Raw genomic sequence first — 429,299 nt, forward strand, 5'->3', positions numbered from 1 at the left:
CCCCCCCCCCGTGGAACATGAACAGTTTGCGCGTCGATGCAACAGAAGCAGTAATACCGTGAACACAGCGAGATGCCCCCATGGGCCTTCTGAGTGGCGCTCTCATTTTGCGTGTCGTCTTTAATCCCACGCTGCCATTCGCATAGTGGGGGGGGCGGGGGGGGGGGGTTATGAGGAAGGTGTGTGTAAACCCTCTCGTCAGCTACGTGAGGCTTGAAAGCAAAACGGCAGAGCCTTGTGCAAATATTGCATATGTTATTTTGGCAGGAGAGACATTTTGGTATACGATCAGATTTTCCTCGAATGACGGTTGAGTAATGAGATGAGTCGTGACTACCTGGAAAGATAACGTCTGCCCTTGTTGATTGGAATCCTCCAATTGGAAATGATTGTTTAGAGTGAGAGTCGGACTTTGCGGGGTGAAAACATTCATGTTTGATATCGTATAATTGGTTTTAGGTATTAAACTGTGCATGTAACTCTGTCCCAAATTTCTGTCTCCGGTTTCCTATATCTGAACCAGTATTTTTTTTTCTACAACAGTCGGTTGAGGGTGAGTGTAAAGTTCATGTAAGATTAGCCATAACAGAAATTGTAACGGTACGTGTGAGCCTCTATCTTGATCATTTGAATCGGGTGTGTTGGAGGAGGGAGACTTTTTTTGTGTCTGACGGAGACTTGGGCAGGTACCGGTGAGTACAAAGCTTTGATTGAATTGTTACCACCTGACTGTGATTTCCTCGATACCCCGAGGACATCAGGACGTGGTGGAGGTACGGTAAGCATTTTTAAGAACAATTTCAAATGTAAACGGTGCACATTCACCACATCTGCCAACAGCTTTGAAGCAACCTTCTTTGAAGTTGGTCGTGTTTTCCCGGTGCTTTGTGCTGTCATTTACCGTCCTCCTAAATACAACAAAGACTTTTTAAGCGACTTTTCAAGCTTTCTTGCGGAAATCAGGCTGAGATATGATCGTATTCTCCTAATGGGGGATTTTAATATCCATATATGTTGTCCGGAAAAAACGCTAGCAAAAGACTTCTTAAGACTTATCGACTCTTTTAATTTTGTGCAGTATGTGACCAGCCCGACACACGAACAAGGACATATTTTAGACCTTGTCCTTGCTCATGGTATAACGGTGTCAAATCTGGAAGTCCTTGAAAATTGAATTTCTGATCACATGGCAGTTTTATTTGACGTAGTCTTATCGCATGCTGCTGTGAAATCTGGCGCTCCTAGTTGTAAACGCCGAATTTTTAACCCTCGCACTGCTAGTCGTTTCTCTGATGCCTTTAATAACCTTTGCGTACCCTCGTCTAACACAGAGGAACTCACCTCTTGGTTCGACTCGTCATGCCGGGCCATCCTGGATTTGGTGGCTCCTTCAAAAATTGTGCTGCCAAAGCCTAAACCCGAGCCATGGTTTAACGACATTACCCGCGCAGCTAGGCAGGAGTGTCGCAAAGCTGAACGCAAGTGGAAAAGAGACAAATTGCATGTCTCTTCTCAAATTTGGAAAGACAGCTGGCGTATCTACCAGCTCACAGTAAAAGAGGCCAAAAGAAAATATCTGTCGGACCTTATTCTAGCCAACCGTCACAACCCTCGTGCACTATTTAAAACGATAGATTCTGTACTCAAACCCCCTCTGCCTACTTGCTCGGATTCTTCAGCCGAGATGTGCAACAGATTCCTTCAGTTCTTTATTGATAAGGTCTCTACAGCTAGGATTCCGGTCCCAAATACCGCATCTGACCCCTCTGTCCATGTTCCATGTTCAGCTGTCCTAAATTCTTTTGATACTGTGTCCTTGGCGCTTTTGGAGGATGTAGTTCGCCAGACGAAGCCATCTGGCTCCCCTTGCGACTCTCTTCCCCCACGCTTCTTTCAGGAGGTTCTCCCGAGTGTTGGTGCATCGGTCTTGGATATCATCAACAGCAGCCTTTCTTCTGGTGTAGTTCCCCAACAGTTTAAACATGCTGTGGTCCAACCCTTGATCAAGAAACCTGGTCTTGATCCAGATGAGCTGTCAAGTTACAGACCCATTTCCAAACTGCCTTTCATTTCCAAAATTCTGGAAAAAGTGGTGCACATGCAACTGAAACTTTTCTTGGATGAACATAACATCTTGGAGGTCTTCCAGTCAGGTTTCAAGACGATGCATAGCATGGAGTCAGCCCTGTTACGCGTTTCTAATGACATCCTCCTGGCAAATGACTCTGGAGACCACGTGTGTCTGGTTTTATTGGACTTAACTGCAGCATTTGATACAGTGGATCACAGTATTCTGCTGACTCGTTTGCAGCACTTGGTGGGCATTGGCGGGAGTGCTCTTGATTGGTTTAGGTCCTATCTAGCTGACAGGACCTTTTGTGTCAGCCTTGGCTGCTCTGAATCACGCACTGCTCCCCTGTCATGTGGTGTTCCACAGGGCTCAATTCTGGGGCCTCTGCTGTTCTCGCTGTATCTGCTCCCATTGGGTTCCATCTTAAGGAAACATGGTATTCCTTTCCACTGCTATGCAGATGACTGCCAGATCTATGTCCCACTGAGCAAGAAAGACACCTTCTCATTAAGGCCACTCCTATCCTGTCTGGAAGAAATCAAAACCTGGTGGAAGAAATCAAAACCTGGATGGCACAAAATTTCTTGAAGTTCGACGAAAAGAAGACAGAGGTGATATTGTTTGGCCCCAGTGGACCTTGTACATTCCATCCTGTAGACTTGGGCCCCCTATCTCCTTATCTGAAATCAACGGTCTCAAACTTGGGACTTAAACTGGACAGTGATTTCAAACTCGATCGGCAAATTGGTGCCGTTGTTAAATCCAGCTTCTTTCACCTTAGACAGCTGGCCAAAATAAAACCTTTCCTCTCACATGAACACTTTGAGACAGTAATTCATGCCTTTGTCACATCCCGGCTCGATTACTGCAACGCCCTGTACTTTGGAGTCAGCCAGTCCTCCATCAAGCGCCTTCAGCTGGTACAGAATGCCGCTGCTCGCCTCTTGACTGGTACTCGTAAGAGGGAGCATATACAGTAACTCCTACTTTGGCATCCCTTCACTGGCTCCCCATTCATTTTAGAATTATTTTTAAGATCCTCCTCTTTGTTTTCAAATCTCTGAATAATCTCGCGCCACCTTACCTCTCTGAGCTCATACGCCCCTACACCCCTGCCCGGCGCCTCAGGTCTGTGGACCAGTCTTTGCTAGACGTACCAAGAACTAAACTGAGGCTCAGAGGGGATCGAGCCTTTTCTGTTGCTGGTCCATCTCTCTGGAATGACCTCCCACTGAACATTCGGCAAGCCTCCTCGCTGCCCATCTTTAAATCCCTCCTCAAAACTCACTTGTATTCTTTGGCGTTTGACTCAGCATGACTTAGATTTGCTATTGGTTTTACTGCTTGGTGCTTTCTACCGCCTTATTACTTATTACTTATTACTGATTCGTCTTACTGTTTATTGTATATGTTAAATCGCTCCATGTACAGCACTTTGTATGCAGCGATGGCTGTTTGAAAGTGCTCTATAAATACTGTTGACTTGACTTGACTTGACTTGACATCTAAATCAGGCTGGACAGGGGCTCTCGATGATCGGACTTGGGCATCTCTGCTTTACAGTCATGTTAATCCATCCTTCCATTTTCTAATCTGTTTATCCTCACGGGGGTTGCCGGTGCGTTCGATCCTATCCCGGGTGTCTTTGGGACAGTAGGCAGGGGACACCCTGAACCAGTTGCCTGCCAGTTGGAGGGCACACATAGACAAACAACCATCCATGCTGACAATAACACCGAGAGACAATTTAGAGTGTGCCATTAACCTGCCATTGCATGTTTTTGGAATGTGGGAGGAAACCAGAGTACCCGGAGAAAACCCATGTAGACCCAGGGAGAACATGCAAACTCCAAACAGGAAGGCTGGAGCCGGGATTGAACCCTGCACCTCTGCGCTGTGAGGCAGACATGCTAACCGGTTATTCACCGTGCTGCCAGTATCAGATATATTTCGATACTACAGCTTTTATAGCACTCTAGGACACCCACGCACACACCCACACAAAAACACATATATGATCAAGTTAATAACACTTGGCTCTGAGGTCTGCAGACTTTTTTTGGGGGTGGGGGGGCTCACAACAACATCCTGAGCTCCAAACAAACTGGTACCCAAAACATTAGCCACGTCTGCCCAACAGTCAAGACATTCAAGTTCAGTCATAAATGAAGCAGAGACACTTTTCTATGACCTCCTGCAGGTCCAGCCTGTCATGCGCGGGACAAATTGTCATAATTACAGCAATCGTCTCAGCAGATGCTCAGATTACAAACGCCGGGTGGTAGACTTTGTCATTAGAGGTGGCCCGCTATGAGAGATGTATTTTTTTGACCTCCTGCAGGATGCAGCAACGCGAATCGCCGGATGCCGTAGATGACACCGTCGCTCATCAAATAGCATGCGAGCAAATAACAATAGTTTGTGGAGATAAAACTACCGTTTCGGATAGTCTGCTGGCATGGTCTCTTTAGAGCGCCTCATTGTTTGCTGTCAGTGCTCACAAGTAATGCATGGACATTAGGAAAAGGCAAGTGAGGCACATTAAAAAGATAAAGTCCAACTTGAATCGCAATTGTTGTGGGCCTTGACATCATGCTGGTGTGGCCAATTTGGAGTGCCTCATTGTTGCTCGGCAATAATCCAGTGGGATAGATTTCAGATACTGCATGTAAATACATTTTTTGTGCCTCACACATGTAGAAATGAAGAAAGGTGCTACACAAAGTAGCCAGATCTGGCCCGTCACATCAAAAGCAAGTCAAACATGTCAACTTGCATGATGCCGAGTTCAACCCTCATTTTGAAAGCCAAACACTAGTTTAAAAATCTACTTTGAAGCCCACTTTTAGTCATGATTTTAATTTGTAGTATTTTGTTTCTACTTTATTTATATACCGGTACTTTATAAGTGTTACTTTTAATGAATAGGTTTACATTTAGTTTTAACGATTTTTAAAACTTTCATTTTTATTGATTATTTTAAAGTGACTATCTTAATGCACAGGTGTAGACCTGTGCATTAAGTGCATGGCTCCGTACAGGTCAAACTCAAAACATGAACGCTTTTTCTTTAGTTGCTCGCTCACGTTTTAGTGGGAACTTTTCCAGTGTCCAGAAGCTTTGATGACGAGCGAGCTATTATTACACAACATGTCTCAGCAAGCTGCTTTGCCGCAATGCATTAAGCATCGGGTAAAAATAAAATAAAAAATACATTACCAGGCCAGCATGAATAATACATTTGCAAATGGATGTATTTAAAGGCAGGTGTGGGTGTGTGTGTGTGTGTATGTGTAGGTGTGCGTGTACGCTCAGGTAGTGCTGACAGTCACACTCTCACTCAAAAGAGGATTTTGGGAAGCGCTGTCTCACACTGGGCGGGTGGTGGTACCTTTTTCAAAAGCATCCCTAAAAAAATAAGTTCTTAATAGCGTCCTCTCAAAAGTGCCAACAGGAGGATTCAAATCTGCGCTGCCAAGGAAGCTGCCAGTAAGACTGGGGAGCAAAAAAAGACCAGTTGTACAATTTAAATCAAATCTTAATCCTCCTATAGGTGAGGTGGCGTGGCATCAGGGAGTTGCTGTGGTTGGCAAGCAACCAGGAATAGAGAAGGCGGGAACCGGAAATATTTTTTTTGGTACAGACAAGGGTCTTAGAGATTTTGTTTTAATTCTTCTACTTTACTTTTATTTCTTATTTTTAAGTGCAAATATTTTCTATTCTCTGGTTTGTTTTTCTCAATCTTTATTTTGCACATTTTCATATCATTGCACATTTTTAAAATTGATAAATGATTTATTTTTAAATGTTTTGTGTGTGTGGGTTTAAAAAAAACGACATTTTAACAACTGTTTCATTTGATTTCGTGATTTTGCAGCAACATAAACACACTCAGTTGTACTCGCACACGTAAAATATATTCACATGGACGCAAGTGCACGCGCCTTGTTGAATTTTGCTGTCAAGTGCTCTTCGGCTCCTGATCTCAACTTGGTTTTTGTCCAAACTCAAGTCTTCTCTTTGTGTGACTGGCATAATCATTACCCTAACGTGCTTTTGTACTTTTGAAAAAGAAAATGCATGCCTTTTCAGTGGCACTGGATGGAGTGTGGGGGAGGGGGGGGGCATCAGGTGCACAACGCCGCGTGAATATTCATCACAGCCTTTTAAGCAAAGCACTCACGTGCCCTTTTGTTTTGCTACTGCTGCCGCTGCCTCGCATTTACACTCAGAACACCTAAAAGCTGCACTTAGTCACTTTTCATTCTTTTCATTACTTTGTTTCCAATTATTTGTGTCTGCGGCACCGCGCACTCGACAGTATTTTTTTCTTTTTTTTTTAAATATTTGAATAGGTGTCAAGTGAGTGCTCGATCACAGTGCGACATTTGCTTGTCTTATTGCGCCATCTAGTGGGCACTTGTTTGTCACCTTTTTTGTTTTGTTTTTTAAACCTCCTTGATTCGACTTAAACTTGACGCTTTGCATGACGAAACATTGGCTAGTTGTACAGTAGCATCTCTGAGGATTTCCAGGGGTTGTGTGGTGATCAGTGGCGGGCTGTGCATTTCAATCTTACGCCAAGTATGATTTCACAATTAAGAGCAGGAAACTAAATTTACAGATATTGTCAAAAATAAAAAGATGATTTAAAATACTAAATAAAATGCCACCCAAATTACGCCCTGTGATCTTAAACAAGTCTGTCCATTAAATTGCGCATTGTCGCAGTTTCATATAAGACACCAACCAAACAATAACAAAACAAACTATTATTTGAAAATAAAGTAAACAGATCATTTGCAATTTGAGAATCGGCTGTACAACAGCAAATAACTGACGATGTTGAGCAGCTGAGATTGAACGAACTTTAGTGCACGAAGGTGACTACAATGCGCCATTATAAATTGCAGGTGAGCAGATTTATTTCATACATTTTTGTATCTTTGTCATTTTATTTCGTTACCATTAATTGAATACTGACGAAATAAAATTACAAGAAGAAATGTAAAATAAATTTCATTTACTCACCAATGTAGCGCTTGTTCACTGAGCTGCACACCTACGTGAGTGTCCCCAAACATTTTTAAACGCACAGTAGTGTTCTGATGTTTCCTTGCTGCCTTGGTAAAACAACTTAAATAGGTAAATCCAGTGTGAATCCAAACACCAAAATCGGTCAGTTGCAAGCAAAAGGCATTCCCAGCAGTACAATTTGCAGCGTTTCTCAGAGGCTGTGAGCCACGGGTACCGTTCATAATTGCTCGTCTGAAAATGACGGACAAAGCCTTTTCCTTGCTGGGACAGGCTAGCTAGCGCAGGAGTTGGGCGACCTCTTCGCACAATATCCAGCTTTTCGTGGAAGGTCCGTCTTGAAAATTGTGTCGAAAGTAGTTCTGCAACCAGATCAACGTCTTCTTCTTCGGCCATTTTGGGATAAATGCAGTGATAGCTCTCTATAGCATGTGCTAATCCAAACTCGCAAATCCAGTCTCGATGTAAGGCATTCGAGCTGGCCCCGTGCGCAGACTCTGATTGGCTATTGCAACCTGACCGTGCCCGTTCATTTACAGCGCACAGGGGCCTGCTCTGTTTAGTCTGAAGTTTAATTTACCTGGCAACACAAGCTAGCTGAAATATGAAATAAAAACTCTACCATAATAAATAAATTATTTATTGAGTGGCTTTCAACATTATTTAAAATAACATTGAAAGCCACTCGACTAAGTGGAAACAATAGGACGTAAAGAATACAGAGAATAATTTTGTTTACATATTTATGAAAATAAAATAACATGAATTAAATTTATTTTATTGTATGAACGTTCAGGCCAGCAGAGAAGGGCTTGCTGGCCCTGAGGGTTCGCCGCTGGTGGTGATGCATCTTCAAAAGTTGAGAAAGGCTCTGATGTATGACATTCACCATCTACAGTTTACTTCAGTCACTTAATTTTCAACATATACCTTTTATTGGCTGTAAACGTACCTTTGGTTTGCCTTTTTGGGGAGCACAGCAGATCTGTCACATTGAAGGGGATGTACAGCAATCAAAAGTCCAGGTGCGCCAACTTTGTGGGAATTTTGAAGCGGGGGAAATATATTTCGACAAATGCTTGTGCCCTACTTGGAAGGAGTTTGGATCTTTTTTTTATGGCAGTGTATGAGGGGACAAGGAGGTGCACCAAGTTTTTTAAGGGGGTGCATGTCAGATTTCAAAAACATCAAGGTTGACCCAACCAGAAGTCAGGGATGCAGTCACATGTTTATTGTGAAGGGACAAACATTACAAAAAAGGACAAACGTGATGCAACACGATGGCACGACCATAACAGAGCAAATAAGGAAAAAAAGGGGTGGAGCTTCATTTCATGCGTTTTCAGTCAGTAGCTTCATAATGACGATGTGTAACACTTTCATTCGGTTCATTTTTTTAACACTAAGATAATACAATGAATATTTTTAGTTTTTATTTTGTTTTTTTTTTCTGTAAAACAAACCCAGAAAAGTCCCATAACCAAGCAGTGGGCTTAGTTTCTTGGATTTGTTGTTTTTCATACTAAAATATATTATTGTTATGAATCCATCCTAAAGTCATGTACACTACCAATAATAATGCGTAATAAATAATCAACATAAGGAAAATAAAAATAAAAACAACCCCATAAATAATACAAAAAAAAAAAAAGATTGTGTACAGACTTTGTAATACTGGCTTGGTTAAAAACACACGTTCAAGCCCAACAACAACAAAAAAAATACTGTTTCGGTAAAGTCACAAATGGAGGACACGCGCGAGTGCCATGTAGGTCAATGTTTGCCGCCCAAAGTGCAGGACATTACGCCACCGTTTTCAACCTGAACAAGTGCGCAAGTGGGCAGAATTCAATCAAGTGTGACCGTTTTAGGTGTTAAATTAAACTGAAATAATAAAATGTGTGTGGATGTTGTAGAAGTTGTAAACTTGACTTTTTTATGGCTTCAAAATGGAAATAAAATCAGAAAAAATCTTTGACTTGTTTCCATTTATTTAAACAGCTTGAGTTTTTACCGCCTTACAAATCACAATTTTTTTTAATTGCTAAAATTATTGAAGTATGCGAATGGGACATTGATTGTCCCTAAGTCAAGTGATTTTAGATGAAAGTTTAAATAACATTGAGTTAAATTGAAATTTTCACAAAATCTTTTTCAGAAATTTAAGAAAAACTATTTTTGAAGCAATTTATCAATGAGCTTTTAATGCTTCATAAGGAAAAAATATATGTAGATTTTTTTATATCAACTACCTGTTTATGCATACATTAAAACGAATTCAGAAAATCCATAAAATTGTGATCCTAATTATTTAAAACATTTTCAAAATGGACCTAATATAATGAAAATAAAATGAAAAAAAACTGTCTGCGATTTCTTTTTGGCGGGGGCTAATCTCGTAAATTTTAGCATAATGCACACACAAAAACCCTTAAAATGTATGGCTATTTAAATTAAAATGGCCCAAATTGTGTAGCAATTTTATAGAAGGAAACTTTACAAATCACAATGAAAAATGGTTAAAATCATTAACAATGTGCTGCTATTTTTTTAACCTTAACTTGAATCTTTACTGGTTTACAAATCCCAATGTATTAATTTTGATGCAACATTTCAGAATCTAACAGAAATGTGAAAACCGTTGATATTGTGTACTAATTTAAAAAGCAAACTTGTAAACATTCCTTTATGAATGATGTATTGAATGAACATAGAAATGTGGAGATAAAAAAAATTTGAAAAAAAATTTTAGGTGTTGAAAACAGCCATTTTTAAAATGTGAACAAAAGAAAAATATGATTTTGTAACTCAATTTAAACTTACTACTTTACGAATTGTATCAAATTTTGCAATAAAAAATCTATTTTTAAATGTAAAGGGGGAAAAATCAATTAATACAATCATTAAAATTGTACAAATTATGATTTACAACTTGTTTACATTTTTAACATTTATAATTTTAGATTTTCTTTAAAATTATGAAAATCATTATTATTATTATTACTAGAGGGCTGACAATGTATGATAAAAAGTCATTTAAAAAAAAAGAATTAGCGGAAAATCGTTAAAACGACGTAAATGATTTGATGACATGGCTTGCGGTGGCTGTGGTTAGCAGGCGGTCAAACAGACGCAAACATGGCGCCGGGCGCTTGTAACAGACATTAAAGCAACCTTCATATGAAACGATTAAAAAGAACATGTAATGTAAAGTAACAAAGGTGTGTTAACACCTTCCACCCGAGTGAGGAGACAATTGACAACACTGTTCAATGGCACTTTAACAGCACGCAGGTCTTGCATAAGGCAGGGGGGCGCCGCCCGTTTTGCTCGTGGGTGGGTACGAGCGGAATACGTCTTTTGTTTTCCTTAAGGCTAACAGTCAAAAATTAAAACAAATGCCAGCTGGCATCAGCTAACGCTGTTTAACACTGAAAGGGCGACAGATGGGAAAACCGTAGTGCAGCGCTTTTTTTTTTGTTTGTTTGATTTTTTTGTTCGTAGAACTCGAGGAAAATACTGATGATGTCGGAAACGTTGGCAACCCAAAATAAAATAAAAAAATTGAGTTAGTAACACGATGCAAAGTGTCTATGAACATTTGTAACACTGATATTTGCACGAGATAGAAAGAACAAAAGAAGTTCAGGCACACCTGGGTGTTTGGACACAGTTGTGGACCGTGAAAAGCAGCCAACCGGAGTCAAAGTCGAAGCCGGAATTGGAGCCAGGACCGGAGCTGGAGTCAGAGTCGGAGCCGGTATTCTTTGTAAGATTGCAAATGGACCCCGTAGAATATGACCACCCGTGGCTAAAATATACTGAGGCATACATTTTAAGTGCAGTGATCCCCCACATATTTGCGGTCCAGTATCTGCAAAATTACCTAATCACAGATTTGGAGGGGTTGTTGGGGGTTTAACCTACCCTTAATTATGTTTCTGTGCTCAGACAAAAGCAATAAAAGCAATAAAAAAAACACAGCGGCAAATAACTATTTTTGAAGTGAATTGAGGAGCTTCGTATTGACAAAAGTAGTGCTTTGCCAGAATCTCGTGGCATCTTGGCGCCAAGGAACTATATTGGAGTTGATAAGTTTGCTCTTGACAAAGTTAGTGCTTTGCCACCAACTTGGCATCTATAGGCAATTCTGAACCTTTTTGGGGGCGTTGGGGGCTGCCAAACATTGTAAAGCCATTACTTCTGTGACGAAAAGAAGAGTAACGGCCAATTTCAAGGTTGTCACAGTTTCAAAGTCATTTTGGGGAGGGGGTTCGTCGGTATTCTAAAGAGGGGTCCATTTTCAAAAGGGTCTATATTCCCTACTGAACTGGAGACCTAGACCCAGAACCAGTGCAGGAGCAGAAGCCGGAGTCGAAGCTGTGTGGCTCTCAAAAGTGTCCCAAAGGTGGAGCAGGGGGGTGGTTGGCTTATTTGGTATCCGTCACAGCTTGGTCATCGGAGGACTCTTCACTGTCCGACCAGTCCCTGATGCTTTTGTACGCGCAGTCCGCCATCTGTTCCAGGTGGACGCCGGCAGCCTCGGCCTTGTCCACCTTCTGCTCGATGGCAGACTCCTGTGTCTGATCATGCTTTAGCTCCACCTCGACCACCTGGCACGCAAATTCATCCACGTCCAGGTTTTTCTCCTTCTTTTCGTCATGTTCTTCATCTTCCACATCATCGTCATCATCTTCTTCGTCGTCGTCGTCAAAGTTGCCCTCGTAAATTTCGCACTCGCCGTCGTCCACCTGGACGACTCGGATGTCGTCCACGCACATGGCTTCATCGTCCTCTTCGCTCTCACCGACCTCCGAGTCCAGCGTGGCGTCCAGGTCGGCCACAACAATGGCGTTGGCATCGCCGTCTGGGCTGGAGCCGGAATCGGAGCCGTCTCGCTTGCAGTATGAGTAGCGGTGATTCATGTGCTGCGAGTAGGAGCCAGAGTGCGAGAAGCGCTTCCCACACTTGTTGCACTGGTAGGGTTTTTCACCCGAGTGGAGGCGCGAGTGCTCAATTAGATGGTGCTTGTGCTTGAAGGCCTTCTTGCACACCGGGCACTCATGAGGGCGCTTTCCTGCAAACACAAACACACCAAAACATCACAAAAGAGCATTTACATTTTTGTGGGGGAGGCGTTCAGAGCAGAAGTTGATGTTAGGTCATATATGTGGAAGCGAAAGGTAAGTCTCAAGTCTTATCTTTCATGTTTCAAGCACAACAAATGGCACCCTCCCTTGAAAAAGCACATTTTGAGTCTTCCTTTACCAAGTAAAACCCAAGACCTACAATTGGGAACTTAAGTCTGACTCGAATCCCCCAACTCTGGGTGACACCATCCAGTACGGCGTACCTGTATGTTCGTATTTGTGCCTGAGCAAGGAACTCCCCTTCTGAAAGACCTTGTTGCACAGGTCGCAAGCATAGACACCGTTTTCCAGACGGGGCTTCTTCATGACCAACGTCTCCTTTTGCTCATTCGGCACAGTGTCGGTACTCGGGGCCGGCGTCTGCATGGGAAAACCAAGAAAGAAAAGTTCAAGTCCGATTAGCTTCAAATACCCATTATATGTGGAGCTTTGTAGCTTTGGTTTCTCGACTTGGTTCTTCAATTAGTTGTTTACTTTGTTCGTAAATGGTTCTTGATATAGTTCATATTTTCTGTACGGGTTTATGAATTGACAACATATTTAAGTTGGTTCTTAAGTATTTTCTGACTTGGTCCTTGCTCTAATTCTTGATGTGGTTATTGACTGGCTCTTGGTTCTTCAGTTGTTTCTCAATGTGACTCTTAAATTGGTTCTGGCCACGGTTTTGCCTTTGTTCTTCAATTGGCTCTGGACTCAGTACTGGAATTTTTTTGGTAGTGTTTTTGGGAGAGTCTTTTGGCAGGCTGGAACGGATGAATGACATTTCTCTTCATTTCAAGTGGAAATTTAAATTTGATCTTGTATGAGTAGATTGATTTCATGAGCTTCAAAGTACGACGGTATCAGCAATCAGCATGCGGAGTGCCACAAGGTTCTGTACTAGCACCACTATTGTTCTTAACTCACAGCCATTCATACCTTGTGTCCGTTGAGCACCACAGTCTTGGCTGCGCCTCCAGCCGTGTTGGCGTACGTATAGGTGAGCTGTGGGATGAGGATGGTGCGCTTGGCCGAGCCCCCCAGGGTACCAAGGCAGCCCACTGTGCCCTGACCTGTGATGGCCACCAGTGTGGGCAGCTGAGAGCTGGGTACAATGCTGACAGCGGTTCTACGTGTCTGGGGCGTGGCCACATAGACAGTACGACCCCCCACCTGTTCCTTCCTCAGGCAGGTCAGATTCAGAGCCTGTGATGTTTTTTTGGCAGGTGGTGCATCCTCTGAGGGTGCAGCAGTAATGGGAGTGGTGAGGTGCTTTGGGAGGGACAGGTCCAAGGGTTCCGCCTGGGACTCTTGAGCCTCGGGGTCCTCTGGCTCGCTTTTGACGATGACCAGGTCACTGGCGTTTAACGACGGGGAATCAGACTGTGATCTAGAAGCAGCTTGCTTGGTGTCCTCCGACTTACAGTTTAGGGATTCAGTCTGTTTGGCTGCTGTTCTGTCTTGGCAGCTCTTTGTCCCAGAGTTCATCTTGGCAAACCACTTACGCACCACGCCCACAGGAATACTAACCGAGTCTGAGATCTTCTCCAGTTCTGCCTGGTTGGGGTTGGCATTGGAGGCGAAGTAGGTCTTGAGGAGAGTCAGGAGGTCATCCACGGCTGGCTCCTGCTGCAGTGTCACCCCAGCATCACTAAGCAAGGCGGCAAAGGATGGGTCCAAGGCGGCCGAGTCCACCGCCTCCCCATTGGCTGCCTTCTGGTGCTGGAGCAAGTGCAGTGCCTCCAGATGCTCGGGGCACTCATCGCAGAGAGAACAAGTGCTGGACTCAGAGTTGGGTGGAGGTACCTCACCTTCTTCCTTCTTGACGGTCATCACTTGGTCTGTTTTTGTTTCCGTGATAGGCACCGACTCTTCGGGTTCATCCTTGACCAAGCTGAGGTCCACCTTAGAAGTCGGTGGCTTGTCCGTTTTGGTCGGGATGGGTGCAGCTGGGACAATGTTGTTTTTGACAAAAAGAGGCATGGGTTGGGCAGAGGTGACAGTAGTGGCAGCGGTGGCAGGCGCGGGTCCGATGCTGTAGTTGATGATGATCTTGGTGGTCCCGTCGTGGTCCACAAAGGCAGGCAGGCTGATGATCTGCTGCTGAGGTTGTTGTACCACGATTCCCGACTTGCCCTGCACCGCTGCCCCATTGGCAGTTCCCAGAACCTGCCTCAAAACATTCCCGTCCAGGGCCACCTTCAGGACGTTCTGAAGCTCACTTAGGTTGATGTTGATGGGCGGCACCAGACCCATAGTTGGGAGCACCATAGCTACACCCTGAGACAGGGGTTGTTGGAGCTGGGGCGCCGCCCCATTGGCGGCCGGTGCCGCCAGAATGGCCGGCTTGCTTGGGGGCTCGGTCACCTCTGATTTGATTTGCGTGAGGGGCAGCTGCTCTTGGAGTGGTTTGCTTTCCACGCGGGCCGAGGTGATGGCAACCCGCGGGTTGGCGCTGATGGGCTGTGGTGACTTAACAGGCTTGCGCGCCAGGCCGTTGGGGGCGCAAGCCGCACTCACGCACTTCTTGCTGCTAATGTGCGAGCTGTACGAGCCTGAATGGGAGAATCGCTTCTTGCAGTTGGAGCATTCATATGGTTTTTCGCCTAGAAAACCAAACAAAAAATAATTACAGTTAAACAGAACTCCCTGAAAAGTGGCAGAATGACACATCAGATGACATGAAAGTTTCATGTCATCTGATGGTCTAGTTTTTTGGAATCAGTCTGTCAGAGCAACCGCTACGTCAAGGTTAGTATATGAAAGTCCTTTCTTCCCCAGTGTCATTTTCAACCAATCATCAAAGATTTGCAGATAATGTCTGAGCAGGGACATTGTTGATTTTGAGAGATCTTCAGACTAAAGGACAGAGCTGGGATCAACAGTAAAATCTCTCTGAACGTGAAAAGACTGCTCAATGTCATACCAGTAAAATTTCTGAAGCAATCGCCAAGCCTTCACAGTCATTTCCCATCATACCGCCAGATTTTTTAATTTCAAAAGCCAAAACCTACAGCCAGTAGATTTTCAAGTATTCAGCCTTATATATTGGTGTCTCAAGATAAATTTTATCCATTCAGTGACCTTGCTGGTATCTCTTGCAATTAAAATCGTCGTTCCCCATTGAAATGAATGAAAATGCCATTAATGTGTTTTGCCTTCCCCAAAATAACAAAATATCACTGTGTAAAATCTGCTTTATAAAAACATACATTCATCAATAGAATGTATAAAAAAGTTAAACCGTTTTTGCCATAATTTTGCATAATTTTCACTTGACATTGTGCTCCTCCTTCTGGTGTACTTGCACTGGCCACCTGCATATGATAATAAACTAACATACAGACACACATGACAAAAGACAATACACCTACAAAAACATTTCAATGGGTAGTAAAATGTCTTTCACCAAGACAAACCCCAAGTCCATTCGTAGGCAGAACATGTTTCCATCTCAAATCCGCATAGTATACCTGATCACATTTGTTCCTTGTCATGTTTCTTCCTATTGATTTGGCTACTCACCGCTGTGTATGCGCAAGTGCTCCTTCAGGTGGTGTTTGTACTTAAAGGCCTTGAAGCACTCCGTGCACTTGAACTTGCGAGCGCCTCCTCCACTTCCACCACCACCGGACGGCTGCACGTGACGCTGAGGCAAGAAATGAAAGAGACGCCGTCAAACACCGACGCAACCTAAATAAAAAGGATTTAACTAGAGGAACCAGTACTACCAGGCCTATTAACGCTAGAGAGAAGGGCGCCAGGTGAGAACCGTGTCACCAAGAAGGAAGTGGCCAACCTGTGCCGGACTGGCCCACTGGGATAAATAAATAGGGGTGGTTTCCAGAAGTGAACTGGTGTAACAGGACGACTGGGGGTTAAAGGAACCAGTTGAAAAAAAAGTGTTAATTATTAAAAAAAGAATGCAAATGATTCTACTTGGACCTAAAGGTTATGTAAAAAAATGTATCAGGAGGTGTAGCAGAAGTGGTTTGGTTGCAACCTACTTCAGTTAATCATTCTTAATCTTCAATCCGTGAGTTTCCTCTGGTCTGTTTGACTTTTCAACTGTCAACAGCCCATATAGGCATCTTTATCATGAGAAGACCCACAAAAAAAGTATATGGTTCAAAACAAATGGCAAACCTGCATTTTTAAAAAATTTGAAAACTGTCATTTTGGGAGTGATTTTGACCATTTCCAAGTGTCAAAGTTAATTAAAAAAAATTCCAATTCAGCCCAGGGTTAATTTTTTTGGGGGGGGTCACACTTTGTACCAATTGAATAGCCGTTGTGCTGCTGGCCATCATCAAACTTGATGTAGAAACAGAGAGGTGGGAGTTTGACCCACAAAAAAAGTCTTAATAATCTACATTGTAAAAGAAACAGGAAGTCTGATATTTTGGTTTCAAAATTACCATTTTTGAGGTACCGGTAGTTTGTCCATTTCCAAAGGTCCTCCAAAAACATTTTGTCCAATTGTCCTCTACTAGACAGACAAGTGATGATAAATTGTGAAAGATTTTCTTTTTTAATCGCTGCATATGAGCAGAGAGTGGCAAAGGTTAAAAGCTTACCAAGAAAGGAAAGTAAAATCTAGATCTTTTAAATTCAACCTCTCAAGCCAGTTTCTTTAGCAGCATGAAATTGATTGTCAAGTGTACAAAAAAAAGTCAAAAAGAGCCACTCCTGATTTTTACTTGAAGCGACCCTCTTTCGGCAACTTTAGCCATTTCCAGGGGAGATTAAAAGACAAATATACCCTCGAAACAAATCAGGACCTCATACGTGAGATGGATGGGTCATCCATATGCAGCGATGGCTATTTGAAAGTGCTCTATAAATACTGTTGACTTGACTTGACTTGACTAAATTGTGGAAAATGTGCATTTTTGTCCCCACCTGCTCCTTGTTGCCCCGGTGGTGGCTCATGTGCCTCTCGAGTTGCGAGCGGTACGTGAAGGTATAGCTGCAGTGCGAGCAGCGGTAGTTGTCTTCACTGGTTTCGTGCCGATACTTGATGTGTTCCTTCAGTGAAGCATTGCGCTTGTAGCCCCGCGAGCAGTATGGACACGTGTGCAGTTGAAGCGTGTCCGGCGTGCCTGGTGGCAAAGCGGACCGGGGAAAATAAAAACTTATGGTCTGTTCAGGAAAGAGAGATAATTACAACAACAACAAAAAAGCTTTTATGTATTTAAACATAAATGCACATGTTAGGTTTGTTGAAAACTCATTTGTACACAAAGCTTACAACGTACATTTGGTATACTGGAGAAGAAATCGCCTTTAATGTTTATGACAAAAAAAAAAGTATTGGTGAAGTGTCAGTCTGAGACTAAGATGTGACTAAAATCTCTTTCACTTTGTCTTGAAATGTGTGCAGATGTGAGATGATTTCCGAGCGTCCAGCCAGATGCAGGAGAGTGCCCGCTTTGTCCAAAATTATTCCCGTTCTTATGCTGTTTTAGCCACACCCACGCAGGAGCGCAGCATAACCTAAACAATGCATTGGAATGTTCCAATTGGTTTCAACTGGTCTAACTAAGTGTGCACAGGGGGGCAGAAAATTAGGAAGATGCAGAGCCAGCGAATACAAGGTCACACCGATAAATCAGTCCGGCCCAAGTCATGATGTGATTGTGTGCCCAAGCGAGCTAAATTCTCACAGCAAGCTGAATACTGTAAAATCGGCTTGGTGTTTATGAAAACAAGTATGCTGACTCGAAATCACCTTTGATACTCAGAAAATGTACTTGTACGTTAGGTTTATTACAGACCAAATTGCCTTTGAGCTTTACAAGAAAGGTACAGTACATGAACTTCATTGAAGAATAATAATCTAAAAAAAAAACAAAAACACACATTTATCGTTACCTAAGTTGCGTTTGATGGCTACGAAAACCCGCTACTTATGGTCATTGAAGATGAATGTGTCTTTGCAGTTTGCATGTTTGCAAAAACAACGTATTTGAGAGTACATTTCACAATATTTGCTTGTTACCGTTTTCGTCGGCGCCCCCCGTCTCCATGGGACTCTGCTCATCGTCGGGGGCTTGCGGGCTGAGGACGGCCGTCCCTTCTTTCTCAAGGATCTCCTCCTCCTCCACTTCTTTCTTCACGACAACCTGCGCCTCCACCTTTCCATCTTCATCTTCATCTCCGGACACACAGTCCTCCTCCTCCTCCTCCTCCTGTTTCACTGGAAACACAAACATGCTTTGAATGATGTTTGTTGTTCTGTTGTTCTACAGAGTCATCGCTAGAGGGCGACACAAGCGAGGGTCAGGGTTTAAAACGGGTTGAGGTTTGATATGCGGCTTTATGGGCCAGTTTTGGGGTTTCAAGTCCTTCTTTTCATTCAGTCTTCCTTCCTTTCTCTTGACATTTCCTTGCTCTGTTCCTGACTTTCCTCAGTTCATTCTATACACCCTTGTTATTTTACATCCTAGTTTCCTTCCCTCATTTATCTATCCTACGGAGCTTTTCCTCCCTCACAGCCTTCATCCCTCCTTTAATGTCTACCGTCGTATCTTTCTTCCGTTCATAGACCCATGTTTCTTCTCCTTTCTTTAACCCGCCTTTCTCCATTCCTTCCTTCTTTCATCCATCTTTCCTTTCCTGGTAAGCTTCTATCATTTGATAGTTTTCCTTGTTTCCTTCTTTTCATACCACCCAACCTCCCTTCTACCCTTCTTCACTTTCATTCCTTCTTTACACCTTGACTTTCATCATTTGTCCCTTCTCACTTTCCTCTTTTCCTTCTGTCTCTCTTTTCATACCTTCCTTTTTATCCTTCGTTCCTCGTTTCCTTCCTGCTATAATCCCTCCTTCATTCTTACTTTCCTTTCATTTTATAATCCTTCCATCCATTCAACCTTGTCTTTTCCCTTCCTCCCATCCATTCAACCAGCCATCATTTCTCCATCACCCATCCTTCCTTATTTCTTTCCATCGTTCTTTCATCCTTTCCTTGAATACATCCTTATCCGTATTCTCTTGCTTTGGTCGCACATTATCTGCTCAGTGTTTTAGTCTCGTTTGCATGGATGCCATGTTTTAGCCAGTTTAGCAGGCTAGGCTAGGCTACGAGAAGCTAAATTCAGCTCAACTAAACTAAGCGTCTCCTGGCCTTGTTTACAAGCATCACGGCATCCTGAGTCAAAGCATTGTTATTTTAATCTGGATTTTCCCACGCGCGTATGATGGTTGACATAATCCCGCCACCTGTTGGTCCAGACATGCGTCGAGTCACCGTTGGCATGTGTTTTACAAAAGGGAAGAATGTGTGTTGTTGAACTTTTCTTTCCCTGTCAGGAGGTTTCCCGCATCGCCATGGAGACAGAGGATTAAGAAGGAGGCTAGACGAGCACCAAATGCCTCTTCCTGCAAAGCTCGGTCAGCGACAGGTGAAGCGCGCGTGTCGGCATTTAGCCAGATGATCTGGGCTTCCCATGACCTCATCATCCCAATTTTTTCCACATCTGCTCCCCTCCCTTCGTCTTCACCTCTACCTGCTGACGCTTCATTTGTTCTTTTCCTTTCTTTCAAGTCTTCTCTTTTTTTCGTTTTTATTCTGACGGTTTGGTCCAAACTCCACATTTTCGTCACTTTTTACTTCCAGTAGGTGCCCCAACACGTTTGGCTGGCGTTTCTCTTTCCATCTACTCTTCCTTACATCCTTTCATACATTCTTGATTATTTTCCTTCCTTCTTATCTTTTATCCCTTCTTCCCATCATTCATTTTCCTGACTTCCTTCGTTTCTTTCTTCCACCCCGGCTTCATTCTTCCTCCCTACTTTCTTATCTTTCTTCTTTTATTTTTATTTCATTTTCTTCTTTTCCCTTTTTTCCTACCATCTGTCCATCCGTCAACTTGTTTCCTCATTTAGTTCCTCCCCCTTACTTTCTCCTTCACCCGCTACTTTCTTCCCTCTTTCCTTCCTGCCATTCCATTCTTCATGTCTTCTGCTCTCCTTCCTTTCCTATATAACCGTCTTTCAAGTTATCTTCCTTCCTTCATCCCACCCTTAACTTCCTACCTTCCCAATCATTTTGTTGTGAGTGTCCCAATATTTCAGTCCAACGTGTTCGTACCTCCATTCCAGGCTCCGTTGTGTGCTAATACTGCATTGTTGGTATCTGTTGCATCTTTGGGATGGCGGCGGCCCCTCCTCGCAACAGCGAAGGCATCGGCGTCCGGCGGGCTTTCGTCTTCCACGATGTGTAGCTTGTCATCATCATCCGAGTCGGAGCTGCTGGCCTCCAAGCCACCATTCAAGTTTGTCACTGCAAGGGAATGGGAGACCACAGGAAACAAAAATGGCAACTTTAGCGCACATAACGAAATGCAAAGTCACGTGTGCACATCATTCCAATTATGTGCTGTGTCTGCAATTGTTTGTATGCACGTGTTGATGTATGTAATTAACTTTAAAGGCGTGTGTACAGACAATTATGTAAATTGTTCTCTGTAGGTCTGAAATACTTTATGTAAAAATGTGCCAAAGTAATGACAGTAATAAAGTATATGCATCAATGTAATTATGTAATTGAGTATGTAATCAGGTAAGCATTTTTCTATGTATTTAATTATTTACATAATATATGTATGTATGTGTTTAGTTTTAAAACATCTGTGTGTACATATACTGTATTATATTATTTGTACTGGCTCATGAATTATTGCAGCAGCAACTTATTATGAAGGGGCTGCTAGCACTTCCTGTTCACGAACGGGTGAGTGAGTGGCCCAAACACCGATGACCTCAAATGAGAAATCATGAGCAAAAAAAAAAAAAACCCTCCACTGCGGGGTGAGTGCGATAAAGTCATGCACAAACACAACGAAAAAGAAGGAAGTCCGTGAGCGGTTGCCACAGGTGAGCAAAATTGACAAGAAGCGCATCACCAGACCACAACTAATGTGCTCGTGTGCATGTTGACCCAGTGCAGCTGTGCAGCATGGGAAGACTGCCAAACCCCCGAAAGACAACTACCCCACTGTGTGTGTGTGCGTGTGTGTGTGTGTTCATGTATATATGTACGTGTGTTTGTGTGTCTTTCTGTCTGCAACTAGATGTGACCAGACTTCAACACAGAGCAGCTGCAGGCCCTCTTAAAGGAACAGTCGCATAATTTGTTTTCCCCTTTAAGTAGCTATCGAGATGAACACATGAATACAGACCACTCATATCACGTGAAATGAAATTATAATATTATTTAAAACAAATTGACATTGATGAGAATTCAGACTGTCAAAGCCAACTGATTTCTTTGTCCCTTTAGGGCGGGGGTCGGCAACACGCGGCTCTCGAGCCGCATGCGGCTCTTTAGCGCCCCCCAGTGGCTCCCTAGAGCTTTTTCATAAATGTTTGAAAATGGAAAAAGATGGGAGGGAAATATATTTTTTGTTTTAAAGTGGTTTCTGGCATTATTAACGTGTTCTGTAGTATGGTAACATCCAGAGTATGTAAAAAATAAAAATAAATAATAAAAAACTGCTCTCTGTCTATTGTTGTGCTGGGTCCAATGTACTACTCTACCAAATCCTAAGCAGTACTGTATCTTATGTAGTCCTGTGTAAGTGGTAGTTTATCCTGTTTAGTCCTTTGTCCTACATAGGTTTGCATCCAATGCAGTGTGGTATCCTATGTAGTACTGTACATGCAAGGTAACCTGTACTATAGCCGATGCAGAAGTGCAATCTAAGTAGTACTGTATCCAATGTAATCTAAGTAGTTTGTTAAATTGTGTAGTATGCCATCCTATGTAGTCCTAAATCAAACCTAATGTAGATCTGTAACCCATGCAGTAATCTAAATACTGCTGTATCCTTCGTAGTACTACAGCCTTTGTCGTAGCATACTATAAAAAGCAGTGAAACCTATGTACTTCTCCATCATATGCAGCACATGTGTACTAGTTGGGATAAACACTAATGCATAGAAAATGCATCCTTTGTAGTAGTGTACTCTAAGAAATACTGTCTGCCTTATGTGGTACTGTATCCTCAGTATTCCTGGATCCTATGTAGAACTAAAATCCTCATAGGTAGGAGTATAACATTACAGTCCCTGATCTTTGATAGGACTTCATTTGTACAGATGTCGTCCTACTAAGGATACACACTACTCAGGATCCACTACTACATCGGAACTACAGGCCTACATGAACACATGTAGAATCATAAGAGGCGACAGGAAGTGACATACGAGGAAGCCAGGTGCCCACGCAGGAAGTGACTCGTAAGGAAGCAAAGGTTAAAATCGGTCACTTCCTGTTTGTGTCCCTCTGTCACTTCCTGCTTCCCATTCAGGTGACGCCCTCACGTTGAGATGTCTCAAACACGATGTCACGATTACGGCGGCCCAATGTAAAACACAGCACGCAACCACACATTAAGTGTTTTGTGGCACAACATCCATGTCTGGGGACGTCAACACAAACTTTAGCATTTGCGCTGACACTTTGTGAAGTCTACAACTTTCAATGCTCTGGAGATCAAATGTGTTATAACCAAGGTTTCTAGTCACCTGCTCATTTTAGAGACAAACACTTGAACAGGGCAAAAGTGTGCGTGTGCATCTCTGTGTGTGTGTGAGAGGGGGGGGGGGTAAGTGCACTTGCGTTTCTTCAGCAGCGCGTTACGGCTTCTCTAAGGCCCAGCAGGATGTGTTCGTATTCTAAAAATATCCACTAATTATTGTGTTTGTACACCATCTCATTTAGCATAATACATACTTTGGAACATAGAGTTCTATGTCCATTATTTAATGGAGGTATGAGGAGCCTTGGGTGAGAGATGGGTGAAGGTTGAGGGAAAATGGATGATAGATGAGCCAAAATGGGTGAGCAACTATGAGAAAGAAAGAAAGCAAGAAAGTAAGAATGAAAGACAGACAGAAATGATGGACGGACAGACCGACAGATAGGCAAGAACCTGTTATGTGTTGAATGAGTGAGTCCCTTCAATTGCTGGAAGGTGTGCGCAGCGCTGTGTCCCATTTAACATAAATTTGAAAGCGATTGGTTCATTCTGAATAAAGCCACATCCAACCTCTCAAAGGGTGTGTGCACTTATGCGACCACATTACCGTCGCTGTTTGTTTTTACTTCCCCTCTCAAAAATATATCTTTTGCTCCAATTGAATGGCACAGTTCAAAGATAGCAACGATTGGGAAAGTTTAAAAATGAATTATTTGGGTCTCAAAGAAAAATGTTTTAAACATGGGTGTGTAGACTTTTTATAATCACAGCAGTTGAATAAAAAGTCACCACGCCTGTTCCAAAGACAAACACTAAAGGGATTTTTACTTTGACGCCATTGAATAGGAAGTATGCTTGTGTGTCACGCTATCAAGCAGTTAGCACAGTTAGCATGGAGTGCGTTAGCATCACAGACATTAATCAGAGCGCCCCAAGTGGCCTTCATTAGCGCTCCTCTGCGGGGACTCGTCGGTCTCCGACGTGCCGCAACTTGATGCTAACAGCTTCATCGAGATGGACTCTCGGGATGTGTGCATACACACACACACACACACACACACACAAAAACACACTTATTTCAATTAACCTGCGTAGCAGCAAGTGGTCCTTTGCAATAGCAAGCGCTATTCTGTTGCTTTGAGTTTCTGAAATTGTACATTATACAATAGTAGTCAATTTTGAAAAATAAATATGAAAAACTATTATTTTTATTTTTTTGTCGGAATAAAGCTCGACTCGCTCCGCCTAGCAACAAGTGGTCCTTTGCAAACCCTTTGGCACAGCTCACTGATTGAATAAAGTAATTTATTGGCTAAATTTTAGGACGAGCTGAAGTACTCCTGTTATGTAAGCAAGTCTACCTACAGTAAGTGCACGCTGCGGTGTGCTTGGGTCCGTTTTTTTTTTTAAACCCCCCTATTTAGTGCAACCAGCTGCTTCTTTTGAGCCTCTCAGGCCCAGCCAAAGAAAGAAAGGAAGTAGGACAGCGAGATATGCAAATTCAACACCGCCACAAGAGAGACACAAGACTTTCCCACCGCCCACACTGAAGGGGGAGGAGGATTTAACACACACACTCACACACACACGCACGCACACACACAAACTTTTGTTTTTTCCCCCGCCCCTCCAAAAAAAACATATTAAAGATGAATATTACATACTGAAGAAGCTATGACGGTATCATTCATCTGTTGCATAATTATAGAACTGTAAAGAAGGATTTGGATCAAGTGTAATCTGGTGCGCTTAAAAAGTGGTCATTAAAGTGAAGGAAAGGCTTTAAAAAATTGCATGGCTCACAGACGGTAGGATAAACCATACTGTATATCACCTCAATGTCTGAAAGAAAGGAGACAACAAACATAAAGAAAGAGGAATGCAAGTTAATATCAGTGACAAAAAAAGACAGTGAGCAACACTAGTCAGACGGAAAAAGATGCAAAACTGCCAAATGTGTTGTTGTTTTTTTTCTTATTCCTGCCGTTTGCGCTCGTCTCTCAATCTGTCTCTGAATTGTACTACAATGATAGCAGCAGGTGTTGTTGCAGTACGCCTGCCATTGGAATTGCTTCCCTTTGTATCCCATTGATGATGTGAGTCCTGTGAAAAGCAGCATGATGACTTCTGTTGTGATTCAGACATTGCATTGGTAATGAGACGGCTGTATGTGTCCTGAAACACGTTTTGACACTGATTTCACTTTTTTCCCAAGCACATCAGGTTTTTAAAAACGTATGCAATATGTACGTTGTAATTGACAGCTCTGACTTTTCAGAGAAAAAAAATCAATTTGTTGCTAAACCTAATCATTCTTTTGTAAATACTTCTAAATCTGTTATGACATTACATGGATTATTATTATTATTATTATTGTTAATAGGAATGTACAATGCCACTTTTTTTTCAGACCAATAACAGAATCAACTCACCAATTTTTTCCGTGGGCCACTTTGGAGTGACCTCTTCCGTCGGAGGGCCATTACGACAGTGAAACCGAATAAACGTTTAATCGTCACATCGTATTATTACTTGTACATGATTTGCTTCGCAGGCCACATCAATTACGTGGTGGGCCGGATCTGGCCCTCGGGCCTTGGGTTTGAAGTAACTAGTACTACTTAGGCTTTTGATATCTAAAATTTCTACAATACCAATCACAGATAATTTTAAAGAAAGGGCTTTTGTTTAGCGTTGACAAAAGACAGAACAATCCATCTGCAGGCCTCGAAAACTTGACCGTTATGCTCGTAAATACTCCCCATTTTTCAATGTGTGCGAGTAAAAATGTCATCCGGTCGCAAAGCGTAACTGCATGTTTTACTAGTCCTACTGGTACATACAATGAAGGCTCTCCAACTCCGTGTGCCAGACTGCACACAGAAGACGGACCATGCGTCCGGTTAAATATGACTGTTGAAAAATACAATATGTCTATGGCTGCTTGGGAAGCATTAAGCAATGGCTAGCCCAAACACTGATACCTCTCAAGTTCGGCAAGGCGCAAATTTGCTTTCAAATACAGTCGGACATTTCAAAATCAAATCAAAACAGTCCTTCGATGCAGGGAACGTCAATAGCTACAACTGTAAATATTCGGGCTTGCTATCCATCGCTAAAAGCTGACGTACATGAAGAAGAATGATCAGGGATGGGAGGGTTATTTTGCTATTTTACTTAATTGCAATCAATGTTCCATATTGTTATATATGTGATAATACCCAATCGAACCACGTGGCTTCCATCCTTCAGGCGAATGATTGGGATGTGAAAACCTAAGTATTCCTTGAGCGTTTATATTCACCAAAGGCTTAAAAATTATGTTTTTAAATTAATATTTTGGTGGGTGGCACGGTGGACAACTGGTTAGCACGTCCGCCTCACAATGCAGAGGTGCAGGGTTCGATTCTGGCTCCAGCCTTCCTGTGTGGAGTTTCAATGTTCCACCCGTGCCTGTGTGGGTTTTCTCCGGGTATTGTGGTTTTCTCCCACATTCCAAAACAATGCACGGTAGATTAATTGAACACTCCAACTTGTCCCTTGGTGTGATTCTTAATGGTTGTTGGTTGTCTAAGTGTGGCCTGTGATTGGCTGACAACCAGTTCAGGGTGTCCCCCACCTACTACCCAAAGACAGCTGCGATAGGCTCCAGCATGCCCGTGACCCTGGTGAGGATAAGCGGATTAGAAAATGAATGAATGGAATATTTTGGCCCATGAGATTTAAGAACATGCAAACCTCACACAGGAAGGCTAGGGCCCAGAACCGAACGCGGGACTTCTGTACTGACTTGCTAACAAGTCGTACATCAACAAATATGGTCATGCTGTAGTGCCTCAAAAACTGACCAAATCTCTGCTTCTGCGACCAAGTGAAAAAGTTGAAAACGCCCTCGGTTGGGGTCTTTCTTAAAAATAAGGTAAAGTGCCAAAAAATACAATTCTGTCCCTATTTATAGCTCTGCATATGCCCCCTTAAAACTCACATTATTAGCAGTTGTTCTAGACAGTGGTTGTTACAGTCTCAAATGTCTCAAATCAAGTATCAGAGGGTGTTTTTGAATTTCAACCTGAGTACCAACATGTTGTTTTTTGTTTTCTCTGTTCTCTCTCTTTTCTCAGCCTTTGCAATTGCTGTTCTCTCAGGCCCTCCAACTGGGTATCCAAAGGTAAATATTGGCATGTTTAAAAAGAAAAATAACAATTATTTTCTTTGTCTTTTTTTTGTTCAAGGCAACACGAAGCGTGCTGATGACATCACAGCATTTTAGCGTGTGATGTAATCTGATTACTTAAGCGTTCACATTGTGCCGACTTGCACATGTGCTCCGAATGGCTAACACAAAGCGTTTGGAGCGGAGAGAGGGGGGAGCTCCATGGGGGTGAACTCTGACCTCTTAAAGGGAGCAGAGGGGGTGCTCAGACTGGCAAGCAAACACTTGGTTGTCCAGATGCTAAGGCCATTCTTGGGTTATTTCAATTTTATTTAGCGAACATTTCAACAATTTTTCCTCATCATTCTTGTTTTCCTTTTGGCCCAAATCAAGTCAAATTTATACAGCATTTAATTGCAGAAGCGTCTCAAAGGGCTTCACAAGCCCACAGATGACAAATAATGTCATTTTAGTGCCTGCATACCAAGCTTGCATACAATTCAAATTCAACAGTACACACAGGCATGCTATTATGTAACAACAAGTCAGAAGCTGATGATTTACTGACACCTTTTGCAACTCGGACTCATTATGGGACACCTTAGTGCATGTCAATACAAAAACAGTGTTGTTATGCAAAGCCGGTAAGGAAAGAGGCAGTTTCCCCACTTTAACACACACACACACACTCATACGCATACTCCTCAGCTCAATTAGTCACAGAGCAGTAGCAGCAGCAGCATTAGCAGCACCAGCAACAGTGGTCCGGGGCGCACCTCCCCCCCTACGCACCATAAAAGGCAAAAAAGGGGTGGAGGACTTGATGCTAACTTGCTAAAGACGTCCTGTTGTGCATTGTCATTCCATTTGTTACACAAAAGCGCATAAAGAGAAAGCAACGTGGCAGCAATACATTGCAGCAACCAATAGCCAAAAACAGCATGGGGACCTTTGAACCCCCCAGTCCTCCTCCTCCATCCCCAAACACACACACACTCACAGATGTGTTCATTTGTGTAAACACAGTATCACACGTTATGTGAACCTAGATGAAGATGCACAAGACACTGAAATATGAATCACAATCTAGCTGACGTACAGAGCAGAAGGACACTGCTTATTGGCTGAAAAAGAGTCGCGTGACTCCAAAGCAGGAAGTTAAAGCACAACACACAGGCAGGACACAAATATTGTCAAAACTCAAACTCACTTGTATTCTTTGGCATTTGACTCAGCATGACTCTTTGTTACCGATTTGTTGCTTTACTGTTGTATATGTTAGTTGCTCCATGTACAGTACTTTGTATGCAGCGATGGCTGTTTGAAAGTGCTGTATAAATACAGTTGAGTTGAGTGTTACAAAGGGTCACTGGTCAGCTGAAGCCTATCCCAGCTGACTGGGTGACAGGCAGGGTACACCCTGGACTGGTCCCCAAACAAATCTAGAGAGCAAATGCACAAACAATAGACTGGTCACCAGTCAATGTCAGGGACCATATAAATAAATAACAGACTGGTCCCCAGTCTGTAAGGGCTCATAGAGACAAACAAGCATTCACGCCGACAGACAATTTTGAATTGCCGATGAAGCTAACATGATAGCGTTTTGTTTTTGGAACATGGATGGACTCAAGCATGGTAAGACAACATTACCATTGAAACTGCTGCCACAAAAGAAAGCCAAATTAGGTGACATAGCGAACGCAGCGTTGAGTCCCCCGGCCCCATTAAAAAAAAGACTGAGCCTATTGTATGTGGGGTTTATTCAACAGGTTTCAGACGATAAGGATTTTGGAACAGATCATCAAGTTTGAAAAAAAAAACACACAATCTGATCAGAAGATGAACCAATAAATCCAATCTAGTGAACAGACTTCTTTATTTACTGCACAGTCTAGCCTCACTATTTGCGGGGGACACCTGGCCCACATATAGCCAAAATTGAGTTTAATTGCCAGTGCCCAGTGAAATGCATTTGGGAGAAAATAAACAACAATTAAACCCTAAAAATTCTGACCAAAACACTACGACATGGAACATTGGATGGGGGGAGGGGTGATGGGGGGGGGGGGGGGCTCTGTTGAAACAAAGCCCCCTCGCCCTCTAAAATACAAATTATTAGAAAAAATTGGAAAAAAATATTTTAAAAATATGATTGTATATGCTGAGAAATCTTGCATGATGGCAGCACATAATATTCCTGGAGTGAATAAGACTGTGCTTGTTGTTATGTCTTATTTTGAGCTCAGATCAGCAAATTATGACATTACAACCGATCACCGATTTTGTATATGTCAAATATCTGCTGATCAGATCTGTGTAAAGTATAGGCGAGTCTAAAATCTCGTTTTACGCCAGATGCCCTTGCTGGAAGAACCCAGCCATTTTCCATGGCTGCCCTGACTGGGATGTGAACCTTGAACTTGAGTTCGAAATCAGCAGTGTGAGCAAGCTATGCGGCCACCACAGACATTTTCTTGAAATGTTACATTCAATTTTCTTCAGCTTCAGTACACGAAACTCAATAATGGTGATCGGTTTCAGCCCACACAAATCCAATCTGCAACCCAATCTGCTGAAAATACAGAGGTACCCAGCAAAAAAATTCTGAACGGAGCCATTTCTTAATTAACATTTGGATTTTTTTCCCCTCACATTTAAACTTGTGTTATCCTGTACTTTCATAAACATAAGGTATGTACTCATGTTAAAGTTTTTAAAAATCGTGATTTTATTGTGTGACATATTTTTTTTGACTGTCTTGGGGTTTTTTTCTCAGTTATTTTACTGTTTTGGCCCAAAAGCATTTTCACTGATTATTTCATTCATTACTGTAACACTATGACTTTATGTTGCATTTGAACCCTGACACAATATTTTTAATTCTTTTTACAATTGGAAATATTTATAATTTTTTCTCACAGACATATGTGTCTGTGTATGAATACATAAATATGTATGTGACATATTTATGTATTTTACTGATACTTTGCATAAGTAACACAGAGCCAACTACTAATAGTCGCTATATTTAACACGCAAATAATCAATTATCAGTCATACGGAAGCGAACGTCATTCTTGTCTATGACGTCATGTGATTTCCACAATGATATACAAATCAGGTCACCATCATCATCCTCATCATCACCATCAAATGGCTTCGCCCCGTGCATAAAGATAAAAAGGGGGAGGCGGGGGCAACACCTGCGGCCATGACAGCACCTTGAGCACACCCCCGCCTACCCCACACCCACCCGTGCCCCGCGCCGCGTCTTCCCAGGACCATGAACGCACCACACGCGTCACAAACAACCTCCCAAAAAAGCACCTTGGTGTAGGTTTGGCATCACCTGTGCGGCACGACGGAGCCAAGCGAGCCTCAAGCCGGAAAGAGGAACGGGGAGAGGGATCCCGACCCCACCCCAACCAGCCTCCCTCCACTGCAGTGACGGCCGCCATTGAGCCGATAAAAGTGCGAATGAACAGCACAGCACAATGGACGACGAAGCACAACGCGTGGAGTAATGTTTTTTTTTTGCGCAAACTAAACGGGTAACATAAAAAGGGAGTCGAGGAAATTAAATCACGCACAACTGGGTCACGACAACATAAATCCCGCGAGAGTATAAAAGCAAAAAAAGAACAAGAATAAGAGGGGAGGGGGAAGAAAAGCATCGCTACCTGCGCAGGTTGTCATTTGCAGCCCCTTGTGCGTGTGTGTGTCCAGGTCCTCGCGACACGCACGCCACGAGATCCGCTTCCGGTCGAGCTTCTGCAGGTATTCTTTTAATTCTTCTGATTTCTAAGCCATCGCCGAGCCGCCTTCAGGTAAACATGAGCAGGAGGAGGATGAGGAGGATGGTGATGATGATGGCTCCTGGACGGACGCACCGTCCTGACGTCATCACGACAGGAGAGAGGGGGGAAAGGTGTTCTCCACCCCCTCCCATCCACGCGCGACTAACGGTCCCTATTATTAGCAGGCTAATGCCAGCACAGCGCGCAAAGTACCACACTATGTGTTTTTCGACTCAAAACCCTCGCCGAATTTACAGGTGCGTAAAGTAGTTGCGACACGATGCCATGTGGTTCTGTTTTGTGGCGTGGACAAGCACTTCCACGTGGGTTTGCGTAGATTTAGCGGATTAGTTAAACGAGTCCGGTGTGAGCGATGACGCCGAAGATGAAAGTATTCCCACACTTGTTTTTGCATAATCAGTTCCACGCTTACCTTCAACAAGGCAACATTTGGTGCAACAGCAGGGAGGAGGAAGGGAGGAAGATGAGGATGAGGAAGAAGAGGAGGAGGAGGAGGGGGGAGCGGGAAGTAGCCACGAAATAATAAACATCCCCATCTCTCTGCCATCATCACTAAACCTCGTGCGAAAACATCGCACTCTAGCTGTGACCGCTGGAGCCAGTCTCCGACCATCAAGGCGATACGAACCGAGTTGTCGCTACCCTGACGCAGCACTCCGACGGACCTGGGTCGGCGGCCCTTCCGAGCACCGCGGAGACTCGCTCGGCCCCGGCCCGAGCTTTCATCCGCTTGCCGTTAACAAAGTGCGCGAGAGCGGGAGGCCACGTTGTTGTGGAGAAAGAAAAAAAAGGCAACTACAAAAGTGCATAAAGTGGTTGAAATAAATCAGAAAAGTCACAAAACAAGCGCGCCTGACTTCTTGTGACAGTTAACGGTTCAGAGAGAGTACCGCTAGGCGGAGGGAGAGACGCCACCCAGGTATAACGGTACCCCCCCCCCCCTCCAAACCCCCCCCCCCCTTAAAGTCCACCAAAGTCGACCTTAACAAGTCCGGGAGGGGAGGTAGTGGGGGTCCGGTCCAGGCCCCGGTCCCCACAGCGGCGGTGGCCCGGCCCGGGCGGAGTTCAACACTCACCGCTGCTTCTTTTCGGGTTGGCCTGTTTTCTGCGCTTACACCTGGGGCCATCCGCCATGATCGCCTCGCTGCGTGTCTGAAGCATACAGCCACTCGCGAGACGGCCCCCTCACCTCCACCCCCACCTCTTTGCCCCCCTCCCCCTTCCTCACCCACCCATGTCTGCTTTACGACGTCACCTTCCCCCCGCCTCCTTTCCGAACACCTGGTTTGCGACGCTACCTCCTGCTTTACGACGTCACCTCACCCCTCCTTTTCTTCTGGAGCACGAACACCTGGTTTGCGACGCTGCTTTCCGCTTTACGGCTATCACCTTTTTTTGTCGTTACCATAGATCCCTTCCAATCTTCCTTCATCTCTCGTGGACGACACCTGTCTTACGACGTGGTGTACTATTATACGGCAACAGCTTCGCGGTAGTTGCCATTATACTCATGCTCTTCTCCGCATTGCTCGCGATGAACACCTGTTTGCGTCTCTGACTGATGATTTACGGCAAACACCTTCTCATTCGTTACCCTGGATCCCACCAACCTGGTTTGCGCCGCCGCTTCTGGCTTTACGACGTCATCTCCCCCCTCCTTCTTTAGCTGAAATACTCTTTCCGAAGCTGTTATTACGTAAAAATCCCAACCTGAATATATAATAAAGATTTAAAATATGACCTCTTTGTGTCACACGATTACGTGTTTTTAACCATTACTGAACGTTTGCTGTCTTTACCTAATGAGAGCACCGGGTTCACGACATTGTCTTCTCCTTTACGTCAGCACCTTCTGCGTCCATAAATACTAAAAGTCCCCCGCCTCCTTTTCGTGTCGAACACCTGGTTTGCGACGCTGTGTATTGCTGTACGGCAAATGCCTACTCGTTCTTTACACGGCCCGTTAGTTTACACGATTGTCAAGACACAACACTTGTACTTGTATTTTTATATAATTAACTTATTAAACATCTGTAACTAAAGTACACGTTATCCAGGTGACACAGCTAGGCACATGCCACGAAGATTAATGCAAAGTGCTGAACTTCTATCCATCCATCCATCCATCCATCCATCTATAAAATAAACAATAGATCCATCTCCCTGGAATGTTTTTATTTTATTAAACAATTAGCTGGTTACATAAGTAATTTTAAGAAGACTAGTTTGAAATAAGAGTTATTTTATAATGAAAATAAAATGTTTACATTCAAGTACCGGTAAATAATTGAGTAATTGATGCTAATTCATTATAAACAATACATTTTTAAAAAGAAAAATGACAAAACATTTTTTTTACAAAAGATAAAATATTTTACACATAGTACAAATGTTTCTTTGCAGTTGTATTAAATGGTTCATGATAACTGTATGTATTAATTTAAACACTAATTTTATTAATAGTGGGATGGCAATTTACAACAACTAACTAAATAGCATTTAGTAATGATCATTAAAAAACATAAGAATAAAGAAAATATTGAAATGTTCATGTTCAGTCTTACTTTCCCCAAAACTCCCAACAAATCACAAATTCTGCAAGGATACATAAACCTATGAGCATAGTTGTACATACTCTTCATGCACATTTATACATATATTTACTTGGATATTAAATGAATATGATAGTATTATATATTGACGTTCAATACTAAAGACAACGAACTGTCACGACTTTCAGATTCTTCTGGCAAGAATGGAAAATTGTAAAAGGTTAATTTTAGAGCAGTCTCATCAATCAATCAAAAAAAGTAATTTGTGTTTTGCACAAATCATCATTTGGTAACATTTTATGACAAAGAATGTCATGAAAAAAAAACAACACTTGAAAATACAATTTTTTCCCCAAATGAAAATCTCCAATGGCTTTTCTACAGTAATGACAGGAAGTAAATTGTCAGTTTTTCTCTTATTACTACCAATAATCATTATTACATTATATGTTGACAAAGTGACAAGTATAATAAATATGTCCAAGTCTTTGTTTCATGTTGCAGGATTAGGATGAAAAAAAACCCCAAACTTGAATGCCCATATGGTGCCTAAGCAGGGGCCCCTCAGCTCAACAGGAGGTCACAGTAGGTCAGTAAGGTGGCCTTTGCTGTGCCCGTCAGACTATTCTTGTACATGGAAAAGATCGTGTTTCCATACCCTCAGCGTGCACCAGGTGCCCATGAAAGCCACATACGAGTCTTTTAATCCACTTTAGCTGAAAAACTGCATGGTCAAATGACAGCAGGGATGAACATTTAGTGAAGAATCAGATGCTTAACTCCAGTTATAAAAAAGCAGCGTTAATCTTTTTGTTGCTAATTCTTACATATTTTCTAAAATTAAGTGGGTTAATATAAGTAGTATTGTTGCACTTTTATTGAGAAATATTTTTTTTGTGTCTTCTGGCCACAAATGCTGGCGCGATACTATTTCAGATTGGCCATGAAGACAACACCATCATGCAATAAAAGCCAATCAAAAGAAACAAAGTCACTCAACGTATCAATGCTAAACAGAAACAAAAAGTAACGATAAAAGACTACACAATTTAATACATTTATGGACAAAGATTTTAACCTATTATTTAAAAATAATTTCTTCAATCAATTACAATTTTAATTATGTATTTTTATTATTATATATTTCTAATTTTGACACAAAATACACTGTAAAAAGAACTACCACTAAAACTAAATTGACAAACATAAATGATCACAGTAATTTAACAGGCAAATTCAGTTCACAAACCAAACTAAAACACTGCCTTTATTGCTTGATGTATTATTGTACTACAGTATGTCCATTTTCTATTTCATTTAAATAAATTCAATCCACACATCAGTGTTAAGCTACAAGTGCATTTGAAAAGCAGTGTAATGCATGCCGTCCTAAGTGAAGGGGTGTTTTGGGTTTTTTTTGCTACATGACAACACCTCCACAGGTGAGCCCCATGCTGCTTCATATGCATCTCGTTAGGAAATGGAGCTTTTATTGAACTCCTTTGAGTGGAAAGTGGGAGTTAAATCTCTTCTGTTCTTCAATGGGTTCATTGGGGAAGACCCTCCTGCTTGATGCCCTCCCCCACCCGCCCAAAAAAACACCACTCGCCCCCCAGCATACTTTTCCATGGTTCAGGTGGGGGTCCTGCCTGAGGAGTCATGCAAAGGGGACAGAGATTGAACCCGTAACACCTAAAGGCTGAATTGCTAACATTAATGCTAATACTAAATGGTAATGTGGTGTGAAAGGTTGCATAAAGCTCTGGTGGTTTTTAGTGGTCTTTACAGTTTTCGCAGAAAATAATCCTGTTCCGAGAGGTGTTCGCACTTTCCTTTAGCATTAAGATAAGCAATAGAATGTACAACAAATAACGTGTTCATCACGTATACTTGGACAGTGCTTTAATGAACTGCTAATGAGAATGCTAAATGATAATATGGCGTGAAAATGTGTGGTGCATTTATTTTGGCGTTTGGTAGACTCATTCATCTTCCATACCGCTTGATCCTCGCTAGGGTCGCGGGGGGTGCTGGAGCCCATCCCAGCCGTCTCCGGGGCAGTAGGCGGGGGACACCCTGAATCGGTTGCCAGCCAATCGCAGGGCACACATAGACGAACAACCACCCACGCTCACACTCACAGCTAGGGACAATTTAGAGTGTTCAATCAGCCTGCCATGCATATTTTTGGAATGCGGAAGGAAACCGGAGCACCCGGAGAAAACCCACGCAGGCCCGGGGAGAACATGCAAACTCCACACAGGGAATCCGGAGCTGGAATCGAACCCGGTACCTCTGCACTGTGAAGCCGACGTGCTAACCACTGGACTACCGGGCCGGTTTGGTAGACTTTGAAGTATTATTAGCAGATAATACAGTATTAGTTTAAGAGTAGACATTAAGGTAAGCGTGAAAACTAGCGTAGAAAAAGTACCAAGATTAGCATAAATGCTAATACGGCCTCAAAAGGTGATATACTGTAGACATCTTTGAGGTGTTAGCACCAGATGATCCTGCTCTCGCAGGTTTTAGCACTTCAGCATTAACATTGAGACAAGACACCTAAGTCACCTAAATAAGTCGAGATAGGTTCCACTAATTTGGAGATAGTTGGAATTTTGTCAAAATAAGCAAGATTTTATTCGTGTTTTTATGACATCCTCCTGGCAAATGACTCTGGAGACCACGTGTGTCTAGTTTTATTGGACTTAACTGCAGCATTTGATACAGTGGATCACAGTATTCTGCTGACTCGTTTGCAGCACTTGGTGGGCATTGGCGGCAGTGCTCTTGAGTGGTTTAGGTCCTATCTAGCTGACGGAACCTTTTGTGTCAGCCTTGGCTGCTCTGAGTCACGCACTGCTCCCCTGTCATGTGGTGTTCCACAGGGCTCAATTCTGGGGCCTCTGCTGTTCTCACTGTATCTGCTCCCATTGGGTTTCATCTTAAGGAAACATGGTATTCCCTTCCACTGCTATGCAGATGACTGCCAGATCTATGTCCCACTGAGCAAGAAAGACGCCTTCTCATTAAGGCCACTCCTATCCTGTCTGGAAGAAATCAAAACCTGAAGAAGGTCGTTTGCAAGTCATTTAGCACCATGCTCTCCACAAACATGCGGTGTGATAAACCGGAGAGGGGGCACCCATCATCCGGGCGCACCCCAGCCCAGTGTCGAACGGCGTTCCGCGCGGCCGGAGCCGCTAACCTTGACCAACCGGGGGGCGGCGGCGCTACGGTATCGGCACGTCTAGGCGGGATTCTGACTTAGAGGCGTTCAGTCATAATCCCGCAGATGGTAGCCTCGCACCATTGGCTCCTCAGCCAAGCACAGAAGACAGAGGTGATATTGTTTGGTCCCAGTGGCCCTTGTACATTCCATCCTGTAGACTTGAGCCCCCTGTCTCCTTATCTTAAGTCAACAGTCTCAAACTTAGGCCTTAAACTGGACAGTGATTTCAAAGTCGATTGGCAAATTGGTGCCGTTGTTAAATCCAGCTTCTTTCACCTTAGACAGCTGTCCAAAATAAAACCTCTCCTCTCACATGAACACTTTGAGACAGTAATTCATGCCTTTGTCACATCCCGGCTCGATTACTGCAATGCCCTTTACTTTGGAGTCAGCCAGTCCTCCATTAAGCGCCTTCAGTTGGTCCAGAATGCCGCTGCTCGCCTCTTGACTGGTACTCGTAAGAGGGAGCACATAACTCCTACTCTGGCATCCCTTCACTGGCTCCCCATTCATTTGAGAGTTATTTTCAAGATCCTCCTCTTTGTTTTCAAATCTCTGAATAATCTCGCGCCACCTTACTTCTCTGAGCTCATCCGCCCCTACACACCTGCCCGGCGCCTCAGGTCTGTGGACCAGACATTATTAGAAGTACCAAGAACTAAACTGAGGCTCAGAGGGGATCGAGCCTTTTCTGTTGCTGGTCCCTCTCTCTGGAATGCCCTCCCACTGAACATTCAGCAAGCCTCCTCGCTGCCCATCTTCAAAGCCCTCCTCAAAACTCACTTGTATTCTTTGGCATTCGACTCAGCAGGACTTAGATTTGTTCTTGGTTTTACTGTTTGGTGCTTTCTACCACCTTTATTACCGATTTGTCTTACTGTTTATTGTGCATGTTAAATTGCTCCATGTACAGCACTTTGTATGCAGCGATGGCTGTTTGAAAGTGCCGAGGCTTCTACATGGAAGACATTGAGGGTCGGGATGTCACATTCATTTCCTGTTGGTGGCGAGCGGCCACTGCCTGTTCCCATCAAGACGGCCATATTGATGAAGGTTGGCCATACACACACACACACGCACACACACACACACGCACGCGCGCGCACGCACACGCACACACACACACACACGCACACACACACACACACGCACACACACACACACGTTGTCTCTTCACCGTTTTGGCACCAAGTGAACGTCTGACAGTTTCCCCACTAATCAAAGCCTCACACATGCAGCTCCCATGCAGCTGCAATAAAAGCCCATGTTCAGCTTTCCAAGATGCAAGGCTCAAGCTAGCTCACATTTGACCAAAAGACAAGCGGCTGCCGGCTTTCACATTTTCAACAAATGTCCTTCTTGTCCAAAATGTGCATACTTGCAGACAATCCAAAGGATCACAGTAGAGGAGAGCTGAGATCGTTACACTATGTACCTGTCACTCTCAAATGATGGCCCCCTTCCTGTGGGTGGGAACCACCCTAATTGGCTCCAGATGGATTGGGAGGAGTGTGTGTGCGCGCAAGTGTGTGTGCGTGTAAATTGCTCCATCCAAAAATGACTTGAACATGTGCACGGTGACTACGGTGAGAATGTAATGGGTTTTATTAGCATCACTGCTAGCATCGTTGCCATCTTGACCTCGTTTTGTCTTTTTTTTTAAAGGGGAATTCAAATTCAAACGTATTTACATGTTTTTTACATTAAATTATTTTGTTGACAGAATTAGTCTGAAAAATAAAAAATAACGTACAGCATTTATTATTATTTTTTTTTATTATTATTTCATTTTCATTTTTTAAAAATTCCAGCTTCTTGTTTGTTTTTTTTAACTGGAGACTGTTCTTGAAATAAAATTAACATTTTATGTTTAGTCACATGTACTGTATTTCCGTGTGCACTTTGATGCATGAACCATAAATCTTATTTAACATGAATTGCGGTTGTAATTTTCAGTGGAGGGCTCTTTGTTATACTCGGAGCCTCTCTAAGCACTAGAAAGGATTCTCAGTATGATGCATGTCATACATGTCATGGAGCTCCTCTATTTTAAATCCATTCACTCAATTTAAAATAACGAATGATGGATGAATGTGCACAATTTTCCACTCCCTCCACACCAGCGAAAAGGTCATTTTGTCCCATCGCCTATGTCGCCTCAACCCTGATCTTGATGGTTTCCAGTCAGAGTGACTGCAGGTGACAACATTTTAAAAAAATCATTATTACAATTATGATTTTTCACCACATGCTCTCATTTTACTGTAACAATAAGGTCACCAAACTCTACAGCAGATGCTTTCTAAAACGCTGTCAGACTCATGTTTCACCAACACACAGAAAATGTCTGCTGACGTGTATGGCTAGCATTCTGAGCCGACTGTACAATGGACAAAAACAGAACAACATGAAATAATCCACAAAGTCACCAAAATCCACTGCACGATTGGCCACACAGACATGTATCATAATTCACGCAGCCAGCACTTCCTCTAGTTACATTATGATAACCGCCACCTCGCAGAATAGAAATTTACAGAAAAAACAAAAAATAATAAAAGTTATTTAAGCATATATAGTTAGAGTGAGCAAAGCGCCACCATGGAATCTCAGCTCAGCGCATACTTGACATAGCTTGGTGAGGAATGCATGAGGTGTATTCAAGGTCCTTGGGTGACTTGTACTTTTAGGCCTGCTACAGAATAAAAACCACCTGGTGCTTGTTTTTCTTTCCTAGTGTACCTGGCGTCCCACCCTGACGAAAAGTGTGATCAGCAGGACGGTTGGCTGTATGTGTGTGTGTGTTTTCCACAGCTCCCAGTTCTTTTTCCATCGTTTTTTGGGAGTTGGAAAATGTTTTTCCCCCTCTGGAGACTACATTGCCATGGTTAGAGAAAACATTTCAAACTTTTAATAGAAAATTTGATGGTCTCTGTTACTAATGTGTGGACCAACACACGATGACGTGATAAACGACACCGCTATTAGCTTGTTAGCGCACTAGCTCGTTAGCTAGTGAACGCAGCAGTTCAGTCCTAAATTATGGCCAGTCTTTCCACATTTCAGAAGTTATTTACAAACATATTGAATGTAATTAGAAAAAAATAAAGAAATCAACAAATATAGAGCCAGCCCTTGTTCTCAATGCCACATTGAAAGGTTTATCTCATTCCAATTGCCATACGTTACTTCTCAAAACCTAAGCAAGATGTCCAGAAACATGCAATGGTGAGTTCGTTTTCCGTACGTTTGTGCACAAGAAATTGGTCTGTTTCGCACATGTCAACTAGTGTGTTTCTCAGGTGAGCTACACGAATACAGCTCGCTTGGTTAGCCAGCTAAATATAGTCACGAGACGCCACAGTGCTTTTATCTTAATTATTTCCAGACCTATTTGTGCACTCAACACAAACACAACGCAGGACGAGGTAATGAAAATACCAGACTGACATTTAACATGATTACGTGGATGCCATTGAATAAGGCAGCAATGGCACATTTGAGTGAGATTATGTTAGAAAAGATATGCTTGTTAGGGCTTCAAGCGTGATACTTTTTCAATCCAAGCAAATGACATTTTTTGCATAAGAATGAAATCATATTTATTGAGGATCTCCAAAACAATCATAATTTGAAAAATTTCTCTAGCACTTAAAAATAAATTAATTCATTTTTGGGGGAGTGGGGAGAGCAAAGGGGGGGGGGGGGGGGGGCAAAAATCAAACGATATTCAGGTTGTTCTTGTTAAGAAGAAGATTGAGTAAAAATAAATGTACCTGTATATGTTTTTGGGGAAATTTCTACTCATAGTAGAATAAAATCAGTTTTGTTTCAACAGAAACATCTTAATAGTTGAAAAAAAAAAAACACGAATTAAAAAATACATAAAAAATCATTCTTATTGTAGTGTTGCAATGTTAGTCATACAGTATCTGTTGGAGAGAATGAAGTATAGATTACAATTACTGTTTTTTAATTGTAAAAAGGATTTTTAAAATGCTATTTATAAAATTACAATTCAAGAGGTGAATCAAGAAATTGGTGTTACACATCACAACGTCCTCTTCCAAAAAATTGCAAGGAAAAACAAAAACAAAAGAATCGCAATCAAATACGGTACTTTTGATGACTGCACCTGATTTTGGCGTCATTCAGTTTATAATTTGGCTTTGGTGTTTGGGTGTGCACAGCTCAGCCGGCTCCGAAAGAACTCTTCCACCTTCTTCCAGGCTAGCACCTCGGCGCGGGCGTGGGCTTGGGGCTCGCCCCCCCACATGATGACTGTGCGCAGGAACCCGTGCAAAGCCGAGCGGCAGTAGGGCCCATAGGGCGGTTCCAGCAGGTGCCCGGCCCGCGGGTAGCACACCATCTCCACGTTCTCCTTCCCGGCCCGCCTGAGTCCATCCACAAGGAAAATGAACAGTCAAGACAAAAAGTTTTTTTTTTGGTTGAGGAAAAAAATTTGGATCTTCTGAGAATGAAGTTGAGTTTTTTTTTTAATGTCAGAATCTTAAGAGACTTTTCTTTACAAAAAAAATGTTCCCCCCCACCTCAAGAAAAATGTCATTATGTCATGAGGATAATGTCAAAATGTTATGAGTTTTTTTACGACGGCCATTTACGTCGGAAATGTGTGCGACTCTAGTTAAGCGGAGTCCCCATTCTAACAATGCAAGTTGAAGTAAACGGAATCAGACAATAAATAAAATAATCAGTACATAGAAAGTAAAAGTAACAATTTGACGAAACGTCCATCTAAAGGCGCAGATGATGGGCAGCTATGACTCCCCAAGATAAAGCTAGCGGTATTCTGACAAGATATGTTCCTCCCCAAAGCGTTACATGATCTACCCACCGGAGTTGCGCCGCCATGCTTTCCATGTAGGCCCGGCAGTCATAGTTGAGGTCATCCTCGGAAGCCAGGAAGAGGAAGTCGGCAGTTGCTTTCTCTATGGGGACCCGGCTGGTCCGGTTCTCTTCACTGTTGGGGTCGGTAACACCAAACTTGACGATGCTGGCACCGTCGGCAGTGGGTATGATCTTGGTCAAGTCTAAGGTCACGGGAGAGAGGACCTCTCGACCCCGGTAGTGCAGAGGCGCCCCCATGTTACCGCTGCAGGCGTTGATCCAGACCACCGCACGGACACCCGGCACGAAGGATGCCAGGGACAAGGCGATGTCACCCGCTTTGGAACGCCCAATCACGCCCAACCCGTCACTGCCCACCTAAGGAGAACAACAACTGCCCATGTGACACCGAATACTCATATCCGACAATTATTTTTTTAGGCCCGTATACATTCTGATATTTGGCAGAATACTGTGAAATAAATTCAGATAACCGGTTAATTGGCCTATGAATTATTTAAAAATTTAAATGCATTTTTTTTTGGGGTGGGGGGGTGGTTGAACATAATTACTTTTGTCTGCATCCCTAGTGTTAAATTAAACTTTTGTTAGGGTTTCGAACAAAGATTAGGGATTTAAAACTGGGTTTGGGTTTCAAACTCAGATTGGGACAAGGTGGAAATCTCTTCCATTCCTGCTGCAGTCGTCACCTTGGGTTGCTGCTGCAAGAAGACCAGAGCCTCCTGGTAGTAGTCCAGCTCCAGGTAGTTGATCTTGGCAGGCTTGTCGTACATGACGGGCACGTTCAGGACCACAAAGCCTTTGTTGGCCAAAAGGCTGGCACGTTTCTCTGATGCAAAGGAGGACAAATCCAGCACGCCGGGGAACGGTCCCTCACCTGCCGTGGAATGAAACAAAGCACAGTCAGCACAGGACTTAGGCCATCAAGCATTGGTTAAGGTATCAAAGTAAAGTGAGGGTTACAAATAGCGGTTTCGTGACTTCGTTAGCTTCAAATGGCTGGGTTCAGTTCAGGGTGCCCTTGCCCACTGTCAACTGGGATAGGCTCCAGCATGCCCCGCGACCTCCGTAAGGATAAGCGGCTCAGAAAATGGATGGATGGATGGATGGATGACTGGGTTAGGTTTTCACAGTTACAGTGAAACTCCTCTACAACAAAACCTACATGGGCGAAAATACCCCCTAGTGTGAACAAATCTTCATGCATTAACACCATTCCCACTTTCTAGCCCCACATACAATGAAAAAAAAAACCCTGTTGCGTGAATGAAATCTTTTTCTCTGCTCTTGCCTCGCGATGAGATTCACGTCAACCAAGTCTAATTCAGCAGCGACCTCTACTGCTTCGTTTGGAAACGGCAACAGCAACCACAAAACTGATTTACACAAGCACAGTAGTCCAGGAAGTATTTGTTATTGTTGGTTTCAGATGCAGAAAGAACGTTGCGTTCCTAAAACTGCTACAAAACGGACCTTTGGATGTCAAGCAGCTAAGATGAGAAGAGCTCTGATGCTGGAAGAAAGGGTAAAAGTGATCAAAATGAAAGACGGAGGAAACAAAATAACAGACATTATCCAAGAAATTGATGTAAGTGAAAGTGAATGCTGATGGTAAATTTCGCAATTTCTTCCCCTTTTTTTCTTTCTACACTGACTATATGAAGTGTCAAATAAGTGTATGCTCATACTTATGCACTGTTGGAATAAAAATAAAGAGTAGACATACTTTTATGTTTGTGTGCGTGTGTGTGTGTGTATGTATGTGTGTGTGTGTGTGGTTATGTGGTTGTGTTTACATCTGAGATCAAATTTTCTACAGTGAAAAAACCCCTGTTGAGGAAAAATTCTTGCTGCAAACATGATTTTGTTGTAGAGGAGTTTCACTGTATCTGAAACATTTATCATTGTCTCAAGTTAAAGCAAGGTTTCAAATGAGTGTTTTAAGACAGGGTTAAAGTTGTGAAATACGTTTTCAAGGTAGATTTGGCATTTACAGCCAAGGTCAGAATTAGGGGTTCCAGGGTTCAGGGTTAGTTCGTAAATTAGGGCTTCAAGACTAGAGCTGGGTTAGGGCTTCAAGCATTGGTTAAGTGTTTCAAGCGAGAGTGAGAGTTTCCGAAGCAGGTCATTAAGCATTGTGAGGGGTTTAAATGACATCTGGTACAAACCTGGTGGTGTGAACAGCACTCCGTTCCCCTTCCCGAAGTTGACAACCTCCCTTACGGTGCCTTCCCCCAGCAGGACCCTCTCGTTGATGACCTCCGCGAGGGCACCTCCCTGTTCTTTCTCCTCTACGTCCATACCATCGTGCACCGAGAACCTGACCAGGTGGGGACTCAGCGCCTTACTCCAATGGAAGTATTTGTGTGGGACGATGGGCCGCATGGACCACAGTAAGCCCATAGGCTCCACCCCCTCGTAGGAACCGCACAGGGCGGCATCCCGGCAGAGGTCCAGCTCTCCGTCACCATCTGCTCTGTAGACAGCGGCCGAGCGGAAGACCACCCCTCGCTCGTCGGTGGCCTGGGCCCTCAGAGTGACCACTTGTCTGGACCCCAGACCGGCCACCTTCACATGAACGGGCTCATCGAAAAGGCAGCGGGCTCTTGGGAGAAGACTGAGGCGCACTTGAGGCAACATGCCCACCTTGAAGGGAACCACGAGAGGAGGCATCAATCAAGACTGTGGCGAATCAAATATTTTTAGACTCACCTGTTGTTTGATTTTTCTTTTTATTATCTTTTTTGCTTTCGTTTCATGACTTCATTTCACTCTGTGAGGTGATGAATTGTGTGTTTGTGTTGTGTTTTAATTACTTTTCTTGTTGAAATCCATCAGGCTTGTCATAACGGGCATAGACTTGATAAACTCCAACTTAGCCCTACACTTTTTCGGTTTGCTTGTTTTTTTGTAAAATTATGTAATCACTGTTTTTTGTTTTTCATTTTGAGTGAAGCTGATTGAATCAATCAATAAATCAATATTACATCCAGGGTGTACAGTTTTATTACCTCTTGTTGTACATTGTGCAAACGATTACTTATACGAATAATTATTATAACAATAATAATGAATACCTTACTTGTGATTTTCATGAGAGACAGACAGACAGGTAGATTTAAGAAAAAAAAGAGATTCGTAAAAACAAATATGAAAAAACAGGCTCGTGACTTCATTGCATGATATTAAGAGGCCTGTCGAGTCGGATAAGATAGCAAAGTTGCAATCGATTACCGGTACGCTGACATGAAATGACCCTCCAAAGTTTAGTAAAGCAGAGGACGATCCTAGCGACCCGAATCGCTCGTTCCTGTCATTTGTGCTAAACTAAATAGTTTGCACCAGGTTTCACAAAGTGTGGGATTGCATGATTTTAATGACCAAAAAATATAGAAATTACAATAGTTGCGGGCACGTATTATAAACTTGTCATGAAGGACGAAAGTTTGGTGACTTCGTTAAAAGCGTCCCCAGGTGTCGTGACTCGTTGAAGGTCATTCGTCACTAACTCATTCATCTGCAATATTTTATTTGTACTAGTTTTATGTGCAAGATTAGCGGGAAAATGTGTTTAGCTCACCCATAAGAAGGAAATCTCAGCTACCAAGTGGAGGGGGCAAAAAAAATGGTCACGCATGCGCACATCAAACGAACCTGAATATCTTTGTACGAGGTTAGCCCGAAGCTTAAAAAAACGGATTTGCCGTCAGTCCCGCCACTTAAAGGGGAAGTCATATCCAACATTTTCCGAACAGTCATAAGTGCCCCTACTCCTAGTCTTAACACGGCATATTTATAAAAATTGTATTTCTGAAGTGTGTAATATGAGGCAAAATACAGCTGTTCTCATCCATTTCAGGGGGTGGTCATTTTGTCACTTGCTGTCGACTGTAAATGACATCACAGGTGCTCAGGTAACCTCAACCACAGCACACCAGGTTATGGGTATGGTCAGTTAATGTTCGTACGCGGGGTGGCACGTTGGAAACTAGTTTATTACCTCCGCCTCACAGTGAAGAGGTGCAGGGTTCGATTCGGGCTCTGGCCTTCCTGTGTGGAGTTTGCATTTTCTCCCCATGCCTGCGTGGGCTTTCTCCGGGTACTCCGGTTTCCTCCCACATTCCAAAAACATGCATGACAGGTTAATGGAACACTCTAAATTTTCCGTAAGTGTGTAAATGCGGATGGTTGTTCGTCTGTGTGCCCTGCGATAGGCTGGCAACCAGTTCAGGGTACCCCCCGCCTACGGCCAAAGACAGCTAAGATAGCCTTGTGCGGTAAGCGGATCTGAAAATGGATGGAATATACTGTACCATTGATCTGAATGCATGCGCACAACAAACGCCAAACTTCAGCCAGGTGTTAAAACGCCGTTTGATTGGTGAATATAGTTTGATGGAATCCATAATGTTTTGTTTCAGGTAGGTCAACACACTCAGAATACAGGCAAAGTTAGCTTTTCTTTCAAGAATCGACCGTCTCGCGGTTTGTATTTTATTTATTTAACTAGAAGTAGTTATACGTACCATCCAATAGGTGGGGGTATTAAATTGGTGTTGCACATCACAATATCCTCTTCCCAAAAATTGCAAGGAAAAACAAAAACAAAAGAATCACAATCAAATATGGTACGTTGGATGACTGCATATGATTTTGGCGTCATTCAGTTTATAATTTGGCTTTGGTGTTTGGGTGTCCACAGCTCAGCCGGCTCCGAAAGAACTCTTCCACCTTCTTCCAGGCGAGCACCTCGGCGCGGGCGTGGGCTTGGGGCTCACCCCCCCACATGACGACTGTGCGTAGGAACCCGTGCAAACTCGAGCGGCAGTAGGGCCCATAGGGTGGCTCCAGCAGGTGCCCGGCCCGCGGGTAGCACACCATCTCCACGTTCTCCTTGCCGGCCCGCCTGAGTCCATCCACAAGGAAAATGAGCAGGCTTTCGTCAAGACAAAAAGTCGAAATTTTATAAGAATTACGTTTTTTTTTGGTTGAGGAAAAAAGTTTGATCTTCTGAGAATGAAGTTCAGTTTTTTAAATGTCAGAATCTTAAGAGACTTAAGTAATATTTATTTACAAAAAAGTTGTAATATTACAAGAAAAAAATGTTTCCCCCCCTAAGTAAAAGTCATGAGGATAATGTCGAAATGTTATGAGGTTTGCACCGTAAAGTCCTCTTTTTGTAAAAATTATTATTTTTTTACTTAAAAAGTCACAAAGGTGCATTTTTCACACACACAAAAAAAGCCCAAATCATGCAAGAATAAAGTCACATATTTGCTGAGATAAAAAGTCAAAATCTTGCCAGACTACAGTTGTATCTTTGAGAACTAATCTTTTTTTTTTTTTTTTGGACTTTGTCAAGAATAAATTCTAAACATGTTTTTCATAAAACATCAAATGAGTCAAATTAAATAATTACCTGTATTTATTTATTTTAACAGTAGTGTGATTAATTATGTAAACCAGGGGTCCTCAACCGCCGGTCCACGGACTGGTACTGGGCCGCGGCCCACCTGTACCAGGCCACAGAGACAGACCAAGATCTTTTCTTAGGTATGTTTTTGGTGGGTCTTTCAAACACACAACCACCCTCCAACACCACCAAGCACGTCGATTACCTTCCAAAAGGCAATTAAATAGGCCTGGGTGATTTAATGATCGAGATTTGTGATATTACGTGACCAGCGGTAAGCTTTGAGCATATTTACGCCATTACGGCCATTCACGTGGAAATGTGTGCGACTCTCGTTAAGCGGAGTCCCCATTCTAACAATGCAAGTTGAAATAAATGGAATCCGCCAATAAATAAAAGTAGCAGTACATAGAGAGTAAAAGTAACAAATTGACAAAACGTATATATCTAAACGCGCAGCTGATGGGCAGCTATGTCTCCCTAAGACGAAGCTACCGGTATTTTGACAAGACAAGTTCTTCCCCAGAGCATTACACGAGCTACCCACCAGAGTTGCGCCGCCATGCTTTCCATGGAGGCCCGGCAGTCACAGTTGAGGTCGTCCTCGGAAGCCAGGAAGAGGAAGTCGGCAGTTGCTTTCTCTATGGGGACCCGGCTGGTCCGGTTCTCTTCACTGTTGGGGTCGGTAACACCAAACTTGACGATGCTGGCACCGTCGGTAGCAGGTATGATCTTGGTCAAGTCCAAGGTCACGGGGGAGAGGACCTCTCGACCCCGGTAGTGCAGAGGCGCTATAATGTTAGCGCTGCAGGCGTTGATCCAGACCACCGCACGGACACCCGGCACGAAGGATGCCAGGGACAAGGCGATGTCGCCCGCTTTGGAACGCCCAATCACGCCCAACCCGTCACTGCCCACCTAAGGAGAACAACAACTGCCCATGTGACACCGAATACTCATATCCGACAATTATTTTTTTAGGCCCGTATACATTCTGATATTTGGCAGAATACTGTGAAATAAATTCAGATAACTGGTTAATTGGCCTATGAATTATTTAAAATTTTAAATGCATTTTTTTTTGGGGTGGGGGGGTGGTTGAACATAATTACTTTTGTCTGCATCCCTAGTGTTAAATTAAACTTTTGTTAGGGTTTCGAACAAAGATTAGGGATTTAAAACTGGGTTTGGGTTTCAAACTCAGATTGGGACAAGGTGGAAATCTCTTCCATTCCTGCTGCATTCGTCACCTTGGCTTGCTGCTGCAAGAAGACCAGAGCCTCCTGGTAGTAGTCCAGCTCCAGGTAGTTGATCTTGGCAGGCTTGTCGTACATAACGGACACGTTCAGGACCACAAAGCCTTTGTTGGCCAAAAGGCTGGCTCGTTTCTCTGAAGCAAAGGAGGACAAATCCAGCACGCCAGGGAACGGACCCTCACCTGCCGTGGTTGCAACGAAACAAAGTACAGTCAGCACTGCAGTTAGGCCATCAAGCATTGGCTAAGGTATCAAAGTAAGGTGAGGGTTACAAATAGGGGTTTCATGACTGCATTAGCCGTGATTGGCTGGCAATCAGTTCAGGGTGTCCCCCACCCACTGCCCTAAGTCAGTTGGGATAGTCTCCATCACGCCCCGCGATCCGAAAATTGATGGATGGATGGATGACTGGGTTAGGTTTTCAGCTATCTGAAGAATTTATAATTGTCTCAAGTTAAAGCAGGGTTTCAAATGAGTGTTTTAAGACAGGGTTTTAAGTTTGGGGTTAGTGTTTTCAAATGAAGGTTTCAAGGTAGATTTAAGGTTTGAAGCCTCGGTCCATGTTCCCAACTAAATTCAGGGTTTCTAAGTACAGTTTCAATTCAGGGTTTGAAGCCAAGGTTAGAGTTTCAAACTGGAGTTAGGGTTTCAAAATAAAGTTGCAGGGTAAGATTATTTTAAATTAGGGATTCAAATTAGTGATAAAATGAGTGTTTAGGGCTCCAAATCACAGTTTCAAACGCCGGGTAGCGTTTGCAAGTAGGTTTAAGGTTTCTAAGTATGGTTTCAAGCTACAGTTAGGGATTGAAACTGAGGTTGGAGTTGGAGGTCAAAGCTATGAAATCGGACTGTTGTTTCAGGTTACGGCTTGAAATGAAGGTTTCGATACAAGGTTAGGGTTTCAAATTTGGCCTTCAAATTAGGATTTTAAAGGGCTTCCAAATTGACTTTTCAAATGAGGGGTAGGGTATCAAATTAGTGTTTCAAGACAGAGTTAAGCTTTCACACCAGGGTTAGTTCGTAAATTAGGGCTTCAAGACTAGAGCTGGGTTAGGGCTTCAAGCATTGGTTAAGTGTTTCAAGCGAGAGTGAGAGTTTCCGAAGCAGGTCATTAAGCATTGTGAGGGGTTTAAATGACATCTGGTACAAACCTGGTGGTGTGAACAGCACTCCGTTCCCCTTCCCGAAGTTGACAACCTCCCTTACGGTGCCTTCCCCCAGCAGGACCCTCTCGTTGATGACCTCCGCGAGGGCACCTCCCTGTTCTTTCTCCTCTACGTCCATACCATCGTGCACCGAGAACCTGACCAGGTGGGGACTCAGCGCCTTACTCCAATGGAAGTATTTGTGTGGGACGATGGGCCGCATGGACCACAGTAAGCCCATAGGCTCCACCCCCTCGTAGGAACCGCACATTGCGGCATCCCGGCAGAGGTCCAGCTCTCCGTCACCATCTGCTCTGTAGACAGCGGCCGAGCGGAAGACCACCCCTCGCTCGTCGGTGGCCTGGGCCCTCAGAGTGACCACTTGTCTGGACCCTAGACCGGCCACCTTCACCTGAACGGGCTCATCAAAAAGGCAGCGGGCTCTTGGGAGAAGACTAAGGCGCACTTGAGGCAACATGCCCACCTTGAAGGGAACCACGAGAGGAGGCATCAATCAAGACTGTGGCGAATCAAATATTTTTTGAGTCACCTGTTGTTCGATTTTTCTTTTTAATTATCTTTTTTGCTTTCTTTTCAAGACTTCATTTCACTCTGTGAAGTGATTAATGTTGTGTTTGTGCTTTAATTACTTTTCTTGTTGAAATCTGTCAGTCTTGCGTAGACTTGATAAGCTCCAACTTTACCCCACACTTTTTTCGGTTTGGTTGTTTTCCTGTAAAATTATGTAACCACTGTTTTTTGTTTTTCTTTTTGAGTGAAGCTGATTGAATCAATATCACATACAGCGCGTACAGTTTTATTACCTCTTGTATATTGTGCGACAATAATAATTATTATAACAATAATAATGAGTATGTTACTTGTTAATTTAATGAGAGACAGACAGACAGGTAGATTTAAGAAAAAAGAGATTAAGGTTATTTACAGTCTGTATAAACATTTACATCTTTTATATTTCTGTTTCTGTAGAGGGGACATTAACCGACAATTTTCCATCATTGACAGATTTTTTTTAATAGTTGACGGGGAAAATTTAAGGCCGTTCGTCATTTTGACGGTTGAAAATTGGGCAATTAACCACAGCAACAGCACGTCTTTAAGAATCTCGCGCGGCACTTTAAGAGAGAGAAGCAGAGACAAAGAAGAACAATGACGGGTGGATAATAGAGACAGAAGAAGTTATTTCAATTGTCATTGCAAGAGTTTAGTACAGTATGTGTTGTGATGAGGCGACTTGGTTTTTTTTTGGAAGCATGGTCTCTCGTGGCCAAAACTATTCACGGCCTCGAAACGCCTCAGCGCACTAAATATATTTTTTTTAAAAAAAGTGAGCGAGAGAGAAGCCCGGCCTGACCCGAAATTCGGGTCGGGTCGGCCTCGGGCCGCCCGATCTTACCTCTACCCCGGGTGTCGTGACTTGTTGAAGGTTATTCACAAACTCATTCATCTGCAATGTTTTATTTGTGCCAGTTATGTGCAAGATTAACGGTAAAATTTTGTTTAGCTCACCCACAAGAAGGAACTGTCAGCGGGTGGGGAGTGCGGTGGGGTGGGGTGGGGGGTATTGGTCGCGCATGCGCACATCAAACGAACTTGAAGATTTTTGTGCGGTTAGCCGAAGCTAAAAAAATAATAATAACGGATTCGCCGTCAGTCCCTTCACTTAAAGGGGAAATCAAATATAACATTTTCGAACAGTGATATGTTTGAGGTGCCCCAATCCCAGTCTTAACACGGCATTTTGATTTAAAAAATGTGTTTCTGGGATGTGAAATATGCAGTAAAATACAGCTGTTCTAATCCATTTCAGGGGGTGGTCATTTTTTCACTTGCTGTCGACTGAAAATGACATCACAGGTGACCCGATTTCTGGGTTTGGTCAGTGACACGTTGGACAACTGGTTTATTACATCCGCTTCACAGTGCAAAGGTACAGGGTTCGATTCGGGCTCTGGCCTTCCTGTGTGGAGTTTGCATTTTCTCCCTATGCCTGCGTGGTTTTTGTCGGGTACTCCGGTTTCCTCCCACATTCCAAAAACACGCATGACAGGTTAATTGAACACTCTAAATTGTCCCTAAGTGTGAGTGTGAGTGTAGATTGTTGTTCATATATGTGTGCCCTGTGATTGGCTTGCAACCAGTTCAGGGTACCCCGGCCTACAGCCCAAAGACAGCTAAGATAACTGTGACCCGTGTGAGGATAAAGGGATCAGAAAATGGATGGATGGAATATACCATTGATATGAATGTAGGTGCACAACGAACGCCAAACTCCACACACTAACCAGATGTTAAAACACGGTTTGATTGGTGAATACATTTGGTGGAATCCATAATGTTTTGTTTCAGGTGGGTCAACACACTCAGTGTTGTCCGTGCCATCCAATAAGCGGTGGTATTAAACGAGTAAATTCAAACAAAAGAAAAAGACAACCAACCGAAGAACAGAGAGTAGGAATTAATAAAGTTACATTTATACGTCAATAAGCATGCAGCGTCTTGCGTGTATTAACATCTAATTTATAAGCAGTTAAAATCGATACATAGCACAGGTGTGCATATTACTTTAAAACAGCTGTCAGTAACGGCATCGTCGACATAACTTCCGCGGTTCTTGGACTACAAATCAACGTCACTACCTTGACGACGACATTCCGGTCAGTCCAAAAGTGCGAAACAGCCGAGGAGTTGTCCTATTGGCTCTAAAAGACAATCGTCTGTCGCCACGTTTGGTCATTAGATAGTAACATTGGACTACAGTATTTGATTTATTATGAGAGTCGTCATTGGTATGTAAGCTTCCCCAACTTTTCAAAGTTATATTCGACGAAGGAAACGTCAATGTGACACAAAGGTCCTTGCTAGTTGTTAGCATTCTCACATTTTTTCAGCAATTGTCTCTCCGGACTATATGAAACCATACAGATGCTAATGAACACTACTAAAGTTTTATGATGACCCGTCTCTGTCTTTTGCAAAAGTTGAGTTCCGTGTAATAGTATGTTTTGTAAGCATCTGTATGTATGGCAGTCGTTTGCTTGCATTGCCCAAAGGGATATTCTGAAATGACATCTTTCTTCACAATGTTTAGTGAAATAGTCTTTCCGTGTAATGCAGGCATGTCCAGCTCCGGGCCTGAAGGGCCACTGTCCTGCATGTTTTCCAGCTCTCCTGGCTGCAACACACCTGATAGATGATCAGCTCACCAGCCAGTTCTGAAGCAGCATTAGAACGTTCCTGATTATTTGAATCAGGTGTGTTGCTCTTGGGAGAGCTTGAAAACGGGCAGGACAGCGGTCCTTGAGTACCAACTTTGGACACCCCTGCTAATGTATGTCGTGGTGAATTCAGGGACAGTCCAACATCATACCTCACTTAATTCCTAATGTTTAACTGTACTTCTAAAACATCTATCCAAATGCCACACCCGTCCAATTGACTTCCTTGCAGGGGGAGGATCTGGCTTTGTGGGTCGTGAGTTGACTCGCCTACTCCGGGAAAAAAACCACGAGGTTACAGTGATCTCCCGCCATCCCGGCCCCGGGAGGATAACATGGGTATATGATCTAGATGTGATGTGTCACATTTCATCTTCATTTGAATGCATCACGACCCTTTTCTTCCTTCTTGCTTCTGCTAGGGTGAGTTGGAGTCATCCGGCCTCCCACCATGTGAGGGCGCTGTCAACTTGGCAGGGGAGAATCTCATGAACCCACTGCGATGGTGAGCATCACCATTACTCCTAAAATGCAACCATCTATTGTACCTGAAATGGGAACGAGAAGAACAGTTGCACAATAGAAATAAACAGAATGGCTAGAAATGCAGTGAGTCAAAAAGGTGTCTGCAGCGCACACAGGTACACATGCGTGTCAAAACGATTACTCCTCTTGACAATTTGTCATAACTGTTACCTTGAACAGTAGAAATCAAGATCTTCTACGCATTCATGCAATGCTTATATGATCAATATGATTTGGCCTGTTCTACATGGTACAAGCCCCAGGTGTCTGAATAGAAATAATCGCGATATCGAAAAACATTCCTCGAAGTAAAAAAATAAAATCCATCCATCGGATACTTTGTAATATGCACAAATTTGTACGTGTCATAATAGGTGTGATACCTCCCCAACAGTCAATCATGACAATCGTCACCTGGCACAACAGAAATAAACAGAACCACAAATAAGCCACAAAATTGAAGGGGGGAAAAAAAGACGCACTTGGTCCCAAATTCACTCAGCCATAAGTGTCATGGTTAATGAGATGACAGGTATTCATGATAATCACCACTTTACATGTTAGAAATAAACAAAAGAACTACAAATAATCCACAAAGGGGGGGGGGGGTGGGGGGGGGGGGGGCAAAACTAAATAAATAATCCCCAGAGAGATAAAAAGACAATGGAACACGCGCAAGCAATATTTGTTAGTATTAATGCAATCATTTCTATTTCTGGTTATTCACATTAACTGCCACCTTTCACATTATAAATAAGAAAACTTTCAGAAATAATCCACAAAATGTACAATCCAACGCAATCCAGAATTGGCAATTCTTTGTTTCAGGTGGAACGAAAGCTACAAGAAGGATTTGTTTTCCAGTCGCATCGACACCACAAAAGCCCTGGCTGACGCTATCGCAGCTTCGCCGAATCCTCCCCACTCATGGGTCCTAGTGTCGGGCGTAGGTTAGTAATTTGTCATATAGTTTGTTGCTAATTGGAAGCTCGAGTAGCCACTATTTTGTTTGCAAATGCTAGCAAGTAGCAATTGTTCTCTGACTGCAGCGTGCTACAAACCCAGCCTGACAGCTGAGTACACTGAGGACAGCCAGTGGGCGCCATTCGATTTCCTTTCTCAGCTAGTGAAAGAGTGGGAAGCCGCTGCACTGCTGCCAGAAAGTATGACAAAGACCACCAAGCAAGTGGTAGTCAGACCGGGTATGTAGGAAATTATATTTCGTGATACATGTTTAATTGTGGATGTTATTTCACACATATATGCCTGCAAGGGGAAAAGGGAAAAATTACATTGATCTTGAAATGAGTGCGAAGCTTCAGTTTGAGTTTCTTTTAAAACATATTCATTGTATATTATTAATTTGTGTGATCTTTGGTTCTATTTCCAGTTTTGTTTTAAATATGTAATTTCCCATAGTGATTACATTCTTATATTTTGTGGGAAAATATTTTCTATTCCTCATTAATGTATTTTTTTGCATGCAATAATGGTTAAAAAAATGTCATTTTACAGATCATAATTTCTAAATAGTTTAGTATTTTTAAAAAACTATTTCACCATCGTTCTTCAGATCTATGTTTTGAAATTAGTATATTTAAATGAGGTTTTACAGATTTACATTTTAGACAATTTTACTGAAATATTTTAAAATAGATTTTAAATTTAGTCTAAAAAACATTGCTCAATTGACTTTTAAAAAAATTACCTGAAACGTATCTATTGTGGAATTAAATGCACCGCAATCCTTGATATTTTGCGATTTTACTGATGATGCATCCTAAAAAAATTACATTTACACTTTTAGTCGAGACAGCATTTAATTCTCTGCAATTATTGTAATATTGTGCTTTCACTTATAAATCCTATTTGGTTTGTTATGGTCATGTTAAAAAAATTGCAACAATCATGACTTTAAAAAAAAAATCAAATTCTGATGCACATAAATTTTTCACAGTCACTTTTTAGACATAACCTGTTGTTTGGTCCTCCCTTTCCCAGGGGCAGTTTTAGGCCGTGACGGCGGTGCCATGAAGCAGATGCTGCTTCCCTTCTGGCTGGGCCTGGGGGGCACCTTGGGCTCTGGCCGGCAGCCCTTCCCGTGGATCCATGTCACAGATCTGGCTGGCATCATCGCCCAATCATTGGAGCCGCCCTCCCCCTCTGATGTGCCACCTTCTTCGGATCCCCCTTCTGGTGTACCGCCCTCCTCCCGCCAAGTCCTCAATGGGGTATCCCCAGCCCTCAACACCAACTATGAGTTCACCAAGGAGCTGGGTAGGGTGCTGAATCGCCCCACCATCTTACCTGTGCCCGCCTTCGTGCTCAACGCCTTGTTGGGCTCGGAGAGAGCCGTAGTACTGGCTCAGGGCCAGAAGGTAGTACCCAAAAGGACTTTGGAGACTGGGTTCCAGTACATGTTCCCAGACTTGGCGTCAGCCCTCAAAGAAATTGCCACCAGTTAAACAAAAACTTACATGACAAAAAAGAACTGCTGTTGCTCCTCTACTGTAAAAGAGCATTTTACATCATGTTCATACTGTACAAAAGGAAACTAAAAAGAAATATTTAGAACTGTATTATCGCTGTCTCATAAGCAACATAAGTTATGCTAACTTGGGTGGTGAGTGGGCGGTTTAAAGCTAAATTTCATCATAAATGAGCGGTTCATTAAGGACAATCATGAGTTGGAGGGAGCAACTAACTTCCTTGGTGTGAGTTATGAGTTTATTATGTGGCGAAGAAATAAAGCAATGGTAATTTTATTAGCAACTTGTACCTCAATGTTTTTACAAGCATGTTAGCATGTCGTCGGTTCCCCATTCTTGTCTTCAATTTGGTTGTCGTTGTCCTGAACAAGAGGAAGCCTGTCACCCCATTCACTGTTGCGGGCACAGCGGTACACATCTCTAAATGGACAAAAAATATAATTGCTTCTTCAGGAAAGGCTCTTTATATTTACAGTGCACTCCGCTTAATAGAACACCGGTTAATAGAGTAATCCGCTTAATAGAGCAAAAGGCTCTGGAACGGATTTGCCTAATGCAATTTCCTATAAAGATACTCCGCTTAGTAGAACAGATCTCCGCTTAATAGAACAGGCCGTAAGCAATGAACATTGTAAACTAGTGGATTTCGAAGTGTAGCTATCGGGATACTGTACCACTATCGCGAGAAAACGCGGTAGTTCTAGCCGTATACAGTAACAGGTAGCACGCGTCACTCCACACATAGACACAGGCACGTCACAATGGCTTCAACTTCATTCAAGAGACGAGGGCTATAAGAAGGACATACTCAGACGATACGATGCATTGCCGGATTCTCAGAAGGTACGCCCGCGGTTTCCAGGACTTCCCTCTTATCCAGCGCATTGAGAGGGAAGTCAACCGCAAAATTACGGACTCCTGTTTCCAGACAAAAGTAACGAAATTTTTCTCGTGATTTGAAATGTTTGACTGAAGTTGATTAAAGTTGTTGTTTTGTTGTTTGATTAAAGATATGGACGTCCACAGTCGAAATAGCTCTTCTAACTCGTCAGCAGGGGTTTTTCTGCGTGCATAACTTGGTCGTCGACGTGTCTGAAGGTGTACCTAATAAAGTGTCTCCGGTTAATAGAAACTCCGCTTAGTAGAACAGAAGCGCTTCGGCCCAATGGTGTTCTATTAAGCGGAGTGCACTGTATTAGAAAACTATTAATGCTCAGGAAGCCAACATAAAAACTGTTTAGTTGGTATGACCTTTTTCCTTACATTTGTTTGGTATTATACTGGCCCCGACAGCACACACTAAAGATGGCGTTCAACTTACAACTTATGCTAAGGAAGTTAACATTACCTTAATTCTCGCAAGAGAGGAGCGACTAACTTTCTTTAGCAATATGCTGCTCTTGTAATGACTCGTGCTAATAAAATTAGCAGTGCACTTCAGTACTACTTTGCATTCAACTGCAAAGTTTGTTAGCATCAACCTCCTTAGCTAGGGGTTCACTCACCGTCCGTGTTTGCTGGCAGTCACCACCACGTGCTCCAGTTGTCCATCTGGACGACACAAATGGCAGTGCACGTGCCTTGTCCTAGCTTTTGGGGGCGCTATCAGTCTAGACCAGTCCACTACCGCGCCTTCTGCTTGTGTGCGGTGCCGCTCACGTGTCATAATCAGATAGCTGAACCTCTCCGTAAGACTGTTGCGCTAAAACAAAGGAATGTAAACATGAGTGTGTTGTAAATGAGCAGTTTAACGTTAACTGCCTTAGCATGTGTTATACATCAACATTTAAATACTTACGCCGTATAGTGGCATGTACACCTGCTGGAAGTTGCAAGGCACGATGGACGGCAGTGCAAGTTTGGGACAGCTGGCTTCATGAGGACACTTATAAAAAAAACAGACCAAAAAAATCAGTATGATACAATTATATCAATACATATAAATTATCTGAATAAATACCGGAGCAAACACAGAAGCTGGTCTGGTGTCATGGACGATTTTGTCTTTGTTCTGTAGTATAGAGTCTCGGGCATCCATTAGTATTTGATGGCCTTCTTTGGTTCCGTTTTCCACCAATAACTGAAACATAAACAGTCTGCAATATTTTATTTCATATTGTTCGACTAAATTATATTCTGTGCTACCCACCAAGTAGGAGGCGGTCTTCCTCCACAGCGTGATGACCGCCTCTTCACGCTCCTTCGCGCCGGGAATTTCTGACAACGTGAAGGCCGACGCCACCAAGTCAAACTGCACCTGAGGAAACGAAAATGTCCAGCTGCGGTAAGTAAAAATGCATCCTTGTCCACCGAAATCAAGAAGGTGCCAAAAATGTTTCATTTCCAAACTAAGTAATGAAGGCAGCAAAAGTAAACTGCTCGACTACATCATGAAAGTTACCAAAACAATGACCTACTTTGCGACATAACAAAGGTACCAAAAATGGGTCCCGGACTGAATCTTACCTTGGGAGATATGGGGAGGAACTGCCTGAAGTAAACATGTTTGATGTGAGCTTCATTGTGTTCGCCATCGCCTTCATAACCACAGGAAAAAAGGCAATCAGTTGAACCCAATTTAATGACACCTTTAATTATTATTAATTTGTGACCTGAGCGAGCCTGTACCTTTAAGAAGCCGTTCTGCCAAAATGTTCATAGACCCTGAGATGTCTACACACACCAACTCATTCAAAGTGGCAGACCAGCAAGCATGAGATGCCCTGGGGAATTAAAACAACAGATTTGGGTCCAAGAAATAATTGGCCAAATTAGCAAATGTGTTTCCATTGAACTGAATAAGACACCCCAGCTGAACTGAAGGAATAATAAATAGAAATTGATCCAGTTTCTAATGAACTCACCATGCAAATACAAAAAGGATCTCGTCTCATTTTCCTTGATTTGCTTTTAAATCCACTAAATGCCTTAAAGACAACTTAAGTGCCTTTTGTGAATACATTTTTCAGATCTGCTACCGAACTGCATCCAATTTCAATTTCATACAAAAAAACTCTTTCAAGTCCACTTACCAGGCCACCGTTCCTAGCCCGGATCCAAAATCCAGGAGGGACTGAGGAGCAAAGGTGGGATCGCGTTTCTTTATCTGAAAGCATAACAACAAAAATATTTAATATATTAATTCCGACTTCCTGCTACAGCAATTTGTAATGGACCTCGTTGAGAGCCCTCCTCACTGCAGCGTAGCCTCCGGCCAGCTTGGCCACCATGTAGACCATGCCGAGCTCCTCGTCATACCTTGAAAAAAATGTGACAAATTTGTAAATTAGAATACATTCCAAAAATCCATGTTTTGTACCTCCATAATAATATAATAGTGATGTGTTCAATTACTTCAAAGGAGTCCAGTGATAAAATGTCCGCCGAAGTTCAGACAAAACGTCCCTCTTGATGCGGTCAGCCACCGCTTGCTCATCTAAATCTACAAAGAGAAAAGAAGACACAAACATGAATGTTCATATATTGGTAAATATTCATATCATATATATGTTTACCCACCTCCTCCTTTCTCCATGGCCTTCTTCCAGAGTTCCTTCTCCAGACTTACGGCCTTCTTCCTCACTGTTGAATCCTCTGCAGCTCGCTTCCTGCTCCACAGGAAGTTAGTTAGCTTGCGAGCACGTTCGGGAAGCTGGATCACCTGAGACCCTAAGAAATTATATCACATAATATCATCACAAATAATAAAAGATGCAGGTTTCTCGCTGTTAAAGTAACTAAATGGTACCTTGCCAAGGAAAGTTAGGAAACTGCCAAGTGTGGCTCCATTTCCTCTCCAAATCAGTACAATGATATCATAAGTTATCTAATTGGTTCCTTTCTGAACCATGTCATGAATGTAAATGGTTCTCTGTCTGATTAGTTAATTAAGGCACCCAAAACGATTAATTGCCCATCAGAATCATTAAGGTTCCATAAATGGTTCTATGACTGCATTAGTTGTTATGATACTAACTACGGTTGCTTGTCCAAATATGTCATCATGATAGCAAAAATCTTTTTTGAACTCACTTTCAATGATAGAGCGGGCGGCCATTAGGAGTTCATCGGGCAGGCGCAGGGTTTTGAGGTGCGTCACCCCTGGATGTCGTTTGTGTGGCTCTTTATTGAGGAAATCTGCTTGGGACTGAGGGTTTGCGACTGCACTCAAGCACTGGGAAGAACGTTTAAGTAAGGTAAGTAAAAATGCTTCCTTGTCCACCGAAATCAAGAAGGTGCCAAAAATGTTTCATTTCCAACCTAAGTGATGAAGGCAGCAAAAGTAAACTGCTCGACTACATCATGAAAGTTACCAAAATGGTTCTCCGCTTGGCTACGTTGTTCAGGTAGCAAAATTGTTTCCTGATCCAGTTACTTTCAGGAAACAAAAGTACAAAATGGATCCCTGAATATGTCTAGAAGGTACCAAAATAGTTCCTTGCTTTGCAATGTCATTTAGAAACCAAATTGTTCAGCTAAGACATGAAGGTGCCTAAAGCGGTTCCTTGACCAGCTCAGGCAGCGGAACATAAACTGGTTCCTTGTCTGTCTAAGATATAATTGTACCTCCCATTATTTGGCTATGTCATGAAAGTTAGCAAAACGGTTTCCTGCCTGGCAGAGTCATGAAAGCTACCAACATGATTCCATTGCTGGGCTACAATGTGAAAGTTAACAAAATAGTTGTCGTTTGTGTGGCTCTTTATTGAGGAAATCTGCTTGGGACTGAGGGTTTGCGACTGCACTCAAGCACTGGGAAGAACGTTTAAACATCAAACTAGTAAATAGAAAAGATACGACACTGTCGTGAGCCAGAATAAATATTACTGTAATCGTACACCAGACAAGATTATGTCGGTGTACCAATAATGCGTTGCGGTAAATACAGCGATACCGTGACATCGGTGAAATATTGGGCCAAAATGTACTGACTTGAGGCAAACGTCAAGAAACACAAAACAACATGTGTAACAGCAACAGCAACTAGAATAAGTAAGAGATCACGACACGAATAATTTGAGAGTGGCCAAACTTTACATTCAAAGATGCCGTTCTTCAATAACACCCGCGTATCCCCCAAAACACCTCACCCTGCTCGCCGCTATCCTCCTAACAACGGTTGCCCGATGGCAAAAGATGCAAGAAACGTAATTCCACGTTGCCATCTTTCTGTATTTCTCGTAGCTGTTAGTTATTAATTAAAACAAATGAGGGCGAAAGTGTCAGTCAAACATCGTGAAAGCACATTGTCTTTATCCGTCGACAAAATAATTCCGTGTGAGGAATGAGGCTGGACTTTTGTTCATCACATATGGTTCCGGGTATTAAGTGAATAAATGGGCTCACTCTGAGCCATCATCTGTTGTGCCAAACGTTATTAAAAACCAAATTAACTATTTGTTAATTTGTTAATTTAAATTAACTATAAGTTTGCTCACAATTCGAATAGGTCAAGAAACATGACCAATGCGCATGCGTTAAACGATGCCGGCTGACTGAGCAGCAGGAAGTGGAAAGTTTCCCGCCCACTTTTTATTCAACGGTTTTTGTTTACACTGCGGCGCTGCGGAGCTAATATTGTAATCTATTTTATTAACCGTCATGAGACGGTCTACAAGAATTTCCAGAAGAAAACCTTTGCCTGAAAATGAAGAAAGCTCATCTGAGAAAGGTGAGCGTTCGCCTGCTGTCCCGACTTGACCGAAAAGTGAAAGTACATGAACGCAGTGATAGACTTTCGACGCTTGACTGCTGTTAATATGTTACAATAAATATTTATTATCCGTTTCTGCTGTTATGTTATATCGTGACTGGCTACGTCGGCGGAGCAATTTCTGTTGTGTTGAATGTGTGTATTGTCTACACTCCACACAATGTCCTGGAACTCGCTCCAAATGCCAGCAGGAATGTGGTTTGAGTGGAAGTACTCTTTATGATGTTTTTGTAGAGGAGGGGATCTACCCAATTCCTTAAGGCCCTCCTTGGACACAGGTTCTTTTATTTCTCTATAAGGTGGAAGCAGACCCAACACCACGTCGTCTTTTCTTCAGTTTATCACAACGCAACACGAATTGATTCGGGCTCCTGAGAGTCTCAGATCTCATCAGGAAGCGTAGAAAAAAATGCAGTCATGAGAATATGTAGGGACAATATGATAATGAGAGGCGGACAGTTATGCCTCCATGCAAATCCTGGAAACAAAGAAATGTACATGTCATCTGACCCGGTGTAGCTGGAAAAGGTTGGGAGTGGTGAGGTGAGACCAGATCACCACTACCAACTATTGTCTTCGGTCTGATCTTTGGTGTGATGGCAGGAACACAGATGCTTGAGATAACAGTTACTCTTTTGATGTCAAACATGTCCTCTGGAGGGGGCCTTAAAGTGGTGGGGGTTGAGGGGCACTAAAGGTGATTGTAATCACAGTGAGCATTAAATATCTCCAACAGCATTCTACATTCTTTGTTTTCGTGTTTGAACTGAACCAACAACAGAGTGGGGCTAAATAAAATCACAGTAAGGAATACATTTCTTAACAGTTTGTTATAATTATTACATTTGTGTTCACGTAATATTCAGACTATAGTGCGCCCCGCTATTTCAACAAGGTAGCGGAAATTGTTGCGTGCTTAGTACTGATAGCACTAAAGTTCTTTGTCCGGCTTTGTCAACCAACGCTGTGGTTATTTTGCCGTGATCAGAAACTCTGCTGCCAGCGTTATTTGCATAATTTGTCTTTGTAGTTCTTGTGCGATTTACTGTGGTGAACACAGCAAAATAACCAATGTGTTGTCATTCATGTACCTAAAATGTTTACCGAGTCAGCTATGTCACAAAAGTACCAAACGTCAGGCCACTTTAATCAGTAATGTACCGGTACCTAAAATGTTCTTTACCAAGCTAAGTGATGAAGGTGCTTAAAATGGTTCCTTGACTGACTAAGCCATGAAGGTACCTAAAATAGTTCCTTGACTAGCTATGTCACAAAAGTACCAAAAGTGGGTTTCCTGGCTCATTGGTACCTAAAATGATTCCTTACACAGCTAAATCATTATGGTGCCTGAAATAGTTCCTTTTCTGGTTATGTCATGAAGAGACCATTCTTGGGTCCTTTCCTGGCCCTGCCATGACCACACTTAAAACGGTTCCCTGATATATTAGGCCTTTTTATGGCTATGCCATACGTGTTTCCTTCCTTCGCTAAATCATTTTGAAACGTACAATGATTCCTTGCCTGGATGATGTTTTCAAGGAACCTTAAATGAAAATCCTTCCTTGCATAGTGATGTCATTAAGACACCAAAAATGGTTCCCTACGCAGCTAACTATGGTGTCATGTGACGTGTCAGTTGTGTGGCAGTGGCAGGGTGACGAAGGCCAGTGGGAGGCCTACTCTCCAAACGACTGTGCCTTGCTGGACTCGGCCGTGACCTCGGGGCAAACCCGCTTGTCCCTGACGTTGGGTTCAGGATTGGTCTACCAGCTGGATCTGAAGAAGATGATCCAAATCAACTCCGTCACCAAATACAAGAGGAAGATCCGCTCGCAGACACTAAAAGCAGATGAGGGTGTGTTTGACATCTATACATTCATTATCTGAACACCATTTATTTTATATTAGACACCAATAAAAATGACTAGATATCATTTTGTCATCCTGAAATTTGATTTGTTTCCTTTGACGCATTTAGGATTTCAAATTAGAGTTCAAAACGGGTTTTGGGGCTGGTTAATGTTACACAACGGGTTTGAAGCCAAGGTTAGGGTTTCAAATTTGAAGTTAAAACAAGGTTAAAACCAGGATTAGGGTTTCAAGCCTGGGTAAGTGTTAAAACAAATGGGAGGTTTTCAAATTAGAATTCTAATCAAGAGTTAGGGTTTGAATGATGGTTTCCAGGTGACCTTGGGGTTTCAAATTAGTGTTCCAAAATAGGGTTTGAATCCAAAGTTAGGGTTTCAAATTCAGGTTTAAAACAAGGGTTTGAAGCTAAGGTGAGGGATTCAATTTTGGGTTTTAAACCAGTGTTTCTAGGGGGAGCTTGAAACATTCCCAAGAACTCTTAGTGTTTACGCTACATTTGCACAGGTTACCCAAGAAACTCCTACCGGTTGATCTTTGAAGGGTCATGGAGAAACCCTGAAAGTGTAAAACAGCATCACAATAATACAAACTAAATACTAAAAAGTACTACTACAGGATGTGAGGATTCAACTACTCACCTTGGTTCTTGTCTTGTATGATGTTTCCAGCAGGTTCTGATGACACCGGGGGAGAGGCCAGTGGTCCCAACGGGGTTCCTGCGGAGGTTAAACAGGAGGCAGAGGAGAGCGAGGAGCAGCCGATTAAAGGCAAGAGGAAAAGAGGCAACAGCGCGAGCCAAGTCAGCAGAACAGACAAGAAACTCAAGGAAGAGACGCCCAGTCAAGGTGCGTTGGTTTCGCACACCTGGCGTGCTTGCATCGATAGACACAGCCACCGGGGCACTTTCAATTACTTTCTTACACGTGAAGAAAATACACACGTAACAACCGCATTCATACAGTAGACGCACAGCCACATTTGACACCCGGAGGAACGCACCACGCAAACAGCTTCACACTAGATACAAAGTAATTACATATTAAGTTAATGCATCTGCGCGAGTAGGCGGCAATTTGTGAAAGATTTGACAGCGGTTTCACCTCTTCAAACTGGATGCAAGTCAAACTAGGCCCCCCCTCCAAAAAAAGAAAGAAAATACCTTAAAACCTGATGTGCTAGAAAAAGAAAATTAAAAATCAATGTCAAAAATGCATTTAGTCATGTAAAGACATCAGATCAAAATTTTCTTTTGACCATTATAATCCTATATTTGTGCTTGTTAAATCAAGTTTTTAAGGCAGGTCTCAGTGTTTGAAACATAAATTTTGACCCGGCGACGTCTCAGAATTTTGGCCTGTATGAGCAGTTGGTGGATATATTTTTTTTACTGAAACTTGTCTGACAGTCAGATGGTTCCCCGAGTAGAAGACGAAACTAAAGGGTCAAGGAGAATATTGAGAAATAAAAAAGCTCTGCTGTTTTACCTGATTTTGAAGTGTTTATTTTTTGGGGACAGATTTTCTACAGGCGATGTCATACAAAAACATTCCCCTTACAGGCCGTTTTTTTCCAACACAAAGAAACTAAATTTCTCTGGAATCCATCATCTAATTTTCGAAATTCTTGATTCATTGTGCTCCGGTTGGAGTGGTCATTCCAAACAGCATTTTGACAGACAGTCATTTTTGGGAAATCTTGCAACAGTTGCTACTCACCCTCGCAACTGGCGCGTGCATACCCAATCCAAGGTGTGTTTTGCTTTGTTCTTGTTCCAGAGGTTGTGAAGACAGTGGTCATGAAGGGAAACGCTCCAGTGGACACGGAATGCCAAGCCAAGCTTGGAAAGGTACCGCTCCCATCTTGAAGAAAAGTGCCTACATTTTACGCCGAGAAGGGTTTGGGATGAGGGTGACTGTGAGCCACAGGCTCAGTTTCACTGTGGTTTTGTCTTTGGTGCAGGCTCACGTTTACAGCGAAGGAGGGGACATTTACAACGTGATGCTCAACCAAGTAAATTGCTTTTTGGCTTCATTAGAGGGTGAGGAGTTGCAGAAAGTAAGAGCGATTTATTTTGTTTCTGCAGACCAACCTTCAGTTCAATAACAACAAATACTACCTGATTCAGCTGCTTGAGGATGATGCGGCCAAGGTGTTCAGTGTGTGGATGAGGTGGGGCAGAGGTGGGTGCCTTGTGGTGCTCTCTGGTTTTTGTTTTGTTTTTTAAACAGACTCTTTGGTGTCACACAGTGGGCAAAAAGGGCCAGTCTAGCCTGACGTCGTACGGTGGAGATCTACTGAAGGCTAAAGATCTCTTCAAGAAGAAGTGAGACAAACAGTTGACAGCCCTCAGTGGTCACCACATGGAATTTATTTATTTATTTTTTAATTGTCATCTGGGTTTTTTGCCTTTAGGTTCTTGGAGAAGACAAAAAATGAGTGGGAGCACAGGGCAAGCTTTGAGAAGGTGGCAGGAAAGTACGACCTGGTCTACATGGACTTTGGCACAAGTAAAAAGGTGGATTTTTTTCTCTCTGTTTTTTTAAGTTGGCCTTTAGATCACATATTTACTATTTTCTCCCCTTTCACCATTTTTTAACTCATTTCCTCCATTCACATTCTTAATTTTTATTTAAAATGTATTTTTCCAGTTGTTCCCTTTGTCCCTGAATTTTTCCTCTTTCCCACGTTTTTTTTAACATTGAAATAATTTTTTTCTCCTTTAAAATATTTTTTCCTTACATGTTGTCTTTGTTTCTCTGTTTCTTTTCAAAGTTTTTTCTTGTTCCCCCTTCATTTCTGGACCATGAGGCTCATTTAACATTAATGTCGTCATGCCCAACGGGTCTTTCTGCCCATTTGTTTCCTTTTGTGCAGGAGGAGAAGCAGACCTCCATGGTCGCCGAACCATCGAAGAAGATGTCCAAGCTGAATGTGAAGGTCCAGTCTCTGCTGGAACTCATCTGTGACATCAAAGCCATGGAGGAAGTGGTGCTGGAGATGAAGTTTGATACTCGCAAGGCTCCACTTGGTCAGTCCAAAACAATTGCATGTCCACACTTTAGGTACACTACATGATTAACGCAAGCAAGAAGCTACTACTCAGATATATGTCCGCCTAGAGTATGTTGCATTTATTTTCTACTCACAGCTTGTACATATCGGTACACTGGTGCTCATGTCATGCTCACTGTCATTGTAAAAAAAAAAAAAAAGTACCGGCAAATGTTCTCTTGTTGTCTATTGTAGGCAAACTAACCGTGGAGCAGATCAGCGCCGGCTACACGGCGCTCAAGAGGATCGAAGCGTGTCTGAAAAGGAAAAATGGTGGCAGCGAGCTGGTTGAAGCTTGCAATCAATTCTACACCCGCATCCCACATGACTTTGGGTGCGGAGAATACAATTTTATTTGACTAACATATCATCCCCTTTCTGAAATAATGGCCTCAGCCGTTTGTTTCTGAAAACATGAAAAAGGGAACGAAATATTGATTACATTGATTCATAATCTCATTTCAGTGGTAGAATTGAATGATCAGTTTAACTAAGGGTGTAGCTGAATTTAGCAGAGGTGGCCAAAATCATGAGATGTTTAAGGCAAAAAAAAAGTCTAAATATGATTAAGATCATAATTTTAAGGTAACAATATTTATTTACCAATATCTTTTTTTAACTTTTATTCTTTGTCCCCCCAGGCTAAAAACGCCGCCTCTAATTCGGACGGAAGATGAGCTGAAGAAGAAGATTGAATTGTTAGAGGTAACATTCACTCTAGTGTGTGATTAAACATGTCTTGAAGCGGACAGCGGTTCAATATTTGGAAAATTGTGATTGTTTTTTTCCCATATCTATCACACAGAAAGCTTCCAAATCATCAAACCAAATTGCTCGGAAAAACCCAAGGAAATACAAAATGCAGTTTTCAAATGACAAATTAATTTATTGAAGCACAAAAAAAATTCCCCCAAAATCTTATACTTTTTCTCAGCACTGTATGGTATTAAAAAGACAGTCCAAATAAACAATATTAATAATAAACCTGGCGGCCCGGTAGTCCAGTGGTTAGCACGTCGACTTCACAGTGCAGAGGTAATTCCAGTAAAATTCCGGGTTCAATTCCAGCTCTGGCCTCCCTGTGTGGAGTTTGCATGTTCTCCCCGGGCCTGCGTGGGTTTTCTCCGGGCACTCCGGTTTCCTCCCACATTCCAAAAACATGCATTGAAGGCTGATTGATCACTCTAGTTGTCCCTAGGTGTGAGTGAGGGTTTGCATGGTTGTTCGTCTCTGTGTGCCCTGCGATTGGCTGGCTACCAATTCGAGGTGTCCCCCGCCTACTGCCCGAAGACAGCTGGGATAGGCTCCAGCACCACCGCGACCCTCGTGAGGATGAAGCGGTTCGGAAGATGAATGAATAATAAACCTTGTAAACAGACAATGATAAAACAATACAGTAAAACAAATAAATGTGGAAACAAAAAATAACTTGATCAGTATTTCACTGTGTTAGTGATGATAATAGCAATATGATGATGATAAAATAATAGAAATAATAATGAAAATACAGTGACCCACCCGTGGTCACATTTAATGAAGATGAGTTCTTAAAATTAGCACAAAGCTCTTAAAAATCCCTTTTAATGTGCGTGTCCAGGCTCTTAGTGACATCCAGATTGCGGTAAAAATGGTGGAGAGCAGCAGCGACGGCGACGAGCATCCTCTGGACCGCCACTACCACACCCTCAACTGCAAGCTAGACCCTCTGGACCCCCTCGGCGAAGAATACAAGGTTTTTTTTTTTTTTTTAAGTTGGTCTTCCTTTCAGCATGTTATTTTTTTATTTTATTTTTTTTAAATATGCAAAGGTGATCGAAAAGTACCTGCAGTCCACGCACGCCTCCACGCACTGCGATTACACCATGAGTGTGATGGACATGTTCGCCGTGGACCGCGACGGCGAGAGCAGCCATTTCCTGTCGCACATTCACAACAGGTCTGGTTGGGATCGCGGGTGAAATGGCCGCTATGGCCGTCTATCACTAAAAATGTTTTTTATCTGATTTTTTTTTTTTTTGCCAGGATGCTGCTGTGGCACGGGTCCCGTCTCTCCAACTGGGTGGGCATCCTCAGCCAGGGGCTCAGAGTGGCGCCCCCCGAAGCTCCCGTCACAGGTTACATGGTAAGAATAATGATGTTGTGAGTGCAAGTATCCGCCAACGGTTTTGTGAAATTCATGGATGAACGATGACAAATCTAGGACAGGGGTGCCCTACTCCGGTCGTCGAGAGCCCCTATGGCCCCTATGATCCTGATCAATTGAATTTGGTGTGTTAGAGGAAGGAAACAGGCTGAATTGGGTCTCTCACAAGGACTGGACTTGGGCACCTCTGATCTAAGACCACAGTGTGGTAGGGGGGCAGGCGGCCTTCATGGTCGACTGGTTAGTGCGTCGGCCTCACATCTAAGTTGTTGTTGCAGTTTGGCAAAGGCATCTACTTCGCTGACATGTCCTCCAAGAGCGCCAACTACTGTTTTGCCAGGAACCACAACCAAGTGGGCCTGCTGCTGCTCTGTGAGGTAAAATGGACTGGCTTTGGCAACTGTCTTGTTTCCACGTTAAAAACGATTGGTCGCTGACGCATGTATGTGCAGGTCGCCCTGGGAGACAGTAACGAGCTGCTGGACGCAGACTATAACGCCAACAACCTACCGGCTGGCAAACACAGCACCAAGGGCATTGGGCGGACTGGACCTGACCCTCAGAATTTTGTCACTCTGTGAGTACTTGTTCTCAAAGCCCAGGGTCAATTTTACTCTGGAGCATTAATGTTGTTTTTAACTCAGTGAAAGCGATACTGTTCCTGGGTCAATTTGACCCAGGTCATGTGTAACCATCTTGTTAGGGTTGTTTCCTGAGAGCGTTTGATTTGACTTGAGTTGAGGAAACAGCATTTATGCCCTGGGTCGATTTGATCCAGGGCTTGTTTAACGTTTCTGTTATGGTACTTGAGTTTCTTGGGCACGTCAGCTATATTGTTGAGGTCAATTTGACTCAGAGCAACAACATTGCTTGATTTGAGCAATAATGTTATATAGTATACAAATTTTAGAATGTTTCGGGGTCAAATTGACCCAGGGTTGCTGAAAATTAGAGCCAACGAAAGTATTCATTCTTTAATTGATGTTTCTCAGGAATGGCGTGACGGTTCCCATGGGTCCCGGCGTCACGACAAAGAACTCAGCCAGGTGCTCTCGGGCCGGTGCTTACTCGCTCCTGTACAACGAGTTTATCGTATACAACCCAGCGCAGACACGCATGCGCTACCTGCTGAGGGTCCACTTCAACTATGCGTCCCTGTGGTAACCTCAACGCATACGCGAACATGTTTTAAAGTTACAATATTTTACTGCTTACTCACATGCCTCACATGAAGGAATGTCGCGATAAATTCTACCGTCAGTGTCCTAACTATCGTGCGAAAATCTACATATGCATTTTAATTTACTCTAAGTACAAAATAAAGGTGGAAGACTTTATCATTCATTTAAATCATTTATTTTGGTTTTATATTCACAAATATTTGTTTATGCCACAAAAACCTTGCACAGATGTGTTTAGACCTACCCCTTCTGTAAAACACTGATTCAGACTGGAAACCAATTTTAATACCTGTAAAACCTATCCAAAAAAACAAATCCAGGTTTAAAACCCTAATTTGACTCCCTAACCCAGGCATGACACCCAGATTGAAAACCTAAGAATAGTTTGAAACGCTATCCAAGATTCATCTTTGAAATACTAAGGCTGGCTTGAAGCCTTCCTTTGAAACCCTGACCCTAGTTTGACACCATAACACAGACTTGAAACTTTGGAACCCCTAACCTTGATGTAAAAAATAGAGTATAAAATGATGTACAGTATGTGGAAAATTTGTACTCCAAAATGATATTTGAAGAGGCCATTTTGTGTTGCTTAAGAACTGGACAGTTTTCATTCAGAGCCACAAAATGTCTGCTTGTAATGCGTTGACAAATGCTGTAATAACTGTTGAGAAGCAGGAAAAGAAGCAGAACGGAAGGTCGAAAGAAGGGGGAGTTGTGCAGGAGGGAGGGTTTTAGCGCTTCCCCATCAGGTAGATGAAAATGAGCATGATGTCCAGGTAGATCATGAGAGCCGCGCTGACGTACTCCTCGGGGTCCAGGCGATAGCTCAGCGCGCCCATCATTAGTTGGCAGTCGCACATCAGGAACTGAGCCAGGAAGACAACGGCAAGGCGATTCTAAGGTCCCGCTTCAAACCTGTCCTGTCTTGAAACCATCATTTGAAACCCTAACTCTAATCTGAAACGATGTTTTGACACCCAATCGCTGATTTCAAAGACTAAATTGTAACGCTAACCCAAGTCTAAAACCCTAAGCTGGACTTGAAATCTTATTTTGAAAACTAAACCCTGTTTCAAAAAAATAATCTGAAACCCTCAACCTAGATTGAACCCCTACACTCAATTTCAAACCCTACTTTTAAATCTTAACTCAGTCATGAAACCCTAACCCTAGTTTGAAAATCTAACCCGAATTTGAATCCTTAATTTGAAAATCTAACCCAACATGAAATTTGAAGGAATTGAGCATGCCCGAAGTTGTTGCATCATAACAGTTCCTCTCCTAAACCCTTACATGAAATGGTCATCCAGGCTTGCAAACTACAGTACTTTGATACATATGTCGAGGCATTCCGGTTCTTACCAGAGAGTACAACAGGGCGCCTAAGCAGCCGTAGCAAACCTGAGGTATGTACGCGTAGTAGAAGCCGCTGAAAACTCCAAACATCAGCAAGTCCACCGCCAGGATGAGCAGCAGGCCGTAGCAGCAGGAGAAATCGTAGCGCGTCTGCAGAGTAATCACTGCCATCAGAATGAACTGTACTTAGAAACAGGTATGTCCCGGGTCATATCTGACCTGCGCCGAGAAGGCAATGATGGTGAGGGAGATGACCAAGGTGGTCGCCATGGTAATGATGACAGCGCGAGTGTCGTGGTAGGATGCCATGGTGCCCACCACGTACGACAGGCTCACTGTCACAATGGCCTGAAGACAGGTGAAAAAAAACCGACCCTGAATCTGGCTTGACGCCTTCACTGTGATTTAAACCTTGACCTCTGCATTAAACCCTAACCCCACTCTCAAGCAGAACCACGCAGGATGACAGCGCTCAATGTCAATTTAGACAATAAAACAGAATAACAGGGGCTCTAAAGATGATCCCTGACGAACATCACAGCACTAAGTAGCACTATAAAGTATATTCAGGGTCACCCACCAGACCGATGATGTTCCAGGGGTGTTTGCGTCGGAGGGACTTGGCGCAGTTCAGAGCAATGCAGACCACGAGGAAAATGATGAAGGAGCTAACGTAAACCCAAATGTTCCTCTGCACCGCCTTCTTCACCACACTCGAGAAGGTGAACACGCTCACCACACTGAATGTGAACACCAGCTGCAGGGTCAGGATGCTGAACACCTACAGGGGACACACCCATTAAATATTGTCAGGCTGTCCCAACAAATTTTCTGACATTTTGTCACTAGCGTTATTTTGGGCTAAATGTCTGGCACATCACCAACCTTGCGAACAAACGCTCTCCTGACTGTCTTGTCGTCGAAAGCCGACGTCTCGGCCAAGGGGACTTCGTCAGACTGACCCTCCGCTTTCATTTCGGGGCAGGGCTGGTCACCCTCTGCCACTTTGCATTCAGTCGTTTCACCTTTGGTTTCATCATGTTCCACTACTAATTCTTGGGAGTAGGGTGGCGGATCTTGCTGTATCGGTTCTTCGTACGGAGGGAGTGATGGTTGAGCGGACACATCGGAACCCGAGGGCTCGAACGTTGTCTCCCCTAGATCTGACATTCTAGAGATTAAAACAGACGAAAAACATTGATTTGCACCTTTTGTCATTGTCCATTAAAAAAACAATGTATGTGAGGATTTTGAACAAACGTACATCATGCAATGTGGGCGTCAATTGTATGGAATATAAAAAAAAAAAAAGATTTTTTTTGTGCTGAACAGCACGTTGATTTTCTCAACAACAACAACAAAATTGATTTCTAATTACCGGTACACTGAAAGACATTGAGGGTGTGACACACGGTTGGTCAAGCCTGGGTTGCATCATGTCGCCAGATTACAAAAGATCCAAAAGTCCCCTGAAAGCTTATACTTTTTACCAGCCATATGCTTAATTTAAGTCCATTTATACATTTATTTTTGACAGTTATATTTATTATTATCCTTCATACAAAACAAATAACAAATATAGATGGAAAATGTTCAACAGCGTGTTGAAGGTAAAGCCACATTCAAACTCACTGAGAAATGCCGCGTTTTGTCAGCAAAGTTAAATTAGAATTATTATATAGATAAGATTATATATATTTAAGAGTTTTATATAGAATAAGTATATTAATCATGTGGATATTCGTTAATTGTAAAAAACATTGAGACAGAAATATAAACTGTTAGACCCAAGTACAAAATCATTATTAGTGTCAAGTGTTACAGGTTGGAATGTAACAAGTAATATTGGTACACATGCATTCCAGCATTTAGATGTACCAATATCTATTATTATTATGTCTTTTTTTTTAGGCTTTTGAACAAAAGATTTATTAACGATCAAATTGAAACGTCTACATTTGGCTGTAATGTTGCATTAATATATTTTTAAAATTATGTTTTATTTATATAAATGAAATTACTTAGTTATTATAAAATATGCATTTTGTACTGTATTTATTTTGATAATGTATTTAATTCATATAAAATTAATAAAAATCATTAAATACGTGAATACAAATTCACAAAATAATCTTCAGTGTACTGTAATCCCCTCATGAAAGCATTTATGTGATTTGATGAAAATATTGATGTTGCGAAAGTGTGGCTCTTACCTTTTTTGCTGCACGTGTGCATCCAACAAATCTAAGGTGCAAGACCACTTGTCACTTTTATTGGGGAAGTTATGCCTGCCCCTCACCCAACCCCTAAAAAAAGCCCCAAAAAAGGCAACTGCAAGCACCACTGATGCCGTTTCACACGTTAGCCACTATTACTATACATTTGCTTGAAAGCCACATTAACAAGCACAAATCGTGACACATTGATACTGACGTATACACGGTTTATTAAAATAGAAAATATACTTTAAAAAAGTTAATGTAAACTTCTCTGCGCAAACGCACTGAAACAAGCAAATGAAAATTGAAATGAAACTGACGTTATGAAAGTGACACAATATGTAGACATATCCTGTGGCCTCTCTCACTTTCCTCAATACTTGATGAAACAACTGCTTTTGATTGTGAAATGCAGTGTCTAGAAGAACGAAGATTACAAAGTTGGGAGCGCTGCGTAATTGGGAAAAGAAGGTGCTTGTGTCACAAAGTAAATGGGGCGGGGAGGTGGCGAAAAGGCTTTCACTTAAATTTTGGCGCATCATGATTGTCATTGGATCGCATGGGGAATGTACTGTGATTGCAATACGTATTGGGGGATTAAATTATACAAACAAATTGAGAATCAGAATAGTTTTATTTTTCAAGTTGGTTTTTTTTGTGAATTTTTGCGGGGGTCATCTTTTTTTAATGGACTAGTCAGATTTTATTTTGAAAAACTGTACATATTTTAGAGGTATCATTTTTCAAGAGAATACTGTATTTTTTCCTTAGGAAAAAAAAAACCCTGCATTCCACCCCCCAAGGGAAAACAATGCTCTCAGATTATCTTTTTTTTTTTAAAAGGTCAATTTTCCTGAGTTTTTTAAGGTGGAGGGAATTATTTTTTCGTGTAATTTTAGTTTTGAACAAGTTTGTTTTTTTTAAACTATTGCAGAATAACTATTTGAAGAAGAAAGAAAAAAAATCAGGAATCCCCCTTATTTTACAAGTACGTCGGCCCCATAGTGCAGTGGTGCAGGATTCGATTCGGCCTTCCTGTGTGGAGTTTGCATGTTCTCCCTGTGTCTGCGTGGGTTTTCTCCGGGTACTCTGGTTTTCTCCCACCTTCGAAACTGGGTGGCTAATGGAGCACCCTAAATTGTCCCGAGGTGTGAGTATGAGTGCAGATGGTTGTGTGGATCCATGTGTGCCCTGCGATCGTCAGGCAACCAGTTCAGGATATACCCCGCCAACTGCCCAAAGACAGCTGGGATAGGCTCCAGCACACCCGCAACACTCGTGAGGATAAAGCGGTTCAAATAATGGATTGATGGATGAAAATATATATACTGTATGTGCATATTATGTCTGTGGTATTGTTTTTCAAATCAGTTTTCTGTGGGGGGGATTACTTTTTCGGCGAGGGGCATACTTTTTTACCCCAAAGTAAAATAATTTTTAGAAAATATTTGATCTAACAAAAATAATCCCCAGGTGCCTGACTGCTACATCAAGTTGACCATAAGTGTGACTATTCACATGCATAGTAGATGGCAGCATTGTAAAAAAATAAAATGACAACCAATAGAGGTGCACTAAACAGATAAAGACATTATAAAAGACTTGAAGTTTGCTTTGCAAAAAAATCCATAATTTGCTAATTGAATCTAGCATGTTTCGGCAACTTCATTGACATAGAAAGCATAACAGTTAAAGTGCTTTTAATGGCGATATTTAGAGGGAAAACAGCTCTTGGATTTTTGTGGGGGCACTAAAATCAGAGCCCCCTATCTAGTAGAGTAAAAATTGCACAAATATTTGTAAAAAAATGGCCCCCTAAAGACATCAGGCCTTGTTTTTGTTTTTTCCTGGTTTTCTGGCATGATCACGAGTCCAGGTAGAAGGCATCCACGGGACCAAGGCGGGGGTCCACAGCTCCCGTGTTGAACAGGAAGTCGTCGTCGTCATCGTCCAAATCGTGGATCAAGTCAAACGCTGGGAGGTTGGGGGGAGAGCTTTGCATGACTTGGTGAACCAGCATCTGGATCGTTATTTGTGACTAATCTTGTACGCGCTCAACTAGTGATTATCAAATTGGGCTCCCTCTTGTGGAGCACCAAAAAAATCACAGAGTTAATTGTGAATGAATACTTTCTTGAAAGGTCATGCATATTACTTTCTAGTCTTTCATTAACCCTACCTGCAGAGGGCGCTGCCGAGGCTTGTGGGAAATGTGCGGGCGGTTCTGCAAAACCTCCGTCAAAGATTGGCCGAGACGCTCTCCTCTCGTCAAAGAATTCGCTGGGAAACGCTAAAGCAAAGCGGAGTCAAACTAGAGTGAAGCCACATTTGTGATTTTGGTGTTGTGGTCGGTGGTTGTCATGAGTACCTTGTTGCAGTTTGGCATCATCTGTCGTCATGAACAGCACATTCCTCCTGTCAATCAAAGCATCACGTAAGCCACAGCAGTACAAGTAGTTTTTTGAAAATTCTCACTTTCCAAGGCGTGTGACTAAATGTGAAATGACTGCTTGAAACTAACTCTCCCTATTCAATTTCAGGCATGATTCTTTAGACTTTTTTGTGGGTCCTGTGATCATCGATGTCTCAAACCACTTTTGTATTGATCTGAGAAATCCGTCGAAAGGGATGATTAATATTTTTTTGACTTTTCCAAATCGTGTGTGTGTGTGTGTGTGGAGGGGGTTTGGGGGTGTGAATTCTGGACATGAATTGGCTACTTCAATACGATATAGCTGACTTCATTTTCTGGTCTGGATACAGTGGATGCAAACTGCCCAAGTGTAAGTAAGATTGCGACTATAGCTTGGTCGAATCTGGGCCTGGTTTTACGTGCTCTCCGACTGTTTATAATGCCTGGATGATCTCACATTTGGTCAGTTGGCCTGCAGTGAAGTTAACAATACTTCAGACAGTCTGATGCACGTTTGCTACGTGATTCTGACACCCCAAGCAGGAATCACGGCTGACCCAAACAGATGGTCGCTCCTCGATAGCCCTCCAAAGAAATTTAATTTACAGATACATGCAGCCCCCAAGAAGTTTTGTGGAATTTGAAACGACAAAATTTAGACAACAGATCCAAACAAACATTAACCCTTCAAAAATGTCAGTTAAAGAAAAATCTCCTGCAGTGGAAAACCGTTATGACTGCACTATACGGTTTCGACCTTAGCTTTAGGCGGTTGTATAGGGGTGTATCCAGGAATGTGCTGAATGTGCACAAACACTCTGACTCAACATGGAAACTGAATGCTGCCAAGAACAAAAAGAAAAGCAACTGCAGGGATGATATGCAGTGCGGGGGGGTCGTAAAGGGGGTTTGGATGGACGATGGAGCGTTCTGTCTTGTGGGTCCCTCGAGGTCGTGGGGGGGGTTGGCGTTCTGCTGGAGGCTACATAAATCAGCCTGATGGTAGCCAGCCAGCTCTGCTTTGGATCTGATTGGACGAAACATTCTTACTCACTTCCGATGTCCAAAACATCTGAAGTCCAGTTGGCTTAATCAAGAGCAGACTTGAACTTTTTACATGGATGTAAACTAACAGAACCAGAGCATTGGAACTTCTAGACCGAAACAACCCAGATGTCGGATAGCTCCGTTTTAACGTGAAGAAAAATAAAATAAGAAAACGGGAAGTCCACCATTTCACAAACCTGTGGAAGCTTTCCTCCATGCCAAGATAGTGAATGTCCACTCGCGGGGGCACGCAGTCCAAGCTACCTCCGTTCGTATAAGAATCTGAAGGAGACACAATTGAGTGTTAGTCCACGTCAAGTGTTTGGGGGGAGGGGTGCGGGGGGGGGGGGGTTATGAGAGAAAAAAAATCCTGCTTTATTAGATTGTGTACTGGTGCTTGTATACCTCAACTCAACTTCATTTATCGAGCACTTTAAAACAAACATTATTCTACCTGGGAGGTTTTTTAAGCCCGGAAGAGCTGATCCATTCAACATGTCCAATTCTGGTACCGAGTACATGTGAATCTGTAAGAATGACAAAATTGCGTTAAAACTTTGATAGTCATAGTTACTAGTAAAAGGAAACAATGAAACAGTCGGTCTTGATAACAAGTGATGACACGCATGTGGTTGGTTGCAAGTCCAAATCAGGTGTGGTTCCACGTCAAAAGCCTGTGGTGTTTTAGGTTCACATCCAATACAATTTCGCAGTCTAAACCTATGTAGATCCGGCTCCAAACTTTGTATGGTTGCTGGTACCAAATAACGTGGTTCCTGGTCGAAATCCTATTACCAAAATCCAATGTGGCTCCTGGACCGAATTCTAGGGTCCAGGTCCAAATACGTACAATGTGTAACCATTTTCCAATTCAATTTGTTCTCGGTACAAATTCTATGTTTAGAAATGTCGACATCCTTATTGTTTTTTGATTGAAATCCTAAGCAGGTTTAGGTTCAAATCCTTTAATTCAAATTCACTCCTGTTCAAGGTATAAAGTTTATGTCGTGCCTGGTGCAACTCATTTGAAACAAGGTTCAAATCCTTTCTGAAACCAATTCCATATTCTTTTGTTCCAGGTCCGCACGCAATTTGGTTCATGGTCCACATCCCATATGGTTTCTACTCCAAATCCGATTTAACAGCACCTCCATTTAACATTTAGTTCCACTGTTCATGCAGTATGTGCTTCCTGTTCCACATCCTATGCTCAAATTCATTCATTCATTGCAGTTTCAGGGTCAAATCCCATGTGGTTCCCGGTCCTTCTCCTGTGTGGTTCTAGGTTCAAATCCACAAAGCGCAGTTTGGCGCGTGTTGCGGCACGCGATCGCACACGTGGCTGTGCTTAAAAATAACAACCAACAAAGCCTCTCAGTGTGTCACTTGCCTCCAAAGACAACAAATCAAGTCCAGATAGCACAGAACAATGGGCTCCCTCATTCCAACTTCAAGGTTGTGTGTGTGTGTGTGTGTGTGTGTGCGTGTGTGTGTGTGTAATACCCAATCCTGCTGGATCAAACTCTGTAAACACAATTTCTTCATGCAAAGACAGCCTGGAAGGTGTCTGTCATCCCTCAAAATCATTAGCTTCGAATTGCAACTCTGCCCTCCCACCCTTCCCCAGCTCCCCCCCAATGTTCTGTAGTCTGTATAAAATTCAAGGAGATGGGCACAAATACAGAAGAAATGTCTCAACTGGTTCTAATTGAACGAAAGGACAACATGTGTGGCTCGTTTGGGACAGGTGCACTCTTATTTTTCTTGGTCCTGATACTTATGAGGCAACATAGCTTCCTGGAAAAAGCCACAGAAACAAACAAAATGAGCGCAGAGTAGAATCGGAATAAGACTCCATTGATTGTTACTGCTCATGGTTTGTGATCGTTTAAAAATTTTCAACTACATCTGAGTCAACGGATAAAATGTGGTTTGTTCGAAAAATGTGTGCGATTACTTTTCTTCGTCCCAAACCCTTAGGAGGAAAAAAAATATCTTCCCACAAATACAGGCAAAATTAGCGCGTATGCGAAATAAGTGGAAATAAAGCTCCCTATAAGTGTTACCTTGGCCCCCTGGACACCTTTGGCGGAATGAGTCTTGACGTGTTTCCGCAGAGAGCTTGGGTCGGTGTAGCGCTTGGTGCAGCCCGGGATTTGGCATGCGTATGGCTTCTGTGAGGAAAACCCCCCCACACAAAACAATGGATTGATTTTGTGTGATGAGGACAGAAGAAAACATCAAAATGAACTTGGAAGGATTAAACTAGTTGTCAACCTTTTAAACGAGACAGAGTGCAGAACTCCACCAAGGCTTAGTTAACTCTTTGTAACCAACTACCATCGTAGCTAAACAAAAGTCAAGTTTCATCCACTAAGGTTATTATATGCCCATTATGTCACATGGTCAGGTGTCCAATGCAAGACCGGAAAGTAAAACTTCTGCCATAGTTTGGCTTTAAAATCACTGATGATGTAGTGGTACACACGCCGGACTTGTGTGCGGGCAGCGTGGGATTGATTCTGACTCACTGACGGTGTGAATGTGGGTAGGAATGGTCGTTTGTCTCTACAGTATATGTGCCCTGTGACTCACTGGCGACCAGTTCAGGGTGTAGTCTGCCTTCCGCCCGAAGTCCGCTGGGATAGAATCCAGCAACTCCCTGCGACCCCCTTTGCGATAAGTAGTGTTGAAAATGGATGGATCGATAATTTGGCTTTAACCCCACTTGCTTCAACTTCCAAGGAGCTTGTTTACCTGCCAGTTGAGTCGAAGCACCTGTGACTAAAGCCAAAATGTGGCAGGAATTTTACTTTCTGGACTTTTGATTCGATACCTCTGCACATGGCAATACACAACAGCTATTTTACAGCCTTAAAATACAAATATATTATTACTCCCCCCCTCTGTCTCTCTCACTTGTATTTGTTTTTTGCTGCTTTTTTTTCAGGAAACATTGGGATCAGGGGATGCAGATTTCTCTGAATATTTCAGGAAAAACTATTTAGAGCAACAGGCATTCCGCAGTCACCAAAACAAACAAGTTTCCCTCTTAGCACACTCACTTCTGACCTGAAGAGTAGGATGACGAGGCTTTTTTTGTGGCATGTTTCCATTTTACGAGTTCTTGATTCGCCTGGCAACAAGTCTGCCAGCATGAAGCCACAAGAAGAAGAGGGAAGAAAAAAAACCCTCTCTTGAGCCTCGTTACGATAACAACTCACTAGTGAAACATTTGCCGTATCAACAATAAGTTTTCATTGCTTGCTGACAGTTGTAAAAATAAGTATGGTTCACGGCATCGCTTCCCGGCAGGCATTGAGATTTCACAATTTTAAAGAATTACCGGTAATCAAATCACGGAACTATGCAGGAGTCGTGAGAGTGCTGATAGGATCAAGCAATCTGTGCTGTTTTGCACACAGTTCCATTCGTCTCCGTGTCCTTGTTCTTAGCGCACCTTTTTGTAAGTTACAGACTTGAAGGTTGTCACCAAAATCTCTTTTCCGCGGATTCTGTCTACTCATTGCTCCGATGTCATCTCCCATCACATTTACAGCCACTGTCTGTGAAGTCTGTTTTTTTTCCTTTTTCACTCACGGCCGACAACAAGGCACTGCCAGCAGCCATGCCAGCAAACTCTCCAAAGGTAAGTTGCATTCTTAATTCATTCACTCCCAAAGACGTTTTTAAACGTCTTTTCAGACTTGGTCCAGAATTGTCTGGAACTGAATGAGCTACGGTGTAGCCATAGCTAGTTAGCTAATGACAGATCACAATTGGACCGGGAAACTGCTGACGTGAACAAAGGCGCATCACGACTCACGCCTGACTTTGGGTGTGTCGCTCAGCGCAGTTTTAGCCACACCCCCCAAAATGAGGAAAACAAATGCTGAAAACAAATTTAACGCTGTATCTTATTCTCAACTATTGAAACTAAATACCGTAGTGTCCAGTCTTTGCACACTTAAAATTTCTTTTCTGTTTCGACCTGAAATTGACAATATATAGATGTGGGGGTTAAACAGTAGACCGACTGTGTCGAGGTGTGTTCGTTGGTGCTTGGCGCGATCGCTGGAGTTGCTGAAGGCCTTGAAGCAGCCAAGGTGCTGGCAAACGTACGGCTTCTCTCCCGTGTGGCTCCGCAGGTGGATCTTAAGGTTCTCCAGGCGGGAAAATGCTTTGGAGCAGCCTTCAAACTGCAGAAAATCGCAACAAAAACATACAATGCTTTTTCCTCACTTAAATATTTGACTTTGCTTCTGCCTCCATTCAACAAGGACATTTTCCCTGAAGTCTCCGGTTTCTTTATCATGCCAACTCACCATGCACTTGTTGGGCTTTTCCCCGGAGTGCACCCTCATATGGATGAGCAGCTTGTACCGCGCGTTGAAGGGCTTTTGGCGTCGGATGCAGTCGGCCCAGTAGCAGGCAAATTCTTCACCCTTACGCTGGTCCACATGCACCTTTTCAATGTGCCTCGCCAGTTCCTCCCGACTCCTGCAAGTGGCGTTGCAGTCATTCCAAAGACACTGCTGGTGACGTAATTTGTCCTCTGTGGGCTCTTGTTTTACACAGAGACGGCCCTCCAGAATATTTTGAGATGGGGTCCAATCGGGTAGACTGTAGGGTACAGGAGGGGTTGGTTGGGAAGTATTGCAGATCCTCTGAGAGGTTTTAGGACCCGTAGAGAATCCATCCTCAGTTCTATCATGGTTGATCATGCAGGTGAGATCCAGAGAAACCATAGAAGTCCTTGGTGCATAGCACACCCCAATGCCACCTGAGAGTATGGACGACTGGACCCCAGAATACGAAGGTCTCTGGTGCTCCTCCACATCTTCGAAGAAACCAGGAAGAGTCATCTGACCATCTGGCGGTCTGAGGTCCATGGGTCCAAAGTCTGGGGGCCACATCTTTGTTGTCGATGGAAAGCCGTCAAGCCGTCCCCAATATCCCTCCGCTGTTGAGGATCACATTTTCAACATCTGGAGTCTCCACTGTCAGACATCTTTTGTGCGCTGTGTGGGTAAAACAAAATTCAACATGACACCCCAAAGTTATGACCCAAGAGAAGTCCCTTTGATCAGGAATCTTTGACTTTCCATCAGTGAGTGGTACAAGCGTTTTTCGGAAACCACTTTTGTGAGAGGCATCAAAACAGATTTAAAATCCACCGGCAAAAGAACACATGCAGGACATTAATATGCCATGAAAAACATTTATAGTCCAAGAAAAGCCCTTATGCACTAATAGGTTTTTCCAAACCAACAAATAAGTTGGAAAGATACACATTTTTAGGACACACTTTTGAGAGGTTGTAAATGAAACCTGGATCCAGAGCCTTGTTAGTTGGGAAAGATGACAAGTCATCTCAAGTGGCTTCACTCATATGTTGCTGATGTCATTTACATCAGGTAATGAGTCATGACTACAACCCGGCCGGGTTCTTTCTTGCGGATTCGGCCCAGACGATGAGTAAGTGGACTTCTAAAGAGCCAGCCGGTCTCTAAGTGTATACTTCACGCACATGCTTTACTGGTATAGTCTGGTTTACTGTTTAATGGGCCTTCCTGTAACATGGAGGCGTGGGAATTGTGAGCCAATCCTAATTAGAGAGATTTAAAATGTGTCGGTAGAGATGGACGAACTTTAGGCTTCACAGTTTTTACGATTCTGCTGAGTTAGAGCAGGGATGGACAAACTTCTGTTGTCCAGGGTTACCTTTTTTTAAATGGACAGTTTGGCCTGGTCATTCATAGCTGAAGTTAAAAGCAATGTGTATGTAACATGTTAATTTAATTACAGAATAATAATTCATTGTAATTGTAACTTTTCATGATTAAGTGAGGGTAAGGGTTAGTGATAAAGGTAAGAAGATCGGGTTTAAGGATGAAGATTATGGTACCTAAGGTTAAGGTTCGTGCTTTTTCGGAGGTTATGGCTTGGCTCAGGGATGAATGAGAGCTAAAGTTTGGGTTTACGATTTGGGGTTAGAATTAATTGAAGGTTAGAGCTAGGGTTATTGTCAGCTATGGTTAGGGTTAACATTTAGATTGCCATTGTGTCATTGTTAACTAAGCTATATTTTAAAGGTTAATGTTCGGGGTTAGGCTTCATCCAGGTGAGGGATAGGTTTACATTAGGGTTAACATCATTTAGGAGTTGGGGTTGGGAATTGTGTTGTGTTAGGATGCGATACATGAATGAGAGGTTTGAGTTAGGCTTCGCTTGAAAGGTACAGCGTGCAGAATTTAGCACTATCTAGTGGTGAACTAATACATTGCAATGACCCAAGCATGCGCTCGATGGTGCTTCAGAGAAACCAAATTTCACAAGCCTACCACCAATTTCTTCATCAGGGTTGCAAGCACAAAGTTATATCAAATCACTGATAGTATTCCATCAAGTGACGAATGACGTAATAGCAATTATTACACAGACTGTCGTCGTAATGAATGAGGGACTATGAAAGCTAAGTTTGTCTCCTCAGGCTTCCGTAGCAGAAAGATGGTGGTGAAACATGGAAACATCCTATAGGGGAGGAGCGCCCTATGTAATATAATTTGCGATTACTTCACCTACAATTACAATTAAAAACTTACGTTGATGTAGAAAATAGTTTTTGGCATATTATTGAAATGAATAGTGGGTTTTTGAAAGGATGTACAATGAAAAATCAACAGATACTGAAAGACATGAAGCATCACACTTGACCCCCATGCAAAGTCCCACAAGTACTGTAGTCCAACCATTAAGAAAAAACATTCTGGGCTGTGGTCCATAAAAGAAGAGTGTTACGGTAAAACTAAGAAAAGTCTTCCCACAAAGCCCACCGCGAGCCAGCACACTCTACGGCGAAATGGCAACCCGGTCTCATGTGGTGTCTTTTAAAGATGCACTGGCTGAGTTTAGCTAAACACAGCTGTGGCCTTTCAAAACCACCAAATGTGTGCTCTTGACTTACAAACGCTCGTGCCTCCTGGTCCATGAAAAATGTCACTGGGATCCAGAGAGATGCAAGCACATTGATTCTCTCTCTTGTTACTTCTTAGGGCCCCAGATAACACATCAGTGACGTAACTATTTTCGCAACCCGTTGCTGGGCTTTTTTAATGACCCGTGAGCCCCCCAATGTTTCCACAGTCACGCAGATCATTGGCCGAGGTACGACAGTTTACACTTGCAGGGCCCCAGTTTTCAAAATAATATCTTGTGAGACCTACTAAGTTGTGTTTTAAAACACATTCAGGGTTAGGGTTGGGGGTTACCTTAGGGGCAGCTGGGGGTTAGCGTTTGGAAGGTTTAGTGATAAGGATAGTGGTCGGGTTCGGTTGAGGATAGGGTTTCAAGATTCACGGATGGATCAAAGTTAGGGATAGAGAGTCGGGACCAAGGGTAGAATTAGAGTAGTTACGGTTAGAGGTTTAGTGTTACAGTTTGTGGTTGTTGGACAGATGTTTTGAGGGGAAGATATGGAATAACAAATTGGCTTTTACTACTCTGTCACCACTACCTGTCCTCTAAATTGTTTACACATACGGTCAACAGCCACAAGCTACGACCAAGTAAAATCATGGCAATAGCAGGTACTTTATTGGCCTCGTGCGATCAGGGGTCAATGTGAAAATAAAGTAACTTTGGTGTAATGGAAGCAGTAAGATTTGTGGTGCCTTGAGATTCGAATGAACCGAGTGAAGATGCAGCAGTTTGTCAGAATGTTAAGTCTCCTTCAATTTTTCACAAATGAGGTCTTAAGATGTTTATTGCCACTCTCGGTTGAAATTTAATGTCAAGCTAAACAAAGAGAACGACACTTTGTTTTGTTTAAAACAAAGCACAGAGCTTTGCCTTGGAAAAGTCAATTCAGCAAACGCTAACAAATATTAATGAATAGGATTGATGGTGAGGCTGGTAAAATTTACAACGGGGCGTTTCTATCTATCTATCTATCTATCTATCTATCTATCTATCTATCTATCTATCTATCTATCTATCTATCTATCTATCTATCTATCTATCTATCTATCTATCTATCTATCTATCTATCTATCTATCTATCTATCCATCCATTTTCCGAACCGTTTAATCCTAACTAGAGTCGCGGGGGGTGCTGCAGCTCTCTTCGGGCAGTAGGCTGGGGACACCCTGAATCGGTTGCCAGCCAATCGCAGGGCGCACAGAAACGAACAACCATTCGCACACACACTCACGCTATCTATCTATCTATCTATCTATCTATCTATCTATCTATCTATCTATCTATCTATCTATCTATCTATCTATCTATCTATCTATCTATCTATCTATCTATCTATCTATCTATCTATCTATCTATCTAGAGTGAGAGAGAAAGAGAGAGAAATATAAATATAGATAGATACATTGAAAGATGGATTGAAAAAATATCTGTATCAGTTGTTCATGTGACTTTTTTGGACATAAATTTAGATGGGATTGCACATAAGATATTTGCCCAACGCTAAAACGTAGACACAGCAATTTTGCGATAGTTGATGTATTGGGTAAAACACAATCATCAACAATACATGACAGTCGCAGACAACAGTTATTCGATATCAGACATCGTATCGCACTGATGTCGGACATCTATTTAGGGATACTTTATTGATACTTAAAACGGTAAATATAAGTTAATTTTTAAAAAGTGCATGAATTGTGCGGTGGAAATGAAACCTGATTCGTAAATGTAAATGGCTAGCATTGTTTTTTCTTTCAGTGAACATTTACTGCGTAAAACACATTCCGATACTTGTTGCAGAGTTTGTTGCACGTGCACCCGATGAACTCTTAAAATTGTGGAAGAAAAAGTAGAATGCATACACTCACATGGCACGTCACGCAACATCTGCTTGTCACCGAGCGTGCGAGGTTGAGGTCTGAATGAGCGAGTCAAAGCGTTGCAAATCAGGTGGAGGGAGGTTGCTGCTGACTGCTGAGCGTCCTTGACGTCTGCACTCTGCTCTGGTCCAAGCTGTCTGTCAGGGTGCGCGCTCACGTCGGAGGCAAAGCTTCCTTGTGTGGCGTGTGCACATGCAGCAACAGGCAGCCCCTCCACCCCCAAAAAGAAAAGACCAACACTTATCTTTACTTTTGACTTGAATAGCAGTTATTATTGTTGTAATAGTTAACATTAATATTTCACAAAAGATGATATAGTGATATACTATTAATGTACAACAAAACAAAATGTGTGATGAAATTAGCATTTATACTTGACCACAGGAAAGTCTGTAATAACAATGAGATTAGAAAAATCGAGTTATTTTTTAAATAAATGAAATATATGTAAATGATCATCTTAATAATAACAATGACGATAATAATAATGATAATAACCTCACAGTGCAGAGGTACCGGGTTCGATTCCAGCTCCAGCCTTCCTGTGTGGAGTTTGCATGTTCCCCCTGTGTTTGTGTGGGCTTTCTCCGGGTACTCCGGTTTCCTCCCACATTCCAAAAACATGCATGGTAGGTTAATGGAACACCCAAAATTGTCCCTAGGTGAGAGTGTGAGCACAGATGGTTGTTCGTCTCTGTGTGCCCTGTGATTGGCTGGCAACCAGTTCAGGGTGTCCCCCGCCTACTGCCCGAAAATGGCTCGGATAGGCTCCAGCACACCCCGCGACCCTAGTGAGGATGAAGCGGATCAGAAAGTGGATGGATGGATAATGCTGATAATAATAACAACAATAATAATAATAAATATTGCTTTAATTAACAATGAAAATCATTATGAAAAATCAAGGCAAGCATTTACGATCAAAACAAAATACAGTAATTATGATTGTTAGATTTTTAAACAAATATTATTACTGTATTTGACCACCTGCCCAAAACAAAATCTGTGCTCAAAGTAAAAAACGTGCAAAATTATTTCATTATTAGACCACAATAAGAAAATATGTGATACCAGTTGAAATATAATAAAATTATATAACTAATGTCAGAATACAGGACGTAAATAGGTGATTAAAATTATTGTTAGACAAAAGGACAATACAAATCTGTGACAAAAATCTACTATAAAATGTTTGAACTATTAGTGGACACAGCATTATGACCCTTGAAAACCATTTGGAATATTTTAGTAACCTCTTATTGCTTCAAATATTAAAAACAGCTCTCAAAAGTGAAATCAAATTATTGGACATTTTATGTCAGAAGATTAACACCAATGTACGGGTGATCTACAAAGTTATGAAAAACGCTGTGAAATGATCAGCTAGATGTCATCAACACCAATATGAAGGGGCAGTGAAGCCCCTCCTTTGAAACATCTACTCCCAGCATGAGCCTGATGGAGGAGCTTCAGAAGGATGGATATGGTTACGCTCTGGAACTCTTTTTATTGGAGAATCTCAGGAAATCACACACACACACACACACACACACACACACACACACACACACGTGCGCGCGGTCGTAAACAAACACTGTAGAACCAGATGTACAATTGGCAAAAGAGTTTGATAAAATTAAGATACATCAACATCTTTTTGGAATTTAGGTGAATGAAACTCATATTATGGTCCTAAGGCCATGTTGTAAACATTCGGTATTGCTTCTAATCAAAAATGATTTTGTCAAAACGGTTTTGATAAACAACACAATCGATGACATTTGGGAAAAAATACAGGTTGTCTGGTGTTACAATACAGCATTGACATAAGTTGGTCAAAATATCTATATTGTCATGGACGTAAAACGTCATGTCAATGGCACCAATACTGTTCTTTATTAAAAAGGAAAAAAAAAAATATATATATACATATATACACACACACACACACACAAATATATATATATATATATATATATATATAGAGAGAGAGAGAGAGAGAGAGAGAGAGAGAGAGAGAGAGAGAGAGAGTAATGACATAATTGATTAGAATGTAAAATATTATTTTAAAAATTGCCACAGTTGCTTAAATTCATTGGACATGATTCTGCTCCTTCCAGTGCACGCACCTTGGCCACGCAGATGCAGAATAATACGGCCATGAGGATCTACAAAAATGAGCTGGTCACATTTCCTCAGTAAGCTGCAGTAATACTGTACTGTAGTCATTCGCAGTTGATAAAGAATAAATACCCGCAGGTATGTTTTGTGTTAAAACACTTGTTGGATATTTATCCCAGTTTATATCTAAATTTGAAAAAATAGATTCACATATATTGTTTCCATGTTATTTATTGTACATATTAGCTTTGCGTTTTGAATATGTTTCGAACCCACTGCTATAGTCCAACACCACACTCTGTTGGCAGACCTCAGACCTACAACAGCAACGTTACTGTTGTTTTTATGAATTGCTCAGACAAAACGATGACAAGCTATTATAATTGGCGCTAACATGCCATCGGGGAATTATTTAATCAAACATTGTATGTTCACGTTGAGATAAAAAGGTGATTAATTGTGAATGTATCGTCTGGAAAAATAAAAAGATCTGCGCTTCAACAACAGGTGAGCGCGATTATAGTACCGAGGCACACCGGCGTTCCACCTTGAGGGAGCAAGCCCTTTCTCACCACACAGAGAAAAGCCCGTCCCATTACCGCTCTCTCGTGCTGCGCAATGAAGCAAAAGCAGCGCCCCCCGAATGCGCCATTAGCCTGTGACATTAGCTGAAGACGAAGACGAAAGCTAGCTCGCTCGCTGCTCACCGGAGGCTTCACTAAAGAAGCCTGCGCTCGCCTAAAGGACGACCTAAATATCAAAATTTGAGCGATTTTACCGAAAAGCAAGCCATTTTGTGCTCGTAAAGGGTCGCGGTGAGTATTTTGTTACCAGCTATTTTTCATTTTTCCTTCCTTTTTCTTTTCTTTTTGGATTTTTTTTTCAGCGATGCTTTTTCGATTTTGCCGAGCTAGACGCTAGTCGCCCTCATCCTCCTGCTGCTCCCCAGATTAAAAAAAACACTGGTTGTGGTTTGAACGACAAAAACAATTTTGGAGGCACCCTAGCTGCAATCTCTTCCAGTTTTGCAAGTTGGCCGAGGTTGATTTTTGTGGCAGTTGTTGGGGAAACATACCTTTGACTGGACTGATGCGTTTTTGGCACGCTTTTCAGACGACGACACCCCCACCCCCTCTTCCACTCAGACACACGGCTAGGCTAAACTAGCCCCAGTTAGTCCGTCTGGTTTGCTAGTTTTACATCCCCTTCATTATTACCGATCACACGACGCAGAGCTTTGCCGGTTTTGCTATTTTTGGTGGATATTATGATGATTGCTGCGCATTTTTAGCTCCTTGGCTAAAATTAGCCACGCTATCCTTAGCCTAGCAGTGGCTAGGCTAACCTCTGCGCTATAGGAGCATTTGATTCACTTGGAAACCTGTTGGTGACGCTATTGGGGCATGTTTGATGGGGTGAGTTCGGTCATTTTTAAAGAAAAAAAAGAACTGGTTTTGCTTTTCTGGCTCAGACTGAACACTCGTTTATTTTTCTTTTTTTGTTTTTGGAGAGTTTTTTCCCCTCCCATGGTGATAATCAGGATGACGGGGGCCATTTTGATGACAAGGGGACTTTTTTTTCTCAATTTTATCTGGACCACAAGTGGCTTCAGTTTTGTTGCTTACGCATTTTAATTGATTAAAAGCCTCTTTAACCGAAAGAGTATGATGGTGGTTTATATTTGTTAAAAAAACGAAAAGAAAAAGTCAATTTTCTATTGACATGCCATTTCAGTCGTCTTGATGAAGAGTAGCAGGGAGATGAAACTGTCAAAATCACATCAACAATGACAAATGAACATGTAAGAAATCAAACACACATGACCCGAGTCTTACTCTGAATAAAAAATAACAACCCTGTCTACTGTGCAGAAACTATGAGCAGCCCCCACCAAAATGAATTTTCATGCATTTAGGACCACGTAGTTAAGATGAGGCCAGACACATATTAAACATTTGAAATGGTAATCGGCAGCAAGAGGTATCAAATATCATGCCTGCAAGACCCCAAAAGATTTATTTATAAAGACTACATTTATATTTGTAACTGATAATTATTTCATTCTGGAACATAAGCAGTGGTGACATTTGAATGAATCTTCATGCACAGAAAATTGCTTTGGAAAGATGAAGGCGACAAATATGTAACAACACATTTTGTATATGTGTAATGGTAAATTGCCACATGTATAAATTAAGACATACATGCAAAACCGCACGAATTTAACTTATATGATGGCAGTGAAATATTTGATTGTTGCACATTATAAAACATTGGTTGCAACCGAAATTAATTTTCACAGATGAAATTCCCCACAAAATTGACTGAAAAAGACAACACTCAAAATCTATAATATATTCAAATGGTAGTTTGCACCAAATAAAATAAATCTTCACATGCGCGACACCCTGATGAATGTCACATGACCACACCCAGAAAGCCAGTCAGCCGTGACGGTCGTTACCTCAGCCTTTAGGCACTGTGATGTCATTTTCTGTTGACAGCAAGTGACAGTACAAGGCAAAACGCTTGCACCCTTGAAACTGATAAAACCAGGTGGATTATATGCTTAATATATATTCCACAAAGGCAGTATTAATCAGAATACCATGCTTTGATGAGTAGGGACGCATAGAATATGAGAGCCCTTGACTTCAGCTTTAAAATCACGGAAATGTGTGTACTTTAGAAATAGTCAGTACCAGCGATGAGGAAAAAAAATCATGCCAGAAAGACCTCATGAAATTTACTCAAAAACACAACAATGAAGTACATTACCAGTACTTGCTGCACATTAAAAATTGTAAACAATTACTCTCCCAAATTTCCACACACGCAAGACTTAGAAAAGGCAACAGTGGCAATTGACACTTAAATCACAGTACTTTTTGTAAATTCGAAAATATAAGCAGCAGCTACAAAAACACATGTTCATGTATTCAAGACTGCAGTCAATCTACTGTGATGCACATATTTTCCCAATACTCTTTGCACATTCAAAAAAAATCACAAACCGTGGCAATCGAAATAGATTTTCATTCAAACAAGTCTCCACAAAAAAGTTCTTGGAAAGACAAACGGTGATATTTGACATTACTTTATGCTCATTAAAAAATGGTAATTGACAGCATTTTCATGCAGCGAGATCCCACTTTTTTTTTTATATACACATTCAAATTGGTTGAAGTCCAGCAACACTTAACCTTTATGCCTATTGCTGAACCATGTCATTCCTGTCAGCTACGAATACTTTACATCCTGTGCAAATGTAACGCTTGCACTTAGAGGCACTTAATGCCAAACATATCTCGCATGCTTTCTTGCTTACTGCCACCCACTGTCATGAAACTTTGAACCATCCATCTTAACAGTAATTATAGTACCATATTTTCATGACCATACGGTGCACCGTGTTAAAAGGCATAGTGTCAGTTGCGGATACTATTTCTGTATTTAACACATACACAAGACACATTTTTGTACGCAGGTATGGTAAAACGTATGCTAGCTGAATACCATCGGTAAAGAGGACCTCTCATTGAAGTCACACAATAGAATTCACAGATTTTGTAACCCGGTGCATATACAAAGGCCACCCATAGTATTAGGTGCCCGTGCATATTGGAGAAAATTTAAGACTGTACGCCTTTTAGTCGTGAAAATACGGTACTAGTAGAAACCTGATTTGTAGGTTTTTCCTCAGTCTCCCGTCATAGTTTTATAATGGGGCTTTCATTCAAACATTCCTGTGGCAACGGTCAATGACGCACAGGGAGGAGGAAGTTATTTGATGTACGTCTTGAAATACGTGTAGAGCGGCTTTAGTCAGCTTCTTCGTTGACACCTCTGCAACTTGATTGAGTCCTTGGTGCCAGCGATGGCTTCTCACTGCAACAATAGCTTATTATACAAGACTGGTTTTGATGAAACCAAAAAGTGTCTTTTTTCCGAATGGCCCCAACCATTTGTGGCTCATGCCCGACACTGCTTGACGTTCTGTAATTTCAAAAACAGTCACATGTAGACAGTAATGCAAACAATTATTCAATGATGCCAAAAATAAAACCAGAAATTGTATCAAATCAAGTCACATTTGGACATTGAATGTACGTGAATCAAAGTTAATCATTGTGTAATACAAACAAAAATCAAGGAGTAATCAGTCTTGCAGCTATGTAACAAATGTAATATGAAATTCATATTCAACCTTTTTTTTTGTAGTGAGCTGCCAGATACTTTGCTGTCCTGTTCTATGGTTGTGTCACCAACCTGGTTCACAAGAAAAGCATACCGAAAAGCGGAACACACTTGGAGTTCGTTAACATCTGTGACTGGTGATAGGTTTTTTTTTTTCTATGCCAAGTTGTTTCCTTTTTGATGTATGTTTTTCCAGAAATTCACATTGGAACTCTCAATTAATACACAATAGGGACATTACACTTTGGACTTTCCATTGCAGAACATATGCTAATACTCATATGTGAGCCAGCAGAGAGTATTTGAAAAGACTGTTTTGGTTAAGATTGTGGAGGAGAACTCAATCTGATCCTATATTGTCGAAATCCGGTCTGTGAGGGAAGCAATCCTGCATGTTTGACGTTTCCCTTCCTTCAACTCGCCTGATTCAAATGCTCAGCTTGTCAGTAAGCTCTGGTCATGACCCTGGTCAATTTGATCTAAAACATGCAAGATAGCGGCCCTCGAAGACCGCATTGAGACAAGCCTGTTCTCGTCATTTCCAAACAGCACTAAAATTTCCGAAAGACTTGGAACTTGTTTTGGTTTCGGAATCAGAAGAAAATATGTTGCAACTAAAATGACACTTATGCATAATGGGACCCAAATATCATCATTATGAAAAATGGAAAAGGAAGTCTCATGTTAAATCTTTAAAAAAATATAGATGTATATAATATACTCAAAATAAAATTTTACTTTTTTCCACAAAAAAATGAAAAATAGCCAAGCTGACACCTCCCCCAAGGCTGGTCTGATTACTCCCAAATTTGTTCAAGGCTCGCTATTTTATTTAAAATGCAAAATGATGGAAAATGTCAGAAAACAAATCATTTTTCATGTTTTCCTTATGAGAAGAAAATACAAATTTATCACAAAAACGATACTCGGTTGAGTGCAGGCATACATAAAATAAGCCTAAATGTCATCGTAGAAAAAACTAAATCTGCACTCTAAATATTCAACAGTGCGAAGTATGCCATTTCCCCCCCAAATGAAATGTAAAAATGAGAAGAAAATAACATCTTGTAGCACAAATGACGCATGCCAAAGAAAAAGACCTGTGTGCCACCGTCTTTAAACTTGATTTTTGTCCCACAAAAATTGGGAGTCCGACATGAAGTCAGTCCTCACGCGTCTGACCTTCTCGAAAATGTTGTGCTTTAGTGTTCTAGTACTGGAAATACTAGCTAGCCCCCCAAGGTGGCTCATTGTCGGCCGCTTGGATTTGTTTGTTACTAGCCAGTCAACACCTCACCACCACCAACACTCCTCCTCCCTACACTGCACACAGGTAAGAAGACTTGCTGCGTCGTAACCCCTGCTTAGCGTGACTGAGGTGTGTGTGGTTGTTGTTTTCTGTCACCTCAGTTAAAAATCTCACGCGCGAGCGAGAAAAGAGGGGCGAAAAGGTGAAGGTTCGAGACCCCAGGCCAAAGTGAGCCCCAGCCCACAGTGTCAGACAGAACAGACGACTGCCCTGCACACAGACGCTATGGAGTGAGTCATAACCAATCCAAACAACCCTCACCCAACACTCTTTCTCCCAGCCCTTCTGCATCCTCTCAGGAGCGAGCACTGTTGATGCCGCTGGTGTTTCGTCTTTCCTCTGTGGGGAGATGCTCAAATCACAAAATATGGCCAGGTCTCACGTTCTGGCGTGACAAAACTCACATTACTCAGTAATGACATAGTAATAACACAGTGTAAACGCATTTGCTGTAGTGGGTCACTGTGTGTTCTTCAGCATCATCAATGCAATATTGTGCTCCTCAATCACGATTCTCAGAGGAAACACAAGATTTTATTTGGACTCCAAAATTGACTTCCAACTTATAATGTACATATTGCCTTATCTTATGGCCGGGGATGTTTAGTTACTCAACTATAGAGTCGAAAGCATTTTTACGAAGGGTGTTAATTTGTGGGAGCCCTTTAATTTTACAGGTATATAAATTAAAAACAATCATTTTAAGGGGGAGGGTATTTGAACAAAATGCAGTTGCTCCCTAAAAGCAAGCTCTATATATTGTAATCCATGTTTACTTTATGCATTCTTTCAAATTAGTTTTTTTTTCATGCAGATTAATAATATATTGGAGTTTCATGTTTTCTTCATTGCACCAAATATATATTACCCACTGCCACACATTTGCAGTTAGGTCGAAGTCACAGATTCTTGTTTTTTAATTTTTTTTTTATGTGGGGGTGAGGGGGTGAGGCGTATCTTTTGTTCATACCTAAACCAACTTCTTCCATTTTCTCAAATGTGACTTTTTTTTGTATATAGCAAATGCAATTTATAAGGAAGTGTCAATTATTTAAAAATGATAATGAATAACCCGGGTCCATTATATGAGGGTGGGCGGGACACATTTTCATGCTTTTGTTTTGCAGATGCCACGTCTGCGTTTCATTGTGCTGTGGTGAAAACATCTCCCGCCACACATGGTTTGACTCTCGCAAAATAAAGGTCACTGAAATGGGCTGCACTTGGCCATTAATTTGGGCATGGTGTTTAGTTGAGCAGATGCCATTATTTGAGGAAACCTGGCATTTGGCGCCCAACTTTCCTCATTAATTCAAAATCTGTTTAGACCGAGCGCCGACATTGCTGGTGGGGAAAAAAATACATTTTGAGGGAATGTTGTGATTAATCTCAATGGACCAAGTGAGGTATTTAATTTGTCCTATCAGCTTTAACCTTAATGCAGACACTATTTTTCGATCATTACGATGACATGATTGTTTTTATATGTAAATTATTTTTGTTTTCATCTGAACGTCTAATATGATTTTGTTATCCACTGATTGACTCTTGTTTGCAGGTTGCTGCCTGCTGGTGGCTCTTTTTACTGTTGCAGTCTTGACCGGCACAAAATTGTCAGTCATTCCAGAAGCAAAAAAAACCCCCAAAACAACACAACCTTGTAATCTTCGCTGTCTTGTTTCATTCAATGTGTTTTTTTCATTAGTTTTTTCTCTCTCTCTAACTGGGTTTAGATTTCCACCAACGCCTGGTGGTAATCCCAATTTCCAACCCCATCACATTGCCGAGCTTAATGATCATGTGAAAATGTTAATAATGCGCAGCTCATTTGAAGAAAATAGCACTTGGCCCCCAATGTTAAACTCCAGACCTCCACCAAGGTGCGACAATTACAATCTTGAATTAGTCACTGTGCCGTTTGGGGAGAATGTCAAAAAATGCATAGTTGACGAAATGAAATTGTCCCAAAATTTGAATTCAGTCCTCTGGAATGTTAATGGGCAACAATTTGGCAGATTTAGCCTTACACCAAAACAAACAGTGGTGACAGCAGAACCTCCTTGGTGGAGTTTCAATTCCTTGTAACAATCTTTTTCAACAGAACTTTCCTGCTCTTCAGTTGGCGACATGGAAGACGTCGATGCTTCTGGTGTGTCGCTCGGTGGCTAAACGACCGTGTGTTGTGCTTGTTTGTCTTTTTCCCCCGCCAGCCGTTCGCCCACCACCGCTAGCCTGATGGCCGCCAGCAACGTCACAAACAAGACAGACCCGCGCTCGCTCAACTCGCGGGTGTTCATCGGCAACCTCAACACCCTGCTGGTGACCAAGGCCGATGTGGAGGCCATCTTCGCTAAATACGGCAAGATCGTGGGCTGCTCCGTGCACAAGGGCTACGCCTTCGTGCAATACGCCAACGAGCGCAACGCCCGCTCTGCCGTAGCCGGGGAGGACGGGCGGATGATTGTCGGCCAAGTGCTTGGTAAGGAAGTCCCTCTCACCCATACTAAAATGCATGTTTATATTTATTTCTCTCTTTGGAAGGACTGTAGTCAGTTTGAGCACACCCAAATGTCAAAACCTAAACCTACCCGTTACCTTTCCTTAAAACTCATTCAGTACCAGCCAATTCTAGACCAAGCCTGAAAAGACGTTTAAAAACGTCTTTGGGAGTGAATGAGTTAAATCCTCACACGAAGGGTCATAGTAATGCAAACTCACACACTAACTCTTAACCATATGGTTTGAGTAAGAGTTAACCATAACCCTATTCTCTATATTATAATCGGCTGGATGTTGCTGCGCCACGGTAGTCCTTCCCCGGTTGGATAGTTGACGCTGTTTGATAAAACAAAAGCACCAAGACGTAAATTTGCATTTCTTCTGAAAGCGTTATTGCCTTCAGTCGTATGGTGACTGTAGAGACGCTTCTCCCGACTGTTCTTGACACTGCAAGTGGAAGCATAGAAGTCAGCTCTTTGCAATTCATTATCAATGGATGGACCGAGGGCGGCCCGGTAGTCCAGTGGTTAGCACGTTGGCTTCACAGTGCAGAGGTACCGGGTTCGATTCCAGCTCCAGCCTCCCTGTGTGGAGTTTTCATGTTCTCCCCGGGCCTGCGTGGGTTTTCTCCGGGTGCTCCGGTTTCCTCCCACATTCCAAAAACATGCGTGGCAGGCTGATTGAACTCTCTAAATTGTCCCTAGGTGTGAGTGTGCGTGCGAATGGTTGTTCGTTTCTGCACGCCCTGCGATTGGCTAGCAACCGATTCTGGGTGTCCCCCGCCTACTGCCCGAAGACAGCTGGGATAGGCTCCAGCACCCACCGCGACCCTAATGAGGGCCAAGCGGCTCGGAAGATGAATGAATGGATGGACCAACGCCAAATTTGACTCAGGCCGTGACACCCCCCCCCCCCCCCCCCCATGCTGAATAAACCTTATCGCCACATTTGACCTAAACCCTCACACTGAATTTCGAATCACTCCAACATGGACACAGTAGTCCAAAAAAGACAAAAACAAACCACTTTCCACCCTTTACTCAGCGTGATGTCCTCTCACTCACTCACCACAATCTGCAGCCAGGTGTCTCCAGGGGGGAGTCCTTCCTTTTGAATCCCTTTTTTTTCTCTTCCCCCACAGACATAAACCTTGCCGGTGAGCCTAAACCGCACCGTTCCAAAACCAGCAAACGTTCAGCTGGTGACATGTACAGGTAAGTGCAGCGAGTATCCTCATTGTACAGTGGGCCCAAACCTCAGAGACAATTCTATATTTTACCCGACATTCCAAGGCAAGTTTCAAAAGTACCCCCCAAATCCCACGCCCTTCTCCCATACAGCAGTTCATCATTTGAATTGGACTACGACTTCCAGAGAGACTACTATGATAGGTGAGTCTGTCGTTCGCACTCTGGAAACAACCTTCTTGTGGGAAACCGGCCTCCAGTAATTTTTTTTTTTTTATGTGACGCCACAGAATGTACTCGTACCCGTCCCGCGTGCCCGCCCCGCCTCCCCCGCTTTCTCGCGCCGTTATCCCGTCCAAGCGCCCGCGGGTCAGCCTCAGTAGCGGCGGCGGCGGTGGCGGTGGAGGAGGTGGCGGAAGCAGCCGGCGGACCAAGAGCAGCTTCTCCTCATCCTCCAAGAGCAGCCAGAGGACCTACTCATCTCGAAGCAGTGAGTACAGTGAACACTTGTTTAGCACAGAGAATACGCTCCAGATCCAGCCGCAGTATCTGATTTTGAGAGATTGTATGGAAACAAACCTAAACTTGGTCTCTCCAAGCTGTTTTCGGTACTCCCAGTTGAACTTTCCTGTGGAAAAGAGAATAACATCTCGTAATATTTAACCAGGCTATTATTTCATCTGATAAAGATCAACTCGCTTCAGGCGAACGGGATGGAAATTGTAAACCTTCAGGCAACCGCTGCTGCTACACATATGAAGTGTACAACAACAGTTTCAAGCAGATACCTTTATATGCGCAGGCCACGAACATTTAACATAGTTGAGCTGTAGTTCACTACATTACAAATCTTGAAATATACAGTATATTAAAAAAAAAAAAAAGACCAAAAAGCCGTGGCGGAAAAAAAAGTAGTGGCGATCACTCCGCCCCACGAAAGGTCTCTGTGGATCGTCGTCAGTCTCATGTTGTCCCTTTTTCTTCTTAGTAAAAATTGATGAGCTGCAGACCATCAAGCGCGAGTTGACTCAAATAAAGAGCAAAGTGGATGATCTCCTGGACAGCTTGGAGCGCATGGAGAAGGACCACAGCAAGAAGACGGGTATGAGAGTTGCTATTTTGATTTAAATGGGCCATGTCAGGGCTATTTTTACCATAGCAAGAGTCCATCAACGGCTAACGTAGCCAACAAGTTTAATCTAATACTAAATTTGCCATACTCTATATAAAATTTTTGGTTTTTGCGTGTCGGTGCGGCTTGCTCCCATGACTTGCCGTAAAACGCACTGCAAAAGCTACAAAATGGCATACCTGAAAAGGCAGGAAGTTTATGTATTTGCTACCAAAATCTGGAACACTGCATATTAGAGTTTGCGAGAAGTGCCATCAAATGCAGAACTTTTAAGCATAATTATTGTTTATAAATTCAGCCCCCAGAGCCACTTTCACTTGTCAAAATAACATTTGGTTGGCATGTCTATTAGACCCTCTTAAAAAAAAAATCACAAGAACCCATGCGCGTAATGACACGGCAAGCCTGCGATTTTTGATTCTGAAGGGATTTTTTTTATCCCCCTGCAGGGGTCCTTTAACGATTTGTTCTAGAAATGTTGTCACATAAAAATTGTACTCTTGCAGATTAGACACGGGTGCGTTTTCATCATTCAAATGACCGTGAAACACAAAACTCCAAAGCAGGGCTGAACAATCCTGTTCCTGGACGACCAATTTCCTGGATGTTTTCCCACCTCTCTGCTGCAACACTTCTAATTCAAATGATCAGATAATCATCAAAGTTTGCAGTAGCTGGCTAACCATCCTGATCATTTGAGCAGCAGAGAGAGGTGGTCATCCAGGAAACTGTCCCTCAAAGAACAGGATTGAAGACCCCTGGAGGAAGGCAACTCCACAAGATCGCTCAGTTGTCATTTAATGATGTTTTGTGAAACTTGTCACGTTTGCGTTCCGACAGATTCCAAAGCCGTTCAGCCCGAGCCTGGTGAGGTGACCTCCCCGCCTCACCCTAGCAACAAGAAGGATGAGGCCCTGAAGCGGGAGCGGGACAGCCAGGAGCTTAACGACACTGACGAGGAGGAGGAAGAAGAAGAAGAGGAGGAGGAGGAGGAGGAGGAGGAAGAAGAAGAGGAGGGAGACCTCCTGGAAGAAGAGGAGGAGGTATGATGACACCTAAAAAAACTGCTGAATAGAAATGTCAAGAGTTTCGATCAACTATTTTGATGATCACGAAGCATTTCGAGGTATTGTTTAACTTAAAATGACACAAATTCCCTGATTTCAGTCTCTAAGCACTAGTGTCTGATTTCTGTCATCCGTAAAGAGCGCACTTAATTTAGTTTTGTTTAATGGTTAAACAATAACAAATAAACAACAATCCTCAATTAAATAGGAATCGGTAAACGTATATATTTTGCAATACTTTTTCATGCAAATTATTTATTTGATTAAGAAATGGAATAATGACAAAAATTATTCACTAGTGACAGACCGACTGCTGACTCTGCAGGCCACATACCATACACACACACACACACACACACACACACACACACACACACACATCGCATATCTAAATCATCTGGATTTTCTCGTTTCACCTGGATGAAAATGTATTCTTATCTCTTTTAAATGTTGCCGGACTATATTATTACCGTGTGTGTGAGTGCGTTTATGCATGAAATTTGACCCGGGGAACAAAACGATTTCACCCGTGGGATGATCTGCGCAGCCGAAGAGCCAAGAGGCGGAGGAGGAGGATGAAGAGGAGGAAGGCGAGCACGTGGAAGGAGATGATGACGGCGACAGCATCAACGGAGAAGATGACTCGTAGGCCGCCGCCCAACCGCACCGCACCTCACCTCACCGTGGTGTTAAGCTACTAGTAGGAACTTGGACTTCAGTTTTATCACACACAATGTGGATTTGACAACAATAATGACTAAAAAAAAAACAGACGTGCACGGAAACGAGCATGGCAGGCACACACACACGCACACACAGTTATTGTGTTCATTTGTGGCTGCTGTGACTTGCTGTGTAGCTTCATTTTAACACGTACCAACTGGCAAGCCACGTGTGTGCGCACACTTGTCGTTTTTCTTTTTAGCTCTTGTAGGCGCGTCGGTTTGCCTCCCTCGTCATCCGGCTGTCTGTTGTTTTTGACCCCATTGTGTGTCCGTTTATTTTTATACTCTTCACCTTCTGTTTTACTGTAAAGGAATAAATTGCAATAAAATATAAAAATGACTTGCGCCGGTTTGTTTTGGACTTATGTTAGCACTTTGGAGTTTGTTAGCATTTTCACAATATATTTGGAGGACTGCACATTTTAAATGGTAATATCAAATAAAATTTTAGAGTGTAGAGAGTAAAGAAAGGGGACTGTTTTTCTTTCTAAATTAAAAAAAAAAGAAATCGGTGTAAATTGACTGTGCATAGTCAAGGACACATTTAGGATGTGAGGTCTCACACACCCTCCTGTCTGGCCTGGACCACCACCAGTGGTTATGGGAATTTACTGCAGTTGCCTTTTGCATAATGAACACATTCTTTCCTGGCGCGGAATGAATAAGTGTTTGACGCTGTCAGAAGGAAAAGTCAGCTTCAACTTCCTTAAATCTGGGCGGCGGCCTCCACCAAACCTTAAGTTTAAGGTTTGGTGTTGCACTCTAAGGCGAGGCAACAGCACCTCGCTGTAGAGGAACTAACTTGCTTGATGGATTTAATTGTAGCATAATGATTCAAGTGTCGTTTGTTCAATTAGGACTTTGTAGTTAATGATGAGGTAAGCAACCTGGCCGGTGTTCCCTCCCACAGGCAAAAATGGCAACTCAAATTGATCGCGTGTAGCATTGCCTGCAATAGTGTACCAATTAAACTACATTTCTTGAGTCAGTGTTTGAAGAATCCATGGAAATGGCTAAAATGAGCCTAAACCAAAATAGCAGACTTCTAATGTCTTTTTTTGGATATGTCAAAAGTTCCGTGGAACACTACTGAATACTTAAGAATTAAAAACCGGATTGCTTTGAAGGTCGCCGCTTCATGTTGATTGTTCTCAAGAGAGCTTTTTGGGTGTGTGTCAAAAGTGACGAGTGAATAAATAATTTTCCCACTACTTGAAGAAAGTCACATCTGAACAATGCGAGTTACTCATAGTTTCAAACTTTATTCGTACTATTTTATGGCATTCATAAATACTTTACATTGCTGTTGCATAACAAATGAATACATAACAAATAAGTGTAACGAGGACTGGGTTTCGAACTCAAACAGTACAAACTCATCAGACCAGACGCGTCTCAATCGAGTCTGAGCTGCCTTCATGGTGGCTGCCCCCCGTCATACCGAGTCGTCGCGGCTCCACGCAAATCCAACACAAGGGCTTCTTTACACAGTTGAAGTGGTCAAAAAGAATAAATGCAAATGGGCGAATACAAACAGAAAATAGTATCGGAACACACGATGTGGTCTATTCACAGGTGTACAGCAAAGCGCTGTAAATGTCTTCGGAACCATCGGCCTCCTTTGTCCGCCACTTTCCTTGACTCTTGTTAGCCTCGGAGCGCAGCTAGCAGCGTGATGAGGCTCAGCAGGATCAACAGGGCTGCACGAGGGGGGAAGAGAATCGACACGCAACTTTCATGAGCTTTTGTCCATGACTTGAATTTGACAATCGACAGTTGCCTTTCTTTATGTTGGTAAATCTGTTGTCTGAGTCTATTTTGGGGTATGTTACTAAGCCTGCTGTTAAGTTGTGAGGTATGGTATTGACACTGCCTCAGGTGTGGCCCTCTTCAAAGTTTCAGCAACTTTATGCATGGAACTTGTGGAGAACCAGACTGCAAAAATGTCTCTCTTTTGTTCTTGGATCATGTATGAACCGTGGATGGATGGTGATCCTATCAAATGGTTCTCGATACATCGGAAAACCTTGAGAGGACCGATTAGGTCTTAAGACTGTGAGAATTGTTGTGCTGCGGTTCTTGGGGGGGTTGATCCTCTCTAGGGGTTCATGGACCTAACCCAAAAAAACCTTTGGAGGACCAACCGCTGTTCAACCCATGGGAACTGTTTGAAGTTGGCCGTGGGCAGATTGAAATTTTGTTTATCTTTAATCCAGTTACGCAGGGTGGTCCCGTGGTTAGCACGTCGACCTTGCAGTGCACAGGTACCGGGTTCAATTCCAGTTCCATGTGTGGAGTTTGCATGCTCTCCCCCGGGCCTGCGTGGGTTTTCTCTGGGTAATCCGGTTTCCTCCCTTATTCCTCAAACATGCATGGCAGGCTGATTGAACACTCTAAATTGTCCCATGGCCAGAACATGATGAACACCATAGCCCCACATCAACAGAAAACTGCTCCAATGCTCAAAACCCACCACCATGAAATCCTCCCCCCCAGACAAGACCCAATTTCAAATACACTCTTGGGCTTACCATCACTACTCCTTGCGGCCCGGGCACCACTCGGAACGATAATGACGCCGGTGGGTGAGGTGAGGTTCACCCTCTCCGTCAGTAATTCATTTAAGGGGCTGAGAACACCTGCGGCGTGAAGACGGACAGGTGAAGGACCTTCCAAAACACCCCCTTGCTGACTTTTGGTTGAGCGCGTTCCGACTTACCTCCATCCACCGTTCCATTTGCTAGAATAACAGTTGCCAGCGTTCCGTTGGTTTCCCTGGTTTCCACATCATTTAAATTCAAGATGGTGAACTCGCATTCGATCCTCCTGTTTGTCACTCCAATGGTGATATCGCTAACGGCCTGTGGACAGAAGGCGGTACATGCATTTGCCAATGTATTGTGTGGTAGCATTGAACGTGAATGCTCTGGATTTTGTGCTGGGATAAGTTTCTGACTCTGCTCGGCGCTGGTCTACTGAGAAAGTTGAGAATCTTGACACTTGGCACTTTTGGAGGTCCAATTGAGCTTTGTGGCTGTAAAAACTGTCGTCTGACTTTAGTTCCGCGGTTAAGACTCTTAGCGTGCCGAGAGGATGATGGTACCTCTCAACAGTTTCAGGAACGCAATGCTGGGCACTTTTAGAGGACTAGTTAACTGTTTGGAGCACTACATTATTGATCCTGCAGTGGTATAATACTTCCTAGCGGTTTAGAAACCTCACACTCATAAATTTCGATGGACAAATTTATTGGGTAACTTACCAAACTGGCAAGTGGACAGTTTCGGACGATTGCCCTTTTGGAGCATCTAAAGTCATTGACATATTGATTGTTCGGGGAACTGTTGTTTCATTTAAGGAAACTTACTGTAGGATCTTTTTTTTAGGATTATTTGAGTGTTTGGATTATGGGGACGTTTGTGTGGGTTATGTTTGAGAGTGGAGAAAAGAGAAAGTATGTAGTTATGTGAGGAGACGGCAACGGTCAAGTGGAAGCCGCACCCTGTTATTTGAAGTTAAAGTTAAATCAGTGTTGTTTTGGGTGAAGGTTCTGAAGAAGAGTTCCCCGTTGTCGTTTCCACAGGCGAAAATGGAGCTTGTGCCCTGTGAACAAATGGAGGAAAAACAATCAATTGTGGCCATTGACACTTTAGTTTTCTACTCCCTCCCTGTGGTTTCCTGACAGTTTGGCTCACCTGCATTGCATCCCGGCTCAGTCCGAGTGCGGTATATCCCGTGGAATATCCGCTTAGTCTGCTGGTTAAATTGAAAACGTTGGTACTGGAAACGGTGGCATTGGTTGACACTAAGTGACACATGTTGTCGGTCAAGGGGTCGCAATCTGCTGGCGTCTCCAAACATAGATTTGTCATGCCACAGCCGACCCGGGTGATGTTCAAAGGCCCCACATTCACTTGATTGCCGTTGACGTTCGCTGCGGGGTCTGTGATGTCCAAAAGTCCGCTGTTTTGGGCGATGTTAAAGTTACCAATTTCAGCTGGGGGAGGAGGGGGGAAGCAGAGGTGAGGAATGTCTTCAACATGGCGGGTTTGAGCTTCTCACTGGCGGGTTTGAGCTTCTCACTTTACCTCCGTTTATATCTCCGGATCCCAGCAAGATGCTGTTGCGCGTTCCGGTGACAGCCTGTCTGCTCGTGGCTGCAGCGGCGCTTATGCCGACGATGGTGAAGATACATTGGATGGACGTGCCGCTCACAGCGCCGAGGATATTGTCCACTTCCTATAAAGGTGACATGTTGACGAATTGAGTCGAACGAAGGGCAAATGAGGATTTGCCGAGGAACCAAAACAAGCTGTTGATACCGAAGTTAAGGGACTTTAGTCACGGGATGTGACTTGAGTCACACTTAAGTCATCAGTTTGAGGACTTGGGACTTGCTTGGTGAAAGGTTAGCAAAGGACTCTCCTTCATTCCAATTGTCATGTTGCATTGGGGTTGCTGAATATTGTCGATGGAGGGGTGATGGGCGAATGGGTATTGGAGAGCTTTATGGTGGTTGCCTTTAAAAAACGAGATAGCTGCCGATTTCAAGTCGTTAGTCATAGTTGCACCCTTTAAGGGACAGCGGTTACTACAGTTGTGTGTGTATTTAGGTGTGCAATAAACGCAAACACGGGTAGCCAACCAGTATGCTACAATGCGGAGTGCAGAAGCCACTTCATAAAATCTCCAAAGATGATTGAAGGTGACTCGATGGATGACTTGGTTAACCCAAGTCATGACTTGATTGATTTTGTACCGACTCAACTCAGCTTGAGGTTTTTTTTTTTTGCCACATTACCTTGCGACTTGCTTGAAAATTCTACTCCGAATTGTGACTTGCACATCAGTGACTTCCTCCCACCTACTCTGGTAGATTTCAATTCAGTATCTGGAAGGAAATTGGAAACCTCACCCTGTTAACTTCGGTGAGTGAAGAGTCGGTGTTGTTTCGGTCCAGTTGGCGGAATAGAAAAGAGTTGTCACTCTCGTTTCGTCCGCAGATATACAGATTGGTGACGCCCTGAGGAGACAGAAAGAGAAAGAGAAAGGCATCAGTGGTGGGTGGATGGGGCGCTGTCTTGGTTCCTGGCCAGTAGTCCAAAATGGTGGAATGGATGGATTCAATTATTTTCCGGTAGTTATATAGTTTGTATTTGGTATTCACACTATTTCCAGCTTTCGATGGAGGGGGTGGTTTTTTTTTCCAAAAATCACAACACTGAAGATTTCTAATCGGTACTATGTATTTCCATGTATTAAATTCACAATTAAAAAAAAAATAAATCCTGGATTTTTTTTTCCATTTAGATGGAATCAAATTTTGAGATTTCTTTTGGGGGGTGGGGATGAGGGGAGATGTTCCCTGTAATTCCCATAATTTCCCCTGAATGATATAAAATTCACAATTAATTATTATTATTATATTTTATTGCGTCTCGGTTAGACTCCATTGTATTTAGCAGAGCCCTGCGCAATTCCTCAGCTTTTGAGATTGATGAATTTGGTTGACCAGAAACAAAAACCTGGTAATTGCCGTGAATTCCAGAGAATCAGGATTTTGGTTCAGAATTAACCCTTTCAGGGACAGCGGTCACTACAGTGGACAGATTACAGGTGATCATGATTGGTGCATGAAAGGTATAAAAGAAAAAAAATCACAATTAACTCCCAGGTTTACGCAAACCTAAATGTTTTTTTTATTTTGGTTGTATTTTGAATTTGGAGCTTTCTTTCGGACACCAAAATCGTTGGTAATTCCCATAAATAATTTGGGGTCAAAATCCACCAAATCTCAGCCCACTTGTTTCCGAACAGTCAATTCCCATCGCGCCTCACCTCTGACGCATTCGCCGTAAGTCCCATGCCGATGTATCCGTCGGAGTCTCCGGCGAGCTCCACCGAGATGTTGAATGTTCCGCTCGAGGTATCGGTGGTGTCCAATGACGTGAACAAACACTCGGCAGTGCCTTGAGGGTCGCATCCGCTGGGCGACCTGACGCACAGTTTGGTGTTTCCACAGCCGTTTTGACTGATGTCCAGAACATTCTGGATGATGACGGTGCCTTCTGCGTTGGTAAGGTTCACCCGCTCGGTGTTCAGAATAGCCGTGAAGTTCTCGGTCCTCGGGCCTGAAGAGGACGGAACCACAAGTGCTTTAGACACTTTGAAGAATCCACTCCCGGACACGAATCTCTTGTCTTATCGTACTCATCATAACCTTTCACGCCGGCACTTGTACCATTCGTTGATTTTAGTGGAAGTCTCGGTGGCCTGAGCAGGTGCGGTCTGGTTTTAACCAGGTGCGAGCGATGGTGTCAAGTTCATTATTTTTGAAAAATAAAAAAAAATTAACGGAATTGGGAAACAGTGGTTCTCTGTTTCGGATTCATAGAATCGAGAGATTTGTTTTGGGCGGCAATAAAATATTCTTGGTGATTGCCACAAATTCTCCTTATTGATTCTGTTCAGTTTCCCATTTTGAAAATGATCAGAATTTGGAGACCCAATGAATGAACCTTATAAAAAAAAATTGTTTTTGCATTTTGAATAAATGGACACGACTCATGAAAATTGGCAAAGCGTGATTAATATTGGCCGGCAAAAGTACAGTCTGTGTAATTGCCATAAAGTCCAGTTTCAGTGATGATGGAAAGTTCACAATTTTCAAAGCTACACAGACTTTGTCAACCGCAGCCTGGGTTTTATTTTATTGTTTGCAATTTTGAGAACTCATTTCTATTGGCCACTATTCGGAGTAATGCTGAGAAATGTTTTCCTGATGATTTTAGAAAGTTTTCTGTCTTGGAAACTCACGGAACGTGGCAAGCCTGAGATGGGGTTCTTTTGTGTCTAAACTTCGCAAAATGCGGAACGACGTGGTTTCTATTGGACGGCAATGATATCTTCTTCCCTGTCATTCTCCATCCCTCAATGATAATGAGAGTTCACAGGTGTGGACCAGCGGCCCGGTGCTCAAGTGGTGAGCACATCGACCCCACATTACAGAGGCAGCGGGTTCAATTCCAGGTCCGGCCTTACCGTGTGGAGTTTCCATGTTCTCCCAGTGCCTGCATGGGTTTTCTCCGGGTACTCCGGTTTCCTCCCACACTCCAAAAACATGCATGGCCTGCAATCGGTTTCTGATTGAATACTCTAAATTGTCCCTAGGTGTGATTGTGAGCGCGAATGGTTGTTTGTCTCTGTGTGCCCTGTGATTGGCTGGCAACCGGTTGGCCTACTGTCCGAAGATGGCTGGGATAGGCTCTAGCACCCCTCACAACCCTTGTGAGGATGAAGTGGATCAGAAAATGGATGGATGGATGGAGGGATGGACCACATTAAACGCGCTTCAAGGAGCGATCCGGGTTGTAACCTTGTTTATGTGTGAAAACACGTTACTTACTGGTGTTATTGTTCACCATTGCATCCCCCAGGACGACAACGGCCGTGGTGCCGTCCATCATCTCGCCCATCATACTTGTGTTTACATTTGGAATAAGAAATTCACATTGGATGAGGGTGTCTACCAGTCTGTACCGGATCTGCATCGTGGTCTGAGGGAATGATAAGGTAAGAAGAAATGATGAAGCATCAACTTCCTACCACTCCAAAAACAATCATTTTGTTTGTTGTTCATGTACACCGAACGAACTGCTCTGAGGACTTGACTGCAACGTAACCTGTGTTGACTTCACGGGCAATTTTATTTTTTGTTCTATTATGATGATGAAAACCTGATGTGCTAGAGGAAAAACAAAGACAGATTCGGAATTTGGCCAAAAATGCATTGAGAAAAGATGACTTGCATTTCTGATTCAAAAAAATGGAGTCCAAATTTGTTGACCAATTATTCGAACAGCTTGTTCTCTCGGCTTTGCGGGGGGAAAAAAAATTGGTGTCCTGCTGCCAAGTTTCTTTGGGGGAGTTGACACGGGAACAGGTTTTACCAAAAGGAAGACGACTCATCTAAGGCGGGGTCGTCACATGAGATCATTCAATGCTGCTTAATCACAAAACACTTTAGGACAGCGTGTTTCGCCGCGGCGAAGAAAGAAAGGAAGGAAGGAAGGCTTACCCTCTCGTTTGCCATCAGAGTACCATTTGCCATTCTCTGCACGGTTTCAAAGACAAAATTCCCGTTGCTGTCCATTCCACACACAAACAGCTGGGTGACACTCTGTGTGGTGACAAAGACTGAAAAGTTCATTCATGCCCTTCCGAAACCAAAATCGAAGCCTATCAAACATTACACTCGAAAAACAGTTTGGTCAAAATTTTGGTAAAAAAAATGGGCCGATCCACTACTGGGGTGACTTTGACCCTGGGAGTGGATTTTTGTAATTTGGAAAATTACAAACATTTGGCAACAATCGTCTGTTTATTTTATTTTATTTATGTATTTGGGGGGGTTCAGGTAAAAAACAAAACCAAAAAAAAAAAACTCCCAAATGACATTTCTATTGGGCGGCGACGACATGCTTGTAATTCCCATGATGTTTACAATTCGGCACAATTGCCACAAGTTTGGGACTTTTTGGATTTAAGATTGCCAAGCCGTGGAGCAAAGTTATTTGTATTTGGTGCTGACGATATTCTGCCGCTGTTTCCCCATCTATTCCGCTTTGTGAGGGTGAAAAGTTCACAGTTTTGAGAATTCTCAGAATTTGGCAACGCTAGGTAGGCTTTTTTTTTTTTTCCGGACATAAAAAAACACAAGTGCACAAAATGTTTCGATGTGGGATTTGTAATGGTAATAACAGAAAGTAGAACATTTTAAAATCTTGACAGAATTTGGTATGCCTCTGTGAGCCTTGATTTTTTTATTTATTTTTTTTAGAACGCCTGGAATTTGGGAGGGAAAAAATAAAACTTTTTCATGCAGGATGACATTTCCCCACAAGGCATTTTCTCGTTCAACCGAGAAACATATTGCATGGCTGAAATTGTTTCATGTCGTCTCACTCTCACCGTTGTGAAATCCTGCGTGAGTCCAAAGGCGATCGCTCCCGAGGAGTTTCCGCTAAGACCGACCAATATGTTGAAGCCATTGGGAGACATGGGCGTGTCGGCGTTCAAGGACGCAAACAGACAGCTGGTGTTGTTTCCCGCGGGGTCGCAGTTGTTTGGCACCTCCACACACAGGTTGGTGCTATCGCAGCCCTCTCGGGTGACGTTTGCCTGTAGAAGACAACGCACGGCTTTGCCTTTTAATTGTTGCTTGCGAGCAAGTGGGAAAGTCAATTGATCAATTCACTGATCACCTATTTGGGGATCAATATTTTTTCAGATTATTTGGGTGGGTGGATTATTGGGGGGGAGGTGAGGTTGTTCTTTTTCTGTATACTGGATGTCATTTTTTAATTTGGCAAGGTTAAAAAAAAGATTTGATTTTACACATACCCGATTGGCTGGATGAAATCTGCAGATATTTTGTATTTTATGCAAAATCAGTGATCGGGTGAAATGTTAATGACATGCCAAATTGATCAATGATGACATTGAGCCGGTGCACAAAATAAAACATGATAGCCAATTTAATAATCAAAGACTTCTCAAGTTAGGTTGTTAAAAATAATTTTACCCCAATATTTTAAAATAATTTCTGAGGGGGTTTATATTGAATGTTTATAAGCGTTTTGGGGGAGAATGTTTTTGTGTTTCTTTGTTTGGATTTTTTTTTTCCAAAGCATTTCAATGGGCATTACTGCTATCTGATTTTAGCTAACAGGCATGTTTTTTGGAAACATTGAAAACCATTTACCATTTCAAATGACAGTCATATTTTTTTTTGGTAACATCCAAGACCATTTAAGTCCAGTAAAACAAATATGTGTGTATTTTCAAAGACAGTTATTCTCACAAAGGTTTAACTTTTTATCAACACTAAAGATCATTTCATTCTCAAATAAACCTAACATCAAATAATGTCATGAATGAAGCCAACGTGTGTCAAACATAAGTTAGTCTTCAGTCAAGCCACGATGTGTTTCGGGTTGCATCCAGGATAATTCCGAGTCCGAATGAACCAAACCAACCTGTTTGGTAAGCTTTGAGGAAATTTTGTCTTTCACAGAACTCACTGAAGGGTTGGTGGTTAAAAATGAAAGAATGTCTTCAGTGATCGGAAATACCCATATTCTTGGGAGGGGTTTAGTTTAGTTTTTTGGTAAACATTAAAAAAAAAAAGAAGAGTCAAGGAGAAGAAGGAAGCAAACCATGGTGGAGTTGTCGAAAGTCAAATGTTCTGTTCCCCGCACAGCAGCAAGAAAAGCCAACAAGGCCCCGACCAGGAGAAGTTCTCGATGCATTCTAAACTGACAGATGGTAAAAAATAAAATAAAATATCTCCAAGTAAATACCAAATAAATAATGCTCATTTCATTCATTTATGAGTCACTTTAAAAATTGCATTTGCTGAACGTATTGCACTTTTTCAGATGAAAGGAGAATTCATCAATTTTTTTACTGGCCCATATTTTCCCCTTAATGATGATGTAAAATTCCCAATTAATAAAATAATGAATCAATCACAGATTTTTTACATTCCTATGTATTATTCTATGTATTTCAGTTTTTTTCTGAGGTTTTTATTGGGTGGGGACAAATATCAAATTCACATAAAAAAAAGAAGAAATCCTTGAACATAATCATTTTGTTACATTCCCTTTTTTATTCCCCAAATTTTGCCCACCTTAAGCCAACTCTTTTTGTAGTGTAGATAAAAGTGCATAAGTTATACAAGTTACTTCGTTTTGTACGCTTGCAGTCAAAATATATTTCCAGCACTTCAGTATTTGTTTAAAAAAAAAACAAGTAAATAATACAATGTGGTCTAAATATGAATTTGGAGAGGCTTACCCGAGCCTTTTGAATGAAGTCGTCTTAAATGCGTCTTTTTTCCTTTTCTTTCCAGTGGGCGAGTGAGTGTGCGAAGCAAGTGCACTCCTTAAATATTCGTACACGCCGCTGATGATATTGCACTAAGGCGTGGCAGCTGAAAGAAACACACCTGCCTGCATGGTGCTTTTCCTTCACACGCCACCATGCAAAACAGCCCTTGAGAAATGACGCAAACGTTTACAAATTTTTTTTTTCCTTTCCCGTGCAGTCATGCTTACTTTTGGCAGAGTTCATGTGTGGATGCAGCAATGTCAAGAAAAGGGATACTAATTAAACAAAAAAAAAAAACACTCACAAATCGACTCCATATTGGAGGATAAGGGGGTATATAAGGGGGTTTAATGATATGGGTGTTCTGTCCCCTGAGACGTATTTTATAATGAATGATAATTACTCCAGACAGGTAGTCCAGTGGTTAGCACGTCGACCTCACAGTGCAGAGGTTCAATTCCAGCTCCGACCTCCCTGTGTGGAGTTTGCGTGTTCTTCCCAAGCCTGCGTGGGTTTTCTCCGGGTACTCTGGTTTCTTCCCACATTCCAAAAACATGCATGGCAAGATGATTGAACACTCTAAATTGTCCCTAGGTGTGAGTGTGAGTGTGAGCGTGGGTGGTTGTTCGTCTGTGTGCGCCCTGTGATTGGCTGGCAACCAGTTCAGGGTGTCCCCGAAGACAGCTGTGATAGGCTCCAGCAACCCCCGCGGCCCTTGTGAGTATAAGAAAATGGATGGATGATAATTACCATCATTCCATCCATCTTTTCCCCAACACTGTGAGTTCATTCATTTTCCGAACCGTTTGATCCTCACTCGGGTTGTCGTGGGTGCTGGAGCCTATCCCAGCTGTTGTCAGGCAGTAGGCGGGGGACACCCTGAATCGGTTGCCAGCCAATCGCAGGGCACACAGAGATGAAAAACCATCCACGCCCACACTCACACCTAGAATTTAGAGTGTTCAGTCAGCCTGCCATGCATGTTTTTGGAAGGTGGGAGGAAACTGGAGTACCCGAAGAAAACCCACGCGGGCCCAGGGAGAACATGCAAACTCCACACAGGGAGGCCGAGCTGGAATTGAACCCGGTACCTCTGCACTGTGATGTCGATGTGCTAACCACTGGACTACCCGGCCGCCCTGTTAGATAATTATCTGTTGTAAAACTAATAAATACATGGAGACATCTGGGTGAAGGTGACAACATTTCAACTCCATCCTGAACCCTAAATCAAACCCTCAAACTAATCCTCAATGCAATGTTATTGACAGAACGCTTTATAAACAATATAAAACATGTACGGCAACCCCGCCTTTAATGTGGCAGATATATTCCAGACTGCCCCTGCACTAGGTGAAATCCACATGATAGAAATATTCTATTTATTTCATTCTCCTTTCTCATGTTTGTATAGTATTACAGCATTTTTTAAAGGTCTTTAACTCATTCACTCCCAAAGACGTTTTTATACGTCTTTTCAGACTTGGTCCAGAATTGGCTGGTAGTGAATGAGTTAAGCAGACTTTTAAAATAATACAAACACATTTCAAAAACATTCCATATACAGATTGAGAGCACGAGCAACGGATTATATACAAGATACTTCAATACTCATGCCCAGAGATCCACGTTACAAAATGAATCGACAGTCGTCGCTAGGTGACAAAATCAGGATTGAAGAGGATTTAACATTCAACCATGTTCAAGAAAAACTAGGCCGAGCTGGAAAACGCAATATTTCCTTATTCCGCTCTTCATTCTTTCACTTTTACACAATGTTAAACAAACTAGTGTACCACTATCTAGTGGCCGGCAGTGGAATTACACTCAAAATAAACGGCAGCAGAACGAAATACTTTTAAGCGTCCCCTCCCAAAAATATCTGGGAAACAGCGGGACCCTGAAGCCAAAACCCGCAATGGAGATTAGTTTACTGTACATAAATACCAAAAAATTGAAAATAGCCAGACTTGTCTGATATGTTCCATAGTTTAACACCAACCCAAAATCTTTTTTCATCAATGTTCGGTATCTTAAATTGAGGCAACCCTGAGTGACGTTATAATAATAATTCCATTCCGAGGTGTGGCTTGCTTTTAGCAGCTAAGCTACGAGACTGTCACGACTTCATTGACTTTTTTTTTTTTATTGTATCGACGCTGAGGGTAATTTATGCCATCGAGGCGGCTGATGTTGCCAAATGAGAAATACCAGCTGTCAATCAGGACATAGCATGCTAAAAGGTTGCTCGTAGGGTGGGGAGATTCACGCACCATAAAAAAAAAAAAAATCAACAATGCCAACTCTTGTGTGACTAAGCAATCTTGCATTCCTCTGACGTTAACCGAAAAGGAAGTGGATGAGCAAAAATATCGTATAAAAAAAAAAGACAAGCAAAACAAACGTCATGTTTTCCGAAAACGGAAAAAAAATGACTGCATCATCTGCACAAGTGGAGTCATTTGAGTCAGTAATTCAATGTTAGGTCACCGAGAAAAAAAAGATCAGCGGACCAGGGGCACCCAAGTCCGGTGACTCCCAACTCCAACACACCCTGATTCAAAATTATCAGGATTCTTATTGGGCTTCTCAGAGCTTGCCGATGAGCTGATCATTTCAATCGGGTGTGTTGGAGGAGGGCGACATCTAAAACAATCTGGAAAGGGGCCCTCGAGACTGGATTTGCACACTCCTGCCTCAGACTAATAGCCTGCCAATCCTAGAACTGGTTTAAACATACGTAAGCATCCACGCTTACATATACACCTCAAACAATTTGCCTTCTGCAAATCATGCGCTTTGTCACCACCATACAATTATTTATTTATTTTTTTGGTCTTCAAATAACCTAAACATACCCAAATTTGTCAATGTTTTTGTCATCACCAAAGACAAAAACAGCCCTCCGGTCCTCAAGGGCTGTCCTACTGCCTTTTTTAGATGTCGCCCTCTTCCAACACATATTTCACGAGTAACAAACTTGAAATTAAATTAACATCAAAGAGATATCAGAGACAATTTTCCATTTCCAATGAACCCAGTGTACATGTTTTTGTAAACATTTGTAGTCATTGTTGAACCCAACAAGTTCCCCCCCCCCCAAGTAGGCAGCCTTCGGCAAGTGCTCTTCAAGAGCCTTGCTTTTTTGTTCTTTTTTGCTGTTTTTTGTCTTTTGTTTTGTCACGTTGTTTCTTGTTTCAGCGTGTGGACCTGATATGGAATGTTTTCAGCGCTTTTTGGCCACGACATTCGTCAAAGGAGCAGTATCTGTGCTTGGTGGTTGCGCCTTCTCGGCAGCACACCTGTACCAGCACAGATTTTGTTTGGGAGGAATGTCGTCGCCATTGACTGTCGGTGCTGGACAGACCTGGGGCGCTTGTGTTTTTTGCGCCAGTAATGGGCAGCATTTTTCACTACCCCGTTTTGTTCAGTGGCTATGTCGGCGCTGTTGTCCAGTCGGCGTTGGTGCGGCTGGATGGATGGCTGCTGAAGTTGAGGACGAGGAGAGAGGAGCGAATTTCTTTTTTCGTCAATGGATGCTACAGCTTCTTGTTGACATTGAAACTTAGCTTGTAGCCGACGTGTGCACATTTTGAGCATGACGTCTCTGATCCACTGGTTAAAGGACACTTTGATTCTCTCCTCTTTCATCTCAAACTGCTTCAAACAACAAAGCGTGTTATGGAAAAGTGGTTAGAACTGCACGACTGTCCGTGATTTATGTTATGTGTTGTGTTTATTTTACTTAATGTAAACTGTTTTGTTAAGCGCTTTGTTACAGCGGCCGCTGTTGTGAAAGCGCTATATAAGTCAGCGTGTATTGTATTGTAAGTTTTTGTAAACGTACAAGGTCATGAAGTTGATTTAATGGACCTCAGATACTTTTCCGTTCACATCAAAGACAGTTCAATTTTTATTCAACCTGTATGTTAAACATCAAAGATGTGTTTGAGAGTTTAGTGAATCTAGCGTGTTTTGCATGTCCCGGTAATCATCAAAGAACAATTCAGTGCTCAGTTAACCTACAGGTACATTCTAAAAAAGACAATTCAGTAGATTTAATGTACACATTGGTGTAACCGTCAAATACCACTGACACATTTTAATTGATCTATCATCTACATGCACCACCTGGATTATTCAACGTTAAAAATAAACACAGAGCATTTCTGTCGACATTAAAGTTTTGAGTCGAATGTGTGCTTTTTAAACATCAGAGATAATTTTGCGTGTTCAAGGTAGCTAACATGTTTGTTTGTTTTTTAAAACATGAAATACTTTTCCGTCTTAAGGGAACCTAACATATGTTTTTTGTATACAGCAACGGCAATTTTCTTGACCAACCAAAAGTATATCTGCCTTGGTGTCAAATTCCTAAACCACAAACTTGCACCACATTATGAATGATGAACACGTTGGACTCCAGCGTTGAGTACAGCATGTGAAACTTTATACAGCACTTAGTTTTGGGCAACAAGAAAAACTTGATCTGAACGACAACAATGGATTGTTGTGCGGTACGTCTCGCTGTGCACGTCACCAGCGTGCTGTGTGGAGAGATGAAGGAACATTTTTCAATGCTGAACGCAGTTTGAACGTAATGATACATACCTGACATGTCATTTCGGGAGTTGACTCATTCCAGGTTTTTGGTGACATCTTATAAGACGAAATGCACGTTGAAAATATTATTTTGTGCAACAGCATGAAACACTCACTAAAAGAAAATGTGCACCCATTTGGTTTCATTGGAAAAAAAATATTTCATGGCACTCAGGCTAGTTTACAGTGAACATTTTTTTAAATGAATACTGCAGCATACTTTCTCTCTCTCTCTCTCTCTCTCTCTCTCTCTCTCTCTCTCTCTCTCTCTCTCTCTGTGTGTGTGTAAGAAACTGCTTAGCATGTCCACATCACAGTGCAGGGTTACAGGATTTGATTCCAGGCCCCGACTTTCTTCCTGTGTGGAGTTTGCATGTTCTCCCCGTGCTTGTGTGGGTATTCTCTGGGTGCTCCCAAAACATTCGTGGCAGGTTAAAAGAACACTCTAAATTCCCCCTAGGTATGATTGTGCGCGCGGATGTTTGTTTGTCTCTGTTTGCCCTGCGATTGGGTGGCAACCAGTTCAGTGTGTAACCCACTTGGTGCCCGAAGACATATGGGATCAACTACAACACGTGACCCTCATGTGGATAAAGTGCTTCAGATCAGGGATGTGTGTGTGTGTACGTGAATGTGTGTGTGTATGTACACAATTTCGTCCCAAACATTTCAGAATGAATCCTTCTGTTTTACAGCAATTACAATGGAACACTTGAGAAGACACTTATCTCATTACTTTTGTCTGCAGACTGCTTCCTCATAGGAAGGCTTGTCAATCGAATTGAGACCTGCGGTATTTTGGGTGTGATATTGACCTCTGTAAACTCCCATCATCGAGTTGAAATTTTTATCAGCAGATTCTCCATTACTGGAACCTGATATACAAACATTACGTCACTGGCGCATTTTTGTGTCGCCTTATCAGCCGTCAATAGGAAGTTCATCATTGCAAAACACTGGATTGTAGATAAGATCAACGTAAGAGAAGTTTCATTTCCTGCTCCTCGAAAGGCTAAAGACGTTCATTTCAACAGAGGCACCGATAGACCTCATTTTCTGTCAAAGAGTCAATGGAAATGAAATTATTTCTACTTTTTATAATCATGAATAATAACTTGCACTGCCAAAATCTTTTTTGTTTTGTAAGAACAAAAATATTTGCTGTGTAATGTACTTAGCGCCGTTTTATTCCTAAAATAACAATTAAAATAACAAATAAATACAAATTAAATATTTTGTTTATTTGTTCCTCGCGAACTCGCGTTGCGTCTTTTGTATTTGCTTTACGGCACTACTCGCCTCACGATTTCCGACTGACGATAATATTTACAGGGTTTACGTTTTACGTCGTGTGGAGTTGCTTTACGGTACTACTTTCACCACGATTTGCGACCCAAGCTGCACTTGTGTTTACACCCAATTAGCTAGTTAGTTAGTGCAAAACAGCGCACACGATGCCCACGCCGAAGTAACTCAACCAGCCCCTCCGAAGTGTAAACCTCCCCTTGTGGTTGAGGCGATTGTTTCCGTGGCCCTTTCGCAGTGATCATGTCGAGTGGCGCGGCTCTCCACAGCCAGATCGGCTCCATCATTACCGCCCTGTGCAACGCCGCCGCGGCGCAGATCACCAAAGTGGTGGAGGATGGAATGGCGGTGCTGCGCCTGGAGGTGACCCAACGGGAACACGAGATTCGGCGGCTGAGGAACAACATGGAGGTGCTGCACGGCGAGCTGAGAGCCGCCCACCGCACGGCGGATAGCCTGCGGGGAGCGCAACAGCATCAGCGACACCCCCGAGGTGGGTACCCTTGCACCCCGGTTGGAGTGCATTCCACTGCGTTAATTGCGTGTCAACATACAGGTTTTTATAAGCATCACACAATTTTGTGTTGTGAAACTATGGTTAATCGCCAAATTGTGTCTTCAACGGTGTTGAGGGTAACGCGTTACAGTCGTACATTAACGTTTAAATGGTAACGGAGAAATACAACACGTGAATCAGACGGGAGACCTGGTTCCTAGATCGACACAGTATGCTCAGTTTCTAAAATACTTCATTACAAAACATGCCCTGTCTGGTTGCTTTTAGATCTCATTCTTTAAGTGCACTTTTTTACTTTGCTCTGTTAAATTTTCAGGATTTCTGCATGAAAAGGAATTTTTCGTGTCCGTCCACAGGCGTCGCTGAAGCCGAGAGCCCAGAAAAGCTCCAAAGCGACTTTCCCAACCTTGATGTGGTGGTAAAGCGCGAACCCACAGAACAGGAGGGATGCGATCAACCCGGACCACCGACGGAAAGACCGTGTGAAAATCTAACCGACGTTCCGGCGGACGTCCGGCAGGCGGGAGCCGCCAGTCGCGGGGCGCACCGCCACTTGTACAGCAACATGCGGCGCCGGATGGTCAACCGCCTGATGTTCAAGCGCGGCTTCACTTGCCCCTTCTGCGGGAAATGTTTCGAGCATTCCGGAAACCTGGAGCGGCACAAGAGAATCCACACGGGGGAAAAGCCGTACCGCTGCGATGTTTGCGGGAGACGCTTCAACCAGAAGTGCAGCCTCAAGGAGCACACCAAGATCCACCAGAGATGTCAGTCACAAGCCAATTTGATCCCGTCTCGCTATTGTTGTGTGAAGCAGAGCACGAGCAGAGGCCAAAACGCACATGCGCCACATTGATTTTAGTTCTGCGGCAACATCCCTCCTTCACTTCTGCTTGTCACTATAAGGCACTGGCATAGATAGATGAACAATGATAGTGCGCGTCCGATATTTTTGAGGCCGATGTCGATTATATTTGGTAGAATAAGATTTTGATAAACGATTTACCTTTTATTTTTTAAATTGTTTCGAATGTCATATCTTTGTCATATGTTGTAATGCGGTAGTGTGGAAAAAAAAAGAAAGAAAAAGAAAAAAATATTTTCTATAGCAAATATCTGCTAACAATCAGTTCGATCATAAACAATGATCCATGAGTGAACAAGTCATACTTTTTGGATTGCTGGCTTCTGTGTGGCAGTTTGAAAGTGTTAAATGGTCGCAAAAATAGCCCTCATTGCTTGGGTTCTGGATTAATAAAACTAAACTCATGGCAAAAAAAAAAAAAAAAAAAAGGTTTTTATAGAATCAAGCAGATTAATCCATCCATTTTCATCAATCAACTGAAATTGATGCCAAAGTGCCTTTAGGCATACATTGTCAGTGTCATGCGACGAGAGCTGTGACGTTCACAATGCAAGCCCATGGGCACTTTGATGCCAGTTCTAGTCAACAGCAGGGGGCAGTAAAGGACAAAATAGCAGCACCCTGAAACTGATAAAAATGCATCGTTGAAAGTGCTTTATTCTTATTCCACCAGTGCAATGTTAATCAGTATTCCATTTTTAGAGTAACGTCACGGAACGTTTTACTTGAGTTCCCTTTTAAGTCTCCAGTGAACGACTTGTCCTTGCAGGTCTTCAGACGGCACCAGCTGACCTCCAACACCCCCCAACGAAGCACCCAAGCACCAACACCCATCGTCCAGCAGAGGACGATGTTACGTCGGCGGTCGGTCATATTTCTGCCAACTGTCCGGATTCCGCCCATATCGCAAAGGTCAAATCAGAGCCCGTGGAGGAAAGTGTGACACAACCTGAAAGGGAAGTGGCGGACAATCAGAAGTCGCCCACGTTACGTGACGGGGCAAATGATTGGTCGCCGCAGAACGGCACGGCGGTCCCGGCGGGAGTTCATCTTCTCCCGCCTCACGCCGAGGCCTCTTGCAGCACCTTCGCATTCCCTGAAAAGTCTTACAGAGGAAACAACAAAAACGTAATGCCATCTCAGCTGCCGTACCCTTGTGCCACCTCCGGCTCCCGCGGTCTGCCATGGGAGCTCTGCGGCCGCCCACGAAAAGGCTCTGGCTCCTTTTACCAAGGGTCTCGGCCCAAGAAGTGCTTCTTCTGCTCGTACTGCGGTAAGATGTTTGTGCGTGCCGGCCATCTGGAGCGACACTTGCGCATCCACACCGGCGAGAAGCCCTATGGATGCCACATCTGCGGACGATGCTTCAACCAGAAGTCCAGCCTCAAGTGCCATATGAAGACACATAGGAACGGTATGGGTCAAGAGAACCAAACATACAGCAAATTTGATTTGACAAAGTTGTATCCAATCCAATATCCAATCCAACCAGCCACGTTGCACAATACAAATAAACAACAAAGGGCTTAAAAGAATCCACAATCAATAGAAAGTCCACAACGTGATTAGGCCTGTATCTATCTATCTAGCTATCCATCTAGCTAGCTAGCTAGCTTGCTATCTAGCGAGCTTGCTATCTAGCGAGCTTGCTATCTAGCTATGTCATTTGTATTGTTCTAAGTGTGAAGGGTCCTTAAAAGAAGATATTTCATGTTAAATGCTCTGTATAGCGCTTTGTTATAGCTACAGCTGTTGATAAAGTGCTAAATACTGTAATTGATTTCCTGTAGGCCTTTTACATAAAACTCCACAAGACACAATACTGGTGGCATATGATTGAGTTCACTCCTCTTGTCAGTCATTCATGATAACCGCCACCTTGAAGAATAGAAATAATCCACAAAATGAGAAAAAATGGTTCATTTAATTGCGTTTCATTTCTTTATTCTTTCAGACAAGAACGAGGAAACACAGGGGCCGCGTCCCATCATGTGCGCGATGCCCGATACTTGCTCGCAGGAACCGGCGACTGATCCCTCGCTCGGACCGTTCGCTTTAGCCGATCCGCGTATCGGTCGCACGTATGGCGAGGTGGGCCAGAGCGATGCCTTTTTAGACACCGACGAGTGGCGAAATTACGCCGCCAACGGCGAGATGGATATGCTGGATCCGTACTCGCAGGTGGGAATGGCGGCGTCCGAGGACGGGACCATCCTCGACTTCGGTCTGCCGTCCTCTGACTCAGCTCAGAACTGTTACATCTGTTCGTCGTGCGGGCAGAGTTTTGACTCCTTTGTTCTTTTCGAGAGGCACCAGTGCAAAAGCGAAGCGGTGTTCAAGTGTGATGTCTGTGGTCAGGACTTTGATCAGGCCGACAAATTGCAGATCCACATGAAACTTCACCAGTAGAAATAACATTTCCAAACTGATGTGTCTCTGAGCTCATCTAGTTTCGATTACGGAGATGAAAACCGCCAACCGGGAAGAAAACAAACAATCACGTTCATGCATGAGATGCACATCGCCACAACTCACACCCTGTCACTCAACACCCCTTGACACCCACGTCACTCACTAGGCCTTTGAAAGCCAAGCAAGCGCACTGCCAACTCACAGATGCTACAGTGGTACATGAGGATGGTGACTCCAAGTGGACAAATATAATACCTGCATCTCACATATACATGATTGTTTTGTTTAAAGGGGAACTCAAGTCAAACGTTTTTTTGCAATATTTTGCATGTGCCCCAACTAGTGACATTAATACTGCGTCTGTGAAATCAGAATTAAGCAGATCAATCCGTCCATTTTGTCATTTGGCTTTGTGTCTGCTGTCAACCGAAAGTAATGTAAAAGTTCACTGAAACCAGAAGCGCAGCAAACAAGCTGTGATGTTCACAAGCGCACTTTGTCAGTTTTTGGTAACTACCACGTTGCGCAGTAGATATAAATAGAACAACACATAATAAAAAAGTCCATATCATTCCTAATTGTAATATCACAATACAGATGTTTCGACAACCACTATACACTATTGAGAAAACATCAATACTGTACATAACTTGCATAATAGAAATCAACAAAACAATTACGAATCACACACAGCCACATACTGAATAATCCACAGTTCAAAAAAGTACATCAACTTCTGCAGCACCCTGGGATGGAAATTAAGTTAAATCAGAGCAGTTTTTACCCCCAATTTAACAAAAAGAGTTGAGGACCTGATTTGAGCCACTGCTGTCTGTTTGACATTAAAACATGCGGTCTTTGTGGCCTTGCTGTGGTCACTCACACGGAATGTATTGGAGAAGTGGTCACATTTCATTTAGTTGTCTGTAATTGAGCCAGTGTTATTTGTTTTGAAGCAAATTGAAGAGCGGTATGAAATGTGATTGTAACACATTTCTCAGTGTTGAAACATGTAAATATGTTATTGTTGTTTTGTTTATGTTTCACTGAAGAGTTCAAAGCCACAGTAGTTCCCCCCCCCCCCCCCAATTGTCTTCTAAATGCACTTGAATTACGGTACCATTAAAAGGGGTCGGGAACGCTAATGCTAAAGCTTCCATACAAATGACTGTCGTTTTGTACGAGAACCACAACCTGGAGTTCAGATTACCTTCTTTTTGTTGTTGTTAATGATGTCACAATGTATTACTGTACCTTAAACTGTGTGCTTATTGGATTTTTTTAATCGTGCAAAAAAAGAATCAACATTGGATTGAATTTGTCAAGTGTGTCTTCAGTGTGCCTTAAGATGAACAGTCAAAACAAAACTGCTGTGAGCATCAGCAACTATGAATACAGCGTATTTAAAGTTTATTCTGGACACCCTTTCAATTTAACTACTGATAGATCATTTAATCACATTTTACATTATGTATTTTCATTTTAAAAAGTTTGAATTAGAATCACTTCATCAACTGATATTAGGATTAGCAACTACTCATACTTCGAAATTATTCCTTAATATCGTCAAGCATCAAAAACTAGCTTTGGTTTTAAATACACTTTATGACCATTTTAAATATTAAGTGGGGTAAAATTCGTCATTACGTCTAACACGTCAGTACGCTTTTAAAATCGTCTTGCGCGTATAGTGGGTTACTTACAGTTTGTCCCGCCCCCACGCGGAAGTGAGCTTGTGAGTCGGGATGGAACGTTTCTCACAACATCCTCGTGCCGTTAAACCATCGTTTAGCTAGTAAAAGTACGCCTTTGTTGTTTTTTCCACCCATGTTGGTGTGCTCGTAGAGTGCAAGGAAACATGGCTTGCGTCGCTTTTCAAACGCAGCTGTCGTCCATCTTGGAGGTTTTGGTGAAGGCGGCGGTGGCCGAAATCAGCAAGCTGGTCGATGACAATAGCGCCTTCCTGCACCTGGAAATCTCGCGGAAGCAGAGCGAGAACGAGATGTTGAAGAGGAAGCTTCTGGCGGTCGAGAATAAAAACGCGCAGATGCAGCGAGTCTTCGGTAAGGAGCATCATAACGAGGACGACCACCCCTTGAGGGAAATTTGTTTTCATGGAAACACTAGTAAAATACCAAAGACTAGTGATGGGACGATGATACCTCAAGGAGTGTATTGACCCACTTCACAAACTGTGTCAGCATTATATTGACACTGTGTTGGTCACCCAATAGTGACCCCTGCAGTAGTTATAATATCAGTGCAGGTAAAGAAATTCCTTGTTTGTGTAAATGCTAAACTGAGTTGGCATCTTAAATATAGCAAATTTGAGTTACAATTCAGATTTGTAACTTATGTAGAACATTTTGGTTAAATCATGTGAAATAAAACACAAAAGTGATTAGTTTATGAATTTTTATTGAGGAACACAAGTTTTTGGAGTGTCTGCTCCAAGGCGATTTCTCCTCTTTGACACTAGCTCTCCAGCCTCAGAAAATACTCTTTCGCATGGTTCGGATGACGATAGTGAGCAGAGAACATATGTCCATTAATTAGTCTTTCTTGTTTCCAGAAAACTTGGCGGACAGAGGACGTAATGAAGGAAACACTGCCCATCCAACGGGAGACATTAAAGTGAGTCACGCAAAACCGTTTCACATTCTTACTATGATGCCATGGCAGCAGCTAATACATTTCATACATTCCTCACATTTCCCTTACATTCCGAAAATATTGGAAGCGGGCTTTTCAAAGTAGGATGAACTAGGGGTCAACTATTTTTGAACACACCAATTGGCTAACTCATGATGTCCTTGGAGGAATTTCAAACCTGGTAACTGTACTGGCTTTAAAGAAGTTTGAGGTTTTTAAATTAAGGCTTTGAAGGCATTGTAATGGGCCATCTTCTTCTTTTGTTACTCAGTGTTCTGAAGTGGAAGGCACAAACATTTCCTTCACCATCAAGGAAGAGAGTCCGGATGAGGTTCTGTGGATCGGCGATCCCGCTGGCTCTGGTCAGTACGGAATCCCGCTTCGGATCTGAAACGCAAGCTAAATGCTAACTTTTTTTTTTTTTTGTTCTGTAGTAGCGAGTTCATCTTTCCAGTACCCAAACGTTTCCGAGAGGTTTGAGGAGGACCTTCAGAAGACCGGTTCAGACTATGGTGACTCGTTCACGTTGCGTGAGCACAGCACCGAGGTAAGCGGGCTCAACATGCTGGTCAAGACGGAGAAGGAGGAATCGGCGTCCGGCGGCTTTAGCCGGGACGAATGCCAGCTGGGCGCTGCCAAGCAGAACCAACTCGCCGACGTGTCTCTGGATGAGCGGGACCACCAGCTTTGGTCGTCCATCATCAACGGGGACGACATTGACTCTGCTTTCCCGGACTTTTCTAGCGTGGTGGACGAGTACTCTGATGCATTTCCCGAACCGCCTCGTAAGTTGGGAGGCGCCCCGCAGCCGGCCTGTAACGGTGTTTATGACGGCGAGGAGCCGCCGTCATCCACCTTTGCACCCAGACCTCAGTCGGACCCACGCAAAGAGCAGGTCTACCCGCAGAGGCGTCCCCAAGTCGGGGAACAGTCAGACAGGCCTCCCGCGACCGCCTCGCAAGTGTCTTTCGCCCAGCCGGACCCTGCCCACCGGCCTTTCTCGCGGGGCTTTGCCTGCGCGCAGTGTGGCAAGACCTTCTCCCGGTTGCACCAGTTCAAGCTGCACCAGCAGAGCCACCGGCGCAAGCGCGCCTTCTGGTGCGCCGTGTGTGGGAAAGGCTTCCAGTGCTCGTCGCACCTCAGCATCCACCACCGCACGCACACCGGCGAGAAGCCGTACGGCTGCCTGCAGTGCGGTAAGCGCTTCACGCAGCAGAGCAGCCTGCGCGTGCACCAGCGCACGCACAGCGGCGAGCGGCCGTACAACTGCACCGAATGCGGTAAGACCTTCATCCTCATGCACCACCTCAAGCGACACTGCGTCATCCACACGTACAGCTGATGGACTTCGCCGGCTTAGCTTAGTACGGACGTTGTACAGCCTTTTTTTTTTTAATCTATGCAAGAAAAAGGATTGTGGTCTGCCTGGTTTAAAGACCCAAATTGGACTGGACTGTGTTTCTACCAAGCGCATAGTTCTGATCCACGCAAGTCGCAGCTTTACCCACAGAGGCCATACAAATGCGCTGAGTGTGACTTTGTCAGACCTTGGACCCGTGCAAGGAGAAGGTCTACCAAGAGGGGCGTCCACAAGTCCGGAAACTGTTTCATGGGGTGGCGGTGGCTGCATGACGAGTCGCTTTCAGCCCTGCTGGATGGTGGGTTGTGTTTGTGAGGAGGGTAGCAGGTATTGATTTTTCGTCAGGGTTCACTCATGATCATAAACACGTTTGCCCGTTTTAATGGTCGTAATGTTTTTCTTGTCTCCTCGAATTTTTCAAAATGCCCTTCGAAATTTTCAAAGTGCCCCTTAAAGTAAACCTGTACCTCGTAAACCTTCGCCGCTCAGTGGAATATGGGTTTTTAAGTTCAATTCTGCCTCTGAATTGTTAAATGTGAGTTTGTGGGTCAGCATTTAATTTTGAGGCCAAAGTCACACAGTTTCAACGCATTCATTCACACAAAGGTTTCAGCCATTCACATGGCCAAAAGGCCGTCCCTCCGTCCGCAAGGAGGGAATGTTGCTCCCTCCATTGAACTGGAACGAGTCATCCCCGTTCTTCGTTTAAAAATTGCAAAACATGCAAGACGTCAGGCAGCCAAAGCAGAAGAAAAATGTCCTCAGGCAAAGCAGCCTTGAGGGAAACAACTCACGGTTGTACTTTGTTTCCCAACTTTAGTTAGAGTTAAACAAACATATAAGATAGCAGCATTTCTATTTTTTTGTCAAAAAAACAGGTGACTTGTCTTTAACTGACACAGCAACACTGCCTCCTAGTGGATGGAGGAAGCAGGGGCCTTTCCACATGTGTACATCGCAGATGTACAGTATTTGTGTGAATAATTTTCAGACGAATCCCTCCCCATCCCTTATAACGTACAAGACGGCGTCAAGTGAGTGCGACATTCTGTCAGCTACCTTTCTCTCTAGACCTAAAGTAGACTCACGCGAAGAACAAGGTCCCCCTGTAGGGTTGTTGTCTATTTGGGGAACTGCAGGAAGCCGCTTTGGGCCCTATGGGACAACACCACTTTCGGGGGATTCTCCAAGCACCGGTGCAAGAGGCCATATGAATGAATTTGGTATTGTGCTTGATGGACTTGCTGTTGGAAAGAGCACGTCTACCCGCAGACGTCCCCCCCACCCCCCCCCCCGCCCCCCCAAGTCGGGTTGGGCGGTGGTGGCTTTTGGATACGCCAACCACTCAAAAAGATGCCACGACCGGTCGTGTTAACTACAACCGGTGCAGGAATGCGGTTGTTGGACTTGCCCTTGGCTTTTTTTTTCACTATGCAAGATGAAGGAATGGCGCATTTTTCATTTTTAAATCCCCAGAATGGATTGGACTGTATTCCCACTAAGCGTTACAGGCGTCACGGGCATCAATAAATGACTATGCCAGAAGCTCTGCTGAACGGAAATTCGCATGACTCCCAAGTCGGATGTATTCCTATGGAATTTACTCTGTGATGTCTCCATTGATTAAATTATTGTTGAAACAATTTAAGTGTCGTCATGGCAAACCCAAGCCATTACTATACAAGGTAACCTGTCTTCATGATTATGAAATGGCCCATAACATTCAAGCAGTAGACAACATTTTGTGGAAATCTGTCAATTTTACAAGATGGCAAATGCGGTCAGGAGTTTGTGTTTCCAAGGAGGGTTTGAAGACTGGATTCGGCATTCACGTGATGAATTCAAATTAGGAACATCAGCCTGGTTAGACTTTAGCATTAGGGATTTGAATTAAAATGTTTAATAAAAAAGCCTCATGAAGGCCATATTTCACCAGAGCACCGTGCTGCCTCGTTCACCCCCCGGAACTCCCTCCCAGATCCCTCAAAGTTCTACATACAACATCCCATCATTATCGGGTATCGTGTGTAGAACTTTGAAGGAGAAGAAAAGCGGTTCAAGTGCTTTGAATAACTTCCAGATGCCATATATATAGCACGTAAATATATCCCACCCACAGTACATAGTTGTACATGTGTGTGACCTATATGGTTAGTGTAAATGAAGGGTGCGTTGTAGCGGGCGTTGCTTTTTGCTGGCAGCGTGGCTGCACAGTCAACACAGTCTGCTTCAATTACTTCTTCTCGCTAACAAAGCCTGTCTGTCTGCATGTTTTCTCCGCATACTTTGGGCGTGTGGAAGTGTGTTGGAAGTGTCCGTGTGTGTGTGTGCGAAAAATCCCAAGTTAATGCAAAGCAGCCGTCTTACGCGGATGTGAAATGCTGTTATTGAACAAGCAATCCCAAACTACTCAAGTCAAGTTTCGTCTTAAGTAAAAACAAAAAGGCAGATTTTGTTCAAATGTATTTTTTTAATTGATATTTTGTCTTGATTTTAAAAAAAGCAAATATAATCTGCGGTCATGAAAATGGATGCAAGTGATGAAACAAATTTTAAAAATGACCAAAAATGATTTAAAATGTTCATGTAAAAATCTAATTTAAAACGATGTCTATTTTTTTTAAAACAAAATACATTAAATAAACATACAAAAAGAGGGATATTTCAAAAGGGTTTACTATGGAAAAATGTTGAATACATTAAAAATACAATGCAAGATCATGTTATTCAACTTTTTAATTTGTGTTCTAGAATTTAAAAAAAACATAATTACCCGCAAAGTAACAGGAAGATCGATATATGAAGATATAACAAAAAGTAAAAGCCAAATAAAAAAAAAACAAGTATAAAAAAAAATGCTTCACATTTTTCGTATAATGAATTCTAGAATTTTAAATGCCAATATTAAGAGCAGCAGTGGGAAAACTACGGCCCGCGGGCCAAATCCGGCCCGTTGGTCTTTTTAATCCGACCTGCCGAAGGTTGGTACACAATTATGGTTCGATGTCAACAACTGCATTCAAGGAGGAGACGATACGGAAGCCCGTAGTAGCGCCAAGTCAAGCAAATCCCGTTCGATACGACGGAATAATGTACTCTTAAAGTCTGAAAAACGTGCCAAAAAATGCAAAATACTGCTTTTTAAATCAAGAAATCCAATTAATATGATGTCGAATTTAGTTCACCCTTTTGATCCGGCCCTCCATCATATTTTCTGGTTCTCACGTGGCCCTATGCAAAAAATAATTGCCCACCCCTGGGCTAGAGGGTCAAATGATTAGGAGCTTGTACGCCGGGTGAAGCTCTGTAAAAGTTGGATGAGAATCGTACGTTATGCGGATGAGTATTTAATTAAAGTATGTGAGCAGACTTGAGTGAGAGGGGCGATGGGGAAAATGAACATGTCGTTGCTTGGCCAAAACTTGACATGTTGTGAAAACACCTGCAAACATTCTCGCCTGGCCCTCAAGGCAACTGCTTAGCTCGTAAAACTTCTCACAAGCCTTGTATCGCCTGATGTCACGGGAAAAAGATGTTTTCCCATCTGGTTGGTCGAGGGCGAGGAGGCAGAGGAGACGTCGGTGTTTGGGTTGACAGAAAAGGCAAACGAGCCTATGGGAGATAAGCCGAAGGGCGACGAGCCTTCTGGGAATAAGCGTCCGATTGTACAATTCCAATGAAAAAAAAAGCACGGTATTTTTGTTCATTGTTTTTACTTATCACAATGACCGTTTCCAGTGATCACTATTTTATTCGGTTCTTTGTTACTAGTTGATCCGAATTACCTTGACGTGACAGTTTCATTCCGAGATGTTACTTTGCATATTACTTTTTCACAAATATTTTATTTTGTACTTTCTAACTTAACATTTTAAATACTTTGCCTTGTATTTGACTCTCTCCATTTGTCATTCCCAGATTAGAGGTTGTTCTCAAAGTGAGTGAGTACATTTTTAATTCTTTAATGTTCAGCTGTATTTATCCATCCATTCATGCACAGATGTCAAACTCATTTTTGTTCGTGGGCCACATTTTAGTTACCGTTTGCCTTGAAGGGCATGACTGAAACCAAATTTTAAAAAGTCAATCACAGTTTCTTCAACTATTGTTTAAGCTACTAGAAGGAGGGGTTTGGTTATAAGAAAATGCTTCCAATTCTTCTGTTATTTATTACATGTGAGCATTTTAAATTTTGGTAGAGGTTTTAGCAAGCATGATGGAAGTTGATTTATTTTCGCGGGCCACATAAAATGGTGTGGCGGGCCAGATCCGGCCCCCGGGGCCTTGTGTTTGACACCTGTGCATTCATGTTTGATTTCCTCGAGTTGATGTGTTTCATTCATGTGGATGTTCATGTCACATTGAATTTATTCATCCATTCGTTTCACAATTTAATGGCTACTTGTTTCAAAAGCCTTCAGCGAGCATTTTTTCTTGTAGGACTAATTAATTGTAGCTATTAGCATATAAAAGTAAATACACTCCTGGAAAAAAAATCACACAGGACATTTAAGACTGTCAATGTAGTGAGTCATTTTATGGCAAAAATAGTTTGAAAACATCAACTGAGGACACTGATCAGACTTTTTGTTGTTCCCACGGTTTTGGTCCATCCCCACACTACACATCTTCTATTGATATACACAAAGTGTATTTGTGTATATCAATAGATCACAAATACACTTTGGAGATAAATATTCGGTCACATCACGCCTTTTACAAAAATCCCTTCACCCAATTCTGTCATCGTGGAATAAATCAGTGAGTGCACAAATAGAGTAAGAGCATTTCAAGTTGAGTTCTGCTTTTTGAGTGAAACATGACACACCAGAGAAAGTAGAGCGTGACTTTTTTAGCATTCAATGTTTCATCGAGCGGAGGTATGTGTTGATGTATTAACCCTGGACAGTAGGCGGCTAACAAACTTGGATGCAAACTTGCAACTTAAAACTCATCCGCTTGTTTAGAATGTGGAGTTCCATTTTGGTGAGGAAAATGTACATTTCCTGGTGGAGTTCATTTTTCACGGACATTTGGGACTCATTTTAGAATGCTTCCAGTGTGTTGTCCGGTGGTGGGTTTCTTGACTTTCTTTGTGACGCGTCTACGTGAATACCAGTTATGAGCTTGGTTGGCGCCCCTTCCAATTTGGTCTCAAAAAATCTCTAGTTTGGAGGAGCCCAAGGAATGTCCTAAAATGGTCGCTTCAAACCCAAAATAAGATTAAGATTAAGATTAAGAAAACCTTTATTAGTCTCGCAATGGAGAAATTCCAGATTCACAGCAGCAAAGCTATGAAAGGAAGAAGTAGAACAACAAAAAAATTGGAGCTGCTGGAAAGGCAGCCACTCTAGCACACTTCCTGCTGCTTCCTTGAGAATTTTACCGCATAGATTCTTAAGACTTTTTTGTGGGTCTAACTAGTGATGGACATGTGTGATAAATGTCACGTTTCTCAGAGAAACTGGCTTTGGGGATCAGGAGGGGGATTTTTAAAGAATGGTTATGAACCCAGGAAATGGTAGATATTACCCGTAGAATGGCGACTTTGAATCGCAATGGTAGACTTCCTGTGTCTTTTCGGGCATGGTTTCTTGGGACGTTTTGGAGTGTCCACTCCGAATAAAAATTTCAATTGAATTTCATGTTGCTAAGTCAAATACACTTTGAGTTTGGTTGATTGGAGTTCTAATTTTGGAACAAAAACCCTCTCGTTTGTCTTTGAAAGGACGCCTGAAAATGTCACGCAAATGTTTGTTTCAAACCCTAATTGGAATACTTGCTGTGACTTTTCCGGCCTGGCTTTTTGAGACTTTTTTTGTGGGTCTCATCATGATGTTGCTCTTAAATGCAAGTGGCTTTGTTGGCTGGATTTTCAAACAAAAATCCATAGGGATGCCACAAAGACGATTTTTGGGTTTAATGGAAATAAATATTTGCCAGGATGAACGTACCAGCAAATAATGCTTTGTTTAGCTGTATTTTTTAAAAATCCTCTTAAATGGCCACTTACAAAAACCCTGCCATCCTCACAGGGACTTGTTGTGGCACAGCTCCAGGCGGCCAACCAGCGTGCTGACCAGTTGCTCGAGCTGCGCTGTCCGCTGGCAGCCCGTCTCCAGGACCTCCTCGTGGTTGGCTTTGGCCTCGCTCTCGTAGTCCATGACCGCCCGGTTGGAAATGAGCGACATGGCCAGGCAGCGCATTCCGGCGTGACGCACCGCGATCACCTCGTGCACCGTGCTCATGCCTGCGGTAATGTGCGGAGGAACATTTGAAACTTCAGCCGACAGATCAAAACTCATTTCCAATTGCGCCTGAAGGCATCACCGGTCTATGAAACACGCAGGGTAGAACCGGCTCATTTCTGGACGTTTTTAACAACTATACTGAGTTTGTTTTGCGATGTGTTGTGATTTCAGACTGTCTTTGAGGGCAACGTGACGGGATTAGATAAGAGTGCATTGTCTGTTGCTGCGGGAGGTTAAAAGCTACGATTGTATTTTATCTAATTATTTAGGCAGATGTCTCCTTATCTGAGTACAAGGCTAGACGAGACAGGTTTTGAACAACACTTAGCTGTTTTGAACTACGACTCATGACCGTCGCTGACGGTGCAGCGATACACTCGCCTGACTTGTGTGCGGGCAGCGTGCGATCGCGGTTCCCATTCAGTGATGGATGTGGGTGTGAATGGTCGTTTGTCTGTTTATGTGCCCTGCAACTGACTGGCAACCAATTAAGGGTTTTAGTTTGCCTTCCGCCCAAAGTCAGCTGGGATCAGCTCCAGCAACTCCTCGCGACCCTTTTCAGGTTAAGCGGTGTTGAAAATGGATGGATGGATTTTTATAACGCACACTTTAAACCCGTCCTTGAAGATAACACCAGAGTGGGCCAGAGTATTTATAACGCACACTTTAAACCCGTCCTTGAAGATAACACCAGAGTGGGCCAGAGTATTTACTTCATGCCAAAACATGTAAAATTACTTTGTAATTACATTGATCAACTGAAACAATTTGTTAATTGTTTCCTAATGTTAAGGGATTAATATTGGTCAAAATGACAAATAGTCTGTCCCTGGCATGAAAATGGTCGCCTGGCTAACAGTGCTAGCTTAGAAAATAGGGGTGTTCACACGGCAAGATTTGGTCCGGTGCTACGCCGGGGCTGCCCCGGTAGAGCGTTCGCACGTGCAAATTAGCTCCGGCGTTGCCCCGGAAAACAGCTTACACCGGACCAAATTTGATCCACCTCAGGGAGGTGGTTTAAAAACTTGCTCCGGAGCAAATGCTTATTTGCGAAGCAGCACCAATGTAAATTTGCACGTGTGAACGCAACTGGGTTAAATTTGCTCAAGAGCAAATGCTTGTGAAGAGTACGTACGGCGAGAATGAGTTGCTTTCGTGCTCTGTCGGACTTCCGTTATGCGTTTGTTTAATAACGACAAGACTTGGCTGGTAACATCTTTCATTTTGTAGGAGACTGGACTGTCTCGGAGTTTGTGTAGTGTGTTCCTTTGTTGTGTGTTCACAACCCCCTTCCCCCATATAATTTATTTTGTGCTCTTGATTTTCTGTTTGGCGCATTACGTGTTTGCTTTTCTCAGTGTCATTGAAGTCATCGTTGATTTACGTTTTCGGGGGGGTCACTCTCGAGCAGAAGACAAGGAGACCGAGAAGGAGAAGGACATGCTTGTCCAGTAGTCGCTCGAGTTGTGTATATGTTTTTAAAAGAACAAACACGACAGCTCATTTGTTTTCTGTCATTTTGCTCCGCTGCAGAAACTGCCGTGTGAACGCAAGTGGGGCTGCACCTGCGCTGTGCCGGTGCTGACACGCTCAGCGGCTTTGTACGTGTAAACGCAATACACAATTTGCTGCGGTGTAAAATATATTGCAACAAAATACATCGTGCAGCGCCGGAGCAAATGTGTGCCGTGTGAACACGCCTAATGTCCAAGTCAAACAAGTGTTAGCGAGGATCGGCTAAACATGTTAGCTACAAATGATTTGAGCTCATATAACAGCATGTGGGTGGTATGTGGGTTTACAGCGTCATCAACATTTTTTTAATGTAAACGCACGTCCTTTTCATGAGAAATGTAGGCTAAAAAGCGCAATGAGTTGGACAAGCAGCTATACAAAGGCAGGGAGTTGGTACACTTATTTAAAGCCATCAATCATACTATTCTTTTTATTCCTATATGGTAGGCTAAAAACATTTAAGTTTTCATTGGACGATAAGAACAGAAGTCTTCTAATTCATGGTGAAGATGTTTGCGGCCTGTTGTGTCAAAACTATCAATTCTGTCGTCAATTTAAAAAATGTCACAGTTTTGGCAAGAAAAACATGACTTCTATTCATTTTTAATTTGAATTATGTTTGAGTGACAGCTTAATCACAAATGATTTGCAGTATTACGACTCGTGGATGCATTTTGGGGGGAATAAAATATAGGCATGCTCTTTAAGTGATAGTTTAGTCCAGGTGTCACCAACATTTTTGAGGGTGAGAGCAACTTCATGTGTACCGATTGTGTGAAGGGCTACCAAATTGATACACGTCTGAAATAACATATTTGTCCAAAATACCTTCAATAATATGAGGATGGGTTATTTTTAATACTTGATGATTTAAATTGTCAGACTTTGATCGTGTTTCGAAATGTCTCACAGTACTGCCAATGTTTGCATTTTTAAATCATAATTTCTACTAGCAAATCACAATGTCCAGGCACTGGCGGGCTACTCAAGTGGTCTTCACGGGCTACCTGGTGCCCGCGGGCACCATGTTGGTGACCACTGGTTTAGTCTAATATAATGTCCTAAATATTGTGTTATTTGCATTTTCTTACCATTTCCAGCCTGCTACCCTTTTTATTCGCCACTGGATAATCATGAAATTGAAAACGGCGCGCATCATGATTCAAGAAAATGTTCCGTTATAACTAGCACACTATTTTATATTAAAATTAGCAATGAAATTGAATATTACAAGCTATTATATAATAGAACGGAAAGTTATGAGACGACCATACCCCCCCCCCCTTTTTTATGAAAAATGTTCAAAATTTGGACATGACATAATCTAACAACTCAAATCAAAGCGGACCATACTCACCCAGGGCGTCGGCTCCGAGCTGACGTATCATGCGGCACTCTGCGATGGTCTCGAAAGAAGGCCCCCCGATGAGGCAGTAGACCCCCTCGTGCACAAAGTCACCAAAGTCCAGCTCGGCCACCACCTCGTGCGCCAGCTTGCGCAGCTCGCGGTCGTACGCGTCCGACATGCAGGGGAAGCGCACGCCAAACCTACACACAGACGGGAGGTGAAAATCCACTATTTAGTAAGACCATAAAAACAAACAAAAAAACACACACACACGACACGCTTAAACTTATAAGACACATGGCTGTCATTTCTGACAGGAAACCGGCAAATTGACCAACAGTGTGTCGACACCAACATCACTCAGCCTACTGCTAGTGTGCACACTAAGCCCACAATCGCTGTGAGCGACACAAACTGGCTCCTCCTGTTTGTTGGCTCTTAAATGACACTGAAGTCAACAAACCGTAAAAACAAACAAAGCAACAGAGTCATCGGGCACATTACTGTCACTGCCTGCCTTAAGATCCAAGTTGACAGTAGAGAGTGCACCTCGCAACGAGTATTTTCTAGAGAATTTAAGTTTAGGAGAAAATGTCTATTTTTAAAATAAGATGATTTAAAAACATTTTTTTAGAAATGTAGTATTTTGGATTCCTGATGGAATATGTAGAGCTTTGGGGCTAATTTTTCATCCATGGGGAATGTTCTTTTTTTAATTTCGGATAAAAAAAAAAATAGAAAACTTATTTTTAGGGAAGAAAAAATTATATACAGTACATTTCAATTGAAGTAAGTAATAAATAAATACATTTTTTTTCAATATCTGGGCATTAAGAAATTCAATTCCAATCTGATACACCTGCGCTGCAAGGAGAGGTACCTCCGCTCGTTGCTGCCGACTATTGTTAGGCTATTGAATAGACGGTCCTGAAAACCTGGACACCCCCCTCCCCCACCACCACCACTCACCTATTTTTAATATGCTTATATTCATATTTTATATATATTTTGAAATACTTTTTGTTTTTCTACTTTCTCCCTTTCGTAATTTAACTGCTGTAAATTGGGAAATTCTCCATTGAGAGACAAAGGTTTAATCTTATCTTATGAAGACATAAGGTCAAATTTCCAATTTATGAAGGTCCTCGAGCGACTGCACTTAGCCAGACCTACTGGTCTTATGGGGACGATAGTGTCCGTAAAAATACTCTTCTTCCTTCATGGTGATAAAAGCTAAAAAAAAAAAAAAAAAATCCAGAATGAATGAATGGTTTCTAATGGGCAGTTTGCAGGATGGCCAATTGCTGCCAACGTGAACGTAATCTGTAATCTGTGGCGTGTCACCTGTCGTTGTTGGGTCCCACCAGGGGGTTGACTGCGGCAAATCCCGGCATGTTGATGTGGTCTTTGATGATCATCACGTCGCCAACCTTGTAGTCCTGGTTGAGGCTGCCGGCCGCGTTGGTCATGATGACCGTCTCCACGCCCATCAGCTTGAAGACACGCATGGGGAACGCCACCTGCGGGTCCCGTAAGACCTTTTCACTTGATAGCCAATCGCATAGAGACGAACAGCCATCTGTGCTCACACTCACACCTAGGGACAATTTAGAGTGTTCCATTAACCTGTCATGCATGTTTTTGGAATGTGGGAGGAAACCGGAGTACCCGGAGAAAACCCACGCAGGGACGCGGAGGCTTAAGCTGGCTTTACTTTGTGTGCAGCGATGGCTGTTTGAAAGTGCTCTATAAATACAGTTGAGTTGTACTTTTTTCAAGAAAATACATATTTCGAAAAGATACGTCTCTACTTTTTAGGTTTTATTACTTTTGCCCCAAGTTTTTTTACAACAAATATGTCAACTAATTTTTTGTTGCCTTACTTTTTTTTTAACCCACATAAAGAATGAGGACCATGCACCATCTCCTCACCTTCTGGACGGGGTATCCCTCATACAGGTGGAACCTGCCCTGCATACAAACGCAGGCCTTTCCCTTTAGCGTCCCGAAAACCAGCTGACCGGCGTGACCCTGCACTGAAATGCAACACAACAAATGTGCCATTATATGAGCCAGGTTAGGGTTAGGGTAGAGTCACTACAACAGTTCAAAGTTAGCTGGCACCATACCTGTGCTTTGCGGGAAATTGGGGATATCGGCGTACTTGAAGATCTGGCGCTCCTCGAGTATTTTAGCCAGGCCACCTAAACCCGAGCCGCAAACGATGCCCACGGTGGGCCGGCAGGACGTCTTGGACATCAGCCAGTCGGCCGATGCTTGATACTCGTCGTCGCTGCTCGGAACAAAAAATTATTTTGTGTTCTTACTGTTGGGAATTTTTGTGCAGCCCTGTGTGGATCAGAACTTTAAAGTATTTCCACCACGGTCTACTGTAGTGATTTAAGAATCTTTTTGTTTTATGGTATCAGCATCAAAGTACGATTCACCAAATGTCAACTAGGTCAATGTGTTATTTTTTCTTGATAAGTGGTGCACTGTCTATACTACCAAAAAAAACCATGTGTTTCCATGACAGCGACATCATATCTATAGTACAGTCCATTATCTTTTAAAGTTCAGTATGCATAGCATGAAGCGCCATAACAAAACAATCGTAACATTCTACCCACTTAATTTTATGTGCTGTTTTATGTCAACATATTCCTTCTGCCAGCAGCATCAACGCCTTGAAGCATTTCATGCAGTGCTGAGTAAACTTCTTTTGAGTTACACTTGGACCACGCCACTTAATACATACATGCACATAAAAGTAATTAACAGAGCGTCTCATACTCAAATAAGAAAACAAGAAAAAAGACACATCGCATTAAATGAACAAGAAGAACACAGTTGCCTCGAAGTTAAAAATGCCTTCGGTAATTATTCTGTGTGACACGCTAGTTTAACTAGCTGTATATGTGCGTATAGGCGGACACATATGTAGCAAGTTATATAACTAGCTGCATATGTGCGTATAGGCGGACACATGTGCATGGGCCCGAAAGGCTGCGAGCGCAGTCTGACTGGGGATTTGCTGAATGTCTGTGACGTCATTGTTCCTTACAGCCTTCCAGGCATCGTCATCGCGCCTAATGCCCCTAATCTTCAAGAAAGGCTCCATAAATGAAAGTACATTTGTAAAACCTTAGCCGTTATTCAGCGCGAATGAAAACCACCATATTAAACCCGGATGCTGAGAAATGAGTCTTCTCAGTGACGGGATTGTCTAAGCACGTTCTCAGGTGATTTACGTTCAGTTTCTAGAAGAGAGAAAGGGAACAAATGACGTCACAGAGGACGGCATGAGCTCCAAATTCTCATTCGGCGCGCTTGAACGAGATGGAACTCTACAGAGCGTTTTTGGCCACTTTCAAACTTGGTTTGCGGATTGTTCGTGTCAGAGGCGCCGGAATCGAACCCCGCCGCCCGTAGCGTGACGCGTTCGGGGACGCCAATCTATCGGCTGATCACGTTTGAGTACCAGGCGGATGCGAAGGGTCGACGTGTGGCGCGTGGATGCTGCGCGGATTAAAGACCAACTCACAATTTGTCATCCATTCAGAGACAATGATGCGGGAAGTCTTGATCTTGACAGTTGTCGTTCAGATGGGTCGAGCTGCTTTGCTTGACTGCTAGGCACACGTCTGTAAGGATACGGGGGAGGTTTGTCCTTTTTCGACGCGAAACATCGGCCCTCTCCTCTGTCGCTCTCGTTCTCTCAGCCAACCCGGAACAACCCCACTCCCACCAGCCAGTAACAGGCCCCAATACGTCACTGTTAGTGGATCGTCGTCGTAACGCAGACGCGCCCTGCAGTTGTGTTCAGGGACCACTCGTATTTGAAGATGTCGAAAAAAGAAATGTCGAGCAGCTCGTTTTTCATACTTTGTTGTCTTTTTTAGTAGCGTTGCCTTAGCTTTTTAATCATATCGGATTCGTCTGAGGTCATTTCAAACAGACCACTTGTTTTTGTGTATGAGGAAATCCGAGACTTGAGACGACAGATCCTGGAGACAAAACTAGGTTTGACTTGGTTGGATAGACGTTTAATAAATTGGCATTGTAACTGTACCTTGTTGCTTTGATCCAACTGAATTTTAAGGTCTTTTTTTAACAATTATATAGAGGTATTTAATGATGGCATTTGCAATTCCAGATAGTGCATGAACGCAATACCCTGCTGGATGAAATAAAGGTTTGTTTTGTTGCCCCCCCCCCCTTCTTCGTTAGGTTACAGAGTAATTTTAGATAAACGGGAATCACTGAAGGTCCTACTGAACTATCAACAGACTGACAACTGACAAATATTGTGATTGCAATGGATGAATGAATGCAACATGCAAACGGGACTTTTTTTCGTCCATTTGTTTGGTAACAATTTCTTTTTAGATCATTGATGCTGAACGATTCAAATAATGGATCGATGAATGGCAAAATAGTTCGGTCCTAAGAGCTATTATCAACAGGTGTTCATGACAAGTGTTGTGATTTCATATTGTCCCCGAAGTCAACATCCAAACTAGATTAGCTCGATAGACAGACGGACAGAACGACATAAGCATTTTAGATACAGTCGCTAGGTTATTGTATCAGACGCTGTCTGTGTTTTGACGTGTTTTGAGTTAAGATCATCGGGATATAAACTTCCTATAGGAGTGTGTGTGTGTGCTTGTATATGCTGTCTACAGACCACTTGTGATTTTCCCGAAGGTTACATAAGCGCTCTTTTGTAGTTATACAAAGGGTTTCGCCTGAATGCTTCGCACAAACCCTGACGGTGTGCCCCTTGCAACACAATTAGGCTAACCCCCCTCCTCCCGTGTGTGTGTGTGCGCGTCTGTGTGCGTGTGTTCCTTGCGGAAGTATGGTTTTAAATCATTGTTCACGTTGTACCTTCACTATATGTGCTGTTATTACTACTTCGCCTACTACCAGTGTACTGTTGGTAATAATAATGAAGAAACGTACAATGTACTATACTATAGTGGTACTATAATGACATACCTTCGGTTGCTCGATGGTAAAGGAAAGCTTGTAGTGTGCGGTACTCCCAATACGGCCCCTATTACATATTACATAATACATGCCCCTAAGGGGACATGGAAGGAAAAAAAACTTTGCGAGATCTCGCAATGAAAGATTGCGAGATCTCGCAAAGTAATGCGAGATTTATTTATTTATTTTTAATGGTCGTTGACTTGCTTCCGGGTCATCGTACGTGCTTCCGGGTCATCGTACGTGTAAACGCAGACAACAGTTATGGAGCGTGTTCAACCGTTCGTGAGTTTAATAGAATTTTACTTTGAAATCGGTTTGAAATACAAAGACATTAAATCTGTTCTTGGTGTTAAGTACGGTTTCCAAATAAGTGAAAGACATTTGAAGCGAGTGCTGAACCAAAGAGGACTATTTCGTCGGAAAACGTTCAATGACTTGGCAGTCCTGGTTGACTTCATTCGCAACCAATTGCAGCATTCCGGACAACTACACGGTTACAGGTGGATGTACAGTAAGTACAGAGAATATGGACTTCTTGTCAGGAAAGAGGACGTTCGTCTGGTCCTGAAAGAGTTGGTTGGATCCGAGAGGATTGTTAAGGCAAGCAAGACGTCTGAGACGGCGAAACTACTTCTCCAAAGGGCCCAATTTTATATGGCACATGGACTCCTATGACAAACTGAAACCATTTGGAATTTGTATCAATGGGGCTATTGATGGGTTTTCAAGGAAAATAATGTGGCTCAATGCCTACATAACAAGTAGTGACCCGAAGTTGATTGGGGGTTACTACATCGACGTTGTGCACCGTTTGGGGGGTTGTCCTCGAATCGTTCGAGCTGATCTTGGGACTGAAAATGGTCACGTCAAAGGCTTTCAGCGTTTCCTCGTGCCAATACCGCCAGGCAGCACTCTTGACAGTTACTTGGATGGAGCCAGCACCGCCAATCAAAGAATTGAATATTAGTGGCGGTTTCTTCGCAGCCAGTGCATGGAGTTCTGGTTATCCCTCTTCACAGACCTCAGAGACAACGGCTTCTTTGATGGTGGATTTCTGGACAAAAACATCCTACAATTTTGTTGCATGGGACTTATTCAGGTGAGTTCATACATTCTGATAGACTCATTAATTAAATGTGTATTTTTGTATGAGAGTGAGTTGATGGGAAAGTGGACAGGAACACCCAAGAAGATAATGGTGTGTGGTGAAGGTGAAGGAAAAGTTGGGGAGATGTGGTACACATGAGAGGGGAGGAGTGAGACAAAAAAGCAGCTTCACGCTAAAAGTTCTTGCTCATAAAAGCCGATATGACTGTGCAACTCTTATTTAATCTGGCTGTATATTATTTTCAACAGGATGAGTTGGATGACACGGCCCTAGTTTGGAACAGCCATCTCATCAGGCCCTCAAAGAACATGAATGTCCCCAGTGGTCGGCCCAACGTGATGTATACGTTACCTGAACTTTATGGTACAACGGACTTCCTCTCCCCGGTTGACAATGAACAAGTTCAACTGTGCAAAAGCCAGTGTGTGTTTCGTTTGACCATGCCTTGTGATCCAGATGTATTTGCATTGTGTGCTTTTTTAATGGCCCAGTCCGATCTAATGCCACCAAAAGATCCATTTCAGGCTGTGAACTTGTATTTACACCTCAGAGAGGCCCTCACCGCTACTCTTTAAGATAAGAAAACCTTTATTAGACTCGCAATGGAGAAATTCCTAATTCACAGCAGCAAATTTATGAAAGGAAGAATATAAAATATACAAAATATAGGAGCTGCTGGAAAGGTGGCCACTCTCACGGCTGCTGGAAAGGCAGCCACTCTCACTGCGCCATTTTGAAGTCAAAATAACACAACACATAGGACAGACAGCCGTGCAATCTTCACCAATTTTCTGCATGCACTTTATAAATTACAGCAATCTATGTATTGCTTGGTGTTTGGACCAAACTATATTACGGCTCCTCAACTGGTGTGAGAAGTAACATTTACTGAAGCCTGAATTTGACAATTGTCATTTCTTTTATCACTTCACCTTCAAAGGATAATTGAAACACTTTTGATGACAAATAATAATATCATAATTAAATAATTAAAAGCATTGTTTATCTGCTGTTTTTCTACCTGTACAGTATAAGGACAACATATTTGATCTACAATATAAAATGTTTGTCTGTCAAAGCATTATTGGTGTAAATAAACATTCTTTCTTGGTTCCTGACTTTATTCACAAATACTTAACCAACGTGGATGCTGGGGAGTATTCCTACACAATTTTACATCATCCCAATTGAATTTTCACCTGCATGTAAATGATGACTGCGTAATTGTCACTCCTCACTTTCGTCAGCAGGTGGTTTCTTGTGTTTAAAAAAACTTAAGAATGATTTGGAACAAATTTTATTCACATTGACAAAATCTTACAAACATTAATCTCAAAATTTTAAATGGAATGTACAACTTCAGACCTTTGGGTAAAACTGAAAACTCCCATCTTGCCTGAAACCATCATGAGAATAAGTGGTGCAGAAAATGGAAGGAATGGAGAACTAACACAGAATCGATTGCATTTTAATAATGCACAATACACAAATGGAAAACAATTGCAGACTGCCCTTCACGTGGTTAACTATGCCAGATGTTTTACATCTCAAAAGTGCAAATGAACAACAGAGCCAATAAAATTTTTAAATCTTGCCATTCTCTCATCAAGGTTTTGGAGCACACTTGGAGATCCACCCAGTACACCTTTTTTCCTCGATCTTATTTTGTCTCTCAATCTTTGGAGAAGCATTTCATCACCCCTGGACATTTTTTGTTGACAAAAGCAAAGGACAGCTATTCGAGCACCATAGGAAGTGATATATTTGCCCATTTGCTCTTCAGTCATCAGAGAAATTACCTCCATGTCAACCTGCAAAGATAAATTGTGAGAATGAATACTTGAAATTTTGACTTAATTAATAATAACTTTTAACAAATGTAACATGAGTGATGGTACAGAGCAGTCATCATTATTTGTATTCAATATTACATAATATAATAATAATAATACATCAGGAAGCAGCAGCACATTTACTAACTGTGATGTCTTTTTAAAATTTTGTTACATAAAGTCATTATTGTAAGAACTAAGAACATCAACAGTACAGGTAGAGTATATAGAAATGCTAGCTTCACTTTCCCCGCCAAGTTAGTTTCTCACTGTATTTGGAGGTGTGCATGACCAATTACTACTACTAGGATTAATAATAATAATAGAATTTATGTAATGCTTTTCTTACTTCTCAAAAGAATCAAACGGTTTGCACTACAGTAGCGTATTTACAAAACAGAAAATTAACAGTAGAGAAAGTGAGCATGTCGGAGCCAGTGTCCATTTTGCTATTGCTACGCTTATTATGTTAGTGTATGGGTCTATGCCCACCTTGTCGCTTTTCATGCGCGTAATGTCCACCTGAGCGACATTTCTTGATCGCAAGAAGTTTTCCAAGTCCTCCTCCATTATTCTCTCCTCCTCCGAGGTCGTGTGCAGTCGCTCAAATTAGCCGCGCACGACAGTCAACATTCGCCAAGCTGACCCGAAGTAGATCAACGCGCAGGAAAAGAACACACTCCATAACTGTTGTCTGCGTTTACACGTACGATGACCCGGAAGCAAGTCAACGACCATTAAAAATAAATAAATAAAGTATTGCGAGATATCGCAAAGAAAAAATAAATAAATAAAGTATTGCGAGATCTCGCAATCCTTCTTTGCGAGATCTCGCATTCCTTCTTTGCGAGATCTCGCATTACTTTGCGAGATCTCGCAAAGTTTTTTTTTTCCTTCCATGTCCCCTTAGGGGCTCCGTACTCCCAACGTTTAATATCAAGTGCCAAGCATTTTAAGTACGTAAGAGGATTAGGGCCAATGAAGAAAGAAAAAATAAGGTTGGCAAGATTATCACTTTAATCTCAGAAATCTGATTTTGGCCCTAATCCTCTTCCGTATTAAAGAGACTGTATTCCCGATACTGTTTAAAAAGCAAGGGGAACGCGTCATCAAGTTGTGGATTCTGAATGCATTTTCGTAATATTTGTGTTTTTGTAAACACAGCGGCACTACCACCGATACAGGTAATTCTTTTTTTAATAGGTGGATGTATCATCATAGTCACTATATACAGGGACAGTACTGATGATATCAGCAATAACAATGATCTATTTTTTAAATAATAAAGGTGGATGTGTCATCAAATTGCAAACTCAGAAATCATTTTTGTGACTTTTTAATCGTCTTTTTATGTGATTTTCATTACGCAGAGCTTCTCCACGCCGCAACAAGGCGAGCCCAAGCAACCAGACCAGCAGAAACCCCCTGTTGACATGCTCGCTGTCAAGTCGGTCTGTAAAACCCCCCCGCATCCCCTCACTCTTCCGTTTCTCTCTGCGTGACGTGCGTGCACTCACTGCTGGACAACGCGCCGCTCAAAAGTGGCCATTCCAGCTGACTAGTCAAAGGGAAGAAGCATTTTCAGGGTGTGTCTGCATACATTAGCTAGCTAGGAAACCACACTCGCCGATGCGAAACTAAGGCGCTCAAGTTCTTCAGGAGTGGGGGAAGAGCAACTCGTTTTTTCAAATCTTTATTGAACAGGTCAGAATACAATTCTCAGCAAATAGAAAACAAAACGAACGTGCAACCAATACACACACATTACAAACGTTTAAACAAAAAAGAAAAAAAGGAAGCCAGGGGATTTTTAGACAAAAATTTCAAATAAGGAGCATATAGCCAAAGTCTTAACAGCTTTTTTTGTGGAATCTAATAGAGCCCGGGTACTGCTTTGTTTCTGCTTCAAAAATTAAGAAAATAGGGTTTGAATTATTCCATCTGCATTTGTGGATATGGGACTTAACGAGAATGATTATTAAATTTATAATGAAGGTTTCTTTCGTGTTTTTTCCCTTATTTTTGTAGAACCCGAATAGTACATTTTTCCAGTATAGCATAAAGTCAGTCAATATGTTCAATGATAAATCTGGATACAACTTTCCAAAATGTGTTGGTATATTGGCATTGCCAGAACAAGTGAACCATTGTTTCAGGGTACATTCCATAAAATGAACAATCAACAGAGATGTCTTTCTTGAACCCAAGAAGATAATGCTTGGTGGGATAGTATTTGTGTATCATTTAAAAGGAGATTTCCCTTACTTTATTAGTCAGGAGGTATTTGTATGGGAGAGACCAGATTTTTCCCAAGTGTAGATTATGGGAAGAGCAACTCGTGTTGTACTACAAAATGCGTCATGCAGCGCCATTGTAGCCACGCCCCCAAAATGAGAAAACCTGAAACTGCGCACGTTTTCAGCAATTACATTTGCACATGTAGAAAAAAAATCCCGAAATTCACTTTTCAAGGTCTTTTGAAAGCAGGACAACATTTGGGCAAAGATGATTGAATGAATTTAGGGGGAAAAACGTAACTGATGAGCTGAAAGTAAAATGTCTATCTCCCTACATCAGTATTGCTCAATATCAACATCGTTATTGTTGTTACCATATCCGGGTCAATTCGCAAATCTGTGTAAACTCATGCGGGCAATGCATCCGAAAACATGTCCTGATTGTCAAATGTTCAAAGAAATTACCACATTCCACAAATTGAACGAAATTGAATATGAAATGTTTGAATAGATTGAATGTGCATGTCGATTTCAATTTTTTTCTTCAAGCAAATGCAAACAAGTTTCATATTGGCCGTGCTCCTCAACGGAGAGGAAAACCAATGTGTGCTGTACCGAAACACAAAACGCGCGCATACAATCCTATCAATAATGGAAATTACCGACACCTAGGGGTAAAATTGGACCACTTCATGTATTCATCAGTGTTGTGCATTGTAATCATGCCCCCTAGTGCAAATGAGTAGCACAGGCAGACGGACATAGAGAGATCACATTATTACACAAACCGAATTTGATGTAATAGGCTCCATGTTTTGGTTAGCTAGAGAGAATTGAACCCCCCCCCCCCCAACCAAATAATGTCTGTCGCAAATAAAAATATTTTAGATTTTAGATGTTCTGTTTTATATTTCAGGATATCATCCAATCGTTAATATTGACAATTTTGACGCTACTATTACCCATTTTATGGAACAATTGCTCAATTTAGAGAAACATTGGAAACACTTGACTTTCGACACTTTCTCCAGGCATGTCAATCCTGTAGTGTAGGGGCTTTGTCTTCTTTTTTTCCCCATCACTGGTGAAAGAAACATTGTCCGGGCTTACTTGATAGCTGATGGATTTAAAGAAACACAAATAAACAAGGACTCCTGAGTTGTTTTATTCAGCATAGCTGTGTTTTGTGACCGTCCCTAAATGCACCTCCGACTAGCTACACTACTATACTGTACCGTATGTCATATATCAGAACTGTTTTAAACGGTACCTGAAGGCAACACTAGATGATCAGTCAGGCAGTAGATGATGACCAGTCATTATGTAGTGTGTGTTTGTTTTTTTCTTTGGCTTTTTCAAATCTGTTTTTTTAATTTGTGTGTTGTCACCACAGAAGGGTTATTGTCGAGTGAGTCCGAACTCGCCGTGAACCCGTTGGCGGTGTCCGAAGAAGGAAAAGAGTAGGAGGAAGATGGTGTGCAGAAGTGGAAGTGAAGCGGAGGACAAAGCAACAGCCAATCAATATGCAAAAGGAACACACTACTCACACACACACACACACACACACGCACACACACACACACACACACACACGCACGCACACACACACACACACACACACACACGCACGCACACACACACACACACACACACACACACACGCACACACACGCACGCACACACACACACACAACACACTTTAAAATGACTAGAGAGAGGTACTGTTAAAGAGGTGCGAATCACGAAGAATAGCCGGTAAACTCGTGCAATAATAAGACACGTTGAGATGATCACTTCAGGCATATTTATTCTATTGCCAAAACAACTTGGCAGCATGGCATAACACGAACCGTGGCCATGAGCATAGCGTCTGCTTTACTAAAGGCGGAAGTTGTGTTTACATGTACATCCGGCATGCCCCTCCACAACAAAAGCGAATGACAAGAGCGCTACACAACATAAATCCCCAACAGGCACCCTCACTTAAATCATAGTTTTTTTTTGTGACCAGTGGTCATTATATTGTTTTTTTACTATGTTGATTATTTTTAGTTTATTTCTGTCATGCAAAGTGGTAGTTATCATCAATAACTGGCAAGCAGTAAATATGTGTGTGTGTGTGTGTGTGTGTGTCTATTTATATTTATTAAAATGTAAAGTTGTAGATTATTTCTAGTTGCTCATTTTTTTCCATTATAGAATGTCGAGGTTGTTATGAAAATTACAATATGATGTACACTGCATGCACATCTGTCATGGACTATTTTCTCATGCACGATGGCGGTGGTCATGAATAAGCTGACTGTCACCAACACACCTAATTGAAATGATCAGGGATGTGATGAGGCTTCTGCATAGCTTGCTGATCATTTAATCAGGTGGAGGGAAGAAATCGAAAACATGCTGGATCGCGGCCCTGGAGAACCGGAATTGGCCACCCCTGATTTAAATATTGCTCGGTCACCTTATCCCAAGGAGACTAAGGGCTGACATTCGCCTCACGCTCGCTCCTCTTTCAACCCAAACAGGACGCGCTGTACCGGCCAACTCATTCATGAATAGGGGCCCCCCCCAAAAAAAAGAACATTTGTGTCTTGTTTTCTTTTTACAGAAGAAGCTGTGGCGGGGGGCGCGACAGCCATGGTGTGGGGGCAGCGTGCACGTGTGGTTGCCACTCCACGTGCGCGACTCTGCTCGCGCTTCTTGGAGGCGACAGTTCGAACTCGGGGTCCCGCTCCAGAGGTGACGGCTCGGATGTGAGCGGGACGCAACAGGAATGCCGGGCGGGGGGAAACAACGAGGCGCACGGGAGGGAGGGAGAGTGGCCTCTTATAGGGACAAGAGGGGGTCACGTCCGGGAGAGTTTGAGGGGACAGACGAACCATCCGCTCGGTCCCCAACTGGACCAGCACCATGTGCAACAACTGCTGACTCCACGCAAAGTCCTCTCGCACGCCAACCTTTCAACACAAGCCTACCTTAAAAAGGTAAGGACACTTTCAAAAGATGCTTTTCCAGTGCATGCATTTATGAAATTATTTGCCTATTTATTTATCTATAGATTTATTTTTGTTTTACCTGTACAGATATTTTGAGGGGGGGGGGGTGCAGAATGGATTTCTTCCACAAATAATTTAATATGAATGACATTTCAGAAAAAAATATATTAAAATTAAAAAAATTAACCTGTTATTATTGTTACTTAATAACAGGTCACTCATTTTTCAAAATTGCCTAAATTACTTAATGTAAATTATTATTTATATTGATTTTGATAATAAATAACACGTACATTTGTGTATTAAAAATCAATTATTATTGTTCACATTTTCAAAATAGTAACTACTTGATCGTTTTAAAAAAATCACCTCATCAAATTAAAAATAGAATTAATAAATAATAACATGACAAAAATAATAAAAAACATATTTGTATGTTTCTTTTCTTTTTTATTTGTAATAACAGTGTAGATGATTGGTGTTGATATGCAGATATAGATATCCATAGATATATAATGATCGTTAAATGAATATTAATAGTTCCTAAAATTATTAATATTTACTGTATTGTACTCCAGTATTTCAAAATCCATGATTACAATTATTTAGTATTTTAAAAAAATGCTATGACTTATTAAATATAAATGTACTATGAGATTGCAATACTTAGAAACATATGCCAATGACACCATTAGTTATTAAAATGATTTGACTCTATTATTTAAAAAAAAATCCAAAACAAAACACTTTAAAAACTTTGAGGAAAATGTAATGAAATGATCAGTAACTAAATGTTTATTTTCTTTATATTTGCAACTTGTGAAAAGATGAAGTTCTGATTTTTCTCTTCAAATTTCAGTTGCCATCAGGTCAGATTCAACAATTCTTGCATAGATTTGCATATATTTGTAGTTTAGCTTTTCAAATCAAACATCAAAACTTTTTATAAGAAACTAAATTAGACCCTAGGCCATAACTTAATATTTCAATCATATTATTTTAATCAGTCATTCATGTTAAAATATTTTTGTTGCTCTTACTACTTCCTTTTGCATCCTGTGCAAATGGACGCTTGATTTCCCATGATGCACCTCTCCAAGGCATGGTGCATTCAAGGACTATCCGGACAATTTTGTGCATTCATTGACCTTTGATCGTGGCCAAGTCTGACCGAAGGCATTTAAGACAATTGGCGGAAATGCTCTTCTAAAATATGCTGAAATGCTTCCAAACACACAACTGTTTTTTTTCCCCTCACACACACTACTAAATTGCTCTCACACAATACTGAAATGGCTGAAACACTCACGTTATACTGAAATTCCATCCCACTGTAGACTGAAAGTTTATTACATAATGAATGAATGTTAAAATGCTCTCACACGCTACTGAATTGGCTAAATCACTGGTACGCGCACACTCTGAAATGCTCTCACTGTCCCCACATTATACTGACCAGCTCTTGTATTCCAAAATGCACTCTCACACTCACTGAAATGCTCTCATTTGAATGTCCGATGCATACTGTAATTAGCATTTTTTCCTCCCATGCTGCTGAACTGCTCTCACACATACTGAAACTTCGAAAAACACGGGTACACTACTGAACTGCTCTCATATACTGGAAGCTCTCACACATACTGAGATACTGTCAATGCAAGAATGCACTCGACTCAAATATTTTTCCTCGCATGTAATTGAAATGCTCTCACACACAACTGAAACATCTAAAACACTACTGAACCGTTCTCACACACCATACTGAACTGCTGTCATATCTGAAATGCTTTCACTCAGACTAAAATGGTCTCATATAATTTCTTGGAACACACGCCAATGTTTTTTTCCCCTCTCACACTCAACTGAAATACTGCTTTTAAATCTACGGAAACACTCATACATACTGAAATGCTTTCATTGAATGTATTGAACTGCTCTATTCATCACATTGCTGAGTTTTCTCGCACTATTAAAATACTCTCAAATGAGCAACTTAATTTTTTTTCTCACCCATGCACTACTTAACACCATTAAGAATACCACTGAAACACCAAATGCACGTGTGCGCACACCCCCCCCTCACCACACACACGCAATTAAAACGGTCTCCCCTTCATAACTGAAACGCTCTCACACTCACATCGGAAACACTCTCACACATAGCACTGAAATACTACTCATGATTTTTTATCACACATTACTGAAACACTCCATTTCTCTTTTGCAAACATGCACACACACACACACACACACACACACAAACTGTACGGTTGTGTAGCGCAGCTGGCCCATGTAGGTCGATCACTCCTCCCCGCGGAATACTAACGAGGAGGGCCTTTTGTCACGCAACTCTCATTTTCTTTACACACACACACGCACACGCACAATCCAAGTTTTCTGTCACACAAAACACACAAACACTAAATCTCAAGTTTGCTTACAGTCTCACACAGTCATGTGCTGTAGCCTGCTTGCGGGCGCACACACACACACACTCAAACAAGGATGCTTTTTGTCAATGGCATCTTTTGTGCCTTTCATGTGTGAGCCAAACAAAGCATTCCTGTGTGGATGGAGGAGAGGAGGCACAAGAAGGAAAGGAAGGAGAGGGGAAAAGAGGAGAAAAGAGGGAGAGAGCAATGGATGGTAAGGCAGGGAGGGAGGGAGGTAGGAAACGCCGCTTTTGTTCTCCCCGGGTCCGAAAAGGAAAAAAAGTTTGGATTGGGGCGTCGGACGATCGGGATCGCCAAGCGGGCAAGTGCGGCGAGTGGTGGCGTTGCCATGGAGATGGAATACATCCTACCCAAGAGGTCGCTCCCAATATGATTGGACGCGTGTGTGACGGAGTGTGTGTGCGCGCATTCTCTTGAATGGCGTCATTGTGAGTGTGAAGCTTTTCAGGGTATCGGCCCCCCAAATCAGATGATGTAATGAAAGCCGATTGGTTATGTCATCTGTTGCAGGGTGGCCTCTAGAAGGCCAAGGCCTACTTTTTTTTTCTCCTGTCCATTCACACAACTAATGTTATGTCTGTTTACACGACACAATCGGTTGATAAATTTGACTAACCATTCACGCAATAGTACAACTAATACAAACATGTTTGTCGATTTTTAAAACTACACATCAAGTTTTTTGAGATATCTTCATTGTTTTTAAATTTGACCTGTAAAATCTTGCGCAGTGAGGTGTAATTTATAATGATGACATTTTCTTTAAAAAAAAAAAAAAAGCTACCTGTTGCTGAACTGAACCGTTACTATGATATGGGTAAGATTGCCTTAATTTTGGATTTTATTTTAAAATGTATGTGCGTTACATAATGCCCCGAAAGACGTGTTTTGTTTTACAGTTTTTGTTTTACCCATTTTAATTGAAATAAAACATAACAATAATTATGGTAAGTCAAAAAGGTTGTCTTTATCTTTTAATACAAACAAACTTTATTCTTCAATGTCACATTTAAAAATGCACTTCCACCTCAGTGAAAAAAACCCGGCTGTCATTTATATGTGAAGCGAGGTAGTCAGTATCTGCTGAATGTAGCTATTAAAGTAACCTGTAATCCGACTTTGTTACTTTCGAATGCAATTTATCAGGATTGTAACAAAGGTTGGAACTCGGCAATCTGTTACTTTACTGGCAACACTGAAAAAAGTTTTTGTTGAATTGACGCAATTATATTTAATCAGGTGGTTGCATGAAATAAAAATCATGCATCCAGATCCATTTTCAACAAAAGAACAAAAAATGCATCTACCTTAAAAAAATAAAAAATACGTGCATCTCTGATCACAAACTGTGGTCGAAATGTATTAAGTGATGAGTGGCGGAGAGAAGGAGAGTTTCCAGATGAAATTCTCTTTGCAGAAAAGAAACATTTGGCAATTTTCCTATCGAACTCTTTTGGTCGTCTCTCGTTTCCAGTGAGAGACCATTCTTTTGTGCCCTGAATGTACAAACCAGGTCAGACAAGAAGCTTCAGTGTTTTCATTCGTGGCGATTCACTTGGCTTGTCTATGAGCGCACTGCAGCTTCTCTTTTTCTTCCTTCACCACCTTCTTATTGTCCGTCGTCCCCTCCCCAACGGGATGGGCGACCGGTCGGGGCAAAGTGAGCGTGTCTAATGGCTGCCAGTACAGTCAAGCGTTTGTTCGCCTCCGCTTTGGGAAGTTATGCTTGGCAACGTGAGCATAAAGCCATAAAATGAACAGCTCCAGCAAAACAAACTCCAAAACACCAAACCCCCCTCGGCAACTTTGTGATGTCATGCTTCCTAAATCAAGAGGGAGTGGCGACCAATCAGCCCAATCCATGTTCCGCAAAAATCTATCATAAAATCAGCTCCTAATGAGTTTCACTTTCACTACATGAAATTTGGCAGGAATGTCCATCATAAATACACCCATGAAAAAAAAAGTTTCAAGAAGGCATGCCTGAAAATTTTAGGGTCATTTTGGCCATCTCCATAGTTCTGTCAAAGAGAAACGTGACCAACTCCACTTCGCATATCTTCATGAAATTTGGCAGGCACGTCTATCCTGAGAAGACCCACAGTGTGTGTGTGTGTGTGTGTGTGTGTGTGTGTGTGTGTGTCTGTGTTAGGGAATGGGGAAATGGAGGGAAAAAACCCTCATCTCCTGCCCCCAAATATTAAATAAATAGAAGAAACAAAAATCAGTGAATGTACAAATCTACAGATGGTCAACCGTGAGTATGCGGGGGTCCACTATTTGGCCAAAAAAATCAGTATCAAAAATCAGTATCAAGAGAACCTCCATGAGACTTGTTTTCTTCCCCAGATGACGTCCGCCACACCATCTTATGCTCGTAGCTCCTCCCCCCAGAAGGTGTGCCACTCTCAGACGCAGACGGACGTCTTGAAACCCCTGCTGGGCGGCGGCCTCTCCAACACCGGCAGTACGTTGCGGAAGCGGCGGCGGGTGCTGTCCAAAGATGGCCGCAGCAACATCCGCATCGAGCACGTTAGTGGGCGTGGCTCTCTTTACATGCGAGACCTGTGGACCACCTTTGTGGACATGCAGTGGCGCTACAAGTTCTTCCTGTTCACCGCCACCTTTGCCGGGACCTGGTTCCTGTTTGGGGTGCTTTGGTACCTGCTGGCGCTGGTGCACGGAGATCTGCTCGGTAAGGAGGAGTGATGGGACAAGATGGGGCTGATTTCAGGTGTTTTTAACCGCAACAAACGACCATGTATAGTAAGCGTTTTTTTTTTTTGGCAAAAAACGCCTTACTATACATGGTGGTTTTTTGGGGCTAAAAACACCTTACTCTATCTACATGGTCGTTTTTTTGGGGGGGGGGCTAAAAATGCCTTACTATACATGGTCTTTTTTTCCGCAAAAAACACCTTACTATACAAGGCCGTTTTTTTCCGGCAAAAAACGCCTTACTATGTACATGGTCGTTTTTTTCAACAAGAAACGCCTTACTATACATGGTCCTTTTTTTCGTCAAAAATGCCCAACTACACAGTCATTTTTTTCGGCAAAAAACGCCTTACTATACATGGTCGTTTTTTCCCGCTAAAAACGCCTTACTATACATGTTAGTTTTTATCCGGCAAAAAACGGCTTACTATACAGGGTCGTTTTTTTCGGCAAAAAAACGCCTTACTATACATGGTCCTTTTTTTTTGTCAAAAATGCCCAACTACACAGTCATTTTTTTCGGCTAAAAACACCTTACTATACATGGTCGTTTTTTTCCGGCAAAAAATGGTTTACTATACATGGTCGTTTTTTTCGGCAAAAAATGCCTTACGATACATGGTCGTTTTTTTCAGCAAAAACGCCTTACTATACATGGTCGTTTTGTCCGGCAAAAAAGCCTTACTATACATGGACATTTTTTCCGGCTAAAAACGCCTTACCATACATGGTCGTTTTGTCCGGCAAAAAAAGCCTTACTATACATGGACATTTTTGTCCGGCTAAAAACGCCTTACAATACATGGTCGTTTTTTTGGGCTAAAAAAGCCTTAATATACATGGTCATTTTTTTTCAGCCAAAAACGCCTTACTATATACATGGTCGTTTTTTTCGGCAAAAAACGCCTTACTATATATGGTTGTTTTTTTTCAACAAAAACGCCTTGTTATATATGGTCGTTTTTTTTGGCTAAAAACACCTTACTATACATGGGCGTTTTTTCCGGCTAAAAACGCCTTACTATACATGGTCGTTTTTTTCCGGCAAAAAACGGATTACTATACAGGGTCATTTTTTTCGGCAAAAAAGCCTTACTATACATGGACATTCTTGTCCGTCTAAAAACGTCTTACAATACATAGTCGTTTTTTGGGGCTAAAAACGCCTAACTATACGTGGTCGTTTTTTGGGGCTAAAAATGCCTTACTATATATGGTCGTTTTTTTGGGCCTAAAAACGCCTTACTATACTGTACATGGTCGTTTTTTGGGGGCTAACAATGCCATACTATACATGATCGTTTTTTTCGGCTAAAAACGCCTTACTATACATGATCGTTTTTTTCCGGCTAAAAACGCCTTACTATACATGGTTGTTTTTTGGGGCTAAAAAAGCCTAACTATACGTGGTCGTTTTTTGGGGCTAAAAATGCCTTACTATATATGGTCGTTTTTTTGGGCCTAAAAACGCCTTACTATACATGGTCGTTTTTTGGGGGCTAACAATGCCATACTATACATGGTCGTTTTTTTCAGCCAAAAACGCCTTACTATATACATGGTCGTTTTTTTCCTGCAAAAAACGCCTTACTATATATGGTTGGTTTTTTTCAACAAAAAACGCCTTGTTATATATGGTCGGGTTTTTTTTGGCTAAAAACACCTTACTATACATGGGCGTTTTTTCAGGCTAAAAACGCCTTACTATACATGGTGGTTTTTTTCTGGCAAAAAACGGATTACTATACAGGGTCGTTTTTTTCGGCAAAAAAGCCTTACTATACATGGACATTTTTGTCCGTCTAAAAACGTCTTACAATACATGGTCGTTTTTTGGGGCTAAAAACGCCTAACTATACGTGGTCGTTTTTTGGGGCTAAAAATGCCTTACTATACATGGTCATTTTTTGGGGCTAAAAATGCCTTACTATACATGATCGTTTTTTTCGGCTAAAAACGCCTTACTATACATGATCGTTTTTTTCGGCTAAAAACGCCTTACTATACATGGTCGTTTTTTTCCGGCAAAAACGCCTTACTATACAGGGTTGTTTTTTTCGGCAAAAAACGCCTTACAATACATGGTCGTTTTTTGGGGCTAAAAAAGCCTTAATATACATGGTCGTTTTTTTTCAGCTAAAAACGCCTTACTATACATGGTCGTTTTTTTCAGCCAAAAACGCCTTACTACATACATGGTCGTTTTTTTCAGCAAAAAACGCCTTACTATATATGGTTGGTTTTTTTCAACAAAAAAACGCCTTGTTATATATGGTCGGGTTTTTTTTGGCTAAAAACACTTTACTATACATGGGCGTTTTTTCCGGCTAAAAACGCCTTACTATACATGGTCGTTTTTTTCCGGCAAAAAACGGATTACTGTACAGGGTCGTTTTTTTCGGCAAAAAAGCCTTACTATACATGGACATTTTTGTCCGTCTAAAAACGTCTTACAATACATGGTCGTTTTTTGGGGCTAAAAATGCCTTACTATACATGGTCGTTTTTTGGGGCTAAAAACGCCTTACTATATATGGCCGTTTTTTCGCGGCTAAAAACGCCTTACTATACATGGTCGTTTTTTGGGGATAAAAATGCCTTACTATACATGATCGTTTTTTTCGGCTAAAAACGCCTTACTATACATGGTCGTTTTGTCCGGCAAAAAAGCCTTACAATAAATGGACATTTTTTCCGGCTAAAAACGCCTTACTATACATGGTCGTTTTGTCCGGCAAAAAAAGCCTTACTATACATGGTCATTTTTTTTCAGCTAAAAACGCCTTACTATACATGGTCGTTTTTTTCAGCCAAAAACGCCTTACTATATACATGGGCGTTTTTTCCGGCTAAAAACGCCTTACTATACATGGTCGTTTTTTTCCGTCAAAAAACGGATTACTATACAGGGTCGTTTTTTTCGGCAAAAAAGCCTTACTATACATGGACATTTTTGTCCGTCTAAAAACGCCTTACAATACATGGTCGTTTTTTGGGGCTAAAAACGCCTAACTATACGTGGTCGTTTTTTGGGGCTAAAAATGCCTTACTATATATGGTCGTTTTTTTGGGGCTAAAAACGCCTTACTATACATGGTCGTTTTTTGGGGCTAAAAATGCCTTACTATACATGATCGTTTTTTTCGGCTAAAAACGCCTTACTATACATGATTGTTTTTTCGGCTAAAAACGCCTTACTATACATGGTCGTTTTTTTCCGGCAAAAACGGCTTACTATACAGGGTTGTTTTTTTCGGCAAAAAACGCCTTACAATACATGGTCGTTTTTTTGGGGCTAAAAAAGCCTTAATATACATGGTCGTTTTTTTCCAGCTAAAAACGCCTTACTATACATGGTCGTTTTTTTCAGCCAAAAACGCCTTACTATATACATGGTCGTTTTTTTCCTGCAAAAAACGCCTTACTATATATGGTTGTTTTTTTTCAACAAAAAACGCCTTGTTATATATGGTCGGGTTTTTTTTTGGCTAAAAACACCTTACTATACCTGGGCGTTTTTTCCGGCTAAAAACGCCGATACTATACATGGTCGTTTTTTTCCGGCAAAAAACGGATTACTGTACAGGGTCGTTTTTTTCGGCAAAAAAGCCTTACTATACATGGACATTTTTGTCCGTCTAAAAACGTCTTACAATACATGGTCGTTTTTTGGGGCTAAAAATGCCTTACTATACATGGTCGTTTTTTCGGTCGTTTTTTCGTCAAAAACGCAATACTATACATAGTCATTTTTTCCGGCTAAAAACGCCTTACTATATATGGCCTTTTTTTCTGGGCTAAAAACGCCTTACTATACATGGTCGTTTTTTGGGGATAAAAATGCCTTACTATACATGATCGTTTTTTTCGGCTAAAAACGCCTTACTATACATGGTCGTTTTTTTCCGGCAAAAACGGCTTACTATACAGGGTTGGTTTTTTTCCGGCAAAAAACGCCTTACTATACATGGTCTTTTTTTCGGCTAAAAACGCCTTACTATACATCGTCAGTTTTTTTTCGGCAAAAAATGCCTTACTATACATGGTCGTTTTTTGGGGCTAAAAACGCCTTACTATACATGGTCGTTTTGTCCGGCAAAAAAGCCTTACTATACATGGACATTTTTGTCCGTCTAAAAACGCCTTATTATACATGGTCGTTTTTTCCGGCTAAAAACGCCTTACTAAATATACATGGTCGTTTTTTTTCGGCAAAAAATTCCTTACTAAATATACTTGGTCGTTATTTGGGGCTAAAATGCCTTACAATACATGGTCGTTTTTTTGGGCTAAAACGCCTAACTATACTTGGTCGTTTTTTTGGGCTAAAAACGCCTTACTATACATGGTCGTTTTTTTGGGCTAAAAACGCCTTACTACACATGGTCGTTTTGTCCGGCAAAAAAGCCTTACTATACATGGACATTTTTGTCCGTCTAAAAACGTCTTTCAATACGTGGTCGTTTTTTGGGGCTAAAAATGCCTTACTATACATGGTCGTTTTTTCGGCTGTTTTTTCGTCAAAAACGCCCTACTATACACAGTCATTTTTTTCCGGCTAAAAACGCCTAACCATACATGGTTGTTTTTTTGGGCAAAAAACACCTTCCTATATATGGTCTTTCTTGGGGGGGCTGAAAAGGCCTGACTGTATATGGTCGTTTGTTTTCCTTACATAAATGAGCAGGATTGGAACCAGGGTTGCCTGAACCGAACGCTGGTGTGTATAACTCTACACTACCAGTGACAGTTACTTGTTCTGCACTATAGGCGTATTTGATATGCACTTTTCAGGGTTTCCAGGAAAAGTAATTAAGTGTTGCATTTTCATACATAACTGAGCTGGGTTTGAACTAGGGTTGTATGGACCGAACGCCAGCATGTATACCTCTACACTACCAGTGACTGTGATTTGGCTTGCACTACAGACATGCAGTATTTGACAAGCACTTTCGAGAGTTTCCAGGAAAAAGCAACAAACTGTTGTATTTTCATACATAACTGAGCGGGGTTTGAACCAGGGTTGCCTGGACCAAACACCGACATGTATACCGCTGCACTAACAGGGACTGTGAATGGCAGTGTACTTTGGTCAGATACAATGCCATCCATTGAGGTTTCACGCCCTTGTATCATAAGGCATTTTTCGCCCAAAAAAATGGCCATGTATAGTAAGACATCTTTGGCCGAAAAGAAATTACCATGTTTTTTGCTGAAACAAACCCGACCATGTATAGTAAGGTGTTTTTAGCTTTTTTAGGTGTTTTATTATAAAATAGTCGAAAATGTTTTTAATGTTGAATAAAAAAATAAATCAGGAAAATGCCACTATCAAGAAACATTGTAATATTTAGAAAATAATGTATTGTTTTACTTGTCCATACATTTGTTCATGAAAGCAGAATTAAGTCAAATTGTTTTCAAGAACCATCGGAATGTTTCTTTTTTTTAAGAGAAAGTCATCATAATTGGAGGCTTTTTTTTAAATGACTGATTCCACCCCTCCAAAATAAATCCAATTGTGGTTGCAGAGTCCGAGCCTCCGTCCAACCACACTCCATGCGTGATGCAGATGCAGACGCTGACGGGCGCCTTCCTCTTCTCGCTGGAGTCGCAGACCACCATCGGCTACGGTTTCCGCTGTATCACCGAGGAGTGCCCCTTCGCAATCGTCCTGCTCATCATCCAGCTGCTCATCACCACGCTCATGGAGATCTTCATCACCGGAACGTTCCTGGCTAAGGTGAAGGCTTTGGCGTGAACGCTAGCTGGCACGCAAAGTGGCAGGGGTGCGTCCGCCTGAGAGGGGGCACCTCTCCAATCTGAGAAAAAAATTAGAACGACGAGCAAAATGACTCGCTCAATACAGCAGATGCATGTTTATTGCCGGCTAATGGATACATTTGCGGTCCACAATCATCAAATAGTGACAATAAAACAAGACTGCTTGTCAGAATTTTAGGATTTTCTTTCAAACTATGGAAATGACAAAGTATGAAAAAGCAACTTTTTCGATTTGAAAAAAGGTTGCGATTACAATTTGATTGAAATAGCTAACTTGCTCTCCAAAGCAGATTTGTCATAAGACTTTTTTTTCCTCACAAATTATGGCATTATAACAAAAATACACACGACACTGTGTTCATTGTATTTCAACTTTTTTTGGAAAACAATAACATTTTATTCTTGTAAGAATGATTTTTAAATTATTTTTTTCTAAAAATATCTCTTTTTGAGTATTAAGTTACTTATGAAAATAATGAACTTTTTCATTAAAAAAGGTTTAAAATGTGGAGACTTTTTTCTCAAAATATACAAATTGCCACAAAAAACCCCAAAGTATAATACTTTTATTTGAAAATATGTGAATCTCTTGAGATTACAATTGAAACAAAAAATCAAGCATTTTCTCCCAAAATAAGACTGTCGTAACATGACAACTTTTTTCCCCCACACAAATGATGGCTTTCTAAAATTCAAAAACATTTTTGTAACAGGATAGTTTTTCGAAATAATAATTACAATACTACTAATAACATGGCTTCATTGCTATGATATGCTATACAGTACAAACGGCAAAAGCGCTCGCCACGACATCTGCTAGCCAGAGCCTGAGGCGCACTGTATTTTTGCCGGCGCTGCAAGAGTTTTGTGTGAATGTTCTGTGGTGTGGGAGCTCAGGTGGCGCGTCCGAAGAAGCGAGGCGAGACGGTCAAGTTCAGCCAGCACGCCGTGGTGTCGAGCCAGGAGGGACGCCCGTGCCTCATGATCAGGGTGGCCAACATGCGCAAGAGCCTCCTCCTTGGCTGTCAGGCAAGTGCCACCAGAATTTTCTTCTTTTTGACCAAGCGCAACCCCAGTGTGACACGAGCATGCAGTCTTAATTTATTTAAAAAAAATACAGTGTGTCTTCCTTTTCGGAAAGGGAGACAAAAAGTTTGTATCATCAGTAAGGAAAGTGCATCATCAGTCATCTTTCTTTACTTTTCTTTGTTTGGAGCAGGGGTGCCCAAACTTTTTCCTGTGAGGGCCACATAACTTTTCCCTTCTCTAATGGGGGGCCGGTGTCAGGTTATAACAGAAAAAGTGTGACGATCGTAGGGGAGCTTAAAAAATGTATTGTTTTCCAGAAAGCCACGCATAACCAAATAACCCTTTCCAGGTTCTTTACATAAAAAAAGTCAGGAAACAAATAATAACACTATTAATGAAATAAATAATAACTAAATAACCCTCTCTGAGTTCTTCACAGAAAAAAAACGGGAAATAAATAGGGCCGTTCACACGGCACACATTTGCTCCGGTGCTGCACCGAGATATTAGGGGTGTTCACACGGCAAGATTTGGTATACCTCAGGGAGGTGGGTCAAATATTTGCTCCGGACCAAATGCTCGTTTGCGAAGCAGCACCTGTGTAAATTTGCACATGTAAACGCAACTGGGTTAAATTAGCTCCAGAGCAAATGCTTATGAAGAGTACGTATGGCGAGAATGCGTTGCTTTTGTGCTCTGTCGGACTTCCGTAATGTGTTGATTCATAACGACACCAGACTTGGCTAGTAACATCTTTCCTTTTGTAGGAGACTGGACTGTCTCGGAGTTGTTTGTTCCTTTGTTGTTTGTTCACAACCCCCCGCCCCCATAGAATTTATTTTGTGATTTCCTCTCTTGATTTTCTGTTTGGCACATTAGTGTTTGCTTTTCTGAGTGTCATTGAAGTCATCGTTCATTTACGTTTTCTTGGGCGGTTACTCTCGAGCATAAGGCACGGAAACCGAGAAGGAGAAGGACGTGCCGGTCCAGTAGTCGCTTGAGTTGTGTATATACAGTACGTTTTAAAAATAACCAACACGACAGCTCGTTTGTTTTCTGTCGTTTTGCTCCGCTGCAGAAACTGCCGTGTGAACGCAAGTGGGGCAGCCCCGACACTGTACCGGGGCTGCCCCGCTCAGCGGCTTTGTACGTGTGAACGCTCCACACAATTTGCTGCGGTGCAAAATATCCTTGGACATTAGGGGTGTTCTCACGGCACACATTTGCTCCGGTGCTGCACCGATGTATTTTGTTGCGGGATATTTTACACCGCAGCAAATTGTGTGTTGCGTTTACACGTACAAAGCCGCTGAGCGTGTCAGCACCGGCACAGCGCAGGTGCAGCCCCACTTGCGTACACACGGCAGTTTCTGCAGCGGAGCAAAATGACAGAAAACAAATGAGCTGTCGTGTTGGTTCTTTTAAAAACATATACACAACTCGAGCGACTACTGGACAAGCACGTCCTTCTCCTTCTCGGTCTCCGTGCCTTCTGCTCGAGAGTGACCGCCCAAGAAAACGTAAATGAAAGATGACTTCAATGACACTCAGAAAAGCAAACACTAATGCGCCAAACAGAAAATCAAGAGAGGAAATCACAAAATAAATTCTATGGGCGGCGGGGGGTTGTGAACAAACAACAAAGGAACAAACAACACCGAGACAGTCCAGTCTCCTACAAAAGGAAAGATGTTAGAGTGCACTCCGCTTAATAGAACTCTGGTTAATAGAGTAATCCGCTTAATAGAGCAAAAGGCTCTGGAACGGATTTGCCTAATGCAATTTCCTATAAAGATATTCCGCTTAGTAGAACAGATCTCCGCTTAATAGAACAGGCCGTAAGCAATGAAAATTGTAAACTAGTGGTTTTCGAAGTGTAGCAATCGCGATACCACTATCGCGAGAAAACGCGATACCACTGCTATGCTGTTGCGCCTACGATTACGCCATACAATGTTGCGCAATGTGTAGTTCTAGCCGTATAACAGGTAGCACGCGTCACTCCACACATAGACACACGCACGTCACAATGGCTTCAACTTCATTCAAGAGACGAGGGCTATCACCTGCGGATAAGAAGGACATACTCAGACGATACGATGCATTGCCGGATTCTCAGAAGGATTGTACGCCCGCGGTTTCCAGGACTTCCCTCTTATCCAGCGCATTGAGAGGGAAGTCAACCGCAAAATTACGGACTCCTGTTTCCAGACAAAAGTAACGAAATTCTACTCGTGATTTGAGATGTTTGACTGAAGCAGTGTTGTTTGATTAAAGATATGGACGTCCACAGTCGAAATATCTCTTCTAACTCGTCAGCAGGGGTTTTTCTGCGTGCATAACTTGGTCGTCGACGTGTCTGATGACCATCTCCGGTTAATAGAAACTCCGCTTAGTAGAACAGAAGCGCTTCGGCCCAATGGTGTTCTATTAAGCGGAGTGCACTGTACTAGCCAAGTCGTGTGCCGTTATGAAACAAACACATTACGGAAGTTCGACAGAGCACGAAAGCAAGGCATTCTCGCCATACGTACTCTTCACAAGCATTTGCTCTGGAGCAAATTTAACCCAGTTGCGTTCACACGTGCAAATTTACACAGGTGCTGCTTCGCAAACGAGCATTTGGTCCGGAGCAAATATTTGACCCACCTCCCTGAGGTGGGTCAAATTTGGTCCGGTATAAGCTCTTTTCCGGGGCTACGCCGGAGCTAATTTGCACGTGTGAACGCTCTACTGGGGCAGCCCCGGCGCAGCACCGGACCAAATCTTGCCGTGTGAACTGCCCTAATAATAACTAAATAACTCTCTCTGGGTTCTTCATAGAAAAAAAAGCCATGGAACATTAACTTTCTGTTTAACAGATAAAAGTTCAGCTCAGTTGTCAGAGCAGAATCTCTCTGACACTTATGAGCAGTCTCTTAAAGTTCGTGTTCCTTCCTTATAATCCTTTTGTATGTTCCAGTAGGCTTGTAGACACCACCGTTTGCAGTTAGGGTTTTTTTGGGGCGTTTTTAACACAGGTTAGAGGGCCGGGCCAAATGTGCTGACGGGCCGTATTCGCGGGCCGTAGTTTGGGGACCCCTGGTTTAAAGGATATTTATTTATTTAATTTGAGGAAATTGCAACTTCAATATGGCAGTTATCTTCTTTTTAGAGAAAGTGCAACATATGTGGTTTGTCTTGTAGTAGTAGTCTCTTTTTTTCATTTTTAAAGAAAGTGCAACAAAGACATTTGTCTCTTATGGGAGAGGGCGACATTGGCAATTTGTCTTTTGTTTTAAGTGAATCATTAGAACCAGTAGTTTTTCTTTTCATGAAATCACAACATCAGAAGCTCGTCTTCTTTTTAGGGAAGTGAAAAATGAAACGTATTAAAAGACAGCGTATTCTTAGGAAAGTGTAACTGGTAGTTTTTTGGTCTTCTTTTTAGGAAAGCAAGGTTTTTTAGGAAAGAGCAGTTTGCCTTTGAAGGGAAACTCCCACATCATTCATTTTTGTCTTCTATTTTCCGGGGGAATAGCACAACATTAGTAGTTTTGATTCGTTTTAGTAAACTGACATTCGTAGTTTCTCTTTTTGGTTTTGTTTAATTTCTATATTTCTTAGGAAAGTAAAGTCAGTGGTTTGTCTTCCCTTTAGGGAAAGTGTAGTGTAAATATTTTTTCTTCTTTTTCGGAGAGTTCAATGTTAGTCAGTTCGTTTATTTTCAGAAAGCACAACATAAGTAGTTTGCCTTCTTTTTGGGAAAGGTTAACATTAATAGTTTAGAGAAGTGCCAAAAAATGAGTTTGTCTCTTAAAGGAAAATGCAGCATTGGTGTGTGTGTGTGTGTTATACAAAAGTGCAACATTAGTAGCTTGTTATCTTTTTAGGGTATTGCAATTTCAGTCGTTTGTCTTTTGGTGAAAGTGTGACACCAATAGTTTTTCTTTTTAAGAAAGTCCAACATTGGGAGTTTCTCATTTAGTTTTCTTTGTAGAAAACAGTAACATGAATAATTTGTATTCCTAGGAACATCAGTTTGTTGTCTTCTTTCTCGGAAAATAAAAACATCAATAGATTGTCTTCCTTTGATAGGTCAGTGCAACATTTGTTTGTTGTTTTTGATTCTTTAAGAAAGCGAATCATCAAGCGTTTGTCTTCTTTTGAGGAAGGGGCAAAATCAATATTTCACCTTGTTTGTGTGCAAGTAGGTTCAAAGCTGATTACATGTTAACAATGAGTGGCATTTGTCCAGGTGACGGGTAAGCTGCTCCAGTCATCTTTGACTAAGGAGGGCGAGACGGTTCGCCTGGACCAGAGGAACGTGGCCTTCCAGGTGGACACTTCCAGCGACAGCCCCTTCCTCATCCTGCCACTCACTTTCTACCATGTCATCGACGATGACAGCCCTCTCAGGGCCTGGGCGAACAAGGGTGCGTTCTGCAAATAAGTCGCATTTCTATTTCAGAAGGACTAATTTTTGTCATTTATTTGAACTTGTCGTAATAGTCTTTGAAATTTTCCATTTTGACATTTTTTGTGGGAAGTTAGTTTTTTTTTTGGAGGGGGCAAGGGGGCGGTGGCGGCGGCAATCACAATGACATGTTTTTCATAGAAAAAGTCAGTCTAAATAAACTTAAATAAAAATATATCTCACAAGTTCATGTTCATCATGTTACAAAACCGTTGTTTTTGTTTTAGTCATGTTTTCGTGAGAATTATTTTTAATCACATGCAAATCTTTTTTGGGGAACATTTCTTTGCTGGTTTTAAAACATTTTTTTTCTGAAAAGAAAAACTCCATCCATTCCATAATCTGCTTATCCTCACGAGGGTCGCGGGTGTGCTGGGGCCTATCCCAGCTGACTTTGGGCTGAAGGTAAACTACACCCTGAACTTGTTAGCAGTCAGTCGCAGGGCACATATGGAGACAAATGATCATTCACACCCACATTGACACTGCCGCTGAGTGGGAACCGATCCCACGCTGCCCGCACACAACTCCGGCATGTGTACCACCACACCATCAGCGACTCAATGAGAAACAGTCTATAATCCTAACTAGGTTAAGTCATATCCATTTCCATCCAGGCGGCGGCTGGACTGATCAGGAATTGGCCGACTTTGAGCTGCTGGTCATCCTAAGCGCCACAGTGGAGCCCACGTCGGCCACCTGCCAGGTTCGCACCTCTTACCTGCCCGACGAGATCCTGTGGGGCTATGAGTTCCCTCCTGTGGTCTCCCTGTCGCCGTCGGGCAAATACGTGGCCGACTTCGCCTTTTTCGACAAGGTGGCCAAGAGCAAGGCGCAGCCCGTCTTCAAGCCGTCAGAGGGCCAGCGACACGGCTACCAGAGCAACGGCGGTGGGAAACACGTCGACGGCTCCGACCCGGAGAAGATCCGCTTGGAGCAAAGCTACCGGGAGGAGCGAGGCCGTGTCAGCGTTCGCATTAGCAACGTGTGAAAACCTGATGTGGGATTCGTTTGTGGACTGCGGTGCCGTCTGCCTCCAGAACCTGAGCCCAAACTACGGAAAATCAAACAGCACTGAAAAATAAACTGGCGAGTGGTGGCAGAGGTTCTTTTAAAGAAGAAAGAACAATGGTAACAAATGTATACTGTTACAGGTGTCCCAATACTTTGGTCAAACAGCCACACGTTCACTTCCAGGAAGGAAGTGATGGGCCAGATGAAGCGGGGCTTGTGTCTCGAGCAAAAATGGGTGTGCCAAATGAAGCGCATATTTGGCGTGTGTGTCCCTCCCAAAAAACTGACCGATGATAAACGAGGTCTCGGTTTGTCTGGAATATATCATTAGTTCATTCAACGTATGGTTGTCTCATAACGCCGGAGACCTTTCCAGGTGTTGTCGGTGTTTGTAGTGAGCTGAAATTTAGTTGGCGAATTGGCGAGTCATACTGGTTGTTTTCACTCATTTTGTTTTTCAATACCTTTGGTCTATGTAAAAGTCAAATGTTCATTTGGCACAGTTTACAGAGCGACAGGTCGCAAGTTTGAACCTCATGGATGCTGAACAGTACTGTTCAGCATCTGTTCAACACCTACTCTTTTGTCCAAACTCCATATTTTTCCTTCACATATTTTCAGTGTAAACTTTTGTAGGTATTCTAACACTTTTGTCAACATCTACAATTAGGGTATGGGGGCTGTAGGGATGACAGCCCCCCCCCCCCCCATTGCTTTGGCGTGCACTTTAAAAAAACAAAATCATCTGGAAGCTCCACTCGACGAGCCGGCATTACCATTGTGCCTTTCAACGAGTGACTTTTTTCTGGCTTCTGATTGCCTGAAATGGCCTCAGAGCCCTGTCGGGGTGGCATTTACGGGACACCTTTCAAAATACAAAGGCTGTTAAATGAGGATATATGAAGGAATGTTGGTGTCACACGAGAAAGAGTCAAAATAAAATACTAAGAATACAAGACAACACTACAAGAATAATGTTGCTCATAGGGGAAGAAAAAGTCACGTGTAAAAATATTCGTATGCTGTAATTAGGATAATGAACAAAAGTCTTGATATTCCAGGAATAACGTTATTACGAGGGTGGGGGGGGGCACAATAAGAATTGATTTTTAGTTTAAATAAAGTCAGACTGTTCTTGGAAGAAGACTTTTGGAGGAAAGTATTATCATGAGAATGAACCATGACATTTTCAGACAAACGTCTGACACATGGTTTGAGTCAGAGTTTGTAAAATAATAAAATGTCTTAAAATCTTAGTGGAATAAAGTTGTACAAATGATTTTAACATTTATATAGTGTGTCAAAGTGTTCTGGAAAGGTTTGAGGAATGTTGCGATGTTCAAGGAGTACTTGGGGATTAAATTGTTAAAAATATTCATATAACACAGGTAATTGTAATAAAATGTTTTAGTCCCGCAAAATGTAACCTGCAAGTATAAGCCTACTTTTGGCCCACTCTGTATTTTTTGAGATTTATTTATTTTTTTTAAATCCCATGAGAAAAGGCATTATTTTTATAAAAATACGATATTTTTGGGTGGGTGGAGGGATGGGGTGGGGAGTAAACAAGGAATTAAAAAAAAAGTAACAATATTACAAACACCATTTTTTAATTTCTGTTGGAGTAATTGATTTATTTTCATAATATCACAGACAAACATTTTTTGAGACAATACAGCTGTGCCGTGACATAGGAGTTTATTTCATTCCGTTACCGTACTTGTGTCTCAAAACACTCTTATCACATATCATCTCTCTCCATTGAAATGAATGGCAACACAACTAATCTGTTCCAGACCCCCACATCCCCATCTCCCCGCCCCTAAAAACACCAAAATCTATTAAATAAAATTTGCACAACAGTATTGTACTGTATAAAAGCACTTAGGAACATTTGTTCTCCACATAAGCCGCAGATGCAAAAAATATGTGCAGAAAACACGACTGAATGTATTGTCCATCCTTGTTGTCTTTGGTATATGAAAGGTGCAGCCACATTTCAATTAAGATAAGATATTCTTTATTTGTCCCACACTGGGGAAATTTACACAATGACAGATAATTTGAAATGATTCACTGATGTGTCAAATGCCGCAGTGCACCTCCAACTACGGGCGAGCAGGATTTACTCAACATCAGATTATTATTATTATTTTTGCATCTTAAAGAGGGTGGCTTTTTTTTCCCCTCCTTCTTTTTAAATATCTGTGTATGTGTACAGACTTGACATCAGAAAAAAATTTAATATTTTAGGAACTTTAACAAAATACACTAACGTCTAACCTAGCGTGTGGTGTTTTCCATGAGACAATAGTGCATGTGTGTGGTTATCGGAAGTCAATGGCAGCCTTCAGTGGAAAGTTCAAATATTGACACAGGCAACAAGCGACCAAAAAAAAATGTCCCCACCCACACACCACTTTCCATCAGACACCTGTTACCGGTTTGCTCTTATTGCACTGTCAGTTTGATTCTGTTTTCAGTCTCAATTATGAAGTGACTGTTTTCAGTTTATGTTGCTCATGTACAATGTATGGCAAAAAAGCACTTTTGAAGACTTTGTGCCAGTCGCTAAGTAAACAATGTACATTGACTTACGGTACATTTACTGGCCACATTACCCTTGAGGTAGAAATTGTTTTTTTGTTTTTAAAAATGTAGCCCCCCCAAAGCCATTTGCACATAGCAACAACCACCTCCTAAAAAAGTCTCAATAATCCATGTCTGAAAGGACATTGGAAGTCATCAACCAATTTAATTTCAAGAATCCATTAAAGTACAATTTTTACCATTTCCAACACTTTGAAAGGCGAACTGCGATAGTTTTTGTCCACTTTCCTCCAAAATGTGGTCCTTGTATACTGGGCCCAACACCAAATTGCTAAAGGTTTGAATTTTTGTTGGCCAAATTTGACGACTCAGCTTAAAGCATGAATCTTCAAAATTTCATCACTCCTTGCAGCTTATATTCTTATTTTCTCATAAAGTGGCCAGTAAATGCAAGCTTTTGTCATTACTTGACAATGTTTAAAAAAAAAAAAAAAACTTTTGTCATTTTGTTTGCAGTCCCAACCCTGCGCATGTGTAGTGTAAATATTGTACTGTCAGAGATAAAGTCGCACTCTTAACAGAAACCCGTGCTGCTAATTTAAATACTGGTTGATACCATGAAAAAAAGCTTACCCCAGCTTCGTGGCTGCACACTAGGGCGCCAGTCCTGGGGTGTTTTGTGCTACTCCGTGAGCGGAGTTTTCTTGAGTCAACTGAAAGCAAATTGAAGTGTCGAATAGTTAGATTTTTCCATTCTGAGACAAAAAAGTGAAAAGCTTGCCAGCTTTTTTTTTTCTTCAGTGGCCATACTGTAATGCTCTTCCTCATTTGAAACGAGTCTGCCTTCCTGAAGCGACATGAAGCTGGTTGTGTTTCTGTTAGTCCCTCTACTACAAATACATAAAACGCAAGGTAAGCACATCTGTTTTCTTGTTTTGTTTGGCTCATTGCCAGTAGGAACCGCCCAGGGAATTTTCCATTGAAGTGTAGGGAAAATGCAGTTTACTGTGATGTCTTTGGAACCACAACAACAGCTGTGGTGAAAAAAACAGTATGTGTGTGAAGAAAAGGAAGCAAAAAAAGTAAAACATGTCTTGGGAGAATGAGTTGTTGTTTTGGGAAGGCAAAAAAAACCCATTTTATTTTCTGTTGAAACTTTTTTTTTAATGCCTTTTTCACTTACCTCTTGCACCACAGAGACCAGACGGATGATACAAAATGACTCAAGAGTTATACAAAGTACGCAATGCAGTGAGAAGTATTTTGTCAGAGGGTTGCTTGTCCAACTGGACAATATTTGGCACAAAAACAATTGAGCAACTTTGAATTTGTGATGTTACCTCATGATGTGACGTGCAACGAAACCACATTTGTCTGGTTTGGCCTCTCCTTTATTTGCATGAAAACACTCAAATAGGAATTTAAAAAAAACCCGAAGCTGCACTTCTGGGCAAATAAAATTTGAGAGTTCTCGTCATGCTTACTGTATGATTCCTCAGATAATGCATTTAAAAATAAACCGTGCTTACAGTATGTCGAACCATGCTTCCTGTTCTTATAACTGATTTCCTCTTCTCGTTGACTTTTTTAAAAAAACTTGATTTGAAAGGGAAATGCATTTAAAAAAAAGAGAAAATGAAAAGTAATACTTTTTCAATTGTTCTATAATTTGTAAACAGAATTCTTTCTCCACTTTAATAGATTGGAATAACTTTAGCAATTTTCATTTTTGATGGAAAGATACCAGCTTTGAATGACAGGTTGCATATGTGCGTGAAAGGTCGCACTACGTATTCTATAATCTGCCTGATTATTGTCATATCAATATTAAAGCAATCAGTTGACTTATTATTTGTAAAAGTTTTTATAAACTGGGGGTTTGGCTGCCGCTGCTCTCCCACAAACGTTTGTGTTTTACGGTGTTTTTACGGTGTTTTTACGCTCGATTGTTTTACTGTTTCGCATGGAATCACTATCATCATCTCACAGTCATTCCACCCAGCCCCCATTCACGCCTGCCTCGCACTCTCAACTATCTTCGACTGTTTCGTTCCGGCGTCTCAGCGTCCTAGCCGTCAACCTGTCGCTCCTCCATTGACCTGTCAAGGGTCTGCTCCAGTCCTCGGTGGCCGAGCTCCTTCGGCTCCGCTTCCAATGGCTGGGCCCTCCTCCTCCTGCTCTACACCGGCTCCCGGACATCGTTCGCTTTCCTTCCCGGAAATATATTCATCGTGGGTCTCGTCGGGGCTTCTGCCTCAACCGATCCAACACCATCATCTCCTTCTGGTCTTCCTCCCGTCGGCCATCCAGAAACGCCGGCCGATCCATCGACCATCGTGCGTTAGCCGGCTTGGCTAGGTCGGCTAGACTTGCCTACCCGCCTTAAATCTTTCTTTCTTTCTTTATTATTTACTTTTGGTTATTACTATTGGTCTTGGCTGTACAGTGTCCTTGAGTGTTGTGAAAGGCGCTTACAAATCCATCCATACATCCATCTTCTACCGCTTATCCGGGGCCGGGTCGCGGGGGCAACAGCTTTAGCAGGGAAGCCCAGACTTCCCTCTCCCTAGCTACTTCTTCCAGCTCTCCCCGGGGGATCCCGAGGCGTTCCCAGGTCAGCTGGGTGACATAGTCTCTCCAGCGTGTCCTGGGTCTTCCTCGGGGTCTCCTCCCGGTGGGACATGCCCGGAACACCTCACCAGGGAGGCGTTCAGGAGGCATCCGAATCACATGCCCAAGCCACATCATCTGGCTCCTCTCGATGTGGAGGAGAAGCGGCTCGACTCAGAGCCCCTCCCGGATGACCGAGCTTCTCACCTTATCTCTAAGGGAGAGCCCGGACACCCTCCAGAGAAAACTCATTTCAGCCGCTTGTATCCGGGATCTCGTTCTTTCGGTCACGACCCATAGCTCGTGACCATAGGTGAGGGTTGGGACGTAGATCGACCGGTAAATTGAGAGCTTCGCCCTTTGGCTCAGCTCCTTCTTCACCACGACAGACCGATACAACGTCCGCCGTCCGCTTACAAATGTGATGTATTATTATTATTATAATATTTGATACTTCTTGTTTTAGAGCAGTAAGGAACATCTTGGAGTTTTTTTCTACGTATCCATCTATTTCAAACAAGTTTGTTGGATCAGGAATTTGTTTTGCTAGGTTCCTGCCGATGTTGACAAAATACTCATTAAATTCAATTGCTATTTCTGCAGTTTTTTCCAAAATAGTATTTTTGCCTTATTTCTGTTATACGAGTTGTTTATTTAGCTTTTCTATCAAAATAATTATGAAAAACTGCAAAAACAGGTAGGTGGTCACTTATGTCATTAATGAGAAGTCCACTTTCCATTTTATGATCAATCTTATTTATAAATATGTGATCTATTAATGTGGCCGTGTCAACTATTAGGTTTCAGGATTACTGGGAAAAAGCTGTTGCTGTACATAGTATTTATGAAGTCAGTTGCTTTTTTGTGTCCATTTGGGTTTAATAAGTCAACGTTAAAGTCACCACATATTATTAGTGTTTTCTTATCGTTCTAGTAACTGAGCATATCTGTTAGTTTTTTATTGAATGTGTCAATACATGATCCTGGTGTCTTATAGATGCAACTTGTGATATTTGATGCCTTTTTATTATGTATTTCAATGGTTAGACATTCCATTAGGTTTTCTGTGTTTGTCAATCTCTCGATTTTATTGCATTTAAGTACTTTGTCTACATATATTGCAACCCCCCCTCCTTTTTTGTTTTCTCTATTAGTTGCAAACATTTCATTACCTTCCATTCCCATTTCAGTTGTTTTATCTTCATCAAGCCAAGTTTCTGATCTGGCAATTATTTTACATTTATTGAATTTAGTCAGGTATTCTTTGATTTTTGACAAGTTTTTATAGAGACTTCTACTGTTTAAGTGTATAACTGAAAGTGCATTTTCCAATTTTATATTAGTGTTGAATTGTTCATCCAGGTAATAGAGTTTGTTACCCTTTGTTTGTTCTTGAAGAAGTTATTGTCTGGGTCCAAATGGTTCTCGGGATCGAATGGCTTATAGTCAATATCTTCAAAGGGTTGGAAGTCCATGTTTTTGGGATGTGAATTTCCCGCTCCCACGCGGTCGTCGATGGCTCCCTCGCGGTCGTCGTTGGTTCCCTTGCTGTCGTCGCTCGCTCTCTCGCCGTCATCACTGGGTCCCTCGTGGTCGCTGGCTCCCTTCCGGTCGTCACCGACTCCCTCACGCTTGCCTGCTGGCTGCCTCCCGGCTCTCTCACGCGCGCTAGCTGGTTGTCTCTGGCTCCCTTGCGGTCGTCGCTGGCTCCCTCGCGGTGGTCGCAGGCTGGTTGTCTCCCGGCTTCCTCACGGTCGCTGGCTTCCCTGCGGTCATCACTGGCTCGCTCACGGTCGGTCGTCGCTGGCTCCCTCGCGGTCGGTCGGTCTTGAAAAAGTTATTGTCCGGGTCCAAGTTGTTCTCGGGGTCAAATGTCTTGTGGTCAGTGGGGTTGGAAGTCATCAAAGGGTTGGAAGGGTCATCAAAGGGTTCGAAGTCCATGATTTTTGTATGTGAATTTCCTGCTTCAGTAGGATCAGAGTTTTTATCGTCTGGTGGTGAATAATTCTCAGTATGCTGCTTGATGGTCCGCCAATGAGTGAAGGGTGGGCGTGTAAGTGGACACTAAAGGGACGCCCGAAGCAGGTACCAACACCTGTAGAGAGTGTGGCTATGTGCATTGTTGCAAAACAACATCGGTTTTGGTTTCTAAGAACCCCCGAAAATAAATTCTACAAAGAGACACGCCTACGAAGCTCAGTTCAAACTTCAAGCCATCGGTTATGCTTTTGGCATGCGTGCCCATTTCACAGCAGCGGTGAAAAACCAAGTCAAGCAAATTAACTCTGAGCTTGCCGTTATTCCCGGAGGCTTGACTAAAGAACTCCAACCGCTGGACATCGGCATAAACCGGGCGTTCAAAATCAGTTGCGACCGGGCGTTCAAAGTAAAGTTGCGAACGGCATGGAAACAATGGATGATCGATGGCAAACACAACTTTACAAAGAGTGAGAGGCAGCGCTGGGCGAGTTACGCCACAATTTGCAAATGGATTGTGGCTGCTTGGACGAACGTGTCTGCTTGCACTGTTGTTCGAGTTTTTGGCAAAGCCGGCATCATTTGTGTGGAGCCACATGGCAATGAGAGTGACTCTGAGAACGAGAGGGAACGCAGCGTTTTTGATGGATTACGGTACTTGCACAATTGTTCAATTCTTTCTACACACACACGTGCTGCCACCATGTTTCGCTCTGTTCTTTACTTTCAAATGTGGGAAAGCTTCACCCGAGAGAAATGTTGACCCTGCTGTTGGTGCTCCTTCTTTCCGCTCTGCAATGCGTAGCAACTCACACTTTAGCATGCGATGCGTTCAATGACAACTGGGATGTGCAGTCCTCGGCTTCTGATACAGAGGATGAGGACTCAGATGGATTTCTGGGTGATGATTGATCGAAAAACGTAAGCACATTGTACGATGGCTAAATAAAATACAACGGGACTCAGTTTTGCTTCCGCTGCCTTTTTAAAAACGTGTTTTTAGCTTTTATCTGTATGTCTTGGCATGCTACCGTATGCTTCAAGCTAACGTGTTTTTAGCGTGCGCGCATGCATGCCGTATGTTTAAGCTGGCATTTGTTTTACCACTTTAAAACTGCGTCCAATGATACAGTGTGTGTTGTCTATATGTGAAATACAGAAATAGCACCCATTAATGAGACTGGGTCCAACCATACGGTGCGCCGAATGGTCGTGAAAATACAGTAATTGGAAGGGTCGGGGAAATGACATACACAAATGAAATGAACACCACAGGTTACTTTTTAAAGATTTTTATTGATTTTGGAAGCTTTCCCTGAAAATTAAGGACAATTAAGAACATCATTTTACAACTTCTTTTTTTTATGGATTTTTAAAATTAACTTTAAGGACCTGTGGGAACCCTGTAAAAAAGAAGTAAGATTAAGGGAGATGTTTTTTCAGAAATACTAAACTAAATAAACATTTAGACATTTTTTTAAAACTGTTGCAATTTGTGCAGGGTAGGTTAATTCATGCCCCTGCGACCATCAAGAGGATAAGCAGATCAGAAAATGAGTGGATGGATAAAAATAAAAGCCATTTGTAAAAAATGTTAAGTGGCAAAAATCGATTTCAATTTTTTCTAAGGAGAGAAGTTATCATTTTTTTCCCCTTGATAAATGTTGTGACGGAAGAAAAAAGTAGTATTTTGCTTTAAAAAAAGAGAACAGTACAATAACTATGTATTGTTTTCCACGTATTGTCTTTTTTTTTCTTGACAGTCTTTTTTTCTTGGAGGACAATTAACAAAGATCAAATTACATTTTAAATCAAATGACCCCCCCCCAAAACCCCTCTGGAAAAAAGGCCAAATATCATTTAAAAGTTTTGGTGATCAGTTATTCAATTGTTATATTGCGAGGTTGTTTTATTCCGGTGTTGTTATTTATGATTGTTGCCGTCTGATTTTTTTCAAGGGTCTGCAGCAGAGAGCAAGTTTGTCAAGCTAGGAGCTGACGTCGGTTTGGATGTAAAGAAGCCTGTAGTTTTTACACAGCACGAAGACATGTTCTTTTGGAAGGTCAACAGAAGTTTGGACATTTTTAGATCAGACAATAACACATCGACAAAAATATATCCCACCTACAAAGGAAGAGTAGTGGTACTCAAAAACTTTTCCTTGGTATTAAAAAATGTACAAGAGCCAGACGCTGGACTTTACACTGCAGTACTCAGTGGTAAACAAAATAAGCTGGCCGAATACCAACTTCACATTCAAGGTATGTCATTGATTGAAAAGATGTTGATGGCCCTTTTTGACTCAGAAATGTCTTGCACTTCCTGAAATGGAAGGAGAGTGAAACATGTTCAAGGAATATTAAAAAAAAAAACTAGTCTTAAAGATGCCTCGGTTCAATTTGATTATTTGCCACATATATTAATGCTGTTCTTGAGAAACAAAACATCATAGGGTGATCAACATGGCCACAGTCAAATTCACTCAGGATCATCATTGTTGTTTGAGAAATACAAATGCATTTGTCCCTCGGGTCAAACTGACCCAGGAACAGAAGTCCAGTGTCATGAAATCCATGACTCACAAACATTACCGGTTAAAAAACAAACAAACAAACATACCGGTGTGCTAAATATGCCCTGGGTCAAACTGACCCAAGAACATGAATGCTGTTCTTAAAAATGCATCACGCCTCCAGTCAAATTGACCCAGGATAATGACAGTCAAAGTATTGTGACAGAAGGGTTAAGAAATACCCAGGGTCAAAATGACCCAGAAGCATTGCTACTGAGAAATTCAAGAAGTGTAACACCAGACTGACCCTGAGTCTCAACTCAACTGTTTTTTAATGAGCACTTTAAAACAACCATCACTGTATTATACATCAACATCACGGTACCTGAGAAAAGAACGGAGCAGATCAATTCGACCCAGGGCGATTATAGCAATTTACTAGACCTGAATGTCAATGGGCAGTCAAACATTCCATGGGTCACACTGACCCAAGAAGATTATTTCTGCCTCTGCAAAACTTTTCCACCTGTATACTAACGAATTGACATTGAATTTTACAGCCGCGGTGTCTCCCGTCAAGCTGGAGGTGGTGTCACTGTTTGCTGACTCCGACTCATGTAACTTGACGGTGACCTGTCGGAGCGACAAAACTCACCTCAACGCCACGTTTGAATGCCGACATGCTAACTGCACTGCAAAGGATGGAGGCGAGCCGTCAAATGCAGATTGGCATCTCGTGGTCTTCATCTTAAATTCCTCTATCGTGTGCCGACACAGCAACCAGGTTAGCGAGATGAAGGAGGCAAAGGCTCTTCAACAAGTCTGCCGGCAACATGGTGAGTACTCAGTATGCGGTACATATGTAATCTAGTGGCCTGTGGGTCTGTTGTTATGCAAAACCCAGCAAAGGCACGATTTCTATTTGTGGTCGTTTTCATAAAGAGATCCTGCAAAACTGGTGCAGCAAATCCAGAATGGTAGAAAACTCAGTGAAGGCAAAATATTGTATGTGGCCTTTGTATACTTTCACACAGAGATCCTGTGCTGCTTATGAAAATCAGCCAGGAAAAAGACATGCACCGTATAACGGGCTTAAAAAGTTGATTTCATTTTTTTCTGTCTTCCACAGTACCCAAAGAAATCTCAGTCTTTACCTGGATCTGGATCTGTACACCAATAGTAATTGGCCTTGCCCTTGGTCTTATATTTGCTTTAAGAAGTAAGTTTTCCTCATTGTTGCTCTAATCAAATCCCAAAGGTGTTAACTGATGACGAGCACCTTATCCTAAACCTAGTCCTACCCAAGGTGCCCCTTTCAAGAACCGAAGTGACATTTCATCTTGTGTAGAAAACCAATCAGAACCCATTGTACTTGATGTGTCGGCCCGGAGCCAGACCCCCACGCCTTCTCCCGGGGACCAGGGGCGCGCCGAGGCGTTCCCGGGCGTCAGCTGCAGGATCCGGTGGGCCGACACCAAAGAGGCGAGAATCAAAGGTTTCTTAAGCAAACCGCAGCTCAGAGGACACACCAGAAGTTTCAAAGAGCTTGAAGCCGAGATCGTTCGAAGTCCAAAAATAAACTAAGTCCAGAGGCCAAGGTGCAGGCTGGTCACAAACGAGTTTATTCAATCAAAACCCGGAGAGGTACAGATGTGCACATCACAAGAACTCTGAAACTCCTCGCAACATACACAGGTTTTATAGCGATATGAGATGCAACCCCTCTTTTTTCCATTGGTTGGTGTCTAAGATATTTTGTTACCTTAATGGTATCATACTGCGTTGTGTATTCTGATTGGCTGTGGCTTTCCTCGCTATCTAGATTTTAATGGTAACTCCAAGTACTCCATAACTTAGTTTGTAGATTATAATGGTATCACACTTGTTCTATTTATTAAAATATAATAGGGGCCCCTACTGGGCCTTTTTATGATTGCTTGAGGTTTTTACCATGTATGTATGGTCGCCTTGTGTTGACCCTTCCTGAGTAGACAATGACTGGTTTTAAAAGAGGCTTTTTATGGTTGCTTAAGGTTTTTTCTATGATTGTATGTATGGGTTCCTTGTGTTGATGGCCCCGGAGCAGACAATGACCGGTTTCTTGTTTTTGCCGTGTTTGCTCATCTTCCGCAGGCGATGCCTGTAGGCTTCCTCAACGTGGGTCAGATGACGGACAACTTGTCTTTCTTACCAATGACTTTTAGGGGCGACCATCCTGTTTTGCTCGTGACAACCATACTTATTTTCCACTTTCTTCTACTTCGTTAATATACCATTAGCTTCTGGGTTCTGTATTTGCTTGACATTAATTCCTCTATTCGACAACCGTATGCCTGTTTTCTCTCTATCAGCTATGGGTTATTGAAGTGGTTTAACACATCATTAATATAAAACAGACACTACATACTCCTCCCCTTACCGTAGTCTAAATCATTGGCTCCCTTACACTAATCCGAGTGCCATTTAATCCAAATCGTAAACCTAACCATAAACATAGTCCTCTGACCCACGATTTAATGGAAATCATCAATCTATTCTCTTGTTCTTATTCCCCAACTACAGTCCCAATTTTTGCTTTCTTTACCCTAATACTCGCATCATTTTATCTCAATGCTGAACCTCTCAAAAGCCTTATCCTCACACCCAAACCCTGGTTTCCCTTGCATTAATACCAGTAGAATTTAATCGACTGTAAATCCTCAAACTTTCTGAATCCCTCCATCCCTAGTCCTAACAGTGAACACACATTTGCCCAAGTACCTCACCATCATTCCCTAATACCAGTCTGAACCATTAACCCCCTTACATAAACGCAAGTACCAGTTACTCTGCCCCTGACACTACAATAATCCAAGTTCAATTTACCACAATGGAGCCAAGCTTCTGTCCCCAGACCCGAACCCTTCACTCCTTATCCAAACCGTAGCCATATCCTAAATTGTTTTGTGGTCATACAACTGCGGGGATACTGTGGAATTACTGGCAAGTAACTTGTGCAAATACCCTTCAGGAAGAAAAAGACAGGCCACCAGAAAACCTGAAGGATGTCAAGTAAGTCCTGGAATCGTACAATCTGCCAAAAGGCACAGAAACCAAATTATACTTTAACATTTTTATTCAATTTCCTTGCAGGAGATCAATCTGGGACCAAATATGGATGCCAATGATATCGATAATGGCACTACTCCAAACTCTACCTACTCCTTGGTGGGACATCACAAAGGACCGGGTGAGACCATGTACACTCAAGTTCTGAGACCTGCGAAATTACCTAAGATGCCGGAAGCGGACCCCAAGCAGGTCACAAGGCAGAATAATAGCAACTCGCTATTGGTATTGTAACTATTGCTGTCAAGTAATCAAAAAATTGTAAGATTAATTAATTATGATCTGCAATTAATTGATCTAATTAATCTATATTTTAATCAAATCTAAAAAGTGCAGAGAAAACCCCTATTTTCATTTTTAATTCATTACATTATTGAGGCAACCTTTTAGTTTTGACGACCAGGGGGAATATCACTGGGGTTTTTGGGGGGTAAATCTCTAAATAATAAAATAAAAATAGAACATCAGGTCCATAAAAAGTGCTTAGGTTAACATATCAAAAAGAGTAAGAACATTTTTCTGAGCAATACAAGTACTCTTAGGATAATAAAAAATAAACAAGAGCCCCTTAAATCACAGTGCAATGTAAATTAGCACTTCAGAAATAACACTGTTCATCATAAATAAAGTGCTGAAATAAACATCAACCACTTCTGGTTGGCTACTGAGGACACAGCAACTATGCTGACTTCATGCCTAGTACGCAAGGTGTTCTCCTCGAGTTTAGTTTGGTGAAGCGCTTTGCTTTAGTTCGCTATATTGCTAACACTTTTGGTGCTAACTTTAGCTGTGAATTAACTTGCGACTGGGCGCTGTGCATTAATGGGGGATGCTAAACTTGAGTTCCTTAGGTGGTCAGTAAACTCCTTCCTACAAATTTGGCACAACACTCTACTTTTATCAATAGTGCCGTCAGGGTGTTTTTGAAAAGTAAATTTTTCATTCATTGTGCCGAGAATTCTCGCATGCTCCCCCATCTCCTCTCCTCACCGCTGCTTACTGAGCCTGCCCAACTCCAATGGGAGCCAATCAGTTTATGCTCAACAAGCCCAAACATAATGACAGCTAATCAATGTCCGTCTCAGGCTCTGACTGACAGTTGTTTGACCACCCTCAACTACTCGAACACAGGAAGCCAACACATGAAAAGGGAGATTATAAAAAGGCAATCAACAATAAAGTTAGAGATTAATATTTAGATTAACGCGATTAAAAAACATAATGCGCTAAATATGATAGCAATTAATTATTCACAATTAACGCGATAAATTGATACCTCTAATTGTAACAATACGCTCTTTCTATTTATACGTTTCCTTGCCTGTAGATTCTCAGTTAATTAGCACATGGTTTTCCACAAAAGTTGAAACAAGGCAGCTAGACTCTTAATAACTGTTGAAAACATTTCACCTTTAATGCAAAAGGCAAATTGCAATTGCAAGTGCGGAGTCACCCTATTTTTGTCTTTAGTGGGTTGTATCCCATCGAGGTCGCTGCTTGATGGTTGTTCTTTTGTGAATGTTTAGTTTTCCTGCTGCTGCTTTTGACCAGTGATTGCTCTTCACTTTGTCGGTATGTCTTTGCATTAAATACTTTTGTACTTTTGAGTCTACGTTTGTGGGATCTGATTGCCGTTCAGTTTGTTCCCGAACTGTGTCAACAGTAGTGCTTGAACTTGCATATGAGCAAATTTACAAGTTCCATATGATTTTTTTGACTTGTGCTGCAAGCAAAGATTTGAGTTACGGATTCATTTTTATCCTCAACAACCAACTGAAGTAAAAAAAAAAGAGCAATGAAGGTGGAATCTCTTAAATGTAACCACAATTCACCAACAAATCAATTTACAATCTTTTCACAATTGTTGCTTGAGTTCGTGAACTATACTACTTGACATCTAGGCACCGTAAATGGCATCGGCTCTGTACATTGCATTGTCAGGTATCTGTTTTTTTCCCCTTTCTGTACATTTTTGCCAAACCTCTTGGTTTTGGCACCCGAAGAAAGTGATATTACTCAGCTGTTACTGGCGACAATAGAAGCTGGTCTTTACGTGTACTTATGATGTTTTGTTATATTTTCATATTTCCATTTTATAGTCTTATTTTTCTTTGATTTAAAAATATAAAACTACTTCAAAAATGCACTGTGGTGTTGTAAAATGTTGAATCCACTGTAAGATTATGCACAGTTTGAGCATTTAATTCAGTGATTCTCTCACATACCCCGCTTTGTTACAGTTGCAGCGGTTGCAAAAGCGCCATATCAATAAAGATGAGTTGATTTTAACTCAGGAAGATATCAGAGAGATCATTGCTGCTTTTGAACTGAGAAAAATGAGCAACCAAGGACGGAAGCCTCAACAGTGAGGTCCACCGAAAACCTACCCACACAGATCAGACCTATTTTTTGACCTCCATCTCCCAAACCCTACACTCTCAGACCAAGCTGTTGCACCCCAAGGACAAAAGCAACCTCAGCAATGTTGAATACAGTTCAGTTTAGCGTAGTTTGGTGAGGAGTGCAGTGTCTTCTTGATTAGAGAAACCAACAAACCCCAACACGGAACACAGGTCAGCCTCTACAGGTCCAAAGTCAGCAATTCGTTTGCAACGCACCGACAAATAAGGGACTGTCCTTGAGGACAACAATGTTTAAGTTGAAATGTCTCTCACGACTAAGAGTCAGTTCCCGTGGTATAACGTTGGCGGTGTTCTTTGGCTTGAATTTGTTACAAATTTGTTGTTTGCGGTTTTGGGCATGAAACAATTGTGGACAAGTGATGTTTTCCTTAATTCTGACATGGGGGCGCTTTGATGATGCGTCAAGGAGCTTTTGACACAGGACATCATTGGGATGTAATGGCATGACCCAATCTTGCGGCATGCCACCCAAGTTCCCTTGCTGCATGTCATTTGTGCCGCGACCCGGCAGGACTACAAAGTGTCACGAAATGGTCAAAATTCAAGATGAATTGTGTGGATGGTAGACTTACAAGCAAGTGCGTAGAATGTGTGTACGAGGAACTGCGACAGACCCGAGGTCTCAGCGACGCACTTATAATAGTCGACCATGTGGAGTTTCACGTCCATAAGATCATCATGTGCAACTGCAGCCCGTATTTTGGGTGAGTGCATCCCTCACAAAACCTCATAAAACCTGGTCTGAGTTGAACATTTGCAGAGCATTTGTCAATGTCTTCATTTTGAAATGAACATTCAATGTTAACACGCTGGTTCTCAAACTGGGGTAAGAGGACAAAGCTTGTAAAACAATTTTGAACTCTTTCCAAATCAACTTTTGACCAATTAAACGCTCTGAGATGCCCCACAAATCTGACAGTGTACATGTTTCTATTTTTCACAACATTCACACCTCCACCCCCAACTTGTATCACAGCATCCATCCATCCATTTTCCACTGCTTTGTATCACAGCATTACAACTTTTAAGATCCTTTAGAGGTAGATCTGACAATTACGGGTGTTTTATAAGGGTGTGATTGGAAAAAGGTTTCTTACCCCCCGCACCTCCAAATTTAAGAATGCTGGTCATCGCTCATTCGTACGTTTTAAGAAATGTTGAAATCTTTTGTCTGTGTCCCCAATGCTCAGAGCCCTCTTTCTACGTTGGTCCACCCCAGACCAGAAGGTCTATGCCATCCAAGGTCTTCCAGCTCACTTAATGCAGCTCTTCATTGATTTCGCGTACACCGGTTATGTGTTGGTGACAGAGGACAATGTCAAGGACTTGTTGATAGCCGCTGACAAATTCAACGTCATAGGCATTGTCGAAATCTGCTGCGCGTTTCTAACAGAACAGCTCTGCCCGGAGAACTGCATCGGCATCTGGCAGTTCACGAGGAACTGCCACACCCCTCAGCTGCAGAGCAATGCCTACAATTATATTTTATACCATTTTGAGGAGGTTTCTACATCGGATGAGCTGCGGCAACTCTCCATGCAGGATTTGAGTGACATGCTCGACAGAGACGACCTGATCGTGAAAAAGGAGAATATTGTTTATGAGGCCATCCTACACTGGATTGCACAAGAGCCTTGGGAGCGGGGCAGAAACATGCCGGTGCTCCTAGCCAAGGTAAACTGCAGTTACATTAACCACAGCAAAAACAATCTACAATCATCAGGGTTGAAGTTACGGTAGTCAAGACTAACCAAAACTAATAACTAAATGAGCCCCCATATACAGTCGGCAGTCAACATTCCAATTGACAGCTTAATTCTCCACAATCAGTTCTCCAGTGCACACAACTGATCACGAGCCCGCCAATGACTTACTTGACAATTCTGCGGAAAAATTGATTGCAATCCCCGTTGACATCTTTATGCCGGACAATCTGGAAACCACTTTCGACAACTTCACGGGACAATTACTCACACTGACTTTGAAAACATCTTCCATTGGCAACTAACACTTTACACGTCACGAAAATTCATTCCAACTTCCACAAACACTCATTCTGCCAAACAACCTTGATAACTTTACTGATGAGTTGATTGCACCCAAACACCCTGGTGGTAACGTTATGCCAAAAACTGATTCCTCCAACATCATCATCAACAATGGGTCGCCACCCATGTCCAACATTTAACAACACCCGATTGCACCCCGATTGATAACGGCATCAATCGAGGATCCCTTCCTTGTCAAATTTGCCTAAGAACTGATTATGCACACTCTAACAAATTCTTCCTATTCTCAATACTTGACAAAACCCTGACAATGGTCATATGTATAAGACTTGTGTGACAACCCCAAAAATCTTCTTGCAACTCTAGGTCCGTCTTGCACTGACCAGTCAGGAGTACATTACCATCAACGTGCTGACAAACCAGCTGGTGCAGAACAGCCGTGAATGCCAGGAGATGGTCTCCTTTGCGTCACGCGTCATTAGTCACATGGCGAGAAACTCTGTGTCTGCATACTGCAACTTGGTGGCCCGTCCTCGCCTGCCTTCCGCTATCCTGCTGGCCATTGGTGGCTGGAGCGGTCCAAGTGCCACTGAGTACATTGAGGTGTATGATGTCCACGCCAACTGTTGGGACTATCTGTTCGACAATATGGACCAACCCCGAGCGTACTGTGGCGCCACCTTTCTCAATGACGCCATCTATTGTCTGGGTGGCTTTGATGGCACGGAACACTACAATACTGTCAGCCGCTTTGACCTGAGGACGCGCACCTGGCAGGAAGTGGCGCCTATGCACTCTCGCCGGTGCTATGTGAGCGTAACAGTGCTAAACGGCTGCATCTTTGCATTAGGGGGCTATGACGGACATGTCAGACTGAGAACTGCGGAGTACTACACGCCAGAAACCAACCAGTGGACTCTTATTACAAGTATGCACGAACAGAGGAGCGATGCCAGCTGCACCACTCTCAATGACAAGGTGAGTGGAAACTGAATTTGGCTGTCTGTCATCCACGCCTATTCGAATTCATCACCCGTCACACCATGTGACTCCAGATTTACATTTGCGGCGGCTTTAATGGAAACGAGCCCCTGCAAACGGCTGAATATTACAGCCCAGAGACCAACGAGTGGACAGTGATGGCCCCAATGAGCAGCCGTCGTAGTGGCGTTGGGGTCATTGGGTTTGCTGACCATGTTTATGCAGTAAGTACAGTGTACGACAATCTGAAACTTGTACAAAATTTGGTGTCCCAAAATTGACCGAACATTGTGTCATCCAAAATATGTGACCAAAATGTCCACATTTTTCAAGACCTTTGTACACAAATCTTTGTCTAACAAATTTTGGCCACACATTTTAGGATATTTGTCTTGGATATACATTTCGACTACATTTACATAAATTTTGGGTAAATGTAACATTTGTCACACATTTTTGGATTTTTGGACTTGTTTGGACAGTATTTTGAAGTTAAAAAAAATCTTAGGTCTCAATTTTTGGACATGCATTTTTGAATTAAATACACACAAATGTAAATTAAATGTGGACATAAGATGTATTTGGTCACAAATATTTGGACACAAATTGGGACATTTTTACATAACTAGAAGAAGTCTGCAAGATTAAAAGTGAATACATTTTCAACCGATTTAACTCTGTATACTGAACAAATTTGAGGTTATTTCAGTGGTGAAAAGATTAATTAAGATGCTCCTAAAGGTTGGCGGTTACGATGGTGAAGTCCGTCTGACCAGTGCCGAGGCCTACAACCCTCAAACTAACAACTGGATCGTGTTGCCCCCCATGCAATGCCCCCGAAGCAACTTTGGCATTGAAGTAGTGGAGGATTGTCTCATTGTTGCTGGGGGTTACAACGGCGTCTCCACCACCAGCCACGTGGAGTACTATGACCTCACCACTGGTCTGTGGTCTCCGGCTAGCGACATGCGGATTTCCCGTAGCGGTCTCACTTGTTGTGTGATGACCGGACTCTACAACATGACCCAATGTGCTATCATTCGAAATGATCTACCATTGCTCTTCCTGGAAGATGATATGGCAGAAATGGATGATGATATCTAAATTTGAATTATCAACTGCCCTCAGAACGTAATCGCAACCAAGAGGGAAAAATGAATAAAAGATGAAAAAAACTCATTACAACAAAATATGCTGAGTCATACTTTATTTTGTCATTTACACTGATATGTGAATATTTGAGAGAAGTATCTTATTTAGGGATCAATAAAATGTTCATTTGGAGATACATTTTGTGCTTTTGTAAAAGACTGATATAGAACTGATCTACTATCTACTGATCTACTGTATTTCCCCCCCATTACTTAGCTGAGGGATTCAAGTCAAAAGTGTTTGCACAACATCACATCACGACCACAACCATCAATGGAGGTTTTGCATACCAAAAGAATTTACCATTTGTGGTGGTTGTGCAGGCTTCCAATTTAAGAGCTTAAACATTTGGGTTTTCCACATCAACTCTGGCTGGTGCTGCCCTAACCAAGCCTCATTGCATAAACCGATGAAGCCTCGGATGAGAGGCAAAACATCTTTATTCTAATTTGTATTAAACCGAATCTCTTTTTTTTAATGCATCTATCTGGCATACATAGGAAGTGACTGGTTTCCCAGCTGTCTCTGCCATTGAGGATGAGAAGGAGGAAGAAATTGTGCTGGGATTTTGGCCGCCATTGAGGGGTCTGGATTGGGGCGCCAATTAAGCCACCACTGCTTGTCGGCAATTTCCACAATGGTGGCTCAGAAAATGTCTCATTACAAGTCCAGTTCCTTGTTACACTCTCAGTTACACACTCCTTGATCACATCTTAAGTTGCTCATTCACTGCTATTCATCGGTCTCGAAACCAAATATGCAAACGGAAAAGGTTGGCAGTGAATGGGTGGCAAGCCAAATTATGATATTCTTAACTTACTTTTGGGTGGGATGACTATTATCTTTGTAAGACTGATACAGAAAAAGGTATATATGGGATTGGAAATTTAATATTTGCAGATGTTTAATATTTACAGAGGTTAAAGTTTTGGAGTCTACAGTTTCCACACTGTTTGGGTTGGAATATCTTATTCCAACACCAAATTTAGAGACCCCGTCTTTTCTTGTCTACACCTAAGGTGGCAACTCTGGCAAACCAAATTCTTCACAACTTACTTTTTGGGGGTGTCTAATGTCTTTGGCATGAGACTGAATATTGGATATGGTTATTATGGTATTAGAAATATTGTATCATTGGGCTTTTTAGAGTTGAAGCCAGTGATGCCTGCTTTAAATGCAAAGCACAGAAGCCTTGATGATGTGGATGATGTCACCGCAGATGGCCAACATGGCTTTTGACACAGAATGCCACCATGATGTAAATGTAGAAGTCTCCCCCTGCTTACAGCATTCTACGCTTTACTATGCGACTTCCGCTGAGGCTTCGGCAGAAGTCGAAAGCGTTGAAGACATGGCAACAAATTCAAGATGAGTTACGATGGACAGTTGTTATACAAGTCTGGCTCCGTGTACAACCAACTACGCCTAACGAGAGAACTGAGTGACGCCGTCATTACGGTCGATCAAGTCGAGTTTCACATCCATAAGATCATCCTGTGCAACTGCAGCCCATACTTTGGGTGAGTTGCTCTCATCTCACGTTATTATTGACCAGAGGTAGGGGATTTGCATCACATGACTTGCCTAGGGTCAGACAGAAGTCACCAATAATACTGATTGCTTGGGAAACTTGACAAGCCTTGCCAGTTTGGAAATCTGCACTTGTGTAGTGCATGCAATCTGGCGATCTGCAATCTGGCGACCCATCAGTATCCTATGACGCAGAGCACCTCATGGAGGAAGCATTATGGAGAGAGATCGGAAGATTATCACACTTGTTTTCAATAAGTGACAGTAAAGAACTAGACAATAGTGGTTTGAGAACCCTTAAAATTGTACTAGATTCCAAATGTATAAGTACAGACAACTATAATATAGCCTACTGCCGCGGCCAATGTGTAAATAAACAAGCTGTGACTGAGATCGTAGTACTTGAATTGACTTTCTTTACCCAAGAAATGACTCGACGTGACTTGCTTTAAGTTGATTTGGGACTCGACTTAATCGCTTTGAGTTGCTTTGAGCATATGTGACTTGTTACCAAAATATCCTGTTCTCTGTCCTTTTCAGAGCCCTCTTTCTACGTTGGTCCTCCCCAGACCAGAGGGTCTACACCGTACATGGTCTGACAGCTCCCTTTATGCAGCTATTCATTGACTTCGCATACACCAGGTCTGTGTCTGTGACAGAGGAGAACGTACAGGACTTGTTGATTGCTGCCGATAAGTTCAACGTCATTGGCATCGTTCGATCCTGCTGCACATTTCTAAAAGAACGGCTCTGCCCGGAGAACTGCATCGGGATCTGGCAGTTCACAAAGAACTGCCACACTCCAGAGCTAGAGGACAATGCCCACCAGTACATCCTGTACCATTTTGAGGAGGTTGCGATGTCGGATGAGTTGTGGCAACTCCCCATGCAGGACTTCTGTGACATCCTCGACCGGGATGACCTGATTGTGAAAAAGGAAAACACGGTTTACGAGGCCATACTCCAGTGGATAGCACATGCCCCTCAAGAACGAGAAGAAAATGTGGCTATGCTCCTTGCAAAAGTGAGTCAACCCCTTTGACATCCTGTTGGGAGTGTGGTGTGGTTGCAATCCGCAAAACATTTTGTTTGTAATGGTATGAGGCCTGTCAAAGAAAAATAACCTGATGTCCTTATAAAGATTGTAAGTACATGAGGGTCGGTCTTGGACATAAGGCCAGTCCGAAGGTCTCTAGATCTCATCTCAATCACATTTTTATTTGGTCTTGTGGAGTAAGACATAAGGGACCAATTAAGACCTAGTCAACACAAAAATGTCAGAGAACCGCAAGGCGTTACCTATGAACTGGATAAATGTACAGCTGTAATTGAAAATCAAAACCACCCCAAAATTAGTTGCCTGTGTTTTTAGATTTGTACGAGTCTAAACCTGAATTGGTTTCTCAATGTGATCTCAACTTACATTTGGTCTTAGTCTCATCTCAAACTCAATCCCTTCTTCATATTGAGTGAGTCTCACTGGTTTGGTCTCAGTTTGGCCTCAACCCCATGAAAATCTTGGGTCTTGTCATTGTCTCTACCTGCTTTGTTTTTAGTCAATACGTTCTCAACTCCTCAAAATCTTAGTCTTCATTTTGTCTCAACCTGCTATTATCTTGGTTTAATTCAATTGCAACCACAAGTTTTGGCCTGGACCCTGCTTTGGTCTTAGTTTGTACTTATCTCAATCAGCTACGATTTTAGTCTTGATTTAATATTAACCCCTGAAAATCTTGGTCTCATTTCGGTTTCAATACCTCTGTGTCTTGGGCTCAACTGAACAAGCATCATACCTACAACTTGGTTCCCGAACTGTCAAAAACACTAACAAAAATGGTACCTAATTCCCCAATGAATGACATATTATAGTGTCTTATGACTTGTAGGTCCGTCTGGCTCTGACCAGTCAGGAGTTCATCACCATCAACGTGCTGACTAATCAGCTGGTGCAGAGCAGCAACGAATGCCTCGAGATGGTGGCTTTCGCAATCAAAATTATACGTCACATGACCGCCAATTCCGTGTCTGGATTTTGCAACCTAGTCGCCCGTCCTCGCCTGCCTTCCACCATCCTGATGGCCATCGGTGGTCGCAATGGCCGAAACTCAGCACACCGTATCGAGGCTTACGACGTGCACACCAACTGCTGGGGCTACCTGGTAGATGATATGGATCAACCCCGTTCGTACTGCGGGGCCGTCTTTCTGAATGACTCCATCTACTGTCTGGGGGGCTTTGATGGGGCGGAACACTACAACACTGTCAGCTGCTTTGACCTCAACACGCGCACCTGGCGGGAAGTGGCCCCCATGCACTTCCGCCGATGCTATGTAAGCGTCACAGTGCTTAATGGGTGCATCTATGCGATCGGAGGCCATGACGGACGTGTAAGACTAAAGTCAGCGGAGTACTACAGGCCAGAGACAAATCAGTGGACTCTTATTGCCAGCATGCACGAATTGAGGAGTGATGCGAGCTGCACCACCTTAAATGACAAGGTAACTGAGCTCAGTAAGGTGCATTTGTGTTTTGCTGACCTTGCTTTAATCGGCTAGTCACCTTCATGTGGTTCCAGGTGTACATTTGTGGCGGTTTTAATGGAAATGAGTTCTTGCAAACAGCAGAATATTATAGCCCAGAGACTGATGAGTGGACAGTGATGCCCCCCATGAGCAGCCGTCGCAGCGGCACCGGAGTCATTGGCTATGCTGACCATGTTTATGCAGTAAGTAGCATATCATAATACAGTAAACCAGGGTTGTCCAACACCTGTCCTCGAGGGCCTCCATCCAGCATGTTTGAGATGTCTCCCATTTGATTCAAATGATCAGCTCATGTGCAAGCTCTGAGAAGTCTGATAAGGATCCTGATCATTTGAATTAGATGTGTTGGAGGTGGGAGACATCTACATGCCGTGTAGAGGCCCTTGACAAGAATAGGACAACCCTACACTAAACTCTGCCGTGAATAGCAAAAAACACCCACATGCTTAGAAAAATACAGAATTGCCTACATTAATAGTTCCAACGTTAATTCTGGCACCAATTATGATCCCACAAAGTTTTAATATAATTTCAAAGTCATTTCACATTCCACTTAAAATGAAATGGTTTACAATTTGATTTCTGAAAAAGAACATACGCATGCCATAAAAACTAACGGTGCCAGTTTTAAACCCAGCTACTCCCTGACATGGAAAGATCTTTGAACAGTTCTAAATGTATGACTTAAAAATACTTATTTGAACCAATGATTACTTTCGAATTAGCCAGGACTTTTTCACCAACTGTGGCTACTTAGTGCGTTACAGAGTTGTACAAATGGTTCGGGGTCACCATGCTGTAACTCTACAAAACACCTGATGAGTGGCTTTGCTGTTAAAAAATGTCTCCTCTCTTAATTGTGCTTTTGAAGGTTGGAGGTTATGATGGTGACATCCGTCTAGCCAGTGCCGAGGCCTACAACCCCCTTACTAACAACTGGATCGTCCTGCCCCCTATGGAATCCCCCAGAAGCAACTTCGGCATAGAAGTTGTTGAGGATCGACTCATTGTTGCCGGGGGTTACAACGGCGTCTCCCCAACCAAGCTGGTGGAGTTCTACGACCTCACCACCGGTCTGTGGTCTCCAGCCAGTGACATGGGGGTCTCTCGAAGCGGGTTGACTTGCTGTGTGATGTCTGGACTTCGCAACATAGCCCAATATGCTATGCTCCGTAACGATCTACCTTTGCTAAGCTTGGAAGATGAAATGCTGACTATTGAGGACTAAGCCAGACTCGGGAGCATTATGCTGAAAAGTGAAAGAAACTGTAAAACTGCTTCAGTACAAGAGAGAAACTACAAGACATAAACAACCTTGAAACTTGTGTTGAACCATGTTTTTATTCCGTTCTTTTAGATATGGACACTAATGAATTGATGCAAAATGCCATCCAGGGAGTCAATAAATTACTGTGTTACCATGTGTTACGAGTGTCCCAAATTTAGAGCTTTTTTTCCAGTCACAAGCAAGCTTCATTTACACCTCCGCTCAAATGAACTTTGAAAAAAAGTAAAGCTACAGCCACTGATGCACTTTCAACCATTGAACAAATGGGACAAACAGCCAGGAATTGTCACTCGGACACTCGCCTTAATGAAACTACATATTATCTGTGTGACCTTTGGCTTAATTACACATGATAAAATCCAATTATTTATGAATTTTCTTATATTCATATGACCACATTTTGTGATGTTTTTTCCCTTTATTAAAATGGAAGTTATTGATGAGATTTCAATTCATTTCAAAGGAAGAACCCAGAATGTCATTGTCCATTGTTCAAAAGCAAGAATAATTCAAATAAGGCTACTCTAGGGGAAGAAACCTGATCCACAATCTCCTTTCAACCCAGGCAACACCTTTTCAAAACCTGCATCCCTCCATCATCATCTGTTTTTGTATGTTTCCTCTATGTATTCCCGGCATCAATTTGTGTAGGAGTTTCTATTACAAGCAATGCAATGTCCAGAATCAAGGTCAGCAGCTCTTCTGTTGTTGTGCAAAACATAGCAAGCAGTGTCCAGCTTCCCCTTTTGGTGTCACCCTGACAGAGGTCAAACTTTGTCAGCTGGTATGCGTCTACAGTTTCAACAGCAGAAAACCTGATTCTTTCCAGGTCTGCGAAGTCGTTCAGTGTTCAGACAGACCCTGTTGAAAAGCCTCCCCTGTGCTATTCCATTGAAGTTTACTCTGTCTACTTAGGATTTTGTTGAAGTGGTGACCACCCGAATTATTTTAACCCTGACTCGAAACTCACCATAAGCAAATGACAACATTCGAGATTAATATATCATTGGAAAAGTTTCATTAATCTTGAATCTTCGTCTCACCATCGGTAGAAATACAATCTTGGTTTAGAAAGTCCAAACCCACCATTGTTTTCTTTACAATTAAAGTACTGCATCTTTTATGATGCGGGTGATGTCACTGCCGATGTCGATGGTGGCTTTTTGAATCAGAATGCCACCATGATGTTATTATGGAGGTCCTTCTAAACTCCTGCTGTGATTGAGCAGAAGTCGAAGCTGTTACAAGAAATGGCAATGTATTCAAGATGAGTAGCAATGGTGCATTTTCATACAAGTCTGGCTCTGTGTACAATGAACTGCGTCTGCGACGAAAACTAATTGATGCTGTCATCGTAGTTGACAAAGTTGAGTTTCACATCCACAAGATAGTCCTTTGCAACAGCAGCCTGTACTTTTTGTGAGTTGATCTATGGTCGGAGAATGCAATACCATGAGTCCCCCAAATTGAAAACATGTTGAATATAATCTCTGTTTCTGATATTTAGAGAACTTTTCCAGCATCACTCAACCCCAGACCAGAAGTTCTATGTCATACAGGGTCTGACGCCAACCTTAATGCAACTTCTCATTGACTTTGTATACACTGGCTCTATGTCTGTGTCAGAGGAGAATGTCACGGACTTGTTGATAGCAGCTGATAAGTTCACTATAACAGGCATCATTCAGACCTGTTGTGCATTTCTAACAGAGAAACTCTGCCCAGAGAATTGCATCAGCATCTGGCAGCTCAGTAAAAATTGCAACACCCCAGAACTGCAGCTCAATGCCTACCACTATATCCTGTACCACTTTGAGGCCGTCGCAAGCTCAAATGAGTTGCAGCAACTCTCCATGCAGGAGTTCTGTAACCTCCTGGACAGAGATGACCTCATCGTAAAGGAGAATACTGTTTGCGATGCCATCCTTCACTGGATCGCACATGCTCCTGTGGAGCGAGGCAAAAACATGCAAGCGCTTCTGGCCAAAGTAAGTCAACAGCCACATCCGGTCTAGAAACACAAAAGAGGTGCTTTAGCACACCTGTCCCCAACCACCTGGCCGTGGTGGGTGCATTTCGTAAGAGCTGCAGAGAAACTGCAGAAAAAAATATTTGATCATCACAGTTTGAAAGAGGTTTTACATTGAAAATTAGGGGGTGTTTCCCTCTCAAACTCATCTGCCCTTGAACTGAGCAGTGGCAAAATCTTACTTCCACATTCAGAATCAAAACAAGTGCAATCTGTTCTAAGCTGACCCTGACATGGAGCCAACAATTGTGATTTACAGTATTTGCTGATGCAATTTAATGATCGTTAGTAGTAATAGGCACTGTTATTGGCAGTGTTAGAAATATTACTCAAGCGTGGTAAGCCATTTGATGATTTATTTCATATCCCTATTATCCAGTTTAAAATCCATGTAATAGTGTGCTCTACTTCAATTATAAGATCATTCAGTGCACTACTAGTTGGCTGTCGAACCCAATGAAAGTTCTTGACAACTCCATTTACTTAATGTGTGAGATGAGAATAAACGCTTTACCTGTTTTGCAACCCAGTGTAAAAGCAAATACAGTAAATCCCCCTCCATTGAAGGGGGTTATGTTCGAGAGCACCCCTGCAATAAGTGAAATCTGAGCTCTCAAAATACACTTTAGGCATGTCATTAAGGCATTCCAAGCATTTAAAACTCAAAATAACGCAGCAAAATGCCTTCAAGCTGTGAAAAAAACAACAACATTGGGACCGCAAACCCGCAACCTATGATGGAAGGTGTTGTACTATAGTACATATATTATTCTAGTATTTCCCCCTCCCCCAAATGGACAGCATGCTGAAAATGGCTGTAGACCCTTGGTCAAAATTAGTGGTTCTTAACCTGGGTTCGATCGAACCCCAGGGGTTCGGTGAATCGGTCTCAGGGGTTTGACGGGGCCTCTGCCATGGAGGTTAAGATACACCCGACGAGCATGTCAATTAGTTATGACACGCCTGCTTGGCCATCACTGGCTGCAGATGATCACATCACATGACATTGCTTGCCCAATAAGTACTGCAGGAAATTTAGTTCGCTCAGTCATCAACGTGCGACTGTAGTGATTGTACATCGTGTGATTTTTTTTTAAAGAATGTTTTGATACATGCTATGTCGAGCAAAAAAAACCCTAAGTGGTCAGACGAATCTGTACCACATGGATTCACATGCATCACGGAACGTGATGGGACTCAGCATCCTTTCTGCATCATTTGTCATGCGAAGTTGAGCAACTCTCGTCTCTCACCAGCAAAACTGAAGGAACACTTCTTAAATTTTTATTTTTCAGGAATGAAAGGTGCGATGAATGTGCATATGAACTGGTTGGGTTCGGTATCTCTAATAAGGTTAAGAACCACTGTTCTACACATTCACATGTTAATATGTTTCTTTCACTTCCTGTTGCCCTGTAGGTCCGTCTAGCTCTGACGAGTCAGGAGTTCATCACCATCAACGTGTTGACCAATCAACTAGTGCAGAGTAGCACAAAATGCCTAGAGATGGTCATATTTGCCACCCGAGTGATGCAATACATGAAAACCAAATCCGTGTCTGGGTATTCCACCCTGGTGGCCCGACCTCGCCTGCCTTCTGCCATCCTTTTGGCAATAGGTGGCTGGAGCGATGCCAATCCGACACACCTTATTGAAGCGTACGATGTGCAAGCTGATTGTTGGGAATATTTAGTGGAACACATGCAACAGCCCCGAGCGTACTGCGGTGCCGTCTTTCTCAATGACTCCATCTACTGCGTGGGAGGATTTGACGGGGCAGAACACTACAATACCGTCAGCCGGTTTGACCTGAAAATGCACACTTGGCAGGAAGTGGCGCCCATGCACTCTCGTCGATGCTACGTGAGTGTGACAGTTCTAAAGGGCTCCATCTATGCATTAGGAGGTTATGACGGACGATTACGACTCAAGACAGCAGAGTGCTACACGCCTGAGACTAACCAATGGACTCTCATTGCAAGCATGCACGAACACAGGAGCAATGCCAGCTGCACAACCCTCAATGACAAGGTAGGCAGAGATTAGCAATGTTTGCTGTTCTCAAACTGGGTCCGCTGTGAGGCAGAGGTCATGGCTCCATAAAATTTGTAATGAACTGTTGTATAATATAAAAACACATTTTAATATTCATATTTTTAAAACTATGGATATTTCAGGTTTCAGGTGAAATTTCTGAAGCCAAAATTATGGTGGCTTTGCAATATTTTATATTACGCACAGCTTTGGCCTGAGCACAAAAACATTGAATGACCAGAGCATATGTTACCTTTTGTTGTATGTATGAGGGCTCCTTGGAAATTAAAAAAACAAACAAACAACTAATCCTTCCCTGTAAAGAATCCTGGACTCAAAAGGTTCGCTCACCTTTGCTTTAATTCATCCGTAATCTCCCGTTTTTTTTTAAGGTGTATGTTTGTGGAGGTTTTAACGGAAATGAGTTCTTGCGAACAGCAGAATATTACAATCCAGAGACCAACGATTGGACAGTGATGACCCCCATGAACAGCCGTCGTAGTGGCATCGGAGTCATTGGCTATGCTGACCATGTTTATGCAGTAAGTGTAGCTTCATGAATCGTAGCTTCTCCCTTCTATTTTGAAACCATTTGAAGTTCTTGCCTTTCCCTTGTGAAGGTCGGCGGATATGATGGTGACGACCGCCTGGCTAGCGCCGAGGCCTACAACCCACAAACCAACAACTGGATCTTGATGCCCTCCATGCAATGCCCCCGAAGCAACTTTGGCATCGAAGTGGTGGAAGATCGCCTCTTTGTAGTCGGTGGTTATAGTGGAGTCTCCACCACCAAGCAAGTGGAGTACTATGACCTCACCACTGGTCTGTGGTCTCCGGCCAGCGACATGAGGATCTCACGAAATGCCTTGACTTGCTGTGTGATGTCCGGATTTCACAATGTGACTCACTACGCAATGCAGCGTAACATGTTTCCAGTGCTCCCCTTGGAGAATGATTTGGAAATGGAGGATGATTTCTAGAACCTGGAGAGATGCCGACCTCGGCAAGTTTGATAGAAACCAGAAACAAATAAAAATGAAAGTATCTGCAATTTTTGATAGACATTGTTATTTTGATTTGCTTCACACTGTTGCTATTTTTTTTGTTTTCTCTCATCTTAGTTTTGAAGTCGTTTGAGATAATGGACAATGTCAGGGATAAGGGTGGATGAGCGATCGTCCTCCGCAGAAGACTTTTACATTTCGGTCCAATCGTTTGCTCTCCAATCATTATGTCTCCCATGATAGGCTGCTGTCGATTAATGTGTATTGGTCATCATTTGAGAAACATGTTAGAAGGAAAATTAGAATGTTATCTAATTATGTGATGGCATTGAATCTTGACTTGGTAGACCTGACTATTCCTGCTAACATGGGGCGAAATAGATATGCCATTAGGCCTGTGGTGATCTCAACATCGTCAGGAGCACTGACCTCCATGAACTCCCTCAATTCTGTTTAATGAAATTTAGTCTCAAGTCTGTTTTCTTCATTTCGTAGCACTTTCCATGCCGTTTAGTTGGTAAGATGATTTGATGAGCAAAACACATCTCCAGTGATCTGGACACAATACATTGAATAATCTGCATCTCTGAAAGTACGACATATTTTATTGTTTCTTTCCATGCTATTCAATCGCAGGTGTCAAACTCAGGTCGTTGAAGGCCAGATTCCTGCACATTTTAGACGTTACGCTCTCCAACACAATTCAAATGATCAGCTAATCAGCAAGCTCTGCAGGAGCCTAACAATGATTCTGAAAATTTGAATGAGGTGTGTTGGAGGAAGGAAATTAGTCTGAGATAATCATTGATTTTGAACTGCTCCATAATAGCTGTAGTAATTAATGCATTTTTGTATAGTATTCAAGGTTCCTACAATTGCAACGTGATAGTGGTGTTAAGAGTTGGATTATATCGGGTAAAACCCTACTGAAGGCAAAGCTACCAAATAAAAGGCCTACCATTGCTGGAATGGTCACAAGTAGAACCCAATATTTATACCATCCTTGACTCCAATAACACACGGATGATCATGTTTGTGGAACTGTACAGACTTTATAAAAATACTGCATGAAGAATCCATGATCTCCATTATTTGTTGATAGAGCTACAGGAAAAGCTTAAATGAGTCTCTGTAACGTCTCTTGTGTTATGAGGGTAGCAGTCCAATTCCAACGATGGGTTTGGACTCTAAACTACTAAAGTTCTTGTTTGGAAGTCTGGTGCACTGGCCTAGATTTGGAGTTCATCTTGTGATTCATTTGCAGTGTCAAGTCCATGCAGATAAAGACAGACTCCATGGTCCGCAAGCCATCTGACATCTTTGGGATAAACCTTTGGAGACCCTCCCTGCTTCAACATTGCCAATATGTGAAGGATCAGGGACCAGACTCTGAACTAATTATAGAAGATTTGAACTGTTCCACAAGTAAATTTTTCTATGGTACCTTGGAGGTGTAGTGTGTCAGTGGCATATTCAAATATATCTGGACTACCAGCGGTCAATAAATCCATCCATCCATCCCTTTTCTGAACCGATTTATCCACACAAGGGCCACTGGCCGTGCTGGGGCAGAATCCCAGCTGTCTTCGGGCATTAGGCGGGGGACACTCTGAACCGGTTGCCAGCCAATCGCAGGGCACACATAGACAAACAACCATCTGCTCACACTCACACCTAAGGACAAATTAGAGTGTTCAATCTTCCTGTCATGCATGTTTTTGGAACGTGGGAGGAAACTGGAGTGCCCGGAGAAAACCCACGCAGGCACGAGGACAACATGCAAACCCCACACAGGAAGGCCAGAGCTGGAATCAAACCCAGTACCTCTGCACTGCGAGGTTGATGCGCTAACCACTTGACTACCAGGCCGCCCTGGTCAATAAATGTGAAACAAATTCAATGTGTAAAATGGAGGAAAGATGATGTATTTCTTGAGAGTAAAGTAGCGGTGCTTTGATGACGCGGATGATGTCGCCGCTGACGGCTTTTGACACAGAATGCCACCCACCATGATGTAATGCCAGGACCCCATCAATCCTCCCACCCCTCTTACATGCCTGCCCCCTCTCCTCAGGTCCCCTACTGATTTATGTTAATTCTGCTGAGACTGGTCTACAGATGCCAAAAGTGTTAAGAAATGGCAACGAATTCAAGATGAGTTATGATGGTAAAATTCCATACAAATCTGGCTCTGTGTACAATGAACTGCGTCTGACCGGAGGACTTAGTGATGCGGTGCTCAAGGTTCACAATGATGAGTTTCTTATCCATAAGATCATCCTATGCAACTGCAGCCCATATTTTGAGTAAGTAGATCTATTTTTAATTGCTTGCATTCAGAAATGGTTAAAGTACTCTTTCCTGATTTAAAAGTACAGAAATGACTGGTGTAAGTAGAGGTGTCAAATTATCACATAAATTGCGAATAATTAATTTCTATTTAGTACATCATGTTTTTTAATCGCGTTTATCTAAATTTTAATTTCAATTTTTTTTGTTTCTGTACGTTGGTTGCCTTTTTATAATGTCCCTATGTGTGTTGGCTTCCTGTGTTCGAGTTGTTGAGGGCGGGGAAACAAAGGCTAGTCGGTTCAGAGCCTGAAGCGGACATTGATTGGCTGTCATTATGTTTCGGCTTGTTTAGCATAAACTGATAGGCTCCCATTGGAGTTGGGCGGGCCAGCATTGTTGAGGAGAGGAAAGGAGAAGTGAAAATGGAGGCACATATGAGAGTTCTTAGTCCAATGAATGGAAAATTTACATTCCAAAAATCGCCTCAATGGCACTATTGATAAAGGTAGTGTTGTGCCGAATTTGTCAGGAGTTTGCTTACCACCGAAGCAACTCAAGTTTAGCCTACTATATCAACGCAAAGCACCCAGTCGCGAGTACAGCCACAGCTAACATTAGCACCGAAAGCGGTCGCAATATAGCGAGCATCGCAAAGCTCTTCACCAAACTAAACTCAAGGAGGACACCCCGCGTATGAGGCATGAAGTCAGCACAGCTGCTATGTCCTCTGTAGCCCCTAGAAGTGATTTTTGTTTATTTCAACACTTTATTTTGGAAAAAAAGTTTCTTATTCTTATTCTTACATTTATTATCCCCTCAAAATAATCCAGCACACAGACATTGATGTCTTAGCTGATGGAAACAAACGTCAACCCCCCACCCCCCCAGAGGTGAAAATTGGGTGGAGTGGGTTGTCCGCCCGACACAATACGAGGTCAGCTTTTGATAGATACCATTAGTCCCGAAGATCTCAATCAATCAATGAACATCTCTACTAAAAGTGACTTTACAATCTTAAAGTTATGTTGTCCACCATGGATGGAGATTGAAAAAAGTAATGAGTCAATTTTTGACTGAGGAGCATAAAATACAGATATCGGTTTTCAATTATTGGGAGTAAAAGTACAAAGTCAATTCCTTGTTTCTTCCCCTCACTGTTTGTATTCAGGAAAAAAAACGGTAGTATTGGTAACTTGGCTACTAAATTTTGGCTCACTACCTGTTTCTATTCTGGTGTTCAGGGCCCTCTTTCTTCGATGGTCCACCCCAGATCAGAGGGTCTATGTCATACAAGGTGTTACACCTCACATCATGCAACTCTTCATCGAGTTCGCGTACACCAACTTTGTGTTGGTGACAGAGGACAATGTCAAGGACTTGCTGATTGCTGCTGATAAATTTGTGATGACAACCATTGTCCAATCCTGCTGCGTATTCCTGGCAGAGCAGCTTTGTCCCGAAAACTGCATCGGCATCTGGCAGTTCACCAAAAACTGCCACACGCCGGAGCTGCAGATTAGTGCCTATCAGTACATTCTTTACCACTTTGAGGACGTTGCAGCCTCTGAGGAACTGCCACAATTTACTATGCAGGAATTCTGCGACATTCTGGACAGGGACGACCTGATTGTGAAGAAGGAGAACACGGTTTATGAGGCCATCCTGCAGTGGATTGCACACAAGCCAAGGGAGAGAGGCAGGAACCTGGCCGTGCTCCTAGCAAAAGTAAGTCAACCTGGGAAGTTGTTGAGACACCTAGAAGTATTTCTTCATCAATTGCCTTTGTACATTTTCAGTCATGCAGGTCATGACAAAGTCCTTATAAGTCTAATCGAACTGAACTCTTCTTGTTGAAGACACGTCTAAATCAGAAAGGCCTCGTTCAATTATAAATTTTAGGTTGAGAGTTTCCCTGAGGGTTGTTGTTGTTGCTGGTGTATGACCGTTGTGTATAACAATCAGGCATTGACCTGTCTGGTGATTAAATGCTATGTTCGTGGCCACGTAACCCGTGGGGTGAGACAATCTTTGAGGAAGGGATGTCTGAACATTGCTGTAGCCCCAGTTGTCTGGCCCAAATTGTGGTTTCAAAGAGGCCTGAAACAAGTAATCTCTCTAACTACAAAAGCGCTCAGTTATGCTCTGCTGACAACAATATCCTGACATTTCTCCCCCTGCCCAAATTGTCTCACTTCATAGGAAAAATGACCATGACTGAGTCTTTTTTCCACCAGCTGGTGAAACTCATTTCACCAGCCACACTACATCAACAAAGTGACCACCCCACCATACACATACATAGAGAGTCCCTCCACACCCAAAATTTAAAAGTGATGAAGCCTTTTGGATTTACGGTGAAAGTTTTCAACAACCCAAAAAATGTTTGTTGCCTCAATTACAACTTTTTTTGCATTACTGGATCAATAATCCCCAACCAAGATTGCATTATTTCTTTTTAAATTGCCAGTTTTAAGTAATTGGCACTGAAAACTAAAGATGATTCAGATGCATTTTTCATTCCTTTTTATTCTGTTCAACAAAAGTAGAACAACACAAAGAATTGCTGTGAATGACGAAAAACTGACCTAAGGAATAATGAACACCTGAAAATGTTAATGATTTTTACATTATGATCCTACATGCGGTGTTAAAATCATTGCTATTTGCAAATGTGCATGATCAATAGCTAACACGAGTGCTGCTTTTGTCTGGTGGCTGAACAGCTATTAGGTAGCAGTTAAACGGCTCATGTTTACGTGGGCAGGCTGTGAAAACTCCCCTCACATTTTCACTTCATCACTTGGGTTCTGCTTATTGAAATGATTCAGCAGGTTCGATGCATTGCATTGTTTTTGACTACATACCTTGCACAACGGCTTCATTTACTCCACGTCACTCTGGAGATAACTGACCAGACAAGCTTTGGTAAGGAATTCTGGTCAAAATAGGCTGATTTCCATAAGATTATGTCAAGTCTTGCCTGCCCATCAACTAAGCATTTAGCTGCATGTTCGGTCATTGTGACGATTACTTTATGTATTCTGTTTCTTGGCCTGTTCCGTTTAGTTAGAAGGAAAAGCTGGACTAATTTCCCCATTTCTGATCGAGTATGAGCACAGCTCACAGCTAATCACATACCATGATTGTCAATCATAATCACCCAGCCCAACTAATATTGCCCCTCAGAAGGTAGTCAACGGGTTTGGGTGGTTGACGCACATGCAGCGCTTTTTTGGGGGGCTGGGGGGGCTGTCACGCTGCATCCTGGTACCAAATGGATCAGGGGCTGAGGACCACTGATCGAGCAAGTACAACTATGGCTCAGCAGTGTTCAATGAGGTCTGACACCTATTGGACAAAATGGGTCCCTTAATATCTTAAATATCAGTCTGTCTACTGTGTAGGTCCGCCTGGCTCTGACCAGTGAGGAGTACATCACTATGAACGTGTTATCCAATCAGCTGGTGCAGAGTAACAACAAGTGCTTGGACATGGTTGACTTCGCCACCCGAGTGATCCACCACATGGTGGCAAACTCCGTGTCTGCATACTGCAACCTGGTGGCCCGTCCCCGTCTGCCTTCCGGCATCCTTTTGGCGATCGGCGGCTGGAGTGGTGCCAACCCAACGCAGTGCATTGAGGCATATGACGTGCATGCCAACCGCTGGGTCAGTTTTATCGAGGACATAGAGCAACCGCGGGCATACTGCGGTGCCGCCTTTCTCAATGACGCCGTCTACTGCCTTGGGGGTTTTGACGGCGCGGAACATTACAACACCGTCAGCCGCTTTGACCTGAACGCACGTACCTGGCAGGAAGTTGCGCCCATGCACTCCCGTCGATGCTACGTGAGTGTCACGGTGCTAAACGGGTGCATCTACGCACTAGGTGGTTCTGACGGACGGGTGAGACTAAAGACGGCTGAGTACTACACGCCTGAGACTAACCAGTGGACTCTGATCGCCAGCATGCACGAATTGAGGAGTGACGCCAGCTGCACCACCCTCAATGACAAGGTAGGTGGCATTAATGTTGTCATGCAGGCTTACTTGCATTCATGAGACCATCCCTTTGTTTCCAGATTTACATTTGCGGTGGTTTTAACGGAAACGAGCCTTTGCAAACAGCAGAATATTACAGTCCTGACACCAACGAGTGGACCATGATGACCCCGATGAGCAGCCGTCGTAGTGGCATCGGAGTCATTGGGTTTGCTGACCACGTTTATGCAGTAAGAGAAGCATAACACAATGATTGACAATGATTTAAAGTACTTTAAAAAAATCCTTGGATACTTTAGCTCGGGCAACTATTTTGAATATCGAGAATTTCCAACTGGGAGGGAGACCTTGGAAAGGCTGGAGAGTCTCATGGTTAATCAGGAAACATTTTGGCATCAGTGTGGTGTAACTGGGGGAGATTGTCAGGGAAAGGGAAGTGTGAAATAAGGGTCTAGCTCCTTGATTTAGCTTTTGCAGGAAAGCCGTTTTTTCATTCGATGTTATCCTGGCGGCTTCCCGAGGCTATGACCTTCAGCGAAAGTGAAGATCCAATTACAAGGCCATTGTTCTTGGGGTAAATTTAGTCGACTGGATGAACTCATAGCTCAGGTGGAGCAGTTAACGTATATAGGTTGTCATTTTGATGAGTCGTCCAAGGCTGAATAACTTGTATGTATGTTACTACCTGTGGTTATACTTCTGAGATTTCGCTGGTAACCAAAAGAACAAGGTTGCCAGTACAAGAGGAATTTTTCAGATAAGGTGTCCTGGCTAACCCTGAGAGGTGCTAAGATATTTGGTCATCAGAAAGAAACTCAAAGTGAGTAGTTGTTCCTCTACATCCAGAGATGGCGAGGGCATCAATTTGGATCCGGAGCAAGCCCACGCGGCAGATGGACCTTAGGGCAGATTTAGGACACACTGGAGGGACTGTGGCCTCAGAACAAGTATCTCAGTGTCCAAAGACTAAGGAGAGGTGGCCAGAGACGAGCCATTTTCTGCATCTGCCTTAGCTTCACACAGACTCGGATAAGTGGAAGGAAAAGGATAGATGGAAAATAGTTATAATTGCATTTTTCCCCCAAATGTTGAATGTAGAGTGTGTTTTCATAAACTTGTAACCTCAAAATCTAATTTGAAATCTGCATTGAGAGGAGAAAGACTTGATGGCAAGGCTGGCAACCTAACGCCATAAGAAAAATGGTACAGAAACCTTACCTGAATTCACAACCCATGTTTCCCAACCTAGGCATGGAATAATAATTTCAAACCCCAACTTGAAACCATGACCTTGCCTTTAGCGTTACAGATGCCACATCTGTTCACATATTATGTAGTGTTGTCTGTTAATGATAGTTGTGCTTCCCCCAAGGTTGGCGGCTATGACGGTCAAACTCGTCTGACCAGCGCCGAGGCTTACAACCCACAGACCAACAACTGGATCATCCTGGCCCCCATGGACTGCCCCCGGAGCAACTTTGGCATTGAAGTCATAGAGGACCGCCTCTTTGTTGCCGGGGGGTTCAACGGGGTCTCCACCACCAAGCTGGTAGAGTACTATGACCTCACCACAGGTCTGTGGTCTCCAGCGTGCGACATGCTGATGTCACGAAGTGCTTTGACTTGCTGCGTGATGTCGGGATTCTACAACATGGGGCACTACGCCATGCTTCGGAATGATCTACCACTGCTATTTCTGGAGGATGACATGGACATGGAGGAGGATGTCTAGATACTGGGAAAAAAAACTGAAATAAACTGAAAATGAATGACAGAAAAACCTTGAAATAAACTGATAAATGACACTGAAATCAATTGGAAAAAATATCTAAATTACTAAAAATGAGAGATGAAAAAGGAAATAACAAAGGTGATGATGATTGCATTTAATTATATGTGTTTTCTATTTTTGTCTTTTTATTGAGAGTCAGGTGTTTGGTGCAGTTTTCCATCCACCGGTCAATAAAGATTTTTGTAATGAAATCAATTCAGACCATCTTTGGCTTGAACCCCTAATCATTGTTTGAAACCCTGACAACGGGGTTGAATCCATCTTTTAAAACACCCTTGATAATTACATGAACCTCGGAACCTTAACCCTTGTTTAAAAGCACAACCTTGCATGAAGCCCTAATTGGGTAACCCCAAACCAATTGCATACAACCTTTGAAACCCCAACAAACTAAAAACCCTAATTTGAAACACTAATCTTGGTTTGAGACCTAACGCAGGCTTGAAACCTGACTTTGAATTCCAGACGCCAGACAGAATTTGAATTTTAGTGACACTTGAAACATTTATTTGAGACCATAACTTGGAACCCAAACTCAAATTTGAGCCCTAACCGTTGTTTGAATTGTCTAATCCATACCTACATTTTTTTAAAACCCCAACTATAGCTTCAAACACAAATTCTGAACCCTTAGATGATTTTAAATCCTAATTTGAAACTTACTGGGAAGCCAACCTATTTTGAAACCCTGCCTGATCTTTGTTTGAATCCCCAAACCTCGTTTTGAAACTTTAAAGCGGCTTGAAACGCTAATTTGAAGGTCGAACTTAAAACCCCAAAACTAATTTGAACTTTATCTCCCTTTATCTCAAACATTAATTATTGAAAACCTTACCCGGTCTTGAAACCCAAATTTGACAACACAAACAAAAACCTAACTCATCAGAAACCCTACTATGAAACTCTTATCCCCCTTCAGAAAACACCTGAGACTGTTCACTCCAGTTGAGAGAATAAAACAAATTTAATGATATATTGTGATAAGTAGAAATTATCTCCAAGCCCCAGTGAGGGCCAATGAATATTTAGTCAAAATGCGAACACAAGTATGATGTGATGAGTTTCCTTAATTGAAAGCATTGGGACTTTGATGATGCGGATGAGGTCACCAACGTGGTCATCGTTGTCTTTTGACACAGAATCCCACCATGATGCTATCTCCCATTACCAGCGCCACCCCACCTCCCAAATGACCCCTCCCCCCAAGTCCCCGGGGCCGACGCCCAGCCGCACTATGAAGACAGGGCAACACCTTCATGATGAGTTCAGATGGTCCGTTGGCGTGTGGCCAACTGCAGCATCTCACCAAAGGCCTAAGCGATGCCATCATCGCGGTGGACAACACTGAGTTCCACATCCATAAGATCATCCTGTGCAACTGCAGCCCCTACTTCGGGTGAGTTGGGGGAAATGTCCACGGATAAAGATGATGGACCTTTTCATTTCAAGTTGACCTTGTGTGTGTGTCTCCTGGTTGTTCAGAGCCCTCTTTCTACGCTGGTCCAACCCAGACCAGAGGGTGTATGTCATACGTGGTCTGGCGGCCCACTTAATGCGGCTCATTGTTGATTTTGCATACACCGGCACTGTGTCGGTGACGGAGGACAATGTGAAGGAGTTGTTGATCGCGGCCGATGAGTTCAATATGATTGCTATTGTTCAAACCTGCTGCACATTTCTAACAGAGCAGCTCAGGCCGGAGAACTGCGTTGGCATCTGGCAGTTCACCAGGAACTATTACGTTCCCCAGTTGCAGCTTGAGGCCTACCAGTACATACTCTACCACTTTGAGGATGTGGCTGCCTCGCACGAGCTCCGCTGGCTGTCTGTGCAGGACTTGTGCGACATCCTAGACCGCGATGACCTGATCGTGAAGAAGGAGAACACGGTGTTCCAGGCTATCCTACACTGGATTGCGCATGCACCCCGTGAGCGAGGCAGGAACCTGGCTGTGCTGCTAGCGCGGGTGAGTAGAAGAAGCTCATTGATTTGTATCAGGGGCACCTTTTGTCTCTCTACTAGCACTAAAAATTTATGCACTTTGCTTCAGGTTAAGGGTTTGAGTACCAATGGCTTTGGACCCAAAATTTAAACTCTAACCCTGTCAAGAAACCCCACTTTTAAACCCCAATCATCTCCTTGTCCTCTCTCCAATGTGCAGGTCCGTCTGGCTCTGACAAGTGAGGAGTTCATCTCGGTCAACGTGCTGACCAATCAGATGGTACAGAACAACAGCAAGTGTCTGGACATGGTAGGTTTCGCCACTCGAGTGATCCGTCACATGAAAGCCAACTCCGTGTCTGGATTCTGCAACCTGGTCGCTCGTCCCCGGCTGCCTTCCGCCATCCTTCTGGCGATAGGCGGATGGAGTGGAGTTAACCCGACGCAGTGCATCGAAGCATATGACATCCACGCTAACAGTTGGGTCAGCCTTTTGGACAATATGGACCAACCGCGGGCGTACTGCGGTGCCGCCTTTCTCAACAATGCCATCTATTGTTTGGGCGGCTTTGACGGCACAGAATACTACAACACTGTCAGCCGCTTTGACCTGAACACTCGTACCTGGCATAAAGTGGCGCCCATGCACTTCCGCCGCTGCTATGTGAGCGTCACAGTGCTAAATGGATGCATTTACGCAATAGGAGGCCACGATGGACGTGTAAGACTAGAGACAGCTGAGTACTACACACCTGAAACCAACCAGTGGACTCTTATTGCCAGTATGCAAGAACAGAGGAGCGATGCTAGCTGTACCACCCTCAATGACAAGGTGGGTAACCCAACCCTAACCAGAAGAGGCAGGAATTCTGTTTTGGTTCCAAATAACCATTTGGGGAGGTGGTGGGTCCTACTAGTTTTGGTCAAGGCTTGTTGAATCACTGTATTGAGATTTGATGAATAATCACAGGAATTGTTAGAAATTCAGCCACCTAAGATAATTATTACAGGAATATGAAATTCAATGACAAAGTCTATCTTGAGTAGACCGACAAAGAGTCAAGAAGCCATGCAGGAAAACGCAAGATAAGTCTGGGTATAAAGTACCCATTTTAGGGTCATCTATAGGTGTTCCTCACCAGGAAACTACCCAAAGATTTAGGTTGATTGCCACCAGATTTGAACCACTTATAAGAGCCCAATGAGTGATGCTCTTTTGCCCAGAATTGGAGTGTGAGCAGTTGGTGGCGAAAAAGTTGGGATATTGTCATTCATTTTTACTTCAGTTCACTAATATAACCATTCGGTTTCAGGTTTACATTTGCGGTGGTTTTAATGGAAATGAGTCACTGCAAACAGCAGAATATTACAGCCCAGAGACCAACCAGTGGATGGCCACGGCCCCCATGAGCTGCCGCCGCAGTGGCATTGGGGTCATCGGGCATGGCAGCCTTGTGTACGCAGTAAGTGTAGCTGACACCAGCAATCAAGGAATTTGATTAGGAAATTAAGTTTTAATCTTGCTTTTATTCCTGAAGGTTGGAGGCTATGATGGCGATGACCGCCTGGCTAGCGCTGAGGCCTACGACCCTCAGACAGACACCTGGATCATGCTGCCACCCATGCAGTGCCCCAGGAGCAACTTTGGCATTGAAGTTGTGGAGGATTGTCTCTTTGTGGCTGGTGGCTACAATGGTGTCTCCACCACCAACCTGGTGGAGTACTACGATCTGAAACTTGGCACGTGGTCTGCGGCCAATGATATGCGGATCTCTCGAAGCGCTCTGAGCTGCTGTGTGATGTCCGGGTTGCCCAACATTGCCCAGTATACGATGCTTCGTAATGACCTGCCTTTGCTCTTCTTGGAGGATGATACAGTTGATATGGAAGATGAAGTCTAAAAAAAAATTGCAGTGACTTTGTGCTAACAAATGACTGAAATAATACTCACACGCTGATAGTTTTCCCTGGAGTGTAAGTAACTATTTTGACAAGATTAAGATTCTAATAATTTACTGAAATAAATTATGATAGAATTTTGTTAACAATGGGCATGAGAGTGGATGGACAGCTGGATTACCAAAAGATTAGTCTTTGGGAAAAAAATGTCAGTCAAGTACTTCAAGGTACAACCAGAGCAGCCGCTCCCTTTTCACAGGACCCACAGGGTGCAGGGCACCGTCATGCACGGCAGGGGGCGCGCATCACTTGGGGTCAACATCAAGTGCGTATTGTGCGTGAATAGGTTGGGGAATAATGGAATACATGTACTGCCGTTATGTAATCAGAATACAAAAAGATGTATCTATTTTGTTTCAGTTACAGATATAGTCAGAATACAGGTATGTTCATTAAAAATGTGGATTATTTTGCAGGATTACATTTTGCATGCAAGGAGGGAGAGGGCAAAATTAACTTCCCTTTTCTATAATAATGTGGAAAGGTTTGAACAACTCTACTTTCCCTCACCAGAAGAAGCTATCGATTTCAGCAGGTGCACGTTAGTTAGCATATCTCCCACACATTTATTTTGTTTTGGATTTGTGCGAAAGCTTCCTCCAGCATTCCAAAACAATGCACATCAATCAACCCTAAGAAAAGACCAGAATTACCGTATTTTCACGACTATAAGGCGCCATTAAAAGTCTCAAATTTTCTCCAAAATGGACAGGACGCCTTATGGTGCGGAGCGTCCTTTATATGCGCCGAGTTCCAAAATCTGACTGACAGCCGACACGCTGTTTATATAGAGAAAAGGCGGAAGTGACGGTGCCAGGCATGAAAGAAGTCGGCCAATCAGGGAAGGGTGGGCGTGTATATATACATATATGGAGAGGGAGAGAGAGCGAGCGAGAGAGGGAGAGGGAGAGAGAGGACAGACAAGCTAGTCCGCCAATGGTGAAGGGTGGGCGTGTAAGTGGACGCCTCAAGCCAGTACCAACACTTGTATAGAGTGTGGCAATGTGCATTGTTGCAAAACAACTCCGGTTTTGGTTTCTAAGAACCCCTGAAAATAAATTCGACAAAAAGACACGCCTACGAAGCTCAGTTCAAACTTAAAGCCACCGGTTATGCTTTTGGCATGCGTCCCCATCTCACAGCAGCGGTGAAAAAAAAGTCAAGCAAATGAACTCTGAGCTTGCCGTTATTCCCGGAGGCTTGACTAAAGAATTCCAACCGCTGGACATTGGCATCAACCGGGCGTTCAAAGTAAAGTTGCAAACGGCATGGGAACAATGGATGATCGGTGGCAAACACAACTTTACAAAGAGTGAGAGGCAGCGCTTGGCGAGTTACGCCACAATACGCAACAACGAGAGGGAACGCGGCGTTTTTGATGGATTACGGTACTTGCACAATTGTTCAATCCTTTCTACACACACACGCGCTGCCACCATGTTTCGCTCTGTTCTTTACTTTCAAATGTGGGAAAGCTTCACACGAGAGAAATGTTGACTTTGCTGTTGGTACTCCTTCTTTCCGCTCGGCAATGCGTAGCAACTCACACTAGCATGCATTCAATGACAACTGAGATGTGCAGTCCTCTGCTTCTGATACAGAGGATGAGGACTTTGATGGATTTCTGGGTGATGAATGATCGAAAAACATGAGAACATTGTACGATGGCTAAATAAAATACACCCAAACTCAGTTCTGCTTTCGTTGCCTTTTTAAAAACGTGTTTTTATCTTATCTGTATGTCTTGGCGTGCTACCGTATGCTTCAAGCTAACGTGTTAGAGTGCGCGCATGCATGCCGTATGTTTAAGCTGGCGTATGTTTTACCACTGTAAAACTGCGCCCATTCGTACGATGCGTCCTGTGTATGTGTAAAATACAGAAATGTCACGCATTACTGAGACTGCGGCCATTAGTACGATGCGTCGAATAGTCGTGAAAATACGGTAAATGTGTTTTTTTTTTTTTTGTTTTAAACATTTGTTATTAAGGTAATCTGAATGTAATTTCCTCAGTTGCTTTGGTACATTTCTCAGATTAGAATTGAAATTTACAATACAGAATGTATTTTCTCGCCCCACGACCCTTGTGATAAGCGGATCAGAAAATGGATGGATAAACATAAGCAATCAATAATGTCAAAAACAGAATTGTACGTGAACCTTTCTTGGATGGGGCATGGCATTAGCAACTTGTTCCAAGAAATGAGAAACTGCTTTTTTGATTTGAACAAGTGACAATGTTATGAACATTTGTAGTTTTCAGGAATTCAATTCTGATCTGTAATCTCGATTCTGAAAATGTACCAAAGCCGTCAGCATAAACACCCCATACCCGATCACCCAAAACTTCGGGGCCTTGAAAAAAGGTAATAAGGTGTGTTGCGGGACACTGCCTTTTCACCTTAGGACACCCAAAGGGCGAGCAGTGGGCGCCCCCGGGTATGGCTATGATTAGTTGGGCATCAAGGAGAGATACGATTTGATGTCGAAACATTTTCAATTTGTGAATTCTGACCAGCATTTGTCATTGTAAAAGTTCCACTTCCTTAACCCGATTCAAACCATTCCAACACTAAAATGTTCTGCTCGTTTTTTTTACCATTCCACATTTCCAAGAAAAAAGTGGATGTCTAATCCAACCTATTTATTTCAAGTAAATTTAATTGGATACTTTCATGTAACCACAATATTCAAAAACACATTGCCCCTTGCATGCTGTCTGTAGAACTCAAAAAAATATTCTTCTAAAATCATACATAGAAGACAAGGTGGAGATACATTGTTTTCTATTACTATGTGGTTTGGCAAGTCAAAGAACTCCTGAATTAGACCAGGTTGGACCAGAAAATGCCTCACTCCATTCATTTGCAAGGGTCAATCAACTTCATTAGATTTGATGGTTAAGACTAAGTTTCAGGCAGAAAGACAACACCTTGCGATGCACAGTGGGGTGACTGCAGAATCACTATGGTGGATGGAGGTTGACGAGTTGGGGGAGAATTCAAACAAGGTCAAGAACCTTGAAACGAACTAGAAACACATTATCTTAAAAAAAAAAAGCCATTAGGATTTAATATGTTTAGCATGTTATTAGGTTCATCTTCAAGCCTAAATTATCTGAGGATCATGTTCACCAGCTGCTTTGAATTCAGATATATTCGTCCCATAAATGCCAATGGCGCTTCGACGAAGGCAAGAGAGTTCAAACAAAGGGAGTTGGCTTTGTGCGATCAATGTCCATATGATATCCAGGGTGTAGTCTTCCATCATCCCCAAATTTGCCAGGATAGACTCAGTGTAAGTTAGCCTTTCTGTTCCAGTCAAAAATGTGTGACATCTTTCAGGCAGTGGAGGACAAAAATGAACAGTGATGTTTTCTTTCAATCCAAAGTGTTGTTGCTTTAATGATGCCAATGATGTAACTCCTGATGACGAGGTTGGCTTTTGACATAGAACGCCACCATGATGTAATTGTAACATCTCACCCTGTGTTAATATTCCCCGCTGAGATATTTCACGAGTAAAAGCCCAACGGGTGTTCCGAGATGGCAAAACAATCAAGATGAGTTACGATGGTAAATATTCATACAGGTCTGTCAATGACGAACTAAGTCGAACAAGGAAACTTAGCGATGCGGTCATCAGGGTTGACAATGCTGAATTTCACATCCACAAAATTATTCTTTGCAAGTGCAGCCACTACTTCAGGTGAGTTGACGATTGCTAGGGAAGCAACCCAAGATGCACATTTTCGAGAGGCAAAATGAATGATGAATTCCATCTCTGAATTCCGAATTTTCAGAGCCCTCTTTCTACGATGGTCAACTTCAGACCAGAGGGTCTACGTCATACATGGTCTGACGGCTCAGTTAATGCAACTATTTGTTGAATTTGCATATGCCGGCTCCGTGTTGGTGACAAAGGACAATGTCAAAGATTTGTTGCTGGCTGCAGACCGGTTCAACATAATTGGCATCGTCCAAACCTGCTGCGCATTTCTAACGGAACAGCTCTGTCCAGAAAACTGCATTGGTATCTGGCAGTTCACGCGGAACTGCTACACACCGGATCTACAGCGAAATGCCTTCCAGTATATCCTCTACCACTTTGACGATGTTGCGAGTTCAAATGAGTTGCAGCAACTCTCCGTACAGGACTTATGCGATATCCTGGACCGGGATGACCTTATGGTAAAAACGGAAAATACTGTGTACGAGGCCATTTTGCACTGGATTGCACATGCACCTTGGGAGCGAGGCGACAACATGGCGGTGCTGCTGGCCAAAGTAAGTCAACAAGCACTTCTGTAATGTTTTGCGTTAGGGTTTGAGTAAAGGGTTAGGCAAGGAGTTGGGTCTTGAGTATAAAAGAAGGGTAAGAATTAGTTTAAGGTTATGGGGAGGGTTAGTGTGGGATTTTGTGCAGGTATAGGGGATAGGGTAAAGGATAGACTATGGTTAGGTGTTAATAGGTTAGCATTAGTGAGGCATTAAAAGAGACTAGCTGTAGCTCGGTTTCAGGGGTCACAGCATTAAGGTAATAGTTACAGGTTATGATAAAATGTAACTTGGAGTAGGTTTAGGATTTGACTTTCAGGTGGGTTCAACACTAGAAGTTAGGATAAGTTTGATTCTAGGGTTCAGAGGTCATTTGGGGAAAATGATCAATTAGAGTAAGAATTAGAGTGGGATTATGATTAGCGACAGGAGGACAGTATGAGATATCAAATTTAGGATAGAGTTGGATGAGGCAATACATTAGGCAGGGCTCTTGAGTTGGAGTAAGGAGTTTACGTTTGGGTTGGATTTAGAAGTATGGTTGGATTTCGGAGTAGGGTGAGTGTTGAGGTTTCGTGTAGGATTATGGTTTGGTAAAAAATTACGTTAGAGGTAAATTATAGGTGTCAGGATTGGGGTGGATTTGATTTACAAATTAGGGGTAGGGTACCATAAGGAGCAAGATTGGCGGTGGGGTTGGAGGGAATTGTGTCTCTCAAATTTGGTATTCCCGAAGCACTCCATTGATAGCACATGGTGTGCTATACCTTATTTAGAGCCCAGGGTGATCGTGCAGATTTTGTGGTTAGGTGTCATGGAAACTGGATGTCTGATCACAGTTCCTAAACCCACCTTGCCTGCAACCCGATTCTAATTTGCACTGTGTAGGTCCGTCTCGCACTGACAAGCGTAGAGTTCATCGCAATCAAGGTGCTGACCAATCATCTGATCCAGAACAGCAGGAAGTGCCTGGACATAGTTGCCTTGGCTACCCGCGTCATGTGCCACATGAACACAAACTCTGTGTGCGGCTATCGCAACCTGGTGGCTCGTCCTCGCCTGCCTTCCGCCATCCTGCTTGCCATTGGCGGCTTCAGTGGCCCCAACCCGACGCACCTCATCGAGGCGTATGATGTGCATGCCAACACCTGGGCTGACTTGGTCGACAACATGGAGCATCCACATGCTTACTTTGGCACTGCATTCCTGGGCAACTCTGTCTACTGCGTGGGCGGATTTGACGGCCGGAGGCATTACAATACTGTTCGGCGCTTTGATGTGTACACTCGCACCTGGCACCAGGTAGCGCCCATGCATTTTCGCCGGTGCTCCGTGAGCGTCACGGTGCTAAATGGGTGCGTATATGCCATTGGGGGCGTGGACGGTCGCATAAGACTAAAAAACGCAGAGTACTACATGCCCGAGACAAACCAGTGGACTCTTATCGCCAGTATGCATGAGCACAGGAGCGACGCTAGCTGCACCACCCTCAACAACAAGGTAGGTGGGGTTAAAAGGTACACTTCAAAAACATCTAAGATCTAAAATTGAAGGGCATTTCACTTCCTAAAATGAGTTTTTCTGATAGTTATAATTTATTAGGATTAGGCTGGAGATCATTTTCTGTATATCCTGCCTTCAATTTACCAGTCAGTACAACTTTGGGTTCCAGGTTTACGTATGCGGTGGTTTTAACGGAAATGAGCCTTTGCGAACGGCGGAGTATTACAACCCAGAGACCAACCAGTGGACCATGATCGTCCCAATGAACTGCTGTCGCAGTGGCACTGGAGTCATTGCGTATGCCAACCACATTTATGCAGTACGTGCAATACATTGAGTTAGCATGTTAACAGTTTGGGTCATCCATTTTAGGACTGGCATGATAGTACTAGGCCTGGTATACACATAGGGACAAGGAGGTCTTGATTTTTTTCGGATGTCAAATGGCAGACTCTTGTGTTTTACAAGATTATCCTTTGGTCTTAGGTGTGTTAAGGGTGGTTAAGGTGCAGATAATGAGGTCAGAAACAGATTGTTGCAGACAATCATAAATATGAAACATTCAATATTTACAACCAAATGTCTTCCTTGCGGGTAAAGCCAACAGCTCTCAAGTCGGACTTTATACGTTCAATAAGTGGCTGACCGAGAAACAAGGAAATGGCCGTAAATAAAAACAAAATGCCTTACCATGTTCTCCTTGAAACACTGAAGTTTGGTCGACATCAGATGTGGAGGGGCAGCTCGCACAGCTGTAGGATTATATAGCTTTCATGGTCTCCAGAATATGTTTTCTCAAGAAAAATAGTCCCAAGAACATCATCATTCCCTCCTTGTTTTTTTCCCCCCATATTGCAGCTACTGTTTTTTTGCGGTTGTTGCAGTATCGTCTTTGTTTTTGTTAAAACATGTTTGATCGCAAAAATGCTTCTATCTAGCAGGACTAGATTCTAGGTGGTGCAACAGTTGGAGCATACTACACACAGCACGATAAAAACTTAAATGCTAGATTTTTCTTGTTCACATATTGGGTCTGTAACAGATAAACAATATTGAATGTTAAGTTCAGACCAAACACAAAATATCGCTTCACCCCATGTGTGTCGCATGATTTTGTTCGCAGGGCAACTTCCGGTATATAGGGGTTGCTTTGAGTGGAGAGGAGGAGGGTAGAAGTTTGAATCTTGGTCGTCAATCTGGTATGCGGTGGTAGTGCTAGTACTTTGGCTGCTAAATGTAATCATGCCTGACAGTTTCAACAGCTGTAAATAAGTCAATCTATTTAGCAGATACGCCAACTTTCCTGCTCCTCATTTTCCAAGCCTGCTCCTTTTTGGCGCGGTCCCGGCTGAATTTGAATTTCAAAACGCTGGCTGTGCTGTATACCTCTCTGTCCCACAGATATCGTTTTTATTTCATCATGCTATTTGTGCTTCTGCTGTTGCTTGTGAATACATTCTTGACGGAAATTGGCTGTTGGTGACAACGCCACAAAAAGTCCACATATGTAAATGAAATGGGTGAAGAACCAAAATTTTCACTTCAACGCTTCATCCACGCTGGCCTGCATGCAACAGTGTTAACTAGACTATATGGAAACGCGGTGCCAGAAATGCTCAGCTCACATTCGGTCTGATTACAGAATTAAGAAATTCACATGCGTGTACCAGGCCTAAGTTAGTCAATCAACAGGGTGGTTAGGTTTGGTTATTCTGGTTAAGGTTCAGGTTAGGGCATGATCTGACTTTTAACTCTCTTCCTTCTAAAGATCGGTGGTTTTGACGGCGATATGCGCCTGTGTAGCGTAGAGGCCTACGACCCCAACACGGACGCTTGGATGCTCTTACCTTCCATGCAGTGTCCACGCAGCAACTTTGGGATCCAGGTACTCGAAGATCGCCTCTTCGTGGCTGGGGGCAATACGGGTGTGTCGGCCACCAACATGGTGGAGTACTATGATGCCCACGCAGCCACGTGGTTCCCTGCCTGTGACATGGCCGTCTCTCGGAGCGCACTTAGTTGCTGTGTTGTGTCTGGTTTGGCGAACGTCGGCCATTTTGTCACACTGCGAAGTGAACTGCCATGGCTTCAATTGGAGGAAGTGGCCCTGGAAATGGAAGATGACTTTTGAACAATGACATGGAAAGGAACGAAATAAAAAAGTCCACCAGAGGAAATGACAAGCATAATTATGATGTATGCTAAGTTAGCTAGCGTTTACGTGAGTAACTCTTCTGCTTCGCTCATGTTTATATTCAACAAAAAGCTCTTCCACAGTGTAACAATTTATCTCTATAAGGGCCAGAGTAAACAAAAAAGTTGATAGCATTGATTGCTATTTTATTTTAGCTTTGCGGTTAGCAACTATTCTGCCTCTGCTGAACCAATATTGTTTCCGGTTTCCTGCCTCAACACTCCTAGAGCTTACCCGTTTCTCATTATACCAGGACAAAAGAAGCACTTACTTAACAATATTGTCTTTTGGCGGCTCTTCCACATCCTTGGGGAAAAAGCTCCTAAGTGTTTGCATGCTTACAGCTAAACACGATCACCGTGTATGCTAACTTATCCCGCAAGCAAGTCTTCTGCATCCCACATTGTGTATTTTCCTCTTTGATAGTGTTTAAATGCTCTTGAACGGTTAACCCGGGACATGTGGTCACCCCACGTTTTGCGTAATTTTTTACATCCTCCTGATTACTCTTCGACATACTTGGCATGCCAATCTGCGAGAAACACTTCAGCCGTCAATAGGGATCAAATTTCCAGCTCATTTTTCCACTAAGTGTTTCATACGCTATCTTCTCACAAGATGGCGGCACCCTCCCAGTTACACCCGGAGAATTGGGGGGCGGGGGGTATCTCATTCGCCTCCCACACATAAAAGACTGTGACATCATCTGCGAGGGGGGGAGCGGGGTGGGGTGGGTTGCGGGGTGGGGGATAGGTACTTCAGAGGGTGCGCGAAGGACAAACGTCTTGAATTGCATGACATCATTTTGCACTAATATGATCATATATCTTCAGCGGTGCTAGGCATGAGAGGGGCCATAATCCGCCCGACGACTGCTTGAGATGTGATGGGGGGAATAAAAATGGAGAAGGAAGAGAAGTGGAGCTGTGAAGGTTATTTCCGACATTACTCCTGAGCCAGGAGGAGAAAGCAGAACATCAGCGACGTGGCGCTAAGTAAAGATGGCCAGCTGCACTCCTAATCTTTTCATTTCTCATCTCCGGGCAACAAGGGGAGACGCGAAGAGAAAAATGAGGACTAAAGGTGATGTCTGTGGAAAAGACAAAAAAAAGTGATCAGGAAAGAGAAATGAGGGGAAAATAGTGTGTGTGCGCGTGCGTGAGTGTGTTGTTGGGGGAGGGCTTGAAACGAGGAAAACCCAGAAATTAACACGAAAAAGACAAAACGATCCAGGTTCCTAATTTTTTAATCCCTAAATTTAACCTTAAAAAAGTTTTTCAATTATTTTGCCTCATATTTCTACAGCTTTAGCCGCCCAAAAATTTAAGTCCCATTTAAATGGCCAGTTACCTAGAAAAAAAATTCAACTGAAACTAAATAAATCAACACGCATTGTGAGAAAAATAAAGGTTTTCTTATCTTATGTAACTGATTATGATTACAAGTATGCTTTTTTGTATGAAAGTTTTATTTTCTGGAATTGTGTGAAAAAATAACTTACAATTACAATTTGACACATGGATAAAACAATCGTTTTGTTTTAACCTTTTAAATATATATAAAAGTAAAAGACAAACATGATTTTACATGGCACAATATGTTGTGTCACAGGAAAAGTTAAGACTGGAGCATGGAGATGATACGATCTTAACTGTCAATTTTGTTACAACAACCAAAAAAAAACAAACAAACACAAGATAGTCCAGTGAGTCACGTTACCAAGTCAACTACTCCAGTGACTCTTTTGTAATTTGGCTTTGTATGTCCTTGACGCCAATTTAAAAAAACATTTTTTTATAGCACATCAGATTTTTTTTCATTCTTTTTTAGTTTGACAGTATGAATTTTTACCATGTGTTGTAATTTATTAGATATGTTACAGGAAAAAAAATCCACTGGAAGTTACATGTCATCTAGAATAGTATTGTTTGTTATTATTATAAACAGTTGACGTGCTAGAGAAAACGAGGGCAGATTTGCAAAAAATCTAGAAAGGTGTACTTGCATCTCTGATTAAAAAAAATGTAACAATTTGCTGATGAGTAATTTTTCATCCTTTCAGCTGTTCTGAGAGGTTTCAACCTGCGTTTAAAGCCGCACGTGCATGGTGAGCAGTCGAACTCCTTGCAGTGCTTTGGCAGCAGACGTCAAGTACGTGAGCGGATGGAGCCACTAGTGGCTCAGCGACTCCTTCTCATTCAGCCCCACTTTGCAGCGCGCTTGTTCTCATGAAAGAACATAAAAAAATATATAAATCACCATATAGCGACAGGGGTATTCGTTTGACATTTCCCAAGAGGAGATGACAGTGTTAAAGTGCTGATAATTAAAAGTTCTGAATGCCATTCAGAAGGACAAACAGGAACATTTAACGGGGGAAATTTCTCCATTCGGTTCTCATTGGAAACCCTAACACTACAAAGCCCAATTCGGATTTGTAATTTGAGACTGTCATTTCAAAACCTAGCCACTCTTATTTGTAACGTCAACCCTAGCCTGTAACGGTAATTTCAAATCCTAACCCTGCCTTGGTACCCTACTTTGGACCACTGACCCTCTCTTGAAAGCCTAATTTTAAAGTTAACGTGAAACGTTTACCCTATATTGAAACCATCAGTTTTATAACCCTAACCTATGCTGGAATCCATCCTACTTGAAACCTGAACTTGATCTTGAAATTCCAATTTCCTGTCTTGAAATCCTAATTTAGAACCCTAATTTGAAATGCTACAATTTTTAAAATTTTTTAACAGGAAACCAAAAGGAACAAAAAATATCCAAACCCTCGAAACAAATGAAAAATATCTCCATTGATTTAACACTAGACTGCTATTCTGTGCCGAGTTTTGATTGGCCAGTATGCAATTTTTAGGGTAAGGCTCAGGAAGAAAAAAAAATCAATAGAGTATATATGAGACACCAGCAATAAACACTAAAAGCCAGTCACATACAGCAAAGATTAAAGACCATAAAAAACAACACACCACCATTGTGTTTTTGCTGCATTGAGGAAGCATTACATGTCTGTTTACATGTTGTTTGTGTCATTTACATGTTGTTGGCATGTTGCTGACAGGTTTACATCAGCAAATTGAGCTCCATGGAAGCCTCTGCAGCTTCACCTTGATATGTTAAGACTCCACTGTCGAAAGCCAGCCTGCTGTCCAATCGTCAAAAAAGGCATTCCAGTCACGGAGGACTGGTGGTCTGAGGGACTCTGCTTCAAAAAACAAACGACCACCAAAAAAGAAAAAAAAAAACCACCCCTATTTATTCTCTTTGCTGCATAAACATCATCCTTCCTTGGCGAAAATGTTCCATTGTAAAAATCCAACAGTGCCCCCCTGGCCCCCCCACAAAATTTTGAACCTTTGGTCCACATTTTTCTTTTTCGAAATAAAAATACATTTTTTTTGCAGTTCCCCCCATCTCCCATTTCAGTATAAATATGGAGGGGGAAAAAACTATTCTACTGTGCAAGTGACAAGAAACACACATTTTGACACTTGAGGATCCAGGGTTGCAGAGGTATTTTTTTTTCTCTTTTTAAACAAACTGAAAGTCATCAAAAGGACTAAAAAGCCGACGTCGAAACGCGTCATGAGTGTAGAAAATTTGCGCGACGCATTGCTACCTACTCCTGGAAGAGAGACTCCCCACACTGGTTTATGTTTTTTCAACAAGCTGCCATGTTGTTGTGGTGCATGGAAAGTTATGTCGCTTTGTTTTTGTACAAAATGTCCACATAAAAGCAAGGAATTCCGCAATAAAGACATCCATTTTTTTTTCATGGCAAATGGTTCAAAGTGGATTCCCACGTTACACAGCAAGAGCGTAAAAACTGACCAGCACATGGGTGGAGCAGAACGTTGTCTTGGTATTTTGCCAAACTAGTGAGAAGACTTGTGGGAGCCAACACAGCCATATCCAGGCAAGTTTTTGCAAATGTAAAATGCAGTCTGATTTTGGTCACCAAATTTGCCGCATGCGCCGTGGGCATGCAATCAAATAAGCCAGAAGGCCCATTGAGGCATAGCGGGGGTCGACCAAATTCACAAACCTGTTAAGACTTTCCCTGGCACAAAAATGAAGATTTACTCATTTTTACAGCACAGTCTACTTTCTGCCACCAAATTGTGAGGTGTGACGGAGGCACACCAGTTCCGTCCGCCGGAACGGCCAGAGAAGCGCAGGGAGGGCCCCAACATGAATTGACACAGCATGAAAATAAAAACGGCTAATGTTTAGGCCAATAGCACGAGCGCTTGTGTATGAAAATAGGGCCTTTAGTGTCGGCTAATCATCTATCTGACTGGCCTGGACACAAGATGGTGACCTCATGGTGACCGAGATGTATCCTGGAGACTAGTCGGGTCGCCAGGCAGTCGTGGTAAATTCAAACATGTTCAATTCCTTTCGGAGAGCTTTTTGGAGACTTTTTCTACATCTGCAGCAGGTCTGCGAAATCACCATGTGCTGCTGGAGTCATCGCAGATACATCTCGGCTACTTTGTGAAGCTGTCTATACGTCCGATTAGTCTTGACAAGACATCGCACTGATGAAAGCCTCAGCAAGACTTTGGTCTCCCGAGTTCGCAAGCATTCGCCACCAACTGAAATACCAACTTTAGATACCTGCCATCCATCGATTGGTCGTGAATAATTCCCAACCAGGGTGGCTAGCTGAAGTTGCACCGGATTTGCCTGAAAATAACGACTGTAATTCTTCTTCCATTTTCAGATTTTTTCATGTGTCCTATCATGGCCATTGAATTTTATTTTAATTGGAAAACCATTGTTTTGGAGGGTGGGGCGCTCACGGGGTGTTATTGTAAAACATAATTTCAATGGGATACAATTTCCGGTTCTGGTAACCCCAAAGCGGCGGCTGATCAGTCAGAAGTGCTGCTCTTCTTTGTTGATTGTAGTTAGTGCCAATTAGCATGCATATTGCTAACGCCAACGCATGTGGTTTTGCATTCACACATGAGTCTGCATCCTCTGCGTATGTCTCTGTGAGTGGTCAGAAGGGGGCGACGAGTACGAAAAGCGGGTAGCAGTGTCGTACTTTCCCAGCCCCGCTTCGGGGCTGTGCTGCCCAGGTCCGCTCCCTGGTCCCGTGGGGTACATCTCGTAGGCCGGTCCCTCCTCCGCAGGCGGCGCGAAGGCCACGCGATAGCCGTGGTACTGCGAGGGGTACCCGTAGCTGTCGTAGGCAAGTTGGGTGGTGCCGTCCAGCGGCCCGCAGTCCCCCGGGTAGTCCGCCGGTGGGTTGGATGCCGCCTGCTGGGCAGCAGCCGCCGCCCGGGAGAGTGTGCTGAACTGGGCGTAGGTGGAGTGCGAGATGCGGGAAGGTGGGCGCGGGTCATAGCAACCGGCCCGGGAGCCCGGTACTCCGCTGGGGGGGACCGCGCCGCTGGGGGCCGAGGGCGGGGCTGCGGAAACGCTGGCGCCGCCTGTCGCGCTGTTGGCGTTGGGAGAGCGGAAGTCTCCCTGGTAGTGGACGGCGCGGGACTGAGGGCGAGCCTCGTCGTGGGTGGTCGCTCGCACGTTGTAGTAGCCATTTGTTGGATCCTGAAATCGCAAACACAAGTAACGGCCTCGTGAAACTAATTCAAGACCTGGAACCCAGACCAGCGTTTCTGATACCCTAAACCTAATCTCCAAGCTGAACTTGAAACGGAAACCATCGTATGACACCCTAACTTGAAACTCTAAGCCCGTACGCTACCTTGAGTTCGTAGTCGTCACGCGTGTCGCTCTCGCTGCGCACATCCTGCTTGAGGTCCATGTCGTCTTTGAAGGGCTGAGTGGAGGGAGAGAGGGAGACAGAGGGCAGAAACTAAACCGTCAAACGACAAAACACACAGACGGACGGAGGGAGAGAGAGGAGGAGGGGCGGACGTCCAGAGAGGAGGAAGACAGGGAGGAGAACAGAGTTGCAACTTTTATTCATTTAGCTCATTCGATTCTTGCCCGACTGACTGATGAAGAATCATTTCAATGTGTTTCGTTAAGAGAATACTTTTGCGTATGCATGTAATACTTTCCGGATTCTCTTAATTATAAATAATATTATTTATCGTATTGTTTTGTTTTTTGTAATTGTAAAGTGTCCTTGGGTGTCTTGAAAGGCGTTTATAAATAAAATGTATTATTATTATTATTACAATAAAACCCAAAAGGAGAATCTACTATTATGAATGATATACTTAAAAAATATTTTGTTTCATCATCTCATTAAACAAATCATTTCATTGTAAATAATACAATAAAATAAAAGTAAATTTGTAACGAAGTATTCAACAGATCTGTATTCTGATTCGTTATCATTTAACTGCCAATAAAATAACGAGATGGAATTAATTGACTATTGTTAATCGAGTCCAAAAATAGAAGGAAAATACAATTTTTAGATTTGAAACTACTGACTTGTTAATCAGATGCGCCATTTTACACATTTGGAATGTATTCATTCATTTAATGCTGATGTATATTATAACAAAAAATATTAAAATATGAGGCTAAATTATTTTTTCATTCGTATATTTGAAATACAAATTTAGATATTCCATGTTACTAAAAATGAACTGTCCCATCTGTCTGCTTTAAAAAACATATTTGGCAAAAAAAGACCACCGTTTTCCCAGGTGTGTGGTGGTGTCATGTTGTGGATGAAACCTGTCGAGGTGCGTGTGGACTCACCGAGTACATCGCTTTGACCATGCGCGTGGCCGTGGAGACTGTGGCCGCTTCCTCCTCCAGACTGTGCGTCTCCTTGTTGACCGTCTCCACTTTGATGTCAACTTTGCCCAGCGTCACTCCTCGATGTCCTGGAAAGACAACACAAGCACTTCAGGGTCCACTTTACGGTGTCCAGAGTTGGGAGACAAAATCGAGGAAAATGCTCTGGTAAATTTTATTGCTTGAACTGCTCAGTTCATTCAGGATATCTTGGCAAGTATTTTTCACATTCTCAAAATGTCCTTTTTAAAAAAATTTTTAGTCGACCCACCTATCAATTCAGCCCCCCCACCAACCCCCATCTCACATTCTATTTTTCCCTTTTAATTAATGGTGCAGCATTTAGGTGTGTTTTAATGCACTGCGTGTTTGCACTGAGGATTGAGGGGGGAAGAAATTTCATCTGTGCTGTATGTTGTACTTTGAGCATATTTGACAATAAAGATGACCTTGACTTGATTTGGGCAAATTGCATTCTCCGGCTGGATTTTGATGTGTGAAAATCATACAGGAAGTTCACCATTTTAAGGTTCACCTCGTCTTCAGAGGCTTTCTTTATCTGGCATATCCACAATTATTTCAAGAATAATGAGAGGTTGGCGTGTGGGCGTTTGGAGGCTGTTTGCCACATTGGTATGAATATTCATGAGGTTCATTTGAATACAACGCGAAAGCAGACGGCATATGTCGCAGAAGCTGATTGACGGAGACGAGAAACTCACTGCCTTTGCGTTGGCGGTACAGGAAGAAGGCGAGAGCCAGCAGCAGCGTGAGCAGAAGGATGGACGAGCCCACCGTGCCTCCGGCGATGATGCCCACTGGGACGATGTCTGAAAGGGGCACGAGAAGCAGCGAAATAATGACAGCCTAGACTCGCGAAATTTAGAAAATCAACAGGTTTTGTTCGTGAGGGGACAACAACCCAATACTTTTTGCACCAAGGTCATATCATGGGTGAACATGCAAAAAGATTTAAAATCGAATCAACGGCTGTTGCATTCAGGTCAACCCAAAAACCAAAGTAGACATCCAATTGGTTTTTGCACTCAGGTGACACCATGGTTCAACCCACAAAGCCGATTTCAAAAATAGAAATCCGATCCAGTCTTTTGCAGTTTGGTAGTCAACACACGCACGTACGCATGCACACTAAATACAGTTTTGCACATTCATTTAATCAACCCTCAAACTGTAATTTCAAGCCAACACGTTTCCCACTAAGTTGATGCCACGGGTCAACCTCAACAAATCAACAAGTGACATTTTTACATGTGACGGGTTTTGTTCTAAAAGTGAGACCAAGGGTCGACCCAAAATTTGGAAATCCAATGGATTTTGCACAATGATACCATGAGTCACCCCAACTTAATTTACTTACATATATAAATCCAACAGATGTTGCACAAAGGTAATATCCCCCCACCTCCACTAAAGTGATACCATGACTCGTCTCAAGATTTAACAGTAGAAATTGAACAGGTTTGAACTAACAGGATAGCGCATAGCTTTATCCAGAGCTCCCATTATTTTAGATTTTATTTTGAATTATTGAGGGACTCACAAAATCATGCCACTGGCCCCATCGCTTAATTTGGGGCCCACATTCATTTGGGTTCATTTTGATGACATAAGTGGACCTCTTGCCAAATGTTATCCCGAGTCAGGATTCGTCTGGACTAATGGCCTTTTGTGGTGATTCTGTACCGGTTTCCTCCAGAGTGATGATCATGGTGCGGGGCCCGAAGGAGTTCCAGGCAGTGCAATTGTATGGCGAGTGGAAGTCGGATTCCATGACGTTGTTGATGGTGAGTGTGGAGAGCACGGCCCCGCCCTGCGACGGCGGCTTGCTTTGCTCTACTGTATAGCGCTCCATCAACGTGCCTTTCTCCTTCTCCCACACGTTCTCCTTCCATGCCCACACCTACAACACGCATGACGTGGAAGGTTTATGAGCCTTGTCAACTCGCCATTAGGGATGTGAAGGGAAAAAAAAAGCAGTGAGGTGCCATCCAAATTGACTACGACGCGATGGCCTGACTTGACCAAAAATAAAATAGCGATCATTTGAGCAAGTTTTGCGAAATGTGCATTGTACCTAGATCACATTGTCATTGAATAATGTCGGATTATGATTGGATCACATTGCAGTGAATCATATTGTATCCCGACGTAATCATTGTGAATCACATTGCGTCAGAATTACGCTCATCAAATGGCATCACATCATAATTGGGAGTGAATTTTTAAGGCGTCAGATCGATATTGTAGTGAATCGGCTCATATAGGTCAGGTCGTGATTGCAGTGTATTGCATTGCTTTCTAATTTCAGCGCGTCGGTTCGCCACTGCGTTATATTGCACCGTATCGTGAGGTGGCAAATCCATCCTTGGTGGAGTAACAACGATTGACATGTCATTGGGCCAATGTCAGATGTGAAAGCAGGCCTGCCATATTGATAGCAAAGTCCAGGAAAAGATCGGTCGCCCCCAAGCTTAAAATGCATTGTAACTCGCATTACTGAGACTGCAACAGTTAAAGTATAAGTGAAATGTGATTAGTCTCGCCTTACATTAGTGCTAGTCACTTCCACCGCATAAATTCCTGCAGATCTACCCTCTTTTATGGAGAAGAATATGCACACAGATGGATTTATTTAGGAATATCTGGCGGCAAATGCGCACGCGCACACACACACACACACAGCTCACATTCCATTTTTTATAAGTCCTTGTGTTTGTGCATTAAGCCACGACTATGATGTCGTATCATATTATACGCTCACAGCTCTCTGGCCGGGCTGGGGGTTCTGAAGCCTCCTAAAAGCTCTGATTTCTGTCATGTCGGCGCAGCAAAAATTGGATAATTGCCGCTGAGAGGTGCAGCTAAACGCTGTTTTTTTTCTGTTTGTTTTTTTAAATAGGCGGGGAGGGTGAAAACGTTCTTGCATGTGCAAGCTTTGAAATGATCCATCACTTTGTGCTAGAGTGTCATTCCATCAAGTGTGCTTTGAAGGAAAAAAATTGGGTTAACAGGTTTCTTTAAAGAAGAAAACTCATGCTGCATTCAAGAGGTTGAGAATGCGACACTCAAGCCAAAGAAGGAAAAAAGAAAAAATAACGGTTGATGCACAATGAGTCTAGGCTGCGAGAGAAAAAAAGAGGATGTTCTTTTGCCAGTATTCTGTGTCAATTAGTCTTACTATGGTTAAAAAAGGCATAAATGAGAGACGGATGGACTCACGATCTTGTCTGGTGGGGGCGTGCTGGCGATGTAGCACTTAATCTCGCCTCGCTCACCCCGGACGGCGTACTGGACCGGATCGCTGGAGATTATGGGCGGGCCTGGCCGGGACAAGACACAACGTAAGTGAACAGCTGATATGTAGGGACAAAAGTTTAGGTGGTCTGATAGCTGGTCAAGATAAATACGTAGGCAAGTACGGGGTACCTCAAGTTATGAGTGACTTGGCTTATATGATTCTCAAGATTTGTCGCTTGGTGTTTTTTAAAATTATTTTTATTAATTACTCATTGTGCGTTTAAAAAAAAAAGCTCATAACTGACATGAAACACTTGATATCTTAATACTAACACATGAGAAATGCCATAGACAGGCCAAAACAATAGCATCAATGTCTTTTTGAGTTGAAGCAACACAAGTAGACAGACAATATAACATTCTGACAGGCATACATTTGTTAGTCACTGGGAAAAAAAAATCCAATAAATATTACTCCATCTCTATGACATTGCCATCTGATGACCATGGAAGAAGAAGATGCTGGCTGAATTACTCATGAGGTCCAAACTGTTTAAATTGTACAATTTTATTCAGTTCCACCATGACTGTACATTTTTATAACATGCAGCATTTATTGGTATTTTTTGATTTTTATGATTTTTTTTGGGGGGGGGGGTTAATGACTATTCTACTCATTTCAACAGAAAAGGAACAGTTGTGCTTTTGAGTTCAGCTTGAAATTTGTATTTATAGATAGTTGGGCAGATAAGAAGGTAGGTGGGTTGTAAGTCAGACTTGCTGATGAGTAAATAGGTAAGACACGTAAGCAGAAAGGTGGATGGAAAAGTTGGTAACAGTAAAACAAGAAGGTGAGTAGGCAGGCAGCTCGGCAGTCAAACTGTCTATTAAGTCAACGGGTAAGTTTGTCACGAGGAAAGGTGACTTGGTAGTAATACTACATGTGTTACATGGACTTGTTGATGGCGACTCACCATTGACTGTGAGCATCACTTCCGTCTCACCCACGCCGATGCGCGGCACGATGGCCTTGCACACGTACTGGCCGGCGTCTGCCTGGCTCACCGACTTCAAGTAGAGCTGGTTATTGTTACTAAGCACCTGCACACATATAGCCGTGGACACACAAACATAAGACGTGGCCAAGCGCAGACTCCAGTAAACAGCAGAATCTGCTTGAGAGGCATCAAGCTGAGCCAGACACGGCGAGCGAGAGCAGCATATTTAATTTATAAAACATGTTGATTTACTCAGCAGGCTCCATTAGCTTTTTTCTCCTGGAGCTTTCTCTTAAACTGTTGGGCATGAATTAAAGATTTAAGACACGCAGAGTCTTTATACAAAGTGTCTACTTTACAACTAAGCAAACATTTATGAAGTCTGCCTTTTTTTTTTTTAAAACCCTTTTCTTCGCACCAATCGAAGGCTTTCTGGAGAATTTCCCAGTAACATGGGGTTTCCCCTCTGTGCTGCTGTCCAGTTGTTTCCAATGTCCCCTTTTTTTACAATGTACAAGTACAGGACAGTTTGGGTTTAGAGTTGTGCGCCTAGTAGTACCACATTGTGCCGCACCGTGCCGAACAGCACTGAGTTCTACCGGGATAGATGCAGCATAATCAAGAGAAAGAAGAAGAGGCAGAGAAATTCTGCAAATAAATAAAATAGCTTGGTGGCTCGACAGGCTGGGTGACAGATAAATGGCCCGGCATGTAGTCAGAAGAGAGGTACCAAGCAGATATTTAGGTCGGTTAAACCTGAAATTTATGAATACGTTGGAAACTGCAAAAGTAGGGAGGCAAAAAAAAAAAAAAAAAAAAGATCTTGCTTCTTCAGAAGGTGCTGATGAGCTGATCCTTTGCAATAGGTGTGTTTCAGCAGGGAGAGATGGAAAACAAGCAGGACATCGGAGCTTGAGGACCAACTTTGGACACCCTTGCATTAGCTATTTTAACCCTTTCAGTCACCCTGTAACCAGATGACATAATAAGGTGTACACTGTAGTGACCCCGAAAGTTTAGCGTGTTCTACATGTTTTAAGTGGCCCGAATGCCTCATTGTTCTGATATTTTGTCTGTGAAAGCAACTTCTGAGGAAAAAAAGCCCAAAACAAAATTTTAAAATGCACTAATCAGATTACATTTGGTATACGGATTATTGTAGGGTACTTTGGGTTAAAGTTATTATGAAAATGTATTTTTAAACCATCTTTTTTATTTAGTCCTAAAAAGAAATGCATGTTGTACTCCCGGTCAAAAATGACCAAAAGTAGTCAAATGTACCCAACTAGAAATAATAACCACTTATATTTCTATTACACCTGCTCTGTACAAAATAACACATTGAAGAAGCATAACACAGTCACAAATGTCACTTTTAATGGCACCAACGTATGATGGGAAAGCCTCTTCCAATTACTGTTGCTGTCATAACATTTTGTGTCAGTCCACTAAGGAGTGCACCAGAAGTGGTGTAAATAGAAAATATAGCTGCACTGAATCTTGCCGTCTTAAGAGCGTTTGGTAAATCGTAAGTAGAAAATGTCTTCTCCCATGTTTGTATACTTTTGTCCATCAAATGCAATATGACTATCGTTGGAGGGAATGGTCATCTATTTTCGATTGATATACTAACAAAGGTAAACGTGCATACCATCATTAACATGTGAACTAAAGCGGGCAATAATTTCTCACCATGTTGGAGCCCTTCTTGGTCCAGGTGAGGGTAAGCGGCGGGTTTCCAGACCACTTGCAATTCAGGGTGACGTCAGAGTTCACGTCCACCGTGATGGGCCGCGGTTCAACTACCAGGATGGGTCCGACTAAGTCAAAGAGACAGAAGAAGTCACGCCTGAAGGTAAACGGGCAGATTTTTTTGGCTAGCAGATGTGTAGGTGGGTAAGGCGTTGTTTCACGGAACAAACACGGATTTCACAGGATCCAAAGAACACGTCTATGCTACTTACAATGTACGTCCACCAGTATGCTAACGTTGGTGCTGCCCACCGCGTTGAACACCTGACAGGACACAGGTTCGGTGAAGAAGGAGTGGTCGGCCGTGGTGGCAAATATGCTCTCTCTGGCGCCCTCAAGCAACACGCCGCCCTTCGCCCACCTAACGGAGACACGATATATGTAATGTTTGATCAGTCCTCTATACCGAGTACAGCAGGGGCCCCATTCCAGCCATCCGGACCTGTAGCCCATGATGGGCGGGTTGGCGGTGGCCTGGCAGGTGAAGGTGACCCTCTCGCCCTCCAGGACTGAGCGAGGCTCAATAGACAACGTCACCGTCGGCGGATCTGGAGAAAGCACCAATTATAGACAATACTTTGGAGCAGAAAAGATGTTTTTGTGTGAGTGTTGCAAATCAGTTTTACAGATTAGTCGTTTTTCGCAGATGATCAAGAAAATATGCCTGTGAGTATTAAATTATCGCCTATGTGTTGCTCCACCGTTTGTGTTCAAATACCCGACATGATGCTATTAGTTAGTCCTTTTGTGACAATTTGCATGGTGTGTTAGCATGAAGCTAGCAGACGTTGGGAGGGCAATTTATGTGAAAATTAAATACACAAATGTTTTATGCTTTGTTTGACTAACTTCAACCTGTTGTGGCAATAAACAACTCGAAGTCTCTTTTGAAGGATTGTTCACCAACTACCAAATGGCTGCTTGTACCTCGAAAATGCACAAGTTGCTAAGACCTGGTATCTCAGGTCACCACTGTATTATGATGGATGTCATTGTTGGTTGAGTCAGAACCTACGGTGCACGTTGAGCATGACGTTGGCCCGCTTGCCCATGGGCACGGCCGGGTTGCTGGCCACGCAGGTGAAGTTGCTGTGGCTGTCGGTGTCCAGCGGCATGATGGGCAGGTAGCTCCTGGTGGTCACTCTCTTTCGGTCTGGCAGCACCTCCTGTCAGGACGGGAATATTTGCTTTTATTCGTTTTATGCTTTTTGTTTATTTTGGGGTCTTATGTTCTGCATTTAAAATAAATAAATAAATACAAATAAAATAAAACAAATGAACGGAACAGTGTGTTATGCACGAGTGCCAGAAGATGTCAAAACATCCACTGGATTGTGCGAGTCGGTGTTTGCTGCTGCGTGTGCACATGTGAGCCGGTGTGTTTGCGGTGAGGCTCTTGGGCATGATTTCACGTCTGGAGTTGAGTGCACGAGAGGGAGAGTGGCGAGAGCAAGTGTGTGTGTGTGTGTGTGTGTCATCTGTGTCTGTGTGGGTGGGTGCAGAGGTGGGAGAAAGAGGGCAAAGTGTTCATTCAGATCATGCAAATGATGACATTTAAAAGGTTAGGTGCATTCCCCTTGTTAAGTTGATTATGACAAGATGCATGTTACCAAAATGTGCACTGTATGTCATCTTGACTAAATTGTCTTTCGGGATTCTGAAAGAATGCGTTTGGTTTCTTGTAGACAACGTTGTCGTCGGTGACTATGAAAATGCTTTTGCTACAAACACATGGAACAAAATCACGCATGTGAAAGAAGCCTGAAGACCACAAGAAAACAAACGATAAGCTAAAAAAAAATGTACAGGAAGTGTCCGAAAATATTTTACGTTACAAAAACAAACAATGAATCATGTTACACTCAAAAATGTTTCAAAACACATCAATTTGCCCGAAAATATGCATATGTTACAAAATCAGTATTTTCTTGATGACTGAACTGTCTTTGATGATTACATCACAAATGTGTCATCATCGATGTGACCTTGAGTGAAGAACAACAAGGGCCTTAAAGATATATATATATATATATTATTATATATATATAACAAAAGGTTGCAAAAGGTTGCAAAACCAGGAATGTTGGGTTAAATGAGGAGTAAACCGTCTTTAGTGATTATCAGAACACGTATGTTTTACAACAATATGCACGTAACAGACGATGGAAGAGTCGAAATTGTCTTCAAAGACGATGGCAACGTGTATTTCAAACAAACAAATGCCTTTCATGATTAGAAAAAAAAAACATGTTACAAACTACACATTCCGTCAATTGAAGTTGTCTTCAATTATTATGAAAAGATGTGACGCAAGCATATTACGTTGACTGAGCACTAAACAAAAGTCTTAAGAGACACGTAAAACACGTACGTCAGACTGACCGGATCCTGACAAAATGGCCACTGAACGTTAACCCCCCCCCGCCCCCCCATGTATGAAAGTGACCTCAAAACTTCTCGTGGAAACAGAGCGCCTTCGTTGTCCCTCAATGGTGTTTTTTTGATTAGCTTTGCTCCTTGTCGACTGTATAAGGTTTTGTTTCTACTTTTTGCACAGGACTCCTGAGCTGCTGTCTGCTTTGGGGTAGATACTCCCTAATTCCTCCTTTTCTGTGCCAGAGGCAAAGAGCATAAAAATCAGCCAACAAAGAAGATGAAGAAGCTTTGCTGAGAATTTAGAGTGAACTTGTTCTGCTTCTGTAGCGGAATTTGCGCCGTAACACCTCTTTAATCCAACACTCGGCGTGTGAGATTAAGCGTGGATCTGCCGGAATCGTCTGTTTGTTCGTCTGTTTTTGTACTACTTCCCATGGAAGGGTTGAGATTTTTTTTTATTGTCTGTCATTTTTTTTAATCGGTTTAAACAAAAAAAAATGTCACTTGTAGGCAGTGTCTGGGACAGGAATGTCGATCCAAATATGGTGCATGTCTTGACTTTGACACATCATGAATGACACGTTCAGACATTTGGATTGACATGGCCTTCAGCCAATGGGCGGCGGCACTAAATGAGTCAGCCAACGTCTGAAATCCAGTTATCATAAGTGGATATGTGCAGGCACCAACATTGTAGCGATGCTTAGCTTCCGTGGACTGCTTCGCCTAATAAGCCTTGGTGGAGGTCCTGTTGCACGTGTGTGTGTGTGTGTGTGTGTGTGTGTGTGTGTGTGTGTGTGTGTGTGTGTGTGTGTGTGTGTGTGATGACGTGTTTGAGTCACCGTGGACTGGTGGGCGCCCTCGGCAGGCAGCCCGTTCTTGAGCCACTGGATGTGTGCGGCCGGTTTGGCGCCGCGGGTGATGCAGGTGAGGTTGTGCGGCGTACCCGCCATGAGCAGCAGCTCCGGGCTTGCCTCCATCACGGGGTCCTCGGGTGGGACTGGAGGACGGAGATACAAACAGACCGTTACTCACCCTTTTCTATTCATGCGTGTGTGCGTAAACATGGACGTGTGCTTGTCCCATTTTTATATAAATATGCATAGCTTGCATTTATAACAAGATATTCCACAGCCAGATACAATATTGAATTTGTGGTGTCAATGCATACAAAACATGGGGTCAAATGATATAATTGGATCAAATGTGTCTTCGTGAACCAATCATGACAATTTTTCCATGTTGTCATGTACTGAAAGTGGATTTTTTTCAATATCTCCATTACCACATAATTGCGAAACTTTGAGGGGTCGGGGGTGGTGTGGTGCTGGCTGTGACTTACTGAGGACGTTGAGCTTGGCCCTCCGCGAGCGCAAGGCGGCCTCGGTGGCCTGGCACTCGTACAGCGAGTCGTCGGATAGCTCGGCACGCGAGATCTCCAGGTTGTACTGGCCTGTGTCCAGAGCCCGCAGCACTCGGTACCTAGGCCATGCTGGAAAAAGGAAACAAAAAAATTGACAGCAGTGAAATGTGAACCAAGGTTACTTTTTAACCAAACTTGTCAAAAAATGGGTTCGAGATGATCACGAGGAGGCTTTTAAGTAGCGTTTGTAGCCCAGAAAACATCAAAAATGCTCGCTGAAAAGATGATACTTTTATATTTAACCAGGTCAGGGATTTCCAAACTGTGTTATGTGCTCCCCAAGGGCAGCACCAGATTAAAAGTCTTGTATAATGCTACAATGACAAATTCACAGTGAAACCGATTGGTGGGGCACATAGTTGCTTTCATTGTAACAGTCCCAGATCCATTTTTTAGGGTGTATGTGGGTAAGAAGCAATGGCAGATGGCTCAAAAACAAATAAACGGAAACTCCAAACAACATATTTTCCAGCTGCTAAAAATGAAAGCAGAAAGAATGGTTCACACTATCTCAATCGTACAAATGGCCAAACTTTTACGCCATGCTCTGCCCACATTCGACAATGGCAAAAAAAAAAAGCTCTGTGATTTAATCAACCATCTCTCTATTACAGCTGCTTAAGACTGGGACTCATTTCTGAAGAATTCCTTCATCGGAGTTCAGCAGAATAACTTTACAGGGCATGAGACTGATTGTAAAATGGTGACTTCAAACCAAAATATGACTTTTTATTCAATTTGGCAAAGGATCTCAGACTTTTTGTGTGTGTTCTGTTATGATAGACGTATTACAGAGGAATTTATATTACTGTATATGAAAGACATTATATCGTATAAGATACCAGCTCCATAACAATACTGTATTGATATTCTGTCCAATAATTCTGCAGTATTTTTCAGTGTTACAGACATTATCAAGATATTTCAAAATATGTATCATATGTGAAAATATTGGACGGCTCGATGTTCGATCGGTTAGCGCGTTGACCTCACAGTGCAGAGGTCGTGGGTTCGATCCCAGCTCCTGCCTTCCTGTGTGGAGTTTGCATGCGTTCCCCGTGCCTGTGTGGGTTTTCTCCGGGTCCTCTCACATTCCAATAACATTCATGAGGCGTGGATGATTGTTCGTCTCCGTGTGGCCTGCGATTGGCTGGCAACCGGTTTAGGGTGTCCCCCCCACCTAGTGCACGAAGACAGCTCGGATAGGCTCCAGCATGCCCCCGTGACCCTTGTGAGGATCAAGCGGTTGAGAAAATGGATGGATGGATGATAAAATATTGATATTTTGTTGTAGAGAAACCCAAGAATATGATGACGTGATATTTTGCCACAAATTTGTATTTATCTGTCTATCTTCCGACCTACCTACCTAAACGTTAGTGCTGGCACCGATGAGCTCAGAGAGAAGATGAAACATTGTTATGAACCCCACCTGCATCCCTGTTTTCCCATTTTTATGAGGAGGCTGGAATGGATGAATGGGATTTCCATTCATTTGAATGGGAAAAGATCATTTGAATTTTCACAGGAGCAAGGTGTTTTTCCAACCCCTGCATTCGTTCACCTTTGAGCGACGATCACAGAATGACTGCATCACATTTGCAGCGGCTATACTTTTAGTGTCTTTCTAGTGGCGAAGACGACACTTTGTCACAGTGTGTTCCTTTTAAAGAAGACGAATGGCGGCCGGATGGTGGTGGATGCGGGGGGAGGGGGGGGAGGAGGACGACGGTGTTGATCAAATGCAGACGCTTCCCTGGCTGGTGGAGAAGACGGCTGCAAGGACAAAGAGTGTTTAAAAAAAAAAAAAGAGAGGAGGAGAAGGCGGAGGAAGGGGCTGAGGCAGTCACATAAAGCCAGCGATGATGGAGGGGAGTGCGCGTGCGTGTGAATTAAATTGAGTTGAGCACAAAATTCACATCACGTAATGTCAGAGTGTGTGTGTGTGTGTGTATGTGTGTAAAAATGTTATTGTCAGCTGTCCAGCAGGTGACATAAATTTTTAACAATTTTCTTTTAGATCGACCCTTCGATATTGAACTATTTAACCCTTTCAACAACAGTGGATACTCGAGTGGACAGCGTATGTCATCAGGCTGCATGAAAGGGTTAATGATGATATTGACAACAGATATCATTTAACATTAAAATTGTAATATTTAAAATTTAAACGATTATTGGACCGAAATGCTGTAATGTTAATAATTATATTACATTTGAGATTTTCCATCTTTTATATTCAATCATGCAACACACTAAATACTTCTCATGATCATTCAATTTCATGTTTTATTCATTAATAAATACCCATTTACATTTAAACTTGTTCAAGGTCAATTAGAATGATATTTTATTTAAGTTTTTTTTTTGTTGAAAAATGTGATTTGTTTTAGCATTTAATAAAAATGGTGCTTTATTCATTCATTCATTTTCCGAACCGCTTCATCCTCAGGGTCGCGGGGTGCTGGAACCTATTCCGGCTGTCTTCGGGCAGTAGGCGGGGGACACCCTGAACCGGTTGCCAGCCAATCGCAGGGCAATTGTGCTTTAATATGATTCAATTTTCCATCATTGAAATTGTTACAAAACAATATAATAGTTATAGTATAGTATATATTTAGCTATTTATATAATATTGAAATTGTATTTTGTTTTTGTTACTCATCTAAAACATTTTCACTAGTTTGATCTTTTTGCTGATATTCAAATATTTTGTTTAAACTGTGATTTAAAAAATATATATATTTTCCATGCACATTACAAGTATTATATTTAACCTTGTCGAAGTCTTCTAAATTTGCATATTATGTCAAATGCCATTTTATTGCATACTATTAAACTACTCTTGTATTAGAATCCACACAACAATATTGATTGTATCTCATCTTTGATGACTCTTTTAAAATCGTCGTCGTTATTCACTTTCCTGATACCAATTGCCTGGTGTAAGTCACGTGATTCTCCTGCCACTTTGTGAGTTAGCCTTCCATTTTGAAGGCCTCAAAGTTGAAAGTATCCAGTGCGGCTGGCTCGTCGGCCAATAAAAGGCGAAACGCTTTGCACAAACGCTGTGAGGTTCGTTCTCTTCCGCCACAATTAATAAACAGCAGACATTTTGTCCGCGGGAGACGCTAAAGTGATTATAAAGCCGCCATTAAGCCACGGCACTTGACATTTAATAACTTTTTATTGAGATTCCGGTGGCAACCGCAGATGCTGCCGCGCTCGCCTCAGACAATAAAAAGCCGCAAAGACAGAGAGCAAGTATGAGAGAACGTCCATTCTTCAAGTGTGGCGGCGACGTTAATTGCCGCTCGTAAAGACAACGAGAAAACCTCCGCCAAGGCGAAGCGATGTAAAGTCGGAACACTGGTCATTTTCCTTTTAGCTTGGAGGCTAGTGGCAGCGACAGCATGAGGGAAATGGAGCAGGGAGCAGGCGAGTATGGGGAAGATGGCCAAACTGCAAATAATTAAATGTAAATGAGCAAAAATAATTTTTTTTTGCTTGTTTTCTGACAAATTTATTGGGCTCATTGGACCTTGTCAAGTAATGACATGAAAAATTGCAAAAACAAGACTCACCAAGCGAATATAACACTCACACATGTGCACTGACCAATAACAGATTTGTGAAAAAATATATACAATGTCCTAAACTGTGACATGAGGTTTTGGTCCGGCGTCAGCGATATACACACCAAATTGATGAAGAACTGAAATCAAGAGGCCAGTAAAAACTGTTCGTTTAAATATAGTTGCATTTTCAAAGGGGGACTGGTAACAAAAAGCGCTTGCAATACATCAGGGTTTAAAAACACGAAATCAGTTTGCAATTTTGCTCTTTTAGACACATCTGTGCACTAAGGAAAAATTATATGTTAAAATTGTGATCGCTAACAATAATAATAATGCGTTTTATTTATTCATAACTTTTCAATTGCAATTTAATTCTAATCAGGAGAAATCATTCGTTTCATTCTATTTATAATATTTTGACAAAAATATAAAAGTTAAAAATAAAAATTAAATAAATAAATATTTTCTTGATACCATTTTTACTACTGAAATTTGTTATAATTGCTGTCAATATTTTATTATATGTATTTACATTTTATTACGTCAATGTTAGTATGATAATATTTATACTTCTACTACATATTGACAAGATTTTTTAAATCAATTTTCATAAGTTAGTTACAAAAATAGTATTTGAACCTCACTCTTGAAGACTTTACATAGATTTTTATAACTATTCTTGTTATTGTCATGTTTATCGATTATCGTCTTTTTACTTTGTCATTTGATCCTTTTTACTCCAAAAATCCGATAAAAAATGCATTGAATTAAGACTCCTTGTGGTGCCCTTAAAAATCAAAACTTTTATGACGCAATAAACCCCTGACCTCGGAGGCCCTCCCCGACGCCGAGCGCCAGGCCATCTTTGGTCCACTGGACGATGCCGCTGTAGTTGAAGACCACGCAGGAGAGGACCACTCGCTCACCCAGGACCACAGATTGGTCGGCCGGCTCCTGGGAAAAGCGAACGCACCGCGCTGCAAAAACAAACAAACACAATGGCGTCTTGTGAGTCCAAGTGCCCTCAATCAAGTTTGGATTTGATACATGTGAAGTACATAACACCAGAATAACCGATTGAACCCAAGAGTCGATTTTTTTGCTTCTTTTTAGCGTAGCGATAGCACAAGAGCTTGTATCCAATCAGATTTCAGCACTGTGTGTTTCCAGGTCGGAAAACCGACACATTGAGATCAATTATATTTGGAAACAGAAGCACGAAACATCACAGAACTGTCTCGAATGAGATCGCGTGCATTCTGTTTTTCATTGCCCTTTTGAACAGCATAAATGAGAGCCCTTATCACTTATTTTCAACGACAAGAGACGCCAAACACAGGAGCAACATTCGTCACAACATTTGGAATGTAATAATTAATCACTAATTTTACATACAGATCTGTGCAGTGCTGTACGATTTTGGTCCTCTCAGATGACAATTTCTGCTGTGCTCTTGCTAACTGGCTAAAGCTAACAACATAAGCTAAGCCTGTTACTTTAGTTTGTGGCATATATACTCTTTGAAACAAGACTCATTTGCATTCCTGTCATCCGTTTGTTGTTTCATCTCAACTTTTCAAGGTCTCTCGGCAGATTTCACTGGTACTTGAGTATGTGTGTTTATATATATGTGAGAATGCAGGCGGGGGTTTTTTTGTGTGTTGTGAGAACATCACTGCAGAGCTGCTCTTTTTTTTCCTGCAACCCCCATCACACAGTACAAAGGATTCTGCTTACACGCTCGCATTTCCCCTGGCAAAATAAGCCTTTTGGCTACCGCAGCGCCGCGCTAAAAACGCGCGGCGTGAAAAGACGACAAGTGTAGTGCACGCACACACACATGGTGTCAGGTGTGGAGGCGATAGTTTGCAGTTGTTTGCATCATCAGGTGAGGTTTCATTTTCTCAAAGCAGGTCTCGCAAGCTAATTAAGAGAAGGTTCTTTATATACACACGCTCACATTTCCCAAACCCCCCCCTCCCACACACATACACGCACAAACCTATGCACACTGCACTCACTCATCCGCCGCAAACACACGCACACACTCCTAGCTACACACACACACTCATTCCCCTACACACTCACGTCCATTTGCACCCAAATGCTGCCCTGCATTCCCAGACATTCACTCACACACACTCGCACGCGCACACGCACACACAAAGCTGTAAGTAATTCGCAGTACAAAGCGAGCCACAAAGTGATTCCACGGCGGCACACACAAGTTTGGGTGTTTGTCTTCCCAAGGGCTCTTCTGTTCTCGGATCCCGCTTTAAAACAATCCCATTAGCTAATGAAGGCGACGGCAGCAGCTAATGAGGTGAGCGGCGGCGGCCCCGCAGCGGCGAGGTGCAAACAAGGGAGAGACGGCGGAAAACCGTCGAGGCGGGATTGCGCAACCGTACCACTTGGATGTTTGATGCCTTTTGCTTTTGTGGACTCCGTCGAATGCGGTAGGAATTGAATAAAAGCTCTAGGAGCTTCCGAAAAAAAACTCTTCAAGGGAACAAAATTAGCTTAATAGTTTTGTTTCAAGCCAAACTTTCAGACTTCCTGTGTGTTTTCGGGTATTGATTTTTGGGGCTTGTTTTGCTCCAACTGCACGCACTGATGGAAAAAAAACTTTGTTGCACATCTGTCTTATATGAGAAATGATCACTTGTTAGCAATCATGCAAAAGCTCTAGGAAGTTTGCGGTTGTAGGACCACCAAAATATCCTAAAATACGCCTAAAATGGCATCTAAAGAACAAAATGGCAGAGTTCCTGTGGCTGTTTGGACACAGCTAGTTTAGACTTTTTTTGTGGGTCTCTTGGGATAGCTATGTCTATAAAATTTAATGCTGTCAACTGTTGGAAGCAGAGCTTTAGAAAGACCCCTGGAAATGACAAACATGATCTTAAAATGTCCAATTGGAGCAAAAACTGCAAATTTCCTGTGTCTTTTCTGACATTGGTTAATTTTTTTTTTGTTGTGGTTTTACTCATGATAGACATCCTTCCCAAACGATATGTTGTTAAGTGACACTCGTTTCGAGTATGACTTGAGAAGGACCAATGAAAATTAGCAAAATGACCTGAAAATGGCCCCTTTGAGTCAAACTGTGTGACTTTCTATATTTTTACGGCCAAAGCTTCTTGTGCTTTTTTGTGGGTCTACTTAAAATAAAGGGCGTCCCGGTAGTCCAGTGGTTAGCACGTCGGCTTCACAGTGCAGAGGTACCGGGTTCGATTCCAGCTCCGGCCTCCCTGTGTGGAGTTTGCATGTTCTCCCCGGGCCTGCGTGGGTTTTCTCTGGGTGCTCCGGTTTCCTCCCACATTCCAAAAACATGCGTGGCAGGCTGATTGAACACTCTAAATTGTCCCTAGGTCTGAGTGTGAGTGCGAATGGTTGTTCGTTTCTGTGTGTCCTGCGACTGGCTGGCAACCGATTCAGGGTGTCCCCCGCCTACTGCCCGAAGACAGCTGGGATAGGCTCCAGCACCCCCCGCAACCCTAGTGAGGATCAAGCGGCTCGGAAGATGAATGAATGAATGAATGAATGAATGCTTAAAATAAATGTACCGACCAAATTCTCATATTCTTGTATGAAACAAGGTCTTGAGAACAGCCTTAGATAGCCTCCTGGAAATGACCAAAAATGACTAAAATGGCCGACTTGAGGCAACATGCTTGGTTGATTCCCTTTGTCTTTTATGGTATGGCTTCTTGAGACGTTTTTGTGAGCCTCCTCCCAAATTTCATGTTGCTAGGTGAAACTGGCTTTGATTCATGGCTTTATAACGCAATACTATTGAAGACAAAGGCTTTGAATTTATGCAAATATTCAAGGTTGAACCATCACGTCATTTTTAGATAATTTATGGAAATTACAGGGCCGGGGAAATGTGTGTGTGTGTGCGCGCGCGCGTGTGTGTTTGTGGGTGCGTGCATGTATCCTGTCAGCCTGCAGCGGCGGCGGCTCAGATTGTAGATGGGAGAATTGTACTGACAGAGAACAGAGACGTAATTAACCCTACGGGATACACCACCGCCCTCCTTGTCCTCCCTCCCGCAACACACACACACACACATACACACACACACACACTCGTCGGCTTTCTCCACTATCAGCATTCCCTGGTGATTTCCCCTCCCGTGTGCTTTACTCTCTCTTATTTACAACATCCTTCCTCATTTCTGCTTGCCTCCTCTCGCGCTCTGACAACCCAGGTATCGGAATGCTCCAAATTAGGATGCTTCGGCCTTGGCCGAGGTCTGCCACAGCACTGTCGTAGTACTTGCCGAGTAAAAAGAATTGCTGCAAGAACACTGCGCGCATTTCCACAAAGGATTGTAATGCGCAAGTCATTTCCGAAGTGGGTGTGAGAACAATAAAGTAGAATGTGTAATAAATAACTATGGCTGGTGCAGTATTTAAGCAGTACCAAGCCCTGTTGCTTAAACTGATGACGCCCTCTCAGATGAGAGGCAAAACGTATTCAAAGACAACAGATGTCTAGTTACCATCGATTCAATGCCCTGAGAAAGAAATGACAGCACCTCAAAGTAAAGAACTGTTGACTCATGTTATGTTGTTCATCGCCAACGCATACTGTGCTGTTATTGAGTCTTTTTTTCTTCATTTGCACATGTTACAATGATGGACTTTTTTTTGGTAATCATTTTTCGGTGTTGTTATTGGAGACACGCTTACCGGTGCGGCTCATTGACATGAGCGAGAAGACTCGTTGCTGTGTTCTGTGTGTGTACACACATGATTTTATCTTTGGAATCGCCAAACAGGAGTGATGGTTAGAACACAAGGCTGAGTTTAATGGCTGACACGCAAAGATCAGCCAGAATCCAAATCAGCTGGCACTCATAAGCTAGCTAGCTAGCTCTCTCTCTCTCTCATTTTAATGGCTGGCATGGAAAGAGTTAATATCCAAACGACAGGCAACAAAAAGTGAGTACACCTCTCGGTGAAACGTACGAAGATCTGAGCAACCAAGTGCTATTCATTTTAAAATTACGCATCAACATTTAAGGAAGTTTACATGCCACTGTCATGGGTTTGTGGCAACCCCTGACTAAAAAAAAAAAGAGGTCAATCAAACATCAACATTTCAGAGGGTAACAAACAAAAGCAGTGGGTATTTGTCCAGTGAGTGTGGTTGGGCGTGCGATCACAAAAGTGAGCTTCGTGAGTCACGTTTGTCGGGTCTCGCATGAGAGTGGCGCTGACTCATCGGCTGGAGCCTGGTCGCAGTTGAGACCAACACTCACAAGTGAGGGAGGAAACGCATCAGGATGCTCCAAACAGGAACCGGGTCAGCTGAGAGTGGCAAACACCGTGATTACCATCATGTGGATGAACACATGCAGACTGCTTTGGGACAGTTTTTTATTTTTTTATTTTGGGAGGGGGGGTTGGGATAATGTTGGTAGGCGGAGACCGTGTTCATTGAAATGTGACAGATGAAAAGTCCGTGCGGTATCGGTACTCTGTTTCGATGCGTAGTCAAAAGTGAATACTCGGACTGGTACCGGTGTGAAAACTGATTTTGAAGTATATAAGATGGAGGGGAGGGCTTCGTGGCAACTTCAAATTCACCATCCGATGGCATTCAACCATCCAAAACATTCTATCCGGATGTCACAGCAAGAACACTATTGATTTCTTTGAATGACCCATTTCAGAAAGCATTGCCCTCGAGACCTATTGATTTTCCTACACAACCATACATACTGCACAAACATACATACAACACGCTCATTTAGGTACTCTACGTTCATGCCGCACACATGCTACACAGACACAACCGACGCAGTACACACACATAGACACACACACAGACATGCACACACACTTAAATCCCACGGATGTGCATACAGACTGGCTCTTTGTTGATTTCCCGGTGTCCCCTGGCCACCGCTTTCATTTTCCTTCGAGCGGCGCGGCGCAGCAGCGTGACGCCAATCGCTGAGGAGACGGTGGGCAAACTGAGCGCTGCGTGCAAATCACACGTGCTCACAACAAAAAACTCAACCAGGGGCATTTAACAAACACAGACACACAGAAACATCAATCAACTTCCCTCAGCACAATAAACACAAGCACACGCACGAGGCCTTCATTGCACAACACAAGCAACCAATCATGAGCCAGTAAGCTTTGTGGCTCACACAAGTAAACTGGTGTGTGTAGTATTTCAACCCCCCACCCCCACACACACACCCTTATGTGTAATTCACTTGCGCTTTCTTATATTTCATCTAATCTTTTATTTCACTTTTATTTCTTTGTATGACAGCTTCAATTATTCATCATCTCTCCCTCTCTCTCTCTCTTTCCCGTCCGAGTTCTTTCCATCTGGTGGCGCTGATGTTTAATTCACCTCTTCTTCTTCTTCTTCCCCTTCATCTGCTACTGCTGCTGGCTCTTAATTGCTTTTTAAGAGCGCTAAGTGCGCACACGTGTATGCACGTGCACACACTCGCATGCACGCCCCCAACCCCCAACCTTGCCTCTCCTTTGTCGTTAGAGCACGCTGTACACGTCTGATAGCGTTAGCATCACCCAATGAGCACAAAGCCCGTGTGTGTGTGTGTGGGGGGGGGGGGGGGATGGTTGTCTTTTTGGCGCATGAGCAGTTGGTCAATAAGAAACGAGACCTAGCGTAGAGTAGTGTGCGTGTGTGTGTGGGTGTGTGTGTGTGTGTGTGTGTGTGCGCACGCTGACGTGCGCGCATCTGTCGCAAATTTTTAGTGGACATTTTTGTGTCAAACCCAGACATAATTCTAGGTTTCCTAATAAAGTTATGTGCTCATTCACAGTCGTTTAAAAGTCCATAAAACAATGCTATGCTACTATTAACCAAAAAGCTAATGCTATGATATGAATGCTGGCTAGATTCGCGAGCTATGCTAATGCTCAGAATAAAGCCTACTTGCTTTGGCAATGTTTGGACTACAATGACTATGTTTTGGATTATTTATTTCCTCATTCAAACAAATAAAGTTAAAAAAAATACTCTGGATAAAGCCGTTATGTTGAACAGTGGAAATGATCAACAACACACAAAATATCCACGGCATGCCGAGCCACAAAGTACAAACGAATGTAATCATCATTAAATTGATTGCTCCCCTTGCCAACTCTTATGATATAACCGACACATTGCACAGTATAAATCATCCACAAAGTCAACAAATTTCCACAACGTACTTTGTCTCAAATTGGCACATCCAATGTACATGTCATAATGTCATCACTGCCTGATAGAAATAAACAGAACACATAGAAATAATCCATAGAGTAAAAAAATATGGCAAGTCTGTCCCTTGCCAGTTCTTGCTAAAAACCACCACAGACTACTCAATCACAACTGAGTTTCTACAATGTGCTCACATAAATTAATATGATGACACCTATCGCCAGTTAATCATGATTTCAGTGCCACCTTGCACAAAACAAAACACAGCCACTCAAAATAATCCATAAAGGCAAAAAAAGGCCACAGCATGCTCGGTAACATGCAAAGGTAACATATGTTTCACAGCCAGTCCGATGGCTTGTCTTGCCATTTATTTCCAACCACCACCCAGTAACATAGAAATAACACATTGACAGGAAATAAACAAAGTCAAAAAAGTACACAGCACAATTTGCCAGGTTCAGAGAACATGATGCGTGTCATTGATCCCCTTGCCAGACATTCATGATAGCACCGTCATGCACAGTGAGAATAAACAAAACAATGAGAAAAAAATAAGACAGAACGACTAGAATTAATCTGCAAAGTTAAACAATTCCACTGCAGATTCGAATCACATTGGCACCCTCATTATACTCGTCATGTAGTCTATGTGATAGCCCCCCTCGTTATTCACAATACACACAGTCACTCGGAACCATCCACAAAGTAAAAACAAGTCCACATCATGCTCGGCTCCCATACACGACACAATGTCATTACTACAGCGCCACTCAAACTAGGGTTGCCACCATGTACAATAAAAACAAGCAGAATGACCGTACAATCCACACTCACTTCACAATGTACATGTTATATAACGTATGCAACGGCTTCTCTCGCGTGCTATTCATGATCAAACCACCATCTCGAAAAAACAAAAGGACCAGAAATAATCCTCCAAGTGTAGGCCAGGAGGAGACATGACAGAGAGGACTGCCAACCATTTCAAGAGGAAAAGCAGCATTGATTAAAGCGTGTGTGTGAGAGCGCGTGCGCGCTGGTGTGCATATTCGCAGACAATGCGGCATACCCATCATTAGCCACATCCACCGAGCGCGACCTGGCCCGCCGTGCAGGCAGATGAGTCATTATCCAAATAAGCGCCACGCTCAGTCAGCAGCGACCGCCGCACCGTTACTTCCTCTTCAATAAGAATCGGCGATGTGAGCGCTCTGCTCAGGCGGAACCAGATGATGAGGTTCCAGAGGGAATAAATGAAAAAAATGAAAGAAAAAAGCTCAGTGAACAAAAACTTTAAGAAGTATCAGAGGGTCAGACATGAAATGTTGGGAGATGCGATAAGTGGATGGATGTCAAGTTGCTCGTGGTGAGAGCAAAGTTTACCGTCTAACAATTGCACTGCTTAGTCTGATTTTTGCTTTATCCATCCATCCTTCATCTGATCCGCTTTTCCTCACAAGGGTTTCGGGGCATGCTAGAGCCTATCCCAGCTGTCTTCGGGCAGTAGGCGGGGGACACCCTGAACCGGTTGCCAGCCAATCAGCAGGGAGACAATTTGAGTGTTCCATCAACCCGCCGTGCATGTTTTTGGAATGTGAGAGGAAATCGGAGTACCCGAAAAAAACCCACGCTGGCATGGGGAAAACATGCAAACTTCACACAGAAGGGCCAGAGCTGTAATCGAACCCTGCACCTCTGTACTGCAGGCCGATGTGCTAAATCAGTTGACCACTGGGCCACCCATGAATCTTTATACTGCATCTACATAAAATAAAAATGTTTTTTTGTACTAGTTTTTCCCAGAATATCCCAGTGGTGTTGCAGTATGACTGCTGCATATCTCTTCCCGACTACATGGGACTACTTTCACCTCTTAATTTTTATTTTATTTTTTTCGGGGGGGGGGGGGGGGCGATTGTGTTGACTTATTTGTTTACTACTGAGGCAGACATCAGCAGCCGTGAGAAGCTTGGAGCTTTGCCTGGATGTGCGCCGCAACACTATTTCCACCTTTTGCACTAACATCACACACACACACACGCACACACAGAGTGAGTGATTGACATGCCTACAGACTGAAAAAGGATGAGCGCAAATAGAGCACCGTTGTTCTGTGAGGGGGAGGGAGGGGGCTGAACGGAGGCATGCAAGCACAGCCCGGAAACAAATCCAAATGGACAGCAGAGCGACAAACAAAAAAGACAGATAGGCAGGATGGAGAGACTGCTATTCTGTTTTCTTCAAGTGGCTGCTCTTAAAGGGGAAAAATAACAACAGGAACGCCAACAGGTGCCGACGAAACAACAACGCCTACATTTGGTCGTCATTGAATATATTGCACGATTTGATACAATTTTTAAAATTAATATTTTTAAGCATTATTTTTTAGAGATTTTCCTGTTATTTATTAATTAATGTATTTATTTTCTTGCGACAAATAATGCCTATAAAATGACCAACGCTACATTCACCAAAAAAACAAACAAAAAAAAAAATCTGAATTGGGCACCATGCCTAATTCCGATTTTTTTTTACCAAAGTCCGATCTTTTTATGTATTTATCACGTGTTCGTGGTGTGACAAATATGCACACGAAGCAGGACATCGAGTGGCATGCGCCATAAAAACTACTGAATGTGGTACAGTCGTTAGGGAAGTAAATATGTTGCCGTGTGGCTCATCTTATCTCATATTGACAGAGGAGCAACGCGGGAGGAGGTTGAAATATTTTGGTGATATGAGGCGACACTCCTCGATCAGATCATTTCATGCATGGAGACGTGTAATCAAGATAACGTGATGTCACAGCTGTGCACAATAAAGAAAATAGGCCGTCTGCATGGCTGGAGTACTACTAGAACCACAAATCTTCACTTTCACGGACGATTGATAGTCATCTCTCTTCCTGTCCTGTGATTGACCAGCATTGGATGCCGTTACGTGTCAACCGCTACAGCAGAACCACAGAATTGGTTTGGTTTTCGGATCTCTCCCATCATGGCCATTTTTGTGAAGATTTTAAAAAAAAGAAAGGCCAAAAAACGATTTCAATAAATGCAAAGCATAAAAACTAGACCCATCCGGTGGGATTTCAGCAACGTGTAAACGTTGCCTGTAGATGGCAATAAAAGTAATTATTTCAATTTGAAGACACTAGCACGGCTGCATTAAACGGTTACTAAGGACTTTGTAGACAGCACAATAGGGAATATGTGATCACTTAAAAGAATGTATTTAGTTGGTCTCTTAAGTGTGCTGTTTTAATCCAGTCATTTCAACATCTAAAGCAGGCGTGTCCAAAGTCCGGCCCGCGGGCCAAATCCGGCCCGCGGTCGAATTTCATCCGGCCCTCGGCCCCTGTCATAAAATCAGTGCCGTCTGGCCCGCAGGTTGGGCGCAATGGAACACGTGTTGCATTGACTGAGGTCTCGTAGACTGGTGAGTGATGTTTCATAGAGTACTGCTTCCCTCTAGTGGCTAAATGAGTAATAGCATTCACTAAATGAGTAATAGCATTTAGACACTAGAGGGCATCACTCACGAGTTATCAAGACATCACTCCGTGTTTATATTGACTGATATGTCATATTTCAAATGATCCTTGCAGTTGTGGATATGTGTATTGCTTGTTCATTTCCCTGTTGTTCGAGTCAAAGGTTTTGTGACTATTGAAAAGTCATGGTGATACATTTTATGTTTCAAATCAATCAATTTGCACTCAGGAGACTTCTGTTTAAGAAAAAGTCAAGTGAATAAGCAGTTGCATGTGATATACCTGTTTCAAATGAACCAAAAGAAATTCTTAAGATTGTTGAAATTAAAATAAAAATGGAAATGTGTAACAGACTGGCTTACTAAAATTTGCTGAACAATATTGTTGTTCAATGTAAAGAATGTCAGCCAAGGTCAGCCCCCCGACATTTTACCACATAAAATCTGGCCCCCTTGGCAAAAAGTTTGGACACCCCTGATCTAAAGGCTGCGCTTTATTGAACATTTTGCTTTCATTTGAAGAGTAAGTGATATTTTGCCAGTGGTATGGATAAGACGCCATGCAGCAACAATACGCATATTACAAGATAATCCATCTGCAATGTCGCTGAAGGGACATGAATATTGAGGACAGGGGTCTCCAACACGGGTCATCGAGAGCCCCTATCCAGATCATTTTAGATGTCTTCCTCCGCCAACACATCCGATTCAAATGATCATTATCAGGCTACTGCAAAGCTTGCTGATCATTGAAATCGGGTGTGTGAGAGAATGGAGACATCTACTACAGGCCGAGTAGGAGCTCTCGAGGACCGGAACTGGGCACGTCATTTACGTGAAGACAGACCATTGTGCAGACCGAACACAGCTAGGCGTTTGAAATGCTGACATGACGCTCAATTTACCACCCCTCTGAATCTTGAGTGCAATTCTATTCCGATTACAGTATTTTCCACACTAAAAGGTGGACTATGAGGCACACCTTCGATGAGTGGCCTATTTTGTAAATTTTTTTTCATACAATAGGCGCGCCACATTGTAAGACGCAATCTACAATGCATCCATTAGATGGAGCTATGCTCAAGAAAACGATCAGACGTCAGTAAAACTTATTTAATAAAGCAGCGACACAGTTCACTTAACCAACAGCAAGTTACAACATTGACTCGTTAACGTTGAACTCTCTTGCCGCTGCTCTATTTCCGTGTTCAACTGCGCAACTGATCGCATTAAGTTTGAACTCTGCATTGCCAGCATGTCTCGCGTAATGGCCATACACAAGGGGCATCATATTTTTAAGCGCGCTGTGAGCTTTTAAGAAAATGGAAGGCTTTTAGATGCGCCTTTTAGTGCAGAAAAGGTGTTTTCATGGAACATTTTCAGTCCGTTCATTCAAACCAAAAGGGCTCCGTGTAAACCCAGCTAGTAATATCTGGATTCACACCTCCACTCTTAGCGACATATCCATCCGTCCATTTTCCATGCGGAATGCCCTCAGAGTAATGGGTGAGCTGGAGCCTATTCCAAATGATGCCAAACAGAATTACAACAACAACAAAAATTCTAATTAAAACCGATCGACAGGTTGTGTTACTGCTCTAGAATATCAGCGCGTGACTCTCGAAGCAGCGATTAAGTGGGAAAACGAAGACTTCCTTTCAAAAGGAACTCCGCGTTGCATATCTAAAAGCTACAGCGCAGAACTGAACATAAAACGCGGCGACCTGACAGTTGAAAGCAAACGTCTCTCTCGATGTAAAGATGAGATGTTCAAAGCGCCGCTGAGGTATCTTGTACCGACATCAGAAGGAAACACGATGAATGTTGAATGTTTTCTGGCCCGCCAAGTCGCTTTTTTGGCAGCCGCCGTGTAGAGGAAAACGTCGCAAATTCGCCGCGGGAAGCGTAGGGGAATGTAAAGGGAATTTTTGAAACAGGAGTGGGCTGCGGCGCATGCAAATTAGCCGCGGCTCCAGCGGGCCCAAGAAACGGATTGATTCCACATGCCGGCGTTCCAAGAATTGATTTCTAATGTGTGACTTGTTCAAGTGTGACGATGGAAGCCCTTTTTGTTCTACAAAGGGAAATCGGGGAATGCATTAGGAGTGATTCTTCTAAGCGGCTCATAGTAGTTGGCTTTCATCGTCCACCTTCGCAAAGATTTATATCTTTTTTTTCTTCTCAGTGCTAAAAGGTGGAAATAAGCAGCCAGGGTAAGACGAGATCCTCGCAGTTGATGACATGCGCCTCAACAGCGAACAGCTACATCAACACAGCTGTCACTCCCGTCCATATGTATGAAAAAGCAAAGTAACTTACGGTATTTCAACTAGACTATAGGTAGGCTGATTCGCAATTTTTTGTTAACAAAATTGACTGACCCCTACGTTGGTGCACTTTCAGGATTCATTCATTCATTCATCTTCCGAACCGCTTGATCCTCACTAGGGTCGCGGGGGGTGCTGGAGCCGAACTTTCAGGATTGTTTTGAGTAAAATGTGTTTTGGGTTGACCCGGCAAATTCGAGATTGGGCTGGGACAATCCGCTTCTTTATAGCTCTCTGTTAAGCCAGCTAGCTCTGGTACAGATGTCACCACCTTGTGCGGAATTAAACTGCACACAATTTCAGATATTATGCTCAGTAAATCCAAGTAGCCGTACAAAGATTAAATCAATAATTGTAAAATTATAAAAAAGTCAGAGAAGATACCATAAAGCTACTTTTAACTAATTCTTAAGGATGAACTCTAATTACTATAAAAAATGATTAAAAATTATGATGATTATGATTAAAATAAACATACATCAGAAGTATACAAATAAAATCATTGCGTAAAACACAATACACAAAGCAAATACAAAAAATAAGATGCAAATTTATATAAAATATACACAAATCTAAACTGAATATTCATTCATTTATTCATTCATCTTCCGAGCCGCTTGATCCTCACTTGGGCCGCGGGGGGTGCTGGAGCCTATCCCAGCTGTCTTCCGGCAGTAGGCGGGGGACACCCTGAATCGGTTGCCAGCCAATCGCAGGGCACACAGAAACGAACGACCATTCGCACTCACCCTCACACCTAGGGACAATTTAGAGCGTCCAATCAGCCTGCCATGCATGTTTTTGGAATGTGGGAGGAAACCGTAGCACCCGGAGAAAACCCACGCAGGCCCGGGGAGAACATGCAAACTCCACACAGGGAGGCCGGAGCTGGAATCGAACCCGGTACCTCTGCACTGTGAAGCCGACGTGCTAACCACTGGACTACCGGGCCGCCACTGAATATTCAAGTGTTTTCAAATACAACTATGAAATACATATTGAATCATCATAAAAATATACATATAATTACATACCTATTGTAAATATAAAATAATGAAATATAGCAAATCCAAACATGTTAAAAATTTTAGATTTTTTTACAAGTATATATAAAAATACGTCACAAATATAGATTATCACTTGCCCAAATGGTTGGGCTTGGGCAGGCTGTCAAGCTCATGGTAGCCCCTCCTCCTCTTCCCCCTCGAGCTGTCACTTTGAGTATTTCATCCGTCTGTTTATCTGTTTTGCCTCTTTGAGGTTGCCTTGCTACGTCTTACGCACGCACGCACCCATGCAAAAAATAAAAAGAAACGCGCACACGCTCAACCGCCTTCCTTCTCTGGTCTCCTTTGGGTTGAGGCGGGGGCTTACTCAGTGGAAGTGGGACAAGGAGCAGATCAAACATCAATCTCAGATCTTATCCGCCAGCGTCCCCACACACCAAAAAAATAAAAACCCTGACACACATGTGAAGCTAATTGGCTTGTTGACAGTGAAATATTTAGAGCCAGCGATGAATTATATAAAAGGATACATTGATTGTGTATTTGTGGGAGCATTAATAAAACATTGACGTCCTGCACGCTTGCTTGTGTGTCCTCCAGAAAAAAAAACAGCAATGATGAGAGGAAAATGAAATAATAAAGGCAGCGGATGTACTTTCCAAAAGTGTTTTCTGGTCGAGGTCACTGTGTCGCCTGTTCACACTTTTGCACATTTTCACACTCCGCTTGGTGCTTTCTCAAATTTTCTCACTTGGCTACCCCCACCCCCACCAACTCTTTTCCCCCTCCACAAGTTCGGAGTCCACTGTTGTTGAACTCCGAAGCGGCACAGGGTTTTCTTGTTTTGGTTTCTAAGCACGATTTCACGACCGCATTAGGGTTTGTGCTTTGGATTTTAAGCCTGGGTTGGGTTTTAAAACTAGGGTTAGGGTTTCAAGCCTGGACTAGAGTTTCCAAGTAGGGTTTTAAGACGGTTTGGGTTTAAAACCAGGGTCACGGTTTCTAAAGGTTTTCAATTGAGTTTGGGTTTCTAAGCACAAATTCAAGCCGGCACTAGGGTTCGTCCTTTGGATTTCAAGCCTGGACTAGAGTTTCCAAGTAGGGGTTTAAGATGGTTTGGGTTTAAAACCAGGGTCACTGTTTCAATTGAGTTTTAAAGCATGGGTTCAGGTTTAAATAGTTAAGGTTTATAAGTACGGTTTTCCAGCCAAAATGTTCCAGTTAGGGTCAGATTTGAAAAAAATTACTAGAAAAAGTGACTCTTCATTCATAATTTCACCATTAACTTGTCCAGTTAGCATCTAGCCAATAAAAAGCACTTATCTCGTAATTGATTTTTTTCCTTATCTGAAAAAAAACCAAAACAAAAACATTTTTCGTAAACAGCTACACCAGAGATGAAAATAATGTACTTTGTTTTCATCTGACGATTTTGCTACATAAGTGATGTTGCCGTAGCAAAGCTCGCCTACACTACAAAGGCGTGTGCTGCCAAATGGGATCCGGTCCTAATCACACTGTTGATTTAACATTACGCGAACCGTATTGTAAGCAAAAGCATGCCTTGCTGCCACTCTCTGTCCATTGTCAGAACAAAAGTCAACTGTGCACGCGATCATGCGGCTCTCCGCATGCTCCCCGTCATAGCAACAACAGCCACTATTGATTTGGAATGTTACCAGAGGTTTCATCACACCACTGCCACAGCTTTCTGCTTCAGTGCCCTTCCACAGAACTTTTTTGCAAATAAGACACCTAACCTAACCCTTGATTTTTTATTACTTTTTTTAAACACAGCCACATATTCTGTCCAGCAAATAACTATTGTGATAAAACACCAATAAACTCACCCAAACCACTGCTTGCTTGTTGATTAAATGCAATCCTGTTTTCCATTCAAGTTCACCGACTTCCTTTTAGACGGAAACATTTTTGCTTGGGATGCTAACTGCTAACTACCGATATCTGATTAGCTTGTTGGATAGCCAACTCACCTGAGTGACCAATCCAAAATATGTGACGTCACGGCAGGCATCAAATCTGATTGGTTAAAGCGGCAGGAAACGACAAAAGGCGGATTATTTCTGGGGAGTGACACACACACGCGCGCACGCACGCACGGTATCCGTTTAGGTGAAACGCAGGATGTACTGAATTCTGATGACAGAAACAAATTATTGAATTGAATACAACTTTGTCAAATGTGCTGTATGTGTACATACATTATAATAATTAGAAAACAAAAGTCAACACAATGCGTTACTAACTGCATCTTAAATTACAGGGCCATCGTTTCCTGGCACACAGGACTGAATTACGATTGGCTAAATCAGGGGTCCCCAAACTACGGCCCGCGGGCACATTTGACCCGGCCCTCTAACCCTCCTGTTGTCCTTGGTTCAAAATGACCCATCACTGTGTTAAAAGCGCCCCAAAAAAACCCTAAATGATAAATTTTTAACTTGAAATGTTATGACTTTTCCTAGATTGTCCCCAACTGCAGAAAAATTGAAATGTTTTTATTCACATTTCAATGGAAGCTGTACAAAGGTGGTCTTTGGCGCAAAATGACCCATGACGCCAATAGGGTCGAAATCAAGGTCACAAAGTTATTTACACACCATAGAATGTTTCAGTGTTTTAGTTGTGTCTCAGATCAATTAGAACACGTGACCCAGACGGTGGCAGACAAACAAGATAGGTGGCGTTCTCGTAGATGGCAGAACTTTTTTTTTTGTGGATTTCAAGGGGCTATAAAGAGAGAGAGTTATTTAGTTATTATTTATTTCATTAATAGTGTTATTATTTGTTTCCTGACTTTTTTTTCTGTAAAGAACCTGGAAAGGTCATTTGGTTATGTGTGGCTCTCTGGGAAACAATAACTTTTTTAAGCTCCCCTACGATCGTTGATGTTATAACTGACAACGGCCCCCCATCATCAGAGAAGGGAAATGTTATGTGGCCCTCACAGGAAAAAGTTTGGGGACCCCTGGGCTAAACAGAACATACTGGAAGTGGCACAACCAATCAATGAGTAGAAATCAATGTATAGTGACCAGCCACATTAAAAACATGATCAAATAACAATTAAATGCATGTGTGACTTTTCTAAATTAAAAGGTCAGCATGTTCTCCTTTCAGGGCAACATACAAGGCTGAAATCTAATTGGATGAAAGGCCAATTCAGGAAGTACTGCAAAACAACCAAGGCAAGAGAAACAAATATAAGGGAACAAGAACAAAAGAATATTTCTTAAAAATCAATAACATGGTTCAGCAACTGGATTCTCAAAAGGTGACACACATGGGGTCGAAAATATGATTGGATAGAAGCTCAAAAGCAAACAGACAATACAGAAAATAGCTAAAAAGAACCAAGGGTAAAGCAATCAATTGAAGACAAAATACCTATTGGGGAGCAATCAACAAATCTGACAGTGGCACACCAGTCAGTTAATACGCACACACGCGCGCGCATGCACACACTACTCTTCTTTTGGTCTGTTTCTCTTCACCTCCCACTCACTTCCCTCCCTGTAACAGTTTTAATTAGTTGTGCTAGCCCGAGGTCAACCTCTGTTCCTCTGCGTGACAACACACACACACAAACGCACGCAATGTTTTTATGATAACTTAGCATCACAGATTTATCCATTATACTCAGAAACGTACGTGCACTTTGTGAGTTACATTGCGCGTTGTCGTATATAGGCGCGTATGCATGGGGTGCGCGTGCATGCGCGCGTGAAACCATACAAATATATTATGCGTGCACGCGAGCGTGGACCGCAGCCCCCGGAGGTTGCGGCATGAAGAGTGACACAGAAAAACGGCATTGCACGCGCACACCCACACACCACACACACGCAACCCTTTCAAAGTCCTGCAATGTTCCTCCATTTTGATGAATTTTTAAGTTGCCTGTAAAAATCATCAATGAGAGAAATAGAGGGTTGTCTGCTGCGAAAAGCAAAGCCAAACCTCACCGGAGTTCCGACGAGGGATTTGCGTTTTCAGACTGATGATGTCTGTTGTGTGTGTGTGCGTGCGTACTTGACTTCATACCTTCCTGTCACGTAGCAAGGTGGTGGTGGACCCCAAAAAGCAGGCAGGAGGGAGGAGCAGGGGGTATTTGAAGAAGTGTATTGATAAAACAGAAAACTAAATCCTAAACAAACAAAGTCCAAAGTAGCAGCAAAAATCATGACTGAAGATAAAACATAACAGCAACCAAAACATGACTGAAACAAACCTGATTGCAGCAAACAAACATGACAGTAGCAAGAAGCAACAATGACCCAACACCGAGTATTCGGGCAGGAGTCCTTTTATACAACTAATTACCAAATGACCAACAGGTGAGCAGCTGCCGGGGGAGCCCTACAGTGCCACCTGTTGGTCCGTAAACCGAATCATGAAACTACTTCCAAAGAGTTGTTTTGTGTCTTTCCCTTCGAGTTTTAGTCAAGGAAATTTGATGAATCCGTGTCTTATCTCACCTGTTATTGCTCTAATACTACATCTGGAGTAAAAAAAATTGGCAGGTTGTCTCTATCTCAAAGGAGGTTTTCAAGAGAAGGTCAGCTTCAATCAAAATTACATTTCATGCCTTGGTTCGGTTAAGATTAAGATTAAGATATCCTTTATTTGTCCCGCAATGGGGAAATTACAATCAGAATTCCGAAAGGAAAAACGCTGGGTAGGGAGAGGGGAAAAAAAACATGCTCGAACTATCCTCTTCCGAGGATAATTTAAGTCCAGGATAAAAAAAAAGACCCTAGCAAATGAATAAGCATATGACAGTTACAACAAGTCACAAGACATAACATGTATAAGGGGGAGGATGAATGGGAAGGGGGGGAGAGGGGAGTGGGGGGGGGGGGGGGGTTAACTGCGACGCAGCCTAAAAATGACCAGCTGCATGGTCCCCGTTGCGCTCCGCATTATCGAACCACGTCACGGGGGAAAAAAGAATCAGAGCGATAAAGACGGTGATAACAAGGATGTGTATGCGCATCTGCTTGTCCAGTCGTGTATGTGTATGCGTGTCCTTGTCATAGCTGCTTCGTCGAGGAAGAAAGCCAGGGGAAGGGTTTCCAGTAAAATTAGCATTAGCGTTTTAAGTTTGCATTAAAAGACTGGATTAGGGCTCCAGACGAGGAGCTAAGTAAGGTTTCAAGGTTAAATATGTAAACTAGGGTTTTAGGATGAGAATGGTTAGGATTTGTAAGAAGGGTAGCAAGACAGGTTTAGAATTTTAAATTGGGGTATCCAATTCGAGTGACAAACCTGGGTCAAGGTTCCAAAGAGGTTTCAACCACAGGTCAGGGTTTCAAATTAGTATTTCAAAACATGAGCAGGGTTTCAAGTTTTCAAGCAAAAGTTATTTTTTTTAACCCTTTCATTCACCCTGTAACCTGATAACATGATGAGCTATGTAGTAACCGATGTCCCTGGAAAGGGCTAAATTAGCGTTTCAAAACTTATTTCAAGAGTTTTAAGTAGAGCTTCAACCTTGGGATACGCTTCCTAATTTGTGTCTCAATTTAGCAAAGGTTCGGCTTTTATAGTAGGATTTGAAGCTCGTGATAGAGCTTTAAGGCGGCATTAAGGCTTTCAAGTAAGGCTTTCAAGCCTGGGGTAAGGTTTCAAATCCATCTTTTCAAACACGTTTTCACAAGGACACGGGCTACAACAGTGCGTTTGTGACTATGGGAAAACACAACATAATCAGAATCTCTATGATTTAATTTGATTTTTCTTTCTTCGATCAGAACACGCAAAGAAGAAAGAAAATGAGGAAAAGAAGCAACATATCCTTTCTGAAGAAGGACGCCATTATACTACGCATATGAATATTCATAAGCGGCAAGTCGCGGGAGCCTTCGGGGATTGATGCAGAGCTGCGGAATCGGCCGGCAAAGCGCGATTGACTCAAGCTGTGCATGCTGGAATTTGAAAGACGCTCGCTGAGGGCGGCCGAGACCTTATCAATGAACTCGCACAACACCGACGCAGGGGCCACGGGAAAAAGCAGATTAGAAACCCGGGCCGGAGAATTCAAAAGCAGTCAAAGAGACATCGGGAGGGAAGGAGGCGAAGGGTCAGGTCCAGCCCGCAGCGAATGCATGGCCTCAATTGGACGCCCCTGGACTACGGGGCGCTCTTGACAAAATGTCACACTTTGCATTGCATTACAGCAAAAGAGGAAGATGAAGAGGTGCTGATGAAGAAATATGACAAAGAGGAGGAGGGACCAAATGCCTCCCTGCATGGATGCATACAGGCATGCATTAAAAAAAACTGAAAGTCTGGATTACAAACTTGGGAGATTCATTCACTGTGACTTGTTAATTTCAAGATTGTTATTATTTTATTTTTAAAAATGACTTTATGATAATTACAGGAAATCAGCAATTATTTCATGACATAAGTGGAAGGATCAATAAAGGGGAACAAATACACTTCAATTAACCAACTAATGTGTTTAATAAAACATTAGAATCTCAAAAATATATATATCAGTGAAGTAGTAATGTCTGTTTTACTATTCATAATACATAAATTGAATAGTTACCTAATAAAATCAAAATCTTAACGAAACATTTATTTCCCCATTGAGGATAAAGTTTATCTTGTCTTATCTTATCACATAAACTTATTGACTTTTTAAAAATATACTCCACATGTAAAATTTATATTTATTTGCAACACATTAACTCACCAATTCTTCAATGAAATATGTCAACACCAATTACATTCCAAAAATATCTGTATTTTAAAATTTTAAATAAAAAACGGTTACTTTTAATCACCTGGAAATTATTATTTACGATAAGTTCAACCAAAATATTTCATGAGTTAAATATATATTATACATAATCAATTAAAAAGTATTTAAAAATGTTATATGTTTATTGTCTGTATTTTATTGTACTCACTTCTTTACATTTTACAACAGATAACATGACCAATAAAACTCTTGATCACGTAAATGCTTGGTGGGCCGGATTATGTAATGCCCCGCCCTCCGCCCTGCAAATGGGAGGGGGTGGGTGGGGGTCAGGAAATGACAGGAAACAGAAAAAGGGGGAGGGTGAAGGGTGGGCGTCATCACATTCGATTTGTCGCGGCGTCAACTGTCAAGCGTGACCTTTGAGGAGCCACTTTATGTTCGACAAGGGAGCGCTTAACATTCCCACCGCCTCCGTGTTTGTTTGCGCGATCCAAATTAAACCGCCCCCTCAGACATACAGCCCACCCCCATGACACCCTCCCCCCTAGCCCACCTCGACAAACATCCCTCCTGACATCAGACCGCTTCCCAAAGGCCTCGTTCGCACAGCAAGCCACAAGTCCCAACGCCTGAAAAACTATTCCTATTCATTATTGCAGTGCCTCCTTTCCGAAAGTTTTCTGTTTTCCCGCAGTCCCAAATGCATCACCGTGGATGCTAGCTTATCTTTTATTCATTTCCATTGTTTTCATCTTTTCAACTAATAACAATGTCGAACAAGTCAAACACAAAATGATTTGTCTCAACGTCTCCAAAGGTGATCGCCTGGTTACTACTGGGAATTTGTCTTGATCAGAAGGGCATCAAAATGGCCGAAAAACAATCTATTTTCAACAAACCCCGTTAACTGCCACCTCAACTTAAAGGCCTTGGTATGAGCTTCACAGATTTCTTTTTTTTTTTTGTGACTATGCTGACACAGTCACCCGAAAAAACATTGTTTCATTTTTTGCTTGAAAACGTCAAAGTTGACACATAGTCCAAAAGTCCAAAAATTTATTTTCAACAAATCACTCAGGGTTGTAAATCAACTTATAGACCGTGAAGGTGGATATTTTGATCTATAACCCTCCTATGATGGAGATACTAGACCCCCAAACTCTCACGTTGACGTTGACATTGACTTGCAAACAGAGTAAAATAGTCCAAAATATATTTGCAGTAAACCACATTGAGTCATATATCAAATCAACCCTTTCGGGGACAGCGGTTACGACAGTGGACATCTTATCATGTTATCAGGTTACAGGGTGCATGAAAGGGATAAAAGCCTTAGTGAGGTTTTTCCATAAATATTTTCTCAAAATGACCTGATGCACTGACATGGTTTGTTTTTTTTGCTTGAAAATGTCAACATTGACAAGTAAAAAGGGTAGACAGGTGCAAATAAAATGATCAACAACTCATAATGAGTCATATGTCAAATTAAAGGCCTTGCTGGGAATTTTCCAAATTATGCAATTATTCTGTTGGTATGACCCTATATGATGTCACAATGGCCCCAAAACACATTCTCTTTGCTTGGAAATGTCAAAGTGGTTTCATACATAAGAGTAAAATGGTCCAAAATATATTTGCACAATAAATCGCACATAAGATTAAAAGCCTTGTGAGGGCTTTTCAAATATGAAAATATTTTGGCAATAAGACCTGACGTGCTGATGCAATAATGTATGTCAAATGAAGTTAAAGAATCGGCTGCTCTAAACTGTAATTCTCCACAAACCACATAATGAGTCACGCATCAAATTCGAGACCTTGATGAGAAATTTCGAACTGTGTCACTATTTTGCCAGTCTGAACTCCTGCCATGATGGAATGATGCAAAAAAAATATGGATTTATTTTTGAAAATGTCAAATGTGACTTGCAATAAGTGTCGAAAGGTAAAAAGTAAATTTGAAACAAACCACATTAAGTCATATTTCTTGAAGGCCTCGATGAGGAATGACCCCTTTTCTTTGTCAATCTGACCTCATGTCATGACATAAACCCAAAAACATTTTAGGTGACATTATTATTCGTGACTTTTCCTCAAACGGAAAATCCGCGCGGCATGAGCCATGTGCTTTGTGCAGCAGTCATCGACGCATGACTGACAGCATGAAATTAAAAAGCATTGTTTTACAAGAAGGCAGCTTTTTCCTTCTTAAATCATATCCGAGTTGTCTGTCTTCCCGTCAAAAAAAAAAAAGGCTCCCGTCTGCATTTTGGCATTAAAGGCAAATTCAAGCGTTCTTTTCAATCGCCCCATTCAACCGTAGCCACGCACGGCAAATCCAAAACTTGTGTCGCCATGGCAACAGCTGCTTTCTATAAAAAAAAGCCTTAATCTCTCTTGGTAGTAAAAAAACATACAAACAAAAAAAAAAACAAATGTCGTTGCAAATCGCCAAATGATGGGATCAGGAGAGAAAAGAGAAACTACAAAAAAGTCAAACGGAGAGAAAGAAAAGGGGGGGGAGGAAATGGGAGAGGACGGTGAGAGGCAAACAGGTAGCGGGCAGGCAAAGAGACACATTGCCATGGTAACAGTGACAAAGGAGAGATGAGGGAAACATGCCGTCGTCGTGGTAACGCAGGAATCCGAGTGAGACCCAAACACGCACGAGAGAGGAAATGGGGGGGGGGGGGAAGGTCTTTCCTCACATCGCAACCAATTCAAGTGTTTCACACACGGCCACAACTGAGGGCTCAAAACCATGCCTTGAAACCATAACCCATCTTTGAAACCATAATCCTGGCTTGACATCCTCATTTGAAACCCTGAAGACAACTTGAACCCCGACCTAACCATCACACAGGCTTCAAACCGTCATTTGAAACCTTAATTATTCTCTAAAATCTGAATTTCAAAACCTAACAATGTCTTCAAGCTCTTGAAACCCTAAATCAAGATTTAAACCCTAATATGAAACGCTAATCCTCCTTAAAACCACATTTTGAAACCTTAACCCTCCTTTGAAACCCTAAATTGAAACCCCAACTCAAGCTTCAAACACTAATTTGAAACTCTAACCCTCCCTTTACAACTATCATTTGAAACCTTAAACCCAATTTGAATCCAATGTGAAAACACCAACACATTCCTGAAACCCTAATTTAAAACCGGAACCCAGACTTCAAACCCTTACACCCCTCACACCTTAACCCTAGTTTGAAACCTTAACCCTCAATTTGAAACTCTAACCCAGTCTTAAAACCCTAGCTTGAAACCCAACCCTTGAAGTAGCCACCGTCACATCCTTTACGATTCGGTGGCCGCTTGGTGCACAATTGCGGACGCGGCAGCGCCCCGGTCGATGTTAACAATCTGCGCGATTATCGCCGGCGTCGGATGTGGCTCGCTTCCAGGATGGTGGCGGCCACGAAGGGACCAATTTTGTGCGTGCGTGCGTGTGCGCAAAGACAATGACCCGGATTTGAGATAAGTGCTCGCTGGCAAAGTTTATCAGAGGCTTCTAATTACTCGTTGGCAGAGAAGCTTGGAGGTGTTGCGGCATTGCTGCAATGTGACGGAGGAAAACGAGCGCCGACTCAAAGCGGGACCCAATTGAAGCAATTGGAGGAGGAAGTGAAGCCTCAACTAGCGTGTCAAGCGAAGACTCAACACTCATTTGAAAAGCTACTGTAGGCTTCAAAAAATTTCAAACCCCAACTAGACTCAAAACCCTCATTTCAACATGTACCATCTGTTTAAAAACCCTAAACACAATACATTGACCATAGTTTAAAATCCTAACCCAGTCTTGAAACCTGACTTTGACATCTTCATTTGAAACCGTAACCCTGTATTGGAACCCAAATTTACAACCTTGATCCAGGCATGAAACACCAATTTAAAATCAGAATCCTGTCTTGAAACCCTAATTTGAAACCTTATCCCCGTCTTTGAACCCCAATTTAAAACCATAATCCTGTCTTGAAACCATAATTTGAAACCTTAGCCCCGTCTTCGAACCCTAATTTAAAACCATAATCCTGTCTTGAGACCCTATTTTGAAACCTTATCCCTGTCTTTGAACCCCAATTTCAAACCATAGTAATGTCTTGAAACCCTAATTTGAAACCTTATCCCTGTCTTTGAACCCCAATTTAAAACCATAATCCTGTCTTGAAACCCTAATTTGAAACCTTATCCCTGTCTTTGAACCCCAATTTAAAACCATAATCCTGTCTTGAAACCCTAATTTGAAACCTTATCCCTGTCATTGAACCCCAATTTAAAACCATAATCCTGTCTTGAAACCCTAATTTGAAACCTTATCCCCGTCTTTGAACCCCAATTTAAAACCATAATCCTGTCTTGAGACCCTATTTTGAAACCTTATCCCTGTCTTTGAACCCCAATTTAAAACCATAATCCTGTCTTGAAACCCTAATTTGAAACCTTATCCCTGTCTTTGAACCCCAATTTAAAACCATAATCCTGTCTTGAGACCCTATTTTGAAACCTCATCCCTGTCTTTGAACCCCAATTTAAAACCATAATCCTGTCTTGAAACCCTAATTTGAAACCTTATCCCTGTCTTTGAACCCCAATTTAAAACCATAATCCTGTCTTGAAACCCTAATTTGAAACCTTATCCCTGCCTTTGAACCCCAATTTAAAACCATAGTAATGTCTTGAAACCCTAATTTGAAACCTTATCCCTGTCTTTGAACCCCAATTTAAAACCATAATACTGTCTTGAGACCCTATTTTGAAACATTAACTCTATCGTGAAATCTTAATTTGAAACTCTGACCCGGTCTGGAATCCCGACTTTGAAACCCTAAACCTGTCTTGAACCTCTTCATTAAAATCCATATCCGAAACCCAAACGCAACCTTGAAACCAGAATTATATTCCAAATCCTGACTTGAATACCAAATACATCCCCACCTTGCCTTGAAACCCTAATTTGAAACCCAACAACTACTATTATAGCCACGCTGCTACATGTCAGCTACCATCTTTGCCCTAAACGCAACACATCTTACCACCACACATTCCGCCCTGGAAAAAAAACGTGTTTTCCCTCAAAAAAAAAATCTTCCCTTCTTCTCCGCCAGCGTATTTAGTGCCGCGCCGGGTCGTTAATGCGCGGCGCACTCATAACGAGTATATTTCCCGCCACATAATTGCAGCGTGCGGCAGATGGCCGCCGGCTAACTGGCTGGCAGTTAGGCCTAATAGCTATTTGCTATCCATGTAAAACAGGCCAGCGCTCGGCTGCCCGGCAGCTATAGCTGAAAATAGACAGATGTCCCGCGCGGGTGCACCCGACCAACGCGGCGTACCGTACACGCGCGCGCGACTCATTATCCCGCCGTAAAAAAAATCCGGGAAGAAAAACGATTTCCCATTTTTATGTCTGAACGCATGCGGTGGTGGTTGGGGGTCCATGGGGGGGGGGGGGGGGGGGGTCGGTTGGAAATGAATTTATGCGGTAGAAATTCTAATGGCCATTCCTTGTGGAACATAATTAGCCTGGCGAGCTTGAGTGCAGCAAACAGAAATGATTAATGAGCACGCGTCACATAAGTGCGCTTCAGAAAGAGACGGCGAGTGTTTACAAGGCGGAAGAGGACACGTGTTTTTTTTTTTTTTGGTTTTGTTTTTTCCTGACGCACTTTTATCTCCTGACTCACGCGGGGGGAAGAAACGGCAGCGAGAAGGATATTCCTCGGCAAACAAGAAGACTAATTACTGGGGATTAAGCGCCAGCGCGGGGAATAGTCGGGAAATCTTTGGCAAAAAAAAACTTTTGTTCCCTCAACTCGCTGCTGCTAAGTCTGCAAACACGGCAGATGATTATTATTTATTTTTTGGGGACCGCTTTCAAGACAACAGAGTGCTAACAGTTCCGTTTGAATGGGAAAAAGTCGAGGACAACTTTTCAGACAAAATGAAGAGAAAGTGATACTTTTGTTTTGGATATTTCAAAGACTGCTCAGTGTGTGAGGAATATTTACTTACATTGTTATACAAATATGACTGATGTGACTGTGGTTCTATGAATCCTGGATAACCGCCAGCGCGCCCGCTCACTCAGAATTGTCGTGTTCACGCTGTAGGAAACGAGCCTCGGGTGAAACTGGAACTTATACCCGTCCCGGGCATCACAGGTGACATTTTGGGTTTGCGTACGCAGACTGTGCAGACACAATGGTAAACCCATTCGGGGATAACATCGAACCAGATGAGTTATTCAACTCAAATGGTTGGAGGAAAACCAATGTAAAGCTTTATTTACATTTAGTCCAGTAACTCAAACAACGAATGTATTGAATAATTGATTTGATGACAAATGACTCAGAGCATTCATGAAGTAAGACAAGTGGATTTGAAGTTTTACTATATTATTCCTCAAAATGTATTCATATGAGTAAAATGGTAAACGGGCTTTCACTTCTAAACGCGCTTCTCTATATCTGAGGTACTCAAAACACGTTAACACCGTCTTTTCCTTCACCTACACATGTAGCATCAGTAGCAACATGGGAGCGGGGGTCACATTTTAACAAAACGAACAAAATTGGAGGAAAAAAAAATCTGAAAATTTGGTAAAATATTGAAAATCTGGAAATAAATTGCTTGGGGGGGTGGGACAGTAACTGGAAAATGACAAAATCTCAAAAATCTGAACGTGAAATCAAATATCGGAAGAAATAAGACACAATCGGAGTATTCGGAGTAAAATAAATATCGGAGTAAAATAAATGGAAAAACGTATATGGGCAAATTAGAAAACAAGGTAAAATATGGAAAAAAATAATCTGATTACAGCGCCTCTTGTTGCACAACCTAAAAATCAACAAAAGCGTTTGCACTTTCTTCTCTTATTTGAGTACATTCAGGGAGCCCAAAGAGCGACACACCCTGCGAGGGGCTCGCGGCTGTCTGAAGTGTGAGACTTCCAATCAATCCCCCTTCTGGCTGCGGACTCAAAATCCTGGATGCCCCATCCCCGCTTCTCTCAGCCACTCTCAATGCTCACTTGGCAATTAAGGTCATGTGAGGTCTTGAGCCGAGAGTCAAAAACAAAAAAAAAGTCGGACCAGCACAGGCTGTTTGAACCAGTCGGACGCCAGAAGAAAGCATAACTACAGTGATGCACTCAGCTGATCACAGACGTACCCCAAAGCTAACTCGTTTACACAATATCTTCTTTATTCTCTTATCTTTGAAAGATGGCCACCCTGCATCAGGATCATACCATTTTTCAACTCAACTGGAATAAGAATTAACATAGCAAAGCTAGACAATTATTTTAATGGGGGTTATGCTAATTAGCACCAATAGTGAAAAAAAAATGTGAAGAATCGCCCTAGGAAAACTAAGGAGTTGGTTGTGGATTTCTGCAGGAAAAAGTCCTCACCAGCACCGATGAACATCCAGGGTATGGACATAGAGAGGGTGACCTCCTACAAGTACCTTGGTGTTCTTCTGAACGACAAACTGGACTGGTCTACAAACACGGACACCCTGATTAGGAAAGGACAGAGCCGACTCTTCCTACTCAGGAAACTGAGGTCTTTTGGGGTTCAGGGGTCACTCCTTAAGACGTTCTATAACTCGGTGGTGGCCTCGGCCATCCATTATGGCATTGTCTGCTGGTCAGGCAGCATCTCGGCCCGGGACAGAAAGAGACTGGAGCGACCGGTCAGGAAGGCCAGTTCTGTCCTGGGTTGCTCCCTTGACACTCTGTTGGAGGTGGGCAACAGAAGGATGCTAACTAAGCTAAAAGCTATGATGGCCAGTCCCTCCCACCCCCTCCAGCCCGCCCTGACAGCACTTGGTAGCTCCTTCAGCCAGAGACTGTTACACCCGCGCTGCAAGAAGGAGAGATACCGACACTCGTTCCTACCGACTGCTGTCAGGCTGATGAATAAAAAAGAACAATCATGATAATAATAATAATTAAATGATGTGAAGGAAAATTGTAAATAGTACTGCGATTTATCCATTTTGTGTTCATATTGCATTTAATTGAAAGATGTTTGTTGTTTTTTTCTCTTTCTTCTTTCTACATACATTCTTGCTGCTGGAGGCTGTAAATTTCCCCAGTGTGGGACGAATAAAGGATATCTTATCTTATCTTATAATCATGGAAATCACTGTATTTTCTATTCTATTCCAAAAAACTCAAATCTCAAATCTAAATTTTGTGAAAAAAAATGATTTCTTTTCAAGGCCATATCATCCAACAGTGTATGGCTACTTCCTTTATTTCTCATTTCAAAAATCGAATTTGTAGTCCAAAATTTTGATGATCTATGATGCCATGCTTGACATGCGAGGTTCCGAAAGTGGTCGTCATGGTATTTGCGAGCGATGGCGTCCAATCAAAACACACCTGGTAGGCCGCACTCATGCACATTAGACGGACACTTCAGGGATTAACGGCTTCTGTGACGATTTAACGGCTGGTGTCCATTGCGGGCATTCTGACACTCGCATGTTCCGACTAACTCATTTCATTTTCAATTAACTCTTCCCCGTTTAATTAATTTTAACTGTGCTACTTCTCCCGTAAGTCTGCTTCTTTCTTTTTTTTTTTTTTTAAACACCCTCGTATTTTTTCCCTTCTCTTCAAACTTTCTTTATTTGCCCTCTTCCTCTGTTGCCACGGTAACGCTGTCTTGCTCATTCTCCCACTGGTACACCCCCACTTTCCCCTCTTCTCCTCCAGTGGCCCGTTGCTATAGAAACACAGTTATTTAAAAAAAAGACGAAATTATCTTCTTTTTTGTCCTTTTTTTTTTAAACCAATGCTCCCCCCCCCCCCCTCTCAACAACCCTCCCGCTTCCTCAATCACCCACATTAAAGATCAGTTACCTGGTATGTGCTCTTTATCCGCCCAGATGTTAGCCTGGCGTTGTTTGTCATTCACATTGCACTTTACTTTATCGCTTCACACACACAGGTGTCATGTAAATGTCCCTCTAAAGAGGGAAAATCAAATGCGCTTTCAAAACTCTTTTGCCCCTTTTGGGGCACCGTACCTTCTCCTGTGTCCAAAATAGTGAATGATATTGCCAAGGTAACATGAAAGAACCCTGGGTATTGAAGAACAGATGCCAAACCATGACCCTTTAAGATATTTTGCAACATCATCAATGACCAACATGAGGTCTAACCCACCCCTGCGCAGTTGGGAAAGTTGAGCTATATTGTATGGTTACGTTCTCTACTGCAAGGATATATGCCAATTTTTAAACTCTGGCCCAATCTTACGATCTTCCTCTCATGACCTTATCGGGATATGTCGCATCGTTAAGTGTCAAGGAACAGTATCAATTAACAGGTGCGAGTAAAAAAAACAATATCGCAACACATTCTTGTCATAAATCTTTATCGTGATTATTTTGTATTGCTAAGTGTCAATTAGCATGGATATATTGCAATATTGATATGTTGTGCCAACCCCTACCACAGTTACTGTTTTGTCATTCTGGCCATATATAGCACCATGAAGTATCAAGGTACGGTATTTATAGACGGGATGGGGGGGGGGGGGACATCATCGCAAAGTGTCGATTGAATGAGTCTTATATTGTGATAGATTCTATTGTTCCGTTTTTATTTTATTTTTGCAAGGATATGTTGCTATTTCGAATTGTTGTAATCCTATCGTTACTCAATGCATCATAATCACTGAGGATAATGGTACGGTAACACACTGAGATTTATAGTATCATAGGTGTGATATTGTAAGACGGTATATTGCATCGTAAAGTATCAAGCTACCTTATTAATATTAACAGTGGGACAAAATATATTTGGTGTGAGGTATCGTACAATTAAGTGTCAAGGTACCGTGACAAATGTTGCCATTGTGATATATTCCATTGATAAAGATCATGTTATGACACTGTATCATGTCACAACATCAATAATATCGGCATTTCATTAGCTTTAGTTTTTTGTTTTTTTAAACTCCCCAAAACAAAACCAAAAAAAAACAAATTCAACAACCCCAGAAAAGTTCTGTTGCTACGATTCCACCTTTGAATGACCTGGATGACTAAATTTGTTGCAAGCACATTGGTATTTTTCGTTGACATTGTGATACTAAGTTAATTATGCTCTTAGGCTAAGGATAAGCTATATTTCGAGTTGCTGTCGTCAAAGACTAAAGACCAAGTCGGACCATGGTGTGCTGATTGATTTGGATTGGACCGTCAGTCGTGACATCAAATCAATCAGCCTTTTACCACATGAAAAACATCTCCAGATTGAAGGGTTTCCATAATCAATATTTGCCAAATCTAATTTTGCGCTGTGCTCTCTTTTAGTCATTACGTGTTGCTTTTACATGTCTTCAGTTTGTCTGTATTTAAAGGTCTTAACATTCTTTTGTGAAGCACATTGAATTATCTTGTGTCAAGATGCCTTGACTTGCCTATACAGGGATTATCGTGAAGTCATAAGGCACCGTCTGGGTAATGGACATTCTTTCATACTACCAGTGGTCTTTTATATATTTATGACATTTTCTTGACAAGTGTCGTGCATTATTAATATCATCGAAATCTGCGTCTCCTATAATTTTGAGTTGGAAGCCAATCCTTTTGCTTTGATCGTTTGAGAATCCGGAGTTCAAAGTTCTCTTGAAACTTTTTAAGAGCGGAGGCTTTTATCGGCGACTTTTAAGCATTTTAATTTCACGTCATCGAAATGAGCATATCATCACATTTCAACAAGTTCCACTGAATTGACGTTTAGGCGGCAAAGTTGTTCATATAGAACGGGGTGCTGGCTAATCTCCGTCGGGCCTCCAAGTCGCGCTATCGTCTCGGCCGCAATTCAACATTTTAGCACCTTGCAGTCACTCTGCAGTGTGTTTCCCTTATCTGTAATTGAACCGGCTGCTGTTAAGCCCCCCCTGCCCCCCTCTTTCATTCTCGCACGAGCGCCGTCTTCTTTTTTTTGGAAGGAAGATCTCGCTTTTTTGTGCGTCCCCCGCTTGTAAATGGCAATGGATGATGACGATGATAATGATTAGATAGGATGAGAGGCAAGAATGGTCGCCACCCACGCTGCCGCCGGCTTGTGTTTCAATTCACGCATATCAGGAGGTTAGTTGCGCAGGTGACGTCATTCTCGCCATTTCAGATACAATAGATGACGGATGCCCAAAGGCCTTGAAACTTAATGAGATCATTATTTTGTTTTTTTCCACCAAGTATTGATACCGTACGTCACGATACATATTTTGTGGCAGAGTTACGAGTTAATGCTACTGCGATACTGCATTGATCTCTCCTGGCGATACTGTGCCGAACCGATAAATCACAGTATCTCTCCCCCTGCCTTCGACACCGTGACAAGTAATGACAACACTTTGGGTGACATCTGTCAATCAATCGAGTGGCACGGTGGGCGATGAGTTAGCACATTCGGTCGGGCGAATGGTTTGCATGTTGGTGCTGCGTTCGATTGTGGCTACGGCTTTTCTGTGTGGAGTTTGCATGCTCTCCCCATGGCTGTGTGGGTTTTCTCCGGGTACTCCGGCTTCCTCCCACATTCCAAAAACATGCACGGTAAATTAATTGCTCACTTTAAATCGTCTGTAGGTGTGATTGTGAGCGTGGATGGTTGTCCGTCTCTATGTGCCCTGTGATTGGCTGGCAACCAGTTCAGGGTGTCCCCCGCCTACTGCCCGAAGACGGCCAGGATAAACTCCAGCACCCCCCCCCGTGACCCTTTTTGAGCGGATTGGAAAATGGATGGATGGATTATAATCGCATACGCCCACACACACGCACAGACAAAAGTGCGTGATTGTGATCTTTTGCGGAAGGACGCGATCGATTGACCCACATGCTGATGGTTGTTATTTGTCAAGCTGGATTTTCACGTGGGCGGTCCATTTAGACGGTCCAAATGAGCATCAGGAGAAGCATTTGAAAATGAGAGCGAGAGAGTGCTTTCAAGTGTCTCTCTTTTTTTTGTTTTGTTATGATTCTTTTATTATTATTCTTCACATCCATTTTGATGCTCTTAAAAAAAAATATGAAAAGAAAAAGGCAGGGTGATTCCGGCTGTTTGGAGCTTCGAGTCCATCTCTGATCTGACGGGAAAAATACTTTGAAATTGCTCTGAGGAGGACAGAAGGAGAATTGAGTCTCGGGTGTGAATTTAACAACCTGTTATAGCGGAACACCCCGACACAAAGTTGATTTGCCACCCACATTACCGGTCAGACACTACCTGACCTACAGAAGCGGAAAAGTAACTGGCTGGCTTTTAGTTTTGACTTTCAAAACAGCAACGTGGAAAAAATAAAAAGAACAACACAGTTCTGATACGCAGGGGATATGGGGCAAGAATTTCCTAGCGTTGTGGATCTGGTAATAGTTCCGTAGATGGAAAATTGAAGTGGGGACTCAACCCGATTCCGTCCATTGTTTGTTTATATGGAACAGCACCAACTTCCAGAGACAGTAAAACTCTGTTGCACATTTGATACGACCTCCGCAGGGGCAAATTCACGGCTCAACTTCAATCCTAACAGCGAAAATGGCAGCCAATACATCTTGAGTGACTTCAATGGGCAGTGGGTAAGAGACACTTTTGACCCCCCCAGAGAGGGAGACGTTTGTCTCAGCTATAAAACTTCACAGCCCTCCGATTGCAGATTCTGAAACGACCGACGAAGACGTGCGATGTAAGTCTCACAATGACACAGGCACCAACTTTTACAGAATGCTTTAAAAAGGCTTCTGTTACATCTCCGTTGCAACCCAGCGAATGAAAGCCTCGACTCATCTCCATCTCATCTTGTGCGACTATCTTTCGCCATCGATTTACAGTGTGAAAAGGGTCCGTCATGTCCCGAAATGCAACATTTCTTAGTTCAAGCAACATCGCGTGAAGACGACAGTGGCGTCTCCAAGCTGTCGGAGCACATCAGCGTCTGCGGACCACCAAGATGGCAGCTGCGGACCCAGGTGGCGCAGCAGGTACACTCATGCACGCACACACACACACACACATACACATGTATATACACACACAAAGTTTTTAAACCGTAAATCCAGTGCTCTGCTTTGGATAAACTGGCAAAAGGTCATCTCGCTTCCATTGCTCCATTCGCAGTCGCGCGCGCACACACACACACACGCACACGCACACGCACACGCACACGCACACACACACACACTCGGACTCACTTTGTGAAACACGTGTGTGATGGTTAGTTGCAACATATAGACATCATCTTGCTAACACCTCTCCATTCAACACAAAGCGCACACACACCTGTTTTCGCCACGGCTCCGGTGTGCCAGATTCAACTGTTGTGTGGCGCTATTATCTCTCCATTGACCAAAAAGGGCACTTGAAAGCAAAGTGGATGCACGCCAAAGGACATCCAAACTACTTTAAAGCTGTCATGTGGCCTTTATGAACAAAAAGCGTGACAATGTAACGTCATGCCCTCGGGCTTCTTTAGCCATCAATCAACCTAAATGGCTTCTAAGGTGCTATCAATCAATTGCCAATCAGCGCTCATCAGCAACAACAAAAGAAACAAAGCAGAAAATGCTCACTGAATTTGACGGGGGTGAAGGGGGTGCGCGTGCTCACCTGGCAGCAAAGTGACGAGCAAAGTTAGGATCCACAAAGGCTGCTCCATGATGCTTTCAGCCGCGCGCGTGCACCTCGTCGCCCCACGCCGCCGCCGCCTCCGGGCGCGCCTCCGTCAACTCCCGCCGGATTGCACTCATCAGAGAGGCCAAGCGAGACTTATTGGTTGTGATTAATATTTACAATTCAAGACAAGAGAAGATGAAATCCTCTTGATCGTCCGCGTGCACTTTGAGATGTTGCGTTCATGTGCGTCCGTTCCTCGCAGCGCTCTGCTGGCGTTTGAGCGGCGTACGAGCTTGCTCGAGCTCTCCCCCCCTCCAACACCGTGTCTTCCTCAGCAGGCCCCCTCCTACCACGCGCCATCATCACCCCCCCATGCTCATCATCTTCATCATCACAAACCACCCCAGCCCCCAAGGTTCCTTCCCGCTTTGCTAAGCGCCGTTTTTGGACGCTCAAAACACAAAGAGCACTCTCCAGTGGCCGTTCAGGAAAACTGCGGTTCAGAGATTCACTTTTGACAGTACTCGGGGATTAAAATACAAACATACATACATACATACGAAGTACAAGTACAAAAAGAAATCGAAATGGCATGTAAAAAAAAACTAAACAAAAAAAGTTAAACAGGTGGATTTTTAAAATCCATCCATCCATCCATTTTTTAATCTGCTTTTCCTCAGAAGGGTCGCAGGGCGTGTTGGAGCCTATACTAGCTACCTTCGGACAGTAGGCGGGGCTAAATCTTCAACTGGTTGTCAGCCAATCGCAGAATTGTTAAAACAAGATACACAATTAAGATGAACTATATGTAATCAAGATATATATTTTTAAATTTAAATAAAGTACACTATGTACTGTAATTCGAATGTTTTAATTGCAATCATTTGGATCGTTAATTTTATTACTCGTCAAAAGACCAATTAACCACAATTTAGTCATATTATTATTAACGATGGCAATTACATGAAAAAGAGAGGGCCTTTTAGCATGTCACTGTTGACAAACCAATTTTTGTCACGTGTTACAACAAGACTGATTTAAACAAAAAGGATACAAAAATGATATATTTTCAACGTTTTATGGTCAATCGAGCACGTTGGAGATTTCTTTGGATTGTACTTCTCTCTACTGGCCATATTGTGAACTACACCATACCATTTCGTGGCACTTTTCCAAGTAATCGCCGTTCGAGTTCTTGTGACACTTTTCCGTACAAAAACAGTAAACTAAGCACCAAAAAGCGCAATAAATGTATTACAACCTGAAAAAAATACTGTAAAACTGGCAAGCGCCATTTTTTGTGGCATATGTAAAAGCACAATTTGGGGGGTAAACAAGCACACCCCAAAAAGAATCAGGACAAAAATGAGTGAAATTAACCCAATTGCATCTTTATTGAAGTCAATAACAGAAAACTGAATTTTAGCAAACAAAAAACTAAAGGAAACCAAATTTAAAATAAGTACAATTTAAACATAGGAGCCAACCACAGCATGCGGCTTGGTGACATCATCATCATTTGTCCAATCAACATACATTTCGTGATATGAAATACTATATACACACAAAAACCCCCATCTACAGTACAACCTTCGGTTCATCTAATCATTAAAAAAAAATCAAGCAAAACAAGAAAAAAGGATGACATAATTTAAGACAAAACAAGCCCCGACTTATTTCGGACCGACATCCGTAGACCAGAGGAGGGTGGACATTTTGTCCCGCGCGCACTACACTACACACCACCCCACTGTTCTCATGCAAGCTACATGCTAGCACATTAGCTAAGACGAAGGACAGGACGACTGATTACAGGCAAATATAGGGCCGCTGGGTCTTTGCAGATTTTTCATTTTTATTTTTATTTTTTTATAAAACAACATTTTCTTTTTTTTTTGGAGCATGACGCAGCTAATTCTTCTTGGAGTTTCAACTTGGGCACGGGACGACAGTGCCACCCTCAGGTCTGAAGACGTCAGCAACAGTGGGAAAAAAAATCAAGTGTTGTGTTCTAATAAAACTGCTACAAATCACCTCACGTTTGACTTTGTATGCCTTTGTTTTAGTGGCTAGCTTAGCATATGTTAGCACACTATCTAGGCGAGAGTGCAGTCGCTAGCCCCTTTCACGCAGATCTTTCCATAACAAAAAAAGCAGGTGAGATGAAAACAGAATGAAAGATGAAAGAACGGTGTTTTTTTTGTTTGTCTTGTTTGTTTGTTTGTTTTTTTTACATGGAACCCAATCGGTCAGTAACTTTCACATTGAAAACAGCAAACACAGAAAAAGCCACCTTTGACAGACGGCTGGAAAATTAGCTGTCCCCGTGGATACCTTTCGCACAACCAAATGGTGGAAAAATGACAGCTGTGATGGGTTAACGGCAAATGAGTGGACTGTATCGGTGTCTCTCACACACAATCCAGCAAAAAATGGATCCACAGGCAGTTGGGAAATTATCAGTTTGTGTTGGTATCATTCATACAGAAAACAGCGAACTAAGGGGCAAACAAAAAAAAAATGCTTTTGCAATAAGTTGGGAAATAAGCAGCCTGTGTCGATACATTTCACACATAAAACAGCAAATGTGAGGATTTATGCTGGGTTACGCATGAAAGCGTTACATTTCCAACCAACTGGCTGCGCATTGATAAAGAGACAGAGACAAAGAGAACATGCTCTTCTCAAGCAGCCGTGTCAGTACCTTTCACACAGAAGAAAAGCAAACACAGGGAGCTTTGTTGGGCTGATGTGAAAACACGAAATTTCTGGTCAGCTGTCTATGATTTGACACAGAGACATTACATCCACTGTATCTCCTTTCTCGCTGTTGCTACCTGTCATGCTTGTGATGGTACATCTGTTTGACTTCCAATAAGAAAACATCAAGCTTTGCTGAGTTTTATGTGAAAGCGTGAAATTTCAGGGCAATTGTGTCATTTCACACTGAGATGCAGCATCCTTTTTACCCAGGCTATACCCTTTCACAAAGTCATATTGTGACATTTCCTCCAAAGACAGGAAATTAATGGTATGTTTAGTAATTTTCATACAGAAAACAGCAAATGCACGGCAAAATAAGCCGACTTTGACGGGCAGGGTCTTTCACAACGGAACACAGGGAAGTGGCTTTGCCTTCAACATCCCTGCAGAATTTCATTTAAACACCCTCCCGCCTCTGAAATTAGCAGCCCACGTCAATAACTTTCACACGGAGAACAGCCAAACCCCCCCCCCCCAAAAAAATGAAAATCATTTTTGACAGCAGCGTGAAAGGGACTCACAACAAAGGTGGAGAGGGGGCTGACTGGAAAACGAAGAATCCCTGAACATTCCAGAACGAGAGAAAAACAACCATTTAAAAAAATAACGACAACAATAAAATACAAATGCTGGGTGGTCAAAAATATTGAGACGCAAGCGTGAGGTCTGAAGAAAAGATGGACAAAAGTATTGGGAATAAGTGGAGACTGTTGGGTTTTTTGCAGGGACAAAAGTGTTGGAACATCTCCATAAAGAGCAAATAAAAGAAAATATGGATTGTGTACAAAAGTATTGGGATACCAGCTTCTCTCTCCGGGAAGACTTTCTACAACATGGGGTGGGAATTTTTGCACTTATTCTTTCATACCGTTCCAAGCACACCTGTACAGAAGAAGTGTACAATCATCCACACCAATGTCTATAAAGTGGGGGAGGGAGGGCATCCTGCCAGGAACTTGCCACATCAATCATGTATATGGAGGGTGAGGGCGGGCGGGGGAGCTGAAGGTGGATCAGGACGGCTGATTGATTAAAGAATGAAAAGAAATGGACGAGGACATTGAAGTTGTTCAACGACTTTGTGGCCGGCCGGCTGGCCGGCCGCTGCGCATCGCTGTCACAGCGCCCGCAGCCTTTTAGCCAGATTACCTTCCCTTTCCCTTTTCCACATGGCGGCCACGAGCCAACGTTACTCATTTACAAGAACCCTTCACTCGGAATGTACCACTGAGCCGATAAAGAGGGGTGACCAAAAAGTCCAGTCCGGGGACCGCCCTGAGATTTGAGAACATGAATTAGTTGGAGTAGTTCTGTTCTACTCTTTGGATTATTTTGAGTGGTTCTGGTTAATTTTTGCAACTAGCAAAAGGAGAGATTCTATTAATCAAATGTCAGCGCAACTTTTTTAATTTGAATTTGTCGTCATTTGGTTGGTTACATTTGCACAAGGTGTTGAAGCAAAGATTAGATTCGATTTTATCATAATCTGTATGTTTTTTTGTTTTTTTTTTACTGTGTGGATGATTTTGTAATCTTTGTATTTCTTTCTATTGCTCATCTGAATAGTTAATATCCAAAGTTTGGACACCCCTGCTTTACTACAAGCAAATAAATGGGTAAATTTACAGTTTGGTTTACATGGGTAAAGTGAACACTGTAAACACTTGATGCCCAAACAAACAAACAAAAAACCAAACAAATAAACAAAAATAGGCAACTCTCACCCATCCTGAAAAAGTATTATGTGGGGCTACACTAAAAAGAAAAAAAAATACAATTATATAATCATTGTGATAATTTTCAAAGGGAAAAGGTTTTATTTTGTTAAAAAGTCTTTGTGTTTTGTTTTCAAGTTTTCAAGATACTCATTCAAAAATAGATGACTTATTGTGAATTTTTGCCTAAAATTTTACCTTTATTCTTTTTTTGCTCTGAAATTGATGACTATTCTCAAACGATTATTATGTTATTCATATGTGCTTTAAATTAAAGCATATTGCAATATTCTAAGAATAAAGTTTATTGTGTAAATCGGATTTGAAAAAATACTTTCATACTTAGCTTTTAAAAAAGCTCCAATTCATATGTATGATTTATTATTTTAAAAAATTCTATACATTACATTTTAACTTGAAAAGTTACCAAGTAATCCATTTTTGCAGAATTTTTTTTTCGCAGGGATTTTTGAAATGATTATTTTGGTTGAAAAAAAAATCAACTTTTTATTTCAGAAAATACACATGTATTTTTCTTGAACAATATTTTTGTTTTTCAAAATTAATTTGATCTGGAAAACTTTATCCTCAGTAGATTATGATGAATTCATATTTTTTCCAGAGAAAATTTGTTTTGTCGAGAAATGTGTTCAAATTTTGCATGATCTTTTTCTCCCCGAAAGTACATTTACTCGATAATATCACCTGTCACTGTATAATTATATTTTTTTGCCTTTCAGTGTGGCCCCAACACCGCTTCATCCCCCTCCCAGAAATAAATAAATAAAATAAGACGTACCAAGAACGAATCCGACGCAAATCTTTGCAGTGGAAGTTAGTTGCAACGCCATTGTTGGTACCGATTAATATTATTACATTTATTTTCTATTGTTGTTTTTTCCTTTTTCAGATACTCTGCACGCATGGAATAAAAACAGGCAAGAAGAGTATTCCAGTAAGTGAGATAAATGAGCGAGACAAGTGTATTTTTCTTCCTCTTTTTTCTCTATGTACAGGCGCACACATCCGACACCAGGTCCACCCAGAAAAAAGAATGCATATATATATATATATATATATATATATATATATATATATATATATATATATATATATATATATATATATATATATATATATATATATATATATATATATATATATATATATATATATACACACATACACACACACACATGTGTGTAGTGTAGGTGGAGGGGCCTCAGGTGGGGGTTACAGGGTGGCTCGTCGCATTGTTTTTTTTGAAGAGGGCAGGCTGTGGATGTTCATGGAGTGGGTGTGGGGCTCATGTAGGAAGTGGCTTGGGAAGGAATGTGAGTTACAATTTCGGAGCTGGTTCGAAAACGGGACGCCGGGATCACAACGTAACAATAATGTGTTAGTCATTGTGTGTGTGTGCGTGTGTCTGTGTGGGTGTGTGGGTGTGTGGGTGTGCGTGTCAGTGCAAATCTCACATCCCCCGTGTCGATGCAAACGAAGTCCTCACCCCCGGCTTTCTCGAGCAACTGAGTGTGGTGAAAACAAAATGGAAGTTTGTCCTTTCCTTCTTCTCCTTCCTTCTTGCTTCTCTTCTTGCTCCCTAGATGAAGTACTCCTTCTTGTCCTCGACTCCGGAGTTTCCACCCTCAGCGTTGATGATGGCCGTGTCGGCGTCGGGGGCATCGTCTGAGCCTTTGGCCTCGTGGGTCAAATATGTTCCTATTGGGAAAAAAAAATGGTGAGAAAAATTAGGGCGCCACAATTCAACCAATATTAATCATGATCGTGATTCTGGCTGCCGTGATGAAATGAACCCGATCGGAGGCAAGATATACACTTCAAATGCAGCCTTCCTCAAAATACTTCACACAACACCACCCAATGACAATGTGAAAAAAATAGTCTGTTAAAAGTTTTCAAATTCACCCTGTAAGCTGTCCACTGTAATAACATTTGAGTGCATGTGTGTGTGCGAACGCGCCAGACCTTTGTGTCTGATGAGGTATCTCCCAAAGACGATGAGGAGGCACAGCAGGATGAAGACGATGACGGCCACCACGCCGCCGATCACCGCGTGGTCCACGCTCGATGACGTCGACATGGCGGTGGGGTCTAAACGAGGCGCCGGGTATCCGGGAGAGGAGGAGCAAAAGGGGGGAGGAGGAGGTGAAGGAGTGAGGAGAGGTTGGGAGGAGGAGAGAAGCAAAACCCCCCGCAAAAAAAACCCCAAAACCCAAGAACATAATTAGAACAGAGCACGCATGAAATGTCATACAACACTCGAGCAGTGAGTTCATCAATTAGGGGACAAGAAACTGGTGCAGTGGTGGCCATTTTGAAGTTAAAAATAAGTGAAAAATGTGAGTGACGTGAAAGGGTGGGTGGGGCGTGCACACAAACACACACACGCACGTACGCACACTTGTGGCAAAGGTACTCACACTTTGTACTCAAGCAGAAGTACAGATAGTTGTGTCAAAAAAAAAAGACAAAGTACAAGTAATTCAACTCTTGTACGTCAGTAAAAGTAAGAAAATACACAGCTACATTTAGGGATAGGCAAGTACTGATACCAGCTATCAATATCTGGCCCAACGCCGGCCTCATTTATTTGTATCAGGTACTCATGAAGGCTGCCGATAGCAGCTACCAATACTTCAGGGAAAAACAAAAACAAAAAAAAACCAAACATCTGACATCGAAGAAGTGCTCCTTGCCAGTCGTTGGAATTGAAATTTTCTGCATCAAAAGTATGACTGGTACCAGTACTGCGTATTGGTGAGTACCGGTACTCTAAAAGTGAATACTTTGACAGTTGCATGTTTTTTTTTTCTTCTTCACGGGTTTGGGTAAAGGAGGTTCTGAAAATGGCTGGCACTGAATGAGTTTTTATACTTAGATAGTTTCCACCACAGACCTGAATACACACACACACGCACGCACGCACACTCAGGCGCGGAGGTGATGGGGGTGCGCTGACGAGGCGAGACTGCCAATGAGGCCATTAATCCCACTTGTCAGTGTCGGAAAACACACACACACACACACACACACACACACACACACACACACGCACACACACAGAGTGCAATTGACCAGAACTACTCAAAGGGTCATGTGTTGGAAGAACGTGTGTCGCATACACACGTGTCGCCATGAAACATTCATTACTCACTCTGTTTGAGTGTATATGAGAGTGGGTGTACGTGTACTGATGGAAACACACAACCACGTCGACCTACACAAAAACCGAGAACACACACACATACAAATAGAGCTAAAGGGGAAAGCTAAAAGCACAAGCACGTGAGAGCACGCACAAACCCTCAGGCCACAACGCGACACAATGAGCTCAAGTCAAGAGTGGCAGGAACGAGTAGACCGCCAAGGCCAAACCATCGTATCCATTTCACTGGTTGCTGATTGAAAGATGTGACGGTTCCACTCTTATCCTGTGGGTGGCAGTAGTGCACAAAAAAGGGGAACAAGCTCCCTAAGCGCCACAACTCACTACCCAAACAGTCGACACAGTACCTGCCCGAAAGTACTTAACCAAACAATCACCTACCAGGACTAAGTACCTAAGTACTAAGAGAGTACCTCCCTTCCTCACGACCCACAACCTACCTATCGAATGTACATACCAACCTACATACTGTATTCAATTGCATACATATGAAACTAACTACATGAACTATTTGGCTGAACAATCATCTACAACGAGTACACAATTTGACCAACCTAACTAACTAACCAACTAGTGTACTTCCCAATGAACCTTCGACTTACTACCTTCCTAACAACTGTGATCTATGAGTGACTGAACAACCAACTCCTTACATACAATACATGCTGATTAAAATCGCACGTTCACAACTGCGGCAGCTGTAACAAAGTGCTTAACAAAAAAGTTAACATAAAGTAAAATAATAAACACAACACATAACATAAAACACGGACAGTCGTGCAGTCCTAACCACTTTTCCGTCACACACTTTGTTGTTTGAAGCAGTTTGAGATGAAAGAGGAGAGAATCAAAGTGTCGTTTAACCAGTGGATCAGAGACGTCATGCTCAAAATGTGCGCACGTCGGCTACAAGCTAAGTTTCAAAGTCAACAAGAAGCTGTTGCATCCATTGACGAAAAAAAAGAGATTGGTTCACTTCTCCTGTCCCATGGAAATCCATTTCAATTCCAAGCGGCGACTCTCGGTTCCAAATACGCTCCTCTCTCCACATCCTCAACTTCAGCGGCCATCCATCCAGCCGCACCAACGCCGACTGTCCAACAGCGCCGACACAGCCACTGAACCAAACACATACTTACCTACTTACCCACCAACCAACCTTGCGTCTTACCAACCCAGCTACCATCCTTCGTACCCAGACATCCACCCACCAACCACCAACAATCAACTAAACTACATCATTTTCTATCCACCATGCCTGTCTTACAACATTTCCATAAGTACCGACCTACTTATAAATCAACGTATCTAAATACGTGCCATCCTTGCTGAGAACCAACAAATTAATGAATACCGGTTACCTACTTATCAACCAATCTCCCCACCTCCCGACCCACCCATCTGCAAGAATTGCTTGAAACGACTCCTGAATGCCATCGGATTGTGGGGCTCATGTTGCGTCTCTTACAAGCACTCGGGTGATCAACAGGATGACAGACGGGTGCGTGTTGTACCTGCGATGTTTTCAGCAGCATCTTGGTGAGTGGATGAGGAAACCACGGGATGATTGTTTGGGGTGGGTGTGTGTGTGTGTGTTGTGGTTTTGTGTTCAGGGATTATCACCGGGTGGGTGGGGTGGTAAGGAGGGACAAAGAAAGAAAGAAAGAAAAACAGCAGTGAAATCCCAGCATGCATACAAAGTCCTTGTCTCCATGGCGACAAGATGAGCAACAGTAGATTTATTTGCCATGGTGGGCAGGGGTCTCGCACTTGTTGATGGAAATATTTTGATTGATTGATTTTTTTTTTTACCTGTGGGGGTGGCATGTCCAGTCAGCCCGTCGGAAACTGAGGGAGTCAGGGAGGAAGGGGAGAAAGGTGGAGGCGTTGCAGAGGAGTCGGGGTTGACGGTCAAGCCGGGGAAAAGCTCGTTGGAAAGCGCGCTTGTGGCGATAGCGGTCGTGACGGTTATGGTGGGCGCCGTTTCGGACGGGGACCCGGTGAAGGAAGTGGGATCGGTCACCAGGGAGGAAAATGTGGACGTGAACGTTGGGGGAGCGCTCGTGGAGTCCGCGGGGTCGTTGGGATCTTTTGCGGGAAGTGGCGCGTTGGGTATGCGCAATGATAGAAAAGGTGGCGGACCGTCCATACAGGAGAGAAAAGGGAGCCAAGCGCGAGGCAAAAGCGTTTGGAAGTAAAGCAAAGGCAACGCGGTTGGATCAGAGGAAACAAATGAAACAAAATTAGAATGGGGGGGGGGGGGGCGAAAAAGAAAAAAACAGAAGACTTTTCTTGACAACATTCCCCCCAACCCGCCCTTTGATCTACGTAGCATGGAACTGTTCGGTGTTCTGACACGGGACGCAAATACCTGTCCAGTTCCATCTCTACGACCGACTTCCCTCCCTTTCTGACCCTCAAATAAACCCCACTGGACATAAAAGCTTCCCGAAAAGCTCACCTTGCACCAACAGCGCGTACTCGCCAACGCTGCTCCCGATGCCGTTGTCGGCGAAGCACAGGTACACGCCGTTGTCCGACTTGTTGAGCGCCTCGAAGCGTAGGAAGGTGCCCTCGGCTTTGGCCAGCGGGGGGAGCTCTCCGTCCTTCTTTTCCCAAATGTAGGACGAAGGCCTAGAAACCACAAAGAGAGAGGAAAAAAAAAGGAGTTCAAAAAGAGAGGAAAAATGAAATCAAAAGCACGCAGGCGACAAGACGATGAGAAGACAGGACGGCCGTTAAATGAGAGGATGAAAGGCGGGATGAAGACGTGATGGGGGGAAGGATGGATGAGGGCGGATTAAAGGAGGACGAGAGAAGAAAGATCGGCATTTCCGATGCTAGCGAAAAAATAAATCCATCGTGCGATGAAAGCGATAACGGCAAATGTTCCTTGATAAAAGAATCAATTATGCAAATGAGACGCTGCTTCAGGCCCTCGGTGGTAATTACAATGACGGCCAGCTGGGACGCCAGGAAGAACTTTCGGGGTGAACCCCCCCCCCCCCCCCCGATGCTTTTTTTTCGACCTGCAGGCTGAAAATCGAGGAAGACGGCAAAATTCAATCATCAACTTCTTTCACCTCCACAATTACCAAACCAAACTATGCCGCGTACCCACCCCGCCTGCATTAATCGATCCTGAAATAACGACACCTTTGGATACTTTTTTTTTTTTAATTCGAAGTTCTTAGCTGGCGTCTTGAGACTCCGGAGAGACTAATTCTGTCTGCAGAGTGGGGCGACGGCCTCTGCGATGTCTGGAGACCTGCTGGAGACGGACGGAGGAGATCGAAGGAGACGCTGTGATAATCAAGACACCTTCACTCGGTTACACGATTTGCCGGGTAAATTGGACTCCATGAGATGTCACCCTGGTGAGAGCGTACACAATATTGAAGTCTCCTTCTTTCCGACCTACTTTCTTTCCTTCCTAACTTCCATACTTCTTTACCTCCTTACTTCTGTTTATTATTTTACTTTATGTTAACTGTTTTGTTAAGCGCTTTGTTACAGCTGCCGCTGTTGTGAAAGCGCTATATAAATCAGCATGTATTGTATTGTATTGTATTGACTTCCTTACTTCACTTCTTTAGCTCCTTACCTCTTTGCTTCCTTACCTCTTTACTTACTTATCTCTTTACTTCATTCTTTAATTCCTTACTTCCTTTCTTTACCTCCTTACTTTTTTACTTCCTTACTTCTTTACATCTTTACTTCCTTAAGTCGTTACTTCCTTACTTCTTTACTTCCTTACCTCTTCATTCTTTACTTCCTTATTTCCTTTCTTTACCTCCTTACTTTTTTACTTCCTTACTTCTTTGCGTCTTTACTTCCTTAAGTTGTTACTTCCTTACTTCTTTACTTCCTTACCTCTTTACTTCCTTATCTCTTTACTTCATTCTTTACTTCCTTACTTCCTTTCTTTACCTCCTTACTTTTTTACTTCCTTACTTCTTTACATCTTTACTTCCTTAAGTCGTTACTTCCTTACTTCTTTACTTCCTTACCTCTTAACTTCATTTGTTACTTCCTTACTTCCTTACTTCTTTGCGTCTTTACTTCCTTAAGTTGTTACTTCCTTACTTCTTTACTTCCTTACCTCTTTACTTCCTTACCTCTTAACTTCATTTGTTACTTCCTTACTTCCTTACTTCTTTGCGTCTTTACTTCCTTAAGTTGTTACTTCCTTACTTCTTTACTTCCTTACCTCTTTACTTCCTTATCTCTTTACTTCATTCTTTACTTCCTTACTTCCTTTCTTTACCTCCTTACTTTTTTACTTCCTTACTTCTTTACATCTTTACTTCCGTAAGTCGTTACTTCCTTACTTCTTTACTTCCTTACCTCAACTTCATTTGTTACTTCCTTACTTCCTTTCTTTACCTCCTTACTTCCGTACTTTTTACTTCCTTACTTCTTTACATCTTTACTTCCTTCAGTCGTTACTTGGTTACTTCTTTACTTCCTTACCTCTTCCTTCTTTACCTCCTTGACCTCATTACCACTTTACTTTCTCACTCCTTTACCTCCTTACTGCCTTATTTCTTTACTTCCTCACTTCCTTCCTTCCTACCTACCTACCTCTTGTGCTCACCTCCCTACCAATATACCTGTTTCACTAACTACCCACTGACCTTCTTAACACTTTCATGCACAAATAATCTGCATCAGGATTTTTTTTCTCAAATGTTTTTAGTCTTGAGACATGAACATAAAAATAACGGCGGGGGATGGCAACACATAAGTGACCATTGTAGTGGATGATGCACAACTGTGACAGTAAGTTCAATTGATATCAGACAAAACAACATGTGAATAGTTGTTTCAGTGCAGCTTTGCTTTTTGCAGATTTACCGGAAACAAAAAGTGCACTTAAAGGCAAGAGGAAAAAAAGTGCATTTGCTTCCGCTGTCTGATTTTTTCCTCCTTTCTCTGACAGTGCAACAATCAGCCTTTTAAAGATCTTGACCCGTATTGCTGCTTTTTTTTTTCCTGCCGCACCGGCAACATCCGAGCGATTAGCAGGCCGCTCCCGGGACCGTAAAACGCACATTGACTTGAGCGTAATGTTTCATAACAGCCACTTACAGACGCTAAATGCAGACTTAATTGTTTGCTTAATTGCAGACGATCTGTCACTGCGAGGGGGGTTCCGGTGGATGGAGGATGGAGGGAGGAGGGCGGATTTTGCACAACAACAACCCATCGCCTTTTACGGCCAGCAGGAGACCCTCTTCTATTTTTCTTCTCTGGGATTATTAACGTTTATGCCGCTGTTAATTATTTTTTTATGATGTCATACTCCTATTATCGTCAGCTTTGTTTTTACCTTTGCCAACGATGTTTGCATACAGAACTGCAGTACTTGAATAACTACAAAGATACTGCAGACATACTGTAGATGAGTAGTTTACCAGATAGGTCTCATCTACCTACCTACTAATCGACCTACCTTCCTCCAAACAACTACCCACCAACTGACTGACCCACCCATCGGCCAACCTACTTACCTACCTACTACCTTTATCGACAATACCTACCAAGCTACCTACCTATCGTACATACTTAGATTATCGACCAACCTACCTAACTAAATACCTACCAACAGGCGAGTCAATTGTCTTTCCCATCTACCAAGCGAGCAAAGCCACCTACCCACCAACTGACGAGCTAAACAACCATGATTCCAAACAAGCTTACATAATACCGTAGCTAACTACCGACCAACCAAACGACCTTGCTACTGGCATAACCTACCTATCTACAGTAGCTACTGACCAATCTACCAACCAATACTACCGGACCTATATACTGTAACTACCTATCAACCTACTAGCCAACCAACCAACCAACCAACCAACCTACCAAGCTAGCCTAACCACTTCCATTACATTAGCGTAGTTGGCCACCCCAAGTAAAGAAAACTAAGTACTAGTTTGAATCCCACTTCTCACATCAAACTCTTCCTGCAAAGTGTGTATTTCAGGACCCTCCCCTCCTCCACCCATCCTCTACCACCTTCCCCCTGGTTACTATATCTGATCCGTCTGTCAATCAAACAGACAGGAGGACATCTGTGAGTATGTGCTATGATGGAAAAGCTACGAGTGGAGATCATTACAGGGAAGGACGTAAGGGGGAGGTGGTGGGCGGTATGACAGAATGAAAAAGGCGCAAATTGGCGGCAGGTGAGGCGGCAGGGAGGGGAGGGACGGGAAAGAGCGGATCGATGAATGCGGGTGGCGAGAAGCTTCATCTATAATTCAGAAAGGCCACAAGGAAAGAGCGAGTGGATTTGACTCAATATGTGTGTGTACGTGTGTGGTTTCCGGAGTTTTGTAATACATTGTGTCTATGTCGCATTTATCTGCCCACAGGCGGCCTATTCATATTTTTTTTTGGGGGGGGGGGGGGTAATGACATATGAGGTAATACATTTAACTCATGGTTCAGAGGTGTACTGTTTAGATGTTTTGATCTTGTTTCTGACTCCAGATACAGACTAGAGATAACAAATGTCAACACACGGGTTCGCGTGACCTTATAAATGAATACAAACACAGGTTGCTAGACCCAAATTCCACAATGACTGTGTAGGACCAAATCCCACTTCTCAACCCAAAATAATCCCACTTCTGATATAAATACCCATGAATCGTAATGGTTTATAGCTCAGTCCTGAAAATTTTGGCAATATATCACAATCAATGACATTGGGTCGATTTATTTATTTATTTTAAAGACGAGGGCAATGAATGAAATCCCACTTCTGACACCAAACACCTCAGGTTGGCTCATTGTATTGGATATCAAAGTCAATTAACTTTGTTTTTTAAAAAACGTTTTGTAAAATGAGAAAGCGGGTGCACTAATCCCATTTCTTCGATTTCACGCTGTGCTGTTGATGTGACTCAACCTCAGCCAGGGAGGTGGAAGTGGACTATGAGTGTGTTGTGTCTAGACGGGTGTTTTAATCATTTACGATTTGCGTGCATGCGTGCGTGCATGAGTATGTGTGCGTGTATGTGTGTCTGTGTGTCTGTGTTGTCTTGTCTTGTCTTACTCGGGGTTGCTGTTTCCCAAACATTCGAGGTGAAACTTCTCCCCCTCTCGAGGCAGATCACTCTCGGGCAGTATCTGAACGTTTGGGGAATCTGTAAATGAAAACACACAGACACAGACACAGACACAGACACACACAGACACACACACACGCACACACACACAGACACACACACAGACGCACACACACACAGTGTTATGTAACCCAGGACTGAAATCGGGAGAGGCATGCACACGACTGAGGTACTCTCGTTCAACCATATCACCATCGACTCGCATCTGCCAGCCGCCTCCCACGATGACATAAACCTTCCACAAAAAAAAAAAAACAGTACCGGCGGTGACCAAATGATGGCAGTGCTGCTGCCTGAATGCGGCACGCCGGACCCCATTCCAACAGTATTTAGAACCCAGGGTTTCGGCGAGTCGGTCTCAGGGGTTCGACAGAGCCTCTGCCATGGAGGGTTAGACACACGCGACTCAACTTGTCAATTAGTTATGACACGCCCGCTTGGCCATCACTGGCTGCAGATGATCACATGACATTGCTCATCCAATCAGTGCTGTGGGAAATTTAGTTTGCTTAGCAGTCAACGTGTGACTGCAAGTATATTTATCTCTTGACATTTTATTTACTTATTTTCTGTTTTTAATAAATGTGTTTTTTTAATATCTTGAATTTGTAAAAAATATATTTATTTTTCACCCATGAAGGGTTCAGTGAATGTGCATATTAACTGGTTGGGTTCGGTACCTCCAAAAAGGTTAAGAACCACTGCTCGAAAGTAACAGAACTCTTACCTGAGTCTATTTTTTTGCAACTCAGGACAATCTGCTTGGGTTCAAGAGTTGAATCAGCACTGAATGCTTTGACCAGTCTTTTTATTGAAGGAATTGTACTCCTACTTAAGTATAAAAGTGAAGGTTTCTGTGGCCAACTCTGCCCCATAAGGTGACTCACATAAGACTTGAAGTGCCTGCTCGCTCCTCTTGTCCCCCGGGGCAAGCGACGGGTGGTCCACGGCGCAGGTGACCACCTGGTTGTCGTCGGCACGGCTCACCTCCAGCGTCAGCTCGCTGCTCACGTTGTACGTGGGCTCATCCGGAACCGACTCCACCACGTCCGGCCGGCCTGCGGTGGGGAAAAAGAGGAGACCAATGAAACGTGAAAGCTTGTATGCAATACAATACATCCTAATGAATGTAGTGCTTTCGACAACAGCTGCAGCTGCTCCAAATCGATTTACAGAAGTCTGATGGATAAAAAAAAAAAAAGTCCCAAGAACAGATGGCGGAAAAGTCACAGGAAGTGTGCCGTTAATGTCTAAGTGGCCACTTTGGCCTCATTCGGCCAATTTGCAGTGGTTCTTCGGAGACCAACTTGTCCGAGAGATATTGTCCAATTGAGAGCAATTTGGAACCACAAATGCTCGATGAGATCTGACCTGACTTTTCGTTGTTGCATGGCAGTAAAGTTTGATGACTCATCATAAAACACTCAACATTTTGGAGAAGAAAAAATAATAATAATCCAGCCCCGAAATCTCGTTTCACTTTGCAACATGAAATTTGGACAACGCATATCATGAGCAGATGCCCCCCCCCCAAAAAGTCTGAAGTACCCATGCCTGGAAACGCACAGAATATGAGTCTGAAGCAGTAATTTTAGGGTCATTTGGGTCATTTCAAAGGGGTTTTCAAAGATGGACAGATTTTGTCACATGTTCTACCAAAACGGAACTACACAGAATTTCAGTTTTCATTGCGTGTAAGAGGAGAAAGGCAGAAAAGTTGGATGACTTGCAACACAAAATGTTAACATGATTTCATAATTTGGGGGGTGGGGGGGGGGGGGTCACCCTCCAAAACTGTCTTTACCTTGCGACATGAAATTTAAAAGCAATGTTTATCAAGAGTAGAAAGACAAAACAAGTCTGCAGAAGCCACGTCCAAAAAACCATGAGAAATCTGACTTTTTAGTCAATAGCAGATATTGAAAGTTGATTGAATTTCAAGGACGTTCTTCAAAAGATAAACAGTTCCAAGTACTTTTGTCCCAGTTTTTACCAAATTGCAACCATGTACACGAGACAAATCTCAGAGATGGCAAATGGCGCAGAAATGTGAGTTTTGGTTGTGTGTATGGGGGACCATGCAGAAAGGTTTCATGACATGCCAAAGAGCACACAACGTTAGCATTAGCTCATGATTTTTTAATCAATGTTTTTAAGGAAAACTCAGCCCTGCCATTTTTCTTCCAAGCAGTATTTTCGAGGTCCTTTTGGCCATTTTCAGAGGATCCTTCAATTGTCCTCAAGATTTTGTCAGACTTGTCCTAAAGATTTTACCGGATTTATATACTGATGCTATATTGTCAAGAGTTCTTTTTTTTGTTGTCGTTTATTATCATCTCATGTAGGAGGAGCATGGCTGGAAATTTGACGGCTTGCCATTGAACACAAAACTATCGTAAGAGGAGAGGGGTGCACTTTCAAAGCATCTGTTATGACTCTCAAAGGCTATTTTATTCACATTAGGACCACCACAACTGATAGTAATGCCAGACCTTTTTTTAATCTCAGGAAATTTCACCCCCCGCCCCCCACCTCACTCTCTTTCTAAATTTTTGCTTTGTTCACTTCCCCTGTACCACCAGTGCCATACACCACTGTCATCTAATTAGAATGTTCTACTTTTTGTGCCGCTACGGCACAACGGCGTCGGCCATTTGTTCCCATTAAATGAAAAATGTGTTTGGTGCACAGCAACGCCGCGCGCCCGCGGGTGTTTTGTTCCCCAATCCATCACGACACGCCACATATCCCGCTCACCTAACAATGCCTTTACGCACCGGCCATATTCCCCCCCACTGCCTTCCTTTTTGCTGACTAATGCGGCAAACAAATAAGGGAGTAAAAGGTTAAAAAAAATTTAGGCAGGTGGGCTTGTAAAATCCGCAGGTGTGCGCCGTGCTGACAAACAATTAACGCTGTGACTAAATGTTTGCGGCCGAGATGTAGCGCACTTAGCATTCAATTAAGCTCCCGATGTAGCCGCTTGTCACATCCCATCGATTGGAAATGTTTTGTTCATTAGTGATTACTTTATTGATCGCGGGGATTTGGCCAACAAGTCCTCGTGAAATAATTAGCAAGGGGTGTTTTGTCTAGGGGTAAAGCAGGTTCAAAATGGCAAGCAAGCAAGTAGCTTGGATGGAGTATTATTGAAAATCAACTTGGTTCTCAATGTGGAGATCAGTGAAAATTTGATCACAATAATAAACATGAAACATACAGCGAACTGTACTGTATCTATTTGCAGGGGACCGAACCCTGTGCGAATAGCAATAAAATAATTTCATACCATCATCCGTATAATTCTCTGTCTCAACTCATTCACTTCCAGCCATTTTCAAAAGAGAGTTCACATCCCTTTTTCGTATTCGGCAGTAGCTTTGACACACGCTTTGAGGCCAATATTTTTAGCTTTTGTGACACCTCAAACCGGAAAACAAAACCAAGACTGTGAAAGGGCCTCTGATGGCAATATAATACCATATTTTCCGCACTATAAGGCGCACCTAAAAGCATTCAATTTTCTCCAAAGCCGACAGTGCTTATAATCCAATGTGCTTTATATATATATATATATGTATGGATCAACATTCAGATTTCTTGGACGTAGTATTTAAAATGTTCTGTAAGGCGCTTTGTTACAGCGGCAACGGTTGTGAAGGCTCGATATAAATAATGCTGTATTGTATAGTATAGTTCCTTTAGCGTAGCTCCATCTAGTGGATGCTTCTATCCTATGCGCCATATAATGCAGTGCGTCCGAAATATGAAAAACTTTTTAAAATAGGCCAGTCATTGACGGTGCGCCTTATACTCGATATACAGATATTTACAACTAAGAAATGCGATGCTGACTCCCCACTTTTTTTGTTTTGACATAGCTGTCTTGATTCACTCCATAAAAGGTGTCATCTTTTTCTCTTGATGGTGACGCGTACTTTCAACTACCTATTGTGACACATACTCTGTTTATATAATTATCATACATACTCTGCTTGAGTGCAATTCGCCGTAACTTGTTTGATTTCTGAAGTGTTGGTGTTTCTCTCCCTCATCATTGATGTGATGAGCTGAGATTCATCTTTATCTTCTACTCAGAAACTGCTCATCTAAAACTCAAAGTGATGCAATGTCGCCATCCACAGGGATATGTTACTTATTACTGTGGTTTACAAACCTGAGGTGGGGGCGGGGGGATGACTGATGACTGAACAGGGACAATCTCATTAGTTTCTGTCTTGTTTTATGACTGTGCTAATCCAAATTGCCTAATATGTCTTTCCTGATCATGACATCTTACAAATTCTGCCAGAATATGTACATTTATGAGAACAAGTTATATTACCGTTCAGTGGTAAAGTGATATAAATACTTGTGTCTATTTTTTCCAAGCAAGCATCAATAATGCAATTGTAATTGCTTACCTCGGTCCTCTAAACCACTACAGCATTCGAGTCCAAGGCAGCTGTACATTGGTATTTTTTGGATGTTATTTTTTCCCCATCTGGCATGAAAATAATGTACTTTCAAAATGTCTAAGAGGAGTAAACTAAAAATCTAGCTCAAAATGGTATCTGTAACCTGATGCTTTTATTTTGTGAAGCCATTTGACTAAATAAAATTAAGTAAATTGAACACGACACTTTATTCAGTGTACATAAATTATCAAGGACGCCACAAAACTTCATACTTCAGGACTTCATATATAGTACAAGGGGCACGAACACCCTCCAGGGGGTACACATCAGTAAAAGTGTCACAGTGATCTCATCCATTTGCACGATTTTGTCCATCGACCCATCCATTTTCCGATCCGCTTTATCCTCAAAAGGGTCGCGGTGGGTGCTGAAGCCTATCCCAGACGTCTTCAGGCAGTAGGCGGTGGACACCCTGAACTGGTTGCCAGCCAATCGCAGTGCACACAGAGACGAACAACCATCCGCGCTCACACTCACACCTCGGGACAATTTAGAGTGTTCAATCAGCCTGCCGTGCATGTTTTTGGAATGTGGGAGGAAACCGTAGTACCCAGAGAAAACCCACGCAGGCACTGGGAGAACATGCAAACTCCACACAAGAATGCCGGAGCTGGAATCGAACCCGGTACCTCTGCACTGTGAGGTCGATGAGCTAACCACTGGATCACCGGGCCGCCACATCTTTGTTTGTTTAAAAACATAATAGTAATAAATTATAAATGCAGATTTTCCTCCCTAAAATACAAATCTGACCCTCTTTTGCAAGGGTGATGATGGTGAATTTGCGGGCGTCTATGACCAATTTTCGGTCTCCTTTTCATGTTCAAAAAAGCAGTGGGTAGGCGCTTCTACTTGGCCACGGGACAACAACATGTACTGAAACATGCTGTTATGTTGCCTTCAAATGATAATCCAAACAGTCATCACCATTAAGCAGGATTACGCCTGATTTATGAGGTCATCTTTTTGCTTAATTAGTCACGTTAGCAGGATTAGTAAGGAAGAAAAAAAAACAGAGCTGCCATGGTGTGTTTGGACCCACCCGGCCTTATTTTTACTCACTATAATTACAAAGCCTGCCGTCATAAAGTAGATAAATAAACGGCCTTCCCACATGGGGTGAAAGCTGTATCTCTGTTTGTCTTTGAAAGTTTGAAAAGATATTTTTTTAGATTCCAGAGGACATATCAGGCGTCAATGATCCGCAACACGAGGTCAACGGATGTTGTCGGGGGAAGACACAAAACATTTAACCGCTGTGAGTTGAGATGTTTTTTTTTCTGTGGTTTGCGTCACGGAAAAGAGGAAAAACATTTTTTTGACCCGAGCATAGCTCATGGAAGTATTTTAAGCCTCTCTCTCTTTTTTTTCTTTTTACCGCTTTAAAAACTGTGGTTCTTCCAAAACCGAATTGACATTTTTTTGAAACCGCACAGTTGAGCCGAGACTACTTTGATCCGCCAAAGCGCAGCAGGACGTGAGGCATGAAAAAAAAAACTGAGAATGTTGATGGCAAAACATCTTTAGCATTGCATTTTTAAAGGGAATTACTTCATGGTTTCTTTTTTTTTTTGTGTACTTTTAATGTTGTCATTTTGATGCCACTGCAAATAGCTCGATCATGCCTTCAAATATGAGGTATTTAAGGGTGGCTTTTATTTTTGACACATTAGCAAAAATTTCGAAGGATATTTTTTTCACTTTTAAATTTTGGATAATTTGGTGTAGAATTTCTCAGCAAAATTTCAATTAGATCCATTTTGTGATATGGAGATGTGTGACGTTTTTGTTCTGTCAAAGGTGCCTTCAAATTTGTCATAGTAGGAGTGGGGTTTCTCATGTATTTGAAAACATTTCTAAAAGGTTTCTCAAATGTGTTGCTCAAATTTTGTGCGTAATTTTATGAAATTTTATGGAACTTAATCTATTTTGGAATATGGATGTGACATACAATTAAATAAAATTATTAAATTAAAACAACAATAAAATAAATATATTTAATAATATTAAAATAAATAAATAAATAAAATAAATATATATATATAAAATAAAAATAAAAAATACAAATAAATAAAATTAATTTGAAACCACACTCGTGAACATGGCGGTTTTAGCTCCATCATGCTCATGACAATGCCTACCACGTGGCCTTTTAAAATCAAATTTTTGGTTCATCGTTATCATAATGGCAACATCTTATAAATCTGACACAATGTGATTCCATATTCCATACCGCCTTTGTGAATAGGATGTTATTCATTTTTGCGCTATCGTGCTCGTGACTATGCCAGCCACATCCCCTTTTAAACAGGACATCACCTATTTTTGTTTTGTTCTGCCTTTGGGACAAGATGTTTCCAATTATTTTCACTTGGTGCTCAAAACGAATGGTGTCAGCTACATTTTTAAAAAAATGTTAACTATTTCTGCACCATCGCGCTCATGACTACGCCAGCTCTTCAGCTGGCTTTTAAATGAGACGTTGCCGATTTCTGCTCTCCTGCTCATGACGAATCCTTTCAGCCTAATTTTTTAACAAGACATGATAACTTTTTGCTCCATCGCGCTCATGAATATACCAGCACCACAACGGGTGAACGTGTCACATTAGCCCTCGTTCAAGAGTTCCCCGGGCCGATAATTCTGCCACTTTGGCCGCAAGTGCGGCCATTAATCCCCATTTTGTTGCATTCGGCACGTGGAAGGATGTCACGAAATGATCCATGGCACTCTCACGCCGTACAACTAATACACTCCTCACAGCTCTGAGCCTTTCATTCTTCTCAATTACCACTCCCCACTTCTTCCTTTTCACACACGCACGCGCGCGCGCTCCCATCTCGCTATCTAAATCCGCTTTCCCGATTTCTGTCTCCATTTCATCAGCCTTCGCAGCTTCTCAATAGCTCGCTTCCTGTTGCGCTCTCCGGTCGCCTCTTCTTAAAGAATCCAAGCCCTCCAACCCCCTGTTGATTCATCTGACACCGTCCCCATTCACCCACCATACACACCCCCACCTCCCATCTAGTCAGCTGCAAAGCCACCTTGGCTCTGCTTCTGCTGTGGTGGCTTTAATTCCTCCTCATCCTCAGCCCTCCTGCAGCCTTCGCGCTCTCTCACACACACGCATGATGTCATCTCCTGTTCAAGCAGGCACACAATGACATGCACACACAAATTTCTGCTTTTCACAGACATTCGCTGTCAATTGCAGTCTTTCTCTCTCACACACACTCTCTGTCACACTTCGTCTTCTCACACACACGCATGCTGTCATTCTGTCTTCGAATACGCATACACATAAACGCACACGCTGTCACACGGCATCTTCACACATGCACACGCGCTGTCACTGAGATTTCATGTAGACAGCACCATCACGTGCACACACCCACACAAATTCTTACGTTATATACACATTATCTCTTTACAGGCGTGCGCGCAAATGCATAGTCTTATTGCACCCCCCGCCCACCTCCACACACACACAGACAAAACAAAAACACTTATTCTCCGCTAACACTATCTAACTTCACAAACGCACACGTGCACAGGCATTAGCTTGCTTAACACACGGACGCACACACGCCTGCTGTCTGTCTCTCTTCACAGCCTCATGTCCATCCAAACGCGGTCATGCACACACACACACACGCGCGCACACGCACAATGGCAAGTGGTGGAATGAGAAGGTTCCCTCCTCCAACCTCAGACGAGGACCATTTGACAGCGCGTGTGCCTGCGCGAGGCAAAGAGTGATTGGTGCTATCGGGACAGCTGGATCACTTGCATTCACTTGGAAGCTCTCACGTTCTCTTGACTTTTTTTAAAGGGCCAGCACATCTAAAATAGACAAAGCCGACACCTTTGAGAGCATCAACCATCTGACCAGATAACCAATTGCTGTAGCTGACCAATATTAATTGATTGGCTAAACGAACTAACTTCCCAACTAATTGCAGAATGAACACACTATTTACCAACTAACTGAGGTGCAAACTAAGTAATTAACGAGCCTAGCTGACTCATAACTAACAAGCCAACCAACAATTCTACTAATTATCTACCTAATTAAAGCAGAGTACCAAATTATCAAACAAAGTCACAAGCTAATGAACTAGCCAACTAAATACCAAGCTACCAAGCTAACAAACACTCTCGTAAAAGGGCCTGTACGTTATGTCCAAATATACTGTAGAATTTGTCTTCCTCCTCCCTATCCTGAAGTAAGTCAAAGAGACGAGTCCAACACCTTTGAATGTGGAAAACTTTCACTCATTTGGGGAAGGGGGAAAAAAAAATCCAATTTGTCGAAGAAGAGGTGTTTGCGAGGGCTCTTCCATCACTCTTTTGCTCGCTCCTTCGCTCACCATATCGACTTTGTTTCAGCGTTAAGAGAAAGAATAGATAATCTGTCCTGAGGCAAGCCGCTCCTCCTCCGCTTTGTGTCCTCACTCCATTCTTTTTAGATTGGTTGTGATCCATAATTACGGCAAACGTTGCCAAAGGATCAGGACGCAGCGCAAACCTGACATTGCTTCATACGTGCGAATCATATCATAAAACCACTTTGAACATACGTGACGAACAAAAGATGCATAGTCATCAAATACAAAAATAAATACGAAGGCACATGCCAGAGTATTACATAATATAGTCATTACATTTGCCCCTAAAGAATTGTTTTTGGATCAAGATAACCATAAATATACAGTAGATATAAAACAACAAAAATACATGTGAGGGGACTGTAGCAGGCTGTCCTGTGTGGACATTCTCGCGAGCCCTCACGCTGACAGGAAGCGAGTCGGGTCAAAAGCCACCTGGCTGCAATTTGTCAGAATATAAAGCCAAGTAAAAAAAGTCAATTCATTTGTCTTCTCCGGACGTCTCCTCACCGCCTATTTCCCCGCCGTTTATCAGTCACGAACCCCAGGGGATTTTCCGACCTCGTCCCTTCATGCCGACATTCGCACAGCCTTTTATTACCGGATCGGGACGCGTATCCCCGGCGACATCGGCTTTCCGACTGGCTTTCGCAAACGCCGCTGCCGCCACTGTGTTGCCTCTCAAAGCAATAAGCGCATAAGCTGGGCACACACTGGGTGAACAACACCCAGGTTTGGACAACAAGCTAACTAACTACTAATTACAAACCTGCAAAACAACTCCAACAACAACCAGCATTTAACTAACGCTGAAAAAAAAATGGTTGAATTTGGTTTCACAAAATAAAATCATCTCGGTCCAGATGAATTTTGGTTGTACTACCGACTGCTGTCAGGCTGATGAATAAAAAATAACAATCATAATAATAATAATTAAAGGATGTGAAGGAAAATTGTAAATAGTACTGCGATTTATCCATTTTGTGTTCATATTGCATTTAATTGAAAGACGTTTGTTGTTTTTTTCTCTTTCTTCTTTCTTCTTTCTACATACATTCTTGCTGCTGGAGGCTGTAAATTTCCCCAGTGTGGGACGAATAAAAGATATCTTATCTTATCTTATCTTATCTTACTGTCAACCTAGAAAATGCATCTGGATGCAGATGATTTTATTTCGTGTAACGACTTGATGAAATAAAAATTGAGTAAATTCAATTCATATTTGGGAGACTAGACTTGGAATGGCCAAAATCAGTTGATGCAAGGTTCAAATCAGATTCATAATTAAACATTGACAGCCTTTCTAAATGCTCTAAAAGCTTTTCAGGCCTATTTTGAAAGAGTCCAGGCTCAGGGTAGCTCTCAACTCGGTTAGAAGGCCATTCTAGCATTGTGGTCGGAGAGTATAATATCGACACTTGTATGACATGAAATGCAAAAAGTCGTTCTCATTCAAGTTTTTTAAGGAGAATAAACAAATACACACATTTTTTAAAAAGCACTCACTCGTGGAAAGTGAAGATATTAAACACACACATCCAGAAACACGCACCGACACATGTGGGCACAGGCGGGAATGTGGCAACACACACACACACACACACACACACACACACACACTTCCTACCCTGGAGTTCCAGGTCCCCGCGGAACCATCGCAGCCTGGCGGGGGGCTTGCTGCCTGTGCTGGTGCAGGTCAGGGTGAGCGTGCCGCCCTCCTGCACAGGATGCTCCAAGCCGGAGATGTGTGGCTTACCCGGGACGCCTGACGGCAACAAACAAACAACGCCCAGAATTGGATCGTTTGAAATACGACAAGCATCACATTTTCTTCCATATGCACGAGACAAGCATATCGGAGAAATGTTCTTTGGTAGCTGTCCACTGGAGTAACTGATGCCCAACTTTGTCATAAAACATCCAGAAGAAAACATATTTAAGAAATATCTGTATTGAGTGCCACTTACTGTATGCGCCCTTTTTTCATTCCAATTGCTGTGTATTGTCATGACTGATGCGCCACTGTGTAAGCGCTGTGTTGTTTTTAAGCGTAACAGTAAGTAAAGGTTAGCTTTTGTGTGAGGCTTCTCCGTCACGAGCAATAAAGTACACTTGCGCTTTATTGATTGGATTGCGGGCTAATCATCTTTGTGGCGCCCCACATGCACACGCACGTGCGCACACACAAGTCTTTCAAGTATGGATTTGTCTGGCGCTCTTTTCGGCTGTCAGCTAATTGTGGCCATATTTCCTGCCTTTTTTTTTATTCGTCTTTGAAAGTGTGTGTGTGTTTGTGTGTGTGTGTCTAAAGGATGCTGCGCCCTAATTTTCCAGGAAATAAATGAGTAATTAAAACAGGGAATTAAACACTCACATTGTGGCAGTTCATTTTTATGGTAGTTTTTTTTGTGTGTGTGTGTGTGTGGGGGGTGGGTGTTAGTAATTGCAGGGGTTGGGGGGAGATTGGCGGTCAAACGAGACAGGCCTCACCTGTTGTAAATGTTTATTTTTGTCAATTGGTGCACCAACGTTAATTAAAAGTGGCAAGGGCCAGCTGAAATGTCAGCAGCGGTGGGAGGCAATTGTGGACAGCGGTCTCAAAAAAAAAAAAAAAAAGGGGCCAAATAATGCTCCTTGACCTTATTTATGCTACCGTTGTCAAATATCATGGGCAAAATATTGGGAGTAAGTAAAAACAAATAGGACTGTAGTAATAAAACATTCAAAAAATGTTTTAAAGTCACATTTTTTGAGGGGAAAGAAAGATGTGTATTTTGTGCCTTTTTGTTTTTTTTAATGCTGTCAGTGCTGGCTTGAAGGTAATTAAAAAAGGTGTCTCGGGACCCCCTACTGTCAGCCAAGGTGTGCTTGTGCAGCGAAAAACAACAACAACAAAAAAAAGAGTGCCTGTTCATTTTTGCAGTAATTGTGCATTTGCAGTAATTGACAGCAGCGGCACTGTGTGGATTTTGCCTTGCATACATTTTTCATCACCCTTGAGAAGCATCAAAAATTTGAAAAATGTCGAAAACTCCGCGCGCCACACAGTGGCGGGACAAACGGAGTGTGGCAAAAAAACACGCATATGCGCAGATCCTTTTTTTTTTCATCTCATCGTGCGCTTCCTCATTAGACCCGTTGTGGAATAATTAATCAATTTTTTTCTCGTGCTTCTCTGGACACCCAGGTCTGTTTGTGGACAATTATCATTCCCTCATTCATATTCAATGCTCCTTCATAGCCCGCACACACATTCACACACACGCGCGGCATGAAACACTGCGACATGAAATATTGAGCATGCTTTTTTTTTTCTTTATCTGATCGATACTTCATTGTGGTTGAGAGCCACATTTGGCAGGCAGGTGCTTTGTGACTTTCACAAGGTCAGTCAAACAATCCTCTCATCCACTGTCATCCCACAAGGATTAGTACCACAGACAATTGGGAATAATCTGACGTAATCACGTCGGAATAAATGTGTGTTTGATGTCATTTTGTCTAAATTATGTATTTTTGGAGGGGGGAGGGAAGGTTGTATTTTGGAGTTTCTAGAAAAGTTTTAGTTATGGATGACTATTTTTGGCGATGTATGATTTTTTTTAATCAAAAATGTTAATTCTTCTTTGAATTTTAGTTTTTTTGTTTTTTGTGGAACAACAATAACTTTCCAAACATAAAACTTAAAAATGTTGGATTTTCAATTATTTTTCCAAAACAGTATACATTTTTCCGTTATTGCAAAATTACACGAATTCCCAAAATATATTAAATCCTCAACGAAATAGTTTAGCAAGCAACTTTTTTCTTTAAAAATGTTTTTTCTGAAATTCAAAATAAACCTTGAACAGTTCCCCAAAGCCCTGCAAAATTTACAATAAAGGTAAAATGATTCAGAATTTTTTCCAAACAATTTTTTGGGGAAAAAAGCTTTCTTTCACAAAATTACAATTATTGTCTGAAGAAAAGGATGTTTTTTTTTTTGTCCTTTAAAAAACAACACTATTATTCATTTTATTAGACATTTTCTCAAACTAACGGATTTTAAAAAAATCTATTTGTTTCTTTTTTTAAATAATAATTAGATTTTACCCAGCAATTTGTCATCATTTGCTTTCGGAAGTACAACCTATTTTCAAAAAAGCAAAACGGTTATTATATTATATTCATTCATTCATTCATCTTCTGAACTGCTATATCCTCACTAGGGTCGCAGGGGGTGCTGGAGCCTATCCCAGCTGTCTTCGGGCATTAGGCAGGGGACACCCCGAATCAGTTGCCAGCCAATCGCAGGGCACAGAGAGACGAACAACCAAGCACACCCACACTCACACCTAGGGACAATTTATAGTGTTCAATCAGGATGCCATGCATGTTTTTGGAATGTGGGAGGAAACCGGAGTACCCGGAGAAAACCCACGCAGGCCCGGGGAGAACATGCAAACTCCACACAGGGAGGCCGGAGCTGGAATCGAACCTGGGACCTCTGCACTGTGAAGCCGACGTGCTAACCACTGGACTACCGGGCCGCCGTTATTATATTATATATTTTCCAAAATGGACACTTAAATAAAAAATACTTTCAAATATATTGCCAAAGAGAAATGTGATGATTATTAAGTAGTGAGTGCCTACTGCGTTATTACTACTCTCGGAAACGAAAATGAATAAATAAATAAATCCTACTCAAACTTATATTTCGTATTATAGAGCGGCATATATTTTGTAAAAATACACTTAATTTGCAAAAATGTAACTTTTTTTATCCCCGAATAAAAATAGATAAATATTTCGCTCACCCCAAAATAATATTTTAACAAGTTGAATCAAACAAAAAAAGTAAGAACATGTAAAAAAAAAAATAGGAATAATAATTTTAATAATAATTTTGAGAAAATTAAAATTTTTTGGTGACCAAAAAACAAGTTCTGACAAAAAATATATACACACAGTATATCAGGTTTTTTTTTCTTTCTTAATAGCTTGCCATGGTTGTGTGAAGCAGACCTTACCCAGCACGGTGACGGTGGCGTGCGCGGTGCGCACGGGCATAGTGAAGATGGAGCAGGTATACTCGCCCTCGTCAGACAGCTGCACCTCGGAGATGATGATGGAAAGCTCAGTGGGCGTGGACCGGTGCAGCTGGATGCGGTTATCTCGCAGCGCTGCAGCAGGAACAACAACAAAGACAACAACGCATTTGTGGGTAAATTTCATACAAACAACCTCATTAATATTTCACGCAGAACCCACTCCCGCTGGCCAACGAGTCGCTTTTTTCCTGCTTCTAATAGCCGGATGCCTCCTTTTCTCCTGTTTTGCACATGTGAGCGTTTATGCACAGTCATCAGAGCTCTACACAGCATCCTGTACATCAGCCAACTCTGGCGCACCCACGAGGGGTGCGTTAGCGTCATCCCATCTAATGAGCGTTTTTAATATTTACGCTGAGTCGGGTTGTTTTCACACCGTAGCCTGTATATCAAGGATACCCGGAATGTGGAGTGCACACCTTTGGGGATCTGTGAATCGAATGATATGTTACAGCAGTTGCCATTTGATTGTTTGTAAAATACTGTACATGCCATTCATTATGCTTTTATCAAGAACTTCCAAACTTGTGTGCACGCCGCTGGGGGTGCGTAATCACCATCAAATCTAATAGTAGGGTGCATTTATTACTGTCCTGGAATTTTTGCTATGTCATATTTTTATATATTTAATATTTTCACCATGTATTTTGTACATCGGGGATTTGCAAAATGCGGCACTCATATCTCCGGGGTGCATAAGGGACATTTCGTGCAGGGGATGTTTGAGCATGAATTTGTCCGAGTCACAAACTGTGGTGTGCGCACCCCAGTTTTTTTTACACATTCATACCAAGTCACGATATTTTTTCATTGAATTTCTGGGAATCCCTAACGGTCATGTGCACAACCCAGGAGTGATTATCCTTCAATCTAATGGTAGTTTGTATTTATGACTTCTCTAACATTTATGCCGAATCATGGTGTTTTCTACGCTCTACCCAGTATATCATCAAACTGTAGCGTACACAACCCCAGGGGTGCGTGTACGCCATCCAGTTTAATGACTGGTTGCATATGAGCGTTCTAACAATTATACCGAGTTGTGATGTTTTTACATATGCTGTGTCCTTTAGATCATGGATTCACTAAACTGTGGTGCGCCCTAAGTTGTGTGGGGTGCATCAAATCAAACAGTTTTTTGCATATGATGGTTTTTAACTACAATGTACAAAGGTAGTCAAGTCGTAATGTTTTAAGCTGCATCATGTTTATGAGAGATTCTCATATTGTGGTGTGCACAGCCCTGGAGGTGCGTGACTGCCAATTTAGTCTCATGGTAGTAGGTATTTATGAATGTTCTAACATTTATGTGGAGTTGTGTTGTTTTTATTCGCAAACTGTGGTGCGCGCAGCCCAATAAGTGAGTAAGAACCATCCCATGTAATGGCTGCTTGAGTGTTTGTCACAAAGTTTTGTGCACACCCCACCAAACAGGAGGGGTGTGCACAAGCGCCAACCAATCAAATGGGTGTTTTTAACATTTATGCCATTTGCTGATTCTCAAGATGTGGTGTGTGCACCCCTGGTGGTGCATGAGTGCGTTCCAATTAATTCCTGATGTTTTTACATTGTTTACTCTACATTATCAAACTATGGTGTGCGCACCCCCGGGGTGTGTGGGTGGGGGTGCGTGAGTGCCTTCCGTTGTAATTGCAGTTTGGGTATGAGAGTTTCTCACATTTATGCAAAGTGTGTGCCATATTTCAGGGATCCCTAAAGTGTGTTGTGCGCGCACCCCCAGGGGAGCGCCAGATTACAAATGCATAAACGGGTACAATAAATACTCAATAACTATAAATCGCACGACAACACAGCGCCTTTATGAGCTATTTTGATGGGGGGAGGGGGGTTAAGGGTGAGTTGCAGCAGGGGGGGTGCGCCTACTCAGTGGGAGTACAAAGTTTTTGTCACGGCTTCTATGCTGAAACTGGTGTCATTAATATTGTACCACATTTATGTGCGATGCTGTTGGTTATTTGCTGCAATAAAGGGGACAGGGGGGCTTTACAAAATGGAGATGAAAAGGCCTATGGAGACGGTGCGCAAGACAGAAGGGGGGGGTACGAGGACGGCAGAGGTGAAATAGGAATATGGAATTAATGATTCCGTGTGTGTGTGTGTGTAAAAATGATGTAAGAGGAAGTGAGGAAAGCAGGAAGAAAGGGAGGATGAGGAGGATGAAGATGAAGGGTGACACGAGTGGGCGTGTCACAGAGGAGAAAGCCTCCAATTATGAGGAAGATGACGACGATGATGAGGATGATGATGTAATTGGATGAAATCCGATTCCTTGATAGTGATGGATGACCTTTGCTGCGTTTGTATGGTTGGATTGAGGCCTGCCTGTCTGTCTGTCTGTCTTTTGGACTTTCTGCCTGTCTCTTTCTTTGGTTGGCTGCTTGTCTTCGTGGATGTCTGTCTATACCTTTTCGTTCTACTTGTCTCTCAGCCTGTCTGTCTGTCTGTCTGTCTGTCTGTCTGCCTGCCTGCCTGCCTGCCTGCCTGCCTGCCTGCCTGCCTGCCTTGCTTCTGGTTCGTCTCTCAAATGTCCATCATCCCGTTTATCAGTCTCTCTCTCCCTCTCCCTCTCTCATTCTGTCCTTCTGCCTGTCTTGAATATGTCCTTCTGTGTTTCTGCCTTCCTGTTTCTATTTGTCTGTCTCTCTATTGTCCTTGATGTCCATCATTTTTCCCGTCATGCTCCATCTGTCTCTCTGCCTGTTTGTCTTTCTGTCTCTGTCTCATCTTCCTGCTGCCTTGCTTCCTTTGTATCCGTCTGTCTCTCTATTGTCCTCATGTCCATCATCCTGTCCCCGGTCAGTCTCTATTTCTACCTGTCTCTCTCTCCTTCTGTCTCTCTGACTCACTGTCTTTCAGTCTACCTGCTTTCCTGTCTCTCTACTTTTAGGCCCGTCTATCTTCCCATCGGTTTCTCTTTCTGTCTCCCTTCCTTCCCGTCTCTGCACTCAACTGTCTTCTTTAAACAGCGGGCCGTGAATATACCAGGCTCCCGGTTTGAAAGCAAAAACAAGCGAGCAGTAACAGTGTTGCTGCTGTTGTTGTCGGCTTTCCGCATGAAAGCACCTTTTGACGTCGCCGTGACAACGTGTTTGTTGACGCGCAGTCGGCCGTCTATGTGACAGCCAGCTAGCGCTCGGCAGTGCGTTAGCTCGGCGGAGCTTGAGAGGGGCCGACATGACGCGTGGAAAAAGAGGTAGAAGTCGGGATCAGTGCCTTAAATATGCGTCGCTTTTTCCCCCCTCGTCGTTATGTTGTTGTTTTCAAAGCGGCGTCACACTTGTCACGCGTCGATATCGCCAAAGGGAATTAATCCACCACTGCTAACATGCTAATCTGCTAGCGTGTCCTACTTTGTTGTCGTGTTTGCCGTCTGTCATGTTTTGACGTCTTGTAGCAGTTGAAACGTTTTAGAGCGGGGGAAAAAATAATCACACACGCGCACTTGCTTCCTAAACTGTGCTAGTCCGAATAAAAACGTTCAGTCGAGGTACTTTTCTCTGGAGCACAAGTGTCAAAGGCATGGACCGGTGGCAAAAGCCAATTAAGCACAAGAACTTCAGGGCTTTTTTTTCTTTTCTGAAAATACCAACATTGCAATTTGTGTTAACCTTTAAAAAGCATTGTTTGTGTTGCTAGCTCTCCTTTTACAATGAACGGACTGAGACACTTCGCTGCTGATTTTGATACCATCCATCACTCAATTTGTTGATCTTATGAGGTCAACAAACATTTACCGTTGTTTCCACACTAAAAGGCGCATTATAAGATGCAATCTAGAATGCATCCACTAGACGGAGCTACGCTGAAGGAAACGCCAACAGAACTATCAGATGTCAGTAAAACTTATTTGATAAAGCAGCGACACAGTTCACTTAACCAACAGCCAGTTATAACATTGACTCGTTAACGTTGAACTCGCTTGCCGCTGCTCTATTTCCGTGTTTAACTGCGTAACCTATTTTCGCGAACGGCGCCGGTATTTAGACATGGTATAAGCAGGAATTCATTTAGATCGACTTTCTGTCCTTCCGTCAGGCGCATCTCCAAGGACGCTACCTCAACGTGCTTGAATGTTCTTCTTGGCACAACCGGTCTGCCAAGTTGGCTGAAAATCAGGACCCGCCGGCATTTTTTGCCCCCACCGCAGTTGCACTGTTCACCAAAATTCAGCCAAGTGTTGATCATGATCTTTTTGCGTTCAGCCCTTTTTTAAATTACCGTAATTAAGCGTATTTCTTGGAGCAAGAACGCCATTGGTTGACACGGGATCACATCATCAAAGGTCACAGTCTAGACCAGACTAGTTATCGTAACTTTTGAAAAGGAGCTCCAAGATTTACTTGGGGAAATTCTTTGCAGTGCCGCTGACATTTAAAAATGTCACAGCCTGTCTGTGTTGTTTTTTTTTTTCCTTTTCGTAGTATAAATGCACCCCCCCCCCACAACAACCACAAAGCTCTAATATTTATTCATTTTCGTTTTTTTTTATATTTTGACCATTCACTCAGTCATTTTATTATGAAGACCTACTTTAGTCTTTGTTTCACTTTGTGTACCTGTCACACACACACACACACACACACACACACACACACACACAGTTATTACATCCAACACTACTCTATCTTCATGCTTTATCACTTTGCAAGGTCACTACATTTGTCTTCATGACCAGCCCGCAGAGACACACACACACACACGTATAGACATTCGTGTACATAGTTTCAGTGCCCCTGGACTTTGAACTCCTTTTAATTCTGATCTAGTCGCCTGACATCACACACATTTGTCATTTTCTGAGATTTGGGGAGTTCGATTTTTTTCCCCCCTCCCATTTTTCAAAATAAACCGCGTCAAATTGTCCCATGCAAAACTGTAAGTGTAATTATGGCTTTGCAAAGATGATGTTGCTACTTGTAAGGCATGATTTATGTTTGATGGATGTTTGGTGAAAATGGAACCCAAAAACTGGTGTGAGATTGAATTCAATGCAAATTGTATTTGTAAATTCAAATGTTGTGGTTTAGCGTCATAGCTCATTTTGTTGAGGTAGTGGTGTGTTCAAAATGAAATATTAATACGCTACTCTGCGAACAATACATATTACTTAACCCAGTGCTTATTCTCACCGGTCAACTGGATTCTGGAGGAAGCCCATGTTCTCAGAACAATAAATAAATTCAAATATATTCGTTCCGGTATGTATATTTTAAAGTGTGGGTAACAGTTCAAAGTAAACATAAGCGCATTCCGCAGACTGTGCACCTTGACTCACGTCTCAGTTAGGCAGACAGTCAGTCAGGAGGCTTTTATCCAGCAAATTGAAGTGCACAAGTGGCCAGCTATTCGATAAGACAAAGTGCATACGCACTCAAAGCCGTCTGATGGAAACATTCTGAACCGATGCTGACATCAGATTACAGCTTTTTTAAATATTAATTTTTCTTTTCTTTTTTTGTGGCGTTGGAGAAAATCCGACTAAATGGGATGATGCATTGGGAAATTTAAACGTATACTCTCAATCTCTGCCATGCTCTTTCAACTTGATACATGGATATAAATTATATATAAATATATATGCATACATATACTGTATATGCACACGCACACACACACGCACACACACTTGGTGTGGGCTCAGCTCATCCATAAATTCCCTTTCCTCCCACCTTATTTGCCGCACTTGCTAGCAAGGCTTATTTGCTGTGTGCGAGGAGAAAGCACAGGAGGAAGGCAAATATTTTCACACTTCAAATCTGGACAAATAGAAGCCAGAGAGACACTTTGGTGAGTGTCATTCATTTTTATGAACAAGAAATTCTTAGAAAATTGTACATTTTTGCACATTTGCTGCAAAAAACATTGCCTGTATAAAGTCTATAAAGGTTGTTGTTTTTTTGTTTTTTTGCCAATAATGAGAGATTGGGTTCCTGAAAACATCCACAAAGATAGGAATTTTCCATATGCCAGACCTGTCAAGTTTTTTTAATTACACATTTAATTACACATTTAATAACACCCCCTCGCCTTCCCGCCCCCCACCCCCCCAAAAAAAGACTGTTTTCTCTCCGTTTCCGAATTCGACAAATCCTAAACGACAACATACAGGTACTGAAAAACAGTCAATGCTTCTCCCTCTGATTCATATATTTATTGTTGTACGCAGTAAGGGCCCCCCGCCCCAACAAAAAAAGACCCAAAAACATTCATTATATATTTTTCAATTAACCGGCTGATGAAATTAGAATTCAATTCTGCCAAATATGGTAATGAAGGTGCCACCCTGTCCTGCTATCTTCCTGTTCTCCGAACTGATCCCGGTTCAGCGGCCGGCAGCTTTGCTTCATCAAACCGGCTGGTCCGATCAAAGGCCGCCGATTGATCGCAGCTCATCAAACATGTGTTAAGCTTGCACCTCTGTCCCCCCCTCCCCGCCTGCCTGCCACCTTTTCCTCACCTAATCCTCCTTTGTCTGGATCGCTTGGGCGCCACGTAGAACACGCCTTCAGACGGAATGAAAACGATCATCGCCTTCGCAAGTGTGCATAATCGATGAAAGGCGGTCGGATGAAGCAAAGTTTGCCGAGGGTGCCTACCGCGAGACGTCGTGCGTTATGCGCTTGAATTGCAAGCAGGTTTTAGAGGGAGGAGAGTCGAAATTATCATTTCAAATATATATTTTTTTAGGGCGGGGATTGGGCTTTCCACTTATATTTTCAGGATGGGGTGGATGGGCGTTTTTCTTTTTTTTGTAAACTCTTTCAGGGACAGCAGTTACTTTAGGGACATCTTATCAGGTTACAGGGTGTGTGGACGGGTTAAAGCTATCTGTGCTAAATAATCGAGTTTATGCACCGATACGGTATTGTGTCATTGTGACACAAAAACAAGATTTTGGACTTTTTTGGCCACATAATGGATGGATGGATAAAAAGTCACATTTATTATTTTTCTTGATTTGATTTTGATCATTTGTCCTTTGTTTGGAGGGTGGGTGTTAATGTCCCAAAACAATCACATATCCGCAGGAGACACTTTTGTACCATCTCTGTGTAAATCTTTTTGTACAATTTTGGAATTTTGGTTTTTCTTCGCCATTTCAAGGCTAATTTGAAACATGTCCATTTGTGGAAGTGAGTCGGCAGTTGTACAGTTTGGTGTCATGTCTACATAATCATCATGTTATTTTGTCAGTTTTTGTTTGGTCTTTTGTGTCCGGTGTTTGCTTCTGTTGATGTCTGGGTTGTTTTTGTTTGTTTGTTTGTTTTAAACCTCATCACAATCTACAGTCTACTGTAATGAGGACATAGAACATGCAAAAATTGTGGTTCCTTTTTTTTTTCCAATTGAATTGTGACATTAACAATGTGCTGTGTCACGTCAGTATACACACGCAGTTTAGAATGATTTATTACACTTTTTTTGGACTTGAGAAATTTCCCCATCAAAAAGTTTGTCACCGTTTCAAAACCGAGGAGATGCAGTTGCAAAAAGGAGCATTTTGTGTTGATATTTGGATTTCTATGACGTCAGTCTATCCATCCGTTGGTCCATCTGTGTTGAAACCAAAAACAACCCAACTTGTTACGCTAAAACAAGCGCGGCCGTATTGATTGTTTTGCATTCCGTGAAGCCGCCGGCGAAAAAGGGCCAATTAGTGAATCCCAAAGTGACAAAATTGTCGGCATACTTAACCTGAAAAAATAAATAAATTGGCTTTTGTAACTTTGAAGTCTCTTGGCATCTGGCGTTACACGCTGGGTTATTTTTAAGGACACTTGAAGAAGAACAACACACTCACGCTCCAAAATACAGAAAAAAGTCTTTCATGTAGCCACTTTCAAAGTGTTTTTTGACTATCATTTATTTTTTTCCGCAGCATGTCGGCCTCCGCTAATATACTCTCCAGAGAGCCAGAAGAACTGATGCAACGTCGATCAATACGTGTTTTTCTTTTTCCCTTCACCCTTTCCGCATTTGTCTCAATCCTTCAATTTCAACATGTTTCACTTAAGGATGCTTCACACTGTAAAGTGGCCGAACCGTCTCCGGGCCGGAGGAGGCGTCTATTTAATGGAGTGATTTACAAGCGCGGCACACTCTCGCCGACTTGCCTCTCTCCTCCCACTAGGTGAGCGCGTCCACATTGGCAGCAGCAGCGGCGCTTTGTAAAGCGCCAGGGAGCCATTAGCTGGTTAAACGGCGCGGAGGCACATCGCCTGCCTGTGATGCCCGCTGACAGGCCCGGTGAGCCGCACATGAAAATATAAACAGTTCTATACATAGAACGCGGAGCGAAGTGGCCCCGATAACTCCAAAGATAGTGCCGTCCGTGACACTTGCTGAAAGTGGGATTTTTGTGGAGTTAGCGTGGAGGGTCCGATACGTTTTGGCGCCCACGTGCAATGCAAACTCTAAATTGTCGGAAATATAGTGGCGCTTTGCTGCGTCGTATCAAAGGTTCAATCAATGAATGCTTGACAATGGCTAAAATTACCCAAAGATGGCCGCTTCAATTCCAAATGGCAGACTTTCTGCGTTTTTTGGGGTCTGGCTTCTTGGGACTTTGTCGTGGGTCCACTCATGTCAGGGATTATATTGGTGCAACAAAAACTAATTTGAACCAAAGAAAACAACACAAAAACAATCTCGGAGGCACGCCAAAGTCACTCCATATCCGCTTGGTCACTCCATATGAAAATGGATGACTTCCTGTTCCTGTGTATTTTGTGGCATGGGTTTTGGACACTTTTTTAGAGCTGCAAATTTCGTGTTGAAAAGTGAAACTGGCCTTCAGGGGGCGCTACAGAGGCACTTTTGGGGGTTGATGCCCACCACAATTACCAAATGCACATTTTCACCATGATGAATACCCCTGAAAAATGTTTTTTGTTTTTACTTATGGTAAAGCCTGAAAAAAAGGCCTTTTTTTTAAAGGAGAACACTGTAAAGACAAAAGTTAGTTGTCTCCCCCCGCAAATCCGTTCCTTTTTAATCAAGCAAAGCAATTTAACCTCAAGTTCTCACGCAGAAAACACGTTTGTTGGCAAAACAAAGTGAATTTACATGAGGGAGGCGTGTGACCTTTAAACTGTACTTTTGCATTCAAAACAACTGATCTGCATTGCCGATTGTGTTCCCATCTATCGTTCAGAGGTGATATTTAATTAGGAAAACAGATTCTGTTGTCATGACGACTTCGCATGTTTAGTGTAACCAACGCGGGCTATTGTCCTTCGTCAAAGTAAACATGCAAAATATTGGAAGGCACAGCGAAAAAGATTTTGTTTTGATTTTTTTCAAAGGAGTTTTGTTACTTTTGTTTACTCTTTTTAAAATTCTCAAAATGGCACACAAGCTATTTTTTTATCACCTTGCCATTTGGGAAAATGGCTAACGTGTAATTAAGCATAAAAATGTTCAACCAAATAAATGATTCCCTACCAAGGACAGGTACACATTATGCGTCAAACAAAAGTTTTGTCTTGGAACGTTTCGGAACCTCGTTACAACCCGAGTGTTGCAAAAATAAGTCAATAAATACAACATTGTGCAAATTATGGTGCTTTATTTGTTTTCAATTAATACAGTTTTGACTTGTATAATTAAAAGAACATTTGAAATGCTCTAAGAGCTGCTTTACCAAATATAAAATTTTTGTAGCCAAATTTCAAGCCCGGAACCGAGCCAACTAAGTTGGTGTTGATGTTAAAGTTACCTGAAAATTGCGTGATTTGATTGGTTTTCAGTCTGCCACGTTTTTGTGGATGATGATGTTTGATGGAAATCGTACACTTTAAAAATTATTAGGAGGGGTGTGGGGGGGGGGGGGGAATTTGCCAGAGGTTGGGTGACTGCCTCAAGAACAAGAAAACAACGTACTAAAATGTATAGAATTGAATCGTATTTTTTGCAAAAAATATTGATGGGGTGTTTACAAAAGTTTGATTTTTGCTCCAATTGCAATAAAAATACCATATATGTAACCACTAGTAGCCAAATATCATACTTTTTTGTAGCAAAATACTGTATTTTAACTCCGCTGCTAGAGCTGCAACCACATAAAGTGTATATTTTTAAATAACAAGTTCAACTTTTTCTCCCATTTTTAGACTTCCGAGCAAACTTTGGTGTGTTTTAAGATATAAAAAAAGATAAGAGATATTTTGAGGGCATTATTATTTACCTTTATCTATTTGCCTCCATGGCCTGCTCATTACACTTTAATAAAACAGTCGCTACTTGAATAAAAGATGGAAAATGTCAAGTCATTTCCCCGATAACTCACTTCATCTTCCTGTTTTCTTATTTTTACGTGAGAATGCAATGCCACAAACAAAGAGCAGGGGGGTACTTTTTGCGCGAGTGGCGTCTTGTTTGTGCGTTTCCATCGTTCACATTTCAGTCTTGTCCCCTCATAGTTTGGCATTAACGTAGGGCAGAAGAAAGAAAGAAAGAAAAAAATAACATCTGTTTCTGAGCCTTCTTAATCTCTTCTATTAGCAGCGCTCCACTCCCACGCGTTCCCTCAAGGCTATCGGCGGGTCCTTAAACGGGTCTTAAAATAAATGATGGAGAATTAAGGACTTAAAATATATCAGCATTGGCTACGGCAAGTTCATCGTTTGCGTTTGGAGTTTTCGGGATTGGGGGGGATTATTTGTCATCCCTGTATCAGCTATAATAACACGGCGAGGCTCAATGTCCCGCAACAATTAATATTCCGATTTGATTTATTAAAGACGAGGTGGCTCCCCTAGAAAAGAGCGGAATTAGTTTTTTTTTTCTGTATGTGTGGCTTTGAAACGAATACAAATTAAAAAAACGAATTAAGGGAATTTCAACTGACTTCCCTGAATTGATGTGACCTCAGAAGAATATGAAATCCAGAAGGTTCTACAAAGCGTCATCAACTTTCACAGCCATGGTCCACCCGTGCGCTCCGGTGAAAACTCTTGTAAATTCATAGTCCCTTATTCATGTGGTTAAAATTTGGCTGCATTTGGACAAAATCTCAAAGGATGAGTTTGTCTGTCCCGGAAATGAGTTAATCACCCAAACCAGAATGGCAGCCTGTCTGTGTCTTTTCAAGCATGGTTTCTTTCGACTTTTTTGTGGGTCTACTCATAATGCGCATACATACCAAATGTCATCCTGATAGGTCAAACTTGCTTTGGGGGCTGAGGTTTTTTTGTTGTTCGGTTCCAATGGGAGATACCGGGTCAAAATGGTTGCTTTTTTATGTTTTCTTGAGACTTTTTTGTGGGTGTATTTTTGATAGGCTTACCAAATTTTATCATGCTAGGTCAAATCGGATGGGTGGACTGAAATGTTTTGTCGAACTCTAGCGGGTGGTACTGAGCCCAAATGACCGCCTCAAATCAATACGGACAACTTCCTGTGACTTTTCGGGCATTAATTCTTGAGGGGTTTTTTTGTGGGTCTAGCTATGGTTGTTGACATGCTGACTAAATTTCATGTTGCTACGTCAAACTGGTTTTGGGGGAAGAAATTTTCAAACCCAAATTCCTGTGTCTTTTTGGGCTGGGTTGCGTTTTTTGTGGGTCAACTCATGAAAGACATTGCTGTTGAATTTCATGCCAATATGTGGATTTCAGAAAAAATGGAGGCACTCACACTAACATTTTTAGTGGTTTGAAATTTATCCAAATGAGAGGCTAATTAAACATCTGATTCAAATGATGTAAAGCGATTGATTTATGACCTCGGTTGCTCATCGCAATTTTGATCAATCAAGGCTGACGCCGTTTTTTAATTTATTATTATTATTATTTATTTTATTTTTTTAACAGCACGCCATCCGTCACCGATGCTCGGCATGACAACCTTGCGCTTGCGGCATTAAAGCGGCACAATCACGTCCTTCAAAAAAGAAAATAAAGTACACCTAAAAAATAACATCCATCATCCTGTCAGGGGTTATTTATCTCCGTCTGTGCTTCGCCCGTCCTCCCGTCGTATTGTCATTTTGCCTTGCCGCCAAAACATGAGAGGAGATGTGGTGTGAACGCTGATCTTTGCATTCGTCCTCAAATTATTTTCCGGTTTATCACACTTCAATATCAGATAAATACTCAAATAAAATGACTAAAATCTGAAATTTTGAGAAACTTGAAATTTAGCATCACCCGTCATCGGATATTATTTCAAATGATGTCTTTTGATATCTTTGCTGTTGCTTTTTTCTTTTTACACAATGTTTACAGTGACTGATTTTTAATCTTGCATGCAAAGAAATGATATAAAGGATGGAGGGGAGTTACTTATATGATCAAAAACTTCAAATTATTCTAACCTTGTCTTCTACTGGTTGTAAAACGTACTTAGTTTATATATTCGTGTACGGTTATGTTTGGCGAAAATTAATTTCTGCGGCAGAGAATGACTGCAATTTCATGGTTTGTCATGAAAGGATCTGATGAAATTTCTCAAAATGCCAAATTCTGTGAATTTGGAAACTCCTCAAAGCGGCGATTTATTTGGCCTCCCTGGATTATTTGAGCGGGTGCAGGTATAAGAGCGTAGCAGCGACAAATGATGGCGCGTGAAAAGGGTCCGTTATGATAAAGTGCTCTCGGTGGGGGGGCATAATGAGACCTAATAATTACAACGTCCCGCTCCACGAAATCTGCGTGTATGAATTATGACGGGCGTCGTCATCTGTTGGCCGTCATCTTTTGGCCGTCATCTTTTGCACTTTTAGTACGCCGCATTTTCCACAAGCGGACTTTCTATCCGGCCCTCATTTCTCGTCGCGTCCATCTCAGCTCGTCAGCTGTCTCCAAAGTGGAGAGCAACCTTGAGGGGTTTTGGTTTGCTATCGCGCTGGAGAGGAGGCTCATTTTCTCATTTCTGTGTACTCTCCAGTGGCTTTCAAAAAAGTTCCCGTCTGGACTTTTCTCTCTCGCCTCCCTGAGAAAGGAGTGCCTGTTCTTGGAAAACTTTTTGTTACTTTTCCCCCTAGCTCGCTCTCAAATCTGTGGTTTAGAAGCAATATTGATCAGGATGAATAATGTTCAATAGACTCCTAAGCAATGTAGTGGTTTACACAGCTGTTCATATCACTTGGATGGCACATATTTTTGGTTAACTTCCAATACGATACCAAATCTGCGTTTTAAGGGTCATTGAAAACACATTGGAAATTTCCACGAGAGATTTCCAAAACGCATACTGGGTATTGAGTGTAGTGGTTGACATACCTCTCTTCTCGCCAAAGTAAAGCGTCTGCTGCGCCGTATTGGACCACTGCAGTGACGAGTTGTCGCTCTCGGCCACCCGGCAGGTCAGTGTGACGGCTCCGCCCACCGAAACCGTCTCATCAGAGGTAACGGGTTGCAAGGGGTCGTCGTCTGCATGGGACAAAAGGAACTCGTCAGGCTGTGTGAATCGTTACGGTAACGTGCAAAAACATGTCAAGTCTCAACAAATGCAAAAGAGTTTCAACAGTGAGTTGGTACCCGGAAACCAGTTTGAAGCCCTACCCTTGCTTGAAACTGTATACTCGCTCCAACCTTAGCTCCGACCTAAACCCGAAATTGAAGCTTTAACTTTTTGCTTGAAACCTAAATTTGAAACTTGAATCCTACCTTGACCCCTAATATTGGCTTGAAACCATAATTAAAAACCTCCAAGGCTAATTACAAACCCTAACCCTGTCCTGACACTGCAAATAGAAATACTAACATTTGAACACCGGTTTGAAACCCTAATTCCGGTTGGAAATCCTGATCCTATCGGGGAATCCTAATCCCGATTTAAAACCATAACTCTGAGTTGAAGCCCTAATTTTAAACCTCAACTCAGTCTTACATCCAAATTTGAAACTCAAAACAGGACACCACTCCAAATGTGATTGTTGAGTGGCCTTGGCTGAGGTCTCGGTGGTCCCTTTTGCTTTTGGCGCCACCCGGCGAGCGTGCGCCGTGAGCGGCCTGTGAGAGAGAAGGGCCGCAGTGTGAGGAAGCCGAGCGGATGAGAAGCGGGAGGCCTCATTGGGGGGAATGTCAACGAGAGCGCATAATGGCGACCATTCTGGAGGCACCTGGAAGGCCTCCATGAGGACCTGAACGCCGTACCCTTGGAGACCGAAAGCCCCGTCATGCATTCACGTGTGAGTGAGGGAAATGATAATGTCAAATACTGTGCTGGCGAGTCATAATAGTAAGAATTAAAACCACAAACGCTCATTTTAAAACGCTAATCCAGGCTTTCACTCTCTATTTTAAACTTCAACTTGGCCTCAAACCCGAATGTGTAACACTAATCCGGACTTCAAATCCCAATTTGAAACCCCAAGTGCGGCTTTACCGTTGGGCTTACGGGGTGGGATCCAAAACCACCCCCGAACGTTTTTTCCCGCCACTTCTTTCTCTCGATTTGTCTGCCTTCTCCCTCCCTTCCTCCGTCCCCCCCCATCTTCCCCCTCTCCATCTGCCCACTCGTCCTCACCCGCTCTGTTGCTCTTCACCTCCTGTTGAGGCTCCTCATCCTTTGCGATAACGCCGCGGTACAAGCCTGTCATCTGATTGGACGATAGCGGGCGGATGATGAGTGTGTGTGTGTGTGTGTGTGTCTTAAGGGGGTCCCACTGTCCCCCCCCCCTTTCATTTTATTATGTGTCTGAGTTTGCATGCAGGCTGTTTGTTTTACACCAAGAATTTATCAGCCAGTAGAGAGGTGCATCTGGCTGATTTATGAGCCTCCTTCTTTCTTATCTGCATTGAGGTGTGTGTGTGTGTGTGTGTGTTTATGTGTGTGTGAGACACTGATGATGACGATGATCACGATGATGATGGTAGAGGTAAAGCACGACGAAGACAGCCGGCCGGGTCCGGTCCGATGTGTTTGATATGGCGCTCGCGCCCGTGTGTGTGTGTGATACGAGACATTACGCACACGAACACACTCACAAGCGTATATTCACACATGAGTAAACGGATGGGCAGCACACAAATGTGTGCACAGAGGTAGAAAAAAAAATTCACATACAGGTACAAATAGCACAGAAAATGAGGTTCTCTCACACACATGCATGCACACGCACACAAACAAGTAAGCATGTTTGCACAGATTCTAGCCGAACACACACACTCACACACACATACGGTGTAATGAATGGGAAATGAGTAAGGATATGAGCAGGAATATCATGTTTGATTCCTTTGCACACATCCATTAATCCTCAAAACACACACACACTCACAAACACACGCACACTGAATTCTTCCAGAAGCATCAATCTATGACCATCTGTTTCCAACTAACCCCACCCCACGGTGTAAGCCTACGCATGTGCGTGTGCGTGCGCGCGCGCGCAAGTGGTACATGGCCTACAGACCACCTCTACCCTCTAAAAGAACCCAATGTCATCCCGTATGTTGCTCCCTTCCAAAATTTACATATCAATACGAGGGGATAGTCAAGCTATGCTACGATGTGACTCGCGTCGTTATCATTCCTGATTCAATGAAGTTGACTTTTTTCATTTCAACAAAAAGAATATCAAGACAAATGCCTCAAGAAAGCATGATTCAGTTACAACGACAAATAACTGCCTAAAATAGATTGCAGAATGATATAATAAAAATATTGTCACCGAGTACAATAGATAACTCGTTTTCAAAAGTATATAATGCACCCCTAGATATACATACACTAAACAATAAACTATATATACAATAAAATGATACATACACATACATACATAATAAAATGTATAAATTCAAGTAAACAATAAAACAGAAATCAAAAAAGGAAAACAATTCAAACAAATACTTAAAGAAAAATATTGACTGTAAGTACTCATCAGTATTCATTAATACAAATACAATACATACTATGACTAACCCAAAACTGAAACAAAAAATTTGACCCACATACAGGTATAACAAACATATAAATAAAATACAGAAGAAAATCTACAGAGAAAAATTGATACAAATCAAGTCAATCCAGATCATTAAAAATTAAAATACATACAAGAGATACAACTAAATGAATACAACTAAAAAAAGAAAACGGTAACAATAATAATAATAATAATAATAATAAATTGCTCAGTCGGTAATGTACTGTTGGATTTAAACACACCACCCCCCACCTGTGCTCTGTGCACAACCAATCTCTAAGGCCCCTGTTTGACCTCCACCCCTCCTTCGGAGAACAAGTGCCACACGCCCAGCCCGCCCTCTGCTACCTGTCAAACACAGTTAGCTGAGACGATGACGCCGCCCGCCACCATCAAAACAAGAGACAGGAGAGCATGCTGGGAGAAGTAGGGAAGTGCTCAGGTTGTGGTGGGGGTTCCACGCGTGTGGTGCATGGCCGTTGACAAAAGTCAAAGAATAAGAGTTGGAAAATGAGATGGCAAAGGAAGGACACGGGAGACATAAGCACGTGTGGATGGATGACGGCAATGAGGCAGGATGACAGGGTGACGGCACGCGGGGGGAAAGAAAGGCACGTTGAAAAATGCCCAAAGTCAAACAGGAGACACAACAAGAAGGGAAAAATTATATATACTGTATAAAAATGGACCGCAAGCTCATATGAGCGAGCTGATGAGCCAAAAAAAAAAAAAAGCCCAAAACTGCCAAGGCCAAGCAATCCTAACGAACTGACTGACTGCCCGGCTAACTAATTAGCTAGATAACTAACAATTAAAGCACGAGCTGTTTCCTCTGGCTTTGGGTGTCCACTAATGACTTTAGCCCTTCCCGGGGTTTAAAATTGGGCGCCCAGCAACTAACTAACTTACTAACCAACTAACCCAACAGCCAACGAATCAACCAATCAATTTCCAAACAACAATCAAAACACAAGCTGTTACTTTAGGCCTGTGGCTTCCCATAATTAATTTTGCCCTTTTCTCAGTGCTCAGAATGTCTGCGAGTATTGTCCAGTGATCCCTTGCTGAACACTAACACTTTGTGTGCCGTCTTCACGCCGCACAAAGCCGGATTAGCAAACAGCCCCAACAAGAGACTCAGCCTCCAACAGCACTGCGGTACCCCCGACCCTCCCACCACTAACCCCCTTACCATCCATCTCCGAGGGCACTAAATCCAGCGTGCGCGACTCGGCATTACAAATGCTTGCACCACACAAGGCAGGAATGCTAACCACACTGACTGACTTCCGCGGATGAAATGTCAAGTGCACAATGTGGACCATGCGACATTCGGTCTGCTGGGAAGTCGGCGACCCAGGAATTTTGAGAGAGGGTCCACTCTCAATCACTTTCAGGCTCTTGCGCAACAAACAACCGACCTTGGAAAAAAGCTGTTAGCATTCTAGTATTTCAGCTCATTGCATTATAAATAGTATTGGATGTCTGGGCAAGATCTCCAGTCCTCATTGAGCTGCCTAAGCACTCTTCTTTACTCAGGTTGCAATCCTGTCATAACGCGTGAGCAACTGTTAGCATATTAGCATTTGTATCAATTCCCATTAAAAATAACAAATGACTACAGGGCAAGATGCTCCTTTGCGCTTTTCTCTACTTAGTTTGATATTTTGCCATTTTGTTCGTGTAACAAATGCTAACATGTTAGCACTTGAACTATTCCTGTTAGGACAAAGTAATAGTAGCAATCAATTTGCCGTTAGTGTTCTCACTACCTTGGTTACGTGTGAGCATGCAAATTGCTAGGAGATTAGCATTTGACCATATGGACTTTTGTAAAATCATATAAAATACTGATCCATTCTGCTATCATTTAGCAGTCCATCTTGCTAAATGATAGCATAACTACTGTTAGCATGGCAGCCCGTGTTCTAAAATTAACATTGAATATGGGTTGCTAGTACCTTAGATGTTACCATACTAGACGTGAGCATTGTTACAATTTCCATTTTGTCAGGGTTCAAACTTAGCATCACTCAGTGATTCTTTGCTTACAATATGTTTGTCAAACCCAAACTGCATTTCTGTATCAGCTAGCATTTTCAGTGATAGCCAGCTAGGCTAATGTAGCAGTCTAGATCTTCACTTCTTGTTTACCATTAAACACTCAACCATTTGGTTGCATGGGATGTGAGTGTCAGCATCTAGCTTACTAGGCTTATGTAACTAGTTTTCATCTTCACTCATTGCGCTTGTCAATTACGCAAATATAAATCCTTTTAGGTCATCTGAAATGAGGTCAAGCAATATGACGATGTCACGCATGATGACTTTCTGTAATTCAAATTGTAGCGTCTGGTGGAACATTCAAGGTACCACTGTGTATTGTAAAATACAAGACTCGATGACAACGATGGGTTGATTGAGTGTGACGCTAACCACATACACACAAAGTGCAAGATAAAGCGAGTGAAACTTTTAATGCGCTGGCAAATGCTCAGGGCTGCCCTGCCAATAGGCCACTTAAAGAAATGAGCAGTCAATTACGAGTCGTCCGCGCCGACCCCCTCTCATTTTCAGGACAATAACCGAAGCGGCGACGGGAGCTTCCCAGAGGACTCTCACCATATCATTTATTTATTTATTTCCTTGTTATACTAATACAAGTACGTATATGCATGAGCGGGATTGCTAAGTGTTTATCTAGTAAAGCGCCCTACGTGTAATTTATTCGCCAATGGTGCGCATCGAAATGACTTCAATCTACATGACGGTGCTATGCTGTTTGCACCCATTAGCATCACATCGGGGTGACTTGTTTTAAAGGAGACATTTTTTTCTGAATTTAAATCAGTTCCTTGATTGATTTAGATTAGATTCGCAACAATTCTGCGGAACTTTGGTCAAAATAGTCCAAGGACCAACAATTTGAAATAAACACGAGGCACCCAAGAAGACGACATAGCTTGATTTTTCACGCCTCTGAAGCCTCATAATTGTTTTAATCATTCAAATTTGGCAGGGTTGTGAACAGCACTCTCCTTTGTGGGATGCCGATACAGTTAGTAAAGGCTTCTGGTTGTCGATATTGTATGGTTTGTGAACATGTGACCAAGTTGGGTCACAGGACCACGCCACCTAACCACCACTGGCGGCCATGATGGGGCAAGTGGCACAGAAAAACACCCTCACTGGTCAATTAGTCCACATTGGCCCTGTCTGGCGTGGGTAGACGCAGACAAACCGCCGACTGCTATTGTTCATGCTGTCTCATGCAGCCATTGTTGCCAGCCCCCCTGAACCCACTACAACCCTTTTCACTGACTCACCCCCCCCCCCCACCCCCACTTGTCGTCTTTATCTTCTCCCGCCAGCACTACATTGATCTCCAGTGCCGTGATTGGGAGTGACAAACCGCGGGCCCTGTCTGAAAGGTTGCCTTCATTAGCCGTTACGAGGCACGCAAATTCCTCCGGAGATGCTGGCAAGGAGGGAGCAAGGGGAGGGGGTATACACACGTACACAAAAGCGCTCACACACACTTGTGGTCCTGGGAGGGTTAAGCATTAAATAAGATGAGGGGAGGAAGACTCGATACACTCGACTCAATCCAACTTTGGACTACTTTCTACACAAAGCTTTGTGTGCGTGTGTGTGTGTGTAAGCAAGTCTGAGGTGCTTCCAAGAACACACACACACACTTCCGAAAACATTGCGTGTCCTTGCCAAAAGACGATGAAAAAACAGAGAGGAGGCTTGTCTTCAAATAAAGGACGTCTCTTCAAATAAAGGACGTCCAGTCTCCGTCCGTAACAGTTACACTTGTGTGGTTGCGTGTGTGTGTGTGTGCGTGTGTGTGTGTGTGTGTGTGTGTGTGTGTGTGTGTGTGTGTGTGTGCAAGCCCAAGACACTTCTTAATTTGTTCACAACATGATGTAGCGGTTTACAACTTTACTCAATGCTCAGAGAAAAACAAAACAAAACAATGGACTCAAAAGGTCACAAAATATCCACATTAAAGCCATTTGGTCACATAAAATTGGTCAACACCATTCGGGAGTTCTCCCTACCAATAATGAAACATAAAACACACAAATGTTATGAATTCAATATTTCTTGGCAAACATCACAGAACTGATGAACTCAAATGCACCCCATTGGTCCCACAAGGTCCAAACTGGCGTCATTTGTTCACAAAAAAAAGAAAAAAAAAAAAAGATCAAAATGTTGCAAAGAGTTAGATTGAAATTCCGGTTGAGGAAAAGTAATTTCTTCACAAAAAGTGGGCATCTGCTAGCCAGCTAGCTAGCTAATTTAATATAAAATGCACCAGACCAGTTGCAAAGGAGGAGTCTTTATGTTGACAAAAATGAAGCCAACGGAATGAAATGAAGATAAAGAGCTGCAGTGGATCAACAAGCACACACGCTACTTGTAAGCGGGGCTGTAATGCATGTAAATGACGTTATGAATCTAAGTTAATTACCAATGGAAAAAAAATTGTCGGATAATCATCAATCATGGCGGCTTTTTATCCCACCGCGCGCTATCTAATGTATTTGCCGTCTGGATGGAAATGTACTTCTTGTCTGTGGGCGGGGAGAGAAAAAAAAAGTCACTTAGAGCGTGATAAAAGAAGCAAAGAAGCCATTTTCTTCCAATAAAACGCCCTGAGATGCCTTGACCGATTACTTGCGTTCAGTCAAAGGCCCGAGACCGAGACACATTAGCTTCAAGCAAGGGGGGAATAGTTTTGGAGGGAGGAGGGGAGGGAGAGGGAAAATTAAATTAATCACAAAAACCATTTGCGGTGCAGCTGTGGAAAGGAATGTCTATCACATAAGGGCAAATCTTACGTTGCCTTCAGGTGTGATTGGAAATCTGAGCTTTTCCACAAACAACAATGCATCATTAACATTGGTACTCCCTACTACTACAGTACAACTACTACTAATAATAATAATGACAATAACAATTATAGTAATAATATATAGCAAGCATTATCACAAATTAAATTAAAAAATAAAACAACCTAATGTGAAAATTTTACTAGATATATACAGTATATTAGGATAAAAGAACAACACAAAAGGTTGGGCTTTTTCTTTTGGGGCGGTTAGTCTGTTTTTTTTACAATTGTCAGTTTTATGCACGACACAATGTTTGAAGTGAAGTCGAAGCTGAAGGTCGCCAGCTTGGTTCCTCACATACCCTAGCTCGGCCATCTTTGTCTCTCTGCCGTCTTCATCTCACTACCTCCTCCTCCTCGTCTGCAGTGCCTGAATTCCCTCGGGTGGGCCAACGGGAGACTATTACAACTCCCCGACAGATTCGCTCGCCTCCAATTTCTCTCCATCCTCTTCCCGTACCGGCTCGTCCTCTTTCATCAACCTCCTCCCTTCCCTCACAATCGGCCTCCGTCGCCTTCCGTTGGTTCGCTCTGTCATCAGACGTTCTGATCGTGTGTGTACGCACACACGCCTTTTCCAATCCAACCCATCAATCCCCTCAACCCCACCCCTTCTTGCCTTTTTTTCCCTCCAGTCAATATAATTGGCATCACAGGAGCACTCCCTGCAGAGTATATACTAAAACCGCCAGAGGAGGAGGAGGAAGATGCGAATAAACGACACGAGAACAAACGAAGGGAGTGGACCGGAATGCCAGGTGGGCTACGGGAGAAGATGACTTGCAATCAGAAGGAAACAGAGGAAGATGAAAAGGGATGGGATGGGAATTATAGCCATGGATGGGGCATCAAGAAGTCGACTTATTAAGTTTTTTTTTCGTGGCGAGTCGGAAAACTTTGCCTCTCCTAAGCCACTTGTTCTAGCACTTCCCGGGGGATACCGAGGCGTTTCCAGGACAGCTGTGTGACATAGTCTCTCCAGAGTGTCCTGGGTTGTCCCTGGGGCCTCCTGACGGTGGGACGTGCCCAGAAAACCTCACCAGGGAGGCGATCAGGAGGCATCCTAATCAGATGCCCGAGCCACCTCATCTTCTCCTCTCAATGTGGAAGAGAAGCGGCTCGACTCTGAGCTCTGCCCGAATGACCGAGCTTCTCACCTTATCTCTAAGGGAGAAGAGCCCGGACACCCTGCGGAGAAAACTCATTTCATACAAACGGCTGCTAACCAAAATGGGAGATTTCCCACGTCATTTCGGGTCAACTCAAGAACACTTGCCAACCAAATTTCATTTACGGTAGTTAAGTGAAACTGGCTTCAGGAGATGAATTTTCACAAGTTCTTACGTTAGTTTGATGCAAACAAATTTGGCAGACTTCCCATGTATTTTGGGGTATGACTTCATGAGATTTGTTTGTGGCTTTAGTCACATGTGGAACGGAATTTGGACACAGAAGCAGACAGGAGACGAGAGTGGCTAAGTCAAAGTCTTCATATGCAAAGATTCAAAGTAAAAAAACAGAAAGCAGGGCTGGACACAGCATTGCATCGAAGGCTTAACGTTCCGACGTGTAACTGAGTAACTCGAGCTTTCCACAAAAAAAAAAAAAAAACAAGCCCAAGCCTGCGTGACCAAGTAAAGGACCAAAGCAACAAACAACATCAAGAGTGCAAAGACTTACATTCAGTCACAACACTCCTCATGATACACATTGATAAGTGAAAATTGACTCCAGGGGCTGAATTTTCAAAAAGTCATGAGCAGAGTTATCACTGTAGTTCTGCTTAACGGCAAGACATGAAAACTGCTGTCTTCCCCTGTATTTTTGGGCATGAGTTGTTGCGATTTTTTTTTGTAGCTCTACTTACGATACAGATGCCAACCACATTTTATGTTATTAAGTGACCCTGGCTTCAGGGGCTGAATTTTCAAAAAGTCATGAGCTGAGATATTACACCACTTCTGTTTTATGGTCAGTCATCAAACTCTGCTGATACATATACATCGTGGCAGACTTTTCAGTGCTTTTTCAGGCTTGGCTTCTTGAGAATTTGTTTTGTTGCTCTACTCATTGTAGCCATGTCTACCAAATTCCACATTGCTAAGTGAAACAGTCTTCAGGGGCTGGATTTTGAAACACGCAATGAGCTGACATATTGCTGAAGTTCTGTTTTTAATGATGAGTCATCGAAGACACCGCTTCTTACTAGAAGAGCAGACTTTGTATTTCTTCTCAGAAATTTGGCTTCCCAAGACTTTTTTGTGAGTCCACTGATGATAGACATGCCAACCGTAGTTCATGTTGCTGGGTGGAACTAGTTCGAGGGACTGACTTTTCCCTCAAAATCACAAGCTGTGTTATGAACACATTCACTCCCAAAGACGTTTTTAAACGTCTTTTCAGACTTGGTTCAGAGTCGGATGGTACTGATTTCATAACAGTTCTGTATTCGAATCTTGGCCGCCATGGTACGCCCGGAGGCCTTAACGAAAAACAACAATTCCTCACAATTTATCCCCGCCAAAGTGTCGAGTGTACGTGGTTAACATTTGCTAACAATTGGATCAAATTTTTGGTGAAATTTGTCTTGGGAGGGCTTTTGGACATGGCCATAATGACCAATCAAATTGCTCATCGGAAGGAGCATCCAAGTAGGTAGAACGGTGAGCGTCAGCCGGCCAGATCAGCTCAAAGGCGTCACGAACTGCCGCCATTGAAGCTTACCGTCTCACACGACTTCTGTGTCACGGCTGTCACTAATGAGCTAATTAATCTCCCGCTGCCGCCACTGCAACAGAACCGCTTTCCTGTCACTAAACCTCGCATACGTGTCAACATCCAAGCGAATTCTGCGTCTTCAATAGTTTGCGTGAAATTCTAAGACGATCTCGGGTTTTCAATTACCTGTCAAACTTGTCGAGGCTTCCGTCACCCTGACGTATGCGGGAACATCAAATGCAATATCAAGGTTTCAATTCAATTAATATACCGGTATGCATTCCTCGATATCAAAGACGATTTAGATTTTTAAAGATTAGTATGCATGAACATCAGAGACACTTCTGAATCCTCACCAAACCAAAGTACATGTTTTCCTAAAGATTAAAAAATAAATAAACTCAAGACTGTTGGATTAGATATGCTTGGAGAATTAATCTAATATAAAGTCTTGGAAAACATCTACGATAATTTGGCAGTGACCGTTATTGTGAATGCCAAAGACAGTTTAACACATTTTTTAAAAACTCAAACTTTCATAAAGACCATTTAAAATCTTCAACAAGCCTGAGGCAGATGGGTAAATATCAAAGACGATTTTGACTTCAGTGAACGTACATCAAATGACTATTTTGATTCAAGGAATCTGACACACGTCATACAAGACATTTTTGAACTTAAGTAACATGCGTAATCATCAAAGACTATTTCGACGTTTCAATCGAACAATCTTTATTCCGCCTTGTAGAGAAAGGAAAGAATCTGTGTACAAGGAGGGCCATAGGTAAATGGACAGCTCCCCTCCACACATACAGTATGTATATAAATATCTCAGAACTCTTTCAACGAACCGAACCTATTTCGTAAAAATGAAGCTAACGTACATGCCTCATACAAATTTTGAGTCTTCAGTCTGACAAATGTGCAAACATCAAGTCCAGCTTCTGAGTCCTCATTGAGCTGGGCTTCAACTAACATTCCGCTAAACGTCAAAGATCAAGTCTTTCGCCAATCTAACATACACCTTTTCCGAATCATCAAAGACAATTTCGCATCTCCCGTATTCTCAGTGCAAACCTTTTCGAACGTCGCCCTCTTGAATTGCTCTTTTGCGTTTGATTGGTTTTCGGCATCAGCGGCTAACCGACTGTTACTGTATCACATGATGCGTCGCTAGCGGCCGTGGCTAATGAGCTAATTAATCTCCCGCCACTGATTTTCCCAACGTGACAAATAAACAGAGCAGCCGCCGCTTTACCATGGTCCTCACTCGCTTTATTGATGGCTTGCCGACAGTAAATAAAAGTGCGCTGGAATTTATTGGAAAGAAGTCTGGCAAAATGAGACTTAGTGGAAGAAGAGAAATGCAGTGGGAACATGCAGCTTCCACATCAATGGGCATCGGCGGTGAATTCGCCATTTGATTTCAGCAAAGTCACGAAAAAAAGCAAACCCTATCCAACCTTATGCTATGACCACGACTTGAACTGCTTTAGCGACAAAAATAATTTTCCAGACAACACTGTGCATGCATCTCCTTGCTGACTTGCGGTTTCACATCCACAGATTTATTCGAAGCTGCTGGAGACCAAAGTGTTGCAACAATTATGTTATTCGTAGATGTCGCTATTGGAACAGTTTCTGGAGAAACAAAAGTGTTGCAACAGTTTTGTTATTCATAAATGAAAGCATTTTGGGAGAAAAGAAAGCGCTGCAGCAGTTATGCTTTTAGTAAAAGAAAATATTTGGAACAATTTCGGGAAAAAAACAAAAGCATTGGAACAGTCGCATTTGTGCCCTGAACGTTCAGATAAAATCTTTTTGGAACAACTCCATTTCCAGCCTCTGATTTCACACCTAACCTCGAATTCAAACGAACACGGGATAACTCGGAGGACGCAGAGGACGGCGAAAGGGTCCCGTCGCGACCACAACATCCTCTCCGCTGTCTCCATCACTCCCTATACATTTTAGAGTTATTTTTAAGATCCCATAATTTGTTTTCAATTCTTTAAATTACCTCTCTGAGCTCTTTAAATTACCTGCCAGGTGCTTCAGGTCTGGGGACCACACACTTTTAGAAGTACCAAGAACTCAGCGGGGGCAAAGAGAGGATCGAGCCTTTCCCATTACTGGTCTCTCTCTTTGGAATGCCCTCCCATTGAATGTTCGGCAAGCACCCTCGCTGCTGTGTATCTTTAAAACTTGTCTTAAAACAGATTTTTATTCTTTGGCTTTTGACTCAGCATGAGACTTGATTTTTAGTTTTCCTGTTTTCGTGCTTTCTACTGCCTTTGTTAGTAATTGATTGTTTCATTGTTTGTTGTTATATCATTTATTTTTGCTCCGTGTACAGTAATTTGTATACGGCGGTGGTTGTTTAAAAATGCTCTTTAAGTACAGTTGAGTTGAGATTTTCTTCTTTTTTTTAACTTGCTGATCGGAGATTGGCTCCAAAATATTAAACAATGTAACAGAAACTAACAACACAAACAACCCCACAAAATGTTTGTTTGGGTTTTTGTGTGTGTTTCCCCCCCACTCCCTCAAACATTCAGACGTAGGAACCACGCTTAAAAAAGAAAATGAAAAAAATTATACACAAAGAATCTCGGTGCTAATAGCGTCATTTGTTTGAGGTAATTACTTGTCCAAACGCCACAGTTTACATTTTCTAAAGAATGCTGCCAAAGTGCCAGAAGCGACGCACGCGCCTTTCTTTTTCCAACTCAATGCAGCTCATAAAAAAATAAAAAATAAAAAAAAGTCTCCCGCAAATTAGAAACGTACAGCATAACAAAAGGCGAGGAAGGAACACGAAGTCCAATTTTGTTGACGAAAGCGGAGGCCCATGAATAAAACATGGCGCCCGGCCTTATTGTGCATCTTGCCGCTAAATAACCCGAGTCACAAAATAAGACCCTGAACACGGCCGCAATGTTTGGCACATTTTTCATAGCTTTAGTAGTAGTTGACGGTATTGTGAAGATGCCGCTTCTGCTTTTTTGGTGTCTTTTTCTTTTTTTTCCATCCTACTTTGAAAAGCCACAGAAGACTGGCGACTTTTCTATTCCATTCAAGAAGAATGCTTAGAATCTTCAACCAACCTAGCGTGGCAATATCAAAGGCGATTAAGTCAACATCAATGCCAATTTGGAGTCAATCCATATACATAAACATCCAAGACAACTTCAAGTTTAGAAACTTACAACAATTTCGTCATGCAAGCATCAAAGATAGGACTTGCACGTTTTTGGTCAACGTCAAAGGTAATTCAAGTTTTCAACGATCGCAGGTGCATGTAAACCTGAAGAAATCCTGACGTTTGTGTCCTGACGTGTCACATTTATGACAGCATCCCCATTGAGAGCTTCAGGTGTCCATTCTTTGTGCTCTCCACTGACTCAGAGTTTGCTTGCGCAATAAGAAGCGAACGCGCTAATTATTGACCTCTTTATGAATAATAAATGGGGCGTTTATTTAGCCCGCGTGGCCAGCGAATGCCGCGTCCAACACAACATTACTATGATGAATATTTCATATCATGTTTCAACGCTAAATGTACAACATGAGAAAGACAACGAGAAAGAGGCTCGAACCAACAAACGCAATCCTAAATTGAAAACCTAACCCAGGCTTGAAACCGTACTTTCAAATGCTCATCATGTTCTAACACTAGATTGAAACTCTGAACATGTCTTCTAACCCGACATTGAAACGCTAATCAAGGCTTGAAACCTTAATTTAAAAGCCTAACCCTGTCTAAAAACAAAAAAAAACTTCAGTTGGAACCGTAACCCAGGCTTAAAAGTCACCACCCTGTCTTGCAACGCTGCTTTTAAACTTGATTTGAAAGCCTTACCAAGGCTTGAAACCCTATCGTTCGCTTGAAATCCTAATTTGAAAACCAAAGCGTAGTTTGCAACAGGAAGATAATAAATTGAAGTTAACACTGGCTTAAAACCCTAATTTGAAACCATAACGCTCGCTTGAAACACTATTTTGAGAACCGACTCGGGGCTTGAAACACTACTATAAGGACCGAACCCTTGTGTGAAACCCTAATTTTAACATCTAACCCAGTCTTAAAACCCTACTTTCGCGGGTTAGTATCGGCATCCTCCATGAGGAGCGGATACCTTAAAATAAGTCCGGTATTGGCCCGATATTAGTACCTGGTATCGTCATCCCTACTTAACAACCCAAACCCTGGTTTGAAACCATAATTCGAAACGCTGCTTGGTTCAAACCCTATTTTGAAACCATAACCCAAGCTAAGAATATTCATTGTGTCACAGCAAATATTTTTCCGTGGCGAGGAGACGAGCGCTTGACGTGAAAATGGACGCCGTCACTTTGCGCATGAAAGCGGGAGAGTGGCATCACATCCTCCCCTCGGCCAGCTCGTCCTGTCAGCCATCTTTTGTTTGGAGAAGACGCAGCCGTCACTCCGGCGCATCTTGGTGCCTGCAGCTAATTCCGCCAGTGCCACAAAGAATGACGGGATTTACAGCATTAAGGAATAACCGCGCACACATCTTCTCGTGACGGCCGCTCCGGCTAAGTCCCAGTCAAAGACATGACAACAACCTCAAGGACTTGCACAGTACAAAGGGAGGGAGCGGGCGGGTTTGAACGCACCTTTGTTTTTTTTTTTTACCTTTGGCCTTGCACTTATTGAATTAGCCTCTTAATCTTAAATATCGAAGACAACTTCAAGTCTGGACATAAGTATGTGTTTCCCTAAACATCAAAGACAGTTCTGAGTTGTTGCTGAAGTAAATATGATTTTGAAAACAATTCAGTCTTCAACAGATCAAACATCAAAGACTATTTAATGAACAAAGTGCATGTTTTTTAAATACATTAAAACCAGTCTAGTCTTAAACATCAAAAACAAGTATGCTGTTGGTGTAACAATCAAGAGAGTTTATATGTTTATATTAGCATCAAAGACAAGTTTGAGTCTTCAATGAATCTTCCATAAATGTTTCTGGAAACATCAAAGACACTTCCAGAAGCATTCAAGATGATATGCCATCTTCAACTAATCGAACCGTCAATTTGGAGGCCTGGGCATATGAAATAAAATATGTTTTTGGAAATAGACAGTTTCAAGTGTCCAATGAAATAAATCACTGTTTCTGCAACCATTGCAGACGCATATCCTTGAACAAACCAAATTTCCCGTGTTGTCACAAGCATCAAAGACAACGTTGCGTCTCAAAAGACCTCTCATAAATTAGACTGTCAACATCGAAGACAAATTTGCGTTCAATGAATGAAACGCCAGGATAATTCCATCTCAAACAAACCACAAGTATGCGTATTTGTTAAAGTCAAAGACAACTTTTGAGTTTTGAAAAGAGACAATTTTGCCATATTTTATGTGTTTTTCGTAAATATCAAAGACAATTTGGCGGAACACTCCAAATATGATTGGTAAGCAAGTTATAGTCTTCAATGGCTAACTACCGGTAATCTTAATTTAAGTGTGGAATCATCAAAGACTAAAGTGTAGTCAATAAAATTTTTTTAATGTTTTTATAAACATAAATATAGGACCATGGCAATGCGCTTTGAGACAAATTCAAAACAACTCAGTTATGAATACTTGAAACGTTAACTGTTCGAACAACAATGGAGTCAAGGACGCCAGCCAGGCAAAATGATTGAGGCTCCTTGAACGTGTCTTTGTTTCGACTTTGAAGCGGGTCAGTCTTGTGCTTTGACCCACTGTTAATTGAATAAGCCTCTTAAGCGCCTTAATGCCACGTCTTCAAGTGCCGTCCACTCCCGCTACTGTACCGCATGTTTGGCACGGAACTGAAGGTCCACGCTCAAGGAGGACGACGCGTCCTCCGCCTGGTTTTGTAATCTGGATCGGGTTTAAATAGCGGTTTGTGTCGTAATGTCTTTGGTTTCAATCAAGCTTTGTCAGGTTACTTGTGCAGTTTGATGAGTGTTAGCAAAGATGATTTTCAGTCTTCAACACAGTAAAAGACTTTTTCTTTAAAGCACAATCTTTGAAACCTTACTGTGAAACCATACCATAAACTTGTAACACTAACCTTCAGTTGGAAGTTTGATGTCTCCCTTGAAAGCCTGAATTGAAATCCTAACCTTTGGTTGACACTGTAATCGAGGCTTGAAACTCAAATTTGAAACCTTATCCAAGACTGTAAATTCCGAACCAGTCTTGAAACCTTAATTTGAAAGCCAAGCACGAAACCTTAACCCTGGGTCAAAACTCTTCATTAAACCCGTACCCAAGAACGAAACAATAATTCTAAACCCTAACCACTGTTTGCACCACTGACGCATGTTTCAAAATGGAATTTGAAACCCTAACGTAGTCTTTCATTTGAAAGTCCAGCCCCAAATTTTAACCCTAATTTGGAACCCTATAACATTGAACAACACTGATTTTGAAACCCCTCGCCATCTCTAACCTTGAACCCTGACCGCTGTATAAAATCCAGGCTCCAGCTCCAAATCCTAAATTCAAAACCTTAACCCAAACGTTCAACCCTAATAACTTTGAAGTCTTTAACTGACTTGACATTGGCGCTTTCGTCAACATCAACGACCCTTCCGAGTCCTTGGTGCTGTTGATATTTTCGGGTGTGCGAGCTGATCAATCAATAACATGAAGTAAATTGGATGGCCAGCCACTGGAATGGCTCATTGATTTCCCGGCTGACGAACGTGCGCTCGCTTGATTTAATATTGAATGTTTCTAATGCGGAGTGTCAATCATCTCAAAGCCTGCCTTGTTGTTTTCCGAGGAAATGTCAGCACGTTGCGATCCCGCCGCCGGGCGCCCATTCCTGGCGCAAACGTCCTTTTGCCATTTCCCATATGCCCTGTCAGACGCAAGTCAAAAAGGAAAACAAGCACAGAATGTCACTCAGCTTTTAAGACAACATCAAACCTGTAGACCTTATATGCACCACAATACACAACACTTCAAATCCTAAACCGGTCCTGAAACTCAATACCAGTGACCTCGCCAAGACCTCGCCGCCTTTTACATAACCGGGGCTTAAGACCATTATCTAAAGAGCCGAACAAGGACTCAAAACACTCATTTGTCATGGAACCCCAATTTGAGACCCCCCAAAAAACCATGACATGAAAACCCTAACTCTGGCTTGAAACCCTACTTTGAAGCCCTCAACACTTGTTTGAAATACTAACGAAAGCTTAAGAAAGCAATTACAAAACACTTGAAACACAAGTTCTCTCAGGACCCTAATCCTAGCCCCACAACCGACTTTGAAACTCGGTCCAATCTAATCTTGAAATCCTACTTTGTCATCCATTCAGGCAGAGGCTTACCCTTAACGAAACCATACTCAGTAACCTTACCCGTGGCTTGAAACCCAAATTTGAAAACCTAACCCTGTTTTGATACTTTGATACGTGGACTGTGTCTAAATAATCCTAACCCTACTTTAAAACTTTACCATTTAAATGCTAACACACACTGAAACCCTAAACCTAGCTTGAAACTCTACTTTAAAACGCCGGACCCTTTGAAATATTTACTTTGACTAGCAATGGTTATGTGAAACTCTTACTTGAAATTGGGGATGTTTGACACCACTTTTTTCAGACCGATAGTAGTATTCACTCTTTGAGTACTCACTGATACCAAATACAATACCTCTCATACTTTTGATGTATACAATTTCATTTAACACAATGACAAAAAATTATTTCTGACGCAGATTTAGAGAATAGTGCAACCTACTGCTGAGGAAGGCTTGTTCTATGTCCGTGTTTTATGTTATGTGTTGTTTATTATTTTACTACATGTTAACTGTTTTGTTAAGTGCTTTGTTACAGTTGCCGCTGTTGTGAAAGCGCTATATAAATCAGCATGTATTGTATTGTATGTCAGATTTTCGTGAGTATCTGTGGCTGGTAAGGCGGTGGCCCGTATCGCTCTGCTACGGATACCTAGTATCGCTACTTGTCCATTCCTACTTAAAATGATACTTGAAAACTTGAAGCATTAAACCTGTCTCGAAACCATACTTTAAAACCCCAATCCTGGCTTGAAACCCAATCTTTAAATTCTTATCTCGGCTTTAACCCCGTACCAACCTAAAACCCTACCATGAAACCCCTAGCACCGTGTCTTCAAACTGTCATTTGAAACCCTATTTAAAAACCCCATTGCCCTTTGATCCTAACTCAAAGGTTGAAACAATCACTGGAAACCTGAACTTGAACTAGGCGAGTTTTGAAAAGCCCTAACCCTTTAAAACTTGAGCTCTGTCTCTGAAACCTGAACTTGAAATACTAACCTCGGCTTTGAAACGCTCACCCCGTCTTGAAACCCTACTTTGCTGCCCTTGCAGGCAGAGTATTACAGGTAAGCTGACAAAAAAATGGAAAAAAGGTCGGGATGAAAACAAGCGTAAAATGTGGCTGATCCTTTTCGACAAACACGGATCAAAGCAGAGACCTTCAAGAGTCGACAACACTAAATGTCCAGGAGCTTTTTTAGTACCAATGAAGACATAACACGGAGCTGATACACAAACCGCAAAACTCTTTAAATATTCATCATAGAGTGGAGGGGGAGAAAAAAACAAGGCGAAAGAAGAAAATGAGGAGGGTAAACTGTAACTCTCTACTTCCATCAGAAAGAATTTTAGCCTGGAGGAAGTTGAACAGCGTCGCTATCATCACACGTTCCCCGCGAGGCGCTCATCAAACATACAGTAGCCGCGTTAGCGACGCTAATAGTCATCGTGCCTCCGGGCCGATGACTCCATAACGTTGTGCAGCTCGTTAGCGCACTTAGATCTGCGCTTTTACGCAAATGTCATCCAATTAGCACCGGCTACGTATCAACAAATCATCGCTATTGTTATAATTGTCATCATCACATCATCATCAGAGGAACTGTTCAGTAGACAAAGCGGAATGGCGAGCGTATTGAATACAGTGATTGAACACAGACAAAGAAGAATAGTCCTTGTAAGTAAGAAGCTGTAAGATTATACATTATGTTTTCATAGAGGACATAGAATATTTCCATGAGTATTGCTACATTATCTGTCTTATATGTTGCTTAACTGTTTTCCAACTATACGTTGCTTAGGGTTCTTTCGCACGTCAATGGTATTTTCCATTATATGTTAGCAATAAGATAGCGTGCAGTTCTGAAAGCAACGTTCTTTGGGGGTTTTAAATACACAAAAGCGCCATTCTCTTTGTTTGATGTTTAGTTTGACAGTAAATGCCAATATTGAGTGGCAATCAGCGTGAAGTTTTTTTTGGATGAAATGGCAAAATTGTCCAAAATGCCGCTTTTTGTGAAGTGTGTGTAATTCACTGCGACTAAAAGTGCTCTTATCTCAAATTTGCACTCACAAGTCAAGGCAAAAAACTGTCCAAATGATGGCTCCTATCAAAAAATAAATAAATCAATCAAAAGTCGCTTCAAGTGTATCTCAAGGCACTTAAAATGAGTTGGAATATCCAGAATTAACATTGCAGGTCTCATCAAGGTCGTTCTGACTCGTCACAAGAGAGTATGCATACGTGTGCAACGTAACATATCACGGCAGGAGGGAGAAACTGGATGTCGTGATCGTGAGAAGAGCTGACAAGAGAAAAGATGACAAAGTTCATGGAGTGAAACGCTCAACTGGAGTCCTGAGCCGTGAGTCAGCGTCGCTCACGGCAGAGTTGTATACCTGGAAATAAATGACATGATTTATTTTGCCATCAAAAGCCCTTTCAGTCTTGTCTTTTTTGTTTATAGATTGCAATGACACAAAAGTCATTTTTCTGTTTGTTTTCCAAAACAAACAAATGAAAAAAACGACTATATTTTCCACTTTTTGGTTAGAAACCTGAGTTTTTAGTACATACACCAACCCATGTTTTACTACTGATTACAAAAGAATGGGGGAAAAAAAAATCAAGAAACCTTTTGGGTCCTGGAAGAGAGTTTACTCTCTCTTTCACGGTCGCAATATGGGGAATCTTGCGATGATAACGGCTGCCACTGAAAGAGCCATTCTGCTTAACGTGCGCATCCTTACAAATGTCAAAAACCATTTTGTCTTAATGAACCTGACGTATGCTTTTCCCCACACATCAAAAACAATCTCATCGTTAATGAAGCGAACAAGCACTATGTATTGTATTACCCATCCAAGATAATCTAGTCTCTAATGAATCGACCATAGGTGTTTTCTGTAAAACATTAAAGGTAATTGAGAGTATTCAATAAAGCGCCGTCCAACATGCAGATTCCACTCAAAGGCCTGAGTCGACACAAATTGGGGGCCAAGGATGCTATTGCGGCGAGGCGACAGCCACTGGAGCATAGCGCTTTAGAACACATCACATTCGGAGAAGGGCGGGGGGGGGAAGACAATCAGGAACAAAACAATGGCACTGCTGCTGCTGCCTTTGGCATTCAGCACCATTGTCGGATCGAGAGAGAAAAAAAATAGTCTTAATGACACTCAAGTACGCACTGGGCTGAGCTACAAAACGAGAATGGAAGATAATAAACTGGGAAAAAAAACAAGTGGGAAACGAGGGAGGGTAAGGGAGGGGGGGTAGCAAAGAGAAAAAAAAGGGGGAGCGAATGTGTGGTTGTACTCTCGTACTTGGGAAAGTAGAAGATCTTAATGACACTCAAGTGTGGGCTGAACAACAAAGATAGAAAGCGGGAGAGGTTGGAACAAAAGGTATGAATGGCAAAAAGGTCAGAAGGAAAAGGTCGTGAACAGGGCGTGGACGATGGGAACTGGGGAAAAATCAACGAAATGATTGGGGGTGGGGGGAACAGGGAGAATATTAAATGTTAATATTTATATATAGCAGGGAGGAAAGTAGGAAAAAATGGTCAGGGGCGTGAAAAGTAAGAAACGGGAGGAAGGAAAACGGAAAAGAGAGCAAAAGGCAATGAATGGGGAAAAAAGGTAGAAGAAGGGGGGAGTGGCAGATGGGGAGGAAAAACAGCAAACAGAAATATGGAAAAAGGCTCAAAAACGATAACAGGAGGAGGGAAAAAAAGGTGGGAAACAGATGAAAAGGTAGGAAACTGCAGACAAACTCGTCCAAAAGAAAACAGATGCGTGTGGAAATGGGAAAGTTGATCACCGGGAAAAAAGAAAGTTACAGAAGAAAATGATCAAGAACGTGAGAAAATGGGAACGTTCTACGATTGGATAAAAGGCAAACGGAAAAAGAACAGAAAATGGTGGGGGCACAGGAATAAGGTTGGGAGCGGGACAAAAGTCAGAACTGGGACAAAAAGTCAGTGGGCGGGGGTGGGTAGAGAGGAATTTAGTAGGAAATGTGAGAAAAAATTCGAAAAACGAAAAAGTAACGAAACAGGCCTGATTAGGATAAAAGGTAGGAAATGCGGCAAAATCCAGCAAAAGTACGAAAGAGTAAAAACAAAACACAAAAATGGAAAAAGTAGAAAATGAGATTTGAAAACAGTGAAAAGCAGGAAACCGGAATAAAGTAGCAAATAAGAGAAAACGTTGGATTGGAAAAAGTTAGTAAACAGGAAAAAGTAAGCAACAACATAAAAAGTGAAAATGGAGGAGTGCTGAAAAAAGGTAGGAAGCAGTCAGTGGAGAAAGGGAGTGAGCAAGAAAAAAAAATTTCAAGTAGCTACGGACATATGCACTTGTGCAAATGTCAGAATATTAAAAAAAAAAGGCTCAAACTAACTTACACATTTTTGTAAACAAAACATTTTTTCCACAAAAATCAGACAATTCAGTGATCAAAGACAACTTGGACACTTTTGAAATAAACATGAAAGGACTTCACAGCTTCACAGAGCCTCCCGCAGTATTTCAACACAATTTTCCCAATTTCTCTTCCAAATGGAGAACCGTCGTGCAAATGGTGTGGGGGGAAAACACCCCGCCACAGGAAAGTGTTGAGTTTTGATGTCTGGTGCTCAAGTAAATGTGCTGAGGATACATTAAGCATATGGATTGGTGACATTCAACCTCACCCCGTAGCCTGCAAGCTTCCCAAATGACGCCCAAAAGCGCCCATCCCTTTCCGTCTTACCCCTCCTCTCCCCCCGCCCCTTTTACGCCGTACCTCACCATCTCACATCCCTTGCCCCTTTTCAGGCGAGAAGCCGCGCGTCATCATTCTTGCTTCCTTTCAAGAAGGCCTCATAAAAGACGACCTTTTCCACTTGAAAAGTACATCGCTATCACGTCTAATGATCCTCCCACCTCCCATATTGCAACAGCCCCCCCTTCGCCTCCCCCACATTCCCTCCACCGCCTTTGCTTTACACAGGGGCACGTGCGAAAGCTTGAACCAATTATAACGGCGGCGTAAATGATGGCTGACACTAAATGCCAGGTACTGTATTCCCGCAAAGGGCATTTTAAATAATGCGGCGTGGCGTCTAATGGCAGCGCAGCGTGTGGGACGCCGAGATTGGAAAGCACCGGAGCGATGCCAGCCGGTAGTAAATTTGTGGTACGGAACACTGCTTTTGATGCCTGACAAAAAAGTTTGTCAAAAAAAAAAAAAAACAAGACGGGCTGTTGGTGGTTTGGTAAAAACACCCAAGACCGTCTTCCGTGTCGCAAAAGTAGACATTTTCATGAAAAGGTCACAAAATGAGTTTTTTTGAACAGCAAGGCTTGAAATGAGATGCTACGTGTGTGTGTGTGTTTTTTTTTTGTTGCTGAATATTATAAATACGAATTTATGGAAGCATCAAAAGAAATTTTGTGTTGGGTGAAGGTGAGGGAGGTGATTTCATATGTATGATAAAGATGATTCCGTCGAGACGCATTTTCCACAATCTCCAATCAACGTAAAATACACAATTTTGCAACTTTGAGAACGTATTTCAAACATATGAATGACATGTACAAAATTTGGTAGGTGATTTTTTTGCAAACGTCAAAGACAAGTGGCGTCAGTGAACTTCATATACGTTTCGGTTTGAGATTGAAGACAATTTTACGTCTTCCGTTCGGCTAAAACACATCTTTTCATAAACAACAAGTCTATTTTTTTATAAACATCAAGGACAATGAAGCATTTCTATGAACTGAAAGTATACATTCCCCTAAAAATAAATCAAACTGTGAACGTCGAGAATTTTAACTTCGAACCTCAAGAAAAACTTGTTTAAATGTCTATTTTTTGCAATATTCAAAGAGGATTTTCTCAACAATTAGGCTGATGCACATGTTTTTTGCTAAGACGTGTAACCGGGTGGTTGCCGACTGCGTCGCGTTTAACAATAGTGACGACGCACAGCAGGATTTCTTGTGTTTGTTCCGTTTAATCGTCTCAATCACTAAGGCTGACGGTAACAGCAATAAAACAATGTTCCCCCGTCAATTCTGGCGGTACAGCGAGCCCCTACATTTTTTTTTACATTTGATGACACGCACGGCAATGTATTGAGATTATTAAACTTGTAAGTGAAATCAAACGCTTCTCCAGCTCGAAAGATGCTTATGTCCCCATGAGAAGAAAAAGGGGAGGGTCAAAGGCACAGGGACAGTTTGTAAGAGGCATCAAAATTTTGTTCCACCTCTTGATAATGGAGGACATAGTAAAAGAACACGTCGGGTATTTATCATGTCACAGATTTTGTGTCTTTCAGTACAGTAAGTATTTCCAAGTTTTTTTTATTGCCCATTAAACATGGACTACAAATCTTCAAAAGGTAATTTAAGTAACTCCCTAGATGTCAAAAAACATTTTTTCCACAGAACATCAAAGATAATTTAGGCTTCTATGAATCAAAACAACACATTTTAATAAACACTGAAACAATGGAGTCTTAACTGAACCTAAAATATAGTTTCCGAAAATATCCTAAAAAAAAAAAAAATTCGCCTTCAGTTGAGCACAATGCTGACACCCGTCAATGACAATTTTAGATCTCTGATTACCTAACTTCCGACATCCATAAAACCAAGAGACAATTTAGTCTTCAATTAAGCTAAGGGACAGACAGCATCTGGTAAAAATTGGACAACTCAGAGTTTACAAACCGCAGTACGTCATTTCTCAAACAAGACAATCTTCGCTTAAAACGATTCTCAGAAACATCAAAGACGACGATACAATTAAGCCAAAGCGAGCTATTTCACAAAAGTCAAAGATTATTTATAAATGACGAGAAGAACGATATTTCGTAAATATCAAAGATAATTGAATGGTGGATTAAGGTACACATTTTCACAAACAATACAATTCACTGTCACTCGTTAAACAGTTATTTATTTAGTCTGGTCAAATTTAATTAAAACTGTTAGCGGCTCGTTTTAGTGCTACATTGAATCCTAAATGATGTCATCTTGCGAAATGTCAGATTTCCGCTCAATTACGTTTTTGTTGTTTTCATCTCATTATCTGCCAACCGTCTTCTCGACAATTATTCGATGTTTTTGTCACCTGTACCGATAGCTTGTCGTCAATAGGCACGATAGCCGCAATACTGCAATTGAGTGATCGTGTTTGAATTTCCAACATAAATAAGTGTGCCTGTCGGCCGGGGAACACAGAAATCACTTCACTCGGTTAACCTTGAGAGTTTGTTTTTCTTTTTTAAAGAGGGATGACTCTTTTTTGCCAGTGACAGCTGCAGCCCAGGACGCAAAAAAAAAAAAGGCATCTGGCATTTAATCGTTACGAATATGGCCGCGCGATCGATCGGCCATCAGTCAATGGCAGGGATTCAGGTACACTTGCGCGCCTCGCGCACACGCGGGTCTCGGGGTGAATTCTGCGTGGCTCATCGTCATCATCATCATCAATATCTGTGAGTATACTTTGAGACACGAGGCCATGTGGTGCAGTCTAACATCAAAGCTCTACAAATCGGGTTTGCAATGTGTTTTCACAAACATCAAAAGACAATTTGGCCTCCTCGGTGAACTTAAGTCTGTGCAAGAACATTTTGTGGAAAATGTAATTAACCCACTAAATTTATTTAGTCTTCCAAAAAGGAGTTTGACACCCCTGATTTAGAATCCTGAGATACTTGAATTTGTAAATGTCAAAGAACATCAAAGCCAATGAGGTCATTTAGTTTTCAGGGATTCAACATGTTTTTCATGAATATCAAAGATAATCTGAAGTTTGTAAAGAAGCCAAAAGACATTTCCATTAACCTGGAGCTCATTTTTTGTCAACATCGGAGACATTTTCGATTGTTCCGTGAACCAAATTTTTTTATAGATATCAAAGACAATTAACATCCTCATTTAACTTCAGATCTGTGGTTTCATAAAGACAATTTCCGATGTTCAGGTTAAAAAAGGGAAGAAAAAAAATTCTGCCAAATCATTCGGACTGTTTTGACTGCTCTGTCATTTTGCGTCCGTCTCGGCCATCGCCTTGCGACGCAGACAAAAGGCGGCAAACAGGCGTCTCTAATCCGCCGGCTGAATGAACAGGAAAACAAAAGGGAGGAGGAAGGCAGACACGGCAGCTTGGACACATGGTGGATAAGCTGATTAGCAGAGAAGACATGGGCGGTAATGGAGGCATGCGCGGGAACAAGAGGAATCCATGCGATAGGGGCGAGATGGCGGAGGAAGAAAAGAAGCTAGCGAGTGCTAATGATGGGGAGCACAAAGCGCAGAGGAGGAAAAACAATGTCGAGGAGTGGGGGACGAGGGGAGGGGGGAAGAAAAGCATCACAAAAGCAATGTCTTGCAAGAAAGAAAAAAATACCTTGAAAAGAAGCACGCATCAAGAAATTGACGTGAGCTCCACCTAAAAACACGCAGTTGGTCTTCAACAAGCCCGACGTACACGTTTTTGTAAACATCAAAGACAATTTTGTTCGATACCGATGCAACTAAAGTATGAAAACATCAATTTAGTGTGCTACAAACCATCAGTCTTCAATTTGAAGTACACGGAAGCATGAAAGACAATTAGGAGTCTATGATAAGTCTCCGAGTCACGATGAGCATCAAAGATCACGTCGAGTCTTCAATGCTGCTAAAAAGGATCATTTCTTTCAAATCAAAGACAGTTTTTAAGCCTGTGTGTATTTTGATAAACGTCAATGATGATTGTGTCAGGTTTTTAAGAATCGTTTTACAAGTTATTGTAAACATCAAAGACACCATGAAGATGATCACTTTGTAAAACATTTGATAACAATTTAGCATCCTCGGATATCAAAGCTGTTTTCGGAATGAAAGAAATTCTGTCTTACAGTTAACCGAAGGAAGACGTGTTTGTTAACATCAAAGACCATTTGAAATCTTTGGGCATGCATCGTGCAAGATCCAAGACTATTTAGACTAGTGGTGGGTAAACGAACTGCCCATAACTGGCCCAACGGCAATTATATCGGTGTTTTTGTAGACAGGGAAGACCATACAGTTTTCAATGAACGTCTTGTATTTAAAAATAAATCAATCAACAACAATTTAGTCTGTAACCTACATCTTTATTTATTTATTCTTGATTCTCTCCTCTTTCATCTCAAACCGCTTCAAACAACAAAGCGTGTGACGGAAAAGTGGTTAGGACTGCACGACTGTTTGTGTTTTATGTTGTGTGTTGTGTTTATTATTTTACTTTATGTTAACTGTTTTGTAAAGCGCTTTGTTACAGCTGCCGCTGTTGTGAAAGCGCTATATAAATCAGAATGTATTGTATTGTATTGTATTGTATCTTTAAAACTCGCTTGCTTCAAAATACCCCTCCCCCACACACACACAAAAAACTACCTAAGGTTATTTTTAACCCAACAGTTTTAAGGGTGTGACTTAAGACAAGTTTGGGTCTGCCGTAAACATCAAAGTCATTTTTCACAAGGGTACGTACAAACTCATGAGATGCACGAATGCGTGGCGACAATACCGACGCATGGCCTGCTGACCGCCGTGACCAAGCGTCCATCCAGGTGGACCTGCGCTAAATGTGCAGCTAATTCAAATGAATGAGATTTACTCGGAAAAGAATATGCTCCTGCCTCTAAGCTGCTTTACTCAGCCTCGCATGACACAAGGCGCACACACACACACACACACACATACACACACACACGCACGCACGCACCGCGAGACACCTTGAGCCATTTGGTCCTCTTTGACGTGGGTAAGTGCACCATTAAGAAGCTTCAAACACACACAAATCGTCATAAACATAATTTGTTGATTTCTGACGTTTCAGAGAAGCCCAAGTGATGAAGGTGAATGTCAAAAGCATTTCGCTTGACAGAGGCTGAGCCGCCCCGTTGTTTACGCCTCTGTACTGTACCGATTGTTCCATCCCAATATATAAAACATATACGTCCTATACACAAGGGCATTATCCAACCACTTTTCTCATCCAAAAACAAGTTCTTAAACTTTGTACAATTTGCACAGAGCTGACATCCGGTGAGGTCAGGTTCTCTAATCTTCCGGCATCAGTGCCAACTGTATTTCCATTTGAACGCCCGGGTGGATTCGAACAGCTTTATCTGGCCGTAAAGAGGAACTTAGCAAAAGAAAAGGCCAACAAGACTTTGACGTGACCAGAATATGACTGGATCCGGCATAAGCGATTGTGGTCCACTTTAAAAGGTCCCCATGTGAGCGGGTAATCGGCCAAATTTGGACCACCTTAAGGCCGGGCTGTACCCCGAGCTGATTGCGACTAAACTGGACAATTGCATTTTACAATGCACACCTGCACAGCAAGAGACTGACCCTCACACACATAACCAACTCGCTCCCACAGAAAGACTGCGAACCCTGTTTTTTTTTTTTCTTATCGGGAAACAACGATTTGAGGTATTACTTATACGGCTGTATTTTATTTTATTTTTTTGGTCATTGAACCACCAACAACAAGGCGCAATTGACAAAGAAAAAGGGAACTGCCCGAGGCATTGTAGCTCAAACCGATGCAGATATTTGAGAGACTCCTGACAATCACCACCTCGTTCAGTGACAGAGATTCTCATGGCTTTGCTTTTCAATCATTTCACATAATAATCACAGGAAAACAAGTGAGTGACAATCAGCCACTCATGAAATGTAATTGCAGAACCTAACATTGGAATTTGAAATGCAGCAAAAGACCACACAAACCAGAATCCCACCTAATCAGACACCAGGGATTGCATCCCACCGAAAGAGAATGGAGTGTGAATTCAAGAGAAGTCAAGATACCTCCTCCAAGGAGAAACCCAGATGAATTACAACGGCTTTATCTGGCTATAAAGAGACACTTAGCGAAGAAGCCTCTCCCAAGGCAGCGGGTGAAATGATGGCATCATCAACAAAGGCAAACTGAGCTCTCTCATACTCTCACACCGGACCCTTGGCACTCAGGCGGGATCGATAGCGAAGCGGCACACATGCATGTCACTGCCCGACAAAGGCGCGCCTGTCTCTAAATCCTGGCTCTCCCCGGCCGGGAATGCCTCAACGAAATGGCGGCAATCAATTAAAAGATGTCCGTTGGAGAATTTCCGGCGGATAACGAGGGGCAGGGATGAGGTCGAATGAGGTAAATGATCAAAACAGAGTTTAGGGGAGGGGGTGTTAATGAGGGCTCTCGTTTGCGGAAACAAGGTGAATTAATTCATCCCTGGACTGCGCTCGTTGTTGTTTGTTTAATCGGCAGCGGTGATGCTTTCAAGGCCCGGTAGCTCGACGTAATTTTCTTCGACCTTGAGAGGTATGAGCAGACGGATGGCAGGATGGGTGAACGAGTGGACTTATGTATGTCTGGGCAGATGCGTGCACAGATGCACAGACGCGTCGATGAGTGGACTTGGGCAGATGGACAGACAGATGGAACGACTAATGAATGGATGGACGTGAAAGGCAAGTATGGCTAAATGGGCGGATGGTTGATGGACTGATGGATGGATGAGTGGACAGATGTATGGGTGACGGATGGCAAAGGGAGAGACGGCCTGATGGACACACTAATCGACAGGTGTGAGGATGGCTAGATGGACAGACAAATGGACAAGTGGACAGATGCATGGATAAATTGGCAGATGGACAGAAGAACAGACGCAGGAACAATTAGGCAGATGGACAGACAGATACGAGTGGGCAAAAGGATGGACGAATGGGCGGAGGGAAAGAGAGACAATCAGATGTGGTGATGGACAGACATTGGAGGAGCGGACGCTGGATGAATGGATGAGCAGATGAATAGGCAGGCTGGGCAGACAGACAGACAGACAGACAGGAGGACAGATGAACGAGGTGACAAACAGACAGGCACGGATGCACTGTATAGCCCGGATGGAGTGATGGATGACTGGACAGACGGACGGGCAGATGTGAGAGGACGGGTGCATGGAAGGCAGATGGTAAAATTTCCCCGACCTTGAGAGAAGCGTGTAGACAGATTCGTGAGAGATGAGAGATGCTTGCAGACTGATGCGTTACTTAAGAGGCCCGTTGAGCACGCAGCCACTTTGCTGAAATCCCCTGAAGCACTGTTGCCGTTAAAAGTAACATTAAGCTGCAGTAATTCATGAAAGAGAGACGATGGATGTCATCCTCTGTTCCACTTCGGGGCACCAGGGGGCGCTAGAATCAATACCGCGACATGAAAAGAAAAAACACAATTGCCATTTTCTAAGGGCTGTCAGCCAACTTGGCGAGCCTTCCCTTCTGAAATAACAGCTCATTCCATCCCCAACTCTCATGAGTTGATTTACCGGAAAGCCAGCGTGAAAGTAGCTAATTGCATTTGACATGCTTTAGCAACACTTCCAGAAACGTCTCTTACCGTACATTAGAAGAACATATTCAATTTGCAGGTTGACTTTGCGAGGCAAATTATCCGAATGCGTAAAGCTGCAGAGACTGCATTGTCCAGCAAATTTCCCCTTCTTCCTTGCAGTACGTATCAGAGGCAGATTTTTTGTTTTTTTAACACGAGAGATTCACAGGCCAATACCCTTTATGTTGAAAGCAATTTCTTCCAACCTCGCAAATCTCGATGTGCTGACACACAGCGGCTGCGTGAACGCTCACTTTGCTGAATCTGAGATGGCCAGCTAAACAAATCTCCACTGTTACGCCCCTGATAAGTCAATTTCGACAAAGCCACTGTGAAATCATCTAATTGCTTTCAACACAAATGAGTGAGGGTGTGAAGCACGATACGCTAAATTTCCCGCTAACCCGCGAACACACAATTCTCTGAGATTACGTCAGAATAAGACAAATTCAAGGATCAAAGTCACCACCGCGTTCCATAATGGTACCTTATACACAAGACAGTGAGCTGGGAAATAGACGGGAGTGTGAAAGGGATTCAAAGGGAGACGTAATAATTAGCCCCATCGGGTAGCAATAACCCAAGTAGAATCCAACTATAGCTCTTCCCGGCAGCGTACCGATGCCACGAGTCCCATCTATTCCATGTCAGTGCTTATTACCGCGTGTGTGCAGCCGCCGACGTGTCAACTCCCAATCTTCCTCGAAGGGGAGGCATTAATTGCACGGCCAATTCCGCAGCTGGATGTGCAGCCGTGCCGAGGGAAAGGTGGCTCTTGGAAGGCCACGCAGATTAGGCACGCCATCGGCCGGCTGTGCCCCGTTTCTGCCGCGCTGACCCAATTACCGAGGTGCTGCCGCGAGGGTGCGAAGAGCCCGCAGGCAAAGCCTGCCACCTGCATAGCAAGCGGACAGATGGACGGACGGATGGATGGGGAATGCACGAATAGATGGATGAACAGAAGGATGGGTGGATGGATGGACAGGCAGAATGATTGACAAGTGGATGGATGTATCAGGGGTGGACGGCTGGATGGGCGGAGGAACAGACGCAGGAACAGATGGACAGACTTGAATGACAATAAAGATGTAAGAATAGATGGATGGCAGATGAAGGGACAAATGAATGGGCGAATGGATGAACAGACTGACGCATGAATGAACTGATGGGCGGATTGGACAGACTGGAGGACAAGTGGATGGATGTAGGACTGATGTTCAGAGGGACGGCTCGGCAGACGGAAACACGGAGTGGACGGCTGTATGGACGGCAGGTGGACGGATGGACAGATGAGTAAATGGATGGATAGGCGGACGGATGCAGGACAAATGGATGGATAGCCGAAACATTGCATTCGTGGATCAAAGACCTGGATGGATGGGCATAAGATAAGATAAGATAAGATATCCTTTATTCGTCCCACACTGGGGAAATTTACAGCCTCCAGCAGCAAGAATGTATGTAGAAAGAAGAAAGGAGAAAGAGAAAAAAAAACAACAAACATCTTTCAATTAAATACAATATGAACACAAATGGATAAATCGCAGTACTATTTACAATTTTCCTTCACATCATTTAATTATTATGATTGTTATTTTTTATTCATCAGCCTGACATCTGGATAGATGTGTGGAGGGTTGGGTCTGACTCTGACGGATGGATCCAAGATGTCAGAATGGTCAGTTTCTTAGTTCATGTTTATTTATCAAATTGAGGCCCACAATGAAAATTAAAGGTTGCTCGTGTAGGAAGATGTAGCGTCTTGGGGTTCACCTTAGCCCTACAGGCCCGCCTCCGTCTTCGTGGCTGGATGCCGACTTCCTGTTTGTTTACCACTGAATCTTCCCCACGGCTGCCAAGAAAGCAGCAGCGGAGCGAATGGCAGCGCATTAGCCGGAGCGCACAAAAGCAAAAGTAGGCGGCTTGGAAGCTTGGAAGCCAGGCCCCACGCCTGTTAACAAGGCCGGCTGATAAGCGCTGACTCATTAACAAGCCGAGGTGCGCCTCGCGGGCTCTGCGAGGGAATCGCACGCCAAACTCGCAGTGACATTTAGAAGACATCCTGAGATAGTTTTACATGTGGATACACGAGCAGAGGGTCAGGCTATTTTCTGGATTCTTCCATAGGTTTGCGACCACCTTCTAACTTGCGAAGGGTCGGCATCTGACAGAAAAGCAATTATTACTCCCGTTTGTGGCGGCCCTCAATAAAGGCGAGGCGGCAGATTGATGAAAAAAAACCTCACCGCAGCCAGTACGAGCAAGATTCACTCCCAAATTCTGCATCGTCATCGTAGCTTCACATATACTGCTATTGTTAAAAGACACACCAGTAACTCAACATAAATCTTTCCAATAAGTGCAGGTCAAAGCAGCAGGTGGCACTATACCACCACACTGATGTTCGCCCAGCATATTGATCCTCCCCACGATTGTTGACACAATTGTTTTTTTTCTTCTTCTTCTGTAACTGTATTTTTAACAGAAAACAAACCTATGGCTATAACTGAACTCAATAACTCGCCCAAAAAATACAAATGTATGTTTCCCGACTGTGATGTCAGCAGATGCATGAGCAAGTGGGTGGGTGCACGGTCTGGATGGATGGCAGCTGGATGAAAAGACATATAGGTGAATGGATGGACGGATGGATGAGTGGCTGATAAGCCGAAGGAAAGGTGGAAGGATAGACGGAAACCTTGATAATGGTTGGATGGACGGATGCGCAAGAGATGGATGGGCTGGTCACGTTAATGGATGGATGGGTGGACAGATCGACGATCTGGAATGCATCGGCGGCTGTTTAATGAACGGATGGAGGATTGTGTCCTCTGATGTGTCATGTGGTCATCCATTGATTTGCTGAGCTCGGTGTTCTCTCTCTCTCTCTCTGTAATACATAAGATTGAATAATTTATGCTAAGTAGATCTTTGTGCCTCAGGACCCTTTTAGCGCGGAGACTCCATTATGACGCCCTTCTTCTACTTCTTCCACTCACCACCACACCCTCATCCTCATCCTCTTCCCTCTTCCTCCTCACTGCTCTGCGGCGGTGTGACTGACTGAAGACTGATTCAGCAGCACAATCGCTAACAATCAGAGGCTCAGAACAACAACCACAGCCAAGGCTTTTTGTTTTTACCATTTGTCGCCTGTGAAAGTAAAGCGCGAGCGGCACCGTATTAGCATTTTGCTCCCTTGGATCCAAAAGGGATTCCGTATCAGGATGAGACTTTACCTCCTTTAAGCTATTAAGATCCCACAAAAGCGCTACAAATTACGTTTCCACTAATGAGATTGCACAGATTTAGAAGTGTGAAAGAGGCACATTTCCCCTTATACGGCGCTATTCGTATCTCATTCCACAGTTGCAGCAGAGGTCCATTTTGTAACTCAAGCACTACTGGAGCTCTGAAGGGAAAACAGGTTGGATTCTTACCCCTCAACCCTAAACCTACACGAAAACCCTAATCCTAAACCCACTATTACAATGAATGTAACATTAGTCTGTGGTTGGTTACAACGCAAGCACCATAATGGTGCTGTGTGTTGCGATATGAATAAAATTCTTGCAAGCACAGTTTCGGTTCAGGAATTGCTGGATGTGTCATTTTGGTGAAAAAAAAAAGAGTACAGTGGTACCTCTACTTATGAAATTTATTGGTTTTAGAAGAAATTTCCTAACTAGAAAATTTTGTAAGTAGAGGCGCATTTCTATGTAAATGCCCTAGTCCGTTCCACGCCCCCCCCCAAAAAATTCATACATAAATGTTTTCTAAAGCATAAAAATGCATCAAAATATGTAACGAATACATGCTACAATTAGATTATTGCACAGTAAATGGGAGTTGTGCATAATGTAAAAAACAAAGAATAGAATAAAGAATAAAAATGATGGTCATTTGACTTTTAACTGTGTCCTCGTCATTTTTGGCCCTCTTTATTATCTATCTATCTCAGAAGTGTTTTTTGCCTGGCGATTTGAAGAGCTGATTTGATTTTGTCGGCAAACATAGGCATAGTGAGCGTTCGCCCGACTTGTGATCGCCCGACTGGTGAACACTTTTTCTGGTTATTTGCATTTACTGAACCATCAGAACACCTCCTGGGCGAATGACGAGGATGCTGCATCGACACATATTTATCTATCTCCACACATAGACTCATACTGTAGAGGTCCCTCTTAGCCAATGGGATGCCAGGATGATGTTTGGTAATAGCCAATGGCAGAGCAGCTATATAAGTATGTTGTATCCGGGAAATTCGGGGCTGCGAGTAGCAGGACAGACTGTATTTTTACCTTTCGTATCTTGAATTTTCTTTCATAACGAGACAATATTTTCCTGTTGAGACGTTTTGTAACTCCGAATTTTCAAATTAAGAGACGTTCGTAAGTGGAGGTACCACTGTATTACTTTGCACCGCTGCCCATTCCTTGCCTTGTGACACTGGAATGAATCTTCTAGCGCTAGCTACAATCAGATTAGATGAAGATGACCAAGCAAGGCTAACCGCTATGCGCACAACTACAGTGCATTTTCCGTACTGTTGATTCAGCACAGATACTCGCAGACTGCGTCACCTTGCTGGCCGGACACGTCACAGCTCCATTTAACGTTATAGTTTGGCAGATGATAAATTGGCCAGTAACGGCTGAGTTAAAAGTCCTCTGTAAATTACAATTTCAAAAAAAGGACATGCCAATAAGACGATAAATGATTCACCCTCATTGAACAATAAACAATGTTGACTAGTAAGTTTGATTCTTCAACTAATCCGTTCAATGCCTGCTTGGACAGATTATACAACTATTAAAACAGTACCAATTCTACCCAAGGGAAATCCAGGTTAAAATCGGGAAGATGCACACAATGGTTTGGCGGCGCAAACAATCACTCAGCGTCTCTGTCGCTCCAGTTGGCGGATGAGTAACATTCCTCCAAGGGATCTCTTCAATTGCGACGCTTCTGGAATGAAATAGGTCATTTTCTGGCTCTAACCATTCCGTGACCTCTCTCTCGCTCCCTCTGGGCAGATGGTGATGGGTAGGGGCGAATGAGGGGTTTAGAGGAAGGGGGGTGGGGGGATATCTGCCATGTTTCCCCCTTTCCTTCGCTCGTCTGCTGAAATGTTGGCATGCTCCTGGTAGCTTCGTGCGACGCTCCCCGGAGGAACGGAGCGTCTCGTCTGCCAACTCGCTGGCGAGCGGGACCTGAGCGGGCGATTCATTGTGACTATTTATTGCGGCACTACGACAAATTCCCGCACTTAAGGTGATGAAGAAAAGAAGCAAGTTTAACTCTGATTAATGTCTGCCTGCGGTGCGAACGGGGGCGGATGTTCTCATTTCCCAACAGACGCGTCATCGCATTTGATCCAGTGTAAGTAATATTAGCATCTGTCTCCGGTGAGATGGCACATTTAACGTCAAAAAGGGTCTTAAATACAAAGTCAGGCAAATATGAGCACAGTGATGGCAGGGCAAGTGTGAGCTACCAGTGAGGAGAAATGCCGGTCCTGTAAAGCCACCCACATTTTTTTCAATAACGGGTAACCGGTTGGAGGATGGGGGTTGAGGCTCAGGGCGATTGTGTTAGTTTTTTGAGTGTAGGGTTTTTCCAAAGATAACGTGGTACTAAAAGCTGTAAGTTGGAAGCAATCAGTCCAATTGCAGAAGTTCATACAAATTCCCGTGTCCAAATTTTTTTGGAAGGTGATTCGTGGGTAAGATGACTGATTTCACAGCTAGGGAGGATGGACCATGATCAAAGTTTCCGTTACAAATCTCAGATTTTCGAATGTTGAAAAAGTCACAAGGTTCATAAGAACCGTGCCGTCAAAATCAGGGTTTGTTGTGCAGGTGAGACGTTCCTTGGTTCGTCTCAAGGTTGGAGTTAGGTTCAGGGAAATGGGGGTAGGGTTCGGTTTTAGAATGCACGCTTGCTCCCTTCTCCCGCCACTAACCTCCAAATATTGACCTCCTCATCGCAACACCGTCAAACCGCCAGCGGCGCATAATGACTCACCTTCACAGACAAGATAATGCAAAAGAGCAGTGAAGCCAAAGCCGGGCAAGGATGGTTCCCCATGCACGCTCACACCTCCCAGCGGGCAGCAACGTCCGTGTGAATGCCGGCCAAGATCGTTAACAACAAAGTAAGGAGGAGCGCGCGGCCACCTTTGCTCGCAGTTTCTACGCTACTACCGCATGCATAATTCATGATTCATAAGCTGGCGGACCCGGCTGTCGCCGTGGATTACAGTAAAAGTGTGGGTGTACTCGTGGGCGTGCACCCGGGGAGATGTTTTGAAAATGCAAATGTGTGATATCCGCTCGCAATGAAAATCGGGAAAACGCGTGAGGAGCCACGTTCCACCTGCGTCGCGGCGAAGTTGAGCTCGCCCACTCAAGTCAGCGACGGAACCGCGGCCACGACCGAGCAGGAGCGATTGCGCAAACGGACAAAACAGTCCGGCTCCTTTGAAGTTCGCCTCGGGGTGGATAACCTTCCGAAGTCCCGCCGCGCTTGCTCCTGTAAGACACACCTGTCCCTGCGCTATGTTTGGAGTGCAAACACTCTTTTATTATTGCTGTACACACACACACATACACACACACGACCAGATAATGGATACCTACAGCCAAGGGGAGACAGTGGCACATGAGCACGTTGTTGGTCTTTTTTTTTCTACCTTTCACACAACACAGCACTTAAATCCCTGTCTTTAATAGGTGATGTTGCGCAGCTTAAAAAATTGAAACCTTTCACTCTGAACAGCAAGACAGAAAAAAAAGCTGTGAAAAAGCTGGCTTTGGTGAGCACCTTGAAAGAAAAAAAAAACAACACAATGACACTGAACTAGTTGTAACAGGCAGTGTGACCGGTCGCTGTACAGCGTATGATATGACCTCAGAAATTGGAAAATCTGTACTTTCCACATGAAAAATTCTTCACTTTAATAAACAGTCTTATATCTCTGATGCTACTTTCCTCCAACACCCACACTTTTGTCTTCAATGCGTATTTTCACTGTCCGCCATACTGCCACTGAAAGCATCTCAGAAGTTAGGAAATCACTACCTCTCACACAAACTCATTAACCAGCAAAAAGTCAGAAAAAGCTTTAACAACCTCAAAAACAGCAAAAAGAAATTCCTTCCTCCGGGAAGTAGTTTGAATGGCCGGCGTCCCATCGTTGTTATTCTACTAATACGGAGAATAAATGGAACCTTAGAAATCGGTACCTTTCACACACAACAGCAACTCCAGAACAAGCCGTGGAAAAAAGGTTGCTGTAAACCTCATTCCATATTGATACATTTCACAGAAAACAGTACGTGGTTGAAATGCTAAATACGTACATCTTGGCTTTGACGGGAAGTTAAGACCGATTCTACCTTTGAAGCCACAAAATTCACAGATCATGTTCAACTGCTCATTATCATGTCAGCACCTTTCACACAGCCTCCCTGGATCCCGGCGGTAAAAAGAGAGCTGAGACAACCACAATTTGTGTTGACACCTATCGCACAACACAGCTACCCAGGAAAATACCCCCAAAAATTCCCAGCAGTACCCGGCAGTCACAAGATACAGACATCAGCTCCTGATTTGATATCCGTACCTTTCTTACAGAACAGGAATCTGAGAAAAACGTTAGCAGGCCCAAACTTTTACAGGCAGTGAGCAATGAAGCCAGAAAATGTATGGGTAAAAATCAAATCCTCCGATTTCATGGCAATATTTTCTTGGAAAAGGACGGCTTCTACGTACAGTATGAAAGGGGTTTGTGTTCACGCGCAGACCCCTGCTTGAATCTGTAGCTTCCAATAAACATGAAATACTGTAGGCTCCTTTCACCTTGACTAACAAAGATGTCCCCCTAACCCCTCCCGTGTCTTATATAAACAAAACACAAGAATGTTCCAGCTTCTCTTGTAGTATCATAGATCGGATAGTGGCAGCGTGAAATGCAGTGGTGTCCAAATCTGGTCCTCGAGGGCCAATATGCTGCATGTTTTAGCTGTTTTACCTGATTCAAATGCTCAGCTTATTTGCAAGGTCCGCAGAAGCCTGAGAAGAATCCTGGTCATTTGCATCAGGTGTGGTGGAGGAAGGAAACGTAAAACATGCAGTATCGCGGCCCCCGAGGACCCGATTTGGACACCTCTGGTGTAAGGGGTAACAGACTTGACTTTTAACACCCACTTTCTCTTCACCTCTGTCTGAAAAGCACGGGCGCATAAGTGCCGACACTTGTGTTCTGGCTCCACTTTTCCTGACACTCCCGTGTGAAAGGAGCTAAACTATAATCTATGTGCTCTAAGCACAATAATAAACACATTGCTCAATGAAGTGTCAATCAAAAGGCAGCGCGGTGGGATGTTTGATAGCACGGCGCAGTGTGTACTCCGTGTTTCAGGTTTTTTTTTTTTCGTGCCCAACAGAGCGCATACGGCTCCTCCGCTAGCACTCATTGACTATCAAACGGTTCTGACGCCCTCGGGTTTCTTCCTTGGCTTGCTCTACCGCACCGCCAGGTTTGGTGACATTCGGCTCAGCAGTTTGCTTGTTTTGTGTATTTTTTTTTATTTTTTTTTTTGGCATGAAAAACTGAGACCTGAGCTGCAAACACGCAAAAATGACATCATCTCACCCAAACAAGAAAACACACTGTAATTGACCCAAGATTCTCCTTCAGCCTTCTCAAATAAACGATACCAAGCTTCTCTCACCAGTTGCATTGCAAAAGTGTGCCAAAAAGGAAGGAAACGCCCCACTACAGTGGAAATATATCAAACAGCATGATATTGGTGTGAATCATTTGATTTACTTTAGTTTTTCATGGTTTATTAGGGACTGTGACAATGGAACTGGCCCAAAATTGCTTCCTCGATGAGTAGCCTGATAAAGGCTAGCCCAAAAGTAAGCTGTTCAATGGAAATGTTTCAAAATATCTATACTACCTAAACTAGTGCTGCTGATTAGGATTTGCATAAACCACGCTAACAAGAATAGCGTCCGATTCCCTGACAAAAGACGAACGAAAAATGAAATTTGCGTTGCCACCGCACGGGTATTGAACCAAAGTGAACTCTGAGTCGCCTTTCCACCAAAGGACTTTATAGAACGGAATCATAATAGCATGTAGTCAAGTTCAGATAGCCTTGGTAGAGGTTGGATCACTAAGTACCGCTCAGGATTACGTATGCTTTCCACCTCTCAGGTACCAAACTGATCCGTGCGCCACATTTCTATTGAGCGCTACTGTTCACTTTGCCAAGACACAATAAGTGCTGGTCAGGATGTGATAAGACGATCAGACATTTTGGGCACTGCTGAAAACGCCCAAAAGATGCATACCGTACCGAACTAAACGAGACCACTTAGTGAAAATGAGGCCAAAGTTCCCTATGTGTGTTCCCATGGACACTCACATGCCTGATACAAGGTGCGCTCAACTGGGGGTGTTGGGAGTGTCCCATGTGGTTCGTTCCACCTCAGCGCTTCCCTTCTTATAATACAGAAGAGCCGCAAAAAACTTTAATGGATAAGCAAGAGAACAAGCGGGATGCTGAGGGCAGAGACCCCCACTCCCAGTAGAGGTCTAAGGAGGTGTGTGTGTGAGGGGTATCAGAGGGTACTCACCAAAGACCACGTTGCTGCAAACCGCAGAGAGTAGCGTCAATATGCTGACAATCCATAACGGAGCTGATGGGAAAGCCATGCTTGGTCGCACTAATATCCTGCTCGTTGGCTTCCAATTGCGGGGAAGAGGGGGGAGTTCACAGGAGGAGGAGAGGGAGGGGGGTCCCGATGGAGGTTACCTGCAGGAAAACGTCAGGGTGGTTATTGGTTTGTTATCGCTCTTGTCCATCCCCCGCCCGCCATGAATAAATGACCTCGTGCGTGCATCGATCGGCTTATGTCATAACACGCTGAAGGAAGGGTTGAAGTGGCGAGGGTGGGGAACGAAGGAGGGATGGGACCAAACTGACGGTAATGAGCAGCGGAGGAATGATGGGCAGGGGCGGGAGTGAGTGGTGAAGAAGGGACCAAAACAACATTGCTGGACCACAAGCGCAATTGGATTACAGCTTGAAAAACAGTAGCGTGGTTGCAATAAGACAACGAACCAAGATTTATGACTGGAGACCGAGGCACAGCCGCTGGGTACGCTAACGTTAGCATGAGTGTTTATGGTTGCTTATTCAGTGGGGAAGGGTCAATAGGGAGTCAGAGATTGGAAATAGCGAGCTGTGCAATGACAACGCATCAATAACGAGCAGAGGTGGACAGCAATGTACTATTTTATGGTTTTGCCGATTTGACGTGCATGCTGATTTTAAAAGATAAGAATAATAAAGCACAAGTGACTCACCGGTTAGTGCACGAGTAGTCCGCCCCCCACCCACCCCCCATTCCCGAGTAGCCATTAATCAAGTAATTATTTGGAGGACTACTTTTACTTCCGTCATATTCTTCAAAAGTACCAGTACACTTACTTGAGTACACGCAGCACGCTTACTTAAGTACACATGTTGGCTAATCGAACCACTTCTTCAATGAAAAAGGCTCACAAAGAAGTCATTTGTTACGTTTACGTTTGTTCTTCGTGACTTGGTTCTAATTGTTTTTTCTGCTCTTGTCATGACAGGGTTGAGCATACAAACGGCGAGCCTTGCAGTGGAAAATGGTCAATAGCGAATGAACCGTCAGTCACGTTGCCATGCAGTGGGGTGGCATCAACTGAGCATCAGAAGACATCAATAGCAAGCAGAGCAGTGGAAAAAAGCGTCTGTCGCGCAGTGTAAAAGTGCTACTCGCCAAAGATGCAGTGGAAAAATGGGTCACTTGCGAGCCATGCAGTAGAATGGCAATCTATGCTGTGGAAAAGTAGAGTGATCGTTGTGCAGTGGAGAAGTGTCAAAAGCAAACTGTGCAATAGCGTATTGAGCTAGGTATTGGAAAAGCATCAATTGCAAGCTGTTCTACGGGGGAAAAGATTGATTGCGATCCATTCAGTGTGATTTTTTTTGTTGTTGAAATAGGTTCCTTCATACAGTACATGCTTAAGTGCCTTTTGTCAGCTACAAGTTAAATAACGTGTGCCACTGTCTGGGGAAAACAAAAAAAAAACTGTTAACCGTACTTTAAGTATTTTGTTATGTAGGTACCCACAGTACAAACGAGGCACGAACATATTGGACGACCCAGCTGTTATTGAGCAAGCTCGCCCATTAGTTCTTCTGTTAGCTTCCTAGCTAGCAAACATTAAAAAACAGTTACAGTTCACTTTCTGTCTCTGTTGTGTGGATCTACGCCAGAAGTAAGGTTGTGGAGTATTGGAGAGACAGGGCCCAGCCTGCCAGCCCACTCGAGGCCAATAAGCTACTAGCAGCTAGCTGCTAGTAGAACAGCAATTTGCAGTGCTAGCAGACCGCTAACAGCAAAAGGCTACATTCACATTGCAGGAAGTGCACCCAGTTTGAATTTTTTAATCTGACATGCAAATAAACTTTTTAAGATTTTGTTTTTGTTTTGGTTGGGTTTTTTTTGGTTTTTTGATGCTGACAGGTGGATTCTGAACCATCAAGGCTATGAATAACAACGCATGGTCAAATACACCTTGCGCAAGCTTTTATGGGTTAAATTTGAAAGTACAATTACACCAGTGAATCTCAAAAAGCCGATGTGAAAAAAGAAGACATGTTTAAAACCATGATACAAAATATGCTTAAGGGAAGCCATCTACGATTAAAACTTTCTGTTGCAAGTGCAAACAGAATTATACTGTCCGCATTGCATGAAAAAACAAAACGAAAAAGAAATGCCACTGATGCCAATGATTTTTTTAAAAATCACAATTAACCTGCCGTGTGAACAAAGGTAAAGGCGAACCAGCAGGAAAAGTCTCCAGCCGACTTCCTAGTTGTCTGTTGAGCAACCGAGTCCAAATATGGGGAAACTTGCGTCATAACCTACGCCTTGGCCCGCGGTAAACACCGAGACAACAGAGTCCGGGGAGTGAGGTTCACGAATACAATGTTGCACAGCGCTAGGTGGCATCCGTTACACTGTTGCAAAACTATCTTACAGCAAAATGTCCCGTGGATAAGCATCAAGAGTGTCAAGTTCGAACTATCCGTCTTATCCACCGCTTGTCATTAGTCTGTTCGTGGGTGAGCTGGAGCCTCGACTTGTTAGTTAACTTTAAGAAGCAGTCGGGAGGTACCCTTGCGTACCCAGGCAGCTAAAATGTCTGTTGAGCGCTTCTGACGGTCCATCAATCGCGAAGCATGCTGTGAAAATGTTTGGCTGCGATAGTGGGACGTGCATCAGCACTCCCTCGGTGTGCAGCGAAAGCGCATCAACTTAGCAGCGGAAATGTCTCCCCCCCGAGTAATGTGAAAAGGATCAATGGCTTGGCGTGTAAGCAGGCAAGTCGTGCGGCGGAAAAGGGGCCGGGGGTGGGGGGGGGGGCGTGTTTGCAAGCGGTGTGAAGTGAAGCTTGATAATTCCGCTTTTAATGGGAATTAACAAAGGAGCACTCGGGTGCACCTGTCTCACGCGCACGCGCGCACGAGCACACACAAAAACACGCTGTACACGTGAACGTCTGCAAACAGCCGCGCGCACGCATGCTCATTGTCACCGAGCGCCCGCGGGACGGTTAGGGCGGGGAAAGTGTGTATGGGGGGGATATTACAACACACTTTATTTATCACGGCATAACAATAATGGCCGACCATAACAACGCACCTTCTCAGCAACTCTGTCAAGGTTGGTGAGATGGTGATGGTGAAGGCACTTAAAAAAAACGGATAGCGAGAGTCTTTTTCCAAATAATAAAACAACACACGCAACAAAACAAAGGGATTATGAGGATGATGATGAGCTCGCACAACAGACTCGAGAGCGCGCGCGACCCAGCGAGGGGAGCGTGCTCGCCGTGCGCGCGCGCGCGCACACGCACGCACGCACGCTCGCACATTCCTGCAGACGCGTGACAGGTGTCTCCGCTACCGCGCACTCACAAATAAGAAAAATAGTAAGGAATGCTACCAAGTGTGCACACGCACCGTTACGTCCCGCCTCCCGGTGTCTCTACTTAGGTCCGCTTGTTCGTCCCTCCCGCGGGATGTGATCTCCCTTTTTTTGCGTCTTCTTCTGCTACTCCACTCTTTTTCCTGCTCCCTTCCTCTTCAGTTTTTTTAACCTCCTTCTTCTTGTTGTGTGATGTTTGTTTTGCAACCTCCTTTTCACGCGCTTCTCTGCACAGGGCTGCCGCTCACTGCAGCAAAACACAGTCTGGGCTGGATGGAGCGAGAGGGAGGGAGGGACGAACGAGAGGGAGAGAGAAAGAGAGCGAAGTGAGGGAGGGGTTTTTAATAGCATTTGGCCCACAACGACAGAACAGAGCGGGCAGGGGCCGAAGCCAAGGGAAGAAAGAGGAGGGTTGTGTGTCCATGTGAGTGAGAATAAAACGTCATCACCGCTATTGTGGAGCGGAACAGAATAGAGGTGGACCAAAAAAGCAGCAAGAATAGTCAGCATGCATCAGTGGACGCAGCACAAAAACATTCAAGAGGTGGTTCCTCAATTATCAAGTTTATCGGTAATTATTTCTGATAATCGATTCATCGTTGCAAGCTTTTTTTTCCATTAAAAATTCTCCCAATCGTCTAGTTTCTCAACAGTAACCGTGATAACTGTTGTCCTCCAGAAAAGCGAACCATCTCCATGCTGAGAGGAAATATCAATCGCGGCGATTGCACAAACATTTGGCACACACACCATTTGGGAATTGAAACGACATGGTGTGCTGAGCAGCAGAGATCAAACGCAGGTCAGCCAAAGGTATCAACAGTCGTTGAAAAATTGAGAAAGCTGTGAAGAAACGGCCAAAGACAAGAGTCAGTGACATCACCGCCAACTTCCACAAGGTAAAGGGATCAGAATCCGCTGTTCAAAGAAGACTTCGACAGAAGAAATGGACAGGCCATACCACAGGATGCAAAGCACTCATCAACAAAAAGAATCGAAAGCCAGATAGGCTTTTTTAAGGGCGCACAAAGAGGACCCACAAAAAAATTGGAACAAAACTTCATGGACTGGACAGACCAACCTCGGCCACAGAGTATTTGGCAGGAAAAAATTCTGTTTACTTAGCCCAAAATTCTGTTTACTTAGCCCATGAATTTAAAAAATATATATACTTGTATATATATAGATATATATAAAATTACATTTTAAATAAAAAAAAACAGCCGATTGACCATGACAGAAACTTTGAACAATTCACATTACTTTTTGGCAAGGCGCACGCCATCAACTGTGGTTGTCATTTCCCAGTGCCATAAAAACTTGATTAATCACAAAATAACATAAAATAACCACAATGCCGAGAACCATATTGTTCGCTGAATATTTGAGGGGGAACAAAAAGGAATCAATATTCTTCCCAGAGGAACTTGTGTGACGCTCTCAAAGCATTTGGGTGCACTTAACGCTGAATTTGCATGTTGTCCGTCCCATCTGGGAATGAGGATGCAGGGTGGGCGGGTGCATTGCTGGCTTGTTCAACTTGCCAGAGAGGATTAAGGATTAGTTTTAGTTGTGGATTAAGTGTGCACACGTGTGTGCGTGTGTATGTGTGAGCGTGTGCGTGACATGACAGGGTTAAGCACGGATGACGGCTGCCTCGAGCACTAAACAAAAAAATAATAGACGCAACAAGGAGGGGGCGGTGTGAGGGTCTTTTTGACAGATCTTTAAGCGTGCACCTGTTCAGCACTTATACGTGAAAATATCTCAGAAAATGTTTGACTCGAGTCCATTTTTCTCAAGTCGAAAAGGAGGTGGATGGGGGTGGGGGCAGGGACATCACAAACAATCTATGGGAGGATTCCCAACTGGGACGGCTCAGCAAATGTTGCATCTGATGTAAAAACACACTGCAAAAAAAATTGACTGAAAATGAATTTCTTGAGATGGAATTTTTCTTTTTGAAAATATTATTCAGGTAAAATTTTATATGTGGTTAAAAATGTAAATGATTTTCCACAATCGCATCACATTTAAAAACTCCAATATACAGTAAGAGATTAAATGTTAGATTTAAATTTAAAAAATCCCACAAAAATCAAAAATACATGAATTAACTACAATTACAAATAGAAAATAACGAAGGACAAGGTTTGATTTGAAATTATTCAATGAAAAATACGATTAAAAGAATTAGGAAAAAATATTTTTTAAATTTAAAAATACATGTCTTGCCCAAAAATACATCTTGCTGACAAAATAATAATAATGCAAAGGGGGGCGGGGGGAGAAATCCAACGAAATAAAGTGCAGAAATTAATATCCAGCTTCAATTAGAACAGAAATCAAACGCCATGTAAAAATAAAGCATGTCAAGCCAATGTTCACGTCACATCAAGATAGCCTTTTTGTGCAAACGGGAGATGGCAAGACAAGTTGTTCCGTTTGTGTGCAAACGTGATGGTGCGCGCGCGGTCAGACACACGCGTACATACACAAAGACTGCACCGTGAACACCACACTGGGGGTGGCTTTTTATAAAATATAAATTAGCACAGTGAAGCGAGGGTAACCCTCACTTGGAGAAATTAGTATTCATCGCAAATCTTGAAAAGACACGCCTTATACAAAGCCTCCTCACCCGCTTGATAGTTCCCATCCTCTAAAGCTATAAATAGAGTGGCACACATGGCAATAATTTTTTTTTTTCACCGTCACATTTCCAAAAATGCCGCAACCACGATCATCTCTGCCGGGACTCGAACCCGGAGCCTCTGGATTAGAAGTCCAGCGCGCTATTCCATTGCGCCACAGAGACTCAGGCAGCACGAGGAGCGCAAACGGAGGGTTTATACTCCACCCACTGCATCCTCCCCCTCCTGCTGCATCCCTCAGCATCAGGACCGCTAGCTGAAGTCAGGGCATCGCCACCGTCAGCTGATAGGGGGTGCTGAAGAGGCGCATTCAATGAGTGCAAAAACTAACCGGCCATCCATTTTACGATCCGCTTATCCTCAGAATGGGGGGGGGGGGGGGGGGGGGGGAGATGGAGCCTATCCCAGCCATCTTCGGGCAGTAGGCGGGGGACACCCTGAACCGGTTGCCAGCCAATTGCAGGGCAGGCACAGACAGTGTTCAATTAGCCTGCCATGCATGTTTTGGGAATGTGGGAGGAAACCGGAATCCCCAGAGAAAACCCACACAGGCCCGGAGAACATGTAAACTCCACACAGGGAGGCCATAGCTGGAATTGAACCCTCTGCTCTGTGAAGTTGACGCGCTAACCACTAGATGACCGGGCTGCCCGCTAACAAAACCACTATTAAAAAAATTTTAAATTAAAAAAATATGGGCAATTTTCTCCTCCAGAAAGTTATTTGCATAAGGCGGGAAAGGACACACACAAAAATAAAATGGTAAACAATACATTCAGAGTTAGACAAATTAGTTGCAATTTTTTTAAATTACAATTAGGAGAAAAAGGGAAAAAATCATATGCTATTACAAATACAAATAACTAATGTAAACACATTTTATATGAACTAGACATTTTATAAATACAAGAATAATACTATATTACCATGAAATAAAACATACATTGTTGTGCTTTTTCATGATGCACAAATATGCTTGTATAGAAAGGCAGGTTCTATTTGAGTTTGTGCCGAGTACTACTTACACACAAGGACAAATTGTTGAAATATGAAGCAAAGCTCACAATGGTTACTGAAATCATTTGAAAGAGATAAAAGTAATTGTGCATTTAAAAAAAGGTAGCTTTTGCATTGTGGCACAACAAAATCAATTTTTCAAAACAAACTAATGCAACAGACAAGGACAGAAATCTTCTCTCTTTAGTCACTACGTATCATCAGATGGTTCCAGTCCATTGTTGGATACATTGTCTGGCAATCGGGGTTAGATCAGCTTGGTCCTCTTGGGTGCAAGATGTCGGGAGAAGTGGGACAAAAATGACGCCGCCCCTCCAAAACCCAGAAAATAATTGGGACCATTTGAAAGTCAGCGCATGCTTTGTATTTTTCATGATCTACAAAGACATTGACGGGTCTCTGCTAAGTTTGCGTTTTGCAATTGAAGCCAGCCTCAGCTGTCAGTGAGTCGCGCCTCTTTGCTGTCTTCGTGTTCATTCATCATTCATCTTACGCGCGCTTGTCAAATCCGGACAGGAGAATGCGTGTAGATAAAAAGTGTGCGAGGCCAGGCGCGAAAAATAAATGAACTGGAGATTACGGACCTTAAGACTGACACAAGAAGTCACCCTCACAACCTGAAACAATGTAACAATAAACACTTTTGTTTGGATTTTAGCCTGTATGTTAAATTGGGAATTCGTGTGCCGCTCGATTCGCCCGAGCACAGATCAGATCAAAAGGATGAATATGAGAGCAAAGTTGAGAATTGCGGCTCTCAAGTTGACAATATTTAGCATCGCTGCGTGTTCAACGACACAGGACAGAGCACCTTTTGTCAAGTGCGACAAAAATATTGCAACAGACATTATGAAATGAACTTAAGATTTGGTGGCATAACCCATACTTGTAATGACTAAAACCCACTGACTTCAGTCGACAGTTGCTTAATTTGAAATGCTTTTCCAGGCCTTGACCGCAGCCTCTTTCAGTTCGTTTTCTGTCACTTTCTCTTCATGCTCAATTGGGTTCAGGTCTGCTGATCAACTTGGCCACCCAAAGAGCACTTTTTCACCCCCTCCTCTGTTGTGTTGGCAGTGTGTTTTGGGGTGATTATCTTGTTGTGTGATGAATCGTCTTTCGTTTAGTTTGGATGCATTTTTCTGTCAATTGCAAGTCAGACAAAATGATTTTTGAAGACTTCAAATTCATTGGGCTGCGACCACCATGGGTTACATTTTTGTGAGGCACTTTACAGAAAACTGCATCCAAACTAATCAGAAGAAGCTTCGTCGTACAACTATTTCATGACCAATCGGAAGATTCATCATGCAAACAATGAGCCAAAAAACACTGCCAACACAAAAAAGGATTTCAGCAGGGAGGAAAAGTGGAAGGTCTTAAGACTGGCCAAGTCAATCCCCGGACCTTAACCCAATCGAGCTGGCAATTGACGCACTGCGGAGGAGACTGAAGGGAAACCCCCCCCCCCCAGAAATAAACAAGAACTGAACGAGGCCGCAGTAAATGCTTGGAAAGGCCTTCCAAATGAAGAACACAACAGTCTGCTCAAATTAGGGCTCGCATTTATTGCAAGTAAGGATGATGCCACCAAATATTCAATGTTATTCACATGACGTTCATTTAACGTCAGTTCCAGTGCCAGTTGCGCTCTCGAAAAATGGGTGGCTTCAAACAAAACAAAAGCAGCTCTGTTCTGAGTTGTTCCACACATCGAGATGCAAATAGCATGAAATAAAAACTAATATTCTCAACGTTTGTCTGATATTCATCTTTTGACCGGAAACCCAAATGTATTCCGTATGCAACAAAAAGTAAGGAATTAACTTTGTTGTTCCGATACTTTTGGAGAGCATTGGCGAAAAAAAACGGGGCCATGTTTTGTTTCATTCAATTATTGATGTCAAATTGGAAATTCTATTTTATTTTAGGTTGTATTTCTGTTGTTCTTTTGAATGAAAAAAAATTGTGGTCTAACGTGCGCCATTAAATGGACGTTTGACTCATTGAAAAATTGTTTTGGCCACTTGAGATACATATTTGAGTGCCGCTACTTGAGGCACATCACACACACAAAAAAACAAAAACAACACAATTCCACATTGTAACAACTTGAGTTTAACAGTGTTGTGTTGCAGGGGAGTACATTGAAGCAACCCCCCCAAAAAAAAAATCAATTTAAAATCTTGTTTGCCTTGTGTTTCATCTGCCTGGAAGGCAAGATTAAAAAGAAGCAGACACCAAAACAGCACCAAGCCGACACTCAAAACAGCACCTTCATTACTTTCACTTGGCAACAATAAACGTCGCAGTTCAAGTGGAGTGCTTGCTGCGGAAACACAATCCAAACAAAAAACACATGCTGCCAGTAATTGTGCAGTCACTGTGTAATCATAGTGTATTAATTGTGTATTCGGTAACATTTTTTTCCTCAAGCTTCCAAGTCCAGAATACGAGCTGACACGACAGCCGCTAACGCACAGATAAAGCAATTTGGGAGAAGCTAACAGGCTCCACACCTGCCCGCACTCGGTGCGTGTTTCTTGACAAACAACACATCTAAAGCGACACGAGATTGGAAACTATAGCCAGTGGAGAAACAAATAGCACTCACGAGATAACTACCTCATCTACGCTTGAAACCAGAAACTCACATACACAAGATTTAAAAAAAAAAAAAAGTCTGACATGAAATCCTGTTTGAGGTCAATTAGGATTACCTAAATCTCGTTGCTCAATGCCAGAAGAATGAGGAAGATTTTTTTTTTCAGACACTTTGCCATTACTTTCTTCAAAGTCAAAACTGGGCGGAGGTCACTCACATAGGCCAATCCCAACACAGTTTTTGGAACAATATCCATTTTCTGATCCGCTTATCCTCACAAGGAGTGCGGTTTAGAACAATATATTTCCCCCAAAAGTATCATGGGAAACGAGATCATTGATGCTTTAGGCTGCTCCTATTATGATCTTAAATCAAGCAAATCCTTTTTTTAAGAGCAAATAACTTCATTGTCAAGAATACTGATCGCTGACATTGAAATGTTGAACAATAAAAAATATGAGTTGAACAGAATCTGGCTATCCTCGAGCAAATAAGAGATAAATTTGGTCATTCCAATTAGAACAGGGAAAAGTCAATCTGCTTTCATGTCAGAAAGCGAGTGCATGCATCTATCTTCTTCTATATATATATATTGCGCGTCGTCCCGCACGCGGTCTGTCCTTCCGTCTGTCCCTTTTCAAAACGTACCTACTTCAGCGCGCCGCCACTGCGCCGCTCAGGCAGTGGCTCACTACGATCGCGCGGGCATCTTAGCGAAAAAATGTTGTCTACCCACAAGCATTGCAATAAAATTGTTAGTTATTTAGTAGAGCTAAACATCTCTTTATTTTCGCGATAAGCAATGAAGATGAACAAAAAAGTTGAACCAAGCAACAACACTTTTGTGGGCCGAAGGCCCACCTTACCAGCGCAGGAACTAGCTGATGAGCCGCCCGGAGGGCGGCGAACCAGCTAGTCTTCTTATATTGTGAAAACGTGTGCTGTCAACTGTACATTTGTACCTTTAAATCAACTAATCTGAGCAATTGGTCCAAAAGTCCTTAAATGTGTTTTTAAAAAAAACACTCATGTTGCCTTCAGGAACAGTCGGAAACCACAGATATCATCTGACAACTCTACCATAAGTCCGAAAAGTTTCTGTTGGTCTGTCTTGTGTTGCGTTCAATGACAGTTGAAAATTCATCTGGGTATTGATCCTAATCCTGTTTGGCGTTGCCTTCAGGGACAGTTTTCAGATTACAGTTTTCTACATGCAACTGAGTGAGTGCTCCGAAGGCCCTGATGTGTTCAGTTCAATCGTCGATACACCACAAAAGTTTCTGGTCTGGTGCTATGTAACCTTGTGTTTTGGGGGTTGGGGGGATATATAAATAAAGAACATGTACTGTATATATATATAAAGTCTCTCACAAATAGGTTAAATGATGCTTGGTTAACCCTGTCAACCGACACGCAAAACAAACATCACCTCCCTGGCGGAGGTGAACGCTTCATTTGTGTTGTTTTCTTGAAATCCCCGACGGCACCCGTGTTCGAGTGAGAGCAGCCATTACACCTGCGCAGTAAAGCAAAGCAAAGAGCGGGAGCAGCTCTTATGTGAGCTGCCCCGACGGGAGGTCCGACCCCGCCCCCAGGCACACACGGGCGGCAAAGCAGGCCGCCTGCTCTCACGCCCCACCTCACTTACACCGACATCTTGAAAGACTGGAAAAGAACATGCGCGCGCGCGCACACACACACACACACTCCACATCAGCAGACACTGCAACCAGCACAAGCTAAAATATGAATGGCTGTCTGGCTGACACACACACAAGTACTTGGCGTTTAAGAAAAGTAATTAGAGACGCTAACGTCAGAGAGCAAAAAAAGGACACCTTATGTAAGAGAAGACATTTAAAAGGTTAAGTCAGGCTATCTGCAGCTTTTAAGAAGGCACAGTGAACACTTGAACCACTCACCTTCCATAAATGGGGTCACAAGGAGGTTCAATGCAATGTTTTTTGGGGGGCCAGGGGGGAGATAGTTGAAGAAATGGTGCAGTAAAATTTGCGTAATATGCTTTGTGTTTTGAGTTGAAAGAAGTACGGGTTGAACTGCCTTCTTTTTAAGTGAGATAAAATTGCTTGTGGATTGTCGATTTCTTAGCTTTCTAAAAGTAAAAAAATAAAAAATTCTGAATTTACAAGCACATCAATTTCCATCAGCTGCTTCAGACTGAGGTCAAAATGAAAAATATGTCCTGTGAATCTAAACCAAATTCACGCCCGTGTGTAGAAAATGGCCAAAATCTGATGTAAGGTCAAAAACAGAGTTCCGACATTCACACAGAGAAAAAAAAGTCCCATGGTTCCATTTTGAGGTGTAAAAGAGTGACACTGCATGTTTTTTTACAAACAACATCTATAAATATATATATAGAATCCTTTATTTTTCCCCCCCAAGTCTTCACAACATATACACAAAAGCAAACTTCCCGCAATGCACTTGGCCTTGGCGGAATGAGCTCACAGGAGCGTGGCAGCGGCGATGGTGGTGATGATGGACAGGCCAATCACGGTGTAGCCGCTGCGGTACACCTCGGGAATTTTGAAGCCTTTGCCGAGATCCCAACACTTGCATTTTGGGGGAAGGAAGGGGGGTGGTAGAGAAAAGAGAAAGAGGTGATGGGGAGGGAAGAGGGGAGGGGGAAAAAAGGAGACAGCTGAGCATGGAAATAACGACAACACAGTAGAACCCCTCAAAGTACAACAAACATTTCCGGAAAGATAAAAGATGTGCAGTTGAAGTCACATGATACTTTTTCTTTTGTCTTTTTTCGCCTCAACACCACCAAACAGTGCACATAGCGAGAAGAAAATCATAAAAGAAGAAAGATAGCAAGTGACATTGAGTCTTTTATGGGTCTTCCAATGAACACGACTGGTAAGAAGGGCTTCTCAACTACTGGATTTGCATCCACGTAGAAAACATTTGAGCCAAGGTAGGTGCTACCAAGCAACAAATATCAGCCAGAGAGTTCGACAGCTCATTTCAGAAGTTACATTATTGAGGATCCTGTTCACAAACATGTTCTGACAAAAGGGACATTTTTTTGCCCCAATGAGGAAGCATTTATTTTTACATGAGCTGGAAATAAAGAACTGGATTTTTTTTTTATTTTTGTGGAAGTGGATGCAAATGAATTCTGGGGAAAAGGAATAGAAACCCCCACGCTGTGATTTTTTTATTTCATTGTGATTTGCTTTTTTTTAGCATTGGGGTATTTTTAAATTTAATTCAGAAATTGAATTTTTGAAATAAGTTCTTAGATACTATTTTAAAGCCAGATCATCCACAGCATGGTTCATGAGCTTTAAAAAAAAATTGTTTTGTCTTTACATCCAGTGGTTCACTTCTTTTAACACCAAAATGACAAAAGTTTGAAAACTGAGAGCCATCGCCTTCTGATTTACACATTTGCCACAAGACGTTGTCTTTCATTTCCGCCAAATTATTGCCTGTTGACACCGTTCATGCTTTTCACGGCAGCTATTTGTTGTATTTTCACAAGATTTCTGATGAAAGAAAATGTTTTTTTTTAAATCAACCACATTCCGTTTAAACTTGGAGGTTCCACTGTAGATTTGATAAAAACTTTAAATATGATATGGATACGAAAAATACGAAAATTGAAATACAAAAAACAAACTGCCAAAAACAAATGAGGCTTTATTCGCCTTGTACGAGCACTCTGTTGCTTTGAAAGATAGCGGACCATTTTAGCAATAACAAAAACACTCGCAGCCCCATTCAAGCTTCGGGTGCGTCAGAAGAGCACAAGCGCAATTTATCAAAGTGTCTGCCTTTTTCTCTATTCAAGAGATACACGAGTGTATGGAGAGATATACACGAGTGTATGGAAAATGGCGGAGCTCGGCGATGCATTAATTTGAAATTCGAGAAACTGTTTACCGCTTATGGAGGCACGTCAGATAATAGCTGCAGTGGAAATCAAAACAAGACCATTTGTGCTTTGAATCTCGATCTCTTTGGGATCGTGTAGCTGATGAAGTCACCACTCAGAATGGATTAAAAATAAAATACTAATCATAAAGGTGGAAGGTGCTAAACAACCCTTTTTACGTGCTAGGTTTTTATGTGTGCAACAAATAATGAGAACAAGATCATTGACGCCATTAGTGTGATCTGAAACCAATACAACTCAATTCAGATTTTCAAATAGGCTATAATAAATCAACCACACATGGTTGCACAAGTGTGCACACCCTCTTATAACTTCAGAGTGAAATAAACACGTTCAAACTCATGTTAAATGGGAGTGACCACATGCCCGCAACCATTTTAACATTAAAAAATAATTCAGCATTTCCAGTCGGCTTTTCCCGTGTTTTGTTTTTTCAATTATAGTAGAAGCCTGAAGGTTATCGAACGCCAACTGTTAAATGGAACTCTTCACAATTCCCCAGTACCAGCAGAAAAAAAACATCAATGCAGTATTATCTTATAATTAAGGTTTTTCATTTTAACAAATTTGCTGAAATTATTTAAGCTGTTTGTGACTTTGTCATGATGGAGCATTATGGGTAGGATTTAAAGGAGGATTAATGAAATAAATCCAGTTTGCAATATATCTAACATAATAAACGAATAAAGGGAATAAGTAATGGCTTGCTAAATCCCATAATTGATTTTTTTTAGTAAATACCCTATAATTTAGAAACATTACGTTTTTTTTAATGTGGTCCAAAAGAAAAAAACAAAAAAAAGGTCTCTATTTCTTACCAAATGGCGTATCCCATTGAAGGTGTGGTAGGACACAGGGAAGGCGATCCCCACCTTGGCCAGGCCGATGAGGAAGGGGCCGACGGAGAGCGAGTGAATGAGATCCAGGTAGTGCGGGTAACTACCGGGCAGAAGCAGAGCGGCAGCGGCGAAGGCGGAAATGGCTGTGAGGACGAATTAGACAGACGCTTTATTGATCCCGATACAATCAAGTGGTGTATGAACAAGTCATTGAGGAGGAAAACGAGCCACAGATCAATACATGTCACCCTGTGACATTGTGCTTCGCAAGAAGATCGACGTGTGAAAACTATCGTGCTCGTGTCCATATTTGAAAATGTTTTTCTTTTCTTTTCTGTTGTGTAGAGGCATGTTGGGGATAATGCACTGGAAAGAAAACTAAAGCGTATCATGCATCATAATGGACTGAAGTCATGCATTGAAGGGAAGATTAGGTCCACATAATTAGTGTATTAAAGCCCTACTTTTTCAGGACAAAGGTATTGTTTTCAGGTTTAAATAATATGTTATCATGAGGTAATAGCCATATTTTTGAGGGGACAATCATTTCTTTTTTTGTCGAAAGGTTTGATTTATAACACTTATGGGGGTGGTAAAACATTTATTTTGCATGTATTGGGGATTTAAGCATTCATTTAAATACAAACATGATCTTGTGATTGAATTAGTATTCTTTAAATGTAATTACAAATTTAAAGTTGGGAAAAATGTGCCCAATTACGATTATGTTTTTTTAGAAACAGATGCTTCGTTTTAAATTAGTCTTATTCAAAGAAAAAATAAGATTACAGTTAGGTTATTGGAGAGAAGCGAGATGAGGCTGAAGGCATGTTACATTACAAGACAAGACTTTTTATTCAGTTTTTTTTTTTAAAGATTTGTCTTTTTTTATGATAAGATTATAAGGATATGAGGAAAGAGTAGTGTTTTGTTAACTCATTCAGGACCAGCCAATTCTAGACCAAGTCTGATAAGACGTTTAAAAACGTCCTTGGGAGTGAATGAGTTAATCAATATTAAACTTCTGGAATTAAATCATACTTTTAAAGTATTTATTTGAAGGGTAAGGTTCAAGAGTACCATATATGGATGATATTAAAATCGAATTTAGAGAGAGATGAAAAAAAACAACCTCGCGAGGTAAAAAAAATTACGATCTCAGTCCATATCTCACGAACCTCACTAGGTGCGCATAAAGCTTTTTTTTTTGCCAGGGTTCCTAAAAGGTGGCAAAACACATCAAACTTTGAATATATTAAAAAAATTCCTTGCGACAAAAAAATAAATAAAAGGTGATGATTAAAACTGTTGGCAAACATTTTCGTAACCTTTTACATCTTACAACGAACGCTTACCAAAAAAATAATAAATAAATCAATAAATCAACATGCGCTACCCTCACAAATCTTGGCCGCTCAGTTGGATTTGGCCTTTACTGCGAACTTTCTGTTCCTGAGATTGACTTTTTTTTTGTGGTATTTGAAAGGAAAAGGAAAATGCATCACAAAATCAATAGCTGTGACTTGATGACGTCAACGTTGTTGACAAAGCAGATGTCTTCAAACGCTTTCATCAAAGACTGTTTTGTGTGTTTGCGCTGCGATGGCCAGGCGAGCGCTCGCCGGGTGAATTTGTCTCTCCAATTGGCAGATGAGTTCGGTGACCTTTTTAAAAATCCATCAGCATGCAAATCAAAAGGAATCCAGCTTGGGCGGAGAGCCGATGGTGCTTCGGCTGCTGCGCGACTACAGGCTGTATTAGTCGGTGACTCGGTTTCGCAAGCAAACATATCCAAGACATTTTATTTTGAGCACACTTGCTGTAGTGATCAATGGCCAAGAACGTGTTGCTCCAGGGTTTTTTTTTTTTGGGGGGGGGGGGGTCAATCGAGTGGTAGTTTTGACATCACTTAAGCAAGCATGTGAGAACAGAATGGAAAAAATATATAAAAATAGGATGCGCTACCTCCACTGAGGCCTACTCCGGTTCCCCGGTGTGTGATGGACATCATCATGGGGATGGACCATCTGGAATAAAACCATAAAAAAACCATGAATAACACTACAATGGTAAAAGTAATCTGTTAGATAGTAGCAATTTCTGACTTATTCCATCAAAAATGTGAAAAATACACATCGGTCATGAAATGATTACATATGCGCACATTGTAGTCTCATTATGTGTGCCAATTTCATAAATAATGTCACATGTTGAATAACTAATGCACAGTCTCATTATTTAGTGAATAAATCTTGACAATGCGTAGTGCATATGACATACTTGTAAATGGTAATGTGAGGTGACATGGGTCGGTTCAATGTCGTATTTTTGGCCCAAAACTTGTTCATCTCCTCCTTGGCGGTGGTTCCCATTGGGGCAGCACTGAAGTCAGAACAGATTTTTAAGACATGTCTACAATTTATTAAATGTCACATTAATTTGCTCATGAGTTATACGTACTGCTTGACGTAGAGGACACCGCAATGCGACCTGGAGACACACAACCCCTGACGGGCCAACGTCCTGCAGACATAGTGTTACGACAACACTTGAAAACGGTGGCTTGGAATCAAAAGGGCACACTTCCTCTGCCTTTTGGGATATGGCTTCTTGAAACTCTTTGCAGAGTGTATTTTGTGATAGGCATGGCTATTCGATTTCATGTTCACAGGTGAAACTGGTTTTGAGTCGAGAAGGACTCCAAGAAATGGGCGACATGAACCTAATTGAGGACTGACTTCCTGTATCTTTTGGGGTATTAAGATTAAGAAAACCTTTATTAGTCTCGCAATGGAGAAATTCCAGATTCACAGCAGCAAAGTTATGAAAGGAAGAAGTAGAACAACAAAAAAAGGCTTCTAAAGATTTTTCTCAGGGTCGAATCAAGGATTTTCATTAAAATGCACTTTACATTTGGAGACATCTGCAAGTGCCCAGTACAGGCAACAGTAAACAGAACAGCAATAAAATCAAACATAAGAGGAACAAATCACTAAATCCATTGTGTGTGGTCTGACTTTGTGGACACCCTAAAAGTTTCCACTTCATTTCATGATTCCTTCCATGTTCATACTCATTCTTTTAGCCATCATTTCAGACCAACCTCATTTCCTTTATTAGTTCTTCTTACCATGTATCACCCTTAATTCCTTCTTTTTATACATCCTTGCTTTCTAAGTATTAATAGACCCTTCCCATCTTTGTTCTTTTCTTCCTTGATAGTTCCTTTTCATCCAAACCTGAGAAGGTATCACCAACACCGGTCCTCAAGGATCACTACCCTGCATGTTTTAGATGCATCCCTCCTCAAACACACCAGCTTCAAAAGATCAGCTCATCACCAAGCTCAACAGGAGCCTAGTAACAATCGTGATCATTTAAATCGGGTGTGTAGGAGAGAAACATCGAAACATGCAGATTAGTGGCACTCGAGGACCTGTGCTTCTTTTCCTTCATACCACCCTTGCCTCTCTTCATACGTTTCCTTCCTTCCTACTTCCCATCCAGCTTTTTCTTTAGTATGTCATTGTTTCCTTCCATCCTGCATTCATTTTCATAGATCCTTATTTATGCTTCAATCATCCATTCTCCCCTCTTTCATACAGTACGTGTATAACTCCATCTTTCCTCCCTTCATTTTTATTCCCACCCATTTTAGATGCTTCCCCCTTCTTTCCATACTATGCTTGTTGCCTTCCATCATTCTAAACCTCCTTCACTCTCTATGTAAGTGGAATTATTTAAAAGCGGTAGCCTACCTTTGACCCACCCTCTGCCATACATACATGTACAAAATGACTTCGATCAGCTTATTGCTACTGACGCCCTTGTATTGGTTTTGGGGTGTTTTTATTAAAGGTGAATGATGTCAAATTGTCCGTCTTGGCAGCTGAGGCTAGCTCGGTGCGAGTTCACTCAAGGACGAACCCCCCGAAATAAAGAAAAACGTAACGTGACAACAATAAATCTAAATAGTGAAATTCGAAAGCATAAAACAACCAACAAATTAAAACAAAAACCCTTGTGTGTACTTCTACAAGCGACAATCTGCACTTTGGTCAAGTGCTAACGTTAGTCAGCTAGCTGTACGTCGCGGTTATTTCTCCCCTGTATAAGTACTCCGAACGCGTAAGAAGGTTTCTACTCCAATACAACCAAAGTGTGCTGCTGCTATGTCTCTTCGTCTTTTTAATACGGTCATAAATCCACAAGAACTATTCAATGAGTCAGAAAATTGTGAAATGCAAACATACTGACCTTAGTAGCAGCGCCATGTTTGAAGTACGCACAACGGAAGTGACGTATAGTGTGGATGTGGCGTACTTATTACGATTGTCTTTGTGGCAGCGTCAGTTTTTCAGCCTCTATTTTTGTTTTGCAGAACAAAACGGGAACGGAGCAATAATAATCATAATCAAATATTTTTTTAATTCTGTAATATGGATCAACTGGGTATGAAACAAAGTTAAATAAAATAAGTACATTACACAATACAAAAATGTTTACATTCTACAATACAAAGGTATAAAAACAATGGTAATGCATTTTTACAGTCGAACTAAGTTATGATTTTAAGGTTAAATGACAATATGTATAACTTTAAGGCTGCTTATCAAAATAGTAAACAAACCGTATCATTACAATACCTCTTAAGATACCTTTTCTTAAAAGAATTTCCCTCAGAACTTTTAAAAGAAAACTTAAGATACAACTTCATTCCCAAGTATCAAAATCATTTTTCTCTTCAGTGTAGCCCAATGGTGTTGTTTTGAACATTCCATTCCTTTCATTTGTTGTCATGAAGTAATGAAACAAATATGTTGGGAGGGGAGGAAAGATGTTGGGGAGAATGATGGAGGAAAGGAAGAAGGGAAGGAAAAGAGGGAAGCAAGGATGGTGGTTGTGAGAAAAGCAGTCGGAACAGTGGAATGCAGAACAGAAGGGATGAGTTTGTATGGAAGAAAGAAAGGAAAGGAGGAAGGCAGGAAAGGGGATGTATGAATTAAATGAGAATGGGAGGATGAAGGGTGAGGGAAAAGAGCAAACAAGGATGGTTTGAAACGAAACACCTAATTGAGGATGAAGAGGTGAAGGAATGAAGTAAATGGGACGTATGAAAGGAAGTAAAGGAAGGCAGGAGGATCAAGGAAAAAGGGATATAGGAAGGTAGGATGGATTGAAGGAAACAACAAATTGAATGTGTGTATAGTCTGACCCAAGTTATGTGTAATTTGTTTGATTTGGCCACCTGTTCCCAGCCAAACCGAAAATGATACATTGATACAACCCAACCCAGCGCAGCCAAGACATTGTGAATTCCCATTTTTTGTACAAACATCATCAAAATCCAATATTCCCATTATTACCATCTGATCCTTTCAGGCTAATCATATTTGTCATCTGAGCCATGCAAATATTGTTTGACATACAAACACTCACTCACTCGCGCACGCACACTCTTCAGCTTTGAATCTGACGTCTAGTGAATGTTAATAGTACGTCTCCTGCTCCACCCAGCCTGCAAGACAAGAAACAGAGGAGGCGGCAGAGGCGTCAAAACAAAAGCAAAAAAAAAAAGAAAAAAAACTCATATCCTCTTTGGTATTCACTAACGGCGCTTTTTTTGTTTCTGCAAATGAATCGGCTCGTAACTCTCCAGACGCGCCGTTCAGCCGTCCGTGACACGCGCATTAACAGAGAAGATTAACTGTCACCATCAATTGTTATTGTGACCTGTGCCGTCATCGGCCTCGCAAATTTTGATCCATTGTCGACCGTCTTCGTAACTCTTCATCAGGCGCCGCGTAATTTCCTCTTGTTTTTTTTCCTCTCCTCGTGATGTTGACAAGCGTAATCTGTTTCCAGCGGTGGGGCTGGATTAGTACGTAAACACGGCCAGCGGGCAAACGTCGGTTAAATTATTGCAGGATTTTCTTTTTTTTTTGTCCACAACAACAATCAGATGGCATCAAGGCCGCGAGCGAAGATCAACGCTTGGTTTGGTTCGTCTTGTGGAGCTGAGATAACGTAGTTTTGTGCCTTGTGGCGAGTCATCTAATTCGAAAGCCCCAAATGAGTTTAAATGGCCTCTTTTACCAAAATGAAAGACTTCCTGCGTCTTTTGCAGCATGATTTCTCTTTTGTGCCTCTAAATTTCAGGTTGCTAAAAGGAAATGGCCACCCACAGAATCACCCATCTGGCTGGTATGCGTAGTTCGAATTTGTTAGGAATCAGACAAAATCTCCAGCAGTCCTTGATGGAACCTTAGAAATTGACTCTAAAGAGTCCATATCAAACCAAAATGGAAGAATTCCAGCGTCTTTTTAATCATGGCTTCTTGGAACCTATTTGGGGTTCTTCTCATGACAAATATGCCTGCCGATTTTTATTTAACAGAAGTGAACTGGATTTGGATGGTAAATTTAAAAAATAAAATAAAAATTCTGAGCCAATTTTGGCTATAGGTTTTCACCATGAGGAACACGGTGTCAAAGTTTCCTCAGCGTGGTGGTAGTGAGCTTACTACAAGAGGCGTTCGGGGCTTAAATTTAGAAACAATTTAGATTTTTTTTTAAATTTTCACAACAGTCAAGTTGTAACAACACAATAAAAATAATTGCCATTTGACAACGACAAAGCGTCCTTCAAAGACTGACAATAACCGCTTTGATTCGTTTTGAATTGAGCGCAGTTAACTATGACTCAAAGATGACTCGTAGACGATTATAAGTGGCGCGGGTTGCAAGCAATTTTTTTTATTTGCGGTCTAAAAAGTACTTGTCAGCATCAGCTGGCTCACCCTTTATTTTTTATACCGATTCAAATTGTATAATTTGCATTTCTTTTCCCCTTGCAACTTGGATAGCCGGGACTTTCTCTTTGTATTGATATTGCCTCGAATATTGTCACTTGAGAGTTATTACGAAGCACATATTTTATTCATGAGAAGACCCTCGGCCGGCCAGGAACGCATGTGTCCAAGTACTGAATAATTCTCCCAACATGCCATGCCGTGGCTGCCGCAGCATTTGTGCTCATTACTATTCGTCTCACACTTTTGATTCCAGACAAAACGTCACGTGACGTGTTAGCATGGGAATTTCAATTTGATCAAATTCTCGCACAAATGAAGTCCGCGTTGGAACCGCGAGGAGTTATCCTCTTGTGTTCTGTGCCGAGTCCAACTTTGCCGCCATGCTCGCCACCACGCAATGACGAAAACGCTCTGTGTTTGCAATTTAGCCTTACCCATAGTTCTACTGCACGTAACACCAATTAGGTCTCAATCGGAGGAAATAATTCAAGAAGTTTGTAACGAATACCTGCTAATGGCCAAAATGTCATTCTGAAATCGGCACATTTAACCAAAATGGCAGGGTTTCTTCATATGCAGTCTTTAAACTTAACTGTCATACTTCACCCACATATAATTATGGAAAATATTTTTCACAATTTTGCATCATCACTGTGTCTAGTATACAAGGTTTTAATCAATCAATCAATTAATCAATCAATCTAATTGTATGGGACTTTTCATGCATGAGTGTGTAACTCAAAGTGCTTCACATTGTTAAAAATCCCCCCCACAGACCCCACCAAATCAAAATGGCAGACCTCCTGTCCCTAACGAATGCTATCTTAAAACTTTTTTTGCAGGTGAAGTAATGATTGAAAAAAATCACCAGGGAGAGTTTGTATTTGACGGACCCCTAGAAATAGCCAAAATGAGGCTCTTCGGGAATGGAGGTTTGAAAATCGTTTTTGTGGGTCCTGTCATGATGGATATTGCTAGAAAATTTGAAGGTCCTCCAAAAAAACGACAGCTTCAAACCAAAATGTTATCTTTTAAGTGAGTTTTCAGGCTTGGATTAATCAGACTGTGTCCCTACTCCTAATAGACATGCCTACCAAATTTCACGTCGCGATGTGAAAGTGCTTTCGGGGGCTGAAAAATCAACAACAAAAAACGAAGAAATTTCAAATAGGCCTTGTGATTGCTTGCTAATATCTCTTGATACGCCACTATGTTTATTTTCCGAGACGATTCTGATCAAAATCACAAGGGTGACCCGGGACAAGAGACGCTGTGAAGTCGCTCTCACGGGAAAATTGCCACTCGCGGCTCTCGACACGCGAGTCCAAAGCAATTTACTCTTCTGCTGGTTTATGAACAAGACAAAGAGGTCGGGAACGCGTTTAATCTCGCTCTCTCACTAATAACCGCACTTACCTCCGGGGTTCCTCCGCAGAATTAATTTACGAATTTCATCGTAGACAAAGATCAGAAGACTGTATGGGAAGGCGCAGAACCACCAGCCGATCCTGGGGAAGAGGATCACGAGGAAGACGACTTCATTTAAAGTCAACAATGATGGGATAATGGAGGTTAAAGGCAAAATCCCGGTTGGGTGGATGGATGTTCAAACGGGTAGCCTACGTGAGCGGGTACATGCGCAGGGCCATGTCCATTCCGGGGCAGTAGGAGAGGATTACGGCCAGGGCCGTCTCAACGAACAGGCCTAAGATCAGGATCTTGTTCCTGTGGACGTATAATCACAACACAACATCAGTGAATCCATCCTAATCCAACAAGACTGCAGGTCTCCGCCAAGGCTTTAACTTTGATCAAAAACAAGAACTTCCATTTCAATTTTTTTTTTTTGCAACATGCCGACTGGGGTACGGAACCTTCCAGTTCTTGTAAAATGGCTGACTTCCTGGTCAAAGGTCCTTGAGACTTTTGACTCATCCACCCAATTTCCTGTCGATCTGTGAAACTGGCTTCAGGGGCAGATTTTTTTTCACAGTATGATATGGCCTTTAACCATAACCAAATTGGCCTAACCTCCTATTCAATTTCAAAATATCGGTCCTTGAGATCTTTTTTTTCCCCGTTACAACAAATTTCCCACTGGTGTGGCAAAGAGCAAATTCACTCAACTCAACCTTATAGAGCAGTTAAAAAAAGAAATCACCGCTGCATACAAAGTGGAGTGTCCACTTCGATCATCGAAACTAATGTTGTCCAACTATAAATGAACTTCAATCTTAGCATGACCTCACTTCACTCACTTCATGCCCTGCTGGAAGAGCGAGTTCCTTCTGGTCTTGCAGATGATGAGGTCAGCCCACTGCACCACCACAATGCTGATGAAGAAGCCCGTGTGGCACGTGAACTCCATAATCTTTCTCTGCTCGTACGTCTGCAGGATGCCCGAGAACACCGTGAATGCTTTTAAATCATGTGTGTGTGTGTGTGTGTGTGTGTGTGTGTGTGTGGTCCTCACCCACTGCTGCCCGTAAAAGTCCTCCAAGTCATTGATCATGCAGTCGTCCCAGTTGATGCGGATGCCAAGCAGCGTCACCGGCAGGAAGCCATTCTCAGCCAAGATGACAAAGTAGGTAAAAAAGCCGCCCAGGGTCTGAATCATACCTGACGAAACACAAAAAGATGTAACGGCAGTTGTTCATGTGGTAAAACACAGCAAAAAAAAAAAAAACATGTGTTTGAGCGCATATGCATAAGCCTATGTGCGTGTATGCGCATATGTGCGGTAACGGGTCAATCGCAGAAGGTTGGGGTTGCCTAAAGAGTAAGAAAATTCTGGGCACCCCTGTGCTTCTGTGTTAGATGCATTCAATAGTGCAGTGCAGTGGTGCAGAGTTAGATTCCGACTCGGGCCCTCCTCCTGTGTTGAGTTTTATCTTCTCCCCGTGCCTACGTGGGTTTTCTCCGGGTACTTCTCACATTCCAAAAACATGCACCGAAGGTTAATGGGATACTCTAAATTGTCCCTGAGGTGTGAGTGGGGGTGTGAATGGTTGTGTGCCTTGTGAATGACTGGTAACCACTTCGGGTTTCCCCCGCCAAGTGCCCAATGATGGTTGGTGTAGGCTCCAGCATGCCCGCAACCCTCGTGAGGATAAGCGGATTAGAAAATGGATGGATTTTATACATATCATATATCTCGATGTTTTTAAAATACAGTATCTTCTAAAATGAGCAAAACTATACATGATGTGATCACAAGATCAATCAATGTAGTTGTCTACTACTGTGTACTACAAGCACAAAACATCCACACTGAACATTTTTGTCCACGTAAAAGCAAAACGTTAGCGTCTGGATTTTTCAGGTGCGGCCAACGAAGTAAACCAGTTCACGGCTCGTCAGCCTAATCAAAGTGCGCACTGATGCATTTTCATGTCATTATTTGGCAGATGCTCTTAACCAAAGTGATTTGAGGGGGGAAACCGCCGGCGCTGGCATCAGCCAGTGAGTGACTGAGCACTAAATACAAAGTCTGCGCATAAAAAAAAAATAAATAAATAAAAAAAAAAAGTTATCCAGGCATCAAGATGATGAAAAGCAGGGAAATAATTGAAATGAACAGAATATAATCAACTAATTCCACTTAACCCATTAAAATCTTCCCAAAGTGTTGAAAATGGAATGCGGTGCAACAGAGTGAATGGAGTATTTCCTGAGCCATGGATGAAACATTTTAGCCATTGTGTACTTTTGCGGATTCCATTCACAAATCACATGAAGTAATTGTATTTGTTAGATCCTCATTCTCATCTGAATACAATATATATAGTCTAGTGGTGGTTTCATTCACAACTACCTATATGAGCCACATGTGTTCTTTGAATGCAGTGCTCTCGACCATTTTTACTGCCCCTTTGAACTTGTTGACAATTCATCGTATGCACTTTTTGGTTGCATTTACCACGGCATAGTTGCCCATTACGTATTTATCAATGCGATGTTGCTGTAAGCGCCGCTGACTATTCTTGCTGCCGCTTTATTTATTCAGATCTTATCCCGAGGTTCACTGCACTCTTGCTGGTTTCATTCACAACTGCATGCGTGCCTCTCGGAATTATATATTGGATCCATTTATAGTTGCACGCAATGCTACTGACTATTTTCACTGCCTTTTTGTTCATATGCACATCTTCATACATTATTGCTGCTTTCATATTACAATTGTGTGGTATCCACTGCGTCATGTAGCGTCATCCCATTTAATGTTTCTGACCATCCCCCCACCCTATGAAGGCTTTTTTCCCTCTCCTATTGGGCATCCATCACCGAATATTTTAAATGATCACAGATCTTGGGACAGCACAAAAAAAAGCCAATAAACACTTTTAATTTCAAGCCGGGCTAATGTGATGGACATGTTTTTTTTAAGAGCCTACTGGAGAGTCCACTCAAGGCGGCCCGGTTATTAATCTTCAGTGATTTTACGTCAGACTTTAACTGCTGGAAGAGGCGGCGCGACGTCGTTTGCCTAGCGTCACTCGAGATTGGCGACAAACCGTACGCCATCCAGTGGCACCCTCTCATCTTTTGACCCATTTAAAAAAAAAAAAGCCTGTGAAATGTTGCCAGCCTTTGATTGTAGCGCTCATCCCTCGCCATCTACTGTGCATCAAGCCAGTGGAGAGATAAAAGGCAGCGTTGGAGAGGAAAGGGAGGCTGCAGCCGACCAGTGTACGCGTGACCAAGATTAAGTGGGATACGGTCACATTGGCCACACTCAATTTGCTGTAAATGTCAACAGAGAAGATCACCCTTTTGATTGTTCGGAATTTTATTGATGGTGTGGCATTGATCCATGCCCATGTGGACGTCAGATGATGACGTTTTCCATATATCAGAAGGCTTCTGTTTGTTTTTTACACATTTTATGTGAGCGCAACACTCCAAAGTAGGGCTCAGCCATTTTGAAAAATAATGGAATTGTGATGGCCCCCAATATTAACACCGATTTAAAACACAATTTTCTTTTTCTACTTCCTCTTCCCATGTATTTTCAACCTGAGCAATAAATTCATCTGTACCATAAACTATCAGATTTGTTATACATAAATATTTGTTTTTCTAGGTTTGTGAAAAACTCAATTTTTTCGGCGATGTATTTCAAATTAAAAAATAAACACATCAGAATATATTGTTCGGTCTCTGCGCAATACTTTGTTGTTGTAGCAAATACAGCCTCATATCTTTTGGACTATAAAGTGGATCATGGGACTACCGTTTTAGCTTCTCCCAGCTGGCCGCTAGCTTACCAAATGGTTAGCCGCCACATGGCCTTCGTGAAATGTTCTTTTCGACTTTGTGGAAAAAAACAACAACATTTGAATGTTGATATTCTGTGACTTGTGTATGTGAGTTGAGGCATTTTCACACTGCACTTAGCAACGCACTGTTGAGGAACCCATTCATCGTGGGTGCGCTACGAGGCCTCAAGGATAAAACACTTTTGTCGAAAAAGTACAAAGTAGCGCTGAAATTATTGTGGCTACGCTATGATGGTCATTGATTGACAGCCGCCATTCGTACGCACCGATCTGTCCGTAGGCCATGCTCATGAGTCGCTCATTGACCAGCTTGTCCGTTTTGGGGTTTCTGGGCTGCCGTTTCATAATGTCGCTCTCTGCTGTCTCGTAGGCCAATGAGATGGCAGGAACCTGGAGAGAGAAAAGTGGAAAAGGCTTTTTAGGCATTATTACTACTACAGTACTACTACTAGTCGTGGTACTACTGTAATTGTTCCATTTCATTAGGACATGTACAATTTTCATTAAAAGTATTGAAAAAATGGTTTATCAGTTTATTTAAATACAATGAAATCACATAATTTAATTTGATTAATTAGTTCATTCACTGCAAATATTAAAATAAAACAGTACAATAGATAATGTACGTGTGCATTTGACATTTTTGGATTCGTATGATTTAATTGGTTCATTTACTGTTTTGTATATAAAACTATTTTCATCAAATAAATTACTTTCAAAAAACATTAAAACAAAAAATTCAAGAATTTATATACTTTTTCTTCATTATCTACAGGTAAAATGAAAAAAATGCATAGGTATTTAGCATTGGATCATTACTGTAAATAATCAAATTGAAAACGTATCAGAAAAATAAAATTACAAATACATTTAATATTTTAATGTTAACTGTAATTGAATTATGAAAACATAATTGGAAAATGAAAAAAATAGTATTGATCATATTTAAAAAAAGTGAGATTAAAAATAATTTTAGGACTATTGTTTTTAATGAATGACTAATGTTTCCAATAATTGTGTTTAAAAGGGATGAAAATGAGGGCTCCAAATGATTAAGCAATTCAAACCCCATAAAAAAAAACATTTACAGATGATTTTATTGCATATTTGTGCGCTTTTTTCCCCCTCAAATTGGAGTGCGGGCCAGACTAGGCACTTTGATGAGCATCTTGCCAGAGGAAGCTAAAAATAACATCCGAGGGTGTTGCTTGTCACTGGCGACGGCTTGGTCGGACCGTCGCAGCCCCGCAGAGTTGAACAGAAAGATGTTGACAAACTGCTAACACCCTGGCAGATGTGCCAAGTTGTTCTTTTTGCAGCTGACATGTTCTCACCCATACATAGGAGCAGCCACGAAAGTTGGAATCCAAACGGAGACAAGCATCGCCTCTTTTACATGAAAAGCCCACCATGTACTTTTCGACCAAAATATTGGAATTGTTACAGTTCGAATTCGACCAATATTTCCCAGGTAAATACATACGCCTTTGAAATCCTTCAAAATATATGATTTTGGAATGTGGGAGGAAACCGGACTACCCGGAGAAAACCCACGCAGGCACGGGGAGAACATGGTTGACGCACTAACCACTCAACCACCAGGCCGATAACCAATATTCCAAAATATTGCTGTCGAAATTTTGAATAATACAAATTCCAGCACTTAATCTTGTTTAAATGCCTATAAGAGTTTATGAAAATTAACAGCTTTTCAGGCTTGCAACTTTTTTTTTAGACAATAACCTCATTTAAAAAAAAAAAAATGCAGCAAAATCCCTAGCCCAGCAGCATGTCTTATTATTCCAAATGTAGATAGCGAAAGAAACAAAAAAAAACAAACAACAACCGCACTGAGCAATGAAATTCTATTAGAGCCAAAATATCCCAGCATGAATTTGATCATTTGGGGTAGGCGCTGAGAAAGAACGCCGAGGCCCATATGTGTCAAAATGTGATCAGCCTCGATAATCAGCCATTCCCTAACAAACACTAAAGGAGCAACTCAGTTTTGTGTTTTCCACCCCAATTTACCTGTCACTTATTAATTTATTTAAATCGAGATATCACCATGATTAGGTACATACAGTACAGTACCGCCAATTGAACCTCTCTCCACTAATGTCTGTGATGTTGCTTCTCTGAACACTCCTCACCCCCCCTTCCGAAAAAATAAATAAAACTCAAGCACCATCTGTTCACCAAAAATACTTTTCGCAACATGAATACAGTCACACAGACTCACTGATTCGTAGATTTTAATTACCCCCGTGAGCTATTCTGAAGCATCCTCAGGTCCATCCATACAAAGTTATTCTTTTTTTTTTCTTAGCATTGTCTGACGTTATCATTCACTAAAAATAATGAAAACAATCATAGTAATCTATGCTGACTGGCTGATATTTTTCTCCATTAAACGGCGTCTCAAAGTGAAGAGGTGGCGCTCATATACTTGTCCGGTAAGACGTGACTCGCCAAATATAACATGTTCGCTTCGCTTCTTGTAATTCGTGGTAGATCTTCCGCGCCTGCAATTCTTCAAAGCTGACGTCCAGCTGTTTCACACCGCCAGCAGTTCTCGCCGAGACATGCCAACGTCTTACTTTGAAGGCGAGCTGTTTATTTTTATATTTTTATGTTCCCGTTTTCTTTTTAATGCAAAACACAATTTAGCTGCTTTTCAAACTTCACTCCTGTCAGAACGGGACTTTGATCTGGAGACAGCCGAACAAATATTGATCAACAAGAACAAAATGTCCTGCTGCGAGAAACCTACAAGGTCATCTTTGACAAGCAATCGTTTGATTACATGACAGCTGAGTTACTACTAGTAGTTTCTGGCGTTTCAAAGTCATGAATTAAGATAAAATAACACAATAATGCTGCCTCTGAATTATAACAACAGGGGAATTAAAAGTAGGATTCTTAAATTGACTACATCTATGGCCAACGACAACAAGGCCACAACTAAATAATTATGTTAATAGGCCAATTTTACTTTGACATTTGGGTGGGTTCGAGACAGATTGGTTGTTGACGAAATGGATGGATTTTTGTAGCTTTATAGATTAAATCAATTTAACTAATACCGGTAGATCCAAGACAGGTCCCAAGTAGATCCGAGGAGTGTCGAGGAGATAAAAAAAAAAATATGTACATGTTAGTAATATACAGTATTTTTTTGTGTTAATGTACGCTGTACCCTGATCATCCTATCAGTCTCCTTTTCACAAAAAAATATTTAAAAAATAAAGGAGGTAATTCTTGAACTTACGGTGACGTGTGATTACGTCACCGGAAGTTGTTAGCGCTCAGCAGTCTGCAATTGCAGCTTGTGATCAGAGCTGTTGCGCTCTCTTTTATCATAATTCTCATTCAGAGTTTGTTTCATGTACAATTCACCAAGGGCACGGGCAAAAAATAGGAATCTAGGAGGGCCCAGGGAAGCACTTTAAAACAGTACGTGTGAGCTACGATAGTTAACAGGCAGCAAAAGTGCATCGCATGCCTCAGTTTCAGGCCGTTTCTCATCATGGCCTGCGTGTGTGTGTGCGCGTGTGTGTGTGTGTGTGTGTCGGTAAGGGTAGATCACGGGAGGTTAGTTGATTGAAAAGTAGATCTTCGGTCCAAAAATTTTGGGCACCCCTGATCTAGACAAATCTTTTTTTTTTTTACTATTACTGCTATGCAGTTGACGGTCAGACCGATGTCACACTGAGCAAAAAGTATGCTCTCTCAACAAGAACATTTTGGCCTGCGTGGAGAAAATCAATGCCTGGATGGCAATGAACTTATTCAATTTCACTTAAAAGAAGACTGAAGTTAATGTTTGGAAGTTTTGTGTTTGGTCTCAGTAACATCCCTTATAAACATTTGATTGGGGCCTTATCCAAAGCCAACAGTCTCCAACTTGGGTTTTAACTTGGACTCTGTTTTTAAATTTAACCAGCAAATTCTCTTGCTGTTGCTGAATCAAGCTTTGTTCCATATTGGGCAGTTGGCTAAGGTAAAGCCTCTCCTTTCTCAACAGCACTAAGAAAAAGCAATCCATGTTGTTGTTACATCTCGGCTGGATGACTGTAATGCACTTTATTTTGGAGTCAGCCAGTCCTCTCTCAACCCTCTTGGTTGGTCCAAAATGCTGCTGCTCGCCTCCTAAGTGGAGCTCGTAAGAGGGAGCACAGAACTAACCCATAAAGGTAAGCTGAGAAAAAAAAATGATCGCAAACCTCATTGTGTCCAGTGGAATGATTCCCTGCTGTCCTTCCACATTGATAATGCTTTCCAAAAAGTTGTTCAAGATCTGTCTCGAGTCCGGCTTATTCCCCCCGTCTTGCTTCTCTGTCATTCACCAAAGCTACACATTCAGAAATCTGAGTCAACTGAAATCTATGAAGGTGATTGACAAATTTCCTTTAGCACACTTATCTCCTGCTCCAACTAAAACACGGAATAAGTAACTTGTCAACATCACACTCGAAAAATCAACTAGTCTGTACAACCCTAGCCGTTAGCGCGATGCAGGCATTTAATGGTAAATCTAGCGTGACAGCGCAGGTTCATGGGATTCAATGGGCCTGCACTGAAGCAATGCTAACTGTTGTCTCATTGGAATATGAACACCCTGAAGGTTTAAAAAAAAAAGTTGCCTTGTCAGCGGGACAGATGAGTAGCAAGCTCTGCACGACCCCCATTAGTGAAAACAGAAACCAAGTGAGCTTGACACTCAGCTTTCACATTTAAAACACGTCATTCATCCTCCATTGTGCTTCCCCTGTCACTTTGTGTCAACGTCACCAGAGACCGTCGGCAGCAGCACCCCACGTGTTTGCTGGTCGTAAGCCGTCACCAGCAAACAAGAGACACAGGAAGGAGTGAATCAGAGACAAGTCACCCCCATTCATTAAACTGCATTTGATTCTGCCTTGGAGATGTCGAACTTTTTCATTCAAAAGAGTATTTCACGTTTGACAGATTACACTTAGATAAATTACCTTGTGTTTTTGCTCGATATGTCTGGATTGTACTGTCGATTAAATTCATCAAGTCGGCATGAATTAGTTTGAGTCTAAACTGGACTGACTGTTCTTGGCTCTCTTTTCGGTGACAATTTTTCATTCGGTAGGTGGCCATTTGTCATATGTCTTCCAACAAATTGATCACCTTTAAAGTGCATCTAATCTGGTGATAAATTGTGTTTTACGGGTCTAAAATACCATGCTCTGAAATTCACTCAGTCGTGCTTCCTTGAAAATGTAAAAAAAGTTAGCCAACAACTCTGTGTTTTGCATAACAGGAACACCCCCCGCACCCCCAAATAAAAAAATATATGACTCACGCCAAGAATCAAATGGAGTTTTTGGGTTGAAGCGGCTATTTTGCATTCAGTCACAACTCTTCGAAAGGTCAAAGAACATACCCTTGGACGCTGCTTTCTCCAATCGACGTGCATCATAACAGAACAGACAAAAAAAAAGTCTCAAGGACCCATACCAGGAGCTGAACAGGAAGTTGGCCATGATGGTTTGAACTAGCTATTTTGGGCAAATTCCAGGGCTAGTACTTAGACGCACTGCTACGATGGAATTCGCCCAAATATGCTCCAAATGGAAGCAAGTCAAATTGTGATATTTGTCTTGATTAATCTAGACCAGGGGTGCCCCAAACATTTAGGACTGAAGATCTACCTTTCAATCAACCAACCTCCCGCGATCGACCCGTGACCGCACATGCGCGCATGCAATGATGAGCAACAGCCACAACGGCCCATAAAATGAATAAAACTGAAAAATAAAGACAAGAGTTCTTGAAAAATCACTGCCTACCTTAGTGGGAGACCTGACGCGGAGTCTTGCGACGCACTTTTGCAGCCCGTTAACTATCATAGCTCACGCATACAGTTTTAAAATGCTTCTCTCGGCCCTCCAGATTGCCATTATTTGCGAGTGCAATCGTTGAATTGTACACAAAACGAACTTTGACTGATGATGATAATAATAATAAAAAGAATAATAAAAACGATATTGCAACAGCTGTGATCGCAAGCTGCAATTGCAGACTCCTGAGCGTCAACAACTTCCGGTGAAGCAGCTCACCCGCCACTGTAAGTTAAAGGTGACCTGCTTCATTTTATTTTTTTTAATACTTTTTGTGAAAGCGAGACATTGGATGATTAGGGTGTAGTGTGCATCAACACAAAAATATATATTACTAACATGCACAGAGACAAACACTCCTCCCGATTGTCTTGGGACTAGTCCGCGAGCTACCCGTCAATCGTGATCGACGTAATGGCCACCCCTGATAGAGACTGATGCTTGGTTTTAATCATTTTAATGTAATTACAGTATTTTAGATGATTTTATGATGAGTTTTGAAATTTCAATGACAGTGAGACCTGGAGGGGCGTGATTGGGAGGAACGGCCCCCCCGATCAGAACTCGAGTGGTGTTTTGTTATTGGACTTCTGTGCTCGTCACGGACTGTCCATAACGAACACCTTGTTCAAGCATAAGGGTGTCCACGTGTGCACTTGGCACCAGGACACCCTAGGCCGTAGTTCGATGATCGACCTTGTGGTCGTGTCATCGGATTTGCGGCCGCATGTTCTGGACACTCGGGTGAAGAGAGGGGCGGAGCTGTCAACTGATCACCACCTGGTGGTGAGTAGGCTCCGATGGTGGGGGAAGATGCCGGTCCGTCCTGGCAGACCCAAACGTATTGTGAGGGTTTGTTGGGAGCGTCTGGCGGAATCCCCTGTCAGAAGGAGTTTCAACTCCCACCTCCGACAGAGCTTTTCCCATGTTCCGGGGAAGACGGGGGACATTGAGTCCGAGTGGACCATGTTCCGTGCCTCTATTGTTGAGGCGGCCAATCTGAGTTGTGGCCGTAAGGTGGTTGGTGCCTGTCGTGGCGGCAACCCTCGTACTCGCTGGTGGACACCAGCAGTAAGGGATGCCGTCAAGCTGAAGAAGGAGTCCTATCGAGCCTTTATGGCCTGTGGGACCCCAGAGGCAGCTGACGGGTACCGACTGGCCAAGCGGAACGCAGCTTCGGTGGTCGCCGAGGCAAAAACCCGAGCATGGGAAGAGTTCGGTGAGGCCATGGAAGCCGACTTCCGGACGGCTTCGAGGAAATTCTGGTCCACCATCCGACGTCTCAGGAAGGGGAAGCAGTGCACCACGAACACTGTGTACAGTGGGGATGGGACGCTGCTGACTTCGACTCGGGACGTTGTGAACCGGTGGGCAGAGTACTTCGAAGACCTCCTCAACTCCACCAACATGCCTTCCTTGGAGGAAGCAGAGCCTGGGGACTCTGAGGTGGGCTCTCCTATCTCTGTGGTTGAAGTCACCGATGTGGTTAAAAAGCTCCTCGGTGGCAAGGCCCCAGGGGTGGATGAGATCCGCCCAGAGTTCCTCAAGGTTCTGGATGTTGTGGGGCTGTCCTGGTTGACACGCCTCTGCAACATCGCGTGGTCAACGGGGAGAGTGCCTCTGGATTGGCAGACCGGGGTGGTAGTCCCTCTTTTTAAAAAGGGGGACCGGAGGGTGTGTTCCAACTACAGAGGGATCACACTCCTCAGCCTCCCTGGTAAGGTCTATTCAGGGGTGCTGGAGAGGAGGGTCCGTCAGGAAGTCGAGCCTCAGATTGAGGAGGAGCAGTGTGGTTTTCGTCCCGGCCGTGGAACAGTGGACCAGCTCTACACCCTTAGCAGGGTTCTCGAGGGTATGTGGGAATTCGCCCAACCAGTCTACATGTGTTTTGTGGACTTGGAGAAGGCGTTTGACCGTGTCCCTCGGGGAGTTCTGTGGGGGGTGCTTCGTGGGTATGGAGTACCGAACCCCCTGATACGGGCTGTTCGGTCACTATACCACCGATGTCAGAGTTTGGTCCGCATTGCCGGCAGTAAGTCGGAATCGTTTCCAGTGAGGGTAGGACTCCGCCAAGGCTGCCCTTTGTCACCGATTCTGTTCATAACCTTCATGGACAGAATCTCTAGGCGCAGCCGAAGCGTTGAGGGGGTCCGTTTTGGTGGCCTCAGTATTGCATCCCTGCTTTTTGCAGATGATGTGGTGCTGTTGGCTCCTTCAAACAGGGCTCTCCAACTCTCACTGGAGCGTTTCGCAGCCGAGTGTGAAGCGGTTGGGATGAAAATCAGCACCTCCAAATCTGAAACCATGGTCCTCAGTCGGAAAAGGGTGGAGTGCCCCCTCCAGGTCGGGGGGGAGATCTTGCCCCAAGTGGAGGAGTTTAAGTATCTTGGGGTCTTGTTCACGAGTGAGGGCAGGAGGGAGCGAGAGATCGACAGGCGGATCGGTGCAGCGTCTGCTGTGATGCGGACGTTGTATCGGTCTGTCGTGGTGAAGAAGGAGCTGAGCCAAAGGGCGAAGCTCTCAATTTACCGGTCGATCTACGTTCCAACCCTCATCTATGGTCACGAGCTATGGGTCGTGACCGAAAGAACGAGATCCCGGATACAAGCGGCCGAAATGAGTTTTCTCCGCAGGGTGTCCGGGCTCTCCCTTAGAGATAAGGTGAGAAGCTCGGTCATCCGGGAGGGGCTCGGAGTCGAGCCGCTTCTCCTCCACATCGAGAGGAGCCAGATGAGGTGGCTTGGGCATCTGATTCGGATGCCTCCTGAACGCCTCCCTGGTGAGGTGTTCCGGGCATGTCCCACCGGGAGGAGACCCAGAGGAAGACCCAGGACACGCTGGAGAGACTATGTCACCCAGCTGGCCTGGGAACGCCTCGGAATCCCCCGGGGAGAGCTGGAAGAAGTAGCTAGGGAGAGGGAAGTCTGGGCTTCCCTGCTAAAGCTATTGCCCCCGCGACCCGGCCCCGGATAAGCGGTAGAAGATGGATGGATGGATGGATGGTTTTGAAATTTCGAAATACGTGTCTCCCTCTGTACTGCTTTTCATGTTTAATGGAAAGCACTTTGAATTGTTGTGCACATTAAGCGTGTTATACAAATAAGCTGGGGCGTGGCGCCTAAGTTTGGTGATGGTTTTGAGGATTCGCCATGAAAAAGTGTGAGGTCCTGTTCTCCACTGCTTGCACACTTCATTATTATTCTGATGATATTCCCGCCACTCACTATGTCCGTGCCCAAGTCGATGCAGAGGATGGTGACCGTTCCCAGCGGAAGGGGAACGTCAGCCAGGATACAGAACAGGAAGGGCGAGATCTCTGGGATGTTGCTGGTCAGCGTGTACGCGATGGACTTCTTCAGGTTGTCGAAGATGAGCCGCCCTGCAGCGATAAAGACATCAGTGTGGGATAACAACCCTTGCAATAACGTCTGGATTTTCTTTTTCCCAGTGATACTCGAAGTAAATTGAAAAAGCACAGCGTCTGTCTCCAGATTGGGTGACTTTATTAGCCGGAGCCACCGCCACTTTAGATTAAACGCCAGTCTCCTGTGGAAAGGCTCAGCCCCCTTCTCCTTTCAAAAGCTCTTTATATTGTTGTTTGCATAAATTCCCCTCTGTGTGCGAGTCCTGATCATAAATATGCAAGCTCTGTGCTCATGCAACACATCCCTGCACCATCTGGGATCTTTTTTTTTTTAATACACTGGAGAAGCGTTTCGCTATTGTGACTTTCGGAAAACCTCTGTGTTAACTCACTCGGTCGGCATGTTTTCATGCACAGTTTTAGAAGCTAAAACTGCAACGTTTACAACCCACACAAAATTTAATGTTGATTAGTCAAACTGGTGTCAAAGGCTACACCCACATTCTATGGTGTAGGCTAAAATACTTTGCATTTTACCATCGCCCAGCTGTCTAGTGCAAGGGTCAAACTTTTTGAAAACGAGAGCTACGTCTTAGCTACTGATTAATGCGAAGGGCCAAGGAACAGTTTGATGCACACTTGTGAAATAACTTTGCTCAAATTACCATGAATGAGATGTTATGCATAATTTTTACATTCATCTGTGTGAAGATGCTGATCATTTTATGACTTCTCACAGTAATTGCCAATAATCATTTAACAGATAAATATCAATGTGCAACATGAGTTGCAAAAATCTCGACAACCGTTTACATTTTAAAACCATCATGTCCCATCACTGCTGAGCAATTTTTAGACCAGGCCGGGAGGCGACTCATGTGGTCATCACCTGGTCTTGTCTGTCCGTTTCACTCGTGGGCACAATTACCCAAGTTCGCTGGGAGGAAGTCCCAACGCTGGATTTTGCCAAAAATGTCTGCTTGGAACAGAAAACCTTTCCATTCACTTTTGGAGCGTAGGTCCTTGAGACTTTTTCCTGCATCCTGTTATGATAGATCGGGAGTCGGCAACCCGCGGCTCCAGAGCCGCATGCTCTTTAGCGCCGTCCTAGTGGCTCCCCGTTATGGCTGTTGCTCATGATGGCATGCGTGTGTGAATGCGTGCTTATGCGCGCGTGTGCGGGAACGAGTCGATCGCGGGAGGTTGGTTGATCGAAAAGTAGCTCTTCGGTCAAAAAAGGTTGGGCATCGCTGCTCTCCAGATGCATTGCTGGGGGAAAAAATTTAATCATGAAGTCTCATTGTGTATTTGTAGCCAACTTAGTCATTTTGATCGTAGGCTAATATATATACATACAGCATGAGCTGCCTTCATTGTACCGCTTATACAATGCTTTTAATTTTTTGCGAGCCGAGACATAGTTCTTTTCGTCCAATATAGCTCTTTCAACATTTTGGGCTGCCAACCCCGATGATGGATGATTCCACCCAATTTTGTATCAATTGGTGAAGCTGGTGTTTGGGGCAGGTTCTGTTGAACCTTTCACTGGGTACGACAGAATGTGAATGGAGTGCTTGAAACCAAAGTGGTCAACTTTCATCTATAACTGCTTCAGACAACAAAGTGTATGCAGAAAAGTGGTGAAGATTGAACGACTGTCTGTGTCCTATGTGTTGTGTTTTTATTTTTGTTATTTTGACTTCAAAAGGGCGCCGCGAGAGTGGCTGCCTTTCCAGCAGCTCCTATATTTTAATGTTCTACGTCTTCCTTTCATAACTTTGCTGCTGTGAATTGGGAATTTCTCCCTTTCAAGACTAATAAAGTTTTTCTTATCTTTATGTGAGATGACTGCTTCAAACCAAAATGGTGGACTTCTAGTCAAATGTTATGTATTGGTCCTTGAGACATTTTCAGGGATTCTACCATGCATGCTATGCATCAAATTTGGTGTTGAACTGTCAAGTGTTTTTTTTTTTTTTTTTTTAAATGAAATAAGGCCATCAACCCTTTCCCATGAGTCACTTCCTGTCCTTGCCAATCACTCACCCTCCTCCACGCCAGTGACAATGGAGGCAAAGTTGTCGTCCAGCAGGATAATGTCAGCCGCCTGCTTGGATACATCTGAGCCGGCGATCCCCATGGCGACGCCAACATCTGCTTTTTTCAGGGCTGGCGAGTCGTTGACGCCATCACCCGTCACGGCCACAATGGCCCCCTGTGCGCCCCCAGATGGCGGAAAAAGTTCCAAGAAGAGTGAGATAAGTGGCATGATTTAAGCCCCCGCACTTTCCTCTTAATAACGTCTTTTCGAGAGAGTCTCGGGGGAGATTAAATGAGGAATGGAATTGAGTCGTAATCATTCAGTGGGCACAGTGAGAGGAAGTCCAGAGGGGAATTGGAGCTTGACCTTAAGTGTGGCTGTGCACAGACGCCACAGGCATAGATTAAAAACATAACACGTACACAATTATGTTCAACCAGCCATTCATTACTGCCAACACACATTCTCACAATAAGACGAGGACCTAAAATAATAGGCACACACACCACACACACACGCACACTTGTTTTCATTCGCAATGCCCAGTTTAGACAATCAAGTGCATTCAAAACACACACAACTGCTTACTTTAAATGATCACATTGGTGTGCAGCCACATGCTTTCTAAAGACGACAAGATTCAGGCTCCTAGACACACACACAGTCTGATCCTGATGAATATCTCATGTCGATCTATGTGGATCTTAAAATATATCCGCCATGAATATTCATGGACAAGAACATGTATATACACTCATGGAGACACACAAACAGATGAACAAAAACAAACACATATGCACACTGCATCATTAGACATGTGCATGAACATTCTTACCACACAAACCCACACAATATTCCTTAAGGACACATGCACAAGAACATTAACACAAAGTCCATAAGGACACATGAGCAAAATCACTTACACGTGTACACACACACACATTTGGGTTGGGCCATGACACAAAACATGGTTTCAACAAGTACAGATGGACAGGAACACTTACACACACTTACACGCACATGCACACACATTGAGAACTCAAGCAAAAATACGGTCTCTTGAAGGACAAATAAGAAACATAAGAAACACACACACACACACACGCACACTTCAGTCTGAATGAAGACTGTGTTTTCCTCTGACGTTGAACACAAGACGCAGTTATATGGATCTTTATGCTCGCTCCCACCTGTCTCTGGTATCCCTCCACAATAATGAGCTTCTGCTGGGGCGAAGTGCGAGCGAAGACGATCTCTGTGTGGTTTTTCAGCACGTCATCAAGGTACTCTGAGCTCATGTGCTTCAGGTCCGAACCGTGAACCACGCAGGCCTTGGCGTCTCTGGTAGGAGAAAACAAGGCAAAGAGGGCTGTGACACACATGTATAGAAAGGCAAGTTTATTTTGTAGAGTATGAATCCATTGCGTGGTAGCTCTTATGCAACATATGCTATTTGTACTTTATTGACTTCCTGTCACATCATTCCGTTTTATCAGTCAAACTTAACTCGGGACATTTTAGCCCATTCTAATCAAAATTGCAGTTTCTCTGACCTATACAGTTTTCTGTTCCTTGCGCTGTGCCCTCAAAAGGAGCAGGGAGAAAAGCAAGCCAAAATGTATGCACAGTATTGACGAAAAGATCAAAGTGGGTAGAGCTAAAATTGTGACATTTCACATGTCGAAACACAAAAATGTAATTTCAAGGGAAAGTCAAGTACAAACATTTCTTGACAATATTTAAAAAATTGATTGCACATCAAAACAAAAAATAAATATATCAGCCAAACTACAACACGTCTTGAAAAAAATCTAAATACAGCCATGGCGCCCTGGAGACAAAAAAAAAAAAAAAACGACATACCTGGGGTTCACCTGGTTGAGTGGGATGTTGAGGCGCTCCGCGATGTCCTCCACCGTCTCGTTTCCCTCGGAGATGATGCCCACCCCCTTGGCGATGGCCTTGGCCGTGATTGGGTGGTCTCCGGTGACCATGATCACCTGAGCGCACATCATTGTCACAGCATTATTCAACTTGACCCCATCGCATACAACTGATGTGGCATGATGCCATCAGGGCCCATCGCTCAGCTCAATTGACAAGAATGGAGCCGTTAGCAGCAAAGTGCGTTGTTGAGAAATGACTGATGTGCGACCAAAGCTGCGCTGTGAACAAACAGAGGACCAGCGTCGTTTATGATGTACAGTATGTTGTTGGTTCGTGATCATTTAGAATTTTGTCAGGAGTTAGGAGGTATGCAGTGGGTGGATTTTAATCATAAACAAAACGACATGACTTAATGTCCACTCGAGTGTTTTTAAGCTTCCTCTTTCCAGTTTAGGGACAACCCTAAAAGTCGTTCGATACTCTGGATGAGGTTTTACAAGGGTCTTAAGACAGTCCTAGTCAATCACCAGACCAGAACCCAATAGAGCATTCATTTGTCCTGAACAGGAGAGTGAAGGTGAGGAAGCCCCAGGAACAAACAAGAAGCCTCTTTCAGGCTTTCGTAAAGGTCTGGAAAAGCATTTCAAATGAAAAATGCACAAGTCTGATGAAGTCAATTGGGGGAGTGGGGAGGGGGGCAGACTTGATGCATTAATATAAGTTATACCACCCAATAGTAAATGTTCTTTTCTTTAACCGAATTCGATAATATCCATTCTAATATATTTGCTCTTTTGAAAAGTGGGTGGCTTCAAAAGAAAGATGCTCTGTCCCGAGTTGTTGAACGCATCCAAATGTCAATAGCATGAAATAAAAGCTGGAATTCTCAAATATTGTCACATATTCACCTTTGATCTGAAACGCAAATGTCTCGGTATATGACAAAAACAAAGGAATTGACCCTGCCATTCCAATCATCAAAGGAAGGTGGTAGATTGTCATTTTAGGGAGTATGACTGTGGTCTGCTTACTCCACAGGCAGTCGTTCACACAGATCAACACTTGACGTCTGTCACCATAACACGCCAACCGGGGCCTACAAAGTGTTGCCGGAGTAGAACACCCGCGGAGGAAACCTGGTGATACACTTCACTTTCATTTTCAGTAACATCACAGAAAGCCCTCAAACTGGGAGGAAAATCTCCGATGCTTGAGCTTTAAATGCAACATGTGTCATCCACCCACATGTTTATTTGCATTCTGCATGCTACCCCACAAAAGTAATGAAATGAACGCATCTATATGTATATTATGTGGATATTATTTGACATGCCCCCGAGTCTCTTGGGAGCCTTTCAAGAGTTGATCACACTTCTCATCAGTATTTAAATGACGCCACGGGAAAACGGCTTTCCTTTCGACAGAAGACAAAAAACAATTACCTTGATGCCAGCCGAGCGGCATTTACCCACAGCGTCGGGTACGCCGGCGCGCGGCGGATCAATCATGGAGATAAGGCCCAGGAAGCAGAGCTGCTCGGTGGGGAAGTTCAAGTTGTCGCAGTCGAAGGCGAACCCTCGAGGGAACTGAGACGCCGGAAGGTTCAGGTGGCAGAAGCCTGAGACGCACACAAAAAGAGAGAGCTGTTGCTGGGATGGGAAATCCATCATGGATGGCCAAAAGTCATTTATAACAAGTGTACAAGTAGTAACTTAGTCAGTCTGCTGAATATGTGCTTCTTGAAGTTTCCGATAAAAAAACTTCACCCCAGCTCTCCAAGTCCCATTATCATGACCAACATTAATTAATAGTTGCGGTTGTTTTCCTAAAAAGTACTTCTAATATCATTATAAGGCACCATAACATTATGAACAGTATGATAAAACCCCCAAAATGTCCTGAAATAAATGACATTAAAAGGTAAATGTGTGGAACGTAAAAGTTAAATATAACTGAACTTTACTAAGCCAGTGATTCTTTCGCTCACCACTAGAGGGAGTCTATGTACAACTAGTGATACTTGGACTACACTGAGAAACATTTACTGGTACCTAAAGTCTTTAAAAAGATATATTTAAAAACAGTAACAAACTTGGAAAATGAATTATCTAATAAAAAAAAGCACAATTTTTTGCCCATCAAATATAAACAGTTTATATTCTTTATAAAAGCAGTGAAAAAACAATTCAATTATATCTTTATTTTAAATATAAGTGTTATATTGTGCATATTTAAAAATGCAATTTCCTTATTACCTCAAAAATTAACAAAATGTGACCTAATTGAATGAGTATTTATTATTGATTTATATTAATTTTTTGATTATTCAATTATATTTTTATTAGCTGCAATAAATATTGTATTGAATTTTAATGCATCTAAAATAAAAATATAAGATGCATATTTTTTTAAACAAAGCAAAAATTCAGACATTCATTAAAAAAAAAAAAAATTCACATACAAGGTATTTTAATAATTACCGGTACTTTGCTAAGTCAAAACATTTGTAATCAAATATTGTTGATTGAAGAAAAGCGTCTGGGCTTTGTCAAGGTTTGGAATTTATTGCAATGTATTGCATCCAAAGTGTGATTTCTTGCACGACTAATCAATGGTGTCGTCTGCCATCGCCTTTAAGTCTTTTTATAACAGATTTATGTTGCAGGTGATAAATGTGTGCAGCTGCTGTAAATGTGTCTCCAACATTTTGTGTCTCCTCAGCGTTTGGCTCCGTCCGAGCCCGAGCAGCGAGTGTTCTCATTTGGATAAAGTGCAGCGATAAACGCTGTGCACTTCTTACGAGGGACATTTAGCTCAACTAGCCTCTTAGCCGAGGAGATGATAAAAGATAATGGACGCCCCTCCCGCCTCACACATGCCATCTAGCATCTACTGCCCAAACAACAAAAACACAACCAAGTACTCTTTCTCCGAGCCCGCCCAGCTCCATGTAGGCGTTCTGGAAGGCGTCCCGCCATTTGTCGTCTATGGTCTGCTCCTGGCCGTGGATCATGATGCTGCTGCACCTAGAGAAAAATAAAGAAGGGAGGGAAAAAAAACACCACCACCACCCATTTGCTAATGAGACTGATGTATGGAGGCGACAGTTCAAACTGTCTGCAAATCTTAAGACTGACAAGTATATACTGAGCTGTGCAGCTGTAATAAAGCATTTCAGTTTTGCTGATTTTTTTTGTGGGTGCGAGGGGCATGACCAAAATGGAGCTCAGTGACGTACTTTGGCGTCCAGCACGAGTCTCTTTTTCCCATTATATAATAACTGGGGCCCAAGTGATAAAATTGCCGCCCCATTTAAATGGCCGATATTAGGTCTTTTAAAAGTGGGATTTATTATTATTTATTTTTTTAGACATGACAACATAAAACAAGTATAATGACATTCAATTGTTCTCCCTGTAATTCAGCATGAACAAAAAAAAAGTTATTTTATTCATATATAGAGCGAGAGAGAGAGCGAGCCAGAGAGAGGTCGTGGGTTTGATCCTGGCTCCAGCTTTCCTGTGTGAAGTTTGCATGTTCTCCCCTTGCCTGTATGGGTTTTCGCCGGGTACTGCGGTTTCATCTCACATTCCAAAAACATACATGGCAGGCTGACTCCAAGTTGTCCCTAGGTGTGAGTGTGAGCGTGGATAGTTGTTCGTCTCCGTGTGCCCTGTGATTAGCTGGCAACCGGTTCAGGTATGCATGTGTATACATATAATTTTTTTAATGAATCAGATGACTAAGCTGTTATTGGAATTTTACTTGGCCAAATATCGGGTTCAGCCTTAAAAAAAAAAAGGGCAATGCCGGCCATTCAGGCAAACAAGTAAATATCCTTATGATACACAAAACCGAAACTGTGTTTCAAAATCAGCCAGTGCTAGACTGTATTTTACTTTGATTTCACAACTTGTCGTGTATCCAGACTCAAAACATGAGGATTTGATCATCTAGTTTGGTCTGTACAGGCCTATGACTGTGGCAACACCTTCTGGAAGCGATTCCTCTCACTGGCCATTTCAGAGAATAAAGGCCAGGGCAACTTTCCAGTCTTTTTCCACACCGTGTCTCCATGAGTCTGCCATTGATCCATTATTGATGCACCAACCTGTCCAGGATTCTCTCCGGCGCTCCCTTCATGACCAGAATATGACCGGAAGGACTGTCTTCTGCTTTATGGATGGAGAGCTTCAGGAGACGAGAGGTTTGGGGCAGGGTGGGTTGCAACGAGATAGCATAAATAAATTGTCATCGTACTCCCGCGATGCTGCGGCATGCCACCAAATGAAATAGACATCAAGGATAATAAATGATTTAAATGTTAAATATTTACGCGGACACGCATTTTACTTTAAGCCCCCCGCTGGGAGAGAAAGAGCATCACTAAATAATGACATCCATTAAAGTGAATCAAAGCAACTGGGCGGGACCTAGCGGCTGATCCAATTCGATCGATTGGTCATGCCTAGGGGTTTCTCACGCAACAGAGCCTTTGTGTTTACATTAACTGTTTTACAATTAAATCCTCAAGAGTAATGAGAAGTCAGCATTGTTGCTACCTGAAACTTGTTGGCAGTTTTTAAAAATGTCAAGTTGGACCGAGTACTTTACTGTAATACTGTAACAATGTTGTGTTTTACCTGGTACTTGTTGGTGGAATTGAAGGGGATCTCAGCCACTTTGCCGTTGAGGCTTCGCATCTTTTGAACGTTGCCACAACAAAGCTCGATATACTTTAGCAGCGCCGATTCAGAAGCGTCACCCACCGTCTCTCGCTGCAGGAAATGCGCACATACACATTAACAATTCAGCCAGAAAGGAGAGTTGTCTTTGTCATGGTGCAGCGGCAGCTTTTGTCTCCGGGTGTTCTTTAATTGATTAAAGTTGCACCCACGGAGAGGATTGTTCACTCGCATTATGCCCCTCATTAATCATGCAAAGTAGAGCTTAACATCTGCATCACCAAGAATTGTAGTCAGGCCACAAATGTTGCACTTTATGACAGTGGTAACATAAATACACAATGAACAGAGATGACATTCTTAACAAAAAATTCTACACAAAAAAAAGATCAACCATGGTAGCAAACAATGCTAACAGCTACCATGCTAACAGTTGGGGAGTTACACAATATGTCCCGATTTATATAACACTTGATTTAATCATACTCTCGGGATGGGCTCTTCAGTCGAACAGTATTTTAAAAGGGACTTTAACAACTACTAAGATGCTAGCAGTTAGCTTTCTAATACAAAGTATATAGCAAGCTCGCAACCGGCATACAGAAAAGGCTATGGTCAAAAGATTAAATAGATCATAATTTAAATACATATGAAATGATAAAGGTACATGTAAAATGTTTACCATGTTGTATTCAATTGGATCTTTTTTTGACAATCCAAAAATAAATGTTTTAATAATTTCTATGAAAAATGTATTTTTTGAATTTGTATGATTTACAATAAATCAATTACCTACCCAATTATTCATAATAAAACAATTTTATATATGGTTGCAAAATATTTTATTTAAGTTTTTAGAGCTTACACTATCAATTAATCGATTATTTCATCATACAAAATGTACATTTCTAAATTAATTCAATTTTAGGAGGAAGCAACTCAATCAATATAAAAAAATATTACCAAACTCTTGATAACGTGACCAGATAAATGGGGGATGTCCATTTCCTTTACTCGGCAACATGATTCATTTATATTCATACATAATCCACAAAGCCCATTATGTACATATAAAATCTAATGACATCTTACTGAAGAAGCTGATTTTTACAGTGTTATGTAAAGCAATTAAAGTCCAATCCAGCGGCAGCTCCATTTAAGTGCCATTTAGATCCTAATAATAGAGTTCTGGGAAGGCTTGTCTGCTCCCTACTGACACTCTGCATGTGAGTGTGAAAGTACCAACGCATTTTATGCACTTTTAATTGGCTCCCGACACCTGTGGAGCTCAGAGACTCATGAGAGTAAGAAGGGAAAAAAAAGCTAAATGGTGAACAACATCCGAGTGCAATACTTTGTGATCATAATGTTGCATTTCCTTTTATTTTCATTTTTACCAGATTTGGAGTTGGGCTTTTTTGACCCTCTACAGCTGCTTTAACTTTGGCACCACGGATTTATATATGACGGACAAACAACTGGCCCCTTGCAGCTGAAGCAAGCTGGGATCCATCTTATGTTGCCACCGTTTCTGACAACTGTTCATATCAGTGTTTTATCCGAGTCTTGTGAGTTTGTCACACCATTTTTTTTCCATTTCATTGTTGATGGTTCTGACAACATACTGCAGGCAATTCTTACGAGTAGCACTTGCAGATATAATTTTTAATCTAATTCGTGCCAATGAAATATGTATGTTCTGCTTTTCTCGGACTTATTGGTACAACTGTACGCCACACACCGTGGCATTTTTGTCGTGAAGACATAAAAGTAGGCATACCGAGTGAGTGTCAATGTAAAACGACAGCTGGTGACTTCACTTCTCACTTCAGCGCCTAAGTGGCATTCCTAGTCCATTCATGCAACATACATTTGGCACACAACGAAAGGACAGTGGCTAGCAATCGAACAGCCAACACCCTCACAGCCCAATCGAGACCCATAATACGAACATGTGGTATGCTAAAATATAGCAACCTCAGCACAGCTCGCGCTAATGCAGATCAATAATGATCGTGCGTTGCTCTCTCGCCAGGTAGCTACCAATTTTAATGAAAACAACTAAGCGCAATAATGACTTTACATCTGTGCTCTAGTCGGGCAAAAAAAAAAAAAATTAATTGACAACTAATCAATGATTAAATTAATACAAAAACTTTCGATAATCAACTGATTGTTTAGAGACATGTTTGACAAAAACATCCATATCCTCCGATTTCTGCCTCCCAAGTAATTTCTGTGAAAGAAAACCGATTATATTTGTATTCAAACAAAATAAGACATTTTTTAAAATCTCTACTTTTTTGTGCATTTTCTGATGCGTTACAAGTTACTTAATTGAAGTCTGATAACATACAGAATTGGATCAAATACTTGCTCACTGAACAAATTGGACCGTCTTCCATCTTCAATGTCCCGACAAAAACTCAAAGTGTCTGTTATTTGTGTGCTTTGAAAGTTTGCACACCTTCAAGATGGCGACTTCCTCCTGTCCGGCTCTGAAGTCGGCTCGGTTGCACAGGGCAGCCACGCGGGACAACGCTGCCCATGTCGGAGAACTCTTGTCAAAACACGAACCTGCAAGCAAAGTGACGATGGGAGCTATGCGAGACTTTGTTTAATGATTATTATTGTTATGAGTGAGTCATGCAGTATGTATGCGAGTAGCTTAGCTCCCACATAATTGCACAGTACAGTAAGTCAGGAACAACGATGCCTTTTTTTTCGACTGGGATTTTTCAATTCCGCAATATGAAGAATGACATTCATTTTAACGTTGCTATGATGATTTCACTGAAGCAATCTTTGTGAAAATGACATTCACTTGCCCTCTTCATTCATATGTCATTTCACTCCAGATTGCTGGATTCACTGGGAGAATGTGATCATAGACAGATGGATTTATGAGAGTGCTACCGTTTCAACCATTTTCAATAAGAAAATATTCAATGCTAATATGCTAGGAGCTGGTATGCTAATAGCAAGATAAGGACAGTAACCTGAGGACAGAAAGCACTGAAGTAGATTGTCATCGTGGTTAGAGCCAAAAAGATGAGAATTGTGTCAGTGTCCCAAGATTTATGGCCCTGACTGTCTATAGTGAAATAGGATTTCAAAGACCAGATGCTAACAGTCCTTACTGTTAATCAAAACCACGACAATTTACGGTTCTTACTAAAATACGAACCAAGTTATATCTGTGGTTCTCGTCAGGTTAGCAGCCGCCTCATTGTTATGCATCAAACACACAGTGTTACTTTGGGAACTCTGGGAAGGCGGCGTACCCCTCCATCCCTCACCCCACCACCGCCACTTCTGCACCCCCTTTCCCTGCCGCCTGCAGTTCAATTAATCGGTGCGGCGGCGTACACCGCAGCAGCCGAGCTCGCTCTGTGAGTGAACGTTGAACAGATGAATTTGGGCAGGTGGTTACGAGCTCCCCCCTCCCTCCGTGCTCTTGCATCCCTCCTACCTACCGCTCTGGTCCTCAGTGGTGTCGGCCTCATGGATTTCGTTGTCGAACCACATGTGGACGACGGTCATGCGGTTCTGCGTCAGCATGCCCGTCTTGTCCGAGCAGATGGTGGAGGTGGAGCCCAGGGTCTCCACGGCCTCAAGGTTCTTCACCAGGCAGTTCTTCTTGGCCATGCGCTTGGCTGTCAGGGTGAGGCACACCTGGGAGGAAGAAGAGGAAGATGAAAGTGGAGGGTGATGACGAGGAGCGGTTGAGCAAAGTGTATTTGTGGACCATATGGGACATCAATACTATATATGACCAACACGCATTCTACATGCTGGCGTAATGCATCAAAGCGCATCCGTACAAGTTATCGAAATTCACCAGAACAGGCTGCCACATACGATAATATAATCATGCTTTCGACTTTTGTAGCAGCGTGTGGCCCATTTTTGTACCATAGTCCAAATAAACTGAATCAATTTATCACTTTGACAAAAGGACGGAAACTAATGTAAACTCAGAGAGAAAAAGTTTTAAGAGTTTGTGTGGCTCAAAGTTTGTTAATAATTGAACTAAACCTATAGAAAATCAATTTACAAAAGAATAGCAGGAAAATGACGAAAATGAAGGCCTCGAAAATGTTCACTTCAAACACACGATAAACCCACAGTGATGGTGGCCAAGAGGCCTTCGGGCACGTTGGCCACGATGATGCCGACGAGGAAGATGACAGCCTCCAGCCAAGTATAGCCGAGGATGAAGGCGAGCACAAAGAAAATGACGCCCAGGAAGATCGCCACACCCGTGATGATTTGGATGAAGTGCTCGATGTCGATGCTGATGGGCGTGCGCCGCACCTCCAGCGCCGACGCCAGTGTGGCGATACGGCCCATCACCGTACGGTCCCCGGTAGCGATCACCACGCCGTGGGCTGTGCCTGGGGCGAGTAATCGACAGGTAACACCAGTTCCAGAGCACACCGCCAAACTAAGCTCTCTAGCAATAGTAACACTGTCGAGTTCTGTGGAACTTTTGGATGAGCACTGGTTGTGGAAACGTGTGTTTAGATGTGTCCGTTTTCAACACTGCTTATCCTGAAGAGGGTCGCCGGAGGGTCCCAGCAGACTTCAGGAGAAAGGCGAACTACGCCCTGAACTGGTCGCCAGACAGTCACAGGGCACATATAGAGACGAACAACCATTCACACCCACATCGTCACTGAGTGAGAAATGATTTCATGCTGCCCGCACGCCAGTCAGGCCAGTGTACCACTGGAGCATCAGACACATGTTTGTATTTAGTTCGAGGGTAATTTGGGGACTTCAAAAGAAGACAATGCGATGGGGGCAGTACTTCAACCCTGGCGAACCAACGGGGTCAAATTTGGCCCCTATAAATTCTGCTACTCAAATGCTACCCTTAAATCCCAAAGGGACAAATTTGGCCCTCATCCTAAATTAGAATTAAAGAATTGAATATTTGAAAAAACATTTTGGTGTTCAGTGAACATATAGCAGTCATTTAATGTATAATTCATAATTTTCCAAAGAAGAAAAGGGTTCTTGGGTTCTCCAGGATTAAAGAGGTCTGAGAACCTTTTGGGAACCACATTTGACTTGAACCTTTTCATTCCATGAACAAGCGTGCATCTTGGAACAAATTCTACAGGGGTTTTAAAAGAAGATTCTACTGGAGGGTGTAACACTTTCGAAATGTCCAGGAACCTAGGAGTGGGGGGTCTGCAACTGGGGGGTTTTGAGGACCGGATTTGAGCAACCCTAGTTTAGGCCCTTTTGGAAGACAGGAACTTTTCCCCACCCGGATCACTTCACTATTGGAGAAAGGTTTCACAGTAGCACCATGGGAATCTGTGCAAATTTGAGCTGCTACCTCTGTTGACATGCTTAAATCTTGACTAACGTCTTATTTCTACTTATTTGGACATGCTTTAACCACTAGTAAGCAACCGATCTCTTCCCTTCTAACATTTGGATTTTGGCCTGTTTCACTGCTGCTTCTCCTCTTTCGTGGAATTTAAGGTAGAAATACAGCTTGGTTCTCTACATCCCAGGTAAGGGATCAAACATCTAATTTGGGCCGAGATCTAGAAAAGAAGCCCTGCTGTACGACAAAGTCAAACAAACGTGTCGCTAATGAGAGCCGGCATGGTCCAGATGTGGCCTACTGACCCTCCACGCAGTTGGTGGAGAAGAAGCAGATGTTGCAGGTCTCCAGGGGATTGTCGTGCGTGAAGTCGGGAGAGCGTGTCTGCGGCGCCGACTCGCCGGTCAAAGATGAGTTGTCCACCTTTGGAAGCAAACGCAGTGACATACGTAACACACTTGTCAGGTCAAAACTTAACAAGCACAGAAAAAAATGAATATTCTCATCTTTGTTGTCGTTTTCTGTAATCCATTGTAACTGGCAATTGTAAATGCCTCAATATGTCAATTCTAGAAAAATGTTTTGTTCGAGGTGATGGAATGTGTAAGGATCTGAATGATTTGTTTTACAAAAATGCGTCATAAAATAATAGGTCCCAAGCGATGAGTACTTTTGGGCATATAAAATTTCATTTCACAGAGTGACAAAAAAATTAGGAACAAAGTCCTTTATTTCTGGCACAGATGATGACCCGCCAACTACTGCAGGGGAGGACTTACTACATGACATTTTTTCCCACTTAAGTATTGGTGGATGGGCAGTTTCCGTAACTACCCGATACCTTCAAAAAACATTTGACCCTTTCCTTTATCTGTCCTCCCAACAACAAAGGACTCTTCAGTCAGTGACTATAAACCATGCTGCCTGTTTCTTGCTCTGTCATGTCAGGCCCCCATCCTGAAGCTGCAAATCCCCATTTGAGAAAAAAAAAAAAAAAAAAAGCCACTCGCCCAGCCTCCTCACCTTACATCTTCCTCACCTTACATCCGCTGGCGAAGACGACTCGCAGGTCGGCCGGGATGCAATCTCCGCCTTTGATTTCCACCAGATCTCCCTGTACCACCAGCTTGGCGTCAATCTGTACCTTTTCCCCTTCCCGGATCACCATGGCTTGCTGACAAAGAAGGGCAAAGAAAAACTAGTCAGGCAAAGGAAGTTTCTCTCAAATGACGAAAATGCCCGCCACTCACTTGAGGCATCATCTTCTTGAAGGAGTCCATGATCCGCGAGCTTTTGGCCTCTTGATAATACGAGAAACAGCCGGTAATGATGACCACGGCGGCCAGCACCACACCCAGGTACAGCTGGAAATGATTATAATTTCTACTAAGTTGAAAGTTCCCATCACCCAAAATAATTGAAACGCAACAGCGAAGACAGTAACGTGATGATGTCATGATGACGGTGCCCAAGATACAAGTACAACTTTCTTGTCATTCAGCACAGATGAAATTTCCTCACTCTTAAAACAGACAAGAGGAGCCGCTGCGGGTGCCCGCGCCGCCATCAAAAGAACACCTAACATAAAACGACAAGATAATACAACACAACACATAAAACAGACAGACGTGACATCTTAACCACTTGTCCTCCATTCACTATGTTGTTTGAAGCAGTAATAGATGAAAGAGGAGCCAATCAAAGTGTCCTTTTCACCAGTGGATCCAAGATATCATGCTGCAATGTGCACACATCTGCTACAAGCTAAGCTTGAAAGCAACAAAAATCTGTAGCATCCATTAAACTCATTCGCTCCCAAAGACATTTTTAAATGTCTTTTCAGACATGGTCCAGAATTGGCTGGTACTGAATGAGTTAACGAAAAAGAGATTGGCTCTCTTCTCCTGTCCCATGTAAATCCGCTTCGATTCCAACCCGCAACTCCCAGTTCCGCATGTGCTACAAACGCTTGTTTCGATGCGGTCTTTGATTGAAGAAAAAAATACATATTTTCAAGTAAGCGTGTCCTCATGTTCTATTCCAGTCATTTGGGACGCTTCGTTCAAGGTCTTGAGTCCGAGATTTTAGGCAGCCACAGATGCTTTTTCATGTGTCCCAACATGAAGCCGTTCTCATATTCATACAGTCAGCATCTTTCACAAAACTGCTGCCAGCTGCTGCCTTCATGAAGCCAGCGTCCCGGAACATCAAATCCCCCTGCAAAAATTTGCCTTTTTCGTTCGTGTGTGTGGATGTCTGCTCATCCAACAGCGACGACACACACACGGCAGGAGTGTTAAAAAAATAAAATAAAAAAATCACCCAGAGCGAGAGAGACATTCGTTTCCTCACAAAATGGCTTGTCGCTTCGGTTTCCCGGCGACGCTTCTCCGGAATGTCTGTTTTACTTCATCGCACTCACCGGTCGTGTGTCATGCTGCTTTTGATAAAAGACGGAAATGTCAATCATTCAACAACAGAAAAATGAGTTGTACCGCAACTTCCCAGAAAACGTTGTGTCAAGGTCTATAAATTGTCATCAAAATACCGCTTTAATATTTCAAAAATAACTAATCGGGGTTAACCCTACCCTCCATGAGATGATTTTTCCTCCAGTTTTTTTTCTTGTTTCACTGGCAGAAATTATTAGCAACTGAACTAAAAAAAGACTCATGTTTACTTATATTAACTCAAATTACGACCGTTTCACAAACAGAACTTATTCGTTTTCCTTATTGGAAAATGAACATTTGTCAAAGAATCTGTCAGCCGCGTCTAAACACACCACACGTTTTATTAGCGCTAATACGTGCTAAGAGGTAGCGCTCATTTGATGGCGGAAGAGCCGGATGGTGCATGATGTATGCGTCGAAAGTGCTGCGGGCTTTGAAGCGTGTGCGGCGGAACACGAGTCGCCCTGCCGAAAGCGGCGAGATAGCAATCTCGTGGGGGAGATTAACGTTATCGGCGGCGCGCACGATCCGTCTCTCCTCGCGACGCCCTCCATTATGCAACGCCTGTAAACGCTGAATAATGATTGCATAATGACCGACGCCTATAAGACGCACTCCGGATGACTGCTCGGCTCCATTTACTGGAGTATTTAAGCGGGTTAATGCAGCAAACTAAGGGACGTTTGTCTTCTTTCCCTCGGGGAGGCATTCATTATTTCCTCATTGAAGCGCCATTATAACCCGGTTGTGTTTTTAAGAAGCTTTTCGATGTACAAGACTGTCGACAAGCGAGAAGTTCAGGAACATCTGTCCCATGCTTATTTTTAGTCCAAATTACATTTACGGTACTTTTGAGCAGAAGTAAACCAAAGTGCAGCAGAGTTGATTTGTTCAGGGCCTCAGACCCCCCTCAGTCAGCTTGTGTTCACACTTGTCCAAATGACGCGCACCAAAGTTTGTTGAACCGAAGCATTTCTTGACAAGTATGAACGCAGAATTTGAATCTCTGGTCCAGGTGGCGATACGTTGCAACAAAGAGGTTCAGATGTCTGGTATGTGTGCATATTGTGCCCACGCTTGAGCAGAAATTGAACCAAATTGCAACACAGTTCACTTGTCAAAAGGGATTACACCAGTGGTTCTTAACCTTGTTAGAGGCAGCGAACCCAACCAATTCATATGCACATGCACCGATTCAAGAAGTGTTTCTTCAGTTTTGCCGGTGCGAGACTAGAGTTGCTCAACTCGGCATGACAAATCATGCAGATGGGACATCGAGTCCCATCACGTTCTGTGATGCGTGTGAATCCATGTGCTACATATATTCGTCCAACCACTTGAGTTTTTGCTCGACATTGCATGTATGAAGACATTTTTGTTTTAAAATCACAACGTACTATTACGACAGTCACACGATGACTGAGCGAAGTAAATTTCCCACAGTACTGATTGGTCAAGCAATGTAATGTGATCATCTGCAGCCAGTGATGGTCAAGTGGGCTTGTCATAACTAATGCACATGTCGAGTCGGGTGCATTTTAACCATCATGGCGGACGCTCCTTCGAACCAGAGATTGATTCACCGAACAGCTGGGGTTCGATCGGACCCAGGTTAAGAACCACTAGACTACACAGTGTGCTTGACCTGATGAACCACAAGAAAAACACATCTGAAGAGTGTGAACACAAAATTTGGTTCTCTGGTCCAAATGGAGAAATGCCACTACAAGATTCAGACATCAAATCTAAGTTGTTGGTCCATATATTCACATTCGAGTAGAAGCAAACCCAAGTGCACCCGAGTTCACTTGCCAGAAAACCAAAAACACCTCAGTCCATTTGTGTTCACGCTTGACCAAATGACCCACACTCAAGTTCATTTCAACCAAATAACACGCGTAAAAATATAAATTGTTTTTCTGGTCCAGATCGCGATACGGCTTTAGACGACTTTGCCCTATCTTTGTCAGTCATTTACCGTTTTTGCATGAAGTGGCATCGGGTGGTAATGAGATGCACGTATTGTAAATGTGATGCCTGCAGGGCCTCACGTTGTCGTTGGGCGGCTCGTCCTCGCTGGCCACCTGGATGCTGTAGGTCAGAAAGCAGAGGATGGCGCCGAACCACAACAGGATGGAGAAGCCGCCGAACAACTGGCGGCAAAACTTGACCCACTCGGGCGTGGTTGGCGGCGGCCTCAGGGAATTTAGCCCGTCCCTCGCCAGAACTTCGGCCGCCTTGGCGTTGGTGAGACCCTGCATGAGATGAGTTGGAGAAGAAGAGGACCATCATTTAGTGGCACAGGCAGCAAAGGTACTCACATTCTGCACTTCAGTTGAAGATACTTGAAAAAAAACGACTCGGGTAATTCATCTCCTACAGCTAAGGCAACGTAAAAAAGTACAGACTCTAAAATGTACTCAAGCATAGGAGCAAAACTTTTTTTACTGTCAATTATGAGCTACAACAATTTTAATAATGTGGGACACAAAAATAGTTCCTCTCTCCAACTTCCAAGTACCAAGATCGAGATCAATCCAGAGTTCAGTTATTATACTATTCACATCGTGTGATCATCTGCAAAGGTTGGAAAAAAAAAAGTTTATTTTGACAACATAAGAATCAGAAAATACATTTTTATTCAAACTCAAGCAGCGGCGCATCTTGAGTTCATTCATGAAATGTTGGCTGCAGCACAACACAAAACACACAATCGACTTCTGTACAGTAGCCAAGTATTTATACTTGACTACTTCCCACGACTGTTTTGTGGAGTACTCCTGTCTGGCCCGTTTAACGGCCCGAGTGTCATAAAGTGCAGGATGCCTTTCACCGCACTGTAAAACGGGCTGCATGCAACTTTATTGAACGTTTTGTTCTGATTTTTACGGCCAATTAAATCAGGGGCGAAATATAGATTTGCCTCGGTCACACTGTTTGCGTGTACGTGCATCATACTAGGATTCGGACTCGGCTTACGTTTTCATGCGTCAACACATTCATTGTCTTTTAAACGACATTCCCATCCATTAAAAAAAGTGTGAGATTGCGGGATAAAAGATGAACAAGGTGAACGGGAACACTCTTGAGCATGGAACATACTGCGTATGTTTGTGTATGCACCTTCGCAAGGTCCAATCCATATCGCTTGCACAGGTCATCCACTGAGATTTTGTGGTCATCCTGCAAAAAAATAAAAAAGCACGTTTGAATCAATTTTGATGCACACATGCACTCCACAGCACTTTTAGTGGTGTTTATATCGCACAGCAGTGCCATGAAGTAGTTACTGAATAATTTAAAATCCCATTGAATAACCAAAACTGCCATTAAATAAACTGAATTTTTTAAAATGTCCTTTAATAATTAATAATTACTTACTAATAATTAATAAGGTCATAGGCTACATATAAATCAGGTCGTGGGTAGCATGAATAAATTCTATTTCATAAACTATTAACTCAATTTCATCAAAACATAACATTTTTATTGATTAATTTACATTGATCTATATTTAATTAGCTTTGCAGGTAATTAATTTTGGGTATGTTCATGTTGGTGGAGTTTAAGGAATTGCCCTTTTTTTTTAAACAATTTAGGTCATATGCTATGAATTTGATGTCTCGGAAGGGAAATTTGACCAAAGGTGATTATTTTCAAAACAGTGCCCCAACCCCAAAGATGTTTTTCATAAGGAAAATATCACTTTCTAAAAACATCACGGTGATACCACAATTAACGCAAATGTAATGACTTGAACCGTTTGTGCATCTTGGCCACCGGAGGGCAGTACAATGCAGTCATGCAGACAAAAAAAGAATTTCACTCAACTACTGTAAGCCGCTCAGTAATCTCCTGAAATATTAATCGTTTTTTACAGAGGATAAAGAATATCTGCCTGGGAGTAGTATTGCATGTCTGTCTTTATGCGTTCCAACATTTTTTTCACCCGTCTTTTCTGTCTGAGCATTAAGCTAGCGGACTAATGCAAAATCTTGTTTTAAAAAAAGACAACACATGATTCTCCGTTTCGTGTTTAGTTTGACAATGAATTGCAAATAGGTGTGGCAATCAACAGCTTGAAGATTTGTTTTCCGTCTGCCAAATTGCTGCTGTGTTGAGGTTTGCCAAATTCAGTTAGCTGGCACCGTGGAGACCACCAAAATCATTTGTCGTAGCATTAAAATAATAATAATAATAAAGTCCCATAAGTCCCATTCATACATTGTGCCAGCAATCAGTTCCACACAATGCTTGGCCATCAAATCATTAGCCACACCACCCGTCTATGTGTAACCAGGAATTAGCCAGTTTCATTTTCACATGAAATATACAAATCACTGAAGCATTCCTTTGGTCCACTGTACTGTGCAAGCCAACCATAAATCATGCTGACAGACAACCAAATGCCAACAGAGATGAGGACAGGCTGACGAAAGCCAAGCGCAACACTTGTCAGGATCCTCGCCGCCAAAAAGGTCCGCCTGACAAGTGGTGTGTCACAAGATGGCCGACCGAGAAAAAGTCAAGCCACATTTCACGCTGGCGTTTATGACAGAAGCGCAGAGGGTCGCAGCACGCTGCTGCTGGCCCACAAATTATTCAGCGTTCGAGTACAAAGCGGGCAAGGCAGAGGGCGCTTGTCTATGAGAGAGTGTGTGTGTAGTGGCCAGAAGCGAGAGGGCGTTATCCTGACATTAGGCTAAAAGTGTACACTCAGCACAAATCTACGATGAAAAATGCTAAATCCGATTAGCGCACATTAGCAGTGATGACAGGTCTTGGCGGGTTTAAACTCGATCAAACATTAAACTTAATGTCTGAGACGCATTAGGTGTCTTTTGTTAGCCCACACAAAGAAAATTGAAAAAAGAAAAATACAGACCAGAAAATATTCAAGACAGAGGAAAAACATAAGTATGGACAAAAATATTAACGTAAATAAGTATTTACGGATGGTTAACTTTCTAAATGCTAATCCTATTCCCACATACAGTATATTCACCGTTTCTTAGGTCGAGCAAGCTATTACTTTTGTTCGCTCAAACACACAAAAATGTGAATGTTTTACACAAGAAGATCAAAGATATGAATGAAAACGCCCAAAACATGATGCGTGCCAAATTTCTAATCCAATGTCAACCATATGCGGCTCACAGCCACAAGGGGGTTTATGAGAATATTATCTACCATTTTATAGAAAGCCGCATTTTGCATATCATAGGGATCAAATGCTAAATGCTATTAATGAACGTTAAGAAGCTTACCAAGGCCACCTCCTTCTTCAGCTCATCTAAATCCCGATGCTTCTTCCTCTTCTCTGCACCGCGCTGCAGGGACATCATCAGCAATATGTGACAAGAGGGTTATTATTCTTACTGATCTAAAACACTAAAGATGTTGATTGATGTACATACACAGGTCCTTCTTAAATTAGCATATTGTGATAAAGTTCATTATATTCTGACAAACATTAGACTTCAATATATTTTAGATTACACAGAATTGAAGTCATTCAAGCCTTTTATTGTTTTAATATTGATGATTTTCGCAAAAAAAGAAAAAATGAAAATCCCGTCTAAAAAAAATTGCACATTTCATCCGAAAAAAAAAGTCAACCATCAGATAATTAATTCAGTCATGCACTCAATACTTGGTGGGGAATCCTTTTGCAAAAATAACTGCTTCAATGCGGCGTGGCTTGGAGGCAATCAGCCTGTGGCACTGCTGAGGAGTTACGGAGGTCCAGAATGCTTCGATAGCGGCCTTAAGCTCATCCGCAGTGTTGGGTCTGGTGCCTCTCAACTTCCTCTTCACACTATCCCACAGATTCTCTTTGGGGTTCAGGTCAGGAGAGATGGCAGGCCAACTGAGCACAGTAATACCATGGTCACTAAACCATTTAACCAGTGGTTTTGGCACTGTGAGCAGGTGCCAGGTCGTGCTGAAAAATGAAATCTTCATCTCCGTTTTCAGTAGATGGAAACACGAAGTGTTCAAAAATCTCCCGATAGCGAGCTGCATTGACCATGATAAAACACATTGGACCAAAAATGAACAACCAACGGCGCCCACTCTCACACCTTAATTTTGAGTGTTCAATCAGCCTGCCATGCATGTTTTTGGAATGTGGGAGAAAACCGGAGCATCCGGAGAAAACCAACACAGGCCCGGGGAGAACATGCGAACTCCACACAATTCCGAGCTGGAATTGAACTCTGTACCTCTGCACTGCGAGGTCGACGCGCTAACCACTGGACCACTCATATACATATCCATTATATTTATACTAGTTCCTGCGGAAGGCTGGTAAGGTGGTGGTTCTCTCGACGCGCTAACCACTGGACCACTCATATACATATCCATTATATTTATACTAGTTCCTGCGGAAGGCTGGTAAGGTGGTGGTTCGCCGCCCTCCGGGAGGCTCATCAGCTAGTTCATGCGGAAGGCTGGTAAGGTGGGCCTTCGGCCCACAAAAGTGTTGTTGATTGTTTCAACTTTTTGTTCATCTTCATTGCTTATCGTGAAAATAAAGATGTTTAGCGCTACTAAATAACTAACAATTTTATTGCCATGCTTGTGGGTAGACAACATTTTTTCGCTAAGATGCCCGCGCGATCGTAGTGAGCCACTGCCTGAGCGGCGCAGTGGTGGCGCGGTGAAGTAGGTACGTTTGGAAAAGGGACAGACGGAAGGACAGACCGCGTGCGGGACGACGCGCAATATATATATATAGATTTTTTGTTTGGCTGGGGGTCTAATATTTGACTACATAGTTATGTACATTTTTTTTCAGCCAGTCATGGTATGGTTTAAATGAACTTGTGCATCTCAAATAAAATATAAAATTTTTAATGCCATTCACTTTTGCTCATTTCTTTTCATTAACAGCAACCCCCACAAAAAAACCCAATGGACACCTTGTTCAATGTAAGGTACCTAATAATAATCATCTGTTTTTTTGGGATTAAAAGAAGAAAATGGTTATAATGGTAAACCGTCAAGCCATTTAATCTATTTATATTTGCCGATTATTCACACTTCACCACCAGTGCGAAAAGGAGAGAAAAAGCTCCTCACACATGCTAATCACGGTCGCCAGGGGAACATGTAAGTCACCCGCCACTGTCAGTGTCTGGCAAGCGCATGGCAGTCGGCGGGGAAAAAACAGACACGGAGGGAAAAGTAATCAAACGGAGGCAAGGAGGGAGCACCGAGCTCGAAATGGCATCTGGTGGAGCAATTCTCTGACAAGATTACCCCCCTGTCCTGCCATAAAGCTAAATGGAATGGGGCCCGATGGCGACGAATAAAAACACAATTGCGTCATTATGCAAATAAAAATCAAGCCGGGAACGATATTTCCCCATCTCATCCTGAGATGTTAAGTGTGTCGGAAATAAAGATAAAGGCAATCGGGAGCTTTTTTACTCTCTCTCTCTTTGCTAGCTCATTAGCTTTCAAGGAAACTGCACATTTTGCGGCTGTGTTTCTATAGCTCAGCTCGTGAATATGAGGAAAATTCAGCCGCCGAAGACAGTTTTACTTGGCAACATGAAACTTGGTAGGTACGTCTACCATGAGCATCCACCCATTCTGAACCACTTCTCCTCACGAAGGGTCACTGCCCTAATAGAGCCTATCCCAGCCGTCTTCCGAATTGGTTGCCAGCCAATCACAGGGCACACACAGACAACCAGTCACACCTAGCACAATTGAGAGTGATCAATTAACCTATCGTGCATGTTTTTGGAAGGTGGGAGGAAACTGGAGTACTCTGAGAAAAGCCACACATGTACGGAGAGAAAATGCAAACTCCCCACAGGAAGGCCAGGGGCCTGGAATCGAAGCCCGGACCTGTACATTGTGAGGCAGATGTGCTAACCAGTCGACCATCATCGCCTTATCATAAGTAGACCCACAAAAAAAGGCTCAAGAAACTATGCTGGAAGAATTCTTTTTGGGTCAAAAAGGCCATTCATTCATCTTCCGAATCGCTTGATCCTCACTAGGGTTGCGGGGGTGCCGTCTATCCCAGCTGTTTCCGGGCAGTAGGCGGGGGACACCCTGAATCGGTTGCCAGCCAATCGCAGGGCACACAGAGACGAACAACCATCCACACCCACACCTAAGGACAATTCAGAGTGTTCAATCAGCCTGCCACACGTTTTTGGAATGTGGGAGAAAACCGGAGCACCCGGCGAAAACCCACGCAAGCCTGGGGAGAACATGCAAACTCCATATGCCAATTGTTTTTAGTTTTTGCCATGTGTGCAAGCGGAAAATGTTGACAGTTTGATCACTCACCATAAAACATCAAACTATAATAACTCCGCTCATGAAAAAAAATTCTGCCCGTGAAGCCAGCTTCACTTGCAATCTGAAATTTCGTAGCCATGTGGACCCACAAAAAAATGACGGATTTGGATTCAAGCAGCCATTTTAAGGTCATTTCCTGAGGTCACATTACAATTCATTTGTCTGTACAAGTTCAGCAACTATTCGGATGAAGACATTTCTTTGTCCTTTTTAGGCCAAATACTTTCAAAATGAGGCCTCTTAGTCTTATGGAATTTCCCAGTTGCAGGACGAACAAAGGCTTATTCAAGTCTTATCTCCCCTCGCGACAAAAAGAAGCCAAGTAGCCCAGAATGTGCACATGGGAAATCATTGAAAAAGGCCTCCTAAAGTTCAAGTTTGACCGTTTGCTGACTGGCCAGCATTTGCGGATGTAATTCAAGCAATCACTGGACGGCCCTCACCTGTTAGTCATTACAGCAGCGCCGCTGATTTGGAAAAGGTCTATTTTCCAGAAAGAGGAAACGCTGATTTATGACATTGTAAATAGTTTTTTTTTTTTTCAGGCACAGCAGTTACTCCAGTGGACAGCTACTCATGTTATCAGGTTACAAGGTGCATGAAAGGGTTAAGGAAAGTTAAAACGAACACTTAACTCATTCACTCCCAAAGATGTTTTTAAATGTCTTTTCAGACTTAGTTACTGAATGGGTCGCGGGGGGGTGCTGGAGCCTATCCCAGCTGTCTTCGGGCAGTAGGCGGGGGACACCCTGAATCAGTTGCCAGCCAATCGCAGGGCACACAGAAACGAACAACCATTCGCACTCACACTCACACCTAGGGACAATTTAGAGTGTTCAATCAGCCTGCCACGCATGTTTTTGGAACGTGGGAGGAAACCGGAGCACCCGGAGAAAACCCACGCAGGCCCAGGGAGAAGATGCAAACTCCACACAGGGAGGCCGGAGCTGGAATCGAACCCGGTACCTCTGCACTGTGAAGCCGACGTGCCAACCACTGGACTACCGGGCCGCCCATGGTACTGAATGAGTTTAATAATAATAAAGCAACATTAATTGCAACCTGTCACTGATTTTTATGAGTTCTAAAGCTACAGACAAATGGCCGATGAAACCAAATTTAAATCCATACAACCACCAAAGAGGACAAGCACCGGAATGATTCACCCATTATGTGCAACAGTTCCTGGATTTCAAAAACATACTTTGAGAAAAGATTTTCAATCTACTTCTTGTTATAGTTTTTTGTGTGCTGATGTACTCCAATGAAAAGTGTGACTGGCCTATTCAGTCAAGTCTTGCACTTTTGTCTCGTGTTGTTTTGTTCACCCCGTTACATTTTTTCAAGTCGAGCGTCATCCAGTTTCCTCAAAACCTAAACAAGGCCAGCAGAGCTTGCGTGCTCATGTTTTAAACTCCAATGTGGCCAGCATGAGTTATCAATTTGACAGCCCGCCTTTCCCATTCCACTGGCATTACTCACAAAAATGAACTTTTTTTCCCCCCCCCCAAGTCGCATCACACATATTTCAAACATTTCATTAAATAAGAGGGGAAAACTTACCCTTTTGTCCATGTCGGATATCCACTGCCGACTTAAAAAGTGAAGGACGGCACTTAACCAGCGCTACAATTGGGACCACCCACTCCATATGTTTTGTTTTTGGGGGGCCTGACACCCTTGGAGGGGCGGGGGTAACACGAGCCCAGCAGGCCCACCAGGCTCACTCATTCTCATCCCTCCTCTTGAAGGGACAAAGGTGATCAGTGATCACTGCTCAGCGGGTGACCTCCACCTGCTTCAAAGCACCCCCAACACTAATGCACAAACATGGCCGCTCCTCGCAACAAACAACATGTGATCAATCTGATCCATATGAAAGCAGGCAGCAACTGACGAGACGATGACGCACACCTGGCTGAGGTACACGAGTGAAAGGAAGGAGCTGATTGGTTCACACGGGGAACAGAGATAACGAGAACAGGTGGAAACAAAAAGATAACGAGCGAGACAAGTCTTGAGCGTGGGACAAAGGAAATCATGACAAAAGAGGGAAACAAATGGAAAGCTCACCGAAACAATGTCAACAGAAATATATTGAAATGGATGTAATGGGAAATTTGAGCAAGCGTAAAACTTATTTATTTATTAGATTGCATGCATCAAATTGATCAATCGAAATGAATTTTCATGGCTTTGAAGTGTTTTTGTGAACCAATTCCAAGTCAATACAGGGCCAGTATCGCCGATATTGACCATGACACCGATACTTTTCCATGAATGAAGGTGTGTCCATCGAGGAACACGAGCCACGGCTCAAGGAGTAATACATGCCGACGAAGTGAATGAACTTTAAAATTGGCCGTGCGTGGCACATCTGGTCATCGCAAGGTTAAAAAAAACAGCAATAAAAAAATACAATTGCCGTTCAAAGTGAGATGAGGACGCGGTGTGTGGGGCCGGCCCATGGCTAATATTAGCATTAGCATATTGGGAGCATACGCTAGCGGGCCCTCGCGACAGATGCCGCCGGTGATCCTGTGACACTACCAGCCTTGGCATATTTTCAGACTGGCTGGCAACGTGTGCTTTTTGGCTTCTTGCCTTCTGTTCCTTCTTCTGCACTCGTGCGCCTGAGACAGATGAGTCACTTTATTCGGTATGGATTCATGGCATTGCCATTCATTTCTATGGAAAGCCGCCATTAGAGACAAATTAACACCTCATCATAAGTTTGAATAATGACCCCGCTTTCACACGTTGGAGACGTGCTTTTTTTGTTGTCCTTTGACAATTAGAAACACTTTCCAGGTGTTTCGTTAACTTGCTTTTATCAAAATACCCCAAGGAAAGATAATTATAGGCATGTTTTTACAGCATATATATCGCTATGTCTTTCCGTGGTGAAATCGGGCATCATTATCACCTTTGGCATCATTATCACTTGTGGATGAGCTATTAGCCTCACGCTAACGCTGCAGCTCTGCTTACCTTTTGGCTTTGACATGACCATGCGTTAGCCACTGTGCCAAGAACATTAAAAATCATTGGTGTAGACACTTGTGTGCAGGCGGGGGCTACATGAGCTAACGTTTTACTGTAAGCTAGGTCATGAAGAACAGCAAAACTGGTGGACTTAAATGTTTTATTCACGTTCTTTTTACAACATATTACACATTCAATTAGCGTGACGACATGCGTTAAATTAAATAAATGTAAAAAAAAAGAAAACATCAAAAACTTGAGATGAAGTCAATTTCAAATGAGGGAATGTTACGTTGCTCCTAATACAGCTCATAAAACATACAAGGCGTTTTAGTATGATTACAAGCATTCCAGATAGCTCGGAATTTTCAAAAAGGAACATTCAAGTCTCGGCCATCCCCCAAGCTTGATGTCTGCCGATGCGCCGTTTGGCTCGTGGTTTGGTTTTTGGAGGACAGGGGAGCACCTTTGAAGACCACAAGTCCACTGAGACTTGGCCAAGAATGTTCAGCCATTTCAAGAACTTTCTATTGCTTGACTTAGGCTAACATTGTTGTTTTGATGCTTAGCGCGACGTACACGATGAACCGTGTTTCCACCAAGTAGCCTCGTTTGGCTCCGGATCAGTACGCAACTCTTGGCAATTCCATTCGGAACCCAAATAATTGGTAGTTCATCAAAAACATCACCCATGGCAATTCCTGGTCTGACTTTCTGTCCCTGCCGACTCTCCCTCTCCTTTCGCTGCTGTGTACGCAGCAGCCAAGCTCACTGACCCACACATACTCGGCCTACAGAGAATTCTGCCAAGCAAAAAAAAAAAAAAAAAAAGACAAAAATCTTTAAATAATTTTGTCATTGCGTCTAGGTACCAGTAGCACAGGGTTTCAGTTGTTGGGTCTTTCCTCAAGTTCCCTTTTGACTTTACTGATTTACATTTTTTTTTTATGTTTGAGATCGCTAAAGCTTTCGGTTATTGAGGCGGAGCAAAAAAAAAAAAAAAATCATTGAAAACAACAGAGGCTGTCTGCGCTTCACACAATTTACCGTTTGACTCATTTTAGATGCAACGATTAAACCTACCAAGAAAAACAAGCCGGGTCAGGTATTCACCTTCCCAAGCATACTGAGCCAAAGCCAACGAGACCCTTTGGTGGGAATGCGGATTTATACACCCAACATCCTTTGGCCAATCGGGGGGGGGGGGGGGGGCAGAGGGGGGCGGGGCGGCAGAGGTTGAGCATCCTGGCATTGGAACAAAAGATGGCGGGAGGGTCAGAAGGTGCGGGATGGCGAGTACCGCACAGCTCCCCAGGAGAGCAAAGGGAGGGCGGGGTTGCTTGAAGGGCAAGTGAAGGAGGGAGGGAAGCTGAGAGTCCGATAAGCAGAGTCTTAACGAGCAAAGTGGATTGTGCCGAGTCCTATGCTGCGGAGCCGCCAGATGACAGGAAGCGGAAGGAGATAAAAGCCAAAGAAGTGATGTGACGCGGGACGGCAGCAAGATTTTTTAAGGGTGGGTGGGGGGGGGAAGGAGGACGGTCCCGTAATAAATAGCTTCTGTCCGCCGCCCGCCCTCCAGCCCCGTGACGTCATCCGTACTCGTCAGTCGCTGGCCTGCCAGGCGAAACGGCGGACATTGAAACATACGCGCCACCACCCAAACGCTGAACAGCTGGCTCAGCCGGGAAATGCGCAGCCGTTATTCGTGAAGGCGGGCAGAAATGGATGCCATTTACCTCCACCTGGGGCCAGAGGAGGGCGACGTAGCGCCAGGCCGAGAAAAAACAGCGGCAACACAAAGTCCAACATGTTGTTTTATTTTGCTGTTAATTTTATAATGGAACGTCGGATTCAATATTCTATGGTCGGATTTTTCCATTTGAAATAATACTGAGTAATTCTGGCACCCCCCCCCCCAAAAAAAAGTTTTATCTTGGAGGGGGGAAAAAAAGTGACTTTTATTCTACACTAAAATAAAAAAAAATTCAAGGCCAGGAAAAAAAAATATCTTTGGTCTTGGAATATTTGCAATTTCCTCAATGACAATTTGAATCATTTTAATCAGGTATTTCCTCTCCAAAAGTGTCTTTAGTCTTTATATTTAATTCTTTATTCCTCTAAAATTATGACTTATCTTCCCCAAAATATCTTCTCATATCTAAGTTTCTTCTTCTAAAAAAAAAAAAAAACTACTTGAGTCAGAATTTGTTTTCAATTAAAACCTATTGCGGCATTTCTACCCAAATTCTGACTTTGACCTTGTTATTACTCCCCCCAACCCAAATAATTTCCGCCCTTGTTTTTTTTTAATATTTAAATGTCTTTCCACGAAAAAAAAAAAGCTTTCTTTTTAAACGAAAGAAAATCTACGATTCTTTCTCTTTTTATCTTCTATTTTATTATTTTTTTTGCATCATGCAGATGAGTTAATCTTAAAAAGGGCAGGACTGCTATCTCTGTCGACGGTGCCCGAGGTCTGGCCGAGGCTTGGTCACGTGCTTTCCGCCAGATTGAGTCATAAAAGGGGGTGGGAGGGGGGGGGATTCAGGAGGCTGTGGCCCGGCCCGAGGGGCGTCTGTTGGGCTCCTGTGGCGCCGGTTACGAGCGTCGTTAGCCCTTAAACACTTTTTTTTTACGCGTGGCCCGATGAGTGCATAAAGGGACTCCGGTGAGGAAATTATTTGACACAACCACTGACAGTGCAGGGGTGGGGGCACAGGTGGGGGGGCATAGAGGGGGCATCTATTCTTCTTATAGACTGCCTTTAAGGAAGAGATATAATGGGAAGTAATGACGACTGAGGGGAAAGGAGAAGGGGGGGTGCGTCAGGCAGACTAGTGGGGCGGAGGCGTCACGGAGGAGTCAGACCTTTATCTAAGAAAAGAAGAAGAAGGATGGGGGAGAGAGAGAGATAAAAAGAGAGAGAGAGAGAGAGAGAAAGAGAGAGAGGACAGTGGTTAAAAGAGAGCATTGAAACATTCACAAGAATTGGTGAGCGGAGCAGGAAGCAGGGCGGTGCCCCTGTGGGGCGGGGGCACAAGCAAGCGGGCGGTGCCAAAACGAGGCTGGGACGAGATCACGCCGACTTCACAATCATAAATCTTAATCGATACCACTGCACTTTCGGATGACAGCCCCCCCCCCCTCCTTATTTAAGGGTGAGCTGCCGAGCGAGGCGAGAAAGGAGGCCGGGGGCTTTGGAGGGGCCGCCCCCCAGGCCCTCCTGACGGGTCAGCTCCAGCTCGATGGTCATCAACACCCGCCCGGCGGCGTCCTCTACCGCCGCCGCCGCACCCCCTGCGCCACCCGTCCCCCCATCCTGCCCGGGCCGGAGCAGGCGCCCGAGGAGCGCGCCCCAGCCCCGCCCCTTATCCTATTTGCGGTCCTTGCGGGACTCCTGCTTCTTCTTTTCCGAGGTCTTCGGCTTGGCGGTGTCGACCGCTGGCGCGGGGCCCTGTGAGGGAGCAGGGACAGAGAGGGGGGCGGGGGCAGAACAAGGGTGGAGAGTCACTCGAGGAGGAAAGGAGTGCCAGGGGGAGGAGGGCAGGAAAGAAGTGTTGGGGGGGTTCACTTTAAGATGGGCAGGTGGCGCTGTGGTGAAGGGGAGAGAAAGTCCATTTAAAAAAAGGAGAAGAGAATGAAAGAAGTGAGAAAAAGGGCGAGGGGGGGGGGGATAGAAAAACTTCCTTTTAAGGGCGGGGGGCGAGAGTGAGGGGGGGCGGTGTCCAGAGCTGGAGGGGCAGGAGGACAAAAGAGGTAACCATGCATTAGGATGGGACACTGTGACAGGTGGGCTCCATAAACCTGTACAACTCATGACAATACGGTTAAGCCCCCCCCCCCTCAAGCCCCACCACCTACCCACACACACGCACACGCATGTGTATATACACACAGCAAAGCCCATGAGATTACTCGTTTATTTTTTTTTGGTTTGCCCACCAATCGCAGGGCACAGATAGACCAACAACCATCCATGCTCAAAATCACACTTAGGGACAATTTTAGAGTGTTCAATCAGCCTGTCATGCATGTTTTTGGAACGTGGGAGGAAACCGGAGTACCCGGAGAAAACCCACACAGGCCCGAGGAGAACATGCAAACTCCACACGGGGAGGCCGCAGCCGGGATCGAACCCCCCACCATTGCATGGTGAGGTGCCCTCCGTGCTGCCTTATTTCTGCAATATATATATATATATATATAAATAACAGCACTCATATTTGCAGGGTTACTCATTTTTACTCACCCAATTTTTTCCTTTTAATTAAAAATATGGTATTTAATTTGATTTAAGGGCGGCCCGGTAGTCCAGTGGTTAGCACGTCGGCTTCACAGTGCAGAGGTACCAGGTTCGATTCCAGCTCCGGCCTCCCTGTGTGGAGTTTGCATGTTCTCCCCGGGCCTGGGTGGGTTTTCTCCGGGTGCTCCGGTTTCCTCCCACATTCCAAAAACATGCGTGGCAGGCTGATTGAACACTCTAAATTGTCCCTAGGTGTGAGTGTGAGCGTGGATGGTTGTTCGTCTATGTGTGCCCTGCGATTGGCTGGCAACCGATTCAGGGTGTCCCCCGCCTACTGCCCGGAGACGGCTGGGATGGGCTCCAGCACCCCCCGCGACCCTAGTGAGGATCAAGCGGTACGGAAGATGAATGAATGAATGAATGAATTTGATTTAAAATATTGACTTGTTATTACGAAAATATTCAGGCTTTTCAATAAAAAAATATACATAGCGGTATTGTAAGATTCAGATTTTCTGTAAATATACAAAAAATGCAACATGATATTCATAAACCAGCAATACCCCCCCCCCACCCCCCCAAACTGACTTTTCCTCTAATATTGACTTTCTTTTTACTTCAATCTAAAAAAAACCTGCAACACTTCATGTAAAAAACAACTAAATGACTATTCCTGAAAGATTACAACGTTCCCGCCCTCGGTAACAAAATAAGACTTAAGCATTGTAGGATTACAAATTTTGGGCTGCCTGTTGACTTTTGTCTCATTGTTTCCTCTCATTTTTGAGCATTTGAAAATAGACGCCAATAGACAAACAACGTTAAAAACAGCGCGCGCAAAGTGGAATTGGAGCGTGTTGAAGGCAGCCTTTATGGAGCCTTGTCAGTGCGAGTACTTTCAAAGAACGGACCGCTGGCGGCGAGGAGAATTTAAAACACAAGCCTCAGCTTGACGAGCGCGCCGGTGGTCTCTAATCAACCCCCCGCTGAGCACCTCTAATTGGACTCTGATCATCATCAAGACGAAGATACAAGAAGAGGAGGATATTAATGTGGCCGCATCCGAAACCGTGGCGGTCCGGAGATTTCTGCCCGTCGGGGCTAAAATGGAGGATGGGTGGGGTGGGGGTGGGGGGGGGGGAGATGTGGGGAAGCCTCAAGGAGAGAGAAGATGAAGAGTGAGGGCTAGTGATTTCCTGTCCGAGCGCATCACATGACCTGAAGGAGAAAAGGAGAAGGGGGTTGCGGTGGGTGAGGGGGGGGCGGGCAGATGCTCCTCCAGGCCTGCGGAGGGAGTCAAAGGTGAGGAGGGAGGGAAGGGGGAGGAAAGAGGAGCTCCAATCGATACAAAGCGCGAGCCGCAATTATCATTCCACAACTGTGTGTTGATGTGTGATGTGTGAGCAAGTGTGTGAACATGCATGTGTGTGTGCACGCGTGTGTGCGCCTGCACACATGTGAGTGGATATCGGCGACTGTGTGTCGTCTGTGTGCGTGTGCGCCCGAGACTGCAAGAATGTGTGAGTGTGTTTGTGCGCATTTTGCTTATTTTTGTGTGTATGTGTGAGATTGGGCACGTGTGCATGTGTCTATGCATCTGTCATTTTGTGCGCGACTACGTGCAATGCGTGAGATTGTGTGGGTGTGTAAATGTGTGTGTTTGACAGCGTACATCGAGTGCCATAGGGCGCTCTTTGCGTGTGTGTGCGTGTGTCCGTGTGTGCGCGCTCGCATATATGAATAAATAACTTAAAAAGCAGAGAGGTTGACATGCGTGACAGCGTCGTCACGGCAACCAAGCAACGACTACATTGCCCTGCCTGCGCTTCTTCACACACACATACGCACACGCACACGCACGCTTGCACAGTGCCCGGTGGCACTGGAGAGTAACCTGACAATCATCTGACAGTTAAAAGAAGAGAAAAAGAAGAAGATGGTGAAAGTGGGACCCGCGGTGGGGTGGGGGGTGAGGGGCAGGAGGTCTGTCGAATGACAACAATGAATCAAAGAGGCGGTTTGGTGCCCCCTGTAGTTGTGAAGCATAATAACAAGAGAGACCTCGTTTTGGTTGGAGGCCTTTGCGGAAGAGGGGTTTTGTTGTGGCAGTCATCTGAAATGTTTTTAAATGGCTCGTTTAAAATGCTTGCAGCGCTCAAAACGCTCTTTTCAGATTTGTCAGTGCTCAGAATCAGGAGGGTTCTTTTTGTGATGTCGCAACCCTTGAGATCAACTGCACCATCTGGATTTGTTTTTTTTTAGGCCGATTTTGGAAGAAGCCCTTTCTGATAACTGATTCATTGTCCCATTAAATTAAAAAGTATACATAATGACTCAGATAATAAAAAAGATTACAGGCAGAACATTCAAATGTTTCACAATACTTTGTCCTTGGGTAGTAGTTAAACTTTAGAGCAGACTGGAAAAAGAAAAAAACAATTGATCGTCATTTAAGTGTTTGAATGTCATTACTTTGGTCTCTTTTTGTAATGTACTAATCGTCAGGAACGTGTACTCATAAATCGGCAAAACAATTTGAAAAGGGCCAATACGGGGCAATTAAATTGGCCAGCCGATGAAATCTAAATATAAAAAATGAATTAGTCAGCCCATAATCATCAGAATTTTTTTTTTAACCACACAAAGGAAAAAAAAAACCCATCAGATTCTATTATATTGCTATTATAATAGCATGACAGTCTTTTGTTAAAAATCACTCCAAATCAATAGGTTTGCTTGCTTGCTTGTTTTGGGAGGCAGCGTGTGATTAGGCGAGGAGCCGGAAGACGAAGAGCGAGAAGGGGGAAAAAAAATAATTAAAAATGCATGAACTTGCCTGTCTCTGCTGTGATCCCTCCTTCTTTTTCTTGCCGTGTTTACTGGAGGACAAAACACAAAAACAAACAGAAGTCAGGATGTCTTTATGGCGGCGGCGGCGATGCCGCCGCGCTCATCGACCGGTGGGATGACGGACGCGGCGTCATTGCACCCTTGCGCCGGATTATCCGGCGGATAACACGCAGATGAAGATTGCAATCAGGCTAAATCACTTGAGCGCGCATCAGGGGTGGTGCACAGGGGCTTGGGCAACGGGGGCGAATTTCCAGAAGGTCGCAACGCTCAAAACCAAAAGGATTCTGAACGGCAACATTGAAAATAACAAAAATAATGTACTCCTTTGACCATTCACTTGGCATTTTAGGTCATTCAAAAAACAGGGTTCTTGCCCATCACACCCAAACGTCAGGCAGGGGAGCAGTCGAGACTGACTGAACGTGAGCTGGCAGGGGGAGTGGTAGACCACTAGGCGATGCAGGTGTCGGTGCCCGGGAGGGGCTCGGGCTTGGGGCGGAGCCCGAGGCAGCCGGTGTGCAGTCGCAGTGTCCGCTCAGGGCCCTGCACTGACCTGACGTTGAGGCTGAAGACGCGGCGCGCCACCAGGAAGCGCATCAGGTAGTAGATGACCACGATCAGCAGCAGGAGGCCCAGGACGGCGCCGATGATGGAGCCCGTGATCACGCCCGCCTGGATAGGCACTGCAACGGAAAGCAGCAGCACGGAGGGAAGATTTAGAACATTAAATAAAAAATAAAAAAAGTACCAAAAGTGACAGCGAAAAAGCAACAGACAAAAAAAAAATACAATAGAAAATTGAAAAGTAATGAAAAACTTTGATGAAAAAAGTGGCAAAAAAGTAATAATAAAATAAAAGTGAGGGTGAGAAATTTGCTGGTGAAAAAAAGAGAAGGAAAAAAATGTGTCACAAAAAATAACGTAAAAAAGGTTGAAAAAGAAATTACAGCAAATTGATGGTAGAAAAACATGGTGTAAAAAAAAGATGGTAAAAAAGTCAGGTCAAGTCAAGTCAACAGTATTTATAGAGCACTTTCGAACAGCCATCGCTGCATACAAAGTGCTGTTAAATGTGACCTTAAAAAGTGATGGTAAAGAAACTACGGTGAAAGATGATGATTAAAAAGAAAAGGAATGTCAAAAAAGTGATGCCCAAAAAAAATGCCGGTAAAATCAGATAAAACGATGGTTAAAAAAAAAAAATTTAAAAGTGGTTTTCCGAAAGTGGGAGTGAAATTGATGGCAATTAAGTAACAGTAAAGAGTTGTAAGTTGGAACAGTCAATAAATGTTGATAAAAATTGAAAGTAAAAAGTGTTACAAATCCTAGGCTAAAAAGGGACTGTCAAAATTCGGTTAATAATATAATTATTGATAAAATTTATATATTGATAACAAAAATGTATCATAGAATTGTAATATAAAACACGATGAAAAAAATAGACCATGAAAAAAAAAATGATGTGTTGTTCATTGACCAGAGAAAATCTGACGTTAAAAAGTACAAATAAAAAGGAGACAAAAGTAGGAATAGCACAGATCCATCCATCCATCCATCTTCTACCGCTTATCCGGGGCCGGGTCGCGGGGGCAACAGCTTTAGCAGGGAAGCCCAGACTTCCCTCTCCCTAGCTACTTCTTCCAGCTCTCCCCGGGGGATCCAGAGTCGTTCCCAGGCAAGCTGGGTGACATGGTCTCTGCAGCGTGTCCGGGGTCTCCTCCCGGTGGGACATGACCGGAACACCTCACCAGGGAGGCGCTCAGGAGGCATCCGAATCAGATGCCCAAGCCACCTCATCTGGCTCCTCTCGATGTGGAGGAGAAGCGGCTCGACTCTGAGCCCCTCCCGGATGACCGAGCTTCTCACCTTATCTCTAAGGGAGAGCCCGGACACCCTGCGGAGAAAACTCATTTCAGCCGCTTGTATCTGGGATCTCGTTCTTTCGGTCACGACCCATAGCTCGTGACCATAGGTGAGGGTTGGGACGTAGATCGACCGGTAAATTGAGAGCTTCGCCTTTTGGCTCAGCTCCTTCTTCACCACGACAGACCGATACAACGTCCGCATCACAGCAGACGCTGCACCGATCCGCCTGTCGATCTCCCGCTCCCTCCTACCCCCACTCGTGAACAAGACCCCAAGATACTTGAACTCCTCCACTTGGGGTAAGATCTCCTCCCCGACCCGGAGGGGGCACTCCACCCTTTTCCGACTGAGGACCATGGTTTCAGATTTGGAGGTGCTGATTTTCATCCCAACCGCTTCACACTCCGCGAAACGCTCCAGTGAGAGTTGGAGAGCCCCGTTTGAAGGAGCCAACAGCACCACATCATCTGCAAAAAGCAGGGATGTAATACTGAGGCCCCCAAAACGGACCCCCTCAACGCTTCGGCTGCGCCTAGAAATTCTGTCCATAAAGGTTATGAACAGAATCGGCGACAAAGGGCAGCCTTGGCGGAGTCCTACCCCCACTGGAAACGATTCCGACTTACTGCCGGCGATGCGAACCAAACTCTGACATCGGTGGTATATTGACCGAACAGCCCGTATCAGGGTGTTCGGTAACCCATACCCACGAAGCATCCCCCACAGAACTCCCCGAGGGACACGGTCAAACGCCTTCTCCAAGTCCACAAAACACATGTAGACTGGTTGGGCGAATTCCCACATACCCTCAAGGACCCTGCTAAGGGTGTAGAGCTGGTCCACTGTTCCACGGCCGGGACGAAAACCACACTGCTCCTCCTCAATCTGAGGCTCGACTTCCTGACGGACCCTCCTCTCCAGCACCCCTGAATAGACCTTACCAGGGAGGCTGAGGAGTGTGATCCCTAAAAATAGCATAGATATTAGGGTTTAAAAAAAAGGTAAAAAAGCGACAATAAAAAACAAACATGTTGAAAAGAAATATGATGGTAAAAAAGTGCAGGCAAAAAGTGATGCTCAAACCTTTGCTGGTGAAAAATTAACAAGTGACAAGTGACCTTTGACCCTTTCATGCACCCTGATAAGTGATGAGCTGTCGACTGTCGTAACCGCTGTCCCTGAAATAGTTCATTAAGTGCCAACAGAAAACCTGACGATAAAAAGTCCCAATAAATAACTGCAAAAAAAGCCAAAGTAAAAAGTGGCAAATGTCATAACAGTAAATAAATTTCAGTAAAAATGTGTCGACAAAATAAAAGTAACAATAAAGCGAGGAGCCAAAGATGTGTTAAAAAATGTGATGGTTAAAAAAAAAAAGTGACATGAGAGTGATAAAGTTGCAGCGGAGAAGAGGAAAAAGGTCGGCGGCTTCAGCAAATGATAAACATCTCAAAGATAAGTCCAATGACTTCCAATGAGAGGAATCCTGCATTATTCATGCGGCACTTCGTGGATCAATGATGGCAGTCATGGTCAGCGCGTCCGCAGCGCAATTTCAAACGTTCAGCGTTCGAATGAAACCTTTCGGTTCGGATGGACCGCTATGAAACTGTATGATATTGTACAAAATTGTACACGGTTGTAGAAAATGAGCAACATTGTTGAAAAGGGTGCAGAAATGTGTAACCACACAACCAAAATAATTTTGCAACATGTCAAAGTGCATCACTTTTTGGGCAAAATTAAACGAAATTGTCGAATATTGGTGGCAAATGGAGAAATTTATAAGTGTGGGATGAAAACATTTTTTCTTCAAAATATTGTACACAAAAAATGAAATCTTCAGAAAAAATATCCAATCAAAAGTGAGCAAAAGTACAAAAATGTACAAACTAAAAATGGTTTTCGACAAATTAAATTCTGTACAAAACTGTGCTGTATATTTTTTTTAATTACAAAACTGTTCTCATTTATTTTAAAAATCTTAAAAAAAAAATAAATACTTTGCACATTTTAAAAAATGTACTAAAACTAATTTTTTCCCCAGTAAAGAAATTGTAAAAACTGAAAGAATGCATAAAAATAATGTCAAGTCAGAGTCTACATTAGAATCTCAGTGGGAGCTCCAGGCGGAAGTTAGCTCACGTGGGCGGGCGCGTGCGTCTGACCTTTCTCAAAGACGAGCAGGCGCACGCTGGAGGGCCGTCCGACAATGTCGGGTGGGTTCTTGGCGTCGCAGGTGAAGGTCCCGTTGTCGCTGAACTCCAAATTCTTGAGCAGTATGGAGCCGTCGCGCCGGCCCGGGTCCCCCACAAACTCCAGTCGGTCCCTGAAGGGACCCTTGTTGTCCACGTAGGCCATCCCGCCCGTGTAGTGGAAGATCTGAAAACAGTGTGGCATTTAGGGACAACCAGTGGTAAGCGCTTCTACCTCACAGTGCAGAGGTACCGGGTTCAATTCCAGTTCCAGCCTCCCTGTGTGGAGTTTGCATGTTCTCCCCGGGCTGTGTGGGTTTTCTCCGGGTACTCCGATTTCCTCCCACATTCCAAAAACATGCATGGCAGGCTGATTGAGCACTCCAAATTGTCCCTAGGTGTGAGTGTGAGCATGGATGGTTGCTCGCGTGTGTGTGTGCCCTGTGATTGGCTGGCAACCGGTTCAGGGTGTCCCCCGCCTACTGCCCAAAGACGGCTGGGATCGGCTCCGCCCCCCCCCCCCCCCACGACCCTTGTGAGGATAAAAGTGGATCGGAAAATGGATGGATGACTTGTTGACATGTTGCTACAATTTTTCAAGAATCAGGAAAATGAGTGAAATTATTCATTTATATAAACTTTTTAAAATGAAAGATAGCTATTTGTCTGTAACTATTTGCATTGAATTTAAAAAAAAACATTCTATTAGGGTACGGGCTTTCGATAGAAAGTTACTCCAATTGCTTTCATTTGTCAAAGCCTGAAATAAAAATCCAGAACTTTAAAAAATGTATTATTTTGCAACTAATTAAAATTATTTCTGTACAAATTTGCACCAAAACATACTTGATTGAATGACTCAAACGTTAGCGTCGCAGCAGGAAGGAAATATGAAGCAGCTGCCTCAATTTCCGTCAAAAGGAGAAGAAACGTGAACGAGGCCACGTCGGGCCAGGTGCGGAAGGCGAGTGAGATAATGAGAAAAGAGGAGGTGGAGGTGGACAGGATGGGGGAAGATGAAAGCCGAGATTAGAGGAGCGACGGGAGAGGACGATGAGGGGACGATAACTGGGTAACGGCGAAATGAAAAGATTGATTTGCAAGCTTGCATGCAATGTGCAAACATGGTGATATTAATTAACAAGTCACACTTTCAACTTTTACCTCATTAGCCTGTCCTCTCCTCACTGATTGGCTGGGGGGAATCACATCGTTCAAGTGCCTTTTCTAACTATCCATCCTTCCATCCATTTACGAATTTGCTTACCCTAACGTGGGTCGCAGGCATGCTGAAACCGATACCAGCTGTCTTCAGGCAGTAGGCGGGTGACACCCTGAACCAGTTGCCAGCCAATCGCAGGGCACACAGAGACAAATGACCATTCCCACTCACACTCGCACCTAGGGACAATCTTGAGTGTTCCATTAAGCTGCCACGCATATTTTTGGAATGTGGGAGGGAACCGGAGTACCCGGAGAAAACCCACGCAGGCACGGGGAGAACATGCAAACTCCATGCAGAAAGGGCGGAACTAGAATCGAAGTCCGGACCGCTGCACTGTGAGGTGCTAACCAGGCAACCACCATGCCGCACATTTCCTATCCACTTGGTTGCCAAATATGGTTCTAGCCGTCTATTTTCTATAACTTGCCCTCATTCGGGTTTAACTGATTTTAAGATTTTTTTTTTATTCCACTTCGAAAATTATGTATGTGTGTGTGTGTGTGTGTTTGTGTGTGTGTGTGTGTTTGCGCTTGTATTTACAGAGATGCTATCCCTGGCGCCGTCGGGCCTGTAGGTCCAGGAGAAGGTGACGTCCTCGGAGGTCCAGCGCCAGGAGAAGAAAGAGCAGGAGAGCCGCACCTCAGTGCCCACCAGGGCGTGACGTTCCCAGCCTGTGTAAATCACGATGGCCTGGGACGGCTCGGGCACTGCACAGAGGGAAGTTGCAGAGGATCAGCTGTTGCTATTTTCTGTAACTGAAAGTTTTCAGGCAGACAAGTTCAGTGCTGCAGATACAAACAGCACCAGAATTCCTGAAGCTTTCCTAAGTACTACACCCCCGAGCAGGGTTTACTTTTCACCCAAATGATTCAAATAAATTTCGCCACATGTACTTCTGACAACTAAAACACCCTTGTTGCTCATCAGATATGTTCAGGACTTCACATCCTCCTTGGAGGTTCCTGGAACTCTCATGAGTGCTACCCTACACTGTGGAGTTTTTAAGTTCCAGCAACTAGGTGTACCGAGACATGAAAGTTCCAAAATCCTTCGGTGAAAATGCATCTTTAGATGACCATTGCGTGTCAACAATCAATTCAAAATTGTCTCAATTTAATTTTTGGGTGATTTCTTTGTAACCCTGTTTAGGGGCAGGGGGGAGTGTTGTATCGTATTTTCCGCATTATAATGCGAAAGCATTCAATTTTCTCAAAAGCCGACAGTCCGCCTTGTAATCCAAAGCGCTTTATATATGGATCAATATTCTGATTTCTTGGACGTAGTATTTTAAATGTTCTGTCAAACGCTTTGTTACAGCTGCAGCAGTTGTGAAAGCTCGATATAAATAAAGCGGGATTGTATTCCGTTTAGCGGAGCTCCATCTACTGGACACATAATGCAAAGGCAGCCATTAATGTAGCTTCTGTTTTCATGCGCCTTATCAATAATGCGATGCACCCTATATATGAAAACAGTTTGGAAATAGGCCATTCGTTGAAGGTGCGCCTTATAGTGTGGAAATATATGATTCGTTTGAAAGGTCAAGGAGCTACTTGTGCCTCAAAGTAGAATTCCTCAAAGTTTCGGTAAAAATGCAGCTTCAGAGGACCATTCTGTGTTTGGTCAACAGGAACACTTGGGAGCCCCCCCCCTAAAAAAATACCCTTCTAGGGGGAAGTAGGGCATGCAAAAAGTGGAAATATTGCATATAGTGAACGTATACATGATCATCCCAATCAAAGCATAATGTAGTGAGAAAATATTGAATGTGTCACTCGTAGTGCGTGAATGATGATTGATGCTATTTGCTTCTCAAGCACTAAATCAATATTTCACCGGCCGGGAAAATATGAGACTGTCAAAAAATCTGACCGCATGCAGTAACATCTTAATAATGTGCGGCAAAAAAGGGGAAACCCGATGTGCTGTAGCTTTTTGTGGTGAGTCGTATAGCATCCGAAAGGATCGCAACGTGTCAATTAACGACGACAATAGTGGAGTTCATTAAAATTGAGTCAATTATTCGTCCGCTAAGCAGCTTAGTGGTCGTTAAGGAGGAGATGCTGAGGACTGATCGGTGGCCTCAACGTGTCTGTCATGATAACTAGTGGGAGGAGGAACACAGCACATTTGAACATGCGCTGATAATATCACGATATAAACATGAAAACATAAATGGTGACGAAAAACCACGTATGAAACATGGATTGTAATTCGGAAGGAAAATGCTCATCTCGCAAAACAGACTACAAAAAGGGTTTTCTCTCACCGACATTTTTTTTAAATCTAAAAATGTATCAGATGAAACACGAACATATCAAATTACTTTAAAATAATTTGTAGGTTTTTTTTATAGTTAAAAAATGAATCTTTTCATTTCTTTATTCAATTTTTTTCTAATTTCTTTGTATTTGAAACATGAAAAAAAAGTTTCAACATTAAAATAAATAAAATCGCGGATCAATGCACATCCACATTGCATATTGTCACCTTAACAAAAAATAAATCCATGTCCAATTTTCTTAATTCTTTTGCCCCTTTTTAACTAGAACACACAATAAGTTTTTGACCCAACCATTATTTTGGAAGACGAAGCAAAAATTGTTTCATTTTGCATACTAAACAACTCCGATATGGCGATACATGTGCCCACATGAACACACACACACACACACAAAACCACCACTGTCCAACGCAAAACGCGTATTTCCACTTACCTTAAAAAGACAACACGCATTGTATTGCAAATTATTGTTTGTAGGTTTTTTCTGCATAACCCCGCCCACACACCCAAACTCAATGTCACTATTGTCCAGTACATGTAGCTCTTTCCTTACATTTTTTTTTTCAGGTTGCTACCCGCCTCCCCCACATTAAAACAATTCTGACTGCGTAGATTATAGCAACACATACTTGCTTTTCAATACGTTGTGCAGGTGTATGAGTATGTTTTTTTTTCTTTACCTGTGGCCAGGACGAGGAGGGAGGCCAGCGCCACCAGGGTCAGCATGATGGTCTGGGGCAAGTGTGGACTTCCCACCGACGTGAAGGAATCAAGAGGGGTGATGAACACACACAAAGCGCAGACAGACACCCAAGTGACCGGTCTCGGTGGTGTAAGAGTCCCACTCTGCTGGAGAGTGTGTGAAGAAGATGACGACGATGACAAAGGATGGAGCCAAGAGGCACAAGACAGCAACAGAAGGCCCGACGGTGTGAGGAGTCTTTATAGGGGGACACACCCCTTGCTCGGCCCCGGCCCTAGGAACTCTCCTCCTTCTTACCCCCTACTTCCAAGGGGTCCACGCAGGACCGCCATCCCTGACAGAGACCCACCCTCTGGGGATTTTAATGCTGATGTTAACCCCTCAAGTTAATGACAGGCAGTGACATTGATTATAAGAGTGCTTGAATTTCAGGAAATACTTCTTTTAAATACGCAAGCCGATTTGGACAATCTTGGAGTAATCGAACACTACTTGGACCACTCTAGAACACTTTTGCCCACCTTAGTTGAAATTGGATGACTTTAGGCCAAGTTGGTCCAACCTTAGATGACTCGAGATGGCTTTGGACAAATTTGGACCAACGCGGGAATCCTCTGAATCACTCAATACCACCTTGGGTCACCTTGGATGACT

General features: G+C 42.7%; 24 protein-coding genes, 3 long non-coding RNA genes and 1 other non-coding gene across 62 annotated transcripts; 12 read left to right on the plus strand and 16 right to left on the minus strand.

Moving 5' to 3' along the window:
- Positions 1-8,534: 8,534 nt before the first annotated feature.
- On the minus strand, positions 8,535-31,913 carry LOC127615977 (zinc finger E-box-binding homeobox 1-like). 6 transcript variants are annotated; one of them, XM_052087359.1, is made up of 9 exons: positions 31,772-31,907; positions 30,558-30,698; positions 20,330-20,521; positions 18,236-18,433; positions 17,137-17,336; positions 15,760-15,883; positions 13,174-14,840; positions 12,459-12,615; positions 8,535-12,182 (listed from the first exon to the last, which is right to left on the minus strand). In XM_052087359.1, exons 2-9 carry the CDS (start codon positions 30,571-30,573, stop codon positions 11,536-11,538), a joined length of 3,201 nt encoding a protein of 1,066 aa, XP_051943319.1. In that variant the 5' UTR covers positions 30,574-30,698; positions 31,772-31,907; the 3' UTR covers positions 8,535-11,535. The 6 variants fall into 6 exon arrangements, with proteins under 6 accessions (XP_051943319.1, XP_051943320.1, XP_051943317.1 ...); XM_052087360.1 differs by lacking the exon at positions 31,772-31,907 and adding an exon at positions 31,108-31,239; XM_052087357.1 differs by lacking the exon at positions 30,558-30,698 and having other exon boundaries at positions 31,772-31,913.
- Positions 31,914-40,335: 8,422 nt separating this feature from the next.
- Positions 40,336-50,720, minus strand: LOC127616014 (acyl-coenzyme A thioesterase 2, mitochondrial-like). 7 transcript variants are annotated; one of them, XM_052087423.1, is made up of 6 exons: positions 50,580-50,706; positions 49,169-49,646; positions 48,012-48,199; positions 47,309-47,679; positions 46,080-46,254; positions 40,336-40,698 (listed from the first exon to the last, which is right to left on the minus strand). In XM_052087423.1, exons 1-6 carry the CDS (start codon positions 50,628-50,630, stop codon positions 40,636-40,638), a joined length of 1,326 nt encoding a protein of 441 aa, XP_051943383.1. In that variant the 5' UTR covers positions 50,631-50,706; the 3' UTR covers positions 40,336-40,635. The 7 variants fall into 7 exon arrangements, with proteins under 7 accessions (XP_051943383.1, XP_051943385.1, XP_051943386.1 ...); XM_052087425.1 differs by lacking the exons at positions 46,080-46,254; positions 47,309-47,679; positions 48,012-48,199; positions 49,169-49,646; positions 50,580-50,706 and adding exons at positions 41,335-41,705; positions 42,038-42,225; positions 43,517-43,994; positions 44,165-44,255; positions 44,928-44,986 and having other exon boundaries at positions 40,336-40,873; XM_052087426.1 differs by lacking the exons at positions 46,080-46,254; positions 47,309-47,679; positions 48,012-48,199; positions 49,169-49,646 and adding exons at positions 41,335-41,705; positions 42,038-42,225; positions 43,517-43,994 and having other exon boundaries at positions 40,336-40,873; positions 50,693-50,720.
- Positions 50,721-51,803: 1,083 nt separating this feature from the next.
- sdr39u1 (short chain dehydrogenase/reductase family 39U, member 1) lies at positions 51,804-55,691 on the plus strand. Its single transcript, XM_052087443.1, has 7 exons — positions 51,804-51,972; positions 52,634-52,740; positions 52,824-52,906; positions 53,755-53,876; positions 53,976-54,128; positions 54,928-55,458; positions 55,614-55,691. Exons 1-6 carry the CDS (start codon positions 51,957-51,959, stop codon positions 55,389-55,391), a joined length of 945 nt encoding a protein of 314 aa, XP_051943403.1. The 5' UTR covers positions 51,804-51,956; the 3' UTR covers positions 55,392-55,458; positions 55,614-55,691.
- On the minus strand, positions 55,632-60,819 carry mettl17 (methyltransferase like 17). Its single transcript, XM_052087419.1, has 13 exons — positions 60,506-60,819; positions 59,448-59,589; positions 58,935-59,084; positions 58,770-58,857; positions 58,592-58,673; positions 58,448-58,521; positions 58,044-58,138; positions 57,882-57,952; positions 57,565-57,672; positions 57,376-57,495; positions 57,214-57,300; positions 56,921-57,117; positions 55,632-55,835 (listed from the first exon to the last, which is right to left on the minus strand). The coding sequence occupies exons 1-13, from the start codon at positions 60,578-60,580 to the stop codon at positions 55,727-55,729; spliced, it is 1,398 nt and encodes a 465-aa protein (XP_051943379.1). The 5' UTR covers positions 60,581-60,819; the 3' UTR covers positions 55,632-55,726.
- A 100-nt stretch (positions 60,820-60,919) lies between these two features.
- On the plus strand, positions 60,920-69,527 carry parp2 (poly (ADP-ribose) polymerase 2). Of its 4 annotated transcripts, none has more exons than XM_052087398.1 (17): positions 60,920-61,086; positions 62,765-62,983; positions 63,666-63,842; positions 64,773-64,843; positions 64,957-65,007; positions 65,081-65,177; positions 65,245-65,320; positions 65,410-65,512; positions 65,872-66,025; positions 66,244-66,382; positions 66,690-66,753; positions 67,646-67,780; positions 67,857-67,984; positions 68,071-68,170; positions 68,470-68,568; positions 68,644-68,768; positions 69,184-69,527. In XM_052087398.1, exons 1-17 carry the CDS (start codon positions 61,017-61,019, stop codon positions 69,353-69,355), a joined length of 1,980 nt encoding a protein of 659 aa, XP_051943358.1. In that variant the 5' UTR covers positions 60,920-61,016; the 3' UTR covers positions 69,356-69,527. The 4 variants fall into 4 exon arrangements, with proteins under 4 accessions (XP_051943358.1, XP_051943359.1, XP_051943360.1 ...); XM_052087399.1 differs by having other exon boundaries at positions 63,669-63,842; XM_052087400.1 differs by lacking the exon at positions 62,765-62,983.
- A 391-nt stretch (positions 69,528-69,918) lies between these two features.
- Positions 69,919-73,031, minus strand: si:ch211-284o19.8 (protein lifeguard 1). Its single transcript, XM_052087444.1, has 6 exons — positions 72,945-73,031; positions 71,617-71,902; positions 71,312-71,512; positions 70,951-71,079; positions 70,738-70,881; positions 69,919-70,241 (listed from the first exon to the last, which is right to left on the minus strand). The coding sequence occupies exons 2-6, from the start codon at positions 71,899-71,901 to the stop codon at positions 70,107-70,109; spliced, it is 894 nt and encodes a 297-aa protein (XP_051943404.1). The 5' UTR covers position 71,902; positions 72,945-73,031; the 3' UTR covers positions 69,919-70,106.
- Positions 73,032-73,157: 126 nt separating this feature from the next.
- LOC127616017 (zinc finger protein GLIS3-like) lies at positions 73,158-85,470 on the minus strand. 2 transcript variants are annotated; one of them, XM_052087429.1, is made up of 9 exons: positions 85,268-85,470; positions 80,736-81,431; positions 80,448-80,609; positions 78,477-78,584; positions 76,865-76,937; positions 76,608-76,692; positions 75,319-75,365; positions 75,130-75,240; positions 73,158-74,924 (listed from the first exon to the last, which is right to left on the minus strand). In XM_052087429.1, exons 2-9 carry the CDS (start codon positions 81,324-81,326, stop codon positions 74,815-74,817), a joined length of 1,287 nt encoding a protein of 428 aa, XP_051943389.1. In that variant the 5' UTR covers positions 81,327-81,431; positions 85,268-85,470; the 3' UTR covers positions 73,158-74,814. The 2 variants fall into 2 exon arrangements, with proteins under 2 accessions (XP_051943389.1, XP_051943388.1); XM_052087428.1 differs by having other exon boundaries at positions 85,261-85,468.
- Positions 85,471-88,022: 2,552 nt separating this feature from the next.
- hnrnpc (heterogeneous nuclear ribonucleoprotein C) lies at positions 88,023-99,849 on the plus strand. 6 transcript variants are annotated; one of them, XM_052087439.1, is made up of 10 exons: positions 88,026-88,208; positions 89,128-89,194; positions 93,001-93,129; positions 95,110-95,378; positions 96,540-96,612; positions 96,691-96,789; positions 96,876-97,075; positions 97,574-97,687; positions 98,558-98,760; positions 99,332-99,849. In XM_052087439.1, exons 3-10 carry the CDS (start codon positions 93,125-93,127, stop codon positions 99,431-99,433), a joined length of 1,065 nt encoding a protein of 354 aa, XP_051943399.1. In that variant the 5' UTR covers positions 88,026-88,208; positions 89,128-89,194; positions 93,001-93,124; the 3' UTR covers positions 99,434-99,849. The 6 variants fall into 6 exon arrangements, with proteins under 6 accessions (XP_051943400.1, XP_051943399.1, XP_051943397.1 ...); XM_052087437.1 differs by lacking the exon at positions 89,128-89,194 and having other exon boundaries at positions 88,026-88,808; XM_052087436.1 differs by lacking the exon at positions 89,128-89,194.
- An 896-nt stretch (positions 99,850-100,745) lies between these two features.
- si:cabz01007794.1 (uncharacterized) lies at positions 100,746-109,876 on the minus strand. Its single transcript, XM_052087402.1, has 12 exons — positions 109,727-109,876; positions 108,480-108,689; positions 107,587-107,688; positions 106,911-107,065; positions 105,348-105,633; positions 104,425-104,532; positions 103,598-103,748; positions 103,205-103,506; positions 103,011-103,112; positions 102,229-102,370; positions 102,041-102,148; positions 100,746-101,209 (listed from the first exon to the last, which is right to left on the minus strand). The coding sequence occupies exons 1-12, from the start codon at positions 109,817-109,819 to the stop codon at positions 101,157-101,159; spliced, it is 1,812 nt and encodes a 603-aa protein (XP_051943362.1). The 5' UTR covers positions 109,820-109,876; the 3' UTR covers positions 100,746-101,156.
- Positions 109,877-115,426: 5,550 nt separating this feature from the next.
- LOC127616003 (zinc finger protein 658B-like) lies at positions 115,427-121,423 on the plus strand. 2 transcript variants are annotated; one of them, XM_052087405.1, is made up of 4 exons: positions 115,427-116,802; positions 117,183-117,593; positions 118,461-119,105; positions 119,646-121,423. In XM_052087405.1, the coding sequence occupies exons 1-4, from the start codon at positions 116,553-116,555 to the stop codon at positions 120,098-120,100; spliced, it is 1,761 nt and encodes a 586-aa protein (XP_051943365.1). In that variant the 5' UTR covers positions 115,427-116,552; the 3' UTR covers positions 120,101-121,423. The 2 variants fall into 2 exon arrangements, with proteins under 2 accessions (XP_051943365.1, XP_051943366.1); XM_052087406.1 differs by having other exon boundaries at positions 116,669-116,802; positions 117,143-117,593.
- A 383-nt stretch (positions 121,424-121,806) lies between these two features.
- LOC127616019 (zinc finger protein 585A-like) lies at positions 121,807-124,938 on the plus strand. Its single transcript, XM_052087432.1, has 4 exons — positions 121,807-122,166; positions 122,676-122,737; positions 123,027-123,117; positions 123,190-124,938. The coding sequence occupies exons 1-4, from the start codon at positions 121,962-121,964 to the stop codon at positions 124,095-124,097; spliced, it is 1,266 nt and encodes a 421-aa protein (XP_051943392.1). The 5' UTR covers positions 121,807-121,961; the 3' UTR covers positions 124,098-124,938.
- Positions 124,939-128,465: 3,527 nt separating this feature from the next.
- On the minus strand, positions 128,466-138,339 carry LOC127616030 (purine nucleoside phosphorylase-like). Of its 2 annotated transcripts, XM_052087446.1 has the most exons (7): positions 138,234-138,339; positions 136,774-136,873; positions 135,359-135,522; positions 135,162-135,265; positions 134,574-134,749; positions 133,239-133,429; positions 128,466-130,365 (listed from the first exon to the last, which is right to left on the minus strand). In XM_052087446.1, exons 2-7 carry the CDS (start codon positions 136,785-136,787, stop codon positions 130,145-130,147), a joined length of 870 nt encoding a protein of 289 aa, XP_051943406.1. In that variant the 5' UTR covers positions 136,788-136,873; positions 138,234-138,339; the 3' UTR covers positions 128,466-130,144. The 2 variants fall into 2 exon arrangements, with proteins under 2 accessions (XP_051943406.1, XP_051943405.1); XM_052087445.1 differs by lacking the exon at positions 138,234-138,339 and having other exon boundaries at positions 136,774-137,017.
- A 2,491-nt stretch (positions 138,340-140,830) lies between these two features.
- LOC127616055 (uncharacterized) lies at positions 140,831-141,872 on the minus strand. The gene is made up of 2 exons (XR_007967021.1): positions 141,660-141,872; positions 140,831-141,146 (listed from the first exon to the last, which is right to left on the minus strand). It is a non-coding gene; the product is annotated as an uncharacterized LOC127616055 (long non-coding RNA).
- A 4,132-nt stretch (positions 141,873-146,004) lies between these two features.
- On the plus strand, positions 146,005-165,339 carry LOC127616021 (ATP-sensitive inward rectifier potassium channel 10-like). The gene is made up of 6 exons (XM_052087433.1): positions 146,005-146,391; positions 151,206-151,551; positions 157,106-157,317; positions 158,256-158,387; positions 162,625-162,802; positions 163,461-165,339. The coding sequence occupies exons 2-6, from the start codon at positions 151,206-151,208 to the stop codon at positions 163,832-163,834; spliced, it is 1,242 nt and encodes a 413-aa protein (XP_051943393.1). The 5' UTR covers positions 146,005-146,391; the 3' UTR covers positions 163,835-165,339.
- A 1,732-nt stretch (positions 165,340-167,071) lies between these two features.
- Positions 167,072-183,311, plus strand: LOC127615986 (kelch-like protein 10). Of its 3 annotated transcripts, XM_052087379.1 has the most exons (10): positions 167,072-167,319; positions 172,953-173,255; positions 174,067-174,342; positions 174,636-174,725; positions 176,517-176,557; positions 176,639-176,745; positions 180,228-180,711; positions 181,413-182,024; positions 182,102-182,251; positions 182,769-183,311. In XM_052087379.1, the coding sequence occupies exons 1-10, from the start codon at positions 167,265-167,267 to the stop codon at positions 183,129-183,131; spliced, it is 2,481 nt and encodes an 826-aa protein (XP_051943339.1). In that variant the 5' UTR covers positions 167,072-167,264; the 3' UTR covers positions 183,132-183,311. The 3 variants fall into 3 exon arrangements, with proteins under 3 accessions (XP_051943339.1, XP_051943341.1, XP_051943340.1); XM_052087381.1 differs by lacking the exons at positions 167,072-167,319; positions 172,953-173,255; positions 174,067-174,342; positions 174,636-174,725; positions 176,517-176,557 and having other exon boundaries at positions 176,639-176,735; XM_052087380.1 differs by lacking the exons at positions 167,072-167,319; positions 172,953-173,255; positions 174,067-174,342; ... (1 more) ...; positions 176,517-176,557; positions 176,639-176,745 and adding an exon at positions 176,849-179,741.
- On the plus strand, positions 182,126-188,675 carry LOC127616004 (kelch-like protein 10). The gene is made up of 6 exons (XM_052087407.1): positions 182,126-182,251; positions 184,468-184,699; positions 185,250-185,733; positions 186,596-187,207; positions 187,285-187,434; positions 188,124-188,675. The coding sequence occupies exons 2-6, from the start codon at positions 184,548-184,550 to the stop codon at positions 188,478-188,480; spliced, it is 1,755 nt and encodes a 584-aa protein (XP_051943367.1). The 5' UTR covers positions 182,126-182,251; positions 184,468-184,547; the 3' UTR covers positions 188,481-188,675.
- Positions 188,676-188,826: 151 nt separating this feature from the next.
- On the plus strand, positions 188,827-194,595 carry LOC127616006 (kelch-like protein 10). The gene is made up of 5 exons (XM_052087409.1): positions 188,827-189,959; positions 190,048-190,528; positions 191,989-192,600; positions 192,996-193,145; positions 193,224-194,595. Exons 1-5 carry the CDS (start codon positions 189,808-189,810, stop codon positions 193,581-193,583), a joined length of 1,755 nt encoding a protein of 584 aa, XP_051943369.1. The 5' UTR covers positions 188,827-189,807; the 3' UTR covers positions 193,584-194,595.
- Positions 194,596-195,204: 609 nt separating this feature from the next.
- Positions 195,205-202,035, plus strand: LOC127616000 (kelch-like protein 10). Its single transcript, XM_052087403.1, has 5 exons — positions 195,205-195,913; positions 197,141-197,624; positions 199,304-199,915; positions 199,981-200,130; positions 201,273-202,035. The coding sequence occupies exons 1-5, from the start codon at positions 195,726-195,728 to the stop codon at positions 201,630-201,632; spliced, it is 1,794 nt and encodes a 597-aa protein (XP_051943363.1). The 5' UTR covers positions 195,205-195,725; the 3' UTR covers positions 201,633-202,035.
- A 776-nt stretch (positions 202,036-202,811) lies between these two features.
- LOC127616007 (kelch-like protein 10) lies at positions 202,812-206,234 on the plus strand. Of its 2 annotated transcripts, none has more exons than XM_052087410.1 (5): positions 202,812-203,088; positions 203,175-203,658; positions 203,854-204,465; positions 204,947-205,096; positions 205,172-206,234. In XM_052087410.1, the coding sequence occupies exons 1-5, from the start codon at positions 202,949-202,951 to the stop codon at positions 205,532-205,534; spliced, it is 1,749 nt and encodes a 582-aa protein (XP_051943370.1). In that variant the 5' UTR covers positions 202,812-202,948; the 3' UTR covers positions 205,535-206,234. The 2 variants fall into 2 exon arrangements, with proteins under 2 accessions (XP_051943370.1, XP_051943371.1); XM_052087411.1 differs by having other exon boundaries at positions 202,814-203,088; positions 203,378-203,658.
- Positions 206,235-208,657: 2,423 nt separating this feature from the next.
- LOC127616005 (kelch-like protein 10) lies at positions 208,658-214,219 on the plus strand. The gene is made up of 5 exons (XM_052087408.1): positions 208,658-209,301; positions 209,396-209,879; positions 210,759-211,370; positions 211,543-211,692; positions 213,142-214,219. Exons 1-5 carry the CDS (start codon positions 209,156-209,158, stop codon positions 213,502-213,504), a joined length of 1,755 nt encoding a protein of 584 aa, XP_051943368.1. The 5' UTR covers positions 208,658-209,155; the 3' UTR covers positions 213,505-214,219.
- Positions 214,220-215,606: 1,387 nt separating this feature from the next.
- On the minus strand, positions 215,607-268,434 carry kirrel1b (kirre like nephrin family adhesion molecule 1b). 3 transcript variants are annotated; one of them, XM_052087386.1, is made up of 15 exons: positions 268,102-268,434; positions 234,524-234,673; positions 230,038-230,187; positions 229,538-229,695; positions 227,335-227,485; positions 226,762-226,867; positions 226,532-226,680; positions 226,260-226,387; positions 224,544-224,670; positions 223,552-223,652; positions 222,016-222,232; positions 221,034-221,141; positions 220,273-220,400; positions 219,299-219,373; positions 215,607-219,141 (listed from the first exon to the last, which is right to left on the minus strand). In XM_052087386.1, the coding sequence occupies exons 1-15, from the start codon at positions 268,148-268,150 to the stop codon at positions 218,548-218,550; spliced, it is 2,391 nt and encodes a 796-aa protein (XP_051943346.1). In that variant the 5' UTR covers positions 268,151-268,434; the 3' UTR covers positions 215,607-218,547. The 3 variants fall into 3 exon arrangements, with proteins under 3 accessions (XP_051943346.1, XP_051943344.1, XP_051943345.1); XM_052087384.1 differs by having other exon boundaries at positions 219,299-219,409; XM_052087385.1 differs by lacking the exon at positions 268,102-268,434 and adding an exon at positions 249,577-249,842 and having other exon boundaries at positions 219,299-219,409.
- On the minus strand, positions 256,160-260,996 carry LOC127616057 (uncharacterized). Of its 3 annotated transcripts, none has more exons than XR_007967028.1 (4): positions 259,168-260,996; positions 258,848-259,103; positions 258,592-258,719; positions 256,160-258,399 (listed from the first exon to the last, which is right to left on the minus strand). It is a non-coding gene; the product is annotated as an uncharacterized LOC127616057 (long non-coding RNA). The 3 variants fall into 3 exon arrangements; XR_007967027.1 differs by having other exon boundaries at positions 258,656-258,783; XR_007967026.1 differs by having other exon boundaries at positions 258,592-258,783.
- A 1,043-nt stretch (positions 268,435-269,477) lies between the features above and the next one.
- Positions 269,478-353,470, minus strand: cadm3 (cell adhesion molecule 3). Of its 3 annotated transcripts, XM_052087416.1 has the most exons (13): positions 353,221-353,470; positions 349,787-349,965; positions 336,113-336,154; positions 310,115-310,264; positions 296,790-296,942; positions 293,405-293,542; positions 283,799-283,969; positions 282,839-282,929; positions 278,234-278,406; positions 277,585-277,860; positions 277,287-277,307; positions 274,572-274,697; positions 269,478-274,304 (listed from the first exon to the last, which is right to left on the minus strand). In XM_052087416.1, the coding sequence occupies exons 2-13, from the start codon at positions 349,863-349,865 to the stop codon at positions 274,186-274,188; spliced, it is 1,539 nt and encodes a 512-aa protein (XP_051943376.1). In that variant the 5' UTR covers positions 349,866-349,965; positions 353,221-353,470; the 3' UTR covers positions 269,478-274,185. The 3 variants fall into 3 exon arrangements, with proteins under 3 accessions (XP_051943376.1, XP_051943377.1, XP_051943378.1); XM_052087417.1 differs by lacking the exon at positions 336,113-336,154 and having other exon boundaries at positions 353,221-353,468; XM_052087418.1 differs by lacking the exons at positions 277,287-277,307; positions 277,585-277,860 and having other exon boundaries at positions 353,221-353,466.
- On the minus strand, positions 278,415-282,828 carry LOC127616051 (uncharacterized). Of its 2 annotated transcripts, XR_007967018.1 has the most exons (4): positions 281,566-282,828; positions 280,159-281,511; positions 279,967-280,039; positions 278,415-279,874 (listed from the first exon to the last, which is right to left on the minus strand). It is a non-coding gene; the product is annotated as an uncharacterized LOC127616051 (long non-coding RNA). The 2 variants fall into 2 exon arrangements; XR_007967017.1 differs by having other exon boundaries at positions 280,159-282,828.
- A 2,459-nt stretch (positions 353,471-355,929) lies between the features above and the next one.
- trnar-ucu (transfer RNA arginine (anticodon UCU)) lies at positions 355,930-356,003 on the minus strand. Its single transcript has one exon. It is a non-coding gene; the product is annotated as a tRNA-Arg (tRNA).
- A 5,831-nt stretch (positions 356,004-361,834) lies between these two features.
- On the minus strand, positions 361,835-368,631 carry sdhc (succinate dehydrogenase complex, subunit C, integral membrane protein). Its single transcript, XM_052087466.1, has 6 exons — positions 368,486-368,631; positions 366,689-366,751; positions 366,509-366,610; positions 366,194-366,255; positions 364,208-364,371; positions 361,835-362,037 (listed from the first exon to the last, which is right to left on the minus strand). The coding sequence occupies exons 1-6, from the start codon at positions 368,500-368,502 to the stop codon at positions 361,930-361,932; spliced, it is 516 nt and encodes a 171-aa protein (XP_051943426.1). The 5' UTR covers positions 368,503-368,631; the 3' UTR covers positions 361,835-361,929.
- A 265-nt stretch (positions 368,632-368,896) lies between these two features.
- atp1a2a (ATPase Na+/K+ transporting subunit alpha 2a) lies at positions 368,897-411,975 on the minus strand. The gene is made up of 24 exons (XM_052087362.1): positions 411,855-411,975; positions 407,237-407,299; positions 405,093-405,152; positions 404,021-404,224; positions 400,767-400,880; positions 400,556-400,690; positions 399,822-399,939; positions 398,301-398,569; positions 397,649-397,847; positions 396,640-396,749; positions 394,131-394,265; positions 393,599-393,678; positions 392,404-392,513; positions 390,930-391,105; positions 389,464-389,600; positions 388,791-388,941; positions 387,606-387,774; positions 385,420-385,574; positions 376,589-376,712; positions 373,517-373,662; positions 373,302-373,432; positions 372,667-372,768; positions 372,460-372,551; positions 368,897-369,746 (listed from the first exon to the last, which is right to left on the minus strand). The coding sequence occupies exons 1-24, from the start codon at positions 411,864-411,866 to the stop codon at positions 369,718-369,720; spliced, it is 3,021 nt and encodes a 1,006-aa protein (XP_051943322.1). The 5' UTR covers positions 411,867-411,975; the 3' UTR covers positions 368,897-369,717.
- A 1,447-nt stretch (positions 411,976-413,422) lies between these two features.
- On the minus strand, positions 413,423-429,056 carry mpz (myelin protein zero). 3 transcript variants are annotated; one of them, XM_052087456.1, is made up of 6 exons: positions 428,623-429,056; positions 426,199-426,365; positions 424,407-424,620; positions 420,926-421,055; positions 420,356-420,398; positions 413,423-416,730 (listed from the first exon to the last, which is right to left on the minus strand). In XM_052087456.1, the coding sequence occupies exons 1-6, from the start codon at positions 428,666-428,668 to the stop codon at positions 416,650-416,652; spliced, it is 681 nt and encodes a 226-aa protein (XP_051943416.1). In that variant the 5' UTR covers positions 428,669-429,056; the 3' UTR covers positions 413,423-416,649. The 3 variants fall into 3 exon arrangements, with proteins under 3 accessions (XP_051943416.1, XP_051943418.1, XP_051943417.1); XM_052087458.1 differs by having other exon boundaries at positions 413,423-416,150; positions 428,623-429,037; XM_052087457.1 differs by lacking the exon at positions 413,423-416,730 and adding an exon at positions 416,755-417,007 and having other exon boundaries at positions 428,623-429,051.
- Between the last annotated feature and the right edge of the window lie 243 nt (positions 429,057-429,299).

This window comes from Hippocampus zosterae, chromosome 15 (assembly GCF_025434085.1).
Source record: "Hippocampus zosterae strain Florida chromosome 15, ASM2543408v3, whole genome shotgun sequence".
In the NCBI taxonomy this organism is placed as follows: Eukaryota; Metazoa; Chordata; class Actinopteri; order Syngnathiformes; family Syngnathidae; genus Hippocampus; species Hippocampus zosterae.

Excerpts from the sequence above, each read along its gene's own strand:
- LOC127615977 (XM_052087355.1), bottom strand. The coding sequence starts at position 31,231 with ATGGGGATGTTTATTATTTCGTGGCTACTTCCCGCTCCCCCCTCCTCC. Across the intron at positions 20,522-31,107 it reads CAAATGTTGCCTTGTTGAAG|TGACAAACTTGAATGGTGGC; the intron begins GTAAGCGTGGAA and ends ATTCCCTTGCAG. Across the intron at positions 14,841-15,759 it reads GCACTTGCGCATACACAGCG|GCGAAAAACCATATGAATGC; the intron begins GTGAGTAGCCAA and ends TTGGTTTTCTAG.
- LOC127616014 (XM_052087420.1), bottom strand. The coding sequence starts at position 44,985 with ATGCGTGACCATTTTTTTTGCCCCCTCCACTTGGTAGCTGAGATTTCC. Across the intron at positions 41,706-42,037 it reads TCTTGCAGCAGCAACCCAAG|GTGGGCAGTGACGGGTTGGG; the intron begins GTGACGACTGCA and ends TGTTCTCCTTAG. Across the intron at positions 40,874-41,334 it reads AGCATGGCGGCGCAACTCCG|GCGGGCCGGGAAGGAGAACG; the intron begins GTGGGTAGATCA and ends GGATGGACTCAG.
- sdr39u1 (XM_052087443.1), top strand. Across the intron at positions 53,877-53,975 it reads GGTCCTAGTGTCGGGCGTAG|CGTGCTACAAACCCAGCCTG; the intron begins GTTAGTAATTTG and ends CTCTGACTGCAG. Across the intron at positions 54,129-54,927 it reads GCAAGTGGTAGTCAGACCGG|GGGCAGTTTTAGGCCGTGAC; the intron begins GTATGTAGGAAA and ends TCCCTTTCCCAG.
- mettl17 (XM_052087419.1), bottom strand. The coding sequence starts at position 60,580 with ATGGCAACGTGGAATTACGTTTCTTGCATCTTTTGCCATCGGGCAACC. Across the intron at positions 57,673-57,881 it reads TCCTCCCCATATCTCCCAAG|GTGCAGTTTGACTTGGTGGC; the intron begins GTAAGATTCAGT and ends TCGTTTCCTCAG. Across the intron at positions 57,496-57,564 it reads GGAAGACCGCCTCCTACTTG|TTATTGGTGGAAAACGGAAC; the intron begins GTGGGTAGCACA and ends TTTATGTTTCAG.
- parp2 (XM_052087398.1), top strand. The coding sequence starts at position 61,017 with ATGAGACGGTCTACAAGAATTTCCAGAAGAAAACCTTTGCCTGAAAAT. Across the intron at positions 65,321-65,409 it reads AAAGATCTCTTCAAGAAGAA|GTTCTTGGAGAAGACAAAAA; the intron begins GTGAGACAAACA and ends TTTTGCCTTTAG. Across the intron at positions 66,026-66,243 it reads TACTCGCAAGGCTCCACTTG|GCAAACTAACCGTGGAGCAG; the intron begins GTCAGTCCAAAA and ends TGTCTATTGTAG.
- si:ch211-284o19.8 (XM_052087444.1), bottom strand. The coding sequence starts at position 71,901 with ATGTCAGATCTAGGGGAGACAACGTTCGAGCCCTCGGGTTCCGATGTG. Across the intron at positions 71,513-71,616 it reads GGAGAGCGTTTGTTCGCAAG|GTGTTCAGCATCCTGACCCT; the intron begins GTTGGTGATGTG and ends TGTCCCCTGTAG. Across the intron at positions 70,242-70,737 it reads GCGCCCTGTTGTACTCTCTG|TTCCTGATGTGCGACTGCCA; the intron begins GTAAGAACCGGA and ends TTCCTGGCTCAG.
- LOC127616017 (XM_052087429.1), bottom strand. The coding sequence starts at position 81,326 with ATGTGGCCCCCAGACTTTGGACCCATGGACCTCAGACCGCCAGATGGT. Across the intron at positions 80,610-80,735 it reads AAAAGCCCAACAAGTGCATG|TTTGAAGGCTGCTCCAAAGC; the intron begins GTGAGTTGGCAT and ends GATTTTCTGCAG. Across the intron at positions 75,366-76,607 it reads ATGGAGGAAAGCTTCCACAG|GAGGAATGTGCTGTTCATGA; the intron begins GTTTGTGAAATG and ends TTTGATTGACAG.
- hnrnpc (XM_052087437.1), top strand. Across the intron at positions 95,379-96,539 it reads GATTGTCGGCCAAGTGCTTG|ACATAAACCTTGCCGGTGAG; the intron begins GTAAGGAAGTCC and ends CTTCCCCCACAG. Across the intron at positions 96,790-96,875 it reads CAGAGAGACTACTATGATAG|AATGTACTCGTACCCGTCCC; the intron begins GTGAGTCTGTCG and ends GTGACGCCACAG.
- si:cabz01007794.1 (XM_052087402.1), bottom strand. The coding sequence starts at position 109,819 with ATGCATCGAGAACTTCTCCTGGTCGGGGCCTTGTTGGCTTTTCTTGCT. Across the intron at positions 102,371-103,010 it reads CTTTAACTTCAAATAACAGG|GCCGTTAGCGATATCACCAT; the intron begins GTGCGGCTTCCA and ends TTCTGTCCACAG. Across the intron at positions 101,210-102,040 it reads GGCCGCAAGGAGTAGTGATG|CCCTGTTGATCCTGCTGAGC; the intron begins GTAAGCCCAAGA and ends CCCCTCGTGCAG.
- LOC127616003 (XM_052087405.1), top strand. The coding sequence starts at position 116,553 with ATGTCGAGTGGCGCGGCTCTCCACAGCCAGATCGGCTCCATCATTACC. Across the intron at positions 116,803-117,182 it reads GCATCAGCGACACCCCCGAG|GCGTCGCTGAAGCCGAGAGC; the intron begins GTGGGTACCCTT and ends GTCCGTCCACAG. Across the intron at positions 117,594-118,460 it reads CACCAAGATCCACCAGAGAT|GTCTTCAGACGGCACCAGCT; the intron begins GTCAGTCACAAG and ends TTGTCCTTGCAG.
- LOC127616019 (XM_052087432.1), top strand. The coding sequence starts at position 121,962 with ATGGCTTGCGTCGCTTTTCAAACGCAGCTGTCGTCCATCTTGGAGGTT. Across the intron at positions 122,167-122,675 it reads GCAGATGCAGCGAGTCTTCG|AAAACTTGGCGGACAGAGGA; the intron begins GTAAGGAGCATC and ends TCTTGTTTCCAG. Across the intron at positions 122,738-123,026 it reads ATCCAACGGGAGACATTAAA|TGTTCTGAAGTGGAAGGCAC; the intron begins GTGAGTCACGCA and ends TTTGTTACTCAG.
- LOC127616030 (XM_052087446.1), bottom strand. Across the intron at positions 135,266-135,358 it reads CAATTTCCCGCAAAGCACAG|TGCAGGGTCACGCCGGTCAG; the intron begins GTATGGTGCCAG and ends GTTGCATTTCAG. Across the intron at positions 133,430-134,573 it reads GTGGGACCCAACAACGACAG|GTTTGGCGTGCGCTTCCCCT; the intron begins GTGACACGCCAC and ends GTCTGTGTGTAG.
- LOC127616021 (XM_052087433.1), top strand. The coding sequence starts at position 151,206 with ATGACGTCCGCCACACCATCTTATGCTCGTAGCTCCTCCCCCCAGAAG. Across the intron at positions 158,388-162,624 it reads GCCTCCTCCTTGGCTGTCAG|GTGACGGGTAAGCTGCTCCA; the intron begins GCAAGTGCCACC and ends GCATTTGTCCAG. Across the intron at positions 162,803-163,460 it reads CAGGGCCTGGGCGAACAAGG|GCGGCGGCTGGACTGATCAG; the intron begins GTGCGTTCTGCA and ends ATTTCCATCCAG.
- LOC127615986 (XM_052087379.1), top strand. The coding sequence starts at position 167,265 with ATGAAGCTGGTTGTGTTTCTGTTAGTCCCTCTACTACAAATACATAAA. Across the intron at positions 174,726-176,516 it reads TCTTATATTTGCTTTAAGAA|GAAGAAAAAGACAGGCCACC; the intron begins GTAAGTTTTCCT and ends AATACCCTTCAG. Across the intron at positions 176,746-180,227 it reads AAAGGACCGGGTGAGACCAT|AGCCCTCTTTCTACGTTGGT; the intron begins GTACACTCAAGT and ends CCCAATGCTCAG.
- LOC127616004 (XM_052087407.1), top strand. The coding sequence starts at position 184,548 with ATGAGTTACGATGGACAGTTGTTATACAAGTCTGGCTCCGTGTACAAC. Across the intron at positions 187,208-187,284 it reads GCACCACCTTAAATGACAAG|GTGTACATTTGTGGCGGTTT; the intron begins GTAACTGAGCTC and ends ATGTGGTTCCAG. Across the intron at positions 187,435-188,123 it reads ATGCTGACCATGTTTATGCA|GTTGGAGGTTATGATGGTGA; the intron begins GTAAGTAGCATA and ends GTGCTTTTGAAG.
- LOC127616006 (XM_052087409.1), top strand. The coding sequence starts at position 189,808 with ATGAGTAGCAATGGTGCATTTTCATACAAGTCTGGCTCTGTGTACAAT. Across the intron at positions 190,529-191,988 it reads TGCAAGCGCTTCTGGCCAAA|GTCCGTCTAGCTCTGACGAG; the intron begins GTAAGTCAACAG and ends GTTGCCCTGTAG. Across the intron at positions 193,146-193,223 it reads ATGCTGACCATGTTTATGCA|GTCGGCGGATATGATGGTGA; the intron begins GTAAGTGTAGCT and ends TCCCTTGTGAAG.
- LOC127616000 (XM_052087403.1), top strand. The coding sequence starts at position 195,726 with ATGCCAAAAGTGTTAAGAAATGGCAACGAATTCAAGATGAGTTATGAT. Across the intron at positions 197,625-199,303 it reads TGGCCGTGCTCCTAGCAAAA|GTCCGCCTGGCTCTGACCAG; the intron begins GTAAGTCAACCT and ends TCTACTGTGTAG. Across the intron at positions 199,916-199,980 it reads GCACCACCCTCAATGACAAG|ATTTACATTTGCGGTGGTTT; the intron begins GTAGGTGGCATT and ends CTTTGTTTCCAG.
- LOC127616007 (XM_052087410.1), top strand. The coding sequence starts at position 202,949 with ATGATGAGTTCAGATGGTCCGTTGGCGTGTGGCCAACTGCAGCATCTC. Across the intron at positions 203,089-203,174 it reads AACTGCAGCCCCTACTTCGG|AGCCCTCTTTCTACGCTGGT; the intron begins GTGAGTTGGGGG and ends CTGGTTGTTCAG. Across the intron at positions 204,466-204,946 it reads GTACCACCCTCAATGACAAG|GTTTACATTTGCGGTGGTTT; the intron begins GTGGGTAACCCA and ends ATTCGGTTTCAG.
- LOC127616005 (XM_052087408.1), top strand. The coding sequence starts at position 209,156 with ATGAGTTACGATGGTAAATATTCATACAGGTCTGTCAATGACGAACTA. Across the intron at positions 209,880-210,758 it reads TGGCGGTGCTGCTGGCCAAA|GTCCGTCTCGCACTGACAAG; the intron begins GTAAGTCAACAA and ends TGCACTGTGTAG. Across the intron at positions 211,693-213,141 it reads ATGCCAACCACATTTATGCA|ATCGGTGGTTTTGACGGCGA; the intron begins GTACGTGCAATA and ends TTCCTTCTAAAG.
- kirrel1b (XM_052087384.1), bottom strand. The coding sequence starts at position 268,150 with ATGGAGCAGCCTTTGTGGATCCTAACTTTGCTCGTCACTTTGCTGCCA. Across the intron at positions 226,388-226,531 it reads CATACTGGTGGACGTACATT|TCGGACCCATCCTGGTAGTT; the intron begins GTAAGTAGCATA and ends TCTTTGACTTAG. Across the intron at positions 221,142-222,015 it reads CATCACTCTGGAGGAAACCG|ACATCGTCCCAGTGGGCATC; the intron begins GTACAGAATCAC and ends TGCCCCTTTCAG.
- cadm3 (XM_052087416.1), bottom strand. The coding sequence starts at position 349,865 with ATGGCTTTCCCATCAGCTCCGTTATGGATTGTCAGCATATTGACGCTA. Across the intron at positions 283,970-293,404 it reads CGGGGACCTGGAACTCCAGG|GCCGGCCGGACGTGGTGGAG; the intron begins GTAGGAAGTGTG and ends TCCCCACCGCAG. Across the intron at positions 277,308-277,584 it reads TGGACATGCCACCCCCACAG|ATGCTGCTGAAAACATCGCA; the intron begins GTAAAAAAAAAA and ends CCACTCACCAAG.
- sdhc (XM_052087466.1), bottom strand. Across the intron at positions 366,256-366,508 it reads CCTCACATTACCATTTACAA|ATGGTCCATCCCCATGATGA; the intron begins GTATGTCATATG and ends GTTTTATTCCAG. Across the intron at positions 364,372-366,193 it reads CGGAGTAGGCCTCAGTGGAG|CCATTTCCGCCTTCGCCGCT; the intron begins GTAGCGCATCCT and ends TCGTCCTCACAG.
- atp1a2a (XM_052087362.1), bottom strand. Across the intron at positions 399,940-400,555 it reads TCTTCGCCAGCGGATGTAAG|GTGGACAACTCATCTTTGAC; the intron begins GTGAGGAAGATG and ends TTGCTTCCAAAG. Across the intron at positions 369,747-372,459 it reads TCTGCGGAGGAACCCCGGAG|GCTGGGTGGAGCAGGAGACG; the intron begins GTAAGTGCGGTT and ends CTTGTCTTGCAG.
- mpz (XM_052087456.1), bottom strand. The coding sequence starts at position 428,668 with ATGCTGACCCTGGTGGCGCTGGCCTCCCTCCTCGTCCTGGCCACAG. Across the intron at positions 424,621-426,198 it reads GCGCCAGGGATAGCATCTCT|ATCTTCCACTACACGGGCGG; the intron begins GTAAATACAAGC and ends CACTGTTTTCAG. Across the intron at positions 416,731-420,355 it reads AGGGATCACAGCAGAGACAG|GGCCCCGCGCCAGCGGTCGA; the intron begins GCAAGTTCATGC and ends GCTCCCTCACAG.